Here is a 571,651-nt window from a genome sequence, read left to right as displayed (position 1 = left end):
CTGGCCACACTGCCTGTAATAGGTTAGGACGGGATGTGAGTCAGCTAAGAGAAAGGAGTGGCACCCCCAGGCTCTCTGGCCTGCAGAAACCCCCCATTCACTCCTGGGTCGGGTCGTGGGAAGGAAGGGTGACCGGGTTCAGTGGCAGCCCTTTCTAGCACTGTCAGATGTGAACAGGAGACCCTGCAGCTTGGAACAAAATGGCAGGAATGAAACAAATTCATTTGCTTACGTAGCTGCCAGGCATTCTACACACACACACACACACACACACACACACACACACCCCTGAGTGTCTGTATAAGAGTTAGTGGGAGCTGCCAGCAAACTCCCTCTTTAGTCCTTGACCGTGATCTGCAGTGGGAAAATGGGGTAATGGAGTGCGGTGGCTGGCTGGGTGCCCTCCCTCTGCCCAACCTGCTCAAAGTTGTCCCATCAGGCTTTGAACACTGATCTCAACAACAGCAACCGTAGCCCAAGTCCCAGCCCACACGGCCCCTGGCCGAAGGGTCCCACACTCTTGTCCTCCTCTGTACCCCAGGCCTACTTGGCATACTTGAAGCCCTGCCTGTCCCCAGCACCCCACACCGCTGGGGTGCCTGGGACTTGAGCGTCTGCCCATCCACTGCTCAGGACGTGAGTTCTGCAGTTGCCCTGGTCCACACTCTGGGAGCCCGGGTACCAGTATTTTTGGCGCCCATGTCCCCCTCCCAGGACTTGGTCTAGGCGCCCCACCCTTGGCCCTTCTCAGAGACCTCAGGCAGGTGTTTGTACCGTATCCCTCGGGCCTTACCATCTCCGTGGGCCCCAGTGGCGGTGTCAACATCGCTTGGCCAAGGACTCACCGTGAAGCCATGGGGGGGGGGGGCACCCTTTCCTCTGTGGGGCAGACCAGAAGCGCTCAGTTCACGTCAGGCCCCCGCTAGCAGCCCCCAGCCCCCCAGCAATGGCCCTGGCTGAGAGCCCTTCTGCTCTGGGTCCCAGGGCTCCCCGTGGATCGAAGCTCCCCTCCCCAGGGCCCCAGGCGAGCCGACAACACAGCCCCTACTGCCTGCCTTCCCCACTCCCATTGGCGTTTTCCAGCATCGCTTCCTGAAGAAACCTCAGGGCCGCTCCTGGGGTGCTCCCTGAAGCCGGCCTATTCCTCCCAGCCTTCCTCGGAGGGCCCCCACTCTGGAGTCCTCCAGCGCTCAGGGAAGGCCGCGCTCCCCGCCTGCCCCGGCCCCTGGCTTTCTCTGCTCCCCGGGGTCTCTGCAAAGGATTCCCTCGCCCTTCAGCACAATCCCTGTGGATTGCCTCTCCCCCAGCCTCTGACCTGGTGCCCGAAGCTGTCACCGACCGGTCCCCAGCTTGCAGGCTGGAGGCAAACCCGGCCCGGGCCAGTTCGATCCCAGGGAGAAACGCTGCAGGTCAGAAAGTTCATTCAAAATCAGCAAAAATAAAATTTAATTGTGCGCCGCAGGCGAGGGCAGTCCGTCCTTCCTTGGGAAGGCCCGCCAGCCGTCTTGAGGGAAAGCACCCCGTTCTTCCTGCGGGGGCGCCTCCAGGACCCCGAGGGCTGGCCCTGGGGTGGGCCACCTCAGCCCGCGGGAGGGGGTTGGATCCGAAGAGGCGAGGTGCTCAGTGGCGAAGTGCCCCCGGCACTTTCGTAGGCCCTTGGCTCCCACCCGAGGCCAGCCAGGAGCTTCTTGGGTCCCGGCCCAGAAGAGCGCCGGCGCCCTAAAATACCTTCCGGGGAACACAGCCCTCCAGCTCCAGCAGCTCCGGCCAGCCGTCGTATTTGTTGGTGCCTGGGTTGTTCTTTAAGAACTAGAGAGAGAGGAGACAGGGGATGACGCGGACCATGGGGCAGGCTGTTCAGGACTCACACCTGAGTTTTCACTGTGCTTTTAAAACCTCATGCCTTGGGGATCCCCGGGTGGCTCAGCGGTTTAGCGCCTGCCTTTGGCCCAGGGTGCGGTCCTGGAGTCCCAAGATCGAGTCCCACGTCGGGCATGGGGCCTGCTTCTCTCTCTCTGCCTGTGTCTCTGCCTCTCTCTCTCTGTCTTTCATGAATAAATAAATAAAATCTTAAAAAAAAAAAAAAAAAACCCTCACGCCTTTACTCATATCACCCTGGTTTTGGCCCCATGGGGAGGCGGTGGTGTTGGACAGGACCAGCCCGTTTCACGGGTGGGGGAACGAGGCACAGAGGAATAGCAACTGCCCAGGGTTTTACAGAGGAGATCAGGGCTCAGTCCTTGCCTGTCATGCCCTGGGGGGTGGGGTATCAAGTGTGTGTGGGGGGGGCAGGCTTGCAGAGTGTTAGCTCCTCTGTCAAATTCTGCACCAGCCTCTTTAGGACACCCCCAAACACCACCCACAACAATGAAGAGGAGCATGCTAGCAATTCATGAACACTCGCTCTATGCCAGGTGCAAAGTGCCTTGGGCATTTTCCCCTTAGAGCAGCCCGAGGAAGGGCATACCATTGTCACCCCATTCTACAGATGGGAAACCTGAGGCCTAGAGGGCCAAAGTAACCCTAGTGGCAGAACCACTGTGTAAGGTTAATAATACAGAGAATAAAATCAGTTAAGATTGTGTTTCCAATGCCTAGGTTTCATTTATGGAGGAAAAAAAAGTATAAACAGCAAAATCTACCAGGGGAATAATTGTGGCTAACCCTCAGGAAAAAAAAAAGGAATTCTTGATGCACCTTCTCCAAATCCTCGAGCCCCATGTGTGGGAAACAAAGGACCCAATGGTTTCCGTCACATCACGGTCTCCAGTTCATTCTGGATGATGGGTCTGCGCCCCGCCGCCCGTGTTCATTCCCCAGGGGCTATAAACACTGATTTCTAACGCCCTGAATTCATTCTCTCAGAAACGCACACGTGCAAACCAGACCAGCATTTTCCAGACGAGGCCGCCCTTGCAGCCCGCTGCGGTCCCCTCACCTGGAGTCCAGTGTCTGACGCTGTCCCCCGGCCCCCCGCAGGCCACTGTGCCTATGCCTGGGCCCCTCCCTGCTTAGCCGGGGAGGCTGTGCTGCGAGCGTCAGGACGGGCATCTCTGGAGGCAGGCTCATGGCCCAGAGCCACCTGCGCATCAGACCCAAGCCGCTGGCCAACACCTCTCTGGAGCTCTGCGTCCTGGACTGGGAGGTGGAGGATGACCCTACCCACTTCACTGCGGGAATTAGCCGCAGCCGAGCCTGCGCAGACCAAGTGCTTGCTGAACGCTTGTGTTTCCTACATAATCAATGCGCCCTCGTGGCTTTCCCGCCTAAGCCCTCCACGGCTCCCCAATGCCTTCAGGATGGAGCGGACTCTCCTCGTAGTCCTTTACGTTTGAGTCGACTCTTAGCTGCCTGCCTTGGGATCTGGGCAGCGCTGAATAGTCTCACCACCAGACAACGGACTAGCTCATGCCCTGCAGGACCTGGCTAGTTCTCCCACATTTGGGAATTGCTCCAGCTGTGGATCAACAGATGAGGGACAGGAAAAAAAGTGCAGAACTTCCTCGGAGGCTCCCAACCCTTCACGGATTCCCCTTTCCTCCTCTGAGACTCTGCTTGGGGCCACCCCTGGGTTGTGAGTGTGGAGCTGCATGTCATGGGCCACTCCTGACTCCTTCCACATACTCAGGTGCACTCTCCTGTCTTCCTCTTGATGCAAATTTATCCTCTCCACTGGGAGCTTAGAAGGGGACAGCACCCTTGGTCCAAACCTCTCCCCCCTGGTGGGGAGCTTGAGGCCAGGGAAGGGGGTGGGGAGAAGGGGCTTGGCTTAGGTTTCCACTGGGACTACAAGCCAGACAACCCCCTCCCCCAACCCCTGCTCTGGGCGCCCCTCTCTGCCCCTCATGCAGGCTTCATCTCTACATTCCTCTCTCATTTCCCCCATTCCTCACTTCCCTCATCCTTCTTTTCTCCTTTTCCTTCTCCTTTCTGTTACTCAACCATTTATATATGACCCAGCTCCTTGCAAAATGGTGAAGGCTACTTCCTGCTAGGGGATTAGCCAATCAGGCCACCATGACCTCTGGGGTCCCCACACTGTCCCTCCCAAGTCACCATCCCTGGCACCTTACCTCCACCTGCTTCCCTGGGATGGGGAGGCCGCCAGGGACCTACCTGCTCAAACGGGCTTTTATCCTTGAGGTTTTTGGCTCCTAAGAAGACCCAGCTATCTCTGAAGCCCAGCTGCTTTGCATAGGAACTGCCCAAGCTGGAGAGGAGCTTCCTGGTCTCATCATTCATTCTGCAGAGGACCAGAGAGGACCATGAGGTGGGGGGTGGGGGGGGGGGGAGGAAGGTGAGGTTCTCAAGTACCTGGCCTCCCCTCTGCCCTACGATCTGCTGGGTGCAGCAGCTGTGCTGTGCATAATTGTGTCCAGGAGGAAAGGGCCGAGTGGTTTTGCTTCTGTTTACAAATGCACATTTCTTTGGAAAATATGGAACATCACAGAGAAACTGAAAATTACAGTCTCACTCACTTGACATAATCATTGTAAGATTTTACTGTGTTTCCTTAGGGTCTTTTCCCCCCACGCACTGGGGGATCCTCCCAATGCTTTGATAATCTGTGTCATTTTTCACTTAATACTAAAGGGTGGGCATTCTCTCATTCCTTAAACCATTTTCTGAATCATCATTTTTGATGCAGTATATCCTCTTTTATGTACATATATGTCCTATCAACATGTGTCAATTTCTGAAACTAGTTGGCCTTTATTGGACAGGGACAGAGTGTCCAGTTTTCCAATGTTGTAACCGAGGCTGTGTTGAGGCTCTAGAACCCCTGTCTTTGTTTACTTGTCTGGTTGTTTCCCTAGGAGAAGCTGCTGGAAGATCAAGCCAGCAGGAGAGCGGGGAAAGGCACTGATAGGGCTTGGAAGCATTTGGTTCCCTTCAACCCATGGCCTGGCACGTGGAGGTTCCCACTTACTTGGTTCCTGGGTCATCATAGGAGGCCACAAGCACCAGTGCACCCTCTGGAATTTCTTTAAGGAATTTCACCAGGAGCTTAATATCTGAGGGAGAAAGGAAAGTTGTCATTTAAGGGAAATGACAGCTGGTCATTCTCATTTTCTGCTACTGCCCTGATGATCCAGGAGTGGCTGGGGTCAGCAGGAGGGGACATCCTGGGTGGAGCTCCCTGCAGCCTTTGTCCAGGGGAGAGCAAAGTGCACAGAGCAAGTGGACCCTCATTCGGATGGTCAAGGGTGGACACTGGAATTCAAAAGTTCCACAGGCAGTTCTGATGTGCAGCCAGGAGTGAGAGACATTGTTCTGAGGGCCCTTGGGGACCCAAGGTATGGAGCACAGGCATCTCTCAGGGACTCTGGGCTCTTTGCACATCCCTTCTGACCCCCCGCTACACTAGTTAAGAACCTAACTTGTCTATGCTGTCTTTATAGGATATGCTCACTGGACCACAAGCAACTCAGGTCACTGAGAGAGAACATCAGTGTCCTACAATTCTCCAGTTTATGCCAAGGAACTAGCCTCCCTTTGCATCTTTAATATCTCCCTGCACTTGTGAAATCTCCGCATTTAACAGAGAGCAGGCCTAGGTGCAGCACCTGGGGCGGGGGGCATCGGCACCCAGCTCACTTCAAGGATATGGATTTGTTTCCATTGTGCTTATTTTTATGGTCACCTTTCTTGCAAAAAAACTCGTAACTTAGGGCAGTGATATAATTTCCTTTTAACATATATTTAGATTAAAAAAAGGAGCCAATTCAAAGGAAAATACTAATAATTCAGATGATACTCTGGATGTGGTGTAGCTGGTACAGGAGGCTCTTGAATAGTTGAGGAAGTATGGGCAAGACTGGCCTAGTGGGAAAAGTAGGGGTGACATCTGTCAAATGAGGATGATTTGTAGCCCTGCCCACAGCATTTTTGTAAAGTGCAAATTAGGACAATGACTCTGGGCATACGGAAAGTACACTATAATGGAATTGCAATTATTAGCAGGATTGGTGACATAAATTTTTGGATCCATTGCAAAATAAAAATGTGGAGCCTTTTGTTAAAAAATTATTAAGCATTTCAAGACTGAGAAGGCAGAGCATCGGACCAAACCTGAGTTTACTCTAAGCGCAGGGTCCTGTATGGCCCACACCCTTGAAGTAGTAATCCCCAGGGATCCCTGGGACCTAGGGGAAGAATCAAATCCTGACAGCAAGGGCCAGCTGCCAACCAGCTCAGTAACACAGAGGCCTGCAGTCAATGACCACAGTGGCTCTGTTAGTGCAATGGCCCTTGATCTCCTTTTTAAAAAGATTTTATTTATTTGAGAAAGAGAGTGTGAGAGAGGAGAGTAAGCACAAGTTGGGAGGGGAGGGGCAGAGGGAGAAGCAGACTCCCTGCTGCTCAGGGAGCCCATGTGGGGCTCAATCCCAGGACCCTGGCATCATGACCTGAGCCAAAGGCAGATGCTTAACCTGCTGAGCCACCCAAGTGCCCTAGCCTTTGAACTCTTGAGGCAAATAGGGAACTCTGAAAATTGGTTGGAGCCATTAGCTCTAGAAACCAAGATCTGTTCTTGTCTGGGATGGACAGTAATGTTTAGAAAAAAATGAAGTGTGCCTTCTGTTAGTTATCATCCCACTTTAAGAAGTCATAGTCTTCCTTTGTCTCTTGTGGGAAGGAGCTACTTGTCCTCAACTGCTTCTGTTTCTGGGTCCCCATCAGCCACGGTTACATCCATGTTCATAATAGAGTAATATAAAATTTAGTTTCCTTTAAATTATTTTTTTACCCTTTTTGACAACCTATAGAATGGGAGAAGGTATTTGCAAGTATCTTATCAGATAAAAGGCTAGTAGCCAACGTCTATAAAGAACTCATCAAACTCAACACTCAAAGAATAAATGATACAGTCAAGAAATGGACAGGAGACATAAATAGGCATTTTCCCAAAGAAGACATACAAATGGCCAACAGACACATGAAAAAGTGCGCAACATCACTCAGCATCAGGGAAGCACAAATCAAAACCGCAGTGAGGTACCACCTCACACCAGTCAGAATGGCTAAAATGAACAAGTCAGGAAAGGGCAAAGTTTAGTGAGGATGCTCAGAAAGAAGAACCCTCTTACATGGTTGGTGGGAATGGAAGCTGGTGCAGCCATGCTGGAAAACAGGGTGGTTCCTCAAAAAGTTGAAAATAGAGCTAGCTACTCTATGACCCAGCAGTTGCACTTCTAGGTGTTTACCAAAAGGATACAAACATAGTGATCCGAAGGGGAACCCCCCCCCAATGTTTATGGCAGCAATGTCCATAACAGCCAAACTATGGAAAGAGCCCAGATGTCCACTGACAGATAAAGATGTGGTGTATATACACACAATCGGATATTACTCAGCCATCAAAGAGAATGAAGTCCTGCCATTTGCAACGATGTGGATGGAACTAGAGGATATCAGGCTAAGCAAAATAAGTCAATGTGAGAAAGACAATTATATGATTTCAGTCGTATGTGGAATTTTAGAAAGAAAACAGAGGATCACAGGGGGAGGGGAAAAATGAAACAAGATGAAATCAGAAAGGGAGACAAACCATAGAGACTCTTAATCCTAGGAAACAAACAGGGTTGCTGGAAGGGAGGGTGGATGGCATAACTGGGAGATGGGCATTAAGGAGAACACTGTATGTAATGAGCACTGAATGGACCCCTGGGTCCCTCCCCAGGCCAGCGGGGCCCCTCCCACTGGCTGCCAGTTCCCACTCAATCCCCTACATCAGTCTCATGAAGTAGACACTGTAGTTTACCTCTATTTTACAGACGGCAAAACTGAAACTCAAAAGGGGTCACCTGCTTCAGCCTGAAGTTCCTTTGTCCATAAACCTGGCCCTGGGCCACCCCAAACCCATTCAAGGTCCTGGACAGAGCCCTCGGCCCCTAGCCTGCCCCACCTTCTCCTCACCAGGAGGGGCCTCGCATGCCTGCATGTAGACACCCCCAGTCTGTCCGTCCAAGCTCTGTCCTCCCCTCCCTCCCCTCCAGCCACTGCCCTGCCCTGGCCACCCCTCAGTCCTAGGGGTATGTGTCTGCAGCTTCTGTCCTAGCAGGGCACACCTGCATGAAGTCTGCATGATGCAGGCTTCTGGTGGGCACATTCTCTAGCCCTGCAGACCCTCAGACCCTCCCTGGGAGGTGGGACTCAGCTGGAAGATGGCCACCAGGGGACCCACGAGACCATCTGAAGCCCTGGGCCCGGGCCCGGGCACCTGTCTCTAAGGGTGCTGCTGCAGATCACCTTCGGCACGTCCCCAGCTGTGGCTGCTGGGCACGGGAGGCAAAGTGAGCTGAGCTGGGATCTGGAAAGTGGGCTCAGTTCATCTGTCCTGATGGAAACCAGTCCTTGCAGGACCACGACTTCTGTAGGTCTGTGAGGGGCTGCCCAGATGCTTTTTCACTCCTTGATGAGGTTCCTGGGTCAGTGGGAAGGAGGAGGGTTGCCAGCTGGGCTTGGGACTGATTCTAGCACGTTTTGGAAGATGTCAGGGTGAGAGTCCCATCCCCATCATGGCTTTGCCAGGCAGCCTGTGGGTGAGGAAGTTGCTGGCAGGAGCTTCCAGCCCCGGCAGGACAGCGTCCTGTCCCCAGGCTAAGGGCAGGGAGGACAGTGGGGTGGCTACCTGCACAGAGGAGCTCAGAAAGTGTGTCTATGCTGCGAGAGAAGAAAAGAAGTCTGCAGAAAGACACAGAGAGCTGGGAGCCTCAGAGCTATCCTTCCTGGGCCTTGGGAGGCCTTGTCCTTGGGCCCGATAGAGACCTCTGTGGCCTTAAAATAAAATACTTTTGGGACGCCTGGGTGGCTCAGGGGTTGAGCGTCTGCCTTCGGCTCAGGGTGTGATCCTGGGGTCCTGGGACCAAGTCCTGCATCAGGCTCCCCGTAGGCAGCCTGCTTCTCCCTCTGTCTATGTTTCTGCCTCTCTGTGTTTCTCCTGAATAAGTAAATAATATCTTTAAAAATAAAAATACCCTTTACCTAGCAAAGCAAACTGGGCCGTGTGTCCTTGTCTTTGGCACTTGAGTGCACACCTGCTGCTTGGCCGCCAACTGCCAGCACTGCTATTTCTTTGCCTGGAGATCTTCTCTGACCTCCAGATCCTCCTGTGTGCCCTGGGGCGGGCCAGAAGTGTGGGAAGTGCCCCAGCCCCCTTGCCCCACTGAGGTCTCCCTGGGGCACATATTTGACACTGGCTTCTGAGTTCCAGTTGCCCGCAGTGTTCAGCCTGATAACACACTGCTCTGGTTGTCTTTCTCTCCCTGTCTTACTTCCCGCTGGCATTCCCTGAGATCACCTTATCCAAGTAAACCGTTGCACTTGACTCCTTGTCTCAGGATCTGCGCCCAGGAGAGCCCAGCTACAATAACAGGGAGGAGTTTCAGAAACAGCAGGATGGTCTTTCACCCCCACCATGCTTCTTTCTGGTTGTCTCCTGTGGAGACTGGAGCTGAGCATCCCCAGCACCCCACTGGCTCTCTTTGCCACAGGAAGGAGCTCAGCCACCCTGTGACCTTAGTGCCAACAGAAGTGCTTACCTCCAGAGTACATGTCAAAATACTTCTGTGTCAGCACCATTCCTGTGGTTCCTGGAGATAAGAGAGCAAAGCCATGATTTCCTGAAACAGGTCATCCTATCTTACAGAAAATAGCTAGTCTTTAGTCTAAGACTTAAAAATAGAATAATAATGGGAGTAAAGTCAGGTCCTATAGAAAGCATGCAGGACTAAGTTGGGGCCCAATAAGTTTTGGGCTGATCTGAGAGGCATGAGAACATAATAGTGGAGGATCTCTGGAATCGAATGGTATCCAACCAGTCTGGGTCTGTCTTCCGCCTTGCCACTTCCTAACGCACCACTTGGCATTTTGACCTCAATTTTTGGCATCCGAACAATGGGCTATGGAAACTAAGGGAGATGGGTTTTAAAATAGGTAGGCAACATACAAGATAAATTTTAGCTGGAGGAGAGTGGTAAAAATAACTGCAATTATTATCATCGTTCCTTCCTGAAAAGGAAATCTATAATTTGAGTCCTCCGACTCTTGGAGGCAAAGGGGTTTGCAGTGGGCTAAATGTATGGAAAGCTCTGAGTTCGGTGATCTGAATTGCATTTGTAGGTTTTTGCAAAGGTTTCTAAGTCCTACAGGGAACCAGGTGTTTGGGGGGGGGGGAGTCGCAGTTCCCCGTCTCTGCCACTAGATGGGGGTGTTGCAGAGGGGATGGCAGCTCTACGTTTTCACCACTGGTCCCATCCCCCTCCCACCAGTTGGTGGATCCCTGAAGAGTGGGGACAGGTGCCTGGGTAGTGGAGGCTCCCCTGCTGGGTGGAAGAGTGGGGGGTTTACACTGCAGCCCTTCCTGGATTCTCGGAGCCACCAGTGCAGGGGCCTTGGAAGCAGGGGTCCGGGGTGTGTGTCTGTATGCACACGAAACCATGATCATGTTCATTTGCAGATTTTTCTGGAATTAGAGGGAGAATGTGCAGTTCGAACAGTTTCTTAAAGGAATCTCTGCCCCTAAAAGATTGAGAACCACTAATCTTTAGCAATTCTTGCTGGCTCATTATACAGATAAAGCCCTGGGAGTGATTGGTTGGACTTCCCCACAGCCGGCATGCAGTAGATGCTTCCAGGGGTTTTTAATTTAGGGAGGTTCAGTTCAGCTGAGGGATTGAGACCTGGAGTCAGTCAGATCCAGGTTCAAATCTAGCTGATTCTGTTGGCTGTGTGACCTTGGGCAAGTTGCCTAACCTCTCTGAGCCTCCATTTTCTTACCGGGAACATGGGGATACTGTGCACACGCCACCGCCACCGTAGCTTCGGGATGAGGTTGAAGGAAATAGCGAGCACACAGTGAGTGCTCAGTAAACCTTAGCTCTTCGTGCTTGTTTTTGTCTTTGTGCGTTGTGAGGCAGCGGGGAAGGCCACCCCAGTCTGAGCCAGTCTCCTGGGAGACTGTTCAAAGGGGGGGGGGGGGTCTTCTTCTGCAGTGGCCCGTTTCAGGGAAGAGAGAGCCAGCAGGTTTCCACCAGATGGGCTGCAGTCACGGCCAGTATCTGCCCTCCTCACTGGGGAGGGTGTGGGGGGGAGTGGAGATTGGGTAGAAGAGTCACTGTAGACTGAGACTCCCACCGTCTTCTGCTGGCCTGGCCTCCCTGTAGGTTGGGGCCACCAATGGAGTGAACCAGGCCTTGCTCTCCTTCTCAAAACTTGGGAGGTGCCATGCCCTGCTCGGCCTCCTGCCCCTCCCAGGCCCCACTTTCCCAGGCTCCCAGGAAGTTGGCCAGGGCTACCTTCTGACCTCCTGCTCTGGGTGAGGCTCCATTTTTGTTTCAGGCTTTGACCTTTCCCCTGACTCAGCGGTTCTTGACAGAAGGGAGAGGGCTCCCCTGGAACAACAGGCCAGGCTTCCAGTCCTACCCTGGCCCTCCCTAGGTGTGTTCACGCAGCCATGCCATACACAAGCTTCACCTTTTCCTCCTGGAGTGACTGCTGTGCCCTTTCTCTACTTGCCCTAGTCTTTGTCCCGGGAAGTGGCTCTTAAATTCAGGGAAATGGCCTTTGTTCTCCATCTAAGAGCTGACAGCAGAGGGGAGGGTCTTGGCTAGGGCAGAGCACCTGCTCCCTACTCCGTCCCTATAAACCCATCCCCTCCTGAAATGTGTCCCTGTTTCAGGCTTGGCCTGCAGCTGTTCCCTGCTAGAGATGCAAGGTAGTGAGGCTGAGGGCCTCCCCCGACATCTCCCTGCCTCCAGCCTCCCTACTCCAAGCTGGAAGGAAGTTTCTGGAGTGCAGGGCTGGGCCCTCATGCCCTGATAAAGCCTTTCTCAGGCTCCCTATTGTCCTTAGCTTCAAGCCCGTATTTCATAGCAGGATGGTACCCCTCACCCTGTCACCCCTGCCTGCTTCCCCAGCTGTACTGGTCACCCCTGCTTCTCTAGGGCAGCCAGAAAGACCCTCTGTGGCCCCCAATGCCTCTTCCCACTCCCTTCTCCGCTCCCTCCACACTGTTGTCCCTGCCTCGAAGGAGCCTCTCCTACTTTCTTCCTGGCCAACCCCTCCTATCTTTCAGGCCTCGGCTGACCAGCACCTCTCTCTGGAAGCCTCCCCTGACTACTGACGCTCCCAGCTCTGTGTCCCAGGTCTCAGGGCTGTGCTTCCTTCTCCTTCATAGATGCTAACCACGTTGGATTGGTTGTCAACTTCCTGGACACCCTAGGGAGTATGAGACCGGGGCCTGTCCTTCTAGTTCATGGCTGACCCCCCAGTGCTCTGTACAGGGCCTGGCCCACAGTAGCTGCTGTTAATCTTTGTTGAGTGAATGAATGAAGGTGTGTGATCAGCTCAGGATCTTACGTTGTTGGTAGTTGTCCCCCATGGTTTCATGTGTGTTGGTTTAGGCTGTGTGACCTTGAAGACGGGGTCATGGTTCACAGGAGGAGCGTACCCTCTTGGGATAGTTGCACATGGCAGAGGCCTGATCAGGACTCTGATGGGTAGGACCAGGTCTCTTAGACCTTCTGTCTCCACAGGCTTTTCCTCCTGCACACTACAGGACGTCCCTGGGCACTTGATGGGGGCTGAGCCAGTGTTGGTTGAATAAATGTGTTACTACCTCCCCGTGCCACTGCCCCTCCCAGTATGAAGAGTATGTAGGGGCTTTCTGGGGTGGGGGGTGGCGGTATGTGGATCAGCAGCTCACCATTCACCAGGGCAATGTTCAGGCCTCTGCCCACGTTGTTTTTCACGGGACTCATGATCCTAAAGAAGAAAAACAAAATACAACAGTTGGTCCCAAGTGTGGAACGAACACTCTGCTTTTGTGACTCTGTGGCTCTGAGAGGGCCCACATGGTGCTATGCAGAAGCATTAGGAAGCACACGGAATAATTTGGGCCATCTGTTTTCTCCTGGAAACGAGCGGTGGGCTGGATTCTCTGAAGAATACTCCTGGCGTGTTTGGATGGGAACAATCTGCTCAGAAAAGAGGGAAGGTCCCTGCCTGGGGATCTGAGGTGTTAGAGGTGGGACCGGCCCACCTCCCTCAAGCAGTGAGGTCTGGCTGCCAGGAAGAAGGCTGAACCCAGAGCGTTGCTGCCACCCTGCAGAGTCTGGGATTGCTGTGTGGAGTCCAGCTGCCTGTGCAGCATCCACACGCCGGTCTTCCAGTGTTTCTTGGGAAAACTGTCCTTCTCTACTTTCAGACCAGGTAGTTCTTGGTATTGATCTCCGTCTCCCAGGCCTGGAAAAGTAGTAGAGCATCCTGTGTCCCTGACCACCATGACTGAGTCAGGTATGTATGGTCATGTAACCCAGGCCAGCCAATTAAACTCAGTCTTGGGACTTCTACAGGGATGATTTGGATGGGAAAGTTTTCTTCCCAGTGGGGTGCCACCCTGGGCTAATATATCAACCAGCTAGTGGCTTCCCTCCTTCACTGTTGAGAAAACTGAATCTAACAGGAGAACAAGGCTAGAGATGGTGTGAGAGGGATCCCTGATGATATGGTTTAAACCCCTGGATCCAGTTGGTCCTAAAGCCTGATATCTCTGGATTTTTTTATATGTAAATCACTAAGTTTCTTCTTTTGCTTAAGTGAGTTGGAGTTAGGTTCAGAATCCCTACTAAACACCTGTCTCAAAAATAAAATAAAATAAAATATAACATAAAATATAACATAAAATATAACATAAAATATAACATAAAATATAACATAAAACATAAAATAAAAAATAAAATAAAAAATAAAATAAAAAAATAAAACACCTCTCTCAAGAGAAAATCCTGAAAGCAGCTCAGGACAAGAGGTCCTTACTCTACAAGGGTAGAAACATAAGGCTGGCAGCAGACCTGTCCATAGACGCCTGGCAGGCCAAAAAGGACTGGCATGATATATTCATGGTGCTAAATGAGAAAAATATGCATCCAAGAATACTTTACTTAGAAGGCTGTCATTTAGAAGGAGAGATAAAGAGCTTTCAGGACAAACAAAAACTAAAAGAATTTGTGATTAGTAAACCACCCTACAGAAAATATTAAAGGAGATTTTTTTTTTTTTAAAGGAGATTCTTTAAGCAAAGAGAGAGCCCCAAAGTAATGCAGACCAGAAAGGAACAGAGTCGATATACAGAAACAGTGATTTTAAAGGTAATACAATGGCACTAAATTCATATCTTTCAATAGTTACTCTGAATGTAAATAGGCCAAAAGACACAGGGCATTAGATTGTATAAAAAAAGACCTGCTGATGGTATCTAAGAGATTCATTTTAGACCCAAAGACACCCCCAGATTGAAAGTGGGGTGAGGGATACCTGGGTGGCTCAGTGGTTGAGTGTCTGCCTTTGGCTCAGGTCATGATCCCAGAGTCCTGGGATTGAGTCCTGTATCAGGCTCCCTGCTGACAGCCTTCCTCTCCCTCTGCCTGTGTCTCTGCCTCTATGTCTCTCATGGATAAATAAATAAAATCTTTTAAAAAAAGAAAGTGGGTGGTGGTGGTGGAGAACCATTTATCATGATAATGGACATCAAAAGAAAGCTGGGTTAGCAATCCTTATATCAGAAATTAGATTTTAGGGATCCCTGGGTGGCGCAGCGGTTTGGCGCCTGCCTTTGGCCTGGGGCGCGATCCTGGAGACCTGGGATCGAGTCCCACATCGGGCTCCCAGTGCATGGAGCCTGCTTCTCCCTCTGCCTGTGTCTCTGACCCTCTCTCTCTCTCTCTCTCTGTGTGACCAGCATAAATAAATAAAAATTAAAAAAATAAATAAATCTTAAAAAAAAAAAAGAAATTAGATTTTAAACCAAAGACTGTAATAAGAAATGGAGAAGGACACCGTATCACAATTGAAGGGTCTATCCAACAAGAGGATCTAACAATTGTAAAATATTTACGCCCCTAACATGGAAGCAGCCAATTATATAAATCAAGTAATAACAGAATTAAGGAAACATACTGATAATAATAATAGTAGGGGACTTTAACACCCCACTCACTGCAATGGACAGATAATCTCAGCAGAAGATCAACAAGGAAACAAGAGCTTTATTTTTATTTAATTTTGAAACAACCTACTAGCCCAACTTTTATTTTTTTGTATATATATATTTTTTGTATATTTTTTGTTGGAGTTCGATTTGCCAACATAGAGCATAACACCCAGTGCTCATCCCGTCAAGTGCCCCCCTCAGTGCCCATCACCAATCACCCCATCCCCCTGCCCACCTCCCCTTCCACTACCCCTTGGTCATTTCCCAGAGTTAGGAGTCTCTCATGCTCGAAACAAGGGCTTTAAATGACACACTAGATCAGATGGACTTCACAGACACATACAGAGCATTCCATCCTAAAGCAACAGAATATACATTCTTCTCGAGTACACGTGGAATGTTTTCCAGAATAGATCACATACTGGGTCACAAATCAGGGACCAGTTGAGACTGGTACCAAAAGATTGGTATCATTCCCTGCATATTTTTAGACTACAGTGCTTTAAAACTGGAACTCAATCACAAGAGGAAATTTGGACAGAACACAAATACATGGAAATTAAAGAGCAGCCTACTAAAGAAAAATTGGGCCAACCAGAAGTTAAAGAATTAAAAAAATTCATGGAAACAAATGAAAATGAAAACACAACTGTTCAAAACCTTGGGGATGCAGCAAAGGCAGTCCTAAGAGGGAAGTGTACAGCAATACAAGCCTTTCTCAAGAAACAAGAAAGTCTCAAGTACACAACCTAACCGTACACCTAAAGGAGCTGGAGAAAGAACAACAAATAAAGCCTAAAGTAAGCAAAAGAGAATTAATAAAGATTAGAACAGAAATCAATGAAAGAAAAACCAAAAGAACAGTAGAACAGATCAACGAAACTGAGACCCGGTTCTTTGAAAGAATAAGATTGATAAACCCTGGCCAGACTTATAAAAAAGAAAATATAAAGAACCCAAATAAATACAATCATGAATGAAAGAGAGATCATGACCAACACAGAAGAAATACAAACAATTAAAGGATATATTATGAGCAACTCTATGCCAATGAATTAGGCAATCTGTAAGAAATGGATGCATTCCTAGAAACATATAAACTACCAAAACTGAAATAGGAAAAAATAGAAAACCTGAACAGACACATAATGAGCAAAGAAATTGAATCAGTAATCAAAAACCTCCCTGCAACTAAGAGTCCAGGGCTGGATGGCTTCCCAGGGGAATTCTACCAACTATTTAAAGGAGAATTAAAAACTATTCTTCTGATGCTGTTTTAAAAAATAGAAATGGAAGGAAAACTTCCAAACTCTTTATATGAGGCCAGCATTACCCTGTTCCCCAAACCAGGCAAAGACTCCACTGAAAAGGAGAATTATAGACCAATATCCCTGATGAACATGGATGCAAAAATTCCCACCAAGATATTAACCAATAGGATCGAACAGTACATTAAAAGGATTAAATCACCATGACCAAGTGGGCTTTATTCCTGGGTTGCAAGGGTGGTTCAACATCTATAAATCAATCGATGTCATAGGTCACATTAATATGAGGACAAGAACCATATGATCCTCTCAATAGATTCAGAAAAAGCATTTGACAAAGTACAGCATCCTTTCTTGATTAAAACTCTCCACAGTGTAGGGATAGAGGGAACATATCTCAGTATCATAAAAGCCGTATGTGAAAAGCCCACAGTAAATAGCATTCTCAATGGGGAAAAACTGAGAGCTTTCCCCCTAATGTCAGGAACATAACAGGGATGTCCACTCTCACCACTGTTGTTCAATATGGTACTGGAAGTCCTAGCCTCAACAATCAGACAACAAAAAGAAATAAAAGGCATCTGAACTGGCAAAGAAGTAATCAAACTCGTTCTTCGCAAACGGAAAACCCAAAAGACAACCCCAAAATTGCTAGAACTGATATAGGAATTCAGCAAAATGGCAGGATATAAAATCAAGGCTCAGAAATCAGTTGCATTTCTCTCCACTAGTAATAAGATGAAAGAAAAAAAAAAAAATCAAGGAGTCGATCTCATTTACAATTACACCAAAAACCATAAGATACCTAGGAATAAACCTAACCAAAAAGGCAAAGGATCTGTACTCTGAAAACTATAGAGCACTCATGAAAGAAATTGAGGGAGATACAAAGAAATGGAAAAATATTCCATGCTCATGGATTGCAAGAACAAATATTGTTAAAATGACTGTGTTATCCAAAGCAACCTATGCATTCAATACAATCCCTATTAAAATACCATCAATATTTTTTCAGAGCTGGAACAAATAATCCTAAAATTTGTATGGAATCAGAAAAGACCCCAAATAGCCAAAGGAATATTGAAAAAGACAACCAAAGCTAGTGACATCACAATTCTAGACCAAGTTATGTTACAAAGCTGTAATCATCAAGACAGTATGATACTGGCACAAAAACAGACACAAAGATCAATAGAACAGAATAGACAAGCCAGAAATGGCTGCTCAGTCTATGATCAACTAATCTTCAACAAAGCAGGGAAGAATATCCAATGGAAAAAAGTCTCTACCACAAATGGTGTTGGGAAAATTGGACAGCCACATGCCGAAGAATAACACTGGATCATTTTCTTACACCACACACAAAGATAGACTCAAAATGGATGAAAGACCTAAACATAAGACAGGAGCCCATCAAATTCCTAGAGAAGAACACGGGCAGCAACCACTGTGACCTCGAATGCAGCAACTTCTTGCTAGACATGTCTCCAAAGGCAAGGAAAACAAAGGCAAAAGTGAACTGCTGAGACTTGATCAAGATAAAAAGCTTTTGCACAGCAAAGGAAACAGTTGATAAAACCAAAAGACAATCTACAGAAGATCTCTGCAAATCGTCTCATCAGATTTTAGCATCCAAAACCTATAAAGAACTTAACACCCAAAGAACAAAAAAAATCCAGTCAAGAAATGGGTAGAAGACATGAACAGCCATTTCTCCAAAGAAGACATACAAATGGCCAACAGACACATGGAAAAAATGCTGAACATCACTCGGCATCAGGGAGGTACAAATCAAAATCTCATTGATATACCACCTCACACCAGTCAGAATGGCTAAAATGAACAAGTCTGGAAACGACGGATGTTGGCGAGGATGCAAAGAAATCTCTAAATTCTACCTCTGAAACTAATACTACAGTATATGTGTTAGTTATTATTATTTTTTAAAGATTTACTTATTTATGATAGAGAGAGAGAGAGAGAGAGAGAGAGAGAGAGGCAGAGACACAGGCAGAGAGAGGGAGAAGCAGGCTCCATGCAGGGAGCCCGACGCGGGACTCGATCCCGGGACTCCAGGATCATGCCCTGGGCCAAAGGCAGGCGCCAAACCGCTGAGCCACCCAGGGATCCCCCAGTATATGTTAATTAAATTGAATTTAAAGAAAGAAATAAAAATAAATAAACAAAACACCTGTCTCTGGCTTCTTTTGTAGGATGAACTTACTGCCCCAGGGCCTTTACTACCTGGTTTGGATAATGGTGCTTTCTCTTGCACCTCACCTGGGTGGAGGCCCTGGCACCTGCTGCATCTGAACTTTGATGCCTGGATCTTGATTTAGAACCGTCCCCAAAGGCATTCCTCCTTATAGGAAGCCCAGCAGCCTGGCTGTCCGACAGACCGGAGCTGAAATCCCGACTCTCCATCAGTCAGCTGGGTAATGCTGAGCCTCAATTTCCTCATCTTTACAGAGGGGATCATTGCGGCCCCACCTCTGGGAGGGCTGAGGGAATGAATGAGAGGAAGTTTCTAGAGCATTTAGCAGGAGCTGTGAGATGCAGAAGCTTTTGGGATTATTGTTATCTGTGGGAATCTCTGTGTGGCTCAGTGGTTGACCGTCTGCCTTTGCCTCAGGGCGTGATCCTGGAGACCCAGGATCGAGTCCCACATCGGGCTCCCTGCGTGGAGCCTGCTTCTCCCTTTGCCTGTGTCTCTGCCTCTCTCTGTCTCATGAATAAATTAGTAAAATCTTAAAAAAAAAAAAAAAAAAGGATTATTGTTATCTTTGTTATCTGTGATTCATCCCCCCAGAGTAAAAGGAAGCAGTGGAGGTGTGGGCTGGTTCCAGGGCCCGCCCTTGCAGCCTCTGACTCTGCCAATGAACCGAGGAGAAGAAAGGAGACGCAGGAAACTTACACTAGATCTTCGAAGCACACGGTGGGGCCCACCACGTTAGCGGCTCCGCTGCTGATTTTAAAGGCGAAGAAGTTGTTAGGGCAGGGCTTGCTGAGGCCGCACTTGGTCTTCACGACCCCTGTGGGGGGGACAGCCAACCTCAGGGGCGCAGCTGGGGAAGAGGCCCCGGAGGAGGGAGGGAGGGAAGGGGGGGCGAGCGGCGCAGAGGCCTCGTCCAGGGCGCCTGGGCCCACCGCGGGGTCCAGGGACCTGCCTTCTGAGCTCGCAGGGTGCCTCGGGCCATCCCCCCAGAGACGCAGCCGAGGGCGTCTTTTCAGGGTTTCCCGATGCCTCTAGCCCCAGCTCAGGGCCTGGCTCTCTGTGCCTCTGATTAAGACCCGTGTCCTCTCCACGTGGTTCTTGCTGGGCAAAGTGGGGAGGCCTGTGAAAGGTGGGAGAGAGGTATATAGGATCCCCCCGCCACGTCCCCAGCTGCTCAGCTACTCAGCCCTCAACGGATGCTGAGCTGGGATATCCGTCACCTGTGCTTTCAGCCTGGCAGGTTCTAATTTACATTAATGCCTTTTTTTTTTTCTTACCACCTGACAGTTTGGAAAATACCGGTCGGGAGGATTGGGTAAACATGGACTTAGGACTTGAGAAAGTTCACCTGCAAAGGGGAAGTGGGGCCGGCAGCCTCTCTCCTCCACCCCGAGCCACGCACATGGCTGAGCTACTGCAGTGCGTTTCTGGGAGCAAACCCACAGGCTGCCTACGGGGCACTGGCACAAGCCCAGGGCTTGCTGTGTGCTAGGCACTGTGGCAAGCACTTTGCATTTATTATCTTATTAAATCGTGCCGGTAACTGCTGTGCCTGGCACATAGTGGGCACTCAGTAAATATTCACTGATGAACACACGGAGCATTGGGCAGGGATGAGCTCCAACCTGGGAGAAACAACGTGGTCAGGGTGATTAGGATCTTCAGGGTCCTTGCCAGCCTCTAGGGAGTCTTTCTGTGCATCAGGGAAAAGTGCCCTGGGGGAGGGGGGGAGACAACCCACTGGAGCAACATTTGGCAAGCCCACGGCACCTCTGAGTAGGTAAAGGTGCTCCTTCCTAGGAGTGGACGCCGCTCACATCAGGGTACCCTTGCCAACTGGGCAGCCCTGGAGGTCTGAGTGGAATGCTTATCCTAGGCACTCTGCCCCTGTGTCACCCCGAGTTTCAATACACCCACCTGACGGGTATAACCAGAGCTCAGACCAGGACATTGTCACTGGAGCGAGGGCCAGGAGCAGAGACACCCACAAGGGGCTGTTGCGGAGAGAGTGGATGTCTAGGCCTGTGGCTCAGGACAGAGAGGGCTGGAGACATGGACTCGACTCCCCTTCCCTACCTTCTGGAGAGGACATTTCTCAGGAGGCCCAGCACCTGCCCGAAGACCAGGCTGAGGATGAGGCTGAGGAGGGGTCCTCCTCTCCTGTGAGCCTTGGGCCCTAACCTCTGGTCCCCTGACCCCTCACAGGGAGGCCAGTTTGCTCTTGAGACCAGAGGCTCCCACCTATGCTGGAAGGATTGCTGTGGCCCTGGCACTACCCTAGAGTTTGCCCAGAGCCTAATCAACTGCAGCTAAGTCTGATAAACCTGGTGTCAACAGACTGGCTTAAGCAGGCTTTTCCAGAATTGATTTTCTGACCATCCAGCCTTCACGGTTGAGCTACTGGATGAAGGGGATGATGTCCAGGGGTCTCAGCCACTAAGAGGCAGGGGAGTTGCTCTCTGAGCTCGGGCTTGGGGGTTGCCCCCACCAGCTGCCTCAAACCCTGAGGCCCAAGCCGCCTGGGAACTCCTAGTGCTGCTGCTGAGGGTGTGAAGCCGAGGACTGGAGGGGGAGCAGTCAGGAAATATGGGCTGCTCTTCAGTGATCTGCGGTGTGCCGTGCCAGAAATCTCTCTCCCTTTACCTTTGCCAGCTGTAAAATGAGGGAGTTGGTTTAGATTAAAGATGTCAAACAGCTTGTCTCTGAACTGTCAGCACATCTGCTGTTAGAGGCTTAATGATAAAGCCGTAGTGGTTACCTCTGGGCCTGGAGGGAAAGTGCTGGGATTGGCTGGCCATGTCCACCAGGGGAGCAGCCAAGGCAGGTGGTGGCACAGGGGCCTGGATTTGCCATCCCCCAGCAGGTGACATCAGAGTGTTTGTTTGGTACCAAGATGCTGTGACACTCTGCGTCTACTTCAGAATACAACTCAGGAGCCTTCAGGTCAATGGAGTTGAGGGTGTGGGGCCAATGGTTGGTGTTGATGCATATGGCCTTTGCTCTCTGTAATCCCACAGTGCACTGGGGCTCCCATGCCCCGCTCAAAATTCTTTTCCTGAAACCACCATGTCCCCCTCAGTCACTATGCTGGGGTGGGAGAAGGGGGGACTTGGAGATGTTGCCTCTTGCAAGGAGGTGTTGAGAGGGTGGGCTCTGGGCTCGACTGGAGGTTAACCCCGGTTCCACCATGTACAGTGGTGCTGCCTTGGCCAAGAGATTTCACTTCTCTGAGCTTCAGTTTGCTCATCTGTAAAATGGGGATAATTCTGGCATCCACACAAGGTTGTGGTGAGGATTGCATGAGATGCCTGTAAAGCTCTGAACACAGTGTCTGGCACATAGTAGGTCCTTCATTATTCTACTGTTACAGTCATCATAACAGTCCCTCCCTCCCACCGTCTCCAGACTTTGGGTGCTGGGGTCTTTGCTGAAGCCCTGCTCAGACGGCTGCAGTGTCCGGCATTCCCACTTCTCCATGAATGAGTCTCCAGCCACCATCTCCCCTGCACCCCCACCCATTCCTGCCTCTAGACCTTTGCCAGTCCCTCCCAGATGCCTTCTCTGATCTCATCCCATTGGAAGGGGTAGCCCTCTGAGTCTGAACACTATGCCCCATCTCTCTTGGCACATCTGGCACTTCTACCCCAACAATCAGCACCCCCTTCTGTATTCCTCTGAGGGCACACCTAGTGCCCCACATGGCTCCTGGGACTTTGGCACAGGTACTGTGAATCAAGCCTGGGGTCACTGCATGATGATCATAAGCACAGTGCCCATCTTCAGGGCTCAGACTCAGTGGGGGTCAGAGTGGGGAGGCGGCTGTGCAGGGCCAGGTGCTGTGACTAGGGAGGCAATCCAGACTGCACAGTGGGGGTGCTGCGGAATGGACAGTTGAACCATCTGTATCAGTCTGAATGGCTGAGAGGAGGCCACTACTGCTACAGGGCCCAGGGGCTTCAGAAGGCCCCATTGGGCCATGGGAGGGGAGAGTGGGGTGGATTCTGGACACCAGGATTTTTCTAGGGCCTGCAGGGCCAGGAGGAGCAGCCCTGGGAAATCTCACCCTGAGGCAAAGATGGGGCTGGGGTGATACTCACGGATCTTCTTGGCACCGCTGAAACCTGCTGGAGAGAGGACAGACTCTGGTTAGAGGGAAAGTGCTTTGGGCCCCCCTGCTGGAGCTGGAGCCTGGGGCGTGGCATTGGCCTGGCCAAGCATTCTTCTCCTGTGGGGGTCGCTGCAGTGAGCTCTAAAGGTCCCACCCTGTCAGGGAGCCCTCCCTCACTTGCTGCTGCCACCCCTTCACACACACACACACACACACACACACAGCACTTTCTACTCTAACAGAGCATGTTATTAAATGCATAAAATAAAATAGATTAGAATGGAAACCAACTATATATCAATATAATAATAAAATATTAAAACATAAATTTGTGCTACAGTAATATATGTTTCTATATTAATGCATTAAATAACAAGGTGGGGGGTATGTGCAGCCAGGCTAGGAACCTCTGAAGAAAATGAATATTACCCCTTTCAGTGGCTGAACATTCATGGCTTTTGATGGCCACTTTCCCACTTTCCCATGTCCTGTCACCGTAAGCATTTCTCAAGACTCTGGATCATCACTTTCGTTTTTGTTTATTCTGTAATTAAGTCTGTTTGTCTCCCCAACTCAGACCATGAGCAGGGACCACATGTTTCTCATTTTGGGGTCCCTGGGACCTAACACAGAAAAGTGGCTCCATGACTATTGGTTGGAGGTGTTGATTCATCAAACTTCAGATAGCTGAGTTCTGGGATGTACTTTCAAACTCTTCTCTTTCTCATTTCAGGCTGGGGCTTTCTCTTCTAGAGGATACCCCTGAGCTCCACTTCTCTGAGCCTCCTACACTGACATGGGCCCAGTTCTTCCCAGGCTGTCAGCGCAGCCAAGTCCATCTCTATAAAATTAGTGCCCTGGGGCTGGGGTCATGGTGGCTACCAGCCATCTATATAATTCATCCTGACGTGGCTGTGAGCCATACTTGACAAGAATGACAAGGATGAGGTGAGGGATCTCAGAGACCCCTCTGTGGGGTGACTGGCTTCTTGCTGCTGTGAAGCTGTGAGCCAGCCTGGGCCACTGGAGGTTACTTAGTTTGACTATGTCAGTGAGGGTCATTCTCTGATCCAAGGAGGACAAATGAAGAAGCATAAGTCCCTTCCCTTTCTTTCCTTCCTTTGAAAGGATTTAGACCTGGGAGACTTGGGTTCCCATGCCTGCTGACATCTAAAAGGGAAATTTGGGCAACTTTCTTCATCCCTCTGAAGCTCCCTGAGCTTCTCTTGCTTCTCTTTTTTTAGCCTACACATAAAACCACACCCTAAGGTCACATATGAGTCCATTCCACAACCACACCATGGGGCCATTTGTGCAGATTATATGAGATTATTCATGTAAGTAACTGGTATCTATTACTCAACCATCATCCACTCATATATTATTCACTTACCCATCTATTACCCACCCATCCATCCATCTACCCATCCGTCTATCCACCTATTCATCATTCATCCATCGTCCACTCATCCATCTACCCATCCATCCATCTATGCATCCATCCATCCACTCATCATCCATCCTTCATCTACCCATCCACCAATCCATCATCCACTCATCTATCCATCTACCACCCATCCATCATTCATCCATCACCCACCCCTCCATCCATCCATCCATCCATCCACATGTCCATCCATCCATTCATCATTCATCCACCATTCACCCATCTGTCAGCCACTCATCCATACATCTACCCATCCATCCATTCATCACTCACTCACTCATCCATCCATCCATCCATCATCCACCAATCCACCCATCCATCCATCATTCATCTATCCACCCACCTATACATCCATCCATCCATCCATCCATCCATTCATTTACCCACCCATCATCCATCCATCCATTTTTCTTTAATTCATCAATTTTTTACTGAGCACCTGCTCTGCACCAGGTGCTAGAAAAATGGATGTACACAAGATAAAATCTTTGCCTTCAAGAAGCTTACATTCTAGGAGATGGTGATCAGCAACAACTAAGTGGACAAATAAACATCCTGATGACAGATGACAGAAGCTCTGAAGGAAATAGGCTAACATGAGGGTCTCAAGTAGGAGGAGGGGGCATGGCTGCAGCTGGGGTTGTTGAGGAAGGCCTCTCTGAGGAGGTCACATTTGAGCAGAGACCTGAAGTTGGAGAAGAACTGGCTACAGGGACATCTGTGTAAAGAGTGTTTCAGGAAGAGGTAATAGCAGCTTCAGCTGGATGCCCCTCAATGCTGAGTTTTGTTTCCCTTGGCCCCCTTCTTTCCCTCCTCCCTTTCTTCCTTCTTTTTTTCCTCCCTCCGTCCTTCTTTTTTTTGGAATCACATTTCCAAAATGGCCCTTGATACAGGCACATGTTTTGGCTAGGGCCTTGGAACACTTCTCTGTTCCCCATGGGCTCCAGCCTTCCTGGCAGCCTCCACCCCCATGTCCCAAAGGCAGCCCACACCCTACCCTGTCTGGCCATCTCATGGGTCACCCACAGATGGAGGGAGGAATATATCCTTGGCTCCATCCTGGTCTACAGTCCCTGCCCTCAGCAGTGAGCCCCACTTACCCAGCCAGCGGGGCAGACGGATAGTTTTCATGTCTAAGCTGACATAGCTGCGAATAAAGATCCATGTGGTGACCAGGGCAAAGATGAGGGCCAGGAGGCGAAGCACACCTGAAGAGCAAGGAGATAAAGCCGTGAAGCCATGTCACAAGGCCACATAGCAAGGCTATTTGTTTGTCCTTACCAAATCCCCACAATAAGATCATGTCATGAGATTCCACCAGGAGACCCCATATTGTAGCCCCAGACTAAGGCCCACACCTTGGACCAATTCAGGGGACCACTGTATACCATGTGTGAATCCATGCAATGATCAAATGGTGAGATCATGCTGCAAGATTACATGGCAACGTTTCCCAAAGTGGGTCTACTGGGACAGAAAGTTAGAAATGTTCTTTCCCGGGCTCAACTTAGCCATCCAGAGACAGACTCTTTAGGGGTAAGGCCTGGGAATCTGCACTTTTATCCAGCACCCTGATGGGGGGCCTGAGAGGTGTGGCAGGAAAGCAAGAGGCAGGCTCTGCTGTAGACAGTCCTAGGGGGTGAGCCCCACTATTGGAGTCTAGAAGGCTGCGGCCAGTGCTCCGGGCAGCCAGCGCTGCTGTGTGACCTTGGGCAAAATCTCAGTCTCTCTGGGCAGGGATGTCTCGGTCACAGAGTAGACATGATTCAACATCCTCGCTTCTAGCCCACAGCTTGTTGGGAGGGATGTGATAGTCGTCACTAGTGGGCAGCCTCCAGGGTGGCTTGGGGCTGGGGCTGTAACCACACAGTCCTGTCCACAGGAACACTCGCTGGCCTTGCTCATGTGGCTTCCCTGGCCTCCCAGCGTGACTGTTTCTGCATCTGTGGGGAGCACCCCCCCCCACACACACACACAGGACAGATCCTCAGAGCTCCCTGTCTCACTCCCTTTCCTCGAAGGCCAGAGGGGGATTCACTACACCTCCCAGCTCAGGGATGCTTGTGGCCCAGCAGCCATCAGAACACATTCTCTAGCTCTGCTCCTGACCTCCATGTGGCCCTGAATTCAGCTCTGACGTCTTGTGTTGGTCTCTGACTACTAGGAGTGGAGAAGGCCCCCTGGATCCTGTGGTGGCAGGGCTCAGGTCTGTGGGGGTCCCTCATCTTCTGGGACACAGTGTGGCTGTTGGCACCCAGAGTTCACATTATACAGCCATTTTGTTCGAGGCACCAGGTGAACATCTTTCACATACAGCATCTCAGTCCATCCTCACAGTAAACGTCTGTGTTGGATGCTGCTGATTATTACCAGTTTGTAGATGAGGAAACAGGCTCAGGGAGGTCGTCACTTGGTGGTAAGTGACACAGGCACCCAGGAAAGTGTGCTAACTCTGAAACTTGTGCTCCTAACTTCCTCACAGCTATTTGGAAATGTAAGTGAATTATGTCCATTTCTTCCTGGGTGCCTCAGTTTCCCTTTCTGTACAAACAGGGTATAGCATGAGAGCCTGGATGAGAAGGCAAAGGCACCCTGCTCCTTGTGCCCAGCTCTGTGGCATGAGGATCCTGGAATAGCCCTCCTTGAGACAAATATTTTGTCCCTCACTTCCTTCCAGTGTCAGGTTTTTCCAAAACAGGGTCAGTCCCTGTGAGCCCAGCCAGGTGGGGCCATGATGCCAAAGCTTCTCCAGCCCTTCAGCCGTGGGGCAGCAAGTTGTCTTTCTCCCCCCTCTTGCAGGCTCTCCCTGGACGGGTTTCCTCCTGGAGTTATTCTGGTCTGATGATTTGAGAGCACATAGAGCCGAACAACCTCTGAGTCCTGGGACTGGCTGCATTGCAGATAGAAAAATGATTCCTAAACCAACATCAGACCTCATCTTTGAGACCTTGAATCCTCAGAATCTGGTCCTACCTGACACTCTCATCTTGTCCAGGTGAGGAGCAGCTCGGGGTCAGTGTTAGCCTGTGGAGAGAAAGAAATCAAATTGGAAACTTGGCACCTGGGGTCTACAAATGAGTGAGACTGACGATTAGGGATGGGTCCTCTCACTGGGGAGATCACAGACCTGTCAGTTCGGTTCCTCACCATCTGCCAGCTGTTCACTCTCTGCCTCCACCTCTCCCTCACTTTTGTCTCTAGAATTTTATATTCACTTCAACATGTCTTTTTTGAATGCAGAGGTTGGCAGGTAGAGGAAGATGTAGTTTTCCAGCCACTGTCCCTGGAATTGATCTATTGGCTCATCCATCCATCCATCTCCATCCATCCTACCATCCATCCATCCATTCTTCCATCCTTCCATCCTTCTACCCTTCATCTTTCCATCCCTCCAGCCAGCTGAGAGACATTGAGCTAGGTAGCTCTAGTAAAACCACCAGGAAACAGAAGCTCAAGTGATTTCTGCTGAAGTGCCAACATGAAGACTAATGAGAAAGCTCACATTACAGATTAGTTTGTACCAGGTGCTAGATATGCAATTATCTCCTTTCATCGTCACACTCCCCCATTTTAGGGGTAGGTAAGCCAAGTCTCACCACGGTTAAGTCCAGGGCTATTCAGCTTGTAAGGATCAAAGTCAGAATTTGGATGCCGGTCTCCACTGTCCAATCCCCACAGGCTCCCACTGCCAGTGCCTTTTGTCTTAGAGGAGAGTTGAAATTGGAGTTTCCTCCCTTCTTGAACCCTGGGCAGGGGTAGGGTTACCCTCGGCCCCACCTGTCCCCTATGCCACCCCCAGGTACTGGGCAGTTACCAGCGATTTGACAGCTTCACCCCCCAGTAGGTCTCTAGAAACCTAGGGGAGGGGAAGGCAGGGCTGGTGGTAATTGTTCCAAGTCTCTGAACCCCTGCAGCCAGCTGGAAGGGCTCTGACTGCAGGGACTTGCTCCCACTACTCTTCCTGCCCCCCACCCCACCTCAGAATCTTCTTTATCCTAAGAATCCATTTCAACAGACATGGTCTCCACAGTCCAACCGCCAAGGACCCAGATAAGAGACAGGAGGCTTAATGGCTGCCTTAGAAGCAGTTGGGGCTGGATCAGCCCTTGATATCTAAACAATAGCAAGTATAAATTTACATTTCCTTTTGATAAGTATGAAAATGTTCCCACCCACTCTGGCCTGATTCTTTAGGTCCTTCCAGGTGAGAAAGGTGAGCTGGTGCCTGACACCTGTACCCCTCCCCTTCCCTGCAGAGATTTTGTAGAACTTAACTTCCTGAAATTCAAATTATCATTCATCCACCACCCCTCCCCCCCGCCCTTTTTCAGATACAAGAGTATATTATGCTTTTGAATGTTCATGGGATCTGACCTACAGTCCGGGAGCCCAGGCCCCTGCATGATTTTGGAAGGAGGAACCGTGGATCCCCACGTGTGGAGGACCCGACCTGGACCCGAGCTGGGGGGCCAGACCAGATGGAAGGATGGGAACAGGGTCAGGTAGCTGACGAGGCACAGATGAAGGGACACATGCTCTCTTCGCAGAGAGCCTGCCAGAGACAGAACTCGGAGAGACAAAGGACAAAGGGGAGAGGGGTCGGCAGAGATCCAGAGAGGGACACAAAGAGAAAAACGGGACAGGGACAGAGGACGAAAACAGATAAAGGGGCAGAGGTAAAGAGCAAATCCTCAGGACAGGCATCCACGGAGACCCAGAGGGAGACGACCGTGCCATTCAGAGAGACGAGAGAGCAGGACAGAGATAGAGGCGGGGGCACGTACCTGGGCAGGGGGCTAGCTTCTCGCTGTCCTGCCCATGCCAAGCAGGGATTCTTTCCGGCTTCAGGACAGGGGGCTGGGGAGGGGCATGGGCCGTGAGGCCTCTTCCAGCCTGATGTCCCTCCTGGCTGAGTCCCCGACTGTCCGCTCAGCACCTACAGGGCCCTCCAGGCTGCTGAGTCCCCAGCTGGCTCAACCTGGCAGCCTGGGTGCTCTGGAGGCTCCAGCTCCAGGGTCCTTGGGCTCCAGGACTGGTCTGCTAGGGGTGGGGAGGGAGGGAGAAAGGCGCCTGGTACACAGGGCGGGGCAGGAATTCCCTCCAGAGCCACCCAAACCCAAAAGTTTCTTTCTTATTTGTTCCTTTGAGAATGTCTGTCGCAACCTGTTATTCAGGTTACGGAGCTGTGGGCCAAAGGCACAGGAAGAAAGGTCCCACTGCCTTGCACGCTGGCTCCACCCACCCAGGTACACGTATGGTGGCCCCAGGGCAGTATGTGGTCACAAGGCTGGAGGGGCAGGAGGGTGGAGGGTGGGAAGGAGGGGATGGAGTGGAGGGGTGGGTAGGGGGAAGGCGGAGCCCATTGTCCACCCTCACTGTCTTGAGCCTCTGCCTTTGTCCTGCCTGTCTTTTTGGACCACCCTTTGGATTTCTGGCTGTGGGTCTGGCCAGGTGCATAAGTCCCAGACATGCTTTTCTTTCCCGTGGCAGGCCTTGTCTCCTGCAGGCCCTGTACAGTGCTGAGCACAGAGGGGGTACTCGATGAATATTTGGGGACTGAATGAACTGGGTTCTTGCTTAGTCCTGAAGGGTTAGGATAATGAAACCACTGTGTAGAGAGGGAAGAGGAAGTTCAGAGAGGGCAAGTGACTTGTCTAAGGCCACACAGCCACTTGCGGGTTTCATTTCTGAAGGATTCTCTGAACACTCAGGGAAGGCAGGCTGTGCATGAGGCAGGGGGTAGGGCTATGACAAGGCATGCTCTGGAACATCCCTGAGCCTTTCTGCTGCTAGTCCCTCTCTGTCTTCTGTCCCTCTTTCTGCCTGGAACACTCCTACTTATACTTCAGGTCTTAGTATAGAAGTCACTTCCTCTGGGAGGCCTTTCCTGGCCCTTCAAATCATGGTTAAATGCCCTCCTGTGGTCCTGGATGAGGGGACACCCATCATGGCACCCAGTCTTGTCAAGAGGAGTTGGCCTGTCAGAGCACAGTGATTTCCTTGCGGTTGGTTCAGAATGACCCAATCAAGGCCAGTCGGAGATTTTCCTGGGACAGATTTTGGAAACTGAGGAGAGAGAAGCTATTTTGTCCCTGATGGCTCTAAGCTGGGCATCTGTGAGTCTGGGGTTGCTGGAGCCCCTTTCTCAGCTACTCTAACACATCACCCCCTGCTGTGGGCAAGTCCTGCCAGAAGATGCAAATACAGGGCTGAACCTGGGGCTGTGCTTGGGGCCTTGGTCTTGAGAGAATCAGGGAGGAAAAAGCCTGTGATATCAGGAAAGAGAATGGACTTTGGGTCCGTCAGACAGACCTGGGTTAGTCACTCAGTACCTGTGTGTTTTGGGGCACACCTCTCTGGGCCCTGGCTTCCTCTTACGTAAATGAGGGTGATGCCACCTACCTGTCGTGAAAGAGGTGTCAGGAAGGGAGGCAGCCTGTCTACGAGGGCTTTGCTGGCCTGATAATATGCACCCCACCTCTCCTCCATGTTGGCATGCCCCACTCACCCTGCTGCTTCCTGTTAGCACACTCCTTGGCACGATTCCTATCCGGATGTTTGCTCTTCTTACAGAACCAAAATGCCATCACAGCCTGCTTGTTCGTGACTTTTCTTAATGGTCCTATAGGAGCTGGGACGTTGGTTTCTTCCTGTTTCCTGGAGTCCTCTATACTCCCATGCCTTTGGACTCAACTATGACTTGTCCCAGAACCAAGACAGCTGGAGAGAGGATTACTCCCTGTCCAGGCGAGGAAGGTATAGGAAAGCATCTTGGTGGAACAGGTATTTCTCCTGCTAAAGTCTGGTCTCTGGTCCCTAAAGCCCTAGGGGATAAAGGCCAAAGTATTTCACGTGGCTTACAAGGCCTTGCATGATTTAAACCCTCGCCGGGATTGACCTTGCCAACCTCATCATCTGTGGTCCCCACTTCACTTTCTGCCCTAGATGCTCAGAGTTGCCCTGAATGAGGCTCTCTCCCTCGCCAGCTTCACACATGCTGTTCCCTATGTGGACTGCCCTTCCCTGACTCATCCATGTGGGCAACTCTTCCTTGGCCTCAGGTCCTTACTCAAGTAGCCCTTTGTTGTTGAAAAGATAGAACTCAGAAGGTGTTTCCTAGCTCATCTTAAGGAACCAGGCTCAGCCAACACTCAGTTCTGAATTAGCCCTAAGCCACAGGTAAAATGGAAAGAGCTCCATGAGCATGCTCTGCATTTTCCGATATGGGCATTAGCCACAGGTTCAACTTTGTTCTCTGTGTATCAGGTCGTTTCTAAGGAGGCATAAACTTGAAGCCTGAAATGGAGCTTGGAGAAATCAGGTTGCAATGAACAACAACTGTAGCTTTATGGCTGCACTCCTATTAGCTTTAGCCCTTCAGTTTTCCAGGCACCTGCTGGCAATCAGGTTTCCTATTCTCTGCCCAGAACCATACCTCAAATTACTGCCCAAGTCCTAGAGCTTTAGCTCATAATAAAAATAATAAATTATCAATAAAATAAGAAAACTAGCTACCATTTATTGAGTGCTTACCATGCGGCTGGAATTAGGCTGAGAATTTTACATGTATATCTTGCCAAATCCCCATGGCAACCCCGTGAGTTGGATATTACTGTCTCTTCTTCTTCCAGGAGGAAGCTGAAGCCTGGAGGGGGTGAGTCTCACAGCTGTGGTAGCAGAGCCGAGAGTCACACCTCAGCTGCAGACAGAAGATGCATGACAACCGTGGCAGCTGGTGGGCCTGAGGCTGACCCACGCTCACCAGATTCCAACAGGGAAGGGCCTAGGTCCAAGCGAGTTCTGTGTGCCTAGAAGTAAGGCTGGACTCTTGAAAAACTAGGAACAAAAGGATAATCCTTCACCAAGGAAGGGTCCTATCCCCAGGCCACTGAGGGCTCACATTTTCCTTCATTCGAGCATTGAGCTTTGGGGCAGGGATGTGCAGCCACTCTGTGACCCCCATCCATGGCCGACCTCAGGAAGTCAGCACAGTGCTTCTCCTGGCCAAGAACAGAAGAGGGCTCAGACTCTCTCCCACCAGTCTCTTGCGGCTGGCCCATGAGATCTGTCATCCTTAGAGTGGGGCCTTCTCTGTGTGGGGCAAGGGGCTGGGTGGACTTGGAGCTGGGGCCTCTTCATAGCATTAGCTTTTTTGGGACCAGAGGAAACATGGCAGAGGAAAGAGCATGTGCAGAGGCTCAGAGGAGAGGCAGAATGGGAAACTCTGAAGGTAGAGACCAAAGTGAAGGGGGGAAGGGGACTGTTCATTAGGGTCCTAAGGACTGGGTTAACATAATGACTGTGGGCTTTGTTGTGAGGTGATGGGGGAGCCACAGGGAGAATTAAGCAGGGCCAGTGATAAAACTTCAGCTCAGTGTGGAGACAGTGGTACCTCCTCCAAGAAGCCTTCCCCGGCCTTTGGCTCCTCCATTACGGAATCCTTCCATTAAGGCACCTTGTCATGCCTCATGCTCAGCCTAATGTGGGGGCCTGAGAGCCTTCTTCATGCACGGCCCGGACGCTAGCACCACATAGTACATAGTAGGTGTGCAGAAACCAAACAGGTTTCTTCCTTTTTGGGAAAGAAACTAAGGGAGAAAAGGCCCCAGACACACCATGGATGCTCCTTCCATCGGAGGGGTGTCTTCCCTCACCCCCCTGTGCCCCACGGTCTTCTCCAAAGTGAACTCCCTCCAAAGAGGACAGGCTCAGACTCTAGCCTCTTCTGGCTAAATGCAAGCTCAGGCCATTTTCCTCGTCAGCCCTGGAAGTCCTGCGGACTTAAAGACATCTCCACAGGTGGCACGGGGTAGGAGGGGGGCATTTACTCTTCCATGGGCTTCTTTCTGGCCCCCCCCACCCCGTGCAGGTGGGATGCCCGGCGCAGGAGGCAGAAGCTGCAGAGGGGCCACAGGGTGTGGGGACACTCTGTGCACCAGGGACACTAAGGCAGAGGGACACAACAGAACGGAAAAGCAGCAGAAACACTAGGACACAGTGACAGACATACTGACGGATGCACATGTGCGCTGGCATGTGACCCTGCTTATGTGCATGCATGTGCATGCGCACACACACATGGGAGTCAGGTACTGAGTGGGACCAGGGGACATGTGTGACCCTGCCCAGACCCAGTTGTCACCTGCCTTGAGCTTCCAGTCGACCCTCAAGGCCATCCTGCATCCTGACCACAAGGCCCAGGCCCAGAATCAGAAGAACCAGGGGCTGCCTTTCATTCTCTAAACGGTCCTTCTGGTCAACCCCTGGTATTTAGGGGCAATTAATTGATCATGTCACCAGTACAGAGGGACAGAAACTGCAAATGAATCTGTAAACAATAAGGCTGGTGGCCCGAACAATTTGTTTCAGTGACATTTATTTTAGAAGGAAAAAAAGCCCGTGATTCCCATTTTGGCCTGTTTTGATTTTATTTATTGGTTTGAATGGCTTTCTCCAGCCCTGGCCAATTGTAGAATTACTGGGCCATGCAGAGCCACCCAACAGGAGATTCAAGAAGTTGTGAGAGGCACAGGATTCTGAGGCTTTTTACTCTTCAAGTGCCTGGGATGTTTCCCAGAACAAGACAAAAAAAATAAATAAATAAAAAATAAAAAAACAAAACACATGTACCAGCTGCTGCCTTGAAGCTTCCTTATTTTAATTAATTTAATCATCAGCAGCTTAATGAAGAGTTTGGGGAAACTAAGGCACAGAGTGAGAGGTCATAGCTGGTGAAAGGCAGAGGAAGAAAAGGATACCAGAGAGGAGCCCAGGAGACTGCACTCTTAACCACGGTGTCCAACTCCTCTAGACTAGGGCTGGGCAGTTTTCTGAAAAGGACCAGAAGAAATATTTTGGGTTTTCTGGGCTGTATGTTCTCAGTCACAGCTACTCAGCTCTGCCATCATAGTGGGAAAGGAGCAGAAGTAGGAGTATGTAAATGAATGAATGTGGCTACGTTCTAATAAAACTTATTTATAAAAACAGGTGCTGCTGAATTTGGCCATGGGCCTTAGTTTGTCCAACCTGATTTGGGTGTTGCCCCTCTTAGTCCAAAGTGGGCATGAGGTTGGGTGCTCCCTTTCCTGAGCTTCAGCCTGCCTGGGTTTGGCTCAACCGTTGGTAGTGGAGAAGGAAGGCTTCCGTAGGATAAGAGAGAGTTCCTATCATTCTGTCCTCCGTTTCCACCCATCAGCCAGTGTGCTCCTCAGGGGCAGATCCACCAACGCCCTGCTTGTTTAGCAGGGCCCAGCAACCTGGCCCTGGACTTTCCTCCACATTTACCTGACTAGATTATTATCTGAAGTTGCCTTGCTCAGTGCCTGGCACTCAGGAAGCAACCAGTAAATGGCAGCTCTAGCCATATTTGCACCTTCGGGTTTGCAGAGGCCTCATCTGGCCTGGGGATTTCAAGTTTACATAATATGGTGGTTGAGTGGGGGGTTTGAAGCCCCATCTGGATTCTGTGGACACAGCCCTTTCAGCTTTGGTTTCCTTATGTGGTTATCACAATCCCTAATTTAGTAAAAATTAAATTTGAGAATACACCCCACTCACAGTACCTGTTATGGAGGAAGTGCTCTATAAGGACAGTTGTTAAGCAAGTAGGCCCCTTTGTGCTCTGCTTGGGGTTGCCCCTGTGCCCTCCTCCCTACCTCCCAAGTTGGCAGAAATCCCTCCAGAATGAGAGAAGAGTATGCTATGGATCTGGAATGGGTTCCTCCAGGCCCTGATGGAGCAACAGGAGGAAGGAGGAGGTATCTGGCCAAACATGCAGCCTCCTTCTCCTCCCGTAGGCATCTTTGGGTGCATTAGCCTGAGAGGCCAGTTAGTGCCATCAGAATTTCTCTTTGCTGAGTCTGGCTGTGTGTCACCAGAGAGGACTACTGTATCAGGAGGGGACTGCCTGGAGCGTCTGGGTTCATCCCCTGAGCCATGGCCTGCTGTTGGCCTCTCTGAATCACTTCAGCAGGTCAAGCATGACGAAATTCACCTCAGACCCAGTGGGCAATTCTATTCCTTTCCATCAGAGAGAGCTGGGTCTTGGCCTCTGTGATTAACAAGATGGCGGCCTTCACAATGACGTCAATGGGGTTTTGGGAAGGCTTTAGGAGATAAATCTTCCCCAGAGCCATGTGGGATCTACACATCTCTGAAAGAGAAATAATCTTAATAATAATCATAGTTATGAGTCTAATAAGTACTAACACTGTTAGTTGGCCGGATTTGAGCCCCGTGTCCTTTCACTTAATCTTTCCAAGAGTATTGTGAGGCAGATTCTTTCATTGACTTCATGTTACTGGTGAGGGGCTTAGAGAGATTAAGTGGTTTGCCCAAGGCCACACAAGTGGAGTAGCTGATGCAATATTGTAACTGTAATTAGGGATGGTTGGAGCCGGACTGTGGTGGACACCTGCTGCTTGGGTCATCTTTCCAGCACCCATTCCTGCTTTATCTGGTGCTCACCCAGATTTTCCTTTGGGAATCAAACTCCCTTCCTGTGTTCCCTGCTGTGCAGTTGGCTAGGGATGGCCCCAATCCTGGTTCCAAGCGTGGCCATGGGGCCCAGGCCTAACTCGATTTCTTGGTCACAGAGATGGGCAGGCAACCCATGCTGAGAAGATCACAGCCCTCCCAGGGTTCTTGATGGACTTGGCAGGGAGGAAGATCTGCCTTTCTGCTGAGGTTGCTGACTAGAAATGATTTAAAACTTGATGGGTATCTGCCACTGTGTGGGGAGACTTTGCCAGAATAAAGCAACGTAGAGGAAAGGATCCTAGAGATGGAGTCGGAGTCCTGAGATATCATTGAGCCCCTAGATCCAGCTCTGTCTGTCAGAGGATCACTGGACCTTTCCAGTAAGTGAGCCAATATAGGTCCTTTATTTGTCAGCTGGTTTGAATTTTTTTTTTTTTTTTTTTTTGTTACTTGCACCCAGAAGAGGAACCCCTGATACACAAGGATTTTCCCATTTTCAACCATAGTTACATCCACAGACAGGTGAGTAAGTTGCCCAAGGTAACACAGCAAGAAAAAGGCAGAGCTAGGATTCAAACTCCAAAGGTGGTGCCCTCTCCACGACCTCTAGGCCTTGGGGAGCAGACCCTGGCATTCCCACCTCTGTTTCCCAGGGCCTCCCAGAGCAAGCAATGGGTACCGACCATCAGAAGTGTCTGCCCTCTCCAGGAGGCCTATGCTGTGTGCTGGGGGGCCAGGCTAGCGGGGACCTGCCACCCCCACACAGGCTGGCCGCTGCCCACCAGCAGCTGCGCCCGGTCTGCCCAGCAATATTAGACACGCTTGTCTCATCCGAGAAGGAATTGCCCAGCCTGAGCACGTGTTGGCAAACCATGGCTTCCAGCATCCCTCACCCCAGGAAATAACCTCTGCTCGGCAGGCTTCCAAATTCCTATTGGAATGCAGCTTCGGACCGTGTAAAGGTGGAGGTGAGCTCAGAGGGAGGGGTGTAGATGATGGCCAGAAGACGGAACCCCAGTGGCAGCTGCCCCTCCTCCCAGATCAGCCCGTCTACTGGTCCTGGCTTCAGGTAGGCAGTGGCCAGCCGGAAGGGGGAGCCGGGAGGTGCCCAAGAGCAGACGGACAGACTGGAGCAAACCCTGGGGAGAGCCAGACTCTACCCCGCAGCCTGCTGGGCCTGGGTAGGCGTGAGCACCTTGCTGTCCTCAGCAACCCTTGCCAGCTCCGGCCCTCTCCCTGTGGGACTATTCCCCCCTCTTCCCTGCCCCTTCTCCCATTTCTCTTAGATTCTGCAGTGTGCCAAAAGCTTACCCCCCCCTCCCTAGCATTCCTCAGCAAGTTTAATTGAGAAGTCTGTCCTGATGCCTACCTCCTTTATGGTACGTGTCCGAAGTGTTCTTGAAATGACTATTTGTGCAAATTGTTTTTCACTTGATGGCTAGAGCCATACTTTTTTTTTTTTTTTTTTTTTAGATTTTATTTATGACAGAGATAAAGAGAGACCAAGCATGGTGGAGGGAGGGGCAAAGAGCTAGGGAGAAGCAGGCTCCATGCTGAGGGCAAAGCCTGACACAGGGCTCAGTCTCATGCTCCTGAGATCATGACCTGAGCCGAAACCAAGAGTTAGATACTTAACTGACTGAGCCACCCAGGCACCCCCATACCTGTTTTTTTTTTTAAATCCTGTCTTAATCATTGTATTCTTATTTAATTGACATGCAGGAAGTGCTCAGTTAATGCTCTCTGAATGAATCATCTGGAAGGGTTCTCTCGCACCAGCTCTCTTCCAGCCACAGACTTTGGATCAACCGCACGAGAGAGGCAGTGCTGCCTAATGCTGGGAGCATACATTTTGCAGTGACATTGCTCAGGCAAGCTATTTAATCTCTCCATGCCTTAGCGCCCCATCCAAAAAATGGGAGTGATATGATGCCTATCGCATAGACGTGATATGAAGATTAAATGTGTTATTATATAGAGAGCACTTAGCCCAGAGCCTGGCACATGACAGATGCTGTTTTATGTGTTTTTGTGATTGCTATTTTAGATGCCTAGACTGGGAACTGCAAGGATGGATGGGGGATAGCCAGACTTGCACTCCCATTTTACAGATCAGAAAACTGAGGTTTAGTGAAGAGTAGGGACTGGCCCAAAATCACACAGCTAGAAGATCTCTCAAGACCACGTGCCTTTGTTGTAACTTTTCAGATCATTATTTTCAGAGAAAAAGGAGATTTGGGGCCTCTCTCGTTTATTTATTTATTTTTTTTTAAGATTTTATTTATTTATTCATGAGAGACACAGAGAAGCAGAGACATAGGCAGAAGGAAAAGCAGGCTCCTCAAGGGGAGCCTCATGTGGGACTTGATCCCAGGACCTCTGGATCACGACCTGAGCTAAAGGCAAGCACTAAACCGCTGAGCCACCCAGGCGTCCCTGTTTATTCCTTAAATATTGGTGTGGCTCATGGGTGATTTTTCAAATGTGTTTTTTGAATGAAGAGATGAATGAATGAACGAAAGCTGAGGGGCCCCTGTGGTGTAGAAAAAAAGCCTGCAGTGTGGGTGATCAAATCCCTGGCTTGCATGCCCTGCACCTTTGCTCCTTAATCTTCCACCCACCCCACATCTATTTTCCTTTCTCTCAATAACGTGGACCCAGATGGATAGCTCTTTCCATGCTGGTAGAAACATACCTGAGGGCTCAAGTCTCCGGCTTCCCTGCTTCGATGGAGAAGATGAAATGTTCCAGCTGGTGCCTTGGGGTCCCTGACCCAGCCAGCCAGCCCCCTGGACCAGCTGTTGTGAGGGGCCAGCCTGCTGGTTCTCTGAGGGGCTGGGGCCTCCCAGGTGGGCTCTGTAGATGCAGCAGGCCCAGAGGCAGGGACCGAGTGGCTCATGGGCACCTCATGGGCAGGGACAGGCTAGCTCCTCCTGGTTCTGCCCTGTCTCTGCCCTCCTGCAGAGGAGCCTGCCATAAACTCTCCCTGCCCTGTTAAACAATCTTCCCAGGAAGGAGGAAATTAATCCAAAGGAGGAAATGAGTCCAAAGTCTTGCCTGGCTGAAGAGCCACTTAGAGCCCTGGCTTAGGGAGGCTGTGAGCGTCTCTTCCCCACAGAGCTCTCTGGCCTTGGCAGGGGAAGTTCGGGTGGGGATTTGAACAATTTAATGAGGAATGAAATACCACAATCGTTGCTTGAGAAAGGGAAACAAGACACAATATGACACCCCCCCAAAACAAACCAACTCCCTGCTGGTGCCCTTTCCAGGCCCTGGGCGTGAAGAGGGAGCAGTCCAGTGAGTGAGTGAAGCCACCTGCTTTGAGGTTCTAGGCCAGGGTGGCTGCACTGGAGGAAGTAGGCAGGAGGTGAGCCTGGGGAGGAGACACACGCTGTAGGTGGGGGAGGTAAAGGCAGCTAAAGACAGTGAACCTGGATGATGGACAAGGGGCCCTCTTGACCAGGCACAGGAAGTGGTCTGGGGAGAAAATTCTGGAGTTGGTCTGGGGGACGAGTTAGAAGTTGAAGCTGGAGAGAGGAGGGCAGGAGGGAAGGGAACAGAGAAGCGCCAATAGGTGGTAAAATTCTCGCACAACAGCAAATGTAGTGTTGATTGCCGTTCTCTCTCCCTGGGACTGTGTCCCCCACTCCCCACCAAGCAGCCCCAGCTTTGCTACTACTCATGATTCTCATTTCCAAGAACTTTTCCCCTTAGGGTGAGTTCTTTCCCAGTAGGCACTGCATTCCACGTGGGCTCGTTGTGGGGTTGGGGGGTTGGTGTCTTCCTCTTTGCTGGCAGAGGGTGTTGCTGTAGTTGGTGATTTCTACCTCGACTGCTTCCAGAAAGGATGTGCTGCCCCCCTGGGATGAATATCCAAGGACATGAGGTCAGAGAGCTGGTCAGAAGATAAAGAAGATAAAGGCCTGCTGTTCTGGCGCCCACCAAAGTGGGGGTGCACTTTCCTGCATCCTGGCTGGTTTTCGGCCTGGCCTCCCATCTGGCCCTGTCTTCATTTTACTCCTCTCCCCTGCCTGGACGGATATGCCCATGGCTGGTGTCTTTTCCTCCTTCAGGCCCGACCTTCCACGTCAAGGTCCTCTCCCTTCCTTCCCAAAGTAAACAAATGAGTTATTGAATTAAAATTGTGGTGAGTTCTGGGAAGGAACCTGTAGCAGCGAATAGCAGAAAGCAGGAGAACGTCCTCCAGCAGCTGATCAGCCGAGGCCTCTCCGATGCTGTCTTGTTTCCGGGCTGCGGTAACAAACCACCAGAACCTTAGTGGCTCGATGCAACATGCATGTGCTGTCTCACGGTTCTGTGGGCGACACGTCTGATGGGCCTCACTGGGGTAAAATCCCGGTGTAGGTAGGACTGTGCTCCTTTTTGGAGGCCCCAGGGAGAATTCATTTCCTTGCTTTTTCCAGGTTCTGGAGGCTGCCTGCTGTCCTTGGCTCATGACCCCTTTTTCCATCTTCTAAGCCAACAGTGTCATATCAATGATCCTCCTTGGGTCACCTCTTTTTCTCTCCTTTCTGCTGCCCTCTTCTACTCTTAAAGGCCCCTGGAGACATTGGGCCCACCCAGATACTCCAGGATACTCTTCCTGTCTCAGGGGCTCCTCATTACCAACCTTCATTCCATCTGCAACTTTAATCCCTTAGTTATGTAACTAATGGCACATGTTTGCAGGGCTCTGGGTTTGAGGAGGTTGGTGTCCTCGAAGGCCATTATTCTGCTAACATCAGGTGCAATCCTGTTTCAGTTTCTCTGTAGCACTTATGACGGCCTGAAAAGATATTTCTTGAATATTTGTTCACTTGTCATCTGTCCTGCTTTACTGGAAAGTGAATCCCATGAAGGCAGGGTTCTGCTCACTAGAACAATGGTTTGTGCTTGGTGCCCAGCACATGCTCAGTAAAGGTTTACTGAATGAATGAATGAATGAATGAATGAATGAGTGCCAGCTCATCTCTGCATTGGTGTCAATATGGACAGCAACAGTCTGGAGGCCATAAGCCATGACCCCTACTCTACTCAGAGCAGTTGTGTGACCCCTGGGCCTTCCCTCTCCCCACTCTGGGTCTCAGGAATCCTTGCAATAGCTCTGAGAGGAGGAGAAGGCCCAGGAAAGTCTGTCTCCTCAAGGGCTTCAGGCCTTGGAGAAATTACTAGCCATCAGGAAATCATTGCTTCATTTTCTTTCCAATTGCAAAGCCCTCAATGAAGCATCAGCCTGAGCAGGCCTCCCAGGGAACTTCTTTCCAGTGTTCGCTCAGAGAGGAGTCCACTGGGTCTCAGCACTGGGGTCCAGTCTGCAGTGCAGGTGGAGAGCATGGGCCCTGGCTTATTCAGGCCTGACTCTGCTACTGACCTGCTGAACGCCCTTGGCCAGTGCCTTCTCATTTTCAAGCCTTGATTTTCTCTTCTATGAAGCGGGGTAATCCTCATGTCACAGGATAGTTATGAGAATCTGTTTGAAGAACCTGGCCCATAGTAGATGCTCAGTAAACTCTGTGATTATAATTACTTCTTATTAGTATAAAAAAATCTTCTGTGACTTTGACTTTTTAGGTGAAAGGTCTGGGATGCCTTCTCTCTCTCTCAGATGACAATACTGCAGGAGTGGGGGTCACTGTCAAGCCTGGATTCAGGGTTTGGTAAGAGGTCTTCAAAGTAAAATTATTGGTGTGTGACAGTTGATTCATTTCCTTGGGGACTGTTGGTATCGAAGGAGGGGATGGTCACCATCCCTCCCATTGCTGAATGGTTCAGGGCACTGTCTCTACTGCCAGCCAGCTGCATGTCCTCAGGAAAGCAACTGTAACTCGATAGCTTATTAAAAAATTTTTATTTATTTATTCATAAGAGACACAGAGAGAGATGCAGAGACACAGGCAGAGGGGGAAGTAGGCTCCCCACGGGGAGCCTGATGTGGGACTCCATCCCAGGACCCCGGGATCACGACCTGAGCCACAGGCAGATGCCCAACTGCTGAGCCACCCAGGTGCCCTGTATTTTTAAAATTTAATTATAAAAATAATACAATTCCATCCTGGAGATTTTGGAAAACACCGAACAGTATAAAGGAAAAAATATCCGGCAAGTATAACCTCTCTTGGGAATGACGTTAATATTTTGGCCTATTTCCTCCCCCTGATTGTTGAATGGAGCTCCTCATGTGTATCCGGTTTTGTAACCCTTCTCTTCACTCAGCATTAGAGCTGAGGCATTTCCCACGTCACTGGAAACTCGTGGACTGATTTCTTAATGATTGCACACTCTTGCATGTTACAAAGCACCACCTTCATTTGCCCTCCTCGACTGCTGGGTGTTTGATGATTTCTGTGTGTGGGGGTTATACATACACTGTGATGAATTTTTACAGGTACGTCTTGTGACCTTCTCCTCCTCCCAGGGCTATTGCAAGGATTCCTGAGACCCAGAGGGTGCACCTTTTAAAAAATAGAACCAATAATTTCAGCCTTCCTGCCCCACAAGGTTTTATGAAACAAAAAGAACATGAATCTCAAGGGGGCTTTCAAAACCATGGGGGAAAAGAGCTGTCCACAAATAGAAAGCCGTGTTCTGAGCAATGCCTTTTTAAGGGATGTGTATGTGTATGTGTATGTGTGTGTTCCTAAAAAGTAGGGGGGATTAGGGATGCCTGGGTGGATCAGAATAATTCCTAGCACAACCCTCCAAGGGAAGTATTATTTTTACCTACAACTTACACTTGAGGAAACTGAGGCATAGAGCGTATAAGTAATTTGCCCCTGATGACATAGCTAGCAAGTGGGAAATTGGGAAGGGACACATGCCACCCACCCATCTGCACCTCTGAGAGCTGTGGGGTCAGCAGCCTTCTCAGGGGCTCCAGAACACCCCAGGCCCCCCAGCACTTCCTGAAATACAGCACTTTTTAAAAATCGAACATGGCCCTGTGTTCCTGGCAGGCAGAGAAACTAATCTGAAGATTATTTCCCCAGAGCTAGGGTAGCTTCTGAATTAGAATGCTTCGCTCAGAGAGGAAAGCCCAGAGGAGCAGAACCTACCCCCGGCATGTCTGAGATAAAATGCAGAGCTGTGTCACCGTGTGTGTGTGTGTGTGTGTGTGTGTATGTGTGTGTCTAAGTGTGGGTGCCCAAAAGCGTGTGTCTGTTTCTTGGGTACCCATGAGCATGTGTGCGTGTGTGCACAGGGGTATACAGGTGTGTGTGTTTGGTTCACTGTATTTTGTACTCTGTATTTAACCGTCTGGGTGCCCAAAGATAAAAGAAGTGGTTTGCTAATGCGATCAATGTCCACCAAACCGATCTTTCCGGTTCTAATCTTCGAGAAGAAACTGGACCAGGACCTAGGCAGGGATTCCTGTGTATTCCCCTCAGCACCAGATCGCCAGCGGTTTTTCACAGCTGCCACGGGCCTTGGTAACAAAAGGAAGTCAGGTGTGTGTCGAAGCCAAGGGGGAAAGGCACGAACATTACTATGCCAAGTGGTGGCACCGGAAACTACGAATAACTTAACACTTTTCCTTGCCCCTTGTTAATCGACCAAATCCAATGTGGCCACGTGTGCCTGGTGCCTCGATCTGCTGTGTAATAGAATCAGCGCCTTGGCGTGAGAGGCACAGCTAAGCTTAGAATACTAATAGAGTTAGAGATTCTGTTTGCAAGCATTAATAATTAATTCCTCCATTCATTTAGTGCTGCTGCTGTTTCTTTAAACAATAGCAACAGCAAAACGTGGGAATGGAAGTCTTGTCGACCATGCTGGGACCAGTGTGGGGAGCTGGCGCAGAAGCTCTTGGCCTTGGAGGCCTGGCCCATGGGCAGTCTGGCCAAATTGTGCACAAGTGGATCACTTTGTGGGTGGGAGGGGGAGGGCCATGGGATCAGGTTCGAAGTCTGACATGGCTCTCACAGAGCTAGAATCAGCGTGTCCCAGAGCTGCATCCCTTTCTGGAGGCTCCAGGGGGAAATTTGCTTTTTTCCACTTTTCAGAGGCTACTTTCTTGGCTTGCAGCCCCTTCCTCTATCTTTGCATATCTTTCTCTTTTTAAAAGACTTTATTGGTTTATGAGAGAGAAAGAGAGACAGGCAGAGGGAGGAGCAGGCCCCATGCAGGGAGCCCGACATGTGACTCGATCCCGGGACCCCAGGATCACGCCCTGGGCTGAAGGTGGTGCTAAACCGCTGAGCCGCCTGGGCTGCCCTCTCTGACTCTTTCCTTTCTTTGCTCCTCGTCTCCCACTTTTAAGTACCCTTGTGATTACAACTGGGTCAACCTGGATAATCCAGGATAATTTCCCTATTTTAAAGTCAGCTGATTAGCAACCTTAATACCATCTGCAGCCTCCATTCTTAACGTATTCATAATACCTAATGTGGGAAAAATAACTTTGAATGTTTTAGGAATTAAAAGGTAATGCTTATTCATAGTAAAATATTCAAAGTGGTGCAGAGGTAGTAAAATAACCATTTAAAGGCCCACTTTCACCTACTCTCCAAGATGGATCTACTGTTCAAAGTTTCTAAGTATCCTTCTAGAATATTCTATGCACATACAAGCATATATATGTGTGTCTCTTTTGTTCTCTCTTTTTCTTTCCATTTCTCTATTACTCCTCACTTTTACCTCCTGTCCAGGCAGCCATCCCTCAATCCACTCATCCATTCAGCTGGCATAAAGTTTACTCCACACCACAGGTATAAGAAATGTCATATTTCTTTATTTTTCTAAATCAAGTTAAATCTTACTCCAAACCACTTGTCAGGTGGCGAGAACTTCAGTATTAACCATAATTCAACTTCAGTACCAGCCATAATTCTGGAGCTCCCTTCATCTTTCCTGGTTGCCTAAAAAAATGGAGGTGGGGTGGGGCTTAGTGATGTTGTGGAAACAAGATCTGGCCTCTCCTTTTCTTTTCACATGGTCACAGATATCTAAACAATATTCTGCAAAGGATTTCAATTAAACACTGTGAAGACAAGGACACATATAGATGAAAGGCTGCAAGAAATGCAGCAAAGTACAAACAATGCTGTCTCTCAGAAGTGGGATTATGGTGATTTTAATTTTCCCCTTGATACAACTCTCCCCCCCACCCCTTACATTTTCTACACCTAGTAGATTGCTTTATAATCATCATAATTAAATTTATTGTCGATACTCTGTGTTTCTCTCCCCTGGCCTTTCCTTTCAGTGGGTGCCCCACTCCCCAAGACCATGGAATCCTCCTTGGGTAGTTCCTCCTTGGGTGGGGTCTTCCTTGGGTGGAATCTTCGTTAGATGGGGACACATGTTTAAAAAGTAGATAAACGAATTGCAATGCAAATTGAGGCTGCCCTGCTTTTTGATGCTGTGGGGAGGACTCAGGTAGAGCAGGGAATCTGATCGTCTGGAGAGGAAGCAGCTGGCCTTTATGGCCACCTTATCACTTTTCTATTGGAGCTCACAGCTATTGTCCTTTCATTCCAGAGGAGAGGGCTCACCCTTCTCAGATTCCAGGTAACCATGCTGGCTCATACCTGCCCTTCTGCTATGGGGTCTGTCTTCTACAGTGACTGTGGGGGAAGAGGAGGAATCAGAAGTGCAGGGAGTCACTGCATGGGGAAGGTGACCAGGAGCTTCCCACCCAGGGGCTGGGCTCTGAGTGGGTGGGCCAGTCAGGAGGTGGCTGGTGGGTCTTCTCTTAGGGTCAGCCTGGGGGAAAGCAGACACTGAGCACATTTGGGAGTTTTTCCATTCTGATTGTCTTCAAGCACCTTTGGAATGGGACAGGTAAAGTGGTATGATTATCCCTTGTGTCATTCACCCATTCAGCTGTTCACCCATAAATACTCAATGAGTACCTTCTCTGGGCTAGACACCAAGCTGGGGCCCCCGAGTACAAAGAAAAGCAAAGATCAGTCTGCTTCCTGACACAATCTGGGGTGGATGCCAAAAGAATAGCTCCACCATTTGTTTCTTACTGTCTTTCTTGTTCTTTGCCATAACTCCCACCCCTAGAATTATAGTAGGAACTCAAAAATTTGTGAAAACAATGAAAAATTTGTTTCTTGTAAGTTGGAGGAAACAACCTAACAGCAAAAACAATCTGAAAGCCAAATTAAATGGAAGAATTTCCTCCCACCCCCAGTTCTTACAGATGCTTCTTCATCATCATCATGATGGACGTGGATGAGGCCTTATGTTTCCCATGCTTTCCTGTCCTGCTCACATATTGTCTTCACTAAGATGGCTGGGCAAGATCCAGCTTCCCCCATCACTGTAATGTGCACGTGGTCCATTTTCCTGGGTTCAAATCCTGACTCCAGCACTGACTGGTAGTGTGAGAATGCTTGGCTATGTCACTTCCTCTCTCTGAGCCCCAGTCTCTTCCTCTGTAAAATGAAGTTGATAAGATAGATGTCCTCACTGGGTTGTCATGAGGATGAAATGAGATGATGCAGGTAAAACTCCCACGGAGCCTAGCAAGCAGGATGCTTCTTCCCTGTCAGCTGCTGTCTTTCTTTGTGACTCCATTGTCCTTTTTCTTTGCAGAAGATCCTGATGGTTGCTGAGACCTTGCTTTGTGACCCCATCTCCCAGGCCACAATGAGGTCTAGAATTGGGACTCAGACAGGAGCAATAAAGAGAACTCCCTGGTTGACAGCTTTCTAAATGCCTTTTTCCATATTAAGTTGGAAGGAGACACAATGTTGGGCCAGCCTGTGCCCAGGCTGGGGCAAGGGTGATGTGGGGAGTTAGTGTCTCACCTTAGTCTTTGAATCACATCCTCCCCAACCTAGTTAAGAGTAGTGACCTGGGTAAAAAAATAGCCCCTCATATCTTTTCAGTTAGAGAGATGTCACTCCCTGCTACTGCCTCGCATCTTCATTCATACTTTGATGATTGCTTTGAATTCACTGATAGGCATCTGTGTCTGTCTCCACCAGGTGATGTGCTAAATGGAAGTTCGCAACCAGCTCTTCAGAAAAAAAATGTAGGCACATATATACATTACTAGATTTATTTTATTTTATTATTTTTTAATATTTTATTTAAATTCAATTTGCCAACATATAGTATAATACCCAGTGCTCATCTCATCACGTGCCCTCCTTAGTGCCCATCACCCTGTTACCCCATCACCCCCACCTTCCCTTCTGCAACCCTTTGTTTGTTTCCCAGAGTTAGGAGTCTCTCATGGTTTGTCTTCCTCTCTACATTTTCCCTACTCAGTTTCCCTCCTTTCACGTATAGTCCCTTTCACTATTTCTTATATTCCACATATGAGTGAAACCATATGATAATTGTCTTTCTCCAATTGACTTATTTCACTCAGCATGATACCCTCCAGTTTCATCCACGTCCAGGTAAATGGTAGGTATTCATCCTTTCTGATGGCTGAGTAATATTCCATTGTATATATATATATATATATATATATATATATATATATATATACCACATTTTCTTTACATAAGTAGATTTATTATATTGTACTGGTATAAAGGATATGTGTCAAAAACACACTTATTATTACATAAGAATAACACAATACTCTTTTTTAAAAAAATACTTCATTTATTTATTCATGAGAGACACAGAGAGGCAGAGACACAGGCAGAGGGAGAAGCAGGCTCCATGCAGGGAGCCTGATGTGGGACTTGATCCCAAGACTCCAGGATCATGTCCTGGGCCAAAAGCAGGTGCTAAACTGCTGAGCCACCCAGAGATCCCCAATACTCTTTCTTATAAATTTCATATGGTCATTGACTCACAGAATGCTTACATTCTGACTCTTATTTTAGCCAATTTTTGGTTGCAATTCAACCATAATTTGACACCATTAGACTATGAATATATATTTGATCACTTTCTGATTCAGTAAAGAGATCTTTCATGTCATAGGATGAGCAAGTGTAGTTCTGTGATGAACTTTGGTTGATATTTTCATTTACATTAATAAATAAAATGAAAGTGAGTTTGAAGATGTGTGTTAAAACTTCACTTGATTGTCAATGACATGAATGACTCCTTTGCTGAATTACACAACAGTTTTTGGATACTGGAAGAACATTTCCTTGATTTTTTGTTCATCTTAAATGTAATGGCTATAGCACATGACACACTTAATGTTTGCTGCATTGTTAACATTTCTCCATCACTTTCTTAAGGCCTAGGGCTTAGAGTATCAACAAGGCAGTAAATCAAGCTCAAATCTGTAATGTTTGCCAATTTCTGTGGCATAAATACACACACTATGGCTGTGTGTATTTGCAGCTGCCATTGCAAAAGTCACTAAATGTGGAGTTGGGAAGACACATACTAGCACACCACTATATAGCATTTCCATCCCACATCTATAATATTTGCCTGCAACTTCAAGAGCATAGATAGAAGTAAAATGTAGAAAAACAATTAGGATATGATGAGTTTTGGGTATTTATTACCTTTAAAAAATATAATTTATTTAATTTGTAAGTTTAAATAATTTAACTTCTAATTATGACTGTGTTAAACAATTGGGTCATGAAAAATTTAACAATTGACTCTTGTCAGCCATTAGAAGCTGCCTCCAGTTCCTTATAATCTGGAGGACACTTCAAGTTGAGCAGACCCTTTTCCTTCTCTGGCCACAGTACTTAGCACAATGCCTGCCATACTGTCATCCCTCTGTAAACATGTGCTGATCAAGCAGTGACTTACATTATCTCTCCACCTGGTCTGTAAGCTCCTTGAAAGAAAGATAATATCATAGTTTCTTTGAATCCTCAGTCCCTAACAGAGCCTGGTACATAGGGGGTGCTCAAGTGAATGACCAAGTTTACATCCTAGGGAACACCTGAAATGCTTTGTCTGGGATCAGAAATGACCCACAGCAGGACTAACAAGCAGACATTACAGACGGTGGGTATTAATGAATCTTTAGTTACTATTTCATGGGATTAGCTCTTGTCACTGCCTGCGTGAGTTGTCTATTGTTGCATAACAAATTACCACATACTTAATGGGTTAAAACAACAAATAGTATCTCAAAGTTTCTGTGCATTGGGTCTGGGCACATTTTAACTGGGTCTTCCACTCAGTGTCTTACAAGATTGTAATCAAGTTGGTTTTTTTTTTTTTTTTTGGTTGCATTCTCATCTGGAGGCTCAGTTGGGGAAGAATCCACTTCCAAGCTCATTCGTGTGCTGTGGCTGAAGTTGTCGCATATTTCCTTGAGGTTGTGTGACTAAAGGCCCCAGGTGTTTGCTGGCTGTGGCCTGGAGGCTGTTCTCAGGTCCTAGGGAATGTTCACAGTTCCTTGCTATATGGGCTTCTTCACCATAGTACTTCATCAAGCCAGTGTGGAGAATCTCTTGCCTTGAGGGGGGTGAAGTCTCTGTTTTTAGGCCATTTGTGCAGTTAAAGTAGACCCACTGAGGATAATCCATCCTTTGATGAACTCAAATTGATTTAGGATCTCGAATCAGCAAATTCCCTTCATATCTTCCATATTATTTTGGTTAGAAGAAAGTCACGGTTTCCATCCACATTGGGAGAGAACTATACAAGATATGAATACCAGGAGGTGGAGGTCATTGGAGGTCACCATAGGCTCTGTTGGCTACACTGCTGTGTATCCCTGTCCCCAACCCCACCGTGAGATATGACTTTAGTTCTTGAGAAGAGTCAGTCAGTAATCCCTGCATTCTCCTGTTTTATTTTAATTAATTAATTAATTAATTAAAAATAGAAACATAATTTTTATTGACAAGTTAGGGCCACAACAGACAGCTTCCACAACAGAAATAAGATAGTCCCAAGACAACGGAGTTTAAAATCATAGACAGGTTAATACTCTTTACCCTCATCCTCTCCCTCAGCACTATCTGATCCAAACTCTTCATAATCCTGCTCTAAGGCAGCTGTGTCCTCACAGGCCTCAGAAAACTCTCCTTCCTCCATGCTCGTATGGAGCATGGTATGTTCACATACCAGTGAACAAAGGCATGCTCGGCATACATTAGGTCAAACTTGTGGTCCAGGCAATCCCAGGCCTCAGCAATGGCTGTGGTGTTGCTCAGCATGCACACAACTCTGTACTTTGGCCAGGTCTCCACCAGGTACCACAGTGGAAGACTGGCAATTAATGCCCACTTTTAAGCCAGTGGGGCACCAGTCCACAAACTAGATGGTACACTTGGTCTTGATGGTGGCAATGGCAGCATCGACATCTTTGGGAACCATGTTGCCATGGTACAATAGACAGCAGGCCATATATTTACCATGGCAAGGGTCACACTTCACCATCTGGTTGGCTGGCTCAAAGCACGCTTTGGTGATCTCTGCTACAGTAAGCTGTTCATGGTAGGGTTTCTCAGCAGAGATGACAGGGGCATATGTGGCCACAGGAAAGTGGATGCAGGGATAGGGCACCAGGTTCATGTGGAATTCCATCAGAGCAACATTCAGGGCTCCATCAAATCTGAGGGAAGCAGTGATGGAAGACACAGTCTGGCTAATAAGGTAGTTAAGGTTGGTGCCGCTTGGGTGTGCAATAGTGACGTTTCTATGACAGATGTCATGGATAGCCTTGTTGTCTATCGTGAAGGCACAGAGTGCTCCAGGGTGGTATGGGTAGTGAGGATGGAGTTGTAGGGCTCGAATCCAGCTATATAAATCTGGGGGCCTGGTTAAATGGAGAACTCCAGCTTGGACTTCTTGCCATGATTGACAGAGAGATGTTCCATCAGCAGGGAGGTAAGCCTGGGACCAGTTCCCTCTCCAAAAGCTGTGGAAAACCAAAAATCCTTGAAGAACCAAGTGCTGGTCAACCAGCTTCCTAATTTGGTTCAAGACAAGATCAATGATCTTGTCAATGGTGTAATGCCCTTGGGCATAGTTATTGGCAGTATCTTCCTTGCCTGTGATGAGCTTCTCAGGGTGGAAGAGCTTGAGTAGGTGCCAGTGCAAACTTCATCAATGACCGTGGGTTCCAGGTCTACAAACCCTTCCCTGGGCACATGCTTGCCAGCCCTTGTCTCACTGAAGAAGGTGTTGAAGGAGTCATCTCTTCCCCCAATGGTTTTGTCACTTGGCATCTGGCCATTGGGCTGAATGCCATGTTCTAGGCAACAGAGCTCCCAGCAGGCATTGCTGATCTAGACACCAACCTGTCTAATGTGGATGGAGATACACTCATGTATGACTGAGACTTATAGGGCTCCTTGGGAGTGGAGTAGGCGAGGGGACAGCAACAAGTTTCTCCCACTTGACAGACTACCAAGGAGTCTGGGGAAGTGGGCCATTCTCCTGTTTTAGAACATTTCCCTGTTGAGGTGGTTGATGTATGTGATTTTGGTATTTATTTATGCTGATGTGGAACACATGGGAGGAGCCAAATGGTTTCCTTGGTGCCAAGTCTAGTAAACTCCAATCCTTCTAAACCTCCAAGGAAGGTCCTGAGTGTTCTATGATGTCAGGAGGGCTCAGGGAAAGAAGAGACTGTCAAAAGCGATCACTCAGGGTTAGAAGTGAAGGTCACAGTGACAGGAAAACTCTTCCCCTTGATTTTACTTTGGACTGTCATGGTGAAGAGAGAAACTTATGAAATAGTGCAATGGAAGAGGTGGGCCCAGGAACTCCATTGAAATGCCCTCCCATATCAGCGGGGGGAGGAAACATCATCACCTTACTTCCATCTGGCCACTGGAGATGGCTTACGGCATCAGTGAGATCATCCATCTTGTGAATTCCATTGGTTTGAATTTTTTAAAAAATATTTTATTTATTTATTTGACAGAGAATGAATAGGATGGAGAGCAAGGTGGAGAGGGAGAAGCAGGCTCCCCGCTGAGCAGTGAGCCCCAATGCGGGACTGATCCCAGGACCCTGGGGTCTTGACCTAAGCTGAAGGCAGTTTCTTAACTGACTGAGCCACCCACCAGTCGCCCTGGTTTGAATTTTAATAGCAACACCCTCTAGCCTTAAGAAGGACCAGACCTTAAAAAAGGGGGTGTTGGTATGACTCACAACTACAGAATTTGGGGGGTTTGCCACTTTATCCAATGTTTCTTCAGTAAATACTTATTGGTCTCCAATTCTGTGCCTCCATGGGAGGCATGAGTAATAGGATAGAAAACAAGCTTGCCCTCCTGGAGTTTCCCACTTGCTAGAAAGTCAACGAAAGAGTCATACAACAAGATAAAGTGTAAAAAGTGCTATGAAAGAGACAAAGTGAAAAAAAGAAAAATACTATAGAGAATGCTGTTTTATTTTTTAAAAAGATTTTATTCATTTGAGAGAGGAGAGGGGGGTTGAGCACGAAGTGGTGGGGAGAGGCAGAGGGAGAGGGAGAAGCAGACTTCCCACTGAACAGGGAGCCAGATTTGGGACTTGATCTCAGGACCCTGAGATCATGACCTATGCTGAAGTCAGATGCTTAACCATCTGAGTCACCCAGACACCCCAGGGGGGTTGTTTTAGGAGGTGTGGTCTTGGGAGGTCTTCAGGAGAAGCAACTTTACAGTTGAGATCTGAAGATAAGATGATCCCAGTCACTCCATTTTTTTTTTTTTTTTATTCATGAGAGATGCAGAGAGAGAGGTGGAGACACAGGCAGAGGGGGAAGCAGGCTCCCTGCAGGTACCCCGATGTGGGACTCAATCCCAGGACTCCAGGATCACGCCCTGAGCCGAAGGTAGATGCTCAACCACTGAGCCACCCAGACGTCCCGACCCCAATCACTCCTAACGAGGGGAAGAACATTCTAGGAGTACCCCAGAGTATGCAAAGGTCCAGACTGGAAATGTTCTAAACATAGTGAGAAGGAGAGGAGTGCTAGGTGAGAGGGCAGGTGCCAGATAACGAAGATGTCTCTGGGAGACGGGATTGAGAGTATTTGGTCGATTGGAACTGGAGCATGAGGGAAAGGTAGCCATCAAGAATGGCTCTTGGCCATTCCCACAAGAAGTGGGTGGCGCCAGAGACTGAGATGGCTTTCCAACCCCAACATTCCTGCAACCTTCCTTCAGTATAAACCAGTGATGTGCTGGTTAACAGGCTCCCTGCTCCTTTCGTGAAGAGCCCTGACTTGTAGCATTTGTGGATTTCTGTGCTGACTCTCGCCATGGCCAACTTTGAGCTACCAGCCAGCTTGCAAGAATCCTAAATATTTAATTTCTGAGCTGGTAGGAGCCCGTTCCAGCACACGGAGCCACCACCAGGTCACAGCACATTCTTCTCTAGGGAGCAATTCACCAGGTGGTAGCTTTGAGCCTCCTTCCCTTCTCCGACACCTCTATACCTGTTTCTTTATATTTTCCCACCGCCACCTGAGGTGGCAGCCACAAAGGAAAACATACCCCTTCACTGCTGACTGCACCCAGGGAGCTGTTCCATAGGTTTAACGACAGTTGTCTAATTATGTCTTAGATGCTCATTCCAGAAAAAGCTGATAGATAAATTAGTGCAATTAATTGGTCTTTACAGAGCATTTAGGAAAACTCAGGCTGTCATAGAAGTCTTAATGTAGAGAGTACATCTAGCTGAACCTGTTGCGAATAGAGAGAAGCAGGAAGGAATCGTAGCCCAGGCGGAAGCAGAGGCTAGTTCCCGAATCTGAATCTGCCCTGCCAGGCCCTGCTCCTTGAATTCCCTGGGACGATGATCCTTTAACCTCAGTGTCAACACGTGCAGGTCAGACCCCTTCTGTTGAGCACACCACCATCGTCCTGGTATCTCAAGATCTTGGAGGGAAGTTTGACCCAGCTCAAATACCATGTGGTGGTATTTTTCACGTCTGTTTCTTTATAGTCACACTCAATGCCACTCTCAGAACTTGAAGTCTCCAGCATCGGTCAGCTGGTCTCACTCCACTTTTAATCCATTCTCTGAACCATAGCCGCCCAGACTTCCTTCACAGCCTGCAGCACCCTGGGAGGCAGTCCTATCTCTCTAGCTTCCTCTCATGCCACCAGCTCCCCTGTGCTCCTGTTGCAGTCGGAGGAAGTCCTCAGCTCCTCCAAGTTCCCACGCTCTTGCCTTTTCACATTCTGTTTTCCCTGCATGGAACACTTTCTCCTATTGAATGAATCAGAATCAGTTACGTAATAGTGAATTAAACCCTAAATTTCAGTCACTGAACTCATTTAAAGTTTATGTCTCATTCCTGTGAGGTGCAGTATGGATCGGGTGGTCCTTTCCCTCTGGAGAAGTCGCCTCTAAGTCACTGGTGCAAAGGAAAAGAAGTCCCCGTCTTTTAACGGACTCAGCCTGGAAGTGCCACGGGTCACCTTCTCTTACCTTCTATTGGCAGAATTGGTCAGATGGCTCCAACCTAGCTGCAAAGGAGGCTGGGAAATGTAGGAGAGCACATGGGGTACTTGGTGCCACACCTTTCTCCTTTTCTGATCCATTATTCAGATCACCATGTCACTTTCTCTGGGAAGCCCTCCCTGACCCCCTAACACTGGGTCAAATTTCCTTTCCAGGTGTACCCTCTGCACACCTTCAGCCTGGCACCTGTCCCCCTGAATGGTCCATCAGATGACGATCCTTTGCTGAGCCATGAGCTCCGCAAGGCAGGGGTCTGGTCTGTTTCTTACTTGGGGCTGCCCTCCCCCCAGTGCCTAACAGGTCCTGCCATACAGCAAGGCTCAGTGCACGACCCTGGAGCGGAGGGCCAGTCCTAACCTCAGCATTCAGGGCTCTCTACATTCTGCATGTACTTCTCTGTCTCTCTCACTCAGGTGCTCAGGGTTTTAGGTCTTTCGTGCATACTATGGCACATAGGCCCTTGGGATTTCTGTCAGGTGGCTCTGAATCTGCTTGCCAGCTCTAGTTATGGGACCCTAAACAAATTACTTCACTACTCTGTGCCTCAGTGTCCTCATCTGTTGAATGGATTTTATTGTACCTATTTTTGCAGGGGCTTAATGAAAAAATGCTTTTAAAATGCATCCTCATTAGTATAGAGTATGGCAAATACAATACTTCACTGATTCGCAGATGCTCATTTTTTTTCACCTTTTAAAACATACCTGAAATAGGATGCATCTTAACAATTGCTGTTATGAAAACACTGTCTCATTATTCAGTTCATAGCTGTTACTCCTTGGTGGTGCATAAAATATCCATGTGTCTTAGATTCCGTGATATGCGAGAGTTAATAATCGATCTTTATTAACTATTATTTTTGCTTCTTAAAATGACCTCCACTTTTGGTAATTTTTTTCCCTAAATCTGTGGCCATTTCTGTCATCCTTCCAATGCTTTAGATTAAAATGAGTGTGAAAATTCGAGAATACACCTTCTTATCAGGACCTTGTAGTGGAGCAGGTGTTATAAATTTTGCAGTTGAGGCATCTCCTTATCAGGGCAGCTTCTCTGCTTCTCTCATGTGCAACAGTCTCTCTTCCTTCTGTATTTCTCACAGTGTAGCACTAACTACAGGCACTAACTAGAGTCTGCCTTGGACTTTATTAAAAATTAACTTACTAAAATTAGTCACATCTCGTTTTTAAGCACTGACACTGTGCTATGCTCTGTAAGTGTACTTTGTTACTGAATCCCTACAAACTATGAAACAGACATTATTTCTAAGATGAGAAAATTGAAGCACAGAGACGTTTGGTAACGTGCAGGAAGACACACAGCCAGGGAATGGAGGGGCATGCTTAACTGGGCTCTAGCTGATGGGGGACTCCCCTAAACAGCTTCTCATATATGCCTGGCTCATCTCTGGGTGGTCCCCGGTCCATGGCACATAGCACAGGGACCACCACACAGCAGGTACTCGAATCATCTTGCTTGCTAGGGAGCAGCAGAGGTCATCTGGCATCGGCACCTTAGTACACTTAGCAAGGTAAGACCTCAGTTCTTGTGTCAAAAACTGTATTAATTCCTTTAACCTTTGCCCAAAAGTGAAATGTTCTATTTATTTGCAGCCGTTGCCCTGCCCAGAGCCATCGCATCAAGTGTTCGCGCTGTTCCTTCTGTGTAACCGCCGCCCTGTCGAGAGTGCAATCACATTACCTCTCCCCACTCCCATTCCGGGTGGCGAGCAGCCGCGCCAGAAGCTTCTCCGTGACAGCAGCTGGTGCTGCTGGCTGGCTGCCCAGTGGCACGGTACAGGAAGAGCGCGCTTACGGCCTCCGAGATGCTCAAACTACCATCCACTCCCCGGCCCAGCATATGCCAGTTGCTGGGCCTGAGAGCCAGATCGCTGTGGCCTCTGGCGCCTCTGGAGAGGCCCAAGAAAAATCTGTGACCCCTTGCCCTGCCCTCGTGAGCACGGAAATCCAACCTGCCGGTGAGCAGCAGGTGCTCACAGAACCCGGAGACGGTGCCAGATTCTCTCCTCAGGGAGCAGGGGACAATATAGTGGCGTTGGTGCACTTGTTAAAACACAGCCTTCAAACAAAAAATGAAAACAAAAACAAAAACAAAAAAACACGGCCTTCAGTGCGAGTCTAGCAGGGACTCGGGCACACGGCAGGTGACACCCACTTCCTGGCCTGGGACTCTGTACACAGGGATGGGGGCTCGGGGAGGAGGGGAAATAAGGAGAATGAGCATCCACAAGTACCTTTGCCTTTGATGGTGACAGCAAGGTGCTGAAGGAACGAGAGGCCTCGGCCTCAGGACGCGGGCAGGAGCCCGGGATGATCCGCTGCCCAAAAGGCTGCAGAGGTGAGCCTGTGCTCCATGGGCCGAGGCCCAGGCCCCCGCATAGGCAGCCCTGTACCTCCTTTCTCTGTTTCATCCTTTCTTTCCCTGACTTGCTTCTTGGTTTTCCTTTGCCATTTCTTCAGCGATTTCCTGAAGAAGAGAGGTAGCTCCGTGGCAGGTTGGGTCCACTTGGAGCAGTTTCTGGGGTTAGCTTTGCCAGAGGCTTCCCATTCCAGACTGAGCCTCATGAGAGCTTCACCATGTGAGGGCTCATGAGGGGATGGACCTGTTCTAGGCTCTGCTCCTCTCTGGATGTGGCTGGTTCCCAGAAGTGTTCCTGTGGCAGCTGGATAAACCCTGGACAGTACAGAGAAAACTCCTGGTGCTAGTAGATTGGGAAAGAATGAGGTGTGTTCTGGGTCCTTCCAGACTCTGACGTTCTAGTTATCCACTTGTTTATCAACCTGCCAGATGGTGTTTCCTAAAACTATAGTGGAGGTGAAGGTTTTCTGCTATGTCTTTTGTCTTCTGCTAAATTTACCTCCAGCCACCCTGATTTGCCTTCTTTACTTTTGACACCTTCTCCCTTCCCATCCAGGATGGGTTCAGTGGTTGCCATTCCTGTTCTCAGAGCTGATGTTGTATTTAATCTCAAGAAAATGTAGGGAGAGATTGTCAGAGAAGAAGGGGAGAAGGACTTAGCTGGAGATGCTGAATTAAAACATGGTATAAAGGGCTGGGGAGGGACGCCTGGGTGGCTGTGGTTGAGCGTCTGTCTTTGGCTCAGGTCATGGTCCTGGGGTCCTGGGATTGAGTCCCACATTGGGCTCCCTGCTTGGAGCCTGCTTCTCCCTCTGCCTATGTCTCTGCCTTTCTCTGTGTGTGTCTCTCATGAATAGATAAATAAAAAATCTTAAAAAAAATAAAGGGCTGGGGGATGAAGGTTAAGGAGGGATACAGGAAAAATGTCCAAGAGGTTGGGGGATGGGGAGATGTCATCTGGAGAGGTTGCTGGGTGTGAGAAACTGGAGAGAAGAGGCATGAGTACTTGAGGATGACTAACTGGAGCCCCTATCAGGTTTCCTGAGAAACATAAATAAAAAAGATTTCTTCAAAAATCTTCATTTAGAAGCTGGACCGAACTTATTTGGATATGACTCTGCAGCTTGGCTAGAGGACACTCCTGAATATAGGAAGGTTACGGGAACATTTCATCACCTCTACTGTGTCAGAGTCTGTGCTGTGTGCTGAGGAAGCAAATATAAGACATGACCCATGCCCTGGAGGAATTTTGAAATTCATTGATTCTAAGAGGCTATGATTCCAAGATTCTAAAATTTCAGAATTACATTTTGTGGAAAATCTCTGAGATACCCCCAACTGGGCTGGACGGTACCTTTCTAGCACTTGAGTCAGGGGGCAGAATTTCTGGGAGAAAGCACTCAGCATTCCCTCTTGTTTCTCTTAGGAAGAATCTGAGCTCCACAGAGGTGGTTTTTTTTTTTTTTTTTAAGATTTTTATTTATTTATTCATGAAAGACACACAAAGAGAGGCAGAGACATAGGGAGAAGCAGGTTCCATGCATGGAGCCTGATGTGGGACTCGATCCCAGGACCCTGGAATCATGCCCTGAGCTGAAGGCAGACGCTTGACCACTGAGCTACTCAGGCATCCCTTTTTGCAGAAGTTCTGATACCAAAGTTCAGTTGCCTTCCAGAGGATCCCTGTCACTGACTAAGAGGATAAATTTTTCCAGAAGAGAACACACTGTGGTCGACTCATTGCTCTGGCTCCATTTCTGATGATTGTCTCGGCCCTGTCTTCACTCTGGGCTGTTTCCCCGTGAGCCCTTGGCCACCAGCACAATGCTAAAATCCACTGCCCAGGCCAACTTTGACCTCAATCCATAGAGAGCTAAGTAAACTCCTCACCTCGAGTCCTGTTCAGTCTCTGTTGAAGGATAATAGCTTTTAGTTGAACTAAGCCCCAGTATCTTGATGAGAAATGTTGTTCAGAGAAAATATTGACTGAGGTTTTGTCCCTATTAGAAGGCTTATGTGTATATAATTGGCCAATGCTCACTCGTGAGTCTTAATCTTTTAGGGCTCAGCAAAAGCGTGGATCTTAGGAGACGGGGAGACAGGACCTAAACGGGTGGGTGTGCCAATTGTCTCTATGGACTCCCCATAGCCTCTTTCCATTTCTCTGAAGCTTTCACTCCTCTGTCAATAACTTGGTTCATATTACAAACTTTTATATCCAACACTGGTCTGCTTTGGACTGTCATTTGCTAGAAGCAATGACCTTAGCCTCTGTAATTCTGTTGGTTATTAAAAATGGCAATAACAACAGCCAGCTCTGATACCTGATTATCATTTTATGGTTGGCATTTGCATTAACTCAACTTGATCCCTTTGAGGCAGGAGACAGTGTCGCCCGTTAGTTAGGAGCATAAATTTCGGGGTCAGAGAGACCTGAGACCGAATTCCAGCTTGACTATTGGCTGGAAGTAGGATCCTGAGCAAGTTGTTTAATGTCCTCACCAGCTTTTAGGGTTTAGGGGATGAGATAAACTGTATTTAGTCTGCTGCCTGGTGCACAGTTGATGCTCAATACATAGGAACTTCTTATTGTCTTATTTAACAGGTGGGAGAGGAAAAGTTAAAGGACTTGCCCAAAGTCACATACTCCCAAGTTCGGGGTTCTTTCCTCCCCACAAGGCTACCTGATATTCTTCTCCCTGGAGACAGGAGCCTGTGTATCCTGATGCCTGAAATCCTGCTCAAGGAGATGTAGGAACAAGTTAGGGCAGATGGGGCTAGGCAGGGGAAGGTAAGGGAAAGGTCCCAGAGTCAGGCTCCTACCCATCCCAAGGAAACAGAAATAAGACCGTAAAAATAGGAAAATAAACCTGGCTCCCTAGCTCCAAATTGTTAGAGAGTATCCCCCTTTAATGGCTACTAGGCTCACAGAAACCCCAGATGTAGAGAAATATTATGGAGGGGGTATTAGCCAGAGAGGAGGGAACACCTTGTTTGTGCTCATGAAGAAGCATCTTGTTTGTTACAAGTCCACCATGTTTGTTCTAACTATAGACATGAAATTTATAAATCCACTCTGATATTGATAAGAAATTTACCAAGTTTCCTGGTCAGTTGCCTGTAAAAGACCAAAAAAAAAAAAGAAAAAGAAAAAAAAGCCCTCAATGGCAACCCTGTTGGGACCCCTCTCACTTTTGAGAGCTTTGTCTGTATCTTTGCTTGATAAATTTATATCACTTTGCTCCCTCTCTGTCTGCCACAAGACTCATTCTTTGACTCCTGAGACAAGAACCAAACTTCCATATCAAAGGGATGAGGTCAACCCCCACCCTTTGGGGGGTTATCTTTACACGTTCTGCAATGGGAAGAAACATAGCAGGTGATGCACAGATTTTTCCTTTCCCAGGCCCTGGCCCATGGTTTACCCCATCTCCTGCCCGCTGACCAAGACCAGCCAGTGCTTAGTGGGGAGCCCATCCCTCATGCCATGACTAGAATCAAGTTCTCTTGCTTCCTGTTCTGCTCCTTCTAGCTTGGCCCACACCTACAGAGTGTAAACATTAAGAGCAAATGTTTGTGAGATGCTTATTCACAGACCTGGCTGGTTTCAGGTGTCAGGGAGTAAACATTACCAAATACATTTCTGTCATAATTTTCTTATGTCAAACACATGTTTTATTGCTGGGTTTATTTTCTTTACACATAGCCTATGTTGATCAGAACTAGCGGCTTGTCCAGCCTTTCGCAAGGGCTTAGCTTTCTGCCCTGGCTGCCAATGTGCACTTTTGTTCATGGAACCAAAGCAGGATGAGGCAGGAGGAAATCAGTGATGTTTGGACAAGGGGAGGTTTTCATGTAGCTCTTCTTCTTTTCTTTTTTTTTTAATGGGCTGGACTCTTGGGCGATGGGAGGCTGAAAGGCCAGGTGTTCTATCCGAGAGCAGGTTGGGAAACTTCCAGGCAAACCTTCCGGTTTGCCACCAGTCAAGAAAGTGCTGGGCAAGTGCCCATTCAACCCTACATGTGGTGATGCCTGCCAATCAAGCTTCCATCTTACCCAAAACACAGCTCAAACCAGGCGGCTCTTCATATGTCCAATATGTTTTATACTGTGCAAATGGGCTGCTGGAAAATATTTTACTTAATCCTGAGCTATTTATTTTTTAAGAGAGAGCAAGAGAGAATCATAAGAAGATTCCATGCCCATTGTGATGCCCCATGCAGGGCTCAATTCCACAACCTGAGATCACGATCTGAGCCAAAATTAAGAGTCGAGCGCTTAACTGTCTGAGCCACCCAGGTGCCCCAGTCCTGAAATACTTTTTAAAGATTTTATTTATTTATTCATGAGAGACACAGAGAGGCAGAGACATAGTCAGAGGGAGAAGCAGGTCCCTTGCAGGAAGCCTGATGTAGGACTCGATCCCAGGACCCAGGGATCACGACCTGAGCCAAAGGCAGACATTCAACCACCAGTGTCCTCTGAACTATTTTTTAAAGAAAAAAAATTTTTACTGCATTGTTTTCCCCTTCATAAAACAAGACATACTTATTGTAGAAACTTGGAATGTAAACACATAGGAGAGAATTAAAAGCTACATGGCCCTGGCCTCCAGAAAGAAACCACTGTAAGCACACCCAACCTGTGTCTCCTCGTCTGGGCAGTTTTCACACATACCCGTTGAAACAAAAACAGGCAAAGCTGAGAATTTTAACAAGCACAATGCTCAGCCACATTGATTTGTATGTGTGTCTATGGGCTGATGCACACCTTGAATGTCATCTTTTGGTATGAGGGATGGGCCTCGTTTCTTGCTCAGTTAAATACATTGGATCTCCTGCTTGACCTTGGCAAGGGCAGGGTCACGGCCCGTGGGAAAGAGTAAGATTAAAGGGCTGGGAGGAAGGAGAGTTAGGAGAGGCCCTTCCCGACTCAGTGAAGAAGCACCTGTCCCTCCTCAGCCACTGGAAGAAGCCCTACTTAGTACACTTTAGCAGCTATGCTCAGGTGAGCCTGGAGAGGCTCGAGCATTGGCTTCCACCTGCCTGGAATCTCCAGCGCATGGAGGACCTGTAAGCGCTCTGATAGCTGGAATACCTGGACCAAGGTGACTAGGAACAGTTCATTTCATTAATGACCATCGAACAGGATTTTATACTGCCCTGGGGTGGCACATGCTAGTATAGGAGCCCTCTCACCCAGTATAATTGAGACCGGTAGTTGGAGGTTAATCAGAACATCAGTTCAAGTGGGGAATTGGCTGGAGGGGTCAGATAGCTCTCTGAGTGCTGCTGAGAATGCTCGGGATGCCATGGGCATTCACTGGTGCCTGAGGGTGTGAGTTAATTGAGTGGGCTGGGTGAGGTGGGTCAGTGACTGGAGTTTTCATAGTATTACTATCCTCATTTTGTTGGACCCTGGCTCACGGGTGCCAACGTGTCCTGGTGGACGCCCCAGAGACCCAGACCCCAGACAGGCAGATGCAACAAGCAAGAGGGTTTATTGGACGTTTGCGCAAACGGGCCCTCCGCCTCAGAGGTGGCAGAGCCCCGATTAGCAATTACAGGCATCTTTTAAAGGCAAAAAACCGCGGGAGTAGCATAGCATTCGGGTTATGACATGATTGACTTCTTTGAAGGTCAACACGAACATGTTCAGGGACTTTCCAGTCAGGGCGAGGGGTGGGGGGGGATAGTTTTCTTATCTCGGAAAAACAGAATGTTTTTGTTGCTTGAATTCATGAGAGGCGCCTGGATGGGCTGCCTCTGGGTTAGGCCTGGTCCCACTCACGGGGGGGTGGGGGGGTGGGGGGGTTTCTTCAATTTGACAGATGAGGAGACTGATGTTCAGAAAATGTAAATGGACACTTAAGCTCTAACACACCTTTCCATTTTATTTAAAAAAATTTTTAATATTATTTTTTTTCCAGAATGACTTTCCATTTTAATTTAGCTTTTTTTAAAAAAAATATTTATTTATTCATGAGAGACACAAAGAGAGATGTAGAGACATAGGCAGAGGGAGAAGCGGCTCCATGTGGGAAGCCCGATGTGGAACTCAATCCCATGGCCCCGGGATCACACCCTGAGCTGAAGGCGGACGCTCAACCGCTGAGCCACCCAGGCGTCCCTTCAATTTAGTTCTTATTCTCAGAGTGATCTTTTCTATGATTTCTTCCTTCCTTCCTTCCTTCTTCCCTTCCTTCCTTCCCTCTCCCTTCCTCCCTTCATCCCTCCCTCCCTCCCTCTCCCCCTCTCTTGTTCTCCTTCCTTCCTTCCTTCCTTCCTTCCTTCCTCCCTTCCTTCCTTCTTCCTGAAATAGGGGAAGGAAAAGACCTGTCATATAGAAGTGCCTACAGTGTGCCTGGTAATTTGGACATTACATTTCCAATTCTCACATCAGTACGAAATTTGGACCATTATTATCTCCCATTACTGGTGAAGAAACAGAGAGACATTCTGTGAATGACTATAAAAGGAGACCATAAAAGACTTTCTTTATGGGGACAAAACAGTTCTGAATCCTGATTGTGGTGGTGGTTGCACAAACATATACATGTGATAAAATGTCATGAATCTATATGCCAAAAAAAGTATATGTAAAAACTGGTGGAATCTGAGTAATTGCTTAGTTATTAATGCATCAATGTCAGTTTTTTGATGATGTGGTTAGATATTATCATTAAGTTATGTAAAGTATAAATGGGAGCTCCGTACTCTTTATAATTTCTTGTGAATATTAAGGGTTTTTCTCCCAAAAAAGTAAGCAAATAAATAAAACTCTAAAATAAAATACCCTGGGTTTTCTTACTTCACTCCTGTAGTCCATCTACCTGGCAGTGATGCTCCTCATCCAATACTTCATTATTTGCCTTTGTCATGAAATCTGAACTGAAAAAGAGAATAAAACAAAATTTTGGCTAAAACATTATTTTCCCAAAAGATTCTGCTAAACACTAATTCCACAACTTTCATGTTAGGCAAGAATAAATATTCTGTGTCCAGACACATTTGGGAATTGCTGGGTTAACTACGTTTTGTATTGAAACACTGCTTTGCAGGACATGAACACATGTTGTGGATCTCCACAAGGGGGCTACAGAATACAGCAATTCTCTAACTTCTTGTCCACAGAAGATACATATTTTTTTCTCCCCTGGGAATCCCAAGAGCCTAGGGATCCATGTGTTTGAGAAATACTGAGCTAGAGCATTTGTTAGAGAAGAGGAAAGCAGGCAGTGTGGCATTATTTTACTGTTTGGCTTCAGGCACTGGATCCTCTCAAGCCTTTTGCCATGTAGTGAGTATAGTAACTTACAGGAGACATGTTGGGAAGAAAGAGGGTCAGTCTTCGTTGTGTGAAAGGTCTGAGTTTTATTTTTATTTTTATTTTTTGAGTTTTATTTTTTGATTCCCCACTTTGAGTAGAGACTTTGGAGAGAACACTTCCTCCCCTTCTCCAGTCTTAGGGCTGGAGGGCCCATTCGCCATCTGACAGTGGAACTGGATGGATAAAAATGGCTGACAATTCACCGTGGGAAGCCAAACATGAGGAGATGGGCCTTTGGGGAAGTGGGATAGAAAGACATAAAGAAGAAGATCCGGTGGGGGGTGGGGTGGGGGGGGGCATTTTCTTATGATTACAGGGTTGGCCATGTGGTAAAATTCTAAATATCTAAAGACACCTACTCATGAGGAATGAAACTTGGGATGGAAGAGACACTTTGAGTAGCTAAAGAAGTCATGCCATATCTCTTTCTGTGCACTCTTTTATGTGGATTATAGCATACCAAGTACATTAGTTATCTTTTACAGCGGAACACATTAGCCTCAAACTTAGCAGTTGAAATAGCAATAAAATGACCACACTTACTGTGAAAACTGAGTAATGTTTGTGGAATCACTCTGTTGTATACCTGAAACTAATATAACATTGTATGTCAACTATACTCAATAATTTTTTTAAATTGGTAAACAAAAAAAGCAGTAGTAAAATTTATTACTTCACATAGTCTATTGGTAAAAAACTTAGGAGCGATCTAAGTGGTCCTGGTCATGGTCTGTCATGATGCCATAGTCTTCTGAAGTTTTGTTTGGGGCTGGAGAATATGATTCCAAGATGGCTCACTAGCATAGCTGGCCTGTTCATGCTGGCTGTTGACAAGAAATCTCAGTTCTTTACCAACAGGACCTCTCATAAGGCTACTTATGTATGTATTCTTACATCATGGCTACTGGTTTCTTCCAGAACAGGTGATCCAAGAGAGAGCAAGGTGGAAGATGCAGTGTTCTTTTTTTTTTTTTTTTTTTATGATATAGTCCTGGGTGTCACATGCCATCATTTCTGCAATATCCAATTGATTATACACATCAGCCCTATTCAGCTCTATTCAGTGTGGGAGAGGACTAGACAGCATGAATTCCATCATGAAAGAATCATTAGGGGCCATCTTGAAGATTGGCAACAAAAACCTATAAAAGAAAGAAACTATTGAATGAAAATCCTTAAATGGGTGGTAGGTGTTCTTGAACGGCTAGGAGCATGACCATTTTCTAGAGGCTGTACCTCTCATCCTTTCCAAAGAAGAGGCATAATTCTGGGGTCAAATTTGCCTATTTTTTCAACAGATATTTATTGAACACCTATTATGCGCCATCAGTTTGCTTAGGACCTTTGCAGGGGAGCCCTGCTAGAGAAGCATATCCTAGGAGAAGAGTCAGCACTTGTCAGACGTTCAAGCTCAGGCGGAAGTACTGTGTTGATTCATGACCACACCTGTATATTTGCCATTCATTCTAATCATTCTTATAAGTAGGGGCCTCAAAGAATTGTACCAGCCTGAATAGCACTTCTACCCTTTGTTTGTTTGTTGGATAATGACTTCATTTCACGTGCTCTGCTTAAACGATTGACTCTCTTCTCCCTCCTCTCTCTCTTGTCATAATTCTTTCTGTTCCCATTTCAGTTGGAGACAGGTGCCCTCCAAACCACACTCCCCACATTTATCAAAGCTAAATAGCTTCCTGCTGCCTTCTCCCATATTTTTAAAAGCAAGCTCCTCTTACCTTATTCAGAGTGCCTAACCTGAACAAGAAACTTGATTAATGCATACTTTATCTCTTCCTTCAGGTTATTTATGTCTCAGTCAAAATTCTTGGTTGCCAGCAAGAAGCGGACTCTGGCCATCTTCAGCATAAAGGAATTTATTGGAATGACATTAGAGTTCTCAGAATTGATGGGTGGCTTGAAAACCAAGCTTAGGAAATGAATGAGAATCAAGGGCTTTCTGTAGGCCCAGACAGCAGGAGCGATGTGGTGAGTGCCACTGTGGCCACTGTGATAATGCACTTCATTTGCTCCTTCTGCCCTTGCTTCACAGGCATAAGGCTTAAAATCCTGGGAAATAATATTCATTTGGCTTGGCCAAGGTCAATCCTGGCCCCAGGCTCTGTGGATGGGAAGAAGCAAGAGTTGATCCATATTGTTCAAAAAAAGGGGGGGGGGCATATATTTCTACACATTCCTAATTCTCTAAATAGCTCTGGTTGATTTGTCACCATGCCATTCAAACTGAAGCTCTCCATTGCTCAATGAGGAGTCAATTACTTTACAGTTCTTAGGATCCACCCAAGCCTTGTATTTTCCATAAATGAGCCCTCCAAATTGGCAAACACTCTCGGGAAGTGTTTCAACTGGATATTCTGTTAATTTACCAGTAATTATCTCCTAATGTCATTTATTACAGAAAATTAGATGAATGTAGCACGAGCAGAAAAATATTGATTGCTGCCCTCTGAATTTTTAATATGAATATTTAATTTATAAATTAATTCTTCATTTCATTAATTAGAGTAGTGAGGCCGTCTCCCAACACAAGCTAAGGTGCTGGGGATTATTGTGACTTTCTCATAAGCAGTTTTAGGCAATGATTCATTAAAATGAATTTCTTTCCTGGTCCAGGTTTTGTGTCCTGCTCCAGCAAGGAGCCTCATGCTTGCTTGGGCGTGTGGCTGCCTTTTTGCAGTCCTTCCCTGGTCCTTTGCTCTCAATCTACTTGTCCATTTTGGCCAACTTTTTTTCTGAGCATCTTTCTCAGGAGGTTGGCCTAGTTAACCTCTACTTTGCCTCAGGATCCTATAACCTCATTTAGAAAAGCATTTGGTTCTAGTCAGCTCAAAAGGCCTCTGATTGTCCAAATGTCTGTCCCCAAAACCTATCCAACAGCTAGGTATGTAGCAGGGGCACCATTAATTACTTATAGAATGACTGAAAGCATGAGTAAGTGAACAAATGCTTTCTGTTTTTTAAGGATCTTCCACAGTGAGTATCCTGTTCCATGTTTTAAAACAACCCCAGAAATGGAGAAAATATAGCCTGGTTGACTAAAAGCTCAGGTCCTAGAGTCAGATGGAAACTTTTCTTTGCTGAAAAATTTCAGATCTCCGATCCCTTGTTTATCAATAAAATTGGAATAATCAGATTCTTTACCTCATTGGGTTTACTTTGTTGTTTCCTTGTGCAGAGGGCAGGACCAACCTCTCAAAACCCAAAATTGATTCAGATGTTGAGACTGATGATGTCACAGATGCACCAAAAGGATATGAAAATATTTATTGCATCATGAGACATCTGAGGGAGGGCAGAACAGGCTCCTAAATTGGTCTAAAAATGGCTGGAAGGGGCAGTACCTCTCCTGGCTCTTTCTGTGGTCAGGGACTGGGGCTGGGGTGGGAGTTTCTATAAATGGGCAGGAGTTTGCAGGATTCGAATTTCCCCATTGAACCAAGGGAGGGAGTGTCTGAGCTTTTACTGGCTTGTTCAGGTATGGGGCAAAGGGAAATGGTATGATGGGGCCTAAAAGCTGTCAGTGGACATACATAAAAAATGGAGTCTGACTCTATTACAGAGTTGTGAGAAAATATCTGCTTAAAGCACTTAGCACAGTGTAGGGCTAAGTAAGTATTTAATAAATGGATTACGAATGCAATGATTGGCTTAATTCTTTTAGAAGCTTTGGCATCTATTATTTCTTTTCCTCTTTATATTAAAAATTTCCCAAGAAATTGAGAGATCCCATCAAAAGTAGATCTGGTACAAGGTTCAACAAACAGTAGCTGCTTACTTCACTTTTGCCATTCCCATGATCTTTGCCTGTCTTGCCACCATGGCTATCACCATTACCATCATCACCATCATCACCATTGCCATCACCATCATTACCATTTCTATTGCCATGACCATTATCACCATCACCATCATCACCACCACCGTTGCCATCGCCATCACCATCATTACCATCACCATGACCATTATTGCCATCACCATCATTACCATCACCATCACCGTCACTACCATTGCCACTGCCACAATCATCAACAGCTTCATAGCCATCATCACAATTGTCATCACTATTGTCACAGGATTTCTCTTAGACTATCCATGTTCTTTGGTTGGAGAACTCTATTTTCTGCCTTGTTGCAGACCAAGTGACATTAGCTATGAGTAACAAAAGCCATAGGCTCACCTAGCTTAAAAAGGAATTTCAACTCTCAAGGAACAAGAAGTCCAAGAAGGGTGGTGTTCCCAGGGAGTCAAAGACATCTTTAAAAACCCTGGTTCTTTTTTCTTTTTTGCTCTGCCATCCTCATTGTACTTACCTGGTCTTCAGCTGGTTCATTAAATGAAGGAAAGCAGCAGCACCAGCATTCACATACAGAAATGTGTGTTTGGTAGAAAAGAAGAATGTTTCTTTTGTGAATCTTGTATTTTTAATCAGCTAGTAAAATCTTTTGCTCCTTTACTGGTATCTAGGGGTTAGAGGTCAGGTATGCGGCTAGCTAAACATCCTACAATGCATAGGACAGCTCCACAGCCACCTCCAATGAAGAATTATCACTAGTGTCAAGATGGAGAAATTCTGATCTCAATAATTAATTAACAAATAAAACCAGGCTTGCCTTTCAACCCCCACCTCACAGGAGATGTTTACTCTCCCTGTTTCTGTTTCTGTCTCTGTCTCTGTCTCTCAGTCTTTTTTTCTTATTTCTTTTTTTAAGATTTATTTATTTGAGAGAACATGAGCAAGAGGAGAAGGAGAGGGTGAGAATCTCAAGCAGACTCCCCACTGAGCCCAGAGCCTGACACAGGGCTCCATTTCACTACCCTGAGATCATGACCTGAGCCCAAACCAAGAGTGCGATGCTCAACCAACTGAGCCACCCAGGAGCCCCCTACACAGCCTTTTTTTCTGTTGTCACTTTATAAGTGGAGAGAATTATGACAGAGACTGAAGAGCCTACATTTTATTTCACTGTATCTCTGTCCTCTAACACCTCATTGCTCGCAGCCTGGGGCCTCTGGTGCCCCAGCATAAAATCTGTGAGATTTAAACGTATACTGTGAGATGCCTTATAAAACATACAAAATATGATCTGACAAGGTCCTTTCCCCATTCTGTACAAAATTTCCAGACAGTAATTCAATTTCAGGGCTTTTCTCCTATTAAAATAGGTTTGTGACGCCACCCAGCCCTTAGACCAAAGTGCAATCTCGTAGTTGGCACTGGGCGTTTCCTTCTCTGGGTAATGGATTTTATTTCACCAAAAATGAGCATTAAAAGAGCTTTGAGAGAGACACTTTTGTTTTTAGATGGCTTTGTTTGTCTTGAAAAATGCAAGACGTCACTGCATAATGATAATAACCATTCACTTTGGGTTTGTTCTAGGGTTAATGGATTATTATAATGCTGTGGAAAATTATTTTCCAATACATGCTATTTTTTTTTCTGAGTCTCTCTCTTTGCCTTGTGTTCAATGTTTTCTTCTTCTGTGTTAAATATATGGAAAGCCCAGAAAAATGGGCTGACAAAACCTGCGGTGTTTTCTTTATCATTTCTGACCCTTAAAAAAAATTCCACATTAATTATTAGTTTGCCTTGGGGAAAAGAAATGGTATTAAGTATCTTTCCTTAATATAAGAAGCTTCATGAGCTTTATGGACATTTATTTCTGTGGGGCTCACATGCATCAAATATTGGCTGTTTCCACAAAGTTTGCAAATTCAACCTGGTGGATTATGATGGCTTCAGTCACCAGTGTAATCCTTTTAAACTCATCCTTTATTTATTGTAGTGGTGGAGAATAAATCTTCTGGGCTGATGGAACTGCCTCAGAAGGGTGTTCAGCACCAAGTCTCTGTATCACATTGGCAGCAGTTTGGGAGTGGTGGCTTAAAGTTCTCAGAATGGGTTTGAGGAAATACACAGCTTTCCACATGACTTCTTCCCCTTATCCGATTCCTCCTCCTGCTCTCTGAGGTGTAATCACTGACTGCTTCTGTTGAACAGCCAGGAGCCCAAGAGTCAATTCTTAGGATGAAACAACTGGCATTCATTCAGCGAACATTGATGGAGTACCTACTGTGATCAGGACCGGTGAGCAACACAGAGACACAATGAGGGTCCTGACCCAAGAAGGTCACCGTCCACACTCTCCCGGAGACTCTACAGCTCAAAGGCTCTTTAGCCCCAGAGGGCTGAGATAACACAAAGACTGGAATTCCAGTCAGACTTGCGAGAATCAGAGATCTAACCTAGTATCCAACTTAACTGACAATTTAAGGACACAAGTTATTCCCAGGCACAGGTGAAGCAGGGAGAGGCCAGTGGAGTCCCCAGGCCCTCTCTTGCTACATAAGAATGCTCCCTCCTCCAGATTTAACAAATGAAGTCCCTCAGCAATGCCTGTGAGGGCAACATGTACGTGAAAGAGCTATTTTGATCATGAAACATTTCCATTTTACACTCCGGTGAATACAAAGGTTACATGACATCTTCTGGGGGAGGTACACCCCATAAATCCAGGGATTTCAAATTTGTTTGCCATAGGCAACCCAGATACTTCAGGTGCATCCTGCTGAAAGCACTCCATGGGGGAGGATTCTCTCCTAGTAAATGAATCAACTGTGTTTTCCAGAAGGTCAGTCACCAGCATGTTTATGAGAGGATTTGACTGGGTCACTTTCCTTGCTTTCCCAAGGTATCCCTTGAAGAGGGGGAGAATGGGTTGCAGGCGTTGCTGATGTGTCCTCCCAGGTGCCACGACTGGCTAGAAGGGTCTGCCACAGGTGCAAATGGAGGGGAGTGAGGGGAAGGGCAGCAAGTGTGGGGCTCTGAGCCCTTTTGAGCAAGCCTGTTTTGCTCACATGAGACTTTGAGAGAGCAGGCAATTGCTGAAAGTCCTAACTTGGTGTGGCAGGGAGAAGAGACTCAAACCAGCATTCTGGGGTTCCAGGGCTTTCCACTGGGGCTCTATGTATCTCAGTGGTTAAAAGTTCAGAATCTGGAGTGAAAGTACCACACATCCTCTACTCCTCAGCAGTTACCATCTTGCTCATGCTCTTGAGCCTTTAGAAATCCAGAAAGGGAAAGGACACTGCCAGTTTTTTTCCCCCCAGGGCTTATTGTGGGCTAGATGCTGGGCTCTGTGCTTTATATCTGTGACCTAACTGAATACTTCCCGTCCTATCATTATTCTCATTTTGCAGACAGGAAACTGAGGTCCAGAAAGGTTGAGTGACTTAGACATAGCCACATAACTTAAGTGCAAAGAGGAGGTAGTCAAAGTAAGACATAGTCATGACTGGGGCACTTCAATTACTCACTGGATTTGATTAGAGGGGCTGTCTTTGCAAAAGTGGGTTTATCAGGGTGCCAGTTGTCACCTCCAGCCCTTCTACCTCCCTACGTTAAACAGTATGAGTTTTCAAGCGGCTCTTCATTTCCTGTCCTGTGGAGCATGAACGGTTGTTATAACTGTAAAGCAAGGGTTTTCAAACAAGTTGAAGGAAAAAGAATGAATTTCTAAGCAAAGAGTTGAGAATGGATTTTATATGCCAGGACACTGGGTTGTGGCAACATTTATATGGGCTTGCTGGCAAAGATCCACGTTTGCTGGGCGGCCATCAAAATGCACGGCATCACTCCTTGGTTGGCTCACGTAGCAAAAACAATAGCGTTGGGAAAATAGAACAAGCCCTGGCCACCAAACCAGTCAGGTCACCTGTAACCCTTGTCTATTGTCTTTACCTGTCTCTCTTTCCTCCCCAGGGCTCCTTTTCTCTACCTGTTGGATGAGATAGCCTTTGTGGAGGTCAGCTCAATCCTGCCAACTCTGACCTGCTATTTGGCTAGCCACTTCCTCTATCAGACTTCTGATAGAGTCTGAGCATTTTGCAAACACAGATGTCTCACCAAGATTATGGACAGTGATGTTTTATCTTTTTTGGATTCTTGATTCCATTTGGGAACCTAACATAATCTACATATATATTTATCTTCTTTCAGCAAAATCTACACATATCCAACATTTGGCCCACAATTTCAGGAGGTCCTAGAACCTTCCCCCAATGCCCATGAATCTTAGGTTCAAAATCCCTGGTCTTTGACAGGAGTGAAGGGATATCCCTTTGGATATCAGGTTATAAAAAGGCTGTGGCTTCCCCCTTGCTCATCCTCTCTCACTTACTCTCTCTAATAGACACTGGCTGGTGTGCTGTGAGCTGCCCTATGGAGACACCCATGGGGCCATGAACCAGCCAATAGTCTGAAGAACTGAGGTCCTCCTCCAATGGCTCATGAGGAGCTAAAGTCTGGCAACAATCACGTGAATAAGCTTGGAACCAGGTCCTCCCTCAGTCCAGCTGTAAGATGAGGTAGTTCCACCTGATACATTGGTGGCAGCCTTGTAGGAACCTTGAGGCATGGGCCCTTAGGTAAGCCATGCCTGGATTCCCAACCACAGGAATACTTATGTTTGTAAGCAATCAAGTTTTGGGGTAATTTGTTACACAGGAACAGATAATGAGTACACTCACAGTCTAACTCTAAGTGCAAAATACAACACAAAATCCAGGAAGCCTCTGAGAGGGACGCTCAGTGGACTCAGTGCCCTTAAGAAGCATGAAAGCAGGGGCGCCTGGGTGGCTCAGTGGTTGAGCGTCTGCTTGGGTTAAGGTCATGATCCTGGGGTCCTGGGATTGAGTCCTGCATTGGGGTCCCTGCAGGGAGCCTGCTTCTCCTTCTGCCTATGTCTCTGCCTCTCTCTTTGTGTCTACTGCCTACTGGCTTTTCCATCTTGGGCTCTGGCTCTCTTTTATGGCCAAACACAACAAGAAAAGAAAGTTGATTGGCTCTCATCATTATGAATGATGAAGTGGTCATCAATTCTTCTCTCCGGAGCAAATGTTCTGTTGTCGCAGAGAAGGGGTGACCTTTGCTCAACTCGTAGAGAAGGCATTAATTTTTTTGGTTCCCAAGTCAGCCCATGGGAGTCATGTCACAAGGAGCCAACAGACTGTAGTCTGAACAAATGGGTCTGGGCACACTGGCGGCTATGATGAAGGGCAGGTCATCCTGAGGTTGGGCATGCCAAGCTAGATAACCATCAGAGTACAAATCATGCCAGCAGAAAGACATAACGTCAGCCACCATAAAGCATGGAAACTACTAGTCAGGCTCGCACAGGGTAGAGGTGGCCTGGAAAAGGGAAGGCTTGCCCAAGGATGGTAACACAGGTAGGCTAATGTCTCCACTAATTTTTAAAACTTTCTGGCCCTGGGGGATCACACACTGATGGGGAAGGAAGTCATTTTCCATTTCACCAGCTGGATGTTGTCCTGTGAGTAGTAAGAAGGCCTAGCTGAGGGAGACTAGTGAAGGAGGCAGAGACACTGGGTACCTTCCTCTCATATCATCCAGGTAGCTGCATTTCAACAGGGGACTTTTAGGGAAAAAATTAAGATTGAAGGGAAATGAGCTGTACAAGTTGTTCTCTAGTCATGTGTCCTTACTCTTGGTTCTAGAAATTACCATCCCTCAGAGTTGCCCAGGTATCAGCTAGGAGAAATGGGAGGGTCAGTTAGGAATTCTATTGTGCCTCATCCACAGAAACCTGATCACATTGCGTAACTCAATGGAATTGAGGTTCTGAACCATTTCTTGAGCCATGACCTTCTTTGGCAGTCAGGGGAGTCCTGTTACATAGGAACAGATAATGAGTACATAAAGTAAAATAAAATAAAGTAAAAGTAAGCCAATTATATTGAAATAGTTATCAAAATAATTTTCAAAATCCAAATTTGGGATATAGTGCTATGTGTATTTTTTTTAAGATTTTATTTATTTATTCATGATAGACACACAGAGAGAGAGAGAGGCAGAGACACAGGCAGAGAGAGAATCAGGCTCCATTCCTGGAGCCCGATGCAGGACTCGATCCCGGGACTCCAGGATCACGCCCTGGGCCAAAGGCAGGCGCTAAACCGCTGAGCCACCCAGGGATCCCCACTATGTGTATTTTTAATTAATTAATTTTTATGATTTTATTTCTTTGAGAGAGAGAGTGCACAAATAGGGGGGAAGGCAGAGAGAGAGGGAGAAGCAGACTTCTCGCTGAGCAGAGAGCCTGATGCAGGGCTTGATCCCAGTATCCAAGAGCATGACCTGAGCTGAAGGCAGGTGTTTAACCATCTGAGCCACACAGGTGCCCCATTTATTGATTTATTTTTAAAGATTTATGTATTTATTTTAGAGAGAGAGAGAGAGTGCACATGAGTGAGGGGAGGGGCAGAGGGAGAGAATCTTCAAGCAGACTCCCTGCTGAGCGGGGAGCACCAAGCAGGGCTCCATCTCATGACCCATGAGATTACAGTCTGAGCTGAAGCCAAGAGTCAGACATTCAACAAAGAGCCACCCAGGTGCCCCCCTATACTTTTAAATTATGCATTAAATAACTTAAGTAAACCACCAGGATTTCAAAATAGGGGTAAATAATAAACCAAAATAAAGGCAACAATTTTAGTGTTAAATGAAAATGGCTCTGATTTCTATTGACAAAGTCACAGGCATTGCTGAGGCTCTGGTCTGTTGCCCCCATTGATAACGAGAGGGAATGCAAAATGTCAGAGCTTTGTAGAAAAGATGCAACCTTTTCCCCCACAAGTTAACGAAACTCTAAATTCTTTCTCAGTATGATTTGGGATCTGTAGATCCAGAAAACAAGGCTTATTCTTCGCATGGAGGTGTTCTGGAGGTTGCAGTCCAGGGCTGGTGCAGCTACTCAAGGAAGAATCAAGGGTTCAGACTTCTGGTTTCTTGTTTTGATATCCTTAGCATGTGACTTTTGTCCTCATGGTTACAAAACGGCAGTGGCATCTCCAAGCATTGCTTATGCATTTTGGTTACAAAGAAGAGGGAAGAGGAAGAGGAAAAGGTACATGCCAGCTGAATCTGTCTCCATTGTTATCAGAAAAACAATAATTTTCCTGGAAGCCCCATTCTGTTTACTTCAGTTGACACCTCGTTAGCCAGAACTGGTCGCTTGGCCATCTCCAGCAACATGGGAATCTGAGGAGGAGGTATTCTAACAGGGCAACCTGTTGCCCAAACTAGGGTCATGTTAGCAAGATGAAGTGGAGGAGATATTGGGTAACTCAGCCAATGCTGGCTATGACTGTCGTCTGACTTCTTGACAAGTTCTCTCATAAACTCCTGATTTTCACCACTGCCATTTGGGTTAGTTACAAGGGATTAAAGTTGGCCTCATTCATTCATTTATTTATTCATACATTCATTCACTGCTTATTGAAGGTCTGGTAAGGCACTGGATCAACTACGTTTAAAAAAAGAGCCATGATCTGGAGTTCTCTATGAGAGATAATGGAAAATGTATTGGGATTACAAATTCACAAATGCCACACCCAGATGGTGAAGCAACACATCTTCTTTATTTCCCATAACCCATTCAATCTCCCTCATAACCTCTTCTTGCTGGGAAAGGACCAAGCTTAAAGGAGCAAATTAATAATATCTCAGGTTCTTATGGTTTCAACTGTTTCTTTCTAGTTTAAATATCCAGTTTGAAAAAAAAAAAAAGAAAAAAATATCCAGTTTGTTCGAAGTTCACCTGCCTCTGCCAAGACCTCCAGTTGGTCCCACCCCAGACCATGTGGAAACAGTAGGGCCTGCCCCAAGCCCCTGAAAATAGTGGGAGGTTGGGGGAGCCAGACTCCTGCTCCTCTTGGCCTTCCAGTGTGCACCGTGCATTCACTCTGCTGCATCGAGTGTCTGTGGTTGGGGGCCAATGAGCCTGGGAGTCGATCCCACCCAGAGTGATGAACATGAAGTGGACAAGGCATCTGCCATCACCTGCCGAACACACCTCCTCATTCTGGGGCCTCAGCTCAGAGGCTGAAGTCCCACTTGTGTCTTTGTCCCCTCTGTCACTCCTCTGTTGCCTGCCTCTGGAGGTATGAGCACTCTACTGCTTTTCTCCTGCATCTCCTTTCTCCCTAGGCTGGCAATATGGGAATATTCTGGTCCCATCTACTTGCCTGCTCTTGGTATGTTAAGGAAGATCATATTAGTTAGAAATAGCAGCCTTTTCTATCTGCAGAGCCAAGCCAGCAGCCTCAGATCAGTTTTTGCATTCTCCGTGAGACGAAGATACCGAAAGCTAGGATCTAGGGAGCAGGATTTAGATGTGTGTGTGTATGTGTGTGTGTGCATTGGCAGGAGGAGGTGGGGATGGGGATTAAAAAACATTCCTTTGCTATTTGCCATCTATCATCCCTATTACTCAAAGAATTAGTGCTTAGAAACTGAAAATTTTTATGGGTGTGTTGGACACCGCACAATTGCTTCTAATAAAAATTCAATCAATCTATAAACAAGGAGGCAGGGCAATGTTTTGATTAATTCTCTGGTTAGGCAAGGATTAACTTGAATTCCTGCTTTGTTTCAGAATTGCAGTGCAAAATCCTTATCAAGTGTTTGAGTGCCCTCTCTTTCTTTCTTCCTGTGTTGGCAATTGCTAGTGGGGACTCTGAAGTCAATGTCCTGGAGGTGGACAGATAAAGTTGGAAGTGCCTCACGGCTGCTGCTCCTAGTATGTCTGGGAAAAGCCGCTTTTTTGACTCCTTCCTGGATTCAAAATTATTTTGCCATATGCCTCTTTATCCTGAGTTAGGGACAAAAGTAGGTTCCGGGTGAGTAGAGTTCTAGTGCGTCTGGGTCTTAGGAGGCTGTCAACAATGTGAGGATGGGAGGCGGTGTCTATTTTGTGTGCCAGCTTCAGCACCTGCCTGGCACACAACAGATGCTTTATAATATCATTTAAATGAATGGATGACTTTTGTTAGCACTTAGTTCACCCTGCAGGCATGGAAGATCTTGAGCTCCACCCAGATTTTTTGCTGTGATCCTTCAGGCATTCCTCTGTGAAATAGCTCTGATAAAATGGAATTTCACTTGGTTGGGCCTGGGCCGAAGAACCCGTTTCCACCCAGTCCTCTTCCCTCCATGACATTCCTGGGAAGCTTGTGCCTTCCCAGAAGAGCTGAAACTCACTCCTTGGCTTCTCTTTCCCCAAAGAATCAGCTCAGGATCCCGTGTTGTGTCTTCTGTGTATGAGGATGTGAACCACAGTGGTTAGGACTATGGGCTCTGGAACCAGATCAGAGCTGCCTGACGTCCATTTCCCAGTAGAGAGACCGCCTGGAACGCTATCACTACGCACAAGCCACCCTGGCCTCCCTGCTCTTGAGCATGCCAAGTACAGCCCTGTCTCCAGACCTTGGCACTAGCTGTTCCTTCTACCCAGAAACCACTTTCCAGAGGGACCTACTCCTCAGCAAATCTCTAGTCGCATATCTCCTTGGAGGGGGTTTCTCACCAACGGCCTCTTAAGAAAGGCCGCCTTCCCTGTGGGTTGACTTATAACCGGTTCCCTGCTTTACTCTCTTCCAGTACATTCCAGCCTGTGCTGTTCAGTCCATATGTTTAGGTGGATCCCCACCAGAATGCCAGTGTCATGAGGACAGGGGCATTGACGGCCTTGTTCCCGGCTGCTTGTTCCTCAGCGCTCAGAACAGGGACTGATGCAAAGCAGACATTTGCAACCTACTTGTTGCAAGGAACGGAGGAATGAATCCGGTTGTTTAAGCTTGCCCAGACTTGGTTTCCTCCTCTATCAACTGCCTGTAAGAATAGCTTAGAGGTTGTCATGAAGACGAGTCGAGATCACGTGTGGAAGTGATGGCTTTTCCTATGAGCTCTTGATAAAGACGGTGAATTTGAGGACTTCCTTAGTCACCGAATATGTTGTGGCTCCAAGGATCCGTAAGGTAACCCCAGACCTTATTAACTGCTCTGACTTTTAACTCTGCTCTGTGGACAGGTAGAAGAAATATCCTTGCAAACAATGAAATTACTTAAAGGACAGCGCTGCCACTTGCACATTATTGTTATTTCAAAGCTGGTGCTCTGAGGCATTTGGGAACAATTTCCTTGAAGGCATTCCTCCAGCTAGGCATTACAGCTCCGACTATAATTTCACTGTAAATGTGTCTTTCCTCTTTAAGCAGAGGGTCATTAAGTTTAATAGTGTCAAAGGGCTCTCTGTGTTACATGCAACTTAATTAGCGCACTCGGTAATATTAAACAACCCATTCACACCGAGAAATATATTTATACTTCTTTTTCCTTGGCTTACACTGACTTATCCTGCAGCACACCGTAAATGTAAATTACAAAGGAGTGATTTTTTGCTTCCAAAATAAAGAAAGACATTGAGATGTGAATGGCCACATGCTTGGCTGGCATAGAAGACTCAGAAGGTGTGGGGTGGGGAGGAAAGCTTGATAGAAATTTCATTTCCTCAGCTCCAAGGCTGGATTAAGTCTCCCAGTTTTCTCTTCCAGAACCCTTCTTCCTTTAAGACACGCATCCCATAGGTTTCTCTGTTCATCGTCTGTCTCCTGCTCTAAATGTGAGTTCCAAGATGGTGGAAGTTGGGCAGCCCGGGTGGCTCAGGGGTTTAGCACCACCTTCCGCCCAGGGTGTGATCCTGGAGACTTGGGATCGAGTCCCACGTCGGGCTCCCTGCATGGAGCCTGCTTCTGCCTCTGCCTGTGTCTCTGCCTCTCTCTCTCTTTCTGTGTGTCTCTCATGAATAAGTTAAAAAAAAAAAAAAAAACCAACAAGATGGTGGAAGCATGATTGTCTCAGCCACTGCTGTATTCCCATCCCTAACATGGTGTCTGATAGATATAAGGTGCCCAGTAACTATGAAAATCTATTTCAATGGACGTTTATTCAGTACCTTCTCTGGGCCAGGGATTTTTAATTGTGTGTATGTGGGCTGGGGAGATGGTTACAATGGTCATCAAAAACAGAACTGCTGACTTTATGGAGTTTATAGTCAATATGAGAAGAGAGATATTAAATATTAAAAAATCATAACCGTGATAAGGTATTTACTGCTATGAGTGTCTGTTTTGGGAGTTCGACCTAGCCAGGGAGCTCAGGGGAGTTTTTCATAAAGAAGCAGTGTTGAAGCTGAGGTCTGAAGGATGTGTGGGCATTAACAAGTTGAGGAGGGAAGGGAAGCAAAGGCCCTGGGGCAGAGGAACCCAGGAAGAAGCAAGAGAAACCTAAAGCAGGTCAGTGTGGCTGGAGAGAGAGGTGTCAGTGGTTCAGATGAGTCTAGAGGGGGTACGGGAGGGCTACATCACACAGGACTTTGATGCTGCCTCTTGTGGAACATTTGCTGTCTCAGTGTTGCCTCTGGGGAAGGCCCAAGCCCTGTGGTGAGGGTTCCAGTCAATGGTCCAGTTAAAGCCCAGTCAATAGCCCAGTTAACGTCTAGTTGAAGCTTATACTTCATATCACCCCAGTCCAAGCACCAGACCTATGCCTGAAGCTACCAGATGATTCCAGTCACCAGAGGTCTAGTCGCTTCTGTTCATTTTGGCCTTTCCAGCTGAGGCTCTAGATGTCGTGAGGCTGAGATAAGCTATCTGGTGGATCCCTCTCTGAGTTTCTGCCTCCCATAATTCATGAGCATGACATCATGGTGGTGGTTTCATACCACGTAGGCTTGGGTGGTGTGTTATGCAGTAGGTAACCAGAACACATGTGAAAGGGGACAGACTAGGTGATGTTGCCAAGGGCAGCAGGTAGCAGCGACAGTCACCTGGACCCCTAATGTCAGACTGGAACTTAGAGGCTCTGCTTCTAGGACCTCATTCTGCAGGTGACAGGGTAGCAGGCCTGAGACATGCCATCTTCAGCTCAACAGCTTGCTTCTCCCCTCGCAGGCAGGGGCGAGGCAGGAGAGGGAATCAAGTGGACAGGCCACTTGATTCAGGTCTCAGAGTTCTTTACTTTTTTTTTTACCTTTTTACCAGGTGTGAAAGTCACACACCGGCTGTGATTATCTGCCCAAGTCCTTATTTAATTGTTATTTTGGGATCAGTTGTTTTTGAAAGATCCCCCAGCTGATACACATTGCTGGTGTTTTGCCAAGAGAGATAAACAGTCTCAGCTTGTACTGCAATTGGATTCAGTGTGAGCAAAATACAGCATCTGCCTCCCAGCAGAGCCGTCTGTCCTAGAAATACCTGGGCGGCCTGATTCAAATTCACCTTTCAAATCTTCACCGTGTCAATTTTGGTAATATGCAGCTGCTACATTCGTTCGTGACCACCTAACCACTTTTCTAAAATCTCAAACTGTTGCCATCCCTGAAAAGTGTGCTGGTGAGCGACTTATCTCCATCACCCCAAACTGGTGATTATTCTATTCAATCCAAATGGGGAAACAAAACCCAGTGCTGAGCAAATGTTCACTTCTGTGGTCTTTAAAAAATGTTATGAATTAAATTGAAAATCAAAATTACTCAGCACAATAATAAATGCTTACTGAGTGTTGTTATTTTGCACATCAGGTGGTAAAACTGTAACTGTGAATAAATTGCTTATAGTAGGATTTTTTTCCCCTCTTTAATGCAGTAGTGGCAGATGGGCTAATAAATATGCAACGCTTTGTACCGACATTTGCAATTTCAGAGGGGTAAAGGCTTCCCCCCCCTCCACACAAACAAAATGCACAATCATCCAATATTGTACTTTTTAATGGAAAAACTCAACTCATGTAATGTAAATAGCATTCCACTTTCAACAATTTTACTAGTTTAGCAACAGTTATGATGTGAACGAACACATAAGCTGGTATTTATGTTCTTTCTTTGCAAGACTATTTTCTTTCTATATGGGAGAGTTTCTGACTTTAAATTTAGGGAGCATTCTGGTACCCTTATTGTCAACTAAGGGGGGGTCATTGATAAATAAGCATTTATGATATGGTCCTGTTTGCCTCTAGTTGATATGAGGCAGTGTGGGTGATGGTTGGGGGCAGACTGTGGTGACAGGTGGGTCTCTGGCCCTCCTTAGCGGCATGACCTTGGGTGGATCCCATTCACCCTCTGATCCTCAGCCTTTGCATTTGCTTTTTGGGCTGTAAGTTCACATAGCTCCTTAGGGCTAGCTAGTGGGAGGCTTAAATATTGCAGGTGGTGCCTGGCCCATGTTTGCGCTCAATGCTGGTTCGCTTTCATTACGATCGAGGCAGCTGAGCGATGTAGAGTTTAATAAAAACCTTTGTTCTGAGGAAGGACAGCTACAGTTAAAAATATACCAATAAGTTTTAACAAGAGAGGCAGGCTGCTCAGGCAGTTTTCTATTGTGTCCATCACAGATAGAGGGCAGATATTTGTTTGTTGGGCTTGGGGAAGTTTTGTTTTCTTTTTCTTTTCTTTTCTTTCTTTTTTTTTTTTTTTTTTAAGATTTTATTTATTTATTCATGAGAGACACAGAGACAGAGGCAGAGACACAGGTAGAGGGAGAGGCAGGCTCCATGCAGGGAGCCCGATGTGGGACTCGATCCCGGGACTCCAGGATCATGCCCTGAGCCTGAGGCAGGTGCTCAACTGCTGAGTCACCCAGGCATCCCTTGTTTTTCTTTTTAAAATATTTTGTTTATTTATTTGAGAGGAGAGAGACTGAGAAAAAGAGAGAGAGGGAGAACATGAGTGGGGGGCTGGGTGGGGGAGCAGGGAGGGGGCAGAGGGAGAAGCAGACACCCTGCCAGCAGGGAGCCCCAAGCTAGGCTCCTCCTGGCTCCACCGGCTGTCCCCCACCCCCCGGGGCCCCCCGGGGTTCAGGGAGTTAGCCCAGTCCCAGCAGGTGCGTGCAGAGCTGTGGCGGCCCTGGGAGAGGAGGGCTGCAGGGCGGAGGCCCCAGGCAGCCTCCTGAGCTGATGTGTGGGGGGTGTCCGCTCCCCGGGAAGTCCCAGAAAGGGCGAGGCCACATTGTGCTGGGAGGGGGGTGGGAGGAGCAGAGCATCTGCCATTAGTACCCCGGAGGGAGCCCCGGAAGCAGTAGCACGCGGGTTATGTGAACATGAGTGACGATTGATGGCAACTGTGGCCCGGGAGGCACAGCGTCTTACAAGTCCAGAGAGCTGCTCTCAAGCAGCATCGCCTTCAGGTGACAACGGAGCCGTCTAGATTTTTATCATAGACACAAGGGGAGACTCTTCTTTCTAAAATGCTCTTAACTTCTTTTCCTCATAAGGGGGGCAGAGGAACAAAGAGCCCTAGCTGTTCCGGGGGGCCGGGCAGAAAGCCACCGTCTAGGGGCTCGTGTGGCATCTGCCGATCTCCACCCTTGGCCCCTGGATTCCCTGAGTAAGACACATGACGTCCTCAGGGCAATAATTGTATAGGGCAAATCCTTGGGGGTTTCCAGAGATGAGGTGCTTGGCTCCAACAGTGTATCTGCGAGAACCAGGTTATGCTGCGGAAACACACAACCCTCCACTCCAAGTGCAAAATAATGGTGACTTATTCCTCGCCCACGCTGCGTGTTCCTGCAGGTGGCAGGGGGGCCCGCTTATCGCGGCGTCTCTTGCATGGACCCAGGCTGACAGGATGATGCAGGCCTCCATGCTAGAAGAAAAAGAGATGTCTGGAGGGCCTTTCTTTGGAAAGTAAGAAAATGCTCAGGAGGACGGTGACACATCACTTGCACTCACAACTCATCAGTCAGAAGAGATCACTTGGCTTCTCCTAACCCCAAGGAGGCCGGAAGTAGAAACCTACCATGTTCTGGGAGGCAAAGAGCTGGAAGTTTGGTAAGCAGCATTCGTGATAGCCACAGTCCACTCTTCCTGCCCACCAGGTGTTTGGTTTCTATCCCATCCTGCAGATAAAATACCCTCACCCTCTCCCCAGGGGAACAGTCCCCAGATCCCGTCCTGTCATGATGTCTAGAATAGTGGGATCTTGGAGTAATGGACCAAGGTGTCTACATCAGGTCTAGATATGGTTTCTGTTAGTTCAGAGATCATGAATCTAAAGGACAAGTTACGTAGAATACCCAGAATGCAGTAGTGGACGAAGGACAGAGTAACTATGATGACGACGGGGTGGCCTGCAGTTCATGGCAATTCTGAATTTGGCTCCTTGGTTACGGCTGGTTTCTGAAGCTTCCCAGCCCATCTGGCTCCATCTTCTGGGTGTTTTCCCCTTACCTTTAATCTCCTTTGCCATATCTGAAATAAGCATTGGAGAACATGTCTTCTTGGGGACCAAACAGCTTTCTCGGCCTGCTTCCTGCCTGAGGAAGATTGGAGGTCCAAAGGTCGTTTTAAATCTTGAACAGTCGTCAACATTTTTAGTCCAGATTCCTGGTTTCTCTGGCTATACAACTCTCTCAGAAACTTAATTAGATTCTTATTTATTTGATTCTGATCAGCTTCATGTGCCCATAGTTATAGATTTTTTTCAAGACATGCCTCTCTCTTGACTGGAATCTATTGGACTTGACAGGAAAGTCATGTTCTCAGTTTCTTTCCCCAGGACCACTTTGGTCTCCTCATTCCAGCAGCCAGGCTGATGGGGAAGCCAACACTTTGAACATTGCAGTTACCAGACGGGAAAAAGCAAGTGGCAAAGTGGGCCAACTCTTTGTCTCCTACCTGGAAGTGGTGCATTTCACTTCTGCTCACATTTTATTGACTAAAGTAAGTTGTGTAGCCATTTTTCACTTCAAGTGGGCAGCAGAGTTCAGGCAGCAGAATGCAGTCAGAGTGCAGAGAGCTGGAATATTTGTGAACAGTTCAAGTGACCACACATTTTTGCATTTTGATGAGCATGTTGCTCTGTAACCAGAAAGTAGGAAGTGAGATTAACAGTAAAAGCCATTGATTATTCTGGTAAGGAGGCCAAGTCCAAAGAAGCATGTTTATGAAACATATAAAGTACCCTGTTTATGAAACATACAAAGAGAACCAGGTACCTGTCTTAAGGGTTTTACATGAGAAATACCTGTGATTGCTCCAGTGTGGAGGTAGTTGAAAGAGGGTTCAAGTCCTCATCGTAGAGAAACTGCTTAGAAGGAAGGATTCTTGAAATTTGGTTGTTTCATGGAATTTATGTCCATCACTAAAATTTTTGGTGTTTCTTTGTATTATTCAGAGCTTCTAAGTGGATTATAAAGACTTCTTCAGGGGGCAGCCCCAGTGGTGCAGCGGTTTAGTGCTGCCTGCAGCCCGGGGCGTGATCCTGGAGACCCTGGATCGAGTCCCACATCAGGCTCCCTGCATGGAGCCTGCTTCTCCCTCTGCCTGTGTCTCTGCCTCTCTCTCTCTCTCTCTGTCTTTATGAATAATAAAAAAAAAATCTTAAAAAAAAATAAAGACTTCTTCACATGGTGTGTGGGAAAATATGGCCTCCAAGATATTATTTGGGCTAATGAGGAAATTGGATATGACCTTGGGATGAAATGAAAGAAAGGCACATACTTTTAATTTTTGCTGAATTCACACAGAACTAAATCAGTAATTAAAAAAAAAAGAAGAACAAGTGGCAGAATTCCATTGATTTTAGACTTCTTATGGTAGAGGAAATTGCATGCCAAAGTTTTGATAAACATGTTGACTTTACACATCATGTTAGAGAGAACTGACATCATTATGATATTGAAATTTCCAATCCATGAACATGGAACATCCTTTCAATTACTTAGGTCTTTGTTATATCCAGCCTCCTGAAATTTATACCCTTTTGTAGTCTCTACCCACAATGACTCAGAGGTGGTTTGTGTGACCAATAGAATATGGCAAGATGATGGTGTAGGATATCTGAGGCTCGATCATAAAAGGCATAGTGGCTTTTGCCTTGGCTGATTACATCATTTCTTGGGGAGAAGCTAACTTCAGTGTTCCAAGATCACCTAAGTAGCCATATGGAAAGGCTCATTAGCCTTCAGATGACTGCAGCCTGAGATGAAATAATTTTTTAAAGATTTATTTATTTGAGAGAAAGAGAGAGAGAGAGAGAGCACATGCCCACTCACATGAGCAGAAGTGAAGGGCAGAGAGAGAGAGAGAGAGAGAGAGGGAGAGAGAGAATCCCAAGCAGACTCCCCACTGATTACGGAGACTGGCATGGGGCTAGACTTCATGACTCTGAGATCACGACCAGAATCTGGGCAGAAACCAAGAGTGGGATGCCCACCCAACTGTGCCACCTAGGGGCCCTAGCCTGAGATGAAATCTTGACTGCATCTTTATGAGAGCACCCAAGCCTGAACACTTTAGGTAATCCACTTCTGAATTCCTGACCTATAGAAATTGTGAGAGATAATATTTAATCTTATTTTAAGTAACTAAGTTTTAGGGGAATTTGTTATGCATTAAGAGATAACTAATGTAGTTTTTAAATTAACACCAATAAATGTTTATCATTTTCTGTGATTTTTTATTAGATTTATTCCTAGGTATTTGATATTTTTTGGTGTCCTATAAATAGTTGTATATTTTATATTTAGTTTTCCATTTTTCATGTTTCTGTTATATAGGAAAACACTATATAACAGAATCACTACTGTTGATTTTGTAGCCAACAACAGTAGTAATTAATTCTCACAATTTTAAATAATTTATAGATAAATTGAGACACTATAAATTTGTTAATTTTAGTAATTTTTCCGTAGATTCCTTGTATTTTCTATGACCAAAACAGTGTTATCTGCAAATAATGACAAAGTTGTATCTTCCTTTCCAACATATATGGCTTTTATTTCTTTTTCTGGTTCAGACTACCAGGACTACCAGGACAATGTTGAATAGAAGTGACAATACTGGGCATTCTTGTGACACTCTCAATATCAAGGGGAAATCTTTTTATATTTCAACACTGAGAGTTTTGCTGCTTTTTGTTTGTTTGTTTTGTATATCAGATTATAGAAATTCTATCTCTAGTTTCTAAGAGATTTTATCATCAATGAATGTTGAATTCTATCAAATGCATTTTTGTATTAAAGTGATTAGATCAGTTTTTCTTGTTAATATACTTCAACTGATTGATTTTTGAATATTAAACCAAACTTACATTCTTTGAGTAAATCTGACTTCATCATGATGTTGGGTTTATTCCTTTATATATATATATCACTGAATTTATTTTTTTACAATGGACTAAATGTTTGTGTCTTCCCCAAATCAACAAGTGTGAAGCCCTAATTTCCAGTGTGATGATATTGGAGGGGTGGCCTTTAGAAGGGATAAGGTCATGGGGGTAAGATTGGTATCATGAGGCCTTATGATAAGAGGATGGAGGAATCAGTGGTCTTTCTCTGCCGTGAGAAGCTACAGAAAGAAGATAGTTGTGGGTGGACCAGGAAGAGCTCTCAAAAGGCACTGAATCTGTCAGTATCCTGATCTTAGCCTTCCCAGCTTCCAGAACTATAAGAAATTAATGCTTGTTGTTCTCATCACCCATTCTATGGTACTCTGGTATAGCAGCCTGAATTGAATAAGGCAAAAGAAAAAAAATTTTTTTGGAGGCTCCTTGGTGTTTTCCAATGGGAAGCTTGGTCTGTACCAAATTAGTCCACCATTATTAGAAATAAAATTCCCTGGAAAGTTTTGAGCAGATGACCTGATATGTCATATTTCTAAGGGCTGACTCTGGCTGCCATGTTGAGAATAAATTGATGGTGGGGTGCTGGGGCAATGGTTGAAGAAAGCAGAACAGTAAGAGAGGATAATGTATTGGTCCAGGGTGATAGTGGTGAGCATGGTGAGAAGTAGCTGGATTCTGGATATATTGGAGATAAGACCTGTGGGATTCCTGATGGTCCAAAAGTGGAGTGTGAGAGAAAGGGGAGAAGCAAGTTTGCTTCTAGGTTTTTTGGTCTCAGCAACCAGAAGGATGGGTTTATTATTGGTTGAGCTAAAGGAGAATATGGCTGGAGAAAGATTATGAATGGAGCTGGTTTGGTGAATTTTGAATGTTTACATTTCATGTATTAACTCTTTCAATCTTCCCAAATGACAAATGCAATGTAACTGAGATATTCATAGAATATAGCTTATGTTTTAAAAAGTAATTCACCATACACTGTAACTGAGGTGGTTCAGTAGTGTGAGTTCATTTTGAAGATGAAGGATGACCACTTTCTTTGCTGGAGGCTGTGGGATGTCCTTGCGAGTGTGTGTCTAACCCCACTTGGAGATGATGCAAATGCCTTTGTGATCATGCAGCCCAGCTCAGAGGGGCTCTTCTGCTTCTGTCATGACAGGTCCTGAATATAGACTTTATTTGATTGTTAATGTGTCAAAAAAGCCTTGTCAATCCGGTTCTGGAGAAGCGAGAACTAGAGGCTTTTTAGGAAACAAACCAACCAACCCCAAAGACTGACTTTAGAAAAGATAAGCTTCTGAAACTTTCCTTTCTGGGATGTGATTGTATCCCTGGTCAGTTACAGTTTTCATCATGAAAGAAGCAGAAGGTAACGGGCACGAAGGACCCTAGGTTGACTCCCCAGATCCCAACTTGGTTCTTTTTATTAGTTGTGAAGCTGAAAGCTGAATCCTACAACACCACATTTCCTGAGATTTTCTCTCCTCTGAACATGTGAGTTTAACTCAAGATAAGAAATGCTTCGGGTCCTGTTAAACTTACACACTATCTGCTGTGCTATGAATTAGAGGGTGCATTTCAGAAAAAGCGGAGGACTGACTATAAATGATCTTTGAGTGCCAACAGAAAGGTGGTAGCTGAGGGTGCCAGGTTACTATAGAAACACCAGGGGGACGAGAAGAATGAGAAGAATGCCTTGTGGAGAAGAAGCAGATTTTTGAAGTGATACCTTCATGCCTTGGCTAACATTTTCCTTTACAAAACGTGTAAATAACAGGAAGGACTGCTTCTACTGTGCAAAACTATCGATAATCTTAAAATGTATATATATTAAATTTCTTACAGACCTAGAAAATTTTTTTTAGCATAGACTTTTTTTTTTTTTTTTTTTTTAAGTATACAATGCAACGGATAAACAGGAAAACTGTTTCTCAAGCTGCAACCATGGAGGTAGCCACTAAGCAGGGTCAGGATGAACAACTTTCCTCTCCTTTTTAAAATTTTTTTAAAATTAAAAAAAATTTTTTATTGGAGTTCAATTTGCCAACATATAGCATAACACCCAGTGCTCATCCCACCAAGTGCCCCCCTCAGTGCCCATCACCCAGTCACCCCAACACCCCGCCCACTTCCCCTTCCACTACCTCTTGTTCATTTCCCAGAATTAGGTGTCTCTCATGTTTTGTCACCCTCACTGATATTTTCACTCATTTTCTCTCCTTTCCCTTTATTCCCTTTCACTAACTTTCCTCTCCTCACGAGCCATACAGAGTGCGGCCCTCGCAAAACTGACCGCCTACAGTTGGGTCATGGGCTGTGACTTCAGAGGACTGCCCCCCTCTCCCCCACCACACACACACCTGAGAGATCCCTGCATCCTTGCTCTGGGCAGCTCCCCAACCTGTGGGGCCTCAGTTTCCTAATTTACAAAGTGGACTAATGCCTATTTCAAAGACCTGTTCTGAGCATTAAATGAGATGCTTGGGAACACAGTGAGAGCTCAAGAAATCGTCGTAGTGATGACGATCCAGGTGATGAGGACAATTGCCAAGAGAGTTGTTTGCACCCCGTGATAATGGAATTTCTGGGGTGGAACAAAGCACTGAGCAGGTCACAGTCCAAAGCCTACCCGAACGAATCCTTAGGTTAGATGGAAAAAAAAATGGATATTTTTCCCTTTGATATGGAATCTGATGGTATTTGTCTAGTTCAGGTCAGTAGAAATGCTATAAGAATACCATAAGAATGTATTTTAAAAACCACTGAGTTTTGCATGTAAACCTGAAGCGGTACTTGTTTGATAAAGATGTAGATGGTTATGGAATGTGACCATGTGGCAGAGAGACACCAGAGCTTTGGGTGGCCTAGGATGAATCAAAGGATGCTTTAAATGCCCTTTATCACTTTAGGCGGATGACATGATAACTTCCAGAAAGCATCATGAGAAATTTACAGTGTTTTAGACTGTGCAGTGTTTTTAGAAGCTGACAGATACCTTTTCTTCTTTTTTCTTTTTTCTTTTTTCTTTTCTTCTCTTCTCTTCTTTTCTTTTCTTCTTTTCTTTACAGCTTGATATTGGAAATGGCAATAAAACCTGATGGTGCTGGAATTAACAGGAGAGTAAAGAGAGGAGGAAAAAAGTCTTCTCTAACAGGTTTCTAACACCCAACGTGGTATGAAAGCCGCGGGAAAAACAGCCACGGCGGGGGGAAGGGTTGTGAATTTCTCTCTTCTCCTTCATTGTTGTGGAAGGCAGCAAATGCCACCAAAAGGAATGGGACCCTGGGTTTTGAAGGTGTTGCTATTTCTTTGGTGGACTGTTCTGGGTCTATAGTTTGTGATGAAATTCTCGACAGAAATATGGGGAGAGACATTTGTAGATGGCTGACCTTCCAAAGAGTAATGAGAGGCACAATGGGAACCAATGATTTCTTTTACTTCTTCACAGAATTTACCCAAATATTAGAAAAACCTCATTAATTTAGCCTAAGGAGAAGAAAGCCAAACTGAAATTATACAAAATCTGGATTACAGACTCTGTTGAAACAAATGCGATTTACTACCTCAAATTCTTTTCACATGCCCTAAGATAAAATGTGTATTGACAGGTGAAATGAGATGAGCTAGAAAAACAGCTTGGAATAATCCACACCATATTATGAAGAGTACAAGTAAAAACCTTTAAGATATATGAGCTGCTTGGCTTGAAATTGATCATTCCTGAAGTTTTGTTTTGAAAAGGAGGCGTTGATTTGGAAGGGAGGAAGGAGGAAGACTGAAAATTCATAGTAGAGTCGATAATTTCTATATGGGTCAGATCCAAGTTATTACAAATATTGAATAAATACAGCTTTGAAGAATTTCTGGAGTGTCCATTTTCTAACTACAGGAACATAGCCCCGGGCATTAAATCTCTAATCAGTGTCAACGGTGTTTCCTCCAATTCTTAGATAGTCTTCTTTATGGCTTATTGCATGAAGTTGATACTCCTATTCTTTCAGAGTACTGAGAAAAATTTTTAAACCTTGTCTTATATGAAATTCTAGCTTACACAGATAAAAGTATATAGGTACCATTCACACTGTTGGGCATAATGCCACAGACATGTATATCACCAGAGGTCCAAATCTGAGAGCCTGTTGTTGACTAGGCCCAGGTATACATAATAATCACAACAGCAAACATTTACTGAGTGCTCACTTTGTACTAAGTGCTTTTCCATAGGTACCTCATTTTTCTGCATCTTGTATGTCTCTACGTTTGCCAGAATGCCGGGGTCAAACTGTCCCCAGATTAAAACAAATAAACAAATAAATAATCTCAAAAAACTAAGCCGCAGTCTCACTCCATTTACATTCTGCAAAGATCCTGGGGCAGGAGTTCCTCCAAATCCCCTCTGACTTGGTAGGAAGGCTTTCTGGTTTTTTAACCTGCATTCTTACAGTCCCCTCCCCTTCTCTCCCTCTCTGTTCTGCACTTATCATCCCACTAGTCAGTAGTTGTCTTAATTCCTTCATAGCACAAAATACGTCCCATTCAAAGCTGTGTACAGACTTTACAAAAGACTTATGACTCTTAGGGGAGTGATTTAAGCACATTTTTAAATTCCCAGGGCCTCTCCTGTAGTCTCATATTTAGAAGTATGTCATATACACAGAAAAATTGAAAGGCACTGCTCTACATCTTTGCTCAGATTGGGAAAAAATTCTATTTTTATATGAAAGAAAAATACATCTGATTCACTGAGAGCTACTATAAATGGAAAGACTCCAAAAGTTCCTAACAGTATTTAACTTGATGATACCAATTCATCAATGGTTTTGTGAACTGATGGATTGCAGTTATAAAATACACACTCAGACACATGCAGACATGTAACTGTTTTCCAATAGCCTAAGACAGGGGCTCTAATCACTTACACAGTTGCTTGATATTCTTCCTTTGTTGGCTTGGAAGTTGGAACCCAGATATGTTCATTAACATAACATATAATCTGAGCCAGGAAAGAGGAATGAGTGGTTTAGCTTGAAATGTACACTAGATAGCATGAAGCAAAACAAAACAAAACAAGCCATATTTTCCATTCTAGTGTTCGTCAACCACGTGAAGCTAAAGCAAGTTGTTAGAACATTATTGGATGGCCCACAGATGAAATCCATCAAATGATGGTTTGTTGATTGAAACTATTAAATGTCACTGACATTGTATGCCCTTGGGAATTTTCAAACTGCTCAATCTGGCACCACAGGAAGTAAAGGAGAGAGGTTAGAAGCAAGAAATGAGAATGAGTTAGGCCAGAGGTTCTCAGCCTTGGCTTCTCTGAAACTGCCATGCCCAAGTTCACAACCCAGGCCAGGAAGGTAGGAATGCCTGGGGCTGGACCCTGGTAGCAGCATTTTTTATACTCCCAAAACGATGTAACGTGAAGCTGGTTGAGTTTTCAGATTTCATGGAAAGTTGGCAATTGGTAAAACATGGAAAGGAATCTCAGAAATTATAAGAGAAATGCAAGCAGTGATATCCTTTTTGAATTAAGGCTATAGGTATTAACAGGGAAATGCACTTGCTGATCAGAGCAAATTATAACAGGAATCTCTGGAATTAATTCTTTCTTTTTAAAAGATTTTATTTATTTGAGAGAATGCATGAGAGAGCAGGAGGAGGGCTGAGAGGGAAGCGGACTTCCCGCTGAGCAGGGAGCCTGGACATGGGGCTGGATCTCAGTACACCAGGATCATGACCTGGGCTGACGGCAGCTGCCTAGCTGACTGAGCCACCCAGGCACCCCAGTTCTTTTTCTGTTTATCTGGACTTTGAAGCATCCATAGGTCCTTACTGTTAGCTAACAAAAGAAGCTATGATTTTTTTCTTAAATCAAATTTCTTTTGAAAATGGCAGATGTTCTTGAAAACCACCTGACCTAAAAGAATTAAAATGTTTTGAAATCAGTGACCTGAAAGGTATTATAAGAATATTGTGAGACCTAAGCACCTACATGAATTTTAGAAATATTTAGATATCAAAAGTCAAAGAGAAGACAAGAATTAAGGGTGAAAAGATATTCTGCTTACTAGAATTCACCCACAATAAGATGCTATTAATTTCTTTGACCAGCCAAAAGGTTTTAAAGGAAAAAGAAAATTCTTTTCAATTGTGTTGGCTAAAAAGTTTGTAAATTTCCAGGTTTTGAAATGTATGAAGCACTTCTGCATGTAGCCGGATAAACAGAGAGTGGGATTTTGATTGATTTTCTTTAATTAAGATAATCTTGAGTTTAGGAAGCTCTAAAGCAAAACTGGAAATGGTTTTAATCCCATCTCATGATTTATTTATGGATTATTAAAACTCCATCATTAATTGAAATTATAATTCAGAATGGCCCATTACCAGAAATAAACAAAGAATGATTTCCCCTCCTGGACTTCGTAAGCCAAATACGCCTAGATGATTGGGCTTATCTCAATTATTAAGGTCCCAGGGGCACCCTGCCTCCTACCGCCATGCCTTTGCAAGAACCCTTTACAGGAAATTAAAGATAATTTCCCCCTGATCTACAGGTTGAAATATCAGCAATACTTATTACTACCAGGAGCAAGTTTATATGCTTACATGTTGCCAGGTTCAGCACCAACATTGACAATGATAAGTTGGACTGATGAAAATCGATCGATACCATTTCCCACACTTCACTTCTGTAATGCTTCCCAGGGTTACAGGTGATTAACTACAGAAGAATATGTCATCAGTAAAAATTAGTGTTATCTGTGGCCCGTGTTTATTGGTTATTTAATTCTTATAAGTCAAATAACTTTGACTTAATGTGATTTTAAATTATATTAAAACCACCCAAACCAGAACCAAAATATTTGTTAAGATCTAAAGCTCCAATATTCATGATGAATGAACTTTAGCTTAGATTTATCCTTTGTCTAAGTTAACTGTATTACCTACAGTCATAAGTCTGTATGATTTAAAACATGAGAAAAGAAATTTCTCCATCTTAGGTGACCAAAGTCTCTGACTTAAGGAAGTTCAGGTGTCAGCATACCCTGTTTTAGATGAACAGTAGGTGTGAAGAATAATCCTATAGTGTGGTCAGGGATCAGTGAAATATCTGGGCAAAACAAAAACAAAAAGCAAAAAACCCACTGCCATCACCAAACAATATACATGTACTCTCCCAACCAGCTCACCAACTTGGGGACACACATTTCTGGGAGTTGCGGTGGAGGTCAGGGCTCACACGCCTGCAGAGGTGGAAGGTCATCTTCTGTAGCATTTCTTAAAGGAGCTTCTGTGGGTGGATAAGGCCCTTGAGATGTTCTATTGCAAAAGGGTTCTGAGGACAAAGAAATTTAAGACGTGCTATATATTCCACTCCTGCTTGGACATTCTTTCTTCATGTTAATTTATTTTAAAGCCATTGAGAACTTACTTCTCCAGATAAGACAAATGACCATTTCTGCTTCTCCAGTATTACCCAACATTGTTTGACCATGAGCTTCTTCCCCAAGCTCATAAAGCTTATTGACATTGAACGGCATTTGTTTCTTGAAACACACTTTGGGAAACGCTGATCCTCGAAGGGTAAAGGCTGACAATGGAGGGAAGAAAGAATCTGTACAGAGCAAAGGAGAAGGAATCAGAGGGCCCAAGCTTCTGAGAGGGCGCCAGTGTCCTCCGGAGACCACTGTACAGTGTCTGTGATATCCACCTGATTCTGTCATTTGAATCTTCACTTTAATTCCCCCAGGGTGGGAAAAGAACTGGGTTGGAAGTGAGTAGTCATGTATTCCATTTTCCCTTCTGCAGCTGAGAACCCTTTGGACAATTAACTTCCTAAACTGAATCTCACTTTTCTCCATTATAAAATCAGAGTTTAAAGAAATAATCTTGATTGTCCTTTCTAGGCCCAACTAGATGATTCTACCTCAACTTTTATAATGGGAGAAAAAGAGAAGATAAGATTTGCTTGAATTCTCTTCACGACCAACTTCTCTGGAGTGCAAAAGGAATGATGTATGAAATAGAAATCCTGTAATGCAACCGTATGTGGATCGGTGATTTCTAAATCCTCATTATTCTGGCCCCTCTGATTGAAGGTTGAGAGTCACAGGGGCAATCTGGATTAAAGCTGGTTTTAGTACTGTACTTGCTGTCACTCAACTGTCTCCCCCCACCCCCAGTAGTCCAGAAACTTTCACCAGCTAGATCTTTAATTAAAGCCAAAGGGCAACTTTAAAATTAGTTCTTTTAATTAATTGTCCTGCAGGTTGAACAATCTGTGATTGCACTATCCTTGGTTATTAAACACAGTTTGCACTTCAAAAAAAAAAAAGTCAAGATATAGTTGAAATGACTGATTTAAATGAAGCTAATCTAAAAATATGGAGAAACACAATAGGGCAAATTATTATGCAAAAGTGCCTGTGTATTTTGCATATGCCAGTATTTTCCTTTAATATAATATAAAATTAAATTAATTGGAGAGAGCAATTATAATTGCCAGGGAAGCTAAATCATTGATCTGATGTCACATATTAGCTGACTGTTGTTTTTCCATGATTCTCATTACCTAGGTTCAGTAATTAAATAATAATTTAGAGACTAAAGACTTAAAGTCACTTGTTAAGTTGCATCCCAAAATATATGAAACAAACTGAGTCAGTCCCAAAACGGACACCAAATTATCTTTAAAATATATTCTCATAGTGCATCAGCCTATTTTTCCAGGATCCATCTGTAATAGTTTCAGATATGACATTCCATACACATTTAATTGGAAAGGTAGAAATCAAGGTCCTGAAAGTGGAAACTAATCAACTCTTCCCTACCGATCCATCTGCCATCAGACAAATCTTCTGTCCTCTCATCACGTTGGATCTGATCTCTAGCAGTGGTTCTCAAGCATTATGGCACATTAGAATTGCCAGGGGAGGTTTAAAAAATTTCCAATGCCCAGGTTGCACCTGAGACCTATTAAATCAGACTCTTTGGGGATGCAACCTAGGCATCGATAGTTTTATAAACTTCCCAGGAGATTCTAATACGCAGCAAAATTTGATGACCAGTGAAGCAGTACAGACCAGTCAATGAATTGCCAAGTTAATTGGCTGTTCCATTTTGGTTTAAAATTATGTATGAAGCATATCTATTTTTAGTTTTCAACTCTTCAGTAGAAATAGCCTTAAGATAGGGACACCTGGATGGCTCAGTCAGTTAAGCACCTGACTCTTGATTCTGGCTCAGGTCATGACCTCAGGGTTGTGAGACTGAGCACTGCATTGGGCTCCATGCTTAGTGTGGAGTCTGCTTAAGATTTTCTTTCCCTCTCCATCTGCCCCTATCTGACTTGTGTGTGCTCTCTCTCTATCTCAAATAAATAAATAAATCTTAAAAAAAAGGTCATCTCAACAGAAATGAAGCTACTCCTTTAAAAAGGACAAATATAATGTAAGAAGTGGATAATAAGAGGCCACGGTAGATACCTTTGGGAGTGTTTACTTGGTTCATGAGAAACCCATCCACATCAGAGGGTTCTGGTGATCATTGGACCAAAGTGGTCAACCAGAATGCCAAGTTTGGGATTTTTGAATTGAAATCCAGAATTCATATTTCTTCATGGTTGGACATATGGGTTGTGGAATGGCTGAATGTACTGGCAGGTAGACTAAGTAGCTGAGAATTATGGGGGAGATAAATCATTTTGCAAACAAATCAGAGGTGAGTGGCAGAAACAATGCTTCTAGACTCCCAAAGTAGACATCTGTTGTTTTTGCTTGCTTGGTATCCCCTCCTCATTTTGTTAGCTGTGCCTTATTCTTCAGGGACTATCTCACTCCCATTCCATGTGGTCCTGGGAATAACTGACAAGTCAAGCCTACCGGCCTTGCTCCTTGAGCAGAGACTCAAGGCAGAAAAGGTGGCACTGTCATTTTGGTGACCACTGTTGGGAGAAACTATGAGTTTCTGCTATAGGATCCCTGGGCTGGCTAGATTGCTGTACCTCCTGGGGTCTGCTTGTTCAACAAGTTTTTGAATTCTGAGATCAAGGGTGTTTGCTATTTGCAGTTTAAGAATCCAAACACATTTTTCTAAGGTCCTAGCTCAAATCCACATGGAGGCTTGTAGCATTCTGTTTTGGGGCTCATGAGGTACTCTTATATCAAGTATTTTTAGCTCATGGTGTTTTTGATATTTGTGGCTACACATCTTAACTAGCACAGACCTATAGTCGACTCCCCTATTTATGTGGATGGTCCTGAGATGGACTAAAGCAGGTTCAAGGCTCTCTAGGTCCTACTCCAATCTTCAAGGTCATAACAAAGATAGTCTATTTTATCATTCTATAGCTTTCTGAAACATCCATTATTTGTTTGCATTTTGTAACTATGAACATCTTGGGGAAAAATTCCTAACAAAGGTACGCTCTGTGAACAGTAGGATTAAAAGCTTATCAAACAGACACATGGTTCTAAATAATGTATGATCCCTTGAACAGGAGCCCAAATCTATTCCTGAAAAAAGAGCTCTTATTTCCTCTATCAAGCAACATTAAATGAAATTATAGTACTGCCATTAAATCCAATTGTACACCAGTAATTTTTCATTTCCAATGGTACTCTTCTTTATTAAAAAATCTTTATTAAATAACAAAATATTCCAGCTAATATAAGTACTTCCTTGAGCTCAATATTAATACACTTGGCACACAATTCAAGGCCATCTCCTCGAACTCAGGAAGTGCATGATTTTTCCCTTGTGACGCAGCAAGTAGAGTTACAGTGACAGCCTCCTCCATTTCTCTGGTCAAGTCACAGAAGTGGTGAGGTGTGTGGGGTGTTCAGATGGGTAACTTCTTAAATCTGGATCCATGGAGCTAGATCTGGATCACAGTATTAGAATTCAGAGATAATTGGTAAAAACAAAAAAACACAAATGCAACAACCCTCAAACAAAAAAAGCACAGCACAGTACTAAGCAGCTTAAGTGATTAGCAATATTGTGATCCTTGGCAAACTCTGGATGAACCTTAATGAAACAGAACAGTGGGGCCTGTGCTAACAAAAATGCAATCATAAAGTCTGACCAGTCCACAGTGTTTCCTTTTCTAGGAGTCTAAGGAAGGTAAATATTATCTTGGAATATTCTCATAAGGAATGCAAGGTAAATAAACGGAGGCAGTTTAAAAAGTATTCTTTTGCCCATCATACTTTATTTTTAATACAAATAGGTAATAAAAGGTACCCAGATATCTTATTAAACAAGAATACATTACTGTGTATCAAGCCATCATTTACAGATTAACACTGCAAAAAGTTTGAATAACTCTTAATTTGCTTCCATAAGATAAAGGCAATAAAAAAAAAAAAAGATAGGGTGAGAACTAAGCAGTAAGAACCAATGCAAAGTCCTAAAATCTTGTCTCTGTATTAATTCCTTCACTGCCAAAAAATCACACGCATCTACAAAAAAAAAAATGGAGGTATCCCTAACATTGAATGTTATTTACAAAATAACTTCATTTCTCTCACTTGTTTTGGATCCTGTGGGCCCACCTGGACATGGCCATTCTGGGCCCTGAAGCGGGGGCACCTCACACCAGCTCGTAATATTTCCCCGTCTGGGGATCAAAGTAACAGTTCAGACACGGATCATACAGCAGAGTCAGCACTTCCTCATCCTCCTCCACACTTGGGTCTTCTTCACCTGCGGGGAGGGGAACCACAGACACATTAGCTGCCTGCCAGGCCTGGAGCTCCTGAATCGTGCAAGAGCAGGAGGGGCAAGGAGGCAGCAACCTCCAGCCCTCCTGGGAGAGGCTCACTCTGAGGGTGAACATCGAGGCCAGGATGGAGGAGCACTGCAGACGTGTAGACTCCGTACACGGCCTTCTTCACTGGAAAGGGACAAGAAAAGCTGAGTGTGGGAATGGGCAGGGAGGGCCAGAAGGAAGGGGCAGGGCCCAGGGATGAACAGGATCAGGGATATAGGAGTGGGATTCAAGACTTGAGGGTGACAGCTGCAGACTTCGTTGTGGGCCAGAGCTGTATGAGTGCACCCTAAAAATGCTACCAAGTAAACCGGAATTAAAATGATAATGTTTAGGAACACAAGTGCACAAAGCATAGAACACCAATGGAAAACCATCAGGTGATGCGATGTGCAATTTTATTAGAGGTAGGAAGTTTTGTCAAGTTTGCTAGTAACATGGACATGGCTTCATTTTTGTCTCTTGTGACCATGATTTAGACAGTTTGGAGGGACTCCTGCTGCCTGAGTGCTCAGCGAGTTTCCAACACATGGTTTCCAACACGTGGCATGGAATGAAAAAAAAAAAACCTGTTCTACTAAGATCTTTTCCGAGCACCTTACTGTGCCCAGTGTTGTGCTAAGTGCTTGTGTGCTTGATGCCATCACCAGCAAGCCAGTGCCTCCTGAGTACTTCTGAAAACCACGTAATGGGAGCCCAGAAGCCAGGAGGGTGAGACTTTCCTGAGTGGAAAGGATCAGAGTAGGCTCAGGAAGGAGGGTGATTAGGCTAACACCCCTCCCTCCTCCTTAGCCAGGCTACAAAGGACTAGAGAAAACCCAATCCCTGGGGCTATGAGCTCACCAGGGTTACTTTCACAAGGGTTTGGGTGGTGGGCTTGGGACAGGGCTGGCATGAAACAGAGGCTCAGTCAATACTGAATATGTCTGGAAAGGGTGATCGTGGAACAAAGTCTATGATTAAAAGGGTGACCGCCCAGAGTAAGGGAAGGTGGTGGGACTCCATCTTTTCCAAATCAGAGCAAGCTGGTGCATGGACCCTGTCGGGACAGTGACAAACCTGAGTTAAGTCCCATGGAGCGGGGCCAAGATGGTGAAGTCGGGGTCTGAGACTCTACCACAGCCATTCCTCTGACCACCCGAAGACCTACAACTCGATCGCCCCTGCACCAGGCACTGAGTGAGGCGCTGGGGATGAGCTGGTCAAAGAAGCAGGCCCTGTTCTCAAGGAGCGTGCAGGGACTTGGGCAAAACACAAAAGCAGCTGATTCTCTCACGGGCTGCATGCAGGGCCAGCAGTCCTTAAAAAGTGGAGCTAATGGAGGAATGGTACACCTCTGCCTTGTTTGCCAACATCTCAACTGGCGGAGACCCCGATGGCTTAGAAGGCACTTCCCCTGGGAGCCCGGGAGGTTCAATTGGTGAAGCACCTGCCTTCTGCTCAGGTCATGATCCGGGAGTTCTGGGATTGAGCCCCCGAGCGGCCTCCCCACTCAGTGAGGAGCCTGCTTCTCCCTCTGGCCCTCACTGTGCTCGTGCTCTCTCTCAAATAAATAAATAAAATCTTAAAAAAAAACTCATTTAAAAAAATAAAAGAAAGCACTTCCCCATGCAGTAGCTCACTTGAGCCTCTGTTGAAAGAGGCAGGAATTACAGGGCCTGCTGGACAGATGAGGGAAGCAAGGTATGCAGGGTTAACCAGCTCACCTGAGGTCACTTGCTGAGTCAGAGTCAGGGATGACCTTGGGTTTCCAGACTCTCAGTTCTGTGTTCTCTCTACCATACTGGTGCCCTGCTTTTGTTAAGAAGGTGGTGGAACACATTCAGTCGGGATCTCTGATATTATGGAAATTTAAACGCAGAAGAGGGTGAAAAAAATTGTCCTACATTTGAAAAAACTCAGGCTTGGAAACAAAAGAAATTTCATTTCTCATGCTTCAAAAATCAAAGATGAGAGAGAGTCCATGTGGGAGGGCAGAGGCAAAATCTGGGCTTATTAACTCCAGAAAAGACAAAGCTTGAGGTGACAGCAGCCCTCCTGGCTGCAGGTACATAAAGGGTGATAAATGAAGAGAGAAGCTAAAGAAGATTCTATGGGGTTCCAGGAGGAAGCAAGAGGATTGGCGAGGGAAAGTTCCAAGGAGCCAGGTTTTGGCTCAGCTCAAGGAAGAAATTTCTAAACAGTAGAGCTGACCAGGAAATGGGACATGGCCCTTGAGGAGGGTGAAGCGGGGAGGGGGGGTGCTGGGCCACCACTTGTGTGAAATTTTATTGTGCAGGGCCAGATCCAATGATCCCTGCTGTGCCTTTGATGAGTTCCTGAAATTCTTGGCTGCAGTGGCTTATGTCCTTGAAGTGTGACAGGACTTTGCTAATGACCACGTTAATGGTGGTGGCTGACCTGAGCACCCTGCAAGGTTTCTAATTAAGAACACAAAATCAGAGAAGGCAGGCTGCCTCTCCTTTCCTTTCTATTGTTACCTTAAGAGCAGTCCCTAGGGTCCTGCCTCCACTTTCTTCCTTTAGGTAGGAGAGGTTGGGAATGCTTTTCAAGCGGCTGTTTCTCATGGAAGATGACCCCCTTTAGGTCACTTCTGCACATCAAAAGGAGGGTGTGCATGTCCTTTACCTTCACATATCCAATCCATCATCCCTTTCTTATTTGGGCTACTTCAGAGAACAGAATCAGTAAGTAACTAATGTGTGCCTGCTATGTGATGATGCTGTCTATTAAATCTGTCCTATGTCTAGGTGTGGATGTGACATTCACACATGAAACAAAAGCAGCTACTGAAGACTAATGAGGCGGGGGTGGGGGTGGGGAATGGGAGTTGCAACTGCAGAGTGGCCAAGAGAACTGTGGGCCCTCGGGTCCGGCAGACAGGATGCAGGGGAGCTCGGTCACTGCCTACCCGAGTGACCTCCGGGCAGGTAGGGTTATTTTGCTTCACTGGAGCCTCATTTCCTTATTCATCAAATGCAAATAACAATGCCTATTTTCATAGGGTTTTATGGAAGATGAAATTGGACACTAGATAATATGCATAGCACAGTGCACATAGTAGTTGTTCGATAAATGATCGTTACTATTAAGGATAATGACAGTATTGAAATCAATCATGAACTAAAGGGTATAAATTGTTTAGTCACTCAGGATAGAAACACTGACAACGCTGAGAGTCCTAAGATAAGGCTTTATAGAGAGAGACAGGTAGCATGACATCGAGACAATGGAGTCAGACAGATCTGGGTCCAAATCCCATTCCACCACTTCGTAGCTGTGGGACAGGGGGATAATTCAGGACTCTGAGCCTTAGTCGTCTTACATGCAAAGATAGTAAAACTACCCATGATAGTACCTCGGAGAACTAAGTAAGATACTCTGTAACACTCCACACAGAGAATATTCAATAAATGTTGTTATAAATGTCATCATGAAAAACGTAAGATACCGGAGTTAGACACAAGAGGGGTATGTTTGCTTGTATCTTATTCCCTATCTCCAAACTGTGCCTGTTTGATTTTTTGCTACCAAAAGAAGAAATAGTGGATTTGAACAAAATACAAAGCCCTCAATTCGTTTTATAAAGGACATGGCAATTAATGCTTCTTTAAATAAAAAGATTTCTTACAACCAAAAGTCACGTATTTTTCAAAAAGTAAAAAGAATTTTTCCATCAGGTATAATGTTAAAATCGCATATCACAGAGGTAAATGATCATGAGTCTACATATCTCAGGGGTCTGCTGTCCGATGCTTCCTTTTTACTCCATCCACACATTGAGGGAAATCCACACATTCTGACCTCTGGCAGGTAAGTTCCTTGCCATATAACTGCTTAGCACACTGTGCGCTGGTACTTTCCAAAAAGATAAAACTTTAAGCTGGCGCTATTAAGTTAGAAAACTCAATACATTTTACGACCAGTTAGGAATCTTTCGAGATGAAAATAACAGTTGTAATGGGCCATGGGTCTTTATCACTGAACTGCAAGGGGATCGAGGTGGATCCAATTCATTAGTAGGCGTTTTGCTACATAATGCATATAAACTGAAGCAGTAACTGCTATATAAATGCATTCGTTCCAATACATATCACTATAAAACTGGAACCTCATGCATTATAACCCTGGGACTAAAGCAGGTTTCGTGGCTTTTAGTACTAAAGCTTTAAATGGGTGAATTTTAAAACTCTACCAACAATGATACTCATACAAAAATTGGGTGACATTATGTATAATTTTACATTGAAATAAGTGCTTTAAACTTGCATAAAAGGTTTTGTTTTCATTATAACTTAATTTTCAAAGCTTCCAATTTACATCATTTAAGCCATTGTAATCCCTACGTAATGAAATTATAATATCATTAAGCAATTACCACTATGATGTCAAGCAATGGGAAATGTTTTGAAAGGTAATTATTGTGCATGGGTATGGGGTAATTTTCAATTATATTCTTGGATGGTGCAGAGTTTGTTTTTCCCCAAAATGCTAAATTGCTCTATTTAAAGACTGGCTACAGAAACTCTAAAAGGACAAATTAACAAATAAAACCATTCTCTGCTACAAGACTAAGAGCATCTGGACAGGGGTCCAAATTACATTTTTACTCTTCTCCACATAATAAAGTCATTTCCAGTGAAATAAAATTGCCTTTCAGATAATAATCTATTTACAAACTTCCAGCTTTATCCACTTTGAAATTGGTTAACAGCAATAACAGAAGAAGAACCAACGGAGCCAAACCAGATTCAGCAATATTAGCTGCCCTCCCCTCTGTTAGATTAGCTCAGGCAAATAATCCCTTCAGTTCACCTTTTGAAAGTCTATTAATATAAATGCTTAATTATCTATATTTATTGCATTTTAACCATAGATAATAGAAAACCTATATGCGCAGGCTGAGTCTTCAAGCTTCAAAATAAATAACACGGCATCGGTTTATCAGATTTAAAATCTCTGAATCAAGACACTGCACTTGATTTTCGATTTTCTGACGCTGCTATCCAGAATTTTTTTTTATAAAAGTTAATGCATTTTCTCTCTTATAGATCTTGAGAAGTGATTGACTGTATTTTTATGTGCATACTAATACACTACTGTTTAAACAATTCAATGGTGAGGGATCACCATTCCAAACAGTCAGCCTTAGGATCAATAAAGATGACATTTTAGATAAGATTCTGCTGAGCCCCATGTGCTTGCAGACTCTTCCACTAATGCCGCTCACAGTAGGGCAAAATTAACTTGCACAAAACCCCGAGAAAGTCTCCCGTGAACTGCTGAATTTTGGGTTTTCAGCAAATATGTGTCCTCAAATGAGGGAAAGATAAATGACCATGGATCGGATAAAAAGGATGAAAAGATACTTTCTTCTATTAGAAAACTATATTGTTTCTTGGAAGGCAAATAACATGCCATGATTATAGTTCAGGTTTCATTTGGGAAATGAGTACGTCACCTCTTTTGCAAAAACACTGGCTATATTTTACCTGGAAAATGCCATTGAAGATAATATGGTGAAGGATTTGGATGACAGACTGGGAATTTGTGCAATTTCCTTCCTTCCAGGTAGTCTCTACTTACAAATGTGCTGTGATTCAAATGTGCGCTTGTGTATATCAAAGCATCCAGTGAAACACAGTGCCACATCTGAGACTTACACAATGTTACATGTTAATTTTATCTCAATAAAGCTGGGAAAAGAACCTACAAAATAATTGTGCACTTGGAAATACATGGCTTACAACTCTGAATGCATTTTGTTAACACACCCAGAGAAGTCCCTAAACAGACTACTGAGCTCTGAAGGCTACAGAGCCCATAGCGTCTCAATGGCCTGATTTCAGGCAAGGTGGGAACAGTGCATCTAGGGGAAAATGCATCCCAATTCCAGCAAGGGAAGCTGAAATCACACCCTGGACTAGGACCCTTTCTGAGGTGTTTCTGGGGAATAAATAGGTGGGGATGGTTCTAGAATAAGAGAGAGAGCTCCTCAGATACCAGCAATGTGTTTACTTCTCTACTACTGGGCTCATTTCTAGTACTCCCAGAAGGAAGGCATCTCTTTATACTAGTGAGAATGTTGATTACCAGCCCCCTACCTCGCAACCACTTTTGGGCAGAGAAGATACCCCTGAGACTGATAGCTGCATTAAGAAAAGATCTCCCTTCCCCAAGGTTAATCTGAGAGCTTTTAAAGGCAACTCCTTGCCTAACAGGGGAAGGGGTGGGGACTCTGGATTCAAGTCTGTCATGAATACTAATGAATCATTATAGGAGCTGAGCACTGAGGTGGGGATGCTGTGGGTTGAAAGAGAGTACTATTTTATCCAGAAAGCTTCAAGAAAGAGAACTCCTAAATTAAAAAAAATTGCAGTGGACACTTCAGTTGTATGGTTCTAATTGACCTAAATGGGAATTCTGTGGTCCTATAGCAGCGTGGGGGTTAAGGGTGCAGACTGCCAGGTTGGACAGGCCTGGGTCAGAGTCCTGCTCCACACTCAGTGGGTCCGTGACCCAGGCTATGACTTTAACTTTGCCTGTACAGGAGGACATAACATAGCCTCATGCCTGGGAATTTTGGGAAAAGCCATTATGAGGTAATATAGGAAAACTTGACCTTGTCATGGACACACGGCCGGTGCTGGCATCTGTTAATACTCTTACACTGCCAGTATTGCTTTTGGGGGGAAGGTATCCTTTGCACCTTAAATAAATCTTGAAAATACAAGGAAGATCCAAAGAGTAGACCAAATCATTTGTTTTCCACATGCAGATGACTCATGCATTCACTCACTAAATATTTCTGAAGCCTGTACTGTGTCCTAGGTGCCAAGTCAAGCACTGGAGGATACCATGGTTTTTCAGTGAAGCATAGTGTCTGTAAGGCAATTACAGAAGAGTGCTTTCAGATTCAGAGTATCAGGTGAACATCGAGTAACTGTGTAGCAGGAACTAAGACTCTGGGAGAACTCTGCTGGATCCAGAGCACACAGCCAGATTCCCCTCCCTTTGCTTAGCTTCAAAGAGCCATGAGGTTCTCCTAATTTCTCGACTAGTAATTTGGATATTACAGCTTTAAAATCAGCATCTGCTGCCTATTTCTTTATTTTTTTATATTTTATTTTATTATATTTTATTTTATTCTATTCTATTCATGAGAGAGACACACAGAGAGAGAGGCAGAGACACAGGCAGAGGGAGAAGCAGGCTCCATGCAGGGAGCCAGATGTGGGACTCGATCCTGGGTCTCCAGGATCACGCCCAGGGCCAAAGGCAGACACTAAACCACTGAGCCATCCAGGGATCCCCTCTGCTGCCTATTTCTGTCTCGTGGGAGATTAACCAGTGCTCATGAAGGAATAGCCTATGTGACCTTGCCATCAAAAAGGTACAAGGATGTTATTTCTCTGCAATTCTGGCAACTCCACAAGCACCTCTGAATGTCTTTCTTACTCAGAATCTATGTAAACTGCATGAGAGGTTTTGCAGGGCCGACGAGAGAAGTCATTATTATTCCATTTTGGACCCGGTAAGCATGAATAATTGAAGGGTCATATCTGTAAAGGAACAAATGTCAAAAACAAATTGACAACTCCTCTTCCAGCCAAGTCGGCTTTATTTTTCAAAGGTCAGTTTGTTAGTTCTCTTGAGTAAGTTCTGAAATCATAACTTCCCATTTTTATATTTCACGTGCGCTCCAGGAGACCACATATTTGGTATGTGTCAAGGGCTCCCTTGCCCCTGGCAACTGGCATTCAGCAAGTGCACCGCAGCCTAGGAGGAAGTGCAGAGAGCTGCCTGTGTGTCTCTCCAGGTGAGTGGCGCAGAGTGCAGTGCTGCCCCTGCCCCTGCCGGGGGGCTGGCTCTGCAGGAAGACGGGCTGTTCTACTTTGAGGTGGCATCTATGCGATTGAGGTGCTCTGTCTTAGCAGACAATGTGGTTGGGACACAAACTTGCACTGAATAAGGTGGGGACTCAAAGGCTAGTAGAATGCATGTGTGAAAACTAACAGAGGGAGACCTCGATTGACATGGGGTCGGGAAGCCCTGAAGAGGGAGTGCTCACACACGAGCTTCCTGTTGCAGCCTACACCACATGCCTGGGCAGCAAGAAGTTCACTTTACTGCCCCAGCAGAAGGGAGGAAAGTTTTTCTCCCTGACAGGCAACAGCCTAGGCGATGAGAAACGTCACCACCTTGAACTCTTGTGTTAGACTTTGAATCTAACAGACTTTCCTTCAAAGCAGCCTCTCCCAATGTCCTCCTTTTTCCCTACCAAGTAATATTCCTCTCCTTTGTTCTCCAGGCTCGCCTATGCTTTGCTGTAGCCTGTGTGTCCCAAGCTTGCCATTCCTCATTTTGCTGGTAAAATAACTTGCTCTATTGTTTTTAAGGTTAACACAGGCACTCACTCTCGTATGGCCTGGGGCAATTGTTTTTTTAAGATTTCATTTATTTATTCATGAGAGACATAGAGAGGTAGAGACATAGGCAGAGGGGAGCCCTGCAGGGAGCCCTATGCAGGACTCGATCCTAGAACCTGATCCTAGGACCCTGGAATCATGCTCTGATCCAAAAGGCAGAGGAGTTCAACCACTGAGCCAGCAGGTGCCCCTGGGGCAAGTTTTCTAGAACTATGCATTGATCAGGCCATCTTTCCCTGCTGTTCAAGCACAGTCATGTCTCTAGCTCTATAGATGCATCTCGGCCTCTCCACCTCTGCTGGAGCTGTGGGGGTTCAGCACGTTACTTCCTGGCCCTAAGTCCCGGTGTCCATGTGTAAAAGGTGGATAATATCAAGAGTATCTACACCTCAGGAGGCCATTATGAGAAGTAAAGGGCACTTGCAGGTGTGGGTCATAGGAAGACGAAATAAATATAAGCCATTATTATTTTTATTCTAGAAGTCTAAAGATGGGGGATCTCCCTTCCCTGTTAACCAGCCTTCAAAAGCACCTTAACAGTTTTGCAGAAAGACACAGATGTGGAGGAAGGCAGGGTTCTAATCCTAGCTGGGGCTCTGACTGGGGATTCAACCTCAAGCAAGGTCAAGTTGAGCACGTTGGGATTGCATCAGGGTTCTCAGCTGGTTCATCAGAGCCCCAAGGCAGAGTTCTGAGACCCTAACTTCCTCTTGAGCCAGAGCAATTCTGCTTTGATCTCTTTTATATGTTGGAATTTCATATGAAATTCATTTGAAAGGAAAGTTTTCAGTGAAAATAAATACAGTTTAACAGCCACTGCATAAGGTGACATATCTCTGCTCTAGTTGCTAAAGTGCAAAGGTCTAGGTTCAATATTCTCATTGTCAAATTTTAGAAATATCCCTAATATACTAAAACATTGGAATGAGGGAAAACTGAAAGTAAGACTTCAGTGAATTACTCATTAGGTATAAAAATGACCAGCTGAAGAACATTTCTCTCCCTCTTTTTTCCCCTTTCTCCCTTCCGGTTTTCCTCCTCACAAAAATTTAGAGAATACCCAATAGCCTACAGAAATCACATAGGGTACTTGGGATCCAGTAGTGAGCAAGCTGACGAAGTCTCTGCTTTTGAAAATTCACAGGCTAGGAAGACAGACATGACACCAGCAAACAAATCATGAATTACAAACTGTGAAAAGGGCACGAAGATAATGTGCAAGGTGGAGGGAGACTGGCCTACTTAGATAAGACTGGAAAGGCCTTCGAGAAGGTAGGTGACAAGTAAACACCCAGGCCTGGCAGCTGGATGACCCAGGGATCTTGTCTCTCAGTAACCCTGTTGCTCCCTCAGAGCTGGTCAACTCGGCAACTTCACCTGAGTCCCTCACTTCTGTGGAGAAAATGTACCACTTGTCATTCCTGATGAGCATGGATGGGCGGGCAAGGCAGGCCAGGGCTAAAACAGGGGACCAGATGTCTGCTTTTTTTTTTCCTTTTCTTCCCTTAAAGAACTTAGCTACTTAGCACTTGAAATGTTTTAATTTGTGTGTTTTTTTCCTCTGTAAATCAAGAACTCAGTAGAAAAATAAAATTTCAATTCCTGATTTTACATGTATTATTTTTGGAGTAGGTAATCTAGGTACTTGTTTCAAAAATCAAGAGTGGCTGGGATCTGGGGCTCGGCTGTTTAGATTCACATCCCAGCTCTGCTGACGACTAGTTGTGGGACCCTGGGCAAGGCATTCAAAAACTCTGTAACTTGGTTTTCTCAGCTGTAAAGGACAACGAATACACACCCACACAAAGAGTACCTTCCTCATGGTGTTGTTGTGACAGTTAATGTCACAACTTAGCTCAGTGCCCTAAATTCATGGTATTGTGCAATAGAAGCCCAGGAAGAGGCCTGGACTGCCCACAACGACATCTCCTTTTTGCTTCTGGTGATACAAATCGGATACTTAAGCCAATAACTTTTCTTTGCAAACACTTTATTAAGAACACTATCTTGGCATATTGGTATGTTGTCTAAAACTAAACCAGTAACATGTAAAGATAACCAAATAGGAAACACTAATTTTTGATGACATTAATTAGCTACAAACCACTCAAGTATATCAGAAAAGGGGAAACAGAGAGCTGATACAAAACCTAAGCTGACATGCAGGAGGGGAGCCAGGTCTGGTTAACATCAGCCAGAACATTTCTACAATCTTCTGAATTTCATTTGGTAATTTGCTCTCGATTTTTTTTTTTTTCTCGATGGAAGTTCTGTTTACCTTCAACATAACTGAGCTCCTGCTGTCAAAACATCACTTTGCAATGGTGACTTGAAGCCATCTTTTCAACTACTTATCACTAATATATATCTTGGGTGCCTTTGCTCAAGGACCACACTCTCTGTTCCTGTGGTTTATTTAGGACACTTAACATAACATATTATTTGTTCTTTCACAGCAAGGTCTCCTCCTGACAGCCAAGATTCTATTTTTCTGTCATAAGTAATTATGAATGTACACCTCTAAAAAGATTCCCAATTTGAGGGGCATAATCTATTTCAGATAGTAAATCACAGAGACATCTCCATCCCTTGGGTGGCCCAAACGTACAACTCAGATGTATGAGCTCTCACTCTGAATTTTCCATACCTGGAGAAAAATGAGATGTTCCACTTTCTTCCTGGGGCAGTTAGGGGAAAAAAAAACCTGGCACCTTTGTTGGACCAATTTATATTGGCTTCAGTTCCTTTATTATTTTTTTAACTTCAGATGTAGTACTTCCATCCTCAAAATCCCAGTTCCAAAAACCATCTCAGGGAGTCCCACTCCGAGGTTATTTGTCACTCCAATTATGTACTTTAGACTTTCCTTTACCCCTTCCATCCCACTCCCTCTGTTTCTACCAAAGGGTCTCTTCCCTTCCTCCTCTATGCACTTCTGACAATCATGTTCCCTGCTCACAACCAAGAACTAATAGTTCATTTCTCTAACTCATTAGCAAAGGGAACCTCCAGCAAATTTTCATTCCTGCTTCTTTCCCATTCCGCCATTGCTAACATTACTTGCTATAACTCGGTGCCAGCCTTATCTTTATTTATTTATTTATTTTTCAGCCTTATCTTTAAAGACAAGTATCCCCGTATTAATAAAAGCATGTATCTAGTGATGTAGAGTATTGGGTCTGCTTTATAATAATATGAACAGCTAGTATTCTAAGTGCTTTGTGTACAGTACATCTTACTGAATCTTCATGGAAAGCTTTCAGGCAGACACTATCTATTATCAATCTTGCTTTACAAATGCAATAACCAAAAGTCATAAAGGCCACATGGCAGAAACTGGTAGAGCCAAAGTCCAGATGAAGGTCATTTTGATACTAAAGGACTTATCAGCCTACAAAATGAGGCACAGCTTATCTCATTTTGGGGGTATGAGCCTAGATGATTAGCATTTAATAAAAACGGTGGCATCTCAAAGTGACCAATTTTCTCTATTTGTAGTTAATGATTTTTATTTTGTTGTGTATAACATTTTCCATTTCCCACCTTGAGCACTCAAGCTTCCAGAAGAATCCGGATGCTGGTCTGTTGGCTGTCGACTGGAAGGAACAATCGGTGGGCTCAACATATTTAACCAGTCCCTAAAAAGGAAAGAAGAAAGGAAATAAACAGGTGTGCAATTTCATATGTAAATTTTACCTCTCCCTTGGATTTATAATTTCCTGGGGCTTTTACAAAGAAACATTTTTTTCCCTCTCCTTCATATTTCAGAAAGACAGAATGCCCAGAGTTAATAATTAGTTCTATAAATGGATTAATATAATGCTAATCATTGAACTAGTTGTCCCACAAATACATCTAGATTAAAGACAACTATTTCTTTTGGAAGTTTATTATTATTATTATTTTTTAAAGATTTTGTGTATTCATGAGACACACACAGAGAGAGGCAGAGACATAGGCAGAGGGAAAAGTAGGCTCTCTGCAAGGAGCCCAATGTGGGACTTGAGGCCAGAACCCCGGGATCATGCCCTGAACTGAAGTCAGACACTCAACCACTGAGCCACCCAGGCGTCTCTCCTCTTGGAAGTTTATTATTGTGACTATTAAACTGTACACTGTTCCTCTCACATAAGAGAGTTATTTTGGTAACTCAGAAGAATGCAGCAGAGACAACGTTCCTTTGGATTTTTTGGGTAAGGAAGTCTGGCAAAGTCACATGTCACCTCCGTGACAACATTCCAAATGTGATCCAAAACAAAAGTTGGTCTTGGAGCAGTCAGGCACCAGCCTCAACGGAGGGGTCAGCACTCAGAGCATTAGAGCAGCAGAAGGCAAAAGAAAGAAGAGTGAGGGGAGCCAGGCCCCGGAGTGACTATTCCTTCTGTTCTTCCGTTAAGAATGGGGGCAAAACCACTCCTCCATTCCCTGCTCCTTTGCCTCCAACTGCCAACCTAATTTCCCGAGTTCTTTACTCTCCTTCCTCTATTCTTTTCAGGTCTTCCCAGTCCCTCTAGGAGGTACCTGCATGGGTGTGACACAAGAGGGTCATGCAGAGGGCATGAGTGACTGTGTGCTCTACTTCCAGCCTTTCTCAACTCTAGACTTGTTAGTGAGTTTCTTCAGGGGAGGGAGCAGGAAGGGAAAGTGCAGGCTGTTCCAACGGAAACTCTCTTGCTTGCATTGATATCAGCACCTGTTTTGTTTGCCTTATTCTCCTCAACAGGAGTATGTCCTCGTGACTAAACAGCTTCTTTCTAAATTTCTGTGTTTATTACTGTCTTTATCTATGATGGGAGACAGTCCCAGCAGGAAGTAAGAGTACTGGCTCTCCAGGTCAATCCTGGCTCCATGTTTCCCCATGCAAGAGCTTGGCCATGCCACTTACATCATACATCTCTTCCACAAAGAGGAGATAAGGACTGTACCTCAGAGTTTGGTTGTTAGAATTAAATGAAAAAAAAAAATAAAAGGATGAACAACATTTAGCATGGATCTGGTTAGTCACATTCAATAAATTTCAGCTAGGACCACCATCATCTTCATTATTGGTAAAAATCATTGTGTGGCTTTCCCTACAATGATAAACCAAGGTAGGAGGAATTGGATTTTGTTGGAATTAAACCAGCCAAGGATGGAAGCCTGGTTACAAGTCTCTATAGTCAAGATCTTCCACGAAAGTCATTCACTCTTCCTGCAAAAAAATAAGTATCTCAACATAAAATATCATTTAAAGTATCATTTGTGATATTTTAAGACACTGTCAGCTCCTCCTCACCTTAGCTCTCACTAGATTATGACTAGTGAAATAAGCCAGGTGAACGTGCTGTATAAGTGGATTTCATAATAATACATTTATTTAAGAACACCAGAAAGGAATTGTTGCAGACTTCCAAGCTAATGGGAAATTTTCTGATAAGTACTTTTCATTTAGTCCATTTCATTAGTCTAGACCCCAAGTTCCCACATTATAGAATATTACAAGATCATATACAAATTACCAGCCCTGGTGACCTCATTACTCAGTAAGAGTATTGGAGAGCAACAAGGAGCACCAACAACAGAGAGCATAATGTGATCATAGGATGACATCCCCAGTGACCAATCAGAAACTCTGAACACAGGCAGGAGTAGCTCCTACTCATGGTCCATGGACAAGGGAAAAATAGACGTGGGGGCTGTATGACTGTTATGAAAGGCAAGACATTCACCTCTTAGGCCAATGACTTGATTACTGTTTTTCCTTCTCTGCAGTAGCTATGAAAAGTGCAGTGTTCTTCCTTTTGTGACTTTTTTTGGTTGTTTTAAAATAATTTCAGACTTACAGCTTTTCTGTAAGAAAAGTATAAAGAGTACTTCTTTGCAAGAAGAGTACAAGCACTCCTACATATCCTTCATCCAGATTCCCTAACTGAAACACTTGATCACATTTGTTATCTATCATCATTTCTCTACCAAGTGGGATTGGCAAACTCTGGCTTGTGGGCAAAGTCTGGCTCACTGCCTGCTTTTGCACAGCTTGCAAAATGAGAATTATTTTTACATTTTTAAGTGGTTGAAAAAAATAAAATAATAATGTTTCATGACAGATGATAATTATATAAAATTCAAATGTGTCTATATATAAAGTTTTATTGGAATAAAGCTATGTTCACTTGTTATGTATTGTCTATGGATGTTTCTGTATTATAATGACAGAGTTAAGTATTCGTTATTTGGCCCTTTACAGAAAAGTCTGATGATCCCTGGTCAATAACTGCAGGCTCATTTCTCCAATACTAATACAATACCACAGATTCATTCTCATCTCTCCTCTTTCTATATTTGTAACTCCTTTAGACAGTGAGGAACCCGGCTCCCATTATCTTCAGTAAATTTGCTTATTTTTTGAGCTATAGAATATGCCAAAAGTATTTCAGAATTGCCATGCAAACAAAACAACCGTAGAAAACCCCAAACTTACTCTCTAGAGTTCTTTTTATTCCTTCATTAATATTGTATAAAATGGTAAAACAGTATATTCTAAATTTACACGAGTTAGTTTTTCTCTCTGCTCTTCAGTGTGGTTGTATTATTTGTCTGAAATAAGAGTTATAGTCATCTACTTCTGTTTGTATTTTATTTGAGGTATTTTTTTTCTCCATTAACTGGTGATTTTTATTATTCTTGTGGAGTACATAAAATGTTAACAGTTCAAAAGTCAAAATACCTAGAAACTCATATTCAGGTAAGTTACATTTCCGCCATATCTCTCAGTCTGTTCCTCCCTCATCATTTCCATGCCATCCCCATAGACCTCTCTATAGGAAATAAATTTCATTAGTTCTGGTATCTACTATGTTTCTTTTTGCAAAAAATAAGCAGGCATGTGTCTAATGCAAAAGGTAGATTACAATAACTCTCACACTTTCATTTTTCAATTTAAAATATAACCTGGAAATCATTCACCTCAGTTCATAGAGAACATATCATTCTTCTTCACAATTGCGTGGTACTCCATGCATGGCCATACCATAATGTATTTCACCATACTCCTAGGTTTGGGCATGTTTTCAGTACTGTGCAATTACTGAAATTAACACTGAAGTGGATAACCTTGAGCTACATATTTTTGTATAGTTGAAGATATACCTTTTAAGGTAAATTCCCAGAAGTGGAATCCCTGGGACAAAAGGTAAATAGATACTTGGTTTTGTTAGATACTAACAAATTCCCTCCACAAGGGTTGTGCCATCTGCATTCCCATCAGCCATTGTGGGTCAGTGCTGGTTTCTCACCAGCCATGTCTTAAGAGTATGTTGTCAAGTTTTTCATGCTTTCTAATTTGAGAGATAAAAACTGGTATCTTAAAGTAATTCTGATTTGCATTTGTTCTCAATATGAGCATTATGAATGGAGTCGACTGTCTTTTCAAGTGCCTAAGGCCACGTACTTAACATGTAGGTATATGCATATATGCATTTTATATCTATGTTTTTTTTGTGTATTCATGTCTTTGCTCTTTCTTCTATCAGATTTTTTGTCTTTTCCCCTCACTTTGTTGTATGTCTTTGCCTACACCTTTTTTTGCCATGCAAAAGTTTAAAAAAATTTTCTGTAATCAAATGTATTAATTTTTTAATTAGCTCTGTACTTTGAGTTATAGTATATATGGTGTGAATATATTTTGGTATAAGGTGGATCTAATTTTATCTTTAAAAAATGACTACAGGTTGGTGGGGCAAGATGGCGGAAGACTAGGGTTCCCAAGTCAACTCTCCCCACCAACTTACCTAGATAACTTTCAAGTCATCCTGAAAACCTACATATTCAGCCTGAGATTTAAAGAGAGAACAGCTGGAATGCTACAGAGAGAAGAGTTTGTGCTTCTAACAAGTACAACTTGTTTTTAGCCACTCTGCACTGAGCAAAATGACTAGAAAGAAGAACTCACTACAAAGAAAGAATCAGAAATAGTATTCTCTCCCACAGAGTTACAGAATTTGAATTACAATTCGATGTCAGAAAGCCAATTCAGAAGCACAATTATAAAGCTACCGGTGGCTCTGGAAAAAAGCATAAAGGATTCAAGAGACTTCATGACTGCAGAATTTCTATGTAATCAGGCCTAAATTAAAAATCAATTAAATGAGATGCAATCCAAAATGGAGGTCCTAACGGCGAGGGTTAATGAGGTAGAAGAATGAGTGAGTGACATAGAAGACAAGTTGATGGCAAGGAAGGAAGCTGAGGAAAAAAGAGAAAAGCAATTAAAAGATCGTGAGGAAAGGTTAAGTGAAATAAATGACAGCCTCAGAAGGAAAAAAATTTATGTTTAATTGGGGTTCCAGAGGGTGCTGAAAGGGACAGAGGACCAAAAAGTGTATTTGAAAAAATCATAGCTGAGAACTTCCTTAACTTGGGGAAGGAAACAGGCATTCAGATCCAGGAGATAGATTCCCCCCAGCTCCCCCCGTGCCCGCAAAATCAATAAAAACCGGTCAACACCCTGACATTTAATGGTGAAACTTACAGATTCCAAAGATAAAGAGAAGATCCTTAAAGCAGCAAGAAACAAGAAATCCCTAACCTTTATGGAGAGAAGTTATAGGTTAACAGCAGACCTCTCCACAGAGACCTGGCAGGCCAGAAGGGGCTGGCAGGATATATTCAGGGTCCTAAATGAGAAGAACATACAGCCAAGAATACTTTATCCAGCAAGGCTCTCATTCACAATAGAAGGAGTGATAAAGAGCTTCCAAGATAGGCAGAAACTGAAAGAATATGTGACCACCAAACCAGCTCTGCAGGAAATATTAAGGGGGACTCTGTAAAACAAAGAGGAAGTCCAAAGAAACAATCCACAAAAACAGGGACTGGATAGGTATCATGATGACACTAAATTCATATCTTTCAATAGTAACTCTGAACGTGAATGGGATTAATGATCCCATCAAAAGGTGCAGGGTTTCAGACTGGATAAAAAAGCAAGACCCATCTATTTGCTGTCTACAAGAGACTCATTTTAGACCTAAGGACACCTACAGCCTGAAAATAAAAGGTTGGAGAACCATTTACCATTCAAATGGTCCTCAAAAGAAAGCTGGGGTAGCCATCCTCATATCAGATAAATTGAGCTTTATTCCAAAGACTGTAAAAGAGATGAAGAGGGACACTATATCATATGTAAAAGATCTATTCAACAAGAGGACCTAACAATCATGAATATTTATGCCCCTAATGTGGGAGCTGCCAAGTATATCAATCAATTAATAACCAAAGTAAAGACATACTTAGATAATAATACACTTATACTGGGGGACTTCAACACGGCACTTTCTATAAGTGACAGATATTCTAAGCACAACATCTCCAAAGAAACAAGAGCTTTAAATGATACACTGGACCAGATGGATTTCACAGATATTTACAGAACTTTACATCCAAACACAACTGAATACACATTCTTCTCAAGTGCACATGGAACTTTCTCCAGAATAGACCACATACTGGGTCACAAATCAGGTCTCAACCGATCTCAAAAGATTGAGATTGTCCCCTGAATATTTTCAGACCATAATGCTTTGAAACTTGAACTCAATCACAAGAAGAAATTTGGACCATCCTGCTAAAAGATCAAAGGGTCAACCAGAAAATTAGAGAAGAATTAAAAAAAAGATTCATGGAAACTAATGAGAATGAAGATACAACCATTCAAAATCTTTGGGATACAGCAAAAGCAGTCCTGAGAGGGAAATACATTGCAATACAAGCATCCCTCAAAAAATTGGAAAAAAACTCAAATACACAAGCTAACCTTGCACCTAAAGGAATGGAGAAAGAACAGCAAATAAAACCTACACCAATAGAAGAAGAGAGTTAATAAAGACTCGAGCAGAATTCAATGAAATAGAGACCAGAAGAACTGTAGAAGAGATCAACAAAACCAGGAATTGGTTCTTTGAAAGAATTAATAAGATAGATAAACCATTAACCAGCCTTATTAAAAACAAAAAAGACTCAAATTAATAAAATCACAAATGAAAAAGGAGATATCACCACCCAATACCACGGAAATACAAACGACTTTAAATACATATTATGAGCATCCATATGCCAATAAATTAGGCAATCTAGAAGAAATGAATTCATTTCTGGAAAATCACAGACTACCAAAACTGCAACAGGAAGAAATAGAAAACCTGAACAGGCCAATAACCAGGGAGGAAATTGAAGCAGTCATCAAAAACTTCCCAAGACACAAAAGTCCAGGGCCAGATGGCTTCCCAGGGGAATTCTATCAAACGTTTAAAGAAGAAACAATACCAATTCTACTAAAGCTGTTCTGAAAGATAGAATACTTCCAAACTCGTTTTATGAGGCCAGCATCACCTTAATTCCAAAACCAGACAAAGACCCCACCAAAAAGGAGAAATATAGATCAATATCCCGGATGCACACAGAATGCAAAAATTCTTAACAAGATACTAGCCAATAGGGTCCAACAGTACATTAAGAAGATTATTCACCATGACCAAGTGGGATTTATCCCAGGGATGCAAGGCTAGTTCAACATTCGTAAAGCAATCAATGTGATAGATCATATCAACAAGAGAAAAAACAAGAACCATATGATCCTCTCAATAGATGCAGAGAAAGCATTTAGCAAAACACAGTACCCATTCCTGATCAAAACTCTTCAGAGTGTAGGGATAGAGGGAACATTCCTCAGCATCTTAAAAGCCATCTACGAAAGCCCACAGCAAATATCATTCTCAATGGGGAAACACTGGGAGCTTTTCCCCTAAGATCAGGAACACAACAGGGATGTCCACTCTCACGACTGCTATTCAACATAGTACTGGAAGTCCTAGCCTCAGCAATCAGACAACAAAAAGAAATCAAAGGCATTCAAATTGGCAAAGAAGAAATCAAACTCTCCCTCCTTGCAGATGACATGATACTGTACATAGAAAACCCAAAAGACTCTATGAATTGCTAGAATTCATACAGCAATTCGGCAGTGTGGCAGGATACAAAATCAATGCCCAGAAATCAGTGGCATTTCTATACACTAACAATAAGACTGAAGAAAGAGAAATTAAGGAGTCAATCCCATTTACAATTGCACCCAAAAGCATAAGTTACCTAGGAATAAACCTAACCAAAGAGGTAAAGGATCTTTACCCTAAAAACTGCAGAACACTTCTGAGAGAAACTGAGGAAGACACAAAGAGATGGAAAAATATTCCATGCTCATGGATTGGAAGAATTAATATTGTGAAAATGTCTATGCTACCGAGGGCAATTTACACATCTCATGCAATCCCTATCAAAATACCATGAACTTTCTTCAGAGAGTTGGAACAAATCATCTAAAGATTTGTGTGGAATCAGAAAAGATCCTGAATAGCCAGGGGAATCCTGAAAAAGAAAACTCGAGTCAGGGGCATCACAATGCTGGAGATTTCAAGTTGTACTACAAAGCTGTGATCATGGGACGCGTGGGTGGCTCAGCAGTTGAGCGTCTGCCTTCGGCTCAGGGCATGATCCCAGGGTCCTGGGATCGAGTCCCACGTCAGGCTCCCCGCATGAAGCCTGCTTCTCCCTCTGCCTATGTTTCTGCCTCTCTCTGTCTCTCATGAATACATAAATAAATATTAAAAAAAAACAAAGCTGTGATCATCAAGACAGTGTGGTACTGGCACAAAAACAGACACATAGATCAATGGAACAGAATAGAGAACCCAGAAATGGGCCCTCAAGTCTATGGTCAACTAATATTCGACAAACCAGGAAAGACTATCCACTGGAAAAAGGACAGTCTCTTCAATAAATGGTGCTGGAAAAATAGGACAGCCACGTGCAGAAGAATGAAACTGGACCATTCTCTTACACCATACACAAAGATAAACTCAAAATGGACGAAAGATCTAAATGTGAGCAAGAATCCAAAATCCTAGAGAACACAGGCAACACCCTTTTTGAACTTGGCCACAGCAACTTCTTGCAAGATACACCTATGAAGGCAAGGGAAACAAAAGCAAAAATGAACTATTGGGACTTCATCAAGATAAAAAGCTTCTGCACAGCAAAAGAAACCATGAACAAAACTAAAAGACAACCTACAGAATGGGAGAAGATCTTTGCAAATGACATATCAGATAAAGGGCTAGTATCCAAGATCTAGAAAATACTTATGAAACTCAACAGCAAAGAAACAAACAATCCCATCATGAAATAGGCAAAAGACATGAACAAAAATGTCACAGAGGAAGACATAGACATGGCCAACAAGCACATGAGAAAATGCTCCGCATCCCTTGCTATCAGGGAAATACAAATGAAATCCACAATGAGATCCCACCTCACACCAGTGAGAATGGTGAAAATTAACAAGACAGGAAACAACAAATGTTGGAGAGGATGTGGAGAAAGGGGAACCTTCTTGCATTGTTGGTGGGAATGTGAACTGGTGCAGCCACTCTGGAAAACAGTGTGGAGGTTCCTCAAAGAGTTAAAAATAGAGCTACGCTACAGCCCAGCAATTGCACTACTGGGGATTTACCCCAAAGATACAGATGCAGTGAAATGGCAGGACACCTTGCACCCCAATGTTCATAGCAGCAATGTCCACAATAGCCAAACTGTGGAAGGAGCCTCGGTGTCCACTGAAAGACGAATGGATAAAGAAGCTGTGGTCTATATATACAATGGAATGTCACTCAGCCATTAGAAACGACACATACCCACCATTTGCTTTGACGTGCATGGAACTGGAGGGTATTATGCTGAGTGAAGTAAGTCAATCAGAGAAGAACAAACATTATATGGTCTCATTCATTTGGGGAATATAAGAAATAGTGAAAGGGAATAAAGGGGAAAGGAGAGAAAATGAGTGGGAAATATCAGAGAGGGTGACAGAACATGAGAGACTCCTAACTCTGGGAAACGAACAAGGGGTAGTGGGAGGGGAGGTGGGTGGTTGGATGGGGGGATTGGGTGATGGGCACTGAGGGGGGCACTTGACAGGATGAGCACTGGGTGATATGCTATATGTTGGCAAACTGAACTCTAATGATTAATAAAAAGTAATTAAAAATACATCTGAAAAAAATGACTACAGAATTCTCTTGACAAGTGATGCTATTTTAACTTAAGATTCAGAAGATTTTATACAATTAAGAAATTTTGATCAAAGCATCGTGTTTGTCTGGCTTTTTACTAAGTATGCATTTAGAAACATACAAAGTATGTTTTGAAAAAAAGGAATTCTATGTAACCTGTAAAATATGGAAAATATCAGGTTAAACACAGGACTTTTTCTTGCAGGGCTTTTGAGAGCTTCTAAAACACTATGAATCTCCTGAGAGGAGGATAGCCCCATGCGTGCATCTGGAAGTGTCACATTTTTGGGGAACGTAAGTCCAAAAAGCACACCTTGAGAAATGTTGCTTCAGGTTATAATATTTTCCCACCCTGGTGACATCGTTTTTGTGCGTTTGATTTTTATTTTACTTTGTATATGTTTAACAATTTCATTTTCTCAAGAGCATTTTTTGGTGACTTGTTAAGAAGCACAGGTGCATAGTGTAGCACCTGTATCCTCTATGTTCACATTTTCAGACATGATATTTAGTGTCAATAGACTTGACCCTTGATCAGCTTCTTTAAAACCCATGCCTTCCTAACTCAGGAAGCAGCAAACATCGAACAAAATGGGAGTTTAGCTGAGGCACACTCAGAGCATGCCAGCCCTGGCCAGCGTTCTGAACCTCTCCCTGGGCTGCTTTTCCCCTCACTTTGAATTTGATCTTGTTCTTTATTCCACCATTTTCATATTCACCTTGTCCTTTGCACGTGACATTTGGTTGCTTTCCTCAGCTCTGATTATAATCCTTTTCTCCCAAGCACTGATTCCATCTACTTGTTAAGAAAGCCTTTAACTCCTTTGGTGGATGAGCACCCTCTTCCATCACTCCTGCTCTCTGAGATTTTTTTTTAAAGATTTTATTTATTTATTTCATGAGAGGCACAGAGAAAGAGAGGCAGAGACACAGGCAGAGGGAGAAGCAGGCTCCATGCAGGAAGCCCGATGTGGGACTCGATGCCGGGACTCCAGGATCATGCCCTGGGCTGAAGGCAGACGCTAAACCGCTGAGCCACCCAGGGATCCCCCTCTTAATGTTTTGGGTGGTGCAGTGTCCTCCCATTCTTCTCATGGACTCAAGCTGGCCCCCCGCCCCTGCCTCTCCTCTTCAAACTAGTCAAAGGACCTGCCGGCACACCTATGCATGCTGAGTACCGTCACCAAAAGATGTCTTTTATTTAAGATTCAAGACAATTGATTCACATTAAATACCACATATAAAAATATAGGACAGATGAAGAATACATACCATCTTGTGAATTTGCACAATGGCCAGATTTATCTGATATTAAAATCTTGGCCAAAATAAGAATACCTTACTGTTTTCCTCCCACTCGCATGGTAGAGTTTTTGAAGCAAGGCACTGAGCATTAACTGAACCAGATATTTTTACAACTGGGGAGGATATCCTCAGTTAAGATAGACTATGGTTTCAGGTTCTTCATTTAAAAGCAAGATTTTGTTTCCAAAAACAGTTTTACACACATTTATTTCTTTAATGTTTTTCCTATAAGTACATTATGTCTGTACATACATATATATCTATATACAAATACATGATATGAGGCCAACAGTTAGCTTAATCAGCTCTCTACATACTTAGTAACCATTTACTGAACTTCTGTGTGTCAGGTCCTGAGGAATCAGAGCACTCAGAGTTGGATGGAAGAAGCATTCTAGCTAGCAGAAAATAAACTAAAACATGGGTTATACACAAAGGCTGCTGTGGGCCAATCACATCATCTGCTTGTTCTCTTCAAAGACCTTCCTTGTAATGAAACCATCGACAATCTTGTATATTCTGATTGAATTTATTTTTTTGGGGGGGGATAATTATTTGAGAAATCTATAAAAGATCTAATAAATCTGGAGAGATTATTCATCTAGTTCTCATTTACAGCCCTGAGCTACCTGGTATCCCAAGCTCTGGATTAAAAGAGGCAGCCAGTCAAATCTGGCTATGGGACATCTTATTTTAGGAATTTAAGAATATGCAGCAATTTCTATCCAATACGTAATGATACTTATCATTTGGTGCCAGTGCGCATTTCTTATTCAATGAGAGAAATGTGGGTTTTAAAAATATCGGATGGCCAGGCAACAAGATAGGGAGAGGCCTGGGAAATATCTTCCTTTGGGGGAATTCACAGATTCATTTTAAAAGCTGATGAATATTGTTTTCCCAGAAAAACATACATAAGTACCAAGTTTTATTTCTAATTTCAGGAGGTCAGAGAACATCTAAAGCCCATTCATGGACTTTTAGATGCCCATCTCAGGCACGTCTACACCTTAGAATACTGTGGAGGTGCTGTTTTGAGCAGTGTAAATTCCCTGGTTGGCAAAGTTTTTCTGTGAAGAGCCAGACAGAGAATACACTCAGCTTTACAAGCCATGGAAGTCTCTGTTTTAACTATTCAACTCTGCTGCTGTAGTGTGAAAGCACACGTAAACAATAAGTAAATGAATGGGTATGGCTGCCTTCCAATAAAATCTTACAAAAGAATCTCACAATGAACAGGATTTGGCTTACAGGCTAAGGCTGAATGACCTCCATCGTAGAGGAAGGAAATGTGAAACGAAACATTCTTAGGGCTCTTATGAAAATCCCTGTCAATTTTCCTCCTAAATGTGTATGTGTGTGTTTTTAAAAATTTTATTTATTTATTCATGAGAGACACATAGAGAGAGGCAGAGGCATAGACAGAGAGAGAAGCAGGCTCCTTGCAGGGAGCCTGATACGGGGCTTGATCCCTAGACTCAGGATCCTGCCCTGAGCTGAAGGCAGATGCTCAACCACTGGGCAACCCAGGCATCCTATAAATGTGTTTTGAATCCACCTTTCACACCAACTCTACTTCCACCACCAAAGCCCAATGATCACCTTGCCTCTTGTTATCTGTAGCAAAAACCCTCATCACCATTTATTCTCGCTTCACTTCTCTGCTGTCCACACTGTAGCCAAATTTCAATTTGATTATGTCAACCTTTTGTTTAAATCCCCTCAGTATCATTGGGAAGATATTGCACTTGAGAGTAACACCAGAATCCTTATGCTGGCCTTTGAGGCTTTGCATAAACTAATCTCTATATATTTTTCCAACCTCGTCTTGCATTATTCTCCCTCTCATTACGTTCCAGTCATACCGATCTTCTTTCAATTTCTGGAATATGCCATGCTCCCTACTATCATGGTGCCTTTGCCCAGGCTGTGCTCCCTTGTCTATAGCACACCCTCCTTCCCTGTTCCTACCTGTCCTTGGCCTGGTAAAGTCATACCCAACCCTCCTGATTTTAGCTCAAGCATTACTCTCTTGGGAAGTCTTCCGTAACATACCCTCTCCAATCTAGCTGAGTTCCTTTGTTATACTTAATAGAGCAACTGTGATCTTCTCCTTAAGAGCTCTTGTCTCAGTTCATAATTATATCCTCATGTGTTAGATCATTTGATGTATGTAGTCTCCCCCATTGCCTCTTACCCAGCAGAGTGCCTGGCACAGAGTAGGCACTTCCTCCATATTTATCAAATGCATGACTATTGAGTCTCCTTGTCAGTCCAGAAGATTACTGAAAGTTTCCCTAACAATCTGTAATGCTGTCATTGCCACCCACTCTGTTATTTTCCCTCCATATTGCTTTCTCCACCTGCCAGGGGTATGCTATTGTTTATTCATCATGTGCTTGGTACATAGAATTTGGGGTATGGAGACACACAACTTGCTTCTTTATAACCATGACAGAAAAATTTAATTTTCTGCCTCAGAAAACAGGATGCAGTTTCAGAAATATGTTTAACTAGTATAAGAAAAGCTAAGAAAATATCTTTTTTTTTAAAAAAAAACTTAAATAGCTTTTCTTCATAGGATTCATCTCCCATTTTATGTATCTCTTCAGATGGACTGGAATAAGTATTAAGATGCTGTTGTTTAATTTTGGTTGGTTTTCCACAAGAGTACTCTGACCTCACTGTTGGATTCTCAAGGTTTGAGGTTTGCCTCCTACAATGTTACTACCGAGTGATTATCTAATCTATACCTGAGTATCAGTAACTGTGTGTGTACTTCCTTCAAAGACCACATTTCATCCTCAAATAACTTTATTAGAAGTTTTTTCTCATGTTGAGGAAAAATCCGTTTTCTCTTCATCTTCACTTATTTCTCCTTTCTTTACCCTTGGCACTTCCAAGGAACAACTAACTGTAATCTCTCTTACAGTAGAGTAGAAGCTAATGGACTGTCCAGGACTCCTTACCCTTTTCTTTGGAATAGCAACCTGTAACCGCAAGGCTTTCTGGGTGTTACCATGTTCCTAGTAAGCCTACACCTCAGTTGATTGGTCTATATGTGGACACTTGACCTAATCTGGGCCAATCGTTGTGATTCCCTAAAACTTTTGAAACTGGATCTGAAAATGAGAGACAGTTTCCAGTAAAAATGGGAGCCAAAAAAAGTAAAATTCAGATGCCACTGGTTACCTTATTTCCTATCATACAGAGGAAGCTAGTCTGAAGAGAGAATAAAGAAGCTTAGAGTCTGGATTCTGGAAATGAAACAGTGTTGGTATCACTGAATGACTTGGGAGCCTGGGGAGAGGAAATTGGTTTGGGTGATCCAGGAGTTTGGTTTAGCACATGAGGAATCTGAGGTCTTTGTAGTTTCTCTAAGGTAAGATGTACTGGAAATATTTAGGGATCCATTACTAGGTCCTAATCTCAGCTCCTGTATATGCCACCATCTTAGTCTATGCTTCTAGAATCTCTCCCTTGTTCTTCCCCTAGCCAATTTGGATTTCATCTAACCCAATCCAGAGTGAGTTTTAAAAAAATTGCTCTTAGGGAAAAATTCAAAATCACTACATTGGCTTGAAGTTTTTTTTTAAGCAGATATTGAGTGAGCAAGCGAGAGTAAGAGAGACAGTGAGTGCACGCACACAGCGTGGGGAGGGGCAGAGTGAGAGAGAGAATCTCTTTGATGCAGGGCTCAGTCTCATGTCCCCGAGATCATGACCTGAGCCAAAATCAAGAGTTGGATACTTAGCTGATTGAGCCACAGGTGCCACCACTGACTTAAAGTTTTCCATAGTCTAGTCCTTACTATTTCTACAGAATATTTTTGTGCTTTTCCCTCACTCTCACCACCACACTAACTCTAGGTTTCAGAGAGACACATCCTTAGACTCTTTTCTCATAATCGTCTAGTGCTATAGAGTGAATCTCTGTATCCTCCCAAAGTTCTTATGAATTCTAAACGAATCCCCAGTGTGATGGTGTTTGGAGGTTGAGGCGTTGGAAAGTGCTTAGGTTATGAGGATAGAGCCCTCATAAATGAGATTAGTACCTTTATAAAATGAAACCAGAGAGCTCCCTTGCCCCTTTTGCCATGTGAGGACACAGTGAGAATATAACTGTCTATGAACCAGGAAGACAAACTGTGACCAGATTATAAAACTCCATCAGGGAGGCAATCATGTCTGTTTTCTTCACCTTGGGTTTAACACATAATAGATGCTCAACAAATGTTTGTTGAATGATTATACTGAAATTAAAATTTAAAAAACGTTGAATGAATACTTGTAGGAAGGAAGGTCAGGGCTATAAAAGAAAGACCTACAGGTGAGAGTGAAAAGATTAAGAAATGGATGAATTCCTGGGAAAGATCTGGTAGAGAGGAGGTCAGAAGAACATGCTCTGAGAGCAGTGAGAACAACAGCAAGGGCCAGGAAAGGCAGCTAGTTGAGAACAATACAGGAATTATTATTCCCAGATATTTCTTCTTCTCTCCTCCTAAAAGTGCTCAGAGGATGTTTACATTATGGTGTGATCTGGTATAGGATTGCATTTCTTCCATAGCAAAAGCTGGGAGGCACACTGCATAAAGAAGCACTGTATTTTCGTTTCACATCAATCTATGTTTATTTGGAGACATGCAACAAACACTCACACAAAACAGAAATCATACTCTTTCTTCTTCTGGCCTCTACAAAATCATCTCTCCTACCCATGCCTTTGTCAGAAAATCCATAAAATGAGGAGGACACAGCTCTCTCCAAGTGCTCAATGCTCCAACAAATCACAGAAATCATTAATTCCTCTTACTCTATTAAATATACTTTGTATGTTTTCTGTAGAGCTGAATATCTTTCCTCTTTGGCAGTATTTTCCCTCAGGCTAAAAAAATATTAATGACATAGCATCTTGGGACCATTTTACAGACATGGACTTATTAGATATGGCAGATAATTCAACTCTGGAGGCACAAATCCAGGCATCAGCCATCAAATTAAACTACAACATGTGAACAGTAATAGTCCATCTCCTTAAGACAGCATGGAGAAAGGCTGGCCCCTTCCTTGCCTTCTCTCTACTGTTACCAGCATAGCTGCTTTATGATTTCACATTGAATAGATGTTTATTGAGCCCTTGTAAGGTCTCAGACTTTATGCTGAGTACTGAGGAGTAAGACATGATCCTATTCTTGAGGAATTCACGCATTTTCATTAGACCAACATTTAGAAGAAGGTGAAATAAGTATTATTAGATAAAGTTAAGCCCAGGGAACTTTTACAGTTAGGAGGTTTCAGATAGGAGTTTCAGCAAAAGTGATGAGTTGTTCCTGAGGATGAGAATGAAGGAGCAAGACAGAGAAAAGATAGGACATTTTAGAAAAATACAGCGTTTACTACAGCAGAAAGGTGTAGAGAGCCAGGAGCACCCCTCACAGTATGAAATGATGGGCACTGAGCATATCTATGTGTTGGATGACTGGAGTATAGCCAACTGCTAAAGAAGACAGGGGTCTTAAGTGGCAAACTAAAAAGTTCTTACTTCATTCTGAAGGCCCTGAAGATCTTTTGAAGGATTTTAAGATACAAGAATCTTGGATTTGCCTTTTAGAAAGATTGCAGTAGCAGCTGTGTGGAGAATGGATTGATGGGGCATAAGAAGGCAGCTAGAAAGATGAATTATGATTTCAGTGCTGTGTGATTTAGGTAAGAACTAATGGTATTATTTTGGAAATAGTACATGTGGGAATGAAAATACACATGAGGAACACAGAACCTTCCCTTTGACAAAACTGATTTCTCATTGAATCAAAATAAGGTCATACTGTACAGAAAGTCTCCTAAGACATCTTGTTTTTGTCATCCTATGAGAGTGAAAGGCTCTAGAGATGGCAGTGTGCCTCAAGTATCTTACAATCTAATTAGGACTGTTTTGATTCTTTCTGTGTGTCCCATATATTATCTAAGTAATATTCAAACAGTTATTGAGGGTCCATGTGCCCAATGCTGTGTTGGGTATATAAGGATACTGAACAAACCTAAGACATGGTCTTAGAAAAGTAGGCAAAGATATGAACGGGCAGGTCAGAAGAAAACACATATAAATACACACCCCTCAATATGGAAAGATGTTGACCATGTATATAATTATAGAAATGCAAATTAAAATAATGAGATACCACTAACACACAGCAGCTTGGCAAAAGTTCTGAAGTTTCATGAAACTCAGTGTGAGCTGGTAGGAATGCAAACTGATGAACAGTCTGGGAATAGCTATCAAAGTTACCTTTCAACCAAATAATTTTACTGCTAGGAATTTATTGTTGCCCAAACTTACAAAGATATGTGCACAAGGATGTTTATTACAGCAGTGTTTCCAGTAACAAAAAGCTAAAAACCACCTAAATGTCCATTAGCAGAGTACTGGCTAAATAAATTATGGTACATTCAAACAATGAAATAACATCTGGCAGTTAATGAAGAATTTGTTCATCTATATGTGCAAAATCAGAAAGATGTCTAAAATCTATTCTATAAAAATCTAAAAAGCAAGTATAAAACAGTGTAGATTCTTATCTCATTTCTGTTGAAAAAAACATATAAATAAAACATGTATTTCCTTGTAATACACACAGAAAGTTTCTGAAGGATGCCCAAGAAATTGCTAACCATCAGCATACCTGGGAGTAGAAATGTGGGCTTGGGGTTGGGAGGAGTAAGATCTGTTTCTCACTTTCTATCTTTCTGCTCTGACTGAATTTTTTTTCCTTTTTAAAGGCAGATTCTCTCTCTTTAGGGCTTTCAGCTTGATGACATCTATAAGAAAACCTCCCTGACACAGCTTCAAAGTATCTTTTAAAAAGTACTTTAAGTGATGAGTGCTTACTGGAAACAGGAGTCTAGATTGGTTTCTCAACCAATAGGGGAGGAGAAGGGAAACAGTGCCTTCCTCATGCCAACATGCACCATCTGAGCTGATCCTAGCAGCCTTCCCCATTGGAAATACCAACTTCAATGATGAAAGCAGAACATTTTGGGTCTTTATAAGTGTTGGTAATGTTCCTGGAAATTGTCAAGTCTTCATTTGCATAAACAACAGCTGCCTTATCTAATGGTGTAGATACGACTAGAAAAATAGGTGGTGGCTTTTTATTATTATGTTTTTTAACATATTATCGATGAGCCTGATTATTAAAACAAAATGGTTCTGGGCTGAAATCTGCACTGTTAGGCCTGACAACTCAATGATATAACTTGCTAAAGAGTGATTACAATGAGAAAGTTCGAAGATGTTCTGCAATAGGCTAAAAGCTCAATGGGAACACACAGACTTCTTCATTCTAAAAGATGTATTCATGAGAATATGGAAAAAGAAGCTTAATATTATGTTTTAATCTGTTTTTCAAAGTCTTTCATTCTGTTTGTTTGTTTATTGCTGGAAGATAAAAGGTCTCGGCACCATGGAAAACTCAGCAGTGACTCTCTTATCCTTTACCTTTCACTGGAGGGGAATCATTTTGGGGTGAAAATTCTCAAGGAAGTCAGTTTATCTCCTCAAAACAGAAAAAACTAATCAAGCATTGTCTGATTAATTAGAGACACTTGAAAAAAAGCTATCAAGGCCTACAGCTGTAATCAATTTAATCAACATGCAGAGAGCCAATCTGGTTTCCTTGATTAACAAAGCTGAATGTTAAACAGAGAAGTGTGACATTGTAGTGCCATTAGCTAAGGCTACAAATTGAGCATTTTCCCTAAATGTTCAAAGTCAGGTCAGGATAAAGTGAAAACTCTTTTGTGATGAGGACCAGGGCATAAGCACTGTGATTCTTCCTCTTGATATTTCCATGACAGAAGAACAAGTTTCATTTAAGGAGTAGAAATGGGTAATAGCTTCAGAACGCTTCAAGGAAGACACACACAAAATCAACTACTTGAAAAGATCACACAATAATAAACTGAAGACAAAAAAAGTGATGTGAGATTTTTCTCAGTTTAGTGTCACCCAAGTTGGTTATGAAATTCATCAGGAACAGACATGCCAGACATAAAGAGATAAACTTTTTCTTATTACATTTATAAGATGTGGATGTGAAATGCATCCACATAGTGTCTGAGGAGTAAATTGGAAAATTCAATTTGCTTATTTTATTTGCATGAAGTCAATTTAAATGTCAAGATGTCTAATGCAAGATTGGTTTATTAATGGTTTGTTTCTTGCTCTTAAAAATCACAGTTATAACGATAAAGTGATGATTATATTTTGTGTAGTCGATCTTCTGCAATACAGTCTGGAATTCTGTCCGTGAAAGCAGCAATTCTCAATCTTTTGGGGATAAAGAATTCTCTTTTTTTATGCTTGGAATTCAGTAAGAGCACAAATAAATACTTGCTAACTAATGTGTTGCAATCAGACACTACATTTGTTGCATGTAATGGTATCAAAACAGTTTAATTATGGCAATACGTAAATAATTTACCTAAAAAATAGATTGGAAAGAATTCAAGGTAATTTCAATATAATTCCCATTCACATGTTTTCTTGAAGAGACGTGGAAAGGAAAGAGTATGCATAGCACATAGAAATCACTTCATGGGACGCCTGGGTGGCTCAGCAGTTGAGTGTTTGATTTCCGCCCAGGGCGAGATACTGGAGTCCCAGGATCAAGTCCCATCCCAGGATCAAGTCCCACATCGGGCTCCCTGCACAGAGCCTGCTTCTCCTTCTGCCTGTGTCTCTGCCTCTCTCTCTCTGTCTCTCATGAATAAATAAATAAAATATTAAAAAAAAAAAAGAAATCACGATAGTTCAAGCCTACCCACTATTAATACATCATAGTACTTTTGATTTTGGTTGGCCACTTTTCCTCTTCTGAGAATGTAGCCCATCTTCCTTCCCTCCTTCCTTCCTTCCTCCCTCTTTTTTTTTCTTTTCTCTTTTCTTTCCTTTTCATTCATTCTTTCTTTTATCTTTCCTTTCACTTTTTTCTTTTTCTTTCTTCTCCTTCCTCCCTCCCTCCCTCCCTTCTCCCTCAACATTTCTTTATTTTAAAGATGTGGTGGGGCAGAGGGACAGGGAGAGAGAGAACCAGGCAGACTCTGTGCTGAGTGTGGAGCCCAATCCAGGGCTTGATTTCATAACCCTGATACTACCACCTGAGCTGAAACCAGGAATCAGATGTCTAACCAACCGTGCAACCCAGGTGCTCTTGTAGTTATTCTTTCTTATGGGCAATCCACTTCATGTGGTTTAGAGGGGTGCTAAGCCTTCCTTCTCTCTCAGTATGGAGGCAGACATGAGACCCAAGGTAGGCCAGAGTCTACTCTTGGACTTTTGCTGGGCTTATGAGCAGGACCCTGACTCATGTCCACAAAAATGTGCACATGGGAATGATATTTATTGAGTACACTTTCCCAGCAGAAAATAAAAGATTTAGAAAAACTTTGAAGCTGTGATATTTTAAAAGAGGTCCCTTCAGGAACCTTACATTTCTATGGGAGACAAATACTGTTTTATCCAGCAGAAGGATGCTCACAGAATGAGGACTTCTCATTCAAAATAAACATGACATCTTTGAAGTTGCAGGGCAAACTACTGTCTCCTGAAATAAAGGTTTTTATCTTCCTATCTTTGAAAGAACACTCAAAAAATATCTGAATACCTGCTTTTGCCAATTTATACTTTTATTCTAAGTATTGGTAATAGAATGGTGACCAAGCCACAGTCCCTGCTCATAAGGAGCTTACTGTCTAGAGGTGGAGACAGATAATAAATAAGTATACAAAGAAGTGAAGGGGTTTGGACTATAAGGCCCGAAAATGTGCCAATTTGGCATAAGGATTATTTTGAGCTGAAGGCAATGAGAAGTAGACACAAGAAAAAGTCTTTGCCTTCCCTTTCTCTACCAGGAAGGGTTGGACAAATTTCAATCACTAGAGACAACTCTAGACTTACTGGACATGACACCAGAGGAATCTACTAACTTGCTCTTATTTTCCATTAATTCCTACATATATATATAGGCCTATATATATATATATATATATATATATATATATACACACACACATACACACACACACACACACACACACACACACACATATATATAGGAATCTACTACCTCTAGAAACTCAAAGTCCCTTTCCTTTGCCTTGTCACTTTTCTACAAAATTTATTGTTTTTTTTTTCTTTAGATGCTGTATGAGCCCAAGTTCTAACCACTTCTTTGAGTCACTCATCACTGACTACTTCTGTGTGTATGCACATTGCAGTTGTTCATAAATCTGTTTTTCCTTGTTGTCTTTTGTCACTTTAATTTTCACGAGAGATAGGGGAGATGGTAGAGGGAATAAGTTTTCACACACACACACACACACACACACACACACACACAAAACAAAACAAAACAAAATCACAGTTAAGCCATGTTTACCAAGGAAGTCCTATCACTGAGAATTCATAGATCTTTTCAATGAATATGTAATTAAATATGTAGTTACAAGAAGGGATGGGGAGGCAAAGGGGAATCAGAGGGAAGAAGTTCATGATTTAGATTGACTATCTCAACTTCTAGGACTGATTTCCTAAAACCCAGCAAGGTTTGGTTGGTCATAAAATGTAATGCTGATATATTCCCATGCTGCATGTCTGGATGAACAAGTGGCTGTTGGGAGTTGGCGTGGAGGGAGACTGTAGCAAAAACAAAAACTATCCCCACCACAACAGAAAACACCTTGAAAATCCAGTGTGGAGCTGGACAATAGACACATATTTGGGGGTAGCAACATACCATATTATTTAAATTTGCACAGTTTTTGATTTGAGTTTAAATGTCCTTTTTGGCTTGCAACCTTTGAGTTAAACTCTGTGCCTTTCTTACCTGGAGTACAGGAATAACAGAACTCACCACAACCAGGTTGTGGCAAGGATTAAATGAAGTAATAGAGCCTATGGAAACTCTCACCACTCAGAACCTATTTCAGAGAGGGAGGCAGTAAGTGGCAGATATAGGAATAGTATTAGTAGTTACTCTTATCTGAAATTACAGAAAAAGATTCACTGTCAAAAAACTTTATATAACACTTTTTCCAGAATTCTAAGACAACTATGTGTTAAATGTATTATAAGTAAATCATTAGCAAATCAAGAGCAGAAAACTTTGCAGCCTTCTCTAACTTTAACTAGAGAATAATTACCTTAAAATTAGAATACAAAATAAAACCATCTAAGCCTTTCTATGGAATGATGGGACTTAATGTTGCAGAAAGAGTAGGTGGGGTTTAATTTAATGCTCTAATTTAGCTCTCTGGGCTTTTGTAAAGAATACCTACAGGGTATCATTTTCATCATTAAGTGTGTCAGATTATCAGATGCCATATTTATGTACTGATTTCCATTTTCTTTTCAAAGTTTGGTTATTCTTTTATGTTCAGTAGTCAAATAAAACAATGATATGCTGAAAAGAAGGCTCTGTGAGGTGAATGACAATTTAATTTTTCCCCAGTGCTGGCTGGTTGCACAAGAAAATAAAGAACTGGGGAAAGTTGACAGGATCTTTAGTTGACTAGATTTATTCCCTAGCAGTTGCAGGGTGTATTAATTGTAACATTTTGGTTAATGAAAAATATTGTGATTGAACACTGAAATGGTGATAAATGGGCTTTTGAACAGATATGATGGTAAAATGCTATTTTTAAAACACTGGGAGGAAATAATCAGAATTCTTTTGTTGCTTGGACTATTCTAGTGAGTAAACTGAGTTTGCCAGAAAGGACAATTCTTTTGCATCATGAAACTACCGTTATCACCATGATTATTCATGGTGTTACTCGAGCTGTTACTTAACCTAAGTATGGTCCTTGTTCTAAAGAAAGCTTACATGGTAAACTGTAAAAAAAGAGGAAGATACAGAGAAATTAAAATACCAGAAAGAGCAAACTGACTATATTAGACTGAGAGTTGTACTAATGGTTCTTATTGAGAGATTCTTTTATTCAAGTGTAATATACACATAGAAAAGTTCACAGATAATAAATGTACAACTCAGTGAATGATCCCAAAGTGGCGATAACCACCACCTGGACCAAGAATAGAAGCTTTCCTCACTCTACCTCCTCATCATTACATTCCCTGCTCCCCAAATGTAGCCCAGATGGTGACTTCTAACATTACCAACTAATTGGCCCGTGTTTAAATTTTATATGAATGGAATCAAACAACATGTATTTGTAAGGTGTCTAGATTCTTTCCCTGAATATTACATGTGTAAAATTCATCCATGTTTTTGAGTGTAAATAGTATTCCATTGTGTAAATATTACCCACATTACTTAGAACTTTTACTATTGCAGGGGACTGGGTTGTTTACAATTTGGGGCTATTGTGAATGTGTTTATAATGGGAGAAAAAACTTTCCAATTCCAACTTGGGTACAGTGGCTGGGGGCCTGCAGATGAACAGACAATGGCCAGTGGAACAGGGAAAAGTTTATTCCCATGTGCACATTGGAGTTGCCCAAAAGTAACTCACTAAATAGCCAGAGATAAAAGTTTGTATGCCAAGTTAACAAAGAGGGTGGGTTTAGGTCTTCAACAGGCAAGTATGGAAGGTTCTATTAGATTTTTTGTGTCAACAGGAATGGGCAGTCTGTCTTCAAGGCAGCTGTATTTTCAGGAGGCTCTGTTTTAGTGAGAGAAGGGGAGTTCAGATATGATTTCTTTCTGAATCTCCTGTAGTTCACATGTTTTCACTATAAAATAATCCTTATATCAACTCTGGGAGTCTGACTGGGTCTCCACGGTTTATATGCCTTTGGATGCACATATGTATACATTCTACTGGCCATATCTCTAGGAGGGTAACTGTTGGGTTAAAGAGCATGGTTGTGTTCAGCTTATGTAGTTGCAGCCAAAACAATTTTCCTAGTTGTATCAGTTTTTATTCCCATCAGCATTGTGTGAGCGTTCTAGTTCCTCCAAATCCTCACCAAAATTATTGATATTTTGTATTTTAGCCATTGTGATGAGGTACAGTGGAATCAGTGTTTAAATTGTGTTTCTCTCATTTCTTTTAATGACTGCATACATTTTTGTCTTTGTCATTTGGATACTTTTTTTTTTTTTTTTTTTTTGGAAATGCCTGTTCGAGTCTCTTGGTCATTTTTGTTTTCTTTTGGAATGCCTCTTTTTTCTCACTGATTTGGGGTTCTTTGTATATTCTGGACTTATATATATTTTGAAGCCCTTCCTGTGTTGCAAGTATTTTCTTCTACTCTGTGGCATTCCTTTTCATCTTAAGTAGTGTCCTTAATAAGTTCCTAATTTGGGCAGCCTGGGTGGCTCAGTGGTTTAGTGCCACCTTCAGCTCAGATCATGATCCTGGGGTCCTGGGATCGAGTCCTGCATCAGGCTCCCTGCATGGAGCCTACTTCTCCCTCTGCCTGTGTCTCTGCCTCTCTCTCTGTCTGTCTCTCATTAATAAATAAAAAAAAAAATCTTAAAAAAAAGTTCCTAATTTTAATATGGTCAATTATCAGTATTTTTTTCATGGTTACTGAAATTTGAGACCTATCCTAAGACCATGAAGCTATTTTTGAAGTTGCCTTCTAGAATTTTATTATTCAATATGGTAATTACCAGTTACGTCGTAAGTGGTTACTGAGTACTTGAAATGGATCTAATCTGAATTCAGATGGGCAGTAAATAAAACACACATTGGTTGTCAGGGACTTATGACAAAAAGAATGTAAAGTATCTCATTAATACAATATTTTATACCAATTATGAAGGGACCAATAACCAACCAGAACGACATAAAAACTCCTTTAAGCTGAAAACATTTGGGCAAATAGTAAACGTAGAAAGAAATCTTGTGTGAACTTCCCTTATCTGACTAGAGCAGAGCTTTCAAGAGTCAGTTGCTGCAAATCCCCCACTCTGGGGAAGTCTTCAATCAGAGAGGTGACTGACCTTTAGTGCCTGGATACTCCAAGAAATTCTGCAAACAAGCCTTATCAGAACCTTCCATCCTTTCCCACTGAAGCCCTTAACCTCTCCCCTCCACCCCCGTTTATTAAGCTGATATATAAACCTTTACCCCTGGCTGTTTGGGGGGGGGGTCTTTCCTTATAAAATGCTTCCACATGCATTTGTATAAAACTTTTCTCTTGTTCAGCTGTCAACAAATTCATAGCTCCATCTCTCACCAATCACTCAAACCTAAATTGGTAGAGAAAAAGCTTTCTTCCCCCAAATTATAATTGAAATGATAGTATTTTGGATATACTGTGCTAAATAATTTAACAAAATTAATTTTATTTATTAATTTTTAAATGTTACTAGAAAATTGTAAGTTAAATATGTGGCTCACATTCTATTTCAACCAGACAGCAGCTCTGGATGCTGTTTTATTCCTCTAGATGTGATGCTTTTGCTTCTGGCAGGCAATTATGGTAGGGTCAGAGAGCTATCAACAATTACAACAATTCAAAATAAATGTGTCTTAAGTCTCCAGAAAGCTGGTCTATTTCTGGTTAACTTGTTTATCTAAGGTGTAGCATCCTGGGGTTTACTATAGCCTCTTCTCTTCATAGACCCAGAAATTCCAATTTTTGTCCCCTGAGCTCATGAGGCTGTTAGAGGCTATGCTAGGCTCCTTAGCTTCCCAGCTGCTGCTTTGTGGAGCAGAATTTTTCCTGAGAAAAGTGGCACAGCGTGTAGACCCCTTCCCTTCTCTTCTGGAGCAAGGCCTCATAAATTCTCACTGCTCTGGAAGCTCTCCAATGACTTCAATCAGATGATTCTCATAGTTTTTCTGGTGTTTCTGGTTGTTTTCAGTGAAACGACCAAGTCTACTATTGCCAGAGGCAGAACTCATATTAACTAATTAAAAAATATATCATGCCTGTCATTAATGTTGTAGAGTTTTAATCATGGTTGATGTGGAGCACTGAGTCAGGGTTCTGAAGAAGGGGCAGTCCTAATTTCACTTCAGTCAAGGAAGGTTTTACAGAAGAGTGGGGATGACTTTTAGAGCAGGAGATACAGAGAGTGAAGTGATAGTTCCAGAGTTAGGGAGTGTCATGTAGGGCTAGGAATAGATTCTATTTGATAACCTAGATGACTAAATGGACAATATAAATTCTAGCTCAAAGAAGTCAAAATGGATTATAAATCACATGCTAATTCTGATTGGTAGGATTGCTTGGAGTATGTTATTGAGAAGGATTTTAAGTTTGCAGTGGGGCTCAGTGGGCAAGAGGATTACAGTCCACTGGTAGTGTCTGCATGGGACAAAGGATGAGGGATAGCTGCACATGAGTGTGAATCATAACACCCCAGAAATCATAAGCAATGACTGAATTATCATGCACGAGTATATGCTTGAACTGTATGTAAATGAAAGTAATTTAGATTTATCTTTCTCAACATGCCACCCCAAAATATACTGCTTTAGACTATTGATTATTTTGAGCTAAAGATCCTTGAGAAACAGATTCAGGAAGGGCTCCCTAACCTTCCTCTTTCAACCTACAAGCAGGGCATAAAATTTCCCAGGAACAAGGTGCCCCTTCTGGTACTTGGTACAATTCAGTCACCAGGGATACCACTGACAGACACCTTATTAACACAACCCTTATCTTCCATTAGTTTCTCCTATATATTTACCCATCCCACGGTTTGTCACCCTAAAAGCCAAAATACCTTTTCCTTTGTCATGTCACTTCTCTGCAAATATACTGTTTAGTGTTAAGATACTGTATAAACTTTAAGTTCTAACCACTTGTTTGAGTTACCCATCACTGAGTTTCTCCCATGTGTATGTGGGTTGCACATGTAAATAAAATTTGTATCCTTTTCTCTTGTTAATCTTGTCTGTGTAATTTTCAGGGCCCAGATGCAGAACCCAGGAGGGTAAAGAAAAAAAATAATGTTTTTTTCCGTCCTCTATAATCACATTACTTCAAATTGGCTCTTGATCAATATCAACATGATGGACGATCTTTAATGAAGGACCAAAGGGCTTTATATTCAGCTATGACCTATTTAAGGTTATAATAAATGTCCTGCAGAAACAGTGAGCATACTTTGCACGTTTATGGGAAATATTCGGCTGAGAGAGAGAATAGGTTGGGTGACAAAACTGAGATTCAGAATGATCTTGATAGTCAAAAAAATTGGTTCAAACACCAGTATTTATTCCACAAGTATCTACTAAGATCCAGTTTTGTGTCAGATTCTAGCACAGAATACAAAAATAGAGTTCTTGTCCTTTAGAACTTACAGCATAGTATGGAGGGTGAGATCAACATCATTCAGATAATCACACAAATATGAATAAACATTGTGAAATTAAATGATGCTGTGAGAACACATGAATAGGGACTGGGGATTACCTAGGGGGAGTAATACTTGAGAGGAAATCTAACGGATGAATAGGTATTAACTAGTTAAGGTGGAAGGCAATGTAGGCAAAACAACCTAGGAATGAGCAACAATAGGCAAAGGCTCTGAGGTAGGCAGGTTGGAGAAGGAAAGGCAGCTAGTGTGGCTAACAAATTTCCAGAGGGGAAATTATGCAAAATAAGGTTGGCCCAGGAGGCATGCACCAAACTACTCAAGCCTGGCAGGCCACTGAAAGATTTTGGTCTTTAGCCTATGAACAATGAAAAGCCACTGAAGAGTTTTAATATGGGGGTGTCACAGTCAGATGTGTGTTTAGAAAAGGGTGCTCTTGCTGCTTTGTAGGGAATGGGTATAGGTTGTGATGAAAAGGCACATGTGAATGCTCAGAGATAATTTAGGGGATTATAGCAATGGTCCAGAAGAAAGATGGTGATAGTTTTAGGTGACCAAAAGCCAGAGATAAACCATTAGTGGGACATGGTACTAAAAAAAAAAAATTAATGTGACTTGAGTTATACTAATATATACAGTGTCCCGGTCAGTGGTCTAAGTGTAGTCTGAACTGTTGGATTAGCCTGTTCAATTTAGAAAACCCCAATTTGATAAACTCAAAGGAGTCCAAAACTATACTGAGACCAGGAATAGCAAAGTAGACTTGAGGGTAGAGAAATGAAAGACTGGAGGAGAAAATGGGACACTCAAAAAGCAATATACAAAATTCAAAGAGTATTATGTGAAAGAGTGATGATTCAAATTATTGTTCTGGAAAGAGAACCAGGACCCACAGGGGGAGGCTATTGGGAAACCTATGTCAGCTCATTCTAAGGGGGATACTCAACAATGGAAGGGGCTACTTTATGCTTTCCTCTCTGTCAAAGATGTGCAGAGGAGATTTTTGAAGAGATGCTGGGTTAAATCATCTCTGTAATCTCTTCAAACTCTCCAGGATTCTCTGATTCTCTCAGAATGTGATCTCTTTTTGGAAAACTTTATATTCCTAATATTCCTATTGATACCCATACCACCACTACCATCCCTTTCTACCATTTAATGAAAATACATATGCTAGGCCCTGTGCAAAAACACTTTAACATATATGTCATTTAATCTTTATAAAAACACTATAAAGAAAGTAGTAAAACACCATCCTTATTTTTTAGATAATTTAATTGAAGTTTAGAGAAGTAATTTCACCATACAAACCTAGCATTTTGATTCCAGAGACAGTGCTTTTAACTAGTGCACTATATCACTTCCTAAAACCATTTATTTACTATATTCCAATGAATCCCATACTCAGCTCAACGATTTTAACCCATTTCTAAATCTTCAAATATGAGAATATATGAAACGCCATATTTCCTCTTGCAAAATATATTCAATGTCATAGCTAGTAACTGTGTCAGTAAGGTAGAATAAGGTTGTTATGCTTAGTAACAAACAACCTCCAAATTACAGTGTCTTAAAAACAAGAAAGGTTTATTTTGTGCTCATGCTAAATATCCACAGCAGATGAGCAGGGGACTGTTTATCAAAGTCATTCAGTAACTAGGCTGGCATAAACAACCACTATCTTGAAGGTTGCTGGTAGGTGTCAGAGGGAAAAAGAACTCTGCAGGATCTTATACCTGCAATCAAATGTTTCAGCTAAGCAACAACATAGGCTACTGTGCCCACAATGTGTTGGTTAGAACTGGTTGTGTTAATTGGCTCCATCCAAAACCAAGTGGACTTAGAAATGCAATCCAACAATGTGCTTGGCATTGAGAGATCTGGGAATAGCTGGCAAAGCTTGTTAGTAACTGTTGCAGACAGTAAACATGCAAAGAAGCCAGAAAACATGCAAACTGCTTTTGTTGCATACATTTCAGAGTTTCTATCAAGAAGAATTTTTATTATCTCTACATTAGCTTGATTACTTACCCCAAGTTGAGAGTATTACCATATTAGAAGAGGAGAAATATACAAAACATGCATAATTCTTGTAGAAGTCTTCACTGTATTTGTAAAACACAGTTTGAACCATAATCATGTCGGGAATTCAAGCCCTTGGCATGCCATATTAGTAATTTGTACTTGGGTTAGATACAAGTGTTTAGACAGAAAATGTAAGATTTTACTATCTTACAAGTTTCATTGTACCTAACTGTGTCAAGCCATCACTGGTAAACTGAGAGAAGATACGAAATAACTCAAGCCTTATATTAGGTTTTGAATATTAAAATGTTAGAATAAAAATCATTTAAATGCATTATAGAAATTTTATTCTGAAAATTCTTGGCAATGCCAGTCCATCATTGTCAAATTAACTAAAAGTGTGCTCTTCAAATCCCAATTTTATTTATATAAAAATGCAAACCTCTTAAAAAAGTTTGCCTTCTGGTAAGTATTTGTAATAATATAAAATAAAACAAGTAATTCATCTTATTTTTTGCTGTGACTCAGAGTACTCAATTAAAATTGGAATGGTTTTTATCCTCCATCTGTGGGAAAATACGGTAGTTTTATTCATAAGCCGTCCATGATCTCAACTACAAAACTAAAAACTTGCAAAGAAAACATGAAGACAAATCAGAAACGTCTATGAAGCATTTCATTGGAAATGGTTCTTAAGAAGATAACAATTTCTTGTTGTGAGTGATCTAAATGCCCAAAGAGAAAGTACGCGTGGTGTTTGTATACTTAAAACATAATTAAAATTTGTATTACAAATTCTAGTTTAGGAAAGAACTGGCTTTAAAAGGCAATTTCCTGTAAGGTCATCACTGTGATATTTCAGATGGTACCTTTTTCTAATTTGAAAGCTACATGTTTTAATAGAGAATGGTCCAAAATGTTTTTAAGGTCAAACTGGAAATATGTTGATGATTTAAAAATGCAAGCAAAGTGCTTTATTATATTATACTACCAGAGTGTTATTGTAGTTTAAAAATATCATTAAATCAGCACAAACCCGCACTTATCATTTCCTGCACATTTTTCACACTGAGCTGCCTTCTGACTATGAGTAATCTGTTAATCTGCTCTTCGCCTCACAATCCGTCAAAGTGACAGATTCATTCCTTCTCTAATACATAATATCTTCATTTACTGTATGCCTTGCTGCAACTTGCTTTTTTGCTAGCACTGAAATTTAGAAAATCACAAGCAAATTTAGAGAATGTTACATGGGTGGTTGTTCGTGTTTGTTTCCCATTTCTTCCATTATTCCAGCAGTTGAAACTAAAACTTTTCCTTACTTTTAATGTGAATTAGTAATGTTTGGAAATGAAAGCAGTTTCAGGTTTCAATAAAGTGTTGTTAAAGAGGTCATCGGTGTGTGTGTGTGTGTGGGGGGGGTGCACCTGGGTAGCTCAGTAGTTGAAAGTCTGCCTTTGGCTCAGCTCATGATCCTGGGGTCCTGGTATCGGGTCCCTGAAGGGAGCCTACTTCTCTCTCTGCCTATGTTTCTGCCTCTCTCTTTGTGTCTCTCATGAATAAATAAATAAAATCTTTTTAAAAAATAAAGAGATCGGAAGAGGGCAAATGGTAAACACAAAGGAAGTGCGCCCTTCACCACATCAAAACACTGACCATAGTAGAATTTTCTTCCAGTGCTGGTGGTCAACAAATAGATTCTCACCCTTCACCTCTACCCCTAGGTGTAAAGAAAAAAAGATCATTAAAAAAAAAAAAAAGATATCTATCCAGTAGTTTAGGGATGAATTGCTTCCTGCAAAAGACAGGGCTTAATTATCATAAATACCACCACTGGATTGAAAGCTACATTGTGATTTTATTTAAGCTGAGATCTTCACTTTTATCATGATGTTCGTTGACCATCAGGCCAGGCCAGATCTCAGGTTTCTTGCTCATTGTTACTTTTTTTTTTTTTCTCATTGTTACTTTGATAATACAAATGGTTCTGTGGTTTAAAATTTGTCCACTGTTTTTTTTTTTTAAACTTTTTTTAAAGATTGATTGATTGAATTATGAGAGAGAGAGAGAGAGAGAGAGAGAGAGAGGCAGAGACACAGGAGGAGGGAGAAGCAGGCTCCATGCGGGGAGCCCAACGTGGGACTTGATCCCGGGACTCCAGGATCACGCCCTGGGCCAAAGGCAGGTGCTAAACCGCTGAGCCACCCAGGGATCCCCTAAAATTTGTCCACTGTTAATTCAACAGAATATATTCTCTGATCTTGTTTCTTGCTTTGGTTCAGTTGCTTATTAGTCTATAGATTCTGCAAATGAAGAGAATGAAGTACTGAAAGACAGGAGGACATGGATCTTCTAGCTAGTTTCTTTTCACTTTAAATAAGAGATAAAATACGTCTTCTACAAATCACCATTGGGCTTCACTTGTTACTGATCCAGGTGTTCACATACTAAAACAAAGGTCCTTATTGTGAACCTCAAAAGTCAAAAGCAGGGAAGTTGTTTACAGCAAAACATGCACTGGCTTTCTAATCACCCCAGTTTCAGCACATAAGCAATTTTTTTTTCTATGCGTACACCCAACACCCAACAGCACTGTCTTGTCCCAGGCACCAAATTGCATCTGATTTGTCTTAATGGATGGCAAGGGAGCTAAAGGCTTTTAAAAATCAATGGACAAGAAAGAGTCAATAGAACAATAATGTTAGTGTTAATTCAATCAAATCAACTAAAAGTTGTTTGCCTTTTCTCCTTTAAGTCATTTTCAATGGGGTGGACGTTTGACTTGTGTAGTATTTATCATACTGAGTGAGTTTTTATATGGTAATGAACAGCAAAATATGAAGCTTGTAAACTCGGGTAAACATAATATATTGTCAGAGTGAAGAAGTATGTGTTTTAACATTAATCAATTTCCAAATGTAATGTTTTTCATTAACAAGTGAAACAAAATAATTACTGGGAAGAAACAACCAATTGCCAACAAAAACAGCATTTTTGAGTGGGCACAGGTTTGGAAGGGCTGCGATTTCTCGGTGACAGGCTAGGGACTTCCTCCCACGCCACTCAGCACCTTCCCTAAAACATTCACACCCTGCCTAGGGCGGACTGTGAGGTGCCAGTGGGCCTGGAGCTCATAGAAGGCACGGGGAAGTCACCTATCCAAAGCACTCGGCATGTACTAGGTGCTTTAAGAATACTCAGGGAGCGTTGCTGGAGGCCTGAGCTGCACAGACTTTCAATCATTTCATGCAGGAGTGGTTCCTTGTTTAAACAACAAGGGAAGCTCTTCTGCATTGGGTTACAAAATGAATGATGAGGCAGTGTGTCTATGCACGTGACTGGCTCTGGCCATTTAACCATAATTATGGTCTTCCATTCCTTAGGTTCATTATCCTGGACCTCAACCTACAAACCCCTCCCTTCCCCCTCAGACAGAATAGAGGTGAATGTTATAAACTCGAATTAGTACTTCGACTTTTTAAAGGTGCTCATTACTCTAGAAGGAAAAGCTGAATCTTTTAATTAAAAGCTGAAACGGTAACATGTTAGGAAGGTAAATAATTGCTTTGGTAATTACCTTCTTTACATTGGACCCTGGGCCAAAGGTAATCTGAGTTCATCGTGTGGATGACTAACAGGGGCTAGGGAAGCCTGGGTAATCTCAATCTCGGGAGTTCTTCATTCTGCTAGTTAGAAATGCTAAGAGTTTTCAGGGATTCATCGTTTCAGACACAGCAGCTTTGGGGTGTGTGTGTAGGGGGGAAAGAGGGTGCAATCTGTTCTTCTATAATTCTTATGGAAATGAGTTTCTTGAGTCTGCAATTTTGGAAAATATGACAACTAAAATATTGGTGAGTATTTCCCCAGCCCTAACAGCTTCAGATTCTCTCATGGAGTACAACTGAAAAAAACAGGAGGCTCAGGTTGAAATGCTGAGTCTCAGGGGCCCAAGAGATATCTAGTCAGAGAGCAGGAGGACATCTCAACTGAGAAACTGAAGAGTGGGGCCAGCCGATGCCCAGACTGGCAGGGCCAGAATGGACAAGCCGAGCAAATGAAGAAAAAGAAGTATTGTTCAGGTATGCAGGGGTGCCGGCCAGTTAGGCCCTGGGACAGGGTGACTGCAACAGGTGTGCAATCTGAGCTAACTGCCTCTGGTAGATAAATGGTCAGAACCAGAACCAGCTCTGCTGGTGAACTGCTGGAACCCGACGGGAAGGATACCCTCGAAGTTGTCCCTAGACATGGTCCTAGGACATGGTCCTAGGTTCAGAGCGGTCAGAGGAAAGAAGCAGGATGATTACTGAGGGGTTTGGCTGCCTTTAACTTGAGTTTTCTCTAACACAGGGCTAGAGAAACTAGAGAAGCCACTCTAAGCCTGGACTTTGCTTGTAGACCTAGGAGGGAAGGGGCCCAGCTGGGTCTCTTTGTATCAAGTGTTCTTAAAATCTGTTGTAAAGCTTGGGCCAGTGGACTAAGGACCTCTTCGGGAACAGGAGGAACAGGGAGTCACTTGAATTTAAAGGACACTGGTACCATAAGCTCAGATCCTCTCTCTGTCTCTGTCTCTCCCTCTCTCTATGCCTTTTTTTTGCCTCTTTTCCATTTACCTGTCCAGATTCTGTTAGCCTGGTGAGGGTTAGTTACCCCTCTGCCACAGTGGCAACTCAAGTAGATTTCTAGCAAGTGGCACCTGAGTCCTCTAAATCAGCATGCATAGGCAAGTATAGATAAGCAGTTTCCACTAAGAAACAATAAAAACACAGAAGTTCAATTTCAGAAAACCTGTCTCTTTTGAAAGGTTTAAAATGATACTTTGCCGGAGACTTTAGATTGTGGCTATCTTCTAAGGGATCATTTAAAACAACGTCACGAGAGAGATTTTATTTACTACATATAGTAATAGAACCTGGGCCAGTATAGAACCTGGGCCAGGTTCCAGACACCCTCAAGGGAGAAAAGTAGGCAGGTGCTTCTGGGTTCCTGCTAGCAGTTAAATCTATGGTGAGGTAGCTGGTATAGGGAGATAGGGAAAATTGATTTTTGTGAGTGAGGGTCAATGAGTTCAACACATATTTCCTGAGTGTCTCTTTTGTGCTTGGTGCTGTTTGAGGAGCCAGGGATATAGTGAGCAAAAGAGATAAAGTCCCTAGGGTCAGGCAGTTTACATTTCCAGTGTATTTTGGAGGCGTGTGTGTGACAGTAGGCAAACAAGCAAGAAGATATCAGGTAGTGAGGAGTACTGTAGTAAAAACAAAAAAGATCACGTAATGAGGCTGACAGGAGCTATTTTAGGTTGGATGCTAAGGAAGGGCCTCTCTGAGGTGATGACATATAGGTGGAGCCCTGAATGAAAGGAGGAAGCTGATATCTAGAGTCTTTTCTAGGGTGAGGGGACTCCCAGCAGAAGGCCCTCTCTTCTAGTGGAACCAAGCCCAGAGTGTCCAGGAAAAAGGGACATGACCTTGGTGTTTGATATTCAGTGAGCAGGGTGCACAGCAGTATAAAACACCATCTAGGTGGTGGGCATTCAGGATAAGGAGCACTATTTGATCCTAGAACAGTGGGTAACCTTTGGGAGGTTTTCCATGGGGCCATGCTTGGCTCCAGTTTAGGCCTAATAACATTACTCTAGGTTCCTGAGTGCAGAACAGACTGTGGTGGTCAAAGGTGCAGAGAAAGCAAGTGGGAAGCTATGGCATTAGTCCAGATAAGGGATGATAGCAATGTGAGCTGGGATTGCAGCAGTGGAGAGAGTGGCTGGATGGGTTGGAGGGCATATGCTTTGATTGGAGGGAGCACCAGCACAACTTGTGGAGGAAGGACATGGCATGGGTCCCAGTGAGGAAGCAGGGAGCACTCTTGGTTTCTGCCTTGAGTAAAAGGGGGGTGATGGTGGCATTTTCTGGATGGAGAAGACTGAAAGATAAACAAATGTGTATAGGGAAAGAAAACCAAGTTGCTTTGAATGCTTGGGTATCTGTCAAGTTGGCAGCTTGGATAGAGGAGTCTGGAATTCAGGGGAGGGTCAGGACTGGACATATGATTTTCAGAGTCATAGAGTATTGAAGGTATTGGAAGCTATTATTCAATAGCTTGTATAAATAATACATATATTATATTATGTATTAAAGATTAGGGCCATTCTAATGGTTATCAGTGTCCAGGGATCTCTGGTTGGCAGGGAGTGGAACATGCATGGATATAAGATTTAAACTCTATAAACAAGAGGCTCTCATAAAAACACAGTGTTATCCTGCTTATGAATAAAGCAATACCATTGTTATCCTATTTTCAGGAAAGGAAGGGTAACTTTTGCAAAGATGTAGGGAAAAAAATTGACATTTAACTGCTTAACATTCAGGATGAAGACTTTAATTTCTCAGTGTTATATGGGCATACTTCTACTTTCCCTCTCTCAGCTCAAATTCTGATGGAGCTCCTACCCATGCCAGGCCAGCTGAACATCACTGGAGGAGAGAAAACATGATGCCATCCTGCCTGCCAGGGAACTCAGAGCTCGAGAACAGCAATGGCGGTCGAAGAGCATGAACCCGACTGGAGGCTCTGAGTATGGAGAATCACAGCCCTCAGATGAGCAGGTGTGAATTTCTGGGAATGGGAGTATGAAATGAGAGGCAGCAATATGGACAGATTTTTTTAAGCTAATGAGAGAAATGATGAAAGTAAAAACTGGCGTCTTTGGTTTTATGAACAGATCATTAAGATGTAATACAAAAATATAGATAATCGAAAACAACAATAACACAACGTTTAGAGAAACTGTTTGCATAGCTAATCAGGAAATCTTTTGTTGTGCTTTGATCTGAAGGAGGATTATTTGTTAAAAATCTGACTTGTTTAAAAATGATCCAAATTTAATCATTTGAGGAGAAACATGATATCCAAGTTCTGTATTTAATTTTATTTATTTATACATTTTTCTCTCTTTTGCGTTGGTGGGAAAAAAACCTTAAGCAAAAGAGAAGCCCATCAGGCTGAGTCTTGACAACTGGGGAGAAAAGAAAAATGAAGCCACAGTGATCAGTCCAGAGCAGAACTCGTAGGTTACGATGACAGGCCAGTTGCCTCAGTCAGGCTGGCTGAGCCAGCGTGAACCGAGGTCAGTGGTTATTAATCACTTGTCAAAGTCTGTAGGGCTTTATCATCTAATTATCGTTATAAGTATGTTTATATCACACAAACATGTGGCAAAGCTGCAAAGGATGCAAGCCTTCATGCAATCGGCGGTGACATTTGAAAAATCTACAGATAAGTGATAAATCATAAAACAAACACTTCAGAAAACCATGCCATTCATTACTGTTTGGGCATTTGGGAATTATTTTCTCCACTGTTTATTTCCATAAACATTTAGAACCTGACGGAGCCTTTGACTGCCTTCCCTCTTCCCCCTAATTTTCCAATGAGTTGTAAAAATAGCAAGTATAATCATCATTTGAAATGAAAGACTGGTTATCGACTTCATCCATATGAACAGACAACCAGAATGCAATCACAGCTTATTTTATAAAACCCATTTCTGAATAAAAATATCTTGAGCTGTTCTGAAGAATCTCCATAAACACATAAATGGAGGTGCCTAAGGGACAGCTCTAAACCCCACAAACCAATAGATGGCATTTTCAAATAAATGACTTACGGCTGCAAACAGCATCCATTTTGCTCTATTTGGCAGCATGTACGTTTACATGCTAGGAAACATTTCTCAACATGAATGAACTGTGAAATTGTTTCCTCCTACCCAACACGCCTCTAAATTGTATTAGATTATGTTAGCCATTTCTGCACCTTGTCATAGAGGCTGTCAGTGCCCCAAGAGGCAGCATGGGTGGACACTGGAGGCAAGGGCCCCAGAATGTGAGATGCTGCCAAAATATCAGTCAGCATGTTCCACAAAAATAATAAGAAATATCAGACTCATGCCTAACGATGCGAAGGGAAATGGCTTTGTGGCAAATCTAGACACCAGGGGATATGATTACCATTGTATCCCATCTCCATTCAATGTCAAGCATTGCCCTATAAGTGCAAGTGGATGCTTTTACTCTGAGGAAAATAATCTATGAATATATGCAGTGTTTTAGCTATTGGCATCCTGGAGTCAGCTCTTCAAAATCCAAATTTGCCTGCTTTGTGAATTGCATGTTATCTTTAACTTTAATCATAAACAGATATAACTAAGAAGGTAATTATGTTGCAGAGATAAAAATCTTTCCAGAGCAAAATGTAAACAGAAGACTTTGGGGATAGTGGTTGCTCTGTGACATTAATTAAGCTAATTGAGAACTGACTCTCCAAACATATATGTGTGTGGGCATGAGTATGGGTAGGACTATGAGTGTGGGTATGAATCTTAGGTTCTTAGTTCTCTGGAGTAGTTGTAGATATTTCACTGAAGCTAACGTGGCCACTTCTGCTCCAAGGCACCAGCATGTTCTGTCGATGGATCTGCATCCACACATATCCTCAACCCCATCATGTCCTCAACCTCAATGCAGATTACTCTGATCACAATTACACTTAATTCAGGAAACCAAGAGACTACCTGCCTCTCATGTGTTGTTCAGAGCGCCCACACGCAGAACTTTCAATCCAGAATTCAGGTTAGATGCTTGTTTATCCAAGGGGTAGACTTAGAGACTTATCGTTTCATCTCTTAATATAGTTTTTTCATATTCATTAGCAGTATCTTTTAAATTTAAATTTTAGCGTACTGTGTTTTAGAGTCTAGATGTGAGATAGTTGTAAGAAATATAAAAAATACAAATCTTAAAAGAATCACAGTTTTAAATTTTAGGTTAACTGACATGTATTATATGATTCAATTTATCCCATTTTTATATGATGATCTTTGCTGACCTAATAATTTTATCATTGTCTTTATTTATGGCCCAATAATGTCTTTCTGCCAATTCTTTCAAGCTGCTGGATTTATGGAGCCAAGAGCCAAACCATATAATCCACAAGTTTTCTGAACAGCTAAATAATAATTTTCTAAGAAACTGTGTGGATAATCTGCTGGCAAAAGCAGATTGACAGCATTTTAATTTTTGCTTTGAAAATTGGCTTTTTACTTTATTATGTAAAAATGTAAATTAATTTTCCCTAAATGAATGAACATTTAATTGGCTAAATAAAATATGATGTCTATTTGTCTGGTGAATTTTCTCATATTCTATCTTTGGGAATCAAATATTAAAAGAGATAGTTAAAGTTACATAGTACTACATCTGAACATTAATTAATTAATCCAACATTATGAGATTTGTTTTCTATGTAGGACAATACTCCTTCTGATGGTGGAATTGGGTTTCATATGTAAAGTCCATAATGAGTCTCAATAAAATCACAGAATCATGAAGCTAGAGGTCACCTGAGAGAGCATGTGACTCAAATCCTTTCCTTTACACATGAGGATGTTCATATTATTGGTGATGTCTGAGATCAGATACTGGGTTACTAGCAGAATTAGGATGGGAATTAGGTCCTCTTTCTCCTTTTATTGAAACAAAAGGCTCATTTTACAGTAATTGGGTGGCTAACATATCTTAACTATATATCTTAACTATCACATTCATTTGTTTCAGATTATAAATACTGATTTTGTTATAATTTGGACCAAAGTTGGATTTTCAGTAACCTTAAAAGTTTACTCATACATGATAAAAAGAGTTTATGAGCTGAAAGATTGTAAGAGATGTATTTACATGCCAAGAGACAACTGATTTTAAGAATGTTGAAACACCTTTTTATATACTCTGAAATTACAAACTCAATTTGAACTCATTTTTTTTTTATGATAGTGGCAGTTCCCCCTACTAGATAATGACCAGATCGTGTGTATAGACCAGGAATACTAAGAAGTGATTACTAATAAAGAACATATACTCTACCTATGTCATAACATTCTGGGCCCCCTTAAAAGTCCTGTAAACCATGTAGGTGGTTTCCTGGGCAGTCATGCTAGTTTTACATGGCTCTATTGGCTGTTCATTGCTGAGTGGACCGAAAGTGGATACTCGGCCCAACCTAGGCCAATCACATTCTCTCTCCTGGAAAGTAGGAACTGGAATTCAGACATAACCTGTCAAGTTCGGCATGTACTTTGAACTATAATACATAAACTCAAGAGCTGTCAGACAGCCATATGTGACTGGAAATAGAAAGCTGGTGCTTAGAGAGAAGAATGAACAGACAGGAAGAAGCAAGTAGAGATGGAGTGAGGATATGCCTGGATGCCCTTGGGTTTCAGGGGACAGCCCTGTATTCTTTTTTAAAAAATTTTTAAAAATTTTTAATACTTAATTTTTACATTTTTATTTAATTTTTAAAATTTTAGTTCAAAAATTCATCAGTTGGGCATAAGATCCAGTGCTCATCAAATCACATGCCCTCCTTAATCTCATCATCTGATTACTCTATCCCTCAACCCACCTCCCCTCTGGTGACCTTCAGTTTGTTTCCTAGAGTTAAGAGTCTCTCATGGTTTGTCTCCCTCTCTGACTTCTTATTCAGTTTTCCCTCCCTTTCCCTCTGATCCTCTTTGCTGTTTCCTATATTCCATGTATGACTGAAACCATATGGTAAGTCTTTCTCGGACTTATTTTGCTCAGCATAATACTCTTCCATTTCATCCATGTTGATGTAAATGATAAGTATTCATCTTTTCTGATCAGCCCTATATTCTTATTTAACAAATCCTTCCTGTCTCTCTCTGTCTCTCTCTGTTTCTCTTTTAAGACCAGCTAAGTTGTTTTTTATATGTTCAACCAATGAGTCTTAATTCAGATACTGTCACAAATATCACACTCTAGGGGTACCTGGGTGGCTCAGGTCCTGGGGTCAAGCTCAGTGGGGAGTCTGTTTCTCTCTCTCTGTCCCTCACCTTGCTCGTGCTCTCTCTCAAATAAATAAAATCTTAAAAAAAAAAAAAAAAAAGAAGTGACATGCTAGAGTCAGAGCTACAATACTATCACTGGTATTCTTGTCCATTTTATGGGATAATTCACAGTACAGGTGAGAAAGCTGGACAATGAGAAGCACTCTAATAACTAAGATCCTGCAGATAGAGCTCAAGGTGGACTGATTTTTAATAAATTCCTAGCATTTAATAAATAGTTAATAAAATATATTGATTTGTGCTGATAAATGAATTTATTTTTTAGAAAACCATATAATATGACATATGTTTCAAGACACAAACTCCAATTTCCTTGTCTTTAGCGAGGTTTTGGAAAAAAGAGAATGGCTTTTGAACTAATAATATAAGCTATCGTGATAAGTTTAAAGGGATCCGATAATACTAAACAATTCATGCTGAAATGTACTAAACATCACATACTGATTAAAATATCTATGCAAATAGAATATGAAATAAATTAACACTTAAAGAAAGCTTGACATGTGCCAGAAACTGTGCTATGAGTTTTTCATGTATTCATTCATATGATTATCCCAAAAGAGCATTATGCCTGCATGACCCTGAGTTAAATGGCTTGTTCAAAGTCCTACAGCTAGGAAAAGGCAAAGGTGTCATATAAACCTAGGTAGACTGTTAACCACCACATCATAGTAGTCTAAATAAGAAAAATAGCCTGAATTAAACCTTCTAAGGAAAAGAACTTTGGAAGCTCTTTGGAAGTTTTGGAAAACAATTTTGTGACGTGAAGAAAAATGCACAGTCTTTTAAATAATAATAATAAAAAAGACACTTAGCTTATTAATGGTTCTTACCGGGGGTTAGAAGGAGAAGGTGGATTCATTTCTTTCTGATAGTGGCGACCCTGGTTGACAGGCTGTAAAAGACAAAATGTTTGTGAGGTACTAATCAGGATAATGTTCTTTTCATACACTGTCCTAAGACTCTCATTGCTGTCATTTTTCTTGAGGAATGATCTGCAAGAAGGGCTGTTTATTTTACTGAAGGCCCAAAGGCTGTTTGGGAGTTCCAGCAAAGAACAAGGTGGCACACCTGAGAAAGAGCAGGTTATTTTAATGGCTGGTCACTGCATGAGATAGCATCTATGGTGCAATTAAAGTTCGTGTGTGGACTCTTCCTTCTTGTGGAGTTTTTACACTGTTAACATTCATTGATATTTCCAGCTACAGTAAAATAAAAAATATCTCATGGATCTAATGCTGCACCGCAGGTATCAACAATAACTCAGAGACCCAGAGATAAGGATTATATATTTATTTCTTAACGTTAGTAAGTCTGCAAGGATAACTTGCATTTTCGCTAATGGAATTACACGTGTAAATCTTAGGTCAAAGTGGTCATTTCCCCAAGTGTATAATAAAGCTCCAAGCATTATGAAGTGAACTGAAAAAAATGGTGCCAGTACCTAACAAAAATGTGAAATCTCAACTTTTTTCTCTGTGAGAAATGTTTAAATGTTACTATTTCAAAACATCGCTAAACAACTACATCCCCAAAAAAGCTTTCAACTGTTGTCTCCAAAGGAATTTGTTTTTCTTTGTTCTATAAAGAGAGAAAATTCCATTATATCTGATACAAATTCTCTTTTTGAACATCAGCATGCAGTATTTTTCTTATGTGGTTAACAACCATGGAATTCTAATATGAAAATCATTTTTAACATTCTCATTTTATTACAAGGTGGAATTTGGAATACATTCTTGAATTGCATTTAAAGGATTTCCATTACTTCCTTACCCAACAGGGTTTGTGTTAAGCTTTTCCCACCTATAATGTGGGCTTATAGTGCTGACTCTAACAGAGGAAAACAGTATAGCAATGGTACCTGTACACATAGAGCACATATTCCTTATTTTCCACATACTCCTTATTTTCACGGGCCCTAAAATATTAAAGATGTGGGTCATGAGAATTCTTTAGAGTAAACTGTCTTCCTCTATAAATAATCTCTTGGAAGTGTTCCTTTAATTTAAATCAAACACACTGTCTGATAATCACAGTCACTTAGCCTGACTCTCTGTGATGCACCATGAATTTAAATGTACTCAGATACTTTGGTAATTGAACCGATATCAATGCATCACCATTTCAGTAATAAGAAACAACAGCTGGGAGAACAGAGGAAGGAAAAACATGTCATAAGACATATTTGATCTCACTGGAGAAATAAGACTTCCAGCAATTTGCAAGTGAAATTTGGTTTTATGATTTAGGCTTTATTATTTCACAGCAAGAAAGGAATTAGCAAGCAAAGGGTCTAACGGGTTCTCTAGAGCATCTCACACTGGTGCAGAAATACTCCCGATAATATGTTCATTGGTATTCGTCCAGTAGTTCAGCTATACTCGGGCCTCCAGTGAATGGGCCTCTGCCGATACACTTCCAGAGGCATTTCCATAACTCTACACATCACAGTTCTGGCATTCAGGAAATTTCCATTTTCTTAATTTTACATCATTAATTCTATTTACACCTGTCTCCAACCCCCTTATTCCAAATGACTTACTCCATCCTCTGCAGAATAGAAATAGTTACAGAATCCTGTCTTGTTTGTGACTCAGCTCTCAGACTACACAGACTGACCCTTTCCGCATTTGCTCATGTCTATATAAAACAGATCTGGTGATGCAAGGAGTAAAAAAGAACACAGTCAACAAAAGAAAGACTCACATTTATAGTGGTTTCTAAGTGTTAGAAAATAAAAAAAATAACCAGTGGAAATGTTTCAAAATAGTAAAGAGTATTAACATGAGGGAACAGAAAGGTAAAAGAAAAAAAATCCCATTAAAATAATCATAGGTTAATGGAACTCAGTCTGAAGAACCTGGTTCCTTAATTTAATTTTTAGTATTGAAAGCTAATTATCAAGTTGTTGCCCCCAAATATTTTATTCAATAACCAACTTTGATTTAAAAACAGGGTATCATGGCAGAGCATTCTAACTTGCACACATAAGTGGTATAAATAGACTTACATGCCCTAGCTGCTAGTGACTCGGTCAGTGAAGGATGCAAGTCTTTTTTGGAATGGGTATGTACAAAACTGGGTGGCCCCAATTCCCTTTCTCTGTATATGTCTCCTAATTTCATAGTCAGACTCAGGGACAGGAAGGGATTATGGGAATGATGGAGCTAAAAAGCTCCTTCAAGGTATTTCAGTTCCCATAACTTTGCTTTGATGCTTTGAAAGGGCAGACAGAGCTTTCACTTGGATGAGGTCTTTCTGTTTTCCTAGACCCAAATCAGAATGAATGAGAAATGTGCCTAATGGTTTCTAAAAGCTCTCTGAACATGGTGGGGTGGGGCTGGGGTGGGGGGATTGATGGGCTGTCTGAAGCCAGATGTCCCCATTCACAAATGGAAACAGATCTGTTTCGAGATATATGCAGCAGTAAACCTATTTGTACTGTTTCTAGGTAGGTAATATCTAATGAAAGCACCAGGTAAAAAAAAAATAAAATTGTTTTTTTTTTGACTTTGGAATTCAGCCATATTCAGGGAATACCTTAAGAAGCAATAGAAGAGCAACCAATACCTACTTTGTAGGTAGGTATATGACAATAATCAAATAACTATGACAATAATCATAGCACTAGTTGACATTTAATCAACACGTACTCTGTGTTAAATCCTTTGTAGATATTATCTCATTTGTTCCTCACAGCAATTCTGTGAATCAGATAGGATTAACAACTCCATCTAACAGAAGAGGAAATTCAGACAATGGGTGTTAATCCAAGGTCATGCCAGCCAACAACAGTGGAACCAGACTTTGAACCCAGTTCACTACAGTTTACCCTCTACTAGATTGTAGTGCTTAATCCAGCTCAGAGTCTCACCTATAGTGGTGAATATCGAAGTTCTTGAAAACACGGGTGACACAGTTCAGGTTATGGGAACAAGAAAAAAAAGTGGTCTGAAATATTTATTTGAAATCTATATGACGACCTCCCTACCATAAATTAAATTAATTTGATTTCATTCTTATGACATGTCTCTATATATTTAAAATTAAGATTAGTTTTCCCACATTGCTAAATTTGGGACAAACAAGGTGTAATAGATAATACTCTGAGAATGAGGAAAGTTTATTTCACGGGGTGACTTTCATAGTCACTAAACACAGAACAACTCACACGTTTCAGTATTATACTGACTCTAATATCAGTTTTCATATATCATGTCTATAGTGGTGTAAGAACATCTGCTCATCTGATTTATCTGCAGCTTAGCACAATCAACTAGTTACCTTTCTGGTTCAGGAGAATTAAAAGAAAATTCATTACACCCAAAGAGAGCTTCAAAGTTAATGAATCTGTAGATCAGAACAAATTAAGACCTATTAACTATAAAGAACCTGAAATGCCAATATATTATATATTGGAGATATAGCAGCCAGTAATCATCCTGTAAAACACTGATAGGCTGATGAGCAAAGAAATGGAACAGATTCTAGAAACTGAGGACCTTGTCCTTTTGGTGGCGCTGTTGCTATGCACTAGTGTCAGGAAAACGGAACTCCTAAAATTTGCTACTGAGCACAAGAAGCTTTGCTTTTTCCGTGATCAAGCTGCTAGAAATTTTGGGGTGAGGGAGAGAAGTGAAGGCTAAATAAAAGAACAGGAGATAAGATAATCCTGCCATGTTAAAAGGTAAAGACAATATTTTCATGGTGTTATGTTAAAACTGATGAAAATGGCAAAAATGTTGCAAGGTTAATCAAGACCATAAATAACTTGTCTGAGAACCTCACCATATGCTTGTAATTTTATTAAGTGCATTTTTGCCTCGTTTTTCTCCAAATATTATGCTCTGCAATTGCCATGTTGATGGATGCATGCAATGAGCATTTTTTTTTTCAAATAAGCTAAGGAGACTTATGTGCTTGATATTAGATTATGGGAATTCTTAACTTGAAGGAATGATGGTTTTAGGGATTCTGCTTACGGGGTAGCATGCACATGAGGCATGCTTTTCTTAAATCACAGGTAAAGGCAGGACAGAGAAATAACGAAATACTGAAATAATAAAATAACAAAAGGGTTTGTTTGTAAAGCTCTAAGAGGATAAGTCTGGATTTTCATGGTTAAGCTCAAATCAAAACAAGCATAACAGAACCTCTACCTATCCTTATAGCCCACAGTAGTCACAAAAAGGGGAAATATCCTAGAAATCTTTTCTGATCATTCAAGTGGCCCTTTGAGGAGAATAACTTTGGGGGAAGCAGCGGGTAACAGCTATGAGTTTATTCTGCTAGGCACTGGGCACATGCATTCCCTGCACTCATTCAATTCTCACCATGTCAATACGAGGAAGGCCTTTTATTATTCCCATTTTATAGGCGATTGTGCCGGTAAATGGCTGAACTGGGATTTGAGTTCAGGTAGGCTGAAGCAGAGTCTATATTCTTTTGGGCACCGCAAAAATCGGTTTCCATTTATAGCTACATTTTTTTCCTTAAAAAGAAACCACACACACACACACACACACACACACACACACACACACGACATGGTTTTACGCTATTGTCAATCAAAAGCCCTTACCAAAATAAAATTCACTTAAGAATACATTATAAGCATCTCCTAGCTCCCTTCCTAAGGCTGCCTGGAGCTGAGTTTTTGAATAAATCTCATGAGGGCTACTCCTAACAGAAACCCTCCAAAATTGATTACTTGTAGCCTGGTTTCCACAGAAGTTGTAAAGTATTGTTTTAATTGAATTTGGTTCTAAGTTAGAAACTTTGAAAAATCTGTCTGTCAAAGGCCAATGGATTTCTCAGTAGGTTTGATTTATTTAGCAAGAGATGCCTACAAAAGCCAATTTGCTATGAGAAATATGGTTACATTTAATTACACTTTTAAATGACTAATTTATTATATCTAAACACCTTTTAAACAGTACATATTACTCTAAACTGTACAGATGCTGAGGAAAGCTGAGGAATCAAAACTTGTAGTAAACACAATAGATTTTGCTAAAGACTCTTCATTTTACTCTGCACGGGCTTTCTGGTTTCAGACTGCAGCGTGTGTGAAGACCTCAGGTGAAGATACTACATTGAACGTGACCTGCTTAAATCTCCTTTTAAACCATTGGTCATCAAGCCCCGTCTGTATTTTCCTTTGTCTGTATATTTAATATCCACTTATCAAATCTTGAATGTAAAATATTACCTGCATCATTCAGGGTTTATTTAAGCAAAGCAAACCTGATGTTTATTTTGGATTTTTTTTTTTTTTTAAGATTTTACCCATTTATTCATGAGAGACACAGAGAGAAGGCAGAGACATAGGCAGAGGGTGATGCAGGCTTCGGGACCACGCCCTGAGCTGAAGGCAGATACTCAACTGCTGAGCCATTCAGGCATCCCTATTTTGGAATTCTGATGAAAACTACCTTATCGTAGAATAAAAAGGAATCTTTTCAATATTACTGATTGATTCATTCAATCCATGACTAACAATCAGTGACTGAAAGTGACCTCATGCCAGGCATTGGTACTGCCTTCAAGGAGCTCATAACCAGGCCTGGGGCATATTGCTAACAATGGTTCCCTCATGTGGTAAATGCTAACATTGAGATTGAAGATAATGGGAACCCACAGAAGGAAGAAATAATTCTGCGCAGGGTGGTTGAGAATCAGAGAGGGTTTCATGAAGCAGTGACATGTGAGTTGGGTCTTGGAAAAACAAGGGAATGTTCCAGGTAGAGAAGAGGGATGGAGAGTCTTTCCAGGCAGAGGGAAGAGCATGATGAGCAGTGACACGATTGACATGATTTGGGTACAGGGCATAGCAGTGACGGGTAAGCTGCACGGTGTAGCTTGGATATGGGGGCGTTTGTTCTATGTTGGCTAGGGGTGGGTAATGATGGCAAGACAAGCAAAGATTCATTTCAAGTTCTGTTCAAGGTGATGGAGAAACAAGTAGGCTATCTTGTGAAAGGAGAGACTCTACTCTCACTTCCATGGATTTAATTCTGTTCCTTTTCGGAACTTGGAATTCCTTTTCCCTCTCTTTCCACATGATGAGCTTGCACTCATTCTGGAACACTAGCTTAACTGTAGTTTTCCTTCTCTGTGAAAGTATTCCTGAAACCAACAGATAGGAACAATTGCTTTCTTTGATGTGGGCCTCTCTTCTATATCAATTTGACCTCAGAGCAGATGATCCTCACCACCAGGTGCTCAGACGGGATGTACAGAGGTACCAGGAGACTGAGGGAATGCAGATGAAAAATCAAGTGCTAAGGTTATGGTGTTAAGTAGGGAGGGCTAAAATCCTGAGGTTTTTTGGATTTGGAAATGAAGGTGTGGGAGAAGTGAGATGTCTTCCATATTTCTGGGAGTGTGCCACTGTGGATCGCAGTGCCACTGAGATCCACAAAAAGCAGGATACCATTGTGATAAATTTATAAGTTCGTTCCTTTCTTCTTTTTCACTCTCCCTACACAACTTCTAAAGAGAAAGGCATGAGCTCTCAGAAAGACCACAATGGTTCTTGTAAATTGCTCTATTTAAACTCTATATGAGCAACAAGCTGCAGAGTTCATTAAGAAATGCAATTTTCCATTTGGTGCTAGTTCCAGTATTGAAATAGACTGAATTTGATGCAATAATAAACATATCTTATGAATACCAAAGGTGGGCTTTTCAATTATTTTCTCAGTCTAAAAAATAGACTGTTTTCTATTTCTCATTTGTTCAAATGGAAGGGTTATCAAGTTCATTACCAGTGGTGTTATTTTTGGCTATATACTTTTAGAGCAGAGTAGTTGTTGTGCATGAGGACTGTAGTCCTTGCCAGCACAGGACAGTGATGAGAACACGGTATCCAGGGCAACCAAGAGCTCAGCCTTTTCAGTCCATAAATAATCATTCCTTAGTTTGCCCTTTGTCACGTTGGTCTCCAAGCTACTTCATGACAGAATGAGCTCGTTCAGGAGGCCACTGTTCTCTTTCTTACTTTCCGTTTAAGTGACTGCTGAGGAATATTTTATAAGAAAGGCAATATTTCAATTCCATTGTAAACTGGATTTGCAAAAATCTGCAACTTATGTTCTTAGATCTGGCTACAAGAATACTCTGGCACAGGATATTTTTTTTGGTTGGGTAGATAATCTTTGGCACCAAGCTTGCTGGAGGCCTTGTGCATACTTGATCATTTAGTTTAATGAAAAAGTAAGGCAAGAGAAGCCTGGAGGGTGGCAAAGTAGGGATAAAAAACACTCATGAAAACATCATTCTTCCCCTACATCTCCTTAAAGCCAATCTGAATTCTTCCATAAAGATGTATGTACTCTCCAGAGCAGAAATGACACCATCCACTGGATATCGCGGGCACACATGTGGCAAATTAAGTCACACATTGAGAAGTCACCCTGTCATGGTGGTGAGAAGTTCAGACTCAGGAGTCATGCCAAGCTAAGTCTGAATCACTACACTCAAGAGTCTCCATTTTCTCACCTGGAGAAACAGCACTTACCACCTAAGACAGCAGTAAGGCCTGAGTTAGATGACAATGGAAGTCCTAGTGCCAGAGCCTCTGAGATTTCTAACATCTACAAAGATTCTGGAGACGTGGAAAAAAAAATTCTTGGGAGAGAAAATTGTAAAATTAGTAAATATTTAATTAAATACTTAAAACATATGTTATCCACTGTCAACTACGCTTGAACTCACCCTTTACATAATTTTATATAAATATAATTACTCAATTTCATATTTCCTTTCACAAATTGTATAGGAAAAAGTGATATTTACTGTTGGATGAAAGTGTATTTTAATATGTTTGATTTGATGTTGAATGTGGGCCTTATAAGTAAGTATAAGTAAATTATAAGTAAATTTCCTATAAGTAAGGCCTATGGAGGTCTTAAAATGTCTCTGGGTACTTAAGGAAGTGGTAGCTCTAATTACCACTATTAAAATTCTGATTCTACTATATTGCCTTATGACATTTTTAAAGCTGTATGGGACTGTTCTATCAACGTTTCCGCTTTGTCTTTCCAACTCAGCCATAACATCCCCAAGGACAGAAGTGAAGAAAACAGACTGAATCAAAACACTGGGCTCTACTCTGGGCTCTACCACTGACCAGATGTGATGGCTTGAGCCCAGGATAGTTTAGTTTCTTCACCTGAAAGACTTTGACCTGATCCAGGTCCTCTGCTGGTCTATAGTAAGGAGGATGGGCCATATATAAAAGTGCTTTAACTGTAGAAACATATGGGGAAAATATAAGCTGTTGAAGCATCTGCAGTGCCTACCACGGTCCTCAGACACTGGGAGGAGAAAACATCTTTTCTGTTCATTCATTTAACAAATACTGAGCCCTCTCTATGTGCCATGGCCTGAGCTAGAAGCTGTGGATGCTGTCAGACACCCAGAATTTAAAGTAAAATTATTCCTTTTTGCTTTCATTGTATGTTTATATATATATTACCCCACAATTAACATACATTATTTGAAGGTAAGAAAGACAATTTAAGAAAAGACAACGCCCTCAGATTTAAAACACTATTTCACAATGGGGCCCTGAATATTTCTTTCTTTCTTTTTTTTTTTTTTTTTTTTTTTTAATATTTCTTTAGTTTACTTTTAAGTAATCTCTACACCCAATGTGGAGCTTGGAGTTACAACCTCAAGATTAAGAGTCGCATGCTCTACCAACTGAGCCAACCAAGTACTCCTGAATGGGCTCTCAAGATTTCTCATGGAGAGTGTTCTCATGCTGGCTCTAGTTTTCCCAGGCAAGGCTGGGCTTTGTTAGAAAGGAGTCTGACCTTTATTAAGGCAATAAACAAATACCCAATGTCTTGGACTCACAGGTGGCAGGCAGGAGTTCCAAGTGGTTGTATCATCACTGCTGGTACTGATGCTGACGTTACAGTTGTCCACCTGGGATGCACTCAGGCCGTGGGAAGCCCCTGTGTCCTCCAGTTCTTCATTCTGTTGCCGACGCAGGCTTGCTAGCATTTGCAACTCAGATTCACTCATCTGGCTGGGCTGATAGTTTCTCCAATCATATTCCTGATCAAAACAGAAGAAAGTGACATAGTACAGGGTCACTTGATTGTTCTTAATTTAATAGACAACCAACAAATGTTACTCTAGAGCCTTCACCCCTTCAGTGGCTCTCCACTGACCGAGCCCAGACCCCCAATGTGCCTTTATACAATGCCTGCCTCACCCGACTCACCTAGTCTTTTTGCTTCTGGCATATCAGCCACACTGTCACTCAGTAAGGTCCTGAAGAGCATCAAGGTCATGTCTGCCTTAGTGCCTGAGCAAATGCTAGCCCACTAGCCCGTGTGTCCCACATGCTGGCTAATGCCTAGGGACCCTTTAGGTCCCAAATTATGTCATCTCCCTGGGAAGCCTTTCTTGACAATCACAAACTGGGTGGCCCCTCCACTAAGTGTTCTCATATAAATCAGAAGGTGTTCATTTTTTTGTATTTATCACAATTGGAGTTATGTAATGGTTTTTGGCATTCATAGGTAGTCTACAAGCTCTACAAAGGCAAACACAACGATTGCATTATACTCACTGTATTTCCCATGTCTGGTACTTGACCAGTAGTTGATGAAACAAAAATTCAAAAGGTTCTCTTTTTTTTAAAAAAGAAAAATTACTTTCCATATAAAAGTCCAGTTTATAAGAATACTGATGAATTTCATCACTGTGAACATTATGACCAAACACATTCAAGTTATAGTAAGATTGAGAATGACTAATTCTGATAAAAGCCATCAAATAAAATCTAATCTTAAAGTGGGAACATGTAAGTTTTGAAAGCCAGAAAGACCTCACAGCTATAATAAACACTTATACTGATATGGACTTTACTATACATGTAGTCTGTCAGGCCTTTTCCCCCCAAGAATACTACTACAAATATTTAGAGGGTAACATAAATATTCTTTCAATGTACAGGGAAGAAATTGTCATATAGAATTTTTAAAGCCTTTTCTTTCTCTGTGGTCTAAACCAAATTTGATAGCAAAGGTTAATTTCAACATCACTAAAGTTAGCAAGCATCACATCTGAGTATTGATTTACATCTAGGACTGCCATATAACTTAAAAACAACCTTGAAATTTTCTTATCCATCTGCAAACATTGGTTATGCTCAAAAAGGTTTGTTTCTTTTTTTTAAAGATTTTATTTATTTATGAGAGAGAGACAGAGAGACAGAGATAGTGACAGAGATATCAAGAGAACACGAGCGGGGAGGAAAGGGAGAAGCAGGCTCTCCGCTGAGCAGGGAGCTCAACATGGGGTAGACTGAGCCACTCAGGTGCCCCTCAAAAAGGTTTGTTTCATGGGGCACTTGGGTGGCTCATTCAGTTAAGCATCTGGCTCTTGATTTTGGGTCAGGTCATGATCTCAAGGTTGTGGGATTGAGCACTGCATCGGGCTCCACATTGGGCATGGAGTCTGCTTGGGATTCTCTCTCTTCCTCCCCAACCCCCACATTCTTCTCTAAAATAAGGGTTTTGTTTCATGACACACTAGAATATTTTAGATACTCAAATCTTCACACTTACTTTCTCAGAGGACCCTTTGATACAGCTGCTGCCTTCTCTTCTTTCCTGCCTCATAGGGATGTAAAAAGTTAAGAAAATATTAATTAAAAAAAAGTCCTGGTGTTCTTATGAAGTTTTAAATAAAGCACTATCATTATCATAATTTGGGGATTATGAAAGCTTGTGATCTAATAATGTGATGTAGAGATTTTCTGGAAAGTTGCTAGTGGAAACTCATTTAAAATTTTAAAACTCATGGCTCCAGTGGCCTGGCACCCTCAGAGGCTATGCAATCTCTAATAGGAGATTTCAAGAGTATTTAATATGTTTTGAGAGTTCCTGGGACAAAAGAGATATCACAAGAAGAACAAAATTTATATTCTAATGAAAGACACTTAAAAGAAAAACATAAATTCATTAATTTACTCTACAAATACTGAGACCCTATTATGGGCTAGGAACTGTTGATGCTAAGTCTGCTCAGAACTCTGAATTTTCATGAATTTATTTCCTACAATAGTAAAATGTATTCTGACAACATGTTGGAAGAGGCAGGCAAAAATGAGCCGAGAGAAAGAACTGACTTTCTTCAGGGTCTGGTGGCAGAGACAGGTAATTAACTTAGTCCCCTGATACATTCTTGATTTGTAATCTCTTAAACCATTTCAAAATCACTGGAAAGGCTAAATCACTTAATATTATATAGTTTTTAAAAGAAGGCTTGTAAGAACGTCTTCACATGAAAGGGGACTCTAGCACAAGATGGCATCTAACTAAACTATACAGCTCAGGAGAGGCAAGTGCCTTATCTAATTCTATCTCCAAAAGGCCCAAAATGGTACATACAACCTAATTTTGTCCTAAAATATCCTTATAGGAAAGAAAGGAGACATTATCAGTTGGATTTGTTTTAGGAAGGAGGTAATGGGCTCAAGGCTATACAATTCAGCTGTGCTCAGATTCCCAGGCGAGTCCTTCCCTCATGAAGCCAGTTGAGCTACTCATTTTCTTTGATCTTCAGACATTTTTAGAAGCTAAATACAGTGAAGTCACAAAGACAAGTGAGATGTGGCTCCTGCTTTCACATGCTTTACAATCTAGTAGGACAATCAAGAAATAGAAAGAAATGAGTATAAAATAAGGTAGCATGGGGGTGCCTGGGTGGCTCAGTGTCCGACTCTTAATCTCAGCTCAGGTCTTGATCTCAGGGTTGTGAGTTCAAACCCTGCACTGGGTTCCATGTTGGGCGTGGAGTCTATTTTAAAAAAAGGTAGCACATATTTGGGTATAGTACTAGTTAATCACGCAGTGTCTTGATCATGATTAAAAGGAAAACTGATAATTCCAGCAAAATGATAAAACACAACAAACAAAAGTAATAACCTTATAACTTGATGCCCTTCGCCTCTCAAACTCTCAAGATATTAAGGCAGAATAGCTTAATCCATCAAACATGTGCCTATAGAATGTTGTGAGCCCCAGATAAGAACTGGTTTTACTACGTTTTTTTTTTTTTTTTTTTTGGTTTTACTAAGTTCTAAGGCTAAGTTCACAATGGTGGTGTAGAGTCAAAATGAGACATGGGCATGAAGTTAGTAAGATCAGGTGAAGAAACTCATTCCATTCTATATGGATGGGAGAGTAATAAAATTGGGAGGAAATTAGGCTGTTATTCTCATTCTGGAACCTAGAAAATCTCTGAGACTCTCTTTCTGAATCAGATTTGCATTGTGACAGTGGCTGACATTCCAGCATAGAGGACATCATGCAAAAAAAAAACCTCTTCATAAAAGTCTACCATATTAACCCTGACTCTTTGTATTCTTTTAAGTTACACCAAGATACAGAAACTGCTACTACAAAGGGATGGTGGCTGTTAGACCAGAACATAATGTGAAAGGCATGTGAGAAAACGGAGATAAACCATAGTCTGGCATTTCAGAAAAGAGAGAGGTCACCTCTTGTAGCATCAGTCAAGCCTCATGGAGGAGACGGTCTCTAAGCTGGACCTCAAAGGATAAGAAGGGTGATATGACAGCACATTTTTAAAGTTTTTTTTAAAGATTTTATTTATTCATGAGAGACACAGGCAGAGGGAGAAGCAGGCTCCATGCAGGGAGCCCGACGTGGGACTCGATCCTAGGTCTCCAGGATCACACTCTGGGCTGAAGGCAGATGCTCAACCTCTGAGCCACCAAGGGATCCCTCATATTCTTTTTTTAAGGCATTTTTAAAAAGATTTTATTTATTCATGAACACACACACACACACACACACACACACAGAGAGAGAGAGAGAGAGAGAGAGAGAGAGAGAGAGAGAGGCAGAGGGAGAAGCAGGCTCCACACAGGGAGCCCGAGGCGGGACTTCATCATGGGACCCAGGATCATGCCCTGAGTCAAAGGCAGACGCTCAACTGCTGAGCCACCTAGGCATCTCAATGGCAGCATATTTTAACCATCAGAACATGGTTAAAAGCATGGTTAAAAGCATGGTTATAAGCAGTATGGAGCTTATATTCATAGAAAGCATTAAGTACACTAGAAATACTTATACATACTGTTTCAGAAATGAAATCAGCAAGAGTTCCAAAATAACAAGGATGAAAATACCTAGAATTTCATCTATAGCTTTTGGCTTCCACTTCCCTGGCCAAGTCTTATTAAAAGCCTATGATTCTGTCAAAAGATATATTCTTATTGCATCATATGATATCTCTATTTTTTATTTTTTGAGTAACCTCTATACTGATCTCTACCCAAAGAAAACAAAAATATTAATTTGAAAAGATATATGTGCCCCTATGTTTACTGCAGTATTATTTACAATAGCCAAGATATGGAAGCAGTCCAAGTGTCCATCAACAGATGAATGGATAAAGATGTGGTGTACACACACACACACACACACACACACACACACACACACAATATTAGCCAGAAAGAAGAATGAAATTTTGCCATTTGCAACAACATGGATATATCTAGAGGGTATTAATAATGCTAAGTGAAATAAGTCAGACAGACAAAGACAAATACCATATGAGTTCACTTAAATGTGGAATCTGAAAAAGAAAACAAATGAACAAACAAGCAGATTATTTAATTATTATTAATTGCTGCCACTTTACTCTGGACCTACTTAGTAGGGGCAAAGAAGGCATTTTCTAAAGCTGGGGAGTCAGTTTCACTGCTAGTTTCAAATTTGTATTATTAAGAGTTTTGAATCCGTAATTATAAAGTTTTGGAAGTTTTTTAAACTCCAACACAATAGCAAGAAAAGTAGCAGAAGTCCATTTTCCAACGCTAATTTTAAACCTCAACTGGCATTTTAATATGAAGACTAATCTCCTCTCTATTGCTGTTTGCAGATAGTGTTTAATTTCTACATTGACATTTTAAATACAAGCTGATGGTAAATTAGTATTGCAGGGTATCTCTTCACCAACTAGTACCCCTTGAAGATTTGTTTCAAATTTCTGAGCATGTATCTCACAGGAGAGTTGGCCCTCATTCACTGGTGACACAGGCCCACAGAAGATAAGAAAGAAGACAGAAAACTCAGGCATGAGTCTCAAGTGACACATGACTGAGCAAATAACCCATTTACAATGTATGGTAGATTTCAGCATATCTCTTCACAATGCAGAGAGGTAAATCGTATGAAGACCAAGCTGCAGTACAACTTGAAAAACTCTGCTACATTAAAGGGATGCTATGTCAACCTAACAGCAGAAATCAGGAGGCACACTATTCGAAAGAAACAACTGGTCAGAATCTAGACTGCATTTTACATCAACGGTATTCGTATTGACCTAGTATTACTTAACCAGACCCAATGCCACCTCTGAAATGTCTGTCACAAACACTTTGGCTTGTAACCTGGAGACACTTACAACTCCTGACTCAATTCACACTTCATCATCTATGTATACTAACCCCTTAAGAATGTCTCAGTAGAGAATTCTTGAGTAATTTAAATCCAATAGTAGCAAAAGTCCTTGCAAAGAGGCAGCTTTCTATCTCACAGATATAGCTCTCTTTTTGAGGAAGAAGAGCATGAAAGTATTTTTTAAAAAAGATTCTTATTTTGATGTGCTGTATTTGTTTAGAATACCCTTTTCAATAATGGCTTCCACACAACATACTTCCATACGTTTTGTCTCAGTAGTCAGCCTGCTAATTTTCAGAAAGAATTCTCTGACAACCACAGCTCAATTCTTATAAACCTTAAAGGGATTTGATAAACAATTTGTAATTTCCCAGCATCTATCTACCGAGTTCAGGGTACTTCTTGAGTTTAACAATCAACTACAGACGAAAGGAATCTAGTAAAACCAAATGGAACAGGTTTTATATTACATTCAAGGATATGCCATCTCTAAGATGACTGTAGCCTTGTATATGGGATAAGCACAGTAGTCATTCAATACATGGTAGTTTAAAATATTATTTAAGGAACCAAGAGGAAAACAATTACTGAACCTGCTTATAGAAATGGAAATAGCAGAGGTAAGCCAACTGACGTTTCTGGAGTGGGAAGATAACTTTAAGTTCAGATTGTTTTAGAATGTAGAATAGTTTGGTTGTAATACAGTAATGACAGATATACCAACTGTGCATCCTTCTGCATATTAAAATACTGTGAAGTGGGGTGCCCAGGTGGCTCAGGTGGTTAAGTATCTGCCTTTGGCTCAGGTCATGATCTCAGGGTCCTGTGATTGAGTCCTGCAATAGGCTCCCTGCTCAAGGGGGATCTGCTTCTCCTTCTCCTTCTGCTCCCCCCTCCCCCAGCTTGTGTGAGGTCTCTCTTGCTCTCTCTCTCTCAAATAAATAGATAAAAATAATGTGAAGCTTAAAGTGGTGGCAATGGAAGTTAAATTGCCACATGATCATAGGATTTTTTTAAAAAGATTTATTTATTTATTTATTTATTTATTTATTTATTTATTTATTTATGATAGACCTAGAAAGAGAGAGAGAGAGAAGAGAGAGGCAGAGACATGGGAGGAGGGAGAAGCAGGCTCCATGCCGGGAGCCCGACATGGGACTCGATCCTGAGACTCCAGGATCGCGCCCTGGGCCAAAGGCAGGCGCCAAACCGCTGAGCCACCCAGGGATCCCTGATCAGGATTTTTTATTTTGAGAGGCAGAGATGGTGCACACATCTGTGAGTGAGTTTGGGGTGGAGGGGTGGGGGGTGGGAAGGGCAAAGGGAGAGGGAGAGAGAGAATCCCAAGCAGGCTCCACACTGAGGCTTGTTTTCAAGACCCTGAGACCACAATCCCAGTCAAAATCAAGAGTCAGACGCCTAACCACCTGAGCCACCCAGGTGCCCTGATCCCAGAACTTTTTCAGTGACCTTTAATGGGGTCATGGACTAGGGTAGTAGAAGGTGAACCAACTTTTCTGACCAAACTCTCTTGAATTTGACACTCCGCTTTGTCACTTACTAGATGTGAACTATCCCTGCTTCCTGGTCTGTCAAACAGAAATAAGTGAGACCTCTTGTGAGGACCGGACATGGAGACTGGATGGAAACCACTGGGCACCTTGTAGAGGACTTGGCATGTGGCAAGTGCCCTAAATTCTTAAAAGTCACAAACAAGGTTCTTGAATCAAAGACCCCGATCTCAATGGGTCAGCAAATACTGTCAGCCTAAGGCCTCTTCCATAAAATAGGAAAATGGCAAGTATGATTTGCTCCTTTAAAATTAGGAAAACCATTGTATATACAGACGAATACCTACTATTTGCTCTGACATGGATGGAACTGGAGGATATTATACTGAGTGAAGTAAGTCAATTGGAGGATGATCATTATATGGTTTCACTCATATGGGGAATATAAAAAATTGTGAAAGGGATTATAGGGGAAAGGAGAATGAATGGGAAGAATCAGAGAGGGTGACAAAACAGGAGAGACTCCTAACTCTGGGAAACGAACAAGGGGTGGTGGAAAGGGAGGTGGGCGGGGGGATGGAGTGACTGGGTGATGGGCACTGAGTGGGGCACCTGACAGGATGAGCACTGGATGTTCTACTATTTTGGCAAATCGAACTCCAATAAAAAAATATACAAAACAATAAAATAAAATTAGGAAAACCAAGACATCAAGGCGATGGATTTCTTCAATAAACATTTGACTAGTAGGATGCTAACCTTAACATTAAAATACTGGAGAACTGACGGTAAGAAGTTATAGTGTGTTAGCTAAACAACTAATCTGTTTCAATTGCTTCATACTTCTGATAGTCTCAGTTTTTCGTCAAGTCTTTCTATCTACAATTTCTGAAACTTCTGAGAATCTGAAACTGCTCCTTTTCATTAGAGGAACTAGCACATTGTTTGGAGATATGAAAATGTCCTAATGACTTCTGCAGTTCCATATCATCACCCAAAATTTGGACCATAATTCCATTTTTAATTATTTTAAGATACTTCTACTCTGGACCATTTTGCTTTGGTCAATAACTAAATTAGACACTAGATGCAAAGAGTTTGTTTGCTCAAAGGAGTAAGTTTGGACTGAAAACAAAATTGAAGCAAATTCCACCTGGAAAATTTCTATGCTTAATGCAAATCCTTTTACTGGTAGCACCAATGTTATTTAATCACCAAACTCTGTAGCTCCAGCGATATCCCCAGCAGTGCACTGACAGATAAAATTCAGATAATGACTCTGGTTTTTTTTTTTTTTTTTTCAGAGGCAAGGAAAGAGTATAGTTTTGACAAAACATGAAATCACAAACTCTTCCCCAAAGGCAACTCATTGGTAGGAGTGTCCAATGTAATAAATGACACATTCTCTCCATGGTTAACACTATGGTTTATAGTGTTAAGTGCTACTAGTCTTTCTATGTTTAATTCACCCCATCAGCCATGAATGGGTGATCTATAATTTAGCTCTGGGAATAAGGCAGACACACAGAGGGAACTCTCTGGGGAATGACTGGAGAAACACCAGGTCCTGCTTCTAAATATTTTTCTCTCTTCAGTGAACACTGAGAAAAATACCAACACGCTACCTGACCATTAATTCATTCTTATGTCAGCATTTGATTCAATTATTAACAGAGGACAAGAAATGCATATAGCTATCACTTATTGAACAATACCAATAATTAGCTTCTGGAATTTTATTGAATTTGAAGAAGTTTGCTTTAGAATGCTAGGCACACTGGTTTGTATTTCTAACTACTCAGACATGAGTAGAAGAAAATACCTTGTCGGATTATGAACCTATTTCATTTAATACTCATTATGACCCTATGGAATAAGTTTTATTATTTTCTCCAAGGTGATAGATGAGTTAACTGAGGTTCAAGGAAGTTAAGAAATGTGTCCAAGGTCACGTAAGTAAAGAGAAGCAAAGCCAAAATTAAAATCCAGGTCTGTCTGATTTGAGTTGGTACTCTGAGCCATGGTGTCCACTGCTCTTGACCTCTCAGAAGAATGAAAATGTAGATAGACATGATCTTTTGGGAAGGTCCTGAAGGTAGCAAAGGTGAAGGCCATCTATCAGGTGGCCCAGGAAAGCATGAGGCCAGTGGGCCAAGTAGTAGTCTTGGAATGAGGGAGAGTCACTGGGTGAACTTGCATAGTTGGGCCAGGATGATTGACATATGTATAGCACACAGGGCAACCTAACCCCCAAACAGGTGTTTTGCAACAATGGAATACTGTTATAACTGAAGGAAGTCAGGGGTCAGAAAGACATTTAGAATTCTTCAAACAATGGGGTATTTGTTGGAAAGACAGTTGCAAATGGCATACTTGCGTGGCAAATTCAAAGAGAGACAAATGGTTTCCCTTCGAATACAGAGTATTATATATCCTAGAAAATGCAGAACTTTATGTAATGGAACAATGCCTTTAGAACTCTAAGATAATTTACAAACTCATTTTCCTCCAAGTTTGTAGAGTACAAACTGCAGAGAATAGTAAACCTCTATTATTTCAAAAAAAAAAAAATATGGGCTCATGTTCATCAGGGAGGCAGTCAAACTAATCCTTTTTTCATTATCCAAAGGAAAAGGCTTGACAATTAAAAAAATTATACCATGGCTTAAAACACTTTTAACAGCGTCCTTCCATAATTTAGTTTTTATTTTTTAAAAATAAAAATGTGAAAACTAAACTCAAAAGTCATATGGGATTCATTCTATAGTTTTTTTTTCCTATAAAAAGTCAAGTCTTATTTTTGCTAAGACTGGAGAATACATGAATTTGTAACTGGTAGCATATTTTGTCTTTCTTTTGAAAGTAACCATTTTTTAGTAAGTTCAAACTTTTTCTAGAACCACAAAGCCTGTTATATAGGCCTTTTTGTTTGTTTAAAGATGCACATAATGACATTTATGGGTTTAAAATGATTCATTCAAAACTGTTTGAATGCAGTCATACATGTGGAAAAGTTTAATTACCAGCTATCTACATGGTTACAATATTACCCAGAGGGCTGTACTTGTTTCTTAATTAAAAATATTTGAACTTAATAATAGGGAACTCTATTTAAAAATGAATAAAACATTGCAAGGAGGAAGTTTACCAAGTAGTTAGCAAATCGATTTCCGTAAGTGTTCCTTAAGAATTACTAGTCCTCTGGCATACCAGGGGATTAGGAAAATAGTTCTCCTGAATCTCCTTTTGTAAAAGCCTTTAATTGTCCCTTGTCATAAAGTCACTTCACGTTGGCACTTTGTGAGAGCAGATTTTATTTTTAAAGACTTATTTATTTATTTGAGAAAGCACACACATGCTCAAGCACAGGGGAGGCGGAGGATGAGGTGAGGAGGCAAAGGGAGAGGGAGAGAGAATCTAAAGTAGACTCCCTGCTGAGTGTGTAGCCTGCTGCAGGGCTCCATCTCATGACCCCTGAGATCATGACCTGAGCCCAAATCAAGAGTCAGACACTTAACCAACTGAGCCACCCAGGCGCCCCATGTGAGAGCAGATTTTTAATGGGGTGTGTCCACTTATAATTCCTGATTGCAGTAGCTTGATGGTTGAGTTGATGGCTCAGGTCTGCTCAGTCTTCCAGAACCCAGAGAACTACATAACCATCCTCCTTTTGCTCAGATCCCAAATCTGAGAGTCATAGTTAATTCTACCCATTTCCTCTTCCCTATATCCTGTCTGTCCTAGCTCCCAGTTATTCCTGGGATCTACTACTTTTCTTCATCTCCACTCTGATCTATCAGAGTAATGCCTCAACTGCTTTCCCTGCATCCACCCTTGACACAGCAAGAGGGAAGTTTTGGAATGTAAATGTCGTTGCGTTGTTTCAAACCTTACAAAGACTTATCATTGCATTTGAAGTAAAGGCCATCCTTCTCACTGTGGCCATCCTGATCTTACATGATCTGGACCCTGTGTGCTGCTCTGACCTCATCCTTCACTACTTTCCCCTTCTTCTATGCCCCAGCTACGTGGATCTTCTCTATTTCCCAAAGATGCCCATTTTGAAGCTTTGTACCTCCTGTTCCTAATACCTGAAACATTATTCCCAGGTTCTTTGCATGACTGGCTTCATATTAAACTTTAGATCTCAGATCAAATGTTATCTACTCCATCAGATAATATCTAAAGTACCCACAATTCTAGCCAATCCTGTTCTCTATTACATCACCTTGTTTTTGTCTTCCTGCACCACTTATCATAGTTTATAACCACTTTATGTACTTGCTTGTATGTCTTTATTGTCTTAAGCCCCCCAAGGAGACAGGCCTCATCTGTTTTGGTTGATGTATCTCTAGTTCCTGGGAGGAATACCTGGCCTGACAAGCACTGAGCAGAAGAGGAGATGCTCTCACTAATCCAGAAGTAGAACCACAACAGCCATAACTCATCACCTAGAAGTCCTTTATATTAATTAATTAATTAATTAATTTTAGAGGGGAAAGTGGGGGGAAGGGCAGAGGGAGAGGAAGGGAGAGAATATTATGCAGGCTCCATGCAGTGCAGGGCTCCATCTCACAACCCTGATATCATGACCTAAGCTGAAATCAAGAGGCAGATGATTGACTGAGCCACTCAGGCACCCTTAGAAGTCCTTTATTTTAGGAACCCAGCTTAGTGGTAAAACCCTCATACATGTCAGTGCTTTACATGTGTGGACTACAATGCTAGCCAGCAAAGGTAATTTCGTATCTGCATTCATATAATATTAGACAGACTTCTAGTCCCAGGATAATCATCAAAATTTTCCTCTTGCATCAAGTACATTTCCTAGGAGTCATACCAATAGAATCTTTCCAGGCCTGACTAAGCTCATCATGTCTGTGTTAGATTGGAAAGGAAGTAGAACTATCTCTATTTGTAATGACACGATCTTGTATTCTAAGAAAATCCTAAAGAATTCACAGAAACAGTATTAGAACTAATTAATAGCAAGGTTGCAAATTATAGAATCAATATAAAAATAAATTGCATTTCTATGAACACTAGCAATGAACAAATAAAATAAAATTAAGAAAAACAATTCTATTCACAATAGCATAAAAAATGTACTTAGGAATAAATTTAATAAAAGAAATGCAAGACTTACATGCTGAAAATTATGAAACATTCCTGAAAGAAATTAAAGACATAAATAAATGGAAAGATATCCGTGGATTGGAAGGCTTAATACTGTTAAGATGTTAGGATATATCCCCCAAATTGATTTCTAGAAGCAATGCAATCTCAGCTGCCCTTTTTGCATAAATGGACAAGTTGATCCTCAAATTTCTATGGAGATGCATAAACAATCCAGAAAAGGAAGAATGAACTTGAAGGAGTCACATTTCTGATTTTAAACCCTACTACAAAACTATAGTAATCAAGACAGTGTGATACTGCACAAGGATACACATATATATAGAACAGAACTGGTAAGTCAGAAATAAGCTTTTACATGTATGGTCAACTGATTTTCAAAAATGGTGACAAGACAATTCAATGGGAAAAGAATACTCTTTCAACCAATAGTGCCGGTATAAGTAAATATCCACATGTAAAAAAAAAATGCAGTTGAACCCCTACTTTCCATTAGAGACAGAAATTAGCTAGAAATGGATCACAGAACAAAATTTAAGAGTTAAACTATAAAATTCTTTAAGGAAAATATTGGAATAAATCTCTGTGATGTTGGATTAGGCAATGGCTCTGACAAATGACATGAAAAGCAAAAACAATAGAAGAAAAGCATTGATAGATTGGACTTTATAAGATGACAAACTTCCATGCTTCAAAAGATAGCCTCATGAAATGAAAAGACAATTTACAGAATGGGAGAATATATTTACATATCATGTATCTGACAAGAAACTTGTATCCAAACTCTTACAACTGGACAATAAAAAGACCAATAATCCAAAGGAAAAATCAGGCCAAAGATTTGATAGGCATTTCTCTGAAGGAGAGGCTAATAAGCATATGAAAAGATGCTCAACATCTTTAGTCATTGGGGAAATGCAAACCAAAACTACAGTGAGATATGACTTCACACACACTAGGACACACTAGGCCGGCTTAAAACAAAAAGACAATAACAAGTGTTGACTAAGATGTGGAGAAATTCCCTCAACTCGCCTTGCCCGTGGAAATGTAATATGGTGCAGCTGCTTTGGGCAGTTTCTGGCAAGTTAAATGTAAAGTTCCATATGACCGAACAATTCCACTCCTAGGTATATACCCAAGAGGACTGAAAACATATGTCCACACGAAAATGTGCATATGAATGTTCATAGCACCATCTTTTATAATAGCCCAAAAGTGGAAACAACCAACTAATAGATGAATAAACAGATATGGCATATCCAGATAATGGATTACTGTTCAGGCATAAAAAGACATACAAGCTACAACATGGATGGAACTTGAAAACATTATGTTAAATGAAAGAAGTCGGACCCAAAAGGCCATATACTGTCTGATTTCATTTTTATGAACTGTCCAGGATAGGCAAATCCATAGACAGAAAGCAGATTAATGGCTTCTGGGAGTTTAGGGGAAGCAGGGAATGGGGAATGTCTACTAATGGGGATGGAATTCTTTTGGGATGATAAAAATGATCTAATATGAGCAGTGATGGTTGTACAATCCATGAATGCACTAAAAAAGGCAGAATTCTATATTGTGTGAATTAAATATTAGTAAATTATTAAAAGTCAATGCCATGGGTTTCTGCGATCTGGGGGAAAATCCCATTGTGGGGTTACCAAGCACATAGCACTCTTTTGAGAAAACTTGTTTCAGATTCTTAGCTGCAGTTATTAAATGGAGAGAATGTCAAGTATTAGCACCCTTTCAGTATGACCATGAATTTCTTTTTTAAATGGTGTCTCTGGAAGAACACTACATTCCCCCTATAAATTCATTCTGAAATGGGGTAAAGTGCCAATGCCTTCAATAATTTTACATCCTATTAAACTGAGGTTATCACATTCACAAATGTGAGCGACACAGATTGTAGTGATCATGTGGGTTATTAGAGATCACATTTTATTAGCATGAATTTTGACACTGAGGTCAAAACCTCTCTGCACAAATGGTAAGCAGTGCCTTTGTGCCTTTATCCCCTCAACAGAGATAAAACTCCTTCCCTCTTTCATCCTTTTGAAGAGATTGCTCTGTCAGTCTTCTCAGCTGTAAAATGGATGAGTGAAAATGGCATATGCTGCCCAGGAGCCCCTGTGCAGAAGGCACCTGGGTCAGTCTGGGCTTGGCAATCAACAGCAATAAGCTGTGAGAAAGATCCTCTTGGAGCAATTGGAATAGTCTCTGTGAACTGGCTTATCCTCAAAGCCTCTCAAATGAAGAGGATGGTGTAAGGGAAAGTTGCCTACTCTCTCTCCAACCTTTCATTTTCTCCTGCTATCATCGGAGAGCGCTATTTTTCAGGCAGTGTGCTTGGCACAATGGCCAATTCTAAAAAGTTCATTTGTGCCTCAAGCTTCCAAGCTGATTTTCATGCTCTGGCTTTATTTCTGGCTTTATTTCTATAAGAAAGATGGAATGATTCAAAATAACCAATCTTTTGGATATATTAGGATGACAGATTTTACCTAATAGAAGGGTGGTGGCAAAAAAAATTAGCAGGGGCAGGGGTGGGGGGAATGGAGTGGAAGGCTTCTTAGAGAATTGCTTTGGCTCTGTTTCTGGCAGCCCAGTTTTGGCTGCAGTCAAATAAAGCATTGTTTTAGAATAGATCTCTAAGGTTCATTTATTACCTGCATTCCACTTATTAGCACACCAAAGAAAAAAATTACAGATAGGTATTAGGTAGAACATCTGTTTTAGAAATATTTCCAAAAAAAAGGATAACATGCAAAAATATTACTGACCACTTTCATCCTAAATCACCATAAAACAAATCCATTTTCATGATGTTAGATGATTCATGCATGCATACACACATGCATACGAACATGAGAAATAAGGGGAACACACATTCCAGTTGTATCTGGGTCTTTCTTGTGGAGGGGTCACCATTCCCATAAGAGCCGGTACATGTTTATGGAGCCCAGCGTGGTGGTCCAGGTAGCAGGTCTCGACTCAGACAATCTCCATTCAAGTTCTAACTCTTCAACTAGCCAGCTGCTGTCCTTGAACACCGTGCATAACCACTCTGAACCTCAGTCTCCTCATCTGAAAAACGAGGATCAAGGTGTCTACCTCTCAGGGTCCCTGTAAGGATTAAATGAAATGTTCCACAGAAAAAGGCTTGGCTGAGTGACTGGCACATGGCAGATATTTAAGACATATCAGCTATTTCTAGTTTGTTAATGATGATGCATATGTCTATGACTTGTGCAAGGGAAAAATCCACCCTGAATTGCTTAGAACATAATTGAACCAAAGCTTTACACTGAAACACATAGAAAATACTTAGGACATGACAAATAAAGAAAGCTTTCAATGTTTTAAAGAAATGGATGAATATAAGTTCATTTGTTCTGCATGGCTTCATTTGTTCTCTGGTGTTTAAGTATAGGTATGGAGGGACTTAAGGAAGAAACATACCAACACAGGAAGGAAGAAAATCAATCTGATGAACATGAATATAGCCACCAAACTAGCCTAGGGATTTACTCAATGACACTACTTTACTGTTAACCTTCACTCATGCCATTTATTATTTAGGAAACTGCTGCAAAGAGACCAGAAAGTGAATAGAATAATGATGTTTTTACGGTTCCTAATGTAGATTGTTATTGAAAATCTGTCAATTTCACTGGCAAGCCTTTGGCTCAGAAATAAGATCTTCATTTATAATTTGCAGGCAGGGATAACCAGAATTATGAGAAGTAACCGGGAAATAAAAAAAAAAACTATTATGATAATTATCTTTCTCATTAAAAACATGAGGCATTCTATTACCACTGGGATGTGCAATATACTCTTTAACAGCTGCTGCTACTGAGCTAAAACACATCTGAATAGGAAGGCAAATACATTACTGATCACCCAAATGATGAAAAATAGGTCCTGCTGAAAATGCGTGCGAAGTGGAACAGAACAGAACACAGCAGGACGTACTGCCCGCCTATGCAAACCAGAGGGATACCACTTACAGATACTTCAGGAATCAGTCTCAACTTTTCCCCTGAGATCTCCTTGAGCAAGGTTTTATTTATTGAAGCTGGTACTTGATGGGTTGGCCGGTCCTTTGCTTTGATAAGAGGATCTGGAATTTTCTGAGAGGATTCACTTCTTCCAGGGGGAGAAAGGCATGGCGTAGGCACCATGCTCCTTTGAAAGTCTTTTCTATCTATCTGCTTTGCCAAGGAATTCTGGCTTTCTGATGTTCCTGCTTCTGCGTAGGCACTTTTTAGAGGTCCTTTATCTGTTCGCCTTGCAGCCTTCCCCAACGTGCTCTCTAACGTTAACTGAGTTAACCCTGAAGGACTAGCTGCTGGACTCGGGGAGCCCTGGATACTGTTGTTATCCTACATAGGGGAACAAAGTGAAACCATGTTGAGTCAAAATCTGTGGTGAATAAACTACTGATAACAGTTCTTAATAAGTTCATGTATTCTCTGAATAAAAAGCAAAACAAAAAAAAATATATATATACTATTTTATTCTGCAATAAAAATATGAGCAACTAAAACCAGCAACGTAAGTAGGTATATAAACCGTTTGGTAAGGTGCCCTACTATGGTATCTGGTCTTGGTAAGGCATGTATTTTTTTTTTACCATTGAGTTACAAAAGAACCATTTAAGAAGAGGTCACTAAAAATATAGTCCTTTCAAAAAAGCATGTGGAAGAAGAGATCTATAGGAAGTTATCTAAGATTTGTAGACTTTGAATTCCCAATGAGCTGACTCTGTGCGAAGAGAAAGAGCTAGAACTATTAATATTTAGCTTATTTAAGCCGGGAAATGCTACTTTAAAAAGAAGTGGGCCTATCAAAGTATTTTTGTCTTAAATTATTGTAGGGAAGTTTTATTGTTGAAGAGCAATAGATAGTAGACATGTTTTGTGAAATACTTTTCTTACATGAAAATTTCAATTATAGAAAGTATTTTTTTCCATAAAACATGAGCATCATGAAATATAATTATTTGGAAAGCTACATGAATTTTTCAAGTACATAGTTCTGAGATTATCCCTAGGAAAGCAAAAGTTTTAATTTTTAAATCTGAGAAAGGAGGAAGTACAAACATAAAATCAATGGCTGTGAAAGTAAATAATGAAAATGAGAAATACAGTACATTTTTAGTAGGTGGATTTTTCTGCTATAAAATAAGAAATTTAAAAAACAAACTAATGTGATCACTGCTTATTCTTGCCGGGGTAGATTTTTCTAACTTGTCTTATTTAAATATATAATAAATAAATGGATATTAAAATGATAAACTTAGGACAGAAAAAAATCAATAAAAGCAGAGTATATATATCTATATAGATTTAAAGATTTTATTTATTTATTTTTATTTGAGAAAGAGAGAGCATGCATGCAAGCCAGTGGAGGGGTAGGGAAGAGGGAGAGGGACAAGAGGACTCCCACTGAGCATGGAACCTGACCCAGAGCTCCATCTCATAATCTTAAGATCATGACCTGAGCCAAAATCAAGAGTTCAATGCTTAACCAACTGAGCCACCCAGGTTCCCCAAAAAGCAGATTGTATTTCAGAGACATTATTTGATGCCTGAGAATATATATCTTTTTTTAAATTATTTTTATTTTTTTAAATTTATTTATGATAGAGAGAGAGAGAGAGAGAAAGGCAGAGACACAGGCAGAGGGAGAAGCAGGCTCCATGCACCAGGAGCCCGACGTGGGACTCGATCCCGGGTCTCCAGGAACGCGCCCTGGGCCAAAGGCAGGCGCCAAACCGCTGCACCACCCAGGGATCCCCTGAGAATATATATCTTACATTCAGTTTCAGAAAGCTATTTCCTATCCTTCCATTTGTAGCCACAGAGAACAAAATATCTAGTTATTCCCAAAATTTGGTTTTTTATTTTTAATTAAACATTTTTTTAGAGTGAGCGAGAGAGAAATAATGCATTCAGGATCAAGGTGGAGGTGCAGAGGGATAGGGAAAGAGAGAATCTCAAGCCCACTTCATGCTCAGCAGGAAGCCTGATGGGGCTGGATCTCAAGACCTCAAGACACTCATGACCTGAGCCAAAATCAAGAGTTGGATGCCTAACAAACTGGGTCACCCAGGTGTTCCCCCCAAATTTGGTATTTTAATTTTTTTTAAGATATTATTTATTCATTCATGAGAGACACACAGAGACGGGCAGAGACATAGAGGGAGAAGCAGGCTCCTTGTAGGGAGCCCAATGTGGGACTTGATCCCTGGAAAGGGATCATGCCCTGAGGTGAAGGCAGATGCTCAAGTGTTGAGCCACCCAGGTGTCCCAATTTTGGTATTTTTAAACAAAATATTTGAGTGACTGATTGAACTTTTCAGTTTATTCCTGAGTGTTTGGTCATCATCAACACTCAACACACAGATTACTATCTGAGGTGAGATTGCCGTTTTAGCATAAGTGAAGCATATGTAAAGGCAAGAAAGCCTGCTCTAGATTGCATACAGGCCAGAAGAATTTATTATGCCTTTTAATGAGAAGGGATCTATCCGCCTGTGTGTCTGTCATTGTTCTGCCAATCTTCCTTTCTTCCTAATCCTATCTAGGGTTATTGCCATAGGCGCTGTGGGTGCTGAGGATATAATGGTAGCCCAGAACTGAATCTCTGTCATCCAGGGCCTTTGAAGGGTCCTTGAGTGATGTGACTCAGGAGAATCAGAGATGTCACATGATAGAAGGCATGGGTGTGAGTTCGTGTGGTGTCTGCAGCATCTGTGGAGATAGCAGAGAGGGAGCCAATTAGGAGACTGTTGAGCTGTCATGATTAGAAGCGCTGGGGTGTCTGGTTGAGACACTGGTAGTGGGGATGGATAGGCTGGGCTGATAGGAGAGTTCTGTAGAAGGCAAAGTATGCTATACTTAAGACTCTGGAAATCTCTAAAATGTAGTTGGCAATCCCTAATCCTGTCATAAAATGATTTTCCCTTCTTGTGGAAAGTAGTTGGGATTAGCAGGTAACTGTACTCTCAAGGAAGGTCCTAGAACACTCGGGTCTCAGAACATCTAAGAAACAGCTTGCCTGTCTGAATAAGGAATGAGAATTGCAGGGTGTCTAAGGATCTTCTTCTTGGTATTTGTCCTGGGCCTAAACTTGCTTTATCTATGCTGGCTTGATCTTCTCATTCATATATTTCTTTATATGGAGAAATTTACTTTCCAGAGCCCCAGGTAAAGAAAAGATAGTGACTGAATGTCGATCCATGGGCCCTTACTTTATGTCCCAAGTGAAAAAAATAAGAAAATTGGGATATTTTCATCCTTGAAACAGTATCGTACAGCCTCAGCTGCAGGCACTGGACACACCTTTCCGCTGTACGCCACTTGCTCAATGAGCTCATCCTTCATTGCCACTCTGAGACCCCTTAGGCTGTTCACATGGTTAAAGAACCCCGCCTTCAGGTAGAAAACTGGAAAGAATGCCAGGGACTCGAAAAATGCCTAGTGTCCTAAATTACTAAGGGATGGAGTGGTGACTCTTGCAACTTTTGTTTCATAGAGACAAAAGGAGAATAAAAGTTTAGCCTTGTCTAGAGAAAGTAAACAGAGAATATAGCAAACATCCCTCAGACCCTAGTTCTAAGAAGGTACTGGTGGGAAGTAGGATATATTTCTTGTTAATTCAGTCTGGCCGTTAGATAGTACTATCTTTTCTCCAGCTTTCAAAAAAACCTCTAGTTTAATTTTCTATAATTGTTGTATATACTGGGCAGTGGGTTTTCTGTGACCAAAAGACTCTCTACTCATTCACTTCCATCATATTTTCATTAATAAAAACTAAACATGTTGTGTATTTAAAGCAGACAGGCCCTAAAAATAGGTTCGCTAAAAGCAGGAAAGGTATAATTATGAACCTTTGGGCCACCTTTGATCACTCTGGGATTCCATTTTGTATATCACATAGGCAGAAATTAACTTTTGCAATAAAAATTAGTTCAGTAAATATTTAGTAAGCTCCTGCTATGTGTAAGGCATTTTGTAGGCACTATAGAAGACACACAGGTAAGAAGGACACGGGCATTGCCCTTGAGAGGCACAAAGTCTCAAAGGCAAAAAAAAGTATAAAGCAGAGAGACATAGATACCTACAAAGGTCACAATTTCATATGGGAGAAGGCAGCAAATAGCATTTCAAAAGTTTTAGATGTAATATTGGAGGGGTACTGGCCAGATGTTTGCTACATCATTTTAAAAACACCTTAAAAATCAAATTATTTTTTGCACTTCTGGGGGAGGGGGTCAGAGGACAGACAGCCTTTTTTTCCTTGTAGTAGTTTACTCAGGTGTAAAATTATTTCTTTTTGCTTGGCATGAGCAGTAATTATACACACAAAAATATTCATGAGATGTATATGGACATTCATCTCACATTTTTCCTAAGATACACCCTGGTTTGGAGATGGGCCGAGGAGGACAGATTTAGCTGTGTTCCCTGGTGAACATTCTCTTGGTTGTACTGCATTTCCGCACTAACACATTTCTGCACTATTTTAAATATATGGAAAAGATAAATAACTGGAGAATCTGGACAGAGTATAAAAGGCTTGCTTATTTTGGTTGTCCTAGAACCAATTCTGGTTTATCCCAGATTCTGAAAGGGGAATTATGATAAATGAGAAAGGCAAGAGATACACGAGACCAGTATTTTGACTGGAGTTGAGTTGGCTTCTCTTTTCAAGGGAAAAAAATAAAGAGTAAAACTAGTATTATATTTTCTAAGAGTGGTACAATGGCAAAACTTTATTCCTTTCTTATTTTTTAAAAATATTTATTTATTTATTTATTTATTTATTTATTTATTTATTTATTTATTTAACAGAGAAAGAGAGAGAGAGAGAGAGAGAGGCAGAGACACAGGAGGACGGAGAAGCAGGCTCCATGCTGGAAGCCTGACGCAGGACTTGATCCCAGGACTCCAGGATCACACCCTGGGCCATAGGCAGGCACTAAATGCCGAGCCTCCCAGGGATCCCTCTATTCCTTTCTTAGGCAACACTTTTGACTCACTAAAATAGGCGATATACGTATAGATGATGGTTACTGATTTCACACATGCAACACCTTTGGGCTTAATAAGCTCTTGGCTTAATTTTTTTCTTGTATAACATGCATTTGTTATGTGCATTAAAACTTAGCTTACTACGACCTGATTGAAAAACAACGTTTTCCCTTTTGGTTTATCATTTAGCTACTGAAAACCTGTACAGCAATTGAATATAATTTGTCAGAGTGGTAAAGAAATTGTCATGCCATTTCACATTCTGATAGTCTGTTCATCTGTTTCTCAGAAGAACAAATGCAAAATGCTTTTGATTTAACTTAATATATTTTTTAAAAATGTCCCAAATCTCTTGAACCGTTTGTCTTCTGGGCTCAGAGGCATTTGTTTGTTAAATATTCAATCACGCCCCAGTGCTGGAAACATCAATAGAATTTGCCTGATTAACTGTAGCACAGCATATGTACGCTGAAGATGAGAATGATTTCCCCAAGGAGCCAGGACTTCCTCTGTTGAACTACGTTTCTTAAAAGGACATGCAGATGGGCATTTGGACAATAATTTCTGGATGCACAAAATGGATTGCTCTTGCTGAGCTATAATTTTAAAAAGATAATTTTAATGACTCTTGAGGGCCACCTACTTGGAGCAGATGGGACCCAAGCTCTTTGTATCACAACTTTAATGTTGAGCGAGTCAGGGTAGAGCTCTGTTTTAGCCTTTGTAAAAGCAGATGATCATATTTATTTATATTTCATTTGATTTTTTTAATTCAGTCCACTGTGAAATGAAGTCTTGTATAACATTTTTAAAAGTTCTGTAAAAACACATGTCTGCAAATATTCCAAACATACTTTTGATAACAGTTTTGAAATCTGTAATTGAGACTGAGTCAGCAGGAGTCTTTACTCTTGTCCAATGTTTTAGTGACTAAATGCACGCATTGGCAGCATCCTGAAGCTGGATCTGGGCACCAGCAGACAATAGTGATGATATAGGTATATACTTCTGCTGTCAACTAAAAAGCATAGTTATTTGCATAGATATAGCTAAAGACATTGGTCATAAAGGAATGAGAAAAATCATTTCTTCTTTGATGGTAACGAGATTACCAAATATATCAAATATACTCAAATATATCTTAAATGTCTTCACTAACAACCATCCCCAAGAAATAGTTCTACTTCCACCTCTTCAATTTTATAGGAAACTGATAAAGTAATACAGTTCTTTCTGGATGGAAAAGATAATTGATAGTGGTATCTTATAATGCATTTGACTAGTTTATGAAAAAGTAATGAAAGGAAGACGTAACTGCTTCTAACAAGTAACTAACCTGCAGTAGGCTTGATATTAAAAGGGGTTGGACAAATTTTTAAAAATATCTTTACCTAAAGCCAATGATGCTTCATAGACAAATAGCAGAAGTTAGAAGGACTCTATAGGATGGGTAAACACCATCACATGAATATTTGGGGAAAATGATGAGCCTCCATTAATTGTATAACATATCTTTCTAGAAGTTAAGACTTCATGCTCTTTTAGCTGATAACATTTTAAAGATTTCTTTTGGAAACCCCTGTGTACAAAAAACTATTTATCTGTATGATGTTTATCTAATAGCAAAAGTGGTAGAATTATAGTCTAAGCAGACAAGAGTTTTATAATTTTTGTTACTTGCCTATAACAATGAAGAGCCAAGTCATAAGAATCATGGAGCCTGTGACTTTTGCAGAGAGGAACAGAGCTTTATAAGAGAGTAATAAAGACCTAGAGCTGTGAACGGCTTTAAAAAATTTCTCACACAGAGTAAATATTAAATTTGCCTGGTGGGTTTAGAGAATATGTTATGTTGTAATCCATAATATACAGGAACAAAAATGCAAGGCAACATATTCAAAATAGTCCTTCCATTTTTTTTCCCAACACAGACATCAACATTTAAAAGTTTTAAAAGGTTACACAGAAATACAAACAGGCTCAAGAGTAGTAAATATTCTATTATGTGTATGTACATGTGAGAATGTAATTCAAATTCATTAATCAATTACACAAGGATGAGTGGTTTATAGACTAAAACCAGAAATATAAACTTTGAAGAAAAAAAATGCCATGAAACAGTTTAACTCTGAGGACCAAAAAAATATCTTCAAAGCAACAATATGGGGAAAGCTGAGGAGGAGGACCAAAAGGGTCCTTTTACTCTGTTGTTGGTAAATTCGTCTGCCACAGCCCTCTCTGGAGCTAGATGGGGAGAAGACCTGGAAGCTTCCTAGCTAATTTGAATGCTCTAAGTACTTGGTCCACATAAATCGTCTCCAACTAGGGATAATTTTTTGGCTTAATGTTCCAATTTAGATTGTGATACAGGACAAATTACCTGGCCTTGCAAGTATCTACTTTAGTATGTGATACACAGCCAGAGTTTTGGGGAAAAAAATGACAGTATTTCTAGATGAAAAATTAAATTAGGGAAGTAATAAAATATTAATATAAAGCTAACTATTTCAAGTTGTAAACCAGGTGTATACTCAAAGCCACACTGGAAATAATGGCATAAAATACAAAATAGAGATGATAATAGAAACAGGCTTTTTTTTTTTTTCTTTTAGATGCTGCAATAGTGGGAAAGGCACTCTGTTTTAATAGCTTTTCTAGGGTAATTCATTTTACATGGTAGTCTTGATTTTATAGCTATCTATTTCCATAGTGTGCTTTTCAAATACGAACTACAAACTCAAAATTAATTGAGGGAATATTAGTATACATGGCTGTCTGGGGAATAAAATATATAGTAAAGCAAAGACTAAGACCAGAGTATATACAAAAAAAGAAAATTCATACTTTTGAGGCTCTGCACTGATGAAGATTGCAGATGTGAATTAATGATTAGAAACTTAAATTACAAAATCAATATTACCGAAAGTTCATTTTAATTAGCTTTTACTATTGTATGTATACTTTTCCTCTATCATGGTAACATGATTTGATTTTACTTAGTTTACATGCTACTGAATATATATAATTTCCCTTTAAAAATACTCAATGGTCTACCATCAAATAGGTCTTTTAACTACAAGTTATAAACTTCAAACATAGTATGTAATGTAATTAGCCTCATTCATCCACCATCATTTATGACATGACACTGTTTTCCTCAAGTATAATTATGTTACTCTAAGGATATAACATTCTAAAATAATACAATGAATAGTAAGGATGCCTAAATTAACTAAACTGATTTTTCTTCAAAGACTATATGTAAATAAACATTTTAAATATCTAATCCAATTTCCCAATGACTTACATACTTAATCAATTGGAGAAGTAATCCTAAGGAAAAGAAATTACCAAAAACCCCCCCAAACAAATTTGATCACCATAGATTATAGAACTTGTTTAAATATAACCCAGCAATTTTGTCATGTTTTCTATTTTATAGTTTGTATCTTGTTATTGCCTCTACCAAGTATACAAGCTTATACATTATGGTGAGGCTTCTGCCCTCCTATCCGGCAGCCATTCTTAGTCAGCTCCAACTAAAGGTGGGTCAGGACAGGCATTAGCAATGAGATGGTCCTGATATAGACTCTAGCCAAATGCTACTAGTCATTTTGATGGTTGTGGCATGGGGGTGACCAGACAGCTATGCCACTCAGAGTTTGGGTGATGCATGATACATTTATTTTCAATTTCATGTAATTGGTAATTAGTTTATGTTTGCAATAATAAATGATGAAGGATTGCAGATGTGCAGTAGCTAGTAGCAAAAGAAAGCACGTCAAATGATAACAAAATAAAATATTCAGAACTAGTATTGTTCATTTTCTCATGAAGTTCTATTGCTTCCTGTCAAGGCTTATTGTTCTTGTAGACAGAAGTAAGTTCCCCATGTCATGATATTTAAAGGGCAGTTTTCCACAAAACTTCTCTCAAAGTTTTCCAGGGAAGGAACTAACATGTCCCATCTGCCTTGAAATTTCCACCATTACAGGAATTCTTTTGGTTTAGGTAAGAAAGATGGTGCTGTGCTTATGGGAAGGGGATGGGCTATCCCATTAATGAAAAAGTACAGATTATTTTATCAGATTAGTCAATTAATACTGTAAAAGAATTGACAACTGGGATGGGGGCAGTACTAGACGCTGAGGGTGAATGTCTATTTTAGTTTTTATATCTTAATGTTATTCAGGGTGAAAGGGACAAAGATATCCAGAACATTTAAAATGTTGGCATCATGTGTACTATTCAAGCATTAAGGGATTTACAGTAGGTTTATGTTTGGTATGACTAATAGTTTCACCATGCTCAGAAGCAAGGATATTATAAAAAAAGGATTTCCCCATGTACTTTGCAATAGAAACTCATTAAAAGTTGCAAAAACCCGTAATTACTGCCTGAACAATTTCATCATATTTTCAACTGGCTCTGAAGGTAGGAGCAATAATCTACATCCTGCAGTCCAAAGGGGGATCCTTGATCAATCATAATTCTTAAAAAAATATTTATAAGCATATACAGTTTTTCTAATTATTATTACATAATATATTATACATATAATCTAATATATAACTCACTATATTTATAAATATATTATGTATATTTTAACATATAACAAAGTTATGTATAATTTTGACATAGAAATGATTTGTATAGCTTAATGAAAACATAACTTGACTGTAACCTGCTTTTGAGATAATTATTTTTCACAGGAAATATGGATGCTTATCATTGAACAAAGCTGAAGGAATTTCACAAATATTAATTCATTTCATATGGAGACAAAAGTCATCATAATGTATTAAGCTTTAAACAAATGTTTCAGAACTACTTTATGTTTGGTTTATAACAAGTCTTTTTTAAACTTTATGTGAATTTACTAATTTATAAGATATATTTGTATTCTAAATAATTACAAACCGAAAACCTTGGGTAAGGCAAATCCTAGCACTAATCCATGATTCTTTATCTAAACTTTAATTGGCACAACTCCTGAAATTCTGGGACCATATGGAAAATAATGAGTCCTAATAGGTCTAAGGTGGAGAGATGGCAGGGGAGTAAGGGAGCCAGAAAACCGTCAATTCAGAAGGCTTAGCCACTGCAGCACAATTTCCCCAGAGAGCTAGAACAATGTGTTCTTAATGTTTTACTGGTCTCACCATCATATAACTAAAGTGCATGTTATTTCTCATGCTGTGAGACAAAAATTAAAATAAAAAAAACAAAAACAACCCCAAAACTGGTTTCCATAATTAAAAATGAAATTGGCTGACTGTTAATAAAAAAGGCAGCAATTTAGAGTTACCATAACAACCTGAGGCAACTGTTGACTGACACTGCAATCTGCTGCACTTTTATAAATAGCAGTTGATTTCCCCTCTTTCATTTCAACTGGTTTTCATGCTTATCAGAGCTAATGGAACAACTGTGCTTAAAACGACTTCACTCATCAAGCAGTGTACCTCTTCGCTGCTGTCACCGCCATAAAAGTCATCCTCTGATTCAGTGTCTCTTCTTGTCATGCTGATATCCTCTTTTAGATCCAAAATAAATGGGCATCCCTCTGGGGACATATTCTGAGTTTTTCCATGAGGTGCTGACCGTGGTCTTGATGAAAAAGTGAAAATGTCCTTTCGAACAACCTGAGTTTCCTTTGCCAGTTGGCCATGTTCACTTTCCCTGTTGGCTTCTAGCCACAGGTGTGAAGTGTGGCAGGAGTCATCATCTGGAAGGAGAGACTGTCTCCTGGACGCCAAATGGGAAATACGATCATGGTTTTCAGGAAATATCCACTCATCTGACATTTGGGAAAGATGACAAAAATTAGAAGAGTGTTCCATCAGTGTCACATTAAAGCAGGTAGTCAGGTTAAAATTTCTGTGTTGAAACAGATTTATCAAATAATGCAGAAGCCAAGGAATGCAATTTATCCACCATCTTGTGACCTGCTAAACATTTAACCTAGAGATCACTGCCTATAGCTACAGGCATCTCATTTGCACTTCCTCTCCATCTGAGTTGAAACACTGGCCAGGAAATTTATAAGTCTGAAATCATTATCACCTATCTTGCAGCAAATTCTTTATAGCACAGTCTCATTAATTTGACATTCCAGGTGGGGAGGAAATCTTCCAAATTTAAACGGGTTTGAGTTACTAATATCTTCTTTCAACTGCAGGAGGACAGAATATTTAACAAATTTTTTTTAAGTAAAAATTTGGGCATTGTTTGGATTACAAATCATGGAGGAGAGGCATCCATGAAAAGTTAAGAGGCTTTTCCTTTCCATTCTACAGACTGAAACAGGACAATTCATAGACTAAACTGAGTAGACTTTTCCAGTAATAAAATCCACAGAAATACTTGCTAATGTGACTGGTGAAAAAGATCTGTATGTTAAATTATAGGAGAGAATGTTTTGATTCAAAAATCTTTTGTGCATCATTATTTGTTTCAGTTAAAAATACTGTATAGTACCACTAGGACACATATTAATCAAAACTTAAAAAAATTTTAAACTTTAAAAATTTTTTTGAGATATGGGTGGTACACAATGTTACATAAGTTTCAGGTGTACAACATAGTGAAAAGATTTTAATCTTTTGGGATGCCTGGGTGGCTCAGCGGTTGAGCGTCTGCCTTTGGCTCAGGGCGCGATCCTGGAGTCCCGGAATCGAGTCTCACTTGGGCTCCCTGCATGGAGCCTGCTTCTCTCTCTGCCTATATCTCTGCCCTTTTCTCTCTGTCTCTCATGAGTAAATAAATAAAATCTTTAAAAATAAATTTTAATCTTTTATGTAACATTGAGATAGATTTTTATAACTGTGATCCAGACAAATTGAAACAGACAAATACTTATAATGAGTATCACTAAAAGCATGTTTACTTTCTTCTTTAAAATGACAGCAGGAAAAAGTTGCATTTTCTCAACTTAGTCTATTTTCCTTCAAATTTACTGTTTTTGCTGCATTGTGTCAATGGTGAAAATCTTAATAAAAATCTGTGTTCAGCAGAACCAAACCATGGACATGGTAATTTTACCCTGACTCTTGAATCCTGCTATATTTATCTTCACAGGAACAGTAACCAAGAGATATCTAAGATTTGTTGATTTGAAACTCTAAAGCCTACAGTACAAAAGCAACAAACAAAAAGATCTTAATGGTACAAATAAAGACATTAATGGTACAAATAAAATCATATTCATCATAATGTATTCATTTCTTAAGACTATCATTATATGACTTGCCTATAAAAAGGGTAGCAGATGTATATTTCTTTAGAGAAAATCTGTAAGGGACAAGGCTTTAACATTTTCAGTAGGTTAGTGGCTAACAGCAGGTTGAATCTACTTCACTGGACCACCTTCAAAGGTGATGTGGAGGTCAGGTCAGTATACAGTGAGCAGGTGAAATAAACAGATTCACTGGGCTGTCCTCTTTTGGAGAGCAAATCCTTTTGCATGGCGCTAACCACGTAGTAGATGCTTTGTAAACACAGTAGATGCTTTATTAATAAATAAATTTGGAAAGGATGATAAAAACCGATGTGTTGCATTACGTACATGGATATGTAGAAGAAAACTGGAGGCACATATACTGGGAATCTTCATTACGCAATTCAACAACTTGCATGACTTACTGCCAACCACATTATTAACTGTCAAAAAGTCAAAGTAAAAGGAGTGTTTCTACACCAAATGAACTCTAATTATCTCAACACCACATGCTTTTTTGGAATTTGTAGTTTTACCTCAAGTATTTCCATATCAATTGTAATGAATAATTTGGTGTGTTTTCTTAGGAAAATATGTAAATTACTGTGTAATCACAATATTGCAGCAAACAAGATAAATGCAAGAATGATCACCTAAACATCTAATTAGTTTTTCTACACAGTCAGATTTATGCTAGAGACACTAATTGCGCCTAACATTTTAATGAAGGTTTCAACATTGCATAAATAAGACTGACAAACTACAAACAATTTTCATTTATTTTCCCTTTTCCCTTGCTCAAAAACAACTCGCCTTTGTAAAAGTACACACACCTGCTAGGCAAGATATGTTGATGGGTTCAATGCTCTACACTCCAACCACCTCCATTATAAAGAGGACTCTAGACTTGCAACAATAGGTAATCTTTGGGGACAGTGACAATGTCCTGTGAAAACTTCAAAGTTTCAAACTTTCCTCTGAACACAACTGGTGCATTGAAACTTGGAAATAAAAGTGTCCTTTTCATCCATTAAAGTCAGACAGGCAGTTGGGGTTAAGAGGAGATTTACCAAAAAATGATAGATTTTAGCAAATCACAACTTCTCAAAATGACCAGGTTTGAAATGCTAAACATATGGATATTTCATTAGTTATTAATGATTATGGTGGACTAAAGATGCCAACCTGTTTGATCAGGAGATGGCGGTGCTGGAGAGCTGGAATTCATCTCTGTGCTTTGTTGGGATCCACTGTTCAACAGGGCAGCTGTTGCTTTATCTTCATTCCTGTTATTTCCTGAAGAACTGCCTTTATTAGAATAAATATTTTCCATGAAGTTATCTTTTAATTTTTATAAAAGTTCATTTCAAAGAATGCTATAAATGTGGTGTGCTTTTCTAAATGATTATTGAAAAGCATGTTAGAGGTGACAATACAGATTATCTGCAGTTCTTTTCTTTTCCACTAGAATGTTTCAAAGATGAACTCAGCTGCATTTTTGTAGAGGTTCATCTTTAAATTCCTTGTTATTTGCATGGGAGCATTTTAGATTTAAGTTTTACAATATGTAATAAAAGGAATTCCAAAACTCATTATTTTTAAAGAGTCCTATATTTTTCTCTTTGGTTCCACATAAAATGGAGTGTGTTTTCTTTAAAGTACAATTCTTATACAACCTGACTTTTTTAAACCAAGTGCTTTCCTTCAACATCGTAGGAAAACGGACACAGGATTAACTTTTCTATATACTATTTTATAAAAATAACATGAATCCTAAGAAGCTGAATTTCAGCCCATCTAAAATTTTGAGAAATTATGCTAACAGATGCATACAAGATATACTCTGGGCTTGACTCAGGATACACTAATGCATGTGCAGACAAGATTTACATGCCTCATATCCAATATTCAAAGGGGTAATTATAACAGCCACTTATATTTATCTAATGCTTTATTGGTTGCAAAGAGTTGAAGTTTTAACCTACATTCTATTGGATGGCATGAAGTCCAAAGGGAGAGAAAGCAAATGTAAAAAAAATATATATCTGAAAAAGGCCCAATTTAAAAAGAAGAGATATAAATGAAACATGAAAAATTATGAGTTAAGTTCAATTTTAGTAAAGACTGCAGGCAGAAACTTCCTCTATCAAATTTGGGCCATTTCTAAAAAACAATAATTTAAGCTTATTCAGCCTTTGAGAGTAGAAGTAGGAAGTCCTTTACTTCTGTGGTACTGTCTATTTAATCCAGCAAATCTCTGTGAGGGCTCTAGAGCAATTCTTTTGCAGAAAATTTGATTTCCATAATCCCTGTAGAAAAGACATTTATATTTTAAATGAATTGGTTCGTAATCCTTTGAAATTTACAACCTGCAGAGAGAGATTCCATTGCTCTGAATAATATACAGATATAAGATAGTATTGAATTAGTGCCGTACCGCTGTGTGCTTCTGTCCTTTCTCTGCTGGTGCTTTTTAACCGTAATCTTCTCCTGTTATTATTCTTATCTGCTGATGGTTCTTGAGGGGGATGTGGATGCATAACATGCAGATCAGCTGGTACATTTTCATATCAAAGAACAAAAAGCCAGAACAGAAAGTGCTATATGGTTTGAAATGACTCAATAAATATAATTGTAGCTATAATGTTCATGTATCATTGTGACATCATATAAAGCTGTATCAAAACCACAATTTATTCCTTCATGGAAAATAGGTATTTATTCCTATTCCACTATTGGGATTGTATCAGGCTTTCAAAATTACTGAGACATTTTCTTATGTAATATAACCTTACAGAGAGCTACAGGTAATTTGGTTGTTTATCATACAACATGCTATATTAAAAATAATAAAAAATGAAGTTGATAGCTAATACAGAAAAATAATTTCTTCCTTTGAAAGAAGTAGAAAAGAATGATTCATCAACAGCTTAAAAGTAGTTTTCAAAAGAGCCCTGGAGAACTGCAATCAAACCTGAAAAATAATTCTTACGTTTAACTTAACTGTGTAATAATCATCATCATAACAACAGCATTTATAGCAGCATCTAATATTTACTGAATGCTTGATTTCTTGGCACAATATGATGTGCTTGACTGGCTTTTTTCGTTGAATCCTCACAATAACCTTTGAGAGGTAGTCATGGTTTATTACTACTAGTTCCAGTAGTAATTTTATCCCCATTTTACAGATGAAGAAACTGAGACCCACAAGGTTTAGGAATTTTGATCAAGGTCTTACACACAGTGGTAGAGCCAGGACTGAATATCTATGGTATCTATTTCCTTTTCTCAGTTTTGTACTCTACGGAAAATATAATCTGCAAAAGTGATCATTAATCTCCAAATCAAATAAAATAAACCCAAATGCCTTCTTTTTCAACTCAAACAAAAGTCAGACATGCAAGAATGGAAAAACTATAGCAAGTGGTAAGCCTTTGGTCCTGGTCTCAATTCTTTCCAAAGATTACAAATTGCAAATCACTTTACCTCTCTGCTAGCCATGAACTCTCAATCTATAAAATGGGACAAGAGTCTGTTATTCATCAACAGGGTTCTTTTTGCATCAGTGGGAGAAAATAAAAAGCACTTTACAAATGGAAGAGATTAACTAAAAGATAAAATTAAGAAAACTTAAAATGGGGCAGCCCTGGTGGCTCAGCAGTTTAGTGCCGCCTTCAGCCCAGGGCCTGATCCTGGAGACCTGGGATCGAGTCCACATCAGGCTCCCTGCATGGAGCCTGCTTCTCCCTCTGCCTGTGTCTCTGCCCCCCCCCCCCCCCCCGTGTCTCTCATGAATAACTAAATAAAATATTAAAAAAAAACTTAAAATGCACGTGGAGTTCCCAAAATGTAGTGATAATAGAATGCTATGTTATTTCCTTACCAGTCATCATAAAATAAAAACACAGGGTACTATGGCGATTTGAAATAATGGAATAAAGAGAATGATAGGTGGGATGACTGGGTGGCTCAGTAGGTTAAGGGTGTGTCTCTTGATCTGGGCTCAGGTCTTGATCTCAGGGTCATGAGTTTGAGCCCCTTGAAGCCTACTTGAAAGAAAGGAAAAAAGATAGAAAAAAAAGGGAAGGAAGGAAGAAAGAATTTTAAAATAAGAGACAGAATGATAGGTTTCAGAAGAGAATATATGTATAAGAACCTGAAACATATTTCAATACCTGCCATCTTTTTCATTTCTGAATGATAATTCTCTGGATGTTAAGATATAGTCAAGAATATAACTTAAAATTTATCTTTGCAAGAACATTTCTATTTTCCCCTAGTTATCAAAACTTTATGTATGATTCTTACCATGAACAGGTACAGTTTGCTTTATTTGGCAAATATTTTCTTTATCTGCTTGCTCTTCAAACTGAGGCCTCAGTGAGGCTGCCATCTCTGTATTGCTAGCACAGTTATCGGCCACAGACTGTTGGCATGATCGAGTATTTCTGGACCCAACGGATCTTATTGTCTGTAAGGGAGAGGAATTAATCTGCACATTTTAAAATATGGGAGTTGCATTTATTTTCTATAGAATTTACAGAGACTAATAATAGTTGGACAAATAAAAAGTGAGAAACAAACTAGAGGGAATGAAAAGGTTAGAAAGGGAAGGATAGAGAGGGAAATCACAGCAGAAAGTCAGCGAGAAATGGAAGGAGAAATATGTGAGACAAAATAGAAGACAAACAAGTCTTCCAGACACATAAATTAAAATGTGCTTATTTGCTACACTCCATCTTTACTAGGTAAGAGTTTTATTGAAAGTCACTATGTGTTAGAAATTCATAGGAAATTAAAAATAAAAATGTAACATTTGAGAATCTGTTCCTTGTAAGGTATCTGGTGATGATCCAAATCCTTTTTGAAGAAGACCACAAAATGTGCTCACATATATTTGCCTTTAAGTTTTGTGAACATATTTAATCAAAAGAATACTCAGAAATGTTAATTGTGTTGACATGACAAAAATAAAACAGTTTTGAGGTCTTTTAAAATCCAGAATCTCTGTTCCAAATTTATTCAAGCCTTCTGTTTTTGGCATGTCATCTTTCTCCCTCTTTCCCCAGCCACTCATGCACTGGGAAAAAAACCCTTCTCTTCCCATGCTCCTTACGCTTAGACAAGCTCTTCAAACCTCGTTCCTACCTCACTGGATATCCTCATGTTATTCCTCCTGCCAGAGAGTGGAGGTGGTCCCAGAACTCTGGATCCAAAAGCGATATGACAAACGTCTTGGTGTTTGCTGTTCCGCGTACTACCTGTTCCCCTGTTAATGAACTGATCTGTTTTGTTCAAAGAAGGTAATAATAATCCATTAATAGGCATAATGACAAATACCCTGCTGCAATGTTTCTGAAAGTACAACCCAGGTGTCATAAGATCTGAATCCCCCCTTCCTACTACAGGGTACTTATAAAAAAATGCAGATACTTGAGCCCAATATCAGATCTCCCAGATCTGTAGAATTAGAATCATGGGGAGAAGCAGCAGAAATGTATGAGTTTAATAAGTTCCCCCAAATGGCTCTTATGTTTGAGAATCACTACCACAAATATTTTACGAGAGAGAGAGAGAGAGAGAGAGAGAGAGAGAGAGAGAGAGAGAAGAGAAAAGAAAGCTACTAAAAATACATCTTATTTTTTCTTTAAGGAAATAAATAAAACTAACTCAATTGAACAAATATTTGATTGAGCACTCTTGAGAATTTCCCAGAGGTTGTGAGTGACACAAAATAGATAAGACCTATCTCTTGCCTTCAAGGGAGGTGACAGTACAAGTAAACAGGTAACATAGAGCAGACCAGTGGAAATGAAGAACAAATGATCTCTTGTTCCTCATAAACATTAAAACAGAATTACCCTGCAAACCAGTAATCACATTCCTGGGTATTTACCCCCCGCAAAATGCAAAAATACTAATTCGAAGGGATACCTGTATCTCTATGTTTATTGCAGCATTATTTACAATAGCCAAACTACAGAAGCAGCCCAAGTGTTCACTGACAAATGAACAGATAAAGAAGATGTGGTGTATATATACAATGGGATATTATTCAACCATAAAAAAAAATGAAATCTTGCCATTTGCAACAACATGCAGCTAGAGAGTAAAATGCTAAGTGAAATAAGTCAGTGAGGGACAAATACTGTTTGATCTCACTCATATGTGAAATCAAAGAAGCAAAACAAATGACTGAAGGTGGGGGGGGGGAAGGAAGGGACAACCAAGAAACAGACTCTTCACTCTGGAAAACAAACTGATGGTTGGCAGAGGGGAGGTGGGTTGGGGTATGGGTGAAATAGGGGATGGGGATTAAGTACACTTATAAGTACACTTATAATGATGGGGAAAAAAAAAAGAGTAAGTGACCTCTTGAATGGATTTTGAATAACTGATAAGATTTCAAGAATAAAAGATGAAAGGTGCCCCAGACAGAAGAGAGTATCTAAATAAAGACATGGAAGAGTGAACTGGTCGAGTATGCTTGAGGAACAATGAAATTACCAGTTTAGCTAGGAAGACGGGTTTGGGTTACACATTGCTAAGAGCCTAGTTAGCTAGGTGGTCTTTTTAGCCTCTTCTGCAGAGCTGTAACTTTACTTATGGTGGAGTTAAAAACCACTCCTCTGCAATGGCATGAGAAAAGGCACAAAAGTTTGTGAAAACACACCATGCTTGGGAAGCTCCAAGTGTTTAGATCTGAGTGGAAGTACTACTTTGTGTGGGTAAATGGGTGTTTTCTAGATCTAGTTTTATGTTTTCAATAGATGAGGCTGAAGAAACGGGCTAGGCTACTGACAGGATCTGAAAGAATGTTTGATAGAAGATCTAAGGTGGGTGGCTGGCTGGCAAAGCAGTGAGGAGATATACCATTCCAGTTTTCTTCAAATTCTGAAGCCTTGTTAGATAGAAGAGAGATTTCATTTGTTCAAAGGGCAGAATCAGAAGTGATAGTGATAGCAATTTACTTCAAGTGTATAGTCCTACATAAGGAACATCTTTCTTTAACTAACCATGTCTGCTAATGGTGGTGGAGAATTTTCTGTCATTTTGAAGGTGTCCAAGCAGAAGTCTGGGAAGCTATTCCGGCTATTGTAAAGTGGATTCAGATACCAGAGAACTCCCTTCTTTCTATTTCTGGCCTACTCCTCTCTTCTGAGCTCCACGCCTTGTATCCAGTGGCTTTCTTGCTCAGTTCTTCTTTGATGTCTCAAAGATGCTTCAAATGGAAAATGTGGTCCAGTGACTGGCACCACACAATCCACTGAGTTTGAAGAGTTAGGATCTGGGTGTCATCCTTGACTTCTCTCTCAACCTTCTCCACAGCCAACCCATGCCTACTTCTCTCCACCTCTTCCATCAGTACTGCAGTCAGGTGACCATCAGCCCTCTCTTGGATGATCACAAAGCCTCTCAAGGGATGTCCCATGTCCACTCTGGCTCCCTATCCCATGCCCTCTCCAAAACGCAGCCAGAGTGGTCTTACGAAAGCATACATCTGATCATGTCATTCCTTTTCCTCACTTACAACTTTTCAATGTCTTCTTTGCTGCATTTAGGAATAGGAAGAAAGCCCTTAAGAGTGGCTGCAAAAACCTATGTGTTTTGGCTTCAGTTCACACCTTTTATCCCTCATTTTCTGCTCTCTCAACAGACTGGCCTCCTCAGTTCTTCCTGCCTACCAGAGCATTTGTGAGTGCTATTCTCCATGGATAGCTATTCTTCCAGTATAGGCACTCCCATAACTTTCCTTCACATAACTTGTCAAAATTGTACTTAAAAAAATTTTTTTTTAAATTCCATTTAGTTAACATACAGTGACTTATTATCAGTTTCAGGAGTAGAATTTAGTGATTGATTGGTTGCATGTAACACCTGTGCTCATTATATCATGTGCCCTCCTTAATGTTCATCACCCAATTACATCATCCCCCCACCCAACCTCCCTTCCAGCAACCCACAGTTTCCTATAGTTGAGTCTTATGATTTGCCTCCCTCGCTGTTTTTATCTTATTTTATTTTTCTTCCCTTCCTCCATACTCATGTTTTGTTTCTTAAATTCCACATATGAGTGAAATCATATGGTATTTGTCTTTCTTTGACTGACTTATTTTGCTTAGCATAATACCCTCTAGTTCCATCCACATTGTTGCAAATGGCAAGATTTCACTCTTTCAAAATTGCACTTTTACATGTGTTTGTGGGATTCTCTGATAATGTGTGCTTCAGTAGATATAAACTCAGTAGCCTAGCTTGTTACCCCTGAATTGCTAGCCTAATGCCTGACACAGAGTTATAGGTCCTTGCTGAGCAAAATGAATGAGTTATTAAATATAATAAGTCAAAAGGGATGTTGGATTAAATGACTAAATATTTCTAACTATGGCTAGAATTTCATTTTTCATTTTAAGAAAAATCCATCTGTGGGTTTTATGTGTGAATTGTGGAAGACTGGGCAGGGATGGATAACTGCTGGGATATGGGGGAATGAGGGGAAGAGTCCACAATGACTAAGACATTGATGGTTAAATGAGTGGTATGGCTTTCAACATCAGTAGCATTATGGCACCACGTTCAGATGCCTACTTAGGTTATGTGTGAAATGTTCTAGTGTTAGCAAATAGACTTGGTTGTGTGTGGTATCTGTATTTTTTTTAGTTGTTATAAATATCTATATGGAATAAACAAAACACTATTAGTCTCTCAGAATCAATAACGGAAAGAAATGACACTCAAATCCCAGGCCAATTGAAAAAATGTATTATAGAATCTATCATCATTTGTACCTTTTGTGACCAAGTAGAAAAAGAATCCTAGATTATTGGTTTTTCCCAAACATGGATTTTCCCAGAAAGAAAGACCCACTGAAGGGCCTAAAGGGCATGGGATATGGCTTGGGCCTACATGGGAATTTTCACTATCAGATTAGAAGCCTTTTTTTTTTTTTTTAACTTCTAGTCATGGCTATGGACATATATTTTGCATATCTTTCTGTTCAAACATCTTATGGAACAATTTCCTTAACTTTTTTTCATATTCTCTCTCTCTCTCTCTCTCTCTCTGGACATTCCCCTCAACTAATTTAAGCCCCTTTGAGTGGAAAGACCATTTATTTGGTACTGTATGTACCTCCATCTGTGGAGCCCAGTACAGTACATGGTAGACAATGGATAAAGTTCACCAGTTAGTAGTATTCAAAATTAGCAGAAGGGTTTTTTAGGGGAGATAGTATTTTAAAATCACATGGCATAGTTTGAGCTATATTTTCAAGAACATGTACACATTAACTAGTTTGGAGCTATTTAAAAATATTAAAATTCCTAAATACCTTGAATTTTTTAGAGGAATCTCTTACTTAGCAGTGGATATCCAGGGACCATTTTTTTTTTTTTAAGATTTTATTTATTTATCCATGAGACACACACACACACACACACACACACACACACACACACACACAGAGAGAGAGAGAGAGAGAGAGAGAGAGAGAGAGAGGCAGAGACACAGGCAGAGGGAGAAGCAGGCTCCATGTCGGGAGCCCGACGTGGGACTCCATCCTGGGACTCCAGGATCACGCCCTGAGCTGAAGGCAGGTGCTAAACCGCTGAGCCACCCAGGGATCCCCATATCCAGGGACCACTAAAGACACACACCTAAATCTCACATAATCTTCTAAATCACAGAAAATTAGATATAATTTTTTAATATATATATATATTTTAAAGATTTTATTTATTTGAGAGAGAGCGGGTGTATGAGGGAAAATGAGACAGAGAGCACAGGGGTGGGGGTCCCACAGACGGAAAGGGAAAAGCTGGCTCCCCACTGAGCAGGGAGCCCAATGACATGGGGCTTGATCCTGGGACTCTGGGATCATGACCTGAGTAAAAGGCAGATGCTTAACCAACTGAGCCACCCAGGTACCCCCCATGATTCTATATTTTATAAGAGCATTTATCATAGGATTTTTTTAAAGAGTAAGCTACCACTAAGTAGTTAAATCTTCTTTTTTTTAATTTACAAATGTTAGTACACTTTATTCACAAACCAAAGTATACCAATACTTCACCATTAAGTATCTCTTTAACAGATTTCTTTAAATTTCTTGGTACAATTAACATATACACATTCTTAAAGACTGTTTCATCTTAGTAGTTCTGCTTATAATCATTAATTGTCACAATTATCTCTATAAACATGTATCAAGCTATTCATCTAGTATAACGAGAATCCTAATTAAACTTACAAGGAGCAGCACCTGGGTGGCTCCGTGGTTGAGCATCTGTCTTTGGCTCAGGTGGTGATCCTGGGGTCCTGGAATCGAGTTCTGCATTGGGCTCCCTGCAGAGAGCCTACTTCTCCCTCTGCCTATGTCTCTGCCCCTCTCCCTGTGTCTCTCATGAATAAACAAATATAATCTTTTAAAAAAAATCTACAAGGAAATGTAATTCAGACTTTTGGTTTCTAAAATAAAAAGTAAAAGGGACAAAGTTTCTATAATGAGAAAAACCTTTATTAAAGAAAACTACAAGCAGAAACACATGCCTTTTGAATTCTAAAGGGAGCTCTTTTAAGAGCTGATATCAATATGCACAATATAAGGTTAAAAATCAAGATTAGATTAAAGTCATGCTCTAGGCGTTTCATTTTCTTGAGTTTGCGGAAAATGAACTTGGTGTAGGTCAGAGATGTTACCATTAATTATTTTGCTATTTTATGAGGGGTACATGCCTCTGTAGTGAGAATATAAAACCTGAGGGTCTGCTCTCTAATTGTCTTTTAGAAAAATAAACATTCATTTTTGTCTCAAGATACAATGTTCTAATTATGATAGTCATTTAAGTTTGCAGGGCTTTCAAAGCTTAACCAGAAAAACCTGCTAAATTTTCAACTCTAATCATTGAAGGGTCATGCTCAAGACTTACATCTATTATCTGGCAATCAAATCAGAATTAAACTTGCTACCAGAATCCAGACCTTGAATTGGATTAATTTTTATTTTATTATATGTGCACTGCTATAAAGAATGTAAAAAATACAAAAAAGGCTGATCTAGTAGAGCAATATTATTTTAGACAAGGTACTTAACCTTTCTAAGCCTCACTTCCTTTCAAAAGATTAGGATAATAATAGTACTTGAGTCACGGTGTTTTTGTTGGATCGCATGAAACAATGCATGTAACATGCCAAATACTGTGCTTAGTAGGGACTAAATGCTCAGTAAATATGTTAATATCTTCCATCTTGAATAGCATTTTATACTTTACAAAGTCCATTCATCATCAGTTATTCCTTCATTCATCCATCCTTTCAGTAGTGACTGGGCACCTGGTCTAGATGGCCACTGCTCTAGGCACTGAGGAAGACTGGGAATAAGGTAAACATGTACCTCCTTCAGGGAGCTCAGTTTCATGGGGGACACAGATGGTAGGGCCAGTCATTCATAAATAGCTACATGATTACCAGTGTGACAAGAACTATGAAGGAAAAGTTCAAAAGATTATTAAGTGTATTTCACTGGGGCTCAAGGTTAGGGGAGAGACATTCAACTTGGAATGTAAAAGATGATGGATGGATATGATGATGCGTACACGACCTCTATGCAAGTTCTAGTCACTTTGTGTGATATTATCCTATCCCAAAGATGAAGAAATCGAGGCTCCTGATGTTCAGAGATCTGTCCACACAGAGCAGGGGCTCAGAACCCCAGTGTCTCAAGGGTTACCACCCACATAGGATGTTGCCCTCGGTGGGCCAGGGGATCCTTCCCAGGTCCACTATTTATTTTCTGCGCAGTTCTGTCAAGACATCAGATGAAACACTTATCATTCTGCTATCTGAAAAGTGGGTCTGTGAATGGCTGTATAGATAAGTACCAGAATTTCATGAATATAATTAATGTATGTGATGAAGACAAATGTGGTTTATGAGGAATCAAGTATAGAATATAATGCTGTAATATCCTTTTTCGGAGGTGGGGTGTGGGGAGAAGGACAAACTGAAGTGGTTTCAATGCCAAAAAGGTAACACATGCGAAAGGCACGTATTAAATGTGGGTTAGGGGTAAATGGGGCTAACTTGAGTGTTTGTTCTATGAAGAACATTTTAATTCAAAACTTTTTTAGACCAGTTGGAGGATGGTCAGTCTGTAAATTCTAGAAGCATAATGAAAAGACAAGGAGGTGAACGATGAAGGCAGGGAAGGCCCTAGGTGACTAAAATCACTCTTGAACTTTTGCAAAGAATTAAATAAAACCAGTACTTATCTGTAGCTCATTAAGAAAAATTTAAAGATGTTTCTGAAAGGCAATAAAACATATTAGGAACTAAAATTAGAATATTGCTTTCTCCTCTAAACTTGAGTACAACCTTAGACAACATCATCTATGGGTAAAGTTAGGATATAGCAACTTCAAGATAAAAAGTAATAAAGCATAAGATATTACTTTTTCTTCACAAACTCTTAATTTATTAAAAAGCATTCAAAAGCCTAGTTTTTGGTCTTTACTATTAATGAGTAAAGAAACCTTTTCAGGGAAACAATTTTATTATCTCAAGAAAACTTTCCATTTTGAATAGAGTGGAGCTTAAGTATAATATAGGCCTTGGTAGATGATTTATTCGGTTTTAGAAATAGGGCAGTTTCCTAGAACATGAGAAGGTTCTGCAAAATAAATCCTTAACACAAGCAGTGAGAAATTGCTTACTGGGAACAAGCAGTTAAGAATGCATCTCTGAAACCAGTCCTAGGTCACATTCTAGGTCTACCATTCACTAATTATCTTTTCTCTTTGAGCTCAGTTTTCTTACCTACAAAATGGTGATTATGATTTCTACACAAAAAGGTATATGAAAGGATTAAATGGGATAAATGATGTATGATAGCTAACTTTATGTATCAACTGGACTAGGCCACAGGGTGCCCAGATTAAACATTGCTCTGAATATAGCCCTAAGGGCATTTCTGTATGAATTAACATCTAAATCGGTAAATTCCACCCCATGGAGGGCCTGAATAGAACACAAAGGGGAAGGGAGAATTTGATCTTTCTGCCTGACCCTTTAAGGTAGGATATTGGTCTTTGGCCACCCTCAGACTGGCACTTTCACTATCAGCTCTCCTAGATTTGGACAAGAACTACACCATTGGCTCTTCTGGGTCTCCAGTTTGACCACTGCAGATCCTGCAACTTCTCAGTCTCCGTAAGTGCCTGACCCAATTACTTATGATAGGTCTCTCTCCCTCTCTCTGTCTCTGTCTCTCTCTCTCTCTCTATATATATATACCCACACTATAAAAATATCTATCGAGACCTGTATTACATGTAAGTTGTATATATGTGTGTTTTGTTTCTCTGGAGAAACTTGACTAATACACTACGTAAAGGATACAGCAAAAAGTCACTAAACATTAATGGTGGTGATGATGATGATGATTTGCTGCTTAATATACTTACCTGCTCAAATTATATGGCTAGCATTTCATTCACTCATTTGATCACTTAATTAACAAATATCTATGTAGTTCCTGGTAAGTGTTAAAGTGTTAAAGATTGAGCTAGGTGCTGGGCATACAACAATAAACAGGACCTCTGCAGTTTTGAAGCTCACAATCCTCTGGGGAGACATCAATAAGCAAACTATTAAGTAAAAAGAAAATATCACCTAAGGATAAGTGCTGTGATAGAAATAAAAGTAGGGTGATGTAACAGAGAGGGTATCTTTGGGGTTACTGGATGAGTATAGCCCCATGCTCATCAGCATGTGAACTGTGTGTAAAATGTATGTGAGCATAATTGACACTAGTACAGTGCAGATTGTCACATATATATTTTCCAATTATATCATAAATAAACAAGCTTAGTATGCAACTATATACTTAAAAGATTTTCCTTTGTTATTAATTTTGGATTTCCTTCCCATTATATATTTTAAATGAGAATACTGACATTAAGTAAAGAAATGTATTTTAATTTTATAGCAATTCTCTGGGCTTTTCAAAAGACAGAAGAAAAGTATACAGAAGAAACTACAAAAGAAACTAAGTTATACATTATGTTGCTCAAACATTATCTATTAACATCACAAATTGTGAATAGATACAGGAAGCTACAAATCTCTAGCAGATGAAGATATGAGAAACGAAAGTCTTATTTTCCTGCTCCTGCCTCTACTAGTCCCTGTTCCTAAAGGTTATTACTAATTTTCTTGTATTTCCTTAAAAAAGGTACATCTACACCAGCATCCCTAGGTACCTAGGTAACTATCTTGTTTATTTACTATGCTAGTGGGCTCATACAGAGACAACACCCTAGCTTTCAATGTGTTACTGACAGAGACATAGAGCTTTGAGACCTTTCCAGATTATCACAAGCAGATCAGATCAGTGTAGAGCCGCACCTATAATATCTTATTTCTGGGTATTTAATCAACTCCCTATTATGCACAAGTAATTTGTCTCCAGTTTTGTCATTACAAGCCATGCTATAATAGACATGTAAAGGAGAAATGTAAAGGCTGGAACAAGTCAGTTCTGCAAAAGTAGCACAACTACTCAACAGATTAGATGTGTTTTTCACATTTACTATTATATTAATATTTATATATCAAAGTCTTCAATATTTGGTGGCAATATCACAGAAAAATTGAAATTCACTCTATATATGGTTTGTGACATCTTTGCTGTAACAAATTTCACAGATACTGATCAATATCCACACTAAATTCCTTTCATATTAAAAAAATTTTAATGAAGGAATGTGACTAGATATGCCTTATTTTTACTAAAGTATATGATTCAAATGTAAGGGACAGTCAAGTTCACTCTGATTTATTATTGGACACTGGGCAAATTGTGGCATCTTTTTAAACCAACAAGGATTTGCCAAAAGTGTGAGTTTAGAAAAGTGTTTTGTTGGAGGCGTCTGGTAGCTCAGTCGGTTAAGGGTCTAACTCTTAATTGTGGCTCAGGTCATGATCTCAGGGTTGCGACATGGAGCCCCACATCAGGCTCCATGCTGAGCGAGGAGCCTGCTTAAGATTCTCTTTCTTGTCTCTCCCTCTCCCTCTGTGCCCCCACTTCCACCCCCTTCACACACTCTCCCTCAAAAAAAAAAAAAAAAAAAAAGAGGAGAAAAGCGTTTTTTTCCTGAAGTCACAATCTAATCCTTTTTCCTTTAGATTCTCCTTTACAGTGGATTTTGTTACTTGAATTGAATTTTGCTTTCATAATGTGAAACCCAAAGAAGAAATTCTAATAAGATCTCACCAGTACCAACTGTAGTTAGATGATTATTTCATGGTTTTGCAAAATGCATTAACTAACCTATTTGCAATTGTACTACGAGATAAGGATGCCAGTCTCTTCTTACTGAAAAAGGAGAAGCCCAATAACACTGCTACTGTGGAAAAGAGGCACTTGGGAAAACTGCCTCCTTATTTTTAAGCAAATCACTAGTTTTGATTTGTGTTTAGTGGACCATTGCATCTTGCCATTAGTAGCCAAATGCTCAACTTCAACCAGACCTGATCTCTGGTTCAATTAAACTGGGATGCCATTAATGAAAATAAGATCATCAGATACCCTGCTGTTCTCTACAGACTAATAGTCATTAGCTAATGTGCAGTGGGAACTGACAAAATGAACAGGGTAGAAGTGTGGTAACACTGGCTTCTTGGAAGCACAATTATCTTATTAATTTTATTAAATGCTTTCAATCAAGTTACATGACATTCAACAAAATGCACTCTAAAATGGAAGTTTCAAGGTTTCCTTTTTTTTGCTCAAATGAACATACTAGAAAGCACCCATAGGAAGCAACTACTTCTTTTTGTGGTAGCTTCATTGGGATCTCAGTGTGTGCATTTATAACAAAGTACCGCAATTTACATAAATATACTGTACAGTCAATTTTAAGAGTGCACAGTCATTTCCTCATGCAATTCAAAAATTCTCATCATGGGGAGTCCATTTCTCAGACAGACACAAAAACAAATAGTTAAAATGAAGTAATATCTCCTGGCTTTTCCAAGATTAGCAAGTCTGCCCTTGGGCATTATTCATTAGCTACACCTTGCAAATAAAATATCTCATACAAAGAACAATTACTATTATGTTAATTTATAGTAAGTTTCAAAAACCCACAAATGATGAAATTAGCAACTGAAAAGTCTTTGTAGCAAGAGAACTACAAAATTCAATGTATACTAGCTTCCTCCTATCCCTGTAGGATATGTTCCAAGGCCCCCAATGGATGCCTGAAAATGGATAAGTACCAAAACACATATAAACTGTTTTTTCCTATACATACACACCTCTGATAAAGTTTAATTTATAAATCAGGCACAGTAAGAGATTAACAACTAATAATAAAATAGAACAATTGTAATAATATATTATAATAAAAGTTAAAGGCTCCCTTGTACATCTAAAATATTAATAAAATGTGTATGCTTTCTTCCTGAAGTAAAAGTTATGTGAATGTGCCCTCTCTCTCAAAATATCTTCTTGTGCTGCACTCACTGTTCTTGTAATGATGTGAGATGATAAAATTACTATGAGACAAGATGAAGGGAGGTGAATGATGTAGGTGTGTGACCTAGTGTTAGGCTACTACTGACTTTCTGATCATCTGCTTTTGAACCACAGTTGACCACAGGTAACTGAAACCTCAGAAGAGGGAGGACTACTGTATTTTCATGTAATCTTATCATAACCTTATGGTTATCATGGAATAGAAATAAAACTGGGATCCACAGAGCAGATGAAGTATTCTATTAAGTGATGATTATTAATTTTCTTTTCTTTTTTTAAATAGGTTCCATGCCCAGTGTGGAGCCCAATGCAGGGCTTGAACTCATGAACCTGCGATCAAGACCTGAGCTGAGATCAAGAGTCAGATGCTTAACTGAGTCACCCAGGCACCCCTGATTTTTAATTTTCTGTATATGTGACTCAAGTCGACTATTAATATATATTAAGATCCCATTTATGGAATTTGCAAGATATATACTAGTATTCTCTTCTACAAGTTGGGATCAAATATGGCCTATGAGAAAGTTTCTGTTTAATTATAATATATGGAGTTAATGATGCAATTAATATTTATTCAAATTCCTCTTTAATCTCAAGCATCATACATGTCCTTGAACTTTAAATTAAAAAAAGACACTTAAAATATCTACTTACAGACTTATATTTTCATTTAAAGACATAATTAATTCTTAAAATATTAAGCTAGAGAGATAAAAGAAGAGCATTCACAATTGCTCTTTGAGTTATCTGATGGACTTTACAGCTTAGTCATTTCTATTAATGAAAGCATTCACAGCCTATTAGATAGAGTTAGAGTGTTTGGTTATCAAAAATATGCTTGCTCCTTTCATTCTTTGGTGAATCTTCCATTGAGATTGATTTGTGACCCAAGGTGTTTACAGTGGTTGCCTGTGGAGTGAGATCTTTTTCATCCTCCTGTATATTTTCTAAAGGTTCTTTAATGAACATGGGCTACATATATTCTCTCTCTCTCAATATAGTATATATATAATAAATATTCAAATTCTCATTACCTGTGCCCTGTGCTACTAAAATGTCTTGCCTAAAGTTGGCAATTGTGGAAACAGGTGACAAGGACATGAGGATCTAATGTCTTCTCTTTACTTTACTGGAAGCTTGAAAATTTTGTAATAAAGAGTTTAGAAATACAGTATTTACTGATACATAGGCCCCTGCCAGGGTTTATATTGAAGAAGTTACAAGACAGATCCCAATTTTCTAGGAATATGCAATTTAGGACATGTAATGCTGATGAAGATTGACATATGCAAAATACACCAAGAGGGACACCTGGGTGGCTCAGTGGGTTAAGTGTCCGACTCTTGGTTTTGACTCAGGTCGTGATCTTAGGATCATAAGATCAGGCTTTGTGCTCAGTGGGGAGTCTGCTTGAGATTCTTTCCCTCTCCCTCTCGGTCTGCTCCTCCCCTCACTCATGCTCCCTCTCTCTCTTTCTCAAATAAATAAATAAATAAATAAATAAATAAACAAACAAATAAATAAATAAATAAATAAAATCTTAAAAAAATACACCAAGAATAAATAAATACAGGATAAATATAGAGAGCTAAACACTCCATTTCTCATTCATTTGATCATGGCTGTCTCTTTTCTCCAGCTTCTACTTTGACCTCTCTCAAACTTTGAGACTGCTCTCTTCTCCATTTGTTATCTGAGAATCAAGTCCTGCATGTGTTTCCGCTACAGCGTCTCTTAAGTTCAACACTTACCACATTGCCAGTGACATTTTATGCCCAGATGGCTGCAAAGACACCTGAGTTGTAATTCTTAATCTCTGGTCTTGATTTAAAAATTCATCTTGAATTCCAATGTCAAATTCATCTTCCTAAAAAAGGCATTATTGTGTCTCTACTTTAGAAGCAGGAGGCACATTCTTCTCATATTCTTCAGACCTAGCCATTCTGGCTACTGAGGCCATTCCTCTTACTAATCCCTCAGAAAACTCATCCATGCATTTTGCTGTCTCCTTGTCTTTGCTCAGACTTCTGCACCACCTTACACTTCCATAAATCTTACATTTATAATAAAAACTTACACAAGTATTTACTGAATACTTTCAAGACCTACTTCTTCCTTCATAAGGGCTTTTTACAACCATCACTTTACCTTCCTTGGGATTACTTTTGTGTTTCTGAGTGCCATCTGAGCCATAGGACTTTTGTTTGGGTAAGTGATCCAGTGGTTCTCAAACCAGGCTGCACATTAGAATCACTGAAGACATTTAAAAAATATCCATACAAGGTCAGTTAAATCAGAATCTCTGAAGATGAAGCAGAGACATTAGGAAAAAACTTTTTTACATAAATTATTTATAAAATATCCCTGGTGATTCTAACAAACAGGAAGTTGAGATCCACTCATCTAAATAATGTTAGGTTTCTTGATTTGTATGCACTATTCATTCATTTGGTCAAGAGCTACAGGTGTCTATTACAGATATTCAAAACTGGTAGCCCTGGCATGGCTCATTAGGCTCATAGAGTGTTTTCAAAAAATTTTAGAACTTAGACAATATTTTAAAACTGGAAGATTTAGCATTAACATTGAACTATCTAGCACCTCTTGGGGAAAAAAAAAAGGAAGACCTGGTGAGATTGTAAATGAATTCTTCAAGGCAACACGTGGCTAGAATGGAATTGCAGTATCCTTTCTAGATGGAGAATGAGCTTATAATTTGCTATAGTCCTCACCACTCCCTAACGCTCCCTCACAAGGGCTGAGTATTAACTACCATTTATTCTATCATTTGCATAGTTGTTAATGTTACTGTTTGAACAGCTGAACAGTAGAGAACAATTTCTTTGAAGCACTACCTGACTCCTTTCCCCTAATGACCCCCTCCACTCCCAATAAGGTTCACTGAAGATTAGAATAGGTTTCTATATGTCAAATATCCAGGCATCCAGCCCACTTTATTTATTTATGTTATCTGACTGGCCTCCATAATAATTTGAATCTGCAGCCCCTGGCATGAAAACATTGTGGCAAATACTGTGTTCGATGCTAGGAGGAAGTCACACTTTATTGGGAAAAGCAGAGATATTAAAAAGTATTGTAAAAAAAATGAAAAGAAAGGAAAAAAGTCATAGAAGAGAACAGTCCTTGTTAGAATTAGGAAAGACTATACAGAAGAGGTAGCATTTGAGTTGGACCTAGAAAAATGAATTGGGAGTTTTTCCAGGCAGAAAGACAAAGAAGTTGTTTTAGGCAAAGAAACAGTGATCCCTAAATATGAATGTGTGCAAACCCACAGAGGGGTCAGAATGAAACTCTGGAGTAAGCTGGGATAGAGGAGGTTGGCTTTGTGTAAGTTCCCAAGGGTTTTTTCATTTTGCCTTCTAAGATAGTAGGAAAGGCATTAAAGGGTCTTTAAATGAAGAGAGGCATGATCATATTTCTATTTCTATTATCAGAAAGATAATTCAACAGCAATATGGAGATTAACTGGGAGGCTAAGATGAGCAATGGTGGGGACTTCATCAATGAAAGCAGCAACAGGATAGAGGAGCAGAGAGATTGGAGAGATGTTTCAGAAGTATAATTGGCTGGGTTTGGAAGCATACAGGAAAAGGAGAAGACTAATTTAGGATGTTTTGATTGGGTATGTATAAACCCAGAAAATATTTTAGCTGCTAAAGAGAAATTTAAAATGATTATCACAGTCATGAATTGATGTTAGAGTGACTTAATATTTAACTTTAAGCTATAAAACGTCATTGCAGTGGTTTTTTTTTTTAACCCTTTTTTTGGTCTTTCAAATAAATATGGTTATAATTTAAGTGCCTGATGCATACCTGATTCTGCCGAACTTAGAGGATGACCACCAAATTTTATTTCAGTTTGGCGGAGTTTAGTCATGTTTAGCAGCTGTGTGACTTGTGGAACATCTGTCGTTAGTTGGCAGCTCCGTGGAATAATGTCTGTAGGTTCATCTGTTGGAAAGGGAACAGCTTTCCCAGCTGAAAATAAAGACAAACATTCATTCCCTAAATGTAAGTCATTTCTGCCAAATGGACATATCTTATAAATGAAACCAATTAAAATAAAACATTTTAGAGTATGAGTTTGAATGAGTTACTCAATCTTACAGCCTCGGCTTTCTCATCTGTAAAATGAGCATTGTAATTTTGTAGGGCTTACTTTGTAGGGCTTTAGGAAACAATTAAGATAAAGTATATAACAAACAGCAGGTTCAGAGACTTGTGCAATAAATGAGAGCATTCATTGGATATATTTTACACTTATTTTTCAATACCAGAATGTGACTCAAGAAAACAGCTAGTTAGGTATGCTCTGATGCAGATTTCTGGAAGTATGGTGGCTCATTTATGTGAGATCAATACACACAAAGATGTATTTCAACAAGCACCTAGAGCTATTACATGAGTAATTTTTTAACTTTTTATTTTGAAATAGTTTTAGATCTACAGAAGTTATAAAAATAGTACAGAATCCCTAGTACCTTTTACCTAGCTTCCCCTGTTAACATCTTACCTTTGAATACTTTCAAAGAAAGAACAGTTTATTATAATTAAGATAGTATTTTTATTAGTATAGTTTATATTCTTAATGAGATTTGATATCATTCATATATACTTACACGGATATAATGGATATACAAATTTCCAGCTTAGTAAATTTTCTGTTCATGTTCTGAACCTATTTTGGTGTTAGAACATTATTTTCTTATCTATTCGTATGACCTCTCTTATGGCAAAGATATTAAGCCTTGTCATATGTATTAAGCAGGAATTAAATCAGTATGAGTATTTCAAAAAGCAATTTTACTATACGTATCAAAGCCTTAAAAATGTATATGCCATTTTATTCAGTAATTTCACTCTACAAATCTTTTTTTCTTTTTTTAAGATTTTTTTATTTATTTGAGAGAGCACATGCACGCGTGCACGCAAGTGGGTTGGGGCGGAGGGAGAGGAGGAGACCGTCTTAAGCAGGCTTTGCTCTGAGCATCTATGGGGCTCCACAGTGGGATTGATTTGTAGACCCTGAAATCAAGTCACTTGATTGGAACTTGAGTGGAAACCAAAAGTCGGCTGCTTAACCCACTGCGCCACCTAGGCATCTGAGTCCTTTCTAAAGTAAAAAAAACAACAACAAAACAAAACAGAAACTCAGATGGATATTTATGTAAATAAGTGTTTATAATTTCTGAAAAATAAACAACTTGATTTATCAGTAAAGAGTCACAAGAAATTCTATTTATGAAGATGGCTTAATGATATGGGAAAGACTCATGATAGAAAGTTAAGTGAAAATAATATAAACAAAACTCTAACTCTACTGTAGAAAATCAGTAAATAAAATGTGTGAGTGACAAAAAGACTAAAATGAAATACATCAAAGTGTAAAACAACTTTTGATGGTTAGCTTAAGCATAGGCTTTATTTTCTTCTACATAAAAATGTGTGTATGTTTTCAATTTTTATAAGTAAAATTTCTAATTTTAGAATCTAGTGGAAAAAATTTGTGAGTGTGTATGTGAATGTGCATAGTAACAAAAATTCAACCAATCATCCCTTGAAAAACATCCTATTCAAGTACAAACTCTAACCATGTTTATAAAGGAAAATGATGTTAGGCTTATATGTACCCAAGTCATGGTAGTTTCCTAATTAGATCCTAATATCCTAATCTTGAAGAGGAAATGAATCATTTAACTAAAAACTTAAATACTCATCAGCAATGTAATGGTTTCTAAGTGTCCTAATGCTCCAGTCATTGAAAATGCAGTAGATTTACAAATCTTAGTTTTCAGGTGTTCTTTCTTGGTCCATTTCTTATTTGTCATGAACATTTAGAAAATCATACAAAGTAGTTGAGTAAATAAACTCTCAAAATAGAAAATATTTGGAAAAATAAGTAAACTAACTCCAAATGTATCTGACATATTATTTCAAACTCTTCTAAGGTACAAAAAGATAATTTCCACATTAATCCTAATATGGGTAAACTAAAGATTTTATATTGAAAGAGAGAATTCTTTTTTTTTTTTTTTAAGATTTTGCTTATTTATTCGAGAGAGAGAGAGAGAACGAGAGAGAGAGAGAGAGAGAGAGAGAGAGAGAGACATAGGCAGAGGGAGAAGCAGGCTCCATGCAGGAAGACGTGGGACTCGATCCCTGGTCTCCAGGACCCAGGCCCTGGGCTAAACCGCTGAGCCACCCGTGCTGCCCAAAACAGAGAATTCTGTAGGCTATAAGACCCTGAAATAAAATGCTGTATTCCCAATCACAGAAGACAAATCATGGAATTTTTAGCTTATAGGGACTGAATGGATGGTACAGGGTACAATGCCATACAAAGTCTGAAATGTATCCAAAACAAAACCTGAGTTTCAAGTAACAAGAAATACCCAGAAAATCCCTGGTAACCCAAAATCCAAGGCAGAGACTATTACAAAACTCTAATCTGAATTTTATAGGATTGTGGCTGACATGCAAATCAGATTTCACAGTAAAAGGATAAATCCCTTCTGTGCCATTTTTCCTTTCTATACATCTACTCTCCTTTGCACCCACAGCTGTCTCACTAACTCATTAGATTATTCATCAAGGGAGACTGTGAGCAATATAAAGCCTGCAATAAAAGGAGAAATCAAAGAAAAAAAGCTATTGGTTTATTATTTTTAAAATAAAGAGGAATTAGTAAGCCCATTTAGCAGCTATTGACTTTCTAAGTGTAGAATACATGGAGAGGATCTTTTGCCTCATTTTTGTGAAACCAAACTATGAAAGAGCTTATGACCTCGTACTTGGATGTTTTGATAGACCGAAGTGGAAGTTAACTCAGCTCCCCCCCCAGCACCCACCTCACCAATAAACACTCTCTTCTCCATATCCAGTGTCTACGTCACTTTATTTTTTAGATTCATGGCTTAATTAAAAAATAAGAATTCTGAACACAGCATGGATCCTACATAAGAAATAAACAGGGCTAACCTTTGAGTACATAGAGGATATGGTCTACCTTCATGCATTCATTTACTCATTTTATCATTCAGCAAATATTTATTGAGCCTCTACTAGGTGCCAGGGAATCTAGTGGTGAGCCAGGGTGACCCAGTTCTGGTCTTAAAGTTTACACCTAGCAGAGAATATGAAACAAATTATATTACAAATAACTATTTAATTATAATTTTGTTAAGTGCTCTGAAGGAAAGTTCAAGGTGTTATGAGGGAGGTAATACCCAGAAAGTCTATCAGAAAGTCTCTTCTGATAGACATTTAAGCTGAGTCATAAAAGATAAGCAGAAGGTGGCTTGGTGAAATGAATGGAAGGGATCATTCAGGTGGAGGGAACACAGCATTCGAAGCCTCTAAAGGCAGGAGGACTCTGGTGTATTCTAGGAACTGAAAGAAGACAGTTCTGCCAAAGGGCTGCTAGTGTGGGAGAGAATAGTGAGAGACTCCCAACAATATATTTAGTATAGCATCTGGTTCAGAGGGGATGCTCAATAAATGGTCATGGATGAAGGCCCCTTATTAAAAGCTGACCTAGATTAAAAGCAGCTGCCAATTCTTCCACTTTCCTTCTTTAGTGGCTCTTTGCTCTGCCATATGCTGAGAAGTATTCCATGCACATTTTATTTGGATATCACATCTTTCTTCTCAGATGGCAAATAACAAATCAAGCTGATAATCAGATACTAAGGGACCAGGGCCTATCTGCATTATTCTTCCAGACAAGCTCTATCTTTTGTAAGAGACTGTGTATGGAAACATGCAGATTGCTCGATTAACATCGGAAAATGACACAGTTGAATTTAAAGTGCTTTTGCTAACAAATCTGAAAGAACACAATGTTGGCTGGAATGGTCAGCTCAGAATGGCAAAATGGTACATGGAGGGAACGGCTAAGAGAAAACCACCACCACCACCACCACCAACAACAACAAAACCAACAGATTTACTCATGTAGCATTAAAACACAGCCAAATGGTGTTGTTTTTTTTTTCTTTCTGTTTTTGCTCCCAGTATGAGTTAATATATTAGAATGTTTGAGTGAATGACTTTGTAATCCTGTTCCGCTTTCTTTGGCTATAACACCATCATAAAATGAAGCATTCTCATCTCTGATGAGGATCTTAACTAGCTTTAAAAGTTAAATCACTGGGCACCTGGGTTGCTCATTCGGGTAAGAGTCTGACTCTTGATTTTGTCTCAAGTCATGATCTCAGGATCGTGAGATTGAGTCCTTCACCCGGCTCCGTGCTCAGTGGGAGTCTGCTGCACATTCTTTCTCTCTCCCTCTGGCCCTCCTCCTGCTTGTTCTCTCTCTCTCTCTCAAATAAATAAATCTTTAAAAAAATTAAGTCATCAATTTTAAAACATATATAGAACATTTTATGCATTAGAACATCACTCATTAGCTGTGTGACTTTGGTGTGGTGGTAATTTACCTTGCCATGCTCTGGTTTTTTATCTGTAAAACAGGAATTAAAAAAGTAATACCTTATAGTATTGTTGTGATGATTAAATAAGTTAATGTGTGTAAGGGCCTAAGTAAAGTTCCTGATACATAGCAAGTACCATATAAGTGTTTATTATTAATAACAAATACTTATGTCAATTATTTCATTATAATGGAAACAAAACCACTGTATCTTAGTATGTGCTTTTTTTAATAATAAAAGGTCTTGAAATTTAAAGGGGCAAATAAGCCTGAGATAGATCAAACACTTGGCTATCCTGAAATGAATCATGCCCTTAGTTTTTAAAAAAATATTTTGAGGAGAAATTCACATTTATATCTTAATAAAAATTAAGCATTTCAAAGTGAACAATTCATTGGCACATAGTACATTCACAATGCTGTTCAACCACCACTCTATCTAGTTCCTAAACATTTCCATCATTCCAAAGCAAAATCCTTTATCCATTAGCCAGTTTCTGTCCATTCCTCCAACCCCCAGTCCCTGGCAACCATAAATCTGCATTCTATCATTATGGATTTATCTATTCTGGATATTTCATATACATGGAATCATGCAGTATGTGACTTTCTGTGTGTATAATATATATCATGTTTGGTTTATCCATTCATTTGCTGATGAACATTTGGGCTGTTTTCACATTTTGGTTATTGTGAATAACACTACAATGAACATGCATGTACATGTATCTGTTTTCCATTCTTTTGGGTATATACCCAGGACTGGTACTGCAGGTTCATATGGTAATTCTGTGTTTAACATTTTCAGGAACTGCCAAACTCTGCCATAGAGGGTGAACCATTTTGCATTCCCATTAACAATGTATAAGGATTCCAATTTCTCCATACCCTTGCCAACACTTCTTTTCTATTAAAAAAATTATAGCCATCCTAGTGAGTGTGAAGTGGTATCTCATTGTGGTTTTGATTTGTATTTCCCTAATGACTAACTCTGTTAAGCAATTTTTCATACATTTGTCAACTATTTGTATATCTTCTTTGGAGAAATATCTACAACAGTTAATTCCTTCAACCATTTTTAAATTGGGTTGTGTGTTGTTGAGTTTTAAGAGTCCTTTACATAGTCCAGATACTGGAAGATATCAGAATATTCTATATATATACTCTTTATATATAGAATCAGAATATTTATCCTATCAGAGATAAGATTTTCAAATATTTTCTCTCATTATGTAGGCTGTCTTTTTAATTTCTTAATAGTGTCCTCTGATACACAAAAGTTTTAAGTATTAATGTGCAATTTATCAATTTTTAAGATTTTGTTGCTGTACTTTGGTGTAATACCTAGGAATCCATTGCCAAATCTAAGGTCATGAAGATTAAGCTCTATTTTTTCCTAAGAGTTTTATTTAGCTCTTATATTTAGGTTGTTGATCCATTTGAGTTAGTTTTCATACATGGTGTGAGGTATCCATTCTTTTGCATATGGATATCCAATTGTCCCAGAACCATTTGTTGAAGAGTCTCTTCTCTCCTTAATGAATGTTCTTGGCACCCCTGTCAAAATTAGATATATGGGTTCATTTCTGGACTCAATTCTATTCCATTGGTATATATGTCCATTCTAACTGTATCAAACTGTTTTGATTACTGCAACTCTTGCTCTTGAATTAAGTTTTGAAATTGGGAAGTGTGACTCCTCCAACTTTGTTCTTCTTTTTTCAAGGTTGTTTTTGGCTGTTTGGATCCCCTTGCATTCCATATGAATTTGAGATTGGCTTTTTCATTTCTGCAAAAAGGCCATCAAAATTTGACAGATTGCATTGAATCCCTAGATCTCTTTGGGTCATACTGACATCTTAACAATTTCAAGTCTTTTAGGATCCCTGGGTGGCTCAGTGGTTTAGGGCCTGCCTTTGGCCCAGGGCGTGATCCTGGAGCCCCAGGATCGAGTCCCATGTCAGGTTCCCTGCAGAAGCCTGCTTCTCCGCCTCTCTCTCTCTCTTTCTCATGAATAAATAAATAAAATCTTAAAAAAAAAAACCCAACAATTTTAAGTCTTTCAATCCAGATATATTTCCATTTACTTAGGTATTCTCTAACTTCCTTTAGCAATATTTTATAGTTTTCAATGAACAAGTTTTTCATCTTCTTGATTAAATTTATTCCAGGTATTTAATTATTTGGGATGACATTATAAATGAATTGTTATCCTTAGAGTTTTTAAGATATGAAGTTCTGTTATAAATAATGCTTATAATATCTACAATTGGGATTTTAATCAGAATAAGTCTGTGTCTTGATATATAGATATTCATAACCCATTTTTATGGGATCTACTATTGGCCAGGCACCTCAGCTATGCTTTCTTACCCCCTTTTTCTTGCCCTATGGTGGTTTACTAGGCAAGGGCAATCTAAGTTCAGCTTCACTGCAGAAAGGAGTGGGAATGCAGCCTTAAACTAATGAGAGCTGAATTTGATGTGCCTGACCTAGATGGAGATAGAGAGGCAGGAAAATACTCAATAATGATGATTATTAAAAACACTAAAGGATTCCAGTTATTGAGAAAGATATATTTGTATACTGTTGAGGAGGGAATAGGCATAGAGTTCCACCATCTGTGACCTCAGCACAAGATGCCTTATTTCCATGGGCCTTACTTTCCTCTCTGTATAATTAAGACATTGTATTAGATGATCTCTAAGGCCCTTTCCAGCTCAATTGAGTCTATTAAGGCAATACATCAGTATTTCTAGTTTTTTCTGTGGCCTTTGAAGGGATAATCTTCTTCACATTATTTGACATTCAATAAAGACTTACCGAATACAGAGAGTAAATGAATGAATAATTGAACAATTAGCAAACTCTTACTTCATTAATTCATCAAACATATAAGACAGATTACCAGTGCCAGGTCATGTGCTAGAGGTAAAAATATGGACACTTAACCTATACCTTCAAGGGACTCTCAGTCTGAAATCATACTTTTAATTATTCTCTTCTTCTTGCATTTTTGAACACAGAACACATATGCCCAAGTGCTGATATTTTAGAAAGCACTGAAATGGGGTGTCAGGAGACTGTAAAATCATTACTGGCAGAGCATAAGTCCACTCCTAGTGGATAATAACATGCTCTTTCCTCTCTTCTTTTTTCTTTCCTCTTGTCTTTCTTATCTAACTATTTATACATATGTTGTTTTTTTTAATGTAGAATGATACAAGTTAATCAATAATTCAATCAAACAGATGCCTAAAAATGTCAGTCCACGTTCCCTCAGGAACCATACAAGTCATAAATTCAATTGAATCAGTGTTCTTTACTACTTGTCCAACATAAGCCATTCCTCTGGACAAATGAAAAACTGGTTAATTTCTTCTTTTAGGGTCCCAATAATTCACTTTCAATTATATCCCACTGTGTAAACAGAACAGCAATGGAATTAGGCAACATTTCCTAGCTTGGGTGAGTTTAAGAGATTCTAGAGTGAAATGCAGCAGCTTAAATAAGCCAGGGACAACAGAGTACTGAGCTTAAGGAAGCATTTTATATAGTATCTTTATTTTATTTATGTATTTATTTATTTTTAAAGATTTTATTTATTTATTCACACACACACACACACACACACACACACACACAGAGGCAGAGACACAGGCAGAGAGAGAAGCAGGCTCCATGCTGGAAGCCCGATGTGGGACTCGATCCCGGGTCTCAAGGATCACACCCCTGGCTGCAGGCGGTGCTAAACCGCTGCGCCACAGGGGCTGCCCTATACAGTATCTTTAAATCGAATCTCAGAATGAAATGTAAGAAACAAGTAAAAGAGTTTCCTATGATAAAAGTCTCAACACTATGACTAACAGATCTGTCTTTGCAGAAGAAAATACCCTTCCCCCTACCCTCAGTATGAAAGACAAAGGGACACCTTTACTTATTGAACACAGATAGCCTCAACACCTCCAGGCACCAAATCCTGAAATCCTGCCATTCTTATTCCATGACATGTCTTGCTTTTTTTTTTTTTTTTTTTTTTTTTAATAATTTCCCTCCCTTCCATCCTCCCAAGAGAGGCAGTACACTGTAGTAAGTAGGAGTATAAACTTGAGTCCTATTGTCAGGGTTCAAAACCTGTATTTACTACCTAACAGTTGTGTGACACTGGGCATCTGACTACTCTGTGTCTAAGTTTCCCTAACTGTAAAATGGGGATGATAGTAACATCTACTTTACAGAGTCTGTATGAGCATTAAGGTAATATATTCAAAGGGTTGAGAATACCTACTGCTTCTATTAGCACTACTGTCATCACTGTTATCACTTCTGCTGCCAACCTCGTTGACCAGGGACACTCAATTTATCCCATACTATGTTATCCTTTGTCCCCTTTTATAAAATTGTCTTGACAATGAACTCTTGCAGTGTTTACTTTTCCAGTATCTAAAATTATACAGAGAACTCTAAGGATAGGAAACTTGCTCTACCTCTTTATATCGACACAAAGTATGCAGCCAGTAATAAAATATTATTAAATCAAACCTCCCAATCCTGCCACATATCATATTGAATTCCCATGTATCATACTGAACCCTGGTCCTTGAATCCATCAGATCTATTCATGATGCCATGCCTTTATACATACACACTGTTTCCTTTTCCTGAAAATGCTTTCCTTTCTTGTCCACTTTCATTACTTGAGAAATTATTTTTTTCCTTCAGGATATAGTTTAGAAAATTTATTTCTCTAGGTAAGTATAGACCAAACACTGCTCTATGAATAGATACTAACCCGTGAAGTCATTTTTACTGGTCTGTGGTGAAAATGTCAGCCTTTATTTTGAAATTAATACTTTCCTAATGTGTGTGTGTTTAAATGTCTTTTCGACTAATGAAATGATCAGAACAATTATAGTTTTCCTTGTCTGTTTTAATGCTCTGATTTGGCAAATTCAAAAGTTGGCAACCTTATTTTAGTCAAGTTTTTCCTAACTTGGCAAGTCTGTGAAATTCAAGTGCCTCTCCAAGTAGCTCTCAAGTAAGACATAAGTGGTCCAGACTCTCCTCCCAGTGCTTGTTAAAGCCCATTAGGTAAGTTTCCTCCAGGAATAATGATCTACATGTACATGTAAATTTCCCTAGAAATGTCAAGCTCCTTGAAGCAAAGGCTGTGTCATCTCAGTGCATGATTATAGAAAGCAGATAAATGGTTAGCATCTACATAATGAATTATAGTTTATGTATTTTCACATATATTTTTATATTTCATTAGGTCTTCACAATAACCTTATAGTAATTAATGAGGAAACAACACTCAGAGATGTTCAGAACTCACAAAAAGCACAAAGTTGGTATGTGATTACAGCAATGGATTATGGGACCATTAATCTGTATCTTTAGTGTCTACAATACAATTTAACTTCTCCAAGATGTACTTGGTTTACACACTTTATTCCTTCAGAGGGAAAGTAATAGTATTTTACTTAACCAAGAAACAATTATCCTCATTTTACTGACGCAGAAACTGAAGCATAGAGACAGGGTGAGCACCTGTGCAAGTTTAAGTCCTGACAGTTAAGTGAGGAATACGGGGTTATATTCCACAGCACCCTGACCACAGCATGCTTCCCCAGGCCTATTCAGAACATTTTAGGCAATCTGAGATGCCACACACATAAGGCTTTTTTCAGGCCTTTTGAAAACCTAAGAAGAAATCATACCAATGTTTTTTCTTGGAATTTTTTGGATTATCCATTCACTTAAAAAAATTAATTATAGGGATACCTGGGTGGCTCAGTGGTTAAGCATCTGCCTTTGACTTAGGGCGTGATCCCAGAGTCCCGGGATTGAGTCCCATATCAGGCTTCCTGCATGGAGCCTGCTTCTCCCTCTGCCTATGTCTCTGCCTCTCTCCCTCTCTCTTATGAATAAACAAATAAAATTAAAAAAAATTAATTATAAAACAAAATATATGTATGTTGTTAAAAAATACAAATGGTACCATAAAATTATAAGAAAAAGTCATCAATCCCTAACTGCTGCCCTCCCACCTCACTCATCCTCTCGTCCTGCAATGCAGCGGCAACTATTCTCAAGCCTTTCAGCCATAGCTTCTAAATCTGATACTTAATTTCTGTGTTTATAAATAGTAGCCTTATATTGACATTTCTGTACTTTAGACAATATCTCTGACTTCCTACTTTGGAAAAAATATGGAACCACAAAAGACCTGAATAGCCAAAGCAATCTTGAAAAAGAAAATCTTGTTCCGGTTCAAAGCTGGAACATCACGATTTGGTACTTCAAGCTATGTTAGTGTAGTCATCAAGACAATGGTACTGGCATAAAAACAGACACATAGATCAATGGAACAGAATAGAGAACCCAGAAATGGATCCTCAACTCTATGGTCAACTCATCTTTGACAAAGGAGGAAAGAATATCCAACGGAAAAAAAAAAGGCAATCTCTTCAACAAAAATGGTCCTGGGAAAACTGGACAGCCACACAAAGAAGAATGAAACTGGACCACTTTCTTACACCATATACAAAGATAAACTCAAAATGGATTAGAGAACTAAATGTAAGACAGGAATCTATCAAAATCCTAGAAGAGAACACAGGCAGCAACCTCTTTTACCTAGGCCATAGCAACTCCTTACTAGGTATGTCACTAGAGGGCAGGGGAAGAAAAGCAGGAAACAACAGATGTTGGTGAGGATACATAGAGAGAGGAACCCTCTTACACTGTTGATGGGAATGCAAACAGGTGCAGCCACTCTGGAAAACAGTATGGAGGTTCTTCAAAAAGTTAAAAATAGAACTACCCTACAATCCAGAAATTGTAGTAGTAGGTATTTACTCAAAGGATACAAAAATTCAGATTTGAAGGAGGTGCATTCAGCCCAATGTTTATATAATCAAAGTATGACTATATTACTGTAGTTATCAAGAACCATCAAAATGAAATCTTTCCATTTGCAGTGATGTGGATGGAGCTAGACTGTATTATCCTAAGTCAGTCAGAGAAAGAGAAAGACAAATACCATATTATTTCACTCATATGTGGAATTTAGGAAACAAAACTGATGAACACATGAGAAGGGAAAAGAAAAAGAGAGAAGGAGAGGGGAGGCAAACCATAAGACACTCTTAATGATAGCAAACTGAGGGTTGATGAAAAGAGGTGGGTAGGTGGATGGGCTAAATGGGTGATGGGTATTATTAAGGAGTGCACTTGTTAGGATGAGCACTGGGTATTAATATGTAAGGGATGAAGCACTAAATTCTACTCCTGAAACCAATGTTACACTCTATAATAACTAACTAGAATTTAAATAAATATTTGGAAGACAAAAACAATTGACTAGATGGGTATAGAATTCTAAGTTGAAAATAATTTTTCCTTAGACTTTTGAAGATATAATTTTAAGGTCTTCTACCATCTAACGTTGTTTTATGAAGTCAGAGATCATTATTCTTATTCCTACCCCCTTGTATGCAACTTGAATTTAAAAAAAAATCTGGAATCCTAGACCATCTTTTTTTCCCTCCTATTCTGAAATTACACAATGGTGACTCTTCTTTTCTTTCTTTTTATTTTTCTGTTTTTGATGAGCTATGTCAATGTGAAAACACCTGGCCTTCCTATATATCACCTTCCTATTTTCTCTAGTCTCTCATTTTAGAATCTTAATACTTTACTAGTGGTCCTCTTGGACTACTTCTAATATTCTTAACATTTTGATCCTATTTTCAGTCTCTTGGGATTTTTCTTTTAAAATTTTTGTTTGAATCTAAATCTCTGGAGAAAGTACAATTCAGAGCTTCAAAATAGCTGTACAGGTTCTAAGTTGAAATGTCCAGTATTCACCCAAAACTAATTAGACCTATCAGGATACAAGGACAAGAGAAAACAGGAGAGACAGATACTAGAATTATGAGCCAAGGCTTTTAAAATAACTTTGATTAATATATTTGAGAAATCAGATAATAAAATAGAGAATTTCAGCTGAGAAACGGAAATTCTAAGAAAGAATCTAATGGAAGTTCTAGGATAAAAAAATATAACTGAAATTAAGAATGCTTAAATATGTTCATTCAGCTCCTTAATATCCAAAGAAAGCCTATTTAGATGCTCCAAAAGAAATGCAGAATGATTCCAGCAGCACTATTTAAAATAGCCAAAAATAGACAAACAGTGGTACCCTCACACAATGACATACTGTACAGTAATTAAATTAGCAATACAGATGAATCTCACACAGTATTTTGTTAAAGAATGTATATATGAAAGAATATGTATTGTATGATTTTATTTAAATAAACTTCAAAAACAGATAAAGTTAATTTATAGTGCTAGAAGTTGGAAAAGTGCTACCTCTCAGAAGAAGAGAGAGGGTCATGATTGGGAGGGGATTATAAATAGGGTTTCTAAGATATTTGTAATGTTCTATTTCTTGATCTGGGTGGTGGTTTCAGAAATATGTTTACTCTGTGTTAATTCCCAAAACTGCATACCTATGATTTGTAAATGTTTCTAAATTATATAAAAAGCTTATAATATGGGGATCCCTGGGTGGCTCAGCGGTTTAGCGCCTGCCTTTGGCCCAGGGCACGATCCTGGAGTGCCGGGATCGAGTCCCACGTCGGGCTCCCGGCATGGAGCCTGCTTCTCCCTCCTCCTGTGTCTCTGCCTCTCTCTCTCTCTCTCTCTCTCTCTCTCATAAATAAATAAATAAATAAATCTTTTTTAAAAAGCTTATAATAAACTTTAATAAATAAAATGCTTATTGAAATACAGCAAGAACAAATTATTCCTATTTTATAGATGCAGTATGCTTTCTTAACTGAGACAAACATATATCTATTCCTTATTTTATCTATTTCTTTCTTCCTATTAGTTTTGGTGTCTATCTGCCATGGACCCCATGTACCTGAGTTGAGAAGTTCTCTGGTTCAGTTTCTCCAAAGAATAAATATCCTGTTGTCTTGTTATTTGCAGTTGGAAGGGGGATCTGGGATCCTATAGCAACACATATACAATTTTAACCAATCTCCTTGTTGTTAGCCACAACCTCTGTACTCCTGCCTTCTGCAGTATCTAGGGCTGACAATTCTTGACTCCCTCTGAGTTTCTATTATGAATCTCATTGGAAAGCTTCTCTGTAAATCCAATAGTTTCAACTTTCTCTGCTCCTTTAAGTTAGCTGTCACTCCTCAATCTTACAAAATTTATGGACAAACTTCGCTTGTTGTTTCCTACTCTTCCATATTCTTCATCCTGGTGGGTTTATTACCATTTTTATTCCTATAATTTTAGTGGGGCTTGAGGGAGGAGCATTTAATATGTCATATTTAGATTCACTTTTCCCTTACACTTATTTAAAAATATTAATCAGGTTATGATTCACCTCCTATGATCTGATATAGAATGCACATATATTTCTATATATTTTGAGGTTTTTTTTTTTTTTAGATGGGTGATTTTTTTTTTTTTAAATGAAGGCTTTCACTTTCTTGTATAGCCACCTTTAAATGCTACATAAGATGAGTGGCTGCACTTCCTGGCTTGTAATCTCTCTGAGGAGCTGTTAATGCACTGCTGTGTTTTATTATCAAATGAAATTTACAGGCACAATGTCCTGTTCCACAGAGTGAACCACACAAGGATTTCTCAGACGCTTATCCAGATGGAGCATAAGTCTGAAGTCTACTTTATACAAACTTCTAAGACATCACCTTTGCCGTCTTATGTGTTGCCCTGTTTCCTGGCCTTCTAGAAAAATTGATTTTGTTAAAAATAATCCCAGACGAAAATCAAAAGGAAGCATCAGTATTCTTTCAATACTTTCAGTTGCTTAAGACTGTCTTAGCTTAGCAGGCGAATTTATGCCATCTTATAAATTCTAGATGGTTCTGTTGTCTATAGAGTATTTATCGATCATATAATGAAAAGTTAATGTGTATATTTCCTATCTTTCTAGAAATAATATGAGGAGTTACTCATTTACTATTTTACCATGATAGTTAGCAAATTAATATATAAATGTAATTTATCTCAAATGACTTCATGAAATGTATACAGAGTAATGAGATAATATGCCCTGACAATGGTGGAGACTTTTGAATGCTGACTTTTTTTTTAAGATTTTATTTATGAAAGAGAGAGAGAGACAGAGAGAGACACGATGGGGGGAGAGTCAGAGAAAAAGGAAGAAGTAGGCTCCCTCTGCCTAGCTGGGAGCCTGATGCGGAGCTGATCCCAGGGGTCCTGGGTCACAACCTGAGCTGGAAGCAGATACTCAACTTGAGCTACCAGGTGTCCTGAATGTTGAGATCTTTTGAATACCCTTATTAATTTGGTGACTTTGCTACACAGTAAGTCCCATCTCCTTAGTCAGGAATCAGATATTCACTTTGCTAGCCACTCTTGCAGCATGTAATCTAGGCTCTACAAATTAGATACAGCCATATCTGACTTCATACAGTACAGAGAAACATGAAAAAGTCTACTTCTGGACAGTGTAGTGAGGAAGAAGACATCCAGTTTTCCAGAGCAGCAATAACAGAAATTCTGGAACCTAGAGCCCAGCATTATGCTGTGTCTTATGGAGTCTTTCTCCAGTTTCAGTAACTATTAGGGGTCTTCCTTGCGGCAGTCTTGTGGTGGGGTTGCATTTGTTCTTGGCTGTAGCCCCCAAGCCTGACTTTCTGGATATCCTTGAGATTCTATGAAGGCTAATTTCCTTAAATAAATTCTTTTCTTCTGTTTCAACTACTTAGAGAGGATTCTATTGCTTGCAACTAAAAATCTTGACTAATTCACATGGTAAATGATATCATAAACAACAAAGAAAAATAACCCACACAAAAACATATCTTTGTGACACTCAGCTGCAATAAAAATAAACGTGATTCAGAGTAAAGAATGACATATGCTACAACTTGGATGAACCATAAGGACTTACGCTAAGTGAAATAAGCCAACGACAGAGAGACAAGTACTATATGCTTTTACTTACATAAGGTATCAAAAATAGTTAAATTCATGGAATCAGAGTGGAATGGTGATTGTTAGTGGTTGAGGAGAAGGGGAAATGGGGAGTTACTAATCACTGGGTTTTGGTCAAAATTAATAAGCACTCTCTAGTGTACAGCATTACATCTGCTGTACAGCATTACACCTATAGTCACTAATAACATATAGTACACTTAAAAATTTGTTAAGAGTATAGATCTAATGTTGTGTTTTTTCCACAGTGAAATAAAACAAATTTAGAAAAACCACTACTATGTACTAATACTATCCAAAGGTATGTCTATTTTTAAAAACATATTGGGGATTTAAAAAATCTTGATAGTAGCAACTTCAACATACCATCTTTATCAGCAGTGTCTTGAGGCTTGCATTTTAAAGTGAAGATCTTCCGTAGCTTACAGTTAGCTGAGACAATAATTCCATCCAATGACTGGAACACTGCTCCCTTGAATATTTCACTGGTAAATGCTACCAAGTCTATGCACAGATTGCACCACTAAAATAAAGAAAAGAAGAGTAAGTACTTTCTATAATCACATAGATGAACATGTCATCTACATGTGGATAATTCAGAGAATTGAGGCAATTGTCTGGATCAATCAGACCTAAACCAATATCCTCCCTGAAGCAAAACTCTATTTTGGCTTCAGTTTTCTTAAAAATTGCCTTGATTCTTCCAAAGAAGTCACCATAATCTAAACCAGTCACTGGTCATCTGGCTGTAGAGTTCTCATCATGAGGCAAGATTTTGACAACTTTGGGAAATAACTCTGGATCTGTAGGCAGTATGCTAGTGGGAAACTAATTGCAGGTGCGTTAGACCACTTAAATCCTGAAAATCAGGGATAAGTAGCCAATTGTTACTTCAAGGGGACTAATTTGATCATAATTAGCCACTTATATTTGTTAAAAAAAAATCGTGGATGAAATCGGAAGCTGGGTTTAAATTGTGGCCAGTGCTGCCTACTTATAGCCAATTAACCTATTGTACAGAAATAGATTCTTCCAAAGAATTTGTAATTATGCCTAGTATTTGCCAGTTTTTAAAGTACTCTTGCAGGAACTAATTTCTGCCCATTAAACAATTAGACTCCTCAATACTTCATCAAATGAATTCTCTAAATGGTCTGCCTGAGTTAAAGAAAAGGAGAAAGTAATCATTTAGTAAGAAATTAAGACATATTGAAGATTGCAGGACAACAACAGGAAAAATAATTTTTGAAATTGAAAGAAAGGTAGTATTTAAGGTTGTCTGTACTTCTTTTAAAATATCAGGCTCTTACATTATTTGATTAGAAGAACAGTTTACATAAGATTCATTTTATTAATCTGTCAAAATTGAAAGTTATATTTATTGATAAAGGAAATAATGATGTTATTCCTAAAGGCAAATTCTATTTAGGAAGGTTGATTTTATTATGAAGGAAAAGCCAAAGTGGTTTCCATAGTAGAAAAGTAAGAAAAATTGCAATAAGTTATTAATTAAATACATAAAGATTATTGGTAGGTGTCCCAACAATAAAATTATATTCCTAGACCACGGGAATGCTCTGGTCTTTTGGGTGAAAAGAAGTCTGGCATAACAAAAAGTGGGAAGGAGGGTTCAGTGTGATGCAATAATGAAGACTGGCTTGGCCTGCAGGGTGGTGAGCTCTGGGAAGGTGTGGGGGGGTAATGTGGGATGGGGCAGCAAGGCCAGGTTCTGGAAGTGCTAAAAGATCGGGAGAACCTTAAACTCCAGAGGGTAAAGTGTGGAGAATGTGACAAGAATGGAGTACTGGGAAGTCTGAACTAACCCTGATACAGGACTATTTGCGGGTGGGAGGAAAGCTGAGAGATAAGACTAAGGCACAGAAAGACCAGTCAGTCATTCAGTCAGTCATTCATTTAAGTATGAAGTGAGGAGGGTCTGGTAGAGGGCTAGTATAGGAGGTGGGATGTAAGGGGCAAATTCAGTAGGCATGCCCTATGCTGAATGAAAACATCAGGGCTTGCTGGTAAAATCCAGGTTAGAGGGGAGAGAGGTATTGGGGTTTCCAGCAATCCAATAATAATAATTATTATTTTATTCGCATCACTATCATTGTTATGTGGTTCCTATTCCTAAAAGACCTGGTTAAGATTATGTCTCAATTGCAATTATTCAGCTGGTTTGTCCCAGCAGTAACTGTATTCATCCACTCTTCCCCACAGTTGCTAAGCAATTCTCAGGTGTTAGACACTGGGCATGACTCTGACATACAGCGAATAAGAGAGTCCTGCCAGTCTGAGAAGGGAGGCAGACATGTTGCATCTGTTCTATGTGGTTAGTGCAGAAGGGGCTCAATGCAGGAGGATGGGGAAGTTCAAGAAAGGCTTCTTTAAAAAAAACATTTTAAAAATGCCCTGATATATGCAAATATAAGCCCAAACATGCCAAATTTTATACAAAATATAGTTCTTGTCACTACTCCTCTAATCAACTGTCAACTCTTAACTATTCTTCTCTCTGCATTTTTAAATAACATCTTTTGATTTATCAATTTTAGACATTATCTATTGTCTTTCTATTTTTTAAAAGATTTTATTTATTTATTCATGAGAAACACAGAGAAAAGCACAAACATAGACAGAGGGAGAAGCAGACTCCTTGCAGGAAACTCAGTGTGGAACTTGATCCCTGGACTGGGATCACGCCCTGAGCTGAAGGCAGACACTCAACTGCTGAGCCACCCAGGTGTCCCTACTGTCTTCCTAATATAGATAAGACTTGTAGTTTACTTACACATACTACTTCTTCCACTGCATCTTCCCTTCATTCTTTTTACCTTTTTCCTCAAAATCCATGTTCTGTGTTTTCCTTACTGTGACTATGTAAATACTGTACACTGCTGAGTCAGGTGATACTCTATGATTACTTGTTATACAACTTCTTTACATTTCTAGAGTTAATGATTGCTTTGAAAATTATCTGCTTTCTTGTACTTGAGAATCCAAGTTTTCCTGGATCTAGGAAAGGCTTGGAGGCCACATCTAAATTTGGTTTTGAATAAGGAATAATAGTTTCCAGATCCAGGGAAGCATGGGAACATGCTGGGTATTTTTTCTCAGGGCCTTTCCCTGTATTCCCTACCTCGATGAACCCTTCAGTGGGCTACACCAGTACACCCCATTACACTCCATCGGCTTGGCTTGGGAATTGCTGTTCACTTCCTTCAAAAGCTCTGAGTCCTGGGCCAGGAAACCAGGCCCTTACCTACTACATACATTTCTTATCTATCATAGTCAAGCTGCCATTATTCCCTCTGTTCAGATTCATGCATTATGAAAAGTGTTCAACAAATAATGATCCACATGTGTGTATTCATGATGTACAATGACATACATATATGTACATGCAAATGTACATACTTTCAATCTTTCCTTTTATTTTTTTAAGTTTTATTTTGATTCCAGTTAGCTAACATACAGTATTTTATCAGTTCTAGGTATACAATATAGTGATTCAATACTTTCATACATCATCTAGTGTTCATCATGACACATGCACTCCTAAATTCCCATCACCTATATAACCTACTCCCTTACCCACCTCCCCTCTGGTAACCATCAGTTTGTTATACAGTCAAGAGTCTGTTTCTTGGTTTGCCTCTCTCTTTTTCTCTTTGTTTTGACTGACTTAATTTCATTTAGCATTATACTCTCTAGCTCCATCCAGGTCATTGCAAATGATAAGATTTCATTCTTTTTTTACGGTTCAGTAATATTCCGTTGTATTTTTATCCATTACAATTTTTCTATTCATTAGTCAATGGACACTTGGGCGGTTTCCATAATTTGGCTATTGTAGATAATCCTGCTAGAAACATTGGGGTGCATGTATCCCTTTGAATTATTTTGAAGTATTTTTGTATTCTTTGGGTAAATACCTAGTGGTGCAATTGCTAGATTATAGGGTAGTTTTAAAAATTCTTTTTGAGGAATCTCCATACTGTTTTCTACAGTGGTGGCACCTGTTTGCATTTCCACCAACAGTGTAAGAGGGCTTCCTTTTCTTCACAACCTCACCAAAATCTGTTGCTGCTTGTGTTGCTGATTTTAGGATTCTGACAGGTATACACTGATATCTCACTGTAGTTTTGATTTGAACTTCTCTGATAATATGTGATGTTGAGCATCTTTTCATGTATCTATTGGCCATCTGTATGTCTTCTTTGGAAAAATGTCTATGCATGTCTTCTGCCCATTCTTTAATTTGATCGTTTTTTTGGAGGTGTTGAGTTGTGTAATTTCTTTATGTATTTTGGATACAAAGTCTTTATTGGAAATGTCATTTCCAAGTAGCTTCTCCTATTCTGTAGGTTGATTTTTAGTTTGGTTGATTGTTTTCTTTATTGTGCAGAAGGCTTTTGTTTTGATGTAGTCCCAATAATTTTTTTTTCTTTTTGTTTTCCTTGCCTCAGGAGACATACCCCAAGGAAGCTGCTACAACTTATGTCAAAAAAAGTTACTGCCTGTGTTCTCTTCTAGGATTTTGATGGTTTCAGGTCTCACATTTAGATCTTTAATCCATTTTTAAAATTTATTTTTGTGTATGGTACAAGAAAGTGGTCCAGTTTCATTCTTTTCCATGTTGCTGTCCAATTTTCCCAACACTTTTTGTTGAAAAGACAGTCTTTTTCCCATTGAATATTCTTTCCTGCTTTGTCAAAGCAGGAAACTATATTGACCATACAGCTGTGGGTTCATTTCTGGTTTTCTATTTTGTTCTGTTGATCTATTTGGCTATTTTTGTGCCAGTACCATACTATTTTGATGACCATAGCTTTGCAATAAAACTTGAAGTCCAGAATTGGGATGACTCCAGCTTTACTTTTCTTTTTCAAGAATGCTTTGGCTATTGGGATCTTTTGTGGTTCCATGCAAATTTTAATATTCTTTGTTCTAGTTCTGTGAAAAATGCTATTGGTATTTTGACAGGAATTGCATTTAATGTGTAGAATCGGGTACTATAGACATTTTAATAATATTTGTTCTTTCAATCCATGAGCATGGAATGTCTTTCCATTTCTTTGTGTCATCTTCAATTTCTTTCATCAGTGTTTTCTAGTTTTAAAGGTATAGGTCTTTTCATCTCTTTGCTTAGGTTTATTGCTAGGTATCTTATTTTTTGTACAAAGAGAATGATTCCTTAATTTCTCTTTCTGCTGCTTCATTATTGGTATATAGAAATGCAACAGATTTCTGTATGTTTACTTTGTATTCTGTGACTTCACTGAATTCATTTATCTTTACTGAATTAGTTTTTTGGTGGAGTCTTTTGGGATTTTTCTATCCAGCATGGCATCTGCAAATAGTGAAAGTCTTACTTCTTCCTTGCTGATCTGGATGCCTTTTTATTTCTTTTTGTTGTCTGACTGCTGTGACTAGAACTTCCAGTACTGGGTTGAATAAAAGTGGTGAGAGTGGATAATCCTGCCTTGTTCCTGACCAGAGAGGAAAAGCTTTCAGCCATACCCATATTGGCTATGAGTTTTTCATATATGGCTTTTATTATGTTGAGGTATGTTCCCTCTAAAACTACTTTGTTGAGGGCTGTTATCATGAATGTATGTTGTACTTTGTCAAATGCTTTTTCTGCATCTATTTAAATGATCATATTTATAATTGTTAAATCTTCTTGTTGGATTGTCCTTTTTTATTATGATATAGTGCCCTTGTCTGGGGTTAGTCTTTATTTTAAAGTCTATCCTTTCTTTTATTAATGTGATATATCATATTGATTGATTTGCAAATATTAAACTACCTTGCAACCCAGGAATAAATGCCACTTGATCGTGGTAAATGATTTTTAAAATATATTGTTGGATTCAGTATGCTAGTATTTTATTTTATTTTATTTTATTTTATTTTATTTTATTTTATTTTATTTATTTTTTAATTTAATTTAATTTAATTTAATTTAATTTAATTTAATTTAATTTAATTTTATTTTATTTGTGGTGTCCTTATCTAGTTTTGGTATTACCAGAGTAATGCTGACCTCACATAATGAATTTTGAAGTTTTCCTTCATTTTTTGGAATGGTCTGAGAAAAATAGGTATTAACTCTTCTCCAAATGTTTGGTAGAATTCACCTGTGAAGCCATCTACTCCTGGACTTTTGTTTCTTGGGAGTTTTTTGATATTTGATTGAACTTTTTTGCTGGCTATTGGTCTGTTCAAGTTTTCTATTTCTTCCTTTTTTAAAAAAATTATTTTTTAAAAAATTTATTTTAAGATTTTATTTATTCATTCATGATACACACAGAGAGAGAGAGAGGCAGAGACACAGGCAGAGGGAGAAGCAGGCTCCATGTAGGGAGCCCAAAGTGGGATTTGATCCCAGGACTCCAAGATCATGCCCTGAGCCAAAGACAGATGCTCAACTGCTGAGCCACCCAGGCATCCCTTTCTATTTCTTCCTGTTTTAGTTTTGGTAGTTTATATGTTTCTAGGAATTTATCCATTTCTTCCAGGTTATCCAATTTGTTGGCATATAGTTTTTCATAATACTCTGTTATGATTGTATTTCTGTGGTTTTGGTTGCTATTTCTCCTCTCTCATATGTGATTTTATTTATTTCAGTCCTTTCTCTTTTCTTTTTATAAGTCTGGCTAGAGGTTTATCAATTTTATTGATTTCTTTCCCAAAGAACCAGCTCCAGCTTTCATTGATCTATTGCTTCACTATTGTTATTATTTCTGTATCATTTATCTCTGTTTTTATCTCTATTATTTCCTTCCTTGTGCTGGCTTTGTGTTTTGTTTGTTGTGCTTTTTCTAGCTCATTCAGGTGTAAGGTTAGGTTGTTTTATATGAGATTTTTCTTGTTTCTTGAGGTAGGCCTATGTTGCTATATACTTCCTTCTTAGGACCACTTTTGTTACATCCCAAAGGTTTTGGACTTTTGTATTTTCATTTTCATTTGTTTCCATGTACTCTTTTATTTCCTGGTTGAACCATTCATTGTTTAGTAGTATACTATTTAACCTCCATTTATTTGTGGTCTTTTCAGATTTTTTTCTGTAGTTTCATAGTGTTGTGGTTATTAGAAAAGGTACATGGTATAACTTCAGTCTTCTTATATTTGTTGAGGCCTACTTTGTGCCTTAATATGTGATCTCTTTCAGAAAATGTCTGATGTGCACTTGAAAAGAATGTGTATTCTGCTGTTTTAGGGTGCAATGCTCTGAATATATCTGTTAAGTCCACCTGGTCCAGTGTGTCATTCAAAGCCATTGTTTACTTGTTGATTTTGTGTAGGTGATCTGCCCACTTATGTAAGTGGGTTGTTAAAGTCCCTTGCTATTATTGTATTATCAATTAGTTCCTTTATGCTTGTTATTGTTTTATAAATTTGGGTGCTCCCATGTTGGGTGCATAAATATTTATAATTGTTAGATCTCCTTGTTGGACTATCCTTTTTATTGGTGCCCTTCTTTGTCTCTTATTACTGTCTTTGTTTTAAAGTCTAGTTTGTCTGATATAAGAATTACTACTCCAGCTTTCTTTTGACATCTATTTGAGTAATAAATGTTTCTTTATCCCCCCTTTCAATGTGCAGGTGTCTTTAGGTCTAAATTCTGCGCAGCATATTGATGGGTATGTTTTTTTTAAAATCCAGTCTGTCGCTCTATGTCTTTTGATTGGAGTATTTAGTACATTTACATTCAAAGTAATTATTAATTGATATGTATTATATTATTTTATTACTTATTTTGTGGTTGTTTCTGGAGATTTTCTGTGATTCTTGACTTTCATGTTTTGCTGATTTTCTTTAGTAGATATATTTGGATTCCTTTCTCTTTATTCTTTGCATGCTTATTAGTGGTATTTTATATATCGTTACCATTAGGTTTGTACATAACCTCTTTTGCATATAGAAGTCTATATTAAGTTGAAGGTCATTTAGTATGAACCCATTCTTTTCTCCTCTACTCCCCACATTTTAGGTATATGTTATTATATTTTATATCCTTTTTTTTGAATTCCTTGACTGATTTTTTTTTTATAGAAACAATTGATTTTTACTTAGGCTTTTGTGTTTCCTACCTTTATACTGTCATTTTTGGTCTCTCCTTTCCAGTCAAAGAGTCCCCTTTAATATTTCTCACAGGGTTTGTTTAGTGGTCACAAACTCCTTTAGTTTTTGTTTGTCTGGGAAATTCTTCATCTCTACTATTCTGGATGATAGCCTTCCTGGATAGAGTATTTTCCCATTGCAGATTTTTCCCATTCAGCACTTTGAATACATCATGACACTCCCTTCTAGCTTGCAAAGTTTCTGGAGAAAAATCTCCTGCTTGCCTTTTGGGTTTTCCCTGGTAAGTTAATGACTTCTTTTGTCTTGCTGCTTTTAAGATTCTTTTATCACTATATTTTGCAAGTTAATAACATTATGTCATGGTGTCAGTCTGCTTTTGTTGATTTTGATGGGAGTTTTCTGTGCTTCCTGGATCTGGATATCTGTTTCCTTCCCCAGATTAGGGAAGTTTTCAGATATTATTTCTTCAATTAAGTTTTCTGTCCCCTTTTCTCTCCTCTTCTTCTTCTGGGAATCTTAACAATACAAACGTTATTACATTTGATAGAGTCACTGAGTTCCCCGTCCTGGTTTTGTGCAATTTTTCTCTCTCTTGTTCAGCTTGATTACTTTCCATTACTCTGTCTCCTATGTCACTAATTTGTTCCTCTGCTTCTTTCATCCTGCTATTCATTCCATTAAGTGTGTTTCTCATTTGATGAGTGCTTTATCTCTGTTATGGTTATTCTTTATTTCTGTGTTAAGGGTCTCATTCATGTCTTCTACTCTTTTCTCAAGTCCAGTGAATATCCTATGATCACTGTTTAAAATTCTCTATCAGGCATGTTATTTATGTTTCACTTAGATCCCTGGCTTTGGCCTTGTCCTATTCTTTCATTTGTAACAAATTTCTCTGTCTCCTCTGTCTGCTTCTCTATGTCTGTTTCTGTATGCTAAGAAAGTCAGCTATGCCTTCTGCTCTTGGAAGTAGTGACTTTTGGAAGAGGTTCTGTGATACCCTGTAGTGCAGTGTCCCCTGTTCACCAAAATCTGGCACTTTAGGAGAGCATCTTGTGTGTGTTGCTTACATCTTGCTGTTGTAACTGAGTCACTTTTCCTTTTGGTGCAGTTGTCTGCACTGACTCTCCACCTGTTGTGGGCTGTGCTTGCTCTCCGTGGTGTTAGCAGGACCCAGGCAGGCCAGCTCTGAGGGGGCATGCCTGCTGCAGAATTTGGAAGCAGGGTGGCAGTATTAACAAAATTTGTACTGAGCCACTCCAAAATGCCATGGTGGCTGGGAGATGCATGAGCTGGGCACAGCAAGCAAACATGGCTGGGCAAGGCTAGGCCCAGCACATGAGGGTATTGGGGGCATGTGGTTGATGCAGTGCAGTGCAGTTACTAGGCCCGGTGGGGTGACGATGCACAGTGCGCAGTCACAGCTGTGCACCTGATGGTGGGTGGGATGCACTCTAATGTATGGGGGTAACTGGCCGGGTGCAGCCCAGCAGATGTGTGCACTACACTGCAGTGGCCATGCACCCAGTGGCTGGTCAGGGCACATGTGCGGCTTTAATAAAATTTGTCCTGAGCTCAGGGCCAAAGCCAGCAGACTTGGGAGTGTGCTCGTACATAGGAGAGATTGTGGGCATGGCACATTTGCTAGTGGGTCAGGCAGAAGTGTCTATGTAGTACTGCCTCTCAAATGTGGCCCATTTCACTGCCTTCTCCACATGCAGCTCCCTCCATCCTACAGGCAGCTTCCCTCTGCCTTTCTGACCTTCCTAAACTTTTAGCTGCAGCTTTGTCTCTGGATTTAGTTGTGGAGTTTTGTTCTTCCATTCTTCAGATGGCTTTCCAGTTTCCATACAAGTCAGATGTGGATGATATCTAGTTGAAAGTATGGGATGGGGTGAGCTCAGGGTCCTCCTGCTCCACCATCTTCCTAAGATCCCCCTCAAGCAAAAGCCTCAGTCTTTTATTTTACAATCACTCAACTAGTCCCATAAATATGTGGGAACTGATAACTTTTAGTGAATCCATCTCTTATGAGTACAGATGGGAGTTGTTCTGAGAAAGGGAATAACTTTCACAAATCTCCTTTGGCTAGAGGAAATAGAAATTATTTTTTGGTTTAACTGGTATTTATAAAGGTTCCACTTTTCATAATGTCCAACAAATAATCATTCATATAAATGCTGTGACATACTTTCTGAAGTTTCAGAAAAGAGTATGAACTCTCTACTCTCAAAATGCGGATTCCCTGAGTTACAGCTGATCTTTATAACATATTATTTTCATTATTCTTGGTGATCAACCATTCTTAAAATCCCTTTTTTGAGTTCTCTTGATCTCTAATCACTTTATTCCTACATGTAAATGTCTAAGAGGGAAGAACTCTTGATTTAAAATATTCCTAATTATGAATTATGTACTAGGAAGATAGTAATCTGACAGAGAAAAGACAGTTTTGTTTAGGTGTTGCCTGGATTAAAAAGAGAGTTTATGCTATTTAGTTCCAGCATGGAATTCTGCATAAAGAAACTAACCGGCAAAGGGTAACAGAATAATTTAAAGCATGAATTTCTAGTTTTTACTGATTCATGTTTTGGTCCTATGGCTTTATTATATTGGTAAAAGGCCAGCAGATGGTGTGAACACACACATAACACACACACACAACTCAAATGCATGCAATAACAAGTTCTTGGCCATCTAGCACTTTTTGATCTTCCTTGCCATTACTGCAGCAAAGATGTGACAATAACTGAATTCATTCTGCCAGTATAGAAAGAGCCTGAGTCACTGACAGTGCACAGCTCTAGCTAGTGAGTGTTGCCAGTGAGTGTTGCATTTCTAAAAGGAAATCACAAACAAGAAACCACAATTGCATAACCCAGCAATCCTAAAGTACATCTCTTCTCACAATTTTAGGAACTCATTCTGTTTTTGTGCTTCTAAAATGATGACAAAGAAAAAAAAGAAAATGATGACAAAGAATGGGGTTTTAGAGCCCCATTTTATTCTTGTGTCTTTTACAATAATTTTTCACATGTTAGCTTTACTATCTCAATAGAAAATCTGCTTACAATGACCTTATTCATCTCAATCCACCATCATATTGTTTATTAAATGATGTAAGCAGAGATCAAAATAGTAATTTTATATCTGAATGGTCAAGAGAAGCAATTACCTATTACTACCGTTTTACAAAGCAATTTCCTCAGGAAAAGCAAATCATGACAAGTCCCTACATGGAGAGAGAGGATATGAGGAGAGGTTAGGGCTACTAGTGCTACATGCAGCTCCTGGCTGAACCACAGACAGGCAAGTTCTGTATAAAGAATCATGATACCTATTTAGTAACTGGCCCCACCTCCCATCCCTACCTGCATTGAGCAAGCAGTTTCTTCCTTAAATAGCAGCCCATCTTCTCTTGCTAATTCTCATGTCACCTTTCACTGTGCTCTCTGAAATCCTTACTACTGAAAAGTACTTTCTTCCTTTGTATTTTTCTAAGGGTCCTACCTACCTTACTTTTACTGAAACTTGGATTTTCTCTGAAATATTACCTCCCCCTAAACTCTGGAATTGAAGTTCAGAAAGGTGGTTCATATGTGCTTCTACAGCCTCCAATTTTGAGGCCATGGGGTAAGGTGGCATTGGGAGCAGGCTTGCACTTCTATCTGGGAACCCTATCCTTTTTGAAACTGGAGGCATTGCATTGACAGGCTCTCCTGCCCTTTTAGCTTCACTGATCTTCAAATCACTCCCTGGTCACTTCTGCTTCTGCAGACACACCCTTGCCAGCCTATATACACATTCCTGAAAAACTACTGGCTGGAACCAGATTCATCTTACCTTCTAACATACCATCCAATACCCTACCATCCAATCCTTTCCTTCAAAAGCCTTCTGATTCACTCAGCAATCTACTCACATGGTCATATTCTTTTTAAAAAAAATTTTTTTTTAATTTATTTACTCACGAGAGACACACAGAGAGAGGCAGAGACACAGGCAGAGGGAGAAGCAGGCTCTGTGGGGAGCCCGATGTGGGACTTGATCTCAGGATCCTGGAATCATGACCTGAGCCAAAGACAGACGCCCAACCACTGAGCCACCCAGGTGCCCCACATGGTTACATTCTGACACTTAACTTCCTTTCTCTGAAACACTTAACTTTTAAAATTTGGAATTAGAAATTATTTTCTATTATCTAATTGTAGTATTTTATTCTTTAACCTGTCTGGAAATTCCCTCCAGTTAACCCTACTGGCAGCTGCTTTTAAATATATTCCTCCTAGGGATGCAAGAGCATGGGCTCTGGAGTCCATCTGCTTGGGTTTGGGTTCCAGCTCCACCATTTACCAGTTAGATAAGCTTTGAAGTTACTTAACCTCTCTGTGCTTCATTTTCCTCATTTGTAAGATGGTGGTAATAATAATAAATCATCTGAGTTGTTAGGATTAAATGTTTAAAAACATGTAAGCATTTATAATAGTACCTAACATATATGTGCTTGATATATGTTAACCACATCATCTTTTTGATTTTCACACCATGAAATGCACAGACCTTACAGGTACAGTTGGATGATTCTGACCATTTCATTCACCTGCATGCCACAGCCCATCAAAAGGTATAGGACATTTCGATCACCTCAGAAAGATCTTTTGTGCTGCTACTAGTCAGTCTTAGATTCACCCTTCTCAAGGGCAATCACTAATTTCTTTCATCTTAGATTAGTTTTGCCTGTTCTATTAATTTATATAAATGGAATCACAGTAAGTGGCTTCTTTCACTTGGCATACTACTTGAGGTTCATCCATGTTGTTGCATGGAACACAGTAGTCCATTCTTGTTTTGTTGAGTAGTACCCTACTCTGTGACTGTATCACAACTTAACTGTTCAATATTCTGTTGTAGGGCATATGGGTTATTTCAAGGTTTTCACTTTTATAAATCAAGCAGTTATGAAATTCCCATCCAACGTTTTTTTGTGTACATGTACTTACATTTCTGTGGATAAGACACCAAGGAGTGTAACTTTTGGATCAATGGGTAAATGTTTAACTTTATCAGAAACTTCCAAAGGTATTTCCAAAGTGGTTACGCTGGAAATTCTCTGTATGTGTTCAGAATGTATGATAATTGCTTTGTATCCCACCAACATTTAGTATTTCCTGTCTCTTTCATTTTTGCTATTATAGTGGGTGAAGTAGAAACAACTGTGTTTTTCATTTGAATTTCCCTGACTGATGTTATGGAGCTCTTCACATGCTTACTTGATTGTACAATCTTTGTGATGTGCTTGTTCAATTGTTTTTGCCTTAAAAAAAAGTTATTTTTTTTAATTATACGGGTGGAAAATAATTCTGAATATGTCTTTTGTAAAATATATATATTAGGAATATTTTCTTCCTGCTGTGGCTTGCTTGTTCATTTTCTTAAAAATGTCTTTTGATGAGTGGTTTTAATCTTTAAAAAAATTTTGAGAGAGAGTGCACATAAGCTAAGTAGGGGAGCAAGATGTAGAGAGAGAGGGAGAAGCAGACCCTCTGCTGAGCATCGAGCCCAACTCCGGGCTTGAACCCAAGACTCTGGGATCAAAACCTCAGTCGAAAGCAGACACCAAATGGACTGAGCCACCCAGGTGCCCTGAGTAGTTTTAAGTTTTGTTGAAGCCCATTTTGTCAACTTATTCTTTATTAGGGTTAATGTTTTCTGGGTCTTAAGAAATCTCTTAAACTTGTAGTTTTAGTATTTACATTTATGATTCATCTTTAATTTTTGTGAATGCTATGAAGTATAGGCTGATGTACACTAAGTTCTAGGCCTGAAAAAAGAAGCTTCTACCTTTACTGAATTGCTCTGGTGCTTTGGTTGAAGATCAACTGACTATACACATGTGTGTGTCCATTGATAAACTTTTTATTGATATCTATGCCAAGAACACATTGTCCTGATTACTGTAGCTTTATAACATGACTTGAAATCATGAGGCACAATTTTTACATTTTGAAAATTGTTTTGTATCCTAAGTCCTTTGAATTCCCATAAATATTTTAGAATTTGTTTATAAATTTTGCAAAAAATATTTTTTAAAAAAGCCTGCTGGAATTTTAATTGGGATTAGACCGAATATAGTTTCTAGATCCAAAAACAACATGTCTCCATTTATTTAGGTCTTCTTCAATTTCTCTCAGCAATGTTTTATAGTTTTCAGTGTAAAGGTCTAGCATGTTTTATTAAATTTATTCCTGAGTATTACATATTTTTGATGCTATTGTAAATATTTTTAAAATTAAAAATAGAATTGTTGAATTACCATACTGTACATCTAAAACTAATATAACACTCTATGTTAACTATACTGGAATTTAAAAAAAAAACTTAAAATACTTAAATTATCTTTGTGTATGGTGAAAGAGAGTGGTCTAGTTTCATTCTTCTGCATGTGGATGTCCAATTTTCCCAGCACCATTTATTGAAGAGACTGTCTTTTTTCCAGAGGATAGTCTTTCCTCCTTTGTCGAATTATTAGTTGACCATAAAGTTGAGGGTCCACTTCTGAATTCTCTATTCTGTTCCATTGATCTATGTGTCTGTTTTTGTGCCAGTACCACACTGTCTTGATGACCACAGCTTTGTAGCACATCCTGAAATCTGGCATTGTGATGCCCCCACTATGGTTTTCTTTTGTTTTAAAATTCCCCTGGCCATTCGGGGTCTTTTCTGATTCCACACAAATCTTAAAATAATTTGTTCCAACTCTCTGAAGAAAGTCCATGGTATTTTGATAGGGATTGCATTAAACGTGTAAATTGCCCTGGGTAACATTGACATTTTTACAATATTAATTCTGCCAATCCATGAGCATGGAATATTTTTCCATCTCTTTGTGTCTTCCTCAATTTCTTTCAGAAGTGTTCTATAGTTTTTAGGGTATAGATCCTTTACCTCTTTGGTTAGGTTTATTCCTAGGTATCTTATGCTTTTGGGTGCAATCGTAAGTGGGACTGACTCCTTAATTTCTCTTTCTTCAGTCTCATTGTTAGTGTATAGAAATGCCACTGACTTCTGGGCATTGATTTTGTATTCTGCCATACTGCCAAATTGCTGTATGAGTTCTAGCAATCTTGGGGTGGAGTCTTTTGGGTTTTCTATGTAGAGTATCATGCCATCGGCGAAGAGGGAGAGTTTGACTTCTTCTTTGCCCATTTGAATGCCTTTTATTTCTTTTTGTTGTCTGATTGCTGAGGCTAGGACTTCTAGTACTATGTTGAATAGCAGGGGTGAGAATGGACATCCCTGTCTTGTTCCTGATCTTAGGGGAAAGGCTCCCAGTGCTTCCTCATTGAGAATGGATGAAAGATCTTAACGTGAGACAAGATTCCATCAAAATCCTAGAGGAGAACACAGGCAACACCCTTTTTGAACTTGGCCAAAGTAACTTCTTGCAAGATTCATCCATAAAGGCAAGAGAAACAAAAGCAAAACTGAACTCTTGGGACTTCATCAAGATAAGAAGCTTTTGCACAGCAAAAGATACTGTCAACAAAACTCAAAGACAATCTACAGAATGGGAGAAGATATTTGCAAATGATGTACAGATAAAGGGCTAGTTTTCAAGATCTATAAAGAACTTATTAAACTCCGCAGCAAAGAAACAAGCAATCCAATCATGAAATGGGCAAAAGACATGAACAGAAATCTCACAGAGGAAGACATGGACATGGCCAACAAGCACATGAGAAAATGCTCCACATAACTTGTCATCAGGGAAATACAAATCAAAACCACAATGAGATACCACCTCACACCAGTGAGAACGGGGAAAATTAACAAGACAGGAACAACAAATGTTGGAGAGGATGTGAAGAAAGGGGAGCCCTCCTGCACTGTTGTTGGGAATGTGAACTGGTGCAGCCACTCTGGAAAACGGTGTGGAGGTTCCTCAAAGAGTTAAAAATAGATCTGCCCTACGATCCAGCAATTGCACTGCTGGAGATTTACCTCAAAGATACAGATGCAATGAAACGCCGGGACACCTGCACCCCGATATTTATAGCAGCAATGTCCACAATAGCCAAACTATGGAAGGAGCCTTGGTGTCCATCGAAAGATGAATGGATAAAGAAGATGTGGTTTATGTATACAATGGAATATTACTCAGCCATTAGAAATGACAAATACCCACCATTTGCTTCGACGTGGATGGAACTGGAGGGTATTATGCTGAGTGAAATAAGTCAATGGAGAAGGACAAACATTATATGGTCTCATTCATTTGGGGAATATAAAATATAGTGAAAGGGAATAACGGGGAAAGGAGAAAAAATGAGTGGGAAGTATCAGAAAGAGAGACAGAACATAAAGACTCCTAACTATGGGAAACGAACTAGGGGTGGTGGAAGGGGAGAAGGGTGGGGGGTGGGGGTGAATGGGTGATGGAAGGGGAAGTGGGCGGGGGGTGGGGGTGACTGGGTGGCGGGCACTGAGGTGGGCACTTGACAGGATGAGAGCACTAGGTGTTATTCTGTATGTTAGCAAATTGAACACCAATAAAAAATAAATTTATAAAAAATATAAAAAAAACACTTAAATTAAAAAAATAAAATTTCAATTGTTTATTACTATAAGTTTTTATAGAAATATAATTGACTTTGGTTATACCAATATTATATTCTGTGATCCTACAAAACTCACTTATTGTAGTAGGTTTTGTTTTTGTAGTTTTTGTAAATTCCTTAGAATAACTATTATGTTGTTTACAAAGAGAGAAAGTTTTCCTTCTTTTTTCCTAATATGTATGTGTTTTCTCTTTATTATCTTACTGCACTTTCTAGGACCTCCAATGCAATTCTGACTAGAAGTAGAGTGGATATCCTTGCCTTGTTCCCTATCGTAGGGGATAAGTAGGTAGTATTTCACCAGTAAGTGTGATGTAGTTGTAGGTTGTCTGTGTTTAAATAGAACTCCTTGGCGCAGCGCTGTCCGCCCGCCGCCTCGCACGGCGCAGCCCCGCGAGCGCGCAGCCAGGCCGGAGCCCCCGCGCGCGGCCCGGCTCCCTGCGGCTGCTGCGCGCCGTGATCCTGGGGGCGCCGGGCTCCGGCAAGGGCACCGGCAAGGGCACCGTGTCGTGGCGCATCACCAAGCACTTCGCGCTGAAGCACCTCTCCAGCGGAGACCTGCTCCGGGACAACGTGCTTCGGGGCACAGAAATTGGTGTGTTAGCCAAGACTTTCATTGACCAAGGGAAGCTTATCCCGGATGATGTCATGACTCGGCTGGCCCTTCATGAGCTGAAAAACCTCACCCAATATAGCTGGCTATTGGATGGTTTTCCAAGGACACTTCCACAGGCAGAAGCCCTGGACGGAGCTGATCAGATGACACAGTGATCAATCTGAACGTGCCCTTCGAAGTCATTAAGCAGCGTCTCACCGCGCGCTGGATTCATCCGGCCAGCGGCCGAGTCTACAACATCGAATTCAACCCTCCCAAAGCCGTGGGCATTGATGACCTGACAGGAGAGCCTCTCATTCAGCGGGATGATGACAAGCCAGAGACGGCTGTCAAGAGACTCAAGGCTTATGAAGTCCAAACACAGCCGGTCCTGGAATATTACCGGAAAAAGGGAGTATTGGAAACCTTCTCTGGAACAGAAACCAACAAGATCTGGCCCCATGTGTATGCTTTCCTACAAACAAAAGTTCCACAAATAAACCAGAAAGCATCAGTTACTCCATGAGGAAAAGTGTACATCACCAGTAAGATGAGCAGAGACTCCTCGCCTGTGCATTTAGAAGCTCCGTGTTCTGAGACTGCCATGTATGAATTCTTTGAAAATTATATTAGTTTCACTTCTACTGATTTCATTCTGGAAATTAAGAATGGGCCAAATGAGTCCGATACTAAGATTCATCTTTTTGTCTACCCAGGGTATCTTCTATGGGTATGTAATTTAAAAACATCAGATGTCCTAATTAAAAGAGCAATTGGTAGTAATATTAACTTTTGTTCAGAAGAGTAAGTAATGCGTGTGTTCTTATATTGATTAATCTAGCTAACAGCTTATCACTTACTAAATCTTTTCAAAGAACAAACTTTTGGTTTTACTGATTTTTTCCATTGTCAATTTTTTTTCATTGATATAGTCTCTTATTTCTTTCTCCATATGCTTCAGATGCATCTCACAAACTTTAGTATGCTTTGTTATCTTTTTTGAAGAATTTACTTATTTGAAAGAGAGAGAGAGAGAGAAAATGAGAAGAGGCAGAGGTAGAGAGAGAGGGAGAAGCAGACTCCCCACTGAGCAGAGCCCAACACAGGGCTTGATCCCAGGACCCTGGGATTATGATATGAGCCAAAGGCAGATGCTTAACTGACTGAGCCATCCAGATGCCACTTGGTATGCTTAATTTTCATTACCATTTGAAATTAAAGTAACAGTTAAAATTGTTTTCTAATATCTTGACTTTGATTTTTCTTTGACTTATAAGTTATTTGGAAGTATGTTGCTTTATTTCTAACTACTTGGGAATTGTCCAATTGTATTTTTGTTATTTATTTCTAATTTCACTCTCTTGTATTCACAGAACATACTTTGTAGAATTTCAATCTTTGTAAGTTTATTGAGATTAATACAGCCTAATATATCATATACCTTGGGTAAAACATTCATTGTGCACTTGAATATAGCATGTATTATGCAGTTATGAGATGGTATATTCTAAAAATGTCAAATAGAGCAGGTTGATTAATAGCATTTTTTAAGTTTACTGATTTTCTATCAATATCTAAGAGGAGAGTGTTGAAATCATCCAAAATTGTGAATTCATGTTTCTCTCTTTGGTTCTGTTAGCTTTTGCTTCATATATTTCCCAGCACTGTTATTGGGTGTGTACATATTTAGATTTTTCATATCTTCTACATGATTTATCAATGTTCTCTGGTGTATAATGTAATTTTTTCCTCTGGCTGCTTTTTAAGATTATCTCTTTATCACTGATTTTCAGCAATTTAGTTATGACATACTATGGCATGACTTTGTGGTTTTTTGCTTGTTTTTTAAATTATGATATATCATGGTGGGGTTTGGTGTGTTTTTTGAGAGATATTTAGCCTTTGATTGGTTGAGCTTATTGGATCTGTGGGTGTATTTTGAAAAATTTCAACCATCACTTCTATAAATTTTCTTGTGCTCAATCTCTCTTGGTTCTCCTACTATTACTCCAATTACGTACATATTAGACTGGGTGTTACTGTTTCTCAAGCCATTCAGACTGTACTCATCTTTTTTAGGCTCCCCCCCTCCTCTTTCTGTGCTTTTGTTGAAACAGTTTCTATATTCCTGACTTCAATTTTACTGATATTTCCAGTGTTTGACTTGGTGTTAAGTCCATCCAGTGAACCTCAGTGCCATTTTCTGTTTTTTTTTTTTTTTTTTTTAATTGATTTTATTCCTCAAGTATCTTTCCTATCTGTCCTCCTCTTCTACTTCTTTGCTATTACACTAATGCAGGTTTGTATGTCTCAACTGGTCTCTCTACCTCTCTCTGCAGTCTAATATACTTATTTTCTAGAATGCAGATATTATGAAACTTCTCCATGTTAAAAATTATTTAAAAAATTTCTAACGGACTAAATTCAAACTCCTCAACATGGCTTTCAAAGCCCTTCATGGTTCTGTCTAGCCTTTCTTTCCAGCGCTCTAACTCCATGCACTTGAATCAGTTAATGGATCAAATATGACATAAACTTTCATACTTTTGTGTGTATTTACAACTTAGCATAAATACCTCCACTGTAACAATCCTCAACTTGGCTTAAACAAGTCTGATATTTTCCTTTAACAGCATTTGGTTCCTAAGACTAGTTTGGTGTTCACCAGAGCACATTACCATTGTTTATGTGTTTGCCTTCTTTGCCATATTGTAATATCCTTGTTGTGTCATTCACCTTTGGATTCCTATCATTTGACATAGACCTTGGCCTATAGCAGGGGCTCAATAAATATTTGCCAGTTGAAATGAACTATAGGTTCAGAAGTTTATTGTGACACTATATTCTTAAATTAATAAATATGGATTTATGTCAAAAGAAAATAGTAAAATAATAATATCAACTAACATTAACTGAGCACTTACTAAGAGCCTGGCACTGTTCTGGGTAATAACTCTTTCAATCCTCATAAGTCCTCTAGGAAGCAGTTTCTCTTATTGTCACCACCTAACTGATGAGGAAATGAAGCAGAGATATTAATGGACTTGGCTAAGGGCCCAGACAGGAAATGACAACCAGAATCTGAACCCCTACAATCTGGCTCTAGATGCCACACTTCAACTCTAGCAACATCCTTCTGCCTGTTCATGTGATTTAAAAATGGGGTAATCATCTGTTTTCCAGAACAAACTTATTTTTGTGTAGTTGTTCCTACTTCACATAACCATTGAGGGCCTCCAGAGGGAGGAAAGGAAAGGCTCTTTTCGCCCAAATTTATTAAATATCTGTATTAGACTGACAGGTGAGTAGAGAGAGAAAAATAGATATTTTTTAAATGATATTCTCATGGAGGAGATGAAAACATTTACAAACCTTCATATAAGTACCATAAGATATAGTAGATTCTAGGTTAGAATGATTTCATTAAGAGATATTCTCTAGCATTTTAAATATATACCTAAATGATTTTGGTCTAAATAAAACTGCCTTCTCCATTCCCTTCTCATTCAATGACACTCAAAAAATTAAATACTATTAAAAATAAAAAATTTCTAAATCATTGACTTTATGGGGAAAATGATCTTTGAGGGGAAAATTTAAAAACATCATACCACAGGGGATCCCTGGGTGGCTCAGTGGTTTAGAGTCTGCCTTCGGCCCAGAGTGTGATCCTGGGGTCCTGGGATCGAGTCCCACATCAGGTTTCCTGCATGGAGCCTGCTTCTCCCTCTGCCTGTGTCTCTCTGCCTCTCTCTCTCTCTGGGTCTCTTGTGAATAAATAAATAAAATTAAAAAAAAAAACCATTATACCACACTTTCAGTTTTTTTTTTTTTTTTTTAAAGATTTTATTTATTTATTGAGGCACACACAGAGAGAGAAGCAGGCTCCATGCAGAGAGCCTGATGTGGGACTCGATCCCAGGTCTTCAGGATCACGCCGCGGGGTGCAGGCGGCGCTAAACCGCTGCGCCACCGGGGCTGCCCCACACTTTCAGTTTGTAATAAAAACTGTAACATCAGAGTTGTGGTTCAAAAAAGTACAACTCCTAAAGAGTAATTTTATTCATTTAAATGACAAACACTGGTAAAAAAAAAAAAATAAATAAATGACAAACACTGGGTATTTGAATGGTAAAGGTTACTAAAAGATTTTGGCATTATAATTTATTGTACCACATCATTATATCTCCAATGGATGATTCATTCTCAGTGACATTTCATACCTGAACTTCCTATTCAAATACAATTAAATTTACTGTACATTAATATATATGTTGGTAGTGAGACATTGATGTTCATCTGATACTATCACCAATTAATTGAAATTATGTTGAAGAACAAGTAAGATTGATTTCAGTGAGTCTTGACTAAGTGGCTACCTCCATTGTTTAATCTGATGGTTATTAATTTTTCAAACTGTTCTTGACATTGAAATCCCAAGTTAGAAGTATAAACTGTCAAAGTCTTAAAGTGAATCCTTCGAAATTAAAAGTAAAACGAAAAACAAAATTTTTTATTTGAAAGGTTGAACATTTAATGAACAGTAAGTGACCTACACGTAAATATTCATTTTGATGTGGCTATAAGAATATTTATTTGCTGCCTTTGGCTATGTAAAGATTTTAGCTAAAGAACCAAGGCAAAGTGGACCATTTGATAATTATCCTCTAAATTGGGGTTGCAGACTTTATGCCTAGAACTCTATGCCTAGGCAGATAACTGAATGCAGCAGGAAGGGTCTGAGAGCACCTGCATTCCTTATAAGTGGAGAGGACTAAACGCCACAGCAGAGCTTAAAGTTCTGTTAAAAAGTGTACAGTCGCCACTCAGCTCTAACTGCTCACTACACAAAAAATAGAATGGATAACTCCTGGTTTGTAAATGTTAGCTGAAGAGCTATTAAAACACAGTATTTCAAAGTTTACCACCAAAATATCTACAATTCCTAAAAAGTAGAAGTGAACAAAGTTTTACCAAAAAAGCAGAGAACTAGACCAACACCACACTAATACCAAGTAGGGCCTGAGGGATGGCATTTTGAATGGGTGGAGTGTTCTCTCTTGCCTTGCTTCTCTCTATAGGAGGTTCCCCTAAAACATGGCTCAGCTGTAATTTGATAAGGCCTCAATGGGAACAGACTATATTAGCAGTAGAAATGAAAGACCCGCTGCTGCTGTAGCATCTCTTTAATTGGGAGGAAACTGAAGGGAAATAAGTACAAGTTTTAGAACTGAATTTCTTAACATCTGCTTGAATAGTACAGAATATTTCTAGAATCATTAGGCACATTTATAAAGGTCCATCACAAACTCATTTATTTTATTTCCCACATTGGGAGGCACACAGTAAGACTTGTCTATTTGTTCAAGAAATATTTATTGAGCACTTACTATGTGCCATGTTCTTAATGTGCCTCAAGATAAAAGTCAAAACATGCTTGTAGTCTAAATGCAGGGAGACAGACGAGCAAATATGATTCAAGTGCAGGGTGAAGAAGTGTTATGAGGATTATAAAATTGTAAATAGCAATGGTGAACAATACCCAGAATATGTAATCCACAGAGGGGAAATCATTAAGGGCTTCCAGAAAGAAATAGTAATTAAAGAGAAAACTGGATCTATAATCTTTATCTAGTGCTTTAGACTGTGCCAGGCATTGTTATAAAAGCCTTATGTTTATTTACTTGTGGAAATTTTCATAACAACCTTAATAGGAAATATATCTCATATTACCTGCATTTTATAGATGAGGCAAATGAACACAGGAACTGACACAGGTCAAATAACTACTAAGTATCAGAATTTAGATACCATGTTCTCAACCCCTACATATTATTTATATGTTTATATTTAACAAAATATAGGTTAGAACATATTACAAGTAGGCATGTCTTGGTGATTTCACTGGTATGGGGAATACTACAGAAAACAAAATACCTTATTTTTGCTTATTGCTTAGGATTGTCTCAAATGTATGTGAGCAATTCTTTCTAGATTCAACCACACTCACAAAAAAGTTCTAGATGTTTTATGACTGATTTGACTTTTAAATTTTAGCATGAGCTTAAATTATCTGAAATAATGATTAGTTTGCTTTCTTCACACCAGCATTTTTAAAAACTACATATAACTATTCTCCATTGAGTCATCTGACTGGAGGGTGAGAAGCTGAGGTAGATGAATTACGGAACACTGTCCCACAGGACCTATTTCACTTTTTTTAAAGCTTAAATAGTATATGTCTTATGTCATTAGATAGCTGGTGCCACTGGTACATATTCATCCAACTCATTATTAGAAAGGAAATATTGGTTAGTCAAATTCGCATTCTAGCTCATCAAGGTTTATTTGTAAAGAAAGATAATATTTTATTTTCAAATACTGTAATCCTACAAGTGTCATTAGATGAAAGGAATACTACTGTGGGGGTGTGGATGACAGCCATGTATAGAATGCTCAGTTCAGATTTTTACAAAATATACAGAACTTCAATTAGTTAACTGACAAAGGTGACTGAATTCAGAAAAGCAAGGTAATGACAGATTTTATTTATTAACCATACACAGAATACCGTATTGGTCTCATATATGATTTAATTCTTGGAAAAGACCTAACATTGAACTCTAAAAGATTTTAGATGAATAAGGAAATCAATACTTAAACATAGAAGGGTGAATGCATTTAATATTACCATAAATGAATTATGCACCACTATCATCCTATTACAGACTCCAATTCTGACTATAAATGTATAGTCAGACTATAGTCAGACTATAGTCATTGTAGCGAGTATTATGCTGCCTTTTTATGTTTTTATGTTAAGAGTTCTTTTATTTCTACTCCAAGAACTCCTTCTAACATTTATAGTAAGGCAGATTTAGTAGAAATGAATTCCCTCAGCTTTTGTTTGTTAGTCTTTATCCCTCCTTTATTTCTGAAAGACAGCCTTACCAGGCATAGTATTCTTGGTTGATTTTTAATTTTTTCCCAATCTTTAGAATATGTCATCGCATTCTCTTCTGGTCTGAAAAGTTTCTGTTGAGAAATCTGCCCATAGTTTTATGGGAGCTCCCTTGTATGTAACTTTTATCCTCTCTTTTCTCTTGTTTCTTTTAAAATTCTTTCTTTGACTTTTGACAATTTAATCATAATATGTGTAGTCCTGTTTGGGGTCCTTTGGGCCTCTTGGATCTGAATATCTACTTCTCTTCCCAGATTTGGGGAGTTTTTAGCCATTATCACTTTAAATACACTTTCTGTCCTTTTATCTTTCTCTTCTCCTTCTGGAATTCCCATAATGTGATATCATTTATGTTCCTTGTGTCTCATAATTCCCATTGGCTTCCTTCACTCTTTGTCATTCTTTTTCCTTTTTTTTACTCCCAAATGGATAATTTCAATTGTCTTCTAGGTCACTAATTCTTTTTTCTGCACAGCTGAATCTGCTTTCGAAGCTCTCCACTGAATTCTTCGTTCAGATTCTGTATTTTTCAGCTCTAGTATTCCTATTTATTTTTAATGGCTTCCATTCCTTTGTTAAACATCTTGTGCCATTCATGGTCTGTTTTCCTAAATTCACTTAGTTGTCTGTATGTTCGTGTACGTCACTAAACTGTAAGAAGACTATTCTGAATTCTTTGTCTGACAGGTCACAGATCTCCATGTCTTCTGGATCAGTTACTAAAGCTTTATTAGTTTCCTCTGGTGGTATCATACTTACCTGACTTTTCATGATACTTCCTTATACTGGTGTCTGTGCATTTGAGTAAGTGGTTAAAGGTTTCCTTTGAAATAAATGTATTTAAGCCCCAAGAAGTGAGTTGATTTAAAAGGAACATATCAAGCATATATTAGAACAGGTAATACCCAAGCATGGTAACGTCATGAGAGTAGTAATAAAGTAACTGAAGTTTGAGAAAGACTAGTTAGTCATCCAGTCCCAAACTTCTTGGCCTGTAGCTTATTGTTTATCTACTCATACCTTACTGCTGCTTTAGGTCTTAGGGGTTATACAATAGGCATAAAACCTCCCTACCGACACCTTACTGTTGCAGGACTACTGTTTCCTTAAGGTTATTAAAAAAAAACAACAAAACTAGTAACAATGATTAATCATTCGTTGTTCCCCAAATATGTACCAATTTCCAGCCTTCATGCTTGTTCATGCTTCCTTCTGCTTAGAATGCTTGGCTTCCCATTTCTGCTTATTGAAATCTTACAGTCTTTTAAAGGCCCAACTAAATGTAGTCTTCTTCATGCAGCCTTTCCTCATCCTGTAGCCAAATGGATTTCTTTCCTGTTCATAGTACCAAGAGACCATCTCTTTCTACTGTGCTTCCCACCACAGTTTTGGTGATATTCTAGATGTTCAAATAATTATATTCTTCCACCCAGTGGGTTTTAAGCTCTTTCATGAGAGAGAAAGGAAGAGCATGAATTCTATTCATTTTTATATGACCATAGTACTTAACAAAGTGCTATATACACAGAGTAGGCCCATAATTAATATTTGCTGAATTGAACTTAATATTTTAAGCAATATGCCTGTGACACTTACAATTTTGCGCTTGATCATGAAGAGTGGGATTTTTGCATGAAGAGGAGTTGAGGACAGTTCCTTATGGACCGTTGATAAATACAATCTTCTTTTAATGTTCCCTAAATCAGTAATTCTGAAAAAAGAAAGAAGAGAGAAAGATTCCCATCAATATAACTACTACTTCGGATAATCATCAAAATGATATAATTTATCATATAGGCCTGTGCAACAGGGAGATCAAACACAGAATTTAAGAATTGCTTTTTTTTTCTTTCAAGAGGTAATAAATTTCTTCCTTCAATTTAAAGTGCTCACAAGCCTGAATGTATAAATTCAGTTAATATGCTAATTTATTTCAGTACCTTACACTAGATTTCTACAGTCTTCTAGCCTATGAAAAAATTCAATTTGTATGAACTGAGAAACTGCTAGCCTTTAATAATCAAGCTTGTTCCAGCCCCTTAAGCTTGTGTTATCTTGGGACATACTGTCACCTACTAAATAGGAAAACATTATGGGTTTCTTTCCCTAAAAATGCACCTGTCATTTTATATAGGCTCTTAGTCTGCTTAGAGACAGACACAAAACACTGACTGTCGGTTTCACTTCCTAAGCACATATCTTCAAACCAGAATTATAATACACAAGTTTATTGCTCACTATTCAGGTCAAGCCACAGTGATACCAAGGACATCGAATTTGAACATCTTTAATAGATTTAGACCACAGCCATGATCACAAAGATTAGGTTTGCTTCAAATTGATAGAGGCTCATTTTTATGTTCTGCTTCCTTTAGGTCTCAGAGGTAACACAGCAGGCTTAAAATCTCTAAACCTGTCTCAGACTGCTATATGGTAGAGTTGATACTTATTAAAAGACTGTCTTTTTATCAGAGAATAGTGATGGCTCCCTCATTTTTAGCAACTTTATCTAGATGTACAAACTGCTAATTTTCTACAATTAGTAATCCCCCAAGGTGACAACATTTCATTCAAATGAACTGCTACCAATATTTATAGTGTAATTAACTATTTTAAAAGTCAACATAAGCTTTTTCTGTAGCTCTTTCTTATCTCCCCTTGCAGTATACTCTTCTCATTATTTCTTCCCTCTAAAATACATATTCTGTAGAAAAAAACTATTACTGAACAATGTTACAAATAGGTACAGTATAAAATAGATGGGATGATTTTAGAGTATGCCCCAGACCTAAAAATTCTACCCTATCTGCACTATAAAGTACCATGAATTTATTTAAAAAGCAATAAATCCTTTCAATATATAGTCAGAGGTAAGGTTAAGATGCAAAAGTGTGAAGTCTACTATAATTTTATATTTAGATGTGTAAGTAAATGTAGTATAATTTTTGCTCCTAGGCAGTGTCTTCAAGTGGAATGAACACATGGGGAGGTGGGGTGGTACACAAGAATCCACTGAAATACAGAAAGAAAATGTTAGAACTATCTTTCATCCTATCCTTTTAAAATGTCGTTTTTGGGCATGTTTCATTATACAGCAGTACCGCAACATATTCCTGTTTTTGAAATAAATAAATGTACCTATGTGGTTAATGTGCTCAAATATTTTACGAATAGGGTACAGGATCAAATATATTTGGATAGCACTGTCATGTTATTACATCTCTTGTGTGAGAAGCTCTAATTAGGGAGTAGAAGGAAAGACTATATAGGGATTTTGGAAAAGGAAAGGGAAGAAAAAATTCCCTTGCATCATACAAAAAGTTTGGTTGCATCAACCAAAAACCCATTTCAGACACTGTTTTATTAAAGGTTTGCTTTGCTTATAAAGCTAAGACTATGTTATTTTTATTTGAATTGGTATGGATCAAACTCCTAACAGGAATTTGAGGTCTACTCAGAGGGAGTATGAGTAGACGGCCACGTTATCAACATATAAAATGACAGGAACATTCATTCATTCAGATGTTCAACAAATATTGAGCCAGGAAATATCCTGAGAATACATTGGGGGAACACTATGGTGAAAAAAGCAACATATAAAAGGAGAAAGAGACAAAATAAATGTAAATTATCTTAAATCCCATGAAGATGACAAGTAGGAGACTGAACTAGAAAACATGAAGAAATGACTATTTGGACAGTAAACCCAGCAGGGTTAGGTAGGACTTAGTTGGCAAAAAAGGGATCCCTGGGTGGCGCAGCGGTTTAGCGCCTGCCTTTGGCCCGGGGCGCGATCCTGGAGACCTGGGATCGAATCCCATGTCGGGCTCCTGGTGCATGAAGCCTGCTTCTCCCTCTGCCTGTGTCTCTCTCTGCCTCTCTCTCTCTCTCTGTGACTATCATAAATAAATAAAAATTTAAAAAATTAAAAAAAAATGAAATGGTGTAGCTTATACTCTTTTGTGACTGGCTTTTTTCACTTAGCACATTTTTGAGATTCATCCATGCTGTAGCATGCACCAATAGTTCCTGTCTTTAATTGCTGAGTCTTGTATGGCTAGATAATTTATCCATCCATTCTGTTGTTGATGGGCATTTGTTTCCGGTATTGGTTTCTTACAAAAAAAAAATCTGTGTGAATATGCTCAGAGTGTTTTTGTGAACAAGTATTTTCATTCTCAAGTAGGAATAATCAGGAAATAATCGCCCCCCCCCAAAAAAGGAAATAATTCCCCAAAGTGGTTGCAGTGGTTCCATACTCTCACCAACTCTTGGTACTATCAGACTTTAAGCATTTTTTGGAGGGCGGGGGGGGGGGGGGAGAGAGAGAGAGAGAGAGAGAATGTGTGAGTGCACATGTGGGGGTAGGGGGAAAGGGAAACGAAGAGAGAGAATCCCAAGCAGACTCCACACTGAATATTAAGCCCTATGCAGGGCTTTATCTCATAATCCTGAGATCATGACCTGAGTCAAAACCGAGTCTGATACTTAACTGATCCAGACACCTCAACACATCAGAACTTAGATGTAGCTAATTCTAGTTAGTATGAATGGATATCATTGTGACTCTATTTGCATTTGTCTTAGGAATAATGACACTGGCCACTTTTACATGTATTTACTGGTGTTTCTTGTGAAATGTCTGTTAAGTCAGTTGCTCAATATTTATTGGGCTGTTTTCTTACTATAATTCTATGAGTTCTCTATATATATTTTTGGATATATGTCCTTTGTCAGATACATGCATTGTGATTATTCTTGCCTATTATCATAATGGTACCTTTTGTTAACTATTTGGAAATAATTTCTCACAGAAAAAGTATCAAGAATAGTGTACAGAAACTCATATACACTTATCTAATAAGCTTAATGACACCTTTCATTTAGCAGGAGTTTTAAATTTAAGTCCAGTTTACCAATATTTATAATAGGGCTTTTTATGTCTTAAAAAAATCCCTGCCTAGCCCAAAGCTGCAAAGAAAGTACTTTCCTACATTTTCTTCTAGATCTTTTAGTTTTTACATTCTATGATTCATGCAAGATTAATTTCAGTGTATTGTGTGAGGTAGTGGGTGTGGTTCTTTCGGTACTTTTATCCAGTTGTCCCAGCACTATATGTTAAAGACTCTCCAAATTGACATGCCGATACTTTGCTGAGAATCAATTTAATATATGTATGTGAGTGTGGATCTATTTCTGGGCTTTCTATTGATCTATTTGTTTCATTTATCCATTCTTTCACCAATGTCACACTGCCTTGGTCATTGTAGATTTGTAGTGGGTCTTGAAACTAGACAAAGAAACTCTTCATCTTTGTTTTGTTTGTTTTTCTGATCCGTTTTCCATATATTTTAGGATACACTATAATTTTCTATAAAAAAGTTGTTGAGAGTTTTGGATTGTGTTGAATCTACAGATCAATTTGGAAAGAACAATACTGAGTTACTCAATTCACTTACATGATACATCTGCATTTATTTAGGACTTGTTTAATTTCTTTCACAATGTCTTCTAGTTTTTATTTTAGAAAGCTTGCATATCTTTTGCTAAATTTACTTGTATTTTGTTTTTTAATATGATTAAAAATGAATTTTAAAAATTCACCAACCAAATGCTACTAGCATATGGAAATTCCACGGATTTTCGTATATAACTATTTCTGTGACCTTGCTTAATTCACACATTCATTTTAGTAGTTGTTTTGTATATTACTGAAGGATTTTATACATAAACAATTATGTCTTCAGTGAAAAGACTTTCACTTGTGCTTTTTTCAATCTTTATTCTTTCTTTCTTTCTTTCTTTTTCTTTTTTCTTTTCTTTCTTTTCTTTTCTTTTCTTTTTCTTTTCTTTTCTCCTCCCTCTCTCCCTCCCTCCCTCCCTTCCTTTCTTCCTTCCTTTCTCTCTCTCTCTCTCTTTCTTTCCAGTACTGTACTGGCTAACACATTCAGCATATACTAAATTGAAGTGATGAGCACAGAAAACACTGCCTTGTTCTTGATCATAGGGGGAAAATGCTCACTATGTTTCTATACATGTGATGTTAGATGTAGGTTCCTATATCAGATTTTGTATGTTCTATTTCTAGTGCTTTTGAATTTTTTCCCTTTAATTTTTGGTCATGAAAGGGTGTGGAATTTTGTCAATGCCTTTTTTTCTGCATTATTCAGATCCTATTATTTTTCTCCTTTATTCTGTCCATATTTTGAATTATACAGATTGATTTTCAAATGTGAAATCAACCTTGTACTCTTGATATAAGTTTCAATTATGCTAGTAGCATTTTGTTGAAGATTTTTACATATATTTTCAAGAGGGACATTGGATTGTAATTTTCTCATAATATCTATGTCAGGTTTTGATAACAATTAAGCTAATCTCACAAAGTGATTTGGGAAGTGTTTTCTTCTCTATTGTCTGAAAATTTGTTCAAAATGGTGTTAGTTTAATGTTGATAGAATTAACCTAAGTCTTAGGTTTTCTTTGTAGGAAGATTTTGGTTATACATTCAATTTAATAGATTAGTAGGCTATTCAGGTTTCTGATTTTTGTTGTTTTAGTTTTGATAAATTGTGATTTTTATTGCCATAAAATTGTTCATATTATTTCCTTTATTATCATCTTAACATTCGTAGGATCTGTAGTTGTATTCCCTCTCATTCCTGAGAGTTACATTGGTAACTTGTGATTTTTCTCTTTTTATTTTTTTTAATTTAATTTTTTTCAAAAATATTTTATTGATTTTATTTATTTATTCATGAGAGATGGGGTGGGGAGGTGGGGGCAGAGACACAGGCAGAGGGAGAAGCAGGCTCATACAGGGAGCCTGATGTGGGACTCAATCTCGGGACTCCAGGATCATGCCCTGGGCCGAAGGCAGGCACTAAACCACTGAGCCGTGCAGGGATCCCCTTCTCTTTTTATTAATCAATCTGCTTTGGTTTATTAAGTTTATCATTTTATTTTATTTTTTTTAAGTTTATCTTTTTAAAGAAACAACTCTTGGCTTTAGAAAGTTTCTCTATTCTAATCTCTGTTTATAAAAATTCTCTAATCAATATTATTGATTCTATTTTTATTTCTTTGCTTCTACTTACTTTGAGTTTAATTTGTTCTCCCCCCCTCCCCAGTTTATTAGGATGGAAAGTTAGACAATTAATTTTAAACTTTTCTTCTTTATCATAAATATTTAAAACACATAAGCTTTCCTATAAGCATTATGTTAGCTGCCTCCCACAAATTTTGGTATGTAGCATTATAATTTTATCAGTCTGAAATATTTTATTTCCCGTATGATTTCTTCTTTGAATCTTGGGTTATTTAGATGTGTGCTACTTAATTTCCAAACAGTACAGTCTTTTCTATATATTGCATTGTTATTGATTTTTAATTTCATTCCATTGTGGTCAGAGAACATACTTTGTACAATTTCCTTTTTAAAAAAATGTTATAAGACATTGTATGATTCAGCATATGGCTGGTGAATGGTCTACATGGATTTCCATTGCTTATTTTTAAAAAACTTCTAAGACGTTAAAAACCACTTTCCTCAAGTCTACTCAATATGGACCTATCATTTATTTATCTTTAGGGCATTCTTTCATATTTCTGGGCAATTCTGGCACCTAGATCACAATTTTCTGCCACCATTCTGGATAACTCTATCTACCCAGTGAGCAAAATTTAATTTAAACCTACACCTATTCCACTATGATAACCAACACATCTATTCCAACTTTAAGATCTTCAAATTTTCTTCCTGATTTCATTAATTCATATTCAACTAGCATTAAGTCAATGCCTTAACAGCACAATACAAGGTACTAGAGATATGGAAATAGCTGAGATGTAGAAATCATACTTCAAGTGTAGAGGAAAAATAACCTTTCTTAAGTAGCTGTTTTTAGTACATTTCATAGATATTATCTTATTAAGTCTCACAAAAATCCTTTATTGAAGGCAGTATATTCATTCTCCATTTTATAGAAGGTGAAACTAGAATCCAGAAACTAAGGAAGCTACTAGTCTATGGAAATACAGCTAGTAAGTAGCACAGTGTTAAATAAAACTCGTCTCTTTAAAATCCACTGCCATTTCAGTGATATGATGGTATGGTCACTACCATAACAGGCTGAAGTTCTTTCATTTGTTTATGCTGCATGGCTGCTACTTGCCTCATGCTATGTTAGCACCTTGGTGTCCATCCTCACAGAACCACAGCTAAACACCTTCAATACAATTCTTGTTCATCTGATGAAAACCACGTACCCTTTCTCTTCTCCCCTTCTCTCGCTTTTAAAACCATCTCCTGCTCAATTCTGGATTCCAGTCTAGATCCAATTATCCAATAGGTCACAAACATGTGCCTTACAATCGTAACTCATGTAAAACCTCCTAAAATGATGATCCAAAGCCAGCAAAATGAGTGTACTCTGCTAGAATGTGGTAATTTATCTAAAGAAAAAAAAAATCTATCAAGCATCAGGTTTTTTTTTCCCTTGGCAAATAATCAGAACAAGTGACTTATATACTTTCATACCCCATGTATGCTTTCTCCAAAGGAAAGGTAGTAATATTATTAAATATTAATTACTTATTAAATATTTTCTATATGCCAATACTGTATTAAGTATTCTATATGCATTATATCACTTAATGTTCCCATAAACCCTATAAGATACCTACTATTATTATCTCTACTTAACAGATGAGGAAACTGAAGCTTTAGTTCCCAAAGCCACACATCTAGCAGAATCCAGATTCAAACTCAGATCTAAATGATTCTAATACTTAAATTATTTTTAAGATTTTATTTATTTATTTATTTATTAATGAGAGAGAGAGAGAAAGGGGAGGGGGGGCAAAGACACAGGCAGAGGGAGAAGCAGGCTCCATGCGGGGAGCCTGTTGTGGGACTAGATCCCAGGTCTCCAGGATCAGGCCCTGGGCCGAAGGTGGCGCTAAACTGCCGAGCCACCCGGGCTGTCCTAATACTTACATTCTTAATGACATGCTGACTTTCTTTTGGGCAGACAGTGCCTAAATACACATCCATAGTAGAATAATCTTTGCTCCTTGCAACAAAATATTTAATATCTGGTAGCTAAGACTCCTATCCTTCACTGTGTTTGGATGATCAGAGCCCATAGTTGCCTTTTTGTGTGTGTGAGTTAACAAACACATTCTGTTAACAAATTGTGTGTGTTTTTGTTAACACACACAATTCTTCCTTTAAAAATTTGTAAAAAACCCCAAAAACTAAAAACAAAAAACCCTCTGATTCAGGACCATTATTTAACAATGAAAAGGTCACAGGCTAATCCCACTTTCTGTTTTCCATGTTCTTGAAGGGCACTTCACTGTCCCACCATAGGCTTCATACACTTAAAATCTTCTCAGTTATTACTGAGGAACCCTGTGAATCACTGATGGCTCCCTATTTTAAACATTTAGGCTTCATTATTCCAATTAGCTGTCAGATCCTATCACAGTCACTTTTCTAGTAGTTTCTTATCGGTTTCTTCCTTGGTTTTCTATAACCACAATGCTTAGTCATTTGTTGCTTTGAATACACTAATCTCTGTGTCTCCACTCTTTTATCTCTCAGTCCATTCTTCATGTGGACCAGCCATGGGGACTGAATGTCACCCCTTAGTTCCCATTTCTTTGGCATCCTATAGCCTAAGGAATAAAGTCCAAGGTTCATTATCTTGTTACTCAAGGACCTCCAAAACCTGACCCTTAGCCACTACTCCATTATCACTTTACACCACATTCCTCAATGTACCCTCTACTCATGTCAGGCTTCATATAATAAGGAGTGCAAGACTGAAACTAGGGTGTTGCAGAGAGACCCAGTGAGATAATCAGCAGGGAGTGAAAATGCAGAATAAATGCAGGGTTAGTTTTGAGGAGTCTTAACATGAGATATCAAGAGCTTGAGGGGGGAGATATCAAGACTATATCTGACAAACACAAAAGGATGGAATTGAAGAGCAACATCTAAGTCCCTACCATATGATGCCAGAACCTCCACTCAATTTCACCAATGCTATCTCATTTATTCCTTGCAACAATCTTTTTTTGAAATAAAGGTTAATAATCACATCTTACCAATGTAGTGAGAGGCTCAAAGACATTAAGCCATTTGTTCATGGTCTCAGAGCTCGTATGTGGCAGCTATCTAAAAAAAGATAAAGCAAGAAGAATAAAAGGTACATTATTTATAAGCTATCTGACAATTCCAGAGGATGGAGGTGCACGGCTTAGTGTTTTTGAAAGGTTTCATGCTTACTAGGAAGGAAGGGGTGAGTAACTGGCCTACAATCTATTTAATCCCTTTACAAAAGGGCATTCATTTCAAGAGAAAAGTAACCAGTCAAGATCCTTGTAAACATGACGGACCTCTGACAAATATACTAGTGGTGTTGGTTAGAGGGAAAGTCCTTAATAGACTTTTTAAAGGATGTATCTGATCTCTCTAGATTGCTTATGGTTAACAAACTTGGAATCCATGCACTTATGGGGCATGGTTCCTTGGAAAATGTCATATAGGCTAAAAGTATCAGAATTCCTTTTGAGTGAGTGATACCCTCAAGTGTTGTTCTCTCAAGTATTGCTGAGAGAAGTAATCTGTTGAATTTGGGGAAAAGTGTATTGAGAACGAACTAGAGAGCTGCAATGGTTGTTCCAAATCTCTTTCTGCTTCACATGTGCATCAGTACTGGCTAAGATCTCTGATTCTTGGGAATCTATTTGACAGTTAAAGCCTTTGTGCTATCACTTTTTTTTTTTTTTTTTTTTTTTTGTGCTGTCATATACCTGGTTGTGCTGTAGAGTCTCTTTGGGAAGCACACCTTCAAAAGCGGAGGCTGAGAAAAGGACACAGGTGAAAGTGGTTTATAGGAGAGGTGATTCCACGACATAGGAATGAAGGAAGAGAGAGAATAAGACAGCAAAAGAGGAAAAGCCAAGATAAAAATGCACTGTTAACAACACTGCTTAGACCACCAGGGTTCCATTCCAACAGAACATCCAGGACCATGGAGATATGCACAGAACACCTCCCAGAATTGTCCACTTGAAGCATAGGAGATGGCAGCCTATATCCACTAACTCCTAACCCTCAATGGTTAAAGGTTGCCTCGGGGGGGCCTTACCACCCTAGTATTTCCAGGTTATGCTTGTCTGTGGGTAGAGCAGTAGGCTCCCACAGCATCAAAGAAGGTCCTGGATGGCACTGGATATGCAACACTATCCAAGCAAGCTTGCTCCAAAACCACCTACTGCTGTCTCAGCTGACACCAGAGGTGGACCGTGAGGAACACTGGAGTGGGCTGCCACAATGACAATACCAGCATGCTTGCTACTTAAACATACTCCATCCTTTTGTATTTTCATGCCTTTGTTTATGCGTTTCCCTTGGAAAGCCCCTTCTCTCACTCTGCCAACTGAAATTATATTCATCCATCACAGTTTGGGTTGAAATGCCACCTCCTCTTTGAAAAGATCTCAGATCTCCAAATTAAAAATAATTACATCTTTTTTTTGACTTACCACAGCATGTTTTTCAACCTCTATTACTGAATTTCTTTCATTCCCTTTTTGTGTTCTAGGTCAGTAACTATAGTCCATTTTATAGGCCTTAATCTGACGCAAATATGCAAATCTTTTTCTTTGTTTTCATGGGTGAATAACATGTGGTCCTATGTATTTCAGTTTTATCACTTGCTAGTAACATTCTAATTGAGTTTAAAAAGGTTACTAGAATTTGGTATTCCAAAGCCCATTTTAGAGTTTCAAGAAGTCTCTCATTCTAAATTCCACAAAGATATCTGATTGCCTTGAAATATTTGGTAATTTGTTAAAGTTCCCAGTATGCACATGAATAAACACAATGAAATTTCTGTAGTTTGGCGGAAGAGCAGTTTATTACAAATTGATCATCAGTGTTGTCTTGAGTTGACTGTAGTTTTTGAGTACTGCTACTTTTTTTTTAGTGATCAATTGTTATTATTTTAAAGATTGTTTATTTCACAGAGAGATAGAATGTGAGCAGAGAGGTGGCAGAGGGAGAGAGAGAATCTCAAGCAGACCACAATGAGTGCGAAGCCCCCGACATAGGGCTCAATTTCATGACCCTGAGATCATGACATGAATTGAAATCAAGAGTCAGACACTTAACTGTGTTCAAATTCTGGCTTCACTATTTCTTAGCTCTGTGACACTGGGAATATTATTTAAACTTTTTACCTTAGTTTATTAATAAAATGTGAAAAATAATAGTATTCATAGGATTGTTGTGAGGACTGCCTACATAAGTGAGTATAAGAAAAATGTTTAGAACAATGCCTGGCACACAGAAAACTTTACCTAAGTACTAACCATCAACTTGAGTGGCTGTGTACTCTTAGCTTTTAATTTTCTACTAACTAAAATATTTATTAAGAAAGGTAGCCTGCCCCCCACACTTGGGCTGTAAAGGTTGATAAGAAGAACCACAGAATGGGTACATGGCCTGACTTTGCCCTTGTGGAGGTCAGGGTTTGGTCTGCACAAGATCTGTTAAATCTAACCATCATAGTTCTGATCTCTGGAAAAATTTTTAAAAGCTCATGTGCCCAGTTTAGTAGGACAGAGGTATTAAGACTAAGCCACTCAAATGATGATGAGAATTTATTCTACTGTCTTTGCAAAAATAAATATGCAAACCTTCTCTATCTCATAATCAAGAATAGTTGGATTTTGGAGGGAAAACAAAATCATGTGCTAAGCTTAAATGGTTCTGAAAGTACGCTGAATTGCTACTTTAAAAAATTAAAATTAGTCATTCATGAGAGATAGAGAATATAAATGCATATGTGTGCCTACTTAAAAGCTTCATTATGCTCATGTGCTTTTTCGGGGACAATTTAGTTGCTGTAAGGAAGGCTGCTTGTAAAACAGCTCTTCAGTTGTAATATAGGCTTGATTTTCACCATCTAAAACCTCCTGTGACCTAACAAAGCAGAAAAAGACAAGCAACACTGGCATTGCTGCTCTTAAACTTAGAGATACTTAAAAAAAAAAAACCATATATGAGTTAATACGTTTTTCTATCCATAAGTGAGCATTCATAGCTAAGGGTCAGCAATGTGATAGAAAAAGTAATGAGACCATGTTGAGAAAAAATGGGGTAGTCAACAGGAAAATCAACCTCATTTATTATAATATTCTAGTGATCAGCAGGTGTATAACTCTCTCAGCTATGGTCATTAACGACATTCATTCCAAACTTAACATCTACATTTGCAAACCATTTGAAAGTAAAATTACTTTTCAATTCAATTTCCAATTTGCTTTTATATCTTCATCTTTGATTGACAATTTTTTTTCACAATGGCAACTTCAGCAAGTATTTGAGTAAATGGTAGCAACCATCCAATAGCGTAGATAAACTTGTCTATTTAGATTACCTATTCACTTTTCTTCTGTACGTACAATCATTTACAACCACTGAATGTTCAAGTTAGAATGAACTTGCAAAACTGGTGTCAGGCTTCTAATGATTAGATTCACTTATTAGAATTACTTGTTCTTAAAGCCAAAATGGTATCTACTCTTCTTATCATGACCTAAAAATGACCAAATTTGAATGCACCTTCAGTGATGCTACCAGGTAACTTCATGTATAAATTACAAGAAAAGAATAAGTTTGCAAAATAGTATATTAAAGTATGTACCATGATGTTTGGCTGTGCACTGAAATTTAAAGCCATATGGAAGATGACCCCATGCAGAAGGCCTCCCTTACACATTCACTTCTATGCTTCATCATGACTTCAGGGAATTTTATTCCATCAATTTATCCTGGGTCCCTTCTGAAGAAGTTTAAATTCATTGAGGATTCTTTTGTCCTTTATAAAGAAAAGCAGTAATTCTGAACCTAAGATGCGTTCATATACTTATTAAAACATAAGGTAGCCCCTCTTTTTAGAATTAGCATTCAATACAATGCACATTTCACGTGTATGATTTTACATCAATAACTGGTGCTCTTTGAATCTTTCTCTGAATGTCATTTGACCCCCTTTTTAAAAACAGCTTTATTGAGGTATAATTTATATGACATAAAATTGACCATTTTTAGTGTACATTTTTAGTATATTTAAGGAGTTTTGCAACCATTACCAGAACTTGGTTGTCAAACATTCCTAACCATCCAAATAGATCTTGCATACTTGTCTGTAGTCAATTCCCATTCTCATCCCCATCCCCAGGCTATCATGAATCTGGTTTGGGTCTGGAAACATCTGCCTTCTCTAAATATTTCATATAAATGGAATATAAAATATAAATTTTTTGCTTGTGACATCTTTCACTGAGCACAATGTTTTTGATATTCATCCATACTATAGCCTGTATAATTACTTTTTCATTGCAGAACAATATTGTAATACATGGATATATATTTTGCTTATTCATTCACTAACAGAGTTGATGGAATTGTAGTTTGTCTCCAGGTTTGGACAATCTAAATAATGGTACTGAGAACATTCATATTCAACTCCATGTGTGATCATAATGTTTTCACATTTCTTAGGCATATACTCAAGAAGACAGCCATTGTGGTGGCTATTAGGTGGTATCTCATTTTGGTTTTATTTTTATTTTTTTTTAAAGTTTTAATTTAAGTTCCAGTTAGTTAACATAGAGTGTAATATTCGTTTCAGGTATACAATACAGTGATTTCATAAAACACCCAGTGTTCATCCCAACAAGTGCACTCTATAATTCCTATCACCTATCAACTCATCCCCCAACGCACCCTCCCCACTCCGCCCCTGTAACAATCAGTTCTCTAGAGTTAAGGAAAAGTTAAAAATAGAACTACCCTAAGATCCAGCAATTGCACCACCAGGTATTTACCCAAAGAATACAAAAATACTAAATCAAAGGGATACACGCATCCTGATGTTCATAGCAGCATTATCTACAATATCCAAATTATGGAAACAGTCATTATGGTTTAATTTACATTTCCTTAATGACAAGTGATATTGAGAATATTATCATGTGATTTTTAACCATTTATCTATCTTCCTCTATGAAACACCTATCCAAATCTTTTACAAAGTTTTAAACTGGGTGATATGTTTTCTTATTAATAAACAGTAAGAGTTCTTTTTATATTCTGGATACAGAATATATACCATATATACAATTTGCAAATATTTTCACCAGTCTGAGGATTGTCTTCATTTACTTAATAGTGCCTTTTGAATGCAAAACTCTTAACTTTTTATAAAGTCCAATTTATTATTATTTTTTTAATTAATTGTGTTTTGGTGTTATATCTACAAATGCTTTGTCTAACCTGGGGTCATGATTTTCTCCTGGAAGTTTTATATTTTTAACTCTTACATTTAGGTCTACAATCTATTTTGAGCTAGTTTTGGTATATGGTGTGAGGTAAGGTTCTAAGTTAATTTTTTTGTATGTGGATACACATACAAATGTCACAACATCATTTGCTGAAAAGACTTTTCTTTTACCCACTGAATTGCCTTAGCAATTTAAAAAAAAAATTAATTGACTATAAACATAAGGTTTTATTTCAGTATGCTGCTTCATTGATCTATCTTCTTTATGCCAGTACCATGCTGCCTTGATCACTATTGCTTTTTAATAAATTTTGAAATCAGTAAGTATAAGGGTACTCCACCTTTGTTTTTTTCACAAAACTGTTTTACTATTCACCTTTGAATTTCCATATAAATTTTAGGATCAGTTCATTAATTTCTACAAAAAAGCCCCCCCCCACACACACACAAACAAAAATAAAAAAACAATCATCCACTATTCATTCATCCAATGAATCTTTAGATAAATTTGGGTAGAACTGTCAACATAACAGTATTTAATGTCCCAAAAGAGTGACTCTCCATTTACTTATATCTTTAATTTGTCAGCAGTATTTAAAAATTTTCAGTATACAAATCTTGCACTAATTTTGTTAAAGTTATTCCTAACCATTTTATTCTTTTTGATGACACTGTGAGTGGAATTGTTTCCTTAAGGAAAAATTTTCAGATTACTCTATCTAGTATATAGAGATGCAACCAATTTTTGTATACTGATTTTCATATTCTTCAACCTTGCTGAACTCATTTATTTCTTTTCTACAGACATTTATGCTGTTTGCAAATAGGCAGTTTTACTTTTCCCCTTTCAATATGGATGCCTTAAATTATTTCTTTTTCTTGCCTTATTGCATTGACTAGAATCTCCAATATAATGATGAATAGAAATGGTGACAGAAGACAGTTTTGAATTGTTTCTGATTCCTAAGGGGAAAGCTTTCAGTCTATCAACATTAAGTATGATAAACTATATGTTTTTCATAGATGCCCTTTATCAGATTGAAGAAATTCCCTTTTTATCAGATTTGTGATAAGGGTCTTTTCTTATTAAAATGGACCAAAGACTTAGATATAAAAGTTAAACCCATAAATATCTTAGAGGAAAACACAGAGGTAAAAATCTTCATGCCCTTCAATTAACTAATGGTTTCTTAGATATGATGTTTAAAGCACAAGTAACAAAAGAAAAGAATAAACATTTCTAAAAATTAGAAACTTGTGTTCTTCATAGGATACTATCAAGAAAGTAAGAAGAGCCATAGAATAGGGGGAAATTTTTACAAATCATTTATCTGATAAGAGTCATGTCCAAAATGTATAAAGAATTCATACAATTCAACAATAAAAGAAATAACCCCATTTAAAAATTAGCAAAGAATCTGAATAGATATGTCTCCAAAGAAGATATAAAAATGGCCAACAAGTAGATGAAAATATACTCAACATTATTAACCAATAGGGATATGAAAATCAAAACCACGAGATACCATTTCATACCCACAGGATGGGTATAATAAAAAAGACAAATAACAAGTGCTGCTGAGGGCACTGTGGGGAAATTGGAGCCCACAGACATTGCTGATGGGAATATAAAGTGGTATAATCACTTTGAAAACCATTTAGCAGTTCCTTAAAAGTTAAATGTAGAGTTTCCTATGACCCAGCAATTTCATTTCTATGTATATACCCATGGGGATTGCAACCCTATGTCCACACAAAAGCTTGTATGTGAATGTTTACAGCAGTAAACATGGCTATTATTAATAATAGCCAAAAAGTAGAAACAACTCAAATGTCCATTAACTGATAGGTGAATAAATAAAATATGGTAGGTCCATACAATGGATTACTCAGGCATAAAAGGGAATAGATATATGCTACAACATAGACAAATCTTGGAAACATTACAGTAAGTGAAAGAAGCTAGACACACAGACCACATATCATATGGTTCCATTTATATGAAATGTTCAAAATAAGCAAATCCCTAGAGATGGAAAGAAAGGGTTAGGGGTAGCTGGGAGTAACTACTAATGGATACAAGTACTTTGGGGATGATGAAACATTCTAAAATTACACAGTGGTGATGGCTGTACAACTCTGTGAAATACACCCAAAACCACTGAATCCCATACTTTAAAGGGAGAATTTTATGGTATATGAATTATATTTCCATTTAAAAAAAAAGCTGTTACTAGTTTAATCACTAACTGGTGATGGGACTTTGGGTAAGTGGAAATACAGCAGAAAGGTACAAAGAGTAAGCATCACCTTTTTTGGTGATGCTCCTGTGCACCTTGAAAATATTCATTCAATAACCCACAGTCATTGTTGTGAGTTGAACTGTGTTCCCCAGAAAGATATGTTCAAGCCTTAATCCCTGGTACCTGTAAATGCAACCTTATTTGGAAATGGGGTCTTTGCAGATAGAATAAAATTTAGATAAAGTCATACTGGGTTAGAATGGGCTATAATCCAATCACTGGCATTCTTTTTTTTTTTTTTTTTAAAGATTTTATTTATTTATTCATGAGAGACATGGAGAGAGAGGCAGAGACACAGGCAGAGGGAGAAGCAGGCTCCATGCAGGGAGCCCGATGTAGGACTCGATCCCAGGACCTGGGATCATGCCTTGAGCCAAAGGCAGACCACTGAGCCACTCAGGCGTCCCACCACCACTCTTCTTAATAAGAAGAGGAGTATTTGAACAAAGAGAATGCCATGTGGCAAGAAAGGCGGAAATTGGAATGATGCATCTACAAGCCAAGAAATGCTAAAGATTGCTGGCATCTGCTGAAAAGGTAGCAGAAAGGGGCATAGTACAGATTCTCACTCAGTGCTTTCAGAAGGATCTAACCCTGCTGGCACCTTGATTTGGGACTTTCAGCTTCCAGAACTGTGAGATAATACATTTATGTTGTTTTAATCCATCCAGTTTGTGGTGATTTGTTCTGGCAGCCCTAGGAAACTACTGCAGTAATATTTGTATCTTTATTATTAAAGACAAAGCATTCCAGGAAGTAAAGTCAATCTCTTGGAGACTCAATTCCTTCAACTGTAAATTGGGGATAATAACATTTGTCCATTCATCGTGCTAAGAAAATGATCACGAAAATACTTCAGAAAGTGAAGTACTTGATAAATATAGGATATTACTCCTAGATGTATGCTTTTAATTGATTTGTCAGCTCTAACTTCCTGGCTTTTCTCTTTTCTTTTCTTCAAAATCATCTGTTTTCAAGCAAAATTTACCTTCCTTAGAAAAACTATGGCCTGGGTACTAGAGTTCTCTAACATAAAAGTGAGAAGTCAAATTATGGAACTCCCATACCACCCACTCTCCTAATCCCCCCAAAACACATCTTGCCATAAATTGTCAATGAATTTAGGAAATAAAACACTGGTGCATTGTAACCTTTTTTTATACATATAGTTAGGGCATTGCTTGTTCCATAATTGTCTATTCTGTTGAATTGAATCATTATAAACACTCACTTTTTGAAGACCACTATAAAGAAGATATTTGGCACCAAAAGTATATTTTTCACAAATCGCAAATCAGATAAGATGCTCAATTATCAAAATAAAATACTACACAAACTCCGATTACTGAGAATTTCTGATTATTTTATTTAGAGTCTTGAAAAAACTTTTTAAAAATTTTGCTATAAGTTACCCATGGTGGAAATTTGACAGTACCCAACAAGGGGGGAAATCTGTCAAATGTCCTTAAACATCTCCAGATTTTCTCTCCCTTTTCACCTCTGCTTTCCTGAGTGTATCAATATAGGTGTAGGAGATTGTGACCCTTTAGGTAATGTATATATTCTCTTATTCACATGAAAATCTCACATGTCTTTAAATGGAGAAGATTTTACAAGTATGTAAAGATACACTTATATAGAAGCTCATAACAGAAGAACAAATGGAAATTTTAGATAAATGCTATGCTATACCCATGCAATGATACATATGGCAGCTATTAAAAAGAATGAGACATTAATATGTAGTAACACGGAAGGGTTCCCAAGACAGATAAAAGTAGAAAGGCCCCTCTGTCTCCACACCAAACAGATTACCAGAAAGTATAAATAGTATGATTCTTTGTGGAAAAAAGGATTGTAATACCACACACACACACACACACACACACACACACACACAGAGTTAATCTCTGAAGGTACTCACAAAAAAAGTATTAGATGCAGTTACATTTAGAGAATGATTCCAAAGTTTTATTATGGGCATGGATTGCTTTTATTATGTAATATAATTTATAAATGGAAGAGTTTTAGCCCATAAGGACAAGGCAATGATGAGTAGTTTACTATCTGAAATAAAACAAAATAATCTGCACAGATAACAATATATAAAAAAGAATGTTTAAAAGAATTCTTTACTTCTGGGGACCTCAAAAAAGACATTATGCAACATTTTACAGGTACCACAAGGGAATTGTAGCTAGGTTTGTGCTGCTAGGCCCATACTCGTGTGGGGAATCAATAGACCATCCTTCGAGCTAAGAGCACAACAATTTACTTATAGTGGTTTATCGAGTGCTTAGTTCAATACGAGTGGACATTTTGTCAATAACATTCTAATGGATGCTATGGATGACAGTTCAGTGCTATAATATACAAGCTGGAAGGCCATATACTAAAATTTATAGGTCCCTGGAGTCAGAGGATGATCATTTGTAGAGGAACTAAAGAAAAACACCAAGAAATGTCTCATTGTAGGGCCTAATGATTGTTTTGAAGTAAAAAGCAAACAGATTTGGTTATTATGGATTGCATTAGTGCTAACACATTGGTGCTATTTTTATACATTCTTGTATCTTAAAAAATTTTAGTAAATGAAAGGTGAAATTAGAAAGCTTTCCCTCATTTGAATTAGGCTGGAAGCTCTCAATGTAAACACATTTCCCAATTAAGTTAGACAACACATAGAATTCATCACCTGAATCCTGTTGGTTAGAAATGAGCAGTAAATTAACTCATTCAGTTCTATAGTCAATTCACAAGTTTCCAGCACAAGTTTCCAGCACTAAAGTGGTCACATGAGCTATATTTGTGCCAATTGTCAAAGCAGAAGTAAGGTGATGTACCCAGAAGGCACAAAACTACTGCTCTTTTAAAAAACATATATAATTATAGCGGAAGAAAGAAAATGAGTGGGAAATATCAGAGAGGGAGACAGAACATGAGAGACTCCTAACTCTGGGAAACGAACAAGGGGTAATGGAAGGGGAGGTGGGCAGGGGGGTGGGGTGACTGGGTGACAGGCACTGAGGGGGGCACTTGACGGGATGAGCACGGGGTGTTATACTATATGCTGGCAAATCGAACTCCAATAAAAAAATATACAAAAAAACCATATATAATTAGATATCAAGATTATTTTATTGGGAGAAGATAATACCTATAATTTTCACATTTAATTTCTGAAGCACTCACTATTTTCATTTTTATTTTTCCTTAAGCTAGATTAATTTATTTTTAAAGATTTATTTATTGATGAGAGACACACAGAGAGAGGCAGAGACATAGGCAGAGGGAGAAGCAGGCTCCCTATAGGGAGCCGGATATGGAACTCAATGCCAGCACCCTAGGATCACGACCTGAGCCAAAGGCAGATGCTCAACCACTGAGCCACCCAGGTACCCCTAAAGCTCAATTTATATATTATTTAATATTTGTGGAGGAATTAAAATATGCATTCAAATAGCTCCTATAGACTTATATCTGGGAGCTTCTGGGTTCTCTTCTCTTTTTCTTAAAAATTCTTTTTCTTGTGGACTATTTTCTACTCCCTGCTCTGATTTTAAATGTTATCTCTGTGTTGACAATTCAATTTAAATCTCTAACCCTGAATCATTCCTTGAACTCTGAACTGCTTCCTTGAAACTTTTCCTGGATATTCCACAGACATTGCAAATGAAACCCATCAAGAGGCAAACAGACTGAAGAAGAACAAAAGAAACAATAGAGAACCAACTGGTGGTTAGCAGAGGGGAGGTCATAGGTGATGATGATCACGTGTTGGGATGAGCACCGCGTGATATATGGAATTGTTCAATCACTGTATTGTACACCTGAGACTAATATTACATTGTTAACTAACTGGAATTTATTTATCTTTTAAAAAGATTTTATTTATTTATTCATGAGAGAGAACAGAGAGAGAGAGAGAGAGAGAAAGAGAGAGGCAGAGACACAGGCAGAGGGAGAAGCAGGCTCCATGCAAGAAGCCCGATGTGGGACTTGATCCCAGGATTCTAGGATCCTGGGTCAAAGCTCAACCACTGAGCCATCCAGGCATTCCTTTTTTTAAGTTTTTATTTAAATTGCAGTTAGTTGGGCAGCCGGATGGCTCAGCAGTTTAGTGCCATCTTGCATGAATTTCTCATGTCTTGCATGAATAAATAAAATCTTAAAAAAAAAAACTTAAAAAAAAAGAAAAGAAAAACCCTAATTCCCCATCCTCACCACTACCCTGAAGGCACTCAAATCAGAAACTTAAGAGTCATTCCTGATCCGTATTTCCTCTCAGCAAATCTATCACTTCTATGTTGGATCCACTCATTTCTCTAACTCTTATACTATCACTCTGGTCCAAGGACCATGTGTCTTGCCTGCACAGCTTTCCAGCTGGTATCTCCTTGCTCCTATTCTTTTCTTCCATCCCCCAGTCAAGACCCTTGTGAGCAGCCAGAGTGAGCATCTTAAATGGGATCAATTATTCCATCTTATTTCAGTAACTTCATGCTGCTCTGAAAACAAAAACTAAATTCTGAGCTCACAAGGCCTATAAATGATCCTGCCTCACTCACAGGTCCCATTCTCTGTACTCTGGGATTTCGAAGGAAACAAACCACTTTATATGGGTTAAATGAAGGGACTCACAAAATAACTCTTTATAGAGGTATGGGCAGGGTCAGGGGAACAAACCAGGGTTGTTTAGACACGGAGAGATAATGACAATCGGCAGTCATTACCATTCCTGGGGCAAGGGGAGGACTGGAGCCAGAGAAACTGGATCGTCATAGGATGGGTCCTACAGATGGAAAGGCAAGAAATACCCTGAATTCTCTCCTCCTGTCCTCTGATCTCCTGCTGTTTCCTCCCACTGACTGAGAAGTCTTGAGATCAAGGGAGCCTGGGTGATTAATATGATGTGATGCGGAGGAACAGAAGGGATCTACCACCCAGGACACAGAGCACATGAGAGAAGGCAGTGCACGGATCTGGAGGGATAGAAGGGAGATAAATCAGCACACATGCCAGCCTCATTCATGCCACTGTCCCTCTCTCTTGCTCTCCAGCTTCACGTTTGGTGTGTTCTTATAACAGGAATTTGCACAGACTTTTTCTTTCTCTGGATACCCTTTTCCTTCCACTTTTCCCATGGCTACTTATTCATGCTCCTTTAAGTCTTAAAATGTAAATATCCTGAATGCCCTAAGAGCAGGTATCTCCTTGGTTAAGCCTTTGCCTGTTTCCTTCAGAGTACTTACCACAATTTGTAAGTATTTTACGTACTTTCTTTTCTCTGCCTTTTCCTCTAGAATCTGAGGGAGGTGGCAATGTGTTTAGCAGATGCCTGCCATACAGTAGGTGCTCAGTAAATATTAACTGAATTAATGTTGGCCAAATTACATAGCAAAATCATAAGACTGTGTCCAGAGACAGTGCACTTCCAGGAACATCTGCATGAATTCTAAACTGAGGCAGCATTTAGGAAAACCCACTTAATCTTTATTTTTCTATTAGGCATGGATTTAGCTTTAAAAATATCTTTATGTAAAGTAAAAGTCTGCATTAAGAGATGCCCCCTTCCTTGTTTATTTAAAAGGAGAATGTCTATTATGGCACCAATGGTCTAAAAGAAAATAACTGAATCATTTAAAAGCAAGGTTTATGTTCATTTTTTTTTAACTCCTGTTTCTATAGCAATAGCATAAAATTACCTGTTTTGGTCTGTGATGCTCCTGGTACTAGAATATTAGTCATTTCAACATCTTTTCTTCTTTTCCTTTTAATTGAAGAAAGGGAACAAAGGGACTGGGGGCAGCTTTAAATGTAGAACACTAGGCTGTAGCTAACATATTTGAGATGTAACAAGATGGCAATTGCAAAGCACAATCCACAGTGGTGACAACACTTCCACATGACTGTGTATTTAAACATCCAAGTCCTTCTCTCACCTCCTCTGAAAGAGGAGCATCATCTGATCCTAAATTTCAGAGCATTTTAACCTTCATTATGAATGACAAGGGCCCATTTGCTTCTGCAGAAAGTCTATAAAAAGCAACCTTTGGCTTCACTTATACACCACGTTATTTTTAAAGGCAACTGCATTTATAATGGACTATCTCCACTTAAGAATCATTCAACAAGGTGCTCCTCAACATCTAAGCAGTTAGCAGAGATTAAAAGTAACTGTGAGTGTTGGCAGGAGGAGGAAAGCCAGGAAATACCTAATTCTGAAAGAAAGTAAAAGTGGAAGTAAACACACACCAGGAACCAGGAAATAGGGGAGAAACAAGGAAAAATGGAAGTCTGACAGTGGTTGAAAAAGAAAGTTGCCTACACGCTAGTTGCTGCTAGCAGGCCTGATGACACTGTCATCCTTCCTGCAGAAGGAAGAGCAGCAGCATTGGCAGAGGAGAGCTGTCTATGTGACAGGGGCCATTACTATCATCACCTGGCATTCCAAAAGAGCAACTGGAGTGAGCCCTGGCCATGGATGTAGGCTGAGCTGGCTTTAAATCCGGGTTCTGTTGCTTACTACCTGTGAAACTTCAGCAAGTAATGAACTGTCAAAGCATTAGCTGCCTCATCTGTAAAGTGGGGCTAATACCTAATTGCAAGGTTCTTGTGAAAACAGGAGGTTAGCCTCTTTCATGTCATCTGTTGCTAAACTGAACGCCTGCTGCCCTCCTTTTGTCTGATACTTAAATAGGACCAAAATATCTGAATTAGTCTTTTTCAGCTAGAAACTCCCATGTGCATGTATGAAGATCTGCAATCGGAATTAAAAGAGGTGAAACCATTGAAGCAAATATTTTCCATAAGCAAGAGTAATCACTAAATACAGAATAACCTCTATTTTTTAAAAAAGATTTTATTTATTTATTCACAAGGGACACAGAGAAAGAGGCAGAAACATAGGCAGAGGGAGAAGCAGGCTCCTCATAGGGAGCCCGATGTGGGACTCAATCCCAGGACTGGGATCACACCATGAGCCAAAGACAGACGCTCAACCACGGAGCCACCCAGGCCCCCCTACAGAATAACTTCTAAAAGATGACATCAGCCATCCTGGGCAAGCACTGAGCCCTCATCATGGCCAGGAAACTACACTGTGCTCGTAGGTGACATATTGGTATTGTGGGTATCCTATGGGTCACAAACAGTGATCATATGGCAAGACTTTGGGGATGGCACAATTCTGGACATCATTTATTCTCTGGTAAAAGTTTTATAGCTTCTTATCAGATATCTGGAATGATAAAGACAAGGGAAGAGGGATGACAGGAGGCAGTGGATTTGAAAACCAGTGGATACCGTGTCACAGTCACTCCCCTTTGCAAGGACCAGCTGCTTCATGCTTCCCCTTTTGTCTCTCCCCACTCCACCCTGCTGCCAAGGGCAGCTGGAAACCTGCACAATAACCTGGATGAGGTGGGAGAAGATGGATGCAAGGAGAGGAGAGGGGCCTGTCACTTACGTGCAGTTTTGCCTGAGGACACCATGCTCTCAGGGACCTCGCGGGGAGAGGCACGAGTGGTTCCTCCCTGGAATTAATGGAGCTCAAAAGGAAAGGGTCTGGAAATAGGTGAGGGAGCACCAAGGTCTACAAGGCTCTCTATTCTGGGGTGGAGCAGGGAGAGATAAAACATAAAAAAAATCAAACCCCAAACAAAGAGGATCACAAGGCAGGTTCATCAGGACCCTTACAGCTACCTTCTGACCCTTCAGGTTCTCAAGGCCCTTATGCCACGCCACCTTCTGACTTCCCCACTCCCTTGGCATTCTAAAACCCTCTCACCCCTGACCTTTATGCTCCCATTTTCTTTCTAAGCTTCAGAAGCCAAAGGCTCTTCCTTATTCCTGTTCCTCAACTGAAAGCAATCTGATGACCACATAGTTCACAGTTTCCCAGATATATGAATGTTAAGAAAAATCTGACTTTGTAAAATTAAAACAAAGCAATATGGGGGAGATATTTCTGGACTGGGAACTTTCTACCACTTCTAATGTAGGGGTTCCAATGACCACATTTTGAGAAACATGGCTGGCTTCACTGGAAAAGTACTCCTTGGGGTTTCAATCCTTTATTTTAGAAGATTTTATTTATTTATTCATGAGAGACACCCAGAGAGAGGCAGAGGGAGAAGCAGGCTTCCTGTAGGGAGCCTGATGCAGGACTCGATCCCAGGACTCTGGGATCATGACCTGAGCCAAAGGCAGACACTCAACCACTAAGCCACTCATGTGCCCTTGGGGGTTTCAATTCTTATCAATCTCTACCTCTTCTTGGCTACCTCTGAAATATCCACTCGAATCCCAGCTTCTTTTTTTTTTTTTTAATTTATTTATTTATAATACTCACATAGAGAGAGAGAGAGAGGCAGAGACACAGGCAGAGGGAGAAGCAGGCTCCATGCACTGGGAGCCCGATGTGGGATTCGATCCCGGGTCTCCAGGATAGCGCCCTGGGCCAAAGGCAGGCGCCAAACCGCTGCGCCACCCAGGGATCCCCGAATCCCAGCTTCTAAAGCATTTCTACTATATTCTTTAAGCCTAACTTTAAATGGGGTTCTTTACTATCCTGGTGATGGTGGTGAGGCTATGATTTACCAGGTACCTTCCCCAAGCCTCAAGCTCTAGAAGTTACTAGCTAGTAAGGTCGCAAAGGGCTTACCTCTTTGGAACAAGAGGAAGGACTGGATGATATGAACCTTCAGACAAGGAGAATTAGAAAACCTGCAATTCAAGTGAAGGAAAGGCAATGTGGTAGTCAAGAGAACAGGTTTTTCAGTCAGACTATCTGAACATAAATCATGGTTCTCTCACTTATTAGCTATAGTATTTGGGCAAGTTTGGGCTACCTCTTCTCAATTTTCTCATCTTAACCCAGGAATAAAAGTAGGCTTTACCATGTAGAGTTGCTATGGGGATCAAATGTGATAATATATGGAAAATGCTTAGCATTGTCTAAAATAATCCATTTCTGTCCTTTATGTGTTAGCTGGTAATTGATTAAGTTTTGTTCTGAGGTTATGACAAAGCATTTATCCACGTACTTCAGCAATAATCAAAGCTTCTGAGAAATGGGCTACTCCTGTTTATCCACCTTTACACAAGAAGAGGATGGCTCTCAGTATGACAAGAATGAAATTCAGGTTCTGAACTTCTATAACAGAACGTCAACTCAGTCTGGTATCCACGGTATATTGATCTCACGTTAAGCACCAGCACTGAGTTTGAGTACTTCAGGCACTTGTCAGAAAAAAATCAGCTATGAACTGACTAAATCTAGTACTTGCCAAAGGCTTGCTTGAGACGTCTGATATTCTGAACCATATCATACTACCCCCCCCTCCAAAAAAAGAAATGCCTTCACAAAGTTGAGATTTAATGTTTTGTTCTCAGGTTTTCTTTCTTTTTAATGGAGAATCAACATAAGAAAAATCCATTTGAAGAAAATTTTATTTTTATTATTTATTATTATTATTATTTTTTCTTTTTTTTGCAAAAATTGTATCCCAGATGGCAAATAGGTTTCATCTTAAGTGCCAATGTCAAATGACTGGTAGTGACTGGAATGTTCTGTCAAGAAGGACTGCAAAGTTGCCACAATCGATTAGCACTGTCTGCTGTGGACATCACTGAGGAAGCGTGGTGCCTTTGTGATACATTTAACCATGCTGCCCATTGCCATTGCTAAGAGTGTGGCACATGGTACAGCACGTTGCACCTTCTATAAGGACCTGCTCACTGCACACATCCCTTCTGAAAGTCAGTGCCACAGTCCTCTCACCCCCGAGCCTCTGTATTGTTGATCCTTTTGTCAAGATGCCCTATTCTCACAAGCAAGTAGCCCTCAGAACTTGAATAAAAGGTTACTTAAAAATTACCAAAACCGACTCAGAAAGGGTAAGATTTGAAGACAGATGTTTCTTGAATCAAGGCCAGCAGGGTAAGGTAAGGAAATCTAGTACAGGCTAGATGCTGTGAATGAAACTTAAGCCTGATTAGTGGTATTAACGAACCACAGAAACTCCTAGCTATAGAGAAAAACCTGAGGTGATAACTGTAAGTGGGCAGGGATGGGTTAAATGGGTGATGGAAATTAAAGAAAGCACTTGATGTAATGAGCACTGTGTGTTGTATGTAAATGATAAACCACTAAATTGCACTCCTGAAACTAATATTAACTATATGTTTACTAACTAGAATGTAAATAAAAACTTGAAACAAACACGCAAAAGGAATACACAGATGGAAAGAAGAGGGTCGGAACAGAAGAAGGAGAGCCAGTGGGAGAGAAAAAAAATTTTTTTGAAGACAAATGTTCTAACCATGGGCCATTAGGGTAATGATGGTATTTCAGACAGCTCAAAATGATAAATTATTGCAGTTTCTTTTAAAGAATTCTTTACTAGAACCATTTTAGTGACATTAAATTGTTTAAGTGGCCATCTGTGGAACAGTGCAGCAGCTGGGTGGGCCTATGGACAAGTCTGGAACATCCATTAAAATAGCTACACTTGCTACATGGAAGCTGTCTGCAACTTTCTTTCACCAATCACAAATCTGATTAATCCCACCTTTGTAGTCATTTAAATTTTTTCTAGATTACTTAAACCAGAAGGAATGTGGGTGCACTAAATTGTTTCCAATTGAACAAAGAAAATACACTTTTTAAAAGCACAAAAGCCATATTCAATTTAGATACCAGTTTTAGAACTTACAGTTAAGTTTTAAATCTTTTCTATTTGAAAGATTTACACTACAAAATCAGAGCAAAACACCGTAATGGGTAAGCATAAAAGAAACAGTCTATTCTTATTCTACTCAAAAATTTGCTTACTGGAAATAAGAAATCAAATATTTTATTATCTAAGCTTAATAACAATCACCCTAACACACTGAAATAGAAGTTACTGCTTATAAATGTCAAGAATGATAGTAGTAATAATAAACTCTTACATAGGGCTTACTCTATGCCAGCCACTGTTCTAAGTTCTTTATATTATATTGTAATCTTCAAACAGCCCCATGGGATGTGTCTTATTATTTCCACCTTATAGATGAAGAAACTAAGGCACAGGGACAGTAAGCAACTTGCTTAGGATCACATGGCTAGTGAGCATCAGAACCAAGATTCAGCTCTAGGTAGTCTGGCTCTAGCATCTGTCCTCTAAACCATTAGGATGTACACTGTCCTCACCCTTTGCCTAGAAATCCAATTTAACTCCTATGTAAGGCATGATAGGAGGAGTGAGCTTGGGCTATTTCTGAACATTATGGTTGCCTCTCAGTGTTCCTTTAGTCCTCATGATTAGTATTTAAGGGAAAAAAAGGAAAGAACGCTTGGGCATTCAGGTGGTAGAAAAAGGAAGAGTCCAGTTGGTAGGAAAGCTGGTCATAGTTTTCCATCTTGCTTATTATAATCAGATCTTTTCTACTTACTCATATAAAGCCTCTCTTTTGAAAGCCCAAAAGAACTTCTCCTGTGATAAACCACCAATAATTGCTACTGGCTTTCTAGTTCTTCAATTTATGGTAACACCGTATTTGTCAGACATCCCTGAATGATCACTGTTTTTTGAACTGTGAACTAGCTTGGTGATGAGAGCACAGCTTCTGAATTAGTTTCTGATAAATTTCACCAGAGGGGATGGGAATAATTATTACCCTTTGCCCCACCGACCCACAAACCACATGTCGACCAACAGAAAATGCAAGGTGCAGAATCGTCACACTGTGAAGATAGATGTAGCCTAATGACATGGAAAGAGATGCCAAATCGTTTTCAACTTTAGAGGGGCTGGCCTTGCAAGATTTAATTAGCTTACAGTTGAGAAGTAATTTGAAGCTTCAAATTATAGTTATTTAGAGACTCTTGAATTGCTCATCATTTCACTTTATAAGACTACAATATGAGGCAGACTTCCATGGAAAAAAATGATTAGAATAATAATAAAAAAATCCCTACAGAGAGGCAGGAATGGAAAGAATCAAGCCTGGGAGCCAGACAGCCCTGGGTTACAGCCCCACAGGTGTGATGTTGAGCTACTGAGGCTGTTTTCTCATCTATAAATTATCACTTGTCTTACAGAGTACCATGAGCTAAGGGAATTTGGTAAAATGTCTGGCATATGTCACTGCTCAATAAATTTCGGTTTACTTAACACCTTTCTGGTCTCTGTTTACACCAACTCTAAAATCTTCACTGAGAGTCTCCATTGCTGAAATCCACTCCTCCTTCCTCTTCACTTCTACTCATGCTTTCTGAAATCCATCATCAGTGGCCTATGACAGCCTCCTAACTTGGCTCATGCCTTCTAGCTTTCTTCTCAGCATCTTAACACATCCGTAGAAAGACAAAACTAACAGCATTACCTTCCTAATTTATAAACACGACAAACCACTTGATACAGAATCAAGTCTGAAAACCTGTGCCTATTTCTCTGGCTTCCTCTGCCACCAGTTCTTTACTTACTCCTAATTCTCCGGCCAAACTGAAGTACCACCAGTGGGATGGCCTTTACAAGTATCTGCTCTTGTCCTAAAATGTCTTCCCTACCTTTTAGAAGTTCTCACTTGTTCTCTAACAACTTTTAGAAACATTATTTTATCAAGTATCTCTAACTCTAAAAGGCAAAGATGGGAGAGAACGGGATTTTACTTACAGGCTCCACAGAAATTATACATGCTTCTGTTATCATTTCTCTGTGTTCCATTTGTTCTATATGCTTCTTTCTTTTTCTTTCTTTCTTTTCTTTCTATCTTTCTTTTTCTTTCTTTTTCTTTTTAAAAACATTTTATTTACTTTTTGAAAGAGAGAAGGAGGAGAGAGAGAGAGAGAATGAGAACAAGCAGGGAGAGGGGCAGAGGGAGAGGTTGAATGAGCCACCCAGGAACCCCCGATATTCTTCCTTCCTATAGACTATGAACTCCTAGAGAAAAGACTCTGATCTTATTTATCTTTGTAACTCCAGGATTTAGAGCAGTGTCTGGAATCTTACATAGTACATGCTGAATGGGTATTAAATGAAAGAATGTTTAGGCAGTTTTCCCCAGTTAGCTCACTCTCACTCCTGATTTGGCCTATCAGTTGTTGGCTATTATTATTACATTACTGTATTTTTGGTAACCATTATTCTTCCTTTATTAAAAAGTAAAGGATTCTATCAATGTGGTGGACTGAGCTAATGAATATTCTCTGCCCACTACAAACACACAGTCTGAAAAAAGTGGAATTTACATGATGAAAGAGTATGTTGATGAGGTGTCAAATGAAAAGGAAATAAAAGCTAGGGCTGATCAGCTATGAGTTAATGCCAAAGTGTGCTGGGTGGGAAAGGGAAGAAGAGATCTGGCCTAAATAAACACAAGGATCAGATCCTAATACGTGTGTGTACATATACAATTTTGGGCAGAGGTCCCAGGACTGTAATGCCTATGAGGGGACAGCAGACATGGTCTTGGGTTTACCTAAGATGACAAGATAGAACTGAGACTCCTGCATAAAGTCAGACCCTGAAAGGACTGTCCCCCTCGCTCACTGATCCAGGCAATGAAAACACTTGTCTCTAGCTAGGCTCTGGGCTGAGGAAAAGTCTACTGTGAGAAATCAAAACCTCAGACTTAAAGCCATGCATGTGAGTTTAGTCAGACTTTAAAGACTACCTTTATGGCAAGGAAATTCCAAGCTAAAAAAGGCATTTAAAAACTGGTCCTATATCAGTAAAAGAGCCAGAAGCCAAAAGCCTAGAGGTAGCCAAAAGAAAATGCAAAACTTTTCCAGAGGGATACTTTAGCAATCTGTGTGCTACAGGTATTCTCATGGGTAAAACATCCCTCAGTGAAGACAAACACATATCCCAGTTACTCACTAATGTAAAGAAATCAAATACCATCAGGAAGAGTCAGCAGATGTAACAATCAGAAATAAAAGCTTCTTTAGAAATTGAGATAATAAAGCAATCTGAAAACCATTAAAAATTTTGTTTAAAACCAGAATAAAATAGGAAAATAGGATCTCATAAATAACAGATTTGAAAAAGAACCAAATAGGATTCCAAAACTTTAAAAAAGTTTATTTAAAAAAAAAAAGTTTATTTCATTAAAAAAAAAGATAGGCAAAACAACATATTAGATACAACTAAAGAATTAGTGATCTGAGGAAATTACCCAAAATGGAGAGATAAATGAAGAAACAGTGAGATGAGTGGGGTGCAACTGCAGTTAAAGATACATAAGGTGCTTGCTTTGTAGGGGGATGAGCTTGTGATTTTCAACTTTGTTAAGGTAAATATGAAGATTACAAATTTATAAATGTAAAGGTAACCCCCAAAAGAACAGAAATGGAATGTATAACTTCCAAACTAGCCAAGGTTAAATAAGTGCTACATATAAAAACTTGATTTGGATCTAAATGTATAGCCTTAAATTACTTATTAAAAAAGTAAGATTAAGCTTCTTGAGTTAAACATTAAACTCAAGAAGTTAGGAAAATAATATATTGACAAGTTGGAAAGAAGGTAAAAATTAAGAGAATAACTGAAATAGAAATTTCAGAGTATCAGCTAAAGCAAAAATATGACTCTTTGAAGAGATTAATAGAAAACTTCTGGAAAGCCTGGTTAAGAAAAGTATACAATATTAGAAATAAAAATATAATATTAACTTTGTCTAGGGATTCCTGGGTAGCTCAGCAGTCGAGTGTCTGCCTTTGGCTCAGGTCGTGATCCCAGCGTCCAGGATTGAGTCCTGCATGAGGCTCCTTGTGGGTAGCCTGCTTCTCCCTCTGCCTGTGTCTCTGCCTCTCTCTCTGTGTCTCACATGAATAAATAAAATCTTGGGATCCCTGGGTGGCGCAGCGGTTTGGCGCCTGCCTTTGGCCCAGGGCGTGATCCTGGAGACCCGGGATCGAATCCCACATCAGGCTCCCGGTGCATGGAGCCTGCTTCTCCCTCTGCCTGTGTCTCTGCCTCTCTCTCTCTCTCTCTCTCTGTGACTATCATAAATAAATAAAAATAAAAATTTAAAAAAAAAAAAATAAATAAATAAAATCTTTTTTAAAAATATTAACTTTGTCTAGATATGGTACAGGATAAAAAACTACGTATCTATTTCCCTGTAAATCTATATAAAACTCAACTTTTATAACTCTCTGATATTTAATTTAAAACAAAATGACATTTTTCCAGAATAATATAAATATTAAAATTGTCTAAAAAAATAGGAAGGCTAAAGATACCTATAACCATTAAACAATTGGTACTGAAGGTCAAAAATCCATCCACCATAAAGTAGTACCAAGGCCCGAAGTTTTAAAAGACAAGTTCTATCAAACTACTAAGGAACTCAATACAGATTGAGATGAGAAAAAAGAGTAAAAGCTAGCTCCCCAACTTAATTTATCAAATTTGACATTTGTTACTAAAACCTTACATAAGGATGGAAAAGAAAAAATAATACCACCTAATTAATGAACATAAATTTAAAATTTCTTAAAAAATAGAGAATGGAATCTAGCAATGTATCAAAATACCATATAAGGGGCATCTGGGTAAGCTCAGTCGGTTAAGTGTCTGCTTTCAGCTCAGGTCATCTCAGGTCCTGGGACAGAGCCCTGTGTCAGGCTCCCTGCTCAGTGGGGAGTCTGCTTCTCCCTCTCCCTTTGCTCCTCTCCTCCCTATTCATACACTCTCTTTTTATTTCTGCTCTCTCTCAAATAAATAAATAAAACCTTAAAAAAATACCATGTAAGATGATCAAGAGGAGTTGTCTCAAGAATGGAAAGATGTTTCAATATGACAATAGCTGCAATGTAATCCATGACACTATCAGATTAAGATTAAAAACAATCGATTCAACAGACGGAGAGAAAAAAAAGCATTCAATAAAACTCAGCATTCATTACTAATAATAAGCCTTAGCAAATCAGGAAAATAAGCACTTTAATCTATGATTTATATTTTAAGTCAAGGTGGGCTAGCCTATAGTAATTAACCCCTAAATCTCAGAAGCTTAATGTAACAGCAAAAGATTATATTTTGTTTACACTACAAGGCCCATGGAGGGAGCAAGAGGCTCTGCTTGGTCTAGTAACTCAGATGGCAAGAGGATGGTCCACTCTTCCATAACCACCAGAGCACTGGGATGGGAACATGATGCCTGGCACACTAATCTCTAAAGCTTCCTCCTAAAGTGACCCACTTCTCATCTTTACTGGATAAAACAAGTCATATGTCCAACCTAACAAAAGGGGTGGAAAAGTGAAATTCTACCATATGTCTGAAAGGAAAACTATAATATTTGGAAACAATCCCAATGGCTCTCTGGGTGATAGTAAGAAATACTTAAGTTGGTCCTTGTCCTTGATTCCTGACACAGAGCTTCTAAAACCCTTGCAACTTCTGACAGAAGTGATAGTGGCATTTTTTTTTTTTTAATTCATAGCACACTTTCAACCTTACCTGAGTTTATCCTAATAAGGTGGCTCTTGTTGCCAGAGAAACCAATCATGTGATTAAAGCTTTGGAACTTTCAACCACCAAGAGCCAATGATTTAATCAAGCGTGCCTACTTAATTAGGAACCTTCATGTAACCCCTAAACAATGGGGTTAAGAGAGTTTCTACATCAAAGTGATGGGAGGCTATGTGCTTTGAGAGGGCTTGGGAACTTGGCACCCCATTATCCCATACCTTGATCTACGTGCCTCTTCCATTTAGCTGTTCCTGAGTTGTATCCTTTATAGTAAACCAGTAGTAGTGAATCAAATGCTTTTTGTCCTAAATTGAGTCATTTTAGCAACTACTGAACTTAAAGGTCATGGAGACCTGGGGAGGGGGGGTCCACAGAAACCCCCAATTCATAGCGGTTTGTCAGAATTATGGGTAGCCTGGGCACTCTATTGAAATGAGTGTCCAAAGTGTAGGAGGTATTGTGGGACTGAGCCTTTAACCTGTGGTGTCTAACACTAACTCTGGGAGCCTGGGTCAGAATGGAATTTGACTGCTGGGCACCCAGTTGATGCTGGAGAATCTGAGTCTGTCACATACACCCCATTCCCCCACCACACATACAGAAATTAAAAGCTTGGCAGATGATTATTATATATACTAGAGTTAAAAAACCACTGCATTGAATTATTAACTATTGTATTTCTGTACTTTCAGTTGGTCCTAAGTGGAAAATATAATTGTACAATATTTAGCCATCATTATTTCTCAGTGTTCTTCCTTTTCTATTTCTAAATCATTCTTTGTCATTTAACATATACTTCCTATTTTTGTAAGACGTTTTTTATTATTATTTTGTAAATGGATTCCTGAAGAAAAAAATAATAATTTGCCAAGAATATCAATACCCATGCTTCCAAATGTTATTTTGACAAGTTCTGCCAAAGCTGTAGTAAACTTTCCAGACAGGAATAATTCCTAAAATATTTATATTCTATGCTTTAAAATAAATTTTTTTTCTTCCAACTTAGATAACAGAAGGTGAAATTAGTAGATAATATATTAACAAGATTCAATCTAAAATTAACAATAAACTGCATAAGTAAAGGAAAATTACAGATGAAAGGTCAGTGAACATTTTAAAGTCTTTCATTTCTCAAATCAATAAAAAATTGAACTTTATATCATGCTTATTTTTTCCCTTTATAGATTTACTGTTGCTAAAATTGAAACTAGTTTAAAAAAAAAATCTAGCTGATGATGTGTGAGACACAGAGTCCAGGTCATTCGATAATAATTGGCTCTAGATCTGCAGTACTAAGAGTAGCACATCTTATGTAAAGAAAGCAAGTATATAGAATTAAGATAGCAAGGAAGCCAAAGTACTGAGTAAGAACATGCTGTTTTTAGAATTTTTGCTAATGATGATTACATTTTAAATTCTTCCTAGAGTTTCACTAGATACAGCATTACTCATATCCTGTCTTTAAGAGGTATTCAGTATCATGGAAATATGGAAAGAGGACAGTGTAAGTAGTTCATGACCAATGTTTTCAAGATTCGTTAATGAATTTTTCTAGACATTTCCCACTCTACTCAAGGAAGATAAAATTTTATAATATAAATCTCTGTTCCATAATAAACGTATAAATACTAACTTAAAAACAAACAATCCTGTCTGACCTGCATACTATTTCTAATCAAATTAACCAGAACTTAGTTTTCGCAAGCAGATGATCCCTTTTCAACACAGAAAGTAAATTCATTTTCATAGTTTACCTAAAACTTTGTAGTAGCAGTAGGATTTTGAGAAAATTTTGAGAAAAAAATTTTAATGAATGCTTACCATATATGGCTTCACTGGGGTGAGGATAGGAAATGAGCAATTTATTGATTCATTATTAGCAAAGCACAAGGCAAGGCATAAGACATAGCAGAAATAGAAAGAATTATGACCTCTGAGAAAGGCGTTAGTCAAGAGTTTCAAAACTAGCTAATCATGTGGATAATGTATAAAAAATTACAGTAAATGAAAGTAATTTGTATCGAGAAAAACTCTCAGTGGAATTAAATGCCTGAGAGGTGCCTGCAGTGAGCTGATGGATAGCATGTAATAAAGTCAGGAGCAAATGGAATGCATTTTGTGCTCTGACAATGCCTTGGGAACTCTGAACTGCAGCCCTGATCAGCCCTCAGAGAGGTCCTGGGAGGATGTGGTAGTTGATGAAGAAATTAGCCAACTCCAAAGAGGCAGAAATACTGGCATAGTAAATTAAAGTAGAAATGGCCAGGGTTTTTTTTGGCAGTCACTTCTGTATTCTTCCACTACAGGTTATAAACAGCTGGAGAAAAGATATAGTGCCTACCACTACTGAGGAGTTCTTTGAAATGTCTGGCCGTAGGTACCGTACAGAGGGCATAATCGCTTCCCACCTGCCAGAATGCTCTTCCCAGCCCTCCACAGGGGTTGCCTGTTCTTGCCCTTTGGGTCTCTGTTCGAATGGTTCTTCCTTACAGGTGCTTATCCTGACCACTTTTCTTAAAACAGTCCTTTCTGTGTGCCTTCTTAATACTGTATATTTATCCCATAAACATCTAATTTTTAAATTAAATTAAAAATGTTTAAACATGGTTTTCTTTCCTGCTTCTCTATTGGAATGTAAACTTCAGGAGGACAGGGATTTTTATCTGCTCTGATCCCTGAAAATATTCTCAGCACCTAGAACCACTTGGCAAACAGTGGGTACTAATAAATATTAAATTACTGAATGAGCAAAAAAACACTAAAATATATGTTTTCTAGGTACACAATCACGAATGAATGGATAAAGTCTCTTTTCAAAGGAAGGCATTTATAGTATTTTCTGTATCTTTTGGTCTATATTATAAGAAGTCTGATTGTGTCCCACCCTAAATAATTTAGTCATTTCCCTAAGAAGCAAATACTCACCAGTTCTCCCAGAAAAAATCGTTACTTATGAAAGCCGAGAACTCACCATTGGCAGCAGCATATTACTAATGGATAACTCAAAAGGACTAGAATCTGCTATTCCAAGCATGCTAAGGCTCAGCGGTTGAGCATCTGCCTTTGGCTCAGGGCATGATCCTGTGGTCCCGGGATTGAGTCCCACATCAGGTTCCCTGCATGGAGCCTGCTTTTCCCTTTGCCTCTGTCTCTGCCTCTCATTCTCTGTGTCTCTCGTGAATAAATAAATAAAATGTTAAAAAAAAAAAAAAAGGAAGTGACAATGACATCTTTGTGACTAAGAAAACAGATATATCCATCTCTAGCCAGACTTCTTGAACTGTGATCTCTAGAGGCTCACTAACAAACTGCTTACTTCCTTAGGAACCTTATGATGTTCTCTAGAGGCTGAATATGAAAAGGCATGTTCAGTAATTATCCACTGAATATTGAATATTCTTAAATGTTTAAATCATCCATTCATATTAAATGAATAAGTCACACCACCCCAGAATAATATCCTTGACTTAGATTACTTACTTTCATGATCTGTTTGCTTAAAATATATGCCTTAGAAGTAAATTAGGTTTCAACACAATTATTCTAGACAAGTTGGCAAAATACAGGAATTTCACCATAGAAAACTTATGAAAGAAATTGAAGAAGACACAAAGAGATGGAAAAACATTCTATGCTAATGGACTGGAAGAATAAATATTATCAAAATGTCTATGCTACCTGAAGTAATCTATACATTCAATGTAATCCCTATCAAAATAACCCGCAGCATTTTTCACAGAGCTGGAACAAACAATCCTAAAATTTGAATGGAGCCAGAAAAGATCCTGAATAGCCAAAGGAATACTGAAGCAGACAACCAATACTGGTGACATCACAATTCCGGATTTCAAACTGTATTACAAAGCTGTGATCATCAAGACAGCATGGTACTGGCACAAAAACAGATACACAGATCAATGGAACAGAACAGAGAACCCAGAAATAGACCCTCAACCCTATGGTCAACTAATCTTCAACAAGGCCGGAAAGAATATTCAATGGAAAAAAGACAGTTTCTTCAACAAATGGTGTTGGAAAAACTGGCCAGCCACATGCAGAAGAATGAAACTGCACCACTTTCTTACACCATACAAAATAAACAACAACAACAAAAAAACTCAAAAATGGATGAAAGAAGATCTAAATGTGAGACAGAAATCCATCAAAATCCTAAAGAGAACACAGGCAGTAACCTCTTTGACCTAGGCCACAGCAACTTCTTGCTAGACATGTCTCTGGAGGCAAGGGAAATAAAAGCAAAAATGAACTACTGGGACTTCACTGGATAAAAAGCTCTTGCACAAGAAAGAAAACAGTTGGCAAAACTTAAAGGCAACCTATGGAATGGGAGATGATATTTGCAAATGACATATCAGATAAAGGATTAGTTTCCAAAATCTGTAAAGAAATTGCCAAGCTCGGGCACTTGAATGGCTCCGTGGTTGAGTGTCTGTCTTTGGTTTAGGTTGTGATCCTGGGTCCTGGTATCGAGTTCTGCATCGGGCTCCCCATAGGGAGCCTGCTTCTCCCTCTATGTCTCTGCCTCTCTCTCTCTCTCTGTGTCTCTCATGACTAAATAAATAATATCTTTAAAAAAAGGACTTATCAAGCTCAACACTGAAAAACAATCCCATTAAGAAAGGGCAGAAGATATGAACAGACATTTTTCCAAAGAAGACATCCAGATGGTTAATAGACACATAAAACTATGCTCAACATCACTCATTATCAGGGAAATACAAATCAAAACCACAATGAGATATCACCTCACACTCGTCAGAATGGCTGAAATGAACAACCCAGGAAACAGCAGATGTTGGCAAGGATGCAGAGAAAGCAGAACCCTCTTACACTGCTGGTGGGAATGCAAATTGGTGCAGCTGCTCTGGAAAGCAATATGGAGGTCCCTCAAAAAGTTAAAAAAAAAAAAAAGCCAGCAATTGCAGTATTAGGTATTTATCCAAAGGATACACAGTGATTTGAAGGGGCATATTCACCCCAATGTTTATAGCAGCAATGTCCACAACAGCCAAACTATGGAAAGAGCCCAGATGTCCACCGACAAATGAATGGATAAAGAAAATGCGGTATAAAGATATACAATGGAATATTATTCAGCCATCAAAAGAATGAAATCTTGCCATCTGCAATGACATAGATGGGAGGAAATTGTGCTAAGTGAAATAAGACAGAGAATGACAATACTATATGATTTCACTCATATGTGAAATTTAATGAGCAAAAAGATGAACATAGGGGAAGAGAAGGAAAAACAAAATAAAATGAAAACAGAGAGGGAGACAAACCATAAGAGACTTTCAAGTATAGGAAACAAACAGGGTTGCTGGAGGAGAAGTGGATGGGGGCATTGGCTAATTGGGTGATGGGCACTGAGGAGGGCACTTGATACAATGAGCACTGGGTGATACATGCAACTGATGCATCACTAAATTCTAACCGTAAAACTAATAATACATTATATGTTAATTAAATTGAATTTAAATAAAATTTATTTTAAAATATAGAAATTTCAAGCAGGTCCAAAATTCTGCGTGGGTGACTTAGTAACATCACTGCTATTAAACAGGTAGTAAGGGAACTTAAAGTTACCAAGTTTTAAGGGAGGTCATATAATGCTTGTTGCAACTGTACAAAATGGGTTAGGATTGCTATCCCTATTTCACCAATAAGGAACCTGAGGCAGACAAGAGGTTAAAGGACATGCTTAAGATCTCATGCTTGACAAATGGCAAATCCAGAATCCAAACCTAGGCAGTCCAGCTCTGGACATGTGCTGTTCATCACTAATCTATCCAGTGCTATTCCAAGATGCTTGCCTGCAAGCATACTGTTACCACCCCATGCCCAGTCAAGTACCAAAACTGAGGGTGAGTATTCAGAAACTTGTATACAATCTGACAGTTATGACATCCAAGTGTGTGATCACTGGACTCATCTCATTGAACAGGGTACAGACCAGATTAGGAGTTGTCAAAGGCATATGAATGGCATTCGGCCCTAACTATGTACCAGTACTATATATAATTAGTCAAACAGTATGTTGGTCTTAGACAAGCAGGAAATTAAACAACAAAAACAACAAAATAGTACTTTAAATAGTTTGAGAACCCTGATCTATGCTGACCTCATTTGAATTCTCAGATTATCCCATCTTAGATGGGAAAGAATATTGGCTATCACTTTTTGCCTGTCTCCATCAGACAACAGACATAGGAAGATTTCTGGGATTCATTCAAGTTTGCATTTATAAATTTAGTATGTATTTCAATGAAGATGTTATATAAAAGCATTTCAATATGAAATATATGAATAATTTGTGGCCCTTACTGATGAAAATACAATGCTTAGTAATTTAAGGTATATAAGAAAATGCCTACATAAACATTCATCCAGAACTTAAAGCTTTCATTCCTACTCTCAAAAAAGAAAACCTTTATAAAATGCTAAATACAATGAAAAATATTTAATTTACACTTTTATTTTGTAAGACACATAACCCTTTGCCCTCAAAATCAGTTTTCATGAATCTAATTTCTTTTTTTTTTTTGGATTTTAAATAATTTGGAAAGTGGTTCAAATCAGATCAGAAGATGTAAGGAAAGGGGGTGCCTGGGTAGCTCAGTTGGTTAAGTGTCTGCCTTTGATTCAGGACATGATCCCAGGGTCCTGGGATGGAGCCCTACATTGGGCTCCCTGCTCTGTGAGGAGCCTGTTCACCCCACCCCTCATCACTGCTCCCCCTGCTTGTGCACGCTCTCTCAAATAAATAAAATTTAAATATGTCTAGAGAGTACCAAGGTATTGAATATATCTACCTTATGGAGGAAAAAATGATATATTGGTATGTAATGATTATTAACTTAAATTATACATATACTTTAAAAGACTTTTTTCCTTTTAATGAAACTTTTCCTAAAATGTGGCATAAACTTCTCTGCAAAAACACATTCTAGAGTGATTCTGAAAACTTTTGCTAAGGCCTATAAGCTCTGAAACAGAGACCCAATATATTCAGTGTGATTAACTGGTATACAGTAAATTGTTTATTCTCGATTCTCCTTAAAATGCTGCTGGGCTTTTGGGATCTCTCACGCAGGTACCTTCCCGGGGAATTTCTAAGAAGACATGTGCACTTGCCTCCACCATCCTTTCCTACCTTTTCATTTTTACAATCTGTTTTCCTAGGTAGCTACAGAGAGGGAAGAATTACAGCTGAGAAATGCACACGCGCGCACACACACACACACACACACACACACACACACACACACACACACACGCAGGTTTTGAATCTCTGAGCTTACTTTACGCACAGTTCCAAGTCAATGGAATTTGCCTTTTCTCAAAGCATGCCATGCTCTCCTCCCGGCTCAGAGGCCCTTTTTCTGCCTGCTTCTGAGATTCACTACAGATGGCTGAGGCTGGAAGCATGATGGCTGGAGAAGTAGGGTATTACTTGATCTTCTATCATTCTGATAAGAACTCTATGAGGCAGAGAAAAGGCATATGCCATTATCCTCATTTTTTTTTTTAAATGGAGAAACTGCAGCACACAAAGAAAAGTTAAGTAACTTGCCCAAGGCACCAAGCAAATTACTATCAGAGAATTCAGGTCTTTAAAACCCCTGCTATTCTCCTCATCAGATAACAATCCTGCCTTTCCCCTCCTCCAATCTTCCTCACACATATTTTACTCAACTGCAATATATATCTAAATTGTACTTTATGTATATGCACTTCCAGACACCTCAACCAAATCATCAAATTATAGTTTCCTATTATGTTTTCTTTGAAATGTCAGCTTTTGAAATGATACCCATAAATCTTTCAAATATGAAATTAGTAGGAAGAGGAGAGAAAGGATGATTGGAAAGAAAAAAATAACAGTTTCAATGACTTTGCTTGGGTAAAGAACGAAAAGATTAAAAAAAAAGAAAGAAAGAAAGAAAGAAAATCCTAAGGTGGGGGAAGAAGGTTCTTTTTGATGGAGTGTTTTGCCTCTTTGCCTCTTTATGCAGTAGGTGGAGCTATGGTACTATTCGTTAGGGTTACAGGAAGGCTATCCGTGAAAAATAATCTAATTCATTCCTAGGATAGCCATTTTCTTTTGCATTTTCAAACAGTACTTTTCTGTTTTTGAATCGTTTTTCCTCCATGCTCTGAGAACCTTCAGACTGCACTACCTATTTCCCTTTCTTTTCTGGAATGACAGAGGGTTACCACCTTCACTGTACATCCTTATGATGCTATTTTCAGAAGGATATTAGGAGATACGGTTGTACAAAGCAGCCCACCTTTCTGTGCTCCATCACTCAAAAGGTTTCCTCTATAATCTACCAAATCTATTTTTTAGCTCAGAAACAGGATTCTCCTGAAAACTTGCCAGAACCACCACTGGCGTGTCTTTTAAAATTTTCACTTATAGTGCAGCAGATATGGATGTAAATAATACCTCATAAAAATATGCTATTTGTAGAAATTAAAAAGAGAACAAGTTTTATTCAAAATTAAGGAATTAAAATCCAAAACTATGCTAAGTAACTTAATTTGAGTAGGAAAAAAAAATCATAAGAAAGTATACCGGAATCAAAAAGTCCACCTTTATGGGGCACTGTGTCTAATATTACAATTATGGTTAATTTTATGTGTCCACTTGATTGAGCCACAGGATGCCAAGATATCTGGTTAAACATTATTCTGGGTATATCTGTGAGGGTGTTTCTGGATGGGATGAACATTTGAACTGGTGGACTAAAACAGATTGTCCGCAGTATGGGTTGCCTCCTTGCAATTTTTTGGAGGCCTGGGTTGAAGAAAAAGCAGAGGAGAGGAAAATTCATTCTCTCTACCTGACTTTGAGCTGGGACACTTGTCTTCTTCTGCATTTGAACTTAAGACTTGACCTTAGACCAGGACTGGAGCTTATTCTATGTCCTGGTTCTCAGATCTTTGGACTCGACTGAAACTATACCATGGGCTCTCCTGGATCTCCAGCTTGAGAACTGCAGATTGTAGAACTTCTCAGGCTCCTTACCCTTATGGGCCAATTCCTTATGATAAATCTCTTCATATATATAACATATATATGATGTATAATATATTAAGTATAAAAGTAAATATAGGTTTTGATTCTCTGGAGAATCTAGACTAATACAATTATGAATTTAAGTTGCTTTGGCTTTGGTATAAAGGAGGCAAAAAAGTGTTGACATAATATTAATTTCTTTCTAGGCAACAACACCATACTTGTTTTTTTGTAAATAGGCACAGTTTCTAAACTTATTTATATAAATAAATCTCACTTGTAAAAACTGCTTTGTCTTTTTACATTTGACTCTAACTAAATGCTAATCATGATGACAAAGGAAAATGGGGGTGTCTCCTCTATGTCTTCCTATTAACTAAAAAACCCATTCTACACTTTACATGATGATTCCACAAGCTTATCTTTATCCTCTCACTACTAGAAAAGTAATCACAACTTCTATCATAAAGATGGCTGTGTATCCTATTTGTAGTTTTGAAGATACTCTAAATGAATATGAGAACTTCAAATCTACAAAATTCACTGTATTTATTTGTCTTAATAAGACATCTTAGTTTTTTCAGCCTAAGGTAAATAATTCAAATTACTGACTGCCTACCACATTGTAGGTCAGGGAAATAAGAGATGTGGTCTGTGGACCTTTTGGTACTATGTACAGAGAAGACAAACAGCCAGAGCCAGAATGCAAATCACCTTCCTTTTCACCAAGCATACAATTTTCCCCTAACAAGAGTTTTTCAAAGAAGGAAGAAGGAAGTTGATTTACATCATGGCATAAATTCCTTATTCTCATTGTGGATGGTTACTTTGAGATATCATTGTTCTAGGCAATTCTAGGTACTTTCATATGTGTTATTTTGTTATTCATAATAGCTAAGATTTCCTGAATTCTTACTATGTGGCCAACACTTGCACTAACATTTAATACTCCCAATAACCCTGTAAAATAGGTATTATTACTATCCCTATCCTATGGATGAGAAAATTGATACCCAAAGTTTTCAGACAGTAAATAGTGAGCTAGGACATATACAAGTCAATCTGGGCTTTAGAGCACACTCTTACCACTTCATTGTACCACCTCTCCTTAAATCTGAATCCTCAATTCAGTTATGCAGACATTAAATACCTCCCTTTTAGAGCTAAGAGACTGTTCCTAGACTATGTGCTGCTCAAAGAGGGGCTGTACCTAATTCATCTCTCCATGTTCTCTCTGGTAGCCTGTAATGATGCGCCCCAGCTTGTAGGCATTGTGGGGAAAATGCAGAAGAGTCATGAAACAGGGTCTCTACTCTTGTGAAGCTCATCTCATGGAAGAAATACTTCAATAAGTGAACCAAGCATAAGGTGGAAGGGCTTCCCTGGCCTGGCTGAGAAGAGTGAACAAGTTCTTTTAAGAAAATGCTCCAAACCCTAAGTCTTGAAGGTAGACAGAGAGGTCTAGCCTCACAGAATTGTAAATGCCCATGTACTTTATTTGACATTTTGCCCACTAATGAGATATAGGAAGAGAGACAAATAGGTAACTTTCTCAATAATGTCTACATGGACTCCCTGTGGGGTCTGGCTTCTGCCTTGGGAAAAGGCAAGGGAGACCCAGGAAAGGAATCAGACAATTTTGATCCCACAGAAAGCAAGGTCGGAGTCATATACAATTTTAGCTCTCCAAATACGTGATTGAGAGAATCCAGGTATCAATCATACCTAGTCTTCTGAGGAATTGACCTCGATAGTGTTTGAATAAAGGAACCAATGACACGAACTCAAATCTGAAGGTCATTAGAACCAGTCTTAAAACTTTGGTAGCTATGTGTCTTTGGATACGCAAGTCCTTCAAGGTCATATCAGGGTATGGGGGTGGTGGAGACTGCAGCAGCAGTAGTGAAATGGGCTCATAAAGTCAGGAAGAACCTTCCCAACACATGTTTACTGGAATATTAGAAGGTTAGGAGAAAAGACTCTGAAGTCTGATTGGCCTGGTTTAAATGCCCATTCTGTCCCTTGCATACAATTTACCTATCTTCTGTAAACCTCACATTCATATGTAAAATGGAAATATCAATTTTGAGAAGTAAACTATAAGATACATGTAAGAGGCTTAGCATAGAAACCTGGCATAAGATTTAATAAAAATGACACATGAGATCCTGGACCCAGAGTCCTTATTATATGTCAGGTACCCTTCTAAGCTCTCACACGTATGTGTACTTCACAATAAGGCTGTGAGGCAGAATGGTGGTCTGCATTTTTATGGACATACAACCCTTACCCCTTTCCCTCAAGGAGAATACATCCCTACCCCAATGACTCTAGGGACAGCTATGTAATAGCCTTTGTCAATGGAACTGAGCAGATGTGACCCATCTAGCACAAGTCTAAGATGCACCCAGAGTCTCCATTACAATACTGATCCTGATGATGGCATGTCAACCTGCATCCTGGAATGAAACAGACAGGTAGAGTAGAGCTGCACTGTACTTATAGCCTGTATGTGCCATGAGTGAGAAATGAATGCGTGTTGCCACAAGCCACGGAGCTTTGGAGATCATTTAGTACCTTTAATATCCTCATTTGCAGCTGAGAAAATTGAGGCACAAAACACCAGAAAATCCAGTTTCAACTCTGTAATTTAACATAGAACTACCAGAGCTGAATTTTCTTTCTTTGCTCTTTTGTATCATATGCTACTTATGGCTGCACTCTCCAACTGCATGAGTTCCCTTGTGATGACCAGGAACAGGGTGTAGATAAAACTTAAGGTAGAGGTACAGGGTGAAGAAGAAGTGTTTCAGCTTCCAAATGCCAGTCAAGATTTTCAGCAGTCTAACTAGGCTGGAGTCAGAGAAACAAAGTTGTGATAATGGTAAAGACACTGATGCTTGTGTTAATTTTTTAGGAGTGGAAACAATGACCTGATGATAAGATCTGGAAGTAAATCATCAAGATGGACAAGGAGGGGCTGTGGCACCTGCAAGGATATTTGGGCACACTGATGTAGGAAACTGGAAATGTATCGTGTTTCCAGAGCCTGTCAGTTTATGAAACAGTGGGACTCAGGGAGAATCCAGGAAGATGTGAGAGGTGGGGGGGAAGGGGGATTCAGTCAGAAATGGAGACATAAGAATAGGAGGGATATTAGATGTTAGACAGAATGTGAAGAACCATATTAGAGGTTACGTTTCCAGAGAGTGGAGTAGAGAGCTGTGTCCTTCCAAAAAGGAAGGCCCATTTGGGGTGCTCCTGGAAGACAGTTTAATGGGCACAACCTGGGATGGTGCTTAGGTGAATAATTTATGGAAAATACCACCACTTCAAACTAAAATTTAGTACACTAACTAGAAACTCAGCCATGAAAGGGTGTCATCCTTGGAGACAGGTAAGCTGGGTGATGTGAACTTGATGGTGAACAACAGAGAAATCTGAATTTAAATTATAAGATGAAAAGGAAGAAATCTATTAATTCCAAGAAGCTTAAAAAATTAAATGTTACTAAAAGTAGGCTGCATATTGGAATCAAAGAAATAAGCGTTAGAAAGAGTCAATTCAAAGGGCCAAAGCCTGCTGAATGGAAACAGAAGAAAAGGAAAGAGAAGACCCAGAAAATCTAAATCAATGTTAAAATAATTAACACAGCACAGTAAATTATAATTTACGTGCTTAATCTCGACACTTTATAAAGACTCTTTGATACTACACTGAAGACAGAGCCCTGGACGTTGCCTCTATAGGACAATGTGGACCTACAAGAAAAGGGGTTAGCAACCCTGATGATTGGAAGTTTGACCTTTGAAGAAGAAAGTCTTCCTCTAATCTCTCAAAAGCAGAGAAACAGTCAGGCAGCACTTCCGATGAAGAGTGGCCTGCCTCAGAGAGGAAGAGGAAGCTCCTGATGTTACTGTCTGGTCTCATAGGAGTCAGGGGCTCCCCAGGCCCTCTGCCAAGTAGTGCTGCTTGAGAGGAAGGGCACAAAGGTGATTTGTGGTAAAGACAGGATTCCAAAACTGAGAACATTCTAAAGAGAAAGGGTGAACTACTAAACAAGGCCATGGCTTTTGGCATTTTAAGATACCTAAAGTGTACTGAAATGCCAGGTGTCTGGCCACCATCTTAACCACTGCCTAGGAGACACAATAATGCAATTAAAAGCATATGGACTGTCAGGGCTTAACATAACTGATTGGGATCCCACTTCTTAACCTGCTGAGAAGCCTTGGGAGAAATACTCTTAGAATATCAGTTTCTTTATCTACAAAAAGGAACTAAAAGATCTCTTATCCAGAGTGGTTGAGATGAATGCCGATAGGATCACCTGTCACACACATGTGCTGAAGAAATATTAGCTCCCTTCCTAAGGGATACATGGTCCTAATCCAGGGGTCACATCACCAATTTCTAAATGAAAGTCATTGGAAAAATGAATGTTTCTTAATGTACTTTGTATCCAGCATAATTAAAATGGTGTTATGTGAGAAGAGCTGCTGGAAATATTTTTAAATGGGCAGTCATTCACTCATTCATACAATAAATTTTATTGAGTGACTACCATGTGCTAGGCATTATATACTATTAATTAAAATCTGACTCAATATTCCAAATTCTAAAAAACATCTACTGAGTAATTTATGCTTTAAGAACTATCATTGATGATGCTACAACTTTAATTATGAGAAATACTGAAGTGCATCCTGGATACCTTGAGAAAAAAACAAAAACAAAAACAATGCAGGTTTCTGACAAATTAACACCATAGTGAGCACTGCTGAATTTTATATTCTATTTTTCCTACTCTCAGCCACAAATCTGATGTACCTGGTATGGGCTCCAAGTGTAGTAAGGGATGCCAAATCAATGTTCTTGGGCTTATCAATTGAGATTGGTTCTATTTTTCTTCATCTTTCTCCCTTACCCAAGGGGCTGATAAACTTTAAGTTTATACAAAAAGGACAGTACTTGTGACCTTCTTTTAACAAGAACTAACATTTGTACAGCTTAAAAAAACACTTTCTTTTTTATCATCAAACTTAATCCTCATATTAAGTAGGCATTTTCTCCTTTTACATATAAAAAAAACTGGGGCTCCTAAAAAGTGAAATCCCTTGCCCAAGGTCTTGGCTACTGACAAAGCTGTAAGACATCTGGGATTTCTGATGGAAAAATCCTGTGTTCTTTTCCTGTGGTTATAGGATGAATCAAAAGATCTATTTTGTAAGCATTTTAAGAGCTACCAGAGCTTGGAGGGGGTGGTAAATGTACTGATTATCCAAACTAAAAATGCAGCACAGAAGGGAGGGGGAAAATGGAAGGCTTTTAAGAATTATGAAATGTTGCATATCTGAAATAATATACTCACTTTATGCATTATAAGAACCTAGTTTCTTATTTCTCTCTCTCTTTTAAATCAAGACAACAGAATGGGTGGATGCAGGGCAAGCAGGTGTCACAGTTCTAACAGAAGTTCTACATAGGAGAGAAGGAAATGGAGATTTGCTGCACAAATCTTTTAGCCAGAAACTTGCTGGGTGTTTACATGAAACTTACAGGTGTTATGTAACCCATCTATCTATTCAAGAGATTCAAAAAAGGAGTTAATACTTGGAGAGCTGGGTACATTTCACAATAGCAATCTATAGGCTGCTTTCATAGTTGGACTTTACCTTTCTAAACCAACAGTCACATATATGCCAGAGGAGCCCATATGTATCCCCATAAAAGATCCAAGTTAAGAACATCATAGACACAGTGTGGTGATGGCAATAAGTCTAGACACAGACAGATGAAATCCCTTGCTAGTGGGACAAGTCTGAAAACATCTGTTTCTATTTTCCAGACATGACATGAAAATGGAGCACTCAATGCATCTAAGTGACAGACTATGCCTGATGATGGTAAAAATGGGTCAATCCTAATTCTGCCACATACAGCATTCCAGGAGAGGTGTGAAACTAACTTGTAGGAAGAAAGCAGAGGAGCCTGTAATTAAAACATACAATAGGATGGATATTTTTCTAACTTCACTTGCATTGCCCCCAATTACTAACGGCTTTTTTAGTTTTTGCTTAAACTAAACACAAGGGAAGTTCTCTGAACAGACCCATTGGATTAAAGGACACTCTTTGTGAAAATGCCTGTTGGAAGAGGCAGACTCACGTGTGTAGTCTTTCAGCCCCCGTGAGTTGGAGTATGAGCCTTGAGCCTGGATCACTTATCAAGAAATAAAAGAGGTCCTCAAAGTCTGTGCTGGACTTGTCACCTTGTGTGGGAATGCCTTTCCCCGTTTCAGACTCCATGCATGCTCCTGTTCCTTTTGCTTAAGCATGTGTGTCACGTGGCACCTGGGCAACTCCCCTAACTCCATCTGTTCCCTTCAGCAGAAAGATAACATCCTGGTGCTGGAGAAGAGAAGCGGATGTGCATAGGCCAATTGCCCTCTATTGTTTCAAGCACAGCTATCCAGACACACCCAGCTAACATGGTCAACTCCACCCACCCTTAGATGCACAAAAATACATAATCTTTAGCTATGGAAACTTGGAATGGTTATGCAAAAAAAAAGCTAACCAATGAGAAGTCCTCTTATACATCACTGTGTTCTGTGGTCAATACCACTCTACTGAGAAACTATAACATACTCAAAATCTATCATTTAGGAATTTTGCTCTCCTGTAATTTCCAAATTTTGCTCTTAAAATTTGTATATAAATTAAACTTCATGTTTGCATTCATTTTATATCACTTTACCAAGTTTAGATAAACTCAACTGATATGAAATACTGATAACATCATGTTTAATATGCCACCACTCTATTTTCTAGGCAGGCGGTAAGTATCACAGAACTATCATTAGCTCATATTGTCATCAAAGTTTCAATATATTAATGTAACTACATGTTCTCATCATCTGATTGTTCATCTTCTTGTGGTCGATAAAGATTACATTATTTGTGAACTAATCAAATTTAACTGATTGATTATTCTCATTTCTAGATTTGATGAAGCCTAAAAGACAATATGAGCTAATAAACTGCTATTTGTAAAATATCCTAGACACACTGAATTAAGTAAAAAAAAAAAAAAAAAAAAAAAAAGGCTTTTAGTGAAAAGAACCTTTTGTTTCCTTAAGATGAAGCCATTTCCTTCTACATGTAATTAATACAATAAGAATGTACCTTCTGATAATGTGGGGATGTAGAGGGAAGGAAATGATACACAAGATATAGTGTTATTCATCAATGAAAAGCATTTAAAAATATCCCTACATTTATACACACGCACACACACACACACATACACGTATATTTGTGTGTATACATATCTACACAGGCATGGATGAATGAATGGATAGAAGGGGAGAGAAGGAGGTTAGGACGTAGAAAGTGGTTAAACGCTGTTACTCTCACCCCAACAACCAAAACAAGCCTGATAAACTATGAAAACATGGTTTTTAGAAACCCATCAGAGAGCTGGGGATGCAAGGAGACCTAACTGAACTAAATTCCAGAAGTGAATGAACCCTTCATAGGGAAGGAGAAACCAATGGCCAGTGGCTGTTCTTATTTGGAGCATGTCAGAAGGAAGACAGAGAGTTGGCTATAGATGGAGATAAGGAGAAAGCAGCCTAGCTTATAATAGCTCCCATGTAGGCTGAATGACAGCATAGAATGCTGATAGGCCCCCCTCCAAAGCAAGCCTCTGCCTATCTGTCAACCCTCCCCCATGGGTCTTCACCAAGAGCGGGAGGTGGTATACTGAACGTACAGGGTAGAATTAGAGACTGAAGAGAAATTCATCTAAGGTGTTCTGGGATTTCAGCTTCAGGAAGCTAGGGGTGACTGGGACAGCTAAAAGAAAACTCTGCAAGGAATTCTCAGCTTTCATAGAGTGTAAGGCAGCCTTCCTCAGTAGGCTTGGGTCAGGCAGCAGAGGGAAAAAAGATCTGCCAAGGCACAGAAAGCCAGGGGCAGAATTGAGAACAAAGAGAACTCCCTGGGGGCCCTTCCTACTTGGCATCTGGGCCATAAAGGAGAGAGAGAGATCTCTTACAGTTTAGAAAGCCATGCGGCTGTAAATCTGCTGAATCTTGCCAGTGGTCAGAGCTCAAGCCCTCTGGAAGGCAAAGACCTGAGCTTGTCCTCACAGGATTAGTACACACTGAATCACACGCCCTCACAGGATTAGTACACTGAATCACACGGAAGTTTCAAGCCCCAGCCCAACCACAGACTGGCACAGCCTTGGCCTCCTCCACTGGCCCTAAAGGAAGGGATATGCTCTTTTTGGAGGTGAATGTTATTTACTTCAGGCTTTACTGTTCAGGCTTTGTGCAATGTGTGGTATGTGAGCCAAAAATTAAAGACACACAAAGAAGCAAGAAGTCAGTCATGGTTCAATTAACAGGAGATGCAGAGATGACCCCAATGGACGATGATTATTTGTTCTATCTTTTTTTTTTTTTTTAAGATTTTATTTATTTCATAAGAGACAGAGAGAGAGAGAAAGAGAGAGAGAGAGAGAGAGAGAGAGAGACAGGCAGAGGGAGAAGCAGGCTACATGCAGGGAGCCCATGCTGCCCTATTTGTTCTATCATTGATGAAGATTCTAATACTGGCAGCATTTTCTTCAGAGGGATATATTAACAGGTAAATAATCTTAGCACTCAATAAGAGGTGCAGAAAGTTATTTTCTTGTTCGAAAAACATGAAAAAATTCTTAGTATTTACTCCATTCCAGATCCTGACTTACTGAAGCTGCAAAACAAAGGATGCTAGCCATCTCTTCACAGAACTTAATCTCCTCGGAAAGACAGACCTAGAAATAAATATAAACCAGCCCAATAAATGCTATAATAGAAGCCTATAAAGAATGTTACAGAAATCATGGAAGATAAAGCTAGAAGAGGCAGGGGAAGCTTCAAAGAGAAAGATATCTGAAGCCAAGTTTTTTAGGATGAGTAGGGAATGTTCATAATGCAGATGAGAGACAGGATAAGGGAGGATATGAAAGAATAGAAGTATGGTATGGTTTCAGGATCCTACCATAAGTCCAGTAGTTTGTTTGTTTGTTTGTTTGATTGATTGATTTTGAAGTTTTAATTTTTTTTTCTTCTTCTTTCTTTCTGTTTAGGGTGACTTTTTTTTAAAGATTTTATTTATTCATGAGAGGCACAGAGAGAGAAAGAGAGAGAGAAAGAGAGAGAGAGAGAGGCAGAGACACAGGCAGAAGGAGAAGCAGGCTCCATGTAGGGAGCCCGATGTGGGACTCGATCCCAGGATTCCAGGATCACACCCTGGGCCAAAGGCAGGCACCAAACTGCTAAGCCACCCAGGGATCCCCAAAAGTCCAGTAGTTTTAAACAGCACAGGGCTGGGGGAGTATGTTGGGAGAAAGGGATGTGATTGAAATGAACAAGACAGTTGTAGCCAGAATGAAAATGCCTTTAATATTACATCAAAGACTATGGAAAGCTTTTAAGCAGGAAAGTAATAAAATCAGATTTACATTTGTGACAAATATTTGTAGGACCTGTAATGCTACATTATTATTGTTGATAAATTAGCCTCTACCTTACTATGAGAACTTGAAGGGTGAGAAAAGATGACAGGAATTGATCAAAGACGAAAGAAAATAAGATTTGAGAGATGACATTAAGAAAATTCCCTGAGCTTTATCCTGAAATTGTGATCTTTATTACTAAAATTATTGCACAATGCCATTTTTACCTTTATCAATCATGAATTTACTAGTATGGCCATCCTGGTTCAATTGATTTTCACACGTAGACATAAGTTAAAGTTGACTTCTGTAATTCCAAAGTAGACTATGTTTTAAAAAACACAATGCATAATTTCATGAAAACATAGATAGCTCAGAAAGAGAACTATACCAGTTAGTGATGTGTTAGGCTGTAAGTATCACTGAAAAATAGTGGTTTAAACAAAGATGAGGCTTATTTACTCAGTCTAAGGACTGACAGTTCGGGACAGGTTAATAGCTCAGTAACACCATCAGGGACCCAGCTTTTTTCTCCATTTTCCCCTGTGCCACCCTCACATATAGCTTTTGCCTTCATATTCTCGATAAGGCTGCTGCACTTCGATGCATTTTATTCACATCTGGAGAAGAAAATAAGGCAAGAGCAAAGTGCCAAAGAACTTAGGGCTAAAAGAACAAGTTAGCTGAGTATGTCCCTTTTAAAAAGCTTTCCTGGGAGTACTGCCAAGTGAATTCCACTTGCATTTCATTGGCCAGAACAAGGTCACATGGCTGTCCCTAGCTATAGGGGAGTAAAGGAAGATGCATCAGTTTAGCTAGGTTCACTGCCATCCTGACCAAAATTCTGTTATGGGAAAGGAGAGAACAATGGATTTGAGAAGATAACGAGCAGTGTTTCTCACAGAAAGTAACATAAGATCTTGCTCAGCTTTTTCGTTAGGTTGCAACCCAACTGCTAAGACATGCATGCTGAACACCCTGCATGCCTATGAGGGAGACAGATAATTTTCTCTTTTATAAGCAGTTCAGGTATGCTATTAATGGAGGCTACTTGAAAGGATGTTCCCCAAATAATAGAATTTGAAGGATAGACTTAAAACAGAAATAGCAATTTTGGAAGTTCACCTAAATTCATCACATACAAGAGGCTCTTTGAAGTCACTACAAATGGTTAGTAATTTTATTTACTGTGTATATCAATACTAGTGACAGTATGCCCACTTGTTATCAGTCCAAGTAGCAGAAGCACAAACACCTGCACATGTTCAATATTCTTGATGCTTACCAGGAATGGTAGGACTAGCCAGCTGCTACTTTCCTTTCTGCCCAAATATTTTCCAAATATTAAGCTATTTTTTGTTATTGCAAAGAGGTAACAAAATTCACAGAACTCAGCTTTTAACAATTGGCTACTATATTTATGACAGATGGCTACATTTACAATTATTAACAGTCTTGCTACTGTTTGAATATAAAAACCAAAAATGCTACATAAATTACATGCTCAGTTGCCTTATTTCTAATTTAACTTAAGGGAACAAGAATTAATTTGATCTATTTTAAATATTTGCCAACAGGATGAATTCAATGACGTATGGAAAGATAATACTGAATTCACTGTCTTCTACTTCTTGCCACTAAACAATATATCAGCTTGCTTTTCTACTGAAATTGCATAAAATAGATAGGACAGCTAATTTAAACAGTTGTTTGCACATTCAATATTTATAACCCGAATCTTGCATGACTGACTGGAAGCAGTGAGTTAGAAGGTTTAGCTCAGCTGCTGCCTGGAGTGATGGATGGCCTCGAAGAATTTCTTGTTCACTGACCAGATCAATCACATAACAGAATAAAAAAAATAAGATCAGCCTTAAACTAGATTCCCAACATTTCCATCTGTATGCAAAACTATTGCAGGAAGAAATGTATCATAAAACATAATGTGAAGCTACTTAAAAATAATAAAAATCCACCAGAGAGGCTGTAGAATACAAATAAAAAAGATAGGGTGACAGAATGATATTCTGTGTTTTAACCGAATATTAACTGAGACTTTATTATATCTATAACCCAAAAGTGTTGTCAATTTATAGTGATATTTTGATCGAGCTCAGAGTCATAAGTAAAAGGGTTTACAAATAATTGAAAAGGCTCCAATTCTGGGAGCCATATTTGCAGCTGAATTTTATTTAGTCAAACTAAAAGGTGGTGTTGTGGCAATCATTATATACTGCTATTTTTAATTATTCCAAAGGCCATTCTAAAAAGATGGGTCTGTTAAATAATGAGTGAACAAACATCTGATGTTTCAAATGAAAGAATCCGTTAATGGTTAACTGCAAAACATTTGCATTAATGGGAGGAGGCTGGTGAGGCCTCCTTAGTGCATTTGTGGGTTTGACTGGTTTGTGGGAGTCCGTGGTGAGCATGTCTTTCCAGCTCCTCATTCAGTGATATCAGGTTGGTACCCTCAAGGCAGCCAGAGCAGGAATGTTTAGATCACAGAAATTAGCAAATGTTCAACAGCGGGGCTCCTCCCTACCCTGCCTGTGTGGTTACAGGGCTTGCTGGGAAATAGGTACCAGCATTTGGCAGTGTGAGCTGTTCCTAGGGTCAGGGTCCAAGGCGGGCTAGGACGCTGAGGGGACCCAGAGCTGAAGAGCATAAGATTGAGGTCTTGCTGAACAGGTGCAGGAGTGAGCAGGCTTGCACCCTCGATAATCCTGAAGGTGCCCTGGGATGGGAGGTTTTAAGGATGGCTGTAGGTGGCAACTGGGAGGACAGTAATGGCATCCGCCACTTTCTGGGGCCCTGGGGCATTCAGTTTTCTCTCAAGCAAGTTTACCCCTCCTAGGAGTAGGAGTGAGAGGGGGAAGAACAGGTGGAGAATTACAAGACATGAGAAGGAAAAGGAAGGAAGACAAAAAAAAAAAAAAGAGAGAGAGAGAGAGAGAGAGAGAGAGAGAGACAATGATAAAGAAAAAAGTAGAGTGAAAATGCAAGAATAAAAAAAAAGGTAGACAGAAAAGGGAAGGCAAAGAGAAGAAAATGAGAAAAAGGAGGAAGAATGAAGAGGGAGAGAAGATAAGAAACAAAATGGGGGGAAGAGAAAAGTAGCAAGAGGAGGAGAAGGGAGGGAATCATAGGAAGAGCTGGGAGGTGGAGAAGGAACTGGGACTGTCAGCCCTCTGTGCATGGGCAGAAGAATGGCTAGAAATGCTAGATGCACGGTGGGCCCTTTGATCCAAACCACAGTTGGAGGCTCCAGAGCTGAAGACAGCAACCTTTCTACCACTCAAGGGCCTTTTCTTCTTTAGAGGCTGGAGCTTAGGTACTCTTTTGAGCAATGGGTGAAGAAAACCTGGCCATGTTTTGATAGGAACAGAGGCCAGCAAGAAGACAGAGCCTGGGTTCTGGCTACTTCATGGGTTTCCAGGAGTTCCCAAGGGCAGTGGTTTTCAAATGTCAAGTGCATCAGCATCACCTGGAAGACATGTTCAAACATAGACTGCTGGTTTCTCTCTCAGTACTTCAGGAGTGGGGCCCAAGAATGCTCAATTAAATTCCCAGGTTGCGGATGCTGCTGGTGTAAAACATGGACTTCGTAAAATAAAACATATCCTGGAAATGATTAGGACCCAAACTTAAGCCCTTATTAGTGAGCATCTTAGCAAGAATTCAAATGAGACAGATACAGGCTAATAATGAGCAGCAGGAGTCCCGTGATGGGAAGAAAGGCATCCTGAATCAATTTTTCCTGCTTACAATTATGCCCTAGGCTGTCTGTGGCATTCACAAATGTTTCTCTAGTAGCCAACTCTGGAGAGTCTGACTCATTCCTTGAAATCTCCAAACCCTCACGGCTAGGTCTTCTGAGATCATTTTTATACCAACGAGTGCAACTGAACTGAACAGGGGCGAATACCTGACCCAAACTAACACAATCATATTCTCTCTATAGGTATTCTGAAATTGCCTGGTAGGACTGGAAATGAAGCAGAAACACAGAATAGCTGAGATGGAGGAGTGAGATAGAGTACTTAAGGCTCTCTAATGCTGGCTTCCACAGCCAGCTGCACTGCTGTCCTTGGGCTGTGTGTGACGCTCCAACATACCTGTATTTGGTGTCCCTACTGTGTTTTAATTTACTCAAGCTGGTTTGGTTGACTGAAATGAGGTACATGAATCTAGTCCCTCTTTACAACTGTGACAACTTCACTAGCACAAATGAACTCACGGGCCCTTTGATACACTGCACCAATCTTGCCTATTCTGATATTTTAACCCTCTTTAGTAGCCTATTCCAGGGTGTCATCACCAAGCTGGGTGGAAATAAACAAACCCTTATGCCCATTTCTTTTTATTGGGTGTTGAAAAGTTTTATGCATACATCTTTCTTACCATTTTTTAAATATCAGGTAAAACAGCTATGACTATATCTGTTACTAGGAATAACAGTTAGGACTCTATGTCAAAAGTTAACAGAAAACCCAATTCAAGCTGGCTCACTTAATAAATGAAATTTATTAGCTCATGGAGGGCAGGTTTCCGGGTTGACTGATTTAACAGCTCAAAATGGTCACCAATGACCCAATTTCTTTTGTTTCTCCCCTTCTGCCACCTGGGTCAGCTTTATCTTCATGGGTCACAGGACAGGTGCCAGACACAAATGGTACTACTAATCCAGCAACCAAAAGAGCCCTAAAATTCACTCTGATTGGGCTAGAGTATGTCAGAGTCCCACTCCTAAAAGCATAAATGTGGCTAAGTGGATAGAGGGTGCTAATTGACCTAGCAATCAAAACCCACACCAGCGGCTATGCTGTCATGTCTTATTAAAAGTAGATAGTCTGCCACTAGGCAGGGGGATATACCCAAACAAAACTCAGAAATTTTAAGGAAGAGAAAAATGTGGCGAAGTCTTCTAGGTAGAGAGACCACAGATGCCTACTACCACAATTCTTTCTCATGTGTATAATTAGAAAATAACTTTAAAAATGCACTTTATTTTGCAACCACTATAGTCATAATTGGTTCAGGCAAGAATCATCATACTAAACTAGTAACAGAGAGCTTGATGAGGACCACGGTCTCTATAAACTATCAGGATATATCCCCAAAATGACTTATTAATTTAAAGAGAAAAATAGTAACTTCACCATGAGTAAACCTGGCAGACAACACTTTAACCAAGTGATCAAAGTGAACACCGCCTATAATGGAACAAACCAACATCATATGCCTCTTCATAAAATTCACTGAGAAAGGGCAGCCTAAGTGGCTCAGTGGCTTAGTGCCGCCTTCAGCCCAGGGCGTGATACTGGAGACCCAGGATCGAGTCCCACGTCGGGCTCCCTGCATGGAGCCTGCTTCTCCCTCTGCCAGTGTCTCTGCCTCTCACTGTCTCTCATGAATAAATAAATAAATAAAATCTTTTTAAAAAATTCACTGAGAAGGATACAATATCTCTTTCATAGTATTTCTAAAGCCAAAAATGTATAACCTGAGTCTAATAAGGAAAACATCAAACTCAGTGAAAGGGCATGCTACAAAATAACTAGGCTGCACTTTTCAGAAATGTCATTGATTTGAAAAACACAGAATGGCTGAGGAATCATTCCAAATTAATGGAGACTGAAGACAAATGCAAACTAAATGCAATGTGTAATCCTAGACTAAAACCACAATTGCTATAAAGGGCAGTAGGTCTACACCATGGATAATACTGCATCAACGCTGAACACGCTGATTCTGAAAACTGTACTGTGGTTATGTCAGTGAATGCCTTTGTTCTAAGTAGGTACATACTAATGTATTTAGTGAAGGAATATGAGGTCTGCAATTCATTCTCAAATAGTTTGGGGAAAAATGTGTATGTACACACACACACACACACACACACACACATACACGCACAGAAAGTAAAAGCAAATGTGGCCAAAATATTTAACTGGTGAATCTGGATAAAAGGTAGTTCTTTGTACTATTTTTGGACCTTTGCTTTAAGTTCAAAATTGTTTCAAAATAAAAACTTTAAAATATTTAAAACTTATTTTAGACTGCGTGTCCCTATGATTTTTCTCAAAGCATGAAGTATTACTGTTTTGCACTGTGTATCACTTAAGTTTCATAAGGGCACAAGAGCTGACAATAAATCTCAGTTTTCTTTTAACTTATTTATTAGAAACTCAGCTGGTAAAGGATAATATGTCTTAGCCAAAGCCTGTTGTTTCCTTTTCTTCTGGGCACACAGCCAGACTCTATTTCCCAGCATCTCCAATGCTGTTATGGGTGGTGTCTTCTGGCCAGAGAAATATCCTCCCATGTGGTTCTCTAGATTCTCTCTTCTTGTACCTACTGTCCAGATACAGAAGATCCGGCAGAGGACTCTAACATCCTAGATGGAAGACAGAAGGGGTGTAGGTCTCTAAATGACTATGGGTGGTCAGAGCCCTACCACTGGCCTGAATTGTGGCAAGAAGAGCAAACAATCTTTACAGAGTTAAACTACTGAGATTAGATTACCTGTTATAGCACTTAGCCTACTTGACTAATAAAGTTACCTGACTTATTATTATTTTTGTTTGTTTGTTTAAAGATTTTACTTATTTATTCATGAGAGACACACACAGAGAGAGAGAGGCAGAGACACAGGCAGAGAGAGAAGCAGGCTCCATGCAGGGAGCCCGACGTGGGACTTGATCCTGGGTCTCCGGGATTATGCCCTGGGCTGAAGGTGGCGCTAAACTGCTGAGCCACCCGGGCTGCCCTGATTTATTATTTTTTAAAAGATTTTATTTATTTGAGAGAGAGAGAGCATGAGAAAGAAGGAGAGGGAAAAGCAGGGAGCCCTGATGTGGTGCTTGATCCCAGGACTCTGGGATCAGATGCTTAACCAATATTGCCACCCAGGCAGCCCTAAAGTTCCCTAACTTATAAAACAGATTAATACAAGGGGACACTTTAGGAAAATGCACTGAGGATTCATACGTTTGCTTTCAAAATACATACTTTAAAATAGGAGTTCTCAAAGTGTGGTTAAGGGAACTCTTGGTTCTCAAAGGATAGTTCAGGGACCCTTGAGAGTCTCCAAGACATTTTCAGGGTCTCTGTGATGTCAAAACTATTTTCAGAGCAAGACTAAGATGTTCTTTGTCCTTTTCACTCATTCTTTTACAAGTACACAGTGGAGTTTGCCAGAGGTGATATGATGTATTATACCAAAAGAGACTGAATATGAAGCAGATATGAGAACACACCTGTCTTCTAAGTTAGACATTAAAGAGATTTACCAAAATGTAAAATAACGTCACTCTGCTAATTTTTTTTGCTTTAGAAAATATAGATAACTTATGCTAATTATTCAGAGTTACTTATGTTAACATGTAATGGGGTTGTTATTTCTAAATAATAAATATCTTTTAAATTTACTTTTAATTTCTAATATGGTAAATACTGACAAATATAACCCACATAAACAAAAACCCTTTGGAGTGTTCAATAATTTTTAGGTGGGTAAAAGCGCCTGAGACCAAAAAATAGAAGAACCCCTACTTCAAACAAGTATATCTAAAAATCTAAATAAAATAAACCCATATTGCTAAAATATAAGAGATAGGATAGTGAGTACCCTTGGCTGACCCTTAGTAACAGAAAAGCATAGTCTCTAGGACATGGTAGGTGCTAAATATATAGTTTTTAAATTAATACACTGTACAATGGTGAGCATATCCACATTTAAGAGTGTTGTGATAAATGAATGAGACCACATGCTTATGTGTTTATCATTGTTCACAGTTATTCATCATCACTCTTTATACGTAAGATGTTTGTAAGTCCCCATCCACTGACTTCATACTTGGCTGTATAATCTGAGTTGGCCAATGGGATATAAGTAGAAGTAATATGTGCCACACGTATCTGAGAAGAAGCTTTAAATTTAATTGTGTGGTTCTGCTCAGACTCTTGCTCTTCTGCCCCTGCCTTGTGAAGAGCATGTTTGTTGAGTGCAGGTTCTAAAATGAGAAGACATAGGACAGATACATAGTTGGCCTATAGTTAAACACAGCTACAGTTCATCTGCAGCTCTCAGGTAACGTGTGACAGAAATACATAAAACTGTTGTAAGCTATCCTAGCAAACCAGGCAAATACAGTATGAAATGAGCCTAACATACTGCAGATGTTCAGTAAACCTAACCATTCTCATCAGTGCTATTATTCAGTTAAAGTAGCACTAAAAAACTTGCTTAGTCCTTGAGTGACCACACAAAGAAGAGCCTACCTTGATTAACTAGGATAGTTTACACAACACTATTGACATAACCTCAGGATTCCATTAGCAATAATCGCACCTCGGATAAACCTCATTGGCTACGATACTGCCACTGCGCAAAAAGCTAGCCTCAAGATTCCAAGTAAATGAAGTACATGACATAGGACAGGAGTGGCATCAAAGCAGACTTCACTCTAAGAAAAAATTCTGGCTACCATGTACCCCTAAATACCCACTGGAGAGTCTCAGGAATATCTGTAGAGGTCATTGGCAAGTTACTGAGAAACAAAGAGGTTCTAAGATGACTGGAAAATGCCCAGACTCAAAGGAGAGTGCAATGGGTCTATGAGCTCATCTGCTTGCCTTGCCCACATCCTCTTCTCAGAGCCTCTGAAGCTGAAACCAAAGATGAAGCTGAAACCAGAGATGAAGCCTCTGAAGCTGAAACCAAGTATGTGCTGAAAGCCAATGACTGGCCAATGACTGATCCTGATTTTTCTTTGGAATCTTTGCACTAGAAGATACACCAACTGAACGTGGTCACACAGTGATGGGTATTAGAGTTATAGGATCATTGAGGGAGCCATATTTGCCTGCGACCACAATGGCAAGCAATCAGAGAAAGTCAGTCTGCAGGATCAAACAGAACAGAGAGGACTAACAGGGTAAGAGATGAGAGAGTAGCTGCCAGAGAAAGAGCAATTACTAACAACTTTCAACTCTAAAGAAACCTGTATCAACTTGTGTGCAGTTGGGATCCATAAGATTTTTGCATGTTCTTCTAATACTTCTCTTTTTACCTGACATAATTTAAATAAAGTAATGTCCCTAATAACCAAATGATCCTTAAAAGATGTAGGTTTTTGGGTTTTTTTAACCTTGCTAATCCTGACCCAAACATAGAATTAAACTGATTTCTGGTTGTTTGTACAGGACAAGGGTTGGGGAGGAACAGAAATCTGGATTACAGTAACAGAATTAACTTTCTACAACTGAGAATCCAAAGTACTTGCAGAAATAACTTTGCTTTCCAAGTGTCAGAAACCATGATTATAAAATCATACTAGGGATCCCTGGGTGGCGCAGCGGTTTGGCGCCTGCCTTTGGCCCAGGGCGCGATCCTGGAGACCCGGGATCGAATCCCACATCGGGCTCCCGGTGCATGGAGCCTGCTTCTCCCTCCGCCTGTGTCTCTGCCTCTCTCTCTCTCTCTCTCTCTCTGTGACTATCATAAAAAAAATAAAATAAAAAATAAAATAAAATCATACTACATCTTTACCTTTTTCCAATACAAGCACTAAAAGGCAGCAAAGATGTCAAGCAAAGATGCTAGAGAGTCAGGAGTTCTGGATTTAGTATTGCCTTTGCCTCTAAGAAACTTTGTGTCTTGAAAAATGTCATATCCTTTTCCTGAGTCTTAGGTTTTTTTTTTTTCTATAAAAAATAGGAGTTGGATAAGATTTGTAGATTCCCTAAAATAATAGAGAACTGAACTTTTAAAATGTTTTAGAAGCTTCTGCTAACATATCGATTTCTAAAATACAGTGAATTTGTACATTTTATTACAAATTACTATGTTTATGGTATAGCAATAATCATATATGGTTTTAAATAATTTATTTTCCAAGTTATAAATTAGTGGCATTTAACCTTAGGGAAAAAAAGGGATGGTAATACCTATGTATAGGAAATAGAACAGCTGTTCCTATTTATTTCTAAAGATTTTTTTTAATTTATTCATGAGAGACACAGAGAGAGAGAAAGGCAGAGACACAGGCAGAGGGAGAAGCAGGCTCCATGCAGGGAGCCCGATGTGGGACTCGATCCCGGGTCTCCAGGATCACGCCCTGGGCCGAAGGCAGGCGCTAAACCGCTGAGCCACCCAGGGATCCCTGTTCCTATTTATTTCTAACAAACATAACCAACCTCCAATTATACTGAGAATTTCATATCACTGTCATTGTTTCAGTTTATTATAGTAGCTTTTTAAGTCTGAAAGAGATATAAAACATAAGATCACTAATGTGTTCCAATATAAAAAGGCAGACTGCTTGGTATTAATTAAAATTCTCTGGGAATTCTGTTATGGGCTTATAATCAGAGTTTTCATGGAATAGCCAAGTGTGATGTTCCTTAGCTTTAACCCAGCCTTAAGAACAACATTTACTTGCACATACTCCTACCCACAGAATCATTTTGAGAAAACTCAAGAGAATTTATTTCTCCTTACCTAAATTATTCTGCCTTTTCTCATTCTTTGAAATAGTTACTATCCTGCCAGTAGAGGTGTAGCTAAGAGAAATGCAGTTTATACTTGGTACAGCAAATTAAAGGTTAAATTAAGGCTTGGTTAGTAGTTTTCTAGGAACTAAGTATTGAGAAGATGAAAGTTGGATACTTTCTTTTTTTTTTTTTTTAAAGATTTATCCATTTTTTTTTAATTTTTTTTAATTTATTTATGATAGTCACACAGAGAGAGAGAGAGAGGCAGAGACACAGGCAGAGGGAGAAGCAGGCTCCATGCACCGGGAGCCCGATGTGGGTTTCGATCCCGGGTCTCCAGGATCGCGCCCTGGGCCAAAGGCAGGCGCCAAACCGCTGCGCCACCCAGGGATCCCTGGATACTTTCTTAAATCATGTTCACCTGTTTTTTATTCTAATTCTCATTTCTTTTTCTACTTTTTCTAATCCAAGAATCACCCATATATCAACACATTTCAGTATAATACAATATAACAAGTGTTACTGAGGACTCACCAATGCACTCAGAATTCTTCTAAGTGCTCTGATGATAACAATGATGAATAAGTTGTCCTTACTCTCAAAGGGATCATATACACAAGTATGGGAGTGCTGAGAATTAGCTTTCTACAACTCAGAGTCCAAAGTACTTGAAGAAATAGTTTCGTTTTTGGGCAGCCCGGGTAGCTCAGCTGTTCAGCGCTTGCCTTCAGCCCAGGGTGTGATTCTGGAGACCCAGGATTGAGTCCCATGTCGGGCTCCCTGCATGGAGCCTGCTTCTCCTTCTGCCTGTGTCTCTGCCTCTCTCTCTCTCTCTCTCTCTCTCTCTGTCTTTCATGAACACATAAATAAAATATTAAAAAAAAAAAAGAAAGAACTTCGTTTTCAAAGTGGTTGCAATTGGAGAACAGGAGGAGGATGTACAGAGCATATACATATTTGGGTTTGGCTTTAAAGAGTGATTAGAGTTTCAAAAACTGAAGAGAGAGGATCAGGTTGGAGACAATTTAAGTCAGAGGCATAAGAGCTATGTGGATATTCAGCAACCAGAGTGTCTATGGCAAGGGGAAGGAGTGGAATGGGTCATGGAAGGAGAGGTGTCTGTCAGACTGAGAAAGACCAAGGGTGCCCAGTGACAACCAATTCTGTAGGGCATTTGGATAAAGGAGCTTAGATTGGGGCAAATCTGATGGTTTCATGGATCTAGGCTGTGTAAGACCAAAAGCGAAAACTTAAAAGTTCAAATACTTATCATTTAAAAAGTAACAGCAAATGTTAAGAGTTCCTGGCAACAGAAGACTTAAATGTAGTTGAAACTTTCAATGTGAGTTTTATTTGCCTATGTATTACGCTATTCAGTTTTAAAGAGAAGGTCAAACCCCATCAGTGGATTTCAACCTTTTGAGGGAGAAGTAGCATCATCTGTTCATATAAAACATATAAACATTATCATCCCAAAATGTATATATTGAAAAGAAGGGAGAACAGACTATTCTGTTTGAAGAAACAAAAGTGACTGGCAACTGTATAAAAATCAGCACATCAGATAATTTAGTATGTTCTTTCCAGATACCTCCCAAACTTCATTTCTATGAATGGAAATTCTAAACGGAAGTATTACTATCTTACCAATTTTAAAGCACCTGTATCACCTTCTTCTCCCAAAAGAAGTATACCACACCACAAACTGCGACCAGCTTAAAGGAGTTTAACAATGCAAGGAATCTGAAACTGCTGAAAAAAGGAAATGAACATTTTTTAAAAAAAGATTTTATTTATTCATGAGAGACACAGAGAGAGGCAGAGAGAGAGGCACAGGGAGGAGATGCAAGCTCCATGTAAGGAGCCCCGATGTGGGACTCAATCCTGGGACTCCAGGATCATACCCTGACCCAAAGGCAGATGCTCAACCACTGAGCCACCCAGGTGTCCCAGGAAATGAACATTTACCAAGTATGTGCTACATGCCAGGTACTATGCTAGATCTCTGTGAACAACTGAAAGTCCAATAAAGTCTGTGGCTGCCCACTGTAATAACTGGGCAATTTCTTTTCAAATGGGACTTAATAATTCAAAGTTTGATGATCACTCCATTGAGATTCAAATGCATTAGTCCCTAAAGATCTCATGGCCTAGTCAGGGTACAGGTTTGGTTGTAGTGATATATAAATAGTAAGACCATTATGTGATAAATGCCATAGCACACTTACGTGTAAGTGCTATTGTAAGACACATTTGTGATTTACTATATATATTTCAATCTACCAGAGTTATTTCTGTAAGTCCAAATAAAGACTCTACTTGTATGTCCAAGTAAGAAACTCTGTAATTTAAGGGGAAAAAATTATAAAAATCAGAGATGCTAGAGATACCAGCCCACCCCACTGGGGTGTAATTTGTAATTATTACTGTTTGTAATTATTACTGGATGACTTAATCAAAGCCAAATGACTTCATAAAGTTTCAGGACATATTTTAATTGCTAACAAGCAATTTTTCATCCATATTAAAAAGTTCTAAAATGCTCTATTAATAAAAATTCCTAAATTATTATAAATTTTATAATGGGGATTACAGGAGTCCCATAAAATACACATTATATTATATCTTGTATATATTTAAAATTATTTTACTCTGAATAACTGAAATAATTAAGTGCCAGAATAAAAATAGAATACAGTGAGAGGTGGGTGCCTGGGTGGCTCAGTCAGTTAAGCATTTGACTCTTGCTTTTGGCTCAGGCCATGATCTCAGAGTTGTGAGATCGAGCCTCATATCAGGCTCCATGCTCAGCACCAGCACCAAGTCTGCTTTAGATTCTCTCCCTTTCCCTCTCCCTTTGCCCCTCACCCCATTCATGCTGTCTCTCTCCCAAATAAATAAATCTTAAAAAAAAAAAAAAAAACAGTGAGAGGGGAGGAGAACCAAACCAGAAGAAACATTTCTCCTGACAATAAAAAGTGAGCTTTATATCAATGACATTGAAGAAACCTATTTTTCCAACTCTGCCAAATTAAAGAAGTAAGAGCATTTGGAAGATACATGATTTGTTATGAGTCATCTTTAATCATCCCTGTTAGTGAAGGAGAACATGAACAGCAGTAAACAGCAAAGGCTGTTTATAAACCTCTTATACTTTAAGCACTGGAAATTACATGCTTTATTTTCCCTAGTGCCTGTTTATTCACAGATGAACCTTCCTATCTATCTGTGGTTCTACACTTGGCCTGGTCACCTATAAGTCCCTTCAAATCAATGCTCTGAAGCTGGGAATTCTTATAGTCATCTTTTAAATAAATCACTAGCATCCATAATCAATGGATGGGAGTCACTTCTTCCCAGGTTTATGATCACTTTCTTCCAGATGGAGAACTTGCATGAGTCAGTAGTCCAGAAAAGGTGCTCTCCCACCTCTCCTCAGGGATGAGTACCATAAAAACTTCACAGGGCAAACAGACATGCCGACTTGTCTCAAAATGTTTGAGAACAGTGGTGCCTGGTTGGCTCAGTTGTTAATCATCTGCCTTTGGTTCTGGTTATGATCCCAACATCCTGGGATCAAGCTCCATGCAAGGCTCCCCGCTCAGAGCCTGCTTCTCCATTGTCCTCCGCCCCTCCCTGTGCTTGTTCTCTCTCTCTCTCTCTCAAATACATAAACAAAATAAAATATTTTTTAAAAATGCTTTATAATCTAAATTAATCTAAAAATTAAACATCCTGGCACTTATTTAAAGATGTAAAAATTATGGCATTGTGAACTTAATCTTTATAATCACTCAATAAACAGGTATAAATATCACCTCCATTGTACAGATAAGGCTGTGACACACAGAGGGCTCAGCATCTCACCCAGGTTATTCAAGCTAAGATTCTGCAAAGCCAGTGACTCCCAAGCTGCAAGATGACCCATCACAGGACTCTGACTTATGCTCTGATGGTGTTTGGTGCAATAATTTAACTGCACAGTGCTCTAACAAATTATGATTTTATAGAGTAAGAATAATTCCAAATATTTGCATATGTGCCATTTTCTCTTTCTCATTTTCTCTTGCTACTATTGTGTTTTAGCTCTTTGAATGTATCTAGGTTATCTAAAGAGTACCGTCAAGATAATTTAGAAAAGTAAAATGAACCAAACTAACAACCAGAAAGAAAAGATTTCCCAAAAAACATTTATTTAATAGATAAAGAATATGGCATCTGATTTATATACCTACTGCATGTATTATCTAAATCTTCTACACAAAACCTATTTTAAGGCATGCAAATTTAATATATTATGAAAGACAGTATGCAAAGCATCTTAAAGTACTCTCCTTACTAATGCATGTAACAAAATATACTGATTATGCAAGTACATTTAATTGGATATAATTAAAATAATGAGATTTAAATACTGATGATTTTAAAAAGAAAAAATAGAAGTTGGAATCAGCCATGAGATACATTCAAAATATTAATGAAACTTGCAATGTCATGACCACTTCTGTACACAATGCTTTTGCTAGTTTAAAACAGAGCAAGTGCTGGCCATTTCCCCCCTGGGCTAAACACATAGTTTAGAGAGGTATTCACTTGGTGACATAAGATATTTTATTGGATAATAGAAGACTTATTAGCTCTTGGATAACATCTTTTTTACAAATCACTTAAGAGCTACATAGCAACCACTATTTCCTTTAAAGAAAAGCATCAAAATGACCACAAGAGGTAAGAACATAAATTTTCCACAGGAAGAGTTATGCTCAGTTAAATGGACACAATCTCAGAAGCTCTCGCCAATGTCATTCTGATGTAAAGATATCAAATTTAGGTATTCCCTCGCCTCTGGTAGCTGAAGAAGGCCAACGACATGTGAAAAGAGCAGCTCTGCAGCTGTGAGGCCATAGTCCCTTAACTTGGTATAAAGTTTCAAAGGAGTCTACAGTCTCCAATGTTACTCAGGAAGAGACAGGAGCAAAATTCAATAGGGTAGAAGGGCCTGAAACTTCTATTAAACTTCTCTTCTGACCTCTTTGTCCAGCTCACTAGCAACAATACAGAAAAGGTGATACAGGGAAAACTTTTTATTAAATTACCTTGAGGCTAAAGCTTTGTTTGTGGGATGGGTATGTTTCAATTCTCCATTTTACAGAGATGGAAGAGAAAGCTTTAAGATCCACATGGACCTAAATCTTCTAAAATTTCTTGGAGAAAAAACCCAACATCACCAATTGACTCTGACAATTAAAACAAAAGGAAAAAAAAAAAACTCACGTTACCATTTACTGAAGAGGAAATTGAGAGTGCCTGGCATAAAGGGGATAGAGCAAACTTGGGGATAGAGCAAAAGGATAAGAGAAAAATTCTGGAATGAGTATCATAAATCTTAGATGGAATTTTAGGTTAAAATCATTAAATTCTACTCAAATATAAATTCAAAATCAGAATACTGCAATAAGGACATCACAAAGGATCAGTTAAAATTTGAAAGGACTGGGGACCCTTTCAGGGGTCTCTCTCTCTTTTCTTTAAAAATTTACCTTATGAGATTCCAAATGAAAGTAGTACTCCAAATAGCTAAAGGTGCAAAATGTGAACCCTTCTGGCAATACTATTCTCCAGGACCTGCAGGCTAAGCCTCCTCAACCTCTCCAAATAGCACATGATGTCCACTGCCAGCTTCAGAGTGCTTTCATTCCATATCCTGAAAAAGCACTGGTTGAGATCAGTGAAAATGAGAAAAATAATGTCAATTCACTAGAGGCATTGGCAGTACAAAATGTCTCTCAGAATTCATCAAGATAATGACAAAATCAGAAGAAAGGAATTAATGCAGCTCAACAATATTCAGTAAAATGAAAGCAATTCCTGTCAAAAAATGTAATATTCCAAAATCATTTCGTGTGATTGGCAGCATCAGATATAGCAAAATGGATTTCTATTTCAGGATGCAGTCGGTTCTTTTCCAAGAGCTCAGGCTCATGGTGTTCCTCCCATGCACCAGATGTCTGCCCCCAGGCTCTGAAACACCTGACAACCCACACAGGGAAGCCACTGGCTTCCTATCACCATGTCCGGAAGAGATCACAAAAGGAAAAAATTCTTAAAAATCTGTTTATCAAATCACTTAACTTCAGGTCAAATAGTGAGATACAGGTACACTAACGTACTTTGGAAATGAAAACTGCAACTAATGCTGGGAAATAAGCAAGTCAGAATGAAGAGCTGATTTTTAAAAAGTAAGGTAGGAGATTTTATTTTGTGGATTGATACCAAAAGAACAATCAGAAAGAATTGTTAACTTTATTGCTAAGAGACTATGCATTAGTAAAGTAAACAATCCCTTTTCTCTGCACCCAAAATGTAATGTGTTTGGATACTTGCTGGTCAGGTTATGAAGCTCTGAAGAAAGAAGAACATCTCAGAATTAAAGACCTTTCATTCCTGGAGCTCTAATAAGAACACTGTATTACACTAAGCCCCTATGGAAGACAGAGAAGACTGAGCACTGTCATCTTACACAGGATTCAAATAAAATATCCCTACTACATATGTCCATATGCACAGTAGTATAGAAAAATAGTATTTTCAAGTGTAACAGCATGGCATGGTGATGCAGAGCAGAGGTTCCACATTTAGACTGTAAGCTTGAATTCTGGCTCTAAGAGTTAGTAGGTCTATAACTTGTGGCAAATTCCTTAACCTTTCCAGACTTCCATCTCCTTAATGGTAAAACAGAGGCAATAATTATGACTACCAGAGAGGTTCATTCTGAGAATTAATCCAGCTAAAACAAAGTGATTGGGACAATGTCCAGTATATAGCAAGTGCTTATTAAATGTGAGCCATTATTACTTCCTGTTAATTTTCTCACTGCATTCTTATGATACACCTGTGAAGTAAATAATCTTAGTCTCACTCCACAGCTGAGGAGAGTTAAGTAATTTGCCCAAAGGCACACAGATGTAAAGCAGGACTTGAAACTGGATCTGTCCAGGTCCAAGATTATGCTCTTACTTATCCCTTATAACTTCACATGTTACCTGCAGGTCCTGCTCCTATGTCATAGTAACATTTATCAAGATAAATTTAAATTGCCTTTTAACTATCTTTCACCTTAAGAATAAACTCTTTTGAGGACAGGGACTGGGTCCTGTTCATTCACTTGAGTCCATTAGGCCCCACTGCCCACTCATCCAGATTTCAGAGCTTTTGTGCCAGGCATTGTTAGGTCCTGACATATCATGCTGAGTAGAACACATGGGTCCCTGTCCTCATGGAACTCAAAATCTACCACAAAAGATAATCAAGTAAGTATAGAATTACAAACTGGTATAGTTGTAAAGAAGGAAAAAAGAACAGAGTGCTAGAAAAGAGTATACAAGATGAAACTCATTTAGTGGGGCAAAATCCAAAAAGCCTTTCTGAAGAAGAGACATACAAATGGAGATGAGAAGACTGAGTAGGAGTTAGCAAGGCAAAGAAATGGGTATAGAAACCACTTGTGCACATTATCCTAAGAAAAGACCTTTCACCTTAGTGTGTGAGGAAGGGAAAGCAAGGATGGCCAGCCAGGCACCAGTCTGGCTGACAAATGATGAGCTCAGAGCAGAGAGGTATAAGATGAGAAGTGAGAGGTGAAGGACCAGAACACACATGACCATGAAGAACGTTAGAGAGCTTATGCTCAGTACAATGGGAATTCCAGTTGTTTTTTAGAAAGATCATGCTAGCTGCAGTGTGGAGACTAAGCTGAAAAAAAGGCAGAAGAATCTGGGAAATCCATGTGGATGCTCAACAGCAGATGAGGGACAAGGTGATGGCAGTCTAGGGCCAGGAGCATAGAAGAAGGGGTAGGAAAAAGTATACCCCTAACACGCAGCCTGATAGGAATAGGGATTCAGTAATTTATGAACCAACTGAACGAGTGATTACTCAAGCAGAGCTCTTGCTGGTTCTAAGGCAACCACTAGCCCACAAATGCATGATCTCTCCATAAACAGTATCACCATCTAAGGGACATGAGACACACAGGATGATATTAAAGAAATGGCAATTACATCCACAATCCAGCTGGTAAGACTCCACTTAAGAAAACCTCTTGATGTATAAATGTATCTTTGTGAAACAAAATGCCTCTCCCATCCTGACAATGGAAAATTTTAGAAGCCAGATATCTTTCTGCTATATGGCTTTTCAAGCTTGTTAGAGAAATATATTATTTAAAATAGCCTGGAGCTATGCTGCTAGAAACACAGTAAAACACTAAGGTGCTGAAAGGAGGCCCTTTCATTTAAGGAAAAAAAAAAAAAGCTGTAGTTAGTCTATACTCATCATTCTACTTTCTTATAAAAATATGGTCTCTGTCATTACTTTCTAAAATGGCAAAATATTGATTATCTATTAGCAACAAATTCAAATGCAGAGTTAATGTATTTCCTTATAACCTAATATATTCATAAGGTCAGGACAGGGAATGTCTTTCCATCTTTCCCATGTTATTTAATAATTTTGACCTTTTGTCCATAAGACATTTATTTTGTTAAAACCAAAGCCGTCTGAAAAACCCAAATGCTTGTCCATGCAGATATGAGAAGAGAATCTATGATGATAGACAGATGAATTAAAAATCTAATAAATAGGGAAGGCCGGGTGGCTCAGCGGTTTAGCGCCACCTTCAGCCCAGGGCATGATCCTGGAGTCCTGTGATCAAGCCCCATGTCAGGCTCCCTGCATGGAGCCTGCTTCTCTCTCTGCCTGGGTCTCTGCCTCTCTCTCTGTGTCTCTCATGAATAAATAAATAAAATCTTAAAAAAATAATCTAATTAATAAACTCATCAGCCATTAAAATGTTTTCCCATCCCTAAGTTGGCCAAGAACGTTCATTAATAATTGGGTAATCAAGGTGTAGTCAGGCTTACCTGTATCAGCTGCTCTCTTGCTGAGACTAAGTGAAACCTAACATACCTGTCCATTTCTCAATCATTAAAGCCTTAGATACCATTAACATAGTTAAAACAGTACATTGCCAAGCCTATGGTAATAAGCTCAAGTATTGGTGGGGCACAAATAAAGATTATTTTTGCATAGGCAAAGAATGCTCATCAGTAAGACTCTGCTCCAAGGTTAAGCCAAGCATCTTGCACATCTTTGATCAGAAGGCCAACTACCAGTGCCCCTACCACTACTTCTGAACACTCTCAAAAAGCACAGGTGAAAGATATCAGAAGAGAAAAAGGCACTGCACTAGATTTCTATATAAGGAACTTAATAAGCTTAAAAATAAAACACAGTTTGCCTCCTTCCATTTGGTAGGAAACCACTTTCCCCTACCCTGGAAATAAGGCTTTATGTGGTATTCTCTGTACCTTTAGAATGCCTTTAGAGTCTTGAAAATGCTTTATCTGCAGAACCAGGGGAAGACACATAAGAGCATCAAATAGTGTTTTGGTGCTGTTATTCTAAGAACTATTATAAAGAATTATGGTAACCATGGTGGATGACAATAGAAAATCTCCGAAGTTTACTAAGGTTTAAAGTTGAATAAAACGAAGGTATAAATTGTTCCATCCGTCTTTCATCAGTCAAGAAAACAATATTGTATATTATTATCTAAAATTTATATTTTCCCAACATAACACAAACCATTAATAATTTAATGTGCACAAAGACAAATAAATAACCTCAAATTTATGTTATTCTCATTTTATTAAGAAAGCTCTTCTTTCCCCTCAGTTTGCACCAATGCAACTAGTAAAAAATTACCTTCATTAGTAGGTAAAGTCATTTATTCCAGCAGGGAAAATAAAAGACTGAGCTTAGGCCCTGGACAGCTATTAATTACAAAGAAAAGTGAGAAAACAGCATACCTTAAATCTGATGTTTTATTAAAAGTGCAAATGTATTAATAAAATCTTAAGCAATATTCTATTTTATATGAATGCATAAATCAAATGTTATTTTCATTCTCACAATCATCTCAAACAACAGACAGCTCAACTGAATTAAAGTTGTATATTCTCATTTTTGCTAAACAATCTGTTCATAGCAAGGCTATTTAAAACAAATATATTCCAAGCCATTCAGATGTCAACCAATATTTCTAAACTAAACAACTTTAAAATGAGATATTTTGAGATCAATTTTATTTTTTTTTTAAATGTTTCTTTTTTTTTTTTAATTTTTTTTTTTTTTTTTTATTTATGATAGTCACACACAGAGAGAGAGAGAGAGAGAGGCAGAGACACAGGTGGAGAGAGAAGCAGGCTCCATGCACCAGGAGCCTGATGTGGGATTCGATCCCGGGTCTCCAGGATCGCGCCCTGGGCCAAAGACAGGCGCTAAACCGCTGCGCCACCCAGGGATCCCTTGAGATCAATTTTAATCCAAGCATGGTTTTCGATAGGAGGGAGTACAAAATTACCCCTCATTTGAACCGAAATCTCAAACTTTTGGATTATTTGTTTCTGCATGTTATAGGCTGTTTATTATCAAATTCATAATCCTTTGATATTTTCTTAAACGGATGAAATTTGCCTTTTTCCCCTAGGGAAATGCCAGACTATAATGATATCTGAGAAATACGATTAAATTAGTTTAATTACTTCATGTCAACTTGATAAGTCACTGCTCTTTAATGCAAAATCTGTCACTTGTAATTAATGACTGTCCATACTGCTTCAATTGATCAAATGTCTAATACACAAAAAAACATTGAAAGAAGTTCTGTATATCTTACAGCAATTCAGTGGAGAAGTCTTGTCCCAGGGGTATGTAAATCTGAAGTACAAGAAACCTCTGGATCAGTCCAACTAGAATGAGAGGGGGAAAGTATACATTTGTATGTCTGAACCATTTATACGTGCATGTAAACAAACACAATCACACACCATCAACAACCAGAAGCTTTTCACATTTCAATAATATAGTAGAACTATAATAGCATTACTGTGACTTACAACTTCATTATAAAAGCAAAAAACTTGATGAAAGACAAATCAAACTCTAATAAAAAAATGTTGTCTTTTAAGGTCCCATCTGTAGGTTTGGTGAAAATTTTATGAAAATTTAAAAAATAATAATTTTTTACTATTTTTATTGGGTTGCAATGTATACATAGGACTGCATTCAATAGAAACATTTAAAATTGTACTACAGATTCCCATTAAGGCAGCCATAAAAGCATGTGGCAGTTATTTCTATCCACTGACAGTTTTAAGTGTACTAAACAACTTAATAAAAAACTATAGTTCAAGAAAAACAATTCTAATTATGACAACTACAATTGAAGGTTTGATGAACCATAGCTAGTTCATATGGTTTTAAATGTGTCCACAGGGAGATGGATGCAGGAACATATATTCATTTATAATGCCTTTTGTTAATTTAACATACTTTTAATTAATTCAGTGCTCACAAACTACAAACTGATCACTTTTTTTTTTTTTTTTTTTTTTTTTTTTTTATGATAGTCATACAGAGAGAGAGAGAGGCAGAGACATAGGCAGAGGGAGAAGCAGGCTCCATGCACTGGGAGCCTGATGTGGGATTCGATCCCGGGTCTCCAGGATCGCGCCCCGGGCCAAAGGCAGGCGCCAAACCGCTGCGCCACCCAGGGATCCCCAAACTGATCACTTTTATTCCTCACTACCAGCTTCATTTGAATTAAAAATATTTGAAGAAAAACCAACCTCTATGGCATTTTTGATAGCTGAAGTCTACAACTGTTTCAAAAATCAATTGATTTTATATTACCTCTTCAGACCCTTTCACTTAATTCCTTTTCTCTTAGGTTTTGAACTTTTGCTTGATTTCTCAATTATGATGCTCCTAATCGATGTTTTAGAATCACTTCCTCCTAAAATATGCCTTTTAGGAACTTCCTCATGTAGGACTTCCATAGGAAACAGAAATGTCCTGACTTTTCTGTGAACCTCTCCTACAAATCTAACAGTACAAGGAAACACTTGGAAAAAAGAAGGCAACTAGTCTAAAATGCATATTATTTTCTATTTATTCCAACTCAGTAGGCTTAACAAATTTAAGTATTTCAAAGTAACAATACATGTTTGTTGGTTTGCTTATTTTTAATAATAAATGTTTGGAGAATCTCCACATACCTTCTGGTTTATAATTCCTTTGGTAAACTGTTTTGCAACATTCCTGAACAATTTATATAGTTCCCATACTTTAACTGAAATTTAGATTCTAAAAAATAAACATATTTGGTCAAATCTGTTTAATATCTTTTAAATCAAACATCAAGTATAACTTTTACTTATAATGCTAAGCTTACAAACTGCTCCTGAGAGCTATCCATAGAGTAGGAATATAATGGGAATAAGGGATAACAGGCTCTGACTTTGGAAATTTGACTATAGAACTGGATTTTACCATATTTATGGGAAAAGCCAACAAAGCAACCTGAGTTCTGGACTACAAAACAAAAGCAAGATACCAAAATTAGGCCAACTTAAATAAATCATCATTAATCAATCTCTCTCTGGCATCTTCTGTTGATGGGCCCTGTGGCACTTTTCCATTGCACAATGGCCTCTGCATATAGAGCTGAGAGAACACTGGATAAATGAAATCTGTCTTTACAAAGGTCCCTAAGTTGTGTCACAAGACTCACTGAATCAGCACTATTCTCTTCAAACACAATGAGCCACACTACACATGTAGGGCATTTTCCTATGAACATTTTTAGATATGAAAGACACCTGCCCTCAAAAAAAGAAAACTCTGTAATTCAACTTTCTCACATATAGAAGCCCTAGTTTCCAAAAGGCTTCACTCCTAAGATTAAAAGAAGTATGACAATACCATATGGTGATGATCTGACAAAGAAAAAAAGCACTTTAATAACATTTGACACACACTGATCCTGTGTGTCAGAAATGCTAAATAAACTCTATAGCAATATTTTTTTCCAGTGGCCTAGTAAATTTAAAATGACTCTTCATGTCTACATTATGTCGAAAATCACTAAATAATGCTGAATGTTAACTATTTGTAAAAAAAAAAATGCCCATCAAGTATATAAAATTCATAAAAATTTAGTCTTTTTACTGAAACATGCAGGTTTCTGCAGTTTCGTAATCTGTTCTCTGCTGAGATAAGCTACCTCTATTTTTAAGAGGATAGGCCCCTTTTTCCTTTAAATATTTTACAACACAGAGGACTGGTAAAACACCATCAGGTTTTTAAACAGTGGTTTTACAGTTGTTTCATTAGAGCCAGTGACAGTTGTATACCTCATGCACATCTCACAAGTGTGTTTTTTGTCATCCAAGGGTTTGAGACAAGAACACAATTACAGTCATCCTTTACAAGTACCCTGCTAAGGTAGACTGAAACGATTTCCTCATTCCTGGTGTGAACAACTCACTCAGGGGCACCTCTCCCACTTCAACCCATAAGGCAGGAAACAGTTATATTTCTAATTTGGGTCATTCTATATTTCTCGGGAAAATCATAAGACCTCTCTGGGCTCTTTTAACTTCATGTGTAAAACTGGGCTAACAAATTAGATATATACCTCATAGGATTATTTGTATGGGTTAAATTGGATCTATCATTCAGAAAAGACTTATTGAGCATCTACTACATACTAGACTCAATGTGAAAATGTTTTTGTAGTGAGTAAGACAGGCATTGTCTCTACTCTCTTGGGACTTATATTCTAGTTCCAGGAAGAAGGTCAGGGTGCAATGAAAGTATAAAATCCTGGGTCACTGGAGGGAAGAGGATGATCAGTGAAGGTTTTCTGGCAGAAATAATACTGGAATTCAGCTGGGAAGAAAGATCAGGGGTTAAGTGAGTGAGGGAGATGAAGGAATATCCTAAGGAGAGGGAATACTCCATGATGTGATGAGAAAAATCATGAGAGTGGATGAATCTGAAGATACAAAGGGCTGATAGAAAGGGAAAAGCAGCAGGAGGGAATTCTGGCAAATAGCTAGGATCTCAATTACTCAGGGCCATGAAGGATATATGTCATCCTAAGATCAATGGGAATCCATTCATATATTTGTTAATTTATTCTACAGAGATTTACTGAACGTTTACCATGTGTTAGGCACTATTCTAGGCGAACAAAATAGACTAATTTTCTATGCTGGGGGTGCTTACCTCTGGCAACAGTGAGAAAAACAATAAAAACAAAACCCTAAGAAAGAAATAGCATGTTAAATGTTAAGGACTATAGGGAAAAGTAGAGAAAGGAAAAAGAGACCAAGAGTGTGGGAGGGCTATAAATTACAGGGCAGGGTGGGCTGTCATGGAGAAGATGGCACTGTAGTAAGGACCTAAAAAAGGGGAGATGATGAGCCATACAGCTATTTGGGAAAAGACAACTCCAGGCAGCCAGTTACCAGCTTGCACACAGGCATGAAGGTGATAGGTCTATGCTGTGTTTGCAAACTGCAAGGACACCTGTACAGTCACAGCAGAGTGAACAACAGCAAGAGTAACAGGAGACAAGGTCAGAAAGTTCAGAGGGCACCAGATACTTCAGGGTCCTACAGATCTCTGGTTTTCACTCAGAGGGATGGGGAATTTCTAGTAGCAGAGAGCTTTACATTTGAAAGTATTGCCCCAGCCGAAACTGTAGGGAGGCAAGTAAAAAAAACACGGGTAGGGGGCAATGAGAAGATGAATGCATGAGATGCTCCAAGTATAAGGTTTAGTGGCATTGGAAGTGACAAGAAGTTGGCGTCAGACTCAAAATGTAAGCTGAAGAACCAACAAGGTTTTCCTGATGGACTGAATGAAGAGAAGAAAAATTGAACCAACTGAAGTCTCTTTTCTGAGCTACTGAAAAGACAAGTTGCTAACAAGGGCGATGTGGCTGTCTGTAGCAGTAGGAGTAATTTCTGGGGTAAAGCTGTCCAAATAGAAATGTCATATAAGCAACTGAAAATACAAGACTGGAGTCTGAGAGAGAAGTCTGACTTGGAAATAAATGCAGGCTGGAGTAAGACAGAGATGGTATTTAAAAGCATGAGACTAGCAATGATAACCAAAGGACTAAATACAGATAGATAGTATCAAGGGTCAGGTCTACAGGCACTGCAATAGCCAACTGGGTTGGAGAGAGGAATATTATGAAAGGAAACTAGAAAAGGAAGACCAGTGAAGTAGAAAAGAAACTCAGAGGATGGGAATCCTAGAAGAGGAGTGAAGAAAATATACCAAGGAAGATGGTGTCAACTTTGTCAAATGCTGCCAATAAGGTCAAGCAAGATGAGGGCTGAAAACAAGCCATTGGATTCAGGAATACAGAAATCACTAGCGACCCTGACAAGAGTATTATCAGTAAAGTGGTGAGGTCAAGGCCATTGAAGGGTTTTATTTATTTATTTTAAAAGATTTTATTTATTTATTCATGAGAGACACAGAAAGAGAGAGAGAGAGAGAGAGGCAGAGACACAGGCAGAGGGAGAAGCAGGCTCCAGCAGGATGCCTGACATGGGACTCGATCCCAGGTCTCCAGGATCAGCCCTGGACTGAAGGCGGCACTAAACCGCTGAGCCACTGGGGCTGCCCCATTGAAGGGTTTTAAACAGAGCAAGTCATGGTGACATTTATTTTAAAACCAATACCAAAGTGGGAGTGGGGGAAATTTTGGGAGGAACCCGATAAAAATGATGTCATTCTCCAGAGCATCTGAAACTTAGATAAACACAAGGCTTCAGGGATGCTGATCCCAAGAGACACACCATAAAATTCAGATGCCATTGGCAGAGAAAACAATGGTTTCAAATAAGAGCCTCAGATTGAAAGTCCTGAGGCAGACCATCTAAATGAAAGAGGCTCATGTGTGACAATGTTGCATCTCATGTGAGCAACTCCATAGCACGATCCAGGATGAAGAGCAGCATGGATTTATTTAGTTGGCTAATTGTGGTCATGAAGGCAAACTGGTTACAATTAGAAATTATAACCCCATTGTTATAGTTTCTTAATGGGGCAAATTTAACAAACTTCTTAAACACCAACTACATATGATAAACTAAATTAGGGGTTCAAAGTGGATGGTGTTAAGATTCCTGCACCAGAGAAGTATACAATCTGATCATCAATATCACATTTTCCTTTATTTGAATAGACGTTAAGTAAAATACAAACAAAACTGACATTTAGAGATGCTCAAATATAATACAGAAATATCACTATTTAAAATAAAAAGTTAAGGGGCACCTGGGTGGTTCAGTCAGCTAAGCATCTGCCTTTGGCTCAGGTCATGATCCTGGGGTCCTGGGATAGAGTCCTGTATTGGTCTCCCTGCTCAGGAGGGAATCTGCCTCTCCCTCTCCTTCTGCCCTTCTGCTTGTATTCCCTCTCTCTCATTCAATCTCTCTCTCAGATAAGTAAATAAAATCTTTAAAAAAATTAAAATTTAACATACTTTCGTCACTCAGCTTTTTTCCTAAGTACCTAATATTGTGAGAAATACATATGGGGTACCTAATGTCAAGTTTGCATAAGTAACGTAGATGTTTACTCCTGAAACAGGAATACATAATGGTAACTGAACTAAATTTAGAAATGTTAATTGAAAACCAATTCTCTACTCAAGACATGCCATTTAATTGAATAACAACTTCACACAGACAAGTAAAAATACCTATAAAGTACTGTTATCAAAAATTGCAAATAATTAATCTTAAAGGCATTAATTCAGGGCAGGCTCTATAAACTGTGTCATTTGTTACAGTACCACGCATGCTACAGAAGAGCCAGATTAATTTTTAATTACACGACATTGTATAAGAAATACATTAAAGATTCTTCTGTTTCTTCCAATTAAAACTATCATTTTTCCTTTTAAAAAGTAATTATAATACATTAAATTTGTCTTATTTCTAAAAAAAAATCTTAGATAAAATGTAGGAAAAGGGAGTTTTTCTTTAGTCACTGAGTAGTTGGTAGAGGAGAAATCTTTCTCAGATCCAACTGAGAAAGGTTACTAGAACTGATTTGATTTTATCAATAACATGATTACGTGCATAGATACTAAGGGCATTGCATAGAAGTATAGGCCAACGAGAGAATGCTGGTTTAGAACAAAGTCATATTCCTGCAAATCACATGTATCCATCTCACAAAGTCAATATCCTTAATAACAGATGGACGTCTCCTGTAACAAGAATAACCCACAGTTTCAAACATATTTCTGACTCATTTTAGTTCACCTCATGTATAAGTGTATACATTTTTGTGGAAATGAAAAAAAAAACTATTGTTTAAAAAAACAGGAATTATGAGAAAATCATGATTTTAAAATGGCAGTAAATTAATAAAAATGATTTTAACAAAGATTATCCCTTCTCTTCGAGGTTTTGTTTCTTATTTTAGAAAGAAACACTGGCAAACCATTTTAAAATTAATCTTCCATCTATAATTTCTATGGCTCTGTTTATGTCTTAGAAATCTATAGTATGCATGTTAATAGCTTAAAGTATTAGACAAACAGAGCCTGAGAAAGTTTAGAAAACTGAATTAAATGAGAAAATCAGGTACCAAGAACAGGTCGTTTCATAATACCTGGTACACAGTAGGTGTTCAATAAATGTTCATAATTAATGAAGAAGAAATAAGTAAATGATCAACATAAGAAATAACTGGCTTATATAAAATATATTACCTAAAATCTATAGTTAATACATAGGATAATGTTGATGAAATCTGATTCATTATTTTGAAAAATTGTATTTCTTAAATTGCCATCAGTTTACTCAAAGCTTAATTTGGTGGTACAGCCTTGAATTTTAACCTCAGTTCTGCCAATGACGGGGCTCCTGATCATAAATTCAGGTATTCTCTCAAGGTTCCTTCTGCTTTAAAATGCTGATCCTAATTTCCAAAGTAAGAAAGAATTGAAAAATCTACTCTTTGGGCTTTTGTTGAAGCACATATTTGTATCTACATATATTAGATATTAATATTCTTGAAGGTATACAAGTTAATGTGTCACTGAGTAATGTCTTCTACAGTATTTTAGTCAACTTTTTTCTTACAAATTTGATCCTGTAATTTAGGAAGTTCTGGGTTTATTTCACAGTTTACCCTTAATTATCTGATTTTTTTTTTTAAGATTTTATTTATTTATTCATGAGAGACACACAGAGAGAGAGAGAGGCAGGAGGCAGAGACAAAGGAAGAGAGAGGGGAAGCAGGCTCCAGGCAGAGCCTGATGCAGGACTCGATCCTGGGACTCTGGTATCACACCCTGAGCCAAAGGCAGACACTCAACCACTGGGCCACCCAGGTGTCCCAATTATCCGATTTCTTGATGAAGAACCAACCTCAATGTGTTCATTGCAAAAGAACTGGTATCAGGGTTAAAAGAGTCAATGAATGCGAAATGCTAGACAAGTCATAGGCACATAGTAATTACTCAAGAAATACCATTACTATGATAATCAATGGCTATCAAATAATCTAAACCTTCTTGAAAATACTTCTTAGGGTGCCTGGCTGGCTCAGTCAGTTAAGCATCAGACCCTTGATGTCAGCCAGGTCATGGTTCCTGGGTTGTGGGATTGAGCCCCACATTGGGTTCTGCACTCAGTGCAGAGTCTCTTTAGGATTCTCTCTCTCCCTCTCCCTCTCCCTCTGCTCCAGCTCACTCGTGTGCTCTCTCTATATATAAATAAATAAGATCTAAAAAAAAAAAAAAAAAACTTCTATATTTTGAATCAGTGGTGAAGCAGACTATATATACCTATATAATTTAATATATATATTTTAAAAGGTAATTCAAATTTTTTTTTTAAGATTTTATTTATTTATTCATGAGGGATACAGAGAGAGACAGAGGCAGAGACACAGGCCAAGGGAGAAGCAGGCTCCCAACAAGGAGCCCAATGCAGGACTCGATCCTGGACTCCAGGATCATGCCCTAAGCCACTCAGGCATCCCAATTTAATATATATTTATATAACATTTATACATACATAAAGCCTAGTATAAGGTTAATTTCTAAATTAAAAACAAACTTATCACTTTAAGTTAAAAGATACCAGTAAAAGTCAAACTAATGTCTGTGTAGTAGACCTAAAAGTATAACTTTAAGAAGCAAATGCTAAGCTTTAATATTAAAAATCTTACTTACGGATTTGCTTATTCTCCCTTGGTAACTGAATTTTGTTTGTTTGGCTGCTGCCTTCCAGGACAAACACAAAACTTTTAACTTCTTTATCAAACTCCTGTAGAACAAATATAAAAAAACAGTGGTAATTAAAGCATATTTTATTTGGCTTCTATCATAAAATAGGAGGTGCAAACCCACAGGAATAAAATCCCAGATTCAAATGAGTTAAAAGTCAGGCCTTGATGATACTCCTACCGTGGAAACAGCTGGGAACTGGAACATACTTTATACGTACATACTGGAACAAAGACCCACTTTGTCATTTGACAAATCCTCTATCATATCAAGAAACTCTTTCCTCCTAATAAGAAATTCCCTAGTTTCAGGGATTCCCAAGTTACTAATTTAGAGTTTCCAGAATTCAGCTACCCCTCCGCTTCTTTAATCTACATATTCCTACCTAACAGCACAGGCTGAACATCACTCCACATTACAGTATACAAAACCACCTAACCAATCTTGTATCTGCACCACAAGTTCCTTAGTGTCTGGCCATGACTCATACGGAATTAATCATTGCCTCATCCTACTAGTCTTCTAACCTGAAGTTCTATATATCATCCACTGAAAATCAGTACTAATTAAAGGATTACAATTAAAGTGACCTAAAAAACTATGGTAGGAGAAACATAAACACAACAAAACCAAACCTGGAAACAAAAGGCCTTTTTATACGTGACAGTCTGATTTCCATGACTCAAAGTGATAATGTAAATGGTTATTTTTTCATCTTGAAGCAAATTCCCAACCTGAGTATTAAGACCCATTACAGTACTTCACAGATCCTTCCAATCCTCATTTGTATATGTTAAGAAATGCATTGTAACTAATGGTTGCTGAACATTAAATCACACTCAAATAAATCTGCATTATATCCATCACAACAGAATCTCTCATGTATTTGAAATGAACACACACAGACCGAATGTATTATTTATTCCATCTACACACAAGTAGGGCATAAACTTAAAACCTTTTAAGAGCTTACCCAAATCATCAACATGGTCCATAGACCCCGACCTAGTCTGGTCACTGCCTGGTTTTTCTTTTTCTTTTTTTTAAGATTTTACTTATTTATTCATAAGAGACACAGAGAGAGAGTGAGAGAGAGACACAGGCAGAGGGAGAAGCAGGCTTCCTGTGGGGAGCCTGATTTGGGGCTCCACCCCAGGACCCCAGATCACAACGTGACCCAAAGGCAGATGCTCAACCACTGAGCCATTCAGGTGTCCAGCTGCTTGGTTTTTCAAACTTCAACCTCCTCCCTTGCACTCCCTCTTTTCTCTGTATCCTAGCCATAGTAGACTTGTTGCAATTTCTTAAAAATTCTAAGCTCCCTCCCAAAAAAGGAATTTATATGGGCTTTTCCCTGTGCCTGAAACACTCTTGTCTCCACCAGCCCTACACAGTGCATAGTTAGCTCTCAGAGATCCAGTGTCATCTCCCTGGGGAAGCCTTCATTATGCTCTCTGCTCTATGCCCTTCCAGCATCACTGATCTCCCATTCACAGGAAGAGCTGTATTATTTTAAGCAAGTTGCTTACTCTCCCGTGGCCTCAGTTTTGCATCCAGAAAACTGGCATAACATACCTATCACATAAGGCAACTGTATAAATATATGTAATATGCTAATACTGGGCCTGACATACAGTAAGCACCCAGTTAACAGTGCCTTTTTTAGTTACCCATAGAACAAGGTCCACAGAAAGGCATTTTTTCCCTGACTGAATAGAAAAGGAGAGAAAGAGAAAAGGATAGGGATGGATTTAAGTTTTTAGGTCCGGTGGTGCAGGCTGAGGTAGTTTCTATGAGATGGCAACAGTTTTCCCTGTGGAATGGGGCGTGAGGTCTTCTGGTGTGTCAGTGAATAGAGCCTGTCCTGGTTGTAGACTGGGGAGGTGAGTAGAGAGTTGGTGATTGAAAATCTGAAGACAATGGAGAAATCATCACTTGAAAGACTAAGAGAACATAAGAGAACTTCCCAGGCAGTTCGGGTTGAATTTATAGTGTTATTAATCAGAGATGGTATCAATATTTTCCTGAAAGTTACTGAGGGGCACAGGACCCCACTCAGAAAAGACAGGCGACTGGGGATTCAGAAACGGCTGGCCTCTGTGACGACAAAGAGCAAGAGCCTTCATGGTTTTGCCCCAGAAGTGACTGAAATCACAGACTCTGGATTCTAGGCTGGAGAGGAGAGGAAGCAAAGACAGAGAAAATTCATGCCTAAATAAAACTTAGCACAGGGGAAGTAGAAAGGCCAACGGCCTAGTGGTTTCCATTAGGTCGAAGAACAAATATAGTGAGAATAAGTGAGCAGGCAGCCTTGAGAACTGAAGCTCGAGGTTGGAGAGGGTCTTATTCATCATTTCAGAGGCCCCCCAGTTTACCAAGAAAGGGTAAAGGGGAAGACAGTGGGATGGGGGCTGACGGAAAGTGAAGAGGTCATTAGCAATGATGAAATCAAGAAACTGAGCAGCTCAGGCTTAGCAGAGGTTTTCCTCACAAACACTGAAGTCACCTAAAATAACAGTAGGATTTGGCCGCAGAGAAGGGCTACGAGCCATGTGCTCAAGTCTTGAAAGGACTGAAGAATGATTTCTGGAAGAGCTGCAGCCAACAGGGTCATAAGATGGTCTTTGAAAGAACAATAAAAACCGTTCTGAAACCTTATCAAACCCTTCATTCTTTCTTTCCAGGATTTAGGTAGCTCTAACTTCTAACATTTACCTTCCAAATCACAGATGGACTGCCAACGATCTTCCATTTTGCTCCAGGATTTTTGCCCTGAGCGCTAAAGATTTCAACAAATGCACCTCCCTGGAAAACAAAAATGCCATGTTTAAAGTGAAAGGCGATGCTAAGGAGGAAATACTATCCACCACAGTCTGTAACCACTGTTCCAGGCATCTGTCTGTTAAGTAGATCTCAGAGGAAACATTATCCCTATTATAACTCCTACATTATAACTTGATTGTACTTAAGCCCCAACTATTCTGATTTGGATCACCTTGGATATATGGTTTAAAGAATTTTTTTTTTTTTAAAGAATGATAAACATTAAAGTATGCCGTATAAACCCTACAACCTTTCAATGTGGGGTTCATTTACTTGCCATGTATAAATAATGCTTACAAAACATTCTATTGATCTCTGACTAAAGGGTTTAAACTCGAGAGCTAGGCTAATAAATTCTGATGTTATCCGTGGCTACAAGCTTTCCAGTCATATTGCCCCAAGCTCCAATATCAGCTTTGATATTTATTAACTATCTGACCTTGAAAGTTATTTAAACTCTTGATTCTCCATCTGTAAAATGAGTTGTTGAGTTCCTAGGATAGTAGACATAAACCATCAAGCACGATACTTTGTATGTAGTAAGGGCTCAGTAGTGCCAGCAATAATTATTCAAAAAGAAAAAAAGACAAATTGAGTATTTTGGTACTGGTTAATAAAAAAGCTTAGGAATGAGTAGAGATTGGAGGATGACTGTTATTCTGAGCATTCCGATAAGATCTTTTTATATATTTAATATAAATTAATTTGGAAATCTGTAAAATTCATATAAGAAAAATAGAGAAGCATTTCTATAGACATGCTATGTGTTCCCTATTCTAAACCTGAGAACATGCAGGGCCATGCTTATGTAAAAATACTTAAAACATTACTGAATATCCATAAGCTTTAATTATCAAAGAAAGGAATTAAGATGATTATCTCCGAGGAAGAGTAATTGCAAGAAATTGAGAATCTGAAATGAAAACTAAAGATGGGTTTCTTTTATAGTCTATTTGAATAACAAGCAGCACATGAGCAAATCTGCCTGATTTCTGTAAAGAATTTCCAGCTTTTAAGTCTTCTCAGTAATACAAAGATATTTTTGTTTCTGAGTTTTAACACAATCACTTTTAACTTCAGACACTACATTTCTTCTTCCTCGGGCAGTATTATGTGCAAACTGTGTGTGGTTAAGAGTTCCTATAGAGTACTACAGTTTCTGGGGTTAGGTCGGATAGCAATAAAAATTTTAAATTTGAGGCAGCTTTTTTTTTTTTTTTTTTTTTTTTTACGAAAAGTCCTTGTACCTGGTGAAATACTTGTCCCCCTCCCCTCTCCTTCCTTCTGCTTTCTCTTGTTTTCCAAGTTTTCTACTGCGGCCATATGCTTTCTTGTAACAATATACCTTAAATATATTAATTGGGAGGAAAAACTGTCTTAAATTGCTCTAACACATTTAATGGCCATCAAATGGGAGTAGAAGAAAGAACAGCTGACTGCTTGGAGGACACTCCTAAGAAGGCAAGTAGCATTTGGTATAAAGACGTAGAGGCCACAGAGAGTTTAGTTTCAGCACGGGGATGGGGTGTGTGTGTGGGGGGGGGAGGGAACTGCTGAAAATAATCGCAGGGCTACTAGAGTAAACAGATGGTAAACCGGAGGACGTGACCTCAGGTAGAAGGGAGGGAAGGGCATGAGGCTAGGGTCAAAAAAAAAAAAAGAAGAAAAAAGAAAAGAAAGCCAAGCCAACCAGGGAGGGGTCCAGTGAGGTGAGAAGAGCAAGCCCTGTTTTGGAGACACTAGGATCCTCAGGGTGACCGAGGAAGGCCCAGCAGGTTCCCCAGGGCATCCTCGGGCATCAGCATCGACGGGAGGGAGCGGTTACAGATGCCCTCACTCACTCCCTGGATCTGGGGCGAGGGCCGCATCTTCACAAGTGAGCCCCCAAGTGTTTGGGACCCCAGTTTTTGGGGGGGGGGACAACAACAACAACAACAGCACGAGGGCAAAACCGCTTCTGGTTCGGCTCAGAGGCACTTCCACGGGCCCACCCACTCCTTTCCCGGAGAGCTTCCGAGGCGTCCGCGCGCATCCTCAGCGAGCGCCCGAGGCACCGGGCTAGAGAACTCGGGGTCAAGGGGCGCCGCCCTCCGAGTTCTGACCCAGGAGGTCCCACGCAGGTTGTGGCTTGAAATGCAAAAATATAAATATAAATGCAAGATCTGCATTTCAATCGGGAGTCGCAGGCTCTCCAGACGCTTTGAAAAGAACGGGGCTTGGAGATGGAACCAAAAAAAAAAAAAAGAAGAAAAAAAAAAAAAGCCCAATCCTATGCCCACACCGTCGTTTGCTTAATCTTTTCCTTTTTGGTTTTTTTTTTTTTTTGGGGGGGGGGGGGAGGGTGTGGTCACGACCACTCATCCAGTACTTTTCCTTCTCACCCCCCCCCCAAAAAACCAAAACAAAACAAAACAAACTCAATTATGGGGAGTGGGAGCTTTGTCCCCACCCTGAACACGACCCAGGTCCCCCAAGAGAATGCTCTAGACAGGTCGGAGCGCCGTTTCGGGTTACCTGGTACTCATTTTTGAACATTCCCGCGGGGGGCCCGGGGCCTGCGGGGGCACGAAGGTCACGCGGGCCCCCGACGGCTGGGAACCGGCGGGCGAGAGCCCCCGAGCCCGACGGCGGGGAAGGGCTTCGCGCGTCGGCCCGACTGTCCTCAGCTCCACGTCGAGCCCCGGCCCCGCACCATCGCGGCGCCCGGCTGAGCGAGGGCGCACCGGTCTGCGCGGGCTCCCGGCGGCCCCGGGGGACTGGCTGGACGCGTAACCTGCGTAACCTACGTAACCGGGGCGCCCTGCCCGAGCCCCCGACAACCGCCCGCTCGCCCCGCCCCCGAGCTCCGGCGGAAAGGGGCGGGGCCGAGCGGCGCCCGCCTTCGGGCCGCTCCCATTGGCTCCCACCAGGCGCCTGCGCGTTGAGCTGTGCTGGGCTGCTCGCCGACGGACCGAGGAGGCTACGCGGTGACGTCGGCGTTGCCCAGGCAACTCAGGGACTCTCGTGGAGGTGGTGGCCCGCCCGACCTGTGCCCCGTGCTCTCTTGAGGTCGTGAGCTCTGTCTGGGAGGGGCGGAAAAAAAAAGCCTAAAATGAGCCTTGTTTAAGAGCTAGCTACCGCAGGTGCTGGACTCTTCTAGAAAACCTGTCCCGTCGGCCTGGTCTCTCTTCGTAAACACTGATAACTCGTAGGTTGCTGAAGAGTCATGGAATCATGGAACCCTCAAGTAGCCTTTGGTTTGAAGGTTCCCAAACTCTTGTTTCTTTGAGGCACGAAGAGGGTCAGCTCGCAATTCCCATTCGTTGTTTAGAAGGCCCAAGAAGTAGAAGTATTTACTCAAAATCACTGCACGTGTTCCCAAAAAAAAAAAAAGTTTTTTTTTTTTTGTTGTTGTTTTGTTTTGTTTTTGTTGAAAATACATACATCATTGAGCCAGGCACTTTAAAAAGAAAAGTGGTGTTTTTGTTATTGTTCTTTTGTTTTTGTTTTTTTTTTTTTTGCTGAAAATACATCCATTATTGAGCCAGGCACTTTCCTAAGTTTATTTGATTACTTCGTTTAGTTTCTATGTCAGAACCACTCTTAGAATGCAGGTATTGTTATCACTTTCTGACTCAGGTGAAATGGCCTCTCCAAGATGACATGGCTCCATAAGTGGTGGAGCTTGTTTAAAGCTCTGTCTGATGCTCTATTACTCAAGGCGGAGTTAGGTCAGGGGTATAGTGTTACTAATGACCAGGTGCCTCTCACAGAGCCCCTCCTCCAGGCCAGGTAGTTCTCATGTTCACAGGTTAAAGATTAGTCTCCTTTCAGTTGAGAGTATTTCGTTTCAGAATTGATTACAAATTTACTCAAGGGCATAATGTTAGTTTTTAGTTATGACTGAGCCTGGTATTCGAACTCACCCAGAAGTCTTAAATATTTGTGTTCCATACAATATGCAATGACTGTGGATCATGTACAGCATAAAATAATGAATGGTATCTGGACCTGCTCCTTATCAGAGCTAAGAAAAACTGATAAGGAACAAACTTATTTGAACACACTAAATCTAATACCAGGTGTGTACAAAGGCCAAGATGAGGTTGCCACATACCTGTAAATTGCAGTACAATATCTAGAATCCAGAAACCCTGATTTTTAGAGCTCATACCTAGTACAATAGTAGTTTTTGATAAGACTGTGTGCTGGAGGCTTTGGGAATTATGGCCTATAAACATGGTCTCTTGTCTTATAAGGCTTGTTATCTCCTGGGGAACATTTATGCTTTCATTCATTTAATGGGTAATTTCTAGGGATGTAATATAGTCTAGACACTATGCCAAAAGCTAGGTGTACAAGGAAGGCCCAGTCTTCATGGAACTTACACATTAATAGGGGCAAGACCTAATAAGTGAATAAGTATGTACAACTTGTGATAAATCCCAGGAATCTATTGTTAAGGAATAACATTGGAAGGGTCTATTAGTTTCCTGTGGCTGTCGTAACAAGTTACCAAAAACTGGGTGGCTTAACAGAAATTTATTCTCTCACAGTTCTGGAGGCCAGAAGTCCAAAATCAAGGTGTCAGCAGGGTGACACTCCTTTTGGAAGCTTTGGAGGAAAATCTGCTCTTTGCCTTTTCCAGCTTCTCGTGGCTTCTGGCATTCCTTGACTTGTGACTGCATCTCTCTCCAGTGTCTACCTCCTTGGTCATACTGCCTCTTCTTTTCCTATGTGTGTTTTCCCTCAGTGTCACTTATAAGGACTATTATGATGGTGTTTAGGGCCCACTTAGATAATTCAGGGTTATCACTTTATTGCAGATTCTTAGTCACCTCTGCAAGACCTTTTTCCCAAATAAGGAAACATTTACATGTGGGCATCTTGGAGGTGGGGGGTGGTCACATTTTTGGCCTAGCAAAGGGTGACTTGCACAAGTACTTTTAGATAAATGCTTTAAGGATGAATGGATAAAGATGTGGTGTATATATATATATATATATATATATATATATATATAATGGAATATTACTCAGCCATCAGAAAGGATGAATACCTACCATTTGCTTCGACGTGAATGGAACTGAAGGGTATAATGCTGAGTGAAAGAACTCAATCGGGAAAGACAATCATCATACAGTTTCAGTCATATGTAGAATATAAGAAGTAGTGAAAGGAACTAATAGGGAAAGGAGGGAAAGTGAGTAGGGAAAAATTAGAGAGGAAGACAATCATTGTGAGAATCCTAACTCTGGGAAACAAACAGGCTGCAGAAGGGGAGGTGGGTTGGGGGAATGAATAACTGGGTGATGGGCAGTAAGGAGGACACTTGATGGGATGAGCATTGGGTGTTATACTATATACTGGAAAATTGAATTTAAATAAAATATTTTTAAAAATTATAAAAGAAAATGCTGTAGGAGAAGCAAAAGTCAGTGGGAGTACAGGAGGAATCTAGAGAACATCTAAGTCTTTTTTTGTTTTTGTTTTTTTAAAGATTTTATTATTTTATTCATTAGAGAGAGGGAGAGGCAGAGACACAGACAGAGGGAGAAGCAGGCTCCATGCAGGGAGCCCGATGTGGGGGGACTTGATCCCAAGACCCCAGGATCACGTCCTGAGCCAAAGGCAAATGCTCAACCGCTGAGCCACCCAGGGATCCCCACATCTAAGTCTTCTAGCAATCTATTTGGGTCTCTGAAAAGCATATTTTAACATTATAGCTGAAAAGAAACTCACAACTTTATCCTGTGTTAGCTTCCATTCTACCCTAATCATTATCTAAATTTATTTGTTCATATATTTATCATCTGTCTTTAGTTATCAGAGGTAAATTTGATGAGGGCAAGGGTTTTTTCTGTGTTCATCATTATATAACTACTTCCAACTACTAAAGTAGTGCCTGACACATAGTAGGTGTTTTATAAATACATATTTGCTGATTGGATTAAAGGTACCTTGTCTTTTCAAATTCACCATGTCCAAAACATAACTTATCTGAACCTGGGCCTTTTCCATACTTCCCAATCTCATTAATACCACAGTGCCTCCTGCACGCTCACTCCCTATCATACAGCAGCCTCCAAAATGACCTTCAGTGATTCCCCACTTTCTGGTATATTTGCCCTTTGTGTAACCTCCCCTGTAAGTGTCATGTGCCTAGTGACTTGTTTCTAATGAATACAATACGGTGCTGAGATGTCGTTTCCAACATTAGATTACAAAAAGATTGTGATTTCCTTCATGCTTGGTTTCTTTCACTCCCTTGCTCTGATTCTTCTCCCTACTTATCCTTACATGAAGAAAGCCAGTTGCTATATTGTGAGTACCCCCTTAAAAGGTCCATGTTGCAGGGAACTGATGTCTCTGGTCCACAGTCAATGAGGACTTGATATCAACAGTCACACAAGTACGCTTAGAAGTTAATCCTTCCCTGGCCAAGCCTTAAGGTAAATGCATCCCTGGTCAGTGCTTCGATTGCAACCTTATGACTAAGCCAGAGTAAGAGGCACCCAGCTGATTTGTACCCTGATTCCTGACACAAAAATTATGAGGTATTTATCGTAAACTGCTAACTTTTAAGGTAATTTTTTATAAAGCACTAGATACACTACCCATACCCAATCCATCACCCAAATCTATTTGTTTTTATCTAAATATTTCTGAAATCCACTTACCGTCCCTCCAGTCTGTATCTTCATTTACCTGTGATTTGCTCTTCTCTGAACTACTATGATAGCCTCCTACTTCATATACCATGTTGGCCTCCCTTCAAATCCATCTGCACGTTTCAGAGTCATCTTTATAATGCACAAATCTAGTCATATCAGTCTCTTGCTTCTAACTTTTTTGTGACTATACAACCTGTCTTCCTCTCCAGGCTCAATATACAACATGCATTTCCCCCTTTATTTTAGTCACATTGAGTTTTCTTTTAGTTCATGTTCAACATGTGTGCTTCCACTGTAAGGCCTTTGTGCTCTTTTCTTGAATAGATTATTTTGCTCCTTTTTTTCTTTGGTTAGGGATGACTTCTGTAAACAGAGTTTAGATCAAGGGTCCCCTTCTCAGGGACACATTCTCTTTCCTTGACTTGATCAGATCCCCCTATTTATAGGTCCTTTTTTTTTTTTAAAGGATTTTATTTATTTATTCATGAGAGACACAGAGAGGGAGGCAGAGGAAGAAGCAGACTCTCTCCGGGGAGCCTAATGCAGGACTTGATCCCAGGACCCCAGGATCACGACCTGAGCCAAAGGCAGAGGCTCAACCATTGAGCCCCCAAGGTGCCCCTATTTATAGGTTTGTAGAAAATCTTTGCTATTAGCATTACTGAAATAATTGAAATTTTAGTGTGCTTATCATATTGGCCATCTCTGTTGGACTGTCAATTTCAAGAGAGTGAAGACCATGCCTGTTTTGTTTACCTTTGCATCCCTAGTGCCTGATATACTAGTTCAGCCTTGTTCCTAATATAACAAAAAAGTAATCCTCCTTTGAATGAATGAGTGAATGAAGAAGGGAGGAGATGAAGGATGAATATTTCTTAAAAGACAGCCACATGCTTTGGTGTTGAGAAAACAAGAAGAAAACAATTGAAAATACATTAAGGTAAATGAGTGAATTAATAATTTCTGTTGATAGAAAAGCTAGTAATGGAACTGAAATGATTAATCATAGTGCATCATTAAGTCTCATTTTCAGGTGTTTTTGTTTTTTTTAATCACCTGTTTATTCAATTTAAGGCTAGAAGGAACCAGTATAATTTATTTCAATCTCCTTATCTCCTGGAGAGAAAGTAATTATCCCAATGCTCAGTTGTCCAAAGATTGGGTCATTGGGTCATTTCCTAATCCTCCTAATTCCACAAGTTCAGGAGACTTATAATTGGACTTTGATTAACAAATGTAGGATAGGGCCTGTCCAGGCAATGGGCAGTTCTGAAGGCTGCCTCACTCAAATCAAAGTTGTTTTGTCTATGGTGAAATCTACACTTAACCACTGACAGTGGTGGCTGTCAAGCAAAATTAGAATGTACGCTACTTTAACAATATGAGCTTAAAACCAGAGATGGGAAGAGATCCAATTTTCAAATGCTCTTGTTTGATTTGGATGAATGCAAGCCATGACTAAAATCTTGGATTTGGCTATGACTTTAAGAATGGCTACCAAGGAGTGCCTGGGTGGCTCAGTCCGTTAAGCATCTGACTCTTGGTTTTGGGTCAGGTTATGATCTCAGGGTCATGAGATTGAGCTCCGAGTTGTCAGGCCATGCACTCAACATGGAGTCTGCTTGAGATTCTGTCTCTCCCTCTTCCCCTTCCATTTGTGTGTGCATGCATGCGCATGCTCTCTCCCTCTCTCAAAAAATAAATCAATCTTTAAAAAAGAAAAAAAAGGAATGGCTATCAAATTTCAGCCCTAGCCACCAAAAAAAAAAAACAAAAACAAAAACCAAATGAACAAACAAAACCCCCAAATAACAAAAAAACCCAGCCTGCCCAACAATTTTGCTTAAACCAAGTTATTTATGTACATTATAAAAGTGAAACATTTTCTCTAATTTCTACAATTTTTAAAGAAGTCAGTACATTTAGTAATTGCATTACATTGCTTAACTTAATTTGACAACATTAAGTCACTTTACATGCTTTAAAAGTGCTTGTCTTTGTTCTACAAAGAAAGTAATTTGGTGGTGTATGAATGTTACTGAAGGATATTGGATGATATTTAAAATGGAATAGACTACAGTTTTTGAGGGTGGTGGAATCTTTGTATGGCAATGTAGTCATTCAGGTTACATCCTATGATTATCAATTTGACAAGAAATAGTATTCTTTTGACCTAAGAATATACAGCATTTACTGTAGTATAGTTGTAGTTTATATTTTGGTTGCAGTTCCTAATCAAATTATTTAGCATAATAGGAAGGAAAAAAGATATTGATTTGATGATCAGAATTTGTTTTGCTACACAATAATCTAGAAATGTTTAACACTCATATGGTTATTTTTTCTGCATTATGGAATAACTTTATGAATGACAGTAATGCCGAGTTGATAGAATAATTTCAAAACTGTAACTATTTTACCGTTCCAAGGGGTTGAGAAAAATTAGTGATACCTGAGTTATTGATTTTGCTTTTGATTTGAGAGTAGTGATATCTTCTTTTTTCAAGCATGTGTGGTATGGGGAAAGATTTTGAGGATTTAACTGATGGTAAATATTTTTCACCTCTCTAGTCTATGAGGTTCTAAAGTGATGCTTTGCTGCCTGTATCTTTAGATGACCAAATAATTCAAAATTCATGTATAAACTTGAAATTTCCAAAACTAGCTACTACTGGATGATTTTCCCAGGGGAAAAACAGACAAACAAACAAACAGTTGCATCATTGAATATTTAGGTATGAATGCTTCTCTAAAACAGTTTTATGAAGTAAGCACTGAGATTGAAATAAATGAACATATTTGTAAAATGCATCTTTGAAAGGATTAAGTGAAGTGAGCTGATATTTATTACCAGTTGGTTTTAAAATATATAAATGCTCTTCTTTTGTCAGAAAAAGTTAAGTTAGATCCCAGTAGCCATTTTTTTAACCTAACTATCCCTAACCTAAAGCCAGTTAGTTTTGACTCAAGAAGGCTACAAAAAATGGGATACTTGCATGCAAAAAAACAAAACAAAACAAACAAACAAACAAAAACAAAACCAAACAAGCAAAAAAACGAGGTTGTACCCTTACCCTATGCTACATTAAGAGAAAGGAAGAAAGAAAGAAAGAAAGAAAGAAAGAAAGAAAGAAAGAAAGAAAGAAAGAACTCAAAATGGATCAAAGACCTAAGCATAAAATGTGAAATTATAAAACTGTTTTGGAAGAAAACATAGAGGAAGAACTTCATGTCACTGGATTTGACAGTGATTTCTTGGGTATGATGCTAAAAGCACAGGCAACAAAGTTAAAGGACAAATTAGACAACATCAAAATTTAAAATATATGTGCATCAAAGGAAATGATCAACTGAAAAAGCAACCTATGGAAGGAGAAGAAATATTTGCAAATCATCTCTCTAATAATGTGTATATTTACAATATACAAAGAACTTCTACAACTCAGCAACAACAACAAAGTCACTCAGTTTAAAAATGGGCAAAAGATTTGATGAAAAGATCTACAAATGGCCAATAAGTGCATGAAAAGTTGCTCAACGTCACTAATCATTAGGGAATTGCAATTCAAAATCTCAATGGCTTTTTCGCAATGGGTTTGCCACCAGAACACAGGTGTCATGAGAACCACTGCTAAATGTAAACCAAAATGGGAAAGGAAAAGACTCACATCAACATCGTCATCATTGGACACATAGATTTGGGCAAGTCTACCACTACTGGCCATCTGATCTACAGATGTGGTGGGATTGACAAAAGAACTATTGAAAAATTTGAGAAGCAGGCTGCTGAGATGGGAGCCTTTTCCCAGTATGCCTGGGTCTTGGATAAACTGAAAATTGAACATGAACGTGGTATCACCATTGATATCTCCCTGTGGAAATTCAAGACCAGCAAGTATTATATGACCATCATTGATGCCCCAGGACACAGAGACTTTATCAAAAACATGATTACAGGCACATCTCAGGCTGACTGTGCTGTCCTGAGTGTTGCTGCTGGTGTTGGTGAATTTGAAGCAGGTATCTCCAAGAATGGGCAGACCCGTGAGCATGCCCTTCTGGCTTACACACTGGGTGTAAAACAACGAATTGTTGGTGTTAACTAAATGGATTCCACTGAACCACCCTATAGCCAGAAGAGATACAAGGAAATCGTTAAGGAAGTCAGCACCTACATTAAGCTCTGGATTGCATTCTGCCACCAACTTGTCCAACTGATAAGCCCTTGCATCTGCCTCTCCAGGATGTGTACAAAATTGGTGGTATTGGTACTGTCCCAGTGGGTCGAGTGGAGACTGGTGTTCTTAAGCCTGGTATGGTGGTAACCTTTGCTCCAGTCAATGTTAGAACTGAAGTAAAGTCTTTGGAAATGCACCACGAGGCTTTGAGTGAGGCTCTTCCTGGGGACAATGTAGGCTTTAATGTCAAGAACGTATCTGTCAAAGATGTTCGTCATGGCATTGTGGCTGGTGACAGCAAAAATGACCCATCAATGGAAGCAGCTGGCTTCACGGCTCAGGTGATTATCCTGAAACATTCAGGCCAAATCAATGCTGGATATGCACCTGTGCTGGATTGTCACACAGCTCACATTGCTTGCAAGTTTGCTGAGCTAAAGGAGAACATAGATCATTGTTCCTGGAGAAAAGCTGGAAGATGGTCCCAAGTTCTTGAAATCTGGGAATGCTGCTATTGTTGATATGGTTCTTGGCAAACCAATGCATGTTGAGAGCTTCTCTGACTATCCTCCTCTGGCCATTTTGCTGTTTGTGACCTGAGACAGACGGTTGCTGTGGGTGTCATCAAAGCAGTGGACAAGAAGGCAGCTGGATCTGGCAAAGTCACCAAGTCTGCCCAGAAAGCTCAGAAGCTTAAATGAATATTATCCCCAATACCTGCCACCCCAGTCTTAATCAGTGGTGGAAGAACGGTCTCAGAACTGTTTGTGTCAATTGGCCATTTAAGTTTAATAGTAAAAGCCTGGTTAATGATAACAATACACTGTAAAACCTTCAGAAGGAAAGGAGAATGTTTTGTGGACGATTTGTGTGTGTGTGTGTGTGTGTGTGTGTGTTGCAGTTTTAAGTTATTAGTTTTTAAAATAAGTACTTTTTAATGGAAACAACTTAACCAAAAATCTGTCACAGAATTTTGAGACCCATTAAAACAAAAGTTTAATGAGAAAAACAAAACAAAACAAAACAAAACCTCAATGAACTATCCCCTCACACCCATTAGGATAGCTCATATCCAAAACACATAAAATTACAAGTGTTGATGAGAATGTGGAAAAATTAGAACCCATGTGCATTATTGATGGCAATATAAAATGGTGTAGCAACTATGGAAAACAGTATTCAGTTCTCAAAAAATTAGTATAGAATTACTGTATTATTCACTTCTGAGTATATATTCAAAAAAATTGAAAACAAGATCTTGAAGAGATATTTTTACACATATGTTCTTAACAACATTATTCACTATATTAAAAAATGGATCAACCCAAGTGTCCATGGATGGATGGATGAATGGATAAACAAAATGTGATATATACAATCAATGGAATATTGTTCAGCCTTAAAAATAAGGAAATTCTGACACATGCCACAACGCGATGAACCTTGAGGATATTATGCTATATGAAATAAGCGAATAACACACACAAATACTATATGATTCTACCTATGAAGAATATAGACCAGTCAAAATCATAGAATCAGAAAGTAGAATGAAGGTAGCTAAGGAATGGGTAGAGTAGGGAGATGTTGGAAGTTTTGTTTAATAAGTATAGAGTTTCAGTTTTGTAAGATAAAAAAGTTCTGGAGATTGTACAACAATATGAATATACTTAAAAATACTGAACTGGACACTTAAAAATGCTTAAGATGATAAATTTTATGGGTTTTTTTTTTTTACCACAATTAAAAACATTTTTGTGGGAAGAGGGGGACTGATTAAGAAAAAATGTCTAAAAAAAGGCTCCTTAGAAACAGCTTGAGAGTGCTGGTATTAATAATTGTGCATGTGTGCATGCATGCATGTGTGTGTGTGCATGCTCAGGCATGTCTATTTTACCTGAATTATTTAAAGTTAATGTACAGGCATCGTAACACATTACTGCTAAATACATAGCATAATAGCAAGTATCTCCTAAGAACAAGGATAATCTGCTACATACCATTTTATGCCATGACCCTACATGGATGCTATACCTCAATATCATTATCACATTCAAGAAATTTAATATTAAATAGTGTATTTTGATATATAGCCTATATTCATATTTTTCCAGTTCTCCTAACAATTGTTTTTTTCCACATAGGATCAGTTAAGGATCATACTTTGAATTTAGTTATAATGTAATTATAGTCTCCTTTAATTTAAAAGAATTGGAGTATTTAAAGATATTGGCATTTTGGATAGTTCACACTAGTTGTTTTGTAGAATGTTGCTCAATATGGGTTTGTCTGATTGTTTTCTCATGACTAAATTAAACATTTAGGGCAGGGCAGCCCCGGTGGCTCAGCGGTTTAGTGTTGCCTTCAGCCTAGGGCATGATCCTGGAGACCCAGGATTGAGTCCCATGTCGGGCTCCCTGCATGGGGCCTGCTTCTCCCTCTGCCTGTGTCTCTGCCCCTCTCTCTCTCTCTCTGTCTGTCATGAAGAAATAAAAAAAATCTTAAAAAAAAAAAAAACTTTTAGGGCAAAAATCACTACATGAGTGATATAATGCATCACTTTTAGAGATAAATAATATCAGTTTGTCCCATTGTTGTGATGTCAAGATTGATTATTTGGTTAAAGTGGTGAGGAGATTTCTCTGTTGAGTTTTTTTTTATTTGTTTCTGATTAGAAAAGGCATATATACTTAGTTTAGAAAACTTGAAAAATGCAAAAGGAAAATCATTACACAGTAATAAACATTGTTAATGTTTTGTGTATATCCTTAAACAATTTTCTATTGTTCAACATATAGTTATTCCAATTTTTTGCTATTTAAAATTTTTGTTTTTGTAAATAACCCAGTAGTGAACATCATTGTCCCTCTTCAGATCTTTGTCCTAATTTTAAAAAATTATTTCTGTAGGATTTCTAAGAAGTCAATTGTTTGGTTGAAAGGTATTTATTTTCTAGAATGTTTCACATTTTCTAATACTATATTCTCTCTGAGATTTTTATTTAAGTATATAGTACTCAAAAATTTCTCATCAAATGTAAATTCTGCTTTTTCAACAAAAATATTAGTTTAAGAACCTGGTAGAGAGAGACTAGCTATCCTCATTCTATGCGCCTAGTAGAGAAGGTCTTAATTGTCTTAATCCAGTCTATGGCAAAGTGTTTTTTTTGTTTGTTTGTTTGTTTTTAAAGGCTTATTTATCTTTAGAGAGACAGCATGAACATGGGCAAGCCAGGGCAAGAGGCAGGGAGGGGCAGAGGGAGAGAATCTTTCCAGCAGACTCCCTGCTGAGTGAGGAGCCCTCTCCTAGGAAGAGCTCAGTTCTACAACTGATGAGATCATGACTTGAGCTAAAACCAAGAGTTGGATTGCTTAACCAACTGAGCCACCCAGGCGCCCCTGTGGTAAGGTTTTTCTGAAGTCACATATCCACAGGTAATCCAATCAGCTAAAGACAGGGAAAATAGGGTATTGGATGAAAACAGCACTGCTAAGTGAACAGATTTTTCTGAAGTGATAAAAATATTTGTCATTTTTAGTGTGTTTAACACTTGGTTTAAAGAAAAAACACTCTTCCTCAATGTGTTTTTGTATTTGGCACATGCATTCATTAAAGTGTCATTTCCTTCATGTTTTCTACGACAGTTCAGGTCAAAATAATTTCTGATCCTCAATTATGTAGTAATATTTCTACTTACTGTACAAATATGATCTTGTCCCTTTACTGCTTACGTGATTTTTAGTGATTTTTTATTGCTATTGAGGCAAAGGTGCAGCTTACAAAGCCCTGCGTGGTGGTTGAATGGATGTGCAACATAAGGAAAAGGGAGGATTTAAGGATCCTGTCAGCTTATTGCTTAGATAACTGGGTGAATGGTGAGGTCATACATGAGGAAGAGTATATTCTGAATTAAATTAAGATGAACTAAATGAGGAACCTGTGGGACATATAATTAGAGCTATTGAATAGGCAGTTGAGTATGTGGTTCTAAAGCCCAAAATGGAGATTTGGACTAGAGATATAGAATCAGGAGTTATCAAAATACAGATGGTAAAGACTCTGAGATAGTGGAATAGAAAAACCAGAGAGACTCTAGAGTGAGAAGAAAAGAAATCTTGGCCAGAAATGACATGTAAGAAAATGGGTAAAGGATCAAGAGAGAGCAGTCAAAAAAGTAGGAGAAAGACCACACGTATCTGGTGACTCTTATGCCAATGGTGTAAAGGTCTTTCAAGAAAGGAATAGGTCAGCAAATGCCTACAGTTCTAAGGTGTCAAATAAGATAAGGCTTGAAAAGTAACATAGAGATCAGCAGTGACCTCTGCAAGATTACTTTGTTGGAGCCATTCAGAAAGAAGACAGATTACCCTAGACTGAGGAGTGATTGGCAAGAAAAGTGCTGACAGCAAGAAAATTGGTAATGAAAGGGAATAGAGAAACTTTAATAACTAGTGCTAGGCAGTTTACAGAGTTTTTAATTATTATTTGTTCCCAATGCGAAAGACTTGGATTTTGAACATATAGAGGAGAGAGATAATCATCAGGAGATCCCTGAAAAGGAAGAAGTAAATGAGATTTAGCACAGAGGTAGAAGGATTATGCTTAGACAGGAAGAGAAGTGTATGATCCATTTTATTTTTTTTTTGTTTTATTATTTTTAAAGAAGGTTTATTTATTTTGTGGGGAGAAAGAGAACACAGTGGAGGAGGGACAGAGGAAGAAGGAGAGAAAGAATCTCAAGCAGACTCCCCACTGAACAGTCTGACACCTCTCAGGACCCTGAGATCATGACTTGAGCTGAAGTCAAGAGTCAGACACTTAACTGACTGAGTCACCCAGGCACCCCTGTATGATCCATTTTAATGAAAGACAATGTATAATTCATAAAGAAGCAACCATGTAGACTCTTACTACATTTTCCTAGATTATTTGAAATTTAATTTTATATTCTTGAATGAAATTTTAGTATGCAGACTCTTTTGAAGGTTACAATTATAAAATACCTTTCCACCAGTATGAATAAAAGCAAAATAGGTGTTTTTTTGTTTGTTTGTTTTGTTTTGTTTTGTTTTTTGGTCTGTGAGAGCCTTAAGTTAATGTAGTTTAGTTGAATATTGGAGACTGGTTATACAGACTGTAAATGACTTTTTTTTTGTTCCAGTGTTATGAATAGGAATGTATATGTGGTGAACTTTAGAAGAAATGTTCTTCTGCCATAGTTCTATGAAACTATAGGATAATTTACAATTGAAGGCAAAAGTGAAAATTTTAATGCAGAGAGTTACAAAGGGTCAAAATTCTGCAGCAATTTAATCTTCAAATCAAAGGACAGAGGACAAAATGTATTTGTTACTATAAGTCTGTTAGGAAACTTACCTTTTTCATGCTTTGTCAAAAAACCTTAAACATTCACAGTTTAAAAATAGCCTATTTTATTGTTTTATAAAGCAGATTATGATTTACTTTTATGAGTTTGGTCACTGTTAGCATTGGAGAGAACATTGCATAAGTACCCTGTTATGAAGATGGTTTTACTCATGAACCAGATCATAATGTTAAAAAACAAACAAAAACCAGATTATGGTATCCAAAGTTTTGGATCTTGATGGTGTTTGAACTGATTTGGTGACCATGTTATTTGGTATTATATTACTATTTTGTATAATAGGAATTTTGCTTAATTGAGTATATTTCCCAAGTCAGAAGTTACTAATTTACACATTTGTTCTATCAGCACTCTTTTTGTTTAAAGTGCTTGAACACCAAACTGAAATTGGCTAAAACAGTAAGTAGTTATTAGTTTATGTAATTTAGCTACTCAGAGTAGATCCAGCTGTACCCAGAACTCCCAAAGCATTGCCAGATTTTTTTCTCTATATTCTTTCCTCTAAGTTAGCTCAATCCCTAGGCTAGCTCTCCTTGGGTTTACAAAATGGCTACAGCTTTCTCAATCTCATATCCTTATATCAAAGTGGAACATTCTGAGCCAAAGTCCTTAAATTCACCTTCATTTGCATCGACTGGGGTCATATTGCCTATCTCTACCAACCACAGTAGTCAGATAAATGTACATCTTAATTGGCTTAAGACTCAATTGTGTCTAGTTTTAAACCAATCATTGCAACTAAGGAAATGAGATATGTTGATTGACTTGGAATGGAATCTCACCCAAACTCAGGCTGGGAAGGTGGAGGGATTGTTTTCAAAGGAAACTCTGGGTCCTCTTATAAGAAGTGTTGGGATAGATGTTGGGTAGCCAAAAGCAGATGTCCACTATAGTGTTGTCATGTATGTGGTGATTTTGTAGAAATTACAAATATTTTTTATTCAAAGTATGATGAATAATTTAATATAAAAGTTTCTCTACTATTCTTTAAATGATTAAATGTACATATGTTTAATCTAAATGTCATAGGTGTTACTGCCCATTTAATTATTCCAGGTTTCACATTAACTCTTAGATTCTCTAGGACCCTATCTGCATAGACACAGGAAATCCAATATGTTATTGGATGATCATGTAGTTTCCAGGATCTTTAGGGGAATACTAGGTATTTAGGAATCACTTTGGAAGTAATTACTTGGCTGCACTATTCCTTAGACCCAAAATTTTTATGAAGGATTCCATTTCATTGCCACTATTGCCACTAAATATCTGCCATTTTTGAAGCTGTTGAAATTAGACTATAACTACCTTAGCTAATGTTGTCACCAGTAAGAAAGAGACATTGGGGAGTTGGCGTACTACTCACAGCTAGGTCTTGGTGGGTCATTATGCATGAATAATTTCACAGAATACCAATATCAGATAAGAGTACTCTGTGACTGTGATAGATCAAATACAAAAACAATGGATTAAATAAAATAAAATAAACAAAAACAATGGATTAATATACAACCATGTCTGAACACAAACACATGAACATGGTCCAAACCATGGAGGTGAACAAACATATCCTGGCTAATGTGAGTTACAGCTCTCTCTTTGCCACTTAAGCTAAGCTTTACCTGATTCCTCCTGTTATATAGATAAGATTTATTAATATTCCCAACTGCTGAATTACTTCTGCTTTCTGACAGGATCCAATCCCAAATAAGGCCGTGCTTCCCTAAACTCTCCCCCACATCAGCTAATATAAGCCCAAATTCTAAAATAAATTTTAATACCCTCTTACCGAGATGCCCATGTTTCCCAGTGGTATGTTTTTCTCCCTGTTTGTAATAAATAAGGAACCCAACTTGTTCAATTACTGATATGTTCCTGATGTTCTTTAGCTCTTGGGAATTGACACCAGTAAATCTAGAACTCTATATTCATTCATAGGAAGCAGATAGAAAGTTTGTAATAAATTCTACTCAATTGCCAGAATTGGAGGTAGGGGAGTCTTAAGTTACTTGGGCCCCAGTGTTCAGTGGTTAGCAATAATGATTTTTTTGCTCAAATTCTGAACCTAGTCAAGCCCTAACTTTGAAGCCAAGACTCCCAAGTAGAACTATTTCAGTAGAGTCACCTACACTGTCTTGCCCCGGGTACCACTTACACTGCTTGTCACCATAACTGTTGATGACTGATTTACTGGTATAGTTCTTCATCTATTCACCCAGGCAAGGATGCTTTTTCAAGATAAGAAAAGGTGTTGGGGGTCAAGAGGGCTCTACATGAAGTTGACTGAGTACTAAAGTGCTCTAATTTTTAAAATTCATACAAATAGCCTCTTTCCACTCTCCCCACCTGCAGACTAATTCCACTGGGGTGGTTGGGTTGGGACAGTTTGGCTATTTGCCATATCTCCAACCAATATCCTGCTACTATTTTGGATGCTGTTACTGGTCTAACTCATTGTATATTATTCCCTTATGGTGGATCCTCTTCTGGCATATCTCCTCCTAAAATCTAACTTTCATTAGGACCCCCAATTCTCTGTCAGTTAGGTATATCTCAACCTCAGTAATGGATAGAGTTTAAATAATTTTTCCTGGAAGGCTTTGGCCCCAGTGCAAACCACAGAATGCAAATGGATAAGTGCATAAGGCAATTTATTCTGCTCCAGTACCCACAAACATCTAATCATAATCCAAACTGACATATGTGGAGAGGAATGTTGTCTAATCCCACTGACCAAAACCATGTGGGCTCCAACTCTACTCAGGTATCCTTTTACAAGCTTTATTTCACTAACAAAAATATGTGCTGCAGAATGGAATTTCCTTATCCCTATTACCCTTTCTCATCCTATAGGAGTCAGATATGTTTTTAAGTATATTCATTGAAATTAAGCAATGGGTATATAGTTGATAATATCTCCAAAGGTCCAGTCTGAAGGACTTCACCTCCCTTTTGTTAACACAGGGAAAGGACTTGTCATGGGTACCAGAATGGAGGCATGGGTAGAATTTAGAATGATCTACTCATTCTACTTAAGCTACTCTTCTAGAATGGAGCTTCAGGGAGTTCATAGGGGGTAGGAGAGGCCACAACAAAGATAATTAAAGGGTTTAAGGCAGTAGAAAGGACTCCAACATGCTCATCTTGCATGGTCTTTTGGTATCTAATGTCTTTGTGTGTGTTAAGTTAATAGAAAAGATGTTTCTTACTGTTTACAGACTTCTGTGTATGTGGTTATAGTGCATGCATTATGCATATGTACACATGTATACATAATGATAGTCTTTAAATATACCTTAATCAATTGAAAAACCCTTGAAAAAACAGAAAAGTTCAAAGCAAACATACAAGATAAAGGTTTCTTCACTGATAATTTGGTTAAGACCACCTTTCTTGAAAAGACTTAGGAAGTTTTACAAACTTTGTGAAAGTATTTTAAAATGGTCTTCAGGCATACCTAAAGTATATACTAGTCATATTTATTACAATTGTGTAATACTGTAATTGTGTAATACAATTGTGTAATACTTTATGATTGTGTAAATTTGCTATTCTTTCTTAATATAAAAATTATATTAATTAACCACATTTAACCAGAGATTTAGGGATGTTTGGTTATGTTTTAATACTATGACCCATTTTCCTAATAAAATCCCTAGTATCCCTAGGGGAAGCAAGTTATTTTAATGCACTGACCATAGGACCCTCTGCTATCCCCCCCACAATTCCACCCCCAGTCTTCACATTATTTGAATGTCCTTCAGTTTTAAAACCTTACTGCTCACCTCCACCTTGAAAACTCCTTTGCTGGCTCTTCCTTCTCTCTAATTGGAAGTACTTCTCAAGGCCGAATTATTTATTCATTCAAAAGTAGGTAGTTGAGAGCTACAAGGTGCCAGGCAGTGTGTTAAATATGGAATATAACTGTCAGCAATGCGGTATTTATCTTCTGCTTTCTCTATAATCAAAAGAGCTAAAATTAACAGAATGTGTGTCAGGCCCTATTCTAAGTACTTTATGTTTATTCTTTTTTATAATCCTGACAACCATCCTAAGAGGTAGTTTTAATTTAATCTCTATTTTACAAGTTTAATTTAACCCCTATTTTACAAATACACAGAGTAGGACAGAGGGTAAGCAAGCTGCTCAAAGTAATACAGTAAAGGGTAAGCCCATACTAGGATACCTATACTGCTCTTCTGAAAAACACCATAAAAGAGATACAAATTAGGTTTTTTTTTTTGGAGGATATGACATCTCTTGTAGAGTGGATGAAATTTGTAAATGTGGATATGAGCATGGGCATGAGACCGTAGAATGAAAGATACCATTTACATATAATATGTAAGTATCAAAATATATTTACTCAAATATATTTACTCAAAACAAAATCATAATCTCTTTTTGGCTACTGCTGTCATCCATTAGCTTTATTTGGTATATCTAAAATATTTAAGAGATATTCTGTGATTCAGATTCAAAGAAGTTTGAGTGATGCCATGCTGTATTTGCTGGGGTGCATGGTAGGAAATGCACAAGCATTGGTACCGTCCTCCACTGCTGTCTTTGGTCTCTTCCCAATCCTACACTTTCTCTGTTGGCCTGACAAGTTGCTAAACATAATCTTTCAAATGGATAATAATGGATAATGCACTTAGCTAAATTAAAATTAATTATAGCTATATTTAGATAATAAATGGTTCTATTGAAAATAGGACTCATTTCTATAGAACAAAAATTTAATCTCTGTGTAATATTGCTTGGGGAATCTGGTATTCTCCTGATATAGAATTAGAATTAAGTTACTTAATACTTATTGAATTATTTTAGCTTTTGAATTTTCTCTCCCCACTTCTTTGTTCCATTTGTTTATCTCCTTGGTTGACTTGTTTTTTTTTTCCCCAATCCTTGTATTTTTCACAGTAATATTCCTTTTAATACCTGTAAGCTAAAATGTAAACACTACACAGCAAATATGTCTGCAAAAGGACTTTAGCAGCTTTGTTTTCTGTTTATTTGCTTGTTTTGGAAATAGTTCTGTAGTTTGCTGAAAAGCAATCCTGTTGATGAATAGTAGAACCAGTATTGGAATTACAATTTTCTTTAAAAGTATAACATATAATCTTAGGTGAACTTTTTAATATGTAAGAACATGTAGGTATTGTCATAAATAAGGTTAACGTAATAAAATAAAAAGTTTACACATCTTAATTTTTATGTCAGGTTGAAATATACCAATAAAAATGCTGTTGTTGCTCTAACAAACCACTGTTTTGCTATCTTCAACCAAAATGTAGATTGTTATAGGTAACTAGTCTCCTATTTTTACTTCAAATAGTTGAACTTTGCTGCAACATGCTGAGAACTGAATAGCTCTAAGTTAGAAGATTCTTTGGTGCATAACAAATATTCAGTGTATGATATTGAGAATCATTTCTTTTTTTTTAAATTTTTTAAAAATTTATTTATGATAGTCACACAGAGAGAGAGAGAGAGAGAGGCAGAGGCATAGGCAGAGGGAGAAGCAGGCTCCATGCACCAGGAGCCCGATGTGGGATTCGATCCCAGGTCTCCAGGATCGTGCCCTGGGCCAAAGACAAAGGCTAAACTGCTGTGCCACCCAGGGATCCCCCTGAGAATCATTTCTATGTAAGAAATCCCATGGATGCATTTTGGCTCTTTTTCTGTAACAAATCACTTAAATTTGAGATCACTTTTATAAATATGAATAAGTATGGTATACAAGTCCTGTGTATTATAATACAAATTTTAAATGTTTGAATGTATTGGAATCTGCAACTTTTCTAGTTGATTATTGGGATAATAGCATCATTTATTCAGATGTTAGAACCTTATAGATAAGTAGGAAAGATGATAGAAATTTACGTAGACTTAGATTGGCAGGTAAGAATTGTGCCATACTTTGTCTTAAAAAGGGTATTTTTTTATTGAAGTTCGATTTGCCAACATATAGGATAACACCCAGTGTTCATCCCATCAAGTGTTCTCCTCAGTGCCCATCACCCAGTTACCCCTCCCCCGCCCACATCCCCTTCCACTACCAAAAGGAATATTTTTTTTCCTAATTTTTTGGAGTCAAGTCTATGAAAACAAAGTTTTCCTTTGTATGTTATGGCCTCCTTAAAGGTATTTAATGAGTCAAAAGGGCTAGAATTGTAAGATAGTATAATTGTAAATAATTGTAAAATAGTCGTCATTTTCGTCAACTGAGGCTATGCAGCCATAGCAAAACAATCCTTAAATCTTAGAAGCTTGAAACAATAAAGGTTCATTTCCTGGTCTTTTAGCCCATCTCCCATTGGTCAGATGTAACTCAGTTTGATGTTGTCTTCATTCTGGCGCCCATGCTGAGAGAGCAGCTTCTACCTACAACATTGCCAGTCACATGGTGAAAGCAAGTGAAGAATGCAGTAGAATGACACAATGGCTCTTAAAGCTTCTGCTTGGAAGTCTCATATCTGGCTTCTCATATTTTGGCCAAAGGAAATCATGGCAAAGCCTGATGTCATGAAGAAGCACCAAATATTTTGAACAATAATATAATATAAGTCACCATACTCTTCCCTCTTGGTCACAAATATTCGTTTCCTTCCCTTTTGCAAGGGAAGGAAATTATAAAACCAATTCATTCTATACCCAAGGTAGACAATGCAATAGTCCCATCCAATCACTATAGTATAAGGCTCAAGATTCAAGATACTACAATAGCTTCCCTATAAAGCTTGCGTGTAACTCCTTTACTTTGGGGATTGTGAACTGAAAAAGGCAAATTTTCTACTCTCCTTAAATACAAACAAAGATGGAACACAGATGAGTGCTGCAATGAGTATTCCCATTCCTGAAAGGAAAATAATGGGAAACATAGTAGTCATTAGTTTTCTCATTAGAGTCTGAAATGCTCCAGTCTTTGCAAGAGCTTTTTACCCTACCAATGAGAAATATCCCTTCATTGGTCATTGTTTCTGCTTTCTAATAATGTTTCTGCTTTCTAATCTTCTCAGTACATTCCCCACTCCTCTCACCTGCTGCCCCAAGGCTATCTGCTTACCTTCCTTTTTATCATCCTTCCTGGATAGTCTAAAGAGGGCACTGGAGAATATGACTGGAGAATGTGCCTTCCCTAGATGCTATCTATCTTCCTCAGTGTGCTACTGAGTCAACTAACTCAGGAACCCACCCTATCTCTGGACTGTTTTTTATATAAGGTAATGACATATACTTTTATTAATGCCAGTGTGATTGAGGTTTCTCTTACATGCAGCAGAAAACATTCTAATTTATAAAAACTTAGTGTCATATTGTTCTGAAATAAACAGAACTCTGAAAAATAAGTTTTTTCAAGCTGGACTATAACTGCATCAAACTGATTATTAAGAAACTCTAAAATGGAAACTGCTTCTGAAATTCTTTTCAAGTATTATTTTAATATGAAAAGATAAAGACTTTTAGCTGTCACAAACAAATGGACAAACTATTACCATTATGACATCATAACTTGATGTTTTATTATTTAAGACTCATGATCTTGATTATCATGGTACAAAGATTATTCAATAGGGAAAGAATAATATTTTGAACAAATGCTTCTGAAACTACTGGATATCCACATGCTAAAGAATAAAGTTGTAAAAAAAAAAAAAGAATAAAGTTGTATTCCTATCTCACCCCATATTCAAAAATTAACTCACATTGGATCAAAGACATAAATGTAATGGCTAAAACTACAAAATTTTTAGAAGAAATCATATGTGTAAAGCATCATGATCTTGGATTAAGCAATGGTTGGCTAGGTATATCACCAAAAGTACAAGCCACAAAAGAAAGAAATGGATAATTAGACCATAAAAGTGGAAAAAAAATTCTGCTTCAAAAGACATAATCAAGAAAATGAAAAATCAAAAATATGGAAGAAAATATTTAGAAATTATCTGATAAAAGACTCATATCCAGCATGTTTAAAACATTATTCCTAACTAACAATAAAAAGATATATAACCCAATTTAAAAATGAGCAAATGATTCAAATAAGATTTCTCCAAATAAGATATACAAATGACCAACATGCATATGAAAGGATGTTCAACATCCTTAGCCACTGGAGAAAAATCAAACCCATGATGATATACCACTTCATGCCCACTAAAATGGCTATAATTTTAAAAAGACAAATGGTGAGGATGTGGAGAAATTGCAACCTTCATACACAGATGATGGGAATGTAAAATAGTGCAGCTTTTGAAAAACAGTTTGGTAGTTCCCCTAAAGATTAAATGTAGAGTTATCATATGACCTAGTTTTTCCACTAATAGATATATTCCCAAGAGAAATGAGAGCATATATCCACATGAAAACTTGTACATGAATGTTCATGGTGGTATTATTTATAACACCAGAAAAGTGGAAACAAACCAGGTAATAGTGATATATACTACAACGTGGGTGAACTTTGAAAACATTATGTTAAGTGGAAGAAGCCAGACACAAAAAGCCATATATTATATGATTGCATTTATATGAAATACCTAGGATAGACAAATATGTAGAGACAAAGATTAGAGATTGCCAGAGGCTGGGGGATAAGGAGAAATGAAGTACGACTGCTAATGGGCATAGTGTTTCTTTTCAGAGTGATGAAAGTGTTCTGGAATTAGAGTGATGATGATTGTCCAACTCTGTGAATATACTGAAAACCATAGGATTATACATTTTAAAAGGACAGGTTTTATGGTATATAAATTATAAACCTATAAAACAAAAAATGCAAAGTTATGTGTGCCAGCTGAAAAAAAATTGTATTTCTAATCAATGATAAATCAGAAAATTTAAAATATTATTCTATTCAAGATAGCATCAAAAAGAATGAAGTACTTCTGGAATAAGTTTAATAAAAGAAATATGAGACTATTACCCTGAAAATTTAAAAACTTTATTGAGAACAATTAAAGATCTAAATTAATGGAAGGTCATTCCATGTTCATGGATTGAAAGATTCAGTGTGGTTAAGATGGAAATTCTCCACTAATTACACTGAATCTATAGATTAAAATCTTTATTCAAAGAATAAGATAAGAATCTTATCAAAATTCTGGGTGGCTTTTTGCAAAAGTTGAGGAGCAGATTCTAAAATTTATGTGTAAATACAAAATACCTACACTAGCCAAAACAGTTTTGAAAAAGGCAAAGCTGGAGGATTTTCACTTCTCAATTTCAGAACTTACTATAAATGTAGTTATTAGGATAGTTTGGCACTGACATAAAGACAGATATATAGATGAATGGAACACAATTGAGAGTCCAGAAAGAAATCTGTATATTTATAATCAATTGGCTTTTGACAAATATGCCAAGGAAATTCAATGGAGGAAAGTGTAATCTTTTCAACAAATGAATTTGGAACATTTGGATACCCATATGCAAAAAGATGAATCACACCATACATAAAAATAATAGTCTTAAATGTAAGCTAAAACAATAAAGGTTTCAGACTAAAACATAGTAGGTAATCTTTGAGACCTTGGGTTTGGAAAGTTTCTTAGTTATTTCTTTGCTATACCAAAAGCACAGGCCATAAAAAAAAGAAAAATTAATAAACTGAACATCAAAATCCAAAACTTTTGCATTTCAAAAGTCACCAGTAAGAAAATGGGAAGAAACAATAGGGAATAAACACATATCTGATAAAGGACTTGCACCCAGAATTTACCAAGAACCCTTAAGACTTGATAATACAAACAACACAATTAGAAAAATGAATTAAAAATATTAACGGACATTTCACCAAAGAATATACAGGAATGGCTTTTGAGTACATGAAAAGATACTCAATAGCATTAGTTATTAGGGAAATGAAAATTAAAACCACAATAAGACATCATTTTATACCCACTAGAATAGCTATGATAAGAAAGATAAATGTTTGTGAGGATGTAGAGAAATGGGAACACTTATGTTGCTGGTGGGGATGTAAAATTCTGTAGCCACTTTCAAAAACTGAAAGTTTAAAAAAAAAAAAACTACTATCAGATCAACTCCTGGGTATCTACCCAAGAGAAATGAAAACATAAGCCTACATAAAAGCTTTTATGTGAATGTTCATCGCAACATTATTTATAATAGCCAAGAACTGGAAATAACTCTAATGTCCATTTACTAATGAATAGACAAAATATGTTATATCCATATCATTGAATATTATTCAACAATAAAAATAACATAATAATTACACATCCTGCATTATAAACCTCAGAAACAATGCAAAGTGAAGGGAACACATATTGTGTTGATTGTGAACACATATTATATGATTCCATTTATAGGATATGTCCATAAAAGGCTAACTTATATATATAGAAAAGATTAGCAATTGCATGGGTCTGGGAGTAGAAATCTGGATTTAATATAAATGGCTATGGGGGATTTTATTGGGGGGACCAAATTGTTCTAAAAATGATTTATGGTGAAGATTGGACCACTCAGTAAACTTACTAAAAATCCCTCAAATTGTTCACTTAAAATGGGTGAATTTTGGGATATATTTTTTATAGACTAGTAAAGCTGGGTTTTTTTGGTTAGTTTGTTTCTGTGGGTTTTTTTAAGACACATGGTAATATGCCAAAACACAGCAAGGAGATGAGGACGTAACAATTAAAAATGGTATTTTGGATTTTGCTGCCAATTTATAGAAGGATCACAACAATGAGATGAGACCAAAATGTTTAAAAATAATTTCTATTTTGGTGCTTTTATTTCCGTCTTGTAGCCAGATTAAGTGGTCACCAGAGAACCTTTGTCATTTAGGAGCCACAAATAAACAGATTCTGATGCTGTCTAAAGATACTGAAAAATGAAAGTCACAGGAAAAAAATGCTACAAAAATTCTCCAAAAAGTTTCACCAGCTGCTACCATTTCCTAAGTCTTTAGTTCTTCATTTTGTCAGTTACTTTATAATTCATATAGTTTCATGTGGTGGTTGTTGACTAAATTTTCTCTAAAGTTATTTTCTAGGATCCAGATGCTGTTTCACAGGAAAGATTTGTGCTTTTTTCAAGTTGAAGTATTTTGTTCTAAAGTAAGCTTATGGATATAACTATTTCAAAACAAAGCATTGCATTTCTGGAGGGAATATTAATTTGGATGGCTTATTAAATAGTTTGTAAAAGTTAATACTCCTGTTTTGGTCCTCTGAAATATGGTTTGTTTTATTTACTCATTCATGGATCTAGGCAAATATCTATCAAACATTTATTCTTACCTAGCACTAGGCTAGATGCTGGAATTATGCCAGTGAACTCCACACAAGGAAAGGAAAACTAAACTAGGAAACAGTAATTTCACAAGATAAGAGGCCATACAAGAAAGAGTGGCCAAACAACCTATGGTAGACGAGTCTGTAGGTGATCTCTGGGGAGGTAATATGTGACCTAAGATCTGACTGATGAGAAAAAATAGCCATGTGAAGATTTGTGGAAAGAGCATTTTAGGCCATAATACTAAAAAGACCTCTAGGAGAGATTGTACCTGGATTATTTTTGAGAGTATAGAGCCCAATGTAGTTGGAATGTGATGATGCAGGACTCATGTTTTGTAGGCCATAATATGTAGTACGCATTTTGGTCTAATTGCAACAGAAAAGCACTGTGAGGTTTTTAAGCAAGGTGGTAGCATAATCTGTTGCGTATTTCAAATAGGTCACTTAGGCTGCTCAATGGAAAATGGAATGGAGAAGGAGATAGAATGTAAAGTTAAAACAAAAAGACCAATTGAATGGCTTTTGCAATAGTCAGGAAAAGAGATGGCAGTTCTTGGACCATAATAAAGCAATAGAGATGGAAAAAGATGAGTAGATTTGATATTTTTTAAAGTTAGAGTTAATGGTATTTGTTAATAGGTTAAAGGGGTGGGGAGATTAGATAAATCAAAGAGGACTTTTAAGTATTTGATGTCAGGAACTGGGAGGATGGTGGTATCATTTACTGAGATGGGGAATATTGGAGTAGGAAAGTTTGGGAAGAAAAAAATTAAAAAATTTTCTGTTTTGAAATGGTCAAATTTGTGATCCTATTCATCATCCTAGTAGTATATCAAGTAGGTAGTTATGTGTTTAATCTGAAACTCAAAGGAAAGGTCATATGATTGGATATATATATCTAAGGGTTATTGGCATATAGGTAGCACTTCAATCCATAATTTCAATCTCTGGATGAGATTACCTAGGGAAGAGAAAAAGGCTCAGATCTGAATTCTGAGTTTTCCCAACATTTAAAAGATAGCAGAGAAAAAGCAAAGTAAGTCAAGAGTGTTGAATGGAGGGACGCCTGAGTGGCTCAGCAGTTGAGTGCCTGTCTTCAGCTCAGGTCGTGATCCCAGGATCCGGGATTGAGTCCTACATTGGGCTTCCTGTGAGAAGCCTGCTTCTCCCTCTGCCTGTGTCTCTGCCTCTCTCACAGTCTGTCTCTCGTGAATAAATAAATAAAATCTTAAAAAATAAAAAGAGGGTTGATCGGAGACTATGCTGCCTAGAAGTACCTCTCCAGCCAAAGGCTCTGCTGCTACTTACCTTCACCTGTTGTTGCCAGGCACCACCATGAAAAGCCATATTGGAGCCTAAGGCAAAAGGAAAAACTTTTATCTGTATATGTGCTTATCAAAATATCCTCCTATATTTTGAACGAATTGAAAAAAATTATTGAAAAGTCTACAGTAAAAATCAGCTCAATCTGTTTGCATAAACCTGTGAACTCTCATAAATCTGCCCAGTGAGAAGACTTGATGGGCAAATGATCCCAGAACAGGGGACTGACTGGTTGAAATGACTGTTTTCATTATAAAAATTGCACATAAATATATAAAACAAAGAAACAACAGCTTAATCTTCATTTAACATTTTGATATTTTATTCATCATGGATTTTGTGCCTTTTGATTTTTTAAAGATTGTATTAAGACATTATTTATCCTCATTACCAAGTTTTTTGGCATCCCTTGAAAGTTTGTATCCACAGAATGCCTCATTTGCTTCACCCTTATCCTGATCCTGGATCCAAGACAAAATTTCTCCATTTTAAGAGAGAGGCTGACACATTGAGGTTTTAATATGAAATCTCACATTTTAAATATGTTGGCTAGGTAGCTTGGGTTCAAGACAAAAGTGTGGAAGGATCCTCAGCTTGCCTCCTCCCCCTGATACAACAATACACAACTACATTTGGAATAATGCCCACCAAAGGAGACCTAGAAACTGGATGAACAGAGCCTCTACAAAGGGATAGCACCAAGGTGGGTAGAAGAGACAGAGATATGGTCTCACTAAGGAAAAAAAACCCACACACACACACCCTAGTCATGGTGATCTGTGGTCTGGAGGAATCTCAAAGGTACATACTTTTCCTTGAGGTGTGAGAAATTTGAGCTCCACATCAGGCACCCCAACTCTTAGATCCTGGGCAAGAGTAATGAGTTCCCAAAACATCTGGCTTTCAAAAGCAAGAGAGTATGTCCAGGAAAACTATAGAACTGTACAGATAGGAAAAACCCCTCTTAAAGGTGCAGTATACATATCCACTCAGCCTAGGAACCAGTGCAAAAACACCATAACAAAAAGCCCAAAGACCATAGTAAAGAAAATCCACTTACTAATCTTGGCATGCCAGCAAGGTGGCAGGAAGTAGCAGAGCCTCTTTCTGGGGACTGAGACACTGGTGACAGCCACATGTGCCAGCTCATTCTGCTCTGCTGATCTCAGTGTCATTGGACACCATTTTAGAATCTTCCCTCTAGTCTGCTATGTCAGGGAGTGTACCCCATTGAGAGTCAACCCTATGTATTGGCAGGCCTCACAGCTGGCAGAACAGTAACCCCACCCACCAGCACATTCATAGCAGAAGGGCCAGCACCACTCATTAGCATGCCTATAGCAGTCACTGCTCGGCCACAACAGGAGGGTGAACCCAGTCTACACAGGGAGCATACCTGGCTGTGATAGTAGGGATTGTGGTTCCGGGTCCCCAGGACTCTTCCTACATATGGCCACTCCTTTCAAGACTGGGAAAACTAAAATAATAGACTGGGAGACCTACCTAAAACAGAAACAAACACAGAGAGTAGGCAAAATGAGACACAGAACTATGTTATACATGAAAGAACAAGACAAAACCTCAGAAAAAGAACTAAATGGAACAGGAGCAATCTACTAACTAAGCCAAAAATAAAGGTCATAAACATGCTTACCAAACTTGGGAGAAGAATGAATAAACAGAATGTTAACAAAGAGAAAATATAAGAAAGCATCAATCAGAACTGACAACTAAGATAACAGAAATTAAATCTACAGTAGAGGGAATAAAGAGCAGATTTGATGACATAGAAGAACACATTGGTGATCTGGAAAACAGTAGTGGAAATCACTACTGAGCCACAAAAAAACTTTAACCGTGCAGATAGCTTAAGGAATCTCTAGGATAATAACAGTCATATTAATATTAATATTATGGAGGTCCTAGAAGGAAAAGAGAGAAAAAGAGACAGGAAACATATTCAAAGAAATAATAGCCCCAAACTTCCCTAACCTGGAAACAGACATCGATGTCCAAGAGCAACAGAGTCCCAAACAAGAAGAAATCCTAGAGATCCATATCAAGACAAATCACAATGAAAATGTCAAAAATTGAAGATAAAGAATCTTTAAAGCAGCAAGAGAAAAGCAATTAGTTACATGTAAAGGGGCCACCATGAGACTATCAGTTGATTTTTCAGCAGAAATTTTGCAGGTCTAAAGAGAGTGGTATATATTCAAAGTGCTGAAAGGAAAAAAACTTGGAATCAAGGATAGTCTGCTCAGCAGGGTTATCATTGAAAATTGAAAGGCAGATGAAGACTTTGCACATGGTGTTGGGAAAACTGGGCAGCCACATGTGAATGAATGAAACTGGATCATTTTCTTTTACTATGTACAAAAATAAACTCAAAATGAATTAAAGACAACTGAAATCATAAAGACCTGAAATCATAAAACTCCTATCAGAAAACATAGGCAATAAACTCTTTGATATGGATATAAGTGATATTTTTTTAGATCTATAATCAAGGATAGCAAAAGCAAAAATAAAGAAATGGAACTACATCAGACTAAAAATGTATTTTGTATTGAAGTAAACCATCAACAAAATGAAAAGGCAACCTACTGAATGGGAGAAGCTATTAAAAATGATATATCTGATGGGGTTAACATCCAAGATATATAAAGAACTCAAGATTCAATGTAAAAAAAATCTGATTTAAAAATGGGCAGATCACAGCAAATATCATTCTCAATGGGGAAGCACTGGGAGCCTTTCCCCTAAGATCAGGAACAAGACAGGGATGTCCACTCTCACCACTGCTATTCAACATAGTACTGGAAGTCCTAGCCTCAGCAATCAGACAACAAAAAGACATTAAAGGCATTCAAATTGGCAAAGAAGAAGTCAAACTCTCCCTCTTCGCCAATGACATGATACTCTACATAGAAAACCCAAAAGCCTCCACCCCAAGATTGCTAGAACTCATACAGCAATTTGGTAGCGTGGCAGGATACAAAATCAATGCCCAGAAATCAATGGCATTTCTATACACTAACAATGAGACTGAAGAAAGAGAAATTAAGGAGTCAATCCCATTTACAATTGCACCCAAAAGCATAAGATACCTAGGAATAAACCTAACCAAAGAGGTAAAAGATCTATACCCTAAAAACTATAGAACACTTCTGAAAGAAATTGAGGAAGACACAAAGAGATGGAAAAATATTCCATGCTCATGGATTGGCAGAATTAATATTGTAAAAATGTCAATGTTACCCAGGGCAATTTACACGTTTAATGCAATCCCTATCAAAATACCATGGACTTTCTTCAGAGAGTTAGAACAAATTATTTTAAGATTTGTGTGGAATCAGAAAAGACCCCGAATAGCCAGGGGAATTTTAAAAAAGAAAACCATAGCTGGGGGCATCACAATGCCAGATTTCAGGTTGTACTACAAAGCTGTGGTCATCAAGACAGTGTGGTACTGGCACAAAAACAGACACATAGATCAATGGAACAGAATAGAGAACCCAGAAGTGGACCCTGAAATGTACGGTCATCTAATATTCGATAAAGGAGGAAAGACTATCTATTGGAAGAAAGACAGTCTCTTCAATAAATGGTGCTGGGAAAATTGGACAGCCACATGCAGAAGAATGAAACTGGACCACTCTCTTTCACCATACACAAAGATAAACTCAAAATGGATGAGAGATCTAAATGTGAGACAAGAGTCCATCAAAATCATAGAAGAGAACACAGGCAACACCCTCTTTGAACTCGGCCACAGTAACTTCTTGCAAGATACATCCACAAAGGCAAAAGAAACAAAAGCAAAAATGAACTATTGGGACTTCATCAAGATAAGAAGCTTTTGCACAGCAAAGGATACAGTCAACAAAACTAAAAGACAACCTACAGAGTGGGAGAAGATATTTGCAAACGACATATCAGATAAAGGGCTAGTTTCCAAGATCTATAAAGAACTTATTAAACTCAACACCAAAGAAACAAACAATCCAATCATGAAATGGGCAAAAGACATGAAGAGAAATCTCACAGAGGAAGACATAGACATGGCCAACATGCACATGAGAAAATGCTCCGCATCACTTGCCATCAGGGAAATACAAATCAAAACCACAATGAGATACCACCTCACACCAGTGAGAATGGGGGAAATTAACCAGGCAGGAAACAACAAATGTTGGAGAGGATGCGGAGAAAAGGGAACCCTCTTACACTGTTGGTGGGAATGTGAACTGGTGCAGCCACTCTGGAAAACTGTGTGGAGGTTCCTCAAAGAGTTAAAAATAGACCTGCCCTACGACCCAGCAATTGCACTGTTGGGGATTTACCCCAAAGATTCAGATGCAATGAAACGCCGGGACACCTGCACCCCGATGTTTCTAGCAGCAATGTCCACAATAGCCAAACTGTGGAAGGAGCCTCGGTGTCCATCGAAAGATGAATGGATAAAGAAGATGTGGTTTATGTATACAATGGAATATTACTCAGCAATTAGAAACGACAAATACCCACCATTTGCTTCAACGTGGATGGAACTGGAGGGTATTATGCTGAGTGAAGTAAGTCAATCGGAGAAGGACAAACAGTGTATGTTCTCATTCATTTGGGGAATATAAAAAATAGTGAAAGGGAATATAAAGGAAGGGAAAAGAAATGTTGGGAAATATCAGGAAGGGAGACAGAACATAAAGACTCCTAACTCTGGGAAACGAACTAGGGGTGGTGGAAGGGGAGGAGGGCGGGGGGTGGGGGTGAATGGGTGACGGGCACTGAGGCGGACACTTTACGGGATGAGCACTGGGTGTTTTTCTGTATGTTGGTAAATTGAACACCAATAAAAATTAATTTAAAAAAAACTAATAGTAGTACTGTGCCAGTTTTGGCATTTTACATCATATCATTGTGTATTGACTCAGATGTTAGAAAACTTGGTTTTAAAGTTGATTTTTAGGGACGCCTGGGTGGTTCAGCAGTTGGGCGTTTGCCTTCAGCTCAGGACATGATCCTGGAGTTCCAGCTGGAGTTCCAGCATCGAATCCCACATCAGGTTCCACCATGGAGCCTGCTTCTCCTCCCTCTACCTGTGTCTCTGCCTCTCTCTGTGTCTTTCATGAATAAATAAAAAAAAATCTTTAAAATAAATAAATAAATAAATAAATAAATAAATAAATAAATAAATAAAAATGGGCAGATGATGGGATGCCTGGGTGGCTCAGCAGTTGAGCATCTGCCTTTGGCTCAGTGTGTGATCCCAGAGTCCCAGGATCGAGTCCCACAATGGGCTCCCTGCATGGAATCTGCTTCTCCCTCTGCCTATGTCTCTGCCTCTCTGTCTCTGTCTCTCATGAATAAATGAATAAATATTTTTAAAAATTAGCATATTACTTCACTTATAAGTGGAATCTACAAAACAAAACAAATGAACAAATAAAATAGAAACATACATACCTACAGAGGAAAAACTTGGGATGCCTGGGTGGCTCAATGGTTTAGTGCCTGCCTTCAGCCCAGGGAGTGATCCTGGAGACCCAGGATTGAGTCCTACGTCGGGCTCCCTGCATGGAGCCTCTTCTTCCTCTGCCTGTGTCTCTGCCTCTCTCTTTCTCTCTGTGTCTCTCATGAATAAATAAATAAAATCTTAAAAAAAAAAAAAGAAAAGAAAAACCTATGGTTGCCAGAGGGGATGGGATGGGGTGGTGGACCAAATAGGTGAAGGGGATTAAGAAGTAAAATCCTCCAGCTGTAGTATAAATAAGATGTGAGGATGTAATATACAGCATAGGGAATATAGTCCATGGTATTGTAACAACTTTGTATGGTGTCAGATGGTCACTAGAGTTTGATGATCATTTCGTGATATACATAAATATCAAATCACTATGATGTATACTTGAAACTAATACAATATTTTATGTCAATTTTTCAAAAAATGTTGACTGTTTAAAATTTAAATAATATAATGTTGGTCAAACAAAGCATCCTTTCAAACAAATAATATAATGTTGGTCAAACAAAGCAATACCTTTCTACCATAAAGCATCCTAGTCTCATGAAAAGTTCATGGACAGGCTGTTAAAGACTTGAATTCTTGTCTTATTTTAGCCTAACCAGGCACTTTAACTTTCCCGGCCTTCATTTTTCATCTTATTATAAGTACACCTTCTATGACCCAGTGTCAAGCATGGTAATTAGAATTTTATGAAACACTAGCAGTGATCCAGTCCTATGGATCTGAAGTGTAAATGTTAGATTTAACTATATGAAATTACTGATAATTGGCTGTTTAGGATCTACAAAAACATTAATTTCATGTTATTCAACCTAATAGTTTTGTTTCACTCGAATCTGAGGGTGTGATGAACCAGGCATTGCTGTGCTGAACCGTATTAGAGCCCAAGGCAGAAGGAGAAATGTGTTCCTCTACATTGTATAGCAAGATCAGGAATTTGGCCAGAAACCCGTAGGCAGGGGACAAGAACATTAATGGAGACAAGATAATGATTTGCCCTTTTTTTTCCGCTATAGCAGCAGCTAATTTGATTTGAGCTCCTATTCCCAGGTTTCTCACTTAAGCATTCATTCTCTATCCAGGCCTCCAGGTGGCTCATACCTCAGTCTACTTAGGATTTCTGACTGGGATCTGAATCCTTTATATGTATGAAGGTCACAAGGCTTCATTGTTTGTAAAATAATACCACTTTGAAATAAATAGCTCAAGTTCAAAGTGAAAAGAAATGAATGCGTCTCTATCAACACTTGTACATTCATTTTTATCCAGAACAGTTAACTGAGTTTAGTGTTAACCAAGCATAAAATGTAGCTACGCACCAACCTCTTCCAATCTGAGTGCAACCACTCATGCATACCAGGTATAGGGTACTTACAATGATTATCTTATTATTTCAAAGTGGGCCTTATAGTAATCCACATTGTAGTTTTCTTCTTACTCCCTTAGGCAATTAATTTTAAGCTATAGCTAATGCATGCAAACCAGATGTACATTGATTTCAGGTTGGGTTACTTGTCAAATTCAGTTCTTTAGTGTCAATGCAGTACTTTGTGTTTAAACATGTAGCATATATTGAGAAAATGTGTAGAATTCCCTCATATATATAAGGATCTTAAAGGGTTTTTAGTTCAAGAAACATAATAGGTGGTCACTACAGAATTGTTGAATGAATAAACACCTATTAAATACTTACCGATGGCTGATGCCACACTATCAAAATATAAAAGACCCTGCTGTGGCAGGAAAGTGTGGGAATATCTGAGTATGTGAATGACATTGGTAGGGCAGCAGTGACAGTGGTTGTTTTTCATTCAGTCAATTTTGCAGAATGGTTTTAGTCCTTTATCATAGAATCTTAGTCTTAAGTCTAGTCCTCCTAGTCCTAGTCACTAGTGCTCCTAGCAATTCTGGGAGCCTCCCAGAATATTTTAATGAACTGCTTCTTCTCTCTTTAACTGGCTAAAGTTGATCTCTGTTGCTTGCAACTAAAAGCCCTGAGTGATTCAAGGGAGAACCCCCAGTGCAAGGGAGATGCCCTTAGTAGATAGAATATTTTTGCAATGAACCTGGGGGAGTATACTTAAGGAATAAAACAGGATGAAGAGTTTTAAAATAACTGGGGCACAAAAGTTTTTTCCCTAAGGCTTTTTAAAAAGCAATGAGACCACCTCCACAGTAGACCTAATTTGTCAATAAAGTCTATCATCCCTGTTGTCAATGGAAACATTTAGTGGGTAGGCAAACTTTTATTCATTTCACTAGCATCATTATATGAAATTTAAAAAATAATTATCCTAATTCATCAGCAACTTTTAAATTATGTTCACCTATTTGCTATGATAGTGAAATTTATAAAACCTTATGCAGATTTAGAGAGATTTCAGTAAGAAATAGTTTAAGATAAAAAGTCTCCATGAATTGATTACAACAGGAGTTTATTTGTAAAATTTGATTTCATGGCATAATTCATTCAATATTGCCAGATAAATCTGCTTGTTGCTATAGTTGCAAGATACCTGATTCATTCATTTTGATATAAATTCACTAGTAAATTTTTGCTAGTAGCCATATATAAATCTTTCATGGATGGTTGGTTTATCTAATGGAGAAGAAATGGATAGTGGCTTCATTGAGTGAATTTACTTTGTTTGCATGTAAAGATAAAAATGGGGATCCCTGGGTGGCTCAGCAGTTTCGAGCCTGCCTTTGGCCCATGTTGTGATCCTGGAGGACCCGGATCGAGTCCCACGTCAAGCTCCCAGCATGGAGCCTGCTTCTCCCTCTGCCTGTGTCTCTGTCTCTCTCTCTCTCTTCTCTTTCTATGTCTATCATAAATAAATAAAAAGAAATCTTTAAAAAAATTTAAAAAATTAAAAAATGAATTAAGAAACATTTGTAAACACAAAATTTGTAAAATTATAACTTATTTAAAAAGTAATTTCTTGTTTTTTAAAAATTTTATTTATTTATTTGACATAGACAGTGTGTGCCAGTGGGATGGGAGGGGTAGAGGGAGAAGGAGAGAATCCCAAGCAGACTCTGCACTAAGCTTAAGTTATTGTTACTTTTGCTATCAAGTTAACAATACTGTTATCAGTGCAACTGCAAATTATAAAAAGATTTTATTTATTTATTTTAGAAAGAGTGAGTGAGCAAGCATGAGTGGAGGGGATGAGCAGAGGAGAAGCCAACTCTACACTGAGTGTGGAGTCCAATGTGGGGCTTAATCCCAGCATTCCAAGATCATAACCTGAGCTGAAAGCAGACACTTAAGCAGAAAGGGCCACCCAGGCGCCCCTAAATAGTAATTTCTTTATAGTATTGACCTATAGGTATAGCTTTAAAATATTTATCTTCTAGGGGATCCCTGGGTGGCGCAGCGGTTTGGCGCCTGCCTTTGGCCCAGGGCGCGATCCTGGAGAACCGGGATCGAGTCCCACGTCGGGCTCCCTGCATGGAGCCTGCTTCTCCCTCTGCCTGTGTCTCTGCCTCTCTCTCTCTGTGACTATCATGAATAAATAAAATCTAAAAAAAAAAAAAAGATTAAAAAAATATTTATCTTCTAAAGCATGCACTAAAAATGTTAATGTCCAAAGTGAATCTTCAGAGATGTCAAAATTCCATTATCTCTTTGTTAATAAATATTCAGCATTGATAAGATGTCAGATCTGGCTGATTGCTTGTCAAGAATGCTGTAGAAAAAATTTAATCAATGGATGCTAGGATCATTAGACTAAATAAGTGACCTTGAGATTCCTTCAAATCTTGAAATTCTATGAGCATCTACGACACACAGTTAAGAGTCACCAAATTCGGACTCATAGTTTAACAAATACTTTTTATATTTGTGTGATTTTAATTCTATCTCAAATTTTAAAATCTGCATAAAATTATATATTCTTTATTGAAATTACCTTTATTAAAACAATAGAATTAAATGAATTGAGACTTCCAGAGAATTATCTAGTCCATTATGAATTCCACATTAATATAAAGCATGATTTTATTTATTTTTTTAAAGATGTTATTTATTTATTCATGAGAGACACAGAGAGGCAGAGACACAGGCAGAGGGAGAAGCTGCTTCCCCGCAAGGAGCCTGATGTGGGACTCAATCCCAGGACCCCAGGATCCCAAGCTGAACCAAAGGTAGATGCTCAACCACTGAGCCACCCAGGCGTCCATAAAACATAATTTTAAACAATATTTTCAACAAATTATTTTATGTATAATTGATATATGATATATAATATATAATAGTACATATAAATATATGCAAATGTTCTATTTATACATATGAATAGAATATATATCATATACACATGTCTAATATATATAACATATATTTATGTATACATCATATATGGTATATATTATATATACACATGAATACATATATGTATACAGTACAGACACACACACATGTATAAATGTTCTATCTCCAAAAACAGCTCTCTAATCCATTTGTTTCTCTCCAGCGACTGTAACATTTCCTAATTCAGGAAACTATCATGTTGTACCAGGGCTGCTACTGGAGCCTTCTGCTGCTCTTCCTGCTTCCACTTTTGCCCCCTCCAAGCAGCCACAATGAACTTTTAAACTGTCAATCATATATCATTCCTCTCCTTAATATCCTTCTGTGGCTTCCCTCTGCCATTCATATATAAACCTCATTCTATAAAATGGCCAGCAAAGCCCTCCAAGCTCTCACGGGTGCCTGCATCTCCAATTTCATCTTTATCTCTAGTCTCTCTCTCTTTTTTTTTCCTCTCTCAGCATTTTTTTCAGGTTACAGGAATATAGAATTATAATTTACATGCCATACAACTAAGTCATCTAAAGTGTAAATTCAATGGATTTTTATTTTTAATTTTATTACTTTTTAAAGATTTTATTTATTTATTCATGAGAGACAGAGAGAGAGAAAGAGGCAGAGAGACAGGCAGAGGGAGAAGCGGCCTCCCCGTACCTGATGTGGCACTTGATCCCAGGACTCTGGGATCACAACCTGAACCAAAGGCAGATGTTCAACCATGGAACCACTCAGGCTTCCCTCAATGGATTTTTATATAGCCAGAGAATTTTGCAGCCTTCACCACAGTCAATTTTAGAACATTTTCATCACTCTGAAAGTAAATACTATACCATTTAATGGTCATCCTCAATTTACCCCAACATTCTTAGCACTAGTCAACCACTAATCAACTTTCTATAGTTTGCCTATTCTGGATATTTTATTTAAATGGAATAAAAAATGTATGATGTTTGTGACTGGCTTATTTGACTTAGAATAATGTTTTCAAGGTTCATCCATGTTGTAGCCTGTATCCAGATTATTTATTTTCTATCACCAGATGCTCTATTGGGTAAGATGTATCACATGTTATGTATCCATTCACCAGTTGATGGGTATATGAGTTGTCTCCATTTTTTTGGCTATTACGAATAGTGCTGCAATGAACACTTGTGTACAAGTTTTAAGTGGACATGTATTTTTATTTACCTTTGATAAATACCTAGGAGTAGGGTTGATGGGTCATATGGTAACTCTATGGTTACAACAATCCTCCCTTATCCATGGGGAATATGTTCAAAGACTTCTAGTGAATGCCTGAGACCACAGACAGTACAGAATCTTATATACAGTATGTGTTTTCCTTTACATACTTACTTGTGATAGAGTTTAATTTATAAATTAAGCACAGTAATAGATTGACAGTAATAACTAATAATAAAATAGAACAATTATAACAACATACTGTAATAGAAGTTGTGTGATTGGTCTCTCTCTCTCTCTCAGAGTATCTTGTACAGGTGTCACCTTTCTTCTTGTGATGATGTGAAATGATAAAATGTGTGGCAAGATGAAGCAAGGTGAATGACATAAGCATTGTGATGTAGCATTAGGTTACTGTTGACCTTCTGATGATATATGTTAGGAGGAACATCTGCTTCTGGACTGCAGTTGACCACAGATAAGTTAAACTGTGGAAAGCAAAATTGTGGACAAGGGGGGACTACTGTAATCTTGAGGAACTGCCAAATTGTTTTCCAAAGCAACTGTGCTGTTTTAAATTCCTACCAGCTGTGTATGAGGGCTCCAATTTCTCCACATTCTTGCCAATACTTGTTACTATTTGTCTTTTTTAGTATAGCCATCCTAGTGGGATATAATATCTTATTGTGGGTTTAATACATTTCTCACATGCTAATGATGTTGAACATCTATTTTATCTGCTTATTGGTCATTTTTATATCTTCTTAGGAGAAATGTCAATTCAGAAATTTTGCCCATTTAAAAAATTAGATAATCTTTTTCTTAATGCATTGTAAGAGTTATTTATATATTCTGGATAGAAGTTTCTTATCAGAAAAATGATTTGCTGGGTGGCTGAGAGCTCTGCCTTTGGCTCAGGTCGTGATCCTGGGGTCCCGGGATCGAGTCCCACATCAGGCTCTTCCCTATGGGGGACGTGCTTCTCTCCCTCTGCCTATGTCTCTGCCACTCTCTCTGTGTCTCTCATGAATAAATAAATAAAATCTTTTAAATAAATAAATAAATGATTTGCAAGCATTTCCCCCATTCTGTGGATTTTCTTTTTCCTTTCTTGATCGTGTCCTTTGAGTAAAAAATATAATTTTGGCAAGACCAGTTTATTTTTTCTTTTGTGGCTTGCGCTTTTGGTGTCATATCTAAGAGACTATTGCTCAATCCAATATCATAAAGATTTACACGTATGTTTTCTTCTAAGAGTTTCATTTTTAAGCTCTTAGAATTAGGTCTTTGGGATCCCTGGGTGGTGCAGCGGTTTGGCGCCTGCCTTTGGCCCAGGGCACGATCCTGGAGACCTGGGATCGAATCCCATGTCGGGCTCCCAGTGCATGGAGCCTTCTTCTCCCTCTGCCTATGTCTCTGCCTCTCTCTCTCTCTCTCTCTCTCTCTGTGTGACTATCATAAATAAATAAAAAAAAATTTAAAAAAAAGAATTAGGTCTTTGATCCATTTTGAGTTAGTATTTGTATGTAGTATGAGGAAGGGATCCAACTTCACTCTTTTGCATGTGGTAATACAGATATCCCAAATAGATGCAAATAGATGATTTTACACCTTTGTTTTCAATCTGAATGCCTTTTACTCTTTTTCTTGCCCAAGAACATGTGTTGGATGAAAGTGGTGAGAGCTGGCATTCTTGTCTTCTTCCTGATCACACAGGAAAAGTTTTTCAGTGTTTTATCAATAAGTGTGATATTACCTGTGGATTTTTAACTGTAGTTTCTTATGCACCAACCACATATGATTTTTAGAATTGCCAAATTTCTTGCCTCAGGGCCTTTGCCATCCTTCTTTTTTTTTTTTTTCTTTCCCTATTTGGCTTCTTCTCATCCTTCAAACTTCATAAAAACCCCAGCTAAGGTGGACTGCCTCCTCCAGTTATTTTTCTCTAAAAGAGCATACCAGGGCAGCCGGGGTGGCTCAGTGGTTTAGTGCTGCCTTTGGCCAAGGGTGTGATCCTGAAGAACTGGTATCAAGTCCCACTTTGGGCTCCCTGCGTGGAGCCTGCTTCTCCCTCTGCCTGTGTCTGTTTTTCTCTCTCCCTCTCTCTGTGTCTCTCATGAATAAATAAAATCTTTTTAAAAAATTAAAAAAATAAAAGAGCATACTATTTTCTTCACAGCACTTACTCCAATCTGTAGTTTAGTTTTTTTTTTTTAAATATTTATTTGCTTGTTCATTTTCTGTCTCTTCATCTATGTTTCATGAGGACAAGGACAGCTTCCACCTTGATTGCATTGTGCCCCTTGTGCCCAAAACAAGAAGTACTCCACTCGTTCTGCTGAGTGAGTGAGTGAATAAATCAACACTCACCATATACCCATGTCTTTGAAGTCATGTGATAGATTTTAACAAACATGCCTGCACCTACCCACTTAAAGACTATCTCCCAGTTAGAGTAGCCACTTCAGAAACTACTGAGTTGTTTCATGATGGTACTGTTTTTCAAAATGTTTTTAGAATTCTTTTGTTAAGTTCCACATACGAGTGAAATGTTTTGGAATTGGCTTCACAGCCTGTGGCAATTCCTTTGCATCATATTAATTCTTAAGAAGAATATGAAATATGTGAAATAAAATATATATGTGCACTGTTAGATATGTAAATGCATGATGATATGACATAGCAGTGGATTTGGCACCATTAATATGCTTATTAGGAGAGAAGTCATGTTTCTTCTTCACTAACATACTTGGAAGCTCATTGTATGGTTCTGGAATCAGTACACTTAGGTATGTGAAAAAGCAAAAACCTGCAGGTAGCTTTTGTCTGAGATTCATATCATAAAATGCTTTTCACTTAGTTTATAAATAGGCCAGATGGACTTTTAAGTGAGACCTCTGATTCTATCCTGACTCTGATACCTACGTCTCTAGAACCACATTTAACCCATCCAAGCTTGAGCTTCTTTCGTGTAAAATCACTCAATTTTCTGGAATTCTAATAGTTAGATGAGATAATGATATTGCAAATGCTCACCCCAGTGCTACGTACATAGTAGGCTCTCAATAAATGACAGCTGCTATAATTAGTATAACTACTTATTTAGACCATCTTCCACCCATCTCACAGTTAAGGAAACCAAGAGACTCAGTTGTTTGCCAAGAATAAGGTCAGTTGTTAAAAAAAAACTGAGACTCAAAACTGGATCTACTGGTTCACAGTCTGCTTCTTTCCAATTCAATATGCAGAACTAACAAGAAACAAGTTTTGGCAAGGATGTGGAGAAAAAGGAAAATTCTTGCACTGTTGGTAGGAATGTAAACTATACAGCCACTGTGGAAAAGAGTATGGAGTTTCCTCAAAAAGTTAAAAATAGAACTGCCCTATGATCCAGTAATTGTGCAACTGGGTATTTATCAAAAAAACACAAAAACACTAATTCAAAGGGATACATGCACCCCTATGTGTATTAACAGCATTATTTATAATAGCCAAATTATGGAAGCAGCCCAAATGTCCATTGATAGATGAATGGATAAAGAAGATGTGATATATATACAGTGGAATATTACTCAGCCATAAAAAGAGTGAAATCTTATCATTTGCAACGACATGAATGGAGCTAGAGAGTATAAAGCTAAATGAAATAAGTCAATCAGACAAAGACAAGTGCCATATGATTTCACTCATACGTGGAATGCAAAACAAACTAGAAAGGGAGAGAGAGAGGGAAAGAGAGAGAAGCCAAGAAACAGACTCTTGAGAACAAACTGATAGTTACCAAAGAGGAGGTGGATGGGAAGATGGGTGAAATAGGGAAGGGGGATCAGGAGTGCACTTGTGATGAGCCCTGAATGATGTATGGAATTGTTGAATCACTATATTACACCTGAAACTAAGAGAACACTATATGTTAACTCTACTGGAATTAAAATAAATTTTAAAAAAACATGCAGAACTAGCCTCAGCTTTCAGAGCTTAACAGCTGGGAGAGCAAACGCATTTCTTGGCTATATAAGGCAGCCAGGAAAGAATGTGGCATGTATACTTTCCTAATGAAAAATAAACGGAAGGACTTTTTACTCCTTTGGCTGCAAATCAGAATCCTTTTGTGCAAATTGAATTCATTTTCTTATTACTTCAGGATAAAATAGATTCCATTACCATTCTCTGTCACTGTTTCCCCATTTTCTTTGCTCTGAGCATATCCCATCTCTTAGAATTAGAATGGGTTGATCACAATAGCCATTGGAAAGTCATAGGGGAAAGAAAGAAAAATAACCTGCACTGATGCAAAGGAAGAAGTAAAACAAATAACTACTAGGTAGCAATAACTTTGTACTTTGAAAAATTTCTGTTAAGATTAGACCAGAAAGTCTTTGTGACCATATATACATATATGTCTAAATAAAACATATATTGTATGTGTGTATGACTCTTAATGATTTTAGTTTTACCTGGTCTTCAGGAAAAATCATATCTGATAAAGAATAGGTTGAAAAATAATTTGGGGGAAATTTGGTGTTTTTAACATTTAAATACATTCTATGAGGTAATTTTTACAACTATAGATGATATAATTTGTTAATAGAATCTTTCCTTAGGGAAATGACTCCACAAAACAGAAAAGGAAGTTATGATTTTTACTCTTTTCTTTATGATTATTCTGCATTAGACTGAACTAAGGTTGTACCACTTATGCTTTCAACAAAGATGAGGTAGTGGGGGTAGAAATCAGCCCAGTCCTTCACCACCTTCCCAAGCCTTCAAGAGAATGGGACACCTTTTACTTTTATACAAGGGCTCCTCACCTTTTCACCAAGTCACATGTCTGAGGACCTGTATCTTTCCTTAAGGGATACTTCTAACTTGTGCAAAGACCCTGTATAGGGGATCCCTGGGTGGCGCAGCGGTTTAGCGCCTGCCTTTGGCCCAGGGCGCGATCCTGGAGACCCGGGATCGAATCCCACATCGGGCTCCTGGGGCATGGAGCCTGCTTCTCCCTCTGCCTGTGTCTCTGCCTCTCTCTCTCTCTCTGTGTGTGTGACTATCATAAATAAATAAATAAATTAAAAATGAAAAAAAAAAAGACCCTTTATAGACTAGAATAGCTCTGATATAGGTATTATAGCCACGCTAAAAAAAAAAAAAAAAATGGCATGGTAGCACAATCTGAAATTAGCTTATAGAGCAAAATATGTTTTGTGAGAAATGTACACTCCAACTTTTGCAAACACAAGTTCATAATAGAAAATTAACCCTGTGTGAAAACTTAAGTTCAATCACTAGTTAATTCACTCCACTCATGGATGCATCCTTTTATTCATTCAATATATGTAATAAAGAATAATGCCACTGCTGATCTAATAGATAAGGAATTTTGGAGAGAGCTCCACAAATAGCAAAGGAAATTTAATCCATTGCTATTACCTGCTATCACTGTGTGATTACATGCATATTATTGTGATTACCCATTAATTTATAACACTGCACATTTAGTGTGCATTGTCGAAAACTTGCCTAGTGCTTTCTGAATATAACTAAGAAAAACCAAGCATTTTATAAAACCATATGATTAGTGCCTAGCCCCACCATTTTCTATTTATCCTCTAAAGAAAACTCTGGCTAAGTGTTTACTACTCTATCAATTGTTAAGTTCTAAGGATGGGTCTTTTGGGATGGCTGCCTGAGCTCATTAGGCCTCTATACCAAATTCAGGCAGCATTAGCCAGCAGATTTATTTTAATATAAACAACATTACTGAATGTGCTGTTGTATTACTTTTCTTTAGTCTTTACCTCTATATGAGTTCTCTTTTTATTTTGTTTATGCCCACAATGAAATGAAAGCATATCAGAACTTTTCAGTGAGCAACCAATGTTTTTTCAAGATCAAAGCTCTGATTTCCATGGGTGCCCTTTATGAAATCCTAGAAGTTAGTGCTTTCTATATTAATCATCTCCAGCTTTTACTTCACAAATTAATCTATCCAGTGAAAGCATTGCAAACAATTCAAACTTGCTTTTATTCCTTTCACTTGAAGATGTTTTTTGGACAGTGTTGAGAAAGACTCCCCCACTTAAGTGAGAAGAGGGTGATACTGACATGGAGCTGGTTTTTGTGTGGAAGTCATTACAGATTAACCGGGTTCTGTAACTCTTAGTGATGATGGAGTTACTGATGAAGGTTGTCAAATAATTCTTGCTTCACAGTACTTATTTTGCCTTCTCCTCCTAACTTTATCCCCATTTTCCTTTCAGCCCATGGGGTAGTATTGTTTCAATGCTGGACTTGGTTTGAGCAGGTACCCACGTCTGAGCCAATTAGCATATCATACTTCCTGGTTACAATGGTTTGTTCAGAGAAGGTCATATGATTGGATTTGAGACAATGGGATACAATGAATCCTTGTTAGGTGGGAATGCTGGAGCGAGAACTCTTAATTCTTTTCTACTGGACATGAATGAAGAGAGAGAATTCTTTAGACTTCTAGGAAGTCACTTGAGACTACTGCGGGACAGGAGCTAGATTTGGATGACTTTGAGCCCCTGGATCAGTCAAACCTATCTAGTCAGATATACCCTTGGATTTTTCAGTTGTAAAAACAATTCTCATTTTGCTTCATCTAGGTTGGAATAAACAACTGTACAGGGTTTTGGGTTTGAGGAAGCATATGAGTTGAGGTCATATTTGCTGATACTGGGGCATTACTGAGATAGTTAGAATCTCCCCCAGTTTCCCCAAATCTCAAAACCCTACATCTTTAAGAAGACTTTGAAAGGTATAGCAGCTACTCTTGAGCTAATCCTCATTCCACTCTACCCTAGTCCCATGATTGGCCAACCTAGCTCTCTTGCACCTACAAGGAATGTGGAAGAGGCCTCAGGCTCATCGTTCTTTCATAGTTCCTCCTTACAAACAGAACTCTGAGTCCATATTGTTGGAATCATCATTAGTATCTGAGGCACCTTTAAAAAGTACATGAAACCTGGAGTAAAAAAATTTCACCTCATTTGTATGTTAGCAAGTCTCATCTTGGAATTGAGTGAGGGTACCTAAGGAAGTAGGATGAGGACATGTTTGACATGTTTAGTGTCAAATTGGCAGGTGATGAAATAATTTTATTTTCTTACATTGGGTCTGACCTCTTAAAATTGATAAGTGAAAGAAGAAATTCAGGAGATAAAAATGGTTACATATTTCTGAGGGTTAAAAATGCCAATAAATGGTTTTTGATAATATTTGAACTTGTCTATGGAAGACTGAAGAGTATTTCTTCAGTTAGATGTACTCATAATACTTAAATCATGGTTATTTGGGTTTATTCAACGTGGCTAAATCTGGCACTCTTTATACTTAAGACATATGACTACATAAATATAGTCAACTTATCTTGACAAGGAATCAAATACATTACAATGCAGCAAAGATACACTTTTTAACAAGTAGTGCTGGAACAACTGGATATTCACATACAAAAAGATAAATCTAGACACAGACCATATACCCCTCACAAAAATTAATTCAAAATGGATCACAGTACTGAAAAGAAAATGCAAAACTATAAAACTCTTAGAAGACAATGTAGAAGAAACCTCATATGATCTTTTACTTTTTAGACTTGATAAGCTGGAATCCACTAAAATTTTAAGATTTTGCTCTGTAAAAGGTACTGTCAATGTAATGAGAAAACAGGACACAGACTGGGAGAAAATACTTGCAAAAGATACATCTGATAAAGGACTATTATCCAAAATATAAAAATAATTCTTAAAGCCCAACAATAAGAAAACAATCTGATTAACAAATGAGCCAAGGACCTTGACAGACACCTCATCAAAGATCTACAAATGGCAAATGAGCACATGAAAACATGCCCCACATCATGTGCCCTTAGTTAGGAAAATGCAAATTAAAACCATAATGAGATACTATACACCCCCTATCAGAACTGTCAAAATCCAGAACACTGACAATAGCAAATGCTGGAAAAGATAGGGGACAACAAGAATTGTCATTCATTGCTGGCGGGAATGCAAAATAGTACTTTGGAAGACAGTTCAGTGATTTCTCACGAAACTAAATGTACTCTTAGCATACGATCCAGTATTCGCACTCCTTGGTATTTATCCAAAGGGGTTGGAAACTTATATCCACATAAAAATCTGCATGTGGATGTTATGGCAACTTTATTCATAATTGTCAAAACTTGAAAGTAACCAAGATGTCCTTTAGTAGATGAATGGATAAATGAACTGTGGTACATCCAGATAATGGAATATTATTTGGTACTAAAAAGAAATGAGCTATGAAGCCATGAAAAGATATGAAGAAAGCTTAAATGCATATTACTAAGTGAAAGAAGCCAATCTGAGAAGGCTACATACTATGTGATTCCAACTATTTGACACTTTAGTAAAGGCAAAAATATGGAGATAATAAAAAGATCAGTGGTGGCCAAGGTTAGAGGGGGGGAGGGTATAGAGTGTTTCTAGGGCAATGAAAATGCTTTGTAGGATAAAATAATGTTGGGTACCTGTCATTCTACATTTGTCCAAATTCATGGAATGTTCGCTCATGAAGAGTGGTTCGCTCATGAAGAAGCCCTAATGTAAACTATGGGCTTTGGGTGATAATAATGTGTTAGTGTAGGTTCATCAATTGTAACAAATGTACCATTCTTATGGGGGATGTCAATGGCAAGGAGGGGTTATGCATATGTGAGACAGGGAGAATATGGGAAATCTTGGTGTCTTTTACTCAGTATTTCTGTGAAAACAAACCTGTTCTAAAAATAGTCTATTAAAAATTAAATAAAAAAGATGTGTTCTCTATATGTATTTCAGTAAAAAGGTTCTTAAAATCCTAGTTATTACAGTATCGAACAATAAAATTATCTGAATCTTTGTATTGATTAAATAATTTAAAATGTAGGTATTATATGTGCCCTATCTCAATGAATTATATGGCCCAGCCTATGCATTAAATTTGGGGTAAACTTAGAGGTGTGTGTGAATACTGAATTTATTTCACCTAGAGAAAATTACTTGGAAAATCTGAATGTGATAGTTACAAGGTATTTATTATTAGTTAGGAACCATCTAAAATAAAGCCTACAAGTCCCCAATCTGTTCAAATTTTGGTTTTCTCTTGTTTCTAGCTTGTGATTTTTTACTGTTGAAAAAAAGTTTTTGATTGTCTTTTAGGACAGTCTTTGTGTCTTTATAGGTTTCCACTGTAACTCTTCTGTGCTGTATAAAACACTCTTCTAGGATTTGATTTCGCCCAGTCATTTTTGTTATGTGCTTTTGAGCTTATCAGTTTATTTATTCATGATGCTGATTCCAACTTAATTCTCTGGGAATGGGAGTGACATTACATATAAAGCACTTCAAGCTTCTCAGAAATCAAGCGCTGAAAAAACTAGGATGTTTTTTTATTGCAGTTGTTTCACTATTGTTTATTTAAGCACTCAAATATTGCTAGTCTTAGAAAAGGTTTTTTTCATTTATCCTAATAGATATTATTAACTGAAGTTTCAGATCTGGTTCTTAGAACACATTTATTATTATTTAATCTAATTGTCTGTCTTTACCTAATCTATCATTTCATGTATCTATCATCATTATATTTTAATTCCAGTTGTATTTGTTAGACTGATCTATCAAGTGAAACCTTTCTGAAAAGTTGGGACTTATTTTTTTTCTTTCTGGAACTTTTAAATATTAAATGCAGAATATTAAATGCAGAGTTGAGTTGTTTTGCTGGTCAGTGTTTACTCTGTGTGCCTTGGGGAGTCTCCTTTGTTGCATTGCTCTGTTTGCTGCTGTGCCTTTACCATGGTTTTAGGTTGTCACTTAACCACGATAAATAAACTATAGGATGGATTAAAATATCTAAAGGTACTGTACAAGAGTCCACCTGTCAGTACCTTAAAACTTTTCCTTCCCATTCTTTTGACCCATGTTTTTCCTAAATCTTAATTTTAGAGTAGTATACATTATTAATTTTTCCAATTAGTATAGTGAGTAGTATTTACCAATGTTTCGTTTTACATGTTTTTATACACATTTTCTGAAGTACTCCTAATTGAGGAGTAAAAGGATCAGTTACTAGCTTGAACTCTTGACAGGCATTCAACAAACTTTAGTTTTTATTTTTAAAAATTCCTTTCCTTGTTAAGCTTTTTTGCAAGTTTGACATAATATTTAGAGCACTTTGTAGAAAACTTCCCCCTTGGTAGGAGGCAGTCAAAGGTGAGGAAAGCTGGAAATATGAGGAGGGAACTTAATCATCCGCTAGGTTCCAAGTATGCCAGTCATCTCTACTATGCAAAACAATGTAGGACTTGTGGCATTCCCCACGTCACTGATAAAAGTTTGTCCATGGAGGCTGCAAACTTTGAGGCAGGAAATAGCATATGTTTGCCATGGATAATGGAAGAGAACTGATTGATATTGATAGATTTCAAGGATGATGGCCTTTCTTATCAGGACCAGTGGTCCACATAATACTTGGATCAGATAATTACCAAATGCAGTGAACACTTTTCAATTCTTACTTGACCTCCAGACATAGCAATAGCATCTAGTCAAGTAAATGTTGGGCTCTAATGCAGAGTTGATAAGCTAGCCTATATTCCTCACTCCATTAATGATGTTTCAAAACATTTCCTTCTTCATCTTTCTGTAGAACCTCCTGCTCCACTGAGCCTCATGCCATCCATCTTCCACACTCATTATATCCCTTATATTTTACTGGATAATATAGGGATTCCAAGCTACATATTCTTCTTCATTAAATTTTTTCTCTTAAATTTTTTATTTTAAATGAATTTATATTTATTAGAGTTCTAAAGAAGTATACATAAATCCCATATACCCTTCAATCAACTTCCCTTAATGTTAACCTCTTATCAAAATAAGGAAATTAGCATTGGTCTGACCCTCTCAACTAAGTAATAGGCTTTAGTTGGATTCCACCAGTTTTTACATGAATGTCCTCTAGTCTAAGGTCCTGTCCATACCATGCTACACTTAGTTGTCATGTCCCTTTAGACAACTCCAATCTGTCTTTCCTTGTTTCACAGCATTTCCTTGTTTCTTGTGTCCTTGACACTTTTTAAGATTACTGACCAGGTGTTTTGTAGAATTTCCCTCAATTTTTCCCTCATCATGAGATGTTTTCTCATGATTAGACTGGGGTTATGGATTTGGAGGAAGACTACTACAGAAGTAAAGTACCCTTACCATCACATTGTATTAGGGGAAGCATGGCATCAGTATGATTTAGGATTGGTGATATAAACCTTGATCATTCATGAAAGTAGTGTCTGACAGGTTGCTCCACTGATGGAGAATATATTTGCAAATGACCTATCAGATAAAGGGCTAGTTTCCAAGATCTAGAAAGAACTTATTAAACTCAACAGCAAAGAAACAAACAATCCAATCATGAAATGGGCAAAAGACATGAGCAGAAATTTCACAGAGGAAGACTTAGACATGGCCAGCAAGCACATGAGAAAATGCTCCGCATCACTGGCCATCAGGGAAATACAAATCAAAAACCACAATGAGATACCACCTCACCTAGTGAGAATGGTGAAAATTAACAAGACAGGAAACAACAAATGTTGGAGAGGATGTGGAGAAAGGGGAACCTTCTTGCACTGTGGGTGGGAATGTGAACTGGTACAGCCACTCTCGAAAACTGTGTGGAGGTTCTTCAAAGAGTTAAAAATAGATCTGCCCTATGACCCAGCAATTGCACTGCTGGGGATTTACCCCAAAGATACAGATGCAATGAAACGCCGGGACACCTGCACCCCGATGTTTATAGCAGCAATGTCCACAATAGCCAAACTGTGGAAAGAGCCTCGGTGTCCATCGAAAGATGAATGGATAAAGAAGATGTGGTCTGTGTTTACAATGGAATATTACTCAGCCATTAGAAATGACAAATACCCACCATTTGCTTCAATGTGGATGGACCTGGAGGATATTATGCTGAGTGAAATAAATCAATCAATCGGAAAAGGACAAACACTATATGGTCTCATTCATTTGGGTAATATAAAAGTTAGTGAAAGGGAATAAAGGGAAAGGAGAGAAAATGAGTGAAAATATCAGTGAGGGTGACAAAACATGAGAGACAGCTAACTGGGAAATGAACAAGGGGGTAGTGGAAGGGGAAGTGGGCAGGCGGTTGGGGTGACTGGGTGATGGGCACTGAGGGGGGCACTTGATTGGGATGAGCACTGGGTGTTATGCTATATGTTGGCAAATTGAACTCCAATAAAAAATTTTTAAAAAATAAATAAAAATAAAAATAAGTCACTAAGTGTAGCCCACACTTGAGGAGATTTACGCTTCACTTCTAGAGGGAGAAATACTGAAAAATGTTTAGGCATACATTAAAATCACTACAGTAATTCATGAATATATTGGAGAAGATAGGCTATGTAAATATCCTGTTTCTCCTTAATGTTTTGGTGGCTACTTTTAGCATTCATCTGCGGATCTTACCTAAAGCAAATACTGCTGTGGCAAATTTCTATTTTCCTCATTCCTTCTACATTTATTATTTAGAATTATTCTGTATGGAAAATTTGTCACTTCTCTATTTATTTATATAAATATCAACTTTATTTATTTATTTATTTATTTATATAAATATAAACTCATGGATATTTATTTTACTTCTGTGGTATAATCCAAACCTATTGTTTCATTGCTCAAAAAGCTTTGGCAATTGAAGATTTTTTTAGGTTGTTTTTTGTGTCTCTCTGATATCTTTCTTAATTGATTTCTATTTTTTAAGCACTTCAATTTTGGCATTCACCACAGCTTTTCTACATTAGTTAAAGACAATCTGTTCATTTTGTTGTTGTTGTTGTTGTTGCAATTTGTATCATTGTTCTGTGTGACTTCCATGCCTATGTGAACAATTTATCCAACGGCTGTAGCATCTCATTTCTGTGACCTTATCAGCTCGTGGTCCTTATCTCCATTCTACTTTAGCCACCTACAAAGAGCATGCCCTGATTCTTGCTATTACCTGGAATTGCTCTACCTTTGCAATATTAATTTTAAACATCTAATTTTCCAGCTATTTCAGTCTCTTCCCCCCAACAGTTATTCTTTCTTTTCATAGAAGCCTCAGGTCTCTTCATTTCTTTTTCCCCCAGTCCATAAATTGTAGAGTTCACAACCCACAAGCCAGCACTTCAACCATTTGCTGCCAAAAACCACAGAACCTTGTTATGCTTTTGGTAGAGTTTGGCAAGCCTTCCATATGTGTAGAATCAGCTCTCTTTCCCACTCCCCACTCTGCTTAAAGCTGTCCCTCTATACCTTTTTATTTCCACCTCTTCTCAGCTGATGAGCACATTTCTTGCTGCATGGAAACAATAGAAATCATCAGAGAAAACACCTCCAACTCTAGGCAACAGACTCACTATCTTACATATCCTACTTTTATATTTTTCTCCTTTTCTCTTGTTCCTCCCATAAAGAATATAGATCTCTTCCTATTTAAGGAAGAGATCCCTTCCACATGGTCTTTGAGTCCCATTCTTTCTCTCCTTTATAAGCCTCTCAGTTTCTTTATTTTTGTCATTCTCATATCTTCAAATTCTCCCTTTCTCTTATTGGCTCCTTTACTTGGCTATGTAAACAAAGCAAAATGAAATAAAAGCCCCCCTTCCCTCAAGCCCATGTTGCCTTTCCAGTACATCCACTTTTTTTCATCCACATTTATTCAGTGTCATGATCAGACTATTACATTTAGCAATCAACAGCATGGGTGCAAAAAAAAAAAAAAAATCTACATTAAAACCCTTTGTTGGAATGCTTTACACTTTCCACAGAACAGAAACTAAAATAACCTGTTATACAATTAGTCACAAATACAGTCCTTGAGTTTTTTGCCCATACACATGAGTATTATCTAAAACATGTCTTCTTTGTAGCAGCTAGGCCCTGCCACCACTGTGCTTGGCTGAGTTCACAAATCTTTTGTAACCTGTAGCTTCCCTGTCACTTCACTGGCTCTTCCCTCCTGCTAAGCTTTGTTTCCTGGCAGTAATTGAAACCTTCTGCCACTGCCATAGCTGCTGCTGCTGCTGGAACTGCCATAGCTACCTTGGTTTCATGGTTTGGTAAAGTATTGGCCTCCACCACCATAGGGGCCAGAGCTTCTGCCTCCAACATTTCCTCCTTTCATGGGTCCAAAATTTGAGGATTGATTGTTTTAATTGCCAAAATCGTTATAGCTTCCACCACCTCCAAAGTTGCTTCCATCATTACCAAATCTGTTATGGCCATCCCCACTGCCACCGTATCCACCACCATCTCAACTGCCACCGAAGCCACCTCGACCACTGAAGTTCCCTCCATGACCAAAGTTGTCATTCCCACCAAAACCACCTCCACGACAACCACCAAAGTTTCCAGAACCACTTTGGGCTCTTTGGCTGGACGAAGCACTAGCCATCTCTTGCTTCCATAGGGCTTTCCTTACTTCATAGTTGTGGCCATTCACAGTATGGTATTTTTTTAATGACAATCTTGTCTACAGACTCATGGTCATCAAATGTCACAAAAGCCAAAACCTCTCTTTTTGCCACTGCCTTGGTCATTCATGATCTCAATCACTTCAATTTTCTCGTACTGTTCAAAATAATCTCTTAGATAATGTTCTTCAGTGTCTTCTTTAATGCCACCAACAAAAATCTTTTTCACAGTTAAGTGGGCAGCAGGTCTTTGAGAATCTTCTCTTGAGCTAGCCCTCTTTGGTTCCACAACTCTTCCATCCACCTTGTGTGGCCTTGCATTCATGGCTGCATCCAACTCCTCCACAGTGACATACGTGACAAACCCAAAGCCTCTGGAGCGCTTGGTGTTTGGATCTCTCATTACCACACGGTCCGTAAGCATTCTCCATTGCTCAAAATGGCTCCTCAGACTCTCATCGGTTGTTTCAAAGTTCAAACCTCTGATGAAGAGCTTCTGCAGCTGTTCAGGCTTTTTGGGAGACTCTGACTTAGACATGACGGTGGTGGGAGGGGAGACTTTAAAGATGCTTACTTGGCGGCACTTAGGGGCAGAAAGCACATCCACACTTTTATTGGCCTCTTAACAGGCACACTTTTTGAGAATTGTCTATCTACCTGCCTCTACTTAGTCCACCACAATTCAGCTACTGTCCTCCTACACCATTCCACTGTACTGCTCTTACCAAAGCTGCCAATAGCCCCCATGTAATTCAATCCGTCAGGTACTTAGCAATCTTCATATTAGTTGATCATCCTTGTTGATCACTCATTCCTTTTTGAAATCCGCCTTTTTGTTTTGCTTCAGTGGCATCTTTTATTTCTCTTCCATCTATTCTAGCCATTCTTCATTTGTTACCTATTCTTTGGGGTTACTCCTTCTCACATTACCACACTATTGGGGAGGAGGATTTGTTCTCTCCAAAGTCCCCAATTACTATTCCTAGGGCTTAAAAATCTGTGTCTTCAGCCCAGAAGTCTCATGAGCCTGAGATCCAGATATCTACCTGACTTTTAAACACCATCACTTGTATGTTTCTTAGTTACTTTGGATTCACATCCAAAAATAAACTCTACATTTTCCTTTTTGTGTTGGACCTCTCTTTGTTACCTCTCTTGGTGAATGGTATCACTATTTCTATAGAAACCTAGGAGTCTTCCTTAACTCTATTATTTCTCTTGCCCCCATGCCTTCCTTGACCACCTCTCTACCTCCATGCCCCTCTATGCCCCTCCTTTGTATTTCATGGAACCCTACATCCTGTTGAAGCAATTAGCTTATTAAGTGCTTTGTTTACTTTCTTGTATTTCCAATAAGTAGGAAAGAATACATGAATTCCTTTTATTTTGTTTATTAACCACGACTACTTTTCCTGCTCTTCATTTAAATCTTTTTCTAGGCAAAAAGTGATATAAAGCGGATTCAATTTCAGAAAACCATTTTAAAGATGTTCCCCATGGAAACATCATTACAAATGTGGTTAGGTTCTCAGATAATCCAATATTCTAATTCATAATATAGCTGAAATGAATTTATAATTCCCCTTAGAATTTTCCTATGTATTATTATTGCTCTAGGGAATCCCATATTTTTCTTCCTGTCCCTTCCCCATTTACCTGTTATTTTTCCTTCCATATCATCTCATTCATATAATGGGTTAAATAGCCTTTTATGAGTTAGTATGAGATCTCTTGCAAAATTGATTGTTTGCAAAATGGCAAGTTGCAGTTTTTAGCAAGAAGAGAATACATTGGCAAAGATAATGTTAATGCCTATAGTTGAATCCACATCAATTCATTATTCCTTTATTTATGGAAAAATGGAATGGCTGGAGTTTTTGACTGCTGCAATGCCTAGAACTCACTATCTATCAATTACTGAAATGGGATTGCAATTTCTCCATACACATATTCTCTAGACCGTTGCTAAAGCAGTTGATGGTGACCAAGGATAAAAATAATAATGACCTGGATGTAGGCCAGTTCAGCCATTTATATATATATATATATATATATATATATATATATATATATATATATATATAATGTTGATTGTTAAGGTTTACAAACTTGGAGGAGTAACACACATCCATGCACACACAACCCTTTAACCATTAAAAACAATCCTGTGATATAATATTACTGCCTGGGCTACCAGTGTAGAAGAACAAGCTGCTGTAAAGCAAAATCTCTTCGGCCTTGAGGTTGTGACTTCTTGATGAGAATCATCCAATTGAAATCTCCAAAACTGAATTTCCAATTTACTTATACCTTAGTGGATAATGTTCAGATTTCATTCAGATGTTGGACTCAGCCCAAGAGTACACTTGGACTTCCCTCCCATTAGCAAACATTCCTGGAACTATGGATATTTGCTGCATTGTCCTTCACCTGGTTAGACTGCCTGATGCTTTTGCTGAAACAGCGAATCTCTTAGGCTGCCAGGTACTATGGTTATCTGTCTCCTCATGTTGATTTCTGGCAGTCAACAGGCATGCTGCTGTGCCTCTCAATGTCCTTGTGCAGAAGCAAGGTCTTGGTTGCAGCTGGTCAAACATGAAGGTTGTAAATATTAGTCTATCATGTACCCACAACTACTTTGTGACTCTACTCACCTAGACCTAATTATTCAGTACATATTATTATTATTCAGTACACATTCTTAATGTAGTTTCTCAATCATCTTTATGTTGTGAAGAGTTTATGTTCAAAAGGAATTATTTAGATTTCATATTTCAGTGATTGCAGCTTATCCTAGACTGTAGCTTACATGTTAGAGGTACCCTCACTAAGTTGTGTGAATACTAATTGTATACCTAAGCAGTCTTTGACCAGGAAGTATAGTATGCTAAGAGCAATCATAGCCTGATCCTTTACCTAAATGTGGGAATAGTATTTGATCTAATGATTACAATTTGTTAGTCAGTTAGTGTATATTGAACCTATGAAATACTTAAAGCATAGCCTTAAGCATTTTAAGAAGGTTGGATACTCTTATCTTTGATTTAGCCGTTCAAAACACATACTCATGAAATGGTCCTAAAATAATCCCTGGGCAAGGTTCATTAAGTACAAGCCTATAAATTGAATCTATAGTCAGCGCTAGGGTCAGAGTCAAGGAATGATCAGATTAAGGAAAAGTACATTCACTCAACACATTCTAGACAAGATTTATTGAGGACTTCCTTTGTGTTAGGCACTCTGCTAGCCTAGATGGTAGGGATACCAAGATAAATCCATACATTCACTTGCCTCAGGATCTTAAGAGGAAGACAACATGTGAAAAGACCATGGGCAAATTGCCATAGGAGTGCAAAGAAAATTCTGAGGGACGAAGCTTTCAGAGGTTATGTAGAGAATCCATAAAACCCTGCATTTGCAATTCTAAACAGAGCTGCTGCTTGCAATGTTTCGTTCCTAGTTACCTTGGGTAGAAATGACACTTTGTCCCAAGCCCTCTATCAATAAACTGACCACTTGTAATTCAGTAAAGTGAGAAAGCTGAACTTTGCAAACTTTATGTTAGACTTTAAGATATTGATTAAATGAAAGCATAAGGAGGGGCTTCGAAATTCTGTTTGTAAAGATTGTTTGGCCAAGTAGGGCCATATGTTGAACAAATATTTGGGTGTGTGGTGAAATAGCACAGGCACAGCCAAGTGGGACAGGATGACATTGGTAGACAGAAACACATTGCTAGCACAAGAAGAATCTTCAGGAATTTTTACAGTACTCAGATCCATGTCAACAGCTTGTCTCACTATGTCATGCCTATCTTTAGGCAGTATTATCCTGAAATACCACAGACTACCATGGTCTAATAGAAATATAATGTGAGATGCATATATTTTAAATTTCCTAGTAGTTACATTAGAAAAGAAAAAAAAGAGAGGTGAAATTAAGTTTAGCAATATATTTTAAGTTTACCCAATATATCCAAAAAATTACTTCAACAATAGCCAATATAAAAATTTAGGACATTTCTCACATTTCAAGAACTCAATAGCCACATTTGGCTAGTGGCTACCATATTGTATGGTGCAGCTTGAGACAGATATAAATATATATTGTTTTCAAGAGTCTCCATAGGGGGGATTCCTGGGTGGTGCAGCGGTTTAGCGCCTGCCTTTGGCCCAGGGTGCGATCCTGGAGACCCGGGCTTGAATCCCACATCGGGCTCCCGGTGCATGGAGCCTGCTTCTCCCTCTGCCTATGTCTCTGCCTCTCTCTCTCTCTGTGTGACTATCATAATTAAATTTAAAAAAAATAGAGTCATCCATAGGGGATGATTCTTTAGCCTTTTTGGTGGAGCCCATTCCAAAGTTCACTGATGCTGGGAAAGTGCTCTTAAATGTAGCACAGATTCCTAATGCCAATATTTGACTGTTTCTTCTCATCTCAGGCTGTTATCATTCAATGAATATTTACTGAACTTCTGTATACTAGAGTATATATTTGGTGATGAGATATAAGAGCAAATAACACTACTGTGGTTCTTGCTTTCAGGATGCTTACAAGGAGTAATGTAGAAGAGGAATAGTATTAAATTAAATTTAATTTAAATTAAAGTAAATTAAATGTGTAGTTATGACATATATTGGGATGGAAATGTGCAGAGAGCACCTATAAGTATTTGTAGCTGGACAACCTGGTCTAGAGGGACTGGGAGACTTCCCCAGAGGGAGTGACCTTTGATCTGAAGTCAGAATGATACCTATGAGGGGGCTTTGAGGCAAAAAGGCATTTGACACTTTGAAGGATCTAACAGGAGAATGGTGTGGGTCAAGTGGAAAGCAAAGGTGAAAGTGGTTTATAATGAGGTTGGGGAATTAGGTAGCCAGAACACATGTGATCCTTAGGTCACATTAAGAACCAGAGTTCTCCTAAAAGAAAAGAGAAGTCACTGTATGTTTTTAAGGAATAGAGGCACAAATTATTTGATTTGCATGATAGAATATCCTCTGTTATAAACTGGAGAATGGATCTGAGGGAAAACAGGTGAATGTGAAGAGACCTTTCTAGAAACTACTTTATAATCTGAGCAAGAAGATTAGGACAGTGGCTAAACTGTCCTTAAACTGAATTGTGGGAGAAGTGGGCTCCTAGCTCGGAGGGGAGGAGTGTCCAGACTGACTCCCAGCTTTTCTGAACTGCTTAGATAAGTGTGTCCTTTTAAGCTCTCTTAGCTTCCCTCTGGCATGCTGGAAATTTTAAAATGAAGTATCCATCATCTAAAATGGAAAACATAGTGTTAATTTGCCTGACATCTTTCTTTTTTGTCTGAAACAGGAATTTATAATTCTTTGGTGTTAATGTTAGTAGAATATAAAGAAAAAAATGAACAGTGAGCTTCTGTCCATGTCTCTTATGCTTTTACTTACTGAGTAATCACAGGGTGAATTACTTAAAAATTTTATTGCTTTTTACATTATTGTCTTTTTTCCTATAATTATATGATCTTTGCATTGACACATAGTATTATTACTATAATATTGTCGTGAGTAGCTGTTAATAATGAACTTCTCAGACTCAGGCGAAGGGGAAGCAATAAAGGAAATAATTCATCTGATTCTAAAATTTCCTAAATCAATTAAGAAACTACAACAATAAAGCTTTAATTAATTAATTTTTAAAAAACTACTTGGACAGATTTGTAATCATTCTAGCTAATCATTAAAAGATTACATTTTGCATAGCTATCTTTTTTTTCCCCACTGGTATCTTTTTTAACATTAGTTATTAAATAGTTCATTTATTTCATATTCCAAATCTGGTTGATGTAAAAAATCAAACTGTTAAATAATTCAAAAGAATTGAGTTTTGACAATAATGTTCATTCATTCATGGGATAATTATTAAGCTCCTAGATGCTTAACAGAATAGATAACCCTTGAGGGCTTTAAAATATAGCAGTGTGGGCATAAATGAATAAATATGTAAATAAATATATGATTTAATACATTACTGATAAGTACTATTTGGAAAAGGGAAAGAAATACAGAGCTTAGAGCAACAATGAGGGCTATGTAGATATGGTGATGAGGGAAGATCTCTCCATAAGGGAACATGTGAACAGTGTCCTGAAGGCAGTGATGGAATATAAGCTGAGCAAATATCTGAGGTAGGACTCTTTTAGGCACAGGGAAGCAAATACAAAGATTCTGAGTTGGTCATGTGTGTTTTCCTGGAACATTGATAAAGAAGCCAATGATGTTGAACTATTATGAAGAAGGAAGCAATGGAGGAAATGAGATGAAAGAGGTGATGAGGGGCCACATTATGAAGAGTCTTAAGGAGACTTAAGAGTCTTAAATCAAATAAAGATTTTAGTTTTTATTCTAAGTACAATAGGAGCTATTGGAGAGTTTTGAACAGGGACAAATTTGAATTTAGATGTAGGTTGTATAAGAAAGAGGAAAATCAGGCTTGATTTTTAGGTTTTTGGCCTGAGCATTAGATACAAGGTGATGCCTTTATTGAGTTGGGGAAAACTAGGGAAGAATGGATTTAGAGGAGAAATCAAAATAGTTCAATTTGAGGCATGTTAAATTTGAAATGCCTCTTTGAAATTCCAGTGGAGACGTTAAATAGACATATATAGAAATTTGTAGTTCAGGGGATAATTGAAGGCTGGAAATATACATTTGAAACCTAGAATTTAAAGTAGCTGTTGAAATTCTTGTCCATGGATCCCAGAAGGTTTATTCTGCAGTCACTACTATTGACATTTCTTTCCACTTTCTTGCCCTGCTTTCACTCCTGCCTTTTACCTTGTGGAGGGTCAGAGAACATTCTTCTTATTGGAGAACGATAGTAGTCCCTATCTAGATGATAATGGTAGAAGAGAATGGGAATATTCATCTATAGGAATTTGTTGGAAGCTTACTGTGTGCAAAATCATAACATAGGGAGCAAAAGCAAACAGAGTCCTTCACCAAATTTATAATCTGGTACATAGTAAGGCATAGAGGCTTAGACCAGACATTAATCAAGTAATAACAAAAACAAACATAACATTGTAATGACACATGTAACAGAACAGAAATGCCTGTTGCTAGAGTATATAATAGGAGGAGTTAGGTCTTGGTGTGGAGGTCAAGGAAGGCTTCCTGATGGTATATTAAGAGTTATGTGACGGGTGAGTTAACTAGGCAGTCATCCAGGGAGAGGAAACGGTAAATACAATGGTTCTGTAGCAGGAGGGACTTTGGTATATATTCATATGTAAAGAGACTAGAGTGGCAGGAACACTGAGAGTGAGGGGTAGCATTGTGCAAAATAAAGGTGGAAATTCACACAGCAAACAGATAATGGCTTATAGGCCTCATGATTTGTGAAAAATTGTGGTTACAATGTGGAGAATGGATTAAAGCTGGGGGTGGGGATGGAGGAAAGACACACAAAAAAAGGTTGAGGAAGACCATAGGTCTATAGAGAGGAGCCTGCTGCAGTAGTCTAGATGAGGGATGAGGGTGGTTTGGACAAGATAGGATAGAACTAGGGTAAAATCAACTTCCCAGGGGAAGCTGGATAAGTGGGGGAGCCGAAGCTAATTCAGTCTCAAATAGAGACACCATTGCTAAGAAACAGTACAACAGGGTAGTTAGGCTCTGGCCTTTGGAATCAGACATAACACTGGTTTGAAACATAGCTCTTCTATCTACTGCTGTGTGACTTTTATGTAGATTTTTCTAAATTGGAGGTAATAGTACCTATACTACAAGTTATTGTAGGGATTAAATCAGACTATATGATAAAGTGCTAAACCAGCATTCAATAATTATAGTATTGTCACTTTCCGGAATTTAGCAGTCACCTCCAGAAAAAGATGTTGGGGGAAAACAGATTTTTCTCTGTTTCTTGGAAATCTTTAGAGAAAACAATCTACAAATCTACAAACTTACTGAGCATTCTTCTTCAGCAATCACTTGCAACAACAGTATATGTTGATTATTAATTATAGTTTTGATTTTGAGATGGGCTTGCCCAGAAAATGGGCCCTCTGTAAAAATATTGACATATATATAAAATTTGTGATCTTAACATCTGCAATCAATGTGATTACAATTTTGTCCATCTTTATTTGATATAATGTTTAAAGCAAAACAAAAACAGAGTGTGTAAAAGAGTCCCTTTAGATTCAATTACATGCCATCATTTTCTAAACTTCATTATTTACTTACTATTAAAGCCTATGAGTTAATTAATGTCCTGTGAATCGCAAATCAATTATTTCACAATGAAGCATTAAATTAGTTTAAGAGATTTGTATATAGGCATGACATGGTATATTGGCTTCTCTTCAGAAGTGGATCAAATAAAAACATGTGTCAAGAAGAAAATGTAGATGATATGTTAGGTGGTGGGAAACTAATTGTACTTTCAGTTTAGGAGCAAAAAATGCATGACCAGAATTCTAAAAAGCATGCCTTTGCATTTTTGTTGTAAACTTATAATGGCTTCATAAACATAAAATTGCTCTCCAAATGTGATTCAATTGAAGGACATCTTTATTTTACACATCTAAATGAAATAATATATGTTAAGTGCCCAGCCTAATGAGATATCTAGTATTAGATTCTAGTATCTAGAATAATGTTTTTCTTTCATTTAAGGTGCACTCTGCAGTTATTTAATTGCATATTTAACTAAAAGCACCTTTCTTTTCTTTGGTATTATGTGTGAAGTTATATGTGTAATACAAACTCATTGCAGGTAACTAGGAAAACACAGAAAATAACAGAAAGGTCACCTGTAATCTCACCCTTAGAAAGAACTACTTTCGATATTTAGGTATATGTTTTTTAATACACTTTTCTTTTAGACTATTCAATTTGAAATACATAACCTTGGATTTTTAACAGCTTGTTTCATAGAGCACATGAAAAAGAGACTTAGCCAGCTAGGGTCTATATTGTTATTTTTGAAGAACAGAACAGACCCTAATTGCCAAATTGCCAAGCTGTCCAAATATTTTTCATTTGTTCAAATATTTTAAAAATAAACTTTATTTTAAGAAACAGTTTTAGATTTACAGAAAAATGACAAAGATAGTACAGAAAGTTCCCATGTAGCTTCTACCTAGTTTTTCCTTTATGAATATCTTGCATTAGTATAGTATGTGTATTACGATTAATGAACCAATTTGATATATTATTAATAACTAAAGGTCAGACTTTATTGATATTTCCTTTGTTTTTACATAATGCCCTTTCTCAGTTTCAGAATCCCATCTAGAGTACTACATTACATTTAGTTGTGGTGTCTCCTTAAGGGTCCTCTTAACTGAAAGTTTCTAAGATTTTCCTCGTTTTTAATGACTTTGAGAGTTTTAACAAGTACTGGTCATATAGTTTGTAGAATGCCCTTCAGTTGGAATATTTTGATGTTTTTCTCATGATTAACCTGAAATTATGAGTCTTTGGTAGGAAGACAACAAAAGTAAAGTACCATCTCATCACATTCTATTAAAGGAAGATATTATCAATATGATGTCAGTGTTAATATTGATCTTGACCCCTGGCTGAGGTAGTGTTTGTCTAGTTTCTTCATTGTACCTTTATTCTTTTTATCCCCCTTTTCATACTGTGCTCTTTGAAAAGAAGTCATTGTGCACATCCCATACTTAAGGAGGGGGGAGTTATGCACCCCCAACCTAGAGAGTAGAGTAGCTGTATGAATTATATGGAATGCTCCATGAGAGATTTGTCTATTCTCTCATATGTATGTATGTATGTATGTATGTATGTATGTATATATGCATATTCATGTGAATGTGTTTGCCATTTATCTATGCCAGTATGGACTCATGGATATCTACTCATGGACTTTGGGCTATAATCCAGTACTTCCTTATTTTGTTGTTCAAATTGTTACAATTTTGGCCATTGTGATCTCTTTTAGTTGGCTACCGTGTCCTTTTGATATACATTCCTTATTGGAGTCCTATTTTTTTTTTTTTTTTTGTGAGTACTTTCTGGCACTATAAGATGCTCTAGATTCATTTTAGAAACTTCCTGTCCCTGTCACAATATGTCTATAATTAAAATCAGTAGGTCTAGAATCAGATGGCCTTATTTCAAATCCTGGCTTAACCATTTGCCAGCTATGAGATCTGGAACTGTTTTACCTTTTGAGGGATAGGTGGTGTCCAATTTCCTCTTATGTCTGAGCTTTTTCAGAGCAGGCACTTTTTTTTTTTTTTTTTTTTGTCTTTTTTCCTCTACTGTATCCTTAGTACCTAGAATTGTGTCTGGTAATAAAGATGTTCAATAAAGAAACATCTGTTGAGTGACTATAAATTCAGGTAAGCAAGAAATAGAAGTGGCTTTGTTTATTATTTTGTCCTAAAATATTTGTAGAACTTATTATTTTAAATTTAATTTCATTATTTTCAAAGTAATATATGCACATAGCTTAAAGATTTAAATAGTTCTTAAAAATAAATAGTTCTTCAAGATTTTAAACAAAATAACCATCTTCTAACTCATTCCCTGGGGCAGCCACTTTTGGTTTCTTTAGCTCATTATTTCCATGCCTATCTCCTTATGTCTAAATAACATGTTTTTATTGTTACTTCTTGATTTATAATTTTTTTATTTATAAATTTTATTTATTGTCTATTCACTTCTGGCTATGGGGGATGAGGATTCAGCAGCACATACTGTATTTTTTGGTCTTTCCATTCTGCTTTCAATATTGTCCAGAGACCATTAGAATCACACCTGAAATCAAGTTAAGTTTACTATTTGCTGCAACAAAGGAGACCCTACATGATGCAGAACAAAAGTGAGTTTCAAAAGGGAGTAGTGAAGGGGTGTTATAAAATTTGGGGTGATCTTAGCAAGGATTGGTCAGAATTTATAAATTAAGGAGCTGATGGAACATCAGTGGTTTTATTTTTTAGAATTAATGAGACTGTGGAATTACCCTTGCATCAATTTATTTGTGGTCTAATATATGAGTCTGAATAAACTGGTGGTGTGACAATCTATAATGAATATCATAGTTTGGCTTGGTACAGTTCTGTGAATCAGTGTACATTTTACAAGATATAATTTCTGATTTAATTCTTAATTTCTGCCTAACATCCTAGCTTCCAGAAGAGCTGCTTTTCAGTTAATGACTCCCAACATAGTTCTATCAAAACTGTTGTTAAAATAATATTTGATATCCATAATTCTATAACTTCTTTGGAAGTGGAGCTGTGTAATATATTTTTATTCCTTTCCCTTTTCTTGCTTTACTGTCTTATATGTAGACATTTAGTGGACGGGTATTAGTGGAGCAGGCTCAAAACAGTTCTTACAACCTGGTCTGTAAACTTACAGAAGTCCCTGCTTTCTGGTATTTCCCCCCCCAAAGAGTTTATTTATTTATATGACAGAGAGAGAGAAGAGAGATAGAGAGAACAAGTAGGCAGAGCAGCAGGCAGAGGGAGAGGGAGAAACAGGCTCCCCACTGAGTAAGGAGCCAATGCGGGGCTTGATCCCAGAACCATGGGATCATGACCTGAGCCAAAGGCAAACACCCAACCAACTGAGCTACCCAGGTGCCCCTGCTCTCTGGTTTTTAATTTGTTTCACATTGTATGTAAAAGGTTAAATGAAATAAATCTAACAATATTCCTAAAATTGGATGCTTTGCCCCTTAGGCAAAATTAAGGAGTCAGAAGTCTTCCTAAGCTAATAGCTAGTCATGGGATCAATTTTGGAATCAATATAACAGGTATCTTTATTTTTATTAGTTGTTAGTCTTCTTATTATTCAGTTGTAAGTATTCCTTGTATATTCTTGATATGAGAATTTTGTCAAATATATCTGGATCTTATTTTTAATTTTGAATAGTTTATCTTAATCTGTGGCTAGCAGTTTCACTTTTTAAAATTTGTCTCCAAAATCTTTTTTTTTTTAATTTTAATTCCAATATAGTTAACATACAGTGTTACATTAATTTCAGGTACGTCTTATGGTGATTTAACAATTCTATACATTACTCAGTGCTCATCATGATAAGTGCAGTGTTAATTCCCTTCACCTATTTCACCCATTCTCTGATCCATCTCACCTCTGGGAACTGCCAGTTTGTTCCCTATAGTTAACAATGTAGATGGAGCTAGAATATTATGCTAAGTGAAATAAGTCAGTCAGAGAAAGACAAATACCACATGATTTCACTCATATGTGGAATTTAAGAAACAACACAAATGATCATTGGGGAAAAAGAAGAGAGGAAAATCAAAAAATAGACTCTTAACTATAAAGGGATACAATGGATTTCTGTATATTAATTTTGTAATTTCCTGTGATCTTACTGAATTTATTTATTAATTCTAATAGTTTTGGGGTGGAATCTTTAGGGTTATATATATATATATATATCAACATGTCATCTGCAACTAGTGAAAATTTTACTTCTTCCTTATCAATTTGGATGCTTCTAGATCTAGATTCGTTGAGGGTGTTTATCATGAATGGATGTTATACTTTGTCAAATGCTTTTCCTACATCTATTGAAATTATCATATGTCTCTTATCCTTTCTCTTAGTGATGTGATATATCACGTTGATTGATTTGTGAATATTGAGCCATTCTTCCATCCTGGGAATAAATCTCAGTCAGTCATGGTGAGTGATTTTTTAAAGAAATTATTTATTTGAGAGATAGATAGAGCAGGGGATGGGGCAGAAGGAGAGGGAGTGAGAGAGGAGGTAATCTGAAGCAGAATTCCCACTGAGCAGGGAGCTAAATATGGGGCTCAATCTCAGGATCTTGAGATCATGACCTGAGCTGAAATCAAGAGTCAGATGCTTAATTGACTGAGCCACTCAGGCACCACTTGGTGAATGATTTTTTAAATGGATATTTGGATAGGTTTGCTAATACTTTTTGAGGATTTTTTTTTGCATCTACATTCATCAGACATATTAACCTGTATTTCTCTTTTTTGGTACTGCCCTTACCTAGTTTTAGTATCAGGGTAATGCTGGCCTCATAAAATTAGTTTGGAAGCCTTTTTTCATCTTCTATTTTTTGGGAATAATTTGAGGAAAAATATACATTAGTTCTTCTTGTATGTTTGGTAGAGGTCACCTGCAAATGATCTGGTACTATACTTTTGTTTGTTGGAAGTTTTTGGATTACTGATTCAATTTCATTGATGGTAATTGGTCTGTTCAAATTTTCCATTTCTTCCTAATTCAGTTTTGGGAGGTTATATGTTTCTAGTAATTTATCCATTTCTTCTAGGTTGTCCAATTTGTTGGCATATAGGTTTTCCTAATAGCCTCTTTTAATCCTTTCTATTTCTGTGGTGTTGATGGTTATTATTCCTTTTTCATTTTTTGATTTTGTTTGAGTCTTCTCTCTCTCTTTTGTTGAGTCTGGATAAAAGTTTATCAATTTTGTTGATCTTTGTGAAGGTCAATCCTGGTTTCACTGATGTGTTCTATGAGGTATTTTTTTTAGCTTCTATTTCATTTATTTCTGCTCTAATCTTTATTATTTCCTTACTTCTATTGGCTTTGGGTTTTGTTTGTTCTTCTTTTTCTAGTTCCTTTAAGTGTATGACTAGTTTGAGATTTTTCTTGCTTCATGAGGTAGGCCTGTATTGTTGTTAACTGCCCTCTTAGAACCACTTTTGCTACATCCCCAAGATTTTGAACCCTTTTCATTTGTCTCCATATATTTTTTGATTTACGCTTTGATTCTTGGTTGACCCATTTATTGTTTAGTAACATGTTTTTTTTAACCTCCTTGTATTTGTGTTCTTTCTAGAATTTTTTATTTTGGCTGATTTCTTATTTCATAGCATTGTGGTTGGAAAAGATGCATGGTATGCCTTCAATCTTTTTGAATTTGGTGAGATCAGGTTGTTTATGTTTTGTTTAATTTAAACAAAACTGTATGTTAATTTAATTTAAATTCCACATGAGTGAAATCATATGATGTTTCTCTTTCTCTTACTAACTTATCTCACTTTGCATAATGTCTCAAGATCCATCCACATCACTGCAAATGGCAAGATTTCATTCTTTTTGATGACTGAGTAATATTCCATATATATCACACCTTCTTTATCCATTCTTCTGTCAATGGACATCTGGGCTCTTTCCATATCTTGGCAATTGTGGACATTGATGCTATAAATATTGGGGTATATGTGCTCCTTCAGATCACTGTTTGTATCGTTTTGATTAATATCTTATAGTGTAATTGCTTGATCATAAGGTAGTTCTATTTTTAACTTTTTAAGGGAAATCCATACTGTTTTCCAGAGTGACTGTACCAGTTTGCATTCCCAACCAACAGCGTAAAAGGATTCCCCTTTCTTCCTATCCTCGCCAACACCTGTTGTTTCTTGAGTTTTTCATTTTAGCCACTCTGACTGGTGTGTGGTGCTATCTCCTTGTGATTTTGATTTGTATTTTCATTATGATGAATGATGATACTGAGAATAATCTCATGTGTCCATTAGCCACTTGTGTGTCTTCTTTGGAGAAATGTCTGTTCATGTCTTTTGCCCATTTCTTACTGGACTTTTTGTTTTTGGGATATTAAGTTTGATATTTTTTTTTTTTTTTTTACAGATTTGGATACTAACCCTTTATCTGATATGTTATTTGCAAGTATCTTCTCCCATTCCACAGGTTTCCTTTTGGTTTTGTTGATAGTTTCCTTTGCTGTGCAAGAGCTTTTTACTTAAATGAAGTCCCAATAGTTCATTTTTGCTTTTGTTTCCCTTGCCTTTGGAGACATGTCTAGCAAGAAGTTGCTGTGGCTGCGGTCAAAGATGTTGCTGCCTGTGTTCTCTTCTAGGATTTTGATGGATTGCTGTCTCACATTTAGATATTTCATCCATTTTGAGTTTATTTTTCTGTATGATGTAAGAAAGTGAGGATGATATTCACTGTGGGCTTTTTGTACATGGCTTTTATGATATTAAGGTATGTTCTTTATATCCCTACACTTCAGAGAGTTTTTATCAATAAAAAATGCTGTATTTTGTCAAATGTTTTTTCTGCATCTACTGAGAGTATTATATGCTTCTTATCCTTTCTTTTATTAATGTGGTGTATCACATTGATTGATTTGCAGATGTTGAACCACCCTTGCAGCCCAGGAATAAATCCCACTTGATCTTGGTGAATAATCCTTTTAATTACTGTTGGATGCTATTAGCTAGTAGCTTGGTGAGAATTTTTGCATCCATGTTCATCAGGGATATTGGTCTGTAATTTTTCTTTTTGGTGGGTTCTTTGGTTTTGGGATGAAGGTAATGCTGGCCTCATAGAATAAGTTTGGAAGTTTTAATTCCATTTCTACTTTTTAAGACAGCTTCAGAAGAATAAGTGTTAATTCTTCTTTAAATGTCTTCTTTAAATATTTGGTAGAATCTGCTGGGACCTAGACTCTTGTTTGTTTGGATATTTTTGAATACTCATTCAATTTCTTTGCTGGTTATGGGTCTGTTCAGGTTTTCTATTTCTTACTGTTTCAGTTTTGGTAGTTTATATGTTTCTAGGGATTTATCCATTTCTTCCAAACTGCCTAATTTGTTGGCATATAATTACTCATAATATTCTCTTATAATTGTTTGTATTTCTTTGGTACTGGTTGTGATCTCTTATCTTTCATTCATGATTTTATTTATTTGGGTCTTTACTCTTTTCTTTTTGATAAGTCTGGCTAGTGATTTATTGACCTTATTAATTCTTTCAAAGAACCAGCTCTTAGTTTAGTTGATATGTTCTAGTGTTTTTTTGATTTCTATTATCATTGATTTCTGCTTTAATATTTATTATTTCTCTTTTCTTGCTGGATTTAGGCTTTATTTGATGTTCTTTTTATAGCTCCTTTAGGTGTAAGATTAGGTTGTATATTTGACACTTTTCTTGGTTCTTGAAAAACCCTGTATTGCTATATACTTCCCTCTTCAGGCCACCTTTGCTGCATCCCAAAGGTTCTGAACTGTCATGTTTTCATTTTCATTTGTTTCCATGGATTTTTAAAATTCTTCAATTTCCTGATTGACCCATTCATTCTTTAGTAGAATGCTCTTTAATCTTCATGTATTTGTGTTCCTTCCAATTTTCCTTTTGTAATTGAGTTCAAATTTTAAAGCACTGTGTTCTTAAAGTATGCATGATGTAATCTCAGTTTTTTTGTACCAGTTGAGACATGATTTGTGACCCAATATTTATCTACTTTGGAGAATGTGGCATGTGCACTCAGATGAATGTATACTCTATTGCTTTAGGATGAATGCTCTTAATATATCTGTTAAGTCCATCTGGCCCAGTGTCATTCAAAGCCCTTGTTTCCTTGTTGATCTTTTGCATAGAGGATCTGTTCATTGCTGTGAGTGGGGTGTTGAAGTCCCCTACTATTATTATCAATGTGTTTTTTTAAATTTTGTTATTATTTGGCTTATATAGTTGCCTTCTCCCATGTTAGGAGCATAAATATTTACAATCATTACATCTTGTTGCTTGACCACTTTGTTATGATATAGTGTTCTTCTTCATCTCTTATTAGTCTTTGATTTAAAATCTGATTTGTCTGATAAAAGGATGGCTACTCCACTTTTTTCTGGTATCTATTAGCATGATAAATTGTTCTCCACCCCCTCACTTTTAACCTGGTGGTGTCTTTGGTTCTAAAATGAATCTCTTGTAAGCAGCATATCAATGGGTCTCATTTTTTAATCCATTCTGATACCCTGTGTCTTTTGATTGGAGCATTTATGTTACATTACATTTGCAATCTATTTACATTCAGAGTAATTATTGAAAGATATGAATTTAGTGCCATTATATTTTATTACCTGTAAAGTTATTCCTATAGATTATCTCTGTTGCTTTCTGGTCTTGTTACATTTGGTCTCTTTTTCTGCCCTTGGGTGAATTTTTAAATTTCTTGTAGGGCTGATTTAATATTCACAAACTCCTTTAATTTCTGTTTGTCTTGGAAATTCTTTGTCCCTCCTTCTATTTGGAATGATAGTCTTGTTGGATAAAGTATTCTTGCCTGCACATTTTTCCTATTTAGCACATCAAATATATCATGTAAGTCTTTCTGGCCTGCCAAGTCTCTGTGGACAAGTCTGCTGCCAGCCTTATGTGTCTACCCTATTAGGAAGGACAAACATTATATGGTCTCATTCATTTGGGGAATATAAATAATAGTGAAAGGGAATAGAAGGGAAGGGAGAAGAAATGGGTAGGAAATATCAGAAAGGGAGACAGAACATGAAGACTCCTAACTCTGGGAAAGGAACTACGGGTGGTGAAAGGGGAGGAGGGCGGGGGGTGGGGGTGAGTGGGTGATGGGCACTGAGGGGGGGCACTTGATGGGATGAGCACTGGGTGTTATTCTGTATGTTGGCAAATTGAACACCAATAAAAAATAAATTTATTATTTTTTAAAAAAAGGTTAGGGCCCTCTTCTTTGGAGCTGCTTTAAGAATTCTCTCTTCATCTTTGAATTTTGAAATTTCACAATGATATGTTCTGGTGTTGACCTGTTTTTGTTGATTTTGAGGCAAGTTCCTTGTGTCTCTTTTACTTGAATGCCCATTTCCTTTTGCAGATTAGGGAAGTTCTCAGCTATAATTTGTTCAAATAAACCTCCTGCCCTTTTTTCCCCATTCTTCTTCTGGGACTCCAATTATATGGATATTTTGCTTTATGGAATTACTGAATTCCCCCAGTCTACCTTCATGAGCTAATAGTTTCTTTCCCTCTTCTTTCAGCTTCATTATTTTCCATAATTTTATCTTCTGTGCCACTGATTCACTCCTCTGATTCATCCATCCTTGTTTTTGTGGCCTCCACTTGGGATTACATCTTGGTTATAGAATTTTTAATTTTGGCCTGACTATATTTTAGTTCTTTTATTTCAGCAGTAAGGGATTCTCTAGTGTCTCCTATGCTTGCTTCAAGCCCAACTAGTATCTTTATAATCATTGTTTTAAATTCTGATTTAGAACATCTTACTTATATCTTTTTTGATTAAATTCCTGGCCATGAGTTCTACCTCATGTTCTTTCTTTTGGGGTGAATTCCTCTGTTCTGTCATTTTGTCCAAAAAAGAAAAGAAAGAGAAAAAAAGAACTAACAGAAAACAAAGAGAAAAAAAGGAAAAGGAAAAAACCCAAGAAAAACAAAAATATGAAACAAGAAAACAACAACAACAACAAAAATGTATCCTGAATGTGTTTTGATCTGCTTGTTAGAAGAATCTAGATCTCAAAATAAAAAGTAAAATAAAATAAACTAAAAAATGGAATGAAAGTAAACAAATATATATATATGTAAAAATAAAATTAAAAAATAATAATAAAAGATAAGAAAAGAAGTGGACAATATGAGAAAATAAATGAAAAAAATAATAACAAGAAAGAATAAAAGAAAAATGGGAGCTAGGTGCTATTTCCCTTACAGCTGCATCTTTGCAGTACTCTATGATCAAAAAACTTGGTGTGCACTAATTGTTTGTGCTAGTCTTTTTAGGGAGGGGCCTGCTATGCTGATTCTTGGGTGGACTTGCTCTAGTGGAAATGCATCTGCAGGGAGTGAGGGCAGGGCAGAGCTAAGTGTAAGCAGCTCTAGCCTCCACTGGGTGGTCCTGTTTTGTTCCCTAAGGCTTTTAGCACTGATGGGTGGGATGAAAATGGCTGCACCCTGCTCTCTGGCCTTGGAGCAGTAAGCCCCTGCAGAAGAGCAATCAATCACCTTATTTGTGTCCCTGGTTTCCTTCTGAACACTATGTTCACCCTGCCCATGTCTGAGCCTTTTTATCTCAGACACATGACTGACTTTCAAAACTCCAAATTTCAGGGAGCCTGGGGCATGAACCTACACTATTCCTTTGGTGGAAAGTCATGCCACACTTGTTGGCCTGTCCCAGGATAGTGGTTGCATGACTACACAGTCATTTGCAGTTTATAGCAGATAGCTGGCACCAAGACCCACTGCCCTTCTCCCAGGAAAGTGGTCTCACAACCACAGGGCAGTTTGCAGTTTATAGCAGAAAGCCAGTACCCACCCATTGCTCTCCACTGGCTTCCCAGCTCCTGTGCTTGGGAACAGCACAGCATGTTGGCACCACCTGTCTGTCCTGTGACCCAGCAGATCCTCAGATTACCCTGTCACTCCTGAGGTTCTGCGTCTTTTTGCCACCTGAGCACCTTTAAGCCAGGCTTGTTCCAGACAGTAGCAAACTTACAAAAGTTCAGATTTTGTGCCCTGTAGCTCCTAATACCTTGCAGTAGCCACCAATAGCAAGGTACCTTCCTGCTGCCTGATTCATAGCTATATCTACTCCAAGTGAACTATGTACCTACTATCTTACAAAAGGTGGTTGCTTTCCTATATATTGAGTTGCAGATTTTGTTCTCTCAGAACTCTGATTTCTTAAGTATTCAGAATGATTTGATAACTACTAGCAGCGTTTGAGGGACAAGACAAGCTTGGGCTCCCCCTACTCCTCCACCATCTAGTATATTTTTAATTTCAGTTATTGAGTTCCTCCTCTCTGATTGGTTCTTTTTAATATTTTCTATCTCTTTGTTAAGGGTCTCACTGAGATACCCTGCTCTTTTCTGAAGTCCATTGACTATCTTTATGAACATTACTTTAAATTCTCCTTCAGGCATATTTACTTCTCTCCATTTCACTTAGGTCTCTTGCTGTGATTTTGTCCCATTCTTTCATTTGGGACATATTCCTCTTCTCCTCATTTTGTTTTACTATCTGTGTCTGTTTCTATGTGTTAGGAAAGTCAGCTGTGTTTCCTGTTCTTGACAGTAGTGGCCTAATGAAGAGGAGGTCCTATAGTGCTCTGCAGTACATTGTCCCCTGTTCACCAATACGTGGTGCTTTACAGATGGGTCTTACAGATGGGTCCTATGTGCATTGTGTGCACCCTGCTGCTGTGGCTAAGCTACTTTTGTCCTTAGCAGTGGCTCTCTGTCTATTATAGGTGGGATTTGGTTTCTGTGTTGTTAGTAGGGCAGTCTTGGAGTGCTTTGTGCTTCAGTTGAGTCCGACCAGGCATTTGCCGTAGATGCGGTATCACTGAACCACAGGGTACTTTACCTCTTTTTCTCCTGAGAAGCTTTCATTGGTGAGTGGAGCCTGTATTCAGAGCAGATGTCTGCCCTAGCCCATTGCTGGGGCTTCATTCAGTCTGGTGTGTCTGGTTATCTTCCCCCAGGCAGGAGTCCCTTTGGACTGGTCCTGGCTCCTGTCAGGGGTGCTTGCACATCACCAGCTTGTGGCAATGCCTTGGATGGGCTCTAGCCAAGAGCTTATTGGAGGGGGTAGATCTGCAGGAGTGTACACAGTTTCACTTTCTTGTGTGTTTTGAAGACTGGAAGATTTTACTTTTGTAAAGTCCAATTTATCATTCTTTTCTTTTGTGAATAGAGATTTTTGTATTCATGAGATACCTTCTGATTAAAAAAAATATAAAAATTTTCTTTTTTTTCCTCTTAAAGTTTTATAATTTTAACTTTTAAATTTGAGTGAATGCTTTTTTGTGTGTATGGTGAGAAGCAGGGGTTGAGGCTCACCCTTTTTTCTTCCTATACATATATCCAGTTCTAGCTCCATTTATTGAAAGAATTATAATTTCACCATTGAATTATGTTGGCACTTTTGTCAACAATCTGTAGACCAGATGTGTGTGGGTCAGTTTCTGAATTATTTTGTGCTATTATTCTATCTGTCTATCTTTATGTCATATTTCACTGTCTTGATTACTGTAGCTTTATAAATCTTGAAATCAGATAGTGTAAAGCTGCTAAATTTGATTCTTAAAAATATTTTTCATTATTTGAGGTTCTTAGATTTCTATATAAATTTTTTAAGACTTTTTAAGTCCTTTTTTTTAAGAACAGTTTTAAGTTCACAACAATATTGGGCAGAAGGTACAGAGATTTCCCACACTCCTTCTACCCCCACATATTCTAATCCTTCCTCATTATCAACATCCTTCACCAGAGTGTTTAATTGTTATAATTGAAGAGCTTATACTGATACATCATAAACACCCAGAGTCCATAGTTTACCTTAAGGGTTCACTCTTGGAGATGTACATTCCATGTATTTGGACAAATGTGTAATGACATGTATCCCTCATTCTATATCACATCTAGTATTTTCACTGTTCTAAAATCTGTGCTCTATTATTCATTTTTCACCCTAATGCCTAACTCCTGGCAACCACTGATTTTTCTACTGTCCAGATAGTTTTGTCTATTCCAGAATGTCATATAGTTTTATAGTATGTAGACTTTTCAGATTAGAATCATACAATATGTAGCATTTTTAGATTGACTTATTTCACTTAGTAATATGCATTTATAGTTTCTCCATATCTTCTCATGGCTTCCATAGCACATTTCTTTTTAGCACTGAATAATATTCCATTTTCTGAAAGTCCACAGTTTATTTATTCATTCCTTTACTGAAGGACATCTTAGTTGCTTCTAGGTTTTGACAATTATGAATACAGCTGCCATAAACATCTGTGTGCAGGTTTTTGTGTGTATATAAATTTTCAACTCCTTTGGGTAAATACCGAATGGTGTGAACACTGAATTATATGGTAAGAGTATATTTAATTTTGTGAGAAATTACCAAACTGTACCATTTTGCATTCCCACCAGCAATGAATGAGAATTCCTGTTACTCCATTTCCTCTCTGCTTTTATCCTCTGAAAAAAAAATTATAGAGAATTGGTATAATTTCTTCTTTAAATGTTTGGAAATAAATATCACCAGTGAGCCCATCTGGGTGGTGCTTTTGTTTGAGAAGATTATTAATAATTGATTCAATATCTATCTATTTATCTATCTATCTATCTATCTATCTATCTATCTATCTATCTATCATCTCTCTATCTCTCTATCTCTCTAAGAGAGCACAATCAGGGGAGAGTGGCAGGCAGAGAGAGAGAGAAAGAGAGGGAGAAGTAGGCTCCCTGCCAAGTAGGGAGCCCAACATGGAGCCAAAACCAGGACCCCAGGATCATGACCTGAAATGAAGGCAGATACTCAACCATCTGAGATACCCAGATATTCTTGATTCAGTATCTTTAATAGATATAGGCCTATTCAGATTGTCTGTTTCTTCTTGTTTGAATTATGGCAAGTTGTGTCTTTTTAAGAAATTGGTCCATTTCATCTGGGTTATTAAGTTTGTGTGCATAGCATGTTCGTGATATTCCTTTCTTATTCTTTTGATGTCCATAGGATCTATAGTTATGTCTCCTTTTTCATTTATGACATTAGTAATTTGTATCCTCTCTTTCTTTCTTAGTCTGTGTAAAGGTTTATTGATTCATTGATTTTTTTCAAAGAGCCAGTTTTTAGATTCATTGATTTTTCTCTATCAATTTCTAGTTTTTAATTACATTGCTTTCTGATCTTTTCTTGTGCTTGCTTTGGATTTAATTTGCTCTTCTATTTCTTGTTCCCTGATGTAGAAACTATTTTTTAAAAATTGTATTTATTTATTCATGAGAGACACAGAGAAAGGCTCAAACATAGGCAGAGGGAGAAGCAGGCTCCCTGGGGGAGCCTGATATGGGACTCAATCCCAAGACTCCAGGATCATGACCTGAGTCAAAGGCAGATGCTCAACCACTGAGCCACTCAAGTACCCCCCCCAAGTTAGAAATTATTATTATTAATTATAGATCTTTCTTCTTTTCTAGTACAGGCAATAAAATTCTAAGCACTGCTTTTGCTACAACCCCAAAATTTTGATGAGTTGTTTTCATTTAGTCAAAATATTTGAAATTTCTATTGAGATTTTTTTTTTGATCCATATATTATTTAGAAAGTGTGTTATTTTATGTTCAGGTATTTGGGGGTTTATCTGAAATTCAATTTTAACTGAGCATCCTATTTTTTATCTGACAAATATAAGCACATTGTTGTTTTACATTGGTACTAAGATATTGACCAATGCGCCTAGGATAAGAGAAAATAATTTAAAACATGCAAATTTGAAAAAAGAAAAATGATCTATATTTCAAGTCATATTATTTTACATCTGGAAAGCCCAAAACATCAGTGGGACAACTCATACAACTTAATAAGAGAATTTAGTAAAGTAGTAGGTTATAAAATAAATATTGAAAACAATAGCTTTATTATGCAGAGAAATAGACCATTTGGAAGATGTAATAGAAGAGAAGATACCATTTATTATAAACAATATAAAATATCTAGGAATAATATTAAAAAGAAACATCTAAAACATATAATGGGGATCCCTGGGTGGCGCAGCGGTTTGGCGCCTGCCTTTGGCCCAGGGCGCGATCCTGGAGATCCGGGATCGAATCCCACGTCGGGCTCCCGGTGCATGGAGCCTGCTTCTCCTCCCTCTGCCTGTGTCTCTGCCTCTCTCTCTCTCTGTGACTATCATAAATAAAATAAAATAAAATTCTTTAAAAAAAAAATAAAATAAAACATATAATGAAGAAAATGATAAATATAATCCTGAAAGACATAAAAATTAACTCAAACATGTAAAAAGTTTTACAATATACTTGGATAGAAAGAGGAAACATTATAACAATGTTAATTTTCTCTAAGTTAATTTATAAAGATAACAGAACTCCAATAAACTACTATCGAGTTTTTTTTCCCTTGGGTATAGAAAAGTTGATTATAAAGTTCATTTAAATAAATAGTCAAATATATGTAGGAAGTCACTGGAAACAGTAATGGAAGTAGAATAGACCTACTTTATATATATATACATTTTTATTTATAATAAATTTATTTTTTATTGGTGTTCAATTTGCCAACATACAGAATAACACCCAGTGCTCATCTCGTCAAGTGCCCCCCTCAGTGCCTGTCACTCATTCACCCCCACTCCCCGCCCTCCTCCCCTTCCACCACCCCTGGTTCGTTTCCCAGAGTTAGGAGTCTTTATGTTCTGTCTCCCTTTCTGATATTTCCCACACATTTCTTCCTTCCCTTATATTCCCTTTCACTATTATTTATATTCCCCAAATGAATGAGAACATAAAATGTTTGTCCTTCTCCGATTGACTTACTTCACTCAGCATAATATCCTCCAGTTCCATCCATGTTGAAGCAAATGGTGGGTATTTGCCATTTCTAATGGCTGAGTAATATTCCATTGTATACATAAACCACATCTTCTTTATCCATTCATCTTTCGATGGACACCGAGGCTCCTTCCACAGTTTGGCTGTTGTGGACATTGCTGCTAGAAACATCGGGGTGCAGGTGTCCCAGCATTTCATTGCATCTGTATCTTTGGAGTAAATCCCCAACAGTGCAATTGCTGGGTCGTAGGGCAGGTCTATTTTTAACTCTTTGAGGAACCTCCACACAGTTTTCCAGAGTGGCTGCACCAGTTCACATTCCCACCAACAGTGTAAGAGGGTTCCCTTTTCTCCGCATCCTGTCCAACATTTGTGGTTTCCTGCCTTGTTAATTTTCCCCATTCTCACTGGTGTGAGGTGGGATCTCATTGTGGTTTTGATTTGTATTTCCCTGATGGCAAGTGATGCGGAGCATTTTTTCATGTGCATGTTGGCCATGTCTATGGCTTCCTCTGTGAGATTTCTCTTCATGTCTTTTGCCCATTTCATGACTGGATTGTTTGTTTCTTTGGTGTTGAGTTTAATAAGTTCTTTATAGATCTTGGAAACTAGCCCTTTATCTGATAGGTCATTTGCAAATATCTTCTCCCATTCTGTAGGTTGTCTTTTAGTTTTGTTGACTGTATCCTTTGCTGTGCAAAAGCTTCTTATCTTGATGAAGTCCCAATAGTTCATTTTTGCTTTTGTTTCTTTTGCCTTCGTGGATGTATCTTGCAAGAAGTTACTGTGGCCAAGTTCAAAAAGGGTGTTGCCTGTGTTCTCCTCTAGGATTCTGATGGAATCTTGTCTCACATTTAGATCTTTCATCCATTTTGAGTTTATCTTTGTGTATGGTGAAGGAGAGTGGTCTAGTTTCATTCTTCTGCATGTGGATGTCCAATTTTCCCAGCACCATTTATTGAAGAGACTATCTTTCTTCCAATGGACCTACTTTATATTAAAACAGTGTGATCATGGTGTCTGAATAGACAAATAATAGAACAATAGAAAACCCACAGCACTATAGGTTGTCATGTATACTATAAAGGCACATCCCAAATTAGTGGGAAATGATGAATTTTCAATAAGTTTTATTGGGATAAACTGGATAGCCATGGGGAAATATATGAAATGGAATGTATTCCTAATGTTAAATATAATGGTAAATTTCAAACAGATTAGAAGTTTAAATGTTAAAATAAAAGAAATCATATGAGTATTTGGAGATACATGAGTGAAATTCTCATGATATCTGAAATCTAAAAGGGAGAAGATTGTATCTGATAAAAACAAAGACTTTTGCATTACAAAAGCATGACAAAACTATATTTTACCATATATATAAAGGCAAAGGACAAATTTTTAAAAATTGCAACTGTTATCACAGACCAAATATTAATATGTAAATAGCATCTGAAATAAAAAAGAAAAAGGGCCAGCAACTCTATAGAAAAATGAGTTAGTAATTTGAATAGTCAATTCATGAAAATTACTGCAAATACTACTTAACTATGAAAATGATACTTAACCTCATTTCTCATTTACAACAAGAGAAATACAAATTAAAACCACCTAAAACAAAATTCTCATCTATTCTATTGGCAAAAGTCCAGAAGTTTGAAAACTTACATTATTAGTGAAACTATAGGGAAATAAATATTTTCAAATATTGCTGATAGGAATCAAAATACTAAAATAATTTAAAGAAAAATTGTCAACATCCAGCAGAATTACATATACATTTATACCTTGATCTAGCATCTAACTACTAGAGCTCTAGAAGGTACAGTAGCAAAATGCAATGTTGTAGCAAAAATACATAAAGCATAAGCAAAAAGCTCTTTGTTTCAGCATTATTCGTGATAGTGAAAGAAATTTGCAAATATTCATCAGTAGGGTACTTTTGGGCACTGTACAATAAATTATTATGCAGCTGTAAAGGAAAATGAGTGATATCTTCTATAGAGGATCTCCAGTATGTGTAGTATAAATACGAAAAGTGAGGTGCAGAAAAGTATGCATTGTATGCTACCATTTTTTAAGGGGAGGATATAGAAAATACATATTTGTGTATGTTTGTATGTATATGTATTTAATAGAAGGATAAATAAAAATATTGATTATTCTTTGGGAGAAAGTAAACAATTTGAAGGAGAGAGAGACAGAACTTCTCTGATTATACTTTGATTTACAGATTTGAGTTTGTATCAATGTAATTATTTTATATAATTATAAACAAAATGAAATTAAGAATGATCCTAAAAACCAGAAGCAAAATAAAACAAATGTTTAAATGTATGGAGTTGGTGGCAAAATCACAAAGAGATGAGTTATATTAATTAGATGTGTATGTTGTAGATAATTGATTTAAAGTGGGCTGTATATCCCTAGTGGATTATATTCAAAAGAAAAAACAGAAAAGACAAAATAATCTTTTTCATAAACGTTGGTGTAATGTAGGCACTTTTCTGAGACTGGGGAGTGTTTTTGTGGAATAAAGTAAAAGATATGTAATATAATAGGATGTTTAGATGGCATATTTTGTATAGGAGAAAGGAGATAAAGATAATAAGATTTATGAGATTAGGGATGCCTGGGTGGCTCAGCAATTGAGTGTCTGCCTTTGGCTCAGGGCGTGATTCTGGAGTCCCAGGGACCCAGTCCCTCATGAGGCTGCCTTCTAGGAGCCTGCTTCTCCCTCTGCCTGGGTTTCTGCCTCTCTGTGTCTCTCATGAATAAATAAATAAATAATATATATAAAAGGTTTATGAGGTTAATAAAAATCTTGTGGTCCTGAATTTGAATGATCAATATGAACACATGATTTATTCCATTTTTTAAAAAGCATTTTCTAGCCCTTTCCACTAAAATGAGGTGGAAAACAATGATGGACCCATGGCAATGAATACCTGTAGAGTCCTAATTGTGGTCTCTACATCTCAGTCCCCACTAAAAGAAACCAGAGCTTGATGAAGAAGTGGCAGATTTGAGAATCTTAGGCAGATAATTTTCAAGATAATTCTGAAATATCTTATCATATCAAAAAGTAAGATAAATGCCAAAGACACCTAGTACTGTGACAGAGGGGTGTTGAAGCTATCTTGAAAAGAATATTTTTTGGACAAAATATGGAACACAGTAGGAAAATAGTTGAACTGATGGAAGAATAACAAATAGGTTTAAATTCATGAGTATAATGATAAAAAAATATTGGCCACTTTTGGAGAATTCTTGGTAATCAACTCATTATTCTGAAAAAATAGCTAATAAAGAGAAAGCATCAAATATTTATTCTTCTTTTCCCATTCCAATTGTATCCCTGAATAACTAAATATATGATGAAGGGAATTTCTGTGTTTATAAGAATATTCCAGCTAATAAATAAAGAAGGAAGAATGACCATATTACTATTTTGCAGTCTTAATAAATTAGTAGATTTCAACAATGATCATCATTAGTTGCTGACATCCTATATAAAAAATCAATCAGGTATATGTACCTCCTAATGGAAGTATATGACATCACTTAAACTGTCTTTGCCAGGTGAAATCAAAATGCTTCTAGATCTAACAGCCAATCCATAGGAGAAACTAAAAGCAGAGGAACATGTTGAGTTACACCATGGGGATGGATTTTAGACATCGGATAAAAGAAATTTCTGAGTTGATGGAGGTATTTACAAGGGAAATAGAAATGTAGAGAAAAAGCTTTTTTTATTTTTTATTTTTTTTGCATGCAGGGACACAAAAATATCAGCTAATCAAAGTAGAATGGATTGTAGAATTAGGGAATCCCTCTTTCGATCTATCTATGTAATACTTGAGTTAGGCAATGATCATCAATAGAGGCTGTAACTATTGGATCAAATGTGGTTGGAAAATAGAAAATTCATGCCATAGTGAAACACCTTCTCAGTGTGGGATCAGAAAAGACCCCGAATAGCCAGGGGAATTTTTTTTAATTAATTTTTATTGGTGTTCAATTTACCAACATACAGAAAAACACCCAGTGCTCATCCCGTCAAGTGTCCACCTCAGTGCCCGTCACCCGTTCCAGCCAGGGGAATTTTAAAAAAGAAAACCATAGCTGGGGGCATCACAATGCCAGGTTTCAGGTTGTACTACAAAGCTGTGGTCATCAAGACAGTGTGGTACTGGCACAAAAACAGACACATAGAGCAATGCAACAGAATAGAGAATCCAGAAGTGGACCCTGAACTTTATGGTCAACTAATATTCGACAAAGGAGGAAAGACTATCCACTGGAAGAAAGACAGTTTCTTTAATAAATGGTACTGGGAAAATTGGACATCCACATGCAGAAGAATGAAACTAGACCACTCTCTTTCACCATACACAAAGATAAACTCAAAATGGATGAAAGATCTAAATGTGAGACAAGATTCCATCAAAATCCTAGAGGAGAACACAGGCAACACCCTTTTTGAACTTGGCCACGGTAACTTCTTGCAAGATACATCCACGAAGGTAAAAGAAACAAAAGCAAAAATGAACTATTGGGACTTCATCAAGATAAGAAGCTTTTGCACAGCAAAGGATACAGTCAACAAAACTAAAAGACAACCTACAGAATGGGAGAAGATATTTGCAAATGACCTATCAGATAAAGGGCTAGTTTCCAAGATCAGAGATCAAGTTCTAATTCCAAAAAGGAAAAGTGTTCTTTCAGCAAGTGACCAAATTTATTACTACCTATATAGGTACTGCTACCAATGACAGTATTGCAACCTGATAATGACACAATAAGACATACATATTACTTATTTAGTGTTCTTGGGAAAAAATCTAATAGTGAGAAGGTAGTAAGACAACTTCATAATATGAGACCTGGACTCTTCATAAAAAAAATCAGTGTAATGAAAAACAAGCAATAAAAAAACTGTTTTAAATTAAAAGAGACTAAGACAAAACAAACAAATGCTACGTGTGAAACTTGATTTGGATTCTGCATGTGGGGAAAGGGCTATAGAAGACATTTTGGAGGCTTCCAGGATTTTTTAAATGAGGATAGCATATTAGATGATACTCTGAATTACTTGAGCATGATAATGGTATTGTGGTTATTTAGGAAAATATCCGTGTTCTTAGGAGATTCTGGCTGGAGTATTTAAGGGTGAAGTATTGCAATATCTGCAACCTACTTTTTAACGGTTTGTAAAACACACATATGTGTGTATATGTATTGAAAGAGATAAAAAATGTGGCAAGATATTAAAATTGGTGAAACTTGGTGAAGGTGTACAGTGTTTATAGCCCTGTAGATTTGTCTTTTTTATATAGATATGAACATTTTTCTAGTAAAAATTTGAAAAAATTAAATAAAAACAAAAATATTAATTATCATCTGAAGAACTATATGTTTACTTAAAACTTATTAACATGCATTATTTAAAAATCTTTTAATATAAGGCCAATATGCCCTTAAGGCATAGCTAATTAGAGTTCTGAATCTGTCTTGCATGCATCACATCAGAACTATAGGGATGTCCATTTTCAGTTACTGTAAAACTAAGTAAATTCAGTTGCAAAGCAATAAGACAAAATTCTTCTAGGTTTATTTCACTCTTTCCTCTAGTATTTTACATTTATCTCTTCTACAGTACACTTTTATTTGAATCTTTCCAAGTCATTTAAGCTGTTTTTTTTTTTTTAATTATTTCTAATGAAAACCTCCTCTGCCAACCATTCACAGGCTGCCGACAACCAAGTGATATTTTTGCTTCTTTTTCTTTTCTTTTCTTTTTTTTTAAATATTTATTTATTTATGATTTTCACAGAGAGAGAAAGAGAGAGAGGCAGAGACATAGGCAGAGGGAGAAGCAGGCTCCATGCACCGGGAGCCCGACGTGGGATTCGATCCTGGGTCTCCAGGATCACGCCCTGGGCCAAAGGCAGGCGCCAAACCGCTGCGCCACCCAGGGATCCCTAAGCTGGTTTTTATAGAAGAAGCAACTCTTTTTTTCTCACATTTACATTTCATTAGCTTACATGACATGTAATTGTTATAGTTAAAACAACAAGTACAACTGATATTAGCAAGTTTGAGGACAAATATACTTAACTCTTGGTAAATATACAGCTCAGGTTTGTGGGAATTGAAAAAGTACATGGATGTACAAAAGACTAGCCTACCAGTTATAAGATTATTGTGTGCTATAGTATCAGCTGGGATATTTCACAATGACACTATAGATAGTTGGTTAATCTGGTAGATGGCCTGGGTGGGGGGTGCGGTTGGTTTAAGAGGTGTACTGTACTGAAATACTCACCAGGCCTAAGATGCAAACAGGATTCAATATATTATTCATGCATAGTTAAGTTCTGTCCATAGTCATCCTCTGATGAGATTGGTTTATCAATAATCTCTTCTGTCTAGGTTACTGTCAAGGCCCCAATCAAGCTAAATAAAATGGCTTCAGACTTTGTTACAGTTACAAATGGGCACATTCAAGTCACTTTTCTTTCCTTTTATCCTATAACCCACCCACACCTCCAGTAATATGATGCTCTTCATTTGGGAATTATGTTACTCAGGTACTCTTTCAGGGTTAGCTGAAAGTGTCACACAGAATCCTGAATCCTAGACTTGTTAGTTAGAGGTACTTATTGGTTGGTTGTAAGGCAACCCCAATGCAGTTCTGACTCTATGACAGTATGGATAGTTCCAGCTCCCACCCTGAAGTGAGGCTCACTGTGAAGGGAATGTTGATTTTCCTACTTCACCATTCCTTCAGAGAGGAGAAAGTTCTCCTGCTTTGTGAGCCCTAAGAATACTGTTGTAAGGAAGATGACTCTTTCTCGTAAGTGGCATGCTAGACAGCTGCATTAGATTTCTGTCTCTGTTCATTGAATTTGCTGCTCAGTTCTCCGAGGAGGCAAAGATGAGAAAACTGTTGCGGGAGGCTTTCAGAAGATTTGTAAGAGCCAACATTTCTCCCCTCTAGAGCACATAGCGCGTAACTGCTACTCTTCCCTTGGGGGCACCTTTCAGATTCTGGCTTTTTCAGGCGAAGCAAGAGACCCTAATTATTTCACTTTCAATCAATTCTGAAGCCTCAAAGACCAAAATTGTCTCTTCAGATCCACTCAGATGCCGAAAAGAGGTGTAGGAAAGAAATTGCTGCCCATCTACTAGCAGCTGTAGACATCTAAGTTACCTCTTGCTTTCAATTTCTGCACAGTGGTCAAGAATTGTTGCTAACACCCAAATCAGGAAAAATAAAATGTTTCAACAGATACCTTGAGAATACAGACGATTTTGCATTGAAAAAGCTCCTACAGTCACTGTGGCAGCATTTACTACTATTCATTGATCAGTTCACTTTTCCTTCTGCAAGGGAGAATTACATGGGACTTGTGTTTGGCCAGTGAAATGTATTGGAGGTATTTAATTTCCAGGGCCTGAATCTTCACTTCGCTCTTCTCCAAGCTACTAAAAATAGTGTCTTCATGAAACCTTTGTAGATAAACCACCCAAATTGTCAGTCTCATTACTTGTTCCTTTTGTTAACTTTATCTAAATTTATTATCCATTTATACATATACTTCAATTTGCTTGGTAACATTTTTTTTTTCAGAAAAAATATATAAATGGAATTTTTAAATGATTCACATGTCCAAAGGAAGTCTTAGGGAATTCTTTTGTATGTCAAATATATCAGTATGTATATTTTCACATTTTCATACATTGATTGTGTAAAGCAGAACACATCAAATATTCTTCTTAGCTCTTTTTGTAGCTTTGGTTTCTAGATGTTTTGTTATTTCATTCATCAAACAAATGCTTACCAAGCACCTGGTACATTCAACATATCGTGCTAAGTCCTGGGTGTACATGTTTGTGTACCTGTAGTTGTACCTAAATATTGTGTTGGTTTGCTGCTATGGATTAAATTGTGTCTCCCTCAAGATTTGTATGTTGAAGCGCTAACCTCCAAAGTGACAATATTTGGAGGTGGGACTTTTAGGAGTTAATTAGGGTTAAATGAGGTCATAAGGGTAGGGTCCTAATCTGATAGGATTGGTGGCCTTATAAAAAGGGGAAGAGATCTCTCTCCATCTCTCTCTACCTTCAAGGAAAGGTCATGTGAGCACACAGTGAGAAGGCAGCAAGCCAGGACGTCTGCAAGCTTGGAAGAAAGTTTTCATTACCACCAACCATGCTTGTACCATGACTTGAGCTTCCAGCCTCCAGAACTATGGGAACATAAAGTTCTGTTTTTTAAGCCACCTAATCTATGGTGTTTTGTTATGACAGCCTGAGATAACTGAAACATTTGCCAAATCCAGGAATTTTATAATTAGAATATCTGTGAGTCTTGTAAGAAATAAATCAAGAGCAACAGAATAACAGAACTATACTTTATATGTCTAACTATAAACTTATGAAATTTGTAATACTAAGCTATTAAAGGGAAAAAAACTAAAAAAGTGTAAAGAAAAGACAGATAAATTCAAGAATGTCAGATTCATGTTGACATATTAAGGGAAGCCAGAATTCTAAACTTTAGAAGGATAAAATAGGGAAAAACAAATCAAACAATGTAATCAGTTCATTTTTTTTATGAACAAGTGCTCAGGCATGCCTTTAGGTAATATATCTCACCATATGGTCCCAATCACCTGCATCAGAATTATATGGGTGTGCCTGTTAGTTATGCAGATCTCAGGGTATCCATGATATATCCATAACCTCAGGATTCAGGACCATGCTGAAGTCATATTCAGTTTCTCTGAGGTGAAGTCTGGGGATCTTCATTTTAAACAAGCACTAAAAGATGAGGGAGTGATATGTATAGGGATAGAGAGAGAATGAAGGTAATTGGACCCTGGCCTTCTGCCTTTAAGGAACAATAGGCTCATTCTCTAGAGGATTTGAACTGGAGGGGGCTTGACCAGTGACGTTAAGCAGAGTGAGTGAAGCACCAAGGTAAGGACTACAATAGGGATTATGTGTTCCATTTATTGAACAATGGAACTCTCAGCACCTCCTCTCTCCCTACCCTGATCTCAGAAATCTGACCGCCAGATGTCTTCCCTCAGGCCCTTCTTAAATCCAAAAACTGATGCTAAAGATTATTGTAGCAATGCCTTCAAAATTCTGAGTATATGTCCAGCCTCTTAATCTATTAAGAGATTAATCAAGTAGGATAAATGCTAGAATGAAGATATTTTTTAGATGTATGAGTGCTGAAAACGTTTACCTTCTTAGGAAGCAACTGGAGGATGTACTTTAATCAAAACAATCAAAACTGAGAAAAGAAGTTCAGCATGCAAGTACACAATAGGCTTAGAGTGCAGCTGGCACAGACAAGAAATGGGCAGGCTGAGGGAAAGGGGACTGAAGGAGAACATCTGAACTCAGGTCTTTGTGGGTTTGAATCACAGGTGCATTCAATAACCTGTAAAGAGTATGCTAGAAATGCTCCATCCTTCCATTTTCTTTTTGCTTGGCTTAGCCCTGTGTGAAATAAATGTCTTTATACTTATGTTTTTTTAAATTTCTGTTTATAGTTTCCATTTTGGGGAAAGGCATAAGAAGTATACCCTTATTTTAGGGATGATATAGTCACACATTATAAGTGATTAATGTAATTAGCATAGTTTTCACCTCATCATTTGAGTCAGGTAACCTTAACTGAACAGTGGAAAAAGCTGTGAACATCCATATACAAAAATCTAGGTGATTTTCTGTTACCTTTTATTTGTAGATATTTTAGAAGTTTACTACATTATTCTCCAGATTGTACACTAACTTGGTAAATTGGAAGGACTGATTTTCCATTTTTATGGAAAAAAACCCAATAACCACCATTTACAGCAAAGAATTTGTACTAGGAAATGCCTTAAAATAATTTTGAAATGTATTTATTTACATCTCAAATATGACTTCTTTCTAAAATGTTCAAAGTCTCATTTCCACAGCTGCAATTAAATGACTTTTTAGGATAATGTTTCATTTGGCTGTATTATGTTAATAATCAGCTAGATGATGTATATCTTTTCCATCTTTATGTACCCATGAATTATTCAGAAGTGTTCTCTTGCAAATGCAGAGTAGAAGAATTCAGTCCTTTTTTCCCCAAAAGGGTCAGACGTACTTTAGAAGAGAGAGAGAGAAGTAGATTCTTTTTCTTTTTAATCCTCTAAAATTTATTGAAGTAAACAGTAGGAATTTATTTAAATATCCAATAATGTGAAAATGTTCAAGTAAACTATAATACATCTACTTGACAAAATGATGCAGCTCTCAAAAACTAATGGTTGAAAAGACAACATGGCTATATGGAAAAACGTTTGTATAAAAAACAAGTGAACAAAAACATGATATAAAAATAAATGCACATTATAATTTCAATTAAAAATAGTTATTGGAAAAAATTCTAGAAGAAAATATGATAAAATCGTAATGATGGTCATGTTACTATGTAGGAATATCAGTGATATTTTTTCTTCTCTGTGTTTACCAAATTTTTTTATTTTTTTTTTATTTTTTTATTTTTTTATTTTTTTAATTTTTATTTATGATAGTCACAGAGAGAGAGAGAGAGAGGCAGAGACACAGGCAGAGGGAGAAGCAGGCTCCATGCACCGGGAGCCCGACGTGGGATTCGATCCCAGGTCTCCAGGATCGCGCCCTGGGCCAAAGGCAGGCGCCAAACCGCTGCGCCACCCAGGGATCCCTACCAAATTTTTTTAATGCGATATTATTTTTATAATGAGAGAAAGCAAACAGAAAGGTTAACCCTATTGAATTACTAATGTTATCTAGAAACTAGTCTATGTGCTGAGGATATAAAGATGAAAAGATGCACTTTGTGATATATAAGATATATCGAGTTTTCCCTGGTAATACTAAAATATATGTAATTAATATAAATTTCATTGAGATCTTATTAAGCAGAAATATCATTAATTAAATACCTAGTAGGTACCTTTCATGTGTACCTTGTCCAATCAACTTAATTATCATATGAAGAAGATGATTCTCTTTTCACAGATAGGAAGCTATGTCTCAGAGAAACTATACAGCTTCTCCAAAGTGATATAGTTAATAATAAGAGACTGAGCTTGGCCTGGTTAGAAGTCTATTCTCAGTTATTTAACAAGTATTTATTAAGCACCAGCTATATACCAGCAATTGTTCTAGATTAGTGATACTGAAATGAACAAAGCAAAGTCTTCAATGGAGCTTACCTTCTAGTATGAGGAGACAAACAAAAATCAATGATAAGTGATATATTGGAAGCTGAAAAGTGCTTTAGGGAGAAGTAACGTGGAGAAAGGGGCTAAGGAGACAGAGTAGAGAAAGGGGTTGCAATTTTGAATAGGATGATCAGGTTAAGGCCTACCTGAGAATGTAGTGTTTAGGAGAAGCCTGAAAGAGTTGAGGGAAGGATCTCAACTCTGTGGGAGAGCATTTCAGGCTGAGGGGACAGTAAATATAAAGGCCTTGAGATGAAAGCATACCTAGAGGAACAGCAAGGACACCATTATCACTAGAGCTATGGAACAGTTAGTAGAGTGAGATAAAGGAAGATAGGAGAGAGCTAGAGACTTTGAGCTTTGTGAGGCATTGACAAGATAGGAAACCACTGGATAGTTTTAAGCAGAGGAATTGCTTTATCTGACTCAGTTTTCAGAGGATCATTCTGGCTGCCATTTGCAGAAAATTCTGTAGGGGAACCAAGGTGGAGGCAAGAGACCCTTAGGAGGCTACTGCAGTGAGAAAAGATGGTCAGTTGTGCCAGGATCAGAGTGGAGGACAGTCAAGAACTGTGAGGGCCTGGGATTTTATCCTATTGTTTACTTACAAGCTGTCAAGTTGGCTAGTTTTTGCATGCTGGCAGAAAATATGAGATTTATGGATCAGAGATGAAGGACTTTTATTCCTCATGACATAGCAGTCACCCATACTTCATGTTTGTTCCATCCCCTTTGTCCCCAGCTCTCACAGGGTGATGCAGAGTGGCTTTAGTAGACATTGTGTGTACAGTGAATTTGTGTCATAGCCAAGGGACCTAAGTTTAGGATCTCTCTCTCTATCTTTTATAATGAACTACAAGCAAACTTGCCTAACCTCTGCTCTCTTTATTATATTGGACAGCAAACAAACCAGGTCTCTGTTTCAGAGGGAACACAGTCACTATCTTCCAAGGCTTTTTCCTATCCAAACCTACTTGGGAAGATAGTTTAGAACAAAGGATATCAGTGCCTTCCTTTGTAAGATAAGCAGAAATATTAAAAAACAATAACAAAAAACAACCGATGAAGAATTGTCTCCTAACAAGGATATATTATGAAATGGCTGCATTCTGGAGGTATTTTTTAGTTAGAGCCCAGGTCAGATGCAGCTTGTAAGAGAAAAAGCCCAGAATGACATTATTGCTTTTTCCAAGCACTGTACTAGGTGCTGGAGATATAGTGGCAAATGAAACATTCCAGGCCTTGGCCACCATGGGGCTTACCTTCCAGCAAGAGAGAGAGAAAGGGTTCAGGAGAAGAGGGAGGGAGGGATAAACGGAGGGAAGGAAGCCCAAAGCAGATAAACATGCCAAATAAGTGAAATTATTGGCCTACTTTATTTATAGTTTCTGAGAATTTTAACTGTGTAAAAATATGTAGTTTTATTTAAACCAGATAAAATTACAACGGAAGAGATAGATGAGACCCCATAGATGAAGCCAAGTGTACTTGCTTCTAGAATTAATTTTAGCCTTGTCTTTTTTTTTTTTTTGAGAAATAGAGTTTCCTTAAGTTTATGCTTTCTTGCAATATATATACTTAGCATCATTAGTAACCTAAATGTGCTTAATTTGGAAGACAAACATTGAAATTTTAAAAGATTCTATTTTAGGTATAATTTTTTTATTTTACTTTACTTGCTTATAGACATATATTTGGAGATTGTCTGTAATGAGCTATTGCCATAGGTGGAAAACCATCATCAATTTTACTTCTTAGTGGTTTGTTATCTGTCTCTACCAATTAGAATAGAAGCTCAGGGGGAGATTGTTTTATTTGTGGATATATTCTCAGTTCTTAGAATAGAACCTGGCAAATAATGTGCGTTTAATAAGTAACTTTGAATGAATAAATGAATGAATGTATGATACACATATTATTTTGTATTCTGCTTGTTAATAAACATATTCCTTCCCCTAGTATTTGGTTTTTTTGCAGAATCTTTGATATCTGCTTTATATCACTTTTTTATGCTATAACCATTCTTTAAGCATTGAACATTACCAAAGTAATGTTTTATGTGTATTAACTTTTACATTTCTTTTGAATTATCTCTAGTATAAATCTGAAGGAGTAGGTCAAAGGTACTAAAATCATCACTATTCTCTCCCTCCATGTTGTCTTTTCCTAAAGGGTAGGGATGGGTTTCAGTGGATGAGGGTATCTGTTTCATCTATAAGTAGAATTCGTTAACATTAGTTGTTATGTTTTTAAACATATTTTGTGTGTGTGTGAATAGATGATCAAATATGCTTTTATTAGCATTTATTTGATGTTTCTTTTTTTTTTAAGATTTTATTTATTCATGAGAGACAGAGAGAGAGGCAGAGACAAAGACAGAGGGAGAAATAGGCTTCCCACAGGGAGCCTGATGCAAGACTCGATCCCAGGACCCCAGGTTCACGACCTGAGCCGAAGGCAGATGTTCAACCATTGAGCCACTCAGTCGTCCCTATTTGATGTTTCTTGATGTTTTATACATTTTCATGTTTATTTATTAGTATTAATGTGAGCTGTCTCTTAATATACTTTGTCTAGTAGAGTTACTTGTTGAGTTATCCAGTTCCTAATTCTAGACAAAATGATGACATTTACGTTTTTAGCACAGCTTCCTGTGAGGTTCTGGTTGGGCTCAGAGGTGGAAAAGTGAGAGGGAGGGGGCTTTTTGGAGCTCACATGCAGGCTGTGGAAAGCCTCATGAGGAGAGTCTTGTGGAGCCACCACTGATGACATTTCCTCTCTCAACAGGTGCCTATTGTGCTTGCTGCTATATCAATGGAAAAATAAATATCTAATTACAATATGTTAGAAGTATGATAAAAATAGGGTACAGTAAGAGACAATAATGGGAAAGGGATGAGTGTTTGGAAGCCTTCCCCAGATCAGGAGTGCCTTTCTGAGGAAGTGGCATTTTACCTAAAACCTGAAGGAAAAGATACCCTCAAGGTATCTAAGATGAAACACAGTGTAAAATGCTTTGACTAGAGTCTGCAGGAGCAGCCTATTCAGCTGAGCCATAACATCCTGTGGGTCACAAAGTTGCTTTGATCTCGGTATCACTCAAGATGACTGCACCAGGTCAGGAGGATGAAAGAATGATATTGCTCAAGTTCCTTGCAGTGCTGACCACTTACTGGGATAGAGCAAATACCTGTGCTTGTTTTGAGGATCAAATAATAAGAGAATCACTGTATGTGATTTCCCCTGTCTTTCACATATGATTGAAATAGTTAAAATAATTAGAATTCGGAGGAGCCCACTCTCTCCTGATTTTATGAATCATGCTGGAAGAGAAGCTAACACAGCATAATACACAATACAGTCATAATGTAGTCTGCATAAAAGCAATCTTAAGTCACATAAATGCTTCATAAAGTCTCTATCTCTACACAAGGTTTGCTACAGTACATAAGAACAATGAAAATCAGTGTCTGATAGCTGACTTCATTTGGCTTTCTAACTTTGATTACTACTTCTGTCATTTTGTCTTATCCACTTAAGCTGATTCTTAATAAATAGGCAGTTGGGGGCCCAGTATCCTTTAGAGGTAAGGAGGGGCTGAGGCCATCTTGCTGTCACTGTTAATTTAAATAATCCTCAAAAGTCCATATTGCAATAAAGCAAGAATACTGCCATGTATAAAATAGATTTTATTTTCTGAACATTTAGCAGTTTATTTCACAATGTGCATGTTATCCTCTATTATACTCTGTAATGTCTGAGGAGGCATGCATGTACAGTCCATTGCCAGAAAAAATATAACCTTACTAGTAGCTGACTGCAAGCATTCTCAGAGTCCAGAGTATGATGCAAAACATTTTGTTGTTGTTGTTTACTGTTCTCAATATGCTGTTTTAGCCTGAGTCAACTGTAGGTCCCTTTCCCCCTAGTTATCCCCGTTTTATTCCTCTACTCTCCCCACTGGTCAAAGCAGGGGAAGCCATTATTCTTGGCTCTATTGTAAAGGTGATGAGGAATCAGAGTTGGTGGCACCTCACAGCCCTCCATGGGATTTTGGCTTAAACTTTTCAACTTTCTTGGAATGGAATCTGTTATATAAAACCAGCCTCTCTGGTGTTAATAGTACAACCCTTGTAGCACAACTTTGATGTAACTATGTCAAACAAACAAACAAACAAACCCAGAACAAAACCTCTCTCCACCAAGAGGGAGGCTAAGAAGGAAGGAAAGGATGCAGGGGAGAGAGAACTTGAGTCTGTCACAGATGATCTGCCAGAGTTCTTTGAAGTCAACTTATTCCATGGTAAACTCACAACCACTTCAACAAAAGCATGTCTTTACTAAAAAATGCTCCCAAGGTTCACACAAGGTAATCAAAGTTTCAACCCAGCAAAGAAATTTAGTGAGGCAAAGATAACCAAGTTATCTGTACATTCAATAAAAAGGTCCTGGTTGGGGTGATGGGGTGGCCCAGTCGGTTAAGCCTCCGACTCTTGTTTTTGGCTCATGTTATGATCTCAGGGTTGTGGGGTAAAGCCCCACATAGGGCTCGGTGCTGAAGGCGAAGTCTGCTTGGGATTCTTTCTCTCCTTCTCCCTCTGCTTGCAAGCACTCTGCCACTCTCTCTTTAAATAAGTAAAATGTTTTTTAAAAAAGGAAAAATGGCTTGGACACTTGTTTTTCTAAGTTTTTTTGTAATGTATGTAAAAGAAATTAATCCAACAGTGACACATGGTTTTGCTCAATAGATGGGAAGAAAACATTTATTCTTAGGAGTTGCTGTTTGTTAGTCCTTTTGAAAGGGCCACTTAAAATTGCAGTTGTGCTGATAACAGCATTGTTAACTTGACAGCAAAAGTAACTACAGCTTAAGCTTCCACACTCTATCCACCTCTCCAGGAGCTCTCTCACTGCAGACTGAGTAACTCATTCTCATGTAAGAGACAAACCAGAGACTGAGCTGGATCCAAGCTTCAGGTTTTCTAAGTTTGATCCATCACTGAAAAATGTGTTGGTGACACTGTTTGAACCTTCACATCTTGGTGCATTCGAACTAACTTCTGCAAAATAAAAATTGCTCGTCTAAATATGCGTTCATGAAAGTCTAATTCTCTAGATTTTTTTCCCCAAAAAATGGCATTTTAAAGTTATATCATGGTTAAGAATTTGTACCCACTTCTCTTAATATAATTGTTACTTTTCAAAGAGACAGCCAACTAGGCTTTATATCAAGCTTTACTTTAGGAACTGAAGGACTTTTTCTTTTGTAAACTATATAAAAAGGTGCTACATATTATGTACCAAAAAAAAGTTGTTTTTTCCCCCAAAGTGCCAAAAAATCTCTTTCATCTCCTGGCATGCTCTCAAGCTCATTACTGCTTCAATATTTGAACTTGTCACCTCTCCAAACTCATCTAGTTGCATTTTATGATCTTTTGACAAATCTTAAGGTTTTCTAAAGCTCCTTGGATTTTCTATAAAAGCCTCATTCTTTGAGTTTCAGAAAGCTTCTTTATATCTCATTTTCTTAGCAGACTTTTATAAAACAAACCAATAAAATGATGACCACACTTTAAATAGAATACATGCCCATATTTTAATTTTTATTAAAATTTTTGTTTGCCTCCAACTTTCTCTCTGTTAGAACTTCTTTTTTTCTCTGCCCCTAAGTCTGTGAGGAGATGCTAATCTTCCTTCATATATCATCTTCTGATGCTCCTTGTTTCTACAAGGAGCAGAAAACCATGGGGAGCCAGCATTTCCAGTACCAGATGTACTGAGAAATCTAGCTAGGTTCAGAATTATTCAACTCAGTGACTCCACATCTACTCCACCACCTTTTTCTCTTTTCTTTGCCCACTTTAGGAGAATTTCTCCCCTTCAGACTTTCCTTTCATGTAACAGTTAGGATTTCTGAATGTAATACTGTGAATTACTGGTGCTATTCTTACACTTGAAGACAAAGTAAAGACTGGCTTTAAATGTGTTTGTTCAAGTGTTCACAAGCTGGGTCTTCTTCATCCTAAGGAGCCCAGGCCTGCAAGGCCCAGTAAATATTGCTAGAACAGAGTCCAATCTATTCTGTACAGCCCACAGACAACATTTCATGTTCAAAGGACCATTGCTGGGTTCATGTCTTTCTATGGAGGGGCTAGAGCTTTTCATGTGAAGCCTGTCCTGTTGCACAGCTGGAGCAATTCACTTCACAAGGAGAAACCCTCATTTGCTTAACACTTCTTCCCTTCTGTATCATTTGTTTAAATAGATTAGAAGAGCTCTCCTCTCTGTACCAGCTCATCTCTCAATTTAGATAGAAGAATATCAGTTTCAAAGCCTTTGGCTTCTTTCAAAGCTGTACCTCTGTGGTTTGGAATACTGTTTTGAAGATGTGACAGGGTCAGCTGGAAAAACCGAGGGCCCAAGCTAGGTTCCATTCTCAAATTGCCAGTAAAGTAAAGTACCTTAGGATTCCTTGGTGAGAACAAAGAGGTCCCTAAGTTCAAAGAAGTGTTTCTGGAAGAAATGAAAATATTTTTAATGAAATCACAACATTTTAGTCTTTACTTATAAAAATTGAGTAAATGTTCCCTCTGTGGAAGGTCTCCTTCTCTGAGCAAGGGCAAGCACTAGAGAATGGCTCCAAACACCTGGGGAAAACTTATGAACACTTTGGAGAAGTCACCAAAGAATAATAAATACTGCCTTGCTCACAAAGATTTTCACTTCCCTTCTTAAACATCTCCAATGCCTTCTCTGATTTGTCACATAAACATCTGCTCTGGCAAACATTATAATTTGTCTCCACAGAACCAGACTTTCATAAAAATAACAACAAAAGAGGATTATAAAAGAGAAGCAGAGTACCATGCATTTCTTTAAAATTATTTTTTTAAAAGATTTTATTTGAGAGAGCACAAACGGGGAGGGACACAGAGAGAGGGAGAAGCAGACTCCTTGCTGAGCAGGGAGAAAAACATAGGGTTCTATACTAGGACCCCAAGATCATGACCTGAGCCAAAGGCAGACAGTTAACCAACTGAGCCATCCAGGCATCCCTTAAATTTCTTGATTCTCATTAGGATTTATTGGACTTGGAGCCCTTAAACATAAATTGCTTATTTTGTATATCCAGTCAACATTCCTTCTTAGAGTTTCTATGTTTTCAGTCTTTTCTAAATGAGTTAAAAAGAAATAGAAAACATGGCCACTACTTTCCCCCTACTCACTGTAGGTGGAAAATACACCTGATATGGCATGAAACTAAGCATATCAATACATATAATGACTCCTCTGTGTTGTCTAGGTAGATGGAACTCTTAGTGGCCTACGTGCTCCCAAATTTAAAGAACTTCATGGCATGCATTGAGGCCCTTAACAAACCTCCATCTTCTACCCCTTTTACCCACTCCATCAGAATTTCAGATGCCCCAAAGCCCCTGGGCCCTCAGGCTAGGTTCAGATCTCATGGTATACCCTTTACTTTGATGTTACAGGGGTGATTTCCTTGAACTTTGAAGCTGCCCCACTTTGTAGTTTGGATTGACAGTTCAAAGGTGACTTGAAGCATGTTAAATAATCAGCTAGAACAACTGCTAATAAGGTATGTGATCCTATAAGTCTGGACACTGCTGCACACTTTGGTAAATTTTTTTGGTGTTATTAATATTGCCTTCAAGGGTTCATATTATCAGTATTATTTTTAAAAGTCCCCTTTGTCTCAGGTTACAAATATAGTATGGACTTGCAGTTAAGAAAGCAAACAATATAGTTACATACGTGTGTGTGCATGTGTGTATGTGTGTGTATTATATGAAAGAGTTGAACAACTCCTTCACTCCCCTGACGGCCTGAAATTCCACAATTTTCTCCTTCTTCATACAAAAATATCTAAGCATATAAGCAAATTTATTGCTTGTTATTGAAATAAAATCATGCTATATGCAATTTGCTTTTTTCACTTCATGGACAGCCTTGCAAGTCACTAGTTATGGTTCTAATATCTTTCTAACTTCTTTATGCATTTATAAACAGATATTTTAATTTTCTATAAGTAAGATCATAACACTTCCTAAAGGATATTACCTTTCATTTTATTTTAATTTCTATTATTATTATTAACATTTTAAATGTTCATTTTTATAGTGTTTTACAGATCACAAACTCCTCTTACATATACCATCTATTTATTCCTAAATAGTCTGTGAGGTGGTTACTATTAACTCTATTTTAGTTGATCAGGAAGCTTAGAGAAGTTGATGTCTTCCTTCTATGATAAAGCTAATAAAAGTAGAGTCAAGATTCAGAGTTGTCTTGTCTTACTCACTCATGCCTTTGAGAACACTTAATCTTCTGATAATGTTTGAAAATGTTTGTGGGAAGGTAGGAAAATCCCTACTGAATGACATTTGAAATCCCCTTCACCATATCAAAAAATTGTCAATATCACTTTTTTATTTGACTTCTAAGCCTCTAGCAACATAACCATCACCTTATCTACCATATCAGTTTGTTCTGCTATGCCTGTTGTATAGACTAGTAAATTTTATGAGAAATTTTCTGCCTTGGTTCTTAAAATAGTTTCTTAACTATTAAACTGAAGCATTGTTCCGTTTAAAATGTATTTCCACATCCCATTATTTGCTCCTAAACTCATTTTATCTACATTTTCTCTGGACTGAGCTCAATTTGCTGTACATTAGTCCCAAAGCTTGAATGATTCATCTGAATCCAAGTACATTATTTCTCATTGTGTCTTGCTTTTCACAATTTAACTTAGCCTGTACAGTTGCTTTCCATGCATCATCCAAATTAATAGCAAAAACAAAAAAACAAAAAAACAAAAAAACAAAAAAAAACCTTTTAAAGTTGAAAACAAAGCTTGCCCTGGCTTCATGGGAACATAAATACTGGCCTGAGAAATGGCTTGGTTACTGTCCTGATATATCTCAAGAGGCACTTCCCTTTTCCTATTTTATTTGTTAATGGTAACATAAAAAGGATTAATTATAATGTTAAGTTTTAAGCATCCAACCTTGGAGATCCAGCCAGAAGTGAAAGTTGGGACTTTTAGGCAAAGATGTTGTTAATTTAAAAAAGCACATGTTTATATAGAGTGTAGGTTGACATTGAAACAGAATGGGCTGTGGAAATGGAAAGACTCAGGTTTGAATTCTTGCTGTAGTATTGCCTAACTCTGTAACCTTGGAGAGGTTAGTTTTTCTAAGCTTATGTTTTTTCAATTGTAAGATAGGGATAACCCTCAGAGACTCCTTGGGAGCTTTAAATAACAGGATGCACCTGCCATTACAGAATTTGACATTTAGGAAATCTTCAGTATGTCTAAGTTTAACCATGTATAATTGTTGATTTTTAACTGCTCTTTACCTACCAACTATCTATTTTATACCTGCTATACTTAATGGCTAGTAGACTTATATACCTAATACAACTAAATAGCTAAAAATGAATTAAACATTTTTAGTTAGGTTCTTCTGTGTTTCCGTTAGTTATGTTCTTTGTCATTTTTCCTGACAATATAGCAAACTCATGTTTCTTATCTTTTTAAAAAAAAGATTTTGTTTATTTATTTGAGAGAGAGAGAGAGACAGGAGAGAGGGAGAGAATCTCAAGCAGACTCCCCACTGAGCTTGAGACCTGACACAGGGCTGGATATCACAATCTCTGAGATCAAGACCTGAACCCAAATCAAGAATTGCTCACTAAAGGAAATATCAGAGAAGGAGACAGAACATGAGAGACTCCTAACTCTGGGAAACGAACAAGGGGTGGTGGAAAGGGAGGTGGGGGTGACTGGGTGACGGGCACTGAGGGGGGCACTTGATGGGATGAGCACTGGGTGTTATGCTATATGTTGGCAAATTGAACTCCAATTAAAAAAAAAAAAAGAATTGCTCACTAACCTGACGGCTACCCAGGTGCCCCCTCATGTTTCTTATCCTGAAGACACATTTTTGGTACAACAGTCTTCTTTTTTTTAAGGTTTTATTTATTTATTTGAGAGAAAGAGAGAGAGCGTGTGCAAACATAGGGGTGAAGGGCAGAGGGAGAGAGAGAATTTGAAGCAGACTCCACATTGAGTGTGGAGCCTGTCCTGGGACTTGATCACAAGACCCTGAGATTCTGACCTGAGCTGAAACCAAGTGGTAGATGCTTAGTCAACTGAGCCACCCAAGCTACCCAGTACAAGAATCTTCTTAAAGATATATTAATGTTTTCTGAAATTTAATTTTAAGATTAGTAATAATAGTTATGCTATTATTTTTTTAAAGATTTGTTATTTATTTAAGCAATCTCTACACCCAGTATGGGGCTCAAACTCATGACCCCAAGATCAAGAGATGAATGCCCCACTTACTGAGCCAACCATGTACCCCAATAATAGTTACATTATAAATGTACATATTAGTACTCTAAGGGAATTAAAATACACCCCTCCCCATAACCTTATTCTAGTATGGTGTCAAACTTTGATAATATGACTTACTTGCATAATTTATATGCACATAAATTCATATTTCACGTTACTCAGCAAAATAAGGTCATATAGTTTGAAAAAATTATTTGAATTTTTGACTTTCTTAAACACTGAATCTGGACCTAATAAATTGGTATTTAGTAAGAATTTCTTTTGGTTTTAAACTGGATATAAGTGATTTGTTTTGTTTGGTCACATCTGAGGAAAGTGGTAGAATTTATTGAGAATGAATAACTTTTGGTTACCTACTATATCCATAGAATTTCTGAGAATAGAGCACTATATTTCTGTTAAGTAGTTTACAATAATTTGTTTGTAATAGACCAGATAAGAGGTAAACAAGACAGATGTTCTAGCCTTGATGAACTAAGATTCTAGCTGGAAAGAAACAGAAATCAATATATAAATAAATACATAAATAAGAATTTCAAACCCTGAAAGTTTGAAAAGATTTGTTTGAAAGTTGAAATTTCAAACCCTGAAAGTGCCATATGAAGATAATATAAGGGAAGAAGCTGTGAAGGGAAGGCCAGTCTTTGAGTTGAAACCTGAATGATACAGAAGCTGACATGTGCTGATCCAGAAAAGCAGATGGAAAAAACTGTACAATGCTCTGAAATGGGGTAAGATCATGGGCTTGGGGTTCAGATAAATGTAAAAATGACTCTCACCAAAAGCAAAAATTTGAGTGAGAACTATACATTTGGAAGCCATTTGCATCCAAGTGGAAAGTTAGGAAATGAAAAAATCCATTTGGATAGTGTCTTTTTTCAGGTACTACATACTCGAAGTTAATGAATTCTTGTTCAACATTCCAGCTGAAACGTCAATTGGGATTCTATTCCTCTAACCTAAGGGAGATAGTGCACTGGAAGTAAAAGCTTGCCTTCTCTTACTGGGGAAGACCGGTGTGCTTACATATATGAAAGCAATTTCTATGGCATATATTTCTTTCATTTTAATTAAGTTCAACTGGAAATAAAAAGCTTACATTTCAGGATTGATTCTTTAGAGCTTAGACCCGTCACTTCAGTCAGGCTACATTTTGTCCCACTACCAGGCAGGACATTATGGCTAGAATTAAATGTCTAATAGAAAAACCCCTGAGATGGTTCAGTCTCTTTTTCCTTCTCTGCATTGTCAAAAGATCATCAAAATTTGGTACCAGCATTTTTTAAATGTAGCCAAAAATATTGAAAACATAACTTTAAATTATGTTGTTAAAATTCTTGCTCCTCCCTAATAAAGGACATGTGTTTTAAACTAGGTTAATGCTTTTTCTGGATCTCCAATTATAGTACATCTTCATTTTAGGCATGAATAGCTTACATTTTCATTTCCTGAATTATCTGAGCTGAAAAATAAGCAGAGTTATGCAGTTCAACCAGATTCTCAAATCTTTTTAAAGAAGCTTTTCCCCCAAGAGAGAAAAGGAATCAGAAGGATTTGGGGTCTGCATAAACATTGTCATTAGCAAACCTTGTAATATGTCATATTTTGAATATAAAGAATTTATTATAAGTAGTAATTATCTCTCTAGATTCCTTGAGCAGAGAGAAAGTTTTAACACCAAGACTGAATACAAACTAAAAGCACTCTCACCTACATTCTGTCCTCTGCCCACCCAGGAGAAACAAATCAACTGCAAAAAAAATTAATAACCTTCCTACTGTAATGCATTGAAGCATTATAATCTCATATTCTAATCTGAACTTTTTATTTTCAACATTAGAATTTCTTCTAATAGGCAGTAGAATAATTGGCATTAGCAGAGATGGAAATTAATATTAGATGCTATAGTCAACTATTATTTGTTTTGGCTGATCTCTGGGCTAGGATATTTGGTATTCCAAAGAAATCCAGTTGGCCAAATATATTTTCCTTGGAATTCATTTAAAAAAGGGAGAATCTGAAACAGTAACAAATTATGTGGTTACCTAAAATCAACCTATTTATGATTTTTCTGATGGCTGCCATTGTTGTAGAAGAACACAGAACAGACTTTTCCTGGGAAGTTGGAAATCTGACACAAACAGGCTGAACCATTTTTGTTTTGCAGTGCTAATTGGCAATCATAGAGGATCACGAATTCCTGTTCCTGAAGGCAGGGATGTGGAAATGAATCTATGAGTAATTTATTCTCAGAAGCATGAGACATGACTAAGTATCATGCAAAATATTTAGGCCTGGTGGATAGAGTTTGGAAGAGAAATTTTTAAATTTATTGTGAAGCTGATTTAATTTTTATTTTAAAACTAATCAAAACAATGTAAAGAGGCATAGTGGAAAGTCTCACTTCTACCCTTTCCCACCTTCCCTGTTTCTCCGCTTCTCCCCAGGTGAAGAAACTATACTTATTTCCTGCATATTTATCCTCCTAGGGTCTCTTTATAAAAATTCAAGCAAATGCAGCTATGTATTCATATTCCTCCTTTCTTACTACTATGAAATATTTTATGAATGAAAAATTATAATATTTATGTTTATAAGACATGCATATGTGACATGTCATCACAGGATTATCTTCCATTCTTACAACACTCATGAAGTAGATAGTATTTTCTCCATTTTATATATGAAGAAACTCAAATTCAAGAGAGCTAAAACATGTCTCAAGTTTACACATTGTTGGAGCTAGGATACAGAATCTTCCCTTTTGCACTGATACTTGTTTGTATAACTTCAGCAGTTTAGCACTTCTGTTTGGAAATGTCAGGACAGAATTCTGCAGCTCTTAAACAACAAATTCTTTTTTTTTTTTTTTTAAGATTTTATTTATTCATGAGAGACACAGAGAGAGGCAGAGATACAGGCAGAGGAAGAAGCAGGCTCCTCACAAGGAGTGTGGGACTCATCCCCACACTCCAGGATCATGCCCTGAGCCGAAGGCAGACGCGCTTAACCTCTGAGCCACCCAGACGTCCCTAAACAACAAATTCTTTTATTGTTGCATTCAAAGAAATTTATGGTAAGTTTAATCTTTTAAATTTTCAAAATAAAACCTCTTTTTTTCTAATATTATTTTTGTAAATAAGAGAGTGAAACTCATATTAAATTTCACTCTCTTAGATAAAAGATAGATAAAAATCACTGATAACATGTGTCTCTCCTCCTAAACTGTTTGGTGGTAAAGTGATATCCTAGCATGCAGCATTTCAGGGGGACTATGGATTGGCAGGAAATGATCCCTCTCACACATATTCATGTACATTATTAGTTCCCCATGTAGTTACTCAAGAATCCAGAATGCTATTGGTAGTTGATGGACACAATGGGTAGGATCAGTATAACGTATCTTGGCATGATTTTCTCCTGGCCCCAAGTATCTTAATGGGTTGCATAGATGCCGGTAATGATGTCCATCCATGGTAGAGCCCTGCCTCATCTGAGAAAAGAAATAGAAAATTTTCTCTCTATCCCAGCTGTCCTTATACAATTTAAAACATCATTTCAAAATAACTTATCCTAGCAGTCTACATGCTGCCTCTTCTTGATGAACAATGTAGGTTTACAATTTTATAAGCTGTACCTGGTAAATTTATCTACTATAGTTTCTAATATTTATCCCCTTTGAACATCATCATATATTTATGGCCTTTCACAGACTCAAATAATTTCATTCTACAGTTATAAACAGTTTCTTTTTGATTCATGTCCACATTCCTCACATTTTGGCCAATAAGAGCCCTTTTAAGCTAGCTCCTTGTCAACATCACCAGAAAGTTTTGAAAGTATTCTTACTGTCTTTCATCTAAATGTGCTAGCCCCACCTTTAATTTCAGCTTCTAGAAATTAAATTTGGGCACTAAGACTACATATTATACTGTTTCATATGATTAAGGGTCTAGAGAATGATGACAAAAGCCTATAGGGCTTTGATGATAAAACATTTACTTTTTTTTCAATATTAATGAATTTATGTTGCTATGCTCAATTTACCATTAATTAAATATTACTTAAAATGATCATTAATAGATAGTTCATGTAAACTTTTTCTACCATTTTGAGCTACAGTTTTCTCTTTATTCTCTAGCTTTGATTTTCCATGATATATATTGTCTTACCAAACTGTGCTTTTAAATTTCTATGTTACTCTCAAATTTATAGTTTCATTTTATTTCTTTCTGTCTCTCAGCTGTAACATTCAGGAATTTAGTGTGCAGGTCTCAGTTGTCCCTTACGTCATGCATTACCACAACACAAACTGCCTAAAAAGGAAAATAAGGCCAACTTCTTTTCAAGGGGAATACTAAAGAAATAAAGTTATGGGCCAAAAGACAAAACTACAGAGATAGCAAAAAGATCAGTAGTTGCCAGTGGTTCAGGAGGAGGCGGGGAATAAAAGGGATGAATAAATATGTGGAATAGACTGTTTTAGGGCCATGAAACTATTCTGTATGGTACTGTAATGGTGGATACATGTCATTATACATTTTTTTTTAAAGATTTTCTTTATCTATTCATGAGAGACACACAGAGAGACAGGCAGAGACACAGGCAGAGGGAGAAGCAGGCTCCACGCAGGGAGCCCAATGTGGGACTCAATCCCAGGACCCCAGATTCATGCTCTGAGCCGAAGGCAGGCCCTAAACTGCTGAGCCACCCAAGTGTCCCATATCAAAAGTCATAGAATGTACAACACAAGAAATAAACTCTAAGGTAAACTATGTGTTGCAGTTAATAATATATTAATCCTGGCTCATCAGTTGTAGAAATGTACTGCACTAATGCAAGATGTTAGCAAGAGGGGAAACTATTGGAGAAGGAGACTTGTGGAGAAAGGCTATAGTGAGAACTCTATTTTCTCCTCAAATTTTGTGTAAATCTAAAGCTAAAAACCAATGTTTGTTAACTAAAAAAATGTTCTCCGACCCGAGTATTTCAAAGAAAGGAGACAAATAAACTCTCAGGCTATTAGTAGATAATAGCAATAATGGGGGGATTTAAGTCCAGTACAACCCTTTGGGGGTTTTTATCTATATTTATCTTTTAAAAACTTTATTTGTTATTGAAGTATAATGACACACAATGTTTATTAGTATCAGGTGTACTACATAGTGATTCAACAATTCTATGCATTACTCAGTGCTCCTGTTTTATGTGGAATCTAAAAAACAAACAAACAAACAAACAAACAAACAAACAAACTCTTTAAAAAAAACAAAACTCTTAAATACAGAGAACAAAGTGGTGGTTGCCAGAGGGGAGGTGGGTGGGGGATGGGCAAAATAGATGAAGGGTATTAAGAGTTATAGACTTCCAGTTATTAAAAAAATAAGTTATGGAGATAAAAAGTACAGCAATGGGAATAATATTCTATATTTACTTTTATTAATCCCATTATTTTTCTGAGCCCTGTTCTCATTACCTTGTCTCTCTGGGCCATAAGTGTTGAACTCCAATTCTTTATAACCTTTGAATGACTATCACTCCTTTTTACCTTAGGAATAGACTAGTTTGCATATTAATATATATTTAAATATACAAAAAAAAATAGATAAGTAGGTAAAATAGGGTACACATTCATTATGCGCACCTATAGGGCAGTCATACACATAGCTTATGTGAATTGATCTTAAAAATATAGTCCTGAGTAAACAGATTAGAAACAGAATGTAATTTATGTGAATTTAAAATATGTATTAAAAAGTAACAATGTACATTTTTATAATAATACATGTGTAGTTTATATCAGAAATGGTTACTTATGAGAATGAGATGGGGATAAAGGGAATAAATTAATAAACAGGAGAAAGGCCTTGCTTGGACTAATAAAAAATTTATTATCCAACTCCAACAAGCCTGAGTAATTCTTGATAGATGTCATTGTTCAAAAATCCACCTATGTCACACTTTCCTCAGTGAGTCAGTGGTCTCCTGCCTTAGACTAGTCCATTTACATCCAGGACATCAAATTCCAGGTACCCCTTGGGAAGTCTGGTTGTAGTGATGTGGATCCTAGTCCCACTCTTTACCCAATTTGCATAATTCCCATTATAGATTGGCAGGAACACACACATGCACACATACACCTAATGGGTTCCCCATCTAAATCGAGAATATAGGAAGTAAGATGGCCACACACATCTTGGCAATGTTTGTTCATGGCCGCTAGCTCCCAATCTATGCATAATTGGGTTCTTGCAGACTACGGCACATTTTTGCTATATGATTTGTCTCTATTGCTTAAAGCTGACATCACTTTTCCAGAAGAACTTGTACTTGTATTTGAGGGAATGTGGGTTATGTACAGCATTATGCTGTCCTTCATCTTGAATCAAATAGTGTTAACAGGCCCCATTCTCATCTGTAGCAAGGACATAGTCACAGACCAGGTGTCTCTAAATAGGATTTTTGCTTCCAGTTGCTTGTGTTCTGGAAAGTCTGTTTCCATGCATGTTGTTACTTTGATTTTCCTTTTCTGAAAGGAAAATCATTAAAATGATTTCTGCAAGCTAATGATTTCTGCAAGCTGTACTGCAGGATGATCAAGTTGGACCATTCAGTTTTGGGAAATTATAATGTCAATATCTTTAGGTCTTTCCTCTTGATCTGCTCAAATTCTTCAGAGACCCTTTCAATCTTCTGCCTGGAAAGTGAAGTCCTAGTTGCCAATTTTCTGGTAACTCAATGGGGAGAGGTTGGAGGTCTTAATATATAGTACGCATACATTCAGTGAGTTGTTTCCTTTTCACTATGGTACACTATCCCATGCCTGGTGTCCCCTTATTTACCTATTTTACCCTTTCCAAAAAATAAAAAATCAACTTCCTATGTTTCCCAGGGTAGAAGAGGGAGTCTTGGCATCTGACTGCTGTTTCATTTCTTTCGTACATTTTCTATTTGGTTGTTTGTCTCTTGTCAACTTATAAGATCATTTGTCTATTTGGGTGCCCGGGTGGCTCAGTTGGTTAAACCCCCAAATTTTGGTTTAGGCTCAGGTTATGATCTCAGGATCATGAGGTGGAGCCCTACATCAGACTCTGCACTTAGTGCGGTCTACTTGAGATTCTCTGTCTCCCTCTCCCTCTGCCGTTTATGCTGTTTATGTTCTCTCTCTCAAATAAATAAAATCTCAAAAAAAAAAGATCATTTGTATATTTACTTTATTTAAAATATCTTTTGTCTGTTTTCTTTAGGCCTATCATTTGCCTATTTGCTTTATGATATCTTTGCCATCCAAATATTTAAAATTTGTATACAGGTAAATATGTCTAACTTTCCTATTAGTTAACATTAAGTTTCCACCCTTGGTTAAGAAGGTCTCCTCTGCTCTTATATATTTTTTAAAGGTTTTATTTAATTATATTGAGTGAGCAGGGGAAGGGGCAGAGGAAGAGGGAGATAGAATCCCAAGCAGATTCCCCACGGAACCTAGCCCATCATGGGGCTTGACCTCATGACTATGAGATCATGACCTGAGCCAAAATCAAAAGTTCAATGCTTAACTGACAGAGTCACCCAGATGCTGCTACTCCTGTATATCATATGTTAGTCTCCTGAATTTTCTTCTAAGATTTTTGTTTCTTTATATTTTATATTCAAATCTTTTCTATCTGGAATTTATTTTTTAGGAATGCAATATAGAGGCATTATTTCCTTCCATATGAATAGCCAGTTGTGCCAAATATTTTTCTCTAAATAAACTATTGCTACTTATTAAGTTAAAAATTGTATTTTGTCACGTTTTACTCTTATTTGTAGTAGGATGTTATTTCTTAATTATCAGTTTCTTTCTACTGATCTTTTTGTTCCTGTGAAGATGCCATTTTCATTTGATCATTTTGCAAAGGGAAGCTCCTATGGATGTCCAGAAAAAAAACAAGTCAAATACAAAGGACCCCAAATTAGGACAATTACTAGTTCTGGTAGTTAGAAGGCACTGAGTCAACACCTCTGAAAATATGAAAGGAAATATTTCCAATGCTTCACTGTAGTAGAGGAAATATCAGTCAGGTATGGAGGCAAAAGAAAGGTGGTTGTAAATATACAAAATTTCAGAGTGTTACCTCATACACTATTTCTTCAGAAGCTACTATACTGTATACTTTCTTAGGAAGCTGTAGTACTTTAAAGGCTCAATGGGGGAAACCAAGAAAGAAGAAGTAAAGGAATATCAGACATGGAAGATGCACTAGAGCTGAGAGGGAAAACAAGTCCCCAGGATGATGGTGAAGGTCTATCAGAATGAGTGTGGTATATCAGGCAGAGGGGAACACCAGTATGATTGTAGCAGGTCACAAGGTTCCAAGAGATCAGGGGAAGGAAACTGATAGGAATCTGATGTGTCTGTCTTGAGAGGAGATTTATAAAACTGACATCAAGTAAGGGCTTGAATTAGTGATATATATATAAAACATTAAGTCAATGATTAAATAATAATAACTATTAACTCTAGAGAAAACAAAAAGATGTGCAGAAAAGCAATATAATTCATTTCATAGCACATCTTTGGATGATATTTACATAGTCATAATATCTTCTTGGCATACCTGTATTGGTGGTAAGGAAGTGGCCAAGGGTGTAAGTGTGTGGTAGGAGTAGGTGAAAAAAAGGTGCTAGATCCACACATTCTGTAATGGGAAGTCAAAAATAGAAGAATAAAAATAATGTGAACATATTATTTAGAGATGTGGAAACAAATTCTAAAACATTTAATAACCTGAAAGATGAGCAAAGTTTGTCTTTGGAAGGGGAAGAAGGAGAAAGCAGGTCAGGGAATTGCTGTTTTTCATAAACAAAGCCCTTGTAATGTTGACTCCTTAAACTATGTTTCAAGCATAACTTTCCTAAAAAATAGCAACTAAAAATAAAAATAATGTTTAAATGAAAAAGTAAACAAAGTGATTTTTAAGTGAAAACCTCCCACGTACATTTTGTCTGATTCTAAGTGCATGATTATTCTGATAACATTTCAAAAATGTTTTAAAAACTAGCATGAACTTAACTGGTTCCAACTTTCCTTAATACTAATGTGGTTTCAAAATTTCAAACAGGTTCTTCTTGGATTGCGTGTATGCTTCTTCCCACCTTACTAAGGTGAGTATGTAAATGTCTTGAGAGATCTAAATGGAAGACAATGGCCCCAACAGGACAAGTGATTCTGGGTTCAAAAAAGTAGTTCCTCACTTTGGGTTCATTTTTAATTGGTGGGAAAATATATAAGAAGCATACATTCTCTACTTCTTTTCTTGTTCCATTCTGGTCTCAAGCACAAGTGCTAAAAATTGATGAAATTTCCAGTGCCAGTGTTCAGATTCAAGACATTAGTAAGTTCAAGTCAGTTTGGGGAAAAGCAGCTCAACTTTGAGTTAGACTTCTGTCTTGGGAAGGTTGGTTTCTTGCTTTTTATCTTCTCATATCTTTTCTAAAGGTATTTTCTTTCTCTCTCATACCTGTGATTAGTTTATATGAAAGCCTTTTCCTCTTCTTTCAAAACGATCTGTTCCGTGAAGCATTTCAGGAGCGAGGGACCACCTACTATTTTACACTGTCTCATTAAATGGATCTCTGTGTCATCTTTATGCATCTCTGTGGACTTTTCAATCCAAGTCCTTCAATGGTGATATTTTTATTCCCTATTCTCTGGATGACTATTAACCATTTGAAAGCAATACTACAGAGATATGAAGGGATGGTATTAGTTTATGTAATTCAGAGTTGAGAGGTATAATCCTGACATATAAAGAGGTAATATATGACTTAGGTAAATATTTTAATATCTGAGGGATTATGATGTAATTTGTTTTCACATCTTTTTTGGTGTCTTACACATTTTATCATTTATCAGTTCTGTCATAAGACTTAAAATATTTTTGGGCATGGTTGTTTATGTTCTTATGATTTATTTCTTTCCCCCCACTGCCATGTGTGTGGCCAAGTATTTATAATATATAATATATCACATATCCAAGAAGAAATAATTAGGGCCCATGCAATTCAGATACTTCTCTTTAATGATAACTGTTGTTTGTTGAATGCATTTGAATCCCCACTGTGATTAATATATACGATTGAATATTACAAGTGGGTTCTAATATTGTTGATGATTTCTTCCTTACTAAGGTAACTGGTGATAATCCTAAGAACTATGGCTAAATGAATGTTGTATTACAGTGTAGGCATTCTATTTATCTTCTTTTTTCCAATTGGTCTGTTCTATGCTATGATGTCCGTTTCTTGCCTCCAAACCCTTATAGCTGAATACTGTTACGTGTTTGTGGCCTTATGCAAAGTGTGACCATTATGTCCTGAGATTTTATCAATTAATGTCTATATAAAGCTTTGCTCCTCTCAGGTGTGCTCTGCAGATTGTTCTATGGATCAGTAAAGCTCTATGTCCTTCCCTGAGCACCAAATTTGTGTTGTTATTTTTTGGTACTGGCCTCTCTCTGCAGGATCAGCATGCTTGGAGGGTTATGTCCTCTTTGCTGTGTGGCCTCTTGAACACTCCTTTTGTGGAAAGAGTCTTTTCCTACTTGGAGTCTTGTCTTAAAAGTCATCTGTTAGTCAAGCCTGAGCACTTCCTGTGAGTCAACATTAGTTCAGGTTAATACTGTTTAATAACTTAATATTTTTTGGAGCGGGTTATACATACTCACATGTGTTTGTGTGAAAGTATAAATGTGTGTGTAAATATGTATATACACATACATATATATATATATATACACATATATTACATTTATATGTTAAATCATAGAAATTCAGAATGTTTTCCTGAGTGTCAGTGCGAATGGATCTTCTGGTTCTGTATTCTGTTTTCATGGCAAGGACTTCAGAGGAATTTTGGGGGAAAGAATATGGTCTTTATTCTCTCAGTTTTACATCTCATAATGGGCAGAATTCAGGACATTCTTTGCTTTTTCTGAGTTACTGGTATGAAACTATAATCTATGGATTTTAAATGAAATATTTTTGAGTTTTTTTATATATATTTGAATAGTTTTTAGTTGAATTCATAACTTTTATAATGGGGAATATATGATAAACTTAGCTTCCAACTTACCTGGATTTTTATATTTATTATTTTATATGTATCATTTTATTTTATATTTAAAGTATATTTCTTCCAAACAGCAAAGTCTAGTCTGACAATATTCTCCTTTCACAATGGAATGCTTTATCCAGGTTAAGTGAGTGTAATTATTCATGTAGTTGAATTTTAGTCTGTCATCTTGCTATTTGATTTTATTTTTCCTATCTGTTCCTTGTTTCTCTGTGCCTTATTTCTTGTGTCTTTTGGGTGAATCACTATATTTAGTCTTTCTTTTTATTGCCTCTAGTGACTTTTTGCCTATACCTCTGTATATTTTTAGAGGTTGCTCTATAGATAATATAATTTAAAGATAAACTCTAAGATCCTTACATCAATACAATTTAATTCTCACCCTGCAGCTATTCCACTTGGTTCTTTCCAAAATTCTTCATTTGTTCATACCTATTGCCCAACTTTTATACTGATTTCTTTAATGTATTGATCTTAATTATTTTAATACCTCTTTGTGATAATACAAATATATAAGCTCTCTCCAGATTTGCTTCTATTACTTTTTTCTCTTTCCTGATTATGGGTCACATATTTCCTGTTTCTTCAGATATCTGATGATTTTTAAAAATTTTTTGCCAGGCATTGTATGTAAAAGGATATTACAAATAATATTTGCCACCATAAAAGTGATGCTGCTTCTTTTTTCAGGCTGTCAGTATGAAGGACTAAATCAATCTGATCAGTAGTGGAGCTGGATTGGGGCTTTGTTCCATATTTGTTTAGTTATATCAGTTGTCACTGACTTCAAATGTTTTGATGGTGGGATCAAGTCATGTTCTTCAGCAGGGTTTCTTGAGATTCTAGAAATCCCAGAAGCCAGCTTTAATTGTCACTGGGAGCCCTCTTTGTTCTCCAGTCCTGCCTCCCCATTTTTTGCACCCCTTTCACCTGGCTGCCTCATCACCTCTGTAGGATTGCTGTAGTACACAAGGCTCCAGAGTAACTTGGAGGGATTTCTTTGGGATTTAAAAAAAAAAAAACATGTTTTTAGGCATTTATTTATTTAAAAAATCTATTGAGATAAAATTCACAATCTGTAAATTAACTATTTTAAAGTGAACAATTTGGTGACATTTACTATATACACAATGTTGTGCAAACACCACCAAGTTCCAAAATATTTCCATTGCTCACAAATAAAACCTCTTATCCATTAAGCAGTTTCTCTCTATTAGTACCCTTGCCTGGCCTCTGGCAACCACCAATATATATGCTGTCTCTTTGGACTTACCAATTCTGGATAATTCATATCAATGGAATCCTATAAAATTAATCCTTGAACAACATGGGGTTTAGGTGTGTTGACTCCTTACACAGTCAAAAAGCCATATATTTTTATTGTCTCCCCCAAAACTTAACTATTGATAGCTTACTGTTGACTAGAAGTCTTACTGGTAACATAGTTAACATATATTTTATGTTATATGTGTTATATACTGTTTTCTTATAATAACACAAGCTAGAGAAAGGAAAATGTTATTAAAATCATAAGGAAGAGAAAATACACTTATAGTACTCTACTATATTTATTGGAAAAAAAACACACATGTAAGTGGACCCGTGCAGTTCAAATCCATGTTGTACAAGGATTAACTGTAATATGTGATCTACTGTGTCTGGTTTCCTTCACTTAGCATAATGTTTTGGAGGTTTCCTTTGATATTTTTCCCTGCCCTCAGCTTTCAGCATCCATTACCTTCAGCTGGTGAGGATTGAGAGTGACTTCTCTTCATTCTCCTATCTTATCTTCAGGCTCCAGTAAGTCACTGTTGCCTCTTCTGACCTATGACCAGGCTTTGACACTCAATGAAATCCTATGGGAAAGAATTGAAAGTTGGGGAACTTGCTCCGTGTTCCTCAAGATCAAATTTATCACATCAATCTTCAAGGAGCTGTTAAAAGTTTTTTCGAAGTTTAGCTAGTTTCTTTTTCATTCTAGCTTTAGCAGATTTATCTTCTTTTTGGTATTTTGCTAGGGAGTAAAGAAACTGTGGATCTCTTCTCCTGGATGGATTTATCACTTCTGGAATTTCGTTTTCTTGTGTTTCTTTGCATCTTCAGCAATCCTCAGTGGGAATCTTTGCCTTGATCCTGTTCTTAGAAGAAAAGCTTTAATTTTTTTCACACTGAGTATGATGTTTGCTGCAGGTTTTTCACATATGGCTTTTATTGTGTTAAGATAGTCTCTTCCTAGTCCTAGTTTTTTTGGGGGGTATTTTTTTTATCATGAAAATGTGTTGAATTTTGTCAAATTCTTTTCCTGCATTAATTGAAATGATCATGTATTTTTTCCTTCATTATGTTAATATGGTTTATTACATTGATCAATTTTCATATGTTGAGCACTTCCAGGAATAGATCCCACTTGGGCAGGGTATATAATCCTTTTAATATACTGTTGACTTAGATTTGCTAGTATTCTGCTGAGGATTTTTGCATCAATATTCATAAAGAATATTGGTCTGTGTTTTTCTTTTCTGGTAGTGTCTTTGACTGGCTTGGTTATCAGTGCAATGCTCACTTTATAGAATGAGTAAGGAAGTGTTCCTTCCTCTCCGATATTGTAGAAAAGTTTGAGAAGAATTAATGTTAGTTCTTTAAATGCTTGTAGAACTCATCAGTGAATCCATCAACTCCACGCCTTTTTTTTTGCTTGGCGATTTTTTTTTTATATTACCGATTTATTCCCTTTACTAATTATAGATGTATTCTAATTCCTGTTTCTTTGTAATTCAGTTTTGTATGTTTTGTGTTTCTAGGGATTTGTCCATTTCATATGTTATCCAATTTATTGGTGTACAATTTTTCATAGTAGTCTTAAAATCTTTTTTATTTCTGTAGAATAAGTAATAATGTCCTCACTTCCTTTTCTGATTTTAACAGTTAGAATCTTTTCTCTTTATTCCTTGTCAATTTAGCTAAGGGCTTGTCAATTTAGCCAATCTTTTCAAAGAACAAACTTTTGTTTTCACAGATTTTCTCCATTTTTTTTTCTGTTCTCTACTTTATCTCTGATTCAACCTTTATTATTTACTTCCTTCTGTTAGTTTGGATTTAGCTTGTTCTTTTTTCCCCTAATTTCTTTATAAAGTTAGGCCGTTGATTTGAGACCTTTCTAATTTTTTTATTTTTTTATTTATTTATTTTTTAATTATTTATTTTTGATAGTCATACAGAGAGAGAGAGAGAGGCAGAGACACAGGCAGAGGGAGAAGCAAGCTCCATGCACCGGGAGCCCGACGTGGGATTCGATCCCGGGTCTCCAGGATCGCGCCCTGGGCCAAAGGCAGGCGCCAAACCGCTGCGCCACCCAGGGATCCCCCTTTCTAATTTTTTTAATGTAAGATTTATAGCTATGCATTTCTCCCTTGGCATTGCTTTTGCTGCATCCTATGTTTTAGTATATTATGATGTGGTTTTTATCATTTCTAAGGATTTTCTAATTTCCCATTTGAGCTCTTTGATTCATAGGTTGTTTTAAGAGTATGTTAATATCCATAAATTTGTTATTTTCCTATTTTTATTCTGTTATCGATTTCTAACTTCATCTTGTTGTTGTCAGAGAAGATAATTTGTACAATCTCTATATCTTTGAACCTATTGAGTTCTAATTTGTAGCCTAAGATATGGTCAATGCTGGAAAATATCCTGTATGCACTTGAGAAGAATGTATAATCTGTTTTTGTTGGGTAAAGTGCTCTGTATATGTCAGATCTAGTTTGTTGTTCAGGTCTTCTATTTCTTTACTTATCTTCTGTCTCAGTGTTCTATCCATTATTGAAAGGGGAATATTGAAGTCTCTAACCTTCATTGTAGAACTCCCTTCAATTCTGACAATTTTTATTTCATTCATTTTGGTGGTCTGTTACTAGGTGCACAAATGTTTATAGTTGCACCTTCTTGCCTTATTGAACTTTTATTAATATGTAATGTCCTTCTTTGTACCTTGTAAACTATTTTGGCCTGAGGGAAAGGAGCTTGCAACCATGGGGAGGAAGTTCAACAATGGCTACCTGCATTATCTCTTTATGCTCTTTCTTTAGGTCATCTTACCCATCTCCATGAATTTATTTACCACTACTGACTAATGACTTCTAAATTTATATTTTGAACCTAGTGTTCACCTTGGACCTCAAAACTCATACATAAATTTATATATATTTCTGCTTGGAATATAGTTGGTATCTCACATGCACTTCAAAATTAACATGACTGTAATTGAACACATAAACTTTTGTGAAATTCCTTGTCTTCTAGTCTCACCCATCTCAATAATCAGTTTAGTTGTCCAAGTCAGAAACCTAGGAATTATATTTTATTCTGTATATTTTCACTCACTATACCCAATTCATACAATTTCCCCACATTCAGTCTTCAAAATCTATCTTAAATTGTTCTGCTTTTTACCATCTCTACTACCAGCAACTTGGTCTAGATTATCAATATCTATTGCCTGGCCTGCTACATCAGCTTCATAACTGATGTTCTTGCTCTGTACTAGTTACCATCCAGAACATTCTCTACAAATCAACCATAGAAGTCTTTCTCTAAACATAAATTTAATCATGATACTCCTCCACTTAATGCGGTTTGTTATAATTAAAATAAAAATCCATATTCCTCATCATGGCAGACATGGTCCTGAATGCTTACTTCTGCTTACTTCTCCATTTTCTTCTTGAGTCATTCTCTCCTTTGCTCACTATATTGCAGAAACTTTGGCTTATTTTCTGTTATTGGAAGAAATGAGTCTTTTTTCCATCTCAGAGCCTGCCCGTACGTATCTTGTTCTCTGTAATCAGAATGTTCTTCCCAATCTCTTCAAATAGTACTTTCTTGTTTTTTACATCTCATTTAAATGTAGTTGTCTCAGATAGACTTTCTCTGATCATTCCATTCAAGGAACTTCCTCTCCCCATTTACTTTAAATGCCACTTCATATGGCCTCTTCCCAACATTATCTCTGTATTAGTTTCTGTACCTATTATAACAAATTACCACACATTGGGCAGTTTAAAACACAAATGTACTTTTACATAGTTCTAGAGACCAGAAGTCCAAAATCAATGTGTTGGCAGGGCTATACTTTTTCTGGAGGTTCTAGGGACTCATTGTGTCTTCCAGCTTTCAGCATTCCTTGGCTTGTGGCCACATCACTCCAAACCCTGCCTCCATAGTCACATTGACTCTTTTCTTTTGTGTTATCTCTTTTGCATTTCTCCTATAAAGGTAACTTGGAAGACATTTAGGGCCCATTCAGGTAATCCAAAGTTATCTCCTCAACTCAAAATTCTTTCATCATGTTTGTAAATATCCTTTTTTCCAAATCAAATAACATTTACAAGTTCTAGGCATTAGGATTTGATGTCTTTGAGTGGCCATTCATCCTATTACATGCTCTATCATGACTTTCTGATTATCAGATTTAGAATGCTGTTTTTACATAAATTTTATATATATATATTTATGTATATGTTTTTTGTCAGTTTCTCTTAGACCAACACTATTCAGTAGAAATATAATGAGAGCTACATACGTAATTTAAAATTCTGGTATCCATATTAAAAGGTGAAAAGAAACCCATGAAATTAACTTTTATATTAACTCAGTACATCCAAAGTAATATCAACATGAATCAATATCAGAGTTATTACTGAATATATATATCATTTTGAATAGTTCTGAAGTTATTACTGGATATATGTTATATATACATACATATATTTACTTATTGAATGAATAGTTGTTATATGAATAAAAGGAGACCTGAAAAATGTCATGCCAAGCCATATTACAATTTTCTTAACATCAAAATAGGTATGTATTTTCAGAGTCACATTTATCTGAACTATGAGTAGAAAGTTAAGTATTAGTGATTATGAAACATCTCTATGTGTCTCTGAACCAACTCATATTTTTGCTTGCACTGTTTCTCTGGATGACAAATTTTACAAGTTTGCATTCTTTAAGAATATTTTATTTAAATTTTAAGGGCATTTGTAAATGTTTAATATTCTGGGATTTGGTGAAAATGGATCTTAATACATATTTATTATAATAATTTTCTTAGTTATGGTGAATTCTATTAACCAAAATTGCTGTGGAATTCATCCTCTTAAATATTTATTGTCACATAATATTTTAGATTTGAGCAGTGGGGAAATAACACAGTAGCTCATAGAGAAATTAGAACAGTAATGAAATTCAATCTATGATAGTTTATACATCATTTTGAACTGACTAATATTAGGCAAAGCATGCATATTCTATTAAAATATTAAAAGTTATTGAGGGCAAATTTTTATTTAATATTAAAATATAAAACCTCTTTAATCACTGGAAAGAATCCTCAGAAGTGGAAAGAAAAACTCTACATCAACTTAAACATTTTGGGACAACCAATTTCACTAATTTAAAACAACTTCCAGAGCTAAGGATCCAAGCAAATGAGACATTTTCTTTAAAAATTCTGACTCATCTTGGGAGCATTAAAATTAATAGAACTTATGATCTTGAGTTCTGCTCATTTGTGAATGTGTTTTCAGTAAGTACACATAATTGGGGTTGGGATCTGACAGTCCCTTATATATATAACCATCATGAATACACATAGAGTTTTACATATTTAAAGGGGTCTGATTCATGATTTTATGAAATGAAATGAACAAATGCAGAAAACAAATCTTATTGCAGACCAGTGGGATGCTCTATCCCTGTAAAACATTAGGATTAAAAGTACTAAGACAATATTTTAGCCCAAAGCCTGAATCCTTTCTATAGAATTCTAGGGCAAAGAAGGTGATGGAGGGAGTGCAATGGAGGGAAGGTGGGTAGAGTCAGGGAAATCTTGTGATCACCTTTTGCAAGGATTTCATGGATGAGTGAGTCAGTGCTTCATTTCGTAGAGGCAAATTTTTAGCAGTGGTTATCATCAATCTTTCTTTAGGCCTTGTTATTTTTTGAAACACGCAAGCGTAAAGGCTTGAAGGAAGGCATCTCTGCCCTGGACAACTTCCTGGACAAATTGTAGGCAGCCCTCCCCTGCAGCCCGCCATCCCAGGTGGGACTCAGCACAGCCCCTGCACCCAGCTGACTATCCACCACAGCAACAAGCCCTCGCATTCTCCATGACACCTCGAGACTGTCCAGTGACGCTCCACCTGACAGGTTCTAGGACCCACTCAGTGCCATCGCTCAACGTGAACACTTGATGCCGTTTCTTTCTATATGCATTCCAAGATTTCAGAGGCAACAGAAATGCCCTGGCAGCAGGGACTTATTTGGCCAGTGGGGAGGTGGGGGAGGCAGGATAGGACACTCAACATTTTTTTTTTCCATTTCAGAAACTCAAATGTAAAACAAACAAACAAACAAAAAACAAAAAAACAAAAAAAAAAAGCAAAACAAAAACCAAAAAAACAAAAAAAGCACATGAAGAGGTTTATTTGGGTAAATGGCCCATAGTGGATTTCCCCCCAGAAAGGGGGAAGGAAGAAAGGATAGACCTTTCTCTTTAGACAGAAGCTAGAAGGCAGGAAACTTTGTGCAGTGTCACTGTGAACACCTCCAGCTGTATTAGTGCCATTGGAATAATAAATTTGATATGGTGGTGAAAAAAAAAAAAAGTTTACTGTCCCTAGTCCTTGTCTGTGTAGTTTCTGATACCTTCCTCCAGGAGGTTCAGATTCTGAGCCAGTTCTGTTGAAGATGGAAGAAATGTTCTATCTACAGTTTAACCATACCAGTCAGTAGTGTCAGAATTCAGTTGTGCTGTCCCAGAATTGTTGTGTCTAGAAGGACCTTGAAGGGTTGAACAAGCTCACACAACTTGGCACTTTCATTATTAGTTGCCCTGCTTTGTACTCTGGTTCTGCGTTGGGACAGTGATACTCTGTCTTTGACAGGCTCTTATTCCTGGAGATGGATATAATATTTTAATGAGAACAAAGGGCAGCAATGATGAAAACCCTAAATTTGTTTCTCCAAGATTTAACTATGCGAGTCTTTGGTTTATAACTCTATGGTTTTCATATTCAGTAATTTATGAAAGTCATATCTAATAATTGGTAAGTGTTGATATCAAAGGGTGAGAAGTACATAGTGACTACTTTTAGAATTGTCTGAGTAATAAGGTTAAAACTTAACCTTATTACTCAGGTTAAATTAAATTAAATTTAATTTAATTTCTGAGTAATAAGGTTAAAATTTAACAAATATCATAGATTTTGAAGTTAATATAATGTCTAAGCATGTTTATAAAAATTAAGTTTGTTTATGAAGATATTTTTACTAAAAGAATTTTAGGTACTTTCAGTATTATATAATCAAAGATTTAAAAGTTTTAAGAACTGTATAATGCTTATCCCTAAGAACTTCTGAAAATATGCTAATATAAAATCAAATACATCAAGACTCAAATATGAAAGTCTATCACATTGTAGAAAAACATTTATAAAGAAACAAAAATGTCTGAGAATGAAAAGAGAGAAACTGCATAGAATTAAAGAACTAGAACAACACATATCAAGGATCATAAGCTATAATCATGTAGAAGAGCATAATCCAGTAAATTTGTGTTAAAATATGATTTTATTTTATGTTATATAATATGTTTATTATGTCACATATATACAGATAACACATATTATGTATGTTATTGTATATACTTTATTATAATGTAATAAATATGTGACCTCTGAAAAAACTTAGGTCATTGTTGTATATGACACTTACCTAGATACAAATGTACCTTTATACTCAGAGGAACATAGTTTCTCATAGCTTTAGCTGTTTCGATGTCATGCGGATGGGTACAGCACCATCACAATTCCTAGAGACAGACTTCTGACTTTCTCTATTTTTACCTTTAAAAACCCATGAGTGTGAATTATTCAAAAGTTTGATTATTGGATTTAGATACTGTATCTAAGGAGAATTAGGTATTTAATTATCCTGACAATAAACTTTATGAATAAGTAACTAAAATACATTCATATTTTATTAATAATTATCAGGATCTGTAAGAATAATGAGTATTCTGTAGGTCATCTGAATTTCCATAAATTTCGTCGACTTTTTGATTTCAAGATATGAATGCTTTATAATTAAAAAACTCATGGAAGCCAGTTAAAATTTTTGTGTCATGTCCTTTTCCATTACTTCATCTAAGCTCTTTCACAACGTTAGACCTCCTTGGAGGTCCACAGGAAGTAGGTTCAAATTGACCAGATTTCTGTGGACACTGTTCATTGGACTATCAACTGCTCTACACTTAGACTAAGCCAACAACTGGATCAGTTTTATTATCTCTCATATTTCTATACGTTTTCTGCTCATTCATCTCCCCTCTAGCATGTATTAATTAGGTGGTGAATAAGACAAAGAATAATACTTTTGTTCTTACAGATTCATCTACTGTCACTAATGCATTCCCAAGCCAGCCACTTGGAATATCTCTGCATATCTCACATCTTGTTGCAGAATTCTCAAGACTCTCAAATCCTATTTAATTTCCATTAATTTTAATAATGCACAGAATGGAGTTCTTCTAAAAGGAGTAAAGGGGATTTTGTTAAATTAAATAAGTAACAATGGGGTGTTAGGATTCCCAAAAGCCTAGAACTCATGAGTATTGACAATTTAAGTGGCAAATTACCCAATAGTACAGTAGTTGAGATTCATTTATTTTCAGGGAAGAGAATAGTGAGCTGCTTCTCCTCTCACTTTACCATTCTCAGTTGGTCCAGTGATAGGGTGTCATGTCTCAGCCACCCTCTTAGTAGTACACATTTTAGAAGGACCAGGGTTCACAGAGGATCAGCAAAAAGGTCTGCCTATTGAGGCTTCCCTGTTTCCCTAGATGGTGAGTTAGCAATTGATTTCGACATAGCTTGGGCAACCCAGGTGGCCCAGTGGTTTAGCACTGCCTTCAGCCCAGGGTGTGATCCTGGAGAACTGGGATCGAGTCCTGCGTCGGGCTCCCTGCAAGGAGCCTGCTTCTCTGCCTCTCTCTCTCTCTCTTTCTGTCTCTCAAATAATAAATAAATAAATAAATAAATAAATAAATAAATAAATAAATTTAAACATAGGTTGAAGAGGGGACCTTCAAATGTGCATTAAGGTTTTACAGATTATAAAGTAATATGTTCATTAGATGTCTTCACTCCCTTCTGCTGTCTTATCTTATTCCTCATGTCACCCACTCCACAACCCATATACTGTATCCTTGAATTCTGCCTTTGAGCTTCATTTGATCTCTGTTCTCCATCCAACCCTGAGCCATGTTTTACTCCATCCCCAAATGAGGTGCTGGATATTCAGGGATAGAGTAGGGAGGGATTAGGGGCAAGTTAGGGTGGAGGGTGAAATGAATCTTAATATAATAATATATTGTTATTAAAATTATATTTTTTAAATTCGGAATGTTTTTACCTTCTGACTCATGTCACTTCATATGGCACAATTAAACAACTGTGTCAAAATATCTTGGCATTCAGCTGCGCAAAAATGTCTTTCTTTAGCCATCAGTGACTTCAGTAACACTTCACCTTGAATATTGATGGGGGAGAGAATATTGGTACCATTAAAAGTCACTTTATAAATCTACTAAAGAAATAAGGGAGAATAAAAGTGTTTGAAACTTGCTACCAGAATAACAATATATCTATATATTTGTTCACCTGCCTTTGGCCTTTTATCTCATAAATGCTGCCCCACACAGGTCTTTGTAACTACTGCCAAAGACAAACTACAGTTTGTCTGGTTTGTCAAAGATATCTCCTCCAGGGATAATTATTTACACATGGAAATTTGTTGGAAATTAGGTATCACCAAGAGGCTGCTTTGTATACTGTGGTAGCATATATGTAAACACATCAGTTCATATTGAACAAATGTAAAATACAAGTTTAGGTGAGTGGTCAATAGAGCTGGCCATACACTAGGGTTTCCTGAAATAGAAGGGGCCCTAAGAGGCAGAAAGTTGTGCCAAAAAACTTGTTTCTAAAATTTGTGCTAAATTCTTTTACAACATCCCCAATAAATGATAAGGCACATCAAGTGACCAGGAATGCCTAACTCACAAGATAGAATACTCCATTTCCAGTTCTAATTCAACTCTTTATTTTGACTGTAATCTGCCTGTCTAATCCTTCTAGTCCTATTGTAGCTTTCTGCAACCACAGGTTGAGACTAGCCCATTTTCACCATAGCAATTTTGCAGGTTATTTGAAGACAGATATAAATGATCTCTATTTTTTGGTTTAAATGAAATCTTACCTTTAATTTGTAATGCTGAGGGTTAGATAGAATACTTGTGTCCTGAGAATATCTAGAAGAAATGCTAATGATGTAAATGATACAATGTTGTATGTTAACTGTGCTGGAATTAAAAAAAAAAAAACGTGTTCAAAAAGATATGTGTACCCTTATGTTTATTTATTGTTTTAAAAGATTTTATTTATTTATTCATGAGAGAAACAGAGAGAGAGAGGCAGAGACACAGGCAGAGGGAGAAGCAGGCTCCATGCAGGGAGCCCGATGTGGGACTCGATCCCAGGACTCCAGGATCACACCCTGGGCTGAAGGCAGCGCTAAACCACTGAGCTACCCAGGCGCCCCCCCTTATGTTTATTGAAGCATTATTTACCATAGCTGAGTGGAAGGAAACCAAGTGCCCACTGATAGATGAATGGATAAAGAAGATGGGGTGTATATGTGCAATGAAATATTACTCAGATATAAAAGATAATGATATGTTGCCATTTGCAACAATATGGATTGACCTAGAGGGTCCTTTGTATGTTATGCTATATGAAATATGTCAGGCAGAATAGACAAATACTCTATGATTTCACTTATATATGGAATCTAAGAAACAAAACAAATGAACAACAACAACAAAACCAGACAGAAGAGAGCAGATTGGGCCAAATTATTTTTTTTTTTAAATATATTTTTAAATATTTTATTTATTTATTTATTTATTTATTTATTTATTTATTTGAGACACAGAGAGAGAAGAGAGGCAGAGACACAGGCAGAGGGAGAAGCAGCTCCATGCAGGGAGACCGAGTGGGACTCGATCCTGGATCTCCAGGATCACACCCCTGGCTGAAGGCGGCACTAAACCGCTGGGCCACCAGGGTTGGATTGGGCCAAATTAAAGGGAACTGAAAAGTATAAACTGGTGTGCCTGGCCGATTCAGTTGATCAAGGGGCCGCCTCTTGATTTTGGCTCAAGTCATGCTCTCAGCGTCCTGAGATGGAGTCCTGCATCAGATTCCACATTCAGCGAGGAGTTTTCTTGAGGATTCTTTCTCTCCCTCTGCCCCTCCTCCCACTCTTTCTCTCTCAAATAAATAATGTATTTTAAAAATGCTTGAAAAAAGAGGTATAAACTTGCAGTTATAAAATAAATAAGTCAGAGAGTGAAAAATATCACATAAGGAAATAGTCAACAATATAATAATGTTTTATTGTAACAGATGGTGACCACACTTATCATGGTGAGCACTGGATAACATATAGAATTGTTGAATAAATATGTTGTACACTTGAAACAAAAGGTATGCTAATGAAAATTAAAGGAGAAATCAAATATATCAAGACTCAAACAAACAAACAAAAAAAGAATCCTGATGTTGACCAAACAAATACTGTAATTTTGACTTTTCTCAAAATGCACCAGTCTACCCATCACAGCATAAAGAGCCACAGTGATGTTTGAAATCAAGTGATTATTTGTAAATTCGCTGATGTGTACAGATTTTCAGAACATATAGTTTAATTTAAAACTCGTTAAATGTTTCATGCAAAAAAAAAAAATGTTTCATGCTCATAGACAAAGAACTTTCAAGCGATAAGCAATGTTTAGGAGATAACCTGCAGCTCAAGAAATGTGAGGTCTTTGAAAGGTAGATTTCGAATATATCTTTCAGATACTTTAAAATTAAAAATTTACAAATATTACAGGAATATTATTTACATATTCCTAACTTCATTATAATTTTTCACTAAGAGAATTGTGAATTTTATCCATTTTAATATAAAACATTCAGTTAAAATTGATACATACTATGTTCTAGATATTTTTATTGATTTCTTCTTTCTGAAGTTTCTCATTTTTTGTCTATTATTATCTAAGTTAAAATTCTTGAGGTTCTTCTCTAGTCTTTTATATTTTAATGTAGAGATTAAAGAAATCCTTTTTGAAATTATGATGACAGTAAGCCATGTTGAAACATTTATCAAATAGATTCATAATTTCTCATTATGCTACTTTTAAATTGAATAACTAACACTTGTTAAAAAAAAATAACTAACACTTGTTTTAGAAAGAAAAGAACAGGATTAATTTTTCTCACACAGAGAAATTAGAAGATAGTATTCACTGCTATTGTAATTTATTACTACTCTGAGTTCTCAAAGTTACCAAAGAGTAGCAGTGAAAATAATTGCAAGAAAACTGGAGAAAAGGGCAGCCTGGGTGGCTCAGCGGTTTAGCACTGCCTTCAGCCCAGGGCCTGATCCTGGAGACCTGGGATCGAGTCCCCCATCAGGCTCCCTGCACGGAGCCTGCTTCTCCCTCTGCCTGTGTCTCTGCCTCTCTCTCTCTCTCTGTGTTTCTCATGAATAAATAAATAAAATCTTAAAAAAAAAAACTGGAGAAGAAACTTCCATATTTTGAGATCATGAACTGAAAATGTTTTATTCTTAGCTATTTATAAGGATGGGTAAATTGCTTTCATATGGTTGAACATATATTCCAAATTTTCACAAACTGAATAAGGGGGACATTTTTGAGAAGAACTGAGTCTCTTGGAAGGAAGTTGTGATGCTCAAAGAAAAGTTTATAATATCCATTACTTGTTCAAAATTTGTTAATAACAATAAAATGTACTTCAGTGACACTATATTTTATCTTGTGGGATACTCTTTATATATATGCACAACTTTTATTTCCTTTAGGTGGGGTCTGTGTCTTGTCCATATTTTTACTACATCTGAGATTGAGTACATGGTAGGCATTTGCTCAATGCGATTCCTATTTCCATAAACTTTTGATATTGCTATTAAAGTACCATTTCAATATGTTTTTAATATGTGTCCTAAATAATTATCTAAGATGGACTGTCAGTTACAATACACATTTATTTAACTTGAAAATAATTTTAAATGATACATGTGTTCCAGTTTTCAGAATTCATCAGAGTCCTGTAAAATAGAATGCTTTAGAATGTGTTCAACTCATAGTTATATTCTGCACACTTGAAAGGGGTGGGAAGGACTGATGTTAAATACCAAACCTATAAAGTGTGAATGTATTGGTATGAGAATATAGGCAGAATATATTTTATTCAGCTTCCAAGAGAAGTTAAAAAGAAATTTGAATTCATATGTCATCTCTAATTTTATAAGCCTTGCAAAACCATTTCTTAATTTGGCACCATTAGCAGCCTGATTGGAGGCCACAGTGTTTGCCCAACCAGATCCAGTGAATTGGGAATCAGAGTGAATGAGTATTAAGATAGCAACATATGAGGAGAACTGTATTACAGAAATCACACCAACAAATGACAGAGTTGCTATACTGAATGGTAGTTGGAAGCAATGGTGTAGATACTTTCATGAAAATGATGGGGATTGATTTTTATCTAGATTAATTGATAAAAAGCAGATTTAAGGAAGTAGTATAATTTTAATTCGATGAAATCAAATGACAAAAATCATTGAGCTAGATCTTTTTCATAACAGATGTAATTTTAGGTTTTAAATAATACAGTACATGCTGTTCATGAATGGATGCTTTATTGACAGCAGATATAATGCTATAGGGTGCTAAAACATTACACAATTGTACAATCCAAATGAGTATTGATTAGAGAACAGCTTCAACCAAATTTATGCCACTCTATAGGGATATAGAAAACACAAATTTTTCAATGATTTGAAAACCAAGAATTATTTGAAATTATTATTCCAACAATGAATTTTTCCCTCTGCAATTTTGATGGCTCACTAAGGTATTTCCAGATAAATCTTTTGCCAGAGGGGAGACCTATTCCCTTTATGTAGGAGACTCAAAGGAGACAGTGAAATAAAATATATACACATGAAAGAAATGTGTGTATAAATAAATAGATCATGAAATAAGAAAAGTTGTTTATGTAGCATTCTGGAACATGCAAGTGTTGGGTCCCACAGTACAGACCAAAAGTTATAAAATCATCAGTGTCATGGAGTTGACGTTACTGGTAGTGATAGTAGCATGATAAACAAAAATAAAAAAGTGAATTGTATAGTATATTTATTTTTAGAGGGAAGTAAGGGGCAGAGAGAGAGAGGAAGAGAGAATTTTAAGTAAACTCCATGTCCAGTATGGCCTGACGTAGGGTAAGGGGAGGGGGGGCTCAATCCCATGACCCTGAGATCATGACCTGAGTTGAAATCAAGAGTCAGATCCCTGAGTGAGCTCTCCAGGCACCCCTGCACAGCATATTTAAAGTGAAAAGCTATATACGGGGTAAAATCAAGTAAGGAAAAATGATGAGAATAAGGAAGGGGGAGAAGGAGGAATCATGGTTGCTGTATTGCAAGGGATGGTCAATGAAGCAAGCCCTGGTTGAAAAATGACATTTGGGCAAAGATGTGAAGGGTTGCAATAGCCATAGAGATATCTGGGGGAGGAATGTTCTGCTTATGGGAAACAAGAGCAAAGGTCCTGAGACAGAAGTGTGCTTATCCTATTTGAGGAAAAAGTAAGGTGATCAGAATTGTAACAGAGTCAGAGAGGAGGGGGAAGAAAAAGATAAAGCTATAGAAATAAGGAGCCTGGGGTAAACCACAAGGGGCCTTACAGGCTATTTAATGACATTGATTTCTACTGTGAATGAGATGGGGTGCCATTGGAGATGGAGTGCCAATAGAGCAGAGGATTTAAATTTAAAAGTAGGTCTTATACTCATTTATAGTATCTGAATTATATCTTGTGTTTAAAAATAGTCCTGTGATTTTTGTTGTTGTTGTTAATGCACAGGTTGCACGGATGTCCTTTATATATGTGGTGAAATGAAAACAATTGTTATTTAAAACCAAATGTGACTATAGTTAATTTTGTCTTCTAAAGCAAGTGGCATAGTTCATATCTGTTGGGAAATAAGTGTTTATATTGCTCTCCCATTTTCAGAGGGCATATAGAAAGATGATTCTACTTATGGAATATTGAGTTGAAACTTGGCAGACATTTTATTCAGAAACATCTTATTTTTAAAAAACTGATGTTAAAAAAAATCTTATTTTTAAATAGCTTTTCATTGTTTGTATTATATTTCAGCCACTATGTGTTAAATGGCCTTTAATAGGCTACCCTGGAAGCATTTGTTTTATTATTTCTATGAAAAAAATGCAATTTGATTTCTAAACCATTGGCTTATGTGTAAACTTTGGGAACATAAGTCATTAACAATCTGAAAATTGCCTTTATAAACAGCTATAAACAGGTAGATAATGTTAATGATTGACCTTCAATAGATCAAATAGTCTCAATAAATTTTTCAAATAGGACAGTTTTTCTTATGCCCTAATGAATAACTTTTGGGGTTTAGTGTGCAATCTTTGGATACACAACATAGTTTTTCTTGATTGGAACTGAAATGTATACTGCTTCAGAGATTTCATTCTTAAACTAAAAATCTAATACCCAGGATAAAACTAGGTTCATAGAAATTAAGAATAGAGAAAGCTCTCCCCTACTCCCATATTATCTATGCCATTTGTGAAACATTTTCTGGTGCCTTTTCTGAAGTGGTATTGAGATAGGGGCCATCCTAGGCAGACAGGTTATGGCTTTTGGAATGAAAATTGTACCAGTAAAGACAAGTGATGAATCATAACTTCTAAGGGCAGATGCTCTGGAGTCAGGGAAGCTTGAGTTCCACCTCTGCAGCTGACTAGCTGTGGGACTTTGGTCATGTTACTTAATTTCTTTCCTAGGACTCAGTTTCTCTATCTTCAAAATTAAGATTCTACCCAAGTTCCAAGGAGGATCAAAGGAAGTAATATTTATATTGCCTTGTCTCTAGCAATGATGGCTACCTAGTAGGTGTGATAGATTCACTGCAAAATAACTGTGATTCTATACCCTTTCCTGTATCCACACCCTTTGAAAATAGGAATTTGTGTTCCTTCCATCAAGAAATAGAGTCTATTTTTCACATCTTGATTCTATGATGGTCTTTTGATTTATCTTAGCCAACATAATAGTGTGATTGCAAGCCTAGGCCCATCCCCAGGTAATCACTGCTCAATTTCTGTCACTTTAGATCCATAAGAATTTTCTAGAATTATATATAAATGGAATCATAGAGTTATTAGTAAAAAAAATTACTAGCAAATAAAATACTAAATAAAATAGTATTTACTATTAGTACTATTTACTATTTTTATTTACTATTTAGTATTTACCAAAAACTACTATTTATTTACTAAATAGTAAAAAAAAATACTAGTATTTTTTTGTCTGGCTTTTTTTACTCAGCATAATTATTTTGAGATTAATCTGTATTGCCCTATGTGTATTGCTGAGTGGTACTCCATTTTATGACATACCATAATTGTTCATCCACTCACCTGTGATCAATATTTGGGTTGTTTCCAGCTTGTAGCTATTGCAATTAAAGCTACTTATAAACACTTGCATGTAAGTCTTTTTATGGAGATATGCTTTAATTTCTTTGGGGAAATACCTATGACTAAAATGGCTAGATCATATGTATAGTGAAGGCCTAACTGTTTAAGAAACTATGGAACTATTTTTAAATGTGGTTATATCATTTTACATTCTTACCAGCAATGGTGTTTGTTTCATATTTTTGCCAATTCTTGATATAGTTAGGCCTTTTATTTTTAGCCATTCCAAACGTATGTAGTAGTATTTCATTGTTATGTTAATTTATATTTCTCTAACAACTGATGATGTTGAGCATTTTTATTTGCTTATTTACCATTTCTATATGTGTCTATTAAATACCTTGCCTATTTAAAAATTTTGATTGCTAATTTTCTTATTTAGTTTTGAGAGTTCTTTATATATTCTGTATATAAATTATTTCATAAGGTATGTGATTTGCAAAAATTTATTCCCTGTCTGGGTCTTATCTCTCATCCTCTTAACTGTGTTTTTTGAAGAGTAGAATTTTAAAATTTTCATGAAGTCCAATTACCAAATTTTTCCTTTTATAGGTCATACTTTTGGTGTCATATCTAAGAAGTCTTTGTTTAATACAAAATCATGAAGATTTGCTCCTATGTTTTCTTTTAGAACTTGTCTAGTATTGTTTTACATTTTGAGTTAATTTTTATATATGGTATAAGATGTGGGACAAAGCTGTCCTTCTTTCTTCCCATGGATATCCAAATATAATGCCATATGTTGAAAAAACTATCCTTTATTTACTGACTTATCTATGCACCTTTGTTAATCAAAGTTTTATATATTTGTGAGTCTGTTTTTGGACTTTTTATTCGATTCCATTGCCTGTCTTTATACCAGTACTATAGTGTTTTTGATCAGTGTAGTTTTACAATAAATCTTAAGATCAAGTAATATGAATTCTTCCACCTTATTCTTCTTTTAAAAAGTTGTTTAAGTTATTCAAGAGCCTTTGTATTTCTACAAAAACTTTAGAGTAAATTTGTCAATTCCTACTTAAAAAGTCTGCTGGGGTTTTTGTTGAGATTGCATTGAACCTATAAACCAACTTAGGGAGTATTGGCATCTTATCAATATTGAATCTTCTGACTCATGGACATATATTTCCATCTATTTATCTTTAGTTTCTCTCACAAGTATTTTATTGTTTTCAGTGTATAGATTTTTACATAACTTTCCTCAGGTTTATTGTTAGTGTTTTGCATTTTTATAACATTATAAAAGATATTTTAAATGTTTCAATTTCTGATTATGTATCCCTACTATATAGAAATAGAATTAATTTTTATATATTGATCTTGTATTCTGTAAGCTTGCTAAAGTTAGTTATTTGTTCCAGTAGCATTTTGTATATTTCACCAGATTTTCTACACATATGGACCATGTTATCTGTGCATAAATACATTTTTGGGACACCGGGATGGCTCAATGGTTGAGCATCTGCCTTTGGTTGGGGGCATGATCCCAGAATACTGGGATCGAGTATCACATTGGGCTCCCTTCAGGAACCCTGCTTCTCCCTCTGCCTATGTCTCTACCTCTCTCTCTCTGTGTCCCTCATGAATAAATGAAGAAAATAAAAAATTTATTTTTATTGTTTTATTATACTAACTAGAATCTTCAGTGTATTGTTGAATACAGTGTTAAAGTGGACATCCTTGCCTTGTTCCTGATTTGTGGAGAGAAAGCATTCAGTCTCTCACCACTAAGTATTTGTATGTTATAGGTTCTTCATAGGCACCTTTTATTATTAGGTTGAGAAAGTTACCTGCTACGTTTAGTTTGCTGAGAGTATTTAGCAGAAATGATACTGTAAATATAAAGACATAAATAAATTAAAAGAAAAAGGATTTAAAAGACATAGCATGTTGTTACTAATGGAAAGAAAGCTGGGATAGATATATCAATATTGAAGTAGATTTCAAAGAAAAGAATGTTATCAAAGATAAAGGGAATCATAGCATAATAATAAAAGAGTCAAGTCATCAAAAGGATATAATAATTGTAAACATTTATAGACATGATGACACTTTAAAATACATGAATCAAAAAAAATAAAAAAAATATGAATCAAAAATTGATTGAGGTGCAAGGAGAAATAGGCAAATCCACAATTAATAGTCAGAGTTTGTATGCCTTTGCCAACAATTGAGAGAGTAACTACACAGAAAATCCGCAAGAAATAAGAGACTTAAAAATACTATGAGCCACAAACAGTTAAAAAATTGAGGAAGCAATAACATACTGTTTAAAAGAAAGTAGAATGGTGGTTGCCAGAAGCTGTGGGAGGGGAAATGGGAGTTGTTGTTTAATGGGTATAGAATTTCAGTTTTGCAAGATAAAGAAATTATGAAGATTGGTTGCACAACAGTGTAAATATACTTTTATTACTGAGCTGTATACTTTGAAGTGGTTAAGATGGTAAATTTTATGTTACGTGACTAAAAAAATTGGCATCTGCTAATAGGATTATAACCAATTTCCTGTAAAATGAGTAATACTTACTATATTATAAAAAAATATAATGTTTACAATAACACCTAGAAAGCATAACAAAATCTATGCAGGTCCTTTATAGGGAGAAGTATAAAACTTTATTGTGAAACATTAAAAAAGACTTAAATAAAGGATGTTATGTATCATGTTTATGAACTAAGGATTTAAATATTTTTAAAAGAGCAGTTATCTCCAAATAGATGTATCAATTCAATGCAATTTAAATCAAAATCCCAAAAGGTATTTTTTGAGGAGTTTGATTAAGTTGATTCTAATATTTATATTTTAGTAAAAGAACCAAGAACAACCAAAACGCTCTTTAAAAAATAAGGTGATAGACTTGCTCTAGGAGATCCTAAGAATTATTAAAGAGCTGGAGTAATTAAGTCAGTGTGGCATTAGTGTAGGAATGACAAATCAACCAATTGAATTGAATAAAAATAATATATCTATATATATACTATGTATATATATATAGTCACTTGATATATGAAAAAGATTCGTTGCAAAATAGTAGGTAAAAAACAATCTGTGCAGTAAAGGCTGCTGTGTCAAGTATCTATATTAAAAAACAAAGTTGTATTCTTAAGCAAAAAATTATTTTTGGAATAAGATCTATTATGACAGACAAAACAAAATCTTCTAGTGGACAGTACAGTTGGAGATCATCTTATTGATCATAGATTACATAAAAGTGGACACTATCTATTATATACTGATATAACTATTGTAAAATCATTTGGCATTATCAAGTACAGTTGCAGATATGTCTTCTGATTCAGTACTTTTTTTTTTAAAGATTTTATTTATTTATTCATGAGATACACACAGAGAGAAGAGAGGCAGAGACACAAGCAGAGGGAGAAGCAGGTCTCATGCAGGGAGCTTGACATGGGACTCGTTCCCTGGTCTCTAGGATTAGGCCCTGGGCTGAAGGCGGCGCTAAACTGCTGAGCCATCCAGGCTGCCCAGTACTTCTTTTCTTGGTATTTATCCTAGAAAAATAAGCAGACATGTACATATATATGTACAAGATAGTTCATAGACACAGTAGTGTTTTTTATAACCTAAATCTAGAAAGCATACAAATGTTCATCAGCAATAGAATGGATATATAAATTTTGGTACATTTATAGAGTGAAATATTATATAGCAATGAAAATTAAAACCCGGGCAGCCCCGGTGGCGCGGCGGTTTGGCGCCGCCTGCAGCCCAGGGTGTGATCCTGGAGACCTGGGATCGAGTCCCACGTCAGGCTCCCTGCATGGAGCCTGCTTCTCCCTCTGCCTGTGTCTCTGCCTCTCTCTCTGTGTGTCTATGGATAAATAAATAAAATCTTTAAAAAAAAAAATTAAAACCCCACAGCTACATGCAATAACATACATCAATCTTACCAAGATATAGATTAGACAAAACATAATATGTATTATGATTCTACTTACCTGAAATTGAGAAAACATCACTAAATCTATGAAGAAAGTTAAAGAACTTATTGTCAGAAAAAAAAATGAGAAATGTAGTTACCTCCAAAGGTAAGGGGGAGAGTTTGTTACTAGGAAGGGAAACATGGAGCCTTCTGCAATAGTAGCAATGTTCTGATTCTTGACCTGTGTAGTGGTTAATGGTTATTGCTTGTTCAAGTCACATACATGCCTTTACTTTTCTATATGTAGGCTATGTTTCACATACACACACAAAAAAATACAAGAATATATCCTTTTTTTTTTTTTTAAAGATTTTATTTATTTATTCATGAGAAACTCAGAGAGAGGGAGAGGCACAGACACAGGCAGAAGGAGAAGCAGGCTCCATTCAGGGAGCCTGACATGGTAATTGATCCGGGGTCTCCAGGACCACACTCTGGGCTGAAGGCGATGCTAAACTGCTGAGCCACCTGCTATTGCTATATATATATATATATATATATACACACACATATATATATATATATATATATTTTTTTTTCCCCTGCCTGACCCCTGTGGGCATTTGTTCTCTCTGCATTGGATATGTGTGAGTGGTCTTCGTTCTTGAGCTAACTTTGAGTCTTTGATCTTTCTAGACTTTTTTCCTTTAAAGCAATTGGTGCGGGGTGAGTCAGGATTTCCCTCTATCCAGAACACGTGTTCCTTGGTGACAGGAGACTGCACCCCGTGGGCTGCATGTGAACTACTCAGTAACTGGTGGAACAGCCCAACCTTTACCTTTAGGGAACTGGTCCTTATCGCTAACAGGTGGGAAGGAGGTGACCACTGTCCTGTTTCACTTCAAAGGTGGCTGTGTTTCAAAGAGGGCAAATGATATTTGGAATCAAATTGGGGGAAAGTACTGGATTCTTCGAGAGGGGAAAGGTTCTAGTATAATAATGAGTGGCTCAGAACTTGTGATTTGCTGACGTCCTCAGGGCTGCAGCCTGACTTTGGCTTGACAAGCACTGGGGAAAACGTGACAAGTCAGAACCCACCCAGTGAGCTCGGGGATTGCCCTCTTGGCCTTTGCAGTGAGGGGGCTTCTGGGTTCTTTCCTAGGCACCCGCTGGCCACCTTTTTCCATCTGTTTTTCCGAGTGAGTGCCATTGTCACGTATGTGTGCTGTGACTGGTTCAGCAGAAGCTTTGTGGGCTGCTTTGTCACCGTGCTCCTCCTCCTGTCCTCCTGTGTATGTATATATATATATATATTGCTATATTCTTACCCACAAGAATATATCCTGATGAAGACATTCCCTTCCCTCCCAGAAATGCCAGAATGGCTCACTATTAGAACATCTATTAATATAAATAATCATTAGGTCTAAGGAGAAAAATCTTCTCATTACTTGATAGCTACTAAAAAATAATTTGAAAAAAATAAAATAAAAAATAATTTGAGAAAATTTGATAGTCATTTGCAATTAAAAAAATCTGATATACAGATAAAACCAGGTAAATTCTTTCTTAACATGTAGTAATTTTCCATCTCAGCCTAAAAGCCAGCATTTTGCTTTGAGGAAATTTCTAGAGATATTCCTACAGAGGTTAGAGATTAATTATACCCATTACCATCACTAATATAGCACTATACTTGGCTAAACGAAAAAAATTTTCAAAGGCTATGTAATTACTAATATAAAGGGAAGGCGAGGAAGAACTACCAATGTTTCCAGAAGATAGGTTCCTATATCTGGAAAACCCAGGAAATCAACTAGAGAATTAATACAAACAAAAAAGAAATTTCAAAGAGTTGTGGAGGACGGAATGATTTATTCAGAAAGCAGTAGCTTTCCTGTATGCAAACAATTAGCAAACAGAACATTTAATGGGCAAAAAGATATCATTTATGGTGATATCAAAAAGGACAACATATAGGAATGATCTTAACAGGAAATGTTTAGATGAGTGAAAAAGATATGAACTACTCCTGGAAGATAGAAAATAAGCCTCGATCATAGGAAGAGTTGATAATATCATAAAGATTTCTGTTCTCCTCAAATTAAATTTTCATCTTCTAAATTTATTTATTTATTTTTTTTAAATTTTTTTATTTATTTATGATAGTCACAGAGAGAGAGAGAGAGGCAGAGACACAGGCGGAGGGAGAAGCAGGCTCCATGCACCGGGAGCCTGATGTGGGATTCGATCCCGGGTCTCCAGGATCGCGCCCTGGGCCAAAGGCAGGCGCCAAACCGCTGCGCCACCCAGGGATCCCTCATCTTCTAAATTTAAATTGTGCTATAGAGTTATACTTAACAGCATTATGATAGCAAATAACAGTTTTTAATTTTAACTAGACAAGCTGATTGTGTGTATGGAAAAATAATCCAACATGAATAATAAGGAAAACTTTGGATGATGAAGGAAGACTAGCCTATCACATAGTGTATTTATTCAGGATTCTCCAAAGTAGTAAAGCTAACAGGTGACACATACCCCTCTGTTAGTGGCAAACTAAAATGGGGAACCTGAGACTTGACCTTCTTTGCCTTGCATTTCCCACTCTCCTTTACAAAGGATAATACTGATTTTTGAGCCAAAGAAAAATAATTCAGTTAAATATTTAGTTAAATAAATAAATAAATAAATAAATAAATAAATAAATAAATAAATAAATATTTGGAGATAATTCTTAAGACTGTTAACCAGAATGAGGCCTCGGTTCTTGTTAATTTAAGTGAAAACTACTAATCAGTGGTGCCTTTTAGCAAGAAAGATCCATCTCACTTTTTGAAGATTTTTAACATTTCTCCTGGGTTGAGTGCTATCCCCAAAACTGAGGAAAATTAAATGAATGGAGATCCTATGCTCTCCAATTCAAAGCATACAACCTCATGTAAACAAAAAGAAAAGAGAAAAAAACTGCCTACTCCTGTCCCAGCCAGCATTTCTGTCATTCCATTCCATAAACTAAGGGTCACCTGTCATTTGAAACTCTAAACCAGGAATGCCTGGGTGGTTCAGTGGTTAAATGTCTGCCTTTGGCTCAGGTCATGATCTTGAGGTCCTGGGATCAAGTCCCACATCAGGCTCCCCACAAGGAGTCTGATTCTCCCTCTGCCTGTGTCTCTGCCTCTCTCTCTGTGTCTCTCATGAATAAATAAATAAAATCTTTAAAAAGAAAAAGAAATTCCAAACCAGAGTTTCTACTGGTAAGCACCCAGTCTCTTGGATATTTTTTTCAGAAATACCCCCATGCATATGTTTGTATATCAAAAACAATTCTTCTGAGTCTTTCTTTTTTACTTAATACTGCACCTCAGATAATTTTCTTTTTTAATGGCTCTATGCATTGCAGGTTGGGAGCAAATTGTATGTGGGGGCTGAAATCCAGGCTGTGCACTTCCTGCATGGGCCTGTGAGAGCTGGAGGGAAGGGACACCTTTGTTTCACTGTTTAACCTGAAAGTTGGTGGAGTGGGAGATGTTCTGCCTTTTTGCAATTGGTCCACCACCAGAAGGCACACATTTCCTAACTCACAAAGGGCATTTTGTTAGCAATAGCCTGTTCTGGATATTTCATAATATATTTAATGGGTCTTTCATTGATTGACACATTTTTTTGGTCACTCTTTCTCCCCATCTCACTCCCCAATACAGCCAGTGCTTTGGTAAACACTTTTGTGATATTTTAATGCCAGGTGACATAGATTAACCTGTGGTGTCTTTGCCAACATGGCCTGAATTATTTCCTAGTTCTGCCAGACTGTAGTTTGCTCACAAAGCATTTCTTAGCATTTCAGACTTCCTTCTACCGTCTTAATCAGTTTTACAGGTCTAAGACCAATTCCCTAAGTTTCAGAGCTGCCCCTAACTTTGGCAGTGGCACAGGAAACTGTGTCTGCACCGACACATGTCTCTCCATATGCCTAAAACAGAAACATTAATAAAAGGAGAGAGGAATGGAAAAAGCATGACATGTGAGACAGGGACGCTTTGGAAAGGAAGCTGCATTTATTGGCAAGGTGATGAAGACAAGGAAGAAAGAAATGCTACCATCTGTATTTCCTTTCTGAAGTGGAGCTGGAAAGAACTCACACACTCTACTGGACAGAACCAAGGCAATGGAATCCATCTATTCTCCCTGAAGGAAGAAAACATCAAATGATTGGGAAATTGCAGTTAAATTAAATGTCAGAATACTTTCAACTGAATTGCCTGGCTGCTCTGCTTTAACTGGTGTCATTCACATCTTCATCCTTTCTTTGTGACCTTGGTTCCCCATACATCAAAGGGAAGAGCACAGACCTCCCACAGGCAGGTCCTTCCTGGAGATCTCAATGTGTATTATCCATAACATGTGGAAATTTTCTTTTACAAATTCTGGTAAAATATACATAACATACAATTTATCATCTCAGTCAATTTTCAATGGACAGTTTAGTGGCATCAGATAGATTCACATTGTTATGCAACCATCACCACCATCCATCTTCAGAATTTTGTTCATCTTACAAAACTGAAACTCTATACCCATTAAGCCCTCCCCACTCATTCTTCCCTCTAACCCTTGGGAACTTGACCAGTCTAGTTACCTCATACAAATAAATGATACAATATTTGTTTTTTTGTGACTGGCTTATTCATTTCACTTAGGATAACATCCTCAAGGTTGATCAATGTAATAGCATATACCGAATTTCCCTTTCAGGATTGAATAATATGTATGTACCACATTTCATTTACCTGTTCATTTTTAATAGGCATTTAAGTTTTTTCCATCTTTCAGCTATTGGGAATAATGTTGCTAAAAACATTTGTGTATAAATATCTCTTTGAATCCCTGCTTTCAATTTTTTTAGTATATACCTGAAAGTAGAATTGCTGGATCATGTGGTGAATCAATGTTTAATTTTGGAGAAGAATTGACATACTGTTTTCCACAGCGGCTGGACCATCTTGTGTAGCCACCAGCAATGCACAAGAGTTTTAATTTCTCCACAGAGAAATTAAACATGGGACATGTAACTTTTGACACCATTGACAAATGGCTCTTTTCCCACCTTGTTGCTTTAATTGCATGAAACTTAGAGATTTAACCAAATGTTCTGGAAAACTGTCTAGAGTTGCCCCTTAAAGTGCTCTATTCAGAAACAGATAATGTATATACAGTGCCTATCAAAGGAACTAATAAATAAATACTCAAACTGTAATTTTCCTTCCCTATATTTAATTCCTTCCTCTTTCCTTCCCTCTTTTTTGACATCATCACCATCTCCCTTACAGTGAGCATCCATACCCCATATATAGTAGATACAAAATAGTTAAATTAAAACTACTGAACACTTGAAAGAAATGTCATGGAATTCTTTTTCTGTGCCTACTGGACACTTTTCAACTTGAACTCTACTCGGCCGTTACTCTTTGTTAAGAAGTAGGCAAGGAAACATCCATTATCGCAAAGCAAGAAAGAAGGGTGCAAATTCCAGAGGCAGATGGAGTGGCAAGAGACATATGGCAGAGACAGAGAGAGGACCTGTTCTGGCTCATTAACAGAGGGTGATGGTTCCAAATGGCATTTGACAAGCTACATTGGAACAACGCCACACTTGTTATCAATATACCAATTGATACGTATTCCATACCTAAGAGATTGAGACATTTCTGCAAAAGTAATAAATTCCATGGCAGTGGAAATCAGAGTGAGTCAAGAGAAGCTTGTGACATGGGAGGAGCAGCAGCAAGACTTAAGCAAAAACAGTAACAATAACAAAAACAAGCATTTATTAAACTCTAACTATGTGCAAGTACTTTATTATTATTTTGCATCATATTATTAGGCACCACCTGTTGATACTGTAAGTGCTTTGAATATATATAATCTTATTTACTCTTCACTACATCTCTATTTTGTCGACGAGGTGCATCTAAATTATGCTACAGGAATAGATCCCCAAATCCCAATGGTTTAGCATGTCCCTTTAAGACTATTTAAATGTACTGTATTGTAATTTAAAGGCTAATTCTGCAACTTTTCACAAAATGTATGTTTTCTTTTACAATGAGATGCTTGGGTAGACTCTATTTTTTTTATAATTCTCTGAATTAAAATAAAATTAAAAAAAATAAAAATAAAAAATCCCGGGATCGAATCCCACATCAGGCTCCTGGCGCATGGAGCCTGCTTCTCCCTCTGCCTGTGTCTCTGCCTCTCTCTCTTTCTCTCTGTATGACTATCATAAATAAATAAAATTAAAAAAAATAAAATAAAAAATGGGATCCCTGGGTGGCGCAGCGGTTTGGCGCCTGCCTTTGGCCCAGGGCGCGATCCTGGAGACCCGGGATCGAATCCCACATCAGGCTCCCGGCGCATGGAGCCTGCTTCTCCCTCTGCCTGTGTCTCTGCCTCTCTCTCTTTCTCTCTGTATGACTATCATAAATAAATAAAATTAAAAATATATATATATAATTCTCTGAATTAGGATCCTTTGTAATACCTTTTTTCACACCAGTCATTTATTTTCCTTTCAAACTTTTGATTGTTTTTAAATGTGGGAATATTTCTTTTTAATTTTTCCTTGTAGGGTTTAGCTTTGACATATATTTTCTCTTCTCCAAAATGCCCAGAGGTGTTTTAGTGGGATCAAAATATGGATTAGGAAAAATAAATATGGCTTATTAGGAAATGAAGATTTTAGGGTCTCCAAGTTGAACCAATAAGGTGACCCTTAGCTTTTATGTGGTGCCTGACCAGTGTAGGTTAGGTTGTCTCTAATAAGGAAAACCAAAAGAAAAGAAAGAAAAGAAGGAAACAAGCCATGAAGTGTGTAAAAAAGAAGAAACTGTTTTGATTAGAAGAAAACTTAAAAGGAGAAATTTATTTCCCAATAAAATCAAGCTAAAAAGCCAATTTATTTTGCTAGATAACATCTCTCTTTGTTAAGAAATTTCCAGAGAAAAGATGTTATTAAATATTGTTAGCTATTCTGATTTGAGGTTTGAATTACATTTTTGTTTGCTTATTAAGTAAAATTTTGTCCAGTTTTATCTTGTCAGATTCTGGTATGGCAAGTGGAAGTGCTTGGACATTTTTTCTCACTGGATATTTTATAAAATTGAAAACTACTTGTATCAGAGAGTGAGAGAGAGAGAGAGAGGGAGCCAGGAGAATAGAGAGCATGAACCTTGGTGATTGGCAAACTGTCTGACAAGCAGATGGGAAGATTAAGTCTTTGGTCTATACATTCACAGCTGGCTTTTGGCAGTAAATTCTCTGAGGTGGAATGGGTGGCCCTATTGTTCTTTTTTGCTGAAATTTTTTTCTTCCAGCTGAGAGATCATGAGAAAAAGGTAGCGTTATCTTTTCTGATGGTATGTTTAGATGGTCCCTTCAGTTAATTTTAGCTCAATTTTAAAAAGCCTATTTTCATGTTTTTGTTTTGTTTTGTTTTGTTTTCGCCTTTCCTATACTCGTGGTCATCTACGATGACCCAGAAAGAGCCAGCAAGAAGGGTTGCAAATACTTGAGGCCCAACCACTTCCCTCAAGCCAAATATATTATCCTTTTGGATAGGTCTTGTGAACTTCTGAAAGAGGAAGAAACGAAGGAAAATCTGTTCACCTTTTATCGTAATAAAGTATCAAACCAGAAAGAAAGAAGCCTCCAGAGGGAAACAGAAAGATCAGAGTGCTTTGTTTCAACCAACAAAACTCAGCCTTCAAAAAAGAATAAAAATATTTCTGGAGGCATATTGTGCCCACCAGGCATTTTGTTGTAATTAGGGAAAAGTCATACAAGGCCGCTCACCGGAATGAAAAAAACTACAGTTATATTGGCTTTTCTCTTTGATGACTTTTATTTTATTGAAATTGGTTTGAGGTACATGTGTGTTTGTGTGTGTGATCATACCAACAGTGATCTGACAATAAATGATCTATTTATGCAAATTATGATTTGAAGAGGTGGTAAACTTGCCTCAAAAGATTAAAAAAACTTCATAGACTAGAACAAATGGGAGCTTATTTCTTAGAAGACCTATTCTTACAGGATAGGTATGTTTGCTCAGAACAGCCAAAAGGATTTTTAAAGCTACATTTGCAGCACAAAGAAAGGCTAGACCTGCTTGGGGCAGGTAATGTAATGTTTAACAAATAAGAGAGAAAAGGCAGTGCCTCCTAACTTTGATTTTGCTTTGATTTCTTTGTTTTTCTTGAAGGAGAATGATCTTCAATCCAGAGGATGGACCAAAAATCAGTAAATTCAAGTCCAGGGGAGATTTGAAGAAGAGCACTTGGCCATTAACTAGAGCTCAGATCAAAAGTCATAGGCAACTCCCATGTCAGGGCCCTGATCAAAGAACTGCAGTTGTTGTTGGTAATCTCTGAGAAATCATGGAGTGTGGGAGGATTTCCAGAATCCTGGGTTGGGGCTAGTGTCCTAATTTTCAAAAGGAGAGAGAAAAAAAAAAGCTGGTGGCTAATAAGCTTGACCTGGATCTGAAGTAATTCAAAATTACTTTTCGTGAATAACTGGGGGAAAACAGTGGTAATAACTCATTCTGAACACAGGCCTTTTAAGTCAGGCCAAAATAATATTGTTTTTTCTTCTGATTATTCATGAGACCAGTGTACTGAGGAAATGCCAATGTCAGAGTCCCATCATTTGGGCTTCTGTGTGGACTGACACCCCTTCAGAAAGGCAATTCCTAACTGCTTGGTCTAAAGCAGATATACAGGTTAATAGTCATAAAATGACTCATTGTTTTTATTTAAGACATTTATTGATATATAAAATTATATTGTAGAGACTTTGTTTATTGCTTGGCTCCTTTCCTACTGGAATGCAAATTACATAAAATTGTTGATCACATGTGTCTTAACCTTTACCGTACTCCTTCCATTTTAAACAGTGCCCTAGCAGCTTGCTGAGTAAATGAATGTTGCTTAATTACACTTTTTTTTTTTTTGGTATAAATGTTTTCCAAAATATAAATGTGAAGTACAGAGATTATTTTGGCAAGGCATTGACCAAGTGGTCCGTTATTTTCTTGATAATGAAATGAAACAATTTATGGGATGGTTTTATAGCTGCCAATTTGTGGAATAGTTACCAATTATTGTAGACATTTCAGACCATGTAGGGACAGGGATAGTTGCAAGACAGATTAGGGACAGAGGCTAGCTTCTAATTCCCTTACTTCTTCATTTGTGATTCTGTCTGTAAATACATGAAACATATCTAGCTGATGTTAAAGTGAGGGGCATACACTGATCCCAGAAGGAGGCTTCAATCCATCAAATTAACCTTCGCTTTCTTTTGCTTGTGTATCATGTTGTTCATACCTCTATTTAATGTTTATTTCATTCTACTTTTTTCATTCTGATTTATCTTATATAATTTATAGTTTTGACTATGTTTAAAGTTCAAAAGGTAAGGTAGGCAATGAAAAGCTTTCCTTCCACTCCATTGTTTACCAACCTATCCACTTCTCCAGGTCATAAAAAACCAATGTTATTAGTTTCTTTGTATCCTTCCAGAGTTAATTGAATCTATATAAGAACACACACAGATACATATTAATATCTTATCTATCTATCTATCTATCTATCTATCTATCTATCTATCTATCTCCTTTTATTACACAGAGGGTAGCATACTATATATACTGTTCTGTAGTTTTATTGACCACCAAATGTTGTAGAGAACCCTTCATATGTGTACTTCAAGTATGTCCTCATTCCTCTTTTAGGGATGCATAATATTCCATTTTTGCCTGTATCATAATTTCTACAACCTATCCCTTAATAGTGGACTAAGGTTTTTCCACATCTTTTATTATTATAAACAAAGCTGTAGTGGATAACTGTGGATGTTATATTATTTCACACATGAGCAAGAGTGTGTTTATCTTCAGGGAAAAAAACTTTTAGGGGTGAAATTGCTGAGATATGCATTTGTAATTTTGGTAGATGTTGCTAAATTTTTCTCCAAAAGGGTAGTATCAATTCATAGATCCTGTTCCCCCGCATTCTTGCCAATAGAATTTTTGGAATTCCAAATTTTGTCTTTCTATTATAAATAAGGCTGGCCATCTTTTCTGTGTTTGAGAACCATTTGTGTTTCTTTGACTTGCTTATTTATACACTTTGCCCATTTTCTACTGGATTACTATTTTAATTTATTCATTTTCAAAGTTCTTTACAGTTTCAGGAAATTAGCTTTTTGGGGGGAGATATGGATCACATGTATTTTATAGAATTCAAAATTTTTCTCTATGTGATTTTTGCCCATTTTTTCCCTAAGTTTATTATTTATTATTTAGGTGTTTAATCTTTTCTGTCATTATTGTAAGTGCAGTTATAATTAGGTTTTATCTAAGTAATAATTAGGTTTTTTTTTAGAGGTTTCTTTTTTTTTTTTTTTTAATTTTTATTTATACATGATAGTCATCGAGAGAGAGAGAGAGAGAGAGAGAGGCAGAGACAGAGGGAGAAGCAGGCTCCATGCACCGGGAGCCTGACGTGGGATTCGATCCCGGGTCTCCAGGATCGCGCCCTGGGCCAAAGGCAGGCGCCAAACTGCTGCGCCACCCAGGGATCCCAGTAATAATTAGGTTTTATTTAAGTAGTATCTAGGTTGCTTACTATACTGTATAAACCAGAGGTTGCAAATGATAGCTCTCAGGCAAAATATGACCTGCCATGTTTTTTAAGTAAAGTTTTATTGGAACACTGTCATGCCTATTTGTCTACATATTGCTTATGGCTGCTTTTGAATCCAATAACAAAGTTGAGTGTAGTTGTAATAGAGACAGCATGGTCCACAAAATCTAAAGTATTTACTATCTGGACTATTGTGGAAAAAATTTGCTAACCCCTGCTATAAGCTCCTTCTTTGAGAGGTTATTCAATTGTTTAACTATACAACTTAGTAAGTTGCATATAGTTGAAGCTCTGAATAGTACATAATATGTTGAATCAAAGAAAGCAAACCTAAAGCATTTTTTTGACTGTGTGATATAAATATGACTTTCTCCTAAGTGAGAATGGTGTTCATTTTACAAATATTTATTGGCCAACTACTATATGTTTGGCACTATTCTAGGTTCTGTGGATATAGCAATTAACAAAATACATTAAAAAAATTCCTATATTTAAAAAAGCCACTGGATGGGGTGTGTGGGTGGCTTAGTTGATTAGACATCTGCCTTTGGCTCAGGTCATGATCTCAGTGTCCTGGGATTGAGCCCTGTGTTTGGCTCCCTGCTCAGCAGAGAGCCTGCCTCTCCCTCTCCCTCTGCTGCTCCTCCTGCTTGTACACGCTCTCTCTCTGTCAAATAAATCAAATCTTTTTTTAAAAAAGCCACTAGACATAACTAAGCAATTCTGGTTTCAGTTGACAACAAGAATTACTGTTCAATCTACTGTTGTTGTCTAAATAATAATTGTTAATATGTAATTACCTTATATATCATTTGTTGATTAGCTGTCATTAAAATTTATTTATAAAATATTATGACATTTTAAACATTTGGATTCATGACATCATTAATCTTTGATATGTGCACTGTTCAGTAAGGTAGCCTTTAGTCACATGTAGCTATTGAGCACTTGAAGCATGATTAGATTGAATCAAGATGGTATAAAATATGCACTGAATTTTAAAGATTTATTACAAAAAGTACACATATCTCTTTAATAATATATATTATTAATAATAAAATTTAATAATATTTATATTATTTAATAATTTATATATTGGAAAATATTTTGGCTCTATTGAATTAAGTGAAAGATATTAACAGAATTAATTTCAACTTTTCCTTTTTGTTTATATTTATGTAGCTATATGAAAATTTAGAATTACATATATGGCTTACCTTATATTTCTATTAGTATTCTCTCAGGAACTTCCTTTTTGTTTAACTGGTATTTCTCAAATGTGATTTTTTAGTAGATGGGGACACTGGGTTAAGCAAAGGTTTAAAAGTTTATTGCTAAGTTCACAGAGTCTTTAGTGTGTTAGTTTGCAATATTAATTTCCATGGGGATAGGCATTATTTATAGTGTTCCCCAGATACCTTTGAATAGGAGCTTTCCTGAAATGTCCTTTGCTAGTCTCTGGCCAAACTGGCAGCATTGTGCTGCTCATCTTGGAACCTGGTACAAAAGCATGGAAGAACAATGCTTTAATTCACAATGTCAGTCTTAGTTCATTTTCTGGATTTTTTGTCGGTTTTCTAAATAAAATCAATACTGATTAATTTAAAATTTAATTCTATTGTTTGAATATAATCACCTAATTTTGAAAAGTTTGGTTAATTTTTAAAAAGTTAAGATTAAATAGACTTCTAAAAATTATTCATTTTCAAAATATAGAGTTGTAAATGGGCTTGTCCTTTTGGACGGTGATGCAGAGAACTCCAGTGATGAATGGTATGGAATTATTAACTGAAAGTCATATTTTTGACAGAAGAATATACCATTCACATGACCTACACAGTAGGAAATGATAAATTCCAGAATGTAGTTGAGGTGGGAGTTACTTCAGTGATAAATGTTACCATTTATTATATTTGGAAGTCGTTGTTAGAAAGGCATCCAGGAGATAGCTTAGGTGTAAACCACAGTGTCATAAGCCTTGAATGAGTTTCCTATCATTCAGCCCACTTCAGAGTATGAGAATGTCTCCTCAGAAGGCATCGATCTCACACTTTCAGATCAACAGAATTTCAGCTCTGTACTTGTAGTAACTCAAGAATGATTCTTGGGCCTTTCTCCAAACATTTTCCCCAGCATGAAATCCAATAAGTTATATGGCACGCAGATATACTACATTGTTGATGTTTTGGTAAAGACTACATAGACTATCTTTGTTAACATGCTGAATGTGCTTTTTGGCTTCTGGCAGAAACTAAATGGAATAGAAACTGTCCATCTTAATGATACACCAATGGTAGCCATTTCCCCACAGTGAGAGAAAAGAATCAATTGCTATGTTAAAGGCCCCTTTTGGATCTCTGCTTGTGTTGTCTAGCTCTTGTAATTGAAACTAAAAAAAGTATAATTCTTCCCTTCTAGTCTTGGTTTTTCTCCTTTGTGGCAAAAAGCTTACCAAATTGGAATAAATGAAGGAAAGTATAAGAAAGCAAGACTGTGGAGAAGCTAAGTAAGTGAACTCTTCTTGCCAAAGGCTCTATCTGGACAGTACATTCAGATTGGACCCAGCACAGTTGATCTGATTGTTGGTCCTGCTTAATGGTAAATTTCTGCAAAGTCAATTGACTCAGCGTATCAGCGATCTGAATTGACCATTAAACCAGACCAAACCCACTAAATTAGCTATCCTTTGGTTCTCCATTTTTCGGTCATACAGTCATAAATCAGACAGTCATCCACTAACAAATAAAACAAATCAAAACAAACCAGCAAAGTATAAAATGGATAACATAATTGAAATACAGTGTTTCTATTCGGTGTTCACATGATAAATCAAAATGAAGTGCTGTTTTGTTTTGCTTTTTCTTTATTCTGTTAATGTGCTGGAGATGCACTGGTGTGGACTTGTAGATAGAAAACATTATTTGCAAGGTTGCATTGAAATTTTAACCTAAAATTGAAATGTGTTGGCTTGCTATGAAGACTATCATTGCATCATATTTATATATGTATGTGCTTGTGCATGTGTAAACATATCTACTTAATGAAAATTGCAAAATGCCAACTCAGAAACTAATAATTAAATAGTGATAAATCTGATCCAAGATGACCAATTTCATTTTCAGAGGGAAAGCCATCTTTTAAGTGTGTTTAGTACAAAATAAGACATTTCACTGTAAAAAAAAAATAGAATTATAAGGCAAATTAAGGAAAAAATTAGCTGTAATTTCACCACCCAGAGATAGTCCTACTAAGGTATTATGTCCTCAACTTTCTTCTCACATTAGAGCATTAGATTATACCATACACATGATTTTCTAAACTGTACTTTTTATATAATTATTTATCTTATCTTTTCACATTAATATAGATTTAAATTATAAAATTAATGGATGCATATACTTTTCTATAGCATGTATAGACTGTGTTTTTTTAACCAGACTATATTTTATTTAACCAACACTCTGTTTTTGGACAATTTTTTCCAATTGTTTGCTATTATAAACTATTTCAAGGAATAATCTACACATAGTTTTGCTTCCTCTCTCAGTAATTCTTCTGGATATATTTCTAAAACTGAAATAGATGAGTCAAGGAGCAAGTACATTTAAAATATTTTTGGATACATTTTGTGAAATAGCCTTTTAGAAATGATATGTGTACCCGTGCATAATTAATTATCTAATATGCCCTGTAATAGGGAAAGAGGCAGGTTATGTCTGACTGTAGGAATCTGACAATCTAGGAAGATGATACTTAGCTATATTTTGTATAGTTAGTTACTATAATTTAACAATATTGTCACCACTTTACTTAAACATAAAGTAAACACATCTAATGTTTATTAATTTTAAGTGTTTTGAAAATAAGCATTTAAAAATAAATATTTTACTTAAATAAGCTTGAATTTTGGTTTTATTTAATGGGTAATACCTACAGTCAATTGACTTAGGACAGCAGAGGTCTAAACTAATAATTAAACCAACCAAACCCACATACTTGGCTATTCTTTTATCTTGTTTCCCAGTCATATTTCCAGTCACAAAAAAGGTATAATCAGAAAAATGTACAAATTATAAATTTGTAACACTAGTAGCACCTCAGAAACTCTCAATCATCCTCTAACTCCTCTCTCATCATCAATGATGATGACTCTTCATAGGAAATAAAAAATAAATAAATATCAAAACTAAAATTTTTTGTGCATCAAAGGACACAAGCAAGAGAATGAGAAAGCAACTCACAGAATGGGAGAAAGTATTTGCAAATCATTTATCTGATAAGGGATTAATATTCAGAATATATAAAGAACTCCTAAATTAAGCAACAACAATTAAAAGACACAATTAAAAAATGGGCAAAGAGGGATCCCTGGGTGGCGCAGCGGTTTAGCGCCTGCCTTTGGCCCAGGGCGCGATCCTGGAGACCCGGGATCGAATCCCACATTGGGCTCCCTGCATGGAGCCTGTCTCTGCCTCTCTCTCTCTCTCTCTCTCTCTGTGACTATCATAAATAAATAAATAAAAATTAAAAAAAAATGGGCAGGGATCCCTGGGTGGCGCAGCGGTTTGGCGCCTGCCTTTGGCCCAGGGCGCGATCCTGGAGACCCGGGATCGAATCCCATGTCGGGCTCCCGGTGCATGGAGCCTGCTTCTCCCTCTGCCTGTGTCTCTGCCTCTCTCTCTATCTCTCTGTGACTATCATAAATAAATAAACATTAAAAAAAAAAAAAATTAAAAAAAAAAAATGGGCAAAGAGCTTAAATAGATGCTTCTCTAAAGAAGTTATACAAATGGCCTATAAATAACATGTATGAAAGGACACTCAACATAAGTGGCCATTAGGGAATTGCAAATCAAAACCACAATGAGATACTGCTTCACACATCATTAGGATGGCTTTCACCAAAACCGAGCCAAACCAAACCAGAAACTAAGGAAAATAACAAGTGTTGGTGAAGATGTAGAAAAACTGGAATCTTTGTGGATTGCTGACAGGCCCATTAAATGATCCAGTCAGTACAAAAAGAATCTGGCAGTTCTCTCAAATAATTAAATTTGAATTATCGTATGATCCAGCAATTCTACTTTTGGATATATACTAAAGTAATTGAAAGCAGGGATTCAAACAGATATTTGTATATCAATGTTTATAGCAGCCTTTTTTTTAAAAAAAAGATTTTATTTATTTATTTGAGAGAGAGAGAGAGAGCAAGAGCATAGAGAGAGAGAAGCAGACTCCCCACTGAGCGGAGAGCCTGATGTGGTGCTGTGTCCCAGGATCATCCTAGGATCATGACCTGAGCCGAAGGCAGATGCTAAACCAACTGAGCCACCCACCTGTCCCACAGCCTTATTCACCATAGCCAAAAAGTAGAAACAACTCAGATGCCTATTGACAGATGAATGGATAAAAAAATGTGGTACATATTTATATTATTCGGCCCTAAAAGTGAAGGAGATTCTGATATATGCTATAATGTTGATGAACTTTGAAGACATTATACTCAGGGAAATAAACCAGACACAAAAGGACAACTATTGTGTGACCCCATATGTATATGAGGTACCCACAGTAATCAAATTCATACAGACAGAAGGCTGCTGGGGCTGGGGGAAGGGAGAAAGAGGAGTTATTGTTTAATGGATAGAGTTTCAGTTTGGGATGATGAGAAGAGTTCTGGAGATAGTGATGATGGTTGCATAATACTGTGAGTGTACCTGATGCCACTAAACTGTATACTTAAAAATGGCTAAAGTGGTTCATTTTATATTACATGTATTTTATTATACACAAAGAGATCATGACTCTCCTAACTTCTAACTCCTTTATTAGTTTTGTATGTTTTTGCACTTTATACAAGTTGAATTATACAGTATATACCTTTTTTTGTGTCTGAGCCTTTTATCTCAATACTACTCTCTGCACAATACACTCATGTTGTTGCAGGTGATAGTACTTTTTAAAAATTTTAATAGCTTTAAAGTATTTGTTAATAGGAATAAACTGCATTCTCCTATTGATGGGTACTGATTCCAGTTTTGTTTTGTTTTGTTTTTTGCTATTTTGACTAAGGCTGCTGTGAACATTCTTTTTTTTTTTTTTTTTGAACATTCTTTTATATATCTGCCTGTGTTGGGTGACACATAAATATATCTCAACTGAGTATTTATCTATGAGAGGGATTGCTGCAGGTAATCCCTCAGCAATCTCAGGGAGTTCAGTGGGTGGGTTGTATATCCCCACCAACACTTGAATATTCTAGTTTGTTTAGTTATTACAGTGGGTTTGTGTTTCTGTCTCAATGTGATTTTAATTTACATTTTCCTGATAACTAATGATGTTTACTATCTTTTAATATGTCCATTGGCAATTTGGATATCCTGTTTTATGAAGTATCTCTTGCCAATTTTTCTATTAGATTGTCTTTTTGTTTTTCTTATTGATTTATAGGACTTCTTTATTCTGGAGCCTTTGTAGGATACAGGAAGTCAAAAAATAAAAAAATAAAATAAAAGCCCACTCAATGTCTTGCTTCTTTTTTACTGTCTTATTGGTACCTCTTGATAACCAGAAATCTTTAATTTTAATGTAGCAAAATTCATCCTTCTTTGCTTCTATGGCTAGGACTTTTGTGTTGTTTAAGAACTCTTTGCTTAACCCAAAGTGCTTAGGATATTATTCTATGTTATTTTCTAGTATGATTATGCTTGCTTGCCTTTTTTTTTTTTTGTATTTAAATCTACAAGATACTTAGAATTGATTTTTGTGTATGGTGTGAGTTTGGTGGGGGGGTGAGTTGCTACTCACTTTTTCCATATGGATAATTGACCTATAGCATCATGTATTAAAAGGACCAGTTTTACCACCTATACTTCAGTGCCACCTTTGGCATAATCAAGAGACATGAAAGTAAGCATAGGTCCATCCAAAGACCTGCATACCGATATTCACAACAGTGTTATTTATAATAGTGAGAAACTGAAAACAATTCAAGTGATTATGAATAGATCAGCAGGTAAACAAAATATGACATATCCATACAGTGAAGTACTTCTCATCAGTTGAAAGTAATCTGTTTGCAAATTTTAGATTTTATTTCAATTTCATTTTTGAAAGACAATTTGTGATTAGAATTGTTGGTTTGGTAACTTTTTGCCCTGTGGCACTTTGAAGATATCCCATTGTCTTTGGTTTCTATTGTTAATTGGTTTAATTACTTACTGTAGATCCTCCAGAAGTAATGTGACATTTTCCTCTAGTTGTAAAATTTTTCTCTTTGTCTTTGATTTTTAGCAGTTTTATCATGTGTCTAGGTGTGATTTTTCTTTGTATTTATTTTACTTGGGATTTGTAGTAGAAATTTTTGAGTCTATAGCTTAATATCTTCTTGTAGTTTTTTAAAGAGAATTCTCAGACATTAGCTTTTCGGATTTTGCTTTTGCTCCCATACTCTCTCTTCTTTGGGGACTCCACTTATATATATTGTACCTTTTGACTATATCCCACATGTCTCTTAAACTCTTTTTTATATTTTCCCCTCTCTGTCTCTTTTGGCTGGATTATTTTTTTCTATTTTATCTTCCAGTCTACTGATTCTCCTGTTAGCTGGATTGACTCTGCTTTTTAACCGATTCACTGAGTCCTTAATTTCATTTACTGGATTTTGGTTTTCTTTTTTTCTCTTTAGTTCTATAATTTCATTTGACTTTTTTTTCCCCATAATTTTCAGGTCTTTACTTGAAATTCTCCATTTTGTCATGTATTTTTAAAAGCATAACACTTAGTTGCTTTAAAGTCTCTATATGATAATTCTAATATTCCTATCTTCTGTGGGTCTCTTTCTATTGTCTTTCACCATTTTTATTTTTAGTTAATTTATGTCATGCTTTGTTACTTCTAGTTGAACATGGGTCATTGTTTATAAAGATTATAGAGGTAATTCAAATCTCTGAATCATATCTTACTTCAGGGAGGGTTTACATTGTTTTTGGCTTGTGGATACACTACGCATTTTAGTCTAATCCATTCACAGATGGAGCAGATAAAAAGCTGGGTTTCAGTTCTGTGAGAGCTGTTCTATTTAGAGTTTATACTCCTAAGTGATAGCACTTCACAAATACCAACTGAAGCCTGAAGTATTTACTCAGGCCCCTCTTGCTGGGTGAACTCAGAACCACAAATTGTGTGGGACTGCAGTAAACTTTGTTCAGCTCTACAGCCTTTCAGATATGATTTTCTGTTCAGTTTTTCTTATCTTTCAGATGCTTCTTGAGAATTCACAAAGTCATCAGAGGGAAGAGTGGTGCCAAATGCCAGTTCACTTTTCTGGGTAATCTTTCTTTTTAAGATCTGGGTCCTTCAAATCCTCACTGTCTTGATAACTCTCTCTCTTCAAATAAATGTTTGTTTTAATTTTCTCCAGCTTTTATAGTGACTGATAGAAAGAAGGTTTATTTCAAATAAAAATGGTCTGCCATTTTGGGGAACGGAAAAATTGGTACCATTTAGATTTATATGTTGTTATCACTTTTGTTATTTTTTCATATTTTGATCTCTCTTTGATAGTCAAGATAGCTGAAACATACAGAGATTTTGCTTCAAGCAAAATTCCTAGTTAATGACTCAGCTAAGAATCCAGGATTCCTGACTATTCATACTAATCTAGTGCTTTTACTAAGTATGCATAATAGAAATATTATGCAAAAAAAATAGTATGCAAAAAATCTAGTGCTTTTACTAAGTATGCATAATAGAAATATTATAGTAATATTGGAAATAATATTCTGATATTGCATATTCTGCTTAGAAAAACCATTCTTTTCCATTTATAGATATTTAAATCCTGCTTGTCCTATTGTGTGTACTAACTTTGTTTGGGTTCAAACACTTTAAAAAAAAATTTTTTTGTGGGGAAGAGGGAGGCTCAAAAACCTCAAATAATCTCTATATATTGGGTACTTACTCTGTCAGGCACAATACCAAGGCTTTTGTGTGTATCAGCTCATTCAGTCCTCACAGTAAACCTCTGAGGTAAGGCGCATTTTCATGTTAATTTTGAGACAAGATAGCTGCATTTCAGAGGGGTTCCTTAACTTGCTCAAGTCATGCTATTAGTAGATAATGGAGCAAGAACTTGAACTTGTGTCACGTAGTGGAATGAGCGAACAGAGGAATTTATTGTCAGACAGAACAGGCTTAATATTCTAGAATTATCACTGAGTAGCTGTGGAAGCAAGATCTGAGTCACAGAATCCTCATGTGGTAAAGCTATGACTCAAGTAACAGTGTGACAAAGAAAAAATCAAATAATGTATATGAGTGCACCTGGTGTACATGAGGCACTATCCAAATGCTAGAGCCCTTCCTTCCTTCTTGTATAAAGATGAATATTTGGAAAGAAGTTTAAAGTCTACAGAACACTTTCAAGAATAAGATATTTACCCCTTTCATCAATTCTGAGTGATAGTGTGGACAGGTAGAGAGATGGAAACCACACATCAGAGAAGTGAAGTGATTTGCCTCGCCTTGCTCAATGTGCATGTAGAAGAGTTAAGCTTTATTAATTGCCATGTGGCTAGATTAACACCATAAATATGCCTTGAAAATGGAATTTTTTGTAAATTAGTTAATATTTCAAATGTACAAGAGAAGTCTGCTATTTAAAGGATCCCTGCAGTGAATGCTTTTGTAAAGTCAGGAATACTTCTGGAAATGTAAATTATATCCCTCTAATTTATCTGTTTTACAAGTTTGGCTTTTAATGTTTCTTAAAGTTGGTGGTGTCTGATGTTGACTTTTACATCCTCAAAATGTCTTCCTGTTGATAAGATATTGTTACTTCATTTCTGGAATCTAATTAAAGTTGATAGTACTCTGAGGAACAGCAAATGTCAAAATCCACTAGGGTTAATTGCTTCCAGTGTATTTTAAAAGTAAAGGAATATATAAAATCAATAAAACTGTGGTAGCAGAATTAAATTATCTTGCAACTGTTCTCTTCAAATATATGATTCATTGAGCATTTTAATATTTTGTTCAAGAAAGACATTTAGGTTATAGCTATGTCCACAACTTGGTGCTACGTGACTCATCTGGCCTTGGTGCACCGGAAAGGTGGTCTTCTGCCAAGGAAGTGCTCTGAAAGGTTTCTTGCCTTGAATGAGAAGATGCCAATTTACCCCCAGGGCATCCAGTTGACTAGAAGATTCATCTTCCAGACTCTTGGCAGAGGACATACTCCAAATTTTTCTTTGTTCTAGTCTTACCAAGCTTAGCTACTTAACTATATTCACACTTAAGGATGCTTAAAGGGGGGCACCTCTGTCAGATAAGTGTCCAACCCTTGGTTTCAGCTCAGGTCATGTTCTTGGGGTCGTGGGATCGAGCCCCATGTCAGGGTCTGTCCTCAGTGGGGAGTCTGCTGTCTCTCTCTCCCTCTGCCTCACTTGTGTTCTCTCTCTCCCTCAAATAAATAAATCTTAAAAAAAAAAAAAAGAATGTCTAAGGATCTTTGCTTCATCCATTTATTAACATCAAAGGCTTCCAGTCTTTCTCCTCACACATGAGCAGATGCAAAGCATTCATGGTGCAGCCTACTTGTATCATTGACCAGCTCCCTGTATGTTATATGGAACAGATCTGGGGTGTCAATCTTGGAGGGCTGCTGGAGCTCCACGTCTTCCTCTATCATGCACAGGCAGCCTTCCAGTGTGTTGAAGACACCAGTATTAAAATAGTTGTGCCTAAACTGTTGTTGAAAATGTGGTAACAAGTATGAGGAGAATTTGTGGGAAAGATTCCTCTTGGATCTCTGAGCAAGTATAGGTATGCTTTTCTTCAGGCACATATTTATTTTTAGAAGTCTGTGATGATAGTTGGTAATCATATTCCTTCTTTGCTTTGACTGCTAAGTAGCTCAGTTTCTAATTTCTAGTACCTTTCCAGAAAAGAAATGTGTTATAGGATTCATCTCATTTTCCTGCTGTTGTATTTATTTACTTTTCCTCCCTTCCTTTCTCCCACCTCCTTCACCCACTGCCTTCCTACTCCCCACCACTTCCTCCCTCCCTTGTCTCTCCTTCCCTCTTCATTTCTTTCTTTTTTCCCCCTTTTCTTCTCTCTTTTGTTTTGTATTGTTGCATATATGGATTTATTTTAGCTATCTATAAACATTTTTAGAATGATGTGGGACATAAAAATAAGCAGCATACTTCTTTGTATATGTATATACTTGAGAGTAACTGATTATTGAGTCTCCCTGCCTTATTTATAGATTTTATCTAGGTATAATATTTCTTAAAGCTTCTTCTTGTATTTTTTTTAATATTTATTTATTTGTGAGAGACACACACAGAGAGAGGCAGAGACATAGGCAGAGGGAGGAAGCAGGATCCCTGTGGGGAGCCCGATATAGGACTCAATCCCAGGACCCCGGGTTCCTGCCCTGAGCTGAAGATTGATGCTCAACCACTGAGCCACCCAGGTACCATTCTTCTTGTGTTAATATGAAAAAAATTTATGGAGTTAAAATGTAACTTAGATCTGCATATTTATTAAGGGCCCATGAAAAAATTTTGTACTTATTAGGCACCCATGAAAAAAACCTTGAGGAGGAAAATTATTCACTTATTTTACTTACTATATATGCATATTAATTATATGTATATATATACACAAATATATATTTGTCTCCCCCTCTAGAGTGTAAGTTCAAAGAGGGTAAAATGTATCTCAAGTGTTTAACATATGATACATATTGACATATAAAAGGCATTCAAGGGGGATCCCGGGGTGGCTCAGTGGTTTAGCACCTGCCTTTGGCCCAAGATCGAGTCCCAGGATTTAGTCCCGCATTGAGCTCCCTGCGTGGAGCCTGCTTCTCCTTCTGCCTGTGTCTCTGTTTCTCTCTCTCTCTCTCTCTCTCTCTCTCTCTGTGTCTCTTATGAATGAATAAATAAAATCTTTAAAAAAAAGGCATTCAAGGAATACTTTTGAATAAATGAATAAATAATTCATAAATTTTCTAATGCTCAATCGTTATGAATACAGCATTTGATTTTTAGTGATATTATACATATACACATATTTAAGAACTTTCATTTTGTACTTATCACTTATGTTTAAATTCTATTTCTCTAGATTGTAATTTTTCAATTAAATATTCATTGCTAATGACATCTTTTCATTAGTTCTGTATAGAAATATGGTCACACATCATAAAGAGAAGCAATATGGCATTTTCTACCCATGTGGAAAGAGCAATTATCCTGAACTAAGCCTAACATTTAATACTTCTGCATCTCTCTGTTGGTTCTCATGAATCACTCACTACAATTCAGTTGCTTTATTTTTCCTTATATTGGGAAAGGAGAGGGAAGTAACATTTATTGAGTACCTACTATGTGATAAGTGGTTGCAGTATATTTAATTATATTTATTTCATCAATTCCCACAATAATCCAGTGAGGAAAGTACTATTTGTATCACCACTTTATTAGATCAGTAACCGAGCTCAAAAAAAAGGCTATAAATTCCCCTCTATCACATCTCCTAGTGATGGAGTCTGGCTCTGCAGGTACAGTGTGCTTCTCTGCCACACTGACCTCAATTCCAGACCATGCTTACCTCTCATGAGCATTGGCCTATTGCCTCTGCCTTGCCCTCACCTTTTTCAAGTCTTTCTTACACAGTCTTTTATTCCTTTATTTGACTGGTTAATAATGTTCCCAGTCATTTGACAGGAATGCCATACTAAGCATTTTGGCATTCAGTAAATAGTTTTTGCCATTAAGGTTTGGAGAGGAAGTAGAGAGGAACTAGGGAACTGAGAGGAGGATGCATGACAACCACAGGGCTAGAGATATATGAGTGGGCAGGTGATAGTCAGGACCCTGGTTAGCAAAATAATGGTCCCCAAAATGTCTGTATCCTAATACCTGGAACCTGTAAATATATGATCTTTCCTGGCAAAAGGGTCTTTGCAGATGTGACTAATGTTAAGGACCTTAACCATAAGAGAGTATATTTGTTTATCCACATGGCCCTTTTCTAATCCCTTGAATCCATAAAAGCAGATAACTCTTATGGATGTGGGTAGAAGGAGCTGTGACTGTAGACGTGTGGTCCAAGAAATGCAATGTTGTTGACTTTGAAGACGAAAGAAGGGGGCCAGGTGCCAAAGTAGGTAGGCAGCATCTAAAAGCTGGAAAAGGCAAAGAAAGGGATTCTTTCCTGGAATCTCCACAAAGTTAATGCAGCCCTGCTGACTACTTGGTTTTAGCCCAGTGAGATCCATGTTGGACAGAATCGTAGGATAGTAATTGTGTTGCTGTAATCCACTAAACTTGTGGTAATTGGTTACAGCAGCATTAGAAAACTAACATAAGGAGAAATTTGGACTATAATGAAGCAGTGGGAATTTTACTCTTCTGCTCAGAAATCTGTAGTGTTCTCTCCTTCGCACTGCTTTGAATCTCAACTTTCTAGCCCAGTTCCCCAGGTTCTGTGTGACCTGCCCATGCTGCATTTCTCCATAGTGGCCCCTCCTAGGTCCACTTTGGTTAGGACATTCTCTTTCTTATGCCTTGAATCGACCATGGTAACTTTCCTGCACATGATATCCTTCCAAGAAAGTTACCCCTTTGTCCACTGCTTTTCTTGACTACATCTGCCCTCTTTGAGCCCTCTTCTTTCTGATTAGCTCCAGCATTGGTATTCAGGAGACACAATCAGCAGTTCACTATAGTCATACATTTTAACTGTGCTGTATGTTACCAAATGTTCTTAGTGTTTGACACTAAAAATATGCTATTTTATATTGGTTGATATTTCTTAAAAATGCCACCTATTATTCTCTAATGTATTAGAAAGTGTGATTTAGTGGAAAGATCATGTGCTTAGAGTTCTGAATTAGCACATTTCTAGCTGTGCGTCTTTAGTGAGATACTTAACCTCTCCAAACCTCAGTTTCCTTTTCTGTAAAATGGAGATCGTAATATTTATCTCACAGGATTTTCCTAAGGATTAAAGCATTCTAGAGCCCTTCATTCCTATACTGCTGGACGGCAGAGACGGTGTCTTATTTTCCTCCACATACTGTCAACACCCACCACCATGATTAGGCACAAGGTGGGCTTACAGATTGACCTCTATTTGTCAACAAACTTTTGCATATTATGGATTTTGCCATCGCTTTTGTAGTTGCACATCCATCATTAACCTTCCATACAGCATTATATAATGGGTGGTTTGAAAGTCTTAGCTTACTGTATCATCTATTTAATTTCTGGCAGATTTCTAATTTTACAAAATATTTACTGAGACTGACCTCCAGATAAATCTGCCCCAACTACCCACCTATGGTTACTCCCCATGGATTCTCTTCAATTGCCCCACTTCATATTTTTTCCTGATCACAACATTATAACTCCACAAAGCTGGTCTGCTACTTCTTGATGTTCTCTTTCATCTTGCATTTGATATGGACACAGTTTCAGGTTTATTGCCCATGGATCCAGGTGTTTCTGCGATAGGCAAGCTGTTTTATAATATGCGAGTACTTTCACTGCCTGTCTTCTCAAGATTTGGGGGATGCAGGTATCTGCTTTGGAAACTTTCTTTGCTTTTCATGGTTCTCAGTTTCATCTCTATTTCAAGAAACATTAACCCCTGGTTACTCTTTTTGGCTACTTTTTTTTCAGTTTTAAATGCATTTTTTTCCATGGCCCTGACAAGCCAGAAGAGCAGTCTTTCATTTCTTCTGGAAGCCTCTGTTCTTCCCTCTTCTCTGATTGCATCCTGCTGATATCCCTATCGAGTCTGAATCTTTTGTCAGTGAACTTTGCTTCTTACCATTGTTATTTTTATGCTAGTATTATAGTGTCTGATATCTGCTTGGCTTGAACTTGCTGCAAGAAATCTTTATAGGCAAGATGATTTATTGCTAAAAATTGAATCCCAAGTGTGTCTTAGGAAAGCTTGAAGATTTGTGTGTGTGTGTGTGTTTAGATTTTAAGGAGAAGACTTCTTTCCTGTTTTCATTGATTTTCTGTGGCTGAAGTAATTTTTACAAAGAGTTTCAGACTAACACTTATTTTTGGAAATCAGCATTCATAATTCTTTGAGACTTTTTATCTCTAGAATGTCTAATAATTCTTTCTATCTGCACCTGGGCAATGTAGCTGGTTCTTAACTGGCATGCCTGGGAAGTAGTGTATATAGCAGGGCCCTATATGAATGTCCCCAAACTTTCATCAATGTATAAAATTTGTTTTTGCTAACACTGAGTCATGCTGTTATGCTTTTAAGGTGTTGTCTGTCAGATGAATCATTGACTTGAGCAGACCATGTAATGCACTGTATATTGGAATACAGCTGGTGGCATTTAAAAGTATGGCATAATGTCAACCCAGTGCCAAAGAAAGAGTTCCCATTTACTGAAACATTAATTCTTAGCCTCATTAATTTGAAGAGATTGTGTTCACAGCAGAAAACAGTTCTCAAAGAGATAGATTCCTGCAAGGTGACCAAGAGTAGGAAGATAATTATGGATGCTCTCACAGAGATGTGAAACATGGCTAGATTGTGATAATGATGTTTTAGAGATATTGCTGACTTTTTATACTGTTGTTTTAAGTCTTTTGATACTTTCATTTGTAAATTATTTTTTTAAAAAGAGTTTGTTTATTTATTTGATAGAGAAAGAGAGAGAGAACGCACAAGCAGGGAACAACAGGGGTCGAGGGAGAAGCAGGGTCTCTGCCAAGTGGGGAGCCTGATACAGAGCTCGATTCCAGTACCCTGAAGTACTGAAGGCAGATGCTTAACTAACTAAGCCACCCAGGGTGCCCCAGGTGCCCCGATACTTTCAAATATAAAACAGAAAAAAGGATAATATGTGAAGAAATGATTTAAACATTCAAAATGTTAATATGAGCCTTCTAAAGGGAAGGAAGACTTACTATGTTGTTCCATTTTAATTGGGTTAGGGAGAAATGGAATTTTGCATAATTGATTACTTTTTAGGAAACTGTCCTGATTGTTGTCAATTTTTTGAAAATAGGTGACAGGATGCCTGGGTGGCTCAGTGGTTGGGCATCTGCCTTTGGCTCGGAGAGTGATCCTCCATCTGGGGAATTCCATAGCAGGCTCCCCATAGGGAGCGTGTTTTTTCTTCTGCCTGTATCTCTGCCTCTCTTTCTGTCTCTCATGAATAAATAAATAAAAATATTTTAAAAAAAGAAGAAAGTAGATGATAACATACTTATAATTAGTTCCAAAAACGGGACTAAGAGTTTCTGAAACTTTTTTTTTTTTATAAGATGCTCACGCATTTTGCATGGTGCCCTCCACAGGTGATCTAGAATCAGCCTTTCTTATGCAAAGCTGTTTATGAACTACCTTTTATACTCATTGCTCCGTCAGAGCTAGTGTGCAGAGTTCTTCAGAGTGACTTATGGTAGCCTTCACTTACTAATAAGGATAGCAAGTGGTTCTATATAGATCAGCTTTAATTGCTTGTAAACTCTATATTGATGTTAATGCATGTGTTCAAACTTGTAACAAGAAAGGCAAGGCATTTTCAAACTTGCTTTTCCTTTGCACAATACTTTGGGCTTCCCTTTATTGAAACTTTCATAGCTATTGCATATGGGCTGAAATATAATTGATTTTCAGATTTTACTGAGAGCTTCAGAAATTTGCTTGAGTAAAAGAAAAAGAAATTTGCTTAATTAATTTATTCAACAAATATTTAGGAAGTATTTGTCACATTTAGGCAAAGCTCCCAGAAAGTCAAAAGAATGGGGTATCAGATGCCCACGCAGATATTAAGTAAATACAGCATCAAAGATCTTCACAGTTTTCCTTGCCACCATGTTCACTTAATTCAGAGGGACAAAACTTCCATATGGAAATAAGTTCCACGTTGGAAAATCTCTTTCTTTTGTAATTTAATAAAACGTCAGCAAGTGAGGTCATTGCTATGAACTCCCTCATTAGAGGAGGAAACCAGAAACTCTGAGATTATCCCCAAAGAATTAAAAGAGATGGCTAGACTTTTATCTGAATGTTAGTTTTGCATTTTGACCAGAAGGGTGCACTGTTGTATCTTATTTATGGCTTGGGGTGGTGGTGGTGGGGGGGGGGGTGAAGAAAAAGAAAACAATGTTCTTTTCAACTAACTTAACTCATATATCTTTGTAATTTGTGTTTTCTTTTGAATTTTATTAGCATTCTAGTTTCAATTCTTGACTTCCTAGGTTCTTCAGTCCTTTCTTGAAGGCTCTCAGAGAATGGTACCAGCGTACCAAAAACCTGACTCAGCAACATTGGTTCTAGTTTTCTCTCCTATGAGGGAGGAATTTATTACCTTTGTTACAGATGGGACAGGTTTGGCTGTAGATGCTTCCAGATGTAACTCTCTGGAATGTTCCCAACCTTGACATCTGGGGTTCAGCTAGCTCATTCTCAACTTTCTTTCCTGCTTTCCTGGGCTGTTATTGTTATGGAGGTTAATTATAATCTGGCTCTGATGAGAAAGACATAGTCATCTTCTAGACGTCATTTAGGCATCCCAAATTGGTACTGTTGGGATATTCGATTTTCATAAGAAAACATGTATTTGCTCTGTCCCTCCTAACTAGCTCTTAAAAAAAAAAACACAAGTAACATAACAACAAAAAATCCTTTATTCTGAAAGCTTATTGCTAATGAATCATTTTAGGTAGACCATGCAAGAAAATAGCAGGACACACGTGAATATTTTTTTCTGAAACTTCTTTGGAGATAGCTATTTTGGTCATAGTTGCACGTAGAGAGAAATGCATGCCTGATCTCAGATTTCTCAAGCATGGAATTGGCATGATAGACTGCTGGCAGTATATTTCTAGTTCTTTGTTAATGACATTATCTCATAGTTCTTCCAAGAAATTTTTTTCGAGTATACACTATCATGACTTTTAGCTAATAACATCTGCAAATATGAAGTGATTGCCTTTTAAATAAGTAAGCACAAAGGAAATGGTAGTATCAAGCCACGGGGATAATATATGAATGGTCCACCATAATCGTACTTGTGTTGAAAATGTAAAGAAAAAGATTGGAAGAAAATATATCTAAATGAACAATGCAGTTGCCTTTGGGTAGGGAGATTTCTTTTTGCCTTTTGATACTTATGTAATGTTCAAGTTATCTGTGTGAGAATATGCTACATTTATAATTAGAAAAAAGGAAGAAAAATAATCTTGTCCTGTACAAACTAAAATAGTGAAAGCAAGTTAATAGGAAGCTTTCTACCAACATCTTGTTGCAAATACCAGATTTTAACATTTAAAAGCAAAAGTTTTAAAATGTAAATGGTCATATGTATTTATGGATCCAACATTTAAAAATCAGCTTAAAGTAAAAAATGTCTAATTTCTATGGGATGCTTTGCTATGTACATGTGCATATTGATTTAATACCTGAAGTTTCCATTTTCATAGGAGCCTCCATTCCAATTCAGTATCCTATAATCACAGCCAAAGCACTGATACCTGCCTGTCTATAATTTAAAAAACACAGCTAGTATCACTCTTCTTTTGTTGTTTCTTTTTCTCTTTTTGGATTGGCCAGCTGTTGGACTAAATTAACCCAATCAACTGATGACCTTATGTCATGTAAGCACAACTCAATTAACTGCAAATATTTAAACCTATTAATGATCAATCAGAGTCTCTTTAATGCTCTAGCTTCTGTTTCAGCTCTCTTTGGTTTAATTTTTTAGGGCAAATGCAAGAAGTTGAGTCTGCAGCTGGACAAGAGCAGTAACCCTTATTATTGGGATGGTTGCTACCAGATGGATGGTACAAGTTTGATTTCTGCCTACGTGGATCTATTAACTAGGCTTTTCTCATCTGGGACTTGGGTGAAGTGAGGGAGGCATTTTGGGATAACATTCTTATGGATAACTCTAGGAATAATTAATCCATGAGTATTTTTCATAAAACTTTCTTAAGACTTTATATGTGTCCCTGGGTCAGGCATGGGTGTTCAGACTCCGTTGGAGATGTAACCATAGAATATGAACCAGAGGAGTATTCAAAATGATGGAATGCACATTTAGCACATCATAGTATTTCCTGTTATTTTTACGAAACTCCAATATACCACTAATATATGTGTGTTTAACTAGAAAATAATTATATATAGCTGGAGTTTTTATCTTTTTTAGCCCTAACAAATATGAGGGATATGAAACTCTTTCATCAAAGACAGTAAACCACTATGGCAGTGTTTCTCCCCATCACTTGGTGGGAGGTGGGGGCGGAGTAGGCATATCAGACTTTCCAGTGGGATGTGTTTGTGTTAAAAAAAAAAAAGCATACCCTTCTTCACCTTCGAGTTGAGGATCCTAAGTATTGAGCATTATGGTGCCTCAGCTATAGTATATAATTTTTATAATATGTTTGTACTTAGCTTATCCTTACTAGATAGCAAGCAAAGAGGCACCTACTTGTTCATTTATTTCCTACTTCTTTCACAAAGGCTATGAGATGGTTATTTTAGTCATCTTTCTAGATTTCTAGCCTTAGCACCAAAACTTGCAAACAATTGACGTTTGATGAATATTTTAGAAATGATATTTGAAATCTGTTAATGAGTTAGAAGTTTACTAGAATAAAGAAAAAACTTTTGAAGTTCAAAGACATTTGAGACATGAATTCATGTGTGAACCAATAGATGTGGAGTTGAGTAGTTACATGAGTTTGAGGCTCATGGTACAGGGCAAATTGTGTATAAGAGCTGTCCTGGCTGACCTCACATACCAACCACTGAAGATAGAAACACCATCATTGTTTGTGAGCACAGTTTATTTCACTTGATTTAGACTAATTGTAATAAACATTTAAAAATCCTCATTGATTAGCTCCAAAATCTGATTCAGCTTAGAGAAAGATTTGGTTGATTTTTTTTTCTCTTGAAAAAGTGTTCCATTTTCTTGGTTCTTCACATGTTTGCTAATTTTGAATTGTGTCCTAAATATTATTTGTTAAGTTGTGGGGGGTTCTGTATTATATTATTTAACTCACATGACTATTGCCTCTTTTGTTTTAGTAGAGAGTTATGTTGACTAGTCTTGCAAATCTTGTTTCTTGCAGTGGTAGCTTAGACCTCAGTTCAGATGTTTTGTCACTAGCTGAGCTGCTTTGAGCTTGTTCCATGAACGTATGGTTCAGGGGTCAGTTAGAAATATAGGTCAGGAATTTGACAGTTCTTTCTCTGGCTCTTTCCCTTCCAGGATTTCCCCCACTACCTTCAGCATTCAAGTTTTCCCCAACTTTGTCTTTCTGGTTCTCAAGACAGAGATTTGGCAATTTTCCCAATTGCACCCTTTACCCTGCTTACTTATCTGCTGGTGTCAGCTACACTTAGCTCTAGGATAAAGGCATATAGGATTTTTGTATTCTATTCTCCTCATTCTCCACGCCCTGAAGATTGGCACTCTTTATAGTATATCCTGGTGTTACTTTGTGAGTGTGTGTGTAGGGAAGTTCTTGAGCAGTCTCTTAGTCTTTCATTCCCAGAAGCACAAGTTTTTTTACTTGACTTTAAAAGCATTATTATGGCAACACATATTCACTTTAGAAAAATAAATTTTAATCTTTCCACTTGTAGATAATTACTGGTGATATTTTGAGGTAGATACTTCCATTCTTTGTGCTTCAGAATATATATATATAAATACATACAAACACAGAAGGACATAAACAAATATTCAATGGGATCACACTGTTTGATAACCTGATTTTCTTATTTAACATACCATATATGTCTTTCCATGTGTATAAATACACATTTATACTTATTATTTTATGGTTGCTTTGCTTTTTATTTTATGGGTGTATAATTTATATACCTAATCTCTTTTTGTTAGGTGCTTGGGCTATTTCCAATTTTTCATTATTATAAAAAATTCTTTTAGGCAAACATCCATGTTCACATGATTATATACATTATAACTATTAATTGAATGAACTGTTTTATTAGAATACATTTCTAGTAATGGTGTTTTTCATCAAAGGTACATATATTTTTAAGCATTTAAATGCAGGTAAACAAATCATCCCTCATAAAGATTGTATTAATTTATCTACTGCAGTATTTGTAGTAGGCTGAACAATAGCCCTCATAAGTATCCAAAGTCCTAATCTTTGGAACCTGTAATATTACTTTATTTGGAAAAAAGTTCTTTGCAGATGTGACTAAGTAAAGATCCTGAGATGGAGACGTTTTCCTGGATTATTCAGGTGGACCCCAAATGCAGTTACAAGTGTCCTTATAAGAGAGAGGTAGCAGAAAATCACAGACAGAAGAGGCGAAGACAACATGACCATGGAAGTGAAGATTGGCGTGAAGTGGTCACAAACCAAGGAATGCTGACAACCACCAGAAGCTGGAAGAGGAAAATAATGGGTTCTCTCTAGAGCCTAAGGGGGACTACATGTCTGCCAACATCTTGAGTTCAACCCAGTGATACTGATTTTGGACATCTGGCTGCTAGAACTCTGACAGAATAGATTTCTGTTGTGGTAAGCCACTCAGTTTTGGTGATTTGTTTCAGCAGCCACAGGAAACCAATGTAGTGAATGAGAATGAATAGTTACTCCTCTTTTATGGAAATCCTTGATAGCCTTTGAATGATATCAAATGAAATGAAATCGGACCTTCTGATTTCATGATTCTTTGAATATTGAAAAATTCATTTTTTTGCCTACTTTAAATCCTTGTTTTTGCAGTTACTGATGAAACAGCCAACTTGAGCTTATTTCTTTTTTTAAATGAAATACCTGTTTTCAAAATTCTCTCTCTGATATAAGAATCTAATAAGGGTAGCCTAAAAGTAAAGAGATTGAACTTAAGTTATTTCTGTTCTATGTACATTGTTCTGTGATATTTATCAGTCTTTATAAAGTTCATACCATTTCAGTCATAAGGAAATTTCTGGAAACAAGTGTTTTCTCTTTTCAGGAGTATGGATATAAGCTTCTGGAAGGTTGTAAAATACTTAAATAATTTGTATCTATTTTTATCTTCTAAACATTTTGAAAGATTCATCCAAGCAGAAAAGAACCAAATAATTTTAAGATAGTTTAAAAAACTGTTTTCCACTGGAAACTAGTAAATTATTTCTCTCTCACACATTCTTTTTCTCTCTTTATGGCACACACATATACACCACACACATATATATATATACCACACACACACATATACCATACACACACACACACACACATTGCAAATACACAAATGGGATTACATGCTTTGTACTTTAAGAATGTAGTATTTTATGCTTCGCTTTAAAAATGTAGTATTTTCTTTTTTTGCTTGGCTTCCTCCTCCTTCTTACCTTTCTCCCATCCTCTTGTCCCACATCACCAAACTTCTATCCAGGGAACCTATGTTAACAACCTGGTACATATTATTGTATTATTATTTGCAGATGTGACTAAGTATTGTATTACACTTATTATTATTGCATTATTCTCTGTGGCCATAGAGTTATGAACAAACATGGTTTCTAGGTCATAATCCCATTAAATGGGATTATGTTATTATATAATACTTTGTGTAATGTCAAAAAGTTACTTAACAATACACATGAATATTCTTCTAAGTGTATTGGCTTCGCTCTAATTCATTCTTTTTGATAGAGACATAATAATCATTAGTGTGACTTGACCAGAGTTTAACTTCCTGTTATTGAAGGGCACCACCTACTCTGTAGTATTTTGCTATTTCAAATAGTGCTGTTATAAATATTCTTGTAAATACTTTTTTATTTTGGATATTAGTGCTTTTATTAGGGGAGATTCTGAGGTACAGGATTATTAGCTCAAAGGCTATAGGTATTTTAGTTTTAATAAATGCTGCCACACTGTTTCCAAAAGGACCATACCAATTCATATTTTCATTAGCAACATAGAAGTATATCCATTTTCCTTTCAACCTCACAACCAATGGACATTATTACTCTTTAATTTTTGCCTTTCCACTAGGTAGAAAATACTTTATTGATTATTGGTTTTTTCCTTACTTTTAATGAGGTTGAATATCTTTTTTACATGTTTGTGGTCATTTGGATTTGTTCCTTCATATTCCTTGACTATTTTTCTATTAGAATATTTATTTTTCCTGTTAATTTAATTTTCTTATAGCATTTTATTAGTTGGTTAATCAGCAAAAAAACAGAGCAAAACAACAACAAAAAAACACATCCAAATAATGAGGTTGTGATGAAATTTACAGATGTAAATTTATTTATTTACATTTATTTCCTGTTAATTTTTAAAAAATACTTCTGTATTATAGATATTAACCCTCCAAGTTCTTATTTCTATTGGGAATATATCCTCAAATCCACATATGTTTTTGTGGACTTTGTTTATTGTATCTTTTTCCATACAAATGTTTAACAATTATCTGTAGTGTAGGTTCATCTATTTTTTTGTTGTTGTTGTTATCTCTGGGGTTTTCTGTCTTTATTATAAAGGTTTTCTGTACTTTCTAGATTATACATGTAGTCTAGATTTATTATGTTTTATTTTTTATGGTTTAATCTTTATCTGAGATTTATTTTTGTTTAAGGTACAAGAGAGATATTTTCTCCCAGATGAATAACCAACTTGGTCTACATGGCTTAAACCATTCATTCTTTTTTAGCTGAATTGAAATAAAATTTCTGATATATAATCCTCAAATTTAGAGAGATCTGTTTGTGGATTCTCTGTTTGTTATACTGACCACCCAGTGGATATTTTGGTGCCATTATGATTAATTTGATCACAGTAGAATATGAAAGTTCTAATATCTGATAAGAGATGTCATCTTCTATTCTTCATCTTTTTCATAGTTCCTTTGGGGCCCTTTATTGCCATCTTAGATCTAAACTTTAAGATAAATGAATCTAATTCTTAGAAGTCTCTTACCCCAGTTTTAATTATATTAATTTCAAATATTAATTTTTAGATTTTTTTGGTGATTTTGAAATCTTCCCATTCAAGAACATCACGTACTTTTGCATTTATTCAGAAAGATGTTGAGTTCTTTTTATGTATATGGTATATGGTTGAGTTCTTATATGGTATTCAGCTCTTTTCAAAGTTTTTCCTTAAATTTAGTAATAGTTTACCAGAGTCTCTTGAGTTTGCAAGGCACAGAATCCTACAATCAACAAAAAAAAGATAGCATTTCTTTTTTCCCCAATATCTATGCCTATTATTTTATTTTCTTGCTCCGTTTTATTTTTTCAAATTGTCAAATTACTATTACATACCAAAGATGATAACAGGTATCTCAGTACAGCTCCCAACTTAAATTAAAATGGGTTTAGTATTTCATAATTTAGGATAATATTTTTTAGTCATTGGTAAATAAACTTTATTATATTTAAGTCATTGATGTCTATTTTTTTTTTTTATTTAGGTTTTACGTCAGCAACAGTGGCTTAGTTTTATTTAAGGCCCTTAGTTTCATCTAAGGCTCTTTCAACAAAATCATTTGATTTTTTTCCCTTTAATTAGATGATGAATTTATAATTATACATTTCCTGATATTAAGCCACTCTTGCATTCCTAGAATATACCGTAGTTGATCACATGGTATTATTATTCTTTGTTGCATTGTTGGATTACATTACATTACAATATGTTCTTTCACAGATTTTATCCTACAGCTTTCTATTATGTGATTTGCAAAGCTCTTCTTTAAAAACATCTGTTAAAAATGTTGTGTTAAAGATTTTGTTAGTTAAGTATGGAGTGAAATTTTTTTAATGCAAATATTCATTCAACAAATATTCATCAAGCTCAATTCTATGCCACACCCTTTTCTAGGTGCTGATGATATAGCAAGTCAATAGCACAGATATATAACTTGGTTTGTGGGGCTTATATTTTAATGAAATAGCAATGTTCACTGAGAAATAAATATCTTATAAATTTATTATTTCATTTAATTCCTGTATCTATACTTATTTTGTGCAACAGATCTGTTCAACTCTGAAAAGATTTCTACTGTTATTTGTATTTACCAAGCTCTGCTTCATTTGTAATATTTTTGCCTTTTTTGGTATTGTGTTTTTTGATGCCTATAGATTTATAACTGTTGGATTGTTTTAATAAGTTGTAAAACATGTTATTCTCTTAGTCTTTAGTAATATTAATATCGCTGCTGCTTTTCCTTTTGTTTGCTTGTATTAATCTAATATAAAGTAATTTTATTTTTTGTATATTTTTTTATTGGATTTTGATTTCGATTTGCCACATATAGCATAGCACCCAGTGTTCATCCTGTCAAGTGCCCCCCTCAGTGCCTGTCACCCAGTCACCCCAACCCCCCGCCCACCTCCCTTTCCACTACCCCTTGTTTGTTTCCCAGAGTTTGGAGTCTTTCATGTTCTATCACCCTCACTGATATTTCCCACTCATTTTCTCTCCTCTCTCCTTTATTCCCTTTCACTATTTTTTATATTCCCCAAGTGAATGAGATCATATAGTGTTTGTCCTTCTCCAATTGACTTACTTTACTCAGCATAATACCCTCCAGTTCCATCCACGTTGAAGCAAATGGTGGGTATTTGTCGTTTCTAATGGCTGAGTAATATTCCATTGTATACATAAACCACATCTTCTTTATCCATTCATCTTTCAATGGACACCGAGGCTCCTTCCACAGTTTGGCTATTGTGGACATTGCTGCTATGAACATTGGGGTGCAGGTGTCCTGGCATTTCACTGCATCTGTATTTTTGGGGTAAATCCCCAGCAGTGCAATTGCAGGGTCGTAGGGTAACTCTATTTTTAATTCTTTGAGGAATTTCTACACGGTTTTCCAGAGTGGCTGCACCAGTTCACATTCCCACCCACAGTGCAAGAGGGTTCCCCTTTCTCCGCATCCTCTCCAACATTTGTTGTTTCCTGCCTTGTTAATTTTCCCCATTCTCACTGGTGTGAGGTGGTATCTCATTGTGGTTTTGATTTGTAGTTCCCTGATGGCAAGGGATGAAGAGCATTTTCTCATGTGCTTGTAGACCATGTCTATGTCTTCTTTGGTGAAATTTTTGTTCATGTCTTTTGCCCATTTCATGATGGGATTGTTTGTTTCTTTGCTGTTGAGTTTCATAAGTTCTTTACAGATCTCGGATACTAGTCCTTTATCTGATATGTCATTTGCAAATATATTAATATGTAGGGGACAATCCCAATCTTTAGATATCAGTTTAGACCTGATTTGTGACCCAGTATGTGGTCTATTCTGGAGAAAGTTCCATGTGCACTTGAGAAGAATGTGTATTCATTTGTGTTTGGATGTAAAGTTCTGTAAATATCTGTGAAATCCATCTGGTCCAGTGTATCATTTAAAGCTCTTGTTTCTTTGGTGATGTTGTGCTTAGAAATTCTGTCTGGCGGGGGAGAGGCAGAGTACACAGGCAGAGGGAGAAGCAGGCTCCATGAAGGGAGTCCAACATGGGACTCAATCCTAGGTCTCTAGGATCAGGCCATGGACTGAAGGCAGTGCTAAACCGTTGAGCCACCTGGGCTGCCTGGATCTTACTTTTTTATCCAGTCTGAAGCCCTACGTCTTTTGATGCGATCATTAAGTACATTCATGTTCAGACTTACTTTTGAAAGATATGAATTTAGTGTCATCATAATACCTATTCAATCCCTGTTTTTGTGGATTATTTCTTTGGGCATCCTCTTTCTTTTACAGAGTCCCCCTTAATATTTCTTGGAGAGCTGGTTTGGTGGTCACATATTCTTTCAGTTTCTGCCTATCTTGGAAGCTCTTTTTCACTCCTTCTATTCTGAATGAGAGCCTTGCTGGATAAAGTGTTCTTGGCTGCATATTCTTCTCATTTAGGACCCTGAGTATATCCTGCCAGCCCTTTCTGGCCTGCCAGGTCTCTGTGGAGAGGTCTGCTGTTATTCAATATTTCTCCCCATATAAGTTAGGGGTCTCTTGTTCCTTGCTGCTTTAAGGATTTTCTCTTTATCTTTGGAATTTGCAATTTTCACTATTAAACGTTGAGGTGTTGAATGGTTTTTATCGATTTTAAGAGGGGACCTCTCTATCTCCTGGATCTAAATGCCTGTTTCCCTCCGCAAATTAGGGAAGTTCTCAGTTATGATTTGTTCAAATATGCTGTCTGGTCCTCTGTCCCTTTTGGTGACCTCTGGAACCGCAATTAAATGTAGATTTTTCCTTATGAGGCTGTCATTTATTTCCCTTAATGTTTCCTCATGGTCTTTTAATTCTTTTTCTCTTTTTTCCTCAGCTTCCTTCCTTACCATCAACTTGTCTTCTATGTCACTCAGTCTTTCTTCTACCTTATTAACCCTTGTCATTAGGACCTCCAGTTTGGATTGCATCTCATTTAATTGATTTTTAATTTTGATCTGATTACATCTAAATTCTGCAGTCATGAAGTCTCTTGAATCCTTTAAGCTTTTTTCCAGAGCCACCAGTAGCTTTCTAATTGTGCTTCTGAATTGGCTTTCTGACATCGAATTGTAATCCAAATTCTATAACTCTGTGGCAGAGAGTACTATTTCTGATTCTTTCTTTTGTGATGAGTTTTTCTTTCTAGTCATTTTGCTCAGTGCAGAGTGGCTAAAAACAAGCTATACTTGTTAGAAGTGCAAACTCTTCTCTCTGTAGCATTCCAGCTGTTCTCTCTTTAAGTCTCAGGTCAAATTTTAGGTTTTCAGGATGATTTGAAAGTTATCTAGGTAAGTTGGTGGGGACAGGTGACTTGGGGACCCTACTTTTCTGCCGTCTTGCCCCCTAATATAAAGAATTTTTAACCGTGACTATTTTTTTTTCTTTGGGTGAATGTAGTTGGGTTTTGTTTTTTATTGTGATATGACTATATTATTTTTATTTTTAAAAAGATATTTATTTATTTATTTATAAGAGACACACACACACACAGAGGCAGAGACACAGGCAGAGGGAAAAGCAGGCTCCATGCAGGGAGCTTGACATGGAACTCAATCCTGGGTCTCTAGGATCAGGCCCTGGGCTGAAGCCAGCACTAAACTGCTGAGCCACCTGGGCTGCCCTTGACTATCTTATTTTTAATGTGAGAATTTGGTTCTTTCCTATTTAGTATTATGACTATATAGTTGATTTTATTTCTTTTATGCATTTATTTATTCATTTATTCAGCAAACATATGTCAGGTGCCTCCTATGTGGCAATGTTCTAGGGATTCAACAATGAATACAACAATGAATACAATAGAAGAAATTCCAAACCCATAACATTACATTGTAGTTTGAGGGGCAAGCTAAAGTGTAATAAAAATCAGTAAAATATTGAGTATATTAGAAGGTGATAGAAGTTATGCAGAAAAAATAAAACAGAATAGGTTATAGACAATGTTAGGAAGTTTAGAATTTTAGATAGAGTGGACAGAGTGGGACTCAGAAAAGGCATTGAGAAAAGAATTGAAGAAGATGAAGTGAATCAAGTGAGACCTGAGAGTATAGTTTTCTAGTCAGAAGGAATGGCTTTGCACAAGATTTTGGTGTGCTGGCATGTTCAAGTTACACATAGATGGCTAATGTGGTGAGTTTGTTGGAGAAGGAGGTGAAAGGAAGACAAGTGAGAAAGAAGCTTGATAATTATTTAAAGGCTTATCTAAATGAATTAAAAGCCATTGACAATTAAAAAATGTATTTAATCACATTTATTGAGGTACCAAAGTTATCAAGATATAAACAATTATTATTACCCAGAAAGTTCCTGTGTGCCCATCTTAGTAACCAGCTCCTATGTCTGGTTCCAGGCAACCACTATTTTTTTTTTTTTTTTTTGTCACTAAAGATTAGATTTGACACTTCTAGATATTTATACCAATGGAATCATGTGGTACCCTTAGGAATCTGGCTTCTTTTGCTTGGCACCATTTTTAAATAAGATTTATTTATTTATTTTTAGAGAGAGAGAGAGAGGAGGGCCAGAGGGAGAGGTAGAAAATCCCAAGAAGACTACCTGCTGATCTTGGAGCCTGATGTGGGGCTGGATCTCACAATCCTGAGATTGTGACCCAAAATCAAAAGTCAGAGGTTTAACCAACTGTACCACCCAGGTACCCCAGCATAATAATGCTTTTGAGATTTCCTGTGTTGTGTGTATTAGTAGTATCAATATATCTTAGTTTAATTAGCCATTCACTGGGTGTAGTGAACATTTGGATTGTTTCCTGTTTTTGACTCTTATGAATAAAGCTGTCATAAGCATGCATATACAAGTCTTTGTGTGGACATATGTTTTCATTTTTCTTGAATAAATTTCTAGGAGTAGAATGGCTGGGTCATATAGTAAAAAAATTTTGTATGTGCCAAACTATTTTTTTTTTAAAAAATGAACCATTTTGCATTCCTACCAGCAATGTTGGAGAGTTCCTGTTGCTCCATATCCTCATCAACACTTGATAATGTCAGGCTTTTAAATTTTATTCAATCTAATGGATATGGAATGGTGTCTCACTATTGTTTTAATTTGTAATGCCCTGATAATTCATGATGTTGAGCTCCTCCTCATGTACTTCTTATCTATTAATGTATCTTCCTTTGTAGAAATTCTGTTCAAATCTTTGTGTATTATTTTTAATTGGTTTGTTTGGATTCTTTTTACTGAATAGTAAGAATCCTTCTTTTATTGAGTTGTAGGAAAAAAGGACTATGGATACAAGTCGTGTGTGTATGTATATGTGTACATATATATACTAATTCATAGCTAAAAAAAGCCAATGTCAAAATAAATCAAATAATATGCAACACTAATATGTCAATTAGAAAATACTAATATCTGTTTTGAATTAATTTTTTAAAAATAATTTCTGGATCAGAACAATTTCTAGGTAAGGTTGTATGAGACACAGTGTTATAATTTTTAAATTCCAGACAGCAAGTTACTGTGCAACACTCATTTATGTCTACATATTTTGTAACTCACAGTGCAGATGTATTACTGCAAATTATTTCATTTCAAATTTTGTCATTAACTCTCCACTGGGTACAAATGGAAGAGTTTAATTTACCTTGGCATATATCGTTCCATTCCCTTTGGTTGGCTGAAAATGCATAGCATGGCCAACATGTTATACATATAGATATTACATGTTACAACTCATACTGTTCTTAACAGTCTCTTTTAGCTCTGTAGCTCAATTGATCTATAATTACCCTGATTATCTATCTCGCATGACCTGAATTTTCTCAAGGATGAAGTTATATGTCAGAGCCTTAAAAAGATGCATTTACCATTTTAGCTTCCTGGGGCAATAGGAAGATTTATTTTCCTAACTGTTACTTAATTCCACCATAATATCTTCTTTACCTTGGGAAGAACAACAGTGCATTTCTTTGTGCTCAGATCAGCCTGCCAGCTGAGTCCTCCTCCTCTGTTCTTCCTCCTCCACATCCTCCTTCCTGTATTTGCTTAGTGTACAAATACTAGAAACCAACCTTTCCATCTCCTGTGAATTAGAAAATATTGTCACAGCCAGGGTATTGTTGAAAATTAAATTTAACAAATAAAAGTGTAGTGAAGTTTTAAATATAAATCAGACACATCCCTAGTATTTTCTTTTAACTGCACACCTTCTAAGAAATTATATTTTTACTCCCAGCAAATTACCTAGGAGAAAAAAATGACAAGAGTAATCTATTTTTTTCACAGCTGGTTGGTTGGCCAGAGTTTCTCATCAAGGAGTACATGCTGTTTGCTCCCCAGATGGACAGCCTGGATGAGCTACAAATCCACAGAGCCTGGGACACAAGGTGGAAATTATACTGCCAGTGCTTTTCATCTTGCACAGCTCTGCACACTCGAAATTGCAAGTGGCCCATTTCCAAATGAACATCTATTGGGACAATATCCTATATCTTGTCAGAATGAGTCCCATTAAATCCTCAGCTGGAATTAGACCAAAAACTTGCAATAATTATGGGAAACTTATTAAAAAGTTGAAGCCCTAGACTGTGACAGTGAAAACACTTAAGCCACATTAACAGTAATTGAAATCTCTGTATTTCTTTTCAATCAGTTCTTGTTGATGGCCAAGCAAAGAATGGCCAAATGAGAAGGTGTGAAACCCAAACACCCAGCTTCTAAGGGGGGGGGGTAATGTCTTTTGTTTCACTATAAAATGTAGTGTTGGAAAGGTAGTAAACTGCTCTCTTGGGAGCCAAGGTACCTGTCAGACAGCTGCCCCTGGTTCCCACCATGAGTGTGGGTCTCACCACTATGTCTACAATCAGGATGCAGGTACACTGGCCTCTGCCTAATGTCCTGGGTCTCCTTCCCTCTATCTCCTGCCACTCTACCCCTAGTAAGTTCTGGGTTTTATGAACAATATTAAATAAATAGTTTTGAAACCTGGCCTAGCAAATATTTTTCTAGTAAATTTAGGCTTTATTTTGAAAGTAGAAGATATTAAAATAATCTCTTCTGTATTTTAGTCACCAGGATTACTCTACTTTCAATTTGTCCTCAGATGGAAAAGTTTGTGAAAGGAACTTTATCAAGTTAGGAGACTTTTTCAGCTTGTTTTTAATTTTTTTTTTATATTTTCAAATTTTTTATTATTTCAAGTTTTTATTTAAACTCTAGTTAGTTAACATATAGAGTAAAACTGGTTTCAGGTGTGGAATTTAGTGATTCATTACTTACATTTAATACTCAGTGCTCATCACAAGTGCTATCCTTAATACCCATCACCCATTTAGCCCATTCCCCACCTACCTCCCTCCATCCATCCTCAGTTTATTGTCCATAGTTAAGAGTCTCTTAGATTGGGACACTTGGGTGACTTAGTTGGTTAAGTGTCTGACTCTTGGTTTTGGCTCAGGTCATGATCTCAGGGTGGTGAGATGGAGCTTCACGTGGGGCTCTGTGCTCAAAGTGGAATCTGCTTAAGATTTTCTCTCTCCTTTTCTCTTCACCTCCCCCCAGCCATGCGTGCTTGCTGTCTCTCTCAAATGAATAAATAAGTCTGTCTTTAAAAATTCTCTTATGATTTTTCAGCTTGTTTTTTGAGTCTCTTTTTTCAGTTTGTTTTCAGTGATCTTTATATTGAAGAAGCAATACACTTGATCATGTTTGGCTTATTTCTGTATTGGTGGGAGTGATTTTTTGGGCAACCTTAATTTTGATTTGTTTTGATTTTTATAGTTCAGGATGACTTAAAGAGACAATTTGGACTCAAACAATAAAGAAAAAAACCCTCAAATTTTGAGCTCATTGGAGGGTAGGCCATATGCAATGGCAAATCTGATTTACAAAATACATCTAGTGAATGTACTTGTATCTCTTTTTTTACAAAAATCCTGATGCTCAAAAAATGCTGCAAGTAGAAGGCTTAACCTTCTCTGGGGTACCAGGTTGGGTTGTGGACACCAGATGACAAGAGGAGCAGTAACAGATTGGAGTGGCCCAGAATACTGGATCAATTGATGGTGGTGAGAGACTCAAAACTAGACTTTGAGTTCAGGAGTCAAAGAGGGGAACTCTAGGGAGTCCCAATTTGGGGAAGATGTAATGTGTTTGGCTACAGAGGACAGAGATGTGACTTAGAGGTGACAAGAAGGGATATCCAGATGGATTATTGTCTCAGAACAAGGAAGAATGAGCTACTAAATATTAGAGTGCATCCCATTTCTGTAGTGGGTGTACAGGGAAGGTCTGGGCAACCATTAGTTGGAATTATGGTGGAAGCAACATACTCAAGTCTGGATGATCAAAGTAAATAAATAACTCTATGTCCCTTCCAATTCAAAAGTACCATGGTTTTATGAGACTCCATTTATTTTTTCAAGAAAATAAGGCATATTTTGTAATTACTATCATCCAAATGTCAGTGCTCTATCAGAAAATCATTTTTCCTAAATAGAGATTGTACTGTTACAATCGTCACAATGTTTTTTCTTAAATCTTATGATATAAATTTATATTACTCTGGCTGAATTTAAATTTATCATGGTCTGAGGTAGAAAAATTAAAGGATTAAAGGAATTTGCTTCTAAAATGATAGATTGTGATGAAGGTGGTAATACCAGCATGTATGTATGTATGTATGTATGTATGTATGTATGTATGTATGTATTTATGAAAAAGATTGAGCTGGGGGTAGGGTGCAGAAGGAAAAGGAGAAGGAGAGAAGCAGACTCCCTGCTGAGCCCAGAGGACCACTCAGAGTGCAGGACTGGATTCAAGGATCTCTCTCTTTTATTTTAATAAATTTATTTTATATTGGTGTTCAATTTGCCAACATACAGAATAACACCCAGTGCTCATCCTGTCAAGTGCCCCCCTCAGTGCCCGTCACCCATTCACCCCCACCCCCCGCCCTCCTCCCCTTCCACCACCCCTAGTTCATGTCCCAGAGTTAGGAGTCTTTATGTTCTGTCTCCCTTCCTGATATTTCCCACACATTTCTTCTCCCTTCCCCTCTATTCCCTTTCACTATTATTTATATTCCCCAAATGAATGAGACCATATAATGTTTGTCCTTCTCCGATTGACTTACTTCACTCAGCATAATACCCTCCAGTTCCATCCACGTCGAAGCAAGTGGTGGGTATTTGTCGTTTCTAATGGCTGAGTAATATTCCATTATATACATAGACCACATCTTCTTTATCCATTCATCTTTCGATGGACACCGAGGCTCTTTCAACAGTTTGGCTATTGTGGCCATTGCTGCTAGAAACATCGGGGTGCAGGTGTCCCGGCGTTTCATTGCATCTGAATCTTTGGGGTAAATCCCCAGCAGTACAATTGCTGGGTCGTAGGGCAGATCTATTTTTAACTCTTTGAGGAACCTCCACACAGTTTTCCAGAGTGGCTGCACCAGTTCACATTCCCACCAACAGTGCAAGAGGGTTCCCTTTTCTCCGCATCCTCTCCAACATTTGTGGTTTCCTGCCTTGTTAATTTTCCCCATTCTCACTGGTGTGAGGTGGTATCTCATTGTGGTTTTGATTTGTATTTCCCTGATGGCAAGTGATGCGGAGCATTTTCTCATGTGCATGTTGGCCATGCCTATGTCTTCCTCTGTGAGATTTCTCTTCATGTCTTTTGCCCATTTCATGATTGGATTGTTTGTTTCTTTGGTGTTGAGTTTAATAAGTTCTTTATAGATCTTGGAAACTAGCCCTTTATCTGATAGGTCATTTGCAAATATCCTCCCCCATTCTGTAGGTTGTCTTTTAGTTTTGTTGACTGTATCCTTTGCTGTGCAAAAGCTTCTTATCTTGATGAAGTCCCAATAGTTCATTTTTGCTTTTGTTTCTTTTGCCTTCGTGGATGTATCTTGCAAGAAGTTACTGTGGCCGAGTTCAAAAAGGGTGTTGCCTGTGTTCTCCTCTAGGATTTTGATGGAATCTTGTCTCACATTTAGATCTTTCATCCATTTTGAGTTTATCTTTGTGTATGGTGAAAGAGAGTGGTCTGGTTTCATTCTTCTGCATGTGGCTGTCCAATTTTCCCAGCACCATTTATTGAAGAGACTGTCTTTCTTCCAATGGATAGTCTTTCCTCCTTTATCGAATATTAGTTGACCATAAAGTTCAGGGTCCACTTCTGGGTTCTCTATTGTGTTCCATTGATCTATGTGTCTGTTTTTGTACCAGTACCACACTGTCTTGATGACCACAGCTTTGTAGTACAACCTGAAATCTGGCATTGTGATGCCCCCAGCTATGGTTTTCTTTTTTAAAATTCCCCTGGCTATTCGGGGTCTTTTCTGATTCCACACAAATCTTAAAATAATTTGTTCTAACTCTCTGAAGAAAGTCCATGGTATTTTGATAGGGATTGCATTAAACGTGTAAATTGCCCTGGGTAACATTGACATTTTCACAATATTAATTCTGCCAATCCATGAGCATGGAATATTTTTCCATCTCTTTGTGTCTTCCTCAATTTCTTTCAGAAGTGTTCTATAGTTTTTAGGGTATAGATCCTTTACCTCTTTGGTTAGGTTTATTCCTAGGTATCTTATGCTTTTGGGTGCAATTGTAAATGGGATTGACTCCTTAATTTCTCTTTCTTTAGTCTCATTGTTAGTGTATAGAAATGCCACTGATTTCTGGTCATTGATTTTGTATCCTGCCACGCTACCAAATTGCTGTATGAGTTCTAGCAATCTTGGGGTGGAGGCTTTTGGGTTTTCTATGTAGAGTATCATGTCATCGGCGAAGAGGGAGAGTTTGACTTCTTTGCCAATTTGAATGCCTTTAATGTCTTTTTGTTGTCTGATTGCTGAGGCTAGGACTTCCAGTACTATGTTGAATAGCAGTGGTGAGAGTGGACATCCCTGTCTTGTTCCTGATCTTAGGGGAAAGGCTCCCAGTGCTTCCCCATTGAGAATGATATTTGCTGTGGGCTTTTCGTAGATGGCTTTTAAAATGTTGAGGAATGTTCCCTCTATCCCTACACTCTGAAGAGTTTTGATCAGGAATGGGTGCTGTATTTTGTCAAATGCTTTCTCTGCATCTAATGAGAGGATCATATGGTTCTTGATTTTTCTCTTGCTGATATGATGAATCACATTGATTGTTTTACGAGTGTTGAACCAGCCTTGTGTCCCGGGGATAAATCCTACTTGGTCATTGTGAATAATTTTCTTAATGTATTGTTGGATCCTATTGGCTAGTATCTTGTTGAGAATTTTTGCATCCATGTTCATCAGGGATATTGGTCTGTAATTCTCCTTTTTGGTGGGGTCTTTGTCTGGTTTCGGAATTAAGGTGATGTTGGCCTCATAGAACGAATTTGGAAGTACTCCATCTCTTTCTATCTTTCCAAACAGCTTTAGTAGAATAGGTATGGTTTCTTCTTTAAACGTTTGATAGAATTCCCCTGGGAAGCCATCTGGCCCTGGACTTTTGTGTCTTGGGAAGTTTTTGATGACTGCTTCAATTTCCTCCCTCGTTATTTGCCTGTTGAGGTTTTCTATTTCTTCCTGTTCCAGTTTTGGTAGTTTGTTGCTTTCCAGGAATGTGTCCATTTCTTCTAGATTGCCTAATTTATTGGCATAGAGCTGTTCATAATATGTTTTTAAAATAGTTTGTATTTCCTTGGTATTGGTAGTGATCTCTCCTTTCTCATTCATGATTTTATTAATTTGAGTCTTCTCTCTCTTCTTTTTAATAAGGCTGGCTAATGGTTTATCTATCTTATTAATTCTTTCAAAGAACCAACTCCTGGTTCTGTTGATCTCTTCCACAGTTCTTCTGGTCTCGATTTCGTTGAGTTCTGCTTGAATCTTTATTAACTCTCTTCTTCTGCTGGGTGAAGGATGATACAAGGATCTCAATCAAGATCATGACCTGAGCTGAAATCAAGAGTTGAACTTTAACCGACTGAGTCACCCAGCGTTCCTCACCAACCACTTTAAATGCTTAAAAGAATAATATACCATATTTTTAAAGAGTGGGAAGCATCTTTAGAATGGATTCAGAATTTCCTATGCAACATTTGTATTCTAAATATTTTATGTTGTGAGAAAGTAGTTAGAATCTCACTAGATTTTCCACTAAAGTCGGCTTCTGATAGAAGATGACTTTAAGCTCTACAACAGAATTGGAATATCTTTTTAGGTAATCCATTATTCTTGGATTATTAAGTGATAGCCATAATAAAAAAGCACTTCAGAACCCTATAATGGGTTCTTGGTCAAATACCAATGTAAGGTACAATAAGAAAGTATTGAGTGAGAACACAGAAGATTTTTAACTCTAATTTCATTGAAACCAACAGCTGTAATGTACTTCCCTGCAGAGTGAGTCAGTGTGCCCTGGCCTGAGTGTGTTCAGGGGGAGATCAAACCTGAGAGAATCTGAGGGCTGTGATCACTGAAAACAACTTAATCCTCCTCCTAAAGTAAGGGGTATGAAGAGGAAGGAGGCCCCGGGGAAGCAGTGGACATGACAGCAGTGTGGAAAAGATAATTCAGAGGTAAAAGATACATCATTATTCCTACTAGAAACACTTTCCTTTTCCCTGTTGCTGTTATCCTGCCTATCAGTCACTGTGACGTCTTGTTTGGTTTTTGCTTGCATCATTGAAGACCCTTAGGGAATAATTGCTTTTCCTAGATCCTTTAGAGGATAAAATAACAAAATAGTGTATTTCATATTCAATTTCATTGCTTTCTGCACAGTTAACCCACGCTGTGCTTGGCTCTTGACTGAATTTCTTTTCTCAATCTCTCAGTCAGGACCAGGAAGAGAAGTTTCCTCTGTTGATCTCTGTTGATGCCCTGGACTTGCTTATCACCTGGGGGAGCTCTGATTTGCCTGGATTCTTAAGTACTGTCAGAATTCATTTTCTTCTAGAGTAGACCTTTGGGGAGCTTCACTTACCATGGGAACAAAACCGCTGGGAAAAGAGTATGGGGACAGATTTAAAGATTCAGAAGCAAGGTCAGGCCTCAATGAAACTGCAAAGGTGGTTGTGCAGTCAGAGCCTTCAGTACTGTTTTTTCCTGTCCAGTCACATTCTCCTTTGGGTGGCTATTCTATGACTCCCAACTGACTTTCCTTCCCTGCCAACCCCCACTTACTTGTGAGTATCATGTTTTGATCATGCATTACTTATGCATTGTTTCCTTTCCAATGAAGACCATCTGGTGGGGTGCCCCACTCTTGGATTGACCTGTACTTCCACATTGCCTACCTTCTTTCCTTCATTGAAATCTGACTTTGCATTGTTTCCTTTCCAATGAAGACCATCTGGTGGGGTGCCCCACTCTTGGATTGACCTGTACTTCCACATTGCCTACCTTCTTTCCTTCATTGAAATCTGACTTTGCTTTCTCATAATATGAGAGCCTATTTGGTAATTACAAAGGGCAGCAGATCTGCTTTCTGAATTACACAGTGGCATGTACTAATCTGCACAAACGGATTAGTGTACTAGTTTCCATTGTTGCTGTAACAAATTACTGAAAATTTAGTGGTTTAAAACAATATAGCTTTATTCAGTAGAAATCAGAAGTCCCAAATCAAGGTGTTGGCAGGGCTGTGCTTCTTCTGGAGGCTTCAGAAGAAAGTGTTTCCTACCCATTTTAGCTTCTAAGGGCTGCCTGCATTTCTTAGCTTTTTTTTTTTTTTTATTCCTACTTCCTCCCTCTGTCCTCACATCTATCACTCACTCTGATCTCCTGTCTCTTCTTGTAAGGACCTTAATGGTTATATCAGGCCCACTTGGATAATCCAGGATAATCTCCTTATTGCAAGATCCTTAACTTAATAGTACCTGCAAAGTCCTTTTTGCTATAGAAGGTAACATACTCACAGTTTCCAGAGATTTGGGATGAGGACGTCTTTGGGTGGCAGTTATTCAGCCTGCAAGTAATATTCAGTGTAGATACTCCTTTAACTCAGTGTTTCTCAAAATGAAACAATATATAGACCCTTTTTTTTTTTTTTAAAGAGCACTGCTTTATTTATTTATTTATGATAGTCACAGAGAGAGAGAGAGGCAGAGACACAGGCAGAGGGAGAAGCAGGCTCCACGCACCGGGAGCCTGATGTGGGATTCGATCCCGGGTCTCCAGGATCGCGCCCTGGGCCAAAGGCAGGCGCCAAACCGCTGCGCCACCCAGGGATCCCCTATAGACACTTTTTAAGGAATAGAATTTTATAGACTTTGCCCTGGGTTGACTTAGACTTATGTTTATTAATTTGTTACATGAATACATATAAACATTAAACTGCTTATAAGTGCTTCATGTTTGTAGCTCTTCTATGAAGATAAAACTAAAACAAATTTAAAAATTAATTTTAATCTATAAGTAAATAAAATTCAATTGAAGTACACTAATTTAATGTGACAGAGGATGTGGTTTCACTGGAAGTGGAATTGCTGAGAAAATTTGAGCATGGTGCTGACTATGGGAGTTAGATTTCTCCTGAGTTTAAAATGCCTATACTGTTTGTTGTGTGATGACTCAATCCTTCCTTCTCTTCCCATACAGTCATTGTTCACAGAGGATTCTCTGACTTAATTTGGATTTTACCTTTCTTGAATACTTGCTAATTTTCTTATTTGCCCAAGACAATGAAAATATTACTATGGATCCCAATAAAAATACTGGCTCTGAATTTGCAAAGCAGTACTTGACTAGATAATGGTCATCCAGGAGATCCAGGGTATGCTTTCTTAAAAAAAAGAATTTTGAGGGTGCCTGGGTGGCTCAGTAAGCAAAGTATTTGCCTTCAGCTCAGGTTATGATCCTGGGGTCCTGGGATTGAGTCCTGCCTTGGGCTTCCTGTTCAGAAGGGAGCCTGCTTCTCCCTTTCCCTCTGCCTGTTGCTCCCCCTGCTTGTGCTTTCTCTTCTCTGTCAAATAAATAAATAAATAAATAAATAATCGTTAAAAAAATTCATTATTTGTTTATTTATTTATTTATTTATTCATTAGAGACACACAGAGAGAGGCAGAGACACAGGCAGAGGTAGAGGCAGGCTCCCTCCGGGGAGCCTGATGTCGACCGCAATCCCAGAACCCTGGGGTTTACAACCTGAGACAAAGGCAGATGCTCCACCACTGAGCCACCAAGGTGCCCTAAAAAATTGAATTTTTGAATTGAAAAACCAGTTTTTTCTTAATGATAGAAATCACAGGCAGTGGAGGGAGCATTTTTCATTGAGAATACTCTTTCAGACTATCCATTGGAAGAAAGACAGTCTCTTCAATAAATGGTGCTGGGAAAATTGGACAGCCACATGCAGAAGAATGAAACCAGACCACTCTCTTTCACCATACACAAAGATAAACTCAAAATGGATGAAAGATCTAAATGTGAGACAAGAGTCCATCAAAATCCTAGAGGAGAACACAGGCAACACCCTTTTTGAACTCGGCCACAGTAACTTCTTGCAAGATACATCCACGAAGGCAAAAGAAACAAAAGCAAAAATGAACTATTGGGACTTCATCAAGATAAGAAGCTTTTGCACAGCAAAGGATACAGTCAACAAAACTAAAAGACAACCTACAGAATGGGGGAGGATATTTGCAAATGACCTATCAGATAAAGGGCTAGTTTCCAAGATCTATAAAGAACTTATTAAACTCAACACCAAAGAAACAAACAATCCAATCATGAAATGGGCAAAAGACATGAAGAGAAATCTCACAGAGGAAGACATAGACATGGCCAACAAGCACATGAGAAAATGCTCCGCATCACTTGCCATCAGGGAAATACAAATCAAAACCACAATGAGATACCACCTCACACCAGTGAGAATGGGGAAAATTAACAAGGCAGGAAACCACAAATGTTGGAGAGGATGCGGAGAAAAGGGAACCCTCTTGCACTGTTGGTGGGAATGTGAACTGGTGCAGCCACTCTGGAAAACTGTGTGGAGGTTCCTCAAAGAGTTAAAAATAGACCTGCCCTACGACCCAGCAATTGCACTGTTGGGGATTTACCCCAAAGATTCAGATGCAATGAAACGCCGGGACACCTGCACCCTGATGTTTCTAGCAGCAATGTCCACAATAGTCAAACTGTGGAAGGAGCCTCGGTGTCCAGGTGTTCATCGAAAGATGAATGGATAAAGAAGATGTGGTTTATGTATACAATGGAATATTACTCAGCCATTAGAAACGACAAATACCCACCATTTGCTTCGACGTGGATGGAACTGGAGGGTATTATGCTGAGTGAAGTAAGTCAATCAGAGAAGGACAAACATATGGTCTCATTCATTTGGGGAATATAAATAATAGTGAAAGGGAATATAAGGGAAGGGAGAAGAAATGTGTGGGAAATATCAGGAAGGGAGACAGAACATAAAGACTCCTAACTCTGGGAAATGAACTAGGGGTGGTGGAAGGGGAGGAGGGCGGGGGGTGGGGGTGAGTGGGTGACGGGCCCTGAGGGGGGCACTTGACAGGATGAGCACTGGGTGTTATTCTGTATGTTGGCAAACAAATTGAACACCAATAAAAAATAAATTTATTAAAAAAAAGAATACTCTTTCAGGTTAATCTTTTATCACTTAAGTTTTAAGTTTTTAATCTTTGTAGAATTCACTAAAGCTCTTGAGGGGAGTACCTTATAAGACTATTCTTTTAGTAATCTGTGACTATATATTTGATAGGAAAGAAAGGTTGTTTACAAAGGAGAGAGCAAGGGATAGACAGAGTGAGAATGATGTGTGGGGTGATGAGCTGACAAGAAACTGTAAATACATGAGAGCCCTGGTTTCAATTATGGTGAAGAGCTTTGCTCTTGCGTTACATGATCAGGCCCGGAAAGATAGAATTTAAATGTACTCATAGTCTGGAGAAGGCATGGGCTCCCAATCCTGGCTATAGCTCTTTCTGTGGTCTGACTCTCACAAGGCTATTATTTCCTTGGTTTTCTCCTCCATTAGTGAAGGTTGATAGGATGTGATTTCACAAGCTTCTGGTCCAAAATTCTCTTGTTTGCTGAGCTCCATGTTGTTCTGAAAACATTAGTTACAACTTTGTCTGCTTTCTTCCGGGAAAATTCTGGTCTGCAGTGGAATCAGAGAAGTTGATTAGAAATTCTGGGTGTGGTAGGAAATGCACACCTCTATTTCAGTCCTGCTGAAATTCACTGGCTTCTGATTTCTAATTTGCTTTAGAAAAAAAAAAAAAGATAAGTTTAACATTTCTACATTCCCACTAATTGGTTTTCCCTTTCCCTTTGATTGGCTATAAAGGCTGCTGCTGTCATTCAGAAAGAATTTTGTTTTCTTGTGAAACAAAACAATTACTTCTGTAATGGAAGAAAGAGATCTTGAAAGAAAAATCAGCAAGGTATACACATTTATTGCTGTTGCATTTGGACTTAGCAGTTAATGTATACTTGAAATCATTATCTATATAAGATTTATTACAAGTCATAATCTCATCAAAATCCTATCCGTTACACAGAATTGCCTGAATTCACTTCCTACTGGTGAATTTACTCACTTTTCCTTTCATGCTTTTTAAGTTTTCAACTCTCAGCTTTCTTTTTTTTTTTTTTAAGAGAAAACCTTTTTAAAAACTTAATTTATTTATTTGGCAGAGAGAGAGCACAAGCAGGGGGAGGCTATAGTGGGAGAAGGAGAAGCAGGATCCCCACTGAGCAGGGAACCCGATGTGGGGCTCCATCCCAGGACCCTGGGATCATGACCTAAGCTGAAGGCAGATGCCTAACCCACTGAGCCACCCAGGTGCTCCTCAACTTTCAGCTTCTTAACAGAATGTGGCATTTCATTTTTAAGAGTTGTTTATCCGGATCATCATGATGTAATTACAATGGAAATATATTGTTTGTGTACACAATTAATATTTAGTGAATGAATAAACAAGTGAATGGTGCTAAAAAGCTGATTTTTGAATCTTAATTTCATGGATTGCTTTGATGCCCATTATATGATTTTATTATAAGTAGATTCTACCAGAAACCAAGGGAGGTTTGAGAAGAGATGAAGTGGGATGAGGATGTGGTGGGGGAGGAGCAGGTATGATGCTTTAGTGTAGTACTGAGATTTTTTTTAGAGCACAAAAGTAACAACAGGACAAACAACGTATTCACCAGAAATTATTATTTTGAACATTTCTTTTTTCATATTTGCTTTAAGTCTGTGAATCTTAACCAAAAATTAAAAGAAATAAAATTGAAGTGTCCTTTTGCTCCACATCCTGGCCCATTCCCTTTTACTCATCATCTAACTGTAGCTACAACTGTGGATTTGATGAAAATCCTTCCAGTTTATTCTTTTATATTTATGTGTGTGTGCGCACAGGCAGATATAATGTTACTTTCTAGCTTGCTTTTTTAAGTTAGATAAATGCAAGCATAGATAGGATTCATAGGAGAATGATGCTTTTTCCTCCTTTTCCCCTTCTTTTTCTGTTTTTGGTTTTGAGTTTGTTTTCTTTTTTTCTATATCTTATCTCCTATAAGTGAGGAAGACATGTTTTTCAGGACCTAGTATTTTCTTTCTTCATTTTTAAAATTTTAAGTAGGCTCCATGCCCAATGTGGGGCTTGAACTAAAGGCCTGGAAATGAAGAGGCACACACTCTACCCACTGAGCCAGCCAGGTGCCCCCAGGACCCAGTATTTTCTTAAAAATATACTTTTTTTTTCTACTTAGGAATAGAATGCAGATTCATTCAGAAAACTTAGAAAACATCACCAGTGCACAAACTGGGAAACCAAGGGAGGGTAGTAAATTTACTGAAACTCCTGCTAGCTACAACCAGTTCCTGTTAGCATTTTGATTTACAGCACTTGCTAGAGCCTGCATCTCATACCACCCCGTTTTTTACCTGGAAAAACTCTTCAGGAGAGTCCTCAGTACTTATTCTCTGTGGTTTTCTCTCCTCCCATTCTCTCTGCAATCTGCAGCCACGGTTTCTTCTCCGACACACCACCTGGATCCTCACTTCCAATGCTCAATTCTCTGTCCTCTTCCTATCTGCTTTATCAGGAGCTCATGATGCCCTTGACCCTGGAGTCCTCCCGCTTGGCTACCTCATACCCTTGCCCTTGAGCAAACCATGTCATCTCCAAAGGCAAAAATAACCCAGAATCTGACCCTTCTCAACCCCTGTATCACCCCTACCCTAGTGCAAGCATGATCATCACTGGCTAGGATTATTGCAGAGACCTCCAAACCCCTCCCCTGCTTTCACTTCTTCCCAGCACCTTCTCAACGCAGCAGCCAGTCACTCTTTTCATCCTAATAACCGATCATATCCCACAGGTATTCAAAACCCTCCCTTGGCTGCCTATCTCCCTATGAGAAAACTAAACAATGATGGATGGCTTACATACAGGGGAGCTTCTTCCCTGGCAATCCCTGCTTGCCCCACCCTGTTTTATTTTTCTTGATAGCAGGTAATATCATCTGAACATACTGTATATTTACATGATCATTTGTTTATTTCCTGTATCCTGTTCCTAGGATCTAAGTTCCATCAAACTGGGGCTTTTCTTTTTCTACCATTATTTCCCCAATATTTAGAATTGTGGCAGGCAACTAGTGAATATTTGTGGTATGAATAAATGAATGAATAACTTCATTACTTTTCATATCATATACATATATCATTTTGTATAAAAAGGCATCATTTAAAACGGCTTGTTTTTTTATAACCTTGTATGTTGTCAATACTTGCTGTATCAAGAATATTTTTCTATAACACTTACCATAATGGCTCTTTGATATTCTACTTTAGAGTCACATGACAATTTACTTAATTTCCTGTTAATGCACATTTTGATGGTGTACAAAGTGTTGTAATAAATGACACCTCAGGGAAAGATGGGCACTTGACAACACATCCCTCTCTTGCATTCTCTCCTCCATTGTGTGGAATAACACTGCAACTAGAGCAGGTGAGTTGGCTGGCCTCAAGTTCTCCCTTTGGTATTGACAAGCTTGCAGTATCATTTCTGGGTCTCCAGTCCGCTCACTCATAAACTTCACATAACCCCCTAAATATTGGTTGTCATTGTCCTTTTTCCACCTGGTGCATTTGAATCATACAAGAAACAAGTGTTGTCATTCTTTTCTTATTCAAAGCCATCATCCAATGTTGTGGAGTATTGCATTTCAATATTTCTAATAGGACATGTATCATGGGCTGAATCTATCTGATTTTTTTTTCCTCCCTTAAGAGATTTTGGCTGATTGTTCAGGAATATAGCTTTTTTTTTGTTTTGTTTTGCTAATTTCATGCAAACCCCTGCCTATCACTTAATCTTCAACACCTCTCAAATCAATTGATCAGAGGTAATTTAGATAAAGCATCTGCTTTCTCTTCCTTCCCAGTGATCAATAAGTGACTATTTAGGAATAATTAAGTGCCCTCACCTCCTAGCAGGCAACACCTCCAAGTCCTCAGTTACTGGCACACAAACTTGCTGCTATGACCCATGGAGAAATGTTCTCCTTAGGAGGATAAGCTCCTCAGTAATATGAGCCTGAGATAAATCAGTGACTCATTAGCTTCAAGAAATGTCCCTTTTCATCTTCCCAAGAACTATCCTTTGTATTTTCTTGCCTCTAATAGTTTAAGGAGATCCCAATTATTTTTATTTATTCACCCATATTGGCCAGTGTCAGATGGCCTTACTCAAAGTCTCAGAATAAAAAAAGTCTTTCAGGACTTAAAGGTGTTTTACATTATATTTATCTATAAAACATACCCAATTTAATTAATATATATGATAGACATAATGGTAATACTTCCTATTTTTATTGTTTTCACATCTTATAAAATTTTTCTGCACACTCTGAGTCATTTGTCCCTTGCAGCCTGAATATCTTTCATTCATTGGAGAGGAAGCTGGCTTTTAGAAAGGTCAGTGTTCTGCCCATTGTCACAGTTAGTGAGCGGTGATGTCAGAATTCAGATCCCAAACTGCTGGTCTAATTCTTCTGATAAAGCCTAGGTGCCTAGCACTATCTGGATGTTCTTTACCCTCCTGAGTATTAGAATCACCCAGGGAGCTTATTAAGGAACACAGGTTCCCAGGCTCACCCCTCCCAGGGATTCTACACCATTTGGTCTGTTGCATGGCCAGGAATCACCGTGTTTAAAAAAAAAAAATGCTCCCCAGGTGATTCTATCATGCAGAGGGCTCTCCAACTGCAGTCTCCCTTGGTAGTGATGAAACAATAGGCAGTCAGTCCCTAATCAAGAAAAAGAAACAGTTTGGCTCAAAAAATAGCAAAGAGTGATGACTTTATTTTGCTCTCCCTCTGTGTCACTGGAGAAAATCATGGGAGTTTAAAAGTCATCACAGAGACATTAAGCTTTTTATTAAGAATTATGGAATAGCAGAAGCTTCTAGCTATGGTATGACCCCCTCAGGGAAGATAGCTGCTTTCCTTCGACTGGCAGGTGACTCTGTTAACAGCAAAGTGTGGCCAATCAATACCTTACCATTACCTTATCTTGACCTATCTCCTTTTGATGATGCAAAAGAATATTAATCAAGTCTGACTCTTTTTTTGGTTCATCAAAAGACTTGACTCCAGCCAGTGAATCTTCACTCTTTCTTTAAAGTCTCAAAGTGCAAGAATTTGGCTGTTCTATTTGTCTTTTCTGTCTAATCTGGAATGGGTTCGGCACACATCCAAGGCTTCACCTCTTTGGCTCCTTTTCATACCCTGGTCTCAGAAAAGTGATGGAATTCTGTGCTGTATGCCCACCAGTGCTGTTTAATCTTGAGAGGGCTTCTCAGGGTTGGGTAGTTCCTGGTCAGGAGGACTACTCCATGTATATTTTTAAAGCACTGCTGATGCTTGATTCATTATGCCTTGCCTCGCCACACGAAGAGCTTCCTCAGAATTCCAGTCCTATGTTGTTTGTGTCTATTCATGAGTACTCATGTTGTATAACTGCCTACAATTTAAATAATTGGCTTTGAGGAGGCAAGAGGCACCCAGGCAAAACTAGGCCCAGTCTTTACAGCCATACCCACCTGCCTTGTTGGAATCATGGGGCTGCCACTCCTGAGCCTGGAGGTCTGGGCCAAAACACTTCAGCTTTTTGAACTTTTGTTTCTTCACTTGATTTAAGAATTAAACGAAATAATTGGTGAAGTGCCTGGCATACCATGGGTGTTCACAGTCTGTATTAGTCTGTTTTCCTAGATTTGATATTCTATTTTTATACTATAGCTGCATAGCTAAAGCTGCCTATGTTATCTTCTCCCCTTAGTAAGTAGGTCTATCTGGTCAACAATGCATTGGGAAAACTGGAATTCTATCTCTGATCTTTCTGATTCTCATGTAGTTTTTTAATGTTGGTGAGGACATTAACCAAGAAAAAATTCTTGAGATGTTTTTGGTGCAGAAAAGGTGACTTTATTATTAAAGCACGGGGACAGGACCCAACAGCAGAAATAGCTTCTGCCCTGGAGTTGTGAGGAGTGGCTGATTATACACTTGGGAGTCGGGAGGTAAGGAAAAAGAGGAGTTTCCAAAAGGACTTTCATATGCTAAAGAAGACTTTCAGGGTACCAGGGGCCTGGCTATTGTCAACCTAAAGTTTTTCCTTCTAGTAAGGCATTAATCTATTAAAGACAGTTGGGAGCTTCCAGGAGAATTTATACTCTGCCTGCCTAAGTACTTGTCAATGGGTTGCAGGTTATAAGGACATTTTATTTTATTTACATTTCCTTCTATGTTTGTTTCCCACATCATGAGGAGAGGGCGATGTTAGGGCTCCAGGAAGATGAGTATGGGTCTCTGGAAGTTAGACTATGGATAAGAATGCTTTTTCCTCTTAAATCCCTAAGCTATTGGTAAACTGGTGGAGACTCATGTCTTGCAGGACTGTGATATCTAGCAGTTAACCATTTGCTTTTCCCTTATCTTATTTTTAGGGCAGCCAGGAGTGTCTGAGGACTGTCACACAGATCCCACCTGTGAGTGGGGGTGGGAGTTGTGGGGTGTCAGGCTGTGCTTTGTCCTCAGCTTGCCTTTTGCTCTCTCATTAATTCCAATGTTGTTGCTTCTTTGGTAAGCATCTTCTGGCTTTTAGATAGGGCATCTATTTGGAGAATGTTAAAAGAGATGCTTAAACTATAATGTCCAAATTGTAACCTGCTTTTCATAAGCTCCAATCTTTGCATGAAACATTTGGATAGGGTAAGGGTGTGAGACATATGGTGGTATTGATGGTTTGGGTGGCATAGTTGTATATTTGTGCCTGTATTGGAGTGGGTATGTGTCTACAGAAGGAATGTGGTTATAATAACCAATTCACAAAACTCCTCACAATATCTGAGTGGCAGAGACCTGCATGTTGAGAAGCTCCAGAGAGTCTTTAAATAAGAAACTTCTCACAGGAGTCAAATATCAACAAAACATCTGTGTGCCTAATCAAGGAGGTCCAAGGCCACACTTAGTCAACAAGAAGAGTCCCTGTAGAAAGACATCACTAGAAGAAGTGCCATATGATTTATTTGCTATAACTCAATTTCCATCTGTCTCATAAAATGGATTGTGTACACATTGCACTCCAGGCATCCAGCCAGGGCAGAAGCATACCAAGGAGCAGAAAACTTTCCCCTCCCTTGAGTCGTTGTTGACATGCTCTGCTAAGAGCCAGGCATGGTCAGGGTGGTCTACAAGGAAATGCATTGGACCACTCACCGACATTGTAGACTTTTGGGAGTTGGCTAGATCACAGGCCTTTGAACAAGTCTCCATAGCAATAATGGGGGCCAGGTGGGTTTTGAGCATTCAGGTTTTTTTCCCAGAAATTCCTTTGACTTGTATTTACAGACTCCAGATGGTAATTTTGCCAGTTCAGACAAGATGGTATTCATAGTTGCATATATTTCTTATATAAATGAAGAATGGGCTGAACATAAGCTTTCTTGCTATAGTGTGTTAAAGCAAATCCAATGAAACTAAATCCCTTTGTCATTCTGTAAAGAGAGTGTAAAATTTTTTGGGGGGGGGTTTCTTTTCTTTTATTATTGGCATCAGCTAGGACTATATGTGGACTATATATTAGATGTCATGCACTGATGGACAGAAGAGGAGAGATATGAAAAGAAGACAAAGGAGAAACAGGAGCAGTGGTGAAAATTTGTAATAAAAACTCTTTTCTTAATTTATAGGTAAGTTTTGGCATTTTTATATCCAATGCCCTCTCCACCCCCACAAAGTTCCAACCAAAGGTACAGTGTCACCAGGTGACCCAGCCAGGTGTTCTGAGCTCCCCTCGCAGGCTGCTGTTAAGGCAGCTGGGGGGTTAATTCTTTTGTATGTGTTTTAAATTTTTTACTTTCTTTATTTAAATAATCTCTTCTTTGATTCTTAGACGTTCTGGTTCACAGAGGTGACTTATGGCCGAGAAAACAAAACAAAACAAAACAATGTGATCCTATAAAACCAAATCAATTGAGTAAGAACCAAAGAGTTCCTAGAGCCTTCTAAAAAATTGAGTTATTTTCGGTTGAGTACTGGCTTCTTCTTACCTTTTCTAGGTACCAGAAATCTTATCTATTTTGTTTCTAAAGCTTCCTTGTTTAGGTTATTGTAACATCATCAACAGATTTTAAGCAAATATTCCTGTAGGTTTCTTCAGACTTCCTCCTTTTATTTCTTTTTGTTAGGCACATCTAACAAGTCAGCTCCATAACATGCTTGCCATGGAGAAGGGAGGAAGAAGAAGTCAAAACGAAGGCATCCCCACAAGTTTTCATATTCTCTCCCCTGGAGCCACAGTGTTCTAGTGAGCATACTCTGCCCTGTTCTATGTGACTTGGGGCAGTTAGGAAACCACTCAGAGGTTTCACTCCCTCACTCATGAAATGGAAGTAATATACATATCTTTCAGCTTTCTCTGGAGGAATGTCATAAAATTATATAAAATCATGGTCCTACTCCTGTATGCTGAGAGGATGGGGTTTAATAAATATTACTTATATCTGAATCTGAGTGTCACAACCTCATGCTGAGGTGGGTGATAGAGGGGGATAGCTCTTGATCTTTGGGGTTGGAATATCTGCTGGAAGAGGGGGTTACCTCTCCTCTGGGATAGATTAGTCAACAGACCTCTCTGTGAGCCCACTGCTTGCTAGGCCTAGAGCAGGATGCTGAGGAAAGCAACAAATAAAAAAAAAAACCTGGGTCGCATGGAGCTTATAGCCTAATCCAAGAGAGGGACATTTAAATTAATCAATCAATCACCATCGAGATACTGAGGAAAGCAACTGAATCATGTACAGGGTAGGGTAGAGAGATAACACAAAGCAAAAGCAAGGGTATGGGTTAAATCTGGCCGGCTACATATTTTTGTAAATAAAGCTCATTGGAACACAACTATGCTTATTTGTTTGTGTTGTCTTCAGCCATTTTTGCCCTAAAATGGCAGAGTTGAGTACAGTCTGTTGTGCTTTAACATGGTACATGTTTCTAAAAATCACTGTGCATGCAAGACTGTGCAATAAAATCCTCAGGATATATGGGAAAAATGGCATTGAAAACCAAGTCAAACACTTGGTCAGGGACAAATATTGAAAATTGATAGGAAGCTGATAACATGGCATCACTATTTTACATGTGTTAAATGGTTAAGGAACATATACTACAATAAATATGGCAGTTTACCTGATATCTTCCTGAAGGGCGTCAGCCTTTGAGCTCTCCAGTGGTAGAAGGCTATCTGAAATCTAACGGGAAACTGTGCACCTGTTGATGATATGGCTTGGAGCAGACATAGTGACTGGAAGCAGATGATAGATGTTTGAGCTACTCGTGTGCATGCATTTTGCGTGTTCCTGCATGTCTTGCTTCAGCTGGGTGCAGTTATCTGCCTTCACTTAGTGTTTCTCATAGAGAAAATTGTACATAAACAAACATGAAATTTGTGTTTTGCTCATATTGTTCCCAAATATATTAATCACATTGGGACAAATTCATGTTTTTGAACCAAGTGTTATTGATTGTTGTTGGAACAGAGACCACATGGCCCACAAATCCTAAAAGACATACTCTTTTAGTCCTTTCTGGAAAATGTTTACTGACCCCTGGCACAGAGAAAGGAGGGGTTAACTCTGAGGTATCAGGAAGTTTCCCAGAGGCTGTCATGTCATGGCTGAAGAGAAAGAGTATGACAGGGTGACAGGAGAACAGAAACATTTTGCCATTTTTATTGTTATCTGATCCTATCTATACATTTCTTCATCTCTACCTCCTTTCCCAAGAGCACAGCTCTTCTGTGTTTTATATAGAGTGAACTAAGATAAAATGTCCTATGGGTCAGAAAATACTCCTCTGCTCTAGGAGCATTCCTAGTAATGTTTGCCACCAAAATACTCCTCCTAGCAGCCTGCATCTTGGAAAGACATGGCCCTGGCAATCCCTTCCTCATGGAAAAGCAAATGGATAATGAGGAAGCTCAGTTGAGTGGCTCATTAAAGTCATCATCACTAAGTTACATCATCTTCCCATTTACCACCCACTGTGTGAGGTCCTACTTCTTTCCTGGGGTCTGGTCCCCTTAGGCCTTTGCAGCTCCATCTCCCAGAACCACTTGGAACTACTCTCTATTCCCTCTGAGAATTATGAGTCCGGTTAGAGATATACAAAAACATTTTAAAGAGATGGCCTGGGAACAGTTGTAATTAAAATAATTGACTTAGGGATAAAAGAAGGGTGGGTCAGTCAGAAAGAGGTAGGTTAGTCATGAAGAAAAGAAAAAGGAAAGAAGGCACCTTGGTCCTCTGTACTTGGTAGAGAAAACTTAAGTGCATCAGACATTTTACCCTCATGTTGGAAAACAATCGCATTACATAGCTCTCCTTGGTCTGTTTTCACGGTCGATCATTAACTTTTTGATTACAATTTGCTTTCAGGGAAAATATACGATGACGAATCTGATGGGATTACTGTAATCTGAGTACTGTTCAAAGGAAGCAATATATTGACTATCTACTGTAATATATCAGGCTATTGAATATAGTTAATATGAGTCTACCCTGAATGCCAGCTGCACTGTCAGGCTCCTGAATAAATCAGTTTTCTGAGTCTGCAAAGTGGAGAACTGTATTGGGTCCTTGCAAATATATCAAGAATGTCCATTCCCTAAAGGTGTCCTCTTTGCCTGCAAAACTGTTTTGTTTTGTTTTGTTTTGTTTTGTTACATTGGCATCTTTGGGTCAAGGCCAGTGAGTGGGACTTTTATGCTCCCGTTTTCCCCACTCTCAGGCAGTGTTGTTTTCTCTAGTCTCTGAAACTTCATAGCACATTATTTATACATATCTACCTTAGAACCTTATATATTTTATCTTGCATTACAGTTATTTGCCCATGGACATTCTCTTTGCCTAAACCTAAAACTCTGAGAAGTCAGACTCTTATTTTTCTTTTTGTGCCCCAATGCACCTAGCACAGCAAAGTGCTAAATGAACTAGAAGCATCCTGAGAGCTTTGATAAGCATGGCAATTATGATGTGTGTGTGTATGTGTTGAGAGGTTGCATGTGGAGCAAAGGGATTTTGCTGAGAGAAGATATACCCAGTCCTCATGTCATATGGTGTAGGAGGACAAAAAGCTAGATAGTCAAACATAGAAAGAGCTCAGATCTCCGGAGTAAGAACTACTATTGTAGACACTGTCCTAAGCACTTTGCACGTACCATCTCCCTTATCATCTTCATGATCCTATGATGCAGGTGAAGTTTAGTCTCCCAATTTTATAGTTGAGGAAACTGAAGCTCAGAGAGATTGAGGAACTTGCTTGACATCAAGTAGGTAGCAGCTAGGCTGGTTCTATGCTCCATCTTCTTGACTGTCATGCAAAATATCCTACTAAGCTTGGCCTTGGACCAGCTCCATATAAAAGGAGGCTGATTAACCAACACTATTCAACAGGTTGATGGCAGATGAATAAAAAGGAAAAGGACTCTGGGGTTCAGACTACCCAGTGAGTTGCCACTGGACTGCTTGTGGAGATGTGCCCTGCAGGATAACCTTTGACCCTGGATCACACCTGTATGCCATCCTGCATCAGACCTTACTTCTATGTAAGACCACCTTTGTGCTGCCCTCAGGACTTGATAGGGCTATCTTTGGAAATAGACCCTGCAGAGGAGTGCCTGTAAGTGGATTAACATGCAGAATAGTGAGCTCCATGTCCCTGGAAGTACCGGTGCAGAGTGACCATGCCTGGGTCATAGGAATGCTTGGCAGGAAGAACATGTGGGTGAAGGAGGGTAAACCATATGATCTTTTTTTTTTTTTCCAAATCATTTGAAAGATCTAAGAGCATTTGATTTTATCTATTTTTTTTCCTTGCAAAAAGCTATAATAAAAATGCAACTAAATGTCATGCCATGGAAAGAGAAGTGGACAATTGTCCAGAGGTAGGCTGGTCCTGTTGAGCTGCTGGCTCCCTAGGTGACTGGGGGGACAAGGAGCTGCATGTTGGCCAGCCTTTTCTTATTTGCAACTGAAGATAAACTGTCTTTCTTAACCGACAAGATATGTTTGGAGGAGAACGTCAGATTATAGGTGTGAATGTGTTTTGAGAAAATTGTTGAAAAGGCAACATGGCATGTTCTGCATCTTTTCTAGACAGGGTGATTTTAAAAAGCTGTTCTTACAACGTACTTGAAGGTCATTTGAAATCAAAATGGCATAGAGGCGGGGCCTTTTATGTCAAACAGGTTTGACATAACCTGTACATTCGGTTGGAACCTGCCTGCTCCCCCCTCCCTTTCTTTAAATGCCTGTAGCAGGCTGAATAATGGCCCCTACACCAAGATGTCCATATTCTATTTTCTGGAACATGTGACTATGTTACTTGACATGGCAAGACATTTTAAAGATGTGATTAAGTTAATCATCTCGAGATGGGGCGCTTATCTTGGATTATCTGGGTGGGGGTCTCCCAGTGTGTTCACCAGTCTTCTTGTAAGAGAGAGGCAAGAAGGTCAAAGGTAGGAGGAGGAGATGGGATGAAGGGAGTAGAGGTTGGAGTGATATACTTTGAGGATATAGGAAAAGGCCATGAGCCAGGGAATGCAGGTGGCTGCTAGAAGCTGGAAAAGAGTAGGAAACAGATTCTCCCCGTGAAGTCTCCAGAAGGAGCACAATCTTGCCAACACTTTGATTTAGGCTTCTGACCTCCAGATCTGTAAGAGAATAAATTTGTGTTGTTTGAAGCCACTAAGTTTGTGGCAATTTGTTACAGCAGCCCTAGGAAACTGATGTGATTTCCTGCCTCTATCGCTCTCTTTCCTTCCTCCTCCCTCCTCTCTGCCCCTCCCTTCTCTACCTCTTCCCCCTGCAGGCTTCTCCCTCTCCCCCTTTCTCTGCCTCTCTCTGGCCCTTAGCCCCCTCCTCCCATCATTTTCTACCTCCCCTTCCCACCAGCTCCCCTTTTACCCTCCCCCTCTGAGAATAAACAAACCAAGTAGTAGTTAGAAAAAGACCTGATAATTTAATAGTGATAATTTTTTGGTTTGTTTATGGGATTTTTAAGTTTTCTGCTGATTATTATGAGCTCTTGGTGAAGAGATTAATTCAGTTACCATGATTTGTTTCCTTGTCTTGACTTCATAAAATCACAGAATACAATAATATAGTTATACATCCCCTGGGCTTGAAAATACCCAGTAATTACAAGTGATTCACGAGAACAGCTTAACTTGTAAGGGATTGTATTGTGCTCTATAGTAAGCAGTCATTTATTAAGTTTTAAAAATGCCTTTAGAAAGGATACAATGGCCTCATCAATTAAAAGTATGTTTGGAAAAAACTCTGGGGCTGTCAGGAATAATTCTTCTTCCCCCGAACCCTCTTTTCCAAAGCTGCCAACTTGCATGTGGCTTCACCATGCACGCCCTCCTTTCCTAATGCTTCCTGGATGGCGGTTCCACCTGAGGAGAGCCGTGCAGGCCTTCCTTGGGGCCGAGTGCAGCTCAGATGGCCGGGCCTTCCAGGGCCCAGAGACTGTGGTCCTCCTTCTCAGCCTGGCCATCCATCATTTCATTAGAGCGAGGTTCCCTAATTGACACATCCTGGAGAGAGGGAGATGTGGCGGGTCCCCTCAGGCAGTTGGGTTGCCGGCCTCGTTACTAATTCTCAGCCTTGCCACTAACAGATGGCTGAGAGGGATCTTCCAGGGGAACTTGGCACTCTTGTAGCAACTGGTGCTTCCAAACACACAACTTCTAAAAGTTCTTCTCCTCCCGTGCCCTAGAATAGGCCTTTGCCTTCTTAACGTGAGCAGGAGAGGTTGCTTTCACCTCCTCTTTTTGCAGAACAATGCATGTAAAGCCTATGGTTACCATTTACATTAACATGGATGGAACCAGAGTGTATTATGCGGAGTGAAACAAGTCAATCAGAGAAAGACCTTTATCATATGGTCACACTCATATGTGGACCATAAGAAGTGATGAAGGGGACCATAAGGGAAGGAGGGCAAACTGAGTGGGGGAAAAGTCGGAGAGGAAGATAAAGCATGAGAGACTTCTGACTCTGGGAAACAAAGGGTTGCAGAAGGGAAGGTGGGTGGGTGTTGGTGGGGGTAATTGGCATTAAGGAGGGCACATGATGAGATGAGCCCTGGGTGTTATACTATATGTTGGCAAATTGAATTTAAATAAATAATAAAAAAAAGGCCTATGCCCCAAGCTTCCTTTCTTGGGAACATGCCACCACTTTGCCTTCCCCAGACTAGGTTTACAGATGAAGTCCTCGCTTCTTATCTCCTGGGACAGACTAAGGGAGGCTACATCACAACTATCCCACTGATTCCTCTGTGCCTCTCTCATCTCTGTTGATTTCTTCCTTCTAAATTGTTCTAATTTATCTGGTATTGTCGGTGATGACTACAGTTGGTTCTACATTATCTAAACTGTTCTATGTCTCACCAGGCCCCAGTACACATGCCCTGTTTTACTGGTTCTGGTGCCTGCATACATGAAATTTATTTTTATCTTTCTAACTTTGTCCACATATTTATTCATTCAAAAATATTTCTTGAGAACCGATTATGCACTGGACGCTGTTCTAATGGGAATATAATGGTAAATAAAGTAGAGATGGATTATTGCCTTTGTGGAGCTTGGAGTCTGGTGTGGAAAACCAATGTTAAATAAGTATACAAATAAGAGTTAAATTTTGCAAATGTGGCAAGGGCTTTGGAAGAGATGGATGTGGTATCCTGAGAAAAAAACATGGGCGGGGTGGGGTGAAGGTAGGGTGAGGGATCTAACTAATTAAGGAGGTCAGAAGAAGGGAGACCAAAGGTGAAGTCTGAAGTTTTGGTTTGATGTTAACTAGATGCAGGGGGTGACTGAAAAGTTTTATGAGCAGCAGAAACAGCATGTGAAAGGTCCCTGTGGTGCAAGATATTGAGGGACTTGGTATTAAAAAAAACGATAGAGGTGAGGAGAAACTGGATCATGCAGGGTTTACAGACCATAATGAGAGGTTTTAAGGGAAGTGGAGGAGGTGGGAATGGTCAGACTTGTGTTTTGAAAAGACCCTGTTCATTTAGTCTACTTTTACAGAGTCAGCTCCCTTTCACGGGGCACACATTTTTGAGACACACCAGAGAAGAGAGCCAGCAGACTAGTTATTGTGAACTTTAAATCTGTGCAGAGTTTTCCATGAAGATGCATAAGGCCCTAGGGAACTGGCCTAACAGATGTTGTCGGTAAGGTATAAGGGGTGAGAAGTGCTTTGGTTTAGCCAGATTCCTCTGGGAACCTCTCTTAGACTCAGCTTCTCTGGCTGCCTTACATTGCCCTGATCTGATATTCAAGAATAACAGCTGGGTCTGAGAGGAGGAGGTGGTGGTAGCTGTGTGCAGGTTGCTGTGGGTAATTGGAGATAAAAAAAGGAAAAGTGGCTCACCTAATTGCATTCTAAATTACAGCCATTGTTCAATTCCTTTCTGAAAAGTACTTGGTGCATTCAAGAAGAGAAGTCCTTTCTGGAGTGGGGAAACAATGTGGGGTGTGGCAGGGGGGAGCCAAGAGGAGCTCCTAACCCCTCTCTCAAGGTGCTGTGTTTGTAAGTGAGGTTTTGAGTGGCTGGCTCGATTATTTTCACTGCGTGCGTGTTAACGGTAATAAACTTAGAAAACAGAAACACATGAGTCTACAGTAATTGTTTTTTAGATAGCATAATAAGTCATGATAATTGCTTGCAAAGCATTTTCCCCCTCCTTGTCTACAGGGGTAAATACATTAAAGCCACGTTCTTGTATACTATTTTACAATCTATTAGCATAATAACCCATTGTAAAATAAGCCCTGCTGCTGTGGGAAAGTGTGGGATATTGGTCCATTAGACACCTTTGTCTTAGATACAAGAAGTTAATGGCACTATTTATGGGCATCATCTTAGCTTGGTATATGCTTGTTATCAACTAAGAGATCCAGAGCACGAGGTACTGTATAATAAAAGTTATCCGACACTAACAATCCACCATGACTTGAGCCTCTTGCTTGGAAATTGCTTTTAGCCCCATGCGAATGGGAAAGTCATCTTGATAAATTTAGCTGCAAGTCAAGTTATAACCAATGTTCACAGAATGTAATCAAATTAGATCTTAAAGCCTTTAATTTCATCATTAGCATGTATTATTTCTTTCTCAAGCCCTGTAATTAAATAGCATATTAGGAATAGATAATTTTTTCCCTTTTATACATTTATTAGGTATCTGGGGTTAAATTTGGAGCTCTGTTATGATATACATCTGCTTATTCTTAAATGAGAATGGCTTTTCTTATTGAAGTATAATTGACAATACAATATTATATTAGTTTCAGGTGTATAACATAGTGATCCAGCATTTATTATAGGATGCCTTTAATGATACCTGAAGCATTAGAAGAGTATCCGGTTAACTAAACTAAGGGAATTCATGGCAAATAAGATATCATTATGTTTACTCAATTACTGTTATAATTTGAGAGTTGTATAATTAGCCAAATTATACAGAAGGAAGTTAGACACCCATTATTTACTTTTCTTGGACATTTTGTCGATTTGTACAAAAATTTTCACTGCACACAGGAGATTCATTCTTCATGAGGTTTACATCTAGTTTACCATAAATCAAGAAATTCTGAATAAATATTTCTTTTTTATCCTCACTTAGCAATAAGTTTGCAGTTGCAAAGTGATTATTGTAGAAAGTAGAGGGCATAAGGGCTGCACTCAGAGGCAGGGCAGCAATCCTATGACTGCTGAGGGCACAGGTGGCCCCTTGTGCAGCCAGGTGGACTGGCAAAAGTCTCCCAGCAGGGTCTGGTCTAGAGGCTTCCTCTCTTTTCAGTTGTCCCTCTTGCCATCTCAATCAGGGCCTGCTGTTGGGGTTGGCCTATCAAATTCCCAAGTAGCTCAGCGGAAATCAAACACAACCAAACATCAGAATCACACAGGGAGATTTAAAAATTGCAGATGCCTGCCCCTGACCCCCCCTCCCATTGCCCCATTTCCATTTAATGTGTGAGCGGAGTTGTACTACAACCAGGGTAGAAGATAGGAGTGGCAGGAGTCTGCTGCCGCACTGGGGAGACAAGTGGCATGCTTCCACGGAGCCTAAATTTACCTTCTCCTGGAAGTCACTGGTGACTGATCACATGACACATAAAATAAGGCAGATATGTCATCCCTGACTTAAGATGTTCATTTGCAGGTACCATAGGTAGAGAATTTTCTCATTACTTTGCAAATATCTAATGAAAATTTACCTGGTGGGTGCCAGGTACTCTGGCAGAGTCTAGGGATATAATAGTGAAGACAAAAGGCTTTTGTATTTTGTTTTTTGAAACTAGTGGGGGTGATTAAAAAAAGAGAAATAAAGGAATACTCATATGAAACAGTATGTTGCTTCCTAGGAAGGAAACAGACATGAAGCTAAGATAGAGAATGGTAATTTCATGTCTTGTAAAGATTCACTCACAGAGGTGGAACCCTGTTGAAGAGGTTGTTCGAAGAGGCTCTGGTAGGAGCCAAGCCAGTCCAAAAACTCATTCCGGATAGCCTGGGGCAGATTTTGCCTTTTCATTCATTGTAGTTACATTTGTATCCTGTCTGTGACATGAGGACATTGGTATAATTTGCTCCCCCTAGAACTGACTTTTTGCCACACCCACTTGAGTCTCCCTTAGATATTGGTGGACTGTATGCTTGGTGTCCCCCTGTGTCTTCATCTACTTGGGGGCAGGCTGGTTTCAATCTTGTCTACAGAGAGCAGCCACCTAAAAAAAGACTCTCAGATTATAAAATGTCCCCTCCTTCTGTCATTTCTCTGTCTCCAGACCCCTTCAGAGCTGAAGCCCCTAGAAGCAGCTTCATTTTTCAAGGATCCTCGAGGGCACTGTCTATTCATGAAAGTAGAATAATGATGTTCTCAAGGACTTCCTTCCCACTCCCACAAGGGAAGCTTTTGGTGCCAAATTATTGACACTGCCTCATTCTCTGCCACATTGAATAAATATATTTAAAATGGGATTAGTTTGTGAGTCCTTGGCTTGGTTTATAATACATTTTATATTCAGATATGCTGCTACTGTTTATCTCCACAAAATAAATATTAAAATTGTGTTTGAATCTCACATTAAATTTATATTCATGCTATTACAATTTTATTTCTGTCAAGTGATAATCACTTTTCAGACAGAAGACAGAAGAGCGCATATGCAAGTAAAAGTATATTATTTCTCCTTAAGATGTCTCCTTAAGTTGTTACTCTGGACTTACTTCTTTCTCATATACAATCTATATAATGAATATTGGGATGAATATGAGCTCATTGGTTCTCACAGTGTATCCAGGCAAATTGTTTCTGTTAATGAGGTTTTCCTCCCATTTCTTGAGACCTAGGCAAACAGGAGTAGTGAATCCTTAGTCACCTATAGTTGTTCGGTATCTGGTTGGTGCCAGAGACCCACAATTGATACTAATGTGCTTTGGATTTGTTTTCAGTAGTGGGAATGGTAACTGCTAGCATTTTCACATTTTCTTACCAATTACTCTTAACAACTAGTGGCCAGGAACCACATGTATGGGATGACTAAAGTTGGAGTACAGTTGGTTTGGTCATGGGACAACTCTGTGTCAAAACTGATCTGATCCGATCATCACACAATTTGAAACCATACTACAGCATCACAGTTCAGTCTACAGAAGCAATAATAATAATAGTGGTGATAATAATAATAAGAATTGTGGTGATTAAACCTCATTAGTTTTGTTTTTATTTTATTTTTTATTTTTTTTAAAATTATTTATTTATTCATGAGAGACAGAGAGAGAGGGGCAGAGACATAGGCAGAAGGAGAAGCAGGCTCCATGCAGGGAGCCCAATCTGGGACTCGATCCCGGGTCTCCAGGACCATGCCCTGAGCTGAAGGCAGGCACTTAACCACTGAGCCACCCAGGCATCCCTAAACTTCGTTAGTTTTGAAATCTTGGTTGTAGAACTAGTGTGAGGAGAAGAACTATAATTTGCAAATTGCATGCAGTCTTCTGTCTCTAAAAGTGGATACTAATCTTTAACTTTGGGAAAATTCAGGGATATAACTTTGGAAATTGGTATTGTGGTCCCCAAACCCAGATCCCCCTATGGATTGACTTTCAAAGATTTTTGTTGTTGTTATTTTATTTTAAAGCAAGCAGTTTGATCAGACTGATGCCAAAAGAAGTAGTACTTGTGCCTTTAGCAAGGTATTTGGTGATGAGAGGCACTCTCTCATGGATAATATTATTAAGAATGGGAATTATCACAGCTACCATATAGTGGATACACAAGTACTGTGATGAGCCCTTCACATATATTACTTAATTTTATCCTACAGTAAACCTATGAGGTGTGTATTATTATTGTACTGATTTTACAAATGAGAAAACTGAGCCTTAGGGAAATTAACATGTTCAAAGTCATCTCTGTGACTCAGTGGTGGAACTGAGAGATTCTAAAACATATTTGTCTCATTCCCAAGTTGGTGTTCTCACTCAGCATCCTTTATGTCCTGTGGAGAAGATTTTTAAAAACGTGGAAGATAAAGTTGAGTGAGTTTATAGCTGTTTGATCAATTGTATCTGAAGAACACTGAGGTAACAAGGGGTCTTAGGTTTCAGTTTTGGATTAATCACTTATTATTTTTGTGTCCTTAAACAGGCACCTTTCAATTTTGGGTCTTAATTTCTTCATCTGAAAAGCAAGACTAATGATATCTAACTGAAATGAGAAGGTAAAAAGCATTTTGTAATTTAAGAACACTCTGTGGATGCCTCAGATTCTCTCCTTGGTTCTATCTTACTTAACATTTTCATTATCTTGAAAACAAGTAGGCCATAGTCATCAAATTTGTGGATAACACAAGCCTAAGAAGGATAACTACTTTGTCAAGTGAGGTAATCAGGACAAAAGATATATGTAGACTGAACATATGATCAAGACATTCATGCTGAAATCGAAGCACTTTGGAAAGTCACATAAAGGACAACGGTACTTAGTTCATTACAAACTAATGCCTGAGACTGAGCAAATACCCTGTGCCAGGTGCTATTTTCAGCTCTTTACAGGTAGTATTATACAATCCTTACATAAACTATGTGGATTAGGCACTGTGCATATTATTCCTTTACAGATAAGGAGACTGAGTCATGAAGAGATTATTTGCCCAAAGTCATACAGCTAGTAAAGGAAGGAGACAGTATATGAATCTAGGAGATCTGGGCTCTTTAATTCTATACCAAAGTGCATTGTGGAGAGAGCTCACACAGTTTTTAGGTATGTTAATAGAAATATTGCATCTAGGTGAGAATTAGTAAGAGTGAGAATTAGACAACATCCTCTTGAATGTTCCATACATTTTATGATTATATTCATACATTGAAGGTCCTTGGCAACAAGATAGCATAGAGCATGGCAACCATCCTTGGCTGTTAGGATGATATCAGCTAAAAGAATGCTTGTAGGGGTGTGTGAAAATGTCAAGTTTGGAGAAGAGGAGCTATGATAGTACAGCCATCAAATATTTGCCATAGGGAGACTAGAGTTGAACTCGTTTGTAAGCTCCAAAGAGTAGACCCAAGCATATACATATAGGTAGATGTTAGAGAAGTAATTTCTGTTCAATATAAGTAAGACCTGGCTGAGAATGAGGTCTGCCCACTAGTAGAATGAGCCTCTGCTAGAAAGTAGGCACTGAGTCATAGAAAGTATTCAACCTGAGATCACTTGGGCAGCTTCCCATCAGAAAGCTGAGCTGTTAGTAGATGTCTATATCAGTGGGAGTTTACATAGGACAATTTCTAGTAGCTTTTCCAATCTCAAAATTCAATCACTCATTCATAGGCCTCAAACTTTGTCATTAAATATAGACATTTTTCTTTGGGGTAACTCCAAAGGGCTCATGATTAGCTCGTAAAGTTTGTGTGTTTCATTGATGAAGCAGCCACAGTCCATTAGGGCAAGGGTGAACACCTGAACCAGTCTAGCTCAGTCAGTTCCTCTCTCTTGGAATTTGGAACTGGTTGTCTTTCTGCAACTAGGAGGTACCGAAGCTGTGGAGCAAGGGCAACTGTCTCCATGCTGTAAGTGGGAAAGCTAAAAATACCAATTGTCAAGGAAACAGATAAATAAAGCAGGTGCACAGTAGGAACTCATGTGAAATGAGAACTCATATAAATCCAAGGAGGAAAGAGAAATTGAGAGATGATGAAACTAGTTACTTTGGTTCCCACTGGCTTGTAGATTCTGTACTTTAGTTCCCCAGGCCTGGCTGGATTGCTGCTTTTGTATTCAAGGACACACTATTGGATACTCCCAGTTAGTTACCATTATTGTGCTCAAAGCATTCTGGATAGGTTTCTATAATTTGCCACCCAAAGTTTTTTTTTTTTTTTTTTACTTTAGACCATTCTTTTTAAAATAAGGTAACTCTTCATTCTTTGTATCAGAAACTTACTTTCACTGTCTTTGGCCACTTAACAGTGGCAAGTCATTACAGGTACACATTTTCCCCCAAGATATAATGGTTATAATTAAGTGATTCAACAGTACTTTAATGCAGAAGGGCCAGGGCTATCCAAATGTCAGACTAAATTATAAAGTGAGCAGAACTAAAATGCCACAGGATGTAACCATCCATAATTTATGAGTAGTAGGATCAGATCAGTTCATAAAATGAGCTAGAGTAATTTTTTCATGGTTTCATATGTTTTTATTAAAAGATATATCTCACTAGCAGTGAAATACTGAAGATTAATAACAATGCAAAAGAGTGAAACATTCTTACCATATCTTTGGGACCCCGTGTTTTTGACTGTGTACCAGGGGAAATGTCATTAGTTGAGGCACTGCTCTATCAGCCTTTGGGAATCTGAGCCATGAATATTTTAGGTGAGACATTAGTTCTCAGGAGGATTCCATCCTGCTATTTTGCTGTAACAGAAGTCTCATGTGTTTTCCAGGAGGGACACCCTCTGAGATGTGAACAGTAAGAGGAATCCTCATAGGCTTCTGGAGTGGAGCCCTGCCTGCCAAAAAATAAATCCAAACTGGAGATTGTTTGCCATGGGTCTATGTGACAGAAACATTTGCAATCATGTCACTGAAAATGTTTGTTTTGCTGGGTCTACATGGCAAATAGGATACAGATCAGTGAGCAAAGAAATGGCTTGCTGAGCAGGCTGGACATCATTGATGAAATGTTTGCTCGAAGCATGTACCATGAGTCTTGCTTCTGCACCCCATCTAGGGGTTGCCACGCTGGCTGACGGCATTTCCAGCTTCAGTGTTTATGAGAAACGAGCTGGAGTATTTGTCATCATTAAGGCTCTAGATTGTTTTCTAGGAGTGTTAAACCTTCTGACCATATAGTAACTCATGGAGTTTGACCCACATCCCTCTTGAAGTTTAGATCAGGTGGAGGACAGCTATCCTTTACCTTTATGGAATAGATATGTTCCAAGGAGCTGCCAGTAAAGTACATTGTGTAAAGTAAATCCTGTTTCCCCACTGATTTACTTTAAAAAATTAGAGATGTGTACTCTGGAAAGAAGTCTGCTGCATGTTTGGTAAGAAGGCAATTTAGGTGGCCTCCACTGTAGTCTTATGGTGGGGCCCTCCAGATGCCATCATTCACAAATGCCTGCAGAAGACAGTAGTTCACCCTTACTTAGTGCCTTAATTTTCTTCTCCGAAATTTCCCTGCATCTTCCTAACCACTGGATACCTGCTGTGTATTTCATGTACTGTAGGATTTTCATCTAAGCCAGGAATGTCCTTACACTATACTCATGATTTTAATCTCCCCTTTTTCTTTTAATTAAAAAAATACCATTTAGCCAAGCTGGATCATAACATCATATACCAGTTCAAATCTCTGAAAATGTCATTGTTGTGATAACAATGCAATTTGGGAACCCCAGCAGGTGTTTGGGTCTAGAAGATACCATACCATCATTTTAAAGTCAAGGAGCAACACAGGAGAATAGTACCTGAGAGATACAGTTGCGGTCGACTGAATAAATCTCCCAGATTAGAACTGTACATATGCATAAGATGTTATGAATGAACTGAGGGAAATGAGTTAGAATTCACTAAAACTACAGCCCCCTGCACAAAATTACATAAAACCATATGTTTACTTTTTAATATGTTGTTTTGAGTCTAGGTAAGTATGAGCTATTAATTACCCTGTGATTAGTGAAATCTTTCTTTTCTTCATGGCTGATTTGGGAAGGAGAGGTAATTCAACCTATTGAAGTCTGTGCCTGAAGCTGTTTGGTTAGTAGCAGCCGACACAACATTCCTTTGCCTTATGAGGGAAAGTGACTATTTTGAGAAAGGAGGAAAAATAGCTTCTGATGTTAACTAGATTCCTCAGAGGTATAATACCTAGATTCGGTTTGTTTTTCTGAATTTTAATAAGTGGTATTGGGGTTTGTTCAATTTCCCTATTTTCAAGTTTTATTATATGCATCCAGAGAGAATGATAAATTTCTATAGTTACAGAGGCTTCACATTCCACAAATTTGGTTAAACTCGTTATAGTGTACCAAGCTCTTCCATGAATCTAGTTCCAGTGCAGATCATGTCCTGTAGCCACATAATGAGGTATAGTGCATTCCTCTCATTATGGCAGAGAAAAGCCTCCAATGTAGTTGTTTCCTGTCCCACCGACAGCCCTGGGACTAAGGTGCAAGGCACCAAACTGGGATTACTTCTTTGACATCCACCACAGCTTACATTTATTCAGTACTTGCCATGTGCCAGACATTGTGCCAGATACTTTACTTGTATTATCCTAATCAGTTTTCTGTCCAGCTTATAGCCATGTCTCAGATGGGGAAACCAAAGCTCAGCAGGTGAATTAACTTACTCAAGCCCACACAGCTAGTGGTAATTAGCTGAGCAGGAACTTGAAAGCAGATTGGTTCCTGCCAAGGCACAGACTTCTAATCACATTTCTCTACCACCATGTCACATCAAAATGGGCACAATGCAGGCTGTCAAAATAAGTCGTTCAATCAAGAAGTTTGCTGAAGGAATTGTGACAGAGTGTGGTCCTTATCCTGCTTGAAATTCCTGTGCTTTAAGACACAACATGGTAGATTTTTTTTTTCTCAATAGACTTCATGATAAGTCTGTCATGTATCACTGACCTACGAGAGGACAATAACAAACCAGAGGGCACTTTCATTTCTAGGATATTCTAAAAATAACCTGTTTGATTAATAGCTATGTCCAAGGACAATAGGAGTCCCCATTATGGCTAAGGACAGGGATGCAGTTCTCACCCTCACTTCCCAGGTTTTTGTCAAACTGATCCACTTACTTGGATCACCTTACTTTGACTTTTCATTTAACCTTCGTGTATCCCTGGGATTTAATTTATTCAGGGTGTTTAATCTCAGCTCATGGGGTGTTTATGCCCAAAGCAGGAGAGAGATAACCATGTCTCTCAGAAATAAATCTCGGTGACCTTTGTACCACAGTTTAGGGTATTTTCAAATCTTTGAGATAAATGCTCAATCAGAATATGGCAACAAAAGTCATCTTGAGGTCCAGTGACCCTGTTGCTATGGTTTCGTCACTCAGTTATCCAGTTCAGAGAATGAGAAAGCTTTTCAGGTGGTGACCATGTGCCTCTATGTAATGTTTAGGTAGTGTTAAATAACCCATCAGTTTGGAGCAGGAGAAATGGAAAATGATTTAATTGACCTGTTCATTCAAAAAATTGGCCCTGAGAGATGCCAAGAGTTTTCTCCTTATGGAAAAGAAACTCTATGTTCAATATTGAGATAAGAACTCATCTATCTGAGATGTAATAACATTCTTTCTTAGAGGATTATGGACAGGGTTTACTTACCCATACTGCTTTGATTATATTTTTCCAAGCATAACAGTTTATAAAAATACAAGTAGAAAATTTTGAGTACAGTCTTGTAGATAATAATAGTAGTAGTAATATTAATAGCCTCAGATTCCTCCGATCCTTGCAAACATGCATTTTTGCCACGTGATTTGGCTGCTTTTCCTGTCAAAAGTTGGAGTCACTTTCTCTACCCACTTGAATCTGACTGGCCTTTGGCTTACTTTGACCAGGAGAATGGAGCAGAAGTGATGATGCTGCAGGAGTTCTGAGTCTAGGCTTCAGGAGATCTTGCAGTTAATCTTCTCATGCTTTTGCTGTCCTGAGACTTCCATGTGAGAAAGCCTGTGCTAGCCTCCTTGGGGATGAGGGCCGACATGGAAAAGAGACGTAACATCGCTGGCTCCAAAAGCCAACCAACCTACTCACAGCCCATTTAGCTCCAGTTGACCTACCAGTTGCCTGTCCCTAGTTGACCCACAGACTTATGAACAATCATAAAATTATTGTTATTGCAAGCCTTTAATTTGCATATGCTTTTATGTAGCAATGGATAATGGTTGCATATACTGAATGTCATTCTAATACACATATACACACTTTAAAATGTAAATACACCCCTGGGTGGTGGGATTGTAGGTGATTTTAATTTTCTTTTTATACTTTCATACATTTTCTAATATACCTGCATTACTTTAATGATAAGATTAATAATGAATGATATTGAACATACCATTGATTTTAGTAAAATCATACCATTCATTTTAGTAAAACATACCATTCATTTTAGTAAAAATGACCATTGCAAACAACTAGTTAGTGATGGGGCAACTCAATCACTTCCCTCAGGGAGTCCTTAGAACAGTGTGTTCCAGTTACCCATGGCTGTCTAACAATTCTCCACCCTCTTACCCCCACAAAATAAGCCTTAGTGGCAGAAAATGATAATCATTTTACTATGCTCGTAATTTTTGGATCAGAAATTTGAGCTAGGCATAATGAGGATAGCTTATCTCTGCAACTGAAGTCTCAGCTGGGGTATTCAAATGGCAAGAGATGGTTGACAGCTCCACTGAAATTATATGCCCAGGGCCTTGGTTCTAGCTGTAGGCTGGGTCCTTTGCTTCTTGTACATGTTGTGTCTGGTGGAGTTGGAATGTTCAGGAGATCTCCTTCAGTTTCATATTTGATGCTTAGGCTAGAACGGATGGCCTGGGGCTGGTCTGGCATCTCTCTCTCTCTCTCCTCCTCCTCCTCTTTCTTCTCAACATCTTTCCATATGTCAAGCTTGAGTAGGAAGGCAGTCTCAGAATGGTCAGATTTCTTACTTAAAGGCTGACTTCACCCAGAGTAAATATTCTAAGAGATCTTGAGGTTACCACACAATGATAGGAGGATGCAATATTTAATATCAACAAGTGAGTGGAGAGGAGGAGGCATTCCAGGTTAGTGTGGCTTCACAGTCTTGAACACAGTCCTACTCAAAAAGGCAAAGAGATATGATCTCAAGCACAATGTTTGGATCATTATACCAGGAGATTTAAAGAAATTCCATTGCATATGTAAATAAATGTTCATGGATAGCAGGGAACTCAGAAAACTGAAAAATGTATTCCAAATTTAACATGGACTAGTTTTACTATAAGCATACCTCTCCCCTCCCACCTTTTTTTTTTATCTTCCAAAACTATACTCAATGAGACAGATAATCAGCCAGTGCAGCAAGCACTCCCCATATGTCCTCAATTTCTTTACTACTCACCTCCCATCTCTTTGCCATCTTCATGTACTCCTGATCCCCCTGCACTTTTACTTCTAATATCCAGCACCAAGATCTCTTTTTGGAGGACTTCCTACAGGCTGCATCTGCCTATTTTGCTAGTGTGTACCAAGAACAAATGTGCTTGGGGATTTACATCCTCTAACTAATGGCTGAGTTGTGCAGGAATACAGTAGTCTAAGAACAACTCTGAAGAGCAATCTCTACTATTTCTAGACCTCCCTGCATGATTAGTTAACTTTCTATGGGACTTTGCTTGATATTTTACTCTTGGTTGGCCTCCTCTTCACAATCTCATGCCACCCCCAAGACCCCTCTAGTTTTTCCAGGGAATATTTTCCAATAAGTCATCTTCACATAAATCTTAATCTCAGGTCTGCTTCTTTATTAAGCAAGGAATAAAATATGATTCTATATAGAGATTTCAGGGTCCTTACGATAGTTTACAAGTCTCAGACAGTAAATGGAGATATATGGAAAATTCTAAAGGATTCTGCTTCATTATGTGATTCATCTGCTTCTTGGAGGGTCCAAACAAAAACAGAAAATGCAAAGGACTAAAGAAGGAACATGCTGGTATGGTCAAGGAGCATCAAGATCAGCATGTCAGAAATAGAATTAGAGAGGGGGAGAGTGATGTTACCAGTAATGTGGGCAGACACAAAGCAGGGGGCTGAATTCTGAGGGTCTAGCAGGAATCATAAAGACCTAGAGTTTTACTCCCTGTAAGAGAGGGACACCTTGGAAGATTCTGAGCAGTGGAAAATGTGATCTCACATTTTAAAAGGATCCTTGTCACTGTTGCCATGAGAATAGATGATAGGAGGAAAGGGCAGAAGCAGGGAGACCAGCTTGGGGGCCAATGAAAGATCCAGATCAGAGATGCTGTTTGAGGATGTGGGGAGTGAGGGAGGTAGGGAGCAGTGAATGAATTCTAAATATCTTTGAAGATAGAGCCAATAGGATTTGCTGATGGTTGAGCTTGAGACATGGCAGAAAGAGAAGCCAAAGATAACACTGAGATTTTTGGCCTGTGCAAATGGATTTAGCATTTACTGAGACAGGGAAGACTGGGTATTGTGAAATATCATTATAGATTTTTTAGTTTAAATAGGTTTCTCCTGCCTGTGTGCTGGCAATGATGCTTTGTTGATATTTCTACTTCATTACAAATCATACTTCCTTATACCATGGTTGCAGCTGCTACTATTGCTACCTGTCAATGAATGCATACTTATTGCCTACTACCCAAACCACTATAGATACAGAAAATCTTTATATATATATGATATATATATATAGTTATATATTTATTTATTTTTTCCCCCATCTCTCATTTAACCCTTACAACGGCCTCATGAAATTAGCTCCAGATTGGTTTTCTGTTTTGTTTTGTTTTAGCCTAAGGTTACATAGAAACTTAGTGCCAGGGGATCCCTGGGTGGCGCAGCGGTTTGGCGCCTGCCTTTGGCCCAGGGCGCGATCCTGGAGACTCGGGATCGAATCCCACATCGGGCTCCCGGTGCATGGAGCCTGCTTCTCCCTCTGCCTGTGTCTCTGCCTCTCTCTCTCTCTGTGACTATCATAAATAAAATAAATAAATAAATAAATAAATAAATAAATTAAAAAAAAAAAAAAAAAAGAAACTTAGTGCCAGACTCAGAACTGAATCCAGGGTGGTGTGATTCTAGTGCTGCACTTTATTTTGACCCACTGGGTCTTCTGTAACTCTTTTATGTTCACCACTGTCTCCCTACTAGTCTGTGTGCTTCTTGAGAACAAGTTGACATTGAAATTGGCTTTGCGTATGCTACTACAACTATTAAAACTATTGATAGAATAGGTTTAATAATTGATTGTGGCACTGTGTGTCCCTGACCTTCTTTCCACCCATCTTGTAGGGGACTAATAAAACTTTATGGGAATCCCTAAAAAGGATCATATACACTGGTCTGATAATATCCAGTGGCTTCTGTGCTTGTCCCTTACTTGCCTGATGTTGTGTGGTCCCATTCCAAACTTCTGTCTGATTTCAATTCTTGGTCAGTGGACTCAATCTCCCTGTTGTCTTTGGGCTTGTTCTGGCCCAGAAACTTCAGGGAGAAGACCCTGTCTGAAATCTTGGGCCCTGACATCTCATTTCTGATGCTACTCATGATTCCAATGTCCTGGTTTAGAAAAAGATTTAGACATATTTAATTCTTTGCTTATGCATTCTCTTTCCCTGAATATCTGAAGCTCCCTTTCAGCCAGCTGAGTTAGTTATAACTTGGGAACACTTATGCTATTTGACATATATGAATTCTATAAGCAGGTTGAGTTTCCACTGAAAAGAAAAGCCAGAACAGCAAAAAAATTGACTAATTACGGAGACATTTTTTCCTATCCATTCGCAATCTTTTATATAAACTTGAACATTAACTCCTAATTATTTGGCAACAACAAAGTGCACTTGCGAAGATTCACCTTCAAAATGGCCAGCACTTCTGACACTTTCCAGCTAATAATAACTCTGGACTGTGGACATCTGATCAGAATTAATTGCAGCAGACTGGAGTCCTGCAAATGTTAAAATGTCTTTAGTTTTACAGACCAATAGGTGCTATGGTTCAGCAGCTCTGCATTATTAGTAAGCTCCTTGAATCTTGAGGGAGGCAGCCCAACAAACCATTGTAACCTTTATAAATTAAATGAGAATTAGTGACTGTGCTTGTTGACTGTATTAATAACAAGGATATAGAATAAAAATAACACCTTTTTTATATCTACCAAACAATTTAATATATAAAAAGCTCACTTTGCCTGAGAAATAAAAATAAAGCAGTCAGCTAAATATAAAGTATTCATCATATGCAGAGGAGATATCTGACATGTAGAGGGAGTAGACTGATAGACAGAAAAAGAAACCCTATTAAGAAGGTCAGAACATAATTCCAGAGGTTAATGGTTAGACTATGGTGGCTAAGAAAACATTAGTCTCTAAAACAAGATGAAAGTCAGTGACATAGCAGTCATATCTAAACTTCTAAAGGACCAAGAGGCTGGGATTTCTACATGTCATTGGTTCTTTCTGTGTATGTTCATATGACAAATGGAATAGCTTTATTGTGGAAGACAAATAACAAAATGGATACATAGAATTTTCCATGGGTAGATTGTCAAAATTTAAAATAGCCAAGGTACCCATAGCTAGCAATAGGGCACACAGTGGTATGTGGGAGGGATAGTAGGTGGAAATGAGAGAGAAACTCAAGAGACTTGGCATGCATTAACAGATTATGGCAAAAAACAGGAAGTAGTTTTTGAAAACTGTTAAATTAGATTGGATTAGTAGAAATGAAATGATCTATTATCATTAGCAATAAAGAGCATCAGTTCCAATACTATTGGAACACATTGACTATTGACACAACTATTGACTAACTTGTGCTTAGTGTCTCATAGTAAGATATTTGTATTCATTTTTCATTCCTTCTGCATCATTTATAACATACCATCCATGTATTAAGTATTGTGTTAGAATTCTAGGACAAGGTTGGCAAGTCCTGGTACAAGTGCCACTACCTGCCCATTGTTTCCATGATAGGCATCACCAAACAACCACAACACTAACATCACCAGTCAGCCACAACACTAGTTCTGTTGCTTCCAATCATGGCCTCAGAGTCTTCAGCACAGATATGGACCCTTGCTATTGGCAGAGACCACATGGAGTAATTAGGTAACAAAGAGTGAGGACTAGAATGAAGGTAAAACAATGAAGATAGAGAAATGAATAAATTTGAAAGACACTATAACAGTAAAAGAGACAGGACATTATCAATGATAGGATGCTGGCTGGGGATGAAATTTGCTGGGGCAAAGTCAAGAATGACATCAAAGTTTCTAGCTTGCTCAGTAGGGTGGATGAAACACCATTTATTGAGGTTTATGAGGGGGGAGGAACACCCTTAGGGAGAAAGATAAGCTTTAAATACTTTGAATAGTAGTTTCCTGTGGGCCATCCAAATAGAAATTAAGAACCTGCATCTTTGGGTCTGTAATTCAGGTGCCTGTAGTGAGGAGACAGTTTGGGGGGTTGTCACAACACATAGACACTGGAGTCTCATCATCTGGGTTTGAATCTTGGCTCCACAGGGCACTAGCTGTGTGACCTTGGTCAAGTTGCTTAGTATACCTTAACCTTCAGGGTTTTTAAAAAATTTTCTAACATGGAGATAACAATAGTATTTATCTTATAGGATCATCTTGAAGATCAAATGAATGCTAGCAACACATTGTGAGCATTATGGGAATGCTAGCTCTTATTATCATTGTCATTGCACCTAAACAGCACTATATATTTGTACAATGAATGAATCCATGAGCTCACCCAGGAAAAATATAGAGAATAAGAAGACAAGAAGAATAAGAAAGAAACTTGAATGTATCATCCCTTAATGCATTAGTAATCTAATTAGATGAGAATTCCTGTGCTTTAATATGTACATGAATGGACAAAGAAAGATTCAGAATTGAAGTGGTAAGTTCTTATCAGGAACACAGAAAAGAAATTCAGTGTGACAAACCAAAAGATTGTTTGAGGACAAAATGGGGCAGCTAATTTTGAATCAGTTAGGTCCTTCTAGAGGAACAAGTCTGTCCAACACGCAAGTTTTAGCTAGTCAAATACCCAGTTGGTTAAAGGGCAAGATAAGGAAGTAAGAGGCAAGGTTTTGTTGATAACACTATTTGGCAGAGTTGCAGCAAGCAGTATGGTGGCCAAAGCAGTTATTTCCATGTCACTGGAAATGACAACATGAATTCATAAATTTGGTGTTCTCCCACAACAAACATGTTCCTGAAAAATTATACAAGTATCACAGCATTGTAAATCTGTGTTTTGTAAAATATTGTGTCAAGTAACATATTTTATGTTTACTAATATAAGTGGAGTGGCAGGGTTTATAGAAGCAAGGGCTAGTGAATGACATCCCCATCCCATAGGTTCTCAAGCCATCCTCCTCTCCCCCAGGTCCTCCTTGATTCCTTTCTTTGCTCTTCATCTCCTACATAATTCATTGAGTCCTCTTGACTCTGAATTCTAAGGACATCTTACAACCATTATCTATTTTTTCATCTCCACTCTTACTCCTAATACAAAGCAGAATGTTCTATCACCTGGGTGACCTGCAGTAGCTGCAGTCTCTCTGCTTTTCCCTATAATCCATTCTCCACATCAAGCCATGCAACTCCCCAGCTGAAGGTAATACCCTAATTCTTACCTATGAGGCTTTGTATGACCTGGTCCCTACCAACCTCTTTTCATCTTGTCATTCTTCTCATCTTCTGATACGCTTTAGCTTCACTGGGCTTCTTACTCTTCTCAGATACCTCAAGTTCTTTCTGGCCTGTGGGCCTTTATATCATCTACTCCTCCTTTAGGTACTCCAGACTTTCAGATTGATTTCTTCTAGTCATTGAGGTTCTCATTTCAAGTGTGTTCCCCTCAGGAAGCCTGCCATGGACACTCTGACTGTATAGCCCCATTTCCCTGATCACTTTCTAAGATAGCCTGCTCAGTTGTCTTCATTGCTCTTTTCTGATATTTTTACCTTGCTTTATTTGTAACTTTTTTGTTATTGTCTCTCCCAATATAATATAATTTCCACGGTATCAGAGACCAGGGCTGGCCAACTTATCCATTGGATATAATAGGCACAGTGCCTTGGACCCATGATATTTTTGGGGGCCCATGAAAATGTTTTAATTTCTTTAAAAATTAGATGAAAAAAAAAATAAAAATTAGATGAAAGAAATTTTGTAATAATAATAATAATAAATATGAAATAAGGAACCTAAGCTGTGTTAAATTGATTTTTAAATATAGTCATAAAATGCAATTTTTAATATATTTTTTTTATGGTGGAAGGAGCCCATGAAAGTGATAGGTAGCCATGGTGAGGGCTTTGTAAGGGTTGTTCATGGCAGTGCCTCCAGCACCTAGACCCATACTGGGCACAGAGCAAGTCCCAAAAGTCAAAATGAATTTGTTTTTTAGATATATTAGGTAGCTTCGAACTTTTGAGTCTGGGCTAATAGAACCAGGTTGTATGTATGTACATATGTGCCTGTGTGTGCATGTGTGCTTGTGTGTGTTGGATGTTTTCTCCTTGCTCCTCTAGGATGACTGTCCACACCTGTCTACTTGTCTCTGGGCCTGAAGAAACTGATCTTTATGTATGCCTATGGTTTCAAATTCAGTTCATCCAGGGGGTGGCACCATTGGGAGATCTGAGAATGGGACAGTAAGGTCTCAGTATTTATTCCTGGGGTGCCCTCCCTGCTGAAGAGCCAAAATGGATCTCATTCTTCCATTTCTCTAATGACTGTGATAATAATAGTAACTAAAATAGTACTAATTGACATTTACTGAGATTAAATCTGGTGTTGATATTCTTATGTAGCAAAATGATATAATAGCATGACATGACAGCCTTTACCTCATACTTGAATTTTGCAGCACAAAATGTAAACTTCATCAATGTCCTCAAACGTTTCTCTTGATCATTTGACATTCATACAGCTCTCTTCTGGTATCCCTCTTCTGTCACCATGCTTGTAAGCTTTTCTTCTATTGTTAACAGGTCTAGCTTTGCTAGATCTTCAATCATCATTGGATGTAGTACGTGATTTGACAAGTTTGCAATGTTACTGTCATTAACTTTATGAAATATTGACTCTTATGCAGTATATGTCATTTTGTGAGCAACACATTTGCTGTCTGGGTTTCCCTGAACTTAGCCCAATTACTGTGTCATAATGTTATAAGCCTTTAGTTTTAAGTGGTCCTTATTTCTGTAAGAATGACTAGCATAAGAGAATCGACACAACACTTAAAAAACATTTTAGTTCCTGCGGGAACATTTTTTTCATGATAAAAATAGATTTATGGTAAAGCCTAAATTCTTGCAATAAGTAAGGACTATGTGGTTCCTGGTTTCTAGGATGTAAAGAGTATGTTCCCACTTTGTTAGCTGCTCTTTGTTCTTACCTTTTTTCTTTTTACTTCCATAGTTTTCTCTAGAAAATCAAAATTTCAAAATATATAGAATCTAATGCTAAGATACTGGAGTCATTTTAAAGATAAATAATGGATAATTAAATGAGATAGTGTACATAAATGTACTCTTAAAATTATTTAAAATTAACGACTCAGGTAAATTTGGTTTTGATGTATAACAGTATTAGCTCTAATGGCTAGGTTCATTATAATAATCAGTATATAAATTTCCTGGTAATATGACAAGTGCTTGGAAGTATGCCTCATAAATTATTAGTGAGATGTGAGATAACTAACTTATTCATTTTTACATTTATTTTAGACAAGGATTTTTATCATATTTCTAAGTAGCTTGCAGGTATGTAGGTAAGTTCTGTTGATTTCTTCATTTTATCAGTTCTCAGAATGGCAGTTATATTGTATAATGTTCCCAACATATTTGCTTTGTTAATACATATAAACTATATCTCATGCCTAATCATTAGCATATAATCATAGTGAAACTTAGGTGATTGTTGGGGGCATCAATGTTTAATTTTGATAGTTATTATTTTCATGGTATTCTCACATGGGTGTTCCATCAACTGCTCTGGTCTCAGAAGGCCCAGTTGGACACATTATCTGTTTTCTCTCCTCACGGGTGCTCCTTCAGTATAATGGCACCTTGATTGTTGCAGATGCTTAGAGCAAACATTTCTAGGTCATCTTCCATTTGTTCCTCTATTGCCGTCCCCACCCTCCTCCCCCTCCCCTTCCCCAATCCTCCATCTAAGAAATCATCTGATCCTAGCTTTTTTTCCAGAAAGGAGACAGGAAGGAACATGTCTGATAGGGAGGTTTGTAGATGCATGGCAACATTCCATGTGGACAGGATATTTACTGACTGAGTCCTGGGGGAAAGCAGTGGTGGAAGATGAGAAGGTTGAGAAAGACTATGTAATGCCTCAAGGTCTTGCTTAGGAATTTGGATTTTATCCTTTACTCAGAGGGAAGTCACTGGTAAACAACAACAACAACAACAGAAAAATGAAGGATTGGTTATTAGCATAGTGTGTGCAATGGAAGGAAGGTAAGGGAGTTTCAGGTGCTGATAAAAGAATGACAGGAAAATAGGGAACATGGGCTCATCAGGGAAGGAAGTAAAGCTGAAGGTAGGGAGAGGGGGTGGGCCATACTGGGATATAGAGGAGTGATGTCAGAGAGCAGTTTAGCAAGAATGAAGAAGCTGGACCAGTAGAGGATGTAAGATGGTGGTCAGAGGGAAATTTCAGAGTTGAAGGTTTGAGAAGAATATGATCCTGGGAGTCAATTTTTTAACGCCCACAGTGAATCCATTGAAATAGAGGAGGAGCAAGGCATTGGGAAGCTAAGGGCTTTGGTGGGCTATTGACATTATGTGAATGGATGGCAGCCTTCTGGTGGAGAGGAAATTTTCAACATTTGGAGGAGGATGAAGTGGATGTTGGCGGATGCTGGGAATGGAGCAAGGCAGAAGAGTTCACTGCTTGAGAGCACTGGCTGGGTTTGAATCTTGGCCCCGGCATGTTCTGATCCTGAGGACCTGGGAAAGTTAGGTCTGTACCTTTGTTTCTACATCTGCAAAAAATGGATGATAACAATAATTACTGTTTCACAAGGTCATTATCAGTATCACACAAGATAAAGCATTAAAGCACTCAGAGAAGTGCCAAGCTCACAGTGGGTGTCCAGTCAATATTAGCCATTCTAACTGGGAGATAGAGGAGTAGAAGTTGTTTTTGGCCTTGGAAAGAGGCAGGGGAATATTGGCTCTCCCTTCTGATGAGGGCAGGCCTGGGAGAAAAATATATCCATGTTTAAAACAAACTTATAAGAAAAAAACCCATCTTCATGTATAGTGAATACATTGAGAATCTAAAGTAACTTCTTAGCAATGGACTGAACTTCCAGAGTGCTCAGGAGAATGACAGCTGTCCAGAGGATCTGACTCATGGCCAGGACAGTGATGAGAGACGCAGGGGGTTGGGATATAGACATAAGAAACAGGTGGGGTGCTTGGCCTTAGAATTTCAAATGGAACTCTGGAGAGAAGTGGTGGGTAGTAGTATGTTGGCAAGGTCCCATTTTCTGGTGTAGACAATAGATATGGTTATGACCAGTGTGGTTGGGCTATAAGAGCCACAGAGTAGAGGTTTATTAGGGTGCATTTTAGTTGAGTCTTCTGAGAAATCAGAGGATGCCATGAGGGACCAGGTCATTTAAGCAGATAAGGCAGATTCAGATGTAAAAGATTTATTCCCCTTGCTCTTGGAATTTGCCTTGAAACAATTCTACCTATATTTTAAATCTCAGTTCATTTTGCTGTGGATTATTGAGTTCAGTCTATAGCTTACCTTTTGGATGTAATATACTTTGTCTTCCTGGTTCTAACTCTTGCCTCTTTTGGGAATAATTTGGCTACCCTTCCTAAGACACAGCAGTCTCAGACTACTTTGGGTAACCCCCCTATCTTAGATTGGGTTTATTGGAAACATACTTTAAGGTAAAAAGTTAGGTGCAGGAAGTTTAATGGGAAGTGCTCTCAGGAGATACACCTGTAAGGAGATAAGGAAGGCAGGATTGGGCAGTAAGAGAAGCTGATATGCAGTGAGGTTGCAACTGAGGTCTCAGCCAATCCTACAGGGGCTCTAGAGCTGGGATGGACCTTCAGAATTGTCCTATTTTTTTTTTAATTTTTTTTTTTATTTATGATAGTCACAGAGAGAGAGATAGAGAGGCAGAGACACAGGCAGAGGGAGAAGCAGGCTCCATGCACCGGGAGCCCGACGTGGGATTCGATCCCGTGGCTCCAGGATCGCGCCCTGGGCCAAAGGCAGGCGCCAAACCGCTGCGCCACCCAGGGATCCCCAGAATTGTCCTATTTGATGCCAGGGAACCAGATCTTTATATCCCTGCACTGGCCAGCCATTGATTATGGACTGTTCCCTGGGAATGGGCATAAACTTGGGTGACGTAGTTCCCTGAGACTGAGGGCATATCCCAGTGAGGGAAGCATCTAGGAGCCTTTATTAGATGACATTTTCAGCTAATGAGGGATGGATGTGTTGGCTTTGGATAGCAGAGCACCACAGTATCTCTTATACCCTCTTTCCATGGTCTTCTCTTAGTAACGTCCAGCTGGCATGAGTTTCTTTGAAGTGCAGTCACATTGGGGTGAGATAGGGGATGAGGAAAGGGAAAGGGAATCAAACAGGGAAGGTAGGAGGAGGCTGAAATCTTATTTTACATCCTTCACAATTTTCCTGGGGACACCCACAAGAGGCAAGGCCAAATACATCACAGAGAACCAAGGCTGGTGTAAAAAATGTGGAAGTTACCCCCATGAGCCATGCAAAAAAGGTTTGTACATTTTATATCACTCTCTCTATCCTTAGCTGCACATCTAAAAACCATCTTTAATATCTATGAGGTCATCATCCCATTTGGCAACATTACTGTGGAATTACAAAGAAATTGGTCTACATATAAGATGGCTCCTAACAACAAGGAAAATGAGCTTTCAGTGATTATTGAAAAGTTAAGGGACTAATTATGACAAAACTACTGCCTTCTGGAGAAGTTACCCTTATAGAAGAAAGAACAGTGAATCTTCCCACTAGGAGCATTTTTTATAAGAGCTTGGCTACATATTAAATTAAAGGTAATATAAAAAGTTTTAAACTATGAGAGGCTAAATAATGGCGGTTCTGTTTTAATATATAGAGTTTTGGGATGCCTGATAAAAAAGTACCATCTGGGCTGCACTAGGGCTGTAAAATTAATATCCACTGACCTGTTTGAAATATGCTCTTGTGAATGATTGTGTCTCCAGCAGGTTATTTGGCTTTTCTTAGCACCAAAAATGTGCATCTTCTACCACTGGGATGGAAGGATCTCCTTTTAGGGGTAATTATTTGAGTTATTTCCCCAGTGATCCCAGATAATTTTTGATCCCCTGACCACCAGGGGGCCGCTTTCAGTACATCCAAAAGCAAAAAGCGAAAGCAAAAGTCACAGAACACTCCTCCTTTTCATTCATTGGGAAAATTTCTAAATGATGACATTTCTCTTATTCCCTGGAAGAGAATAAAAATATATGGCAAATGCGTTAGAAAGAAACTTCAGATATATCCCTCTTCATTAAAGTGTGAATTTCACTCTAAATGTGCTCATTTCCTAAGTTGTAAATTATTGTCAGGAAAAAAAAATACAACCTGGCTATTCCCAAGTTTATGGAATCATGTAGTATTTCCTGATGAAAAACTCCTTGCTCAACAACCAATTTGCCATTAATGATAATAAGGTCATCCAAGTGCACAGCTGTTGGGTTTCCATGGTACACATAGTGACTGATTAAAATTACCCAGCAAAACCATGGAAGTGGGCTGTTACACTGGTTGGAAAGCTGTGCATAGAATGAAGCCTTAGGCATTGATGGGAACTGGTTAGTCAGCCTGCCATTAATTAGCAAGGGAAACCTCTCCTGTTTTAAATAATTTATACCTGCATCCAAAGTAGGTAAAAGAGTATAACAATGAGGAAGCATTACTGCTTGCCAGGAGGACTTCTCCAAACATAATTTGCCAGCATAAAAGGTACCTATGTTTGAACACAGTCCACTCTGTGACAAAGCTCAGCCTAAACAATCAACCCTTCGAATGAAATCATTTAATATGTTAAACTAGTCAATCTAGTTAACTAGGTTATATATAAACCTAGGTATAAGGAGAATGTGGTGCTTTCATATCTTTGATGGCAAACAGCGTCAGACATTTTTTGTTGTTTATTCTGTACTTTTAGGGAAAAGAAATATATCTTTGACTTAGATCCTAGACCATTGCTTTTTGTGTATTTGGCTTAAATAGCTGACAAAGCCATTGAAATAAGTGCCATTTTATTAAATGGGAAAAATGTAGATTGATTCCATTCATATAAATAATAAATTCTCTGAACATGTAAAATATTTCTGGAGCTGCATTAATGCACATTTGCATTTCTCTTTAATATGAAACAGCTGTTGTATTTTTCATTTTATGGCATTTTAAAGAGAAGGAAAGGATTGGGAACCAACATGAATCACAGGTCCCCACTACATTTCGTTAAAGACAATATCACATTAATTCCCATTGCTCCTGAGTCTGATGGAGAACAGAAACTTGCTTCATTTTTAAAACCCTGAAAGTTAACATAGAAACTTTAATGTAAGCATTTAAATTATCAACTTGGAATGAAAAAGTGAGTCAGGTCTGATATGCATCAGCTTAACTGTACCACTCTGGATTTAGGAGCTGGAAAGGTATAGAATTTACTTACATAAATCAAATCATCCTGATGAAAGGTAGCCATGTAAATCCCCATTTCTCACCTGGCATTCTCATTTGGATAGAAGAATCAATTCTTTTAGCATTGGAATAAGCTGCCTTCCTTCTTTTGCTAACATGGTTTCTTTACAATTATGCAAACTAAATTTCAGTCACCTTCCTTATCATGGCTTTGGGAAATAAAAATCAGGCTGGTTAAATATGGCTGATGTTTTTCATTATAGTTTGATAACCTACATTCCACATACAATAACCAAACCTAGATTTTTTTTTCTGACATCCTGAGCTGAAAATCAAATTAATTTTCAGTCACTCTGGACTTGTGACTTCATGTATTCAATAGGATTCTGAGTACAGAATCTAAGAGGATATTTTTGTTCTCTCTGTCTTTCTCCCATGATTCTATACTTTGGTATTATGGGCTCATGGAAAACAACAACAACACTGTATTTTAGAGTCAAGTATATGTAGGGCAGGATTTTGACTCTGCTTCTTGTCTGCTGTATGAATTTGGCAAATTAAGTGAACATTCTGAACTTTAGGATGTTTATTAAATGAGAATATTTAATTGTTCCTTCCGAGATTTTTATCAGGGTTGAAGGAAATAATGTGAGTAAAAATACCCCATTGTGTAGAACCCAGTAGGAGTTCACAGATGGTGGGCCTTCTCTGTTCCTCTCTTTTCCTCTTTTTCCTCTCACTTCCAGCTCAAAAGGACAGTGGCTGGGTGGTTGTCAAGGACTCTCACAGCTGCAGGCTGAGTGTCTCCCATAGTGTGTCAAGTGGCATGAGAAAGCATCCTGCAAATGACACAGTCGCTGTAACTATATATATATGACAACATCTCTATCTGTGTAGAAATTTCAACCCCAGGCTCAGCATGACACATCATTTCCTGAAGGCAAATCACAAAAGGCTGCCTGGAGGTCTGGAGAATCCCAAAGTTCTCTAGGGATATTTGAGAGTAGGGCACTGTCCCAGACTTAGGAGAGACAGAATCTGTGAGTCCCTTTCAGGGCTCTCTTTCAGGGCTCCTGGAAAGCTCTTTGACTGGAAGCGAAATAAGGCAGAAGAAATCTGCCACACTAGGTTGTGGCCATGGTCACAGCCCGACAGCTCACACTTAACAAGATCAAGAATTATGCCAGGATTCAATGGTTAGCAATAGAACATTTTATTCTTACAAACAAGTCTACAGTGCAGGGAAAACTCTTTAATCACCTTGATTCTTACAGCTCTTATGCAGTGGGTATTACTTGTCTAATTTTATAAATAAGGAAAGAGAAGCTCATTGAAACAAAACCGTAGTCTTTCTGTGGCAGGAGATAGTGGTGTGTAGAATGTGCACGTGTGGATTCTAGAATCAGACACGTTGGCTTCAAACCCCAGTCCTGGCACGTCCTTGCTGAGTGTCCATGGCTACTTTATTGGAGTTGCTTAAATTTCAATTTCCCCATATGAGAAATAGGAATAACTAGTGGGTTGCTCTGAAGATTCAAAAAGATAATGGGTTAGTTGTTCACAAACCTAAGAATCTTTCTTTTCTCTCTGTATTTACCCCTCCTCTTTCTTACACAACTCCCAAACCTCTCTTCTTCTTTCTCATTTCAACAAAGGGTACGCCATCCACCCAGTAACTGTTCAGGCCAATAACTTAGATGTTGTCCTTGATTCCTCTCTTTTGCCTATGGTCCTCCACACCCCTCAGTCCACCCCACAAGTCTCTGGGCTCTGCCTTCAAAATACTCCATGAATCTGTCCACTTGTCTCCGTTTACATTTTCAGACACATGGTCCCTAACTGAGCAATTGCTTCTGCATATGTCCCTTACAGTCGTTTCCCCACATTACAGCCAAAGTGACCTTTTAGAAATGTAAATCATCTTCTATGACCCTAGTACTTAAAATCTTCTAATGGCTTCCTCCTGCACATAGACTGGAAAGAATCTAAACAACTGTCTGGATGGCTTCTGCTTACTAGTCTGACTATACCTTATACTCTTGATTCCCACACCCCTGCCACACTGATCATCCCAGGGCTTTTGAACATGCTGCTCCCTTTGTTTGGAATATTTTCTCTTATTTTTCAGATTTTATTTATTTATTTATTTATTTATTTATTTATTTATTTATTATTTTCATTTTTCGGATTTTAGAATCTAAAAGCAAAGCTCAATATATGATCCGAGAAATACCTTTGGGCTCCCTATCTAAAGTTGATCCATCCCAGACACTCTCTATTACATTATTGCCTTCTACCTTTCCCCCTGCCATTATTTATAGATAGCACTTAATTATTACCCTACATTATTTCTTTGTGCTTGTTTGATGGTTTATTGTTATTTGTCTCTGTCCACTAAAACATACTCTAAAGGATCAGGGGCTTACCTTGATAATCAAGGAATAGTTCTGAGACAGAGGAGGCACTCAATAGATATTTGTTGAGTCAATGGATGAGTGAATGAGTAAATGAAAACACCACAGCATTTGCAGCAATTGCTCAATAAATGCTATATTATCCCCTTTACTGAAAGCAGAGGCTAGAAATGGTTTCAAAATTAAGCAGAAAATAAGGGGGTGGCTGGTACCCTATGACCCAGCAATTGCACTACTGGGTATTTACCCCAAAGATACAGATGTAGTGAAATGCCGGGACATCTGCACCCCAATGTTCATAGCAGCAATGTCCACAATAGCCAAACTGTGGAAGGAGTCACGATGTCTTTCAACAGATAAATGGATAAGGAAGATGTGGTATATATACACAATAGAATATTACTCAGCCATCAGAAAGGACGAATACCCACTATTTTCTTTATTGGATGGAGCTGGAGGGTATTATGCTGAGTGAAATAAGTCAATCGGAGAAGGACGATCATCATATGCTTTCACTCATATGGGAAATATAAGAAATAGTAAAAGGGATTATAAGGGAAAGGATGGAAACTGAGTGGGAAAAATTAGAAAGGGAGATAAACCATGAGAGACTCCTAACTCTGGGAAACAAACAAAGGGTTGTATAAGGGGAGGTGGGCGGGTGGTTGGGGTAACTGGGTGACAGGCACTGAGGAGAGTACTTGATGGGATGAGCACTGGGTGTTATACCATATGTTGGCATATCTAACTTCAATAAGAACAAAAATTAAATAAAATAAAAAAACAAGGAGGTGGCTGGGACAGAGTATTGCATAGTGGAAAAAAGACAGAGTTTGGAGTCAGACTGGCTAGGGTTTCAGTTTTTCCTTCTAAGCCTTAGTTTCTTTGTTTGTTAAATGGAAGTAATGATGTCCATGCCACATAGAGTTGTAAGAATGAAATGAAATGACTTACAAAATGTTTCATACCAAGACTTTTGTAAACTCTAAATAAATGCTTATTTCTGTCATCAATGAGACCTTGATAATTTGGTAAAGGTGAATTTTATTGATTCACAAATACTTTCTTTTTCTCTATTTCCTTTCAGAGTTGAGCTTGCTCAACTTGAACATCAGGCTTGTGTTGGTTTAAGGGTTTGCAGGGTAGGGATAATTGCAAAACAAAGGAATAATTAGACAAATTTCCTGTGATTTTCTTCTGTAACCTTTTAGTTGATCCACATCATTTATGGTTTGTTTATCTTGATTGTCAAGGGACTCAAACTAAGAATCATCTTAATTTTATATAATTGGTGCCATGCTGACATATTGGGCAAAAGTAGTCAATCTTCACAAATGAATCTTCTCAACTGAGTCAGATCAGATGCCCTTCAATTGCACAAGATACTGATTATTGTGGGAAAAAATGATTTGAAAAGTATGGTTGATTTCATACTCATTTATTTTATTATTATTATTTTTAATTTTTTTATTTATTTACGATAGTCACAGAGAGAGAGAGAGAGAGAGAGAGAGAGAGAGAAGAGGCAGAAACACAGGCAGAGGGAGAAGCAGGCTCCATGCACCGGGAGCCCAACGTGGGATTCGATCCCGGGTCTCCAGGATCGTGCCCTGGGCCAAAGGCAGGCGCTAAACCGCTGTGCGGGGATCCCCTGATTTCATACTCATTTATAAGAGTAGTTCAAAGTACAGCAAGTTTATATGATTTGTTCCAGGTCATTTTGTATGTACGTGGTATTAAAAAGGGTTGAGCTCACATATTCATTGAGTAGTGGTCAATCAGAGGGCACATGTCCCCAATATTATCTCAGGATCAAGCCTATCATTCCTGGGCTGATGGCTATTGGTTCCTGCTCTCTTTGAGGCAAATTAGCCAAACTATAACTGAGTAGTTATCTTGAAAGTAATATCCTTTGTGTATTAACCGGCCAAATTATCAGCAATTCCATATTGTTGGGTGGAAGGGACTAAAGGCTCCAAAGATGAAACCCCTAACTCATTTTATATGAATTTTTTGAAAAGTAATATTTCTTTTGGGAGAAAATGTTTTTATCTTCCTTATTCAGTTCCCTCTATCTGGAGCCTTTCCTGGTCTACCTCTGAATCTCTGAACTCTGCTTAGTTCCCAATCCCTGCTACTTTCTCTCTGAAGGCTTTCTCTCTGTGGTATAATATATAATATGGTAGCCACTACGCATATGTGACTAATTAAAATTAAATAAAATTAGAAATTCATCTCATTCACACTGGCTATGTTTTAGGGGCTTGGTAGCTACATCTAGCTAGTTGCTATTCTACTAGACCCCACTGATAAAGAACATTTCCAACACTGTAGAAAATTCTATTGGTTAGTACTATTCCAAGCACTGCGGATGAACATGCATTAGTCTCAAGAAGACTTTCTCTGTCTTATTGTAGATACTTCCTTGTTGCTTTTTGGAGCATGTCACTTTCTATCTTGATTGGTTGTATCAGTACTGTTTTCAAACGATGCTATGCAGAGTTCAAGGTGATTCAGGATCCCCCAGTACCATATATATATATATGGTACTCATCTTCTAGTTGAGATGGAAGGTCAAAGTCCTGGATTCCAGATAACTTAGCATCCCTGTCTTGGTACTGGGGGATCCTGAAAAAAAAATATAGATTTTGTTTTGTTTTATCTGGTAGAGTTCTACATGAGATTACTTTTGCTAAAAGTTTGGAAATCACTGCTCTCTTCACTTCTATTATATTTTCTGCTCAGACCCCTTGAGAATGGGATTTACTTTTGATTTCACCTTTTCATCTCCACACTACCTAGTCCAAGGGGTTGCCACAGTAGACACTTTCTGGTGGATTGAATTAATGAGGAAAACCATAGAGACCATGGCTTAATGCAGCTCCATTCCATAGACCCTACAGTACAATTACTGAAACTTGTTTGCAAATAGATCCCTGCCCAATCAGGGATTAGATTTTCCCAACATCCTTATCACTGTCATTGTTAGCAGAAATGTAGTTTATGGCATTTTCTGCTCCATCAATTACTTTCTCTTCTAACAATGATTTGGGTTTTGATTTACAGTTTGATTTACCTTTTCTGATCTGTTTGCACCTCTTAACAACCTTCCATTCATCCAATTCTCCCTCTAGGGAGTTTAACCAGATTGGCCAATTAACACTTCTTTTTTAACAAATAGATAAATATTTCAGTCTACTCAAGTATGGAGGACACCTTGTAGTGATGAGATAAATCAAGACTTCTCTATAGATTTTTTTTTTCATCTAGAGAGAGTGTATCACTTGAAGCAATTACAGCAGTAATAATAATGCATACAGATATACATATTTCATGGTTATATATCCACTGGGAGCTTTGATTTCTCCTTGGAGTCAAGGACTGTGGGATCACATGAGATTTCTCAATTTGCTTGGTGGTTAGATGGCTTATGTTGTTTGATAATTATAATATATGATGAATGTTAATGCAAAATGGGTTTAGCCAAAATGTATGATGTCTGACATCTGTTTCCACATCTTCACTATAGGATCACTAGAATTATGTAGTATTATTATACATTCTAAAAGTGAATTTATCATTTTTCTATTCCAGATGGTTCTGGCCTCTCTGCTAATTAGCTATTCAAATAAATTGGGTGACAATTCTAGAAAGCACAATTCATATATTAAAGTGTTAGTTTATTCTAAAGAATGAGTGTCACACTTTGATCCTTAGCTCTTTATTTATACAGTTACTTGCTATGTCTCTTAATGAATTACTGGGTTTGCTGAAACACTGAATTGTCTTTGTTTAGCTGAGGCACAATGAGTTGGCTTTTGATGCACTACTAATTTATAACTGTGCAGGTGATGGTTTCAGCATCAATCTATGATATTCTTTTATCAAGACTAATTCTAATGTAATATTTCAATTTAGTTCTCATTGAAGCATTCAATTTGCATTTAAAAAGCAGTCAATGGGGCAGCCTGGGTGGCTCAGTGGTTTAGCACTGCCTTCAGCCCAGGGTGTGATCCTGGAGACCCGGGATCCAGTCCCACGTTGGGCTCCCTACATGGAGTCTGCTTCTTCCTCTGCCTGTGTCTCTGCCCCTCTCTCTCTCTGTGTCTCTCATGAATAAATAAATAAAATCTTAAAAAAAAAGAAAAAAAAGCAGTCAATGTAGGATAATAAAATGGTGTCAACTGATCACTAATGAGCTCTTCCACTTGTATGATACTGCCCTTCTTACCATGAATTGTCTTGGACCGACATCCACTACTCTCAGTGCCAGCCAAAGAGACATGTGAATGCTTGCTAAGGGCTATACACCCAAGGATACTAAATATGGGTGTACTGAATTGCTGTTTGACTATTTATTCCATCTATGCCAATGTAACTGGGTATGTGGGTGACATAAAAGTGAACACACAATATATAACCTAGTTGGGCAGCCATGAAAACCTCTAATAATAGTATAAAGGAGGGAAATAACTGCCCTCATGAAAGTCAAGACAAGCTGTGACAGGAATCCAGAGGGAAGAGAGCTTGTTTCCCATGGAGATTGGTAAGGCTTTACATATGGCATGATATTAGAACAAGACCTAAAGAATGAATTATGGTCTACAGAGGGTAGAAGAACATTTTTGACAATGTATTGGTTTTCTATTGCTGCTATAACAAAAGACCAAAAACTTAGTGGTTTAAAATAGCATCAATTTATTATCTCATAGTTTTAGTGGGTCAGAAGTGTAGTATAGCATGACTCAGTTGGTTCTTCATTTAGGTTCTTGCAAGGACAAAATCTAAGTGTCTGCAGGACCACGTTTCTTTCTGGAGACTCTGAGGAAGTCCACTCTTCCCAATGAGCTTCCAAGCTCGTTTGAGATTATTGGCAGAATTCAATTCCTTGTGGTTGTAGTACTGAGGTCTTAGTTTCCTGCTGGCTGGCAGCTGGGATCCTCTCACATCTTCTATCTGTATATCTGTCTGTATATCTCATTCCATTGCCTTTTCTATCTCAAATCTCTCTGCTGTCTCCTTCTACTGCATCTCTCTAACTCTGACCAAACAAAGTTCTGTTTTAAAGGGCTCATGTGATTAAATTAGATTGAGCCTACCCAGATAATTCAGGATAATGTCCTTCTTTTAAGATGTGTAACATTAATTACATTTGTAAAGTCCCTTTTTCAATGTAACATAACATAGTCACAGGTTCTAATGATGAAAGCACACAGATATTTTGGGGCCATTATGTCTACCACAATGATGGAAAACAGTAGAAACTGAAGGGCACAGTTAAACAATGGACAATGATCAGTATGGCATATTGTTACAGTAGAAACTGAAGTAGAAATCAAGTGACATTGGTTAGGAGCTAGGCATGTACAGAGTGACAGAATAGGAAACCAGCTGGGAAGGCAAAGTTGATCTCTCCCTTCCATGTGTTCCTATAATACTTTGGTTACTCCACTAATAGTACACTCAGACATGAATTGTTTTTCATTTGATCCTTGAGAACAGGGACCTGGCTGTATGCAGTTTTGCACACCAGGGCTAGCACTCTGCCTTCTCTCCTGATGGGTAACTGATACATATTTTTGCAGTTGAGTTGAAGGAAACTGATGACAACTGATGATAGAAAAGTAGCATTCCTTAGGCCAAGGAGTAAATCTTTAAATGAGAATTGTCAGACAGAGCTGGTAGGGGAGATCATTTCAGCGAGGATCTTGTTGGTAAGATAGGAATCGTAGCCTGGAGTAGACTCCAGGTTCCCTTCTCATGCTTGCCATTTCTTTCCCTCTTACACTCTGTGCCACCTTGAAACCTGATTTTGGAATAATTGCTGTTCCAGCTTTTGGTATTTTAAGGCAAGTTCATTGATTTTCAGCCTTCTCAGTAGTCCATAGCCCCTCCACAATGTAATGTGTTCATGTCTTGAATAAATGCAGTTTGATATCAGCTTACCATGTAAGAGCCATTTAGTTCACTTGTTGGATTAGCAAGATTAACCTCTGACTATGTTATTTCTTTTTTTTTAAGATTTTATTTATTTATTCATTCATGAAAGAGAGAGAGAGAGAGAGAGAGAGAGAGAGAAGCAGAGACACAGACAGAGGGAGAAGCAGGCTCCATGCCGGGACCCTGATATGGGACTTGATCTCGGGGTCTCCAGGATCACACCCTGGGCCAAAGGCAGGTGCTAAACTGCTGAGCCACCCAGGGATCCCCTGACTATGTTATTTCTTTGGATTAAATAGGGAGGATATGTTTTGGAAGTCAACTGCTCTGGATTGTGGTTTGTCTACTTCACGTAACCTTTCTGAGGCTTAATATACAAAATTGGGCTTAGCTACAAAATGGGAATATGACTCCTCATAGATTGCCATTCAGATTAAATGAGAGTATGAAGTTAAGTGCTTGGTCCTTACTCATTAATTAAATTGATTAATGACTTTTGAGTATTAGTCATCAATCCCTCCTTAAAATGATTGTAGCCCCAGGGCTTATTGGCTACACTAATGTAATTTATACATGAAATACCTAAAATATAAGCAAAAAGAAACGTGGTGGCAATTGAGACCCTAGTGATAAGTTATCACCTCTTCTTCCTCTCAACTAGCCCCTCCTTTTTTCTACTATTCCTCCCTCTGTCTCCGTCCTGGAAAACCATGGAACAGGCTTAGTATCTGGGTTCCTCTGACAACCTGAGGGAGTCCCCAGTCCAGCCTGCAGTGAAATTCCTCTTCTCCAGGATTTGTCTTACTTTTCATTTGGCAACTCACCATGTTCTGTCCTGTGAGACTTCTCTTATTATAAGTAATAAGTGTTTATATCTTATCTCTCAAACTATTGTATGAACTTCTAGTCATCCATTCAAACACATTTTTGAGTACCTGCTATGTGCTAGGTACCAGAGAGGTCGTAGGATCAGGACACACACAGATAGACTAGCCCTTGTATTGGTAGTCTCATGTGGAAGATGCACAGGTAAACAATGGACTATGATCAGTATGGCATATTGTTACAGGAGACAGAAAGGGAGTTATAGGAGGCCATTATTTTTATGCAGTCCACAGTGCCTTGTACTTGGTAGGTACTCAATAAATATTAATAGACTAAAAATGTTTATAATTTTACCCTGTTGGGAATTTGATTCAGCAATATTGTAGGTTGCTATCTCTCAATTTGAGATTAGCCTCCATCAGAGATTTCCCAGTAGATTATGAAGACTATCTCCCTATTCCCCAGTCAGCACCTGTAGTACTGCCTTCACCAGGCCTAGCCCAAGCCTGACTGCCTACAATCTCTTGGTTGTCCTATTAATAGTTTAACCCAGTGACTCAGAACTTACTATGTACTTGAGAATCTATCCATGTACCAAGGGACCCTCTTTATTTTGGTTGCCTAATATATATATATATATATATATATATATATATATATATATATATTTTTTTTTTTTTTAAATTTTTGTCTTCTTTTCTAGTGTTGATTTTAAAATAGTCCTATTTCAGGGACAGGAATGTATTTCAGGGACCAGTGAAACAAAGACAAACTAATTTTGCTTGTCCTTCTTGATTGCTCTGAATTTCTGATTATTTTGTGAAGGATTGAGAGAGGGCTCATGGGTACCCTCATAGGACTTACAGATGGACAAGTTTACAGGACATGATACCCAAGATAACAGGCCTTTTATTTATGATGCTTATTCCATATGTATGCAGTTTTCAGAGACATCCCCCAGTACACTTGCTCCTTCCCCTTGAAGTCCCAGAACATTTCCCACATATATCCAAGGACAGTGTGCCTTTCAACTCCCCTCAAACTAGTGAGCATTCTCAAGCAGCAGCTCATGAGGGTGCAGGAGAGGAGAATTATGTTACTCTGATCTTTTGCTCCTGACAACCTTCCTTATGTGTGATGAAATATAAATAGTATAAACCATGATTCACTATTAAACCTGGAAGAGAAACGACACTGAGATTCATAAATTAATGTTAAATCTATTTTCCACAGTGATTGCAGGATTAGGGAGAGCTCACTCACCTGTAGTTAGCAATGACAAATGAAGAATCACTGAAGAATCATGTTTTTAGTTTTCAGTGACAATTTTAAGAAAAATATTAAAAATACTTTATGAAATCATGAATGTAGCATTTGGTAAAGTGACTTTTTACCCAATATCTTTTTTTTTAAAAATCACATGGCCCATAATTACCTGAACTTCTTGACATACTAATTAACTCTGATTTAAAACAGCCATTATTTTTAGAGTTAAGCTTAGTGAACATTGTCTAATATTATTATGCGACCATTAATATGACTAGGGAAAAATGAGATAAGAAAAAGAAGAAGGCAGTAATTAAGATGAGTAATTTGGTAACAAAGTTGAACTAAAGCAGGTTGGTGACTCTTTAGCATGTGATAATGTACATTATTGGTATAATTTATCTTTCAAACTAAATGACTCCACTTAGCCCCTCGCCTGTCTATATTAGATTTTTGTTTTTACAGCTATTGGCAAATGGAATGATAGACTTTAGAATGAGTCGTTGGAAGTCATCACTCAGCAAGTTCAGGAATTTTGACCTCTGAATGTTTTATAAAACTAACTAGATCTAAGTGCTTTCCTAAGATGTAACAAGAGGGAAAATTCAGAATTCATTCAATGAGGAATTTTGTTTTTCAGCATACAGTAGAATCCAACATAAAATATCCTTCCTTGTTTTTCAAAAGAGTGATCAATAAACTACCAGAAGTGTCAGGACCATATTATTGGAGGTCAATGAAATCATGAATGTTTGCTATGACTAAAATAAACATTCTTCATCCATATCCGATGTAAAAAAAGAATTAAATAAATAATCTGGACATTATATTTAAGTGGTTCCACCATATTGGTATAAATCATACATTCAATAAATTTATCCACACATTAGATAATAACTGGCTATGTGTTAGACACCATTCTAAGTGCTGGAGATTAACCATGGAATAAGACAAACAAAATTCCTGCACTCTGGGAGCATATATTCTAATGGCAGGAATTAGGAAATAAATCAATTAACATAAATAAACAATAAAATGTCAGATTGTGATCAGTGCTATGAAGCAAAAAGCAGAATGATGTCATAGTGAGTAGGAGACTGCATTCAATAGAGATGCCAGGGAAAGCAAGTCTGAGGAGGTGGTATTTAAGCCAAGATCTAAATAATATGAGTAAGCAGGTTACACCCTTGAAGTAGGAAAGTCCTCAGACAGAGAAGACCTTGATGTGTTCAAGGAGCAAAGAGAAGCCAGAGAGGTTGAAGCCCAGTGAGTGATGGGTTAGTGGGCTAAATTGAGATTTCAAAGGTAGCAAGGTGAGGTGATGCAAGGCTTCCTGGCCATGATAAGGATTTAGTCCAAGTGCAATGGGAAACTCTTCAGGGGTCTTAACCAGAGAATGTCATGTTCTGACATGCCTGATTAAAGACTATTTGGTTCTGGGGAAGACCTAGTTAGGAAGTTGTGGTGGTAACCTGGACTGAAGAAGTAGGTGGGAATGGAGAGAAAGAGAAGTAGGTGGATTAGAAACATATTTTAGAGGTAATAACTCTTGCAGATGAAGTGGATGTCAGATGAAAGAAGTCAAGGTTGACCCTTAGGTCTAGCAACAGGTTAAGTGGTGTAGTGCCTATTACTACACTTGATGGGGATAAGCTGGGAGAAGAGTAGAGGTTTTCTTTTTCTTTCTTTCTTTCTTTTTCTTTTTTTTTTTTTGTTGGGAAGGGATTGGAGTGAGGGTAGCAGGTAGGAATCAAGGGTTCTGTTTTGCATATCTTAAGTTTCAAATGTGTATTAGACATTTAATCAATCATCTGTATACTTTTTTAAAGTTATGGTTTTCAGACTCATTTGTATCACTTTGTTGGTTTCGGGTAAGAAAACAACCACATGGAGGTGGCTTAAACAAATAGGGACTGGTTTCCTTCATATAGAACCACATACAGAGACATGTGACACAGACCTGTGCTCAACAGTGTCTTCAAAGACCCCGGCTTTTTGTAGTTCTCTGTGATGTTCTCCTTAGCATTTGGGTCTTTGCTATGGCTATAAGATGGTGGCTGCAGTTCCGGACTTCAGTGTCCATATTTAAGTTATTTAAGTCAGAAAGAAGTAGGTAATGTGGTGCTAGAAGTGTTTATCTTTTTTATATCAAACGAGCAAGTTTTAGAAGCTCTTATTAGAGACTTACACTTATTCTCGTTGACCAGAACTGTGTCACATTGCAACCCTTAACTGTAGGGGAGCCTGGGAAAGAGGGTATTTATTTAGTTGGGCACATTTATGCCCTAGACAAAATTGGGATTATGTTAACAAGAGAGAAGGGTCACTTGATATTGGGTAGACAATTTTTTTTTATTTTATTTTTTTTTAATTTGTATTTATTTATGAGAGAGAGAGAGAGAGAGAGAGAGAGAGAGAGAGAGAGAGAGAGAGGCAGAGACATAGGCAGAGGGAGAAGCAGGCTCCATGCACCAGGAGCCCGATGTGGGATTCGATCCCGGGTCTCCAGGATCGCGCCCTGGGCCAAAGGCAGGCGCCAAACCGCTGCGCCACCCAGGGATCCCCCAGTGCCACATATTCTAATGCAAGTTAGAATTTCATAAGAGCTGATATAGACAACAGTTAGAGAGTTAAAAAGAATGGACCTAGCATGGCTTCCTGTTCTTCCTCAATTCTTAAAAACATCTTTCATACTATCATTGATCTCTTCATAGTTTAACAGGACAATGGATGTGGACCACTTTGTCTTCTGATGTTCCCTTTCATCATCTCTCTATGGAATAAATTATTATATTTATTTCAGGTAATTATAAAGTTTTATCTTCTAGAATGTCATAGCTTCCCTTATCTGGTGACCTCACACATTCCTGGAGTCAGGTTGGGTTTTAGAAACAGCTTTCTCCAATTGCTGGGTGAAATGATTGTTTCTGCACCCCACCCTTCCAATTCTGTCCTGTATCAGGCTCAATCTGCCATGCTCATCACGTAAGTTAAAACAAGAATGGATGGCAGGTCTAGTTATCTTGAGCTTGGGTATAATACAATGTGTCACTCCCCATTACAGAAATTATCATTAATTATTAACAGCAACATCGTTGACATGATGCATTGTCTACTTGTCACTGCCAAAAATGGGATGGTGATTAATTGATGCCCCTTGGATGGAATACAGCAAAGTACAATGTAGAAAAAGAAGCTCAGAAGCTTGGGGAAAAAAGGACAGAGTACTGAATAGCTTGGTGTCTCTCTCTGACTCTCTCTTTCTATAAACACAAACACGCACACATGCTCTAAAAAGGTTAAAAAAACAACAACAACAGTCATTTGCCACGTTGGAAAGCAAATATATTTTTTCCCTTAAATTCTAGGCAATAAGACACTTTAGGCTTCCTCTTTGATCTTATCTAATCATCTCAGGACAAAGTTAATCTTTGGAGCTATTCATTTCCTTTTTGTTCTTTAGTACCTGCTTTCAGGGCAGTCTTTTCTGTGTCTAAGTCTTTTCTGGGAGTGTACTATGCCCTGGAACTTTCCCAACTAGTGTCTCCACCCATCAGAACAAGAACTCTAGAGTATGCAGTCTACAGTTGATGGAGAGGCTTCATCATGCTATCAAGAACCTAGACCCCTTGTAGACTCGGCTTCATCATCCTTAGCTTATGGGCTATTGCTTCATGGTTGCAATATAGCTGCTGTAGCCCCAAACATTTCATCCACATTCAAAACAGAAAGTAGGGGAAAGGATGGTGCCAGTGGCATCTATTTCCTTTTCACTAGTAAAGAAAAAGGTTCCCCATAAATCCCCAAACTGTAAGGAAAGCTGGGAAAAAGCATATTTGCCTCAGTAAGACTGGAGTTCTAGATACTAGAATAAAGGAGGCAACAGGTTGATGTCTCCACTTAGCTGGGTAATGACTATATTAATGACCATGAGTTATGGATGACAAATGCATTCCACCCCGTAGATAACAAATGAGCTTTCCTGTATAGATGCACATCACAGGAGGTGGAAGGGGTTACGCTAACTCGGCTTGAAGGCAGCCTGGTGAGGAATGTAGATCCTTTTAAGTTAGACTTTGTAAACTTATGCTGTGTGTAAGTTTTGAACTGCCGCCATGACTTCATTCTCTGCGAACTTTGGCAATAAATCAGTGGCTCCTGTCCAGGGTTTTTGGGGTTATCTATCACCCTGAGAAAGGCAGGAAAGATATCTGATCCTAGATGTCCATGTCTTTTTTAAGAGAGGATATAATGCTCTGACACAGAGAACAATATTTGCTCTTAGCTGGAGACCTAGCAATTAACAATATTTTGTCATAAGATGTCAAAAAATGTTAATATAATAATCTGAGTTAAAATAAAAATAAAAATTTCCACTATGTTCAGAG

At 38.7% G+C, this 571,651-nt stretch overlaps 2 protein-coding genes, 1 long non-coding RNA gene and 5 pseudogenes across 34 annotated transcripts; 3 read left to right on the top strand and 5 right to left on the bottom strand.

Moving 5' to 3' along the window:
- Positions 1-1,422: 1,422 nt before the first annotated feature.
- On the bottom strand, positions 1,423-38,435 carry FAM3D (FAM3 metabolism regulating signaling molecule D). 4 transcript variants are annotated; one of them, XM_072720618.1, is made up of 10 exons: positions 38,207-38,435; positions 27,007-27,057; positions 25,134-25,241; positions 22,576-22,602; positions 19,178-19,295; positions 12,710-12,768; positions 9,546-9,596; positions 4,931-5,015; positions 4,117-4,243; positions 1,423-1,809 (listed from the first exon to the last, which is right to left on the bottom strand). In XM_072720618.1, exons 2-10 carry the CDS (start codon positions 27,017-27,019, stop codon positions 1,720-1,722), a joined length of 678 nt encoding a protein of 225 aa, XP_072576719.1. In that variant the 5' UTR covers positions 27,020-27,057; positions 38,207-38,435; the 3' UTR covers positions 1,423-1,719. The 4 variants fall into 4 exon arrangements, with proteins under 4 accessions (XP_072576719.1, XP_072576718.1, XP_072576720.1 ...); XM_072720617.1 differs by lacking the exon at positions 38,207-38,435 and adding an exon at positions 28,818-29,263; XM_072720619.1 differs by lacking the exon at positions 38,207-38,435 and adding an exon at positions 28,818-29,072 and having other exon boundaries at positions 22,576-22,599.
- Positions 38,436-49,332: 10,897 nt separating this feature from the next.
- LOC112909533 (tubulin alpha-1C chain pseudogene) lies at positions 49,333-50,601 on the bottom strand (annotated as a pseudogene).
- A 45,518-nt stretch (positions 50,602-96,119) lies between these two features.
- Positions 96,120-336,077, bottom strand: CFAP20DC (CFAP20 domain containing). Of its 29 annotated transcripts, none has more exons than XR_011994358.1 (18): positions 335,721-336,077; positions 333,099-333,188; positions 330,330-330,423; positions 321,948-322,020; positions 249,616-249,730; positions 224,124-224,280; positions 208,127-208,291; positions 192,902-193,038; positions 192,062-192,224; positions 190,188-190,304; positions 188,936-189,058; positions 185,997-186,331; positions 160,965-161,009; positions 159,241-159,444; positions 150,207-150,268; positions 109,263-109,357; positions 97,052-97,226; positions 96,272-96,402 (listed from the first exon to the last, which is right to left on the bottom strand). XR_011994358.1 is itself a non-coding variant. In XM_025985488.2 (18 exons), exons 6-18 carry the CDS (start codon positions 249,631-249,633, stop codon positions 97,114-97,116), a joined length of 1,734 nt encoding a protein of 577 aa, XP_025841273.1. In that variant the 5' UTR covers positions 249,634-249,730; positions 258,133-258,202; positions 321,948-322,020; positions 330,330-330,423; positions 333,099-333,188; positions 335,721-336,035; the 3' UTR covers positions 96,713-97,113. The 29 variants fall into 29 exon arrangements, 24 of the variants coding, with proteins under 24 accessions (XP_025841273.1, XP_072576662.1, XP_025841233.1 ...); XM_025985488.2 differs by lacking the exon at positions 96,272-96,402 and adding an exon at positions 258,133-258,202 and having other exon boundaries at positions 96,713-97,226; positions 335,721-336,035; XM_072720561.1 differs by lacking the exon at positions 96,272-96,402 and adding an exon at positions 289,479-289,658 and having other exon boundaries at positions 96,713-97,226; positions 335,721-336,023.
- On the top strand, positions 142,239-147,623 carry LOC140593926 (uncharacterized). The gene is made up of 2 exons (XR_011994363.1): positions 142,239-142,528; positions 144,872-147,623. It is a non-coding gene; the product is annotated as an uncharacterized lncRNA (long non-coding RNA).
- LOC112913290 (GTP:AMP phosphotransferase AK3, mitochondrial pseudogene) lies at positions 241,022-241,847 on the top strand (annotated as a pseudogene).
- Positions 308,979-309,110, bottom strand: LOC112913318 (U4 spliceosomal RNA; annotated as a pseudogene).
- Positions 336,078-343,502: 7,425 nt separating the features above from the next.
- Positions 343,503-344,890, top strand: LOC112913239 (elongation factor 1-alpha 1-like; annotated as a pseudogene).
- Positions 344,891-386,810: 41,920 nt separating this feature from the next.
- Positions 386,811-388,093, bottom strand: LOC140594069 (heterogeneous nuclear ribonucleoprotein A1-like; annotated as a pseudogene).
- Between the last annotated feature and the right edge of the window lie 183,558 nt (positions 388,094-571,651).

This window comes from Vulpes vulpes, chromosome 9 (assembly GCF_048418805.1).
Source record: "Vulpes vulpes isolate BD-2025 chromosome 9, VulVul3, whole genome shotgun sequence".
Taxonomy (NCBI): Eukaryota; Metazoa; Chordata; class Mammalia; order Carnivora; family Canidae; genus Vulpes; species Vulpes vulpes.
Note: the sequence above shows the minus strand (reverse complement) of the source record. Positions and strands in the feature narration are given on the sequence as shown.

Coding starts and splice junctions, on each gene's coding strand:
- FAM3D (XM_072720618.1), bottom strand. Junction 22,603..25,133: donor CCGTCTGCCCCGCTGGCTGG/GTAAGTGGGGCT, acceptor TCCTCTCTCCAG/CAGGTTTCAGCGGTGCCAAG. Junction 4,244..4,930: donor TATGATGACCCAGGAACCAA/GTAAGTGGGAAC, acceptor GGTCCTCTGCAG/AATGAATGATGAGACCAGGA.
- CFAP20DC (XM_025985448.2), bottom strand. CDS start 335,741: ATGTTCAAAAATGAGTACCAG. Junction 192,225..192,901: donor ACATGAGGATATCCAGTGAG/GTAGGAACGAGG, acceptor TCTCCCTTACAG/ACAATAAGATCCGTTGGGTC. Junction 109,358..150,206: donor CCTTCTCCTTCTAACCCCCG/GTAAGAACCATT, acceptor TTTCCTTTTTAG/GGACTGGTTAAATATGTTGA.